This window comes from Athene noctua, chromosome 2 (assembly GCF_965140245.1).
Source record: "Athene noctua chromosome 2, bAthNoc1.hap1.1, whole genome shotgun sequence".
NCBI lineage: Eukaryota > Metazoa > Chordata > Aves > Strigiformes > Strigidae > Athene > Athene noctua.
Window position 1 is genome coordinate 108,933,625 of NC_134038.1, and position 539,917 is coordinate 109,473,541.

At 39.8% G+C, this 539,917-nt stretch overlaps 6 protein-coding genes across 12 annotated transcripts; 4 read left to right on the top strand and 2 right to left on the bottom strand.

The window, feature by feature from the left end:
• The first annotated feature begins 852 nt into the window (after positions 1–852).
• GORASP1 (golgi reassembly stacking protein 1) lies at positions 853–10,629 on the top strand. The gene is made up of 9 exons (XM_074899862.1): positions 853–1,016; positions 3,386–3,466; positions 4,511–4,714; positions 5,390–5,476; positions 5,837–5,967; positions 6,510–6,651; positions 7,167–7,311; positions 7,627–7,782; positions 8,476–10,629. Exons 1-9 carry the CDS (start codon positions 954–956, stop codon positions 8,757–8,759), a joined length of 1,293 nt encoding a protein of 430 aa, XP_074755963.1. The 5' UTR covers positions 853–953; the 3' UTR covers positions 8,760–10,629.
• A 4,994-nt stretch (positions 10,630–15,623) lies between these two features.
• On the bottom strand, positions 15,624–43,480 carry WDR48 (WD repeat domain 48). Of its 3 annotated transcripts, XM_074899863.1 has the most exons (19): positions 43,406–43,480; positions 35,254–35,394; positions 34,845–34,923; positions 34,491–34,573; positions 34,276–34,405; positions 30,920–31,008; positions 29,938–30,039; positions 29,344–29,568; positions 27,866–27,940; positions 27,413–27,515; positions 27,008–27,105; positions 25,016–25,123; positions 24,531–24,627; positions 22,938–23,033; positions 20,703–20,808; positions 19,162–19,249; positions 18,524–18,600; positions 17,291–17,483; positions 15,624–16,669 (listed from the first exon to the last, which is right to left on the bottom strand). In XM_074899863.1, the coding sequence occupies exons 1-19, from the start codon at positions 43,451–43,453 to the stop codon at positions 16,574–16,576; spliced, it is 2,034 nt and encodes a 677-aa protein (XP_074755964.1). In that variant the 5' UTR covers positions 43,454–43,480; the 3' UTR covers positions 15,624–16,573. The 3 variants fall into 3 exon arrangements, with proteins under 3 accessions (XP_074755964.1, XP_074755966.1, XP_074755967.1); XM_074899865.1 differs by lacking the exon at positions 43,406–43,480 and having other exon boundaries at positions 34,845–34,919; positions 35,254–35,388; XM_074899866.1 differs by lacking the exons at positions 34,845–34,923; positions 43,406–43,480 and having other exon boundaries at positions 35,254–35,388.
• A 9,459-nt stretch (positions 43,481–52,939) lies between these two features.
• On the top strand, positions 52,940–109,437 carry LOC141957812 (sodium channel protein type 5 subunit alpha-like). Its single transcript, XM_074899867.1, has 26 exons — positions 52,940–53,048; positions 60,228–60,534; positions 61,938–62,056; positions 63,927–64,016; positions 65,015–65,143; positions 70,018–70,109; positions 73,262–73,504; positions 74,091–74,154; positions 75,394–75,538; positions 76,867–77,061; positions 78,663–78,854; positions 84,022–84,124; positions 85,766–86,004; positions 86,127–86,279; positions 87,446–87,799; positions 88,567–89,019; positions 93,080–93,191; positions 94,275–94,429; positions 95,712–95,919; positions 97,448–97,536; positions 100,439–100,693; positions 101,613–101,666; positions 102,616–102,757; positions 104,821–104,921; positions 105,718–105,982; positions 107,355–109,437. The coding sequence occupies exons 2-26, from the start codon at positions 60,265–60,267 to the stop codon at positions 108,503–108,505; spliced, it is 5,373 nt and encodes a 1,790-aa protein (XP_074755968.1). The 5' UTR covers positions 52,940–53,048; positions 60,228–60,264; the 3' UTR covers positions 108,506–109,437.
• A 17,461-nt stretch (positions 109,438–126,898) lies between these two features.
• Positions 126,899–172,342, top strand: LOC141957813 (sodium channel protein type 5 subunit alpha-like). Of its 2 annotated transcripts, XM_074899868.1 has the most exons (28): positions 126,899–127,027; positions 136,705–136,988; positions 137,937–138,059; positions 138,808–138,920; positions 141,095–141,223; positions 142,005–142,096; positions 142,946–143,167; positions 145,637–145,694; positions 146,352–146,493; positions 146,984–147,181; positions 148,288–148,467; positions 149,001–149,402; positions 150,143–150,272; positions 152,194–152,432; positions 152,775–152,975; positions 153,742–154,095; positions 155,761–156,198; positions 157,113–157,259; positions 158,328–158,448; positions 161,078–161,232; positions 161,862–162,044; positions 162,285–162,392; positions 164,084–164,362; positions 164,988–165,041; positions 166,831–166,972; positions 167,596–167,696; positions 168,119–168,389; positions 169,773–172,342. In XM_074899868.1, the coding sequence occupies exons 2-28, from the start codon at positions 136,734–136,736 to the stop codon at positions 170,969–170,971; spliced, it is 6,036 nt and encodes a 2,011-aa protein (XP_074755969.1). In that variant the 5' UTR covers positions 126,899–127,027; positions 136,705–136,733; the 3' UTR covers positions 170,972–172,342. The 2 variants fall into 2 exon arrangements, with proteins under 2 accessions (XP_074755969.1, XP_074755970.1); XM_074899869.1 differs by lacking the exons at positions 126,899–127,027; positions 136,705–136,988; positions 137,937–138,059; ... (4 more) ...; positions 145,637–145,694; positions 146,352–146,493 and adding an exon at positions 146,827–146,894 and having other exon boundaries at positions 161,862–162,035.
• Positions 172,343–190,615: 18,273 nt separating this feature from the next.
• LOC141957814 (sodium channel protein type 5 subunit alpha-like) lies at positions 190,616–416,029 on the top strand. 2 transcript variants are annotated; one of them, XM_074899871.1, is made up of 28 exons: positions 190,616–190,800; positions 233,188–233,506; positions 235,183–235,301; positions 240,584–240,673; positions 244,109–244,237; positions 249,045–249,136; positions 257,216–257,446; positions 273,205–273,268; positions 287,215–287,356; positions 289,467–289,664; positions 293,439–293,621; positions 295,992–296,393; positions 305,122–305,254; positions 309,100–309,338; positions 314,139–314,312; positions 315,741–316,097; positions 339,578–340,048; positions 355,756–355,902; positions 362,677–362,797; positions 372,400–372,554; positions 376,450–376,623; positions 391,780–391,902; positions 398,227–398,508; positions 406,493–406,546; positions 408,085–408,226; positions 408,975–409,075; positions 409,555–409,825; positions 411,609–416,029. In XM_074899871.1, the coding sequence occupies exons 2-28, from the start codon at positions 233,240–233,242 to the stop codon at positions 412,841–412,843; spliced, it is 6,096 nt and encodes a 2,031-aa protein (XP_074755972.1). In that variant the 5' UTR covers positions 190,616–190,800; positions 233,188–233,239; the 3' UTR covers positions 412,844–416,029. The 2 variants fall into 2 exon arrangements, with proteins under 2 accessions (XP_074755972.1, XP_074755971.1); XM_074899870.1 differs by having other exon boundaries at positions 235,183–235,300; positions 240,583–240,673; positions 355,759–355,902.
• A 90,948-nt stretch (positions 416,030–506,977) lies between these two features.
• EXOG (exo/endonuclease G) lies at positions 506,978–530,450 on the bottom strand. Of its 3 annotated transcripts, XM_074899872.1 has the most exons (7): positions 530,297–530,447; positions 528,750–528,899; positions 525,088–525,227; positions 522,658–522,734; positions 519,601–519,715; positions 517,508–517,576; positions 506,978–507,887 (listed from the first exon to the last, which is right to left on the bottom strand). In XM_074899872.1, the coding sequence occupies exons 1-7, from the start codon at positions 530,442–530,444 to the stop codon at positions 507,429–507,431; spliced, it is 1,158 nt and encodes a 385-aa protein (XP_074755973.1). In that variant the 5' UTR covers positions 530,445–530,447; the 3' UTR covers positions 506,978–507,428. The 3 variants fall into 3 exon arrangements, with proteins under 3 accessions (XP_074755973.1, XP_074755974.1, XP_074755975.1); XM_074899873.1 differs by lacking the exon at positions 517,508–517,576 and having other exon boundaries at positions 506,982–507,887; positions 528,750–528,902; positions 530,315–530,447; XM_074899874.1 differs by lacking the exon at positions 517,508–517,576 and having other exon boundaries at positions 506,985–507,887; positions 530,297–530,450.
• Positions 530,451–539,917: the final 9,467 nt, after the last annotated feature.

The following is a 539,917-nucleotide window of genomic DNA, read 5'->3' on the forward strand; positions in this document are numbered from 1 at the left end:
GAAATTCCAGGGGAATGGAAATATCACCACTTCTTAATAACTATCTAAACACAAAGCTCCCTATGTCTTGAAAAACACCACCACTGGGCCATAATTTGCTTCTTCAGCTCTAATGCTGCAGACTGTCTCAGCTGGTGGAAATACTTTCCTTGAGCACAATACATAAAGTATATCTACAGGGACGGACGGAACACAAACAGTTGCTCTTTTGAAATGTGCAAAGTAGATATTGGTAAAAAATAATAACCTCTTTCTGGATTACACTAACAAAAGTATAATTTTTTAAAGGCTGTTAGAATGAGAACTTTTTTTTCAGAGATTTGTAAAAATATACGTGAAAAAGAAACCGATTTATAGGTGAGTCTCTTTCTCGCCCCCCCCAAAAAAAACCCCAAACCAGGCTGAGACCCGAAGTGCCGTTCGGCTGCACGCTGGCCGCCGGAGGAGCCGCCCCGGCTCAGCAGGCAGCATCCCGCTCATCATTTCAAAGAGAAGCACTTCGGGGCGTTTCGAGCGCCGGGAGCGGGCCGGGGGCTCACCGGACTGCCGACCCTCCCTGCCCGGGAGCGGCGCCTCGGCCTCTGCCTCCCTCCGAGGAGCCGGGGGGCAGCCGCGGCGCGGCTCAGAGCTGTGCCTCGGTGACTGCGGGGCAGCCGAGGCTCAGCGACGCCCTCAGCGCGGCCCCCCGCCGTTTCCCGGCCAGCGACCGTGGAGAGCCGCCCCGCCCCGCCGCTCTGGGCACGGCCGCGTCGCGCCCCCGCCGGGCCGGCAGGGAGCGGAGTGGAGCCGCGCTCCCATCTCCTTCCGCCGTGCGCGGGCGCTGCGCTCGGCGCTCGCTTGCTCAGGCCTGCGACGCCCTCCGCTGAGGCAGCGGCGCCAGGGCGATGCTTGCTGCCGCCGCTGCCGCCTGAACGCTCCGTCGCGTCCCGTCCCGTCCCGTCCCGTCGGTGGGCATGGGGCTGGGCTCGAGTTCCGAGGCTCCCGACGGCGGTGCCGAGGGCTTCCACGTACACGGGGTGAGGTGGCCGCCGACCGGCCCGCGGGGGGGGTCGCGGGGAGGAGGGGGGGGGCCCGTGAGGGGCGGCGGGGCGCGAGGTCCCGCTTTCCCTCTCCTGCCTGTGGCGGTTTAGGGAGGCCGAGCCCGGGGCGGGAGAGGGCGCTGGGCTCGGGGCGGCGGGCCTGTCGGCCCCGGGTTCCCTGGCCCCCACCTGCTGGCTCCTTCCAGGGAACTGCCACGACGGCAGGGAGGAGGCCCGCACCGCGCCCGGCGGGCAGTGGGCACTCGCCCCGGCGGCTTCACCGGGCTCGGAACCTCGACCTGCGATGTCTTGGCTGCTGGACAGCCGAGGGGAGCCTTTTGCGCGGCTTCCGAGGAATTGTAAACAGTTTAAGAGTGGTATAGCCCTCCCTGCCTGCTCCCCTCCAGATTCCCTTCGCTTGAAGAAGATTTGACTAATCTCTCTGCGGATCTTAGAGCATCTTGGCTGGGGGTTAACTCCTGCTCCAGCCAGTGTTTTCTTGAGAGGCTACTTCTCACAGGCACCCTGTGTACATGCAGATTTGTTGTAACTGTCTGGCAAATTGACTGCACGCACGTTGGTTTTAATTAATATCTTGGAGCTTAAAGATAGGCAGAGGTATTGCAGATAACAGTTGTTGCATAAGTTATCATTTCATTTTAGTTGGCCGTCTTCCTCTCTGAAATAAGAGTGGAAACGTAGTTGCCACATGCTGCTTTCCACTTCATCAGCAGCTTGTGTTTCTCTATCGCAAGATGTGTTTAGGGTACCAGTGTCGTTATGTAATCCGCTTTTGTCAGTCTCCTTAACGGAGTTGACTCCATCAGAAATGACTGTTGGTCATGCAGCGCTTCCTCCTGTTACGTCAGGTGCAGGATATGGCTCAGTTTTCTGTACTGGAGTACTGCTGACCTGCAGTATGTAGAAGACAAAGTAATTTTTTCTTCTCTCCAAGTAATTCATGCAACCTTTGATATGGTGTCATTTTGAAAACCAAACACTGCAGGATTTTTTTGCAACTTACAGCTCCGTGTGGGAATCTGTATGGCTCTTAGACATCTGAACAACAATGTTATGAGCTCTGTAATAACTTCCGTGTCTCCTTTTTTTTGTGTACATTTTCAGCCTTGACATTGTGTTATGTGATAGTTTCATTGTAAGCTTTCTTTCATGTTATTTAGATTTTGATTTAGAGTAAACATTTTTTAACCTTTGGTTTATTATAAGCTGGCTGTTACCTTTTGATGTAATTTAGGGTTGTGATGAAAGTTAATACTTCCTACTCCAATCGAGGTTACAGTGGTCAGTTTTGACTGTTTAATAATAAAGCATGATTTCTTTTTTTGCTTTAAAAGCTTTTGCTGGAGTAACCAGGCTATTACTGATGTATATTTTATAACGTGCGTAGGCAGTTACGTCAGCAAAAGCCCCAACACTGATACTGCTTTATCTGTTTAAAAAAAAATATAAATATAGCAGTTTGTTAACACAAGACCAAATATAAGATGTAGCAGTTTTAACTTTGCTAGCCGTGAACTTCTTAGTTTAGATGACGTGTGGGTTGTAACTTAGCACTTAAATTGTGGGGTGGCTTTCAGGAGTCAAATATATTGCAGGCTAAGGGCTATGCTGCTGAGTTAACCAGAAGTAAAGTTAGAAGCCATGCAAACTAGTTAGCACGTTTGCGATGGTTTCCTTTAATGTCATGTTGCTTTGTTAGCATACTTTGGGTATATTCTGCGTCTCAAGTTCTGTGTAGCTCTTGGTGGGTTTTATCCTGGTGTGAATGCATTTCAGTAGGCATCCTCAATATTTCTTTACTACATCTGTTTTACGGTAACTTACTTAGAGTGAAATTGAGATGTTGCAAGTGATGGCAATCTTCTTGGCCAGTACTTGTGGTTAGCCATGCGTTTGTAGCATACTCTCTTAAGTGTTCCTATTCTAATGTGCTGTAAATTGTGTTTATGTAAAAAATGGCTGTGATGTAATTGGGGACTCTCAAATGTGCTTAAGCTATTAGTAGCATGGAAGAAGTTTCTGAAGCAGCATTTTGAAAACTAAGCCTTTCTCCAGAGTCTTCAGTATTTAATAATTCCATGCTGTGCGCCTTCTGAATCACAATACTTGTGTCTTGTATGGGGTTCATAACCTGTATTTTACAGCTTAATTTGGATACCCGTTGTTCATAGTCTTATAAAAATAAGTTCACAATTGCGGGCTGCTTCCCTAGGCCCGTCATTTGGGATCTCATCTCTGGTTCCACACAAAAGTAAATATTGAATCAAGTGTAAAGATTAACACTGTCAATCACTTAATGTAACTAGGGATCAATGTATAATAAAAATAAAATGTATGTTTTGCAGGTTCAGGAAAACTCCCCAGCTCAACAAGGAGGACTGGAACCTTTCTTTGATTTCATCATTGCCATAGGACACACTAGGCTTGTAAGCCTCGAATGATTTTACTGGGCTTTGTTTGGGTTTTGTTTTGTTTTTTTCCCCCCCTTCATGAAATATGGTTATTGTAATGATAAAAGGTAGAAGCCAAAGCTGTCGCAGTAAAGAAGGCTTTTCATATTTGACATTATATACGGCATTAAAAAGGTAAAGTAAAACTTGGTGGTGTTCAAAGTCTTCTCTGTGGATCCAAATTTGAGGAAAGAAGCTTATTTATGCATTTAGTCACTTTAGCTTTTTAACAGATTAACACAATGTTTATGATATTACTCATTCATCCGTATTTTCTGCCACAAGGTGAATACTGAATTGGTGAGGCAATGGTAAGAGCTCAACATTTGTTTGAACAAACTTGTTTCAGCATTTGATAAAATATGAAAAAGAATCATAGGCTGTCTGCTTATACCTTAAGACTGGGAACAGAGTTGCTGTATATTGACTTTGCTTTGGGTTTTGGATTTTTTTGCTTGTTTGTTTAAAGGGCTCACAGCTTTGGCCGCATGCTTCACTCTAGCTACATACAACCTAAATTTGTTAAGTTTGTCTTGCTTTTATTAGTGGAGGTGTCTTTCTGGAAGTGATCATTATAATGGTGAATCATCAAAAATGATCTTTTGGTGAACAATCACTTTATTTTTTTTAACGTGACAGAAATAATGGTAGTTCTCTAAGCTGCTTCCAGATGGTCTGTCCTTTCACAGTCAGTTTGCAATGACTTTGAAGGGTTATTAAATAAAGACTGGGATCAGAAGCTTGAAGTAAAATGTTGCTGCTTATTGTTAGGCATCATTGTTGAGAACAGGAATGTAAATGATGAAACAGTAAGTACTTATGTAAAGGGACTTGAGCTGACAGTACTAACTTCTTTCTACTAGAAGAAAATCGAACTGCTGGGACTGATCATGAAACACAGAGTGTAAACTTTGATGATTTTAGTTCTTTGTAGTCAAATTTTGCCACAAGCGTTGACATCTGTGTTATAGGTGCAACCAGAAATAATGTTAATCCTGTATCTCTTTCTGTGCTCTACAGAATAAAGAAAACAATATGTTGAAAGATCTGCTGAAGGCAAATGCTGAAAAAGCAGTGAAGCTTGAGGTGTATAATATCAAAACAATGAAAATAAGAGAGGTGGAGGTGATCCCCAGTAACATGTGGGGAGGACAAGGTCTTCTTGGAGCCAGCGTGAGGTTTTGCAGTTTCCAGGGAGCCAATGAACACGTGTGGCATGTTTTGGTGAGACATAATTCTCTGGTGCTCGTTAGTGTTCATACAGCCTTGTTTTAAAGTATAATGTTTAGAAGCAACTTGTATGTAGAAGTACAATGCTGAAATGGCACAGAAGGGAACACAGTCTTGAAGGTTCGTCTGAGCTCTTTGAATAGGGACACGCAGTGGGTGACTGTGCTGCCTTCACTATGAAAAAAATTAACTCTGTTCCGACTGGACCAAATAGTGTGTGATGGGGACCAGGCTTTTTTGTCTTATGTTGAAGAATCAATGGCAAAAGCAAAAAGAGTCTGTTCCGATTGGTGTGTCTGTATTGGTTAAACTTCATTAAATTAATAACGTTACAAAAAGCATCAAAAATTCATTTTAAAATTAAGAGGCAGAGCTGAAAGAGTAGAACTGAATAGGAAAGACTGTTTGTTACAATTCTGGTTGTTTAAATAAATGCAACTTCTTGACACTTTCAGGGTATCTCATGTTGAATTGGTAGCATCTTGGTCTTTCTTACTCAGCATGTTTTACAAGATGTCGCACCTAGATGTAGACTGTTCAAGGACCTCTGTTTTGTCCCATAAACAAAATGTTCTTTCCTTCTGTTGGTTTTGTAGTGAATTTTCCCTTTTGATTTTGGGGTAGCTTATCCTGCTGCGAGTGCAGATGACACATACCATTCTTTTGCAGGATGTTGAACCTGCGTCTCCTGCAGCTCTCGCTGGTCTCCAGCCATACACTGACTACATAGTTGGATCTGATCAGATTCTTCAGGAGGTAGGGTGCCTGTTCCTTCGAGTAGCATTTGTCTTCATGCTTGCCAAGTGCGTGTTGTACAGTTTTGTATTTTATAAATCTAATTGTGTGTATGTCAAATGTATGGGGATAATGTTTGGGAATTTTTAGAAAGCTGATGATTAATAGATGCTTTATGGTTGAGGTAAACATTTTTTTTTTTTAATGTGGTAATAAAAAAACCCGTTACCCCTAATGTTCAAACCACACGTGAGTTTTAGTCTGTCTCTGGGTTTTTAATATCTCATGTTGAAGTAAATAACTATGAAAGTAAGTTAGCATTTTACGGCTCCTTGTCTTGCACACTTGCACATTTAACTACTACTCTCTTTTTTTCCTTAGTCAGAGGATTTCTTTTCACTGATTGAATCCCACGAGGGGAAGCCGCTGAAGCTGATGGTTTATAGCACTGAAGCAGATTCCATTCGAGAGGTAGTTGTGACTCCCAATGGAGCTTGGGGTGGAGAAGGAAGGTACTGATCTCCAGACAGTCACTGGCTAATGACAGGTTATACACTCACTGTAAATAAGCTCCTGTTAAAAGTATTATTACTATTGATTACAGCTTGTTGTTTTCAAGTTAAGCCTTGTTTCCTTGCACTTGTCACACAAAATGTTCATCTTTCCATAAAAAAAAGCTAGCTTAGAGCTAGGTATTAGGCATGTTCTGGATCTAATCCTGAGTTGAAACCAGTGGCAAAACCTGTGTTGACTTTCCCAGTAGCAGATCCACTAGCTACATTCTTGTAGTCATTCAGTTAAAGCAAGAAAAAATCCACATCAGATCAGATGATATATTTGTAAAGATACAATCAGCTGAAAGCTAAGCTATGTATGTTTAAATGTCAATTGCAGAGTGTTCCTTGAGTACTATGAGTGAAATCATTTTTGTAGGTAGGTATTTCTTGCTATAAAGACTTAAAGTTTTTGTTTTCAAGAGTCAAAATTTAAAATGCTTACTAGCTTTCTTAAGAACACTTTTTTTTCTAAGTCTTGTTTTACTTTTCTCATACAGTTTAGGATGTGGTATTGGATATGGCTATTTGCACAGAATTCCAACCCAGTCTATAATATCAAAGAAAAAGCCAGAAAGCAAACCACCCTCACCCTTACCAGAAGCTGGAACTCCAGTAACATCTACTAATGGTTACACAGAGGTATGTTAGAAATAAGTTTTTAACTCTGGCATGTTCTCTGGAGTTACTAAATTTTCTACTTGTTGGAGCACTCATAATACAGTGTATGCGAGTACAGCTTAGAACTTTGCTTGAATGAACTGGAGTTAGGTGAAGGGAAAGTGAGAGCAAATGATGCTGAGCAGATGACAGATCACCAGTGTTGTCCAATAAAAAATTTTGCCAGGTATTTTCTTCCTGGTTTGAAGACCTGTGTACTACAGCTGTATTGGTCAATGAGAATCACCCTGCTCACTAGGAAATAAAATACACCTACAAGAATTAAGTATAGACTGTTTTTCTAAGAACATACTGGCTTTAAAAGGCTACATTGGAACATGTCCGCATCAGTGGTCTGACTATCAGTTTCAGCATCACAGGTTCTCTCTGAATTGGTGTACTTGGAGACTGGGGCTGAATTCTTTCATAGGAAAGTTATCTTCAGGTGCAGCTTTCAATATAAAAAGATGCTTTTCCTTCCAATTGTGTTATTCCAGACTCCGTTATTGGCACCCACTTCTGAGAGTGACAACTCTGAAATAGTTATGAACTTGGATCATGCCACAGATCAAGAAATGAGTGGTCATTCACCAGAAAGCTCCCTTTCTCCTCCTCCCCCTCTCCAGAGAGTTATGGATCCAGGTACATATTCTTAGGTGCTTTTTTTTAGAGGACATTGAAGTAAACGAAGAAGGTCTTAAACAAGTTTGAGACTTAAATGCAGAACTGTGAGCACTGGTGGTTGGTTTTCCTTGAAGTTTTTGACTTCACTGGATTTCAGAGCTGCAGAATTTGGGTGCTGCAGAAGTCTTTCCACCGATGTCAGCTAACATTAAGTTAAATTTATTTGCAGGGAAGGGACTTCACTGACTTCAGTCTAGATGTAACATAGCTTTTTGAAACTAGAATTTTGTGTTATGTCTAAAACAGTACTGTAATATTTGTTTTCTCCTTCAGGATTTCTAGATATGTCTGGTATTTCATTTCCTGAACTCACTAACTTAACAAAAGCATCCAGCATGTCTTCATCTGCCTCCTTCAACATGCCAGCAGCAGATGTTTTAGAAGGCACTGAAAAGTTAATGTTGAACAATGACGCTTCTGCTTATTTTGGTAAGTGTATTCAAGATTTCCTTTAGGCCTCTGACCTGATTTCTGGAGTGGCATCAACTTGTGCCTGCTCAACAATATCATGCTTTTTGGAAATAAGCCAATTTCAAGAAAAATCAGAAAGGGGATCGGCTAAAGTGACATGGAAAAATAGCAGAAGTCAGGTGTAGAAGTGGACAAAAACTGATGGGCTTTTTTATAAGATTATAGAATGTGTGTCTTTAAATGAAAATGTTGATGATCCAAATTTAAGCTGACCTTAAAAGTAGGTATTTCTAAAGTCAGTGTAAATTCATTTTTGTACCACAGGCTTGTTTTCACAGCTGTAAAGTGAAAACAGAATTGTAGTCATCTTAATAGTGACTTGCCTATTTAAAAAAAATCTTCACATTATGGATGCCTTTCCCTTTTAAAAGATGGGGTGACTAAGAGTAGTAACACAAAATAAAACATCTCTAGCATAAGAATACAGCAGACCACACGGTATAGTCTCTTAAAAACCTGCTTGCACCATCAGATTTTCTGGATTTGGGGAGAACTGAATAAACACAGCCCATATATTTGACAGTTGTGAATCTGTTTATGTGCCTATATATGGTATCTCATTCAAGCTGATTCTTCTAGACATACGGTAACTAGAAGCACTGTTAGCCTGACAGTTTCTGGGTTTTTTACAAACTTACTTCCACTTTCCAGACAATGCTCCAGCTTTGGACCCTGAAGATGTAACCATGTATTCTGAAGGCTCAGTCAAGCAGCCCGAGTTGGACAACCTACTACCTTCAGTTCCATCGTTACCTTCTTTTGCTTTTCCTAATGAAATTTCTTCAGAAACAACACTAGGAACTGATCTGGATAACCAAGAAACAAAGCTGCTCTTAAACAGTATTGAGAGCTCGTTAACCACTACTCTGGTGAAAGCAGATGATGAAGCAGCATGTGAACAGAAAGAAGAAGGAGCTGCACAAGATCATGAGTGAAGTGATGCTGCTTTTGTTTACAGACTGTCATATGCTGTAATACTACAGCTTGGAATATTTTTTGATCTTGAAAGAATTACAGTTATTCTATTTTGTAAGTGTAGACAGTATTCTAAAAGAAATCACATGAAATACATATCCTATTGTCTTTTCTAGTCATTGTTTAATGGATTGATCTGTGTTCAAACTTTGAATGCTGTCCAAAATCACCAAATTAATGGAGAAATTAATGCAGAAACAAGTTGGAGACTGGCTAGACATCAAATTCCTGAATTTGTATTTGCTTACAAATGTTCTTGAATGTATTTATGAAGGCACTCTGCCTGAACAGTGACACTTGGTGATGATTTTATCAGGGTGATTAATGGCATTAAAAAAATATTTATGGTTTTGACTTGCTGGAAAGCTTTTTCTAATGGTACAGCTCAGTTAAACAGTTCTTGTGACTTTCAAGGCATTTTCTACCCCAAGATATCTTTATTCCTACTTACTATTCTCCAAACTGTTATTTTTCTTGTTTTAGAGTCAAGCCGCTTCTCTGTAATAGTTATTCATGTGCCTTCTCTACAGCTACATTTGCAGGAAAGGAAGTACCATGGTTTGAAGTTGCAACACAGAGACGGGACAAAATCATGTTGGTGGGTCCTGTCATTCACTTCAGTAATTTAGTGGTCTCTCAGTTTAAAAATAAAAGGGGGTGGGGGGAAAGTGTGATGGCTGTTTGAAACAAACTGATGTCAAAGATGAAGTCAGGGCCCTGTGTTTAACCTTTTTGGTGGAGTTGAATATGTCTTTAGTTTCTGTAGTAACAGAGAAAGAGCTTTTCTTCAGTTGTGCTTTTCTGTTTGCCCACTTCTATTTTTATACATATCGTTGTAAGTTTGAGACAGGAGGATGGAACATATTAGTGCAGCAGCATCCTTGCTTCTTGTAGCTTTGTTGTTTTCTTTACAGTTGTACAGTATCCCTCAGGGCAGGGATTTATCATGGAATTTTAAAGCTGCTGATTGGGAATAATTTCACTATAGCTGGTACAGTGTGGTGAAAATCCTTCATGAATTAAGAAAATGGGGTACAAGGTTGGGGGTGTGTGTGTAAGCTACAAACTATATTTAGCACAATATTATCCGATTTCCTTTTCTCTACCCTCTCCCCTGATCTATTTCTACATTGTGCTTAATGGAGATCAGCAAGCAAAATGACTGACAAGGCTGAAATCTAGTAACAGTGCAGGAGGGGGTCTGGGTCACAAATTTGCCCAGGACAGCTCAGCTTCAGCAAAAGGGTGCAGGCAAAGTTGCAACACAAGAGGGGTCTTCAAATGAGTAGACCCTTACATAAAATCTGTCCTTTAGTCTTAAATACTGCTTTCACATAAGGTGCAGTAGCTCTGAACAGGATGGTCAAAATATATTTTGCTTTTGAGGAGAATGCACTAACTGCAGAAGTAGAACTAAGAGATTTGAAATCTACTCTGCTAAATGATCACTTAATTGTTAAGAGATTATTTTTTTCCTATACTGCTGAAATAAATTTTCTGTTTTCTTCCACCAACTGACTGCTACAAAAGTGAACAGCCAAACACTAAAAAGAAATGTCATTTAAACTATGGGTAGGTAAGTTTGTTTGGTCTCGGAGCCTGCTGACTGAAGACATCTAGGTGATCTATTTGGTTTTTTGTTGTTGTTTATTTAGGACTGTTTCTAGTCTTACACCTTTGTCAACACTGGTTTTAAGCTGCTAGTAGCTCATTTAAGTGATGCTGTACTGTAAGCACACTGTAGAAATTTAAGAGCGGTTAATTTAGTGTAAGTCAAAACTCACACTAAATTTTAGATGTCACAGTAATAAATGGCTAATGCTTACAGCAGTCTGTGTCCGACCTGCTTTGTGTTAATTGGCTCCTGGAAGGAGAGGGGGGGAGTCTTCATATATTTATGAAGACTTGATTCTTTTTTCATAACATCCAAATGAACAGTGGTCTAACATACCCATTTAGAAAACTAGAGCATTAAACCTCTAGCATGTTGTATTCTCTTAACCTATAATTTTATCATTTAAATGCCAAATGAGTTAACGAGTTTAACCTCCTCATCAAATTCCTTTTCTCTTGACAATTTGGAGTCTACCATTTGAGATGCCTGAAGCTACCTCCCTGCTGAAACAAAGAAAAGTAGAAAGTAAGTTCTGTACCCACAAGTAAAACAAGAAAGCTGATTAGAATTTCTTAGTTTCAAAGCAAAAATCTTAGAAAGGTCATAGCAGCTGCTTTGAGAGGGGCTGGATTGAGAGAGGATCCAATTTTGCTGTTGCTGCAAACAAAGACAGCAGGAAAACCAATCCCCTCTCTGTGCTGAAGACCAAGCTGGGGCATGTGAGATTATCTTGCTGCGGCTGCCACCTTAGTTAGAGGAAGATTCAGGAAGGGATTGACCAGGTACTACTGCTTTAAGAAATATACCTCACAAGGCCTGTGAGGATAGGCGTTCTGAAATTAAATTAAAAAATTTTGGCCTGAAACAAGTAGGATGGCTGTGGAAGACAGAGCTATCTTTGAGCGAAAGGGCTTGAATGGTCCACTTACGTATTTGGGATTTGAAACAAACCAACCTACGGTCAATCAAGTGCTGTCCCAAATGGTTACTGTTTCCAGAGGAGGAGAGCTGTACACTACCTTGTTTGCTTCTGTAAACTTTTGCAGACAGAAGGTGGCTTATCTCAGCAGTATCACAAGGAGGGCCAAACAGACAAAGGGATGACGATGTCACCTCAGAGGCCTTGTACTAACTTTAGAGCTTGCATACCATGGATGTGTAGCGTGACACTGCACAGTAGTTTGGTTGGACCAGACACAATAGGATAAGCTTCCATATGTGAGCCGCTCTCCAACATTTATAGCCAAGCCAGTGGACAGGTGTCTGGCAGACATTAAATCCAAAGAGGGCAGCAGGAGCTCAAGTATTACAGCAAGGATTAGGCAAAGCCCTGCCTCTGCTAACCCTGGTGAGCCAGAGTGCCTGCCTGCTGCTGCTGCTGGTGGTTAAACACAGGCTGGACACTCAGTGAGGCTGCGGGCCTTCCTTCCACCCAGACACTCACAACTCTGCTCAAAGGTCCAAGCAACCTGATCAAGCCTTGCCCCAAGCAAGGCCAACTTCAGGGGGCTGGACCAAGCCCTCCCTTATGAATTAAATCACCTGATTCATGGGAACCTTGGACAGCAATAACCCTGTCCAAGGAATGATCCTAACCCCTAATAATCAATTTCCTTGAGCTAAACATGCAAATCTCATTCTTAACAGCAGTATGGATGCTGAACTAATTCCAGCTGAACTTGAATGTGTGAAGGAATGCATTTAGTGACTAAGGTGAACAACTACTGGCAAGAACTGTTGAAATACCAAATTCAGGCAGTGATGACTTTGTTTTCCCTCTTAAACTTTCACAGCAGGCTTGAGAAGCTACTGAATGGCTATGTTCCAAAGCTGCTCGTGAGTTTCCACCCTTGACTGAATTTCTCTTAGCTGTAACTGGGAAATGCTGCAGGAAACAGACTGCAACACTGAGCAGAGATCACATCACTCACATGTGTGCTGATGTGCTTGAATGACACATTTCCAGTTGCTTGGGGTTCAGAATTTAATCTCACCTAGCACTAAGGATTACAGCACTAACTGGGGAAACAGGAGACTTCAGCTATTCCAGTACCCCTGTGCTTCTGCACCACAAATTTAGCAGAAATGGAAAGCAGCAGAGGCAGCCTCCCAGGGAGAAGCCTTGAATTCAGCATTCCCCTCAGCACCCTTACCCTTCGCCATCTTTCCCCATAACTGTAAATATTGGGCAAAACTGGGCAAGTATTTTCACCTCCAAACAATTACGAAAGAACCAGGCACCACTGCCTCTGGCTGTTAAGTGAAACCAGCTACAGGTTACTCATTGCATTTACTTTGACTGTGTTAATTTGTTATTTCCTGGACATTGCCACTAATGTCTGCACATCCTCCCTCCTTGCTTTTGCCTTACGCAAACACTAACTTGCACTGGTTCTGCTCTAACCGTAATTTCAAAGCAATTGTTTGGTTTAAATTATATTTCTAAACTACAAAAAGTAATTAAGCATTCACAGTCCCATAAAAAAGATGGCTAGAACAGTGTCACAATATCCTGAAACGGGGCATGTCCCACCTAGTTTCTATCGGTCCCTTTGGTCTGCATGTTGTTTGTACAGCTGCTTACAGAAAAACCTCTACTACATAGTACAGGAAACGACTTTAGTCACTTTCTTGATATTTAAGTGTGCATGTGCTTTTAACAGGTCTGTTACCTAGCTGTGTGGTAACTCCACCTGGCTCTGTTTGGGAGCCATCAGCACATCTACAAATGTAAGATCATGGGCTTAAAGACTGATATCAAATGTCACATTCAAGAAATTTTTCGAGATGAAGTTTGAATCAAACAGGTACTCTGTGAAAGAAAAAGTAATACCTTGGTGTAATGTACTGACAAAAATCTGGAATACTGTAACTAAATTCATGCATTAACAGTCACTCTATGCCTTTACCTTTGACAAACGCATTCTCTCCCCTTCCCGGGCACCTCCACACTAACTCACCTCAGCAACCTCCCTCTCCGAGTCAGCAATTCTCAGATCAACATGTTGAACAGACACCCACCCTTCAGCTTGCAGGCCCTGAACCTCGGGACAGCTGTTCTCTGAGCAGCTCTCCACATTGCTCTGCTCAAGAGTGACTGAAGGGTGCGCTGTCAGGCCTCTGGTTGCCACTCTCCTATGGAATATGTGATTTATTAGTTCGATTGTCCAAGTCCCTTATTTTCCCACCACTTGGCAATGAGGTAGACCTGCATTAGTATCTCCTGCCTAGGGCTTATTTTGAGTATTCTTTTAGTGTTTCTGAAAGTTAATGCTAAATTCTTCTGGTAGTTCTTCTCTTCCTAAAACAATACTTATACTTCAGCTGCAACTACTGAGCCTAGCTCTCCTGTTCTCAGCATGACCCCACCTGAAGAGAAAAAAAAATTTCCTGTCATAGATAAATTAAATGCTTTTCTGGGAGACAGGTTACACTACTAACTGCTAGATTTACAACACCTTTCCATTATGAATATATCAGCAGCCTTTCCTATGATCCTGGCAAACTGGAACTCTCCCTCTGTTCACAGTGTCTCAGTATGCTGTAACTCTCACCTTAACTCCTTAATGCTGTGCAGCGGCCTCTCATGCTCTTGCCTTCAAGACTCTTACAGACAGTGCAATTCCAGAAAAGGTGACAGAAACTAAAAGGGAATAGCAAGAAAACTCCTCTCACTTGACACTCCATCCAAGATGGACACTGGTAGTCTCTGAGAACACATCTGGTCACTGAATTACTGCATCGTCTCCAAGAGCAGCCCAGCTGACAGTCCCCACAGTAAATGATTGGAGTATTCTGTGCTGGTATCTTCAGCACCAGGAAACTCAGTCTTGGTTTCCCATGTGTCTCTTAGAGGGCTAGAACCTTTCCACATCCAGAAAACTCAGTGCCAACTGGTATGCAGAGTCACTTGTAGCAGGGCTGTCTTTTCTGATATACTGCATTGGTGTTAGCAAAAAATATTTTCATAGTACCAAAGCACGTACTGTCTAGGCAAAGAGCATTACTCGAGCACATTCTCCACCTCAACAGGATCTCAGAGCCTGCATTAAGGCTTGCATGCCTGCTAAATTCTTATATGCAACCATATTACAAGATCATCTTTAAGGCATTTTGTTAAGGCACTGCCATTTCTTCAGCCATGCCATCACTTGAGGCTTCAAAGGACCCTGAAGTCGTTTGTAGTACAACCATTAAATGGCAATGAGGCAAGCTCTGAAACTGCATAATTGATCCAATACACAAAACAATTGGAAATTATTTTAACTAAAACCTTTTATTCTATACAACTGTGAAACATCATTTACCCTTCTGGCATTGCAGACTCTTCTGTCAATCTTTCCTGAAACTGTGTTTTGGGATGGTTAGAAAGAAAAAAAAAGAAAAATTACAACCTTGGCTGATTTCAAACAAAATCACTGGGAGCAAATCCAATGTATACAACGGGACAGCAAGACAGCCAAAAAAAAAACCCCAAACAGTGCCTACTGGAACAAGCGTAGCCCCTTGCTATTAATAAATACAAGCCAGGACAATTTATCAATAAAAGTTACAGTTCTGTTTAACCATTTAATTCACAAATATCACTAAAAATGCGCAGTTATAGCACACTCGTGTCAAACTGAGCATACACAGAAATGGGGATTAAAAACTGAAACTGACTCTCAAAAGACAGGGAAAAAGACATGCTAGCTTAGTTTGAACCATATTGTTTAAGCAATGAGTTTGTTTAGCTAGGTTAAGAGTGCAGAAGGTAATGATTTGACTATTTTTTCAAATAAAATATGATGAAAAATATTTTACTTTTTGTTTGACCAATACAATCCCAGTAATATAATTTATTGGGACTTTCTTTAGGCCTCAACCTAAACCTTGATAGCAAGATACAGGAAGGGCAAGAGCATATGTCTCCTGAAGAAACTCGAATAATATACTGCCCTTTGAAGGCACTTGTGCTTCTGCTTCAGACAAGAGTCATTTTTCCACAATTTCTTTATGAGGATTTGCAATTTGTTCTGGCTACAAATGGTTTTCTGGGACAGCCCCACATTTTCTCACAAAAAGCTGAAATGCCTTTACACCCTCCCCCCAATAAGTTAAACTCTATAAAAGACTACTATGAGTCTATGACAGTCACAGATTTTTAGAAATAACAGAGAAAAGAAGATCCACATAAATCTATAACAAAAGAACAACTGCATATAAAACGTCGGAAAAGAAGAATAAGTATTTTTATATCATGAATATGAAATCTGCTGAGAAGTTTCTAAAGTTTAACATTAAACATATGAAGTTATTTCCAGAATGGTCTGAAGTTCAAACAAATTGTCACATAGTTTTGGAGCACAGTTACCAAAAATTAGACTGGTGTGTCTCTAGAACACCTAGAACACAGTGCAGGAAGTAGTTACATATATTTAAAAAAAAAATAAATTCATTAAGTTGCTGCAGAGCATGTTCATTCTATTATGATGCACAGCATCACTGGACTGACCCTGCTACAATATTTATCTAGTGTTCTTATTTTGCATGTCAACAGCTCTCTAAAACAACAACTGAGTTGCAGTATTAAAACAAGTCTAACATTAACCCTTCATTTGCAATTAAATGGGCCAATTCTTTCAAGTATGCAATACCTGGTTTCTTTTTCAAATTTCTTTAAGCGGTAGAAATGTTTGAGTAACCTCAGTGAGTGAGAAATCATCGTAGGAACTTAATGAATGGAATGTACTAAAAATACCTTATGTGCAGTTCTGAATTATATTGTGAACACAGCGACTAATATGGTCAAAACTGTTTCATATCAAGCATGAGCAGATGAGGATATTATGTTCTGGAAAAACAAAAGCAAAAGGAGGAAGCAAAAGTCTGCACTGGATTATCATCAGTTCTCTGTACACCTCACACAACACGAACCACTCAGGGACTTCCCATCTCACTGTCTGAGACTAGGACAGACTTTAGTTTAAGTCATATAGATTTTTTTCCTCTATATTACAGATCTATTAGTCACTTCAATTAAATGTATACTTCCCATCCATACTGAGTCATTAGAAGTCTCATCTACCTTAGGGGTTCAGTGGGCTTCTATAGTACTACTCTTGGAACCAGTACAGTATGGTCAAGTAAATAAGTAACCATTTGGGTCCACCACTCCCTTCACGTTGATTTCTGGCGATAATGAAGCGTCAGATCACCACCACTCTTCCAAATGAAGTGCTTTACAGTTCGAAGGTCCATATTTGGATCCAAAACCTAAACAGTAAAAATTCATCTTTTATTCCACAACTCTGCTAGATTGTCAGAAATACAAAGATTAAACAGTCTGGTTTTATTGGGTAAAACAATCCTATGGGTGACCTGGCATCAAATATGAACCATGCAAAGGTTTGGATTTTTCAACTAGCAAGTAAGCCTGACACATTGCAAAAAGATTTTAGCAATGTAATGTATAACTTCATATTATAACCACTTCCTCAATATTTAATCTTCATGCACTTATTAAACTTACTGGACAATTTACAATTTTGGACAAATTTTAAACTTTGCTAGAGACGTAGAATTCAAAACATTTGAAAAATGCTAGAAATGGAACTTTATGGAATTGTATTAAGTCCATTTGTTGAGAATGAGTAAGTAATCCTATAAAGGCTACTAGTCAGACCAAATGAAAGAGGTATACTATAAAAATTCTTTCATCTGGCAATCTGCAGCTGCCTGAACTTGTCTCAGCAGTAAGTCAACACGATGTCAAAACATGTACTTAGTTTTAAAGGTAATTTATAGCATATTTCAAGCTCAGTATTCAGAAATTCACAACTGATTCATTGCTAGACATTGGTGTTTTTCACAGGCTAAAACGCCCTAGTAACTTACCTGATCCTGGCACAGAAGTTCGATCTTCTCCTCTGCTAGCACAGCAATGTCCTCCTCTTTTTCTTGTTCTCCTGCTTTTTCATTATTGGAAGAGCTAGTTGTCTGAGACTCATTATCCAAGTTTATGATTTTCTCATACACATGTTCCATCACTTTTCTCACCTGAAGCATATCACTTGCTGACAATCGGTCTCTATATAAGGAAAGTGAAGTTTGGCAGGAAAAAACTTGAGAAACTGTATTTCTTACCTTCACAATACCTTGATCTGTAGTAAACTATGCAAGTACACAGATCAGCTCTTTATAAATTTAATAGTAAATTATCAGGATAATCCAGAATACCATAATCGTAACAGCTATTTATCCAAAGAAAGACTCACACAGGAAAAGAGACTCAGAAAAGTGGTAAAATATTCAAAAGACCGGATTAAAATCAAACCTTAGATATAGAGTATTGTACACAACCCTCATTCTTTCAGTAAAAAAGGGTTTAGCCAGAGACACACAGAGGATATGGAGTAATAAAAGAGGTAAACCAGAACACGCTGTTTATCCTACTACATTAACAGAAGGGCATTCTAAAGTAATGAGCAACAGCAGTTTTTCCACAAAGTACACAAAAAGCCTATCAAGCTCCTCTGTCACAGATTGTCTCTGATGTGAAGAATTCAGTAAAACTTAGAGGAACTATACATTTGTGGATATGACCAAAAATTGTTGCATTATAAATGGTAGACATACTATCTATGACACTGATTTCCTATCTGAGGACCTGCATTGATTTCTAACCTATAGAGCTCCCAGTTACAGCTAATGCAATAAGCAGACTATCTTGCACTCCCTACTGTCAGGTTTTCTGCCTTTTCCTTTAAAAAAGCTTATATTCATCACTGTTAGCAATAGGAACAAAAAAATATGGTTCTGAACAGTGTAACAGTAAGTTCCTCTGTTTTCTGATTAAATACCACAAAAGAAAGACTAATTTCAGTAGTTAGTTCTTGGACATTTTCTAGCATAAACTTAAGCAACTGCCCACTAAACCCAAAATAAATCTAACCTACAGTTCCTTCAGATATTCTGATATAATTTAATGCTTCAGAGTGATGCTGCTTAAATGACTATAAACTTTTACATATTTATCAAGCATAATACAATCTATGGCAAAACAGTTCAGGCTTTTTTGAGCTTGAAATTCTCTTTCTGCAGTTTTAAATTCGAATATGCATTACTTACTTTTTTAGAGTTTTTGCCCCTGATGATGAATGAGGTTGGAGGTAGAAGGGAATCTTATTGAATTTGGGCATATTTTTCTAGAAGGAAACAAATTTGGAAAGTGTTAATTTAGGATGAACTGATATCAACTCCTATTTCTACCAGCTGGTATGTGAAGTATATTCAGCTCTTAATTATCAAAAACCTAAGAGAGATTCTTAATCAACATAACCACCACAGCCAACTTCCCAATTACCCACACTGCTGAGATGCTTCAATTTAGATGATGCACATATCATCTAGCTTTTGAAATAAATGATAATTTATATTCAAAGAAAATTAGATAGTGTCAGAAGACTGCAGCAATATGAAGAGTATTCTCTCTGTTCCTGAGCTCCACACTTAAAAGGGATACCAATTATGCACAGTGCTTTGAATTCTTTTTCTAAGACTCAAAAGGAAGTTAAATAAATACCTTAACTGGACACATCAAAAAACAATCTCAAAAGATCTTGAATACAGACCACTTATTTTAACTATAAACAGAGCAAAAATTTTAAATGTCATTTCAGATCCTGTACAGTTAAACCCCCCCCCCTGTAGTTCACCTTCAAAAAAACCCCCACAGTAAAAAAGCAAACTCTGTATACAATACTTACATCCACAGTGATGTCAATTACCCATTGTGGCACAGTTTCATTAAGAAGCATAGATTCAGTTTCACCACCTGAATCCCGACATAATAACCTAAGACATACAGAAATAACCTTTGTAGATAAAAACAATTGATGTAATGTGCATTAGAAAGCTTTCAGGAGAGGACCTGCCCTTTTAATGGGCTGGGAGCTTGAACTTAGTCAACTGACCCTTCACATCAAAGTTATTGGGGAAGTGATCACGTATTTTCTGTAAAGACCCAAAAAACCTGCTGCAGGAGAAGACAGATCCCTAGAGCAGAAACAAGGAGAAGTATCTCAGGGGACCACAGGCTATGGCATAGAGAAATTAAAAAAAAACCTACTTGGCTCACAGACTGCATATGTTTGAGTGTTGAAGTACAAAACAGTTAAGGAGAAGGGGAAAGGCACCTGTCACAAACCAATTCTCTTCTGCTTGGGAAAAAAGAGCTTTGCATGTAAAGCATCTGCTAACCCTCACCAAATGGAAAGAATAAAACCAATTTTGAGAAATGCACACATACAATGGTGCAGCAAAGACATATATAATTTTATAAATTCCAATTAAGAATTTTGTCAGAGTCCTGCAAGCTACCTTTTAGGTCTAATAAGCATGGTTTGCTCCCTCCAATGGTGTCTTGAGAACAAGCTGTATAAGATGTTAAGATCCACCAGTACAGAATGGATGCAAATATTAAATCCCAGCTACAACATAAAAACATTGATGCTGCAGAAAAAAAAAAGTTTTCAAAGCCAAAAATGTGTTTTACAGACCAATTCATGGACTGAAAGTTACATAGTTTTGGGGCCTATTCAGCCTGGAAAACAAAACAACAAATCAAACATCCTCCAGTCCTCAGATTTTACAATTGACTATGTCAGTAAATATTAAATGTTTCACAGTATTTGAAATCTTGGCATTTGTTTTGCAGCATGATTAAACTGTCTCTGACAAATCATATATCACGGTTAGGCTTTACAACGTAGAATGAAAAGAAATAGAAGGGTAATCAGCATATACACATTACAATACAGAACCTCTGCTCCTATCTGCCAGAGCTTAGGACCTTCTAATGGGTCACCAGCTATAATTCTGGGAGCAGAAACCAACTCTCTAGTGAGCAGGATCTCCTGAGTCATCAATGCTCCAAGACAAGCACAACAGTCCCATAAGAGAAGTTCTACAAGAATCTAAAGTAGCACAGTTTTATTCTAAAATAAAGTTCAGTTAATCAGCTAGCAGGAAGAGGGCACCCAAAAAAATCTCAAAGCTATGACATACAACTAAAAACAATATACATCTCTTACTGCTGTAAAACCCCCACACCTTGTTGATGTTCAAACTCACATACTCAGTTGGACAATGTAAAATTATCATTAATAGCTGCTTATTTTGCCTCTCAAGGGCATGTCTTGAATGTACAGTACAGAACAGATGCAAGTATTACATTTTGATAACATTTCTGCTTGCACAAAGGAAGAGGTTGTTTAGCCACTGAATTTACACTGTTGAGTTTTTATACCTGAACAAAGTGCGTCCTCCAGCCTCCCCAAAAATGACTGGTGTATGTGGCGGCACTTGAAAGTATCCATTTCCTTTCTGGACTCTGTTCTCCTGCTCACCATTCACTGTTGGAAGAAATATATGCATAAGGCCTTAAAACTGGGTATACATAGACCAAAAGGCGTCTTTTCCACCTACAGCTAACGTGTTTCATAAACTAACAAAATCATAAGCTTCATAGAAAACAAGGAAATCCCCACTTCCAACACACAGCAAGTATATAAAAGGGAACACTAGAGAGTAACTAGATCAATACAAGTTTGTGGAAGGCCTATTTCAAAAGCCTTTGAGAAAAGGGAAATAGAACTCATGAGCAAAAATCTGATTACTACTTTTCTCCAGTTCCTTAACAGAATTCTGAGAATCTGTCAAACTGAACAATACTAGTATCAGAAATCAAGTAAAGAGATTCCGCTGAGACAAGACTATTTTTCCCCTCTACACTGACGGTACAGAACTCTGAAGCTTGTTAGCTTTGCTTTTCTACCTGAATTTGCCAGATGTCAAAATACTGTAATAGTAAAGCTTGGACTCACATTTCCTTGAAGTTACTACATTCTAAATTTGGTTTATTTTTAGCTAGTTATAGCAGTACGGTCTTGAAACACTTAAGAACCTGATTTCACCTCAGATGGACAGAATAAGATTAAAGAAAAATCTGCATTATTTATGCGCCCCTTGAAAAGTGCAGCTCCTAGTCAGTCTGATATCTCGAAACGCAATACGTAAGTATTTAGATGCCTTCCTTTCACTTGAGAAAGATCATCTTGATTGGATTGCAGCATCTAATTACTGTACTTGAACATCATAGTGAATTCAAGCAACATAAGAAATTTAAATGGCATAGTCTCACGAGGTGAAGAATTTCTTTAGCTTTCTGACCAGTAACACAGGTAGTGAAAGAAAGCTCAAAAATTATACCAAGCAAAGAAACCAAAAAGAAAACATATTCTCTATTAGCAGGGATTAATATAATACTGGTTAGAGCAAGTGAAAAATCCTATAGTTTGAAAGATTTCTTCATAACAGTTCTGTTAACAACTGAAAGAAACAACACTGCACATATATATGTATATATGTATGTATATTTAAGTTATTTCTCTTTACACAAATTCAGTGTTCAACAGGAACACTTTATTTCTCAAGACACTCTTCAGTGTCAGTTTCTTGTTACTTTCAAAAGGGAAAATTATGACTGATAGTGAATATTCTAAGCATTCCACTGTCCACAACTATTCACAGAAATAATTAGTGCAGCATCAGTGTTCCAACAATACAAAAGCCCAAATTACATTTCTCATACATTGTCCGGCTCTTAAGCTGCAGACTGCCCATACACAGAAGAATCAGCAACTTCATCCAGAAAATCCTGCCAAGTGCTGTAACCCTCCATTGAGGTCATTTTTGAAAGAAGTAAGTAGCTAACTCTTGGCACAATCTTCATCACAAAATGGCAACATATTGCTGAATTCCTTAATTGCATTATCTGTAGAAAGTAATTCCTTAATTGCCAAAGACAACACTTTTCAGTCAACTCTGATCTGGGTTGAATTTCAAAACAATCCACAACCTTAGGAGTTACAGTCTCTTTTATTCTCACAAATTCAGCCACTATCTCACATTTTACATAGCTGTGCTTTTTATTTCATGCCTGATTAACTTAGCATTATTACCTTAAAACACCACTCTAAGATGGTTTTCTATAGACCTATATAATTTACTATTCTAATAGCCATTGAATATATTTTTTCCTAGTAAATCTTTCTTTTAGTTTATATTGTTTGTAATACCTAAACAAATTGGAATTATGTCAAGAGAATACTGGCTAATGTTAAATAACGGAACTATTGCTCTTTGATGTCATTATCTAGGCTGTTTCTTTCCCAAGTCAAGCCTTAGTTTTGCCAGTAATTGTTTATCATCAAGGCATCATGCTTCTGTAACTTCAGAATCATCTATTCACCTCCTTTTTTATGGACTAGAGTTCTTAATATTTTTGATAATACTTTCAGAAGAAAGATACTCCAGATTTGGTGTAAAGCAAATTTAAAAGCATTAAAAAACATTAGTCCATAATGCGTGCAGAGACAGGTATAAGACAGCAAGTGAAATTGTATTTGTTGAAGAAACAGAAATATAAACAAACAGAATGTATGAACAAATCCTAAAAAAAGGAAAATATTAAAATACTAACCATGATTTATTTCATTTTCTTCTTCATCCATTGGATTGATATGTGTTCTAGGCCAATATTCCAGAAGTGCTTGTAGCAGAAGCCCTCCAAGGTTTACTGTCAAGACATAGCAAGGTAGAACTACATAGAATAATAGACTGGTTTGGGTTGAAAGGGACTTTAAAGATCACCTAGTTCCAAACCCCCTGCCACGGGCAGGGACACCTTCCACTAGACCAGGTTGCTGAAAGCCCTGTCCAACCTGGCCTTGAACATTTCCAGGGAGGGGGCAGCCACAGCTTCTCTGGGCAACCTGTGCCAGTGTCTCACCACCCTCACATTGAGGAATTTGTTCCTTATATCTATCTAACCTAAATCTATCCTCTTTCAGTTTAAAACCATTATGCCTCATCCTATCACAGAATCCCAGAATCAACTAGGTTGGAAAGGACCTTGAAGATCATCCAGTCCAACCATTAATCTAACACTGTCAGTTCCCAACTACACCACATCCCTCAGTGCTGTGTCAACCCGACTCTTAAACACCTCCAGGGATGGGGACTCCACCACCTCCCTGGGCAGCCCATTCCAACGCCTAACAACCCATTCTGTAAAGAAATGCTTCCTAATATCTAGTCTAAACCTTCCCTGGTGCAACTTGAGGCCATTACCTCTTGTCCTATCACTTGTTACCTGGTTGAAGAGACTCATCCCCAGCTCTCTGCACCCTCCTTTCAGGGAGCTGTAGAGGGCGATGAGGTCTCCCCTCAGCCTCCTCTTCTCCAGACTAAACCCCCCCAGTTCCCTCAGCCGCTCCCCGTACGACCTGTGCTCCAGACCCTGCACCAGCTTCGTTGCCCTTCTCTGGACACGCTCGAGTCATTCAATGTCCTTTTTGTAGTGAGGGGCCCAAAACTGAACACAGGAATCGAGGGGCGGCCTCACCAGTGCCGAGTCCAGGGGTAAGATCCCTTCCCTGTCCCTGCTGGCCACGCTATTGCTGACACAAGCCAGGATGCCATTGGCCTTCTTGGCCCCCTGGGCACACTGCTGGCTCCTGTTCAGCCGGCTGTCAATCAGCACCCCCAGGTCCCTCTTTGACTATCACTATACTCCCTTCAGTTACACAAAAACTGTTGGCACCTATTCTACGTTTGATCCACAGCTGAAAACTTTCAAAAAAGTTTGAGTAGTTCTGTTCCCAAACCAAACTATTTATGGGCACAGAAACCTGCTTATCACAATCTCAGAGATATACGTTGCAATCTTTCAGAAAAAGCTGATTTTAGAATCACTACTGTTGGACCACTCACATGCTGTAACATTCTCTAGATTAGGTAATAGTTCCAAGATTATGAATATCACTTTTTCCCTTTTGCTTCTTGAAGGTTTAAAACCAAGTTAAATGGAGAACCTGAACATGACTGGAATGTTTCACAAAAAAAGCAAACGTTTTCATTGCAGAATTCTCTGAGGAGTTTAGTCCCAAGAAAACAAGCCCTAAAATCCAACCAGCTACTGACATACGTGGCACTGGAATATTTTGAAACATAAATACTGGAATTTATTCTGCTTTTTTGTCTCAATAAAACACCAATATTAGTTAAAACTTACATTTTGGATCAGAACCATCTGGACTGCTAAATCCAGCATCCTTTGCTGAAACCCAGGCTGCAAAGCAGTCACTTTCATCCAAAGTAATTGTCAACATCTGTTGAAAAAAGACCACCAGGAAGAAGAATACAATAGTTGGTTTGTATTAAACAAGTCTATAAATTTATTTTGTTTACACTTAGCTAGGAATATAAAACAAAGAATTTCTAAATGCATGATAGTATACTTTGTTTACCAAATGGTGTTAATTCGTAATTGGTATTGGTGGACTTAAAATGACCATATAATGAGGAAAATAACCTCCAAAAACTGTTACTCAGATTACTGAGATAAAATTTGGTTTGCTGCAGAATAAATATAACCCATCACAGAAATGATGATTGTTCTTCAAAAGTTTTAACACACTAAAACCTTTCTGAACAAACAGTATATGAAAATGTATGAATCATGACATTAGAACAACAGATTTAGGAGTTGTATCTCACCCCAGTTTTCAAGTCTACTGAGAACCAGTTTGGCACGTACACCATTTTAAATCTCTTCTTAATTTCTTCTTCAAAATCTACTTTCCCAAGGTCTTCAACTTTGCATGCCTGAACACCAAAAGAAACACACGAGTTTTAGAATTCTGGTATTGAGGCATATCAACACCTCAAAGCTTTTACTTGGCTTTCATATAGACCTGGAATGAGTCCAACTTACGGTTTCTCCATGAGTACTGTAGTCCAGAAACACACAAGTTACAGGTTCAAATTTTTCTCAAAAAACTGAACAATAGTTTATGTGGTAAGTATTTTTTATTTATTTATTTCTGAGGTCGTGGCATTAAGCCAAGTGGACAGGTATGGATGTATTACTTAACATTAAACAAACACATTTTCCCTATCACCAAGTAGATAGCTGTCTTCTAACATCCCCTGTCATTCTTCTCCCATCAGTATCAGTATCTCAGTACAACTCTCCATCAAATACCAACATTTGTTGCAAATCTAGCAATAAATTCAACTCACCTACTGCAATGGGAACAGCAGTGAGTGAATCTGTGTGCAGATCCTTTTATCCAAAGCAATCCTGATTATCTGTTTTATTTTATACTTTTATTTTTAAAGGTCCCCAAGTAAGTCTGTTAACATTCAAATTCTTGTAATCCACTTGTAGAGTCATCCTGAAACCTGAAATGTGCTTTAAGCAAACTAAGGACTGTAACCTTGCAAAGCTTATTTCATCAAAATCCACAAAAAATTACAGGAAGCAAAGTCTAGCTTTGTGTAGTGTACCTGTAGCGTAGCTACAGGTAAGAAAACCTCCCTCTTTTCTTCCAGGATCCTCAGTAAAAAGTCTCAGCTTTAGAGTGCAGTGATCCTACACATAAGGTGACACTTTGACCTGGCAAGTAACGCCATCTCTAAAGTGAATGTATATTTAAACATATCTAAGAGATGCTTCTGAAACCCTTACTAACAAAAGAGAAGAAGAATTGAATGAACATACAAATTAACATTAGGATTTGACTTTGGTCCCAAAATCTAACACTGTACTTAAATATATACCTGAATATATAAACTGAAAGAAAGAAAGGCTATTTGCTTTTCCACAAAAGTCATCTAGTTAACTTTTAGTACAAATATACATTCTCCAGTTTAATTCCTTTCTTCCTCACTTTGGTCAGCAACTCAGTAAGTTGGCTAAGCGTGCTTTAATTCATTACTGAATCTTTGCTAGAGCACTGCATAGTTCTAGATGAAAAGAAGATTTAGAATTTCAAACAGGATTTTGCAAGAAAAGAAAATGCTGACCATCTCACTGATCTGTGATTTCAGTCCTTTCTATCTGCACTTTTCCCTCTCCTCTGACCAATCAATGGATAAATCAAGATAAAGAAATGCCACATCAAGTCTCTCTTTTCACAAAAGCAAATATTGCTAGGTGGGAGTCACACTTCCTTCTGCTAGCTTTCCTTTGAGTCCTGCCTGCTATCTTGCCAGCTAACAAGGGATGTGGCGAGTTCAAGCTCCCAGAATAATCCACAGACTAGTCAACATACTCGCTTGGGATCTGTGGGTTTGTAGCAGGGACCAGACGCACAGGTTTCTCTTTTACAGGCTAAGCTTCCTTATACTATTCCATACAGCATCAGGCAGACATGCCAATGGACCTCTACAAGCCCTCTCTGAAACAAAACCCGATCAAAACAAACAGTATTTTCAGAAGAAAATTCAAGGGTCTGAATTTTATGTGAATGAAGATGTCAATACTTCACTGAATTCAGGTGAATGAAGATGTCAGCCTTAGGCAAAGATGCAGAAAAGCTCAGAAATGGCCCCTCCCCCAAGGCAATCTTTGCATGATGTCTTGGGACAGAAAGATGACTTACTTTCTACCATAGAAATCTCACACACTAAGAAAAATATATTAAAAAGGTACAAAATAATCAGTGATCCAACAATAAGATGCTTAATCCAAAATTATATACTTACCTTCAAGACATCCCAGTATGCCACGTTATTATTTGTGTCTTTGGTTAATATGTGTCTCTTGTCGTTAAGAATGTGGCACTGAATAATACTAGCACCCCCTAGCAAACAAACAAGAATTAAGGTCACTACAGTTATTTTTTTCCTAATATTACCTTAAATTAAACTGTATAACATGACATGTGATTGTTCTTTGGTTTCACTAGTTTATGTAAGATGTGGATAACACCAAGGTATAAATGCTATTTTAACTGTAATTAACACTAGACAGACAATAACCACATTGTCTTTGGTTTGGTTGAAGACCAAAAGTCTCAAGTACCTAAACATGTGAGCCAGTCTTAAATAATCTACCATTTCTGCTAATGTAACAGAATTTATAAGGTACTCTGGAAAACAGCTGTTTACCTTTTATAACTTGGTCAGGCTGTGTACACAGGGGTGGTATAGGATTGGTACAATCATTATCATAATCTCCAGATGCTCTAAAATTATGAATTCCCTTCAAAGTCTAAAGAAAGAAACAAAATAATGACATATTCATAATAATATATAAACTTTGCTTTTATCAGTAACAACTGCTAATTCATGCTGCTATTTAGATGTTAACTGTCCAGTTTCGAGTAAGATAATTTATTTCTAAAGTGGCATAAATAGATAGCAAAGGAATAATTCAAAGCCGAATGTCTTTTGATTAATTCCAATATTAGCATTTTATGATTTTTTTTTTTAAAGGAAGCTTACAGATCACAGCAAGTCAACAGTCCAACTGCAAGCAACAGTCCAACAGTTCCCAAACCAAGACTGCAAATCCCATGACTACTTAACTAGAGTTCACGGAGTGTAAAATACATAACTTACCCATTTATTCACAGAGGATTTAGTTGTTGCGACCCAAAGTGCTGGAGGAGGATCAGCTGATCTATCAAGTTCCATCTAAATAATGAAACCACAGACATTTTCAGGCATGTTTAACTTAATTTTCCTTTGTTCAATTAATATTTGTTCTGTGTAGATCTGCTCCCATACTTGGATGTATCTCAGAAACAGCACTACTTTCAGTTTACTAAAGAAATACGAAGTTTAAATGAAAAAATAACTAAGCTGCAATTTTTGAAACTCTAAGAGAAATTGTTTCAAATATTCAACAAATAAATTTTGGACATAGACAATAGTAGATGCAGTGTGTCTGAAGACCCAGTATTTAAAGTTGCTTCTAGCATGATGCAATGTTGTTTAATAGACAGTTTGATAAGTAGAATATTTTCTGAATTACTTCGCATTCAGATACGTCACATAGTTAAAAAGGGAATGTAAGAAGGTCTGTACTAATTGAAAAGCAGAACTTTATACATATGTCTTTGCTGTTAAGATTCCTTGGACAATAACAAATCAATGTAGCTAAGATATTAGAGACTCCTTCTGATCTTTGTACAGCTGACCATAGCTTTCATATTCAATTTTAAACTGAAATTTCCCAGACTCTGACTTTTTCATAACTACATTAGTATATTCAGGATTTTATACTAAGCCAGAGTTCACCAACAAGGAAAGCTGGATTGCTTATATACTGGTATCTGTTTCACTCTCATATACACCTACGTGTTCCAAGGTCATGCCATCTAGAGTTAGAGAGGGAAAAAAAAAAAAAATTCAACAAGCAGCCTCTTCAAAAGACTCAAACTCGTGCATGCAGTTTTCTCCAGCTAAGAAAACATCATGTTTACGTGCTCAAAAAAACCCACGATAAATTTTACTTCCAGTTCCCATAAGTCTACATATTCTAACATATGAGCAACATATTCTAACACAGTCCTGTGCATGTATATTGCTGCTAGAAAAACATTCATTTCTGTCTAAAGCCTTGGAAATGCTGGATTAGTTTCTTAAAACTGTACTAGTCTGGTAAAACCAACTTTTCATGTATGAAGCTTATTCAATTTCAGTAATATTTGAATTTGCATACTTTGAGTAGATGCCAGGCATTTATCATCTTCAGACAATTACATTTCAGATGTAATTTAGGAGAAAAAAACAATATACTGAAAATGTCGTGTAGTAAACACTTGCTACCCAATGTGCATTCTTCTATCAACTCATACCTCAAGCCACTACTCCATCAGACAACACACAATACAATTACATTTTTATACTGTGAGGGTGACCAAGCACAGGCTGCTCAGAGGGATTTCAAAGTCTCTATCCTTAGAGATATCCGAAAGGTCCCAGGCAATCGACTCTAGGTGACCCTGCTTGAGCAGAAGGGGTGGACCAGATGACCTCCAGAGGTCCCTTCCAACCTCAACTGTTCTGTGATTCTCTGAATTAAACTCAATTACCTTAAGAACTGGTGCCTTTTCTTCACAGATAAGCACACGGATATCAGGATTTCGTAAATCTGTACAATAAATCTTTCTGTCTCTTCCTCCTGAGTAAACATGAGTGAAGGCTTCATTGACCTGCAGAGCCCAAACACCTTCATCATGGACTCGATATGTGGCTATACATCTCTGCTGCCCAAGGGACCACAGGCGGATAGTCCCATCAGAGCTACCTGAAAGACACTGAGCAAAAAGCATCATACTTAAATCAAACAAGTATTTAAGTTTTTTAGAATATTTTTTCCATAAAGAGATTTCATAATTCTTATGGTTATATTTTTCCATTAAGATGGTGCTAAACAAAGACTGGCGGTTAACAACTCTAGTCACAATTTCCAGACATTTTATGCAAATCACCCCCTCCACACCTAGACAGACCAGTAATAAAAAAGAGCCTTCACCCACCAGCCTCCCTCTCTTAACCACTAAATATCAGTAAAATACTTGTTAAGCTACCTTCTGTAAGCTGTGACATAAAATAATTATTTTGAAGAAGATTAATGAAATTTCTGCATTCTGTAAAATGCCTTTGACTCAAGTTAAAGCACATACCTGGGTGCCATCTCTGTTCAATAACAAAGCTTTTACATTGTCCGTGTGCCCTTTGAGTTTCATTAGTTTTGCACAAGTTCTTGGATCCCACACCCTTAGAACCTACATAAATAGACATTGGATAACTGACATTAACATCATTCTTCCCACCAATGCATTTTCTCTACAGAAAACTACGGCTTTATTAATAAAATTGACCCTTATTCTGAACACGCAGACATCCATCACTGAAAAAATGTATTTCATTAGAACAAGATAGACATAACTAGATCTTATGCACCTCTAATAATCAGATGTGATTTTATTTGCTTGATTTTAATTTCATTTGTTCTGTCTTCTTCTGTCTTCTTAAGAAATTAAAGAATGGAAGTGACTGGAAAGAAGATAGTGTGATGTGGGTAAAAAGAAAGAGATTCTGAGAATCATCTTGGACACTTCCCAGGTGTATCCTATTTTTATACTGACTTGGAAATAAAACTCTCTCAAGGTTAGATTAGGTAAAAAAGCAACTTGCAGGTGACTTTAGGATGTTTCACCTTCCTTTGCAACAAAGAACATGGGTTATCTCTTGGGGACACTTGAACTTTATTAGCTCACTTCATTTCCTACCTCCAGCAGGGGTCTTACAAATTGCTGCCACCACTCCTTTCTTACCTGTGGCAACTGCTTCAGTTTTTATAATCATCTGAGTAATGTGTCCCCAAAATCAGAGCTCTTGCTGTGAAATGTAACAATCTCTGATAGAGAGAAGGTTACACAAGATGATTTGATTGTGTCTTCTGTATATTAAAACTGCATGGATCTATACATCTTCAGACTAAGCCATGTATTTGTATCCTACACTTACACTCCCACTTAAAAACAGTGGCTATTCTCACTATTAAAAACACAAAATCTGCTACAGACTTGAAAATGAGTAAATTGTCTCTTTATGCTAAACTATGAACTGAAGTGGAATGAGACTTACCAGATTTTTGCTTACCTTTTCAGTGGACCCTGATACAATAACTGTTCCCATTTGATTCATTGCAAGGCTGTAGATAGAGTCTTTGTTCCCACTCAGGGAAGAAGCTATTTCAAAATAAAATTTACATTTTCAATTTTAACGCTGTCATTTGAAAAGCATACTTACTCAAAAATGAAGGGTATTTTAATACCCTTTGATCAATGAAAACAGGGCCATTCTACCCCATGTATAGAGTTCCTTCAAAAAAAGACAGACTACAGACAGCATATTGCTACAAAAACCCCATCCCAGGTCTTAATCTACTGCTGCATAAAAACAAAGTAACTCCTCAGACTTACAGTCAATAAAATCCTGGTGCCCTTTTGGCACCATAATTCAGTGCCAAGACCATCAAGGTAGTCTTGCTCTTCTCTATCACTTTATTAGAGAATGATACTTCTATGTGATCTTATAATACATGTCATTTGGATTTAAGTACAGAGATTTTTTTCCAAGCCAAGCTGCAGTAAAATTTTACATTATATATCTCGTAGTTCAGCAGAGATGCATTACTGAAGTTACACTGCAGTGCTGAAATGCATTACTTCAGCATGAGTGCTACCTCGCTGTTTGTGAAAACCATATGGCAACTCCTCAGCATCACAACTACCATCAGAGTTTAGGAACTCTGTACCATCTAGCCTAATCTACTTTTGGACAGATTAAAGTACCAGTCCCTCAACCAGGAAAAACACAGACACAGCAAATGAAAATCATCTATTCAGAGAGCACCATTAGGCATTTCATCAAGTCTCAAAGCCATACGATCGGTATGCTAAAAAGGCTGAGAATAGCAACAAACTGTATTGCCAGCAAAAATGTGAAACTTTATATAATGATTTATGTATATTATGGAAATGAGTTTCTAACACAGTATTTGTGACCCAATGTCATAAATATTTTGTCACAGTGGAAGAATTATGCAGCTTTACTTCAGGGTCCTCTTAATCACTAGCTATGGCTATCCAAGTGTAAACTTTCAAATGAAATCTATTATTTGTAGCCAAAATAAAGTGATAGTCTTCCACTGTCCCCAGAGGATAGTTGAAGGCAAAAAGCAGAAGTGAAAATTCTTGAATGTTAGCACATTGTTCAACAGACACAATAATTTATGAAAGGATAATGTACAGACTTATCACAAGCTAGACATTAGGAATGGAAGAAATAATCTTAAGTGAACAGAAGCAAAATTTATGCCAGATCAAAAGCAAAGCTCAACTCCAGACTCTTCTGGAAGGGACTACCTCCCAAAAGCAAAACCTCTCCACTTAAGTTACATCTATGCTGACTGAGAGAATCTTTTAAAATAGGCTTCCTTTTAATGCTGACTTGTGCACATCACTTCCCTGTAATCAGATAGAAAATTAATGCACAAGAACATTCTTCATTTGCACTCTGAAAAAATCATTGAAAGAACTGAGGAAAACCAGGACATACACCATGTTATTCCTAACAGAAATGCTCTTAGTTGGGAGCACTAGAAAGAAAGCAAAATAAATCTTCTGCTTCCCCTTCCTCCCCCTCATGAAGCATTACCGTTCTAACTCTGGAAATGCAAATTTGTATGTCATCTTAAGAGATAATGTCTCTACTTCCATTTGATCTTGGGCTCAAAACAAGCATCAACTCCTCAGTACTTCCTGTCTCGCATTTATGATTCACTTGAATCATTTAGGTTCTGTATCACTGTTGCAGTGTTCAAGAAATCTTTTTTCCCCCACAACCAAATTTTCCTGTGAGCCAGCAAATAAATTCTTCCTTCAAAAACCTGCCTGTTCAACCAGAAGATAGCATAACTTAGAGTTATCAGCAAAGTTTGATGACAAAATAATTCTATTTTCAGTGAAAGAAAACTTCTTGGAAATAAAAGGTAAATCTGTTCAGTTAATATGCAGCCATATGTCATCCCAATACTATTCTGCAGTGCAACACAGCTCACTAGAAGCCATTTCTCTTCTGAAGGCTACAGAGACATGCCAGCGTAAGGCTATACTTGAATTAAAAAGTCCTGTAGAAAGAACAAATGCAAAACTGACAGTTCTGCCCAACAGATGCACCTTTGGTTTTAGAAGTTACTAAATCCATGAAATTAACACACCTTTCAGAATTAGCCAAAACAGTAATTCAAAAAACCACACCAAAACAACTGTATGCCTGCCTCTTATTTACAGAATCATATATTCCTGAAATTTCTTCAAAGTATGTTGTGCCAATTCCAAATTTTAGTTTTGCAGGTTTTTCTTGAGTCATTACTAATATATGAATGAAGCAAGTAGTCTTAATTAGAAATTCAAGCGTGGCAGTGTAGCAAGATGCTATGCTCTTTCCCAATGCATACATCTGAGAATCTGCTACTGCTTACACATGTATCAAACACTAAGTATAAAATGAAAGAAATCAGTCACTTTGAGCAGTATTTTTCCTACCTACCTGCAGCAAGACACACTGTGGTCAAATTAGACCCCTTTCTGAAAAAATAGCTTGTAAAATGGCCAATACAAACCAGGATGCCAATGACCTAGATTTACGTTGTTCACTCGAGCAATCAAATCTAGCTTAACTTGAAGATTGGTGTCGTACTTCCCAGAAGAGAAACTTAACCAGCTCTATCCTGACTACTTTAAGAAAGCGGTGTTGGAATGGGGAAAGATCTCATAATTTACTATAATTTACTATAATGCCTGTATTGGGACAGAGAAGCAGGACAGACTGCTTCCTAAAAGATGATGATGACTTTAAGGATTAACTCTGATAAGCAGAATCCATGGACAGTTTCTCCTTGCCTTCTAATATCTAGTGAGTTAGATCTCATATGTAAATAGTGCTTACTTTGCATGTTTTTTAATCTAGTTTTTCTAATTATTCTTGTGACAGATAAATTTGATAAATATCTCAAGTCCTGCTTTAGTAGTATACTGCATTTTTTTTTCAGCATCTATATATGCAAGAAAAACAAACCCAAATACACAGAAAAGGCACTGACAAATAACCTGAGGAAAAATTTCTGTAATGGGTTAGTTGAAGAGCAGAAAGCTTCTTAAGCTAACGCTCTATGAAGTTTCAAAGAATACCAGCAGATTACATTTCAGGAGAAAGTGTGCAGACAGACCTACCTGTCCTCTGTGGTAAATGCCATGACTGTTGGCTGCTCTAGATTTTCAGCTATTATATAACGCAACAAACAGACTGGTTACATACTAAAACCACCTTAAAGGTTCTTGGACATTTTTTATCTACACAGAGAAACAGGTAGCTATAGTTTTAAACTGATCTCACAAATTATGCCACTCAATAAAACACATTGCGTTTGCCTCCCCTCCCTAGGTACCTACTTGTTACGGTGTTATTTGAGGCAGTCAGTGCTGTTAGAGTATTTACATCCCAGAGGAATATCTGTCTGTCCAGCCCGGCAGATGCTACCAGTTCTTTATCTTTTGCATATGCTAAGGCTTTCACATAATCCTACAATAAAGTGAATATAACAAAAGTCAACAATAATATCCAGTTGAGCTGATAATATACAGTATTTACAGATAATGTTTTTCACCTTATGTGTCCTTAGTGTTGACATGCAAAATCCTTTATGTGCATTCCACACTTTAACAGTAGTATCCGAAGAAGCAGATATCACTAAAATGGAAAGAAAAGAGTAAACTGTAATGGTTTATATATTACTTTAAAGAATATTTTTACTACTCTAATTTTCAAAAAAGATAAGAAGAATCGTTTATATACACATTTAATTTTTCATTAAAACATCTGATTACACTATTTATCAAATTTACAATACACATCACAAATTAATTTTACATACTAAAGATGGAAAAAATTAAAGCAGCAGATAATATACTTTTGTACACAATTTATGAAAACTGTAGTTTTCAAACATTTAAGTACTTACAAGTTTTACCATTGCAGCAGAGCACAATATCATTTACCCAATCCGTATGATGTTCCATAGATGCTATATAAGGGTCTTGCTGCAAATTAAGAAAAAAAAAAAAGTTGGTAAGATCTCATCACAAACGGAAAAGATTGTGACTATCGGATCCTGCTGTGGTATCTTCTTCAACCTTCAAATGGATTGGAAGTTGCCTAATGTAGAGTTGCTTGAAGTCAATATTCCAGAATCTTCTTGTGAAAGAACTACACAGCTATGTGAGATACCACAGCATGAGCAACATCAAAACGATTTTCCTATTATAGTAGTTGGCAGCTGTTAAAAACAGTATCAGATGTACACCTGTAGGTAGCTTACTAGTATAACTGAAAAAAGTAGGTTTAGACATAGGAATCCCCTCATGACTTACCTTGTGCTGATTGACACTCCATATCCTTATAATAGAGTCTCGGCCTGCTGTGAAGAGTCTATTTAATGCTGGATCCAGCTGAAGTGCATTTACCCCATTTCGGTTATACTTCTCCACTTCATCTCTAATCACATAGGAGACCTAAAACACATTTATACAAATCCAATTACAGTATTAAGATACTGACTTGGCCATAAAATCCTAACATCTAATTTCATCTTTGTGAGGTTCTCTGATAGAAAATATTACAACCTTCACAAGCATTAAATAAGTCTGTGAGTTTGAGAATTACCAACACCACCTCAGTCATTTTTCCCCACTCATGAAAATGGAAAAGAATCATAGAGAAGTTATCAGCAGTGCTAGAACTGGAACCCAAAGGATTATTAATCATTACAACTCAAGCTTAGAGCCAGAGAATCCTTAGTTCAATTCCCTGTTCTGTGCAGATATTCTGACTGATCTTAGACAACACACTGAGTCTGTGCCTCACTTCCTAAGTAGGTTTCATAGTTTCTATACCTGGGATGACAGTATTTCCCAGACTCACAAGGGAGAGGATATGGTCACTAAGGATTAGAAAGCATTGAAAGGCTGCAGATACAAATTCTAGCTATCTCAGGTGTTGCTATCATTTTGAAACCATTTTCTTAAAAACTACTTACAAATATAATAACCACAAGTATTTACTGTTCTTTCAGATAAATTATTCTTGTAGGTTCTTCTGTATGCAACAGTACTGCATATATAGGCTATTTCATTGTTTTGTTCAGAAACACTGAAAGGAAATTTAAGGAGACATACTGCAAAGGCTACAGCACTCCCCATTATTACTGCTCAGTAAACACAATTATAAGGCACTGCAGTTTCTTCAGAGCTACCCCATTCACACTGTGTTGCATCTCTCCTGATCACAGGGTTTCCACGGGGTTTATGCATTACTATGAGGAAAGCCCTCACACTACGTGAAAAGGAGGGGAAGCTGCCAGCTATGCCTCTTCCCAGACTCTGTAAAACATAATCAGAACAAGGTAAAATTTTAGACTTGGTATAATCCAAACTGCCTGCACCACCAATCATTTGGATACATAAGTACCAGTGTTTTGAAAACATTTTCAAGGAGTATTCTTGGCCTAGAGATCTGAAAGCAATTTTTCACCCCAATAACTGCATTATAGCAGTATAAAGAAAATGTTTCCCAGATTGAATCTCAGTTACACAAAATAAAACCAACAAACTAAAATGTTCAGAGATCTTTATCATTGAAGAAATATTTTACTGCATCCCAGATTCTATTCCACAAGAACCAACAGGTCCATTCGGTAAGTGTGGGCAACACCTGAACCGAATTATCCCATGCCAGTGCAGCACCGTAAGAGACAACTGATGCTTCTGGAAAGCACACATACAGTCCTATTCTGTTTCAGAAATGGCTGCAACAGCTCTATAGATCGACACTAGAAAAATCACAATTCAGAGCCTCCTGAATCCTTCTGCCTTAATACGCTCCATTACCATTCCACAATTCGTTTACTATATTTATGTTACGTTCCGATGCCCTTAAAGCACTTCTTGCTCAGTCTTTGTTAGCCACTCACAGTCCTTGTAGAGTCACAGCTCTTCCTCCCAATTTCAGATTCTCTCCTAATTTCCAATGCTCTCGGCTTCTCTCACCCATTCCAGACTCATCCATAATATTCTTTCTATCCATGCTCAAGTCTCTGCCTACACACAGCTTCAGAGATGTTACTGAGAGAAGATACCATCAACCACGCATAACAGTGTTATGTTAAAACACTTCAAATACTTGAAGCTTTTTGTTTTTTCTTTTTTTTTGGTGATGTAGAGAACAAGATGTATGTGCAACTCCTCACCTGGGCTTGATCATATCATGTCTACATTGCTAGAAGACCTGCACAGACTACTTGAGTAAAAGCATGTTACAAAGCCAAGGTCTAATGCTACAAAACACAAGGTAAAGGGATAGCCATCAAATTCACACTACTTTCAAATTCCTTGAATAAAGCCAATGAAAATATTCAGTTAAAAATACTAAATGTGAGCAGATAAGACACAAATTAAAGGAATTCAAAAACCTAAAGGTCAGTAAACCAAATCTGATGTTGGTTACTAGAGAGAACAATCTATTCCTGAAATACAGTGTCAGACTCAAGATCAGCAGGGGCTCTTCAGGTCTTGCTTCTCCACACTGATAGCAGGGTATTTTTTGACAAGTCCTAATTTTTTTTATTTGTTTCTCTTCTGTCAGTCACCTCCCATATTTGTTATATTTTCAGGTATAATATAGAGCTCTTTATTCCACTCACAAATAAGACTGTCAAACTCTGTTAGTCACCCAAGCATTTTAAGGAGGTTATTTTGCTCACATAATGTTACTTTCTTAATTTGTAGGAGTTCAAGTAAAGAACAGGCATAAATAACTATTTTAAAAATGCAAAAAAGCAAATGGTGGCTTACTCTAGTAAATAAGGTACTTTTATATGATTGATATTTTCATGAGACTGTGGAAACTGGCAGTTATCTTTCTACGCTAATCTTGACAGAATTAAATTTGTTTCATAATTTCTTAAAATGCAATGGATAAAATATGTTCTTGCTAAAATAAAGAACTAAATATCGAAATACTGTTCTTAACAGAATCTAGCAGTGAATAAAGCTCACAGAGATTAGATGTAACAAAATAATTCTATAATGGAATCTGCATAACCATTAAATTTCTATCTAGGAGACCTTGAAACAGTGGCTGTCAGCTCAACTGGGCACTGGTTTTCCATCATCCGAAGACATGACTGGGGAAGACTAACAATCATTTCCCACTACCACCAGTACAGAAATGTACACATGAAGGTCAAATTTAATTTGCCCTTTATTCCTTTTAATAACTTCCACACATGAATTTAGTCAAACATCTCTTGGCAAGTACTGTTTATATTTTAAGAGAACTAAGACAAAGAGAGGAATTATATTGTTTCAGGGTTAATGAGTCTGTGGTAGATCTGAGAGCAAAAGCTAGATCTCAGTACCAGTTCAGCATTAAATATATCATTCTTCTTTCTTCCTGTGAGAAACTTGACAAAATGACTCTGCTGTAACAACTGAATTAAAACAGATTAAACCCTTATTTCTTACTGCTTTTTTTTTTTTTTTTTTTTTTTTTGTAATACATGACAGCTTTGATGGAAAAAAGGATAGCAAAACAACAAAAAAAGCTTGACACTTACAAAATTACCCAGCAGTGACTGCTATTGTTTATAGAATTCAACCAGTTACTTTTGTCTCCCCTGAGACATGCACTTCTACAAAGTTTTATTTTCCACCCACAGAAGGAATAATATACCTTTCCTGGTAAACTGTCTTAAAAAATTTAAGCTATAAGAAGGAAAAGAAATTCCTATTATATAAAGAATATGTAATGAACATTTTCTGCATGTCATGGGAAGAAATGGTGACATCCATTTTTCAATTATAAAGGTGATTCTAAACCAAATTAAGCAAGTGCTCCTTAAATTATTTTAAAAATTTCTAATACTAAAAGCACAAGGGGAGAAAACGAAGATGAAAGAAAACTATTTTGTGGTCAGCATGTTTATTGGATACCACACAAACATTCCAAATGAATACTGCTATTTGAGCAGTTAGGTAAGGACAAGACAAACCACTTTTCATGAAGAGAATATGAATTGAAAATTATGACTGTGGCATAAAAATGGACTCTCCAACTCTTACTGGAGGCCTAATGACATCCTAGTAACTGTCAGCTGCTTACACTGGAAATATTTAATAAATTTATTTTCCCATGCAGAACAAAAAATGTTAAATGATCCACTCTTGAAGACCAGTCAAAATAAACTTCTTATATATTAAAAAAACTAGAACAAGACACACAGAATATGTGGTTGAACTAAAAATAACCTCACAAGACACCTGCTGTACACCACATAGAACCTTTTAGAAAGATGGGTATAAACCAGAAGCATCCAGGCTTGTATTCAAGTATTTAAAATATATATTAACACAGAGAGACAAATTAAGAATTCCACAAACTCTGTTGAAAGGGTGCTGAAATGCCTGTCACCACAGGAAACTTAAAATGAATCAGTATCAGCAACTTGATTTAAAAGACCTGACACTTGTGTAAGTGTGGTGGACAGCAGGCAAGTTCCCTAAACTGAGAAGTTCGCTAAGATGAACAGAGGAAGATGGCTGACAATCCACCTGTGGTTCTCCATTACATTCTTATTTTTGGGAAAAAAAAGTGGTTTTTTGTTTGGTTGTTTTTTTAAATTTGAGTGTCACTGAGTATAGAAATATACAAACTATTAGCAAATATAGCAACTATACAAACGAATACAAAAATATAAATTATATATTCAAGTACATTTGTACACACACATATCTAAAGAATGTAAAAGTAACAGGCCTTTGTCTGAGAAGAAATTACCATGATAAAATTCAACTCTGACCCTCAGCATACACATCTTTATCGCTCTAGATAAGGTACTGTATTCTGCCTGGAAAGGACTGTGAAGGTCACCAGGAAGTTACGCCTTTAAGTACCGACTGGCACTCACTTCAAACAGGGCAGACAGAGAGCACATTACTGCTTTGTTCATTGCATTGATTCACAAAGTCAGTTGCAAACCACAAAGATAATGATGACTATGATATAGATCATAGTCATTTTATTGCTGTGATGGTCTGGGAGAGGCAAGATTTGTGGGATATCAAATATTTTAATAACAATCAAGGCCTTTTACATTTATACTGCTGTAGCTTTTATAAACCCCCATAACGAGTGAGGATCTTTCACTGCAGCAGTGCACAAACATTACAGGGTGATGCACTCTCATTATAAAGAATTTATGGGATTCAGTACCCTAAATGGATCAAGACTAATCATTTTAATGACTATCTAAGAGCTCAAGAGATAGAACTACTGTCAACAGATACATTTCAGCACACAAAACCAAGTGAATTTCTTACAGGACCTATGATGTTTTTCCTTCATGGATGAGTGTATCAGCTGATCTGAAATCTTCTTACCCTTGTTACATTACATGTCTTATAACAGACTTTGTCTTAACAGATGGGTAGAATCTGCTTTTAAGAATACCACCACACCATCATAGTGGAGAAAACGGTGAAGAGCTGAGCTCTGATGCTACTCATTCTTTGTTTGCAAGTAAAATTTTAAAGACACAAATGCTATTGTTAGCCATTACAAAACTGGTATTTCTCAAAATCACTGTCAAGATTCCACAAGATCTGTCATGAATCGCATCAAAAAATAAGAGAAGCAGTACTAACCATGAAGAAAAAAAAAAAAAGTATTGCCTTAGTGTCTTGGTAGGGCAGATGTATCCCTTATTATAAGTTTCAAATTAAGAACATACTGATATATGAATTTTTATCAGGTGCTCCAGGACCTAGAATAAAAGTATTGGAAGGCATTAAGAAGTTCATTTTATCCTTTTAAAATGGAATCAACTTACTGGCTATTCATTTGCTTAAGAATTATATATAAAGATCATTTATAAATATAATTGATATATTTATTATATATAAAATATAAAAATAATATAGATATAAAATCTAATAAGTTACAGCATACAAAATCTAGTGTGCTTTTAATAAATGGTACTATTAACAAAATCAGTAGCTGAAATATTCTCTAATTGTAAAATTGTTTCACTACTTTCTACTTGCTGTCATAATGCAGTATTAGTGCATAAGTATGACAATGTCAATGCAAATAGATTTTATTCTGTACAAGAACTAAAGACAAAAAGGACTTAAAGATCATTGAGCAATTTTATAAGAAAGATGCCGATCTGAATCCCTTATGGCAAAACTCCCATGTTCTGTCAATAGGTTTTGAGTGTGGGGACAAATTTTTTCTGGTTAGGCAGCAAGTTTGGGAGAGCAGTTACAATCAGCCCCTCAAGGGCAGCTACATTAAGCCACCTGCTGAAAAGTGCCTTCATCCTGGCTTAATCCACAGTAACATATGTGAAAGCTATAGCATATGGCAAACTGTTTCTCACCACAGTGTCTGACACACCTCTGCATCCCCACTCCCTTCCCAAATCAGACAACCTTACTCCTGCAGCCTTCAGACATGCTAGGCTAAAGAAACACCAACAGCCTGCCACTGGACATTTCAAATGCTTGACTTATGTTTAAATACTTTTCTTTATGCATGGAATTTATTTTGAGGCCTAAAACATCTACTCTGATTAAACCCTCATAAACATACAATTATATGCAGAAGCACCCTGAAATTACTATTTTGAATGGTTCTGCTTACCAGTAAAACAGGTGCATGCAAGATAATAACAGTTCCAATTTCCATAAACTTCAGCCATGTAAGGAATCAAGTTCCTCCATGCCCAAGAGGTATTTTTTAAAAAAGCCTCTTTCCCCACTCTCATAGGTTTGGAAGAAATTCCTCCCCCCCGCACCCTAAATGCTCAAACATTGGGAAGCACAGTAAATCATTAGCGGTTTTAACTTGCCAGCAGGGACCAATGGCTAAACAGTCAGTTAGAATTCCATTACATGAATAAAATCTTGTCTCTAACCAAGTAGATGAAATAATAAGAGCGCAAGAAAATACCTAGCTTCTACTCAAGGCCTTTATATATGTTTATAATATAACCACAGTTATTCTCTGCAAATCTAGACTTACAATGCACTGGCTGAGACACACAAAGCGAAAAAAAATAGTATCACATAACACAATGAAAGGAGAAGACATCATAAACCAGCACAAAACCACTTATAAATACAAGCTTTTGAGCTAAGTAATGTATGGAAAAGGAATGTAGTAGCAAAAGAGGAAACAACATACTCTTTGATGAATGTTGCTGTGAGGGAAATAATACTTCATAAAGAAATAGGACTACATCAAAGTAGTATCTAGTTATCCTAAAATCCCCCTCCTTATGGGAACACCCTGCAAAAACTTGTTTATGGCACAGGCAGTGAAGTCAATATAAGGATATTATATTTTGGATTCTTTGCATTTTAAAAAATGTTAGGTTTTTTGGTAGGCTGAGAAATTCTTTATATAGTAGTGAGTGCTTACCTAACCATGAAACATACTAAAGGCTACAAAGCAGCGCATGTTTTCTCTGTGTGATAAATGCAAAAGATGTGTTCAAAAACCGAATCGACCTCTGTTTGGAAGGATCCTAATGCTATTTCAGACTTAATCAGTGTTTCTTTTGACCATAGTGAACAGATGCAGTTGAAACTTGCATTGCCACTAGAGGCTGGCAGCTTTGCACACTGATAAAGCATCAAATCTTTTCCATAGTGAAAGCTGTAAAATGTTTAAAGTGATGGTAGCACCACAAACAAGAACGAAAAAAGTTTGAAACCATAAAGAGACCATTTTAATGACTGTTACTGTTAACGAGTCTTGTCTTTTTACACACATTTCAGTAACTCCGGTCTCCACCAAGGCTACAACAGTATACTCATAGCTACATATGAGCCCACACCACGAGGTCTGATCGTCTCCCAGGTGAGCTGAGAAAGTTTAAACCCCCCAGACTGCCTAGGCCACGGCCTTCCTTTAAGGAACGCTGACCGGAGCTGGAAAGAGCAGCCGGGCGAGGTGGTTCCGCCCTGCCTCCTCTGGGCTGAGGAAGCTGACCGCGTCCGACTGCAAGCAGCACCTCTTTCCCGCCGGCCGTACAGGCCGCGGTAGCGAGGGCAGCCACTCGCCCCCTCCACGGACGTTAGTGGATGGGGGGGAGCCCCATTGGGAAGGGTGGGGGATGACTCCCCTTCACCTCGGTGCTCTTGGGAAAGGGAAGGAGACGACTGCGTTGTCATAGAAACCCCCAATCCCTGCGACCCCCCCGCTGACAGCGGCCGCTGCCACAGCCCCTCAGGGACGAGCGGCAGCGTCCCAGAGGGGCGCCCTCCCTGGCCCGGCGCCCTTCAGCCGCTCCCCGCCACCTGCCCGCCACCCCCGCCCGCTGACCCCTCCCCCGCCACCGCCCCTCTCCCGGGCCGCGCTCCTCCTCGCCGCCACCAGCTGCCCTCCTCCTGCCGGGCCGTGCCGTGCCAGGGCCCCGCCGCGCCCCCCTGCAGCCCCCACCGAGCCCTGCCTCGCCCTCACCTGCACTTTCCGCCGCCCCGCCGTGTTCTGCCGATGATGCGCCGCCATCTTGCATGTTGACACTCTGATGTCATTTCCGGGGGGGCAAGCCGGCCCGGAAGTCCCGCCCCGAGCCCGCGCAGCGGGGCGGGGCGGCCGCCGTCACGCACCAGGTGTCGCTAAGGGGAACGAGCGGAGGGGGCGTGGCCGGAGCCGGCGGGGGCGGGGCGGGGCGGGAGCGGACTGGCGTTCCCGCCCTGGCGCCGGTCTCCGCCATGTCCCCCACAGAGTGGCTTCCCCCCACAGTCCTTCCCCGCAAAGGGTGGGCGCTGCGGCCCTGGCTGTGCTGCTGCTTGCGGGGTGTCTTCTTCTCTCCTTGCGTAAAACCACCTTCGTTCTACGGTCTGTGGTTAAAAGCCAGATCCTGCCTTGTGCCCTCTTTGAGGCTGCCCCGCTGAGCAACACACAACTGTCACACACTCACACTCAACTGTCTCCCCTAGACAAACAGGGAAGATCGTATTATTTCGTCTCATGAAAAAGGATTCCTGAGAATGGTTGTATGTTGGCAGGAGATTCAATACTGTTTTCAGAGATGCTCCCCCCCCCCCCCCCCCCCCCCGCCACCTACTAAATGCCTCACTGGCGCTTTAACCATTAATGCAAAAAGCGTTCAGCTGCCGCAGTGACAATGTTCCCGGTGAGGGTATGCATGAAGTTGTGCACAAGACTGTCTTCTTAGCATACCTTTTTGTTACACTGGTTGTTGCTTCGTTATGGTAGAACAGTAAAGGTGCTAATAGTGGGGAAAAAAGTTGCTGTGAGAGAAAAAATATGTGAAGTGAGAAGATACGTTCAGGTATTACTATTCTTGTTCAATGCTGCTTGCAACCATAAGTAGAAGACATAATGGCTAATTACTTCTGCTAATTTATACTTTGCTTATTTTGATACAAAACTTTTCTAGCACTGCTGAATGCACTGTCACAGTTGCAAGTGGAGGGTATGATTCTTAAAGGAGATCTGCCTTGACCAAAGTCCTTCCTTAACTGCAGTTTTTCTACTATTTTATCTTGTTTACAGCAGTGGGAAGCATTTGGTTTAAGGCATCTCCTAAGACAAATGTGAAATGTGTCTATTGTTTAATAATTTTTTTTTTTTTCCCCAAAGCTAATATTAAGGCTTGCCTTTTTTTGTTCAGAGTTTACTTGTGTACTGGCTTCAGACTAATGGTAATTATCGAAGCGTTTCAGATGCTGTCACCTATAAAGTATGTAGTTTTACCGGATTCTGGACTGGAGAACAATGAAGCAGTGTGAAGTTTTCTCTGTAAATAAATACTGAGCAAAATGCCTTACTTTATTTCAGCATGCATTAGTCCATTAAGAGGTTCACTTCTTTTCAAAACACAATCATTTGCATGCATACTTTAAAGTAATTTCTTGTTTTCTCTTAAAGATATTAAAATTCTTATTTTGGTGTTATTCTTTGATAAAATGAAATAATAATTTCATTCATAAACCCTAATCATTTCATTATTAATAATCACCAATGGATGATTCATTTAGTAATGTTAATATTGTGTCTTCAAGGGCAGTCATCATCTTTTGTACATTCGATTTAGAATTGATTTTGTTTCTGGACAGAGAACCTTCCCTTTTTACATTATTATGAAATTTAAAAATTGCTTTTCCTCCTTTTTTGTGCATGAAGGAACTTTTTGTGGACAGTCGCTGCTATTAACATATGTAATATGGTGTTTCTTCAACCTTTCGCATCAACAGTTCATTACTTTAAGGAAAAAAAAAAAAGTACAGGGATCCCTTTGTATCACAGAATCACTGCGGTTGGAAGGGATCTCTGGAGATCACCTAGTCCTACAAAGATCATATTTACCAAGGACTGCCAAAAATTGAGTATTATAATAGTGATAATTTTCTGGTTTCTGTGTGTATGTTTATCAAGCCCAAACTAAAGACAATATTAGGCAAAAAAAGTAAGTAAGTTTTTCTTTGTTATGCAGTAAACCTTTCAGACTTTCGTCATGTTTGTGTTGTTTTAGTAAAGTGCTAAGATGATCTAGTTTACAGTGTTAGCTCTTTGCTTTGGGGTTTGGAAGAGAAGGATCATGATGTATATACGAGCCTAGGGATTATTTTTCAATTTCCATGAAAATCTGATCATCTTTGGCTAAATTGTGAATTTCTGACAACATTAGCATGAAGAAACAGCTGGTGAGCCAAAAAGGAAGTGGTTGAGAATGAAGGAGGTCTCAGGAGCGAAGCCAGGATGTTGAGATAAGGAGAGAAGTAAAGATGGAAATGCCCAGAAGTAAAGGTTGGGTGAATAATCACTATAAGAGATTAGAGTATAAAGATGTTATTTCCTTAGTAATGTTAGGTTCAAGAATTCTGTAGAACTTCTCAGCTGCTTCTGATTGCTGCTTCATTCCCTGTGAGGTTTGACAGTCACAGCATTCGAAGAAAATGTTAAAAGAATTTAGAAATATGCTGTAAGAATGATTTTGAGCCTGAGAAGTATGAATTATGATGTAAAGTTCAGATGGATTTTGTCTACAGAAGAGAAGATGAAATATGATAGCAGTTTTCTAGTAATTAAGAAGATGTGGAATAGACTCATCTTCATGTCCATGATTAGTGAAACGAGAGGTAACAGGCTGAGATTGCAGTTCAGGAAATTCAGATGAAGCACAAGAAAAACCTCTTTTGGCAGTGAGAATAGTGAAGCACTAGAATACGTTGCATAGGAAGGTTTTGTAATCACCATCTGTTGAAACAAGAGTCTATAGACAAATATCTCCAGGAAATACATCAACAATAGAGTTGATGCTGTTTTAGGCTAAAGCATGAACTAGCTGACTTTAGGACATCACTTCCAACCCCATTTTTAAAAATACAATTATACAACTAGAAGTAGAAAACGTTTTTCATAAACAAAGGCCTCTTTAATCCTCCAGGAAAAGCTGTAATAAGTTCTGTAGTTGTGATAAGAACTACATAAATTCAAGGTAGGAAGAAGACATGCATTTTAAGACCAGCTAATCACTGAAAAGAATCCCCAAAGGACATGGTCGGTTCTAAACAGTTTAAGGCCAGAAGTATTGTAGCATATATATAATTTGTGGACATGACTCAGATGTAACTGAAATTATTGTATTTAGTTTGTATTTTAGGGGATGTGAAACTTGGTGATCTTAAATCCTATTTAGTTTTATTGTGTGACTAAATTTTCCTGGGATATCAGTTTCTTTGTATTTGCATAAGCAAGACATTCAAGTAATACAACCCACTGTTTTAGACTCCTCTGTGTCCAAAATCTGCTGTGAAAGCCACAAAAGTACATTCACAGAACAGTGGACAAGGAGCAGTCTGCTGTGGTTCTCTGGAAGTGGTGTGTCTGTAACTGCCCTGTGCTGCTGAATTAAGCCCTGAAAGGCTGCAGAATGTCATTTGTATTAAAATTGTGATTTTAGATGACGGTCAGGCAGATCGTCAGACTTTCTGCATTATTTTTCTTGCACTGTTTAGAGTGAGGAAATATTTGTGGAAATTTAACCAAAAATACTGAAAATGAGTTTACAATTGCTCTGTTTTTGACTGCTGGGTGAGTAGTTAGTGTTTCCACTGGCACAGAGGAGTGAGAGAGAGTTCCTTGAGTCACTAAAGCAGTTGACGTGTCTGAGCATCTGTCGCAACTGGGCCATGTATGAGCAAAGGGCTCTGCAGATATGGTGGCAAAACAGGGACTACATATACATTTTTAATGACTGCCAATTATTGTAGGTAGGAGAAATGGAAGCAGCATGATGGCAACTGGAAGCAAAGGAAGAAACTAATTTTTCAAGCTATTTTGTTAAATCAGATTACCCCAGATAACTAGGGAGGAGGGACAGACAGAGCTGAAATCCAGCAGGATTTGGAGGAAGGAGATAATTTATTATTTCAGCATTAGCTTTGTTTTAAATTTGTTTTCTCCCGTTATTCTAACTACTAAATACTGTGTTCTAGTTCACTAGCATATATGGCTTGTTTTTAATTTACAAAGCTCTTTGATATTACATATATTTACCAGTTGCATTCTTGACATGTTGAAATTCAGACTTTAATCTTACAGGGAGCTACAGAGTAAGAAATAGGTTTAAAACCAAATGGCTCAGTCTTTGCTAGTGCGCTTTGATTTTTCATTTTATGGCTGTGTTTTGAGCCATACAATAAAAGGTGAGACTTCAGGAATAAACTATGTTAACAAGATTGCATCAGCAATGCTGGAAATCGGTCAGAGATTGTAGTAGTATTATTTTGCATGCTCTTAGCATCTTACTTTTGAGAAATACAAAATGCTTCAATAATACTAATACTGTTTTTCAGAACACTAAAAAGAAACAGATGGAATAACTTGAACTTGAAGCTAATTTTCAGACTCAGTGCACATTAGGTCATTAAGCAGAAAGCTACTTTGTGTAACAATGCATTTAATGTGTACTTACCATAAAAGCTATTTCCTGTTATTCTGTAAAGCCAATTAGCTATTTACCAAATACCAAATTTCATGTCTGTGTGATTTCTTATTTCATTGCGCAGCTTGAAAAAAGGGAAATGGCAATCATATAAATTTTTATCTTGATAAATACATCATCTATTTACACTATTAGATTATTTTCTAAGAGGGATTGGAGTACACCTGTAGTTTATCTCAGAGTTGTTTATAAGCCAGAACCCGTAATTTTTTCTGTGACAGACTCATGCCTTTAGATATTTTGTATAATATGTTTCTCTGTGTGTGTTGGTTTTGGTTTTATTGTATATGTAATATTTAGTTATTCTGCGTTCCAAGTATAAAAAAGATTTATTTTGCCACTACTTTTCCTTTCGCCTGCTGTCCCTTTTTACTTTTGTTCTGGGGATATGATATTCCTGAAACCTCATCTAGGTCTGGAAATTAAGGAGAATCCTGAAGCTTCTGGCCAGCAACTGAATTAATACAGCCCATGAAAGATGCATTTGAGTTTGCATTGTAATAAATACGTGTGCATTATTTAGAGATAGCTCTTAACGTGGTATGTCAGAGGTTGTAGTGTTTCCCAAATTGTGGGCATGCCTCTCCCTGTATGCCAGTTTAGGTTACAGACAGGCGGGAGGATTGCAGATTCTCTGAGGTTGCAGCTGTAGTAAACAGAAACCTCTGCAAATAATTTTCATTTCAAGTGTATGCGATGCAAATGCTTGAATTACCATGTGTATGAAATTTTGCCGCTGAGCAATGAGCTGCCTCCATTACATAAACTTGCAAGAAATACCATTTATGAGCTGTAACCATCAGGGTTAGTAACTGTTATACTGCTCTAAATACATGTTATACAAAAATATCGTCATATGAAAATCTGCTATCAGTTCTCAAACTGTGTATGTGTGTGTATAGAGCTAGGTGGGGATTAGAAAATGAAGGTCTAATGTAATCAAACACTGATGATTTTGAATATTTGAGAAGGCCACAAGTGTTGTTTCAGTACTTAGTTGTCCATCCTATTAAATACATGTGACCTTTTCTGGTCCACATTTATTTGACTTCTTTCAACTTTCAGCTTCTGTTTGTTGCATTGAAGAGCCATCCACTATTAAAGCTCTCATTCATCTCTAAGTCCTTATGATGTGATCAAGCCAGGTCTTCGCTTCTTATTTGAATGATTGAGTACAATTGATGACTGGTTTATCCGGGACTGCAATTATCAAAGATACTTACTTGAAAGACATAGCCAAGATGGTTTTGATTAGCTTGTCTTCCTTTTAAGCACACAAGCTTGTTTCCCCAAAAGATTCCAAATATCTAGACGAGAAAGTGTACTTAGTTTTGTTGTGTTTGGCATCAGTGCCATGACAAATGCAGTCATCGGGAGGACCACATTTGTGCAATTCTATCTTTGTGTTCCATGTTGCTGTCATGTGGCTGTCCGTCCTGAGGAAGGTCAGCTGAAGAGCCATTGCACCAAAAGCAGAACAACTTTCCCAGGTACTGATGAGTGATAATTCTGTTCTGAGCAGAGGCAAGGAAACAATGTGATTTGTCCTCTGAAAATTTCTATATAGCACTTGCTCCAGGGTAGTGCGCAGACTTGAGGGTTTAAGAGAAGATCAGATTCTTAATGTAGAAAAGCTAAGATTTTCTATTGAGAAGTTCTGTCTGTCATATCACTTATGCAGGTTTACTAAATTTTACAAAGTTGCATTAATGAGAAGGAACTGTTTATTTTTATCTCCAAAGTTAATGGGAAAATTTTTTTCATTACATGTGTTAGGAAAGCAAAAATATGCTATACCTGTGCTCCATCTGAGATCTCCATTCCCTGTTCTCCAGAGATTGAGAATTTGCCTTCAGGAGGGTATTTTGATGTCTCTGTTCATACCTATTTGCTCATATGTGCACAGTTGAATTTTCTGGGTTTTGTGAAGTTTTCTGTGTGAAACAATGGTTTGTGTTTGCTGATTCTAATGGAGGATCATTTGCATCACCGTATTTGTCTCAGAATCACTTGTGGTTGATGTCAACTAATGGACAGTGAACCATAACCAGAAAGTGCAATAAGCTCCGTAATTAACAGTCGTAATTTGTCTCCATGAGAATCTTAAATTAAAACAGTCAAAAGATATATCAGAATCAATAGAGTTCTTCATCAGTGGATGACACAATCTAGTTATGTATTGTATGACTTTGTTTTGCAGGATCCATTTTTTGAAAATATGAAATGTCTTTCTCAGGCTCGAGTAATTTTCCTTCCAGCTATTATGGTGGAAGTTGCTAGATGTTTTTAGCATGTAAGTAAAGTAATGCTGATTTTTTTCCTTGAATTTGTTGATAAATGTGTTTGTTTTCTCTCTGTAAAACACTGCTTTACTCTAACTTTCTGTGCATGAGTCTACCGTGAGTAATAAATAGAGAGGCTATTGAATAGATCAGTATACAAATTTCAGAGTTAGGTTTACAGATACATCAGTTGATGATAGTGACTTATTTGTTTGACATTTAAGTTCCATCCCCTCTTGTATCCATCTGGTATCTTGTGTCCATCTTGTAATTTTAGCCAGATATAGACACAGTATCTTAAAGATGAAGGTTTATCTTAGAGGGGGATGTAGTGAGAAGGATTAGGCTTTTAATGATCTGAATTTCAGGCTTCTCACATATTTTAGGGTGTCCCTGGTCAGTGAGCTATTGAGGGAAGGTCCCAGTCAGATAGGAAAAGGAGGGAAATTGTGCTGAATTTGTTACCAACTTAAATAGCAGTCTCATTCCTATAAATGGGAAAAATAGGAAGACCAACTTTGTATTAAACCTTCTCCCTGTAAAACAGAAGCACGCATTGTGTGTCTGTTATCCCACTGAATATAGGAGATGCAGATTTCTTGGATTATACCACAGAGTGTTTCTCACTCAATAGAAACTAGCAGAGGAGGTGGCTGTATAGAATTTGAGGATAAGAGGGTCATGCAGTGTTCATGAACTGTCAGATGCCTTGATATCTTTAATGACTGTATTTATCTGATCCGTAATTTAAAGCAGCATCTAGTGTTTAGAGTTACAGCACAGTCACAAAATGCATTTAATTATGCAAAAATCTGTTTTTTTCAGATCTTGACATCTACAAACTCTTAGTCATTAGACTAATGGTGGTGTACTCATGTTACCAAGAGAAAATACTTGTCTCGTGCTCTGCAATAAAAAGGAAAAAGAAGAGTGCTATACTTTGCAGTTAATGGAAGAGACAGATCCATGTCAATAATATGGTGACTAAGTTAACAGGGTCAGTAAGTTTCTATAACAAACATTATCTATTTTTTGTTAAACTTCAGCTTTTTTGGTCTTTTTTCATTATATTGAGGAATAATGAATGAAACTGGGAAGAAAACAATGTTCTTACTGTGAAGCTTGTTTTCTGCCCCCTCCCCAATGCTTTAAGAAACTGGCTTCCTAATAGGAGAAAGTAAATTTTACATAGTAGCACAAGAATAGTTACTTGTCTAAATGTTTTGCTGTTAGCTGCAAGTTCTGAGGCTTTCTTTTAACAGCTACAGATAAAAATCTCGTTTTCCATGCCATCCTATTTTCTTAGTATAGATATTACAGCATGAAAAAAGGGCAGAGGAGTGCAACTCAACTTACTCCCTGTGCCCTGTTTTTCACAGGGACAGATTGATGAAGAAGATACAGCAGAAAAAATACATCCAGGTAAGGACCTTTTTTGTATTTAGTGATACTGGCTCTACAGCAGTATAGGTATAGCATTATAAATGTGGCTGCTTTTGACTGTAGCAGATAAAGTGCCATTATAGAAAGATGCTTTACTGATCTTTAAAATTCTGTTCTCTTAATTGAACTTGTCTCGAGAACATGCTATTGCTTTCTGGAAAAATAACTTACACTGGAACTTAAAATGGTTTATAGTTGCTTACCTCACGAAACACTTAGCGTTTTATTTCTTTAAAACCATCTTTAGTTGTTTCCTTTGCTGATGATACCTATCAAGCAAAGTGTTTGATCACAATTGTTTTTCTGTTTGCGTGCATTAGGGCTGCCTGGCTTTTAAGGACAGCGTAGTTCCTTCGGTAGAATTCTTCCAGCAAAACTCATAGTAACTCTCTTATCATCAGGAAAGACTATAGGAAAGGTTTTGAATCTACCCAATAAAAAGTAAAAAAAATTTTGGATGGTAATGGGTTCTGTTGATGTAACTGTAAGAGAAATAACTGTACTTAGTAATAGGGCTTGCCATTAATGTATACCTGTTACTATCCAATCCCTGCTGCTGCAGGCTTTATACATAACTTATATTTAAATAAATATAAGCGATTTCAGTTATGAGGATAAATGTTGTCGTTTTTATTTTGATCAAACAAGGTTTGTATGTTTTAGTGGAAGTTATAGCATAATTGATATTTGATAATCAATTATGCTATAACAATATAAATAAGTGATAATTGAATGTATTTTGGGCTTTGATCTTGTAAGAGATAATATATTTGACTTCGAGATTTTGTCTTTGTAAGATATAATCAACATAAATCTTAGCCTAGGAATAATAAAAAACAGAATTTAAGGAATGAAAAACAGTAATATGTAGGTCTAATTTCTAACCAAAAGCTTTTAATGAAGCACAAATTTTGTGCCAATATTTAATGTATGCCAGAAAGTTCAGCTTGTTAAAACCTCAGAATGAAACGTGAAACAGGACAGCTTTTGCTTTCATATGATTTTACATATAAATTTATTATTGAACAAAAACCCCTCTTTGCTTTTAATGAATGTAACTATGATTTTAGCAGAAAGAAAATAATTGTTTGATATTTAGGGGGTTATTCTTCAAAAGTATCACTCACACACTTTTTCCTTTTTTACAGTCTTCCCAGTGAGATCACAAAATCATTTACTGCTGTCAGAAGAGCAACCAAGCTCCTCCCTCCATCCCTCCCCCAGGCATCCCAATACAAAAGAAAACTTTCTGCATGGGAGCTAGCTAGGTAGATAGGATGTTCTTTCGGATGGGGTGGTGAATGTGAGAAAATGAAGACTTTCAATCTCTTTGAAGATATAAGCTAACCAAAAATAGCTTTAAGAAATCATTGTGAAGGTGTTTTATTTTGAAGGGGATGTTGTAAGTATTTTGTTTTTGATAAATATTTGTATACTGTGAGAAATTTCAATTGCTAATGTTCTTAATTTAAATCTATATGCTTGATCAAATATTCAGGGATATATGTATACATGTGTGTATATATATGTAAAAAATATGTGCACACATACTTTTAAGTCTTAGATGTGGTTTTATTTTAGGGACGGGTAGCATGTACATGAGAAAATGTGCCTTTAATGTAGAACTACTATATTGATTTAAACATGCAGCTATTCCTTTAGTTTACATGTGGCACTACAACATTTTACTAAACATTAATACATTTCTCATACTAATTACTGACTACTTTTGTCTTGTTGGTTTGTTGTATTGGCTTATGCACATGAGTCCTCAAACTGGCTTTAGTACTATCTAGTCTGAGTTGTACTTATTTTGAGATAGTGTAATTTCTTTACCTACACAAATCTAGAATGTTTTTCTCACAAAAACTCTGGTGAGTGATTTTTTTTTCAGGATGTTTAAGCAATGCATGTTGCATACATTTCTGACTTTGGAGGCAATGAGTGAATAGATTTTATTATATTATATTGATATTGTGAATAGCTTTTTATATTACATCTGATTTAAAAAAACTCCACCTGTAGACATTTATTCAAACACAAATTTTTTTTGGTGGGGGTGGCAGGGAGTGGGGGACAAAGTGCTAGGTGGAAGAAATGGCCAGGTATTTTAGAAACAGGAGTAGACCAATAAAATTTCCAGGTTTGATTTTCAAAATGACTAAAATAAATCTGTTAAATCTCTTGATTAATATTGGTAGTAAAAAGAAGAAAATGTTGATCAGAAAGCAGAAGTATTTTATCTTTATTCAAACCAAGCAGATGATAGCAATAGCTTTTTACAAGGCATTGTATAACACAGAAAAGAGAGTATTCCCAGCCTGTTTCTTAAGGTGTTACTGTGAGCTACTTTCTCATTTTTTTCTTTTTCCAGATGAACAGGTGAACATCATTTCAGTTCATCTGTTTAAAAAATATTTCAGCTACATATAAAAAACAGTGGTTTGATTCCTTTTTTAATAATATTTTTTTGTGGAATATGTTATTATTTTTAATAGTGGGCATTCATTACAGTATACACATCTAGTGCATCCATGTGATTCTGAACTATAGATGCTTATAATACTCAGTTTTCAGATTGGTGCTTCCTATTGTACATGGTGAACTGACTGAATGTAAAGTTGGAAATCTGCAATAGCTGATGCAGACCATTGGTTTTGCTGACATATAGTTCTCCTCTTGTGGGTCATACGGGAAGGTGACTCCAGAGTGTTAGAAGTCTCTGCTTAACAGCAAGGAAAGTTTTAGTGGCTGTGGAATGATTCCATGCAAGATTGATTGATTGACTATACCTACCACTAGCTATCCCCCGATTGGAATGGGGGTTAGGGTGCCTTGTTCACATGCAGGACATCAACGAAGATGTCTTTATAGACTGTATCCATCCATAACATCTTTGTGTTTCTGTATATCTGGCCTTTGTGTTAATACAAATTTGTTTATTTTTAAGGTACTGAAAAGGCTATTGATTTTGCTGATACAGCTGAAAAAGCCATCTTGTTCCATGAACCAAAACTGGTTGTGATGTATGCTTTTAAGTGTGGTTAAGTACTCCTTCATGAAGTGCTTGGAAATATCTGGTTCTGCATGTTTTGTAATTATCATTGTCTCAACTGTGTATAAGATTTATTAAAATTTGATTTTTCAAATGCCCACTTAAAATGAGTTTTGATAAATGCACATATTGGTCAAAACAATATTTTTGGAAATACTGTGGATAAGTACTGAAAAAGGAACAGGGTGCTGACTAAAGCATAGATTTTAATCAGCCAATGGTGATGAATCTCATGCTCAGTATCACTACATATTTTATTCTTTTTTTTTTTTTTTAATTAATTTTAAGGTATTTCTTGACCTATGTTAAGCAGATAGCTATTTGATTTTGTGCTTTTAAACAAAATCCCACCACAGGGTCACATTTTTATTCTTTATTCCCATGTGAAAGAATCTACTAAATGCATACAAAAACCAAAACAAACCAAATAGTTTACCCTTTATTTTTTCAGATCCAGGTACTCACAGGAAATATTCAGTGGGTGACTATTGACAAGAGAGTGAATAAAAATATTTTGTGATTCAGAATTGGTTATAATACATGCAAGAACTGCATTGAAACATGATTAAGGACATTTTTCTATTTATGTTCCTACTAGTTTTCCTATCTTCCACTTGGGAAACTCCTCAGCCCCTTACTGACTTTGATAGTGTTTTACTGAGCAGTCTATTAGTTTAAATTCCTCTCTTATGAACCTTGAATATCTTGTGGTAAATAGTTTGATTGCTTTTACCTTGCTGCATGTAAAAGGAAACCTCACGTGGTTTTAGGGAGCTGAAAGGAGTTCTGAAATTCACATAGGTGGAACCAAATTGAGGAATTGCGTTTAGGGATTGCATTTGTATTTTGTTTTTCATTCTAAAAGTCTAAATCTGTTAGTTATTGACTCTGATGATTAGTCATTACCCCAGTGAGCATTTTGTAACTTGTGTCTGTGAAACACTCTATTAATAGACACTTTTTTTTTGTCAGTACTTTGCTATTGTAGAGAAAATTGTCCTAAAAGACAGCTTTTATCTTAAGAAATTTGTATAGATAATTGTACTATAGTAGTACCCATGTGTCCATTTTATTTAATGGTTTGTTGCTCATCCATTTCTAATACTTTGCAGATCATTTGTTCAGTAAATTTCATCAGTATATCTGGAATTCCGTGCGTTTTGACATAAAAAGATTCTGTGTCATTTTCACAGTACCCAAAGTCAGCCTTAAGCCAGTTAGACTAACCTAAACCCATGGCCTAGCTATATACACTGAATTCAGTTCATCTTTCAAGATGAGAAATAAAAGTAATTTCTACTTTAATTTAAAAAAAAAGTGAATTTAAAGACATATTTTGTATTCCTGATACTATAGAGAGTGGTCCTTTAGTAACTGAAGGTCCCACCAGTGCATTTGTTTCTGTTACTGATGGATCACTCTCTACAATAGGACCAGAGATATCAAAATCTGTTGTAGGATTTGCAATTCTTAATTTAATTTAAAAGGAAATTTCTTACATGTCCTGTACAGGAGATTAACAGATCTGGACTCTAGCCTTGTATTTGCATTCAGAAGCATGCTTTAGGTGCTGTATTGTTAGGATTTCTGCACACTGACTTGTATTTACACACCCAAGTTTGTTCTTCCAGTTTCTAGAAGAGATCTCATTCAGTAGTACTTTAGCTTACTTCTGACAACACTTCTTCTGTAACTTCTGTCCCAGAATCGTTTACTAGGGACACTTTTCTATCCAATGCAAAGACTGAAATTATTTCTAAGGGTAACACTTCACCTTAGTATCTTAACTTGAAAATTCAGCTAGTTCAGCAGCATATAATGAGGTGGCTGCGTTTAGCTGAGCTTCGGGAATTTCGAGTAGTCACTTTGTCTTTTCAAAATTTTTTAGTCATCTGTATCACAAGAATTTTTTCGGTTGCTTCTTAGCATCCTTTTTCCTTACCTAAGTCACAATCTTTAAATGTTTGGCAGTTGATGAAAGGCTAGAAGGTCTGTTGTTTCATGTGGGCACAAGTACATTGCTGGCACATATCTTCTGGCACATATCTTCTGAAGGAATCCTTTCACATTGTCTGTGAATTTTTGTCCAATTGTGACTTCCAGTCACTGCTGCTGAAGGGAATGTGTAGGGTTTTTTTGCTCTTGATCACTGCTTTTGACAGATTCAGCCTTCATTTTTTGAAAATTCAGCTTCCAAGTCCTTAATACTAAAACAATGTTTGTATTTTCTAAAACCAGTTTCTTTGCTTCATTAATTACGCTCAATGTAGTTACCTAAAAGCTCAGTCTCTCTGTTGTCCTTAGAACTGCTTTAGAGATGAAATTAATCTTCTTAGAATTATTAAAAATTGGAAAGAAAAGAGCATGTCAGTTCTCACTTTGTCTTTTGAGTTTTCGATTGGAAATGGGTGTGTATGGTTTTGCAAAGTAACAGTTCTTAAATTATATACTTCCAATTGGTTTCCTTAGTAGATTTTGATCTCTGAGTTGTAGTCCTGATCAGACCTGAACTTGCTAATAAAGTCCCAGAGGAGGAAAAAACCCAGCCAAATCCCCTAAATCAAAACAAAATCATTGCACAGTCATTCTGGCTCCAGGTAGTTACATATTCTTTTTTAAAGAAATATATCTATGCATTTAAAGAAGAGAGCAGTAATTACAAGAGAGTATTGATTCTCTAACATGGTCCACGTGTGTGCTTACAGAATGAAGTAGCACAGCTGGACCTCAGGCGATCAAAAACGCAGAGTATTTTCAAGACTCATTGGTGACCAGTTAGATGGGAACAGTTGCTTTTGACATGAGTCACAAAGGACAAGTCATCCTGTAGTGGGTCAAAATTTTCTTTTGTGGATGAGAACTGCAGTCATGTAAATTACTGTCATCTACAAGTAATATGGTAAATTTGGTCCAGAAGTCATTAGTAACTGAATATTTATAGTGATTTGCCTTAAGTCACTTCAGTGCTTCTCATTACCTTGCCACCCTTCCCCTTTGTCAGTGATTTGAGCTCAAGCAGAATAATTGAAAATAAATTCTTGAAGGTACTCTTCTAATCCCCAGAAGAATTGCAGTATTTGTGAATATGTGAGAAGGTGAAATTGCTTCATCATATTCACCTTTTCCAGGCTGGTATGGGAGGCAGAATTGACCCACACCTGTCATCATGAGTAAACATCAATGACTTGGATCAAAATCTGAATACTTAATAGTAATTATATTTGTTTCCTCTGATATCTTGGAAAGAGTAGTTATTAAACAAATAGACATAACCAAGATCTCCAGAAACAGCAGTCACTGGTGCAGAGCCACAAAGCATTAAGGCTCCTGCAAAATTCTAGGAGAGACTAATCTTCCTATTGACTTGTAGTTGTGAGGAGGGTGATACCAGATTTACTTGATTATTTGGTTTGTAGTTGTCCTTTCTGGTGTCTTTAGATTGTTTAAATTCTGTATAACGGTGGGTATGGAGCTATATGAGGGTTGATCAGTGGTCAAATCACCTCCTAGTGAAGTTTATTCTGAGGAAGTGTAGGTCCCTGTTTCTTCTAAACACATAGAACAGGGATGGTAACAAGGTCAGTTAGGATAGTGGATATCCCAGTTCTATCACTGGTGTTACTGTAATTTTTTGAGAACTGTGTACTGAATGATTCTTAATCACCAAGTCTTGTGAAAATATGCAGGATTCGTTATCAGCAAAGTTAGTGAAATAGTATCAAGCAGCACTCTACACTTTGTAGTGTTCTGCATCATACATATATATGTATGTATGCTTGTGCTAAGATATTAATTTCAACAGATGTATTATAAAAACTTCATGAAATCTGGAAATATATTTGAAACTCAGATGTTTACCAGACACTGCATCTTGGTTTTGGCCTAGGTTTATAAAAGTTTGTAATATAGTTTGTTAGTTAATGTCAATGCAAATATTCTTTCATCAAACCACAAATGGTAAAGACTTAGTTGTGGCCTCATTCTCAGTTTACTACTCAAAAAAAATTAGAAAAAAACCCTCATGAGCAGACATTTCCAGCCATAAGTAAATGTCACAAGGGAAAGAGTTAAGAGTCTGAAGAACAGGAAGAGCAAAGCAAAAACATGACTAACAAATCAGCAGAATCTGACAAAAACATGATCTAACAAATCAGAGAAGAGCAAAGCTCAAGACTGGTAAGGTAAAACCTGCCATTTCTTCTGCCATTTCTTGTGTTGTTTTTTACTAGAAGCCATAAGTATCTCCCTGAATGTACTCAAAACTCAGCTGGACAAAGCCTTGAGCCAAATTCAGTGTTGGCCTTGCTTTGAGCAGGGGAAGGATTTGATGAGCCTCAGGATCCTCACCAGTTAGACAATTTTGTGATCCCATGTAAGCAGGAGGGGTGGTAGATATGGAACTAGCTTCTGTTTTCAAGAAGTACGGAGGTACAGTAACTAAGATGCAAGGCTGCTGATAATATAGGCTGCTATAGAGAAAAACAATTGTTGGAGTTCTGGTAGAGAAGTGTTTTTGTCACTTCCTAGCTGGAAAGGCAAAGGAAAAAAAATATCTCTTCTGCAACCTGAATGATACAGGGTAGATCCAGAATCAATTGTTGATCTTTTTTGGGTTTGTTTCTTCTTCTAAATTAATGTGCTTCTAGTTGGTTTTGCTTTATATCCTGGGGAGCACCAAACACAGCATAGCCAGCTGGTCAAAAGAGGTGATTATCCCGTTGTATTCAGAGTTGATCTGGCCTCACCTGGAGTACTGTGTGCAGTCTGGGGCCCTACAATTTAAGAAGGATGTTCAGATCCTTGAATGTGTCCAGAGGAGGGCAACAAAGCTGGTGAGAGGGCTGGAAGGGATGTCCTGTGAGGAGCAGCTAAGAACTTTGGCCAGCTTGGATGGGACTTTGAACAATCTGGTCTACAGGAAGGTGTCCCTGCCGATGGCAGAGGGGTTGGAACTAGATGATCTTTAAGATCCCTTCCAACCCAAACCATTCTGTGATTCTATGATTGTCTCATTTGGAGAAAAGGAGGCTGGGGGGCAACCTCATTGCTCTCTACAGCTTCCTGAGGAGGGGAAGTGGAGAGGGAGATGCTGAGCTCTCCTCCCTGGAATCTAGTGATTGGACGTGTAAGAACGGTTTAAAGCTGCACCAGGAGACATTTAGGCTGGACATTAGGAAGCATTTCTTTACCAAGAGGGTGGTCAAACACTGGAATAGGCTTCCTAGAGAGGTGGTTGATGCCCCAAGCCTTGTCAGTGTTTAAGAGGCACTTGGACAATGCACTTAATAACATGCTTTAGGTTTTGATCAGCCCTGAAATGGTCGGGCAGTTGGACAACAGATGATTGTAGGTCCCTTTCAACTGAAATAATGTATTGTATTCTATTCTATGCTATTCTATTCTGTTCTGATCTAATTTTCATACAAGGTTTCACAGAAGGAAGAAATAATTTATGTAATTGGTATTAGTTTTAAGTTGTGTGTTATTTCTTTTATATTCTAACTGTCAATAGTTTTCTCTTTTAAGTTACTTCTAGCACAGAAACAAACATATAGAAGGAAAAATGGATCCCTTGTTTCGGCCATCAGAAACTAACAGCTTCCGACGTTTCACCCCTGAGTCCTTGGAAGCAATTGAGGAAAGAATTGCTAAGAAAAAACAGGAGCAAGCCAAAGTTAATGGGAAGAATAAGGATCAAGGAGTTGAAGATAAACTTACTCCTCAGCTTGATCTGAAAACTTGCAAAAAACTTCCATCTCTGTATGGAGATCTTCCTGTGGAGCTCATTGGGGAACCCCTGGAAGATGTTGATCCATACTACAGTGATCACAAGGTTAAAACTTTCAAAAGCATTTTTTAAATTTAATTTTGTCTGCAGAACACTTAAAGGGACAGTAAAAGCTCTATTCAAGGAGATGCTGATTTTTGATTGTTCTGAATACAGATCCAGTTTTTTGGGGCAGGAGGGCTAAGGTATGCTCCACGTTATGTAATGAAAAGGTATTTTAAGTTCCAGTCAGCAATCAGAATTAATTATGAAAACATGATACATTTTGATAGGAAATATATTCTGGGATAACTGATGCTTTGTTTTCCAGAGCAGTTTCTATAATGTCTGTGGGGGTTGAGCTCACTGTGGTATAACAGTGCCTGTCAAACAGTAGATCACGCTGGAATTGCTGACTTATTGCAGATGCTTTTGCTGAATAACAAATGTACAAATTAAGGGAGACATATTTGAGATATTTCCAGTACTATGTGTGGCAAAATAATATATTTTCATTATAGTAAACTCATTTTCTGTTATTTTATGTCTCATCATATTTTTTTATTATACCATATCTATATTGCATATACTCCATGCAATTGCAAAGTTAATTTGTGTCATTGCCTATAGGAGTATCTAAAGTAGATGCTCTAGGAATCCCTTCTAAAGGAAATGTCTATTGTATGATTGCTTACTGTTGAGGGGAACTTGGACCTGAAGAGCATAAAGTTCCATCCAGTCCTGTGTTGCTGTCTTTTATTTATACCAGCAAGTCACTGGAATATAATAGTTTAATCAGAGAACATGAAGAAAGCTTTGTTCTTGCAGAGGTTTTTTTCTGAAAGTAATCAAAGCTATATTCTTGATGAAGAGAAACTAAGGCTGATTCAGTTGAAAAAATTTACATAAAAGTTAGTGAATGTTTTTTATTTAAGAGATTTCATTTTTACTTCATGTGGCAAAAGTACTGAGTTGCATGAACTTAAGGTAGCTTAGGAAGAATTTGCAGTGTTACTTGATAATTTAGAGATATTTAAAATAAAAATTGTTGCTTTTGCTGGATGAGATTCTGGCAGTCCTACACAATCTGTATTTTGCAAATAATCTTTTGTTAGCCTATAAAACTATCCAAGAGTAAGGTACTTTTAAGAATGATAAATACCATTGTTGCAGTCCCAGAATAGTATCCTCTAATTACTTTGACCAAGTGAACATGATCACTTGCTCTTCAAATTCATTCCCATTACTACTACTTCTTCACAGTCAATAATGAACTTTTATATAGCTGGTGTCTTTCAAAACATAGTATAATCAGGTCACAGCTCTAAGTAAGAATACAGGAAATCTTTACTCATAATCACAGTTAGATATTGTTCTAGATGCAGATTTGAAAATGTAAACATTTAATTTTGGGGAAAAATTTTGTTTCATTAAAATATTTCATATACTATGAATATTTTTTTTTATAGACTTTTATGGTGATAAATAAAAGGAGGACTATTTTCCGGTTTGCAGCCACACCTGCTTTGTGTATAGTTGGTCCTTTTAATCCTGTCAGAAAAGCAGCAATTAAAATTCTGACACATTCATATCCTTTTATTGGTTTCGCTTATTTCATTTTCAATATATACTGTACCATTTTCTGTCATTTTGTTCCTCTATTCATATTAATGTAAATGTAAGCTCATGTGGCTGTGATAGAGATTTTTAAAAAGTTATACTGAATCTTTCTTTTATGACAGTTGAGATATTTACATGGTGTTAGTAGAAGTAAAAATGTAAAAAATCTCATATTTAAAATCAGATTTGCAGATATTGTTACAAAACAACATTTAGAGGCTACTGTACGATATTTTAGGCCTTTTCCAGAACTTTTTCTAAATTTCTACTGTGGTGACAAGCTTAATTTTTTTTTTGTTTTTTTTTTTTTTTTTTGTTAAAGAAGGCAAACAAAAAATTGGCTCCCTAATTATTAAAACATGAAGGATGTGATTTACAGAAATGTTTTGCTGAAAGTATCTGATGTTATCCTAATAAATGTATTTCACACTCAAGTTTATAAAGTTCTGAAGAGCGCCCATTTTTTATATTTTTGCAAAATTATCAACATAGTTTGAACAATGTAAAAATGTGAAGGATCACAGGTGCAAAACCATTGTCTAAGTAGTTTCTGCTCTTTCTGCCAAACATCTGTTTTCATTTGTAATTATTAATTTGTAGAAATAGGTCCTTTTATGGGAACATATGGCTGAATTTGAATGTGTATTCATGGTATTAGAAATTACTAAATTCACTGTTCAGTTTCAAATAAACTCAAAATTTAAGGCCAGTGTTCGCTTTTTTTAAAAAAATGCTTTTATTAGTTGACAAGTGAACTTTCATGAAAGGATGTTTTTTCTTATGTATGTTTTCATTGCCTGCCACATAAAATTAGAGAGTTTTCTGAACTTGTTGCAGAGCATAGGTGTCTCTTGTAAGAATATTATGTATGAACTCCCAGTTTCAAAGAACACTGGTTATTTGTAATTAAGCTTTTCCCTGGGGTTTTCATAGGCTTAAAGCCCTTAGTTGTAATGGGGTTGTGGCCCATTTCTCTTTATTCCATGCTTCTGCTGGGAAGAAATGGAGGTTTCACAGAATTACAGAATCATCTAGGTTGGAAAAGACTTCGAAGATGACCTAGTCCAACCTTTAACCTAACACTGACCGTTCCCAACTACACCATATCCCTCAGTGCTGTGTCAACCCGACTCTTAAACACCTCCAGGGATGGGGACTCCACCACCTCCCTGGGCAGCCCATTCCAACGCCTAACAACCCCTTCTGGAAAGAAATGCTTCCTAATATCCAGTCTAAACCTTCCTTGGCACAACTTGAGGCCATTCCCTCTTGTCCTATCACTTGTTACTTGGTTAAAGAGACTCATCCCCAGCTCTCTGCAACCTCCTTTCAGGTAGCTGTAGAGGGCGATGAGGTCTCCCCTCAGCCTCCTCTTCTCCAGACTAAACACCCCCAGTTCCCTCAGCCGCTCCCCGTACCACCTGTACTCCAGACCCTGCAACAGCTTTTTTGCCCTTCTCTGGACATACTGAAGTAATTCAATGATTTCAAACAGGTTTCTAAAGTTTCAAATAACAGTAGACAGCAGAAGACTCAGATTTTGCTCTCTACTTTATGTTCCTCATCTATTCTGTCAAATTTATTATGTCTCACTAATGTCCTAACTTCCAAAACTATTGCCGCATGCAGATTATACATTGTTATTTTTAAATCATGAAGTTTACCAGATGAACAGAAGTTTGATCTGACATCTGTTTCTTCGGAAAACACACAAAAAGTCCTGAATATATTCAAACCCAAATAATTTGACTATCTATATGGGTTTTAGTGTGTAAATCGCAACTCTTCTGAACTTATTGCTTTATAATATAGCACTTTTTCCTTAACTTATTATTCACAATATTCGTTGGCTTTATTACATGTACTGTGTTACTCAATTGCGTTTCGATGGCTGTAACTAAGCTTCCAGAAGCACTCAGCTGGACTGAGTAAGTATTTCAATTGCCATTTGTTCCCTCTTTTTCTAAGGAGATAACATGCTGGACTGAAAATTCTAAATAATGTGGTGATCTAATTCTGGGGCTTGAAAATTCTCAGAGAGACCTCTGAGGAAGATTTAGGTTTATTATATCACAGTCTTCTGTGGAGCTTCAGTGCCTCTGCTTGGAGGCTTATACCATATGCCCTTTTCTCTACATTGGCTAATTTTGCCATCTGGTGTAACAACAAGTTGCCCCATTTTTCCTTACAAGGATTAAGTCTTAAGTCTAGAGAGACACTGCAGCAGGATTCTAACTTAATATCTCTCTATTCTAAGGCAATAACCTGAGTGTCTGTTATGGCCAGCTCATGCAAAAAGTAAAGGGATAACATTCGTTCCATTCTTTCTTACTGTTTCCCAGGGACACCCCAAATTCAGTTGTTCATATTAGGAAGCCATCTACCTATAATGTCTTGTTACCTTTTGTCATTGTGCACTGTATCCAGTGTAACTTGGGTTGATGTTCTAGAATTAAATCTTGAAACTGTGCCTGGAGCCTCAGAGGTTTAATAATTTTAATTCCTCTTATTTTGAGGTAAGCATGGTAATAATGATAGCTTAATAGGATTTCTCTCAGTTCTACAGTATTTGTTAGAATAAATGTATAAAATGTGCAGACTTTACAGACTAAAACTAGTCTTTGCTCTTATTGTTTTTCCACAGTATTGAGGCTTTGAAGTTTTTCAGCCTGCTTTAGAACATAAACACAGTCTTAAAAAAAAAAAAAAAAGTGAGCTATCCTTTACTCAGAAATACTATGGTATGCTCATGTGAACATTTATGATTATAGATTTACATGGAAATCTTACTAAAATTCAGGAAGGCATCTTCCCATGATGTTTCTGAAAGTGATGTAGCCTGTCCTATTTTACTTCACATTTTCCACCTTCATCTCTGTCCATCTATTTTTATTTCTATAACTTTAATATACATTTTCCTTTTCAGATATCTTTTTACTGGCATATATACTGGTGAAATATTGATAAAAATATTAGCAAGAGGATTTGTTTGGAATGAATTTACATTTCTTCGAGATCCATGGAACTGCTTGGATCTTGTAGTTATTGTTGTAATGTAAGTAAAACTCAGTTACTCTTTTGCACTCAAGGGACAAACATGCAAATAAAATGCTATTTGGTATAGCTGAAGTTCTTTAGAGTTGTTGGGATCCTACCTGCTTAAGAGTTACTGTGATTGAATCACCCTTTGCATATCTGCAAAGAGAAAAATAGTCATAGACCTTAAAGCAAGACCTAAAATCAAAGCTCATCTTAGAACTGTTTGTTCTCAGTTTAGTATGTATGCAAATATCATTAAGAAGCAATTGCACAGACAGCTGAAACCAAACATGCCTCTCTATGTTGTCTTCGTTGTACTCTGCATCAAATGAAACTCATCTGAGAAGGATCCCAAGTGGGTCACAAGGTGTGGAATGACATGGTGATAAATAGCAGATGAAATCCCAAGAATGTAAAGTGATGCTGAAATGCTGGGGTTTCAACCCCAAAACCCAAATTAAGGTTGACATGTGGGTGATTCCCACAGCCCTTCACAAAGGGGGGGTGAGTTTGCCTTTAGGCTTCCCTCCAGGGTGCAGCCTTGCAGGGAGAGCCATGGGGTAAATGAGCCCCAGGTGTCTGCATTAAGTAACCAAAGGTCAGGTGTCCCACTTAGGGATAAAAGCTGGGACCACTTGCAGGCAGGGGCAGTGTCTGTCTGTGAGGTGGATGCACTGTGCAGAGTTCCCTGTTGGGGAAGGACCTCCTGCCTCCCTGGGACTGGGCTCTGGTTAGGTCTGGCTTTTGTAAACACAGGCTGTGTAGAGATTCAGTATGTGGCTTCCTTGGTCTTATGTATTTGGTTTGTTGACTTGGTTGTCTCCCATCCCTTCTATGAAAGACTGCATTTCACCATTTATTCCACCCATTATTTGTCATGTTGTGTTGTTGTTGGGGTCAGTGGGATTGATGTCAATTATGTATAATCTGACTGACTTGTTTGTACCCCCAGTGCTCACCCATGTACTGACCCTTTTGTATCAAATACAATTTGGTTATTGGTTCATCTTTATGCTGGCTGTGTCCTTTATGCTAGGCCTGATAATTGGCAAAACAGATGCTCAAGAAAAAAACAGACTTAGCTTTACATACACAGTTATGGGCTCTGAAATAGCTTTCACTCCTTGGGACAATGATGTTGGAGTTAAAATAGACAGTCTTGTGAAAAGGCCACTCCAGTGTGCAATTATGGTCAGAGAAGAAAATAGAAAATGAGGACATTTTAGGTAAGAAATAAACAAAGAAGAAAAACACATAATTATTTCACTGTGTGGCCCATATTTTTCTTCAGGACTATATGTAGTTTTGTTCCTGCCAGCTCAAAAGAAGACAGAATTTAAAAAGATACAGAGAAGAAGTATGCCTTGTGTTCCACTTAATAAGAAACTAAATAGAATAGAACTCTCATTAAAAAAATACAGAACAGGAGCATGGTTGAAGTCTGTGGCACAGAGCCCAAAAGAGAATAAATAATTTATTTTTTTTGCTCTACAATGAGAGTTAAAGGCACTAAATGAAGTTGTCAGATGGCAGAATAAAAAAGAAGAAAGTACTTTTTTCACACTACTTGTAGGCATATTCCCATAGGAGGTTGTGGATGCAAAAAGCTTAGTTGCATTCAGAAGGCTTCTGGACAAAATCGTGGATGAAAACACATTAAAAGTTATTTTTAACACAAAGATACTATGTCTTGTTCAGGAAGTCCCTGAGCTATAAATTTGCTGGAAGAATTAAATCTGGGAAGCATCACTCCCATGATTCTAAACTCCCTTGTAAGCATCTGTTCTGGGTCATTCTTGAAGACAGATGGATCATTGCTGTGGTCAATTTTAGGTCCATATCAAAGCCAACTAGCTAGGTGAACAAGAAATGAAGAAGAAAACAAGTCAGAATTTGCATCGCAAATGCAGAAAGTTAATCTTGAAAATGAAATAGTCTTACTTGCAGCAGTGAACAGATTCACTTATGCCCAGTCTCAGAGCTTTCAAAGCAAATCTCTGTAATTTAGCATTTCTGAATAATTTTCAGTTGTCTTGTTCTAATTAGAGGTGTAGAGTAATTTAGTTTGGAAGAGACCTCTAGAGATCATGTGGATATCATGCTCCATGCTAAAAGGAGGAATAATATGAATAAGGTTGCTCAGGACCTTGTCAAGTCAAGTTCTGAATTTCTCTAACCATGGAGATTCAACAGCCTCTCTGAGCACCCCATTCTAACCACACTGTGTTTTTTTTCTCTCAAGTTTCTAATTGAAATGTCTTTTCTGGCAACTTACATCTGCTGCCTCTCATCCTTTCCTGGTGAGCTTCCAAGAACAGCCTGGCTTCATCTTCTCTAAGCCCTTACCTTGGGCAGCCGAAGGCAGCAATAAGATTCCTGCTCCATCACCCCATTAGCCTGCTCTTCTTCAGACTTAACAAGTCCAACCCAGCCTAACAATTTTACCATCTAATTGTCTTATTGCCCCCATTAGAGCCCTGGTTGGACCTGCTTCAGAATGTAAAAGTCTTTCTTGCCCTGGAGAGCCCAAAGCTGGACACAGGTACTCCAGATTCAGTCTCAGAAATCACTTCCTTCAAATGTCTGAGCTAGGCTCCTCAACATATGAGCTGGACTCATGCTAATCTAGCCCAAGATCTGATAGGTGTTCTGTGTCACAAGGGTGCTCTGCTCATTCATGTTAAAGTTGTCTGCCGTGACCCCAAGTTCTTTTCTGAAAAGCTACTCATTATCCAATCTGCCCTCAGCTCCTACTTGTGGTCATGCAAGGTGCAAGAATTTGCCTTCACTTTTACTGAACTTCATGAGGTTTCTACAGCCCGTAACTCCAGTCTGTCAAGCTCACTCTGCAGAGCAGCCTTGTCACCTGGTGTATTGACTGCTCCCCCCTCAGTTTAGTATTTGTGAACTTGCTGAAGGCAAACTCTGTTCCTTTCTTCAGGATGATAATGAAATTCTTAAACAATATGGGCCCCAGGACTGACCCCTGAGGGATGCCACTAGTAGTAATCAGCTGCCAGCTGAAGTTTGTCCCTTTGATCACAGTACTTAGATGCATGGATAATATTTCACTTCCATATATTTTGACACTAGACTCAGAGACCTGGGAGGTCTGAGAGCAGACCTCACTGGTAAAGACCAAATCAAAGTAGCGTTGAGTAGTTTCAGCTTTTGCATGTCGTTTGTCACTAGGTTCCCTACCTTCTTGAACAAGCCCACAATTTCCATAGTCATCTTTTCACTACTGGTTTACTTAGAGTAGCCCTTCTTGTTGTTCTTCATATTCCTTGCTAGCTTCAACTTCAGCTGAACTTTGTCGTTCTTTGCTTCATCCCTGCATGCTTGGCAGTGTCTCTTCCCAGAGCTCTCTGATTCAACCTTGTGCACACTTCCTTTTTGAATATGAGATTGGTCAGGAAGCCCCTGTTCAGACGAGCTGGGTTTCTGCCACATCTGCTTGACTTTCTACAGAGTAGAGTATGTCGTTCCTGTGCTTTGAAGAAAATACCCTTGAAGATCAACCAGCTCTTCTGGGGGCCACTTTTCCCTTTGGGGCAATTTCAGATCCCTGAACACCGAAATCTACTCTCCTAAAATCCAAGAGTTTTATTCTGCTGTTCATCTTACCTGCTTCTCTTGGGGTCTTAAACTCCACCATCTCATGGGCTCTGGAAGTCTGCCATTCACTGTCATATCCAGCACTGGTTTTTCCTTATTTGTACATAATAAGTCTTGTACTCAGTTGTCATCACGCACATATATATATATACATATATATATGTATATGAACAAAGTATTTTTATGGGTAATATATAAGCCACAAAGGAGGTTACACATTGTTAGTCATCAGCAACTATCAAGTAGTTGAACAGCTGTATGAACAATTTCATTTTATGGTCCTACTTCCCTACCCATGCTCCTAATTAGTGTTCAAGCAGATATAAGCGCTTTGCAGTATAGCATCTCCTTCTGTTTTTTTGGGTCCTACCATGCAACAAATAAAAGTATTTGGAAATTAACTCGACAGTTAAGTGCAGTTATTACTTAAGCTACTTGAGAATTATTTAATCTTACAGGCTAGGCAAAGACATAGTGTTTTGTTCTATTGCTGACAAAAGTCATGCTTTGAGTGGTAGGTTGCCTAGATCACCTCCAGATGTCCCTTCCAACCAATGTTTCTCATATTCTGTTACTGAAACTTTTTGTTTTAAGGAATTCTGTTACCAGTTATGACCTTGTCATAAGATGAGTCACAGTTCATGTCCATTCTGATGTGAAAGAAGTCTTATGAAATATGGGCTAACCTGTTAAAGTGCTATATAGAATGTGCAACTCTTAAAATACTAATTTTCTGACGTTTTCAAGTTGTCGAAATGATTAAATTGAAAGTAGTTTCAATACTCAAGTTCTTAGTTGACTGTTAAATAGAAGTTAGAAAGACAGACATGTAGTACAGAATTAACATATTGTAAACTTAGTTTTCCTCAACTCCCTTCTCCTGAAGTATATACTATGTAATTTTGAGATAGCTGCAACATATAGTTTCATGTGATCTAAATCAGATTAGCCTCAGTATGAGAGGGTGTGGTTATGTCATTGAAGGTTTTATATTTATTTGGCATTTTGATGGATAAACTCTTCAGAAGTTAAGCATCCAAATCCACACTAAGTAAAACCTTGCTGTGGTTCTTTTCAGAGGCACTATTCAAAAGTCTCATTTTTTAATATCAATACCTAGAAATGGACTTAGATTCCTAACTTTAGAAAACTACATTAGGACATATTTGACCTACTTATTTTCTGTAACTTATTCATTACTGTGTGCTCAATATGCATATGCTCTGAAAAGTTAAATCTTTGCATTCAATTATATGGTGCTTTAAATTATAGGTATGTTACCATGTGTAAAAGTATGAGCAAGGTTTCAGCTCTTCGAACTTTCAGAGTACTGAGGACTTTGAAAGCTATTTCAGTAATACCAGGTAAGGAAAAACATGTCTTACTAATTTTCTATTTGCTTCAGCAGTATGTTATTTCTAATTTCTCTGTTGTTCTTGTCTTCAGTTTTCTGGTCACTTTTTGACATGGTTAATGGGATCCCAAGGTGTGACTGTTTTTCAGTCTGTAGTAACTCTCAGTACCATCCTAACAGAATATTTTTTACTATCTTCTTCAAAGTGCTTTTGACACAGGAAAATTTTTATATTTTCTGCTTTTTCTATCCCATCACTAATGTTCAGTTTTACTTAGCCCAGTGCCTTTCTCTGTTTACTTTTGTCTTTCCTGAGTAGCAGACCCTATTCAGTACGTTGTCTTAACATAATATGGCTATACCAACATACTTTTGGTTTCAGATTATACTTAATTAGCTCAGTCTTCTACAGTTTATTTCCCAGAATACTGACTTCACAATATTTCAGAAAGCCATTTGTTTGTTTACTGACCACATCCACTATCTCGATTGAATATAATATTTTTCAACAGTGTTTTGCATATGCTGTCCAGATATTCACTATCTTTGTAAGTCAAGCCACAAACTAGGATACCAAATTATGGATTTCAGAGTCTTAAGTGCAAAAACTCATTTGAAAATCTATAAATGTCTATATATCCCATTATCATAATATACATTAACTTTACCATTTGTATGTAATTACAAATATATTTTTGATTTTGCTATGGAATTATAACAGGAGTTAAACATAAGAACCGCTTATTTTTTAATGTCAAAACCACCCACCAATACTTTTCCTTTCATATCATCGTGGTTTGAGCCTGGAGGGCAACTGAGCACCACACAGCGTTCACTCACCCCTTCCCCCCCAGTGCTAGGAAGGAGAAAATGAATCAAAAGACTCAGGAACTGAGATAAGGATATGGAAGGATGATTCACCCATTACCTTCATGGACAAGAGAGAGGCTTGTTAGGGGAAGAAAAAACAGACATCACTTTAATTCAAATAGTAATGATAACAACACTTAACAGACAGAATGGGACAGTGAGAAGCATTACCAAATCTTAAAAGCACCTCCCCCCACCCCTCCCTTCTTTCCAAACTCAGTTTCGTTCCCAATATCTCAACCTCCTTCCCCCAGCAGCACAGGGACAGGGAATAGAGGAGTGCAGTTAGTTTGCAACTTCTTCCTCCAAGGCGGAGTGGGAATCACTCTTCTGCATTCTTCCATCTGCTCCACATGGTTCCCCTCTTCTGGATGACAGTCCTCCACAAACTTTCTCCAGCATGAACTCTTCCCATGGGCTGCAGCCGTTCCTGGACTGTTCTGGTGTAGGTCCCTCCTGTGTGTTGCAGTCCTCCCAGTGCCAAACTACAACAGTGGGATCTTCTCCTCCCCTCAGAGTTCTGGCCTTCTTTGGGCACAGCCACCTCCTCTGGTGTGGGGTTCCTGGACAGGCTGCAGGCAGATCTCTGCTCCACCATAGACTCCCATGGGTGGCAGGGGGGTGGCCCTGCCATCTCACCACAGGATACAGGGAGGCTCTCTGCTCTGGCAAACCTCCCCCCCGCTTCCTCCTCCTCCTCCTCCTTCCTTCCACTGACCTTGGTGTTCGCATAGGTGTTCTTCTTGTAACTCCTGATGAACAAGTCACAGCTCCTTCCCAGGTTCTCCTCCTTAAATATGTTATCACAAAGGCACAGCCACCATTGCTAATTGTCTTGGCCTTGGCCAGAGGTGGGTCTGAGTTGGAGTCATGGGAGCTTCAAGAAGCTTCTCACAGGGGACACTGCTGTAGCAACTCTCCCCAATACCAAAAACCCTGGCACACAAACCCAGCACATATATTCATCATGGAGTACAGACATCAAATGCAATTGCACTTTTTTCTTACTAAATACTTCTAGAAAAATCATGGATATCACTCTCTGCCTATGTCATATTTAAAATTCAGTTATTCTGCCAGAATACTGTTCTTCAGTTTGTATATAACTGATTTTCACAGAATCACAGAATGGCTGAGAGGTTGGAAGGGACCTCTGAAGGCCATCTGGTCCAACTTCCCTGCTCAAGCAGGGCCACCTAGAGCTGGTTGCCCAGGATCATGTCCAGACAGCTTTTGAATATCTCCAAGGATAGAGACTCCACAACCTCCCTGGGCAATCTGTGTCAGTGCTCATTCACCCTCACAGTAGAAAAGGGTTTCGTGATGGGAACCTCCCATGTTTCAATTTGTGCCCATGGCCTCTGGTATTGCCTCTGGGCACCACTGAAAAAAGCCTGGCTCATTCCTCTTTGGCCCATCCCTTCAGGTATTTATACACATTGCTGAGATCCACCCTGAGCCTTCTCTCCTCCAGGCTGAACAGTGCCAGCTCTCTCAGACATTCTTCATGGGAGAGGTCAATAATCCCTTCATCTTCTTTGTGGCCCTTTGCTGGACTCTCTTCAGTATGTCCATGTCTGTCTGGTACTGGGGAGCCCAGAACTGGATCCAGTAGTCCAGATGAGGCCCCACTAGTGCTGAGTAGAGGGAAATAATCACCTCCCTTGACCTGTTGGTCATGCTTTGCCTGATGCGGCTCTGGATGCCATTCACTTTGTTTGTTGCAAGGCAATATTGCTGGTTCATGTTCAACTTGGTGTCCCCCAGAACTCCCAAGTCCTTTTTTGCCAAGCTGCATTCCAGCTGCGTGGACCCCAGCATATATTTATTGCCTTCCCGGTGTCATAAATGTTCTTTTGCTTTTGAACTGGTGACCTCTGTAAGGCATTGTCTTCTAAGACAGAATACTCTGAGGTCAGCAGAAGCTATCCTTTATTATAATGTGTATTTGGCACAATGCAAAGTACCTGCTTAATGTTAATCAAGCACAGAAATCTGTCCATTTTCATCAAAGTTCCTAAGAGTTTTCTTAGATGCCATTTTAATTTAGAATTTTCAAATTAGCAAAATTAGTGTTAGAAGGAAGTAAAAGCCAAATAAGTTATTAGGAAATTTAACTAAAAATCCTTTGCTCATACCTATGCTTTATTTTACCTCATTTAATACTCTGAAGTAACAAAACAATTTACACCGATTATTTTTAACATACTTGCAACTGTTGTATGTTGTCATATGGGAACGCTGCTGCATTCCTCTTTTCATTTTGCGTATTGTTTGATCTTATTTTTCTAGGTCTGAAAGTCATCGTAAATTCACTTATTGAATCCGTTAAGAAACTTAGCGATGTGTTGATCTTGACTGTTTTTTGCTTGAGTGTATTTGCTCTGATAGGCCTCCAGCTTTTTATGGGAAATTTAACATCCAAATGTGTCCTCAGTAATGCTACATACAATGACACATTATGTAAGGATGCCAAGATATATGTACCAAATGATGAAGGTAAATTTTATTATTTTGTTCCTTTACATAATCTGTGTATGTCTTGTTTTTTCACAGAGATGTTAAAATATAGTTGCATTTATTTCTCACAAGTAGATATGTCCTTCCATTTGCACAAGTAGCAATATGAAGTCTTTGGGACAACTGAATGTGAGATTAGTGAATCTTGGATTTAGAGAAAGATTAACAGTCTGTGGGATAGAAGGGAATGAATTTTCTATAAACATTTGCTTCTTTACTTATGTATATTGCACGGGGATCCTAATTTTAGGGGTACTGCACAGAGAATTATTTTTTCCATTACTTAATTGATATCGTTCAGGGATTTTTGTCTACTTCTCACAGAGATTCTTATTTTTACTGGAGGTCAAATCAAATCTTACATTGTGAGTTGTGCAGTTAATTTTCCTTTTTTTTTCTTTTTTTTTTTTTTTAAATGCCATAGGGACAGATCTGCTGAGAAACAGCCCTGTATGCCCTTTGTTGTGAAAGGAGTCTTTCACAGAGACTTGGTCCATCAGGGTGTTTTTAAAATGCAGTAATGTATGGTTTAGTGTTGGAGTGCTGTAGGAACAGAGAACATCTGATTTTATGATTCCTTGATTTTTTTTTTTTCTATTAGATATCTGCTACAGAATGAATAAATCTTCTGAAATATTGCTCTGTGGGTTCAGTTCAAATCCTGAGTAAGTGAACAACAGTTTTAGTACTTTCTTATTTTTTCCTCCAGATGTACTGTGGTTTTACTTTTGGCCTAAAGGAATGGTGGTGATTTTTCAGGAGGGTGGAATATGTCTGTGTGTTTTATTAAATTAAAACCCAGATATTTCTCTTCAGAAAAAGAATGAAATAAAGTACTAGAATGCAAGCAATTATATATGTGTTTTGTTGCTAACCACTGGTAATATAATGGTAATGTAGAATGATATATAATTATAGAAAATAAGAACAAACAAGGTAATGCACCTAATCTTTACTACATGATGGGGAGAATAGTGATTAAGAAAGGCACATTACCACTTGCATATGTTACCAACATCCAGATCCACAGTTGCTGGGGAGCCCCGGTTGCAGTGAGGATTTGGAGAGCCTTTCCCTGCAAGTGAGAAGTCCTATGTGATGTGTCCATCTGTAGTTGAGGCATCCAAAGTCATGGCAAGAGGGTCCAGCCTTATATACCAATAATCAGCAAGTCAGGATGACTTGCACTTTTCTTTGAGTTGAAACATCTGTTTTCACCATCTTGTTGGGTTCTACCCAAAGCCTGGCCAGGGCTTGCAGGGGAGAACCAAGGGAGTTTCCAAAAAGGCCAAACACTTGGGTTCTTAGTCTTTAACCTTGCTAAACAAGGGAAGTTGTATACATTCTCAGGACATTTTATCGTCACTACTGATTATATTTTGTCTAAGCTATATCTTTCACTAGTGAGCATACATATTTTGTTAATGATCAGATACTAATAATAAACACTAATGGTAATACAGATTTTACTAATTAACAGATACTAATAATGGATAACATTTTGTTGTGAGGTTCATCTAGAGGTCAGCTTTGTTTCAGCACATATTATTCAGGCCCTAGCACTACAGAGATATTAATAAACTCTCCTCATCTTCATTAATTATTTAGAAGTAAATATATTTCCATTTTTTGCCCTCTCTATGTATTTGTTTGCATGTATTCTACATCAGTGGAGTGTTTCTGTCTAGTCCAAAACTGGTCAGAACTAGATTTTCTGTCTAGTTTCTTTGACTACACAAATGGCTTTCTAGGATTGTCTGATATAAATCAGACCTTCTGTCAGAATTGTATTGGGGCATAATGAAACAGACTTTCAAATAAACTGAACAAATCTATACTTGATGTTGTGTACTGGATGCTTTTTACTGCAAGTAAGTATTGTTTAACATTTCTTTTGTTGTTAGCAAAGAGTGCCCAGAAAACTATAGCTGCCAGAAGATTGGGAAGAATCCTGACTTTGGTTATACAAGTTTTGATCATTTTGGCTGGGCTTTCCTTTCCTTATTCCGTCTAATGACGCAGGATTACTGGGAGCGTCTCTATAGACAAGTAAGGACTTTTATTACCTGCTAGAATGACTTCAGACATGCAGTTTAGAGCTTTATGTCCACTAGAAAAATCTGTACCTGTTTTAAAATTACCAACACCAAATTCCTCTTAAAATCAACATAAATATTAAGGTAGTAGCTTCAAGTGACTTAAGTTGTAACACCTGCAAATGATTTTGGGTGGGAGCAGTCCCCCTGTGAATGTTCATAGTTCTGTTGGAGAACACACTTGATGCAGTGATTAGTAGTTAAATGTTAATAAGTAACTACCAAAGGATTGGGGCATTTAGTAGATCTGGCTAGTGAGCTCACTGATGCAAGGGATATGAGGACTTGTTACATACTGTTTCTCTTCCTTTTCAGTCTTGACTCTTCACCAAACCTTTTGGCTCAACATTTACACTTTCACTTCAGATTATTTTTCACAATTGGTACCAAAAAAGTTGGAGCCTTTATGGTTTTGATTCAGAGAGTTGAATGTAACTTTTAAATTGCATTTTTTTGACAAAAATGATACAAAAATTGCATGTAGGGAACTCTCTTGATCCCTTACATCTATGAAGTGCCTTTTCTAGAAGGGAATTATCCTTTTCCTTCTTCTGTAACTTTCGTATGGTCCACTTTTAAATTTTTTCCAGCAAACTTTATTGACTGAGATTTTTTTAAATGGATACATCTTCTTTTTGCCATTTGGAGGTCACACAGTTTTTAGTTTTTAATGTCTCAGAGCTTAATTTTGAGCCATCCCCCCTGCTGCCATTAAAAAAAAAAAAAAAGTAAGAATAAGCAAGCAGTCTAAACAGTGCCTCTGATTCTCTAATGATACCGTCTTTCATGATTATTTACATCATCCTACCTTTCATCCTTATTACTGAGTTTTATTCATTTCTTCTGTAGTCACCTGTATATCTCTCTCCAGCTGAAGGTGTCTTCTCATAACTTAAACTCTGATGATCATCTGCCCAATTTGCTGGGAGATATTTAACTTCATTTTAAGAATGGATTTTGTTACTTTGCTGCAGTACATGTCATCATTATGAATGTTTGATGGCCTGTTATATAAGGGGAAAACATTGTATCATGACAGAGAAGTTTCCAAGAGCTGAAATTTATTTACTTGAAGGCTGGGGGAACTTCTGACTAGATATATTTTTAGACCTTCTGTGTAATTTAGACAAGAAGCAGATCCTACTGTTGTTTAATGGAAACAGTACGGTATGTTGACCTTTTGTATCGTATAGAAAAATAATTTTTTTAAAGTTAGTTGAAATTCTATTGTAAATGTTACTTTCTTAAGAATTTATTACAACATTTACCTTTTCCTCACAGACTATTCGTACATCAGGAAAGAACTATGTCTTATTTTTTCTGGGGGTCATCTTTTTATGCTCGTTTTATCTCTTCAATCTGATCTTGGCTGTAGTAACTATGGCATATGAAGAACAAAACAGAGCTACTCTTGCTGAAACAGAGGCAAAGGAAAAATTACTTCAGGATGCCCAACAAATTCTAGAGAAAGAACGGGTTTGTAAATTATAATATATAATATATAATGTATAATATATAATAAATATATAATATATAATATATAGTATATAATATATAGTATATAGTATATAATATATAGTATATAATATATAATATGTGGTTCCTTTTGTTTTTTTCTCTTTGTGAATTAGGGAAATAAAGTTTTTTATTAAACATCTGCTTTTTACACTTAATTTATCCTTCTGTCTCTTTATAAATACATGTGTATGTATATATATATATTTAAATATATATAAACATTTATGTGATACAAGCAAACAGCATGAGTCCAAGTCAAATCATATTAAGTTTTAGAATTTGCAGACATGACTCTGTATAGGAATGACTTGCTGGCAAGTATATAGCTTTTATGGTACTGCATAGGTGCCTGTGCTCTGTGGTTTGCCCAATTCTTGTAAACTATCATTAGTGCTGTGTACAAAAATTCCTTTCTCTGGATATTCCTTTTTCCTATTACTGTGTAGTCTGATGCGGGAACTATGCGTGGATAAATTTGCATCCATAAGAAAAGTCATTTCTACAGTTACCTGAGATTGGAAGTTCTGATACTGATAGATTTCAGGATTGATTAAAAATGCAAGCTTTCTGAAAGCCACTGTGCTCAGGTATTTAAGAGGCATCATGCCTCTTTTTGAGTGACTACATGCAGAAGCTCTATCAGTTGACAAGAGCAGGAATAGTCTTTAGCCAGGATAATGTCATTAGTTCCTTATTAATGTAGAAGGGAATCCATAGACTGTGTTAGTTCCTTGGCTGTTCGTTTGGAGAGCTAATAGACACACATCAGATTTCTACAGTGTTTCCTTTTGGCACAATATTCCCTAGATTCATTCATTCCTTGGCCTATATGGGATCAGGGATCACCTTGTTTTTATTTTATTTTGGAGAAGTGAAGTTTGATCTAAGGCAACAAGATAGATTAAAAATTATTGGTAAGACACTTTTTATCTTCTAGCTTTTTATAAAAGATACCTCTGATTTACTTCTAACAATCAGAAAAGTCAGACTTGTAAGAGCACATACAAATATTCTCTAGAAACTATTCAATTTTATCACGGAGGTGAAAGGCATCATTAGTTTACCAGATACCTTCTCTAGAACTGTCAACAGGCCTCTGATGTTTCTCTGTCCAAAATTACGGCTTGCCAAGCTTTACTTAGGCTTTACTTCATTCTATTTTTCTTTCAACAGGATTACTAGTTAAGTAAGGTTTAACAGTTTAGGACTTAGTGTGAGCCCTTAGCCTTCTGTTGTCTTTGCACTCAAGGTCCTTTCCAAAGTAAGAAAAGGAGAGTAAAAGGATACACCATAATATTCTGTAATTCAGATACAAAATATTTAAAGTGGCAAGGACAAACTTTAACTACAGTAGCTGATAAGTTAACCTGCTTTATCTTTCAGTATTGTGAATAGTATTTTGTACTCCTATCTTTTTATAGTTGTTTAATATTTGAAAGGTAGGAATTGTTAGTGCAAAGCATTCAGATAGCATAGTTATTAAACTGTGTATGATCCTAGTTCATGCATTGGCATTTGCCTTTTAGTAATATTCAGACCTTTTGCTGTTTCTTTTCCAGATGTTGGCTGCAGGAGAAGGTAATAAGGCCTTACATGTCAGCTCTGAAATGTCAGTTACTGACTTGAAAAAATCAAAAGAAGAGGAGATGAAGAATGAAAACCCTATCTTAAGACAAAGCTTAATTTTAGGTAATAATGGCAAAGAGGAGCACATTTTTCATTCACAGCCTGGTCACTGCCACAAGAAACTTGTAAGTATTCAAAATAGAAGATATATTCATTAGACTTGCATGTGATACTTTCTTTATTTGCGGTTTTTTTTCCTTTTTTTTTTTTTTTTTCTCCTCTCCTTGCATGCATTGGATTAACTTTTTTTTTTTAAAGCAATCTGAAATTTAGGTTTTGGGACCAGAGGGAGACAGCACTATATAGACTTGAAAGGAAAGTTCGAAGTGGCTGTCAGTAGCATACTTATGACACATTATAGCCTTCTGCATTTACAGCTGTGGTGAGATCTGTGGCATCTCTATTGTGCTACATAAACAAAAAAAATCCTGTAAGTTTTACAATTTCCCTAATGACCTAACCTTTCTTTTTTTGTACACACAGCTAATTCTGTGGCCTAAATATTTAGGGTTGTATTTAGTTCAGTATGAAGTTTTTCAAAATTAGGGGCATAATTCGCCTGTCCAACTACAAGCATCTAGTGTCATTTTAGATGTTCTTGTCAGGTTGGATATCCTGTATATCTTGGGTGTCTGTGGCACAACACTGTGTGAATATCCCAAATACATTATGGCATCTCAAATGTTAATAAATTCTTGGGTTTAGACAATTGGATTGTGCTCCAGGTTTTTGTTTGCAGGTGTCTACATGTGATTTAGGTTCTAAACTTCCAGAGTCCAATGGAGATTTAATTTTTTGGGTCACAAATTGATGCCTAGTGACATTAGAGGATTTCTAGAGTGTCTTACTTGGCCTCCACCTACTCTACAGAAGAGTACAGACATGATGTGCTATGTATGCTTAGTCTGAGACTGTGGATGTCTGATACTAAATGTCTCAATAGACTATCTCAAATGCCTTCAGACACTTAGGTTTAAGTGAATCAAACTTGTAAAAAAAATGCATCAATTACAATGGGATTTTAGATGCATTGTGCACATGGACAAATTAAATGTAGATGTCTGAATAGTAGGCTACATCCCAAATGTGCTATTTCACATCTTGATTACAGCAGTGACTTCTGGCTCCTCTCCTCATTACTCCTTTCTAAATCCATTAAGAAACTGCCGTTAAGACTTGTAATTCTTACTATGCTTAACCTTGGGGTTTTTTTCACAGTACCTTTGACACTGGAAAAATATTATATATCTCAAGGACAATCCTTATTATCATATTACTAATGGTCCAGCATCAATGTAAAGTATAGATTTGTTACACTTTCAATGCTTAGTCCATGTGTGTATCTTGACTTGGCATGCCCAGTGCTTGTGTGACTGCACCTGGGGTCTTGTGTTTTGTTTTGAGCTCTCCAGTAGAAGGATTAAGTTGAGATATCATGCAAAGCCAATGGAGGCCACCAAAATGATTAAGGGACTGTAGCACATGATATGTGAGGAAGGGTGGAGAGGTTGAGTTTGTTCACCCTGAAGAAGAAAGGGGAAAAGGAAGAAACTGATTATTGCTGCCTACTAGTATCTAATAGGAGTGTATAAAGAGGAAGGAGCCAAGATCTTCTTACAGGTGCACAATGGAAAGTCAAAGAGAACAAGTTGCAACAAGATAAATTCCAATTAGTTATTAAGGGGAAAAAAAATCACTGTGTCAGAGCATAAACATTAGAATAGGTCATACAGAGAAATTTTTGGATCTTTGCTTTTGGAGATACTCAGAAAGTAGCTGGAAAAAGCCCTACAGCTGAGGTTTACTCTGCTTTGAGCAGTGGAGTGGGAGGACTTCCAGAGCATCTTCCCAACTTTAATCTTTCTCTGACTCTATGTAAACATCCACATTTAGATGCCTATATTTAGATATTTTAATCTTGAACTAAATCTTCCAAAATAATTCTCAGGCAATTATCCATATTACTAAATTATTTTCAACAATATCTAAAAAGAAAGCTTTTAATGTCCTTATACTGGTTCAGTAATCTCCAGTACAGGCTTGTGACTTAGACCAAACAGGGTCCACTGAAAAAAGAGATGGTGCAAAAATAGATGGTGTCCAAATAACACCTTGACTGAAACCCTGGTTCCCAGCCACACCTTTGATAATGCAGTCTGGAATTTCAAATTAGTCTTCATTCACCCTCTCAGATGTGTTTCTTCCTTCCATTTCTTTAGTGAAAAATTACTGTGACTGAGCAGGGTCTCTAGATGTGGAGAGCTGGAAATGATCACCAAAACAAGCACTGTTCATTTTGATATTATCCCTCACCCCTCTGTCTCCCAACATATTTTTCTATGACCCTCCCCTTGCCGATAGTCTGTTCCATCTTGTGACAGATTCTCTCTTACTTCTGCTATAACATCAGAATTGTTCCCACCATCTCATAGAAAATGGAAACTTTCCAGTAGCAGAACTAAGGGAGTAATGGCACAACTTCCTTCCTTTTGAAGTATCCTTGTAGGGGAGTTTTTATCAGATATGTCATCCTAGCTAAAATGGATTAAGTTTTCATTCTGGCAGTCAGCATGGTCAGAATTTCTTCTAAATTCCATGATCCTAGCTACATTAAATTGTGTGTCTGAGCTGAAGGAGTCAAAATCATCCACTTGGCAGCAACTGCCATCTGTCATCTCCTTTAGTAGAGTATTTGGTTCTTATAGAGTGTCATTAACATTTTTCCTGCAGTGTTAAGAATATTATACCATTCTGTGACCTAATTTGGTTCTGCTGTACTTAAGGGAACATTCTGTCACAGTCCATGGTAGTGTGTTATTATGCCTATTGAGGGAAAAAGAAGTCTTTCCATAGCAGGTGTCATATCTTCTGTAAGTATAAAAATCACCTCTTATGACTGATTATCGCTCTTTAATTTTTTTCTTCTAAGTCTGTAACTGTGTTGCAGGAGATGACTGAACCAGGAGATAAATTTGGTTTAGTTCCTAGACCTTACTTCTCCAAGGCTTCAAAATCTGCACAAGTTGGATTCCAAATGCAATCTGTATTTTTATATTTCAGAAATAGCATTTTCAGACCCATCCCAAGGTCCCTTCCCCTCTCTATGTGTAGAGAATGGCAAAGTTATGAAGATCTATGTATAGAAACTTTTGGAAACAGATAATAGATTGCATTAGAAACTGGTTGGAGAAATACTAAATAGAAGACACTTTTCAGGAATATATTCTGCAGAGTTTAAACCACATTGCTGTGCTTGCTAACAGATGCCTCTACACTATCTGCATGAAGAATTCCAAGACCCAGCTCCAGGTTACTGTGTGTGAGAACCTGGTTGTAGTCTTATACTGTCTTACACATGCTTACAGATGATCATTTGACAGTGGAAGAAGCTATTTATCAATCATGAGCGTTCTTCAAGATGCACAGTCCACCTGTATACTCACTTCCTTTCACTCCCCTACATCCCAGTTCTCACTTTGTCCTACAAATGTTGGTATTTTATATTAAAAAAAAAAAAAAGAAAAAAGAAAAAAGAAGGCCTAGAGCATGATCCAAGCAGTGTGAGCTGCTGTGATGTAGAGTCCTACCATTAGTCAGATAAATACAATCTGCAGCAAACATGGCAGTTTGTTTCATATTTTGGCAACTACTCATAGTACTAGCACTGCTGCAGCTGAGGACTCTTCAATGTACTCCCTAATCACAAAAAAGAGGCTAAAGATGCTGTCAAAAATAAAGCATATTGGGTAGAAACTTTTTGGTAGGATCATTTCTATAAAAACATAAATGGACAATTTCTCGAGTGCATGTACCTATTTTAAATCCTGGTTTGTCAGAGGACTTCTCATTTACTTCATCTAGAGATATATAGGCAGCAATAACCAGTTCAGTGTTGATGAATGCTCTTAACCTTTCTAAAAACACTAACTGAATGCTTCTGAACAGATGTGAATTTCAGCAAGAAGGCAGAACTTCAGTCAGGTCAGCGCACAAATTTCTCTAGGTTTCTCTCCTCTGAGACACCAAGTATTATAGAAAAGAATGAAAAGAGAAGTTGAACTGGTAACTGACATGTGATTAGAGCAGTCTGAGTGTTAGATTCTGAAAAAATACAGGTAGAAAAATAAACATTTTAGCACTCTATTATAAATTCATTTAATCTGTCTATTCTACGACAGTTCTATCAGCTGAGTTCTGCCTAGCTTTTCAAGTCATTAAAATACCAGAGAGAAAGAAAATAAAGAAGAATAAAGAAAATAAAGAAGAATAAAGAAAACAAATGATTATTATTAAACCCCGGAGGCCAAGAACATCAGTTTCATTCCCTGAATAACAGCTTTATAGAATATGTTCATAAAAATCGTATTACCGTGAATGATATATCTTTACTTATATACCCTCCCCACAAAAAGAAAATGAAACAAATCAACTTGTACTGAAAAGGAATAATAAGGTACTGTGCATTATGATGTGGTCAGTGCCTGTCAGCTGGTAGTTCTAGTTATGTCCTCCCTGATAGTGGAATCTTCATTCTTTCTGTTTTTTTTCTACCTCTCCTTTTCAGCCCATGTTTTACAACTGTCTGTTTAGTCTTTAAAAGTGTATGTGTGTGGGGGCTATTAATGTGTCATGAACTGAATCTTTGATAATAATTCAGTGCGTTCCATAAGACACAGGTGTTGCCCTCTCTGTTCTTCAGTGCACATCAGGAACACTGAGTTTAACATTCTGTAACTTCTAATGAAAACAAAACCAGTCCCATTCCTAGTTTTAGGCAGTTCAGTATTAGTATAGATCTTGATAGGCTCAATAGAGTTGGGAAAATGATGATTTTGATTCACTAAATAATTATCCTTAGTATTAATAAATATTAATTATTTGTTAATATTTAATCATTAATATTTAAATAGCCAATGATTACTTCAAACTGATCATCAGTGTTCTTTTTGTATGTACTTTTTATCAGTCACTGGAAAGATGAAATTACTTTTTTTGTTTGTTCCCCTATTGATGATTTTATACTTCTTACATAATGGCATCATTATTGTTAAATATTTTCAGACAGAAACAATTTCTTGAAAAGTATTACCGGTTTTGATTAAATGTCCTTGCCTTCAAAGGCAAACACATGATATTGTTGTATTGTGTTTTTTACATTCTTTCAGCAAGGTAAGGCTTCATAACAGTGCATATTTAAAAAGGCATATTTATCTTACACTAAACATATTTTTTATATTGCCATTTATTCATATTCCCTTGTTATATTATCTTCTGTTTTCTTTCTAACCAAAGAGGCAGATACTGCTGTCCTATGAATTGTCAGTGGACTCTATTAATGATCCTTTTCGAAGACAGAGGTTAATGAGTGCAGCCACTGTTATTACAGATAATTTACGTAAGTCATTCTGTAGTGTTTTTTCTATGATGATTGTGTAACTTGACCTAATGGATCAAAATGTCACAGTCAGCATTATTTTAAAAGTCACTAGGGGAAATTATGCTGCAGTCAAATGTAAATTTCTGTAAAATAAATATTCTCTTATCTCATGTAACTGTAACTGTAAGTTGCAATTATTGAGAGTAAATCATGCTTGACCAACTTGATTGCCCTGTACAATAAAGTGACTGGGGTTTGTGGATGAGGGGAGACCAATGTTGTCATTTACCTTGACTTTAGCAAGGCTTTCACCACTGTCTCCCACAGTATTTTTTAATACAAGTTAAGGTGTTAGGGTCTGCATGGGTGGACAACCAGGTGGACAAAAAAATTGTTGGGCTTCAAGTGTCTAGGGAACAGGTTGTATTCTACCTGCAGGCAGGTGACAAATGGAATACCACAGGGGTGTATCCTAGGACATGTCTTGTTGTAAGTGACCTGGAGGAGATAACGGAGGGCTTGCTCTTGAACCTTGCAGATGACTCCAAATTGGGGGGGGACCACTTGATACACTGGAGGTAAGGGCTACTACCTAGAGGCACTTAGGCTGGAGGAATGAGCCAACAGGAACCTTATGAAAATTCAGCCACAACAAATGTAAACTTCTGCATGTCTGCAAGAACCTCTTGCTGGGAGCTGGCTGGCTGGGAAGTGGGTGGAGAGCCGAGCATGATCCAGTAGCATGCCCTTGCAGCAGCAATGGACTATATTAAAAGAAGTGTAGTCAGGAGAAAACTGATTATTGTCCTTTATTAAGCACTTGCTAGACTACGTACTATGCCTGGTTTGCTCTCCAACCTCCCTAGTACAAGAAGAGTTTAGTAGAGGGCAACCAAGTCAGGGACTGGAGCTCTTGCCCAGTGCTGAGCTGGTTCAGGCTGGAGAGAAGGTTTTGAGTATCAGCCTTCCAGTGCATAGGAAGACGTTATCAAGGAGATGGAGCCAGGCTTTTCACAGTGGTGCACAGGTGGAAGATGAGACAACAGACATAAATTGAAAGAAGAGAGCTTCAAACTGTGTGTAAGGAGAAGCTTTCACCATGACAGTCAGACAGAGAAACAGGTTATGCAGTCTCTGACCTCACGGCTGACTCTGCTTTGAGAAGGTCGTTGCACTAGACATTTCCTGAGGTCCCTTTCAACTTGACTTATCTTATAACCCTATCCTCAACTATGGACACTAAGATATGGGGGACACCCTTCTTCATTTTCTCCTGGACCTTTTTTCAACCCATGCTGCATCTGTGACTGCGCGGATGCAACTCACAGAAAATCAGCTGTCAATTTTACCAGAGATTGTTGCTATTTCTCCTTAGTACAGATCCTTTATCATCCTTCAATAGTATACTAAACATATGAAGAGATGGGTAATATCATATCACCTATTTCTGTAGCTATGAGATTTGTTAAGGGTGATCTTAAAATAACTTGTGATTAGTTTGTGTAGAATGAGTAAAACAACCTTGTTCAGTGATGCCATTCTTCTCACATGAGATTGAATTTTCTTTTCAATCTTTTCTATGACTTATGGTCTTTTTCTTCATACTATGAAATTCCATGTAAGTTTATTCTTATGTCACTTTCCCTCTCTGTCATTTAGAACTTCAAGAGTCAAAACTGAAATGCCCGTCATTATTGAAACGATTTGCTCAAAAGTATCTAATTTGGAATTGTTGTCCATTCTGGAGAGTAGTCAAAGAGAAGGTGAAATTGGTAGTTTTGGATCCATTTGTTGATCTCTTAATCATGGTTTGCATTATCGTGAATACCTTATTCATGGCTTTGGAGTATCCTGACATGCCACGCAATTACCAACAAATGATTTATATAAGTGACAAGGTAAGTTAAGTCTACGCTAAAGTGAATATGGAGTTATAACTCCATATTTACACTGTGACAGTCCCATAAGGAGACATACTTCTTCAGTCACAGTTTGCTGATTTTCTTATTCCTCTTTCCAGGTCTTCACCTTGATTTTTACAGCAGAAATGATCTTGAAAATCATCGCTTTAGATCCTTACAACTATTTTCAGCAAAAATGGAATATTTTTGATAGCATAGTTGTTATGATTGGCCTAATAAGCTTTAAAGAAAATCTGTCATATTTCAGACTGGTAATGATTTATTTATTCATTTTTAAAAGTATATGTGTTGTATAGATTTGTAAAATATTACAGTGAAATAACAAATTATTTTACTGATGAATCTGTTAAATCAGTTCTCTCTGTTGGTAAATAGTAAGCCAACATAAATGTTTAATTAGAGTGAATATTAAATGACTATTAAAGAATAGGTTCAATATGTTTATTATACTGTACGTATTGGATACTACAAATCCTCTGACACAGTGCACGACCTTGAAGATTTGACCTAGCAGAGAGTTCATTGTTTCTCTTCTAGGTCTGTACAGTGGCACTGCTCAACTGCATTGCAGATCTTCAGTTAGGAAGAGAAATTGTCTGAGTGTTTTCATGACCTTAAGGGTAGCAAAGGTTCCTTCACAGCTTTTCCTTTTGAGTTGAGATTTGTAAAATAACATAGCTTTCCTCAAGGCTTAGACTTGGCCTTGAGGTCTTCTCAAGGCTTTCCTCTATCTTAGGGAAAAAGAGGAGTAGCTTTGAGATATCTATGTATAATATTTCTTTTTTGCTTATGTCCTTAACGTGTATTTAGAATGCTAAATTTATTAATTCTAACATTTTTCATAGCTTTGCTGAGTTATCACGCCTAGAAATTCAGTTGAATTGTTTCATCTTGCGTATCATGACTGAGAGGTTTTAACAGCCCTGAATGCTAATTTGACTAAAAATGTCCTTTTTTACTCATCCGGATGCATGGAATAGATCCCATCTGGCTTTTCAGATCCTATTTTAAAGTCTGTTGGGTGAGAGGTAGAAAAAATTTTTTTCCATTTTTGTCTGGATTACATCTGATTTCAAAATGCAGTCATTTCATGTCTCGCCCAAGTACCTATAAGCCACTTGATTATTATTGCTTTTATTGTTATTCCTGTTAATACTAATAGCCTTACACATGCTCGTATCTAACAGCACAAACAATTTGAAAGCATCCTTTGGCAGTTCTCTGTTCTTAGTAACATTAACCATCTGAGCTTAAGCACAGTGCTTTTGGATCAGAACGATTAAAAACCTTTATCTGGGGAAAAAATATGATGGTGTTACTGAAGACAGCATGATAAATGCAGGGTCTGGTTTTATGTGTGCTGTGCTATCTATGCCGTGTTTGCCACTCACATTGTTCTCTTGTGTTTTACTTACAGCTCAGGATCTTCAAATTGGCAAAGTCCTGGCCAGCCTTAAATACTCTTATGAAAATAATTCTAAACTCAGTTGGTGCTCTGGGTAACCTCACTTTGGTTTTGATTATCACTGTATTTATTTTTGCTGTAGTAGGAAAGCAGGTTTTGGGCAAGCATTACAAGAGAAATTATTATAAAATAAGCACTGATGAGAATTTACGCTGGCATATGAAGGATTTTTGTCATTCATTCCTGATTATATTCCGAATATTGTGTGGAGAATGGATTGAAACCATGTGGGAATGTATGGAAGTGGCTGGAAAAGAGCTATGTCTTCCCATTTTCTTGCTAGTCTTGGTGATAGGAAACCTGGTGGTGAGTTTCAAATTATTTTTCAGTCCCTACTGAATGCATCCAATTACACTGGCTTCTTTTTTTCCAAGGCAAACTTTATCATTCGAAGGGTATTCACACTATTCTCTTTTCTACATGCTACTTAATATATGTTTTTCTGCTGTCTTCTTTTCCTTTTCCCCTGTATTTCTCTTTCTCACATAAGAGGTAGCTGCTAAGCAAAATAAAATTATTCCTTTTACCTAGATTATAGAAGTGCAGTGCTTTTGATAATTTGGTATCTGATTTCTTAATCTTTTTTGTTGCTAGGATCTAATAACCAAACTGTTGAGTGCTTTTAATGCTTACCAACTTATATTATCAAAAGTTTACAGCACCCAGATTTTCTAGTTTGTGTGACATATACTATATATAGTGTGTATATGTTGGAAGATTAAACCTTTTTCATCTGCTTGGTTTGTTGTTCTATACCAGATCCTTTTTGATAGTGGTGTTATTAAAATTTATCTTTGCCTGCTGTTTTTCAACATATCTAGCTCCTCATACATTATGGACATCAGAGCATGTGAAAATATATTTGATATACCCAAACCCTCACTTCTTTTTTCTCCTGCCATTCCTTCCAGAAGCAGTCATATCATACTATGTTAATATTGCAGTGTAATAGTAACTAATTTCATTGCAGTAGTTGACGAAAGCAAGATTGATACTTTTTTATCTAAGGCAGGTTTTCTGAAATGTTTTTTCTGTTAGCAGTAGTGTCTCCAACTTACTTTAACTATTTTAAGGTCCTCAACCTATTCATTGCCTTGCTGCTGAGCTCATTCAGTACTGACTGCTCAATGGGACAAGAGGAACCTGAACAAATGACTAAATGTCAGATTGCCATTGCACAGATTCATGAGGGCCTGAAGTCTGTGAAAGACAGAATTTTGGATCATTGTGGCAAAATAATGAAACGAAACCTCAAAACAACAGCCAAAAAGAAGACTTTGGTGAAAATTTCTGCCAAAGACATAGAGGAAAATACCTATGCCATGACAGATGTCAGAAAGGATATAGACAAAAATTGCTTTGACATTGAGTATTACAATACTGAAGACAGATCCTCAATAACAAGGAAATATGAAGAATTTTTAGCCAGTCATAGTACCTGTGTTCCCATTGCAGTAGCAGAGACTTACACTGATGAAGGTGATGATGAGCACAATGTATGCACGGAAAAAGTATATAGAAAACAGGTAAGTAATATTAATATTTAAAATATTATTGTAACTTCCGTCTGTAAATATAGTCTTGACGACTCAACAGTAAGTTTTATCCCTTCTGTTGTTTCTGCCATTTTACTTTCTTTGTTCTTCTAGTATCTTCAAAATGCAAGAGCTACCAAATAGTCTTAGTTATTCAATAAGAGACATTGAATATCCACTTTTTCATCATTCTCCTCATTGATAATCATAATTCTGCTTTTGTCTATTTTGTTTCCATTTATTGCTGTCAAGGGCTAAATGAAATTTGATCAAGACAGGCATTCTTTCTTTTTGTCTCCTTTGCCTTACAGATGGCACCTGGAAGTTTTGGAAGGCAGGCCTCTTGTGTTGCATATATGTTGCTTCTCAGTTGCATGGAATCCAAAGGGAATGCAAATAAAAGCTTCACCTTAAAAAAAATACTTTTTAATGTTTTTTTAGTCCCCTATTCACCTCTATGATACTTTGGACTCCTCTTTATATTTCTTGATTTTGTTTTGTTGGGCAGGATTAAGGTCAAGTCTTAGGCATTTAAATACAGATACCTAAATACTGATTTTGTCATGTGAGTGAGGCATTTATACTGCCATGATAGTCAGTAATGGTGTGAGTAATTTGCCTGTACAGAGGCATTTAGGGGTATTTGAGATATTTCGGTGTCTGTTGCATCCACATGGAACTGACAGATAAGACACAGAACTAAAGGAGGTCTTTAAACATCTGGAGGCCAGGGATATATAGAAACACCTCAGATGACACTAGGTATCAGCCACAATTAGATTATTCCGTTTAGATACCTGAATCTCAGGATTCCACATACTATTCACCTCATAGATATCAAGTGCCATTTGAGGCTGGATTATTTATCTCATACAGCTTTTAAATGCACCTTCAAAACAATGTCTGTCAGTTCCTGAAGATCCTGTGCTGTATTTAACTATGCATATGTATGTCTTAGGTACCCCTAGGTATCTTTAAAAAAATTAAGCATTTTAGGGCAGGATCTGAATTATACCCTTTGTGTCCTCACTAAATTCAATAGTGTCCTTTGCTGCATGTCCATATTACTTGTGTGTTGCCCCCTTTTGCACTTCATATTTTCTCCCATTTTGCTTTCCTGTTATTTTTTTCTTATTTTTGCTTTCTTTTCTTCTCTCCAATGATGTATTATACTTTTAATAAGACAGAATATTACCTAGTTATTTTCCTTTGAGGAGGGTGCTGTGTCTTAACAAAATTCTGCTTGTGACAGCATCATTACTTTTATTATATGTGGTGTGATTGCTTATAAAGGATATGAATGCTAGTTTGAGTATGATGATCTGTCTGCATGAATTAATTTTAGTTCAGAATCACTGGGTCATCCTCTGAGATTCTTCCTGTAGAAATATTTTTACCTACAGAAGGTAAGGGTAATACCTTTTAGCCCATTGACAGCACTGCAGCTGTGTCTGAAACATCCAGTAGTAGTTTCAGCTCAGCTTAGCACACAAGGACCTCAAACTAATTTCTTTTAGAAGCCTGCCTTACTCACAGGCAGTGGTAATAAAAAGCAGCAGACTTCAATATACCATCCCTGCAATCTTTTGTCAGAAGGTGAAAAAAAAAAACCAACCTCTCAGACCTGTACTAAAAGAAGTACCAATAGAAGCTGGCTTATACAACAGAAGAATGAGCTGGTTTGCAGGTTCTTCACATAAAGCAAGATAGAAAGCCTCTTACAGAAAGTAGCTTATGATTTTAGTTTAAGTCTTTATTCATTTCTGCTTATTTCTCCAGCTACCACATTGAAGTAGCAATGAGTTTTTCTAAGATGTGCTTTTTTTTCTTCATTGGTAAAAGTGATGGTGTAAGAATGTGGCAATATGGGGTTTGGTTCATTTGAGAAATGCATCTAAATGTGTGAGCAGCAAGCTCAGGTGGAACACCAGGCTTTCACGACTATACTGTACCTAGATCATCTTGATAAAGATTTTATTTTGCGAGTGTTAGTTGTGTTTTGATTGTGATATCACCATATTTTAAATCTATCAGAACAAGTAGTATTATGCCATGACAGAAATCTCAAAAGCAGGTGCTACTTTTGGATTGATTATCATATGGTCATGTCCAGGTGAACTGGTAGGATCCATTTTCTGTGGTTTTGGTCATAAGAGGGGACATTATCAGTGGACTGTCTTTGGACAGGTTCTCAAAGAAGCAGAAATTGCCGGTCACCTTAGAATCATCTGTGGCTATTTGATATATGTTGTCCATGAGCATTTGGTCACAGAAATTCTTTCCCTGCTGCAGTGGAATCTGGTATTGCTTGGAATTTGTAGTGGTGAAAGGACCAAGAGCGGATTGGGATCACTTAGCAGTTCTGCCTGTAACTAGAAAGATGAGACTGTTGGGGTCTAGCTGTAAAGGTTGCTACTGAGACAGTTTGTCGGAACTTAGTGTATTGGATGCAGGAATCCATCTGTGTGCTAAATGTAGATCTTGAGGAATGATACGTTTCCACAGTATAACCACAGGACCACAGTATTTGAGGAAGAAACCATGCTTTTACATGCCTTTTAAGGATATCATTTAGTTATCTGTAAAAAGACAAACATGCTAAATTTTGTGGATGCTTTAGATTCTGTTAAAGAATTTTGACTTTTAAGAATGGCTGTCAGGAAGAAAAATGTGTAAAATCAACTGGTTTGTATTATTTCATTCAGGGAGACAGTTTAAGACATAGAGAGCAGTGTCGACGTTCAAGCGGCTTCAGTCAGATTTCTGGGGCTTCTGAAATTATAAATGTTTTTTCAGAAACATACCAAAAGAAAGAGCAAAAAGAGGTAATTATAACTTTTTTCATCTTGTGGAATATGCTAGACATAAAAATAGTCACAGCAGTTCCCTCATTCAGCAATGACAGGACAAACTGGGGTTTTTGAAGAGTAGTAGGTATAATCCCAGTGAAGATGCTGTATCTCTTTAGAGGTAATAATAGTTTAAAGCATGGATATTTGTATCTCATAAACAACCGTGGCTAACAGTGGAACTGAATATATTATTTTGTACAAAATAATTAAACAAATTAATCAAGAAACACATTTTCTTTAAATATACCTGATACATACTATTAATTTTTATAGATAATTATGTTTGCTGTTATTCTTGGATGCAAAAATTTGTTCTCTAGAAATGGATCCCCAAACAACCATACTTTTTCTGGTCTAGAAACTTAGCATATTCTCATACAGTATCCTTCCACATCAAAAAAGGTGAAGAATCATGGCTTGACTCCAGTGATCTACAAAATTGAATGGAAGTTCAGCAACGCTCTGGATTACTACCTCCAAAAATCAAACCACTTTAGCATTTTCTGGTTTTAGATAAATTGCCAGAACTTTTGTTTGTTATACAGTATTTAATTATGTTTATATTTAAAAAATAATATTTAAAAGCCCATGAATTTAAATAATTGAATTTTTGTCTATGTTGAAGGTTCCCCAGGACCTTAAGTTAGTGTAGAACAGCATGGCTGTCAACAAAGGCAGTTCTCCCTTCTCCTGGCTTCTCTTTCTTATCCCTATCCTCATGACTTCCCTTTCCATGTCATACAGGGCACTTACACTTTATGGCTGGTAGGTTGATTTATTCCTTTATCTTTATACTTGTTTTCCTTATTTTCTTTAGGGTAACCCACACACCTATAAAACTACTCTTTATTTCCATGGGTTTAATAAGTTTCTTGATTTCTTCTAGTGGTCTACATTGGTCTTGCAGGAAGAAAAATGTTTAAAAGAGATTGTATTATGCTATAACTTTACTTTAGACAAAACTCTTGATTTCTTCATGAAAATCTAATTCTCTCTTCATTTTCAGAAATGAGTAGGGATTTTCCTTTTCTGTCCTGTTATTTGTAGTTTTATTTTGGTTCAGCAGCATTAAAATTAATTTATACGCTGCAGAATTTTTTTTAGGGGGAGTGGAAGTGATAAATTTCATTTATTTTAAATCTGGCAACCTTATTAATGAAACTCAAATAAATTCTCTTCTTTGCCCTTCTCCTGTTCAGAAATGTGATGCTGGTAGCTATTCTGAAGCCAGCACTGTGGATCCAGTTATTCTTCTGGAAACGTTTTCCCAGCCTAAAAAGTCACACCTACCTAAGGACTGTTTTGCAGAAAGTAAGAATCTTTTGTGTATTGCGGTGACACCAAATGAACCAGTATTCAAAGATATGTGTTTGGAACATTTCCAAATTGGCAGAAACTGTTTGCCTGAGATACTTATTTACAAACATAAAAACTCAAATAAATATGCCTGAAGCCAGCAGAGAACTGGGGCAGAGTTGAACACAGGCATTTAGGAGCATTTGATATGCCTGAGTGTATGCAAGACAACTGCACGAAGTTGGCAGAACTGTCACAGAAGCTGTAGAATATCCGAAGAGGCCTAAAATGGTTCCAAACACCTGTGCAAAATGTCATCTTTGGAGTGTGATTCTGTCTTATATTGAGGCATCAGCCTGTAGGTATTTGTATATGAACAAAGGCACTCCAAGTACTTTTGAAGGGGCAGCGGGAAGTCAGTTAGGATATTTATGTCAGTACCTGATTTCTTAAATGGCACTTAGCTGAGTTTGTTTGAGCTCCCAGTACAGTGGGTGAATATCCAGTCAATACAGCTAACGGAATTCAGAGGACTGTACAGCTCATCCCAATGTGGACATCTACCTTTGATTGCCTGAACTGCTCCTTAGACTATTGACTGTCATAGTTTGATCCTACTGCCTTTACATATTAATGAAGAAGTGAATTTCTGGTGCAAAACAGTGAACAGAGAATCTAGTTGTAATGTTTCTGCAGTGCGATCAAGTGAAAAAATCAGTAAAAAGAATAATTTACTAAACCACTAATAAGTTAATATCTCTTTTCAAAACAGAAAGAATAAATGCAGAAAATAAAATAAGCAAGGTTTTTAGATAGAAGTAATGGATTTTTTTGTGCAGAAGGGCTTGTGGGCACAAAAGAATCTCTGCTTTTTCTATATATGTGTTGCTCTATTAAAAGAGATTATTTTGGTCTACAAATTTTGTCATTTCTTTAGTTTTAGATAGTTTCAGCCACAGCATCACCCCATAGGTAAAACAGCACATTCTTTGTAGAGCACATAGCCTGTAGAAGCTCATTTTAAGATGTTTTAGACTTTTTAGATTCCATGTCTCCACATTTTCCATGGAACCAACATGCTGTTCTTTCTCTTTTCAGGTTGTGTTGAATGTTGTCCATGTTGTGTAGTGGATATCACTAAGTTTCCAGGCAGAACTTGGTGGAAATTTAGAAAAACCTGCTACAGAATTGTTAAACATAACTGGTTTGAAAATTTTATAATTTTTATGATAATATTGAGCAGCACAGCACTGGTAAATTTAATTTAATTCCTCAAATTTTGAGTTGATGGTTGTCAGTAAAAGAAAATAATCATATTATTATATTTAATTTATTTCTTCTACTCTCACATTCTTCTACTCTCCCCAGGGAGAGACAAGAGTATAGGGCTCTCTCTGACTTGGATAAGATATTTAAATATATGGAATCATAGTCTGCTTCGTATTTTTTTCATGGAACATAGTTTATGCTCTTGTGTGCTTAATTAGGAGGCTAAACCGTGGTCTGAAATTACTTAGGAAAGCTTAAAAAATAAAAATACTTCTAAATTGGTACAGCAGACTAACTGCTCAGTAAAAATGTAGATTTAAAATCATCTAAATATTAAAATAATCAGAATCTAAAAGTGATGATGGCTGTAAACTCGTAGGTGACAATGTTGCATTGCTGGTCTGATTATATCCATTTCTACTGAAGAATAAGGGAAATCTTATCTGATTTGAAAACATATTCACTAAGTCTACTGAAAGTAATTTGTTAAATAGAACACTATATAGTGCAGAAGGGAAATAAACAAATAGTGTGAAAGTGATCTATATGGTAGATGTCAGAATTTTCCAAATAAAATCTGTTCTGTGTGCATTAAGTTTAGGTTGTCCACTGAACTATAGATCTGAACCATCTTCTTTAAAATTTCCATAGCATCTCTAAGGGAACTCCCTGTGATTCCCATGAGGGCTCCTCTGTACTCTTTCTGGAACTAAAATGACATAAGAAAGGAAACTGAGTTACTATTTAATGTACAGTAGGATCTGGCTGAGTTGAACACAGAACTAGCTGGTATCCAGATGCAAAATAACAATAACAATGTGTTTTCATCAAAGATGTATTGTGGTGTTGATAACTTCCACATTTCTAAGATACTGTTGTCCTCTTGCAAAAAGGGACTTGTCCTTCTTCCATTTGTTTATAAAGTTGTTTGTTATGGAATTTCCTAAACAAGCTAGAATGAAAGGATACCATACCATCAGGCATGTCCATGGCTTCAAACTAAATTGAATGAGGTAATGATAATAGAAGGAATGCATAGAAAACTATGTGGTGAGTGCTCAGCGCTCAGAGCAAAGCAAGAGTTAGAAGTTTGAAAGAGCATGACTGCTAATGAATGAGTATTTTGACTAGCGGATGAAAATCAAGGTAGCCAAGGTTAAACTGTGAAGTGACTATAATAAGCCAAACTCTATATTCTTGTGCAATTTAAAAATATTTTTCCATAAAACTACCAAACTGTTTTAAAACTGAATTCTGAAATTCCAGGCATTTGAAGACATTCACCTGCAGGAGAGGAAAAAAGTAAAAATGCTTCTAGAGTATGCTGATAAAATATTTACCTACATATTTTTAATGGAGATGCTTCTGAAATGGGTAGCTTATGGTTTGCACAGTTATTTCACAAATGCCTGGTGCTGGCTTGACTTCATCATTGTATGTGTAAGTATTATATTCAGCTTGTCTTACATTTTGCATTTTGATATTTTCTATATAGAGAACTACATGTAAACTCTCATTATGAATAAACACAAGTGTAAAAGAAAGTTTCCAAAAGATGAAAATAAAATGCATACAAAAGAGTCTTTAGGACAAATTTAAATGGAAATTGTAAGTAATAATCAGAAGTTGCTTAAGAAAATTTTATTAGCTATCACTGTCATTGAGGACTATGTTGGTTATAAAAACGTTTCTGAGTGTAGAGAGATTAACAATCTCAATTGTTAATTAACAATTAACAATCAGAAATAAAATTAAATTAATTAAGACAAAAGAAAAATGTGAAGCTGCTGGTAGCTCTGGCATTTAGAAACAGAAAAAAATGCTTCCTTAAAGGAGAAGAAATTCAGATGGTAAAGGGAATTGAAAATTATTGTTAAAAAAATCATTTACCAGAGAGTTAAACATGTAGGAAAGTATGTTTTGCTTTGCAACCAAAGAAATCCTAGCAATTCTTTATACAGCTATAAAGAGAAATGCTGAAATCATCAATAGTGCGATGGAGGAAGCTCAGTGTTCAATATGTATGTATTTATTCTGAATTCAGACAAATTTAAATAATATAATCTTGTCATATACAAATGAAATATTTTTTCTTGTCAGCAATACAGTGGGAAGATACTGAAGTTAAATATTTTAAAATAAGGACAACTAAAAAGCTGACTTCCAGTAACGTCAAAGTAGCTGTTTGATAGCCTCTGAATAGTTAGTATTGAAAGTTGAGAAGTGCTAGGAAATTCCAACAAATCAGAAAAATCTGATATTATGGCTATTTACAAAGAATATATAGCATGACTTTTGCAATTACAGTTCTGTAATATTAGTAGCAGTGCTGTCCAAAACAGGAAAAGTATGAAAATATCCAATGGCTAGACAATGAGATAACAAATTCAAACAGGAAGAGGCAAATCATGAACTTAAAAAAGACACTAATTATTGAGACAATTTCCTAATGTTTTCAGTTAATTTTCTCTCTTAAGAAAATTTAAAACAAAGGCTGCATATATTTTTAAAAACAATTTTTGTTTTTACATCACCATCTGAAGTTATGGTAAGAAATTACTGTATACACTGCTGAGAATAACTATGTAGAAATTGGGAATATTTTATTTAAATAATCCTTTCCGGTCTTGTAGTGTATGAAATTACAATAGTTACCAATTTGGTTGTTATAATAGCATTCTAGGAAATAATATGAACTGTTTTTGAAAAGGAAAAAAAAAGAAAAAAAAGGAAAAAAAATAGTGTTTCAAATTAGAACAAGAGAACTCCATTATTTTTAAAACATTAGGAAAAAAATAAAGTAATATTATATTACAATAACTTTGAATGGATATCTTCTTCACTTGACTTACTGGTCAAAGATCAAACAATCAGCCCAAGATTGTCTACTGACACAAAAAATATTTTTTTTGCATACCATTTAATAATCTCAGTTTCAATTCAATGAACACAGCTGTCATTTGTTTCCTGGGGACTAAATACTGTTTCAAAAGACACATCACCTTGTTCATCTGGGAGTGCCCTGAAATCTCTCAGGACTCTTAGAGCATTGAGACCTCTACGAGCTTTGTCAAGATTTGAAGGGATAAAGGTAAGGCTACTGGGGGTGTGTGTCCCTATTTTGTAATAGCTGCATTTGAAGTTTTTGTGAAAATTACAACTGGAATCTCTAGTTTGGAACTTAATGGCATGGTTCAGATTGCCTACTTACATCTTATGGTTGTTATTTTGAAATATTACCTAACACTTTCACAGAAATTTATAAATACAGATGATATAAAGAAATTGAATTATAATGTGTTACCACAAGGAATTATTACATATAGTAATGTGAACACTGGAACATTTTTTCATTTTTCCATTTTCAGTGCAATTTTCAGAACAAACAAGAATTTTTTTACACTTCCACTTTTCTGAAACCCATTCTTTGATTTTTCTTAGACATGGAAAAATTTCATCCAGTGTATTTGGCAAATTCTTCTGAAAAAATTAACATGGTTGAAAAAATAGGAACAATTTTTCATTTCTTGCCAACAAAAAAGAATCTCTCTATATATTTATTACAGAAAACAAACTGAAATGTGAGAAAGAAACCTGTACTGTGAAAGTTTACCTTTACTGTGAAAGTTTATCCATCTTCATGGCAAAAGAAATGTAGTGACCATATTCAGTCTTTTTTATCATTGCATGAGTCAAGAAATTGGGACTTGAAAAAATGGATTCATTAATTCATTGCTTTAGTGGATACTATTCATAATTCCCCTTCTTTAGACTGCTGTGCTTATGTCAGCTCATCTTGACAGTTACCTAGACAGGCTTGCATGTCACATTTTGGATTCTCCAGGGTAGATCTGAAAGATAACAATTATTTCAAACTTAAATAGGGTGGAATTCTTGTAATAGGAGAGGGGATTCTTCTAACTCAATTTTAAAAGCTCTGAGCAAAATATCTAGAATCGTTAAAGTCATTGAGGGGAAGTAAAATATTGTATAATGCAAATCATCTGACCGGTGTTAGATCACAGAATGTGATGAGACACTAACTTAAGGCCCCAGTATGGATATGGAACAAATCCTTCTGGAAGCCATGAAGGACAAGAAGGAATCAGTTAGAAACAGCCAGCATGAATTTAGGAAGGGCAATTTCTGCCCCTCAAACCTGATTGTCTCCTATGATGAAATGGTTGAAGTGGGAGGAGCCATCTATGGTTGCTGATATTGGTTATATCAGGTTTGGATAGGTGAGCTATAAGCTAGGTAGAAAATTGGCTGAACTGCTGGGTTCAATATGCAGAGATCATTGGGATGAGGTTCAACTGGCAGCTGGTTACTAGTGGCTCGGAGGTCAGTCCTGGCAACAATACTGCTTAATGGCTTAACAACCAGAAGAATGTGGTAGAAATTGTCCTCAGCAAGTTCACAGATGATACAAAATGCGGGGTGAGCAGTTAATACACTGGGGGCAAGGCTGCTCTGCAATGAGAGCTTGACCAAGTGGAGATAGGGGCTGCAGAAACCTCAGAAAGTTCAGCAAAAGCATATGCAAAGTCTTGCACCTAAGCCAGAAAAACCAGACGTTACTATGGCACACTGAGAAATGAGCAGCTTTGCAGAAAAGGATCTGGGGTGGACCGCATGTTAAGCATTAGTCAGTGAGCAACAAAGATCTACCACATATCAGGCTGTATTAGCATGAATCTGGCCAGCACATTGAGGCAATTCAGTCTTCTGGTTTTGGCACCTGTGAGGCTGAATCTGGAGTATTTTGTCTAGCTTAGGGCTCTCCAGTGCAAGACAGATATTAACATACTGGAGAGTGTCCAGCAAAGTGCCACCAAGATGGTCAGGGGCCTGTAGAGGACAGGCTAAGAGAATGGAGTTTGTTCTGTCTGGAGAAGAGAAGGTTAAAGGGAGGATCTGATTGGGATCTAATTAGGTAAGGGATCTAATTGTTGTCTTTAACTACTTTACAGGAGATTATGCAAGAAACAGAACTAGTGTTTTCTGGTAGGCCCGTGGTGAGAAAATGAGAGAATGATTTGGCTGTGAGGGATTTTCCAATTAGCTATCTGGGAAAAAAGGTGACAGTGTGCATGTATAGCATTACAATAGATTTTCCAGAGAGGTTGTTGCATCTCCAGCCTTGGCAAAATTCACAATTTGACTGGATAAGGTGCTGAGCAACTTGGTCTGTGTTGGAATTGCTGATCTTCAGAGGTCCCTTCCAATGTGCTTCATTCTATGTTTATAGTATATGGATATTATCCAAGGCCAGGATAAAAAGCTCAGTATTTTCTCATAATGATAGCAATGAATAATTTCCAGAGAGATTTTTACTATGCCCCACTACGGAGTGGTGAAAAATGGTGAAAGGAATTAGACAATGGTCCTCAAATTCCCACTGGCAACAGGCATGGGCCTGTCTGCTAGCATCAATGTGTTGGATTTGTGAATACAAGTTCATAATAATCACTGCTTGTGTCAGGTCCCAGAACAATTCAGTCTTCTGGAAGCTAGACTTCTCTACTTTATGTGCTATCTGCATTCAGTTGACAGTGGTTGTTAGATGAGGTTCATTTTGTTATGGAGAGCAGTCTGTTGTTCTCATATAAAGCCCCTCCGAGATAAGGAGTTATTTATGGTACTGTAGTAAATGCGGATCATACAACCCATTCCCCTATACCTGAATTTTAGATCCCATAGCTACTATAGACCCATAATCTTATTTTATGTATTTCTGTTACCCAAGGATAATTTTGATTGCCATCTGGTTTACTTGCTTCCTCAAAAAGGCAAGATAGATACCATGGAATTACATGTTAAGACAAGCTTGAAGTTGGGCTAAAGGCTGGCTTTACATTTGTCATCTATCAGTTTTTATATGGATGATAATCTGCAATAGGTACAGAAGAAGAAAAAATGAGTGGGTTTCTGGGAAGGTATTCTATTGAATGTGAATAATTAATTCTTTTCATTCGTTTTATTTATTTAAGGTTGTTGTGAATGCACTCTTGGGAGCTATCCCCTCAATTTTGAACGTTTTGCTCGTCTGTATTGTCTTCTGGCTCCTGTTTAACATTGCAGGAGTAAAATTACTTGGAAAAAAATTTTCGAAATGCACACTCAGAAAAGGAAATATCAGTCTAATTGATAACAAAGATAATTGTATTTTCTATAATGGAACATGGACAAATAATGATGTAAACTTTGATAATGTTGGGATGGGATACTTGGCTCTTCTCCAAGTGGTAAGTTCTATAAAAACGTACTCAGTTTTGTTTTCTTTAAGGAAATGTGTTGAGCAGCTCAAGGACGGGACACCACTATGTTTCTGTTCATCTCACTGAAATTGGGGATTTTTTTAGCTTCCATAAACATTTTTCTTATCTGTAAACTACTCAGTTCCTCCTAAAGAACACTTTAGCATATGCAGCCTTGAGTTAAAATCAAGCACTGTGCTTTGTGGCTTTTCAGTTTTGTTATAACTTTGATTAACATATTAAACCTGTAATAGTCTGCATGTTACTGGATCTAAAGTTATTCTCATTTTCTTTAGTAAAAGTTGGTTTAGAGTGGATGAGAAAGAAAATGCATAATGCAGTTTATTTATATTTCTATTTTTTCTTTTATTTTATAAGTCATGAAATTTTGGAATGGTAATTTATTGATCTCCCTAACACCACAACAAAGGAAAGAAGTAATTTTTAAAAGTGGCTGTTATGCCTGTATCTTTTCTCAATGAAATTCTTTGCCCTGTATCCTTCAGTGTTCAGTGATTCTGCAGAGTTGCTAAAAATTGCAGGGACGAATAGTATGTTATTTTCTTAGAAATTGTTTTTATCCTTTCAGGATATATTTGCTAGTTAAGTTGAGACTTTTACTTCTTTTTCAAAAAGCAGAGAATTTATAAAAATATGAATTTAACAAGAGTTAACATTAAAAGACATTTCACAAGATTCATGGCCATTTTTTTTTTTTCCCGGAAATTTTGTTTTGTCTTTACTAAATTTCAGTGAATCATACTTTCAAGCAGATCTTTAGAGGTGATGCACATTTTTCATAGCACACTGTTCACTTTCGCACAACTCCAAATACATTTATATTAGCTCTATCTATTTTTTTTTTTAATTAAAGTGATAATAACCTTATTAATGCATTTTTTTTCAGGCAACTTTTAAAGGTTGGATGGATATTATGTATGCAGCAGTGGATTCACGTAATGTATGTCACTAAAATGAAAGTTTAGCTCTTTTCCCTTTCCTTCTTTTCTTTTCTATCCATACAATTGATTTTTCAGCTTTGTTTGCAATATCAAGTCAGAAATACAAGCAGATGAGTGCATCAAACTACACAGTGAAACAATAATCCTTGGAGTACCAAATATCTGGAACCTAGACAAGAGAAAACTAGCCAGAATAGAGTGACACCACACAAAAACATACTACATCAAGGGCAAGATGTTACAAGTTTATTCTGGGAACAGAGTTCAGAAGGTCTTGGAGGGACTGTGCCTCTGAAGCAAATTTCCTGCTTTTTAAAGTGTGTACAGTAGCTTTATAATGGCATGCATCTTTAGCAGTTATTTCTGGAGGGTTTCTTCCCTATATTTGACATCCTTACTATTTCTTACCTATTTCCATGTGCTGTTTCTCACTTTCTCACTAGTACAGTGTGTTTTAACTTTTCTATGTTTAATTTATTTTACATTTTCCTTATTTATTCAGCTGCTGTACTCTTGAATGTAGTGAAATAATAGCTATTTTAAAAGATGTTTTCTTGGAGGGCTGATCATAGTGAGCTAGCTTTTTAAAACTGCATCTTGTCTGGGATAGCATTCAAGGGGATGGCAGTTCACAATTATGTTTATTCTGAGCTGTTTTTCTAATCCAGGAATTCACAGTGTGTCATGTCTCATTGGAACTGTTTATCTGTTACTTGAGAATTTGTTAGAGCTGGATTTGGATATATATCTTTGTAATTATCTTTACAAACAGTAACAAGACAGAACAAGACAGTTGTTCTACATGTAAATCCGAATAAAGGTTTAAACGTATAGAATTAATTTATCCCTCCTGACAACAAAAAAATTGTTCTTATAAATTGGAAATGATAAAACTGTGGTTATCTGATTTTTACAAATATTATTTTTCTGGTTTGATTTTTTTAACAGATTGATGAACAGCCAAAGTTTGAAGCATTCTTAGCCATGTATATGTATTTTGTGATTTTCATTATTTTTGGATCTTTCTTCATGCTGAACCTTTTCATTGGAGTTGTTATCAGCAATTTTAACCAACAAAGGAAAAAGATAAGTACTACATGAGCTAATTGTATTCTAGTCTAGTTCTTCTGGTCTAGGGTCTCTCGTAATCCAAATCTGATTAAGTGAATGCTGTTTGGAGAAATTTAAAACAATATTTAGATACCGAGTTTTGAAAATAGGAGTCACCTTTTCCTCAAAGCTTTTAGTAATTTACCTGTAAATTCCATTTTCATGCCAAGTCCTTAATTTGTTCTAAGTAGGAGGATGAGGATGAAAGTGTGGGTAGTGTTAGAAAAGAGAAGCCAAAAAAAGGTGTATAGATTTTGTTGCAGGAGAGTGGAATTCTTCTGCTTTGAAGATTTCCTTCGGAGAATAGAATATCCCTTTTTGCTGAGAGTAAACACCTAACAAATGTGTTAAGGATAATCAAGAAACACTGCTGCTCATGAAAGAAGTAACCACTGCTTTACTGGTACAGAAACTTGAAAAGATCTTGTTAAACAGAATTTCTTCTAAAACTAGCTACATTTTTTAAAAATCCTGTTGTCAGTTAAGTAACCCTACAGATTAATTTACTGAGGATTTAAAAAATGTCTTCATTGAGATGCAAGCCATGGCCCCAAGGAAGAGGCTGCCTAGAAATTTAAAGGCTTCTTAAAGCCTATGAAGCACTGACTGCTTCCACTTTTCTCCTCATAGTTGTTAGATTCCTTGTTCTTTTTATTCAGTAAGAAATGGAAGGCAAAATCTTAGAATGAAAAATACAACAAGCAAAGAAAAGCAACAATCAGCCTTCCCTGGTGTACTTCAACTTCTTTGTGCCAAGCTTATTTGTCAATTGAGCTCTCTCCCTGATTCATTTAGAGGCTTAAAGTATCCAGAATATCAAGGGAAATTGAGTCAATTAATCCACTTGGAACTCAAATAAGCATCTTGTTCATTAAAAAAATACCAGAAAAGCAGACCCCAACAGGAGGTTTACAATTTCAAGATTCACATTTGGAAGACAGGATCTCTGCAGGAGCTGTTTATTATTTCAACAGGTTGATTTATACACCAAGTGTCAAAGAATTACTGCCCTTGGTAGAGATAGATAGCAGTAAGGCCCACAAGAAATTCTGCTCTCTCCATTTGAACACAGAAATTATATGTGGGGATTGAGGAACAACAGTCCAAATTCACTATAATAATTTCCCTTTATAACAAAATCCCAGTTATTATAATCCCAACAGACAGAAACAACACTGGGTAAGTAGCTTATGAGACTGAATACTTACTAGAAGTTGATGTGGACCTAACACTTTTCACTTTTTTCTTTTCTCAGTACATGCTGTAAGTGGGCTGGTTTTTTTTTTGTTTGTTTGTTTTTTTTTTGTTTTTTTTGTTTTTTTTTTTTTTTTTTATTTCTTTGCTGCTTCTTGGGAATTTTCACTGAGATTCCATATAGAGAAGTTAAACTTAACTTTTAGAGGTCTTTCTACAGTGATTCAAAGTGCAGCTGCCCTACTGAACATTGTTACATGTTTGTTTTACAAAATGCTAATCGTTTAATGCTTTAATGATATGTGGTTTCTTCTGAATGCTTGGTTCAAAGTGATTGCTAAGTAATACAGGTGGCACAGATGGGAATAAGATGAGCACCTGAAACTCATTATGAGCACCCCTGCTTGTAGAATTTGGTCCCAAAGTGCTTATTCATAATCCTCCCTTTACTTGCTAGCCCAGCAATATACTTCTGTTTCTACATTTCCCAAAAATATAAATGGAAAGTACTTTACCTGTTGATGAGTCTTATGTAATTTTTAAAATATGAAATAGATTTGTAAAGCTTCAGAGAGGCTCTCACAGTTGAGGAAACTGACTCAGGAACACTGCCTAGACTAGACTTTCATGATCAAACCCTGATCAGCTTTTTGCAGTACATCTTTTCAAAGAACAAGGGGAAAAGGAGACGTGTTGAAGACACATTTTGTCTCTGTGCTCTCTTAGGTCCTGTTTGCAATAGCTGTAACTTACTTTTTTTTTTTTTTTTTTTAACATAAACTTGCTGGTGTTTATTTAGTTGACTGCTTAAACTTCATCTGAATAACAACTTTCTTTCCCTTTACTTAGGTGGAAAAGATCTGTTTTTGACTGAGGAACAGAAAAAGTACTATAATGCCCTAAAAAAACTTGGATCTAAGAAACCTCAAAAACCCATCCCAAGACCATTGGTGAGACCATCTTAAGTAGAATATGATAGAAGATACAAAGATGGTGACCATATTTCAACTCAGTAGCCAGGCATCTGGAAATAAACTTCACATTAGAGCCCATCTTCCTCATTCAATATAGTATTTACATTTTATTCTCTTTTTCTTATTTCCATCCAATCCAGTCTTTCTTTGTGGGTATCAATTAAGGAAATTTACAGCCTATTTATCACCTAATCAAATCTACAACCTAGTTGTAGAGGTCCATATTAAGTATTTGATATTCATAACATGAACTTGATTACCTAAGATGCATGATATTGCTTCTGCAACTAAATTGGATCATTGCAAGTGAGAATGAATAGTGAGTACTACATGCCCCGTGGCTGTTATTTACTTTTAAATAATCCTATGCTTTATTTCTTATAGTTTCTTAAATTTAATTCCAGGCCTGGCTTCACACAGCAACTATTCAGAGTTTTTCTTGCTTATGTTATTTTAATTAGAATTGCTTATCCTAAAATATCTGCTTCAATAAGTATTTCTATTAAAAGAGAATCACAACATACTCTGAATGTTTTCCTGCTGTATATTTTTTTTCCTAAGGAAATGTGGTTTCATGATACCTGAAAATACTTAGCACACTGAGTGTTTTCTCTGAAGGTCTAAAGAAATCACCTAAAAATGCTTCCAGTAGCTTACTGTTAATTTTATATTTTCTTAAATTCTATTTCTAAGCACAAATCACTGATGAATATTCAAATGTAGACTGGGTCATAGAAGTAGCATTAAACAGTTCTTCTTGTTCTCTCTACAGAATGTGTTCCAAGGATTACTGTTTGATATAGTATCGCACAAAGCATTTGACATTACTGTTGTGACTTTCATCTGTCTAAATATGGTCGTTATGATGGCAGAAAATAACCAGAAAAGCATCAAGGATGTTCTTAATAAAATCAACTTTTTTTTTGTGGCGATATTTACTGGGGAATGTGTCATAAAAATACTAGCCTTAAGACATTACTTCTTCACCAGTGGCTGGAACATATTTGATTTAGCAGTTGTGATCCTTTCACTAGTTAGTAAGTATCAATTGTTATTAGATCAGTTAATGTGTCTTACCAATACTAAGACAAATTTCAGTATGAAGTAGCCACTTACATATATCTGATTACATTCCAGATGCATTGTACTTTTTGAAACCATATGCTAAGTGATTCCTTCTAAAAGGTTATATTTTTGTTTTCCCTTATATTTTTGCAGAGTACTAAAAGGTAAAAGGATAGTTGTGCTGGTTTTTTTGGTTTTGTGGGTTTTTTTAAGTTTGAGCTTTACTGAGTTCTTAGCAGAATGGGAATTTAATACAGTAACATATTTTCTAAGTTGTTGTACTTAAACTGTTGTCTTAATGATTTTATGCTTTTGATTTATATGTGATCAAGTTAACTTGTTTTCACAGTGAAAGTACATTCAGGTTAAAAATACATTTGCATGAAAAATGGGAAAGGTTTCTTTCATTTTCCAGGCTTTCTTTTAAGGAGTCAGATCCTGAGGGCTGATTTAGAAAGCTCAGGAAAATTTAGTTGCTCAGTACCATTCTAAACTTGGGCCACTATTTGTGACTCTGAAAAGTCTTACTAAAACTGGCTTGGTTTTGTTTTGCTTTTCAAGTAAGACTAGATGCTTATCATTTCCTCTACAAAGGGTCATATGTAGCTTGAGTTTCTTGCACAGTTTATTTGTTCCGTGCTTCCTATTCAAGCTCAGGTTATATCATATAATAAAAAATGTGAAAGAAAAACTGATCTGAATTCTCTGCTTCATCCCTAAGCACAGTACCCATTTACTATCCCATGCAACCCAGAAAAATGCTGACTTCTTAAGTCTTCTGTTGTAATCATTTACATTACTGTGGTATCATTACTCTGATAACAGGATCATAGAATGAGGTATGTTGCAGGACAAATACTGAAAGACAGTTTCCCTTTATTTTCTTCTTGCTCTTCGGGGACCTCATTCAAGTACCAAGCATTAACGACAGTCTCACATTTAGCATGTGGTTTAGGCCTGTGGAAGAAGCAGCAATCAGACAGCAGCTGGGAAACAAGCCCCATAGCTGTCAGCACAGGAGCTGTATGGATTTAAAAGGATTTTTCAAGTACTTGAACTATGCGAAATTTCATCCCCTGAGTTAGAGAAATCTGGGAGAAAGCAGTTTCCAAACTATACATAATCTTGATACTTCTTTAATATTTAAAGGTATTAGAATTTGTCTTTCTTTTGCTAAGCTCTTTGGTAAGCAGTTGCAGTATTGATGATAAAGTTTTTGTTGAAAATGATGTAATATGATCGATGTTGCTTTCAATACCTAAAGCACAGAAAATAACAAAATGGACATAAATAGGGAATTTCACTGATAGGACTTGACATTTTGATTTCTTTTTCTTTTCAAAGGTATTGGACTTTCTGAAGGCTTTCGAACTTTGTTCTCTCCAACACTTTTGAGAATTTTTCGTTTGGCACGAATTGGCCGAATCCTGAGATTAATTCGAAAAGCTAGAGGAATTCGAACTCTTCTTTTTGCATTACTGATGTCTCTTCCTGCACTGTTCAACATTGGTCTTTTGCTTTTTCTGGTTATGTTCATTTATGCCATTGTGGGCATGACAAACTTTGCCTGTCTTGGCTGGGAAGGTGGGGTTGATAACCTTTTCAACTTTCAAACCTTTGATAGTAGCATTCTCTGTCTCTTCCAAATTACAACATCAGCTGGCTGGGATGGCCTTTTGGTCCCTCTGTTAAAAGGATCTAATTCATGTGCTCCCAACTTAAATTTAACAGATGAACAGAAAAAAAATTGCACAAGTAAGGAGGTTGGCATTTTATTTTTTGTAAGTTATGTCATTATATCATTTCTTATTGTTGTAAATATGTACATAGCTGTCATTTTAGAGAACTTCAGTGTTGCCACTGAAGAAAGCACAGATCCTCTTTGTGAGGATGACTTTGATATGTTTTATGAGACCTGGGGAAAATTTGATCCTCAGGCAACACAGTTTATTGAATATTCTGCTCTTTCAGACTTTGCAGATGCTCTGTCAGAACCCTTACGCATTCCAAAGCCTAATAAAATTCATCTCATATCCATGGACCTTCCTATAGTTAGTGGAGATAAGATCCACTGCTTGGATATCTTGCTTGCTTTCACTAAAAGAGTCTTGGGAGAATCTGGAGATTTGTATGGTCTTGAATTACACATGGAAGAAAAATTTATGGCTGCCAATCTATCTAAAGTTTCTTACAAGCCAATTACTACCACTCTTAAAAGAAAACAAGAGGAGGTATCAGCTCTTATCATTCAAAGGGCCTTCAGGAAGTATTTGATGCAGCGTTCTTTTAAAAAGAAATCTTTCTTTTACCGTCATAAACACTATAACAGTGCTGTCTTTGAAGAAGAAACACATGAGAAGGAAGGTCTTATTGCATCAGTGCTTAATGAAAGTAATGGTAGGAAGCTGGATAAATCACGGACTACATCTTCCATATCTCTCCCTTTATTTTATGATGGTTTTGCTGAAACAGATAGTGATAATGTGAATGTATAAGGTTGCCTGAGGCTGCAGCATTTTTTATTAAACCAATATCAGTTATTTTCAGATGGAGAAAATATTTTCATCCCAGAGCATAATACTTTAAATTTAGAATTATGATGGCAGCCTTTAAGTATTGTGATTGTTCAATTTTGTAAATGCTTCTTAAAACAATTAATATTTGAACAACTATGTCATCATTATTAGAGGAAGATCAAACCATGGCATTTTTTTTCCTCAGCTACTGAAGTAGTTGAGTTAATTTTTACACCTGTCATTTTTTGTGTTACTTGTGTTTTACAGAAGAAATCTGTGAAGGATCAGTTGTAAATTTAATATGATTTATAAGTACACAAGCCTGTAGAACAATGTATATCTCTTTAGAGATAAAGCCTAGTTTGAAAAATTGTTTCTAATTACTACGTTTTCTGTAAAAGCTCACTCAAGACAGTTGAGTATATACAGCCACTAATTTCTTTGATGTCTGGGACCCTCTTCCTTCTAGTGCCTTTGGATGTATTTGTTTATGCTTAAGAATTTTTGAGATGTCTTTACACATGCACCTAAATGGATTTAACAGATCATCCTCAGGAGTCTGTACTTGAAAGTTATATATAATCTCTTCTTTGTATCATTCAGTGTATGAAAATTGTGATATTAGTCACCAAAATCAAAGAATATTATGCAAGAGGTATTGTTTCCAAAAAAATCTCAAGAAATTATTGTATATAAAATTTCATCACTATACTTAATCCAAATGTCATAGAAAGTATTACTTAGTAATCTGAAAAGGACTTCATGATATATCTTCTGAGACAATATTAAAGTTAGAGCAAATATTTATTTCCCATGTATGAACAATATGTATTAATATTACTTTTACTATTTTTTTGCAGTTTAGATTGGTCAGATGAAGTGCCGTGGTGGCCTCAGACCTACTAATGAAATAAGACTATTTTAGATTATTCAATAAAGAGTTCAGATGCTCAATGCATTTTTGTCTGTTTTGTAGGAAGTATATTCAGTTTCTGTTTATTACAAGACATAATCTATTGTGGTTTGAGCCCAGAGGTCAACTGAGCACCATGCAGCCACTTGCTCACCCCTTTCGCCTCAGGACTGGGAAGGAAATAATGAAGCAAAAGGCTTGGGAATCGTGATAAGGACAGAGAGGAATGATTCGCCCATTATGTTCACAGGCAAAAGACAGATCTCTTGGGGGAAGAAAAAGAGCATAGTTTAAAGAACATAAATTTAATTCAGACACTAATAGGGGGAATAAAAAGAAAATTTAATTCAGACAAACAACAACACTTAATGGACAGAGTGGGACAGTGAGAAGAAGCTTTACCATATCTTAAAAACATCTTCCCCCACCCCTCCCTTCTTTTGGAGCTCAGATTTGCTTCTGATATCTCTGCCTTCTTCCCACAACAGTTCAGGGGGCAGGGAATGGAGGGGGACTTGGAGTCAGTCTTGTCACTTCTTCCTTCTCAAGGGAGGGAGGGAGACTCCTCACATTCTTTCCCTGCTCCAACATGGGGTCCCTCTCACAGGAGAGTTCTCTGCGACCTTTCTCTGATAGAAGTCCTTTGCACAGGTCACAGTGCCTCCTGAGCTGCTCTGGTGTGGGTACCCCCATCATGCTGCAGTCCTCCCAGTGATGAACTACAACAGTGGGGTCTTCCCACAGTGTGCTGGCCTTCTTCAGGGGCAGCCACGTGCTCCAGCGTGGAGTCCCCCACAGGCTGCAGGTGGGCATCCACTCCACCATGGACCTCCATGTGTTCAGGGCCACAGCCTGCCCCCTCACCATGGGCCACAGCGGGGTCTCTGCACTGGTGTGCCTCCATCCCCTCTTCCTCCTCCTTTCTTCCACTGACCTCGGTGTTCTCACAGATCTTCTCCTTGCAACTGCTACTCCCCCTCCTCCTCCCAGCTTCCCCTTAAATATGTTATCGCAGAGGCACAGCCACCATCACTAATGGGATTGGGTTCGGCAAGAAGCAGGTCCAGCTTCTTAGAGGGGGTCACCACTGTAACCCCCTCCCTCTCTACCAAAAACCTTGCCACTCACACAAACACTGTACATCTGTTATTAGAGGGATAGAACCAGGTTAATATAATTTTCAAAAAATAGCCACCTATTAGCACAAGAAAACTGAAAATGTTTTACTTTTTATAGGCAATCAAAAAAGATTTAGCATTTTCAGGGCAAGAGTAGCAAGAACAATAAGGTAATTACTCATTTTTTACTGTCATTTCCCTTGTTAAATACTATTAAAGTATGACAGATATAGTCAAATCTAAGCTATTTGTAGGACAAATAAAGGTCCATGAAAGCTGAGATTTAAAGAGTTCAGATATAGTATGGTTTGAACTAGCTTTATTACTTCCAGAACCAGTTTCTGTTCAGAAAAGAAGGTCTGCAGACCTCCTAGGATAATTCAGAAATCTGTACTTGGTGTCAGCAGCACTCAGCAGTAGGACGCAGAGGTACATGGTGGGTCTGCTTGAGACCTACTTCTGGACAGCTTGGATTGCTTTTGTGCGTGTGGCACACAGTGATGTTTTTGAGGTGGACCTATTCATTCTGTTTCGTGTGAGATGGAATGAGACACCTTTAGTTCAACAAGCAAATATAATACCATTAGATGGCAGCATTGACTACGTTTTAGAATATGGCCAGTCAGTGAAACAGACGTCAAACTTGTACACTTCAGCACAGAGGTAAAAAATTACTTGTAAATAACTTAGAAAATAATGTCATAACTCACTGTTTTTCTGTCCTGGGCTCTCAAGGTAGCCGCAGTTCTCAGTAGGTGCTTGTTCACTGACTGTTCTGGTTTTTATACATGGCAGATTGACAGACCTTAATAGCTGTAAAAAAAAATTCTCCTGTGTGCTTGGATCTTCCAGAGTGGTAGTTTCAAACATAACTCTGTAGCATTGTAGCAGGAAATGTTTGCTAAGAAAGAGGTAAGAGTGCTTTGTTCTTGCATATTGGAAAAGAATGAAAGACTGGAAAAAACATGAGAGAATTTTAAACAGTAATAATATGTAACAAAATGCCTTTTTTTTTTTTTTTTTTTTAATTAATCTATTCTTTACAGTTTAAAATTCTGTTGTTTGAATGCAAGAGCAGGTGCTGTGCACTGGTCCATAATTAGAGATACTTCAAAGGTGAACACTTTATTTCCACTGTAGGGGCAGCAATTTTGGATGAAACCACACCTAGTGTGAACACATTCTTAGTAATTATTTTACCTCAGAAACATACAAAAGCACCTGAATTCACCACAGTGCAAATTTAAAAGTCTGACCAAATTTTTAGTGTTGCTTAAGCACTAAAGTAGCTTTAGCACACTACTGCAGGGTGCAAGGAGGGTTGTGATATCCAGCTGTTGTAGCTTCTTCATGCTAGAATTGACCAAAAGCCAATTCAACTATTGCAGCAATGTAGAGTTTTTTTAAGATGACTACATACGGTGATGAGATAGTATCAGTGAACAGGTGGTAGTTTTGACAATTCTGGTATCTGGAACAGGTAAAACTGCCTGGACATACATGAACTTCATGAGAAGTGGTCAGGCATGCTTGAAACACAGTGCAAGAATATTCCTTTCTGTTTATTAAGTTTGATACTTAAATCAGAAAACAGCAAAAATAAAGGAATATTGGATCCCTCTGGTTAAGAAACACTGTGCAAGTAAAGCTACTAGTGAATTCCTGAGGACCAGTGATATAATACATAGCAACATTGCCTCCTTAGTGGTGGCGCATAAATCCGTTATTACATTTCCATTTATCACTTTCCTGTGTAGAAATAGTTAGCAACTGACCACTGGTAATTAAGAGTTTTCTTCTACTTTTTTGATAGCCTTGTATCCTATATCCCTGAGAACAGGCCCCATAAGGGCTTTGTGGAAATTGCCCTTTTACTTTCTGGAGCTCTTCAGTTACTGGCAATCTTGTAATGTTTGCAATAACTCTAGTGTTTCTTCAGGACTCTAAGATGCCCTGTATATAGTTATTTGAAAAGAAATGTACCAGAAAGAGAATCTCACCATGGCATCTTTTCTCAGAACCTACCAAAGTTTATTTTGCTTGATAAGCATATAATCTGAAATGTCATTATCCAAAGTCATCACTCAAGTAAACATTCCGTCTCAACTTGAGAAACCATTACAACTTGTGTTGTGCAAGAAGACATGCCAAAATATGCTTTTCTAACTCATATTTAGAGTGAATGTTCCTGTAAGAACAGCACACTCAACAACTGTAGCAGCTTTAGGCAGAGGTCAGGATTGTTACTAGAAGTGATGAAGAAGAGGTCTACCAAATTATGCTGAAACTGAGTAGAACAAATTTTTCAATAGTTATAAATGTGGAAGAACTGTGTTTAAGTACTACTGTTAACTACTGTCAGCTAATAGCAAGTCTGACTTAGACTTGCTTCAGCAGACTTTACAGGCTTACTTTCTGAAGTGTCTCTGTCTCACCTGCCAAGGAAAGGTTCTGCCAGTTACTTCACAGAGATGAACAATAAAATGGGCTTGGCACATGCAGAGCTGCCCATCTCTTCTGCTCCTCAGGACATAGACTGTCTTCAGTAGGAACACCCTAGACCCTATCCCAGAGTACCTGCTGATCAGTAACATCGTTCCAGCTATTGGCCCCCATATGCTTTGGAGTTGCGTTGGAGATACTTTGGAGAATGAAACAGATAGATTATAGTTACTGAGGCCTAATTCAACAAGCATTTCTCTGTACTGGCAAGTGGGATCACCATGTTTTGAGCAGGTCTCACTCCAGTGAGCCTTCTCTGTGGTTTCCTAGCCTTTTCCTTTTTACTCTTTAACATTACCTTAATGTACTGTCTGCTAAGTCTCTGTGGTGGAAGCCTATGCAACAACCACCTGTACAAGCCAAAACTCACGTGCATGTTAACTAACTTGGCTCTATGTAGATAACAGTGTGGAAGGAAGAACTATTTGACTTACTGGCATGTCTCCCTTCTCCTTTCTTCTCATATCTGAATGAATTGGATGGTTTCTTCAGTTATTCCTAGATTTAGATAACTCTTTTCACTTTTAGTAGCTTAACAATTGCCGAATTCACAAAGTTATAGTTACCAATATTTTTAGTAGCATTATAGAAAAGTCATTTCCCAGCTTGCATTTCATCAACACCAAGAATGATACAGAAACATAACAGAAAATTAAGAATAGATTATCAGTAATCCATTAACCAATTCACTTATCACAGTATCTCATCACAGATGCAAGATAAAGGTAAGAAAATGCCATAGATTGTGATGACTAACCAAATAACAGTGTAACAATCCTTTCCTTTTGGTATTCCAAAGTGTCATCTATTTCTAGCGAGAGGAGAATAGCCTGAAATGAGAGATTTAACGAACAAGAAATGGTACAGTTTAAAGATTAGATTGGTTGTTTGGAAGCAGCTGGTACCAAAGAAACTTTGAACAGGAAATAATAGTTCAGGAAAAGAGAATGAAAATGGGTGGGGAGGAGAGATGAACTTTGGATGAGAAAGGACTATTTGGTACATTGAATACACACTTCAGGAATTGCTGGCAATTGCATATTGCCTACTAAACATAGGAAGGTTGAAAAGAGCATCTATTATGCTTTCTCTGCCCACATAACAAACAGAAGATTTTAGTGCCAGAAGTGAAAACTATATCTTAAAAAAAAGACTCCACCAGTGTCTTAGATGTCTCTGTTCCTAAGAAATACATAAGCAGTTCCCAGCAAATTGATCAATCTGCACTAGAAGGCAAAATGTCCAATATTTGTGATGCTTTGAATAGAAGGAATATTCCTACTTTCTCCTCAATCTGTCAACAAAATAGTCTATGATTTGCTTCAAATGGGCACATACTGTTCCAGTATATCTCAGATTTTACTAATTCAACCACAGCTTTCTAGTGCTCTACTACCAAGTGGTAGTCATAACTGATTAAGAATCAAATTACTCGTCTGTTGCAAATTAATGCAATTGGAGTATTGTCCAGTTCTGGGTTCCTCCAAACAAGAAACATATTGGAGCAAGTCCAGTGGAGAGCCATCAAGATGTTGGAGCATATGACATGCAAGGAAATAATGAAAGATTCGTTTGTTCAGTCTCAAGAAGAAAAAGTGCAAGTATGTATCTTACTTTTGACTTCGGCTACCCAATGGGTGGTTATAGCAAAGTGAGAGCCAAACTCAGATGTACACAGTGATACAGATGGATGGCCATCAACAAGTTCCAACAAGGGAAATTCTGATTAGACATTAGGAAAAAAATCCGTGGTGAAGGTGGAAAAAATCAGCAAGAGATGTTTGTGGCATCTCTGTCCTTGGAGAAATTCAGAACTTGGCTGGACAAGACACTGACCAGCCTGATCTAACTCCAAACTTGAATCTACCTTTGAAGCTGTATCTGCTCTGAGTGGGGTTAGTTGAACTTCAGAGGTCCCTTCCAATCTAAATTACTCTATGTTTCCATCACAATAGCCACGTGCTTTTCAAACTTAAATATTATGGCTAAACAGGATTTACCCACATTAATCAACAGCCATTTGTATTATCTCGGAGTCTGAGTCTATACCAATCAGTATTATTTTGAGTATGCAGTTCTAGCCCCTCTGTATGATAGAGTGACAAATTAGTGCAAATTAACAAGAGATTTCTTATCTGTCCACCCCTGGGAACCAAAAGATGAGTCCTCTGTAAATGTTACAACATCATGTCAGATTTCTTTCTGAGAGTCTCTTCAGTACCCCCATCCATTATAAATGTTTGGATAAAGATATTGAGCGGTTTCAGAGCTGAATATGGTGGCAGAAGTTTAGGCTCTCTGCTTTGCCAATTCCAGAGAAAAAATATGAAGGCATCATTTTAGTAAGTGGTTTTATTGATCTACAGAGACTTTTGAAAGAGCAATAGAGATGTTTTGGCAAACCCTCAGGAAAATATAGCTGTTTGGGCAAATCTGTTGCAGTTATCTGCTTCATGGTTCCATGGAGCTAAGGTAAGACAGGCCAAGCTGATTTTGATAATAGTCATTACCTTAATGCAGAGCTACGAGAGTTCTGGGCAGATTGAGAGCAATGCAGCTTTCTCTTCTCTCCAGGTTCCAGGGAAGAAGGTCTTATGCAGGAGCATTCCGAGGTTAGAGATTCATACATTAGACTTAAAACAACCGCTACCCTACACCCTACAGCTGCCCAAACATTGGGTAGAATTTGTCTTCAAAGATAAATTACAGTAGTCACTGGAAAGATCAACTCTTATGTAAATTATCTTTTATATATTCATACCCTTCTTGAAATGAAGAGAGTAGAACGGGAGATAGTATTTTAATAGTCATCCTACTGTGCTACAAGTTTTAGCATTCTCTGCAGAATTTAACAGCTAAGATTTCCTACCACTACTTCAATTATCTATTTTTTTGTGTGCCTATGGCTGCAGTAATAACACAGACATAATGAGGCAAATAGAAAGTTATCCTTTTGTTCTTCACTTGATATGCTATTTGCTGCTTCTACAAGTGAAGCTTGTAACTCCGGCAGCCAGAAATTGGTCTTTGTGTAAGAATATAGATTCTTCAATATCTGTACACAGAAATTCACCAAAATATTTCCAACTATTGCTTTTCCCCTGCTTCTGAACAACATCTGTAGAAAATTTCTCCCCCTTTTCAATGAAATAACAGTAACTTTTAATCCAAACAGCAGCAACAAGATCCCACCACAGTTCCTTTGGAGAATGGTACTCAGTTCCTCCCTGCACATATGTAGTGCCTATCACTCATTTCTCGGGCTCTCTGACATCCCATTCAATACAAAACTTGTACTTATGTCCATTATGACCACACTACTCATCTTCAGCATCCTCCTATAAATTTTTTTGTCTGCCAGCTGTGCAAAAGGCAGAATATCTGATGGCTGCAAGAACATCAAATATAATGGGCAACACTTAAGGTCTCTTACTTTCCCCTGAGTAGGGGGCTGATCCCTTAACAAACAGCCAATATTCGAAATGGCAGACACCCCAAAAAACCCAGATAGGAAAGGGAGTAGTAATATGTAAGCATGGATAAAGTCAGTATAAGTCAAACTTTCTAAAACACCTGGGAATCCACCAACAAAATGTGGTCATAATGAAAAACTAGGGTTTTGTTAATTCTGTTGCTCATGTGACTAATTAGTATTTATCTGAGAATACTATATTAAAAGTATGTTTGCACTATATGTTCTGATCCATTTACAGCCTGTAGTTTCAGCCTGAAACATGCTTAAACTGATAAATGCTCAAAATGCTTAAACTGATATTGTACTTCAGTTGAATACCATATCAAATAAAATAGATGTTGTTTTTTAAAACCAAAATTTATCTCAGTGTTATTTGTTTTGTTTTGTCATACTGTTTCATTATGTGCATGGTGACATGCATAGATATACCTGGCCACCAAAAGAGAATCTTGTTTGTTAAGTTGATATTGCCCAACTCAATTCTCTACATTTACCCCATTTTCATTCCAGGGCAAAGGTATTTCCTTCCTGTGTGACTGCCCAATAAAACCCTACAATGGAGAACGGCTCAGAGGAGATGTGCCCAAGAAGCTCAGGGAATAATGTAGGGTGTGACTGACCACAAGCTGTTGCAAAGAAAGCCAACTTACCTCGACACAAAGGGGACTGGAGGGTGTCCCGTTTTAGCTATCAGCAGCTATCAGCAGTTGAGTGCATCAGCTGGTGGTGTAAATGTTTCTCTCTAAGTTCACTGAAAAGGAATGTCTACTTGAGTTAACGAGAACAGAATGGGGGGAGAGTATACATGGCTCAGCCCAACAGAGGGGATAAAAACTGAGCAACTAATAAAATAATTTCAAAGAGAGCAATGGACTTGAGTTGCTTAAACCCACATACTTCTTCCTGGTGACTGGGGATGCCCAGCATCATGATGGTGAGCGTATTATAGATAGGTTAAAGAAGATCACTTTGGTATTGTGATTGAACTGTATATTGCACTTGCTATATTTTTCTAACTGTGAGCTTGTATTTGTATAGTGATTTCAGCATATCATATACCACACTGCTAAATCAAAAATCACACGTAACATCAAATATCTTCAAATAAGTAAATTTGATATTAAACAGGTTTGATATCACACCCTGCACACATGGAATATCTAAAAGAGTCTGATCAGAGAATATGGGTCTCTGCCAACCAGGCATAGCTGTACTTTCTGCAATTATCCAGAGTCAAGAATATAAATAAGCAAATATTTGGAGAAATGCTTTTCTATTTGTTAAAGATGGGGCAATGGTAAAAGAAAAAAATATGATTTTAGAACCTATTTGCTCATCTTAATTATAGAGACAGTGACAATAACGATCTTCATTTCAGATTATAAATTTTGTATGTTTATCTATGTATACAGAAACAGGTATTTTAATTGCAGTGCAATTAAATTAACTTCATAATGTTTCATAGCATGCCATGAATAATATATAAGAAGTGAAATCTATCTCCATATTTCCTTGTTTGACGATGCTGATTAGTGGATTTTAATGCTACATACAGCTGTAGTAAAGGAGAAAACAAAGGGCTTGATTGGTAGAGGCTTTCATTTCCAAGTGCCACACCATTGCCCCACTCATATAACAGTCATATAACGATATAACTCATATAACACTCATATAACTAACTATAACAGTGCACACCATCCAATGAGCCACTTCTCACTGGAAGATGTAATGGTTCAAATCTGACTTCATGGCCACAGCTTAAACAGTACCCATATTTCATAGATTTAAGCAAAGAGGATCACTGTTAAGTATCTGTGGAGTAATAAGCCATTTCCTCACAAGACACTTTCTGACTTTCTGAAGGTGATTTAGTAAACCTGCTTCGCTACATAACCAAATGTCATTCCATCCTTGCAAGGTTTTCATCTTATTCCATCTTTCTATGGTATTGAAGAGCATAAAGATATTTACCGGGTTTATAATGCTGCTGGTCTTCTGCTGGTGCCAGTTCTACTAAATGCATAGCTGAATTCTTAAGTCCTTTACCACAGTAGAGAGAAAAGTCTTGGCTGGCCTCAGACTCCCAAGAAGAGAAGTAAATCCCCAGAGATCTTATGAGAAGATCTGCCCTTCCCAAACACTTAGCAATTGGATGATATGTGGTATATGTACCCCAATTAATAAATCAAGACAGTCTTACAGTTCCCCGGTGTTGTAAGTGAAGTGTGGAAGCATGCTTGCATGTTCCCATAAATCCCAATACTTTTAAGAGTTTTGGATGAAATCAAACTCAGTGATTAACACCATCTCTTTAGCTTTTTCTTGAATTTTAAGCCAAAGAGTGTTTATGGGCCAAACACTTCACAAACAAAAGCTTTTAACATACCAAAATAATGGTTGCTATAAAGCTGCTTTTTTTTTTTTTTTTTTTAAATGTCATTTTGTGACCTTAAAAAGTAATCTCTACCCAATTCACCAGTTCTGGTATTACGAACTGATGTTTCTGTTTACAAATGAAAAGATCCTTTATGTCAAAAGTCAACCTTTCTCACTGAAAAAAGAAATTGAATCTTTTCAGTAACTGTATGAAACTAGTAGATAAATACAAGCACTTCCTTCCTTTTCCCTCTCACCTTTTCTTAACTTTTTTCCCTTTCAACTTTAATTTCTTTATATTTTATGTGTGGCAAGAAACTGCATGATAAAAACTTTATGGTTAAGATATGAAAATTAAATCAGCCTCTAGGTGTCTTGTGGTGTATGTGTTTTATGTCTGATACCTAGAAAATGTTTGTATTATTGTAAGTAAATAAGAATGAAAGTGCTTATAAAATAAAATAAAAATGTGACCCCAGTTACAGGACACTTAATTTATGTGGAAAAAACTCAAAAATTTATACATTTATTTGTGCAAATACACTTCTGTGTTTATGATACATTACAACAAATGCCAACTGCAGTTGACAGATTACTTGAATTTTTTCTTTGGGAGGATAATAAAGCTCATGTGTTGCAAGAAATATTTGCATGACTAACACAGGTGAGACACTGATGTTACTTCAGATTATTACTTCCTCTGGCCTTTATATTATTTTGACATAAAAATACTTGTGGCTGACAAAGCACAGATGCTTAGAACATAACACATTTCAATAGCAGGAGAAGTTCCCTTTGACCTTCCAATTGTGTGTTCCTATTTCACAAATTCAGAGCTCCACTTTTATCTTTAAAAGACAAGGGTGAGATGAGCAACGAAACAAATCCTAGATTTTTTCCAGTCTGTTTGTTGAATTTGATAGACTTTTAAAGCATGTCTTCTGAGAGACAGACACTTCTTTTAGCATAGTCCAATTATGCATTGGCTGCAGCTTGCTGTATCTATCAAAGTGTCACAGATGCTTTCATGTAAGCAATATATTGCTTTTTCAGACCCAAGAGAGGGGAAAAAATCAGGCACCCCAGCGTCTTCTCCTTAAGTAGGTGTTGAGCAAATTAGCCCCATTACAATTCAGCATGCATTAGTCCATTAAAGAGCTGGAGGAAGATTCCTTTGTGCAAATGACCAAATGGTTTCACTGTATATTTGTATTAGTCATTTCCTGTTGTTCTGTAAAGAAAGTTCTTGATACCGGATATTTAAAAGATCTTAATTTTGGCATGAGCATAACTTTAAAAAAAATAATTAATGAAATAAAGTGGGTTTTTTAATAATGAAATAAACTGTTTTTTTAATATCATCAAATTAAATTACTTTTTGGCTCAAAGAATACAAAAATTACTCAATTTGCAATTTGCAAATATAGTTATTCTATATTAATATGTCTCCTTTTATGCAAAACTCTTCCTTCCCCAAATAATTTCTTCTGCTGTTTCCAGATTTAATGGTAGACTATGCTCAAGAGCAGCTTTGGGCCCTTAGTCAGAGGACTTGAACATCTCACCTGGAATAAACATGCTTAATTCAAATCAGCAGGATTAGGGCTCTGTCTTGAGATACCAGGTTGAAAAACCTTGCGGTAGTGAACCAGTGCCTTGGCTATGACTTTTGCTTCTTCTCACATTCTTGTTACATAAGATAAACTGAAAATGTGCAAAAATTGTGAAAAAAATACTATATGCTCAGTTCTACCACAGATTACAAGAGCCAGTGAGATGATCATCAGACAGGAAACCACAAAATAAGAGGCAGAGATGCTGAAGAAAGACCTCACAGAAACAAGTAATAGATGCAGAATTATGTTATCAAAATTACAGAGGAAAAAGTGAAAATTCCTGCAGAAAACTGTTGAAGATAACAGGCAGTGACAAGCTCCTCTGTTCCAGATAAGATGGAAAGAATAAATGATGAGTTCAAGGTGCAGAGCTGACATAAGGAGCAGTTGGGAATTGTTCAGTTAGATCTTCTTTTACAATTATTTTGCACACAGAAGAGGACTTCATTTTCTGAACAGTGTTTGTCACTCATTTTTTTCAGCTATTACAATCTGATGAATAATACAGTCTCTAAATCACCATCCTCTGCCAAACAGGTGCTTTAGTCAATCATCTTATTATGTATTAAATAGCTTATCCACTTGTTCTCTGTGTGTAAGTCTTTAAAATTGGCTGCTCCTGAAGGCTATAGTTTATTCTTGCTAGCCTGGACCTTCATTCCAGGGTGTAATACCTTCAACTAACTAAAGTTGCCTCTGATTTAATGAGATAATCAGGGTTTTTTGTTTTGCTTCATAAAAAATAGAAATATAGTAGATAAAAAAAGTTTCTCAAAGAGTAAATACCCAATGTCTGATACAGACAGAAAAATCTCTAGATATACTTAATGCTGCTTGATGAAATAGTATTAGGAATATTACTTTTTAAACTCGATTTACTTCACTACCCTAATTCTCTCAGTATAATTTTGATAGACCACTGAGGAGAGAGAAAAAAGCAATCCATATTTTTCCATTTGAGTAGATGATAAGCAAATTTTCCTGATTGAAATGTGCATCGGACCATTTAAAAAGCTGAAGATTACTGTATGTAACAGAATGATTTTAATACATACTTACAAAGAAAGCAATTTCCTGTTACTCTGTAATACCAATTATCCATTCAAAAGAGTCTGAATTTTACATCACCATGATTTTTTTAAATATAATTTCATTCTCTGATAAAAGGAAATGAGATTCCTTTATACTAGGTCTTTATTTTGACAAAAATGCCAATTAACTACTTTATACCACTTAGACTTCACTATTATGTGAATCAGAAAATAGCTTCAGCTATTCTTTTAAAATAAAGCAGCAATGTAATATATTATAAAAGCTATTCTAATCTCTGTGCAGTAAAAGGCTTTCATAAATCACTAAAAGCTCTCTGTAGCATCATTTCCTCAGTTTAAGACTGGGCTATGAGTCCCACATACGTTAATACTCATCCCATAAACAGCAATTTATGAGAGTTTCCCCTCTTGACCAGAAGTTCTTAGTCTCCATTGTATTATAAAAGTGTAATTTAAAAAAAAAAAAAAAAAAAGACACTGAAAATGTTCTAGTTTTGTAAAGTCACAGGAACATTGTACAGATGAACATAGCTCCTGAGCTGACAAACAGTTATACATTTTGGAGGTCAGTTTCCACATCATAATTTCACTGACAGAAATCAACATCACACACATACACACCCCCCACACCCCCCCCCCAAAATAGAGATTTTATATAACTCATCATGGTGATTTTTTTATGGAAAAGAGAAAGCATAAGATGAGTAATACAGTCCTTCATTTATTTGTTTGAAACCGTATCAGTTAAGCAATTCTAAATTAACTGGAATTGTTATACTGAAATATTACATACACAGAAGTTGCAAAATTATTTTTTTCCAGGCTGTGTTATTTGGCATTAGAAATCACAATACTTGTAATCAAAAAGCTAAATTTATTATTTTAGTTATAGGCACATTGCTCAGAGTATGTAAGGTTTCTTTTTATTAATGACTTTATAGTTCTGCATTACATATATGAAATCTGTAAGAGAATTTTAACATAAGATGTTGTTAGCAGCAGTGAAGAAAAGTTATCACAACACTCACATTTTTCCTTTCCCAGATGAAGAATTCAGGTTTATTTTATGCATTAGACATTAACACTTCCTATTTGGTTTTCATCTCCTTTGTCCTAAACTGTGCAGTTGAAATGGTTCTGACTGATACACCTTTATGAAATGAAAAACTATGGTTGGTTACAAAATGAAAACCCACACTATATCCTTAAAAGAAGGTGATAGTGAAATGCAGAAGGAATTTACAGTTAAGATATCCAAATCATATCTAACTTCTCAGAAAGAACCAGCAATTAATCTTTACTAAATCTGGTGATGTTGTGAAATTTCAGATATATGTTAAAAAATTATTGCACTTGTGCAAATCATCTGCTTTCTTCCAATTAAAGCTATCATTGTATTCGCTGTTGTGTCCCTGTTACTATAGCAATGAAATCTATGTAAAAACCTGGATAGATACTGACTGATTGCTGCACGTGATATTTAATTTTTGGCAATCTACCTTCTATTTATTATTTCTTATATTGCTATAAAATAGAATAATTTATCATAACAGATAGGTATGTACACACATACCAATTACAGAATCATCAGGAAACATACAGAAATAAGTTGGTCGTTATTTTTAAAAGAGCTAAGAAATTAAATTATTTTATACTATCTTTAAGTAACCATTCCCTACCCCAAAGTTATTGATATGCTGTGGAGGGTAAAATGGAAGGGCAATTTGAATCTGAATTTAAGCTGACTGTTCAGCTTTACTGTAGATTACTTTACATTTAATGAATATTCTTCTTTTCTAATAGCAAACATATATCACATGAATATGTTTCGCTTGTCTTTAAGTATTAATTTTTCTTAAGTTAAAATATCCATTAACATCAAATATTTGCTCACTTCCATTAAGCCATTTCTGTAACATTTGTAAATGCAGCTATTGCTCAGATTTTTAAATAACTCTATACATTTTACCACTAAACACCTTGATTTTTTTATAGGCTATTTCCATATGTTTTCTTTACAAATGGAGAATGGTTTTTGGCTCTTTTTCTTCATTTAACAAAGTTGAGATTTTGTCATGGCAGCATTTACATTTCTACTTTTAAAAATTTCTTTTAGCTTGAGGTTTATTTCCCTCCAGCTGCTCTCATTGACTTGAATGTGCTGAGGTTAGAGGTTCTCCACTTTTCCTACTGATGGAGGAGAGGGGACTCAAACAGCCTTGCTGTGAGTACAATGGGCAAAATGAGGATTTCATTTTGGACAGGGAAGAAAAAGTCAATGTCAGAGGTGCCTCACCCTTCCCTGTCCAGCAAGGAATCTCTGTTTTCTCTCCCTGCATTTAAAAGGAGGTGGGACACATCTAAATTCCCATTTATACTCAGAGCAGATTTCATCAGTACAGTCAATTGAGCCTAGGCATCTGCTTCCCACCTTCAACTAAATGTGCATTTTGGTCAGCTATTATAATTCAACATTTTTGCATTTTTCATGTATTTACTATCCTTTGCAGTCTACATAGGGAGTTGTGACCCAAAGCCACTTTGCAGCACAGATGATGCAAGACACCTGCTTTCTCAAGCAATCACTGGGGCAAAACTGATTGACTGCTAGAACTAACTTAGTTATCTCTTTGCCATGAGTAGTCAAGGGATTTGGGTAACTCAGTACATACAAGGAATATACCCTGAGTGCAACCTCTAAAAGAAAGTGCCCTTTGAAAACACCCTGGGATATTTTTAATTACTGAGAGCTAAGATTATCTCTGATTCAGTATGGACCAGAGATGACAGGTAACTTGTCCATCTCAAGGTTAAGACAAGGACCCGGGAAAGTCTGAGATAAACATGAGGTGCCCTTCTTGTTTTCTTCACCCATAGATGACAATAATTCCTTCTTGCCTCTGGAAAGCGCAGGTTTTCATTCCCCCAAAGCAGAGGAGAATATCTATCAGAGAGGAAGCCAAGACTAGCTGTTATTTCAACTCTGTTTTCCATCTATAACTTTGGGTGAAATGCAAGTAAATTAGCATTGGAGGTGGATATGAAAACTATCTATGTAACTGATGTTAGAGACACTTTACAGTGGCATTCTTAAAAGTGTTTAGAAGCTTGTCACATTGATTGCAATGTCATTCAGACACTGAAAATCCTACTGGGTATCCATATGCTTCTTTGGGGGGCATGAATATATTTTTAAATCTACCCTTATTATTTGTCCATTCCTTCCGTATTAACGGAAGGTGCAGATATTTATACAAAGGAGGTGAACTTTACCCATCTTCACAGATACCTAAGTGAAGCTTCAAACATTTCAAATTTCATGAAATTAATGTCAGATGGTTTTAAAGCTATATAACATCTGTGACAGACAGATAGCTTGCAGGGAACAAGAAGAGATAATATGAATTGAATTTTTGTCATGAAGTCTGAAATTCATGTGACTGATCTGAACATGTTACATTCTATAAGTATTGTTAAAGTGTGATAGCAATGACAATTGTGAAGTCAGATGGATTAATAAATCTTTTTTCTGTTTTAACCCGCCATGATATTTCCAAATTTCTGTTTTGAATAGTCTTCCTGATCATTAGAGATGTGCTTTTTCACATGAAATTAAACCTTCCGTGCAGTGCCCTGTCCAAAATATCTGTGACATTGTTTAACTTCCTACAGCAACACTCATTAAATTTAGAGCCTAATGAACCGAAACTTTTGCCAAGAGATGGTTATGTTCCACCAATGAATCAAAGTCTGAGACCTGGTGTACCATCACGACTTCTTTCCCCCATTTGTCACAGTCCTACATACTTTGAAAGAAGGTAACTTTAACAATAGAAGTAGATCTGCAACCAACCTAAATTCAACAGAAAATAAATAGTATTTGTCTCAGTATACTGCAAGACTACTTTCCTTGAAAGCTCCACTTCTACCTCAATCAAAGCTGCCAAGGACAAAATACAGATAGGGTAAAAAACTGTTTTATTGATCCTGACATTTAGTGTAGGAAAGGATCCGACACCCAGATCTTCTGGGTTGAAACAGTGCTCACATTTTTAATACATTCTTACACTGCAGAGGTACCATCTCGTATTCCATCCAGAGGTCAGCTGACTTTCCTTCTTTTGATTCATCCCATTTTAACTTGGTGAAATACTGGATGTCCTTAAAGTGAAGTATAGTCTGAAATGAATGTATCAGCCTTAACTTTTCTCTTTAGTGTCTGATGATTAAAAATTGTTTTTGCGCAGCCAATGCTTGCTGCAAAGAAGACGTGTTCCTTCTGCCTTAAAAAGCTCATCAGCCTGGGTAATTCAGAAATACTACATTCAGGTTCCTTTGTGTCAGATTAATTGTCAGCGAGAGCACACTCTCTGTCCCTAAGCAAAGCCACATGAAGAAATGAGTACACTCAGTGGGAGAAATATTGGTTCTCCTACAGGAGAGGCAAGATCCTCTAAAATTGCACGGGTCCCTCCTTGGAGAGGAGGACTCCTGTTTTCCCTCCCTGTTTTTGAAGCATAAGAAAATTTAGTTTTATGGACAGAACCTTACTGTGCCATTTATCTTCAGGACCAGAGAATGACCCTTGTCCCATTTTTCTAGTAGTGCAGACATAGCTGCAAAGATAGTTTTTCTTACATCCTATCCAACAGTGGTTTCAGCCATGAACGATTTGCAGGTTTCAGGATTGAGTGAATTCTTCCAGGCTCCTCAACTACTCCTTGCATATATCATCATATATATATATAAATAAAATTAAACTGAATCATAAATATGCACTGGATTCTATTTATATATATATATATATGTGCATATACACACACATGTATACATATATACACACACAGAGACAGTCATCAGTTTTCTTGCCTTCTACCCAGCTTCTGTCACAGTCTTTCAGTATAATTACAGATTCAGCATCATACATTTTCTGACCACTAAAGCACAGAACTGAAATATTCAAATAAAATATAAAGGCCAATGCCCTTTACGAAAAACCTGTACAGACAGCTCTCACTGTGAGGCTGACAAACACATTTGATCCCAAGTTTCCCATGCACTTTGTTCTGCTTCACTCCTGAATTTCTGTGAAAGACACTCAGAAATCCAGGCATGAAACAATATCTTAAAGAAATGCTCAGCTTGGAGCCTCCCCAGCTTTGCTTACTGAGGTTACAGACTTTCCCATGGGACCTTGTATAATCACATCAGTTACTTTATGGCTAAATAGACGCCTCCCTCAACACCCCCCATGTACAAATAACACGGTTCCTGAAGGGAGAGTATTGCCCGAGTGGCAAGGGATTGCTGGAAGGGGAAATAGAGATGATAAAGGCAGTGAGGAGGTTTTTCCAGCTATTTCTTGGGAGATAACTGGGCTGAGAAATGTTCCTCTTGCATAGAAAGAAGTGACTCTTCGAACCTTCACTTAGAGGGGATGCAAAATAATGTAAGTCCTGTAGTTACTGCATTTTCTCTCAGAAAAAATGTGGTTTGTGGTAGGGTCTTCAGCAGGATTCAGTGACCTTTTATTTGCCTAAAAACATTAAAGAACATGAGCGGAAACTCTTTTTTCTAAGTACATGGCATGTAAAAGAAAATTAAAGTGGGCAGGAGTGCATATTTATTCCCTCCAGTGCAATATATTTGCACAGGAGTTTCCCCTATGTTTTTGACTTGTTATTTTGCTAAAATGAGTAAACTAGGGTCAAAAATAACATGTAGAAGACTGAATAGATATATAAGGAAGTTTTTCTTCTGTGGATAATAATGTTTGAGATATATATTTTATATACAAATTTCAGATTCTTTAGTTATAATTTTTATTTCAAAATAAAAATAATAATTTCAATAACCAGTTTCATAACTTTCTTTTACATAGGTTTATGCTTAGTAACTGTTCTGATACAGACTAACCTATTTTTTGAGACTTAAGAAGTGGATCTTAATTAAAATGGCTTTTTTAGGTAAAAAAAAAAAGACTTAATTCTGTTTTATTTCTGGATTATGCTGGACTGGTTTTGGTGAATGCTTTTATCAAGATAAACTCTGAGACAGCTAAACTAATAAGTGAATATTAATAGGGAAGTAATTTAATGAATGATACAATGAAGAGAATACAAATTTGACTGATAGGTGGTGAATTGGCAATAGAAAAGAAGATAGCCTTTTAAAACTCATAGAAACAGATGTCTCTGATGAAACAGAAGAGATCAAACGTTTCAGGTTTGCATGTGAAGCAGCTGCAATAGCTTTTATCTGCTGGGAGTGGCTTACGTACATTCAGTTCACCACAGATACAATAGGTAAACCTCTAGAGAAATTATTTCAAGTGGAATAGAGATGTACATTATACAAAGGTGATTTATTAGGTTGATAATGTGATAAACTGTGAAGGTAACCAGTAGAGAGACCTGACAGAACCAGGTTGTCTGGAGGTTCTTCCCATGGTACCGATACTGTTCCTTTACCATGTTTCATAGGTTTTCATTTTTTGTTGTACTACACTTTGCTTTTTTTGGTAATTATTTGATTTGACATGAGACTTTTTTCCGTATCAATGGAGAAAAGTTCTGTGAAATTTGGATTTCCTTTGTAGGATGGAAAGGGCAAATGGTGAAGTTAATAATGAAAAGTGAGGAACCTAATAATGACATTAATGCAAATGGGTTGTTCAGAACTGACTTCTGATTAGATACTTTTTAATTTATTTAGACAAAAGTTTCTGTGTAGAAAACTGTGGCCGACAAAAGACCATGTAATTTGAAAATTTCATACAACTTGTGGAATCAATAAACTTCTGGCAATCAAAGTTAAAATTTAGATTGTATACTCAAATTTTTATTTGAAAACTTACATGTTAAAAGTTTTCTCAATGTGTTTTATTAACAGGAGGGGTTTGTTTTTTTTCAGGTTTTATTTCATGGATCATTTGACTTTTGTTATGATCTTAGGGAAAAATGTTTCTCTTATGTTGTATCTAAAGTTTTGTCCTTCAAAGCATATATTCAGCTGCCAAGATACCTTTCTGTATCAAAATGTATGATACATGATGAAACCAATCTCCAGAGCAACAAAATGACAAAGCTGTGATACTTTTAGTACATTTGGTACTTTCTGTTAATGGTAACAGTCCAAAATCCAATCCATATATTTCACTGAGTTTCTATAGCTTTTATTTGTTGTAATCAAGTCATATTAATATGAGCTAAAAGTTTATAGAACCATTAATCACACTAACCACATTTACAACACTGCTTACATGTGGCAAGAAAAAAAAGGACAAATTGGCAGTCTGGCTTTTAGAGCCTTAAAATGCAAAAAAACCCCCCACCATTTATTAATGTCATTTGAATACAATTGCAGCAATTCTTACATAGGTGTCCTTAGCCTCTTGAAGAGTTAAGGTAGTGAGAGTTTATTTCCCATTCCTTAAGGCTGAAGAGAATTCATATTCCTTCTCTTTGCTGCAAAACTTGAATATCTATAGAATCTGTAGATGGTTCAGTACAGCACCACAGAATATATGTGCTTAAAAATCACAACTTGTCCCTCTCCCGGCTGCTAAATGTAACCTGCAGCACATACTCCTTCCTTCCAATGTTGTCCCTTTGGCAGGACCCAGCCTGCCAAGCTTGGAAAAATGAATTAATTTCCCCTCATTCTTCTCTTTTTCCTTCTCCTCTTTCCCACTTCATGGGACTCAAAAATGAGAAACTTGCAGCTGTCTAGCCATGCTTCTTAAATCTGCCCCCAAATCAGCTGATATTTCTTGGTATGACACTTCTAAATCAAGATGTATTCCATTTCACTCAGGGTTTCTAAGCACACATAATATTCAAGTTATGAGAAGGCTGAGTCATAACCTGTCTCTTCTCTTTGATTTTTAAAACTCCACATGTGAGCTTTATTGCCCTGTCATCTATGTCCAGCAACTGGCCAATTTTCTTGGTAACAGCATAGGAAGGAGATTATTATGATCTCAGGTCTCTATGCAGTTGTCACCATAGAAGACCATAGTGTGGAGGATCAATGGACTCATATATCAACACTCTTTAATCACAGATATATGCAGTTTACAGGTTATGTGACTTTCCTGTACTACATCTCCAGCCATGCTGTGCATAGTCCTGGGTGGTGGGGTTCCTAGGGCCTTCTCCACTCCCTGGGTTCCTCAGAGGTTGGAAAGATAGTCCTGAAATCTGGTGTTAGGTCATGGAGTTTCCCACCAGTCTTTCTTTGTCCTCTGGTTACCCCCACTAACCTTAGTTATTGGCATGGTAGACAATGCCTTGTTGATGATTACTTTATGCAAACTGCACTGTCATTGTTGCATTTACTGTTGGCATTCACAATCTTGTTCTGGCTACTTCTGAACACTTTTGTACTTCTTGATAACCAGCAGGTTGTTTCCATGGTTTGGCTATTTTCTTGGGCATGCCAAAGTCACCAGTTAAAGTTCATGGGCTTATGCTAATAACTTGCTGGTTATATTTAACTTATCCCAAGTTCTACAGCAATGGACTAGTCTATGGTCATTAAAAGCTTTTCATCTCTTTTCTATCAGTTTCCTGTGCTGTCACAGAGTTTCTTAACTTCCTCAGGGCTTGCAACTGGCCATTTGACAACTTGTCAATTGACTGCTCAAGCACTTACAGAAAGTCATCTCTGCACAGATTTTAATTATTTATGATAGTGAAGTAGCTGAAAATTAGTCCACCCTTACCATGCAAAATAAAATGTGACTTAACACTTCACTAATTGCTAAGGCGGCTTGTCCTGTAAGTAGTCATTAAGGAAGCAATGTAATATAAGGCAATCCTAGAATTTTTATGTGTTCACAGTCTGTTGGTGAGTAATGATGTTTGTCCAGTCTTACTGCTGACTGTAGAATTACTAATCTTGGGAAGTTTAGCAGTTGTTGATTAGTTAAGCAGCAAGAAGAGGCCTAATGGATGCAAAGAGTTGAATTTATCTCATCTCATTTGAGATATCTCAGGTCATCAACTGTAGTCAGCTGGCAGTCTGAAATGTGATTTATTTAATCCTGAAAGAAATATGAAAAAATGTCTCAGCAGGCAGTTGGAGAGCTAGTGGAGATGTAGCTGTCTAGCTTGGATGTCTGCAGTGAAGTGAGATGAATCCCATCCAGAGGGGCTTTCTGAATGAATGCTAACAGGCTTTAGGTCTTGGTAAGTAGTTTTGTGGATCTCCACTCTGCTATTCCCCAGTGCTGGGAACTATAAGCTCTAAATCCCAGATTGAAAGAGTGGGGTTTATCTCATGCTTTTCTTTTATAGGCAATGAAAAAAATCAGTTGCATTTTTCATCACTCTTGATGTGTCTTAATCTAAGTTAACTTATCATTAGCCGGTGTGTATCTTCAGTTTTGTTGATTGCAAAGAGGGTATAGGGTAGCTAGAGCAACTGTTGTCATCTCCTTTCATTCAGATGCCACACTGGGAGACTCAGAGGACTGAAGCTCTTGGCCAGGTTGTCTAGGGAAGGTAAACAGATTTTGGGACTGAAACTGGAGTATTCAAAAGATGGTGCCACAGCTCAGTTGAGGTCAGGTGGGAAACTGATGAGCAAATATACTGATCATTGTATCCCTTGGCAATCTCAATGGAGCTACACTAGATGGTGCGATTCAGACTTGTGAGATGTTTCTTGTAGGCTGCTATAAATAGGTGGACTAAATGGGCTGATGTAGGTATAATACTTGTTTTCCTTATATAGAGGCATTTGGGGGTGGGGGAGCCTTTTACTTTTAAAATTAATGCAATATTTTCTTTTTTATTATTACAGTGGTGCATGATGAGTAGACAAGAGGCAGGGGGCATAAATTGAATCAAGGGGTTCAAATGGACTGAAATAGTCAAGTATCGGAACACGTTGCTCAAAGAAGTTGTGCAATCTTTGTCCTTGGAGATTTGCTTGACCTTATGACCAACCCATTTTGAGGAGTAGGTTCAACTACAGACCTCCTGATTTCCCTTCCCACCTGAAATATTTATTCCATGATTAAAAAAATTACATGTGTTAATATACAAAAGTTATTTTCTTACATGTTTTAAAGATCATTAGGACAATGTCAGTTTAGTTTGATTAAAAATTAGAAAAGTATTTGAGGAAAGAATAGAAGTGTTCTACAGAAACTTTGAACTGCTGTTAACTAAATCTTTCCTTATTCCTTTTAGCAAGATTTGTCTTATCTGCTGGAAATTCAGATGTAGAAAGATGCAACACAGCCCAAGTCTATCATAGTAACTTTGAGTGGTGCAGTTCGCATGTCTTTCCAAGGTTCATATTGACGTTCTTGACTTCTGAAATAATTACTGTAGATACAAGTAGCTGGATCAGTCTAGAGACCCTAACTTTGCTTCTTCAGGCATTGGATATCATCACCGAATAATATACAAAAGTGTACAAAAATAAAGTTGTTCCAATAGGACAAATGACTGTTTGTAAACAGCTGCTATTTCAGTTATTTAAGAGAAAATTTCTGTGCATATTAAGCCTTTTTAAAAGGCCTTTTTAAACCAAAGGGACAGTTTAAACAGATAAGTATTACATCATACAAACTAAAGAAAAAAAAAAAAGTGTTATAAGGTAATCCTGGCCACTCTATTCACACTAATTACCTTGGTTGTGTTGATCATAGTAATTGTCAACATGTTTTGACCTCCTTTTTTCCATAATAGATCATGATGCCAGGAAATGAAATAATCGAGAACAACTTTTGTTCATTAACCGAGGTTTGAATTAGGGTGATTGTAATAGCAAGAAAAGGAGAGAAAACATCTTTGACAATAACCTTGTTTACTAGTCTGTCACAGTGAATATTCTTAAAGAGGAAAACACATTTGTAAGAAAGCAGCCTTACTTTGGAAAGTTATCTAGCTATGCATTTTGATATATGAGAAATAATTAATAGAAAATATATTTGATAGCTAAAAAAACAAATCATAAATGCTTTTTTGGTTTGTTTTCCTATTATTCTTCTCCTATCATGTTGATTTCATTCAGCATTCGGTCAGTCAAAGGATAAGAAAACGTTTCATTTTAAAGAAATATTAAATGTCACACCATTTTGTAGATATTTCAAGTTTGGAGAAAAGGCCAAAATGGTACTTTGTTGCTTCTGTCACGTCAAAGGCAAAAATGGTTTTGCATTAACACTTTTTACTTCTTTTGGTCAAATTGCTAAATCTAGTCCTGGTCACAAAAAAACTAAATACATCTCAGCTGTACTTTGCATGTTATCCTCCCTGAGACTATGAATAACACAAATTATTTTGGGGATTATTTAAAGATGCCTGAATGAATAAGGAACATTTTTTCTGGATTACTCAATTTTTAATAATCATTAAATTTTATTCAGAACTAGGCTGAGTACCTCAGAATTGCCCATGAATGAAAAGTGTAGTTTAGCCTTGCAGCTTCTGTCAAAGAAAATTTTGCTACTGACGTGTGAGACAGCAAGCACAAGACTTTATTTCCTTTACTTAATGTTTGTTCACCTGTGGAGCGATTTATAAAACCAGCAGGAAAGACTCCACTGCCTGGTCTCCAGTTCCAGCCAAGGACCTGCAGACCCTAAGTGACCTCATGCTTCCTTCTATTTTCCCATCTCTGGCTTTAGCCAACAGCATCTTGTCTTCCTAGATTTTGCTCTGCCTTCTAGTAGCCTTGAGGGAGAACAGTTTAACAATTAAAGTTTCTTTTCTGGGATTTGAAAGATGGTTTCACGGAAGAGAGAAGAGAAAATGCAAAGAAATCTGCAACAAACCCAGGATGTTAATGGTGAACTTTTGAGATCAGGTAGATTTTCATGGAAGTGCTGTAAGGAGGGATGGGTATGTTTGGATGATTTGGCACAAATCAGAATAAAATAATTATTGTATTCCTTCCATGCATTGCACGGAAATTGTGTCATTTCATGCATCATTCACAGCTCTCATTACTGATACCACAACATCTAATTTACTCCAAACATCAACAAGACAAATACCACTTTGGCTAGCTGAAAACCTGAAAACTTGGGAGTGGATGTCATGGCTTTCATTTTTGCTATAATACTATGCACAGCTTTCAGACTGTTAGCTTGATCTTGAAAAGCATAAAATAATGAGTATTCTTGCCCGAATGTCCTATTTCTGTTGCAATTTTGTGCTGGAAGCAAGGGTTACTTTTCATATTTATGATTTTGTGTGCTTATTTAATGGAAGAGACATGTGGACTGAAAAAATTAAGAGATTTCACTTCAGTTAGTTTGTCACTGGCCTCCAGCTGTTTTTTCCACAGCAATGGTTTCCTGCAGTTCGGCAACGTGTATACAACTGAAATCATGTTGTTTCTGGGAAGAAATGAAATGGTGTTGCATAGAAGGGGAAGATACAGGGAGTCAGCACACAGGCAGTAAAATTATTTTCAATAAAACAAAGACTCTTGATTCAGACTTTGTGTTTTCCTGGGATAGTGCATATAGTGCCTGGAAAGGAAAGGTGCAAGAGCAAGTCATCTGGCAATTGTCCCATGAAGACAGCTTAAACTTTCCAAAATTAAACTCTGATTTCTAGTTATGGAGTCAACTTTGAAGGACACATTGAAGTGGTAGTGGTGGCAGCTTCTGGATGAAAAGATCTGGCTGTGTGCCTCTAATGTGGTCGTCTTCCACACAGTCTCAACAGTGATCTATCCTGAGTAAAGCCCTCCTCATTTCACACTCTGCAGGTGGGACTGCACTGATTTGGTAGCTCTGTACTGAAACAACAGTGTCTTCCTAGAGGTCATAATCAAAGAAAATATTTTAGAGAAATCTTATAGAACTTTTGAGTGAGTTTAGCACAAGGGTGCAAGTCTGGATTGTCTTACTCTGTATACCATTTTCTGTTGTTTTTTTTTTTTTTTTTTTTTTTTTTTTTTTCACTGTCAATATATTTTCACTACATAGCTTTGAAGCTTTTCAGGGTTAAGGTATAAGGTTGGATTCACTGTACTGCCAAAGTATGGATTTGGGTAGGTTTTGCTTGAACAGATCCTATCCAATATGTGGCCAAAATTCTCCATTAAATTATGCCAATTATTTTTCTAGTATAATCTCACTTTTGTTGTTCCAACAAGTGGTCATAAAATACAAACTTTCTGCTTGATACTTGTCAGATCAAGCATTTCTGTCCACCGTGTCAGTCAGTAATGACTCTGGGTCACAAGTTAAATCTTTTGATGCTTGGACACTGCTTGTTCCTGTGCTGACACCACCAAGATGGGTTATCCATCTGAGTATTTACATCTGCACTAGTTAATTTAATACTTGATCCTTCTGTTGCAGACACAGCTTCCACATATTTGTGGAAACATATTTGATGTTGCAGTCTGATGGGTTTTACTGTCTCATTTTCAAATACTGCATTAAACCAGTACTTTTTTTTTTTTTTTTTTTTTTTCTGAATAACAGCTCGAGAGCATTTAGGATAACATAAGGTCCTGTAAATACACTCTTAAGTCTATAGGGGTCTGCTGTCATGGTTTAACCCCAGGAGCAGCTAAACACCAAACAGTCACTCACTAAGCCCTCTGCCCTCCCAGTGGCATGGGGAGGAGACTCAGAAAAACAAGTTAATCTTGTGGGTTCAGATATGAATGGTTTAATAACTAAACTAAAATATAATAATAACAATAGCAAAATATAATAGTAATTGTAATGAAACGGAATATATTAAAAAGAGAGAAATAAACCCCAAGAAAATACAAGTGGTGCCCAATGAAATTGCTCACCACCCGATGACCAATGCCCAAGTAGTGATCTGCCCATCCCACTCATCTCCCCCTGGTTTCTATACTGATCATGACATTCTGTGGTATGGAATATCCCTTTGGCTAGTTCGGGTCAGCTCTCCTGGCCGTGTTCCCTCCCAGTTCTTGTGCACCTGCTCCCTGGCAGAGCATGGGAAACACTAAAGTCCTTAACTTAGGATAAATGCTGCTTAGCAACAACTGAAACATCAGTGTGTTATCAGCATTGTTCTCACACTAAATCAAAAACAGAGCACTGTACCAGCTACTAGGAAGAAGATTAACTCTATCTCAGCCAAAACCAGGACATCACAGAATCACAGAATCGTCTAGGTTGGAAAAGACCTTGAAGATCATCTAGTCCAACCATTAACCTAACACTGACAGTTCCCAACTATACCACATCCCTAAGTGTTATGCCAACTCTACTCCTAAACACCTCCAGGGATGGGGACTCCACCACCTCCCTGGGCAGCCCATTCCAACGTCTAACAACCTGTTCTGGAAAGAAAAGCTTCCTAATATCCAGTCTAAACCTTCCCTGGTGCAACTTGAGGCCATTACCTCTTGTCCTATCACTTGTTACCTGGTTGAAGAGACTCATCCCCAGCTCTCTGCAACCTCCTTTCGGGGAGCTGTAGAGGGCAATGAGGTCTCCTCTCAGCCTCCTCTTCTCCAGACTAAACACCCCCAGTTCCCTCAGCCGCTCCCTGTACGACCTGTGCTCCAGACCCTGCACCAGCTTCGTTGCCCTTCTCTGGACACGCTCGAGTCATTCAATGTCCTTTTTGTAGTGAGGGGCCCAAAACTGAACACAGGAATCGAGGGGCGGCCTCCCCAGTGCCGAGTCCAGGGGTAAGATCCCTTCCCTGTCCCTGCTGGCCACGGTATTGCTGACACAAGCCAGGATGCCATTGGCCTTCTTGGCCCCCTGGGCACACTGCTGGCTCCTGTTCAGCCGGCTGTCAATCAGCACCCCCAGGTCCCTCTCTGACTGGCAGCTCTCCAGCCACTCCTCCCCAAGCCTGTAGCGCTGCTGGGGGTTGTTGTGGCCCAAGTGCAGCACCCGGCATTTGGCCTTATAGAAACTCCCACGGTTGGCCACATCTGCCCACATCCTCTCAAACACACATAATTTTAAAAAATACCGAACAGACATCTTACTGAAGAAGGTATTGGTCATAGCTTTTTTTTTTTTTTTTTTTAAGTTGATGACTCAGAAAGTTTACCCTATGAGACATGCATGGGCAACCAGTTGTTTAATTTTCCTAACTTACCTGTTTTGGAGTTACTTGACTTCCTTGCTACTTGTTTCTATTATTTGGACAGAATTAGTGGCAGGAAGAGAAGAATGAAAAATGGCTGATTTCTTACTACTTGGTACCAACAACTTCCGTAAGTTCACTTATGAATCCTTGGTTACTATTGAAAAGAGAATTGCTGCCAAGAGGGATTGTCGAAGAACTACTATAGACCAGAAACCTGAGGAGAAACCACGTCCTCAGCTTGACCTAAAAGCTTTCCAGAAGTTACCAGCTCTCTATGGAAGTCCTCCTCCAGAGCTCATTGGGGAACCACTGGAGGATCTCGACCCATACTACAAAGATCGTAAGGTTAGAGCCAACCAAGATGCTTGGATTTTAATTTGTTTTATTGTGTTGCTAAGAAGTGTTTATGTGAATGATCTATTAAACAGTTTTGCTTAGATCCCTTTGGAAAAACTAACGTCCCTTTCAAGGTTATAATATTGCAGGCAGTTGGCACAGCGGAATGACATGCTCTAATCTTCTTAAAAAAAGCTTAATTTTGAATTATATGAATTAAATAATATGAACTTGATTAACATTTGAATCAGAATGGAAGCAGAAAAGATAGGATGGATAAGAGAAGAAAAGGGGGTTTTGAGTCTGATCTGCAAGAAATTATAATAATTTTATAAATTTTCTTAAACTCCATGGTTTGAAACAATGTGTTCTTCTCTATCTCAATGCTTATACTCATGTGTACAACAAATGATCACCTAAGTATAAAAATTATGTTAAAATATTAGTTGATGAATCCTTAAAACCTACTTATTCAAACTCCATATTCTAGTATTGAAGAATATGATTTTGAATACAGAACAGAAAAATGGGAATTAATCCATTGGAAATTATGCTTATTGCTTGAGAAATATTTAATACTTTCAACTAATTTCTACAGAATTAGAGCTAGAGGATCACAGTCAGCAATAGCAAACAATGATAAAAGCTGCAAGTCTTCCTTCCACTTCTGTGTATCTTGACACAATGAGAGATTCAGTTTATTTTAAGAGAATAGTCATAAGTAAGGTTAGTTCATGCTGAGAATGTTTTTGCAGCTTGACAGTTAATGGATATTAACTCATCAGTTTATGATGAAAGGTTAACAAATATTACAAAGGGTTTTCTGATTTAAACAAGCAGACTAAATTAAAATCAAGCTCTTGCTCATCACTGATTCAACAGGATACACTACAAAAATATGTTCTCTGTTCAACTTTCTGAAAACTTTACTTCATGTTTCTTTATTTTTTTTTAAAGGTTTTCATAGTGCTAAACAAACAGAAAACAATCTTCAGGTTTACTGCTACACGTGCCTTATGGATCCTCAGTCCTTTCCATCCAATCCGAAGAACAGCAATTAAAATTTTAGTACATTCATATCCTTTTGTTGGCTTAATTTGCTCTTTTTGATTAAAAAACCCTACATAATCCCATGCTTTTGTATTTTCAAGCACTGAATGAATCTAGACTTTTCTTCACTCTAGAGTACTTCTAATTATGAAATTATTACTCTCTTGGTGCTCTTGTGCTACTTTGAAATAAATTGTTTTATGAGTACTAGGGGTATTGAAACCTGATTTTCTACAGCTTTGTGTTTTGAGAATGCTCTCTGATGTTGATTTCCTGATGTCTCATAAATATCTCATGCTGAAACCTTTCACAGTGAGAAGACTACTAAGCTTTCTATCATTTTATTCATCTTCTGTTTACCCAGATTGTAGGAATTACATCCAACTCATGTACCAAAGCTGATCAACCATTGGCCAGTTTTAAGAAAAACAAGGCTGCAATAGGCAAGCATGCATATGAAAACATAGAAAGTAAAATGATGCAAACTTAGTTTCTTCAGAAAATCAGATTAAAATAATGTATCTTTGATATAGGAAAGTGAAGATTTCCAGAGATCCCATTGCAGGGAATGTCTTTGGAATATAAAGGTAATATAGATCTCACCTCAAACATCAAATTAGGGGACGCGAATCACTAGCATATTGCTCCACTTTGACACTGGGGAATGAGACCAGAACAATAACACCGTTGCTCAAAAACAGATACTATATCTATGACTGATAAAATATATAGTTACATTTCTGAATCAATGTCATATTCTTTGCCTTCACTCCTGTGACTTACATTATTTACTTTGTTTATCATTTGCACTATTATAACTAATTGTGTATTCATGGCTCTGGCTGAGTCCTCTAAGACTTCTCCATCACCTTCATGGAACAAGCACATTGAGTAAGTATCTGTGGCTATGTACAGTTTTTAATTCTGTAGTTATATTGAATTATTGAGATATATCTTGCTGCCTTCACTCAAGATAATTTATGAGGGATTTAGAAGGAAAGTTGCTTGTGTTAGGAATTTGTCATTTTGTTTTGAGGGTCTATTTCTGTCTTTAAACTCAATATCTACAGTAATTGTGGTGGTATAGGAGAGACAAAGTGGAGATTAAGTTCTGCTGTTGAATTAGCTTCATGTCTGTCGTACTGCTCAAGTTTGTTATCCCACTTTCTGATGTTATTCAGTAATTATTTATTCTTTATCCAGACACATTTCTCACTGTTGCTGATGCTGAAGAAACACATCAAGAACTTCTGTCTTCTAAAATTCTTTCTAATAATATTGAAATGCTGAGTTTTGCTCTGATAAAATGTTTTGTCAGAAGTTCCTGGCCTGCAGGATGCTGTTAGAAAGTAAAGCTCTTATCCTCAGTGTTGCCAACACTTGCAGTGTTAAATCACAATAAATCCATGCCTTTGTAGTCACACTTAAGATGCATAATCCCATGTTTTTTGTTGTGGGTTTTTAACATTTTTTTAAAAGAATATTTCAGCTCTCAGTTTTTCAGTTCGGCATAAGAATGTTAGAATACAAACCCTGATAATTCTAGCGCAAAGCAAAACATTCCAAAATACTTAGTTTTAAAAGCAGGTCTAAAATTGATTCTTACTATCTTATGTGTTGTGGTTTGACCCCAGCAGTCAACTGAGCACCAAGCCGCCACTTGCTCACTCCTCCCCCCTCCAAGTGGGATGGGGAGAAGAATCAGAAAAAAAAGTAAAACTTGTGGATTGAGATAAGAACAGTTTAATAATTGAAATTAAAATAAGTATAATAATAGTAATAACAACAATAATAATTGTAATTAAATGAATATTAAAAAAAAAAAGAGAGAAATAAAACTCAAGAAAGATAAGTGATGCACAATGTAGTTGCTCACCACCTGCTGACTGATTCTGTCCAACCAGTCCCCCAGCAGCGATTGGCACCACCCGACAAGTCACACTAGTTTTTGTACCAAGCATGATGTCCTATGGTATAGAATATCCCTTCGGCTGTCCTGGCCATGGTCCGTCCCAGCTTCTTGTGCACCTCCTCACTGGTAGAGCATGGGAAACTGAAAACTCCTTTACTTAGGATAAGTGCTACTTAGCAACAAGTAAGACATCAGTGTGTTATCGGCATTGTTCTCACACTAAATCCACCTTACAGCACTGTATCAGCTACTAGGAAGAAAATTAACTCTAGCCCAGCCAAAACAGGACATCAAATTACATGACACTGAAACCTTTGGGAATGGCAAATCCTCATGCAAGTAGAAACAGGACTCTGCATGGTATTTATATACATTTCTTCCGAAGAAGTTGAGTTGCTTCTCTACCTATAAGAGCATTAAAGGTTAGATAAGAGTTGTATCTCCTGTTGGCATCAAGACTACTGTTCAAACGCATTTCAGTAATTTCAGAATACCTCTCTCCAAATGAAAAAGGAAGCACTAACTACATCCACATAATTTCTTAGTGCATTTGCTGACTACCAAATGAATGCCTTTTGAATTCTGTAGGGAGATCACTGCCTTGTTGAAATGATAAGTGCACTCAGTAAGTCCAGAAGAGCTTTTACTGATAATTTTCCATTAATAAGAATAATTGCCATCTTAATTGAAAATCCGGTACTTTTTTAATTTCGCTAAGTGTTTTAAACATTTTGCCCAGAAATGGATGCTGTATTCCCAAAGTAAATAATGCACAGTATATCACATGTTCAGTTGGCCACTTGAAACCTGAGGAAGATACAAATTTTGATCTTTATTTTAGCAAGTAGCTAGGAGTTTTGTGTTTCTCAAATTACATGGACTCACATAAAAGAATTTGGAAAAAATAGTTGAATGCCAGAAAATCATGTCAGAGGCATACACATTAATAGCCACATCCAGATTGCAGTCAACTACTGTCTCAAACTCCATATAAATCAGATACTGACAGAATATACCGAAATCAGCAGCAGTCTTTCCATTACTTCTGTGCAGCATTGGCTTGTTTTTTTGGCCTAGACAGTAGTCTGACAGTGTCTCTTCTGTTAATTGCTAATATTGCTGTTTTCCTTTGGCACTTTTCTCCCTTCCTTAGATTTACTTTCACTGGCATTTACACTTTTGAATCATTGATAAAAATATTGGCAAGAGGATTCTGTCTAAATGAATTCACTTTCCTTCGAGATCCCTGGAACTGGTTGGATTTCAGTGTTATTGTTATGGCGTAAGTGGGAACATATAAAATATGGATCACCTCCGTTCACACTCTGTATTTGGAATTCTTGTTGCTGTGGTGCAAAAGGCTGTCTGCAGTAAAGGAACCCAACCCTGTGGGTCCTAATTGCTTCTGAAACTATTTAGAACATTGACTTTACCCCTTGTTTTATCATTCACTATACGAGAACAATGTATTAGTCTTTCAGGAAGGGAATAGAGCTGTGCAGAGCAAGATATACTCTGTTGTGAGTGTATGTGAACGGATGCATTTCAGACAATGATATGTAATAGCTGAGCTGTCAAATGCAACCATACTGATCCAGTGGATGAAAGTGTAAGTTTGAAAATAGAGCAACATGTATAGACACCAGGACAGCGTACCAGATTTTGGCTCTTTTTCTCCAAAAATCCTAGTTTGATCTTCCGTTTGCAGTAATTAGAAAGCTTTTATACTGGTTAGATGCAGCTACAAAAGGGAGGTCAAACCAGTTCAGTCAGCATTTTGGCCTGAAATTAATGTTATCTTTGTTTACATTTTAAATGCGTAATATTTTAAGATGCTGACACAAAACCAGCTGTGCACAAGTCAAGAGCTAGCTACCTCATAAGGAAATTTTAATAACCAAGAATTGTGTTTCTATTTTACAAGCTTTTTGACAAATTCTTGATATGTAGTTTATTAATATTTAAAGTATGCTCAGCGGGATTGGTAGTTAAGAATAACCACTGTAAAATAATTGCCCTGTTTACTCTGTTCAACTGTTTGACCTCACATTCTGACTTTACAGGTATGTGGGAGCATTTAGTAACTTGGGGAGTGTGTCTGTTCTTCGGACTTTCAGGGTTCTGAGAGCTTTAAAAACCATTTCAGTAGTCCCAGGTAAGAAATCCTATTTGTTAATGTTTTCTGCTACTTGCAACTGATTCTTTGCTCCAATCAAAATGTTGGCTTTTGCCTTTTTTTTTTTTTTTTTTTTTTTTCTTTTTCTGTATCTTTCATTGATTGTGGACACAGCTGAATTTGCAGACATGTAGTGTCTCAGTTCACCTGGCCCAAACAGAATAAATCAAACATTAGAAGCAATCTTGTATTTAATTTATTTTCATTATACTTTTAAAGATTTTGTTAATACTTTATAATGCCAGTTTTACAGAATGTTCTTCTAGCTGGTCTATATGTTATGGCTCAACAGAAACACCTCTGGTGACTGAACGGACTTTACTATTAATCATCTTACATCATCCCTGGGAAAACATTTTCCATTTTTCCCTTAGTTATAAAGCTACTGCATTCTTTCTCATGATGAAATATAAATTAAGAACCAATGGGTTGCCTCTGTCTTCTGATTTTGGTCTTTTTGATCATATTCTTTATTGCTTCCAGTGTTTCCAGTTTCTTCACAGGTTACCAGTGTTGGAAATGTCAATGAATTATGCATATTACTCTTTCTGCATAAGAAAAAATAGAGTATCTCTGGTTCCTCACCCTTCCCTAAATATTTTACAGGGATTAAGAGAACATCTGAAAATTGTAGGGTCAATCAAATGAGGAAAAAAAATGTTATTCTCATATTAATTACTGTCATCCAAATTATACTTGCATTGCAAATATATTTGTCACATATTATCCAGCAATTTTGGTACTTTGGCTGTTATACATTGTTTTAGCTCTAATCAAGTATGACATATGAATCTCAGTTTTTCATCCCATTTTCCTTTGTCTTCCTAGGACTCAAGATCATTGTAGGGGCACTAATCCAGTCTGTTAAGAAACTTGCCAATGTGATGATCCTGACTGTTTTCTGCCTGAGTGTCTTTGCCCTTATAGGCCTCCAGCTTTTCAAGGGCAATCTAAGATATAAGTGTATCAGGAACACTACAGAGATCAGTAAAATACTTTATTTTCTTAACAAAACATGGGAATCCTATGAAATGTTTGCTAATTATACAGGTAATTTTTCTCCTTAATTCTTTTTTAGATGATAGGACAGACACCTATGCATACATGTATAACCACTGATGTAAATGATATTGATGTTTTGATGACTGATATTTTGATGAGTAACTACCTGATAGTGGCCTTTAGATTGCCACAGCAGCTTGCAGGCATCCAGGAATGCACCCCTTCCCTTCATTATAAGAAATAGCACTCCCAAATTTTCCATTAACATCCAGCTCTGTTTCCCAGAATGATATGACTATAAATGAAGAAGAACATTCTATAAATGAAATATACATTAGCTCATTCTCTGCTGTAATTTCCCAAAGTTCACCTTTTACTACATGCTGAAGAGTCTGTACATCTTTGTTTTGCTGCCCAGTAAATTACTCTTCAGCTTGGAACAGAGGGTTTTGTTTAAAAGTTGAAGTTACTCTCTTTTTCACATCATGTGTATCTTACTTTATGTCATACATAAGATATATACAACATACATCTTTCATGTATATGTCTTGACTGAGGCTAGTGATGAAAGCATAGAGCAGAGATCTCAAAATGCACCAAAGCGTTCTCAGAGGAACAGCAGCTGTAAGGTACAATTCAGAAAGGAAAAGCCTTGTCGAAAGGAAAAACCTTGTCTAAAGGAAAAGACTCAATATACATGAAAAAATACACTCAGAGTAAACTGTCTGTGCCAGAAACATGAAGAAAGCTTAATCACTGAAGAAAATCTCCACCAGTGAGTTCAGATGTAGCAGCAGCTGTACAGGAAGAAAAGCATTGTCCCACGGGAAATGTTAAAATACATAAAAAAGCTGCACAGGATTGCTGTTTGTAAACTCTGTATGGAAGGTTTGTTCTGACAGGATTTCTTTAGTAACTTCATAGTCCAGGGGGAGAATGTCTTTGTATAAAAGATTTTTGAGAAAAAACTTTTTGCAAGAAACTCTTGTACCTACCAAAAAACCACATGTAAGAACAAAGTAATTTACATATACAGAATGTTGTAAAAATCATAATTGAAAGCAAGCTTTAAAAAAAACAGGCAGTGACTAGAACACCACACAAGAGACCATGGCTGTGACAAAATTGGGCTAAAAATACTAATTTTCTGTGCTGAACAACTGGAAACAAAACCATCTTCTTTTATTTTATTTTTTTTTTTTTTTTAAATGCAGAACACTGCAGCTGTATAAAGGCAATGGCTTGGAGAAAGTGGGGTTCTAGATATTAAAAATATGTGTTGCTTCACAAGCTTTGTCTTGTTCACGTCCTATACCATACATCTAGTGTGCAGGGTGATTTGCAATGTCAGGAAAAGCAGTAGGAGGGTTCAGACAGGTTTAAAGAAAGATAGATGACTTTCCTGTAGGATTTAGGATTTATAGCACTATAAGCCCAGTTTTCTAGTAAATTATTTTTTGTATGTTTTTTTATGGGCTGCTTTTGTGGGAAATTCCCATCTCCAACATGGAGAACTACATGTTATTATAATTCTCTGAAGCTCAGTCACTAAATCTTCTTTAAAAACCCCTTTTGTCAGTTGGCAGGAGCAGAGCTGAACAAAATTTGGGTGGAAAGTAGCCCAGATGGTGACACATTTCTTGTGGTGTATTTACATGTAAAATGTATTTACACATTTCAAGGTGTATTTACAACTGATACTGAAGATTCCTACTGGCACTGCATCATGCTGACTTCCCTGATAGCACAGCTGAGGTTCAAGAAGCGCCAGGAAGACATGAGACATCCCTTTCACCTGGGATAATAATCCCACATCTTAATGGAACTAATTAGCTCTTAGTACTAAAGCTATTATTTTCAAGCCTGCTGCTAGCTCAGGCATCAGAATAACTCATGCTAAGAGAAATAGGGGAAGAGGTCAAAAAGGCCACAGCTCCAACATCCTAATGGACAAATCCATATTTCTCAACTAAGCAGGGTTAGGACCTGCTGTTTGGCTCAGCAGAGCCACGACATGGTGTGGTGTGTATCCACACAGCCAAATACTCTTTCTTCCTCCTCAAAATAGGGTTTTGCTTTTTATTGCTTGTTGGAAACAGAACTGGTCTATGCTACCCCAAAAGATGTTTGTATGCTGCCCTGAAGAGGGCTGATTACTACAAGTCAAAACTGTGACAGAGTTTGTGCTAATGATTACCAAACCAGGGACTGTGCTTGAACCTGTGCCCTCCAATTCTTCACTTCCTTTATGCAGATGGGGCCAAAGCAATAACATTTTAAAAAATTCAGTTTTAAGGAGTGTCTTCACTCTGAAATTTGTGCATACACATATGTATGTTTATAAATGAGGACAGGCCATCTTGCAATCTGATGCAGTTACTGTGAGCATGGGAAACACGTATATATGTATGCACATACACTTACAGGTCACTGATTACTCATCACTACTCATATTAAAGGATAGAGGATTCAGGCTAGAAATTGTTCGGTTTTAATTTTTTTCCCCCTTTTTTATAGCATACTTTGCTAAGAAAAGTGGGACCTCAGATATTTTGCTGTGTGGTCCTGGTGCTGGGTAAGTGCACTTAAGAATATTTCTTCTTTGGAAGTCTTCTCTGCCTTAGTGCTTCTATATTTTCTCAGTCATATGAGACAAAAACAGAAATTCCAAGCTTTCCTTGAATACATAAACAGGAACACAGACAACAAAACATAGTAAACAGTCAGATAATTTAATACTTGTAGGGAATGAAGCGTGAACCTGCAGTTGGCTTACTGAGCCTTTCCAGAAGTGCTGTCTTTCTCTTCCCCATGGATGTACAAGAGAACAGAAAACATGAAAGATCTCAGATAAATGACAGAACAGACATGCTCCTATCTGTGTAAGCTCATGAGGGTTAATTTGGAAGAACAAAACATGGATTTTGGAGGGCAGGTTTGGGCAAGGAGGGAGGTGTGGCTGCTTTGTAGTGAAGGGCAGGGGAGGAGGACTGGTGGTGAGGAAGTTGTCCTGCATTGGTAGTCTACTCCAACTCATTGTCTTCCTTTGTTACTGTGTTGTGGGTGCTGTTTTTCTCATCCCACCTTCCAGCCAATGCTACCTGGCATAGAAAATTGGTTTGCAATCTAATGAAATACAGAGCTGAATAGTAATCAGAATTCTCACAAAGCTGAAGTTTATCCTTGAAAACTGCACAGTTAAAAGAGCTCCACTTTTTATTATTACTTCTAGGACCTGTCCTCCAGACTACATATGCTTGCAACTTGGGCCAAATCCTGATTACGATTTCACTAGTTTTGATACATTTGGCTGGGCTTTTCTTTCCTTATTCCGTCTAATGACCCAGGACTACTGGGAACGTCTGTACCAGCAGGTACCAGCTTTATGCATAATTCAGAACTGGTCTTCCAGTGAGAGCAATAGCTGAAGCAGAAAATGTGTAGGGAGGACAAGAAACCTCAAACAAAAGCATTAGCTGCAAGTCATCAAGTCCACATCATCCCTTCTCCCTTCCCGCAAGCTGTGATTCCTAGAAAAGGGATGCTGAAGTGCTTCCCAGCAACAGTCCTTTCACCCTGCTGACTTAAGGACATAAAAAAAAAAGTCCTAAGAAGGTCCTATATTATCCTTCAAAAATATAATGCATCCTCAGTTGTCCTCATGGGTTATATGATCAGTGATTCACAGGCAACGGTATGAGTGAGAAAGAGAAGGAAGAAAGGCCAAGGAAGGTGTATTTCCTTTTAAGCTTCCTAAACCATTGTGTCTAGGAAGGTGAGTGCTTCTAAAGAATTTCAGAGACACATTGAAAGCTTATTGGTATTTTTATGGTGATTTTTATCTCTTGGATGTGTTGCTTACAGACCCTCAGAGCTTCTGGAAAGGTGTATGTACTCTTCTTCATGCTGGTCATCTTTCTGGGCTCATTTTATCTAGTCAACTTGATTCTGGCTGTAGTAACAATGGCATATGAAGACCAGAACAAGGCCACCATTGCTGAAACAGAGGCAAAGGAAAGAAAATTTCGGGAAGCCATGGAATTATTACAGAAGGAGCAGGAGGTATGTGAATTATTCCCTTACAGGCATTAGTCTCAGTGTTCTGTTGTCAGTCACGTAAGAAAAGATTTCACTCCTTATGTACAGGTGTATACAGTAGTCACTCATGGGAGAAGGAGCAAGCGACAACTTACTGAAAGTAGCAATTCCATTCCTAGAGCTACAGGAGCAGCTTCCAAAATAAAATGTAGTTTCCTTTAATTTTTTTTTCTATTTCATCATTGTGGGCTGCTGAGCAGAGAAATATACAGTAATTCTGTTGATTAGCTACATGAACACCTGAGCCAAAACATACTATAGTTGAATGAAAAGTCTCTTGGTAGCTTAAACAGCTTAGAAGCCTCTGGAACAAAATAATCCCCTGTTTTGAAAACATTGTCCTAAATGCAGTATGGGATGGAAAGTCAGCTACAGTGTGAATACAATCCCAAGGATCCCCAGTGAAAAGACAGAATTTTAATACTCTTTAAGCTTTTGTTTGGGGAAAAGGATATATTCTACAGCATCATTTTCACACTAAGTATTTTTATTGTAAGCAAATCTGCCATATGGAGGAATAGGAGTTATAATGTGATTATTTTGCCCCTGGCAGGCCCAATACATGTGACCATATAAGATTCTGCAAATAGAAAATTGTTCAGCACTCCATATGCTGGGGAAATTCTCTCCTCTTTCTTTTAGTGTTATCACATATTGGAAGACTTTTAACAAATTGTTAAGAGGAAATAATACATGTAGTGGTAAGGCATTAGCTGTTTTTTTCCATCTGCTTAGCCACAGGGGTGTGGCGCTCAGATCACAGCTAACCCTTGCAGGAGGTTAACCTCTGCGGGAAAAGAGAGCACAAACGTCAATATGGTGGATGCTATCTGTTCGATTTATTAACTGCGCAATTGCTTTATATACCCCTTTCTGTACATCGCGAGATCTTTAGTTCCCTGTTCTTTCCGTGTATCACGAGATCTTCTCATGTGCCTCTGTTTTTCCCGTACATCGCGAGATCTTCCGAGCGCCTCCCCCTACAAATACAGAGCACAGAGGTGTCTTCTTTCTGCTTATATTCAAAGTACCCAGCAAAAATATCCTCCATGTTTTTGTTTTAATTTCAGTCATTGGCTATTAAAGGAATTGATATCCTGTCAGTTAGCTCCTTTGAAGCCTCTTCTCTGTCTACCAAAGAAATCAAAGAAAGAAGCAATAGGAAAAAGAGAAATAAGTCCTTGGGGATAGAAGATAATGAAGAAGAACAATTTCCCAAGTCACAGTCCACAGACAGTCAACGAAAGTTGGTAATCTATTGTCTGAATCTGCGATCATTACAACTTTCTCAGTTTTAATACTAAAATAAATTGCTTGAAAGCACAAACAAATTGCCATTACAAACACTGATCACTCTTAAGTCTTTAAAATAAACTTTTGAGATAAGGAAGAATTATATGTAAAAATTAATTTGAAAAGGAAATATAAATGATGAATGGAAGGAAAGTTATAACAGTTAACATACATTTTCTATAACATTGAGAAATAGAAAAAAGTGAATGACTACCAGAATTTAACTTTTGTGCATCATTCTCTGATAAAAATGTCTTAAGATATAAATATAAAACTTATCACAAAAATAGATGATACAGTTGATGGGATCTTATTATCCGCCTTTTAAAATCTAAGCATAATCCTTCCTGAAAAATCTAAATCAAATATGAGTTTTGGACTTGCAACTGTTGATAGGAAATGTTATGAAACTCTAAACATTTATTTCTTCTCAAAATTTGCTCTGTGATATTATGCCATTCTCTCTTTATTCCTTTTCCTGGACTTTTAGTCTTTCCTTGGCCTGGTGTATGGTCCCAACGCGAATCAGGCGAAACACAGACTTAGTTATGGGAGTGTTTTCAGTTCCCAAATACCTGCTTTAGAAGTTGATTCCAGAACCAATTTCAGTGATGAGGAAACTCTCAGTGCTGGGGAACATGAAATCCAGTGTCAGTCACTGTCAGTCACCCAGATGGGAAGACGCTCCAGCATGCAAAGTCAAATGAGCCACAGCTCTCATCCTGCTACCCCAAACTGCGTGCAGAGCAGCAAGTGGGCTAATGTGGATGACTGCAATGGTGTGATTTCAGTGATGGGAGGAGGAAGCAACAGGGTGCACAGTCTAGATCCAGTGTCTTCTGAAGGAGTACTGCTTCCACCGGTGATGGAAGACCTGGGAAAGGGTGGTCTGGTAAGAAAAAGATATTATTTTAAATATATACTTCATCTTACGATTTCTCTATAAGCGGCAGGTTTTTCTTGTCTTAAGAGTTTCAGTGTAATGGCAAACAGTGACAAGAAATGGAGCATAATGGTGTGGAGAATTCATAAGTTGTCAGTAGAAATTTTTTTTTAGTACTCTGATGAGTTCCTGAAAACCACACTTCAGCATTCCTGTCATAAACCCTATTTTTCTGCTATTCACGAATTTTACTAACATAATTTTGAAGGTTCCTAGTGCTGGAATTAAAAGTCACAGAAGAGTCTTTTTATCCCTTTTTAACCCTGTCCAGGAGGGTCATTTTCAGCAGTACTTGTAATTTCTTCCTCCTTCATAGTACCTTTAGCATCATGAAGAAGCTTTTTCTGTAAGTTTCCCAAGTGGGTATAGATGCTTTGCTACCAGTTTATCCCTCATCTCTGTCCTTTCTTATTAGTCTCTGGAATATTTCCTAGGCCTATTTCCCCTCATACTCTTATTTTCAAGGTTTGTGCTTGCCCTTTTGCTATTACATGCTTGCAAGAACCATTTACTGCAGCATTATTATGGAAAAGTAAGACCTTCATGCTCAACAACTATTACAACTTGTAAACAGGTACATCTATTTGGCTGCATATCATTGTTCTTATTAACTTTCATTGTTACCCCTCATCACATTCCATTTCATTTTATTCCTGTGGTATCTCCCTAATCATGTTTACTTCTTTAAGCAGCCAGCTATAAATGATGAGAGCAGCTTGATGCATTTGCCTCCTCATTTGTCAGTGGAGTATTTTAATGAGGCACTTCAGAGACAAAGGGCAGCAAGTGCAGTCAGCATAATTACCAGTGTCTTGGAGGGTAAGTGGTCTCTCATTACACCTATTTCAATCCTAAGGTAATGTTAGCATGAACGACCAAAATGTCAATACATTTCTCAATGGTTAGCAGAGATTTGTAGATGTGTCGACAGAAATTCCTTCATTAATTTGGCTCTTTAAAAAAAAAAACAAAACAAACAACAAAACATTATCACAGTTTTTAGGTACTGGAATGCAACCTTTGCATGTTGTAAGATCTCATTTTGTAGGACAGAGAGTGAACGGGATTGGAGTGAGAGTGGGTGAAAGGAGTTTCCCTAGCATCTGAGGTGCCAGATTGGAATACTGTTTTCTCTTCCTGACCCTGAGAGTTTTGATATGTCACTGTCAGAGATGTAGGCATGCAGAATCTACCAAAAAGATTATGCAAGCAAAATCAGTTGTGACAATTTCTGGGTTTTGAATACTTAATCTCACTATTTTATTCCTCTAACTTACCTTTCTGTGTGATTTTTTGGGTGGTTTTATCACTGAGATTTATTTTGATAACTGATATTTTTGTTGCAGATCTTACGGTAAACTTTCAGCCCAAGTTCTTCAGGGTGATGTCTTATTTTGTTTTGTGCCTGTTGGGGAAATCTATCACCAGTTCTTGGACCACATGTATTGGATTTAGCAAGGTGTTACCATTGTGGAGGGAGGACCCTTTTCTTAAATTTTCTAAAATTTTTCTTGGGAGAGTTATGGTTGCAACACACCTAGTGGAGACTTGCTTTGCAGTGTAATTCACCAAAGATCTGGATTTTGTTGCACGCTTTCAGCTGTGAGGTGTAATGAAACAGGACTTGTAGCTCTAAGTGGCTGTGGATTAACTTGAGGACAGGCATCAAAAAGGGTCTTTACTGGGTTCTGAACACCAGTTCTGCCAGACCCACACTGTATAAATGAAGAAGCAGCCATTTGATCTAGAACAGAAGAAGAGTTAGATCTGGAGTAGGGTCAAGTCAAGGTGATCACACTGGAATAAGCAGTGTAGGGTGGAATCTTGAGACTTGAGACTGGAGGATAAGAAATTAAACAGTGCGAAGAAATAAAGTCAGGTCCAACTAAGAAAAGGATATTAGTCAGATTGAGCTCATGTGATCTCTGAAAAATTTTCAGATCCCTGAAAGTCAGATTATTAATAATTCCTGTTGTGCTTGTATTTAGGTTTAAGTAAACTCCAGTTTGTCAATGAATTTGCACAGGACTTCAACAGGGTCAAAAACATTTTGGAGGACTTGATCGTATTGTGGTGAAGAATCCAAATGGATGTAAATGGCAAAGCCAGAACAGCTTCTATCCTATGTTTTACTTACAGAAAATGGAGAGGTGTGGCAAGTTGCATCAGCTGGGGAATGGCAGGCATGACCTTTCCAGTAGAAGTGGCCTAAGGTTAAATTTGAGGCACCGTAGTTTGGATTTTCCTTGTGTACAATCAGAACTTCTATGACTGCCACTGACTCTCTAGACTCCCTTTAAGAGTCAAAGAAGACAAAAAGATGTTGAGTGTGATACAGCCACTGTCCTAGAGTTCTAAGTAAGGATAAAGTGAAAAGTGCCTTAGCTGCTATATTAACCTGCAAGAGTCTGAGAAGCTGTGATGTGGCCTCTGCATTGTAAACAGCTGTATTTAGTCAGATTACTGTAGTACAGATCTGAGTCTAAGACAAATAAAACCTGATCCAAAGGCTTTTGAAGTTCACATGAATGCATTTTCCATTTTGCTCTGAATTTTATCTTCATGTTTACTAGCTGGTGTAGGGAAAACATGGACAATAGAAAGTGCAGGGAAGTTTTGGGGCTCTGTGCCAGATATGAGGTTTCCTTTTTCTTTGGTTTTTGAATACTTGAAATTGTTATTTCACCATCTTACTCAGTGATAACTATTTCATTATAGTGGGGTTTTCTTTTGCATTTAGAACTTGAAGAATCTCAGCGGAGATGCCCGCCGTGCCTGAATGATTTTGCTTTAAAGTACCTAATTTGGGACTGTTGTCCACTTTGGTTGAGAATCAAGAAAAAAGTGGCTACTTTCATAAAGGATCCTTTTATTGATCTCACCATCACTGTTTGCATTGTGATGAACACTTTATTCATGGCACTGGAGCACAATAATATGTCAGATAATTTTAAATCAATGCTTCATGTAGGCAACTTGGTAAGCAAATTCTCAGCTACGTGACATTTTATACCAAAGATTGATTGATGGGTGTTTTCACTTGAGACATAAAGAGTAACTACAAAAATGAAAGATGAGCAAACTCTGCATTTATAAACCCTAAATTTCTGGTATAGATAATTCCCAGATTTTATTCATACACTTCAATGCACTCCTGTAAATGCAGAAAACGACCCTCCCATCTTAATAGAAAGTGCATTAGAAGTTTGTAAAAAAGTGTTCTGTTGACCTAGCCATGAATGTTATTTGGAGGAACATAATCTAAAGATAAGATAAATTCATGGCTACTTTTAGGCTGATGCTACTGTTTGTTTGTCACAGATTTTTACAGGAATCTTCACTGCAGAAATGATCTTAAAAATCATCGCTCTAGATCCCTATTATTATTTCCAGCAGCACTGGAATATTTTTGACAGTATAATTGTCACATTGAGTTTAATTGAACTGAGTTTACCCAAGCACAGAGGCAAGAAAGAAAGGCGCAAAGGAGGATCCCTGTCAGTTTTACGATCCTTCAGACTGGTAATCCTACTTGCTTACTCAGTTGTGTAAAACTTTATAATGTGATTAGAATAACACTTCTGTTGTCTGCAGTTAGCATGCAGGAATTTATTTTTTTTTTTTAAATTTATTTTTTCTCCTCTTGGCACTAGGAATAAGAAACATAACCTCCTTGTGCTGTTAGAGTCAGAGTTTAATGACATGTATATTTGTTTTGAATATACTAAGAAATATTCCGGGGAAAAAATGTTAGAGACATGTTATAAAACTGGTGTCAAAAATTTAAATTTAGCACCGGAAATTAGGAAAAAAAATGTCAGTGTACAAATACAGTAAAAATACTTAAAAGTAGAAGTTAAATGATGTTAAGGTATTCATATCATATACCATGGACTGATTTAGGTTGCTTTACCAAAAGATAGACTCCTTTTATAGTAATACAGCAGCCAGTATCCCAGCTTTGGTCCTTTGTGTTACATGTAACTTAGCCACCATGATCTGCATCAAATGCCTTGTATGGATACCTGCCTGTGTGGGCCTAACACTTAGCAGTGACTCAAGTTAGCCCAGTCCTTTACAAGGTGGTTAGTTTATGTTTGCAACATTCCCCAGTTAAAAACAAATTAAAATATAACTATAAATACTTTTTAAAAAGTATTAGTGTCACAGTGCCTCAAGTATTATATCACTGGAATAGATCAGAATATCTATAAAATGTTTTTTGCAGGATTTGAATAGTGCAAAGATGACTTATCTCTACAGATGTCTACTATGTTTTATGTTTCAGCTGAGAGTCTTCAAACTGGCAAAGTCCTGGCCAACTTTAAACACTCTAATTAAAATAATTGTTAACTCCCTGGGAGCACTGAGCAATCTGACCTTCGTCCTGGCAATTATCATTTTCATTTTTGCTATAGTAGGGGTGCAACTTTTTGGGAGAAGCTATGGGGAGAACAGCCATAAAATAAACAAAAATGGCGAGCCACGCTGGCACATGATGGACTTCTTCCACTCATTCCTCGTCATTTTCCGAATTCTGTGTGGAGAATGGATTGAGACCATGTGGGACTGCATGGTGGTTGCTGAACAACCACTGTGCCTTCTTGTCTTTCTGCTGGTCATGGTGATAGGAAATTTAGTGGTGAGTTTTCCAATCTTTTCCACTTTTCAGCCTGTCTATGGTAGATTCTACTTAATTGCCATTTTGTCAACAAAAGGTAGTTTCCCTAAACACAGGTGGAAAATTATCTGTGTGCTATAGTCTGCAACAGCCTCATTTGCCTTTCACCTTTGAGCCACTGTCCATATTTTCATATTTTGTGTGCTTTGCACACAGTATCACTTGACCTTTTCATGTGGCAATGTGATGTAGAATATCTTTGCAGCAAGTATAATACAGGCAACTATGTTTCTTCACGTTTTGGGATTTGGATGTAAATAATCAGTAAGGCTTACCTGCTTGAATTAATGGAGCTAAGTGCTTAAGTTCATCTGTAAATAAATTTTTAAGAAACTTTTTTTAAAAAGAGATTTCTCTCAAGTATTGAATTTTTAATGAGCAAATGGCAGTATCTGTACTTCTATCACTGAGATCAGGATTTTCTTTAATTAACTCTAAATAGTTTTACACCCAAGAGCTAGATCCTTTGTAACATACCCTACACAGCCTCGCACACCTGTGCTGGGGTGTAAGGGGCAGTCTGCCTTCCTGGTCCTGTTTTGTCCTTTCTTAATGAACAAATCATAAAAATCTTTTTAGTAGCTTTGCTTCTTATGTCATTCTCAGTATTATTAATATACTAATTTTAATTAAAAAAAACCAAACAAACCCAACAACACTGAAAATCATTATGTTTAGGCAGTTCTTTATGTGAAATACATGTTCTGTGGCTGAATCCCAAATTCCTGGTTTGAAAGTCCTGACTGTTCTAAACCACAGTGACTGATTTCAGTGATGAAATGCTGTTATTGATATTCATATTACATAATGTTAACCGACAAATAAATGCTTAGCCTACAGTCCTTGTCTAGGCTTTCTTATTAGCAAAGGAAATAGAGAGGTAACTGGGAGTGAGATGTATTCCAGCCTAAGATCAATAGCTAAGACAGATGGGATGAACAGGTCTCTGGAGGGCTAATGTTTTCCAGTAGCTGTGGTCCCTGGATGACTCAGGGATGCTATCTGCCCAGTTCTGATGTGATAAAAATTAAGATATGTAGATTTCATCCCAACTGAAACATTAGGAAAAGAAAAATAAATTCTCCCATTCCCTTTAAACAACAACAACAAAAAAGAAGTGGGGTTTATAAATTTTTCTGTTTAAATGTATTAAAAAGCAGGGAGGAAACCTCAGTTCAAGATTCTCTTGATTTTGATTTTTGTGACAGCGTTGCAGATTTGATGGAATTGCTAGGCCTGAATTTGATCTCACAGGATTTTTGAAGTAAGGCCTCCTCCACAGAGGCCTGATTTAATTCTAGTTTGAAGAAGGAAGAGATATTATTAAACTGACAATATTATCATAGTCTGTGTTACTACTATAACCCTCGAAAAGTTGTTTTGGCCAAATAATGCTACAGTTTTATATAACTTTTTTGGGGAAGAGGGTCATGGAAACGTTGAACTTTCTGAGAAAGAAGTTTACTTCATCAGCCACAATGTGATCAGTCACAGTCATTTCATTGTTACCTTGTTTTGGTTTGCTCAGTAAGACAGAACTTTGATAGTGTCTGTGTTCTTCGAAGTTAGATTTCTCAGTGCTACTCTCCTGACTCTTAATTTTATTGTTATTTCAATGACTTTCAGGTTCTCAACCTTTTTATTGCACTACTGCTGAATTCCTTCAGTACTGACTGTCTCCAGACAGCAGAGGATGACGGAGAGATAAACAATCTTCGGATTGCCTTTGCTCGGATTCACAAGGGATTTCACTTTGTGAAGAGCATTACGTGGGATACCTGTTGTAGAAAGCTCAGGCATATAAAGAAAGTGCACAGGAAGAAAATCAAATTGACTGCACAGAACACACTTGGGTTCAAGTGTGAAGAAATAAAAAATTGTAAAGAGAATTACAATAATGAATGGGCTGATAAGAATGGGGACAAATGTTCAGGTCCTGATGATTTTATTAACAATCCCAATGTATTTGTTTGTGTCCCTATTGCTGAGGCAGAGAATACAAGTGAGGGTTTTGAAGATGATGATAAACTGAGCACATTCACAGACATAGAATACAGCAAACAGGTAATGAATTTGTTTATTTGTGTGGAACAATAGGATCATATATATACTGAGTGATGCATGTATGATAAAAGACTGTCTGTAGCAGAACAGGGTGGCCTACTTTGACCCATTTCCAGAGAGTTATCAAATTTTGAACTATAACCAAAGGTATGAGTATTTAGAGCTAGGGTAAATTATCACTTGGACCCTTTTAAAATTCAGATTCTTTCATGGTCTTAAAAGACAAACCATAAATTTTTGGGTTTGCTGCAGAAATGCCTAGCAGACAGAGTGTTACACATGGGTAATTGCATAGCCCATAGATTGTTCATAGATAATTGTGGCAGTCCTTGGTGAACTTGGAATTTTCATGTAAAAGTATGTGGACAATGCCAACTATCTTGGCATTATTTACATAACACAGCAAAAATGTATGTTCTGAATAAAAAACATTATCATGGATTCATAACATGAATTTATAGCTCTGACCCATTCTTTGATTTGCCTTGCTGTGTGTAGTATGTAGTAACTATTAGAAGAATTTAGAAAAGATTAAGTATGGAGTGGCTCTATTAAGGTCATATTTCCTATATGATAGCATATATTATGTTATTTCTTTGTGTTCTCTGAATTTTCAGTTCTATTTTAACCATAGAAGATTGCTGTTCTGGTCTCAAAATTTCCCACATTAAGTTTCCAACTTTCCTATGCAAAACTTCTCCCTTAACTTTCCATTAGTTCACTAAAATTCCTTAATAATTCCTTAGTCTCTATCCTTAGTAAAATCAGAGGCTCATAATTATCGGATCTTACAACTTTTGTCTGGATAGTCCCACTTTAAATGACATGTATATCTTATCTTTCTTTCCCTTCCAACTTGTCCACTCCCTAAAAAGAGAAAAGAAACCCACTCTAATTTGCAGATTATTTTTCAGGATGAAAATCACCTGAGACAAAGGGGAGAAAGAGGCAAAAATTCAGGCAGCTGGAGTAAAGGATCAGGATTTTCCTCTGAAGAATTTAGTGTGCTTTACCTAGGAAAGGATAGAAAGGTTGAACCATCATCACCAGAAGAAAAAGAGGTAACTTTTTTTTTTTTTTTAAAATGATACTGGCTTGTCAAGCATGGGTACGTTTCTGTTCAAGGATTTGCTGGAGTGGAGTGCAGTGGCTCTGACCTTGCAGTAGTCAGTCTGGCTGGTTAATGATGGAGCTGGAATTTTGTGAATGAAATCAAAGCCATTCTGGGTTTCTAGGTATTGATTTTTACGAAAAAATGAGAAAGAGAGTGTTTAGAAATGGAAACATGGCAAAATAATTTGATTCAAACAAATAATTCATAACATTCTCTCTGCTACTTTCCATTTGTTGAAATCTGAGCCCAGAAAAAAAGGAAACGAGGGGGAAAAAAGAAAAAAAAGGCATTGAAACAAAAATATGCTTCCAGTGGGAAATTCCGGCAAGTCTGCCTGTATCCCAAGTATCTCAGTTTCAAGAAACATAATACTTTAAATCAGTTTCTCACTATGACATTAAAGATAATAATCAATTAAAAGTATTTTTAGCATAATTTTGAATAAAGAATATGTTCAAAAATTTAAAAACAGCAATACACAAATAGAAAAGAACAAAAATATAATTGTAAAAAACTACTTCCTTATCATACATTATATATGGTTTAATGGGACAGCAAAAATCTTCGTAACTAGAGACTATATGATATGATTCCAATTTCTACTTCATAAATACTGTCATGGATGTTCAGTTCCTGATACAACACCAGATACATTTATCTGGTTCTCCTGTTTGAATGCATCTTTGTAGGATTTCATGGTTTTAACCCAAGTAGTTTATTCTGGTTTGAGGACTGCATATACTTCTAATCAATTTAAAAGCTTCGATTTACCAGCTTATTAGGTAGTTACATCTGGTTCATGTAGATAGATATTGCAATTATACAGCTTTTGGTGCCCCTATTAGTAATTCTAAGCTCATATAGTTTTAAAATCACAAAGTTTGTTTCATTACCAACACTGAAATATTAGTACATAGCCAAGTTTTAATTTGAATTTTATTTGTTCATGGATTAATTTATTCATTTGGAGCTGAATGTGGAAAAAAACAATACCTGATCTTACTTTGCTCGGTAGTTTGCCAGCATCAGCCCCTCTGAATGCAGCACAGTGGATCTGACAAATCCTGAAGATCTTTTGAGACAGATTCCAGAGTTTTCTGAAGACTTCAAGACTCCAGAAAAATGTTTTCCGGAAGGTAAGGCTCTCGTGATTTCATTACTGGGGAGTGAGAAAAGTCAGAACCCAACCTGTTTCTCTAGTGATGCTGAGACAATAGGGGCAGATTATTTTCAGTTAATTGTATTTATCTACAAATCAGATCAATTGTCCAAATCATTTTCGCTTTCTAGTCAAGAGAGAGATCTTGACACCTGAAAAATAAGCCCTCTTTTCCTTAAAGACAATTGCTGTTAACTGGGATCTGGGCAATGGTATAGACCCAGTCACTAAAAATTAGATTATTACAGTGAAGTGAGAGGAGTTTTGTTCTATTGGACAGCATCCAAGTTGGGGCTTAACATAATAATAAATCTATGTGATCAGGTCTCACCTGGCATTGGCCACTGGAGCAAGGCACTTGGCACATCAGATTTGTTAATACAACAGTATAAATGTTTATTCCTTGAATAGCATTTCACGGACAATCTCCGTAACAAAGGAGTGAAATAAGTAGAGTGAAGCTGCTAGATTGAAGTTGAATTTCTATAGGATGATAATCTAGGAATTCCTTCTCAAATCATCGTACATCTAGGTTTACAAGTTGTTATGGGGTGTTTTCAGCCCTCTCATGAATTTTTCCTACTCCAACAACTGTAACAACACGTGTTTTTGATAAGATGCAGAGAAATAGCTCTTGAGATTTTTCCCAAATAACAGTCAGTACTGAAGTCCAGGAATAATCTCTTCACTCTTGGTATTAGTTGTGAGAGAATAAACTATATAAAGTCAGTTTATAGACTTGTTTCTTCCAAGTGTGTTGCATTAAACAAATTATAACTGTGGCAAAATTCTTCCTGGTGCTCCAACTTTCTCTTTGCTCATCCAGTCAGCCTGGCTGACCACCACCATTACCACCCATCCCCAAAGTTTTATTTCTGTTGTTTTCTGCTCGTTCAAGCTTCCCTGTACTACAAAAAGATCATGAGGGACTTCTCCAGCCTTCCTTGACTATGTGGTGCCCAGCAGCAGGTCACACATCTCTCTGAGCTTGCTTTCCTTTTCCACTCCCAAAGGCAAAACCTTTATCTCATCACTGTCTTCTCATTCAAGTGCCACTTCCTGGATATTTTATCTGAAAAGAACATGGATAAATCAAATCTGGCTGTAATTACTCCCATCCCCTCATTGCACTGTTCTGCAGAGCTGGGCTTTTTTTTTTTTTTTTTTTTTCTGTGCCCTTTTGGGTCAATAAAACTTCTAATGCACAGTTTTAGGATTGAATCAATAACAATGAAGCACGTAGAAATTATCTGAAACTAGAGAGGTGTATCTGAATGCAAAGTATTCTCTATGTAACAATAATATATATATTCTTTCAATGTTATACATCATAAATCCTGAGACATCCACTGTACCAACCTTGCAATTTGTTTTCTTCAGAAAAAAACCCACAAACATTTCATTAATAATCCAGATTCCTGAGCTACAGGGTTTTTTCAAAACTACTTTATCAATGGCATTTTTTGCCAATACAGCTGTTAGAACAAAAGAAATAATTATTTACACACACACACACTCCAGAGAAGAAATATGAAATGTTTTGTGCTCTGTAGTCCCAGGCTGGAGTGTGCCTGCTGTGGAAAAACCATTATAGAACTCAACCGAAGGTGCAGCAAATCTATACCTAACACAGATTTCTGTGCTAAAAAAAATAAATAAAAGCCCCTGTCTTGTACAAGTGCCATTCCCTGCCTCATCTCATCTCCCAGATCCACATTACTGGGGAAACTGGGATTATGAAAGAAAGATGATCAGATCTTTTTACATATATCCTATCATATATATTAATTATATATATGATAGGATATAATATGTATATAAGTTATCACATATATATGACACATATATACATTTTTTCTCATGCTTGGAAATGACTGACATTTTCTGACATAATGAAAACATGAAATAGCACAGAGCAAGGAAGATGTTAGCCAAAGTGAGTTAGTTCTTGGCAAAAATAATAAGTAATCTAACCCAGGATTTTGTAATGGGGTGGTCAGGAAATGTTAGAGGACCCTGGTGTCATTGTTTGTTATAAGAAATAATTTGATGAGCCTGAAAATAGCCTGTGTGTTAACCTGAAAGACTATGTCATATTCTAGCTATATGGTATAAAATCAGTCACTCCATACATTCAAAAGCAAATAAATAAATGAATGGACCTTGCAAGGCACAGTATAATGCTGCAATATTGAAGACAACAGTTTACCTTCTGTGTCTCCAATCCTTTTGGTTCCAGGGTATCTGTGTCTGCCTTCTAAAGAGTGTGCATGACCCTGAAGTTTTGTATGCCCAAAGAGCAGGTCAATAAGAGCGTGTCCTGTATCTACAGATATATCTTGAAACAGTGGAAAGTTGTCCAAAGGGCTCCACTTAGTTTATGTGTATATAAATAAGAGTTACAAGGCAAAGAAAATTAGATGTTTCTTCATTTTTTTTTTTTTCCTCTTGGCAAGACATGAAACGATGATGCAGTTAATGTGACCATTGACTTTTCCCTGCCCCCAGAAGTTTCTTGGGCAGCCCTTAACATGCATGTACATTACTTCCATACGTTCATTGTATGGAAGGAATTCAGTACATTCGTTGCTGTCTTTCACTTTCAGGTTGTGTTCGATACTTTCGTTGTTATGTGGGTAGTGCCATAAAGTTTGGAGGAGAAACTTGGTGGAATCTGAGAAAAACCTGCTACCAGATTGTTGAACACTCCTGGTTTGAATCCTTTATCATATTCATGATTCTTCTGAGCAGCGGAGCCCTGGTTAGTGTAGCACAGTTTCATGTATTTATTTAGAAGCATTTTTAATTTGAACTCAGACAAGTTCTTCCAATAGAAAACACAGCAAATATCTTTGAACTCATAAGGAGAAAAGAGGTTTTACATAGCAGTCATTTATTCACTATTGTAATTATTGTATGTCTGTTATATTATTAAAAATTAGAGCATGACCAAAGCTGAAAAAATATAAATCTTGGAAGCTCTTTCTCTTCTGGCTGATACTGGACTTTTCAGGAAGTTATTTCATGTTTGTGAAATATAAAGGAGTTTTTATGACATTAAAACAAATAAATGACTCTTAATACTTGAAAAAAGTAGTAATTCTCTTCAATGTATGAACTTCTTGAAAAAAAATTCCACAAATATCTACTTTCCTCCTAGGATTCCAGTGTACATGTTGTGTGTGTCCACAGGGCTGTAGTATAGAGAGAAAAAGAAAGAGAAGGGACAGGGAGAATTACACAGTTATCAGCTGACATATATTTGAGTAAAAAGGTATTTAGATCTGTGTAAAACATACTGAATGATGAAGGGGTCTTAATGATGCTAGGCTTTCATTTTACAAAGCTCATCTCTGACTTTTGCCACTTATCTATATGTTATGATTTCAGGCATTTGAAGATATCCATATAAATGAGAGAAAAAGTATTAAAATTATGTTAGCATTTCTTGACAAAATGTTCACTTTCATCTTTGTTCTGGAGATGCTCCTGAAATGGGTGGCCTATGGCTTCAAGAAGTATTTCACCAATGCCTGGTGCTGGCTGGACTTCCTCATTGTAGATGTAAGTTCTGCCTTTGATGTTTCTACACAGGTCCTGACACACGATATAATAACAGAATCAGTGATTATTTTCTGGATGCAAAGTTAAGACAGTACTCTTGCCTCCTTTAATGATGGTTTCAGGATATTGCACTCTGGGCTTTGAATATGTGGACAGATTTAGTTTTGTTCTTGTTTGGTTTTTTTTAACAGGAGTGAAGAAAAGGTATGTCAAGACATTGTTAATACTTTATTTTGTCTTCCCATTCAGGTCTCTTTAATAAACCTCTTAGGCAGTTCATTTGGCCCCATGAAATCTCTTAGGACTCTCCGAGCTCTAAGACCCTTAAGAGCATTGTCACGATTTGAGGGAATGAGGGTAAGACTGAATACAAATTAAAGCCTGTCAGTACTAATAAACATGTAATGGGTTTGTAATTCATGACACTGTCTTTATGAAGTTCACATGTCTACCTGAAGTTCAGCTTAGGACCTACAAAATGAATTTTTAAAAGGTATCTTTTCTGCACTCCTCTGTACTTGGCTGCTCCTTATGGACTGTCCTTGAGTGACTGATCCTAAGTGCTGTTGAAACTAAAACTAGACTAGGCAGAACTCTGAGTAGCAATGGAATATTCTTGTGTTCCGGTTTTACTGAGATAGCCAAAAATAAAACAAATAATAAGAACTGTGAGCACAATTCTAAATTCTGAAGTCTGATGGCAAGCTAATTCAGAAGAAAGAATCACCTCCATTCTGTAAGTTTTTACTGGATTGATTTACAAGATCTTTAGACTATTAAGAGTTACTTTGCTCAAATTATTGTTCCAAATAGACTACTTCTTTCAAAAAGCAGGAGTGTTTGCCTGTAGAATATTTGCTGCTTTTTTTCCGTCAAAAGAGCACCTGCAACAGCGTGAAGATGCTGGGCATTAATTATGTTTAATTACAAATCTACCATTATGCAAATGCAGAGAAGGATTCACTCAGCCACATGCAAAACACAACTGTACACTGCAATGCGAAACAGTATGATAACTACCGTGACATTTGGGCAAAAGTCTGGTCTGTGGAATATACTCTGGTATGTGAAAACAGATGACAGAAATACATATGGCATCACTGTCACACTTTTACATGGGAATGCAGCTGAGATATAGATTGATTTTGGCTATCTTCTGAAAGTGAGACTGAAAGCTCTCTGACTGCAATCTTGTCACTGTGAAGGCAGAGAGAAATTGCATTAAAGTAATTAACAGACTGTATCAAAATTTCTGTGTCTGGCATTGATTTTGAAACAGGTACCATCACACTTTGTCTTGCTATGCAGAATGTATGTGACGTGGTCTACACAAACCTTCACAAAGCTTCTTCATTTTTCTTCTGGTCCATCAAGTTCTCCTTTTGCTACCTGACTGCTGAGTTCATTGTCTTCATTGTGAAACTCAAAGATAAAGTCTCACTGTTTCCTTTCACTGCCCCATTTTATGAAGCAATCTGTTATGCCTTAGCATACACTTAAAATATACATGGACATTTTCTGTGATTATACAGCACCTAGCAGAGAAAAAGTACCTAGTTCATGGTTATAGACCACAAAAGACACTAACACAATCCACTGAAAAAAATAGATCTAGAAAAATACTAGTGAAGGGTTATTACTGGTCCTTTTAAAAACTACTTTCTACAGTCTTAATAATACAATCCTCTGCACTAGTGCTTATGAATGAATACTTCACAAATTTTACATTGTAAAAGTTTTAAACAAAAAAAACTAAACAAAACATCCCCAACTCCAAAACTAAGAGAAACTCATCAAAAGAATGGAATGCACTGTAGTATACTTATGTGGTAGTGGCTCACAGCAGCCCAAAAAGTATCAATTATTTGTTTGAAATCCTAAGAGATACTATGGACCTTTGAGTCTTAGTTCAGGGTACCCATGTCAGCTGTGACTAGTATTTACACAGAAAAGATTAAGTTTCTGTTTTCTGCGATGACTAAGTAACTCCTTATTGCACTGAGCCCATCTTTGATAAAGTGTGTTTTTCCTCTTTCATTTCATCCAAGGTGGTGGTCAATGCCCTCCTGGGAGCCATCCCTTCCATCATGAATGTTCTGCTCGTCTGCCTTATCTTCTGGCTCATCTTTAGCATCATGGGCGTGAACCTCTTTGCTGGGAAGTTTGGGAAATGTGTTAATCTGACAGAAGAAGATTCAGAATTAAATAGTTTGATCAATGACAAAACAGACTGTAGCACATACAATAACACAGGAAAAATATTCTGGGTCAATGTTAAAGTCAACTTTGATAATGTTGGCTCTGGCTACTTGGCTCTTCTTCAGGTGGTAAGTGCTGCTTGCTTTCACTAGCCAGCACCATGTCAGATGGGCTTGACCTCCTGTTAACTCCTAAGTCATCTCTGGGTGATGGAAAAGAATGGTATCATACAGCCTGCTCTTCCCTTGTAGATGGCTGTTCAAACACCAGTACTGTCCAAACACACAAGTGGAAATAGGGAGACAATTTAGATGCTGCTGTGATTTTCCAGGTGGTGAGGAGGGATCTCGTAGACAGGTGGTTCTTCAGCCTCCAGTAGGTTCATGAGACTGAGAGGTGGAGTCAATCTCAGGAGGAAAGTTGGGACGAATACTGAACTAATCTTCTGTAGTACAGATTTTTTTCAGCCATGAGGGTTGTAAGGTCTTCAGGAGACCGTGCTAATGAAGTTTTGTCCTGTCAGCATCCTAGGACAACATGTTATGTTCTGTCCCACCCTAGCAACCTTTCACATCCTGAGAATGCCATACACACAGCAGGAGTCAGTAGTTTCCCTAAAATCAGAGCTTGGTGCTTTATGTGGGTAACCATACCAAAGGTTCTCACGCCAGTCAGTGTCATTCAGATATTATAAATGATGTGAAGACTTTTACACTGAAAATTCAACATGTCTTCCATAATCTCTCATTCTAGGCAACATTTAAAGGTTGGATGGACATCATGTATGCAGCAGTAGATTCACGAGAGGTCAGTCATTGTATTCAAACTGTATTTTTTGTTAATGCTACTGCTTTCTGCTAAAGTGTTATGATTTTTGCACTTTTATATCTGCTGTTTGTGCTAGATCCTTCCAGTAATTATTTTTATCAGCTGATGTAAACATTTCATCTACGAATGACTCATGGTATCCTAATCTGTTGTAACGGGTAGCGGGATTCAACTCTAGATCCACTCACCTAAGTGCAGTTACCTATACTGTAAGGTCTCCATGAGTTCACTTCCAATTGCTCCATATGGTTAATGGATATCTAGTCAGTATGCTTAGAGGGATCTAGGGAGCATTTCAGCTTACCCTGGATATCTATATTGTTCATCTGAACACCTTTTTATCCTACATTGACTCCACTAATAACTGAATGTCCATCAGCTAGCAGGGGAGTTCAGAGTTTCCACTCACATGGAGGCACCTACCTTCACACATCTTCTATGAAACTCAAACTTGGAGTAAACCTGAATGTTTTACAGTGACATAGATTAAAGCCCTTTTCAAAACATAAACACAAACTTATCAAAAATCAAACTATTGTGGATAAGTAGCCATTTAAAATACATTGTCAGGCATCACTAGTACTATTTTACCTACTGTTTATGTCAACAGTAGTGTCTTGTATCTTATCAGAAGTATCATCCAGTGTTACATGGAACAAAGTAGTATGTCTCTGGAGGCAAAGAATTTAAAATGAAGAGACTATCTTAATTTGATCATGACTTCAAAGGAATCAAATAATTTAGAAAGTAACCATATATAAAAATGGGGGGTGGGGGGGTGTGTGTGTTTCAATTTAATAAACTATTTTTCTTGTTCTGGTTTTGTTTTTATCCATTATAATCATAAAAGAAGTTTTTTGCTAAGAAGAAAAAATATCTAGGCTGATATTTTTAATGGCAAGGGCTTAGAATTAGAATTCTAAATAGTTTGCTTGATTTTTCAAGTAGTTAGCAATTTACATCTCTTATTGGAAGAAGCTGAACTGATGCTTCTGAAATGTTTGTGAAAATCATGGCAAGAATGTCCAATTCAGTAACTGTTTCTATTGACTTTAGCAGGGCCTCAATCAATTGCAAATGTTAGGGTTCTAATTCAGGTTTGAATAGAAAAAAGCCCACAGCAATCAGCTTTTGTAAAAAAATCCAACCAACTAACCAAAAAAAACCCCAACAACCACACCTGATTCATCATTAGTCAAAGACTAAGTTTTCACTACAAGTTCTTCAATGCAAATATATCAGTATGAATTAAATTATCCTGTTCTGCAATGATCTAGCCAGAAACTACATAAACAAACATTGTAAAAGAAATCAAATTAACAAGTTGTCATAGTATAAACACTTTGTAGTACTATTAATTTTAGTTGTGTTTTCTGGTTAGTTTTCTATCAGGTGTTGTGCTTGGTGTATCATTTTGTAAGGTTCATCTTCAATTTCAGAAGGAAAAGCAGTCAGCATCTGAGCCATAATGTCCCTAGGAGGTCCCAGAATTTTGATGCATCTGGTAGCCCCTATATGAATGTTACTTTCTTCCACCATTTCATACCCTTTCTAAAAGAATCGTTGTGTTTAAATACAAATACAATATTTTGTATTATGCACTACTGGTAGTTTTAAACTATACTAATTTTGTCAGAATTAGCAGTAGAGCTGTAAATATTGTTTCCTCCTGGAAACAATTTATGAGAGGATCTGCAATACGAAGATTATTCTAAATTGATCCCATGTTTTCACTGGTAATTTTTCATGTTGCTTTTCATTCTTGCAGGTAAATGAGCAGCCACAAATGGAGCATAGTCTATTTATGTATCTCTACTTTGTGAACTTCATCATCTTTGGATCTTTCTTTACCCTTAATCTCTTTGTTGGTGTTATTATTGACAACTTCAACCAACAAAAGAAAAAGATAAGTATATTGGTTGTGCACCCAGGAACATACTGTATCTCGAGCAATGCTATCTTTAGAGAACAAGGTTCTTGTTATGCATAGAATCTAAAAATTCTGTTGGCTTACAAGAGCATTAGTAATTAAGTTAGGAGAAGTAGCACCCAGGACGAGTTTCTTCCTCCTTTCTTTTCACCTATAACTTGAACACCTAGCTCTTTCCCAACAGTTTGAAGGCAATGACATCTTCTCTACAGCCCCTTAAAATTCTACTTCTTTTTGGAAACTGAGCACAAGAGATTGGTTACTCAGAAGTAGTCTGGTACAGATGCTCTGATGAATATTTTGGATGTTCAACAGGACCAGGATGTGGGAAGACAGGGAAAGATTTGTTCCTGTTCAGATGTTCAGTAGGTCCTTTATTTTCATGCTTTCTGAGCTAGCTGAGTTTCACCCCAGGACTTCTGCTCTGTGAATGTATAGTTTGTGTCACTGTGTTATTTTAGACACAGTTATGCATTATGAAAAGGGCTGGTACCAGCAAGATGTGAAAAAGGAAGGAATGTTAGTTTCCAGCATTTTAGACTTTGTAACAACAATAGTGTTGCTTTCTCACCAAATAACAATGACATTTCTTTATATACCTAGGTGGGGAAGATATCTTTATGACAGAAGAACAGAAAAAATATTACAATGCAATGAAAAAGTTGGGATCCAAGAAACCTCAAAAACCCATTCCAAGACCACTGGTAAGACACTCTGAATTCCTTAGAAGGAAAATGCATTGCAAAAGTGCAATTTAATTCACTGAAAAGTGCATGTGTTTATATATTGCATATAAATTATTTATACTGTCTTTACAGTGATACTCAGATAGTGCTCTGAAGTCAACTCCATAACAAAAAGTTGCATTGAAAGATTTTACAGGTTAAATATTTATTCAGTTCTCTGCATAATTATTGTTGGGTTTTATATTCACCTTGGAACTTTTTAAACTTCAGGATGGGAAGGAATTTTTAATGTCATTTTTATATTCTGCCTTTCTTAAATTTCTCTGACTTCTCTATAGTGAGGTGACTTTGCAACATAAAAACTGGAGCTGTTGGAAACATGCATGAATGAGTACACTATACTTTCATAACTGATGTCAGATGTATTTTTTTTCCTCTAGAACAGATACCAAGGTTTCCTTTTTGACATTGTAACACACCAAGCCTTTGATGTCGTCATCATGATTCTCATCTGCCTTAACATGATCACCATGATGGTGGAAACCTATGAGCAAAGTGCAACAAAGACTAATGTACTTAACCAAATCAATATACTCTTCATTGCCATATTTACTGCAGAATGTGTACTGAAATTGGTGGCTCTGAGGCAGTACTATTTCTCAAATGCCTGGAACATATTTGATTTGGTTGTTGTGATCATGTCATTTATTGGTAAGTAAAATTGGTTTGGCAAATTCTTTACTAAATCAATTATTATTCTTTTCAGAAAAAAATAGTTTAAATGTATCAACTGCAAATGGACATTGAAATGGAAATCATAATACTGTAAAGTGTTGAGGAAAACAAACTAAAAAGCCCACCATGATTATATTAAAATAATATTAAATAATATTTTTAAAATTTCTGTTATTTTCTTTTTAAAAAAGTATTAAAAAGAAAAAAGGCAGCTGTGTTATGTAAAAACATTCATAATGGTTATTCATTTTGTCTTTCTGACTAGAAAAAAACAACCTCAAGAACCACATTATGTGATAATTTCCATTGTTACAGATTTAGTGCCAGCTAAGAAATCTCCAATCAGATAGAAATTGCTGGGTTTTGTCATCTGTGTTTGTAACAGAGAATTAGATTATAGACTAGAGAATTGAGTTTCTGGAAACTCAGGAATAGCTGATTGCTACAGAGTGTGAACAATTATTTTCAGGATAGAAATGAACACCACAAATGTATTTTATTTGAAAGGATTGCAATGAAAGAATGGATTAAAGAGTCCTTCTGCCAATTTGAGCTTTCTGCCAATTTAACTATTCCTAGGGTCAGTACTGCCAAAATTGCAGAAGGCATTTAGGGGAAGAAAAAAAAATTTGTTTCTTTAGTATTAATTAAGTTTCTGGGTAAGTAATATTCTAGTAAGAATATGGCTCTTCCTTGACAAATTAAGTTCCTGGAGTGGAAATCCAGAAAAATGTATCCAGAACATCTAAACTGAGAAAAATGAAACCTCTCTAGTGCTGCTAGATCTGTCATTTTTTTCATGCAAACTAAGGATAAAATAACATCCATATGGTAGCTATGGCCCTGAATAAACTAAAAACCATTGTAGAGTGGCATGCACAACTTCTGTGTTCACCACTGGGTTTGCATATCTTGACTACATATTATCTAAATTATGACCGTTACATTGTTATTATATCTTGTTTACTTAGTTTAGCTTTGTAATGTCAGTATTTTAAGTCAGATTTGGAAAGTTAATACCTAACCTGCACCTGCTGAAGTATTCATGTAACCAGTGTCAGAGAAAACCCTCAGTCAACGAGTGTCAACTGATACGGGTATTTGAAGTTGTGCATAGAAAGGTGCTTGCCATCCTTAGTGCAACAGGTATTATTTTGTGGTGGCTGAAGAATGTAGTTCATAACTGCTGGTTTCTAAAGCTATTTTTTCAACTCTATCTTCTATTAAAGGTTGTTCTGAAAGGGTCTTACCACACACACGTCAGATATTTTTCAACTATACAGATATTATCATTTCACCCTACTTACTAGTTAAGCAGAAATGTGATATTCTAACCAACTGTTGTCCTTTTCATTTTAGCCTTACTACTTTCTGGCATCGGTAAAGCATTTGAACATTTCTTACCACCTACACTCTTCAGGGTCATTCGCTTGGCTCGGATTGGACGAATACTGAGACTCATTCGGGCTGCCAGAGGAATTCGAACTCTGCTTTTTGCATTAATGATGTCCCTACCTGCTCTGTTCAACATTGGCCTCTTGCTTTTTCTGGTCATGTTCATTTATGCTATTTTTGGCATGGCTAACTTTGCCTATGTGAAGATGGAGGATGGCATTGATGATATGTTCAACTTCCAAACCTTTGCTAACAGCATGCTCTGTCTCTTCCAAATCACCACATCAGCTGGCTGGGATGGTCTTCTCAGTCCTATTTTAAACACTGGACCACCATATTGTGATCCAAACATAAATGGTACTATAGGTGAATGTGGTAAACCGGCCATAGGTATTATTTATTTTGTAAGTTACATCATTGTATCATTTCTCATTGTTGTAAACATGTATATAGCTGTTATTCTGGAGAACTTCAATGCTGCTACTGAGGAAAGTACAGCACCTTTAGGGGAAGATGACTTTGACATCTTTTATGAAATCTGGGAGAAGTTTGATCCTGAGGCAACTCAGTTTATAACTTTCTCTGTGCTTTCAGACTTTGCAGATGCTCTGGCTGAACCTTTACGTGTACCAAAACCAAACAAAGTTGAACTCATAGCAATGGACCTGCCCATGGTCAGTGGAGACAGGATCCACTGCTTGGATATCTTATTTGCTTTTACCAAACGAGTGTTAGGAGATTCTGGGGAGCTGGATACTCTAAAAGTACAAATGGAGGAGAAGTTCATGGCTGCCAATCCATCAAAAAAGTCCTATGAGCCAATCTCTACTACGCTCAGACACAGACAAGAGGAAGCTTCTGCCACTGTCATCCAGCGTGCCTACAGGAGTCATTTGCTCCTGCGCTCCATAAAGCAGGCTTCTTACCTGTACCATCACAGAACTTGCAGTACTGACACTCTTGGAGATGCTGCTCCAGAAAAAGAAGGACTTATTGCATCGATGATGGGTGAAAACTATGGTAGAAGTCCTGACAAGTCTGAAACTTTGTCCTCAGCATCCTTTCCTCCATCATATGACAGTGTCACAAGAGTCAGTAGTGACAATCTCATGGTTGAGAATGGGGAAATTACAGCTAATCAACAGTCTCCAGACATTAAATAGTTCAACAGTGACGATGTTAAGGATATTTTAAAATGTTCACAGAAGTTGATATTATAAATACTTATCAGCTGAGGCAACCTCCCTATTAAACAAAGTCTGTTGATCATGATCAGGTAACTATGGTAGCTGCTAAATCATAGCCTTTGGCTCTGTTACGTTCAGCTTTGTACAGTGTTTACATATGCAGAGAAAGGTTTTGGATCTGTTTGATCAAGGGCACCCCACTGCAAAGCAGGTCCCACAGTACCTGAGTGCTGCAGCATATTCACAGCAATGATAGGTAACATCTGCTGACATTACCCTCGGTGCAAGAAGCAGAGAAAAGCCCAAGCACTAACGGATCTTCTGGAGAACAGGAAAGGAATGTCAGTGTTAAGATAAATTGCTGAATGGAAAGAAGCTAAAATTTACCCTTAGTCCATTCCTAACTGATAGTCTCATTACAAACCTGTTAAGCAAATGGCTGGTTTGTTTTTTTTTTTTCTTTCTTTCTGTTTGGGGACAGATGTACCACAAACATAACCACTGCATGATCCACAGATATGCACAGTGTAGTGGGCTTCTTCCAACATAATTGATTCACAGAGTAAGTCATGGCATGTATGTTATTGTAGTTATATTACTGCAGCTTAATGAAATAATAAATACAACTCAGTGTTACAGAAGTTGTACTCACCTGAATAAAACCTTGCCTTATTTTGGTCTGTGAGGATTATTTTTTAAAATCTTGTTTCCTCTGGCAGTGAGGTGAAGGCAGCAGTGCTGTGTCCATCAGTCATTCCATAACAAATTGTGTTTATTCCATACTTTTCTCAAACTTCACAGAATGGTTAAGTTTCATGCTCAAGTCCATCCCTGCCAATGTGGTAGAAAAAAGAGACACAAATCTACATTTCCACTGGGAGGCAATTGGTAGCATCACCTGACCACTCCCTTAGACATAAGAACCTCAGGGTGCGGAGCACCATGTGGGCTCCATCTGAGCTGCCCTGGGTTGTGTTAGTGAGCATCATCCGTGGCCATGGAACGAGGCCTTTTGACATAAGTTAAATGTGTTCCACTGGTCGTAGGAGCCTTTCCTCCTTCTGCCTGTGCTTCTTTGATGGGAGGACCAGCTTTCTCTCTCCTGCAAAGATCAGAAGAAACCAAAGTACAAGTAATGTGGACAACTAGGAAATCTCGGTTGAAGTATTTGAGTCTGGGGTTAACATAAGACTAAGGATGTAACCATAAATTCTACTTCTCATGAAACTACGCGTGCATGTGGTCACTCGTGTTCCTCGCTGAATTTTCTTTATGAAGTTCTTTATTTTTCTTCGTGTCTTTACTAGCTTGGGCTTCTCAGAAAAACACATGCCCAAACAGTACTCAGTCTTATGTCCTTTATACATGTACTTTGGAGATACTTCCAGTTGATGCACTTTGCTGTCTAATGACTGTTGTGTTATCCTTTGTCATGCACTAGACATAGTCATAAATCACTCTTGACATTTTAATTTCTTATTTAAACTTCAACATGTTACACACAAGCTAGCATAAGATGCTCTTTATTTTTCTTAGTTGCAAGGTTGTAGCTGTGTGGTCATTGTTAGGTTTGACAGGTTCTGGCAGGGCTTAGGTGAGCTTTTCCTTCCACTCTGCCTTCAGACAGAAACGAAACTGAGTTTTGTGATTGAGTGCGACCACCTGTACACTTTGCTTGCAACCTGTAGCAACTTGCCTACTCTTTTCAACACCCCTTCTCTACGGTAGCAGTTATATGTCCTGTCTTGTGTAACTTTCTTCTTCTCCTGTCTTTTCTATATATTGAGATTGTGAGCTTTTTGGAAAGAAATTTTCTTTTACTATGAATGATAAATTCCGCCTATTAATGATACTGATTTTAGTTAAGACTGCCTGAACACTGATTACAAATAAATAATATTTATAGTACCTTTTAATTTCCTCTGTAGCATTCTCTTAGCCTCTCATAGCCATTCCTGGCATCATAGAACTTTTGATTAGTTTTGACTAATACTCCCTCAAATTTTAAGACAGGTGCACATTGACTGTGTTGTACCAGAGAAGTCAATAACTCTGTGCCATTAGAACCCAGGCAACTCTATTCCTTCACAATAAAAAATAAAACTAACAATTACAAAATAGTTAATAAAATTAAATGCTTTTAGTTGGATACAATAATTTTTAAAACACTTACCCACCACAGTTCAGGAGTTGGCTACATGGCACTTGTGAGATTTTGTTTTCTGGCTCCACCTCTTCAGTGTCTGCTTCCCATGATGTGCAGGGGCCATTGAGAAGCAGTAGTGAGTCACTTGCAGCATTCTCACTGATTTGGGTGTTCACTGAACAGTTCTGACATCTCATCCTCTTAGGAGATTATGTGTTTAAATGCACCCATATCCAAAGGTAGTGCAACTCATCATTGCCAGTCTGTGTGCCAGGCAGGGGTATTTTTGACTGTAAGAATTGTTTGTTGACAGTCAGCTACCTACAAGCCTCACTGAAATCCCTCTGTCTGGGAAGACTGAAGCTGAGTCAGAGCTCCAACAGTGTAGGGGATCAGGTGCAAAAGATCATCTGGTATCCTAAGTGAATTGTCTAATGGTGCAAGAAATGACAGGTACCCCCTAGGGTGAATTTTACCTTATGCAGAAGCCCTTCTGAGTAAAGGTAATATCATTTAGAGGAAGGCAAGTCTCATACCATGTTCTTTAATACTTCCAGTTCTCCTCTGATCCCTCTTAATTTTGGATTCTACTGATGTCCATACTAAAATCAGATTTTCTTGTGATGGCTGTGTGGCATACAGTCTTGTTTCCAGATAGATTGCCATCCTTTTTGATCATAGTGAACAATGTTTTATGTGCTTGTCCCCTTTTAGCCACTATTCTCAGAGCATTGCACTAACAGACTGGTCTCTTCAACAGTTACCTCTTCCATAATCTATGTATCACAAATTTTACCCCAAATTACTGCATTTTTAAACAGGTTATTAATAGACACAACAAAAACATGAGGGCTGAGAGGGCTTTTCCCTTTGACAGCCCCTGAGAAACACCGGCTCAATAACTTGATGCTTCTGTTTGTTGTTTTGATAATGGTGTAGCACGATAAATACACCAACAAAGGGCATGAGAATACCAGAACAACTATATCTCTCTGTAGTGGCCTTGATTTCACTACCTAAAGCACACACATTTTTCACAGGAAACCAAAGTAATGGAAAGGTCTTCAAAATTTGCACCCCAGTCAAAAGAGTTAAAGGGGGGAGAAAAAGGACTACATAAAACTAAACAATAAAACCGCCTTTTCTTCAGCAAAAACCAGGACCTGTAGCATAAGATAGACTGACTTTACCACTGAGACTATCATTATTAAATGGGACCACGTGGACAATTTAGTTCAATGTTTTTCAGCCCTTCTGCAAATCAATGGAGTTGCATGGCATGAAACTCTTATTACACATGAAAGAAAAAAGCATTTTTTTTCCTTCTGTTTGCCAGATACCTTTGCAATTCAACAGCTGTGAGTTAAAACTGGTTCAAGTGTAGAGAAGCAATACTAGAATGAATAACAATCTATTTTATGAAAGGAGGTTCAAGTTTAGTTTGTTCGGCTTAGAAATAACAGTTGAGAAAATGCATCATAGATCTCAGTAAATAAAGCAGGTGGGAAAATATGAGCAAGGGAGAAAAACTTCTACAAGTTGAATAGTCAGGGGAAAAAAAATACCCTGGAAATTAGAAGTGGCTTCTGTACTTCAGAGGATGGAGTACCCTTTGTGTCAGGAGCAGAGAAGACAGTCTGACCTAAACGTGAATTAACTGTATTTCTTCAAGGGACTATGTGCCATGGCACTTTCAAGGTGATGTGTGACCCAGCAGATCCCCTGGTTCCTGCTTGAAACTCTCTGAATATCATAAAATTATGACTGAGATCTGCAACAGGACAGTGAAACTTGTTGAACGCTTCCTCCTAGTGGTTTTAGATCAAAATAACATATTCAAAGTCCAAAAAAAGTTGGAGCTTCTATCCCAACTACAGAGATTGAGTTTAAACAGATAAATAACTGTCTCAATTAAGAGTATTATCAGCAAGGAGAGAGCTTAGAGACAGTGGGACAAAGAGTTCTGTTAAAAGAAATCCACACTTTAAAGTCAGAAAATGAAATGGGTAAGAATTTCCAGTGTAAAAGAGAATTAGACCATGAACAGGAAACCGAAACTAATAAATAACTCCTGACTATATGAGAAATCAGAAATAAAAAATAAATAACACGTGAGATTGGTTTAGAGTGGGACAAGGATGAAGTTTTGGGCAGCTTTAGGGCTAAAGATTATCTATCTAGATGATAAAAACGAGGTAAACATTCTCCCTCATGTTGTGAAGACAATATTCAGCATAGGACTGATTATATTTTCCTTGGTTAACAAGAAATGTTTGAATGTGAGTACATCCATGAATGAACATGAAAGGTAATTAAAGCAATGGAGTAGGGGGCCCAAATAACTCATTTTCAAAAATACTGTTGAGAACTGGCACATGAAAATGCAGATCTGTCAGTAAGGATTTTGTGAGAATCTGTCAAACCAGGAAAGGTAGCAAGAGGGGAAAAAAAAAGTCCACAAAATCCAACTCAAGAGATTTTAATAATTGTACTTGAAAAGGAGGTAACAAGCAATTCAAGCAATCAGAGATTTACTAATCTGAACTGAGCATGTTGCAGGGCTGTGGAACACATTTTGAAGGGGAAATAATGAAAGACTTGAAGGAAAGTGGAAACTTGAATAAAATAGGTTTGAAATCTATTTACTAAGATGGAAGAATGTGATAGGTCTTATCTACTGATATTCTGATAAACAAAATGTAATAGGGCAGAGCATGAAGTCCTCTATGGGGGGCTAAATGGGAACATTTGCTACCAGGTGATGGAAACAGCAGAGCACTTTGAAGACCTGGATAAATTACTGGAACAGAATGATTGTGATGCTTGTCACAGATGATGATTTAGATCACTTAAAGAGTCACTGTCAAAGGTATTAGCAAAAGTGTTTTTAATGTGAATTTGTGAAAGTTCAACTTAAAGTTCGATAGCAAGGTTCACTACATTACTTATTATATGGAGGAAACATACAAAGGAATATCTGATTAGAATCAATTGAGAATGATTTACAGAGAGACTGGAAATACAAAAGGATAAGGGAGACCCTCCCGCTGAGTCACGAGGTTCTGAGTGGACTCCTTGCTTTCTAAACTCCTAATGGAGTTTAGGTGTAGCTAGGTCTAATCTTAGTCCCAGACTTGGTGAATGGTTTATGCCAAATGGAAGAGGTACAAAGGGCAAGGAAAACCTTCCATTGAGTTACTACACAATGTTGTGAAGGCTCACAAAATTAACCTGGGTAAGTTATAAACTCAAAGGAAATCTGTCCTAATCAAAAATTATTTAAGACTCCAACAACATTAGCAAGCCACAGCTTCAGCTTGTAAGAGGGATTAATTACTGCACAACCAATTTACAAATTCTGAAGCTTTAGAAATGATGACCCAAAATGCACAAATGACTCACCTGAAAGACGCGGGCTCTCAACTTTGAGGATTTTCCTTAGGAAGCAGCCCAAGCCAAGTGGAGAGTCCCTGACTGTAACCTATTGTTCCGAGAAGGACTGGCTTCATTTGTCCTCCAGCAAAACCCCATTTATACCCCTGTTGAATCTGATCTGTGGTCAAAAATATGACTGTATTTGTCCTCATTGACTGAGGGCCTTAGCTTTCAAGAGAAACGTGGATCTAGCAAAAGACAGTTGTATAACCTTGCTGTGGCAAAAATCAGCAGATGTTGTGGTTATACAAGTCAGGACAAAGTCAGCAGTTATCTGCCAGAACTAGCAGATATTTTTATATTTCACCAGAGTCCAGAGTCAGCAGAGGTTTTTGTATTTCACCAGAGTTAGCAAATATTGTGGTTCAACGGTCTTTCCATCAGGATGGGTGCACCTGCCACAATGAACAATGTGATTGAACCATGAAATGGAGAAATGCATGTGAAGATCTATCAGCTGAGACAGTCTGTGGAGTACAGGATGTGTTAATGCAATGGGAAGGCAAGGGTGATGTTGCATCTGCACCCATGCATGCACTGGTAAATGATGGTCAAGAAAGATTTATACAAATCAAACAAGAATTAAAGGGCCTCTAAAATAGATAGGGGATTAGAAAGGCTTTAAAAAAAAGCCTGGAGTCCTAGCTTGTTTAATCCCACCAAATGAAAGTCAAGAGGAGAGGTGTGACTGTTCCTGAGAGGGAATAAATGTCAGTGAGGGTTAAACCAGAGTACTGAGCAATGTTTAGTTTGAATACAGACTGCATCAACCACCCTTCCTCTCAAGTGCATGGGAGGAGTGCAGTTTCCCTGTGGTGAGTTTTCCCTGTGGAAGCTTTCCATGATCCCATGGTTATAGGCCAGACCTCTGGCACAGAGGAAGGCTGGAAAATGTGCCTAAAAACTTTGTCACCCATACCCTATTAGTCTCAAATCACAAGTTGCTCCAGAACAGCAAGATCCAGTCATCCAAAATGTGTTTGCTTATCCCAGCCAGTCGATTGAGATGGTCCCTAACTGAGACCTCATATGTGTTGGGAGAACAACACTATAAGGTGGAAAGAGATTTTCCCACAACAGCTGCAAAGTAAATTTTGCAGGAGTGTATAGGGTGTAGCAGAGGAGGTTGGCATGCTCACGAGTCATGTGTAGGACAAGTGCTAATATAATTGCAGGCAAATAGATGCAGAAGCTTGCTAGACGGGTACCGAGCTAAGGTTTGTGCAAGTTGATACGAAAAGCAGATCCAGAGGGTCTGCTTTTGGGTAGTATGAGAACAAACTAACTGAATGACCATAGTACAGGTTGTCATGTTTTAACTATCTCATGTCACCACTGAAAGAAACTGGAAACACAGGTTTAAATGTTGTCAAATATCTTGCAGGTGAGTGTTGAGCTGCATTTGACTGAAATAATTTGTCCAGCTGGGGTTACAGCTCTTGACATGAAAACATGGAGACATGGAGAATATCTGCCCCTTGGTAATTTGTTTCACAGTTAATTGGCTTTACACTTCAAATCACAAGCCTACCTTTTCATTTAAACTAGCTTGATTTCAGCTTCAAGCCAGTGGTTCTTGATATACCTTTAATGCTACATTAAAAAATTCTTAGTACCTGCTATTTTCATTCAATAAAGGCATTTATTCACTATCACCTCTCTATTTATTATTTTAATGTGAGTGGAATGACCTCTTAAAGCCTCTCACACAGGCATTTTTCCCACAAATCAAATAATTTTTTGGCTCTTTTCAGTGTCTTCCTATATCTGATTCACCAATGACACACCAGCTGCCTGTCATTATCATTATAGCCCTGATAGCATGAAGCCAGTTTTCCTTCTTCTGGAAGCTGAAGAGCAGGAACCAACTGTCAGGAGCTTTACTGGATGTGGCATGGAAAGGGTTAAGCCACTCAGCCATCAGGAGCCAGCTGTAAGGTATAAAAGATGGGGTGGGGGAAGAGAAAAAAAAAAAAAAAAAAAGAAGGAGTTGACTGCTTACTAGGTGTGAATGTCTGGGAGAAGAGTGTTTCAGTCTTGTTAAGGTATGGTATGGGAGACCTGAGTGCTGTTTTTGGGGGGAGAAGAAGTAGTCTGAAGGCTGGCAACTGGAGGAACACTTGGATGGTTTTAATGGGACTGGATGATGTTGGAGAAGGTGTGAGCTTCTGTGGGTGAAAGTATCTCAAGGAGGTCATCTACCCTGGTAGACCCTAAGTGCCTTGATGTTTTAGTCAGGTGTCAAACTCTCTGGTGGGAAGAGGTGACCCTATGCCGTGAGCTGGGCCAGTCTGAGTCTGAGCCAGCCAGAAAATGGATGTCTGGCAATATGTTGAGGAGAGGCATCTGGGCTTGCTTATCAAAATAATGTATGTTTTCACATGTCTAAAAGGAGAAAATTCAGCCAGGATATCTCGTCATAAGATTAGTAACCTGAAAATGTTAGGCTTGCTTCATGTTTCCTCCATTTCAAATCAACATTTAATCTTGAAAGGAAGAATCTTTCCTGACATAGGTAGCACTCTTTTAGTTAAGCTTTAGATCATTCTACTTGGTGATCTTCAAACATTCTCCTAGAACTTCTACACCCCACATGCTCCAAAAATGGGGAAGATCTCAAAGGGATCTCTTCCCTTGTTCTGGTCTGGCACTTCTCAATGGCTTAACCTGTTGCTGGCTGTGCGAGTCCGTGGGGCAGTGAGGTCCAGAGTTCATCTTTCAGTAACATGCATGATACAGTTCACACCTCAGGCTCATGTTTTTGGCAGATCTTTTGCTTCAGTGAGGTTCAAGTCACATTTTCAAGTTTCTCCCCACAGTGCGAATTGCAGTTTTATTCTGAAATGAGACTCAGGAGTCTGATGTAGTATTACATTATAGGGTTCAACACAGGAGCAATACTCTGCTATAGATATTTTGGGAATGGCAGAGGAAAGAAGTGACCTTGTCAGGAAGTTGTTTTAAGGAAACGGTACTAAAACATGTAAGGCAATGACAGCACTTCCATTGATAACCAACTGTAGAGCAACCTCAACAGCATGTACTTGTTCAACACCAGCTGTTCTCCTGCTATAGTATTAACAAAGCACAGCACAGTGACATGGGGGGCTGCTACCCCCTATATGTGTTATAAGCTATTGACTGTTTTAATGTTTCACTGGGTCAGCTATCTTATATTGCGCACTGTTTGCTGGAATTGATCACACGATCAAAATGTTTAATTAAAATGGAGAATGACAAATCTTCCTTTCACACAACTATGTTTGCCAATCATGGGCAAAAGTAACTGCTATTATGGTCTTGATGTAGGCTGCTCCACTGATGCTGGGGGAATGGGAGAGACGCTGCAAATAGCCCCTCCTGGCTGCTCAGGTGCAGGTGCGAAATACAACTTTCATTTACCCTACCTCATTTATCTAAGGACAAAGATATCACTCAATTTGAATACTTTCTTTACAGAAGTATTTCTTTCCTCTGTTCCTCCCTGAAGTTTCTGGTGACATTACTGAGTGAGTTTTTCAGGAAAAAGGCAGCTGGTGAATGTTCAGGTTCGTATGGCAATTAGTTCCCTCTTCCATTGAGGCTACAGCACAGTAGCAAGAAAAACTGTAGTGGTACCCACCATTATCCAGAAGTTAATTTCAGCTGCTAATTCGTTTTTCATTTGTCTGGGAAACTTTTACCCATTTTTCAATTCCTCAAGCAATTCCTGAGTTAAGCCCCCAGCTGGTGTAATTGGATTGATGGTATTGAGCCCATTTATACAAGCTGAGGAGCTCGTCTGCTAAAATCCTTATGAACTAAACCAAAGTTATGGGGCTTTGGGATTTTGGGGTTTGTTGGGTTTTGGGGTTTTTTTTGGTCAGTCACGAGACAAGGTAACATGAAATTTATATATTAGAAACAATCCAGAACTACTTTTTCCCGTTTTGACTAAGCCAGACTTGTGTGCATTACCAAGCCTCTTGGCAAATGCTATTTTTTCCTCTATCATTTAAATTCTGCAAAATTCCTCAAAAATCCCTTTTTCATTTACTTGTGCAAGCCTTAGCGGCCCATTAGCTGACATCAAACCCAACATGTCCTCCAAACAACATCTCTTCAGACAAATAAACTTATCACAGAGAAGTTCACTGCGCACAATCCCTGTTCCTGTGGTCTCTTTTTAGAGTGCATCTTCAGTCACTGCTCTTTGCTCAGGAGGACACTGTTTCAACCTTTCTCTCAAGCTGAGAAAAATCTAAAGTATGGTGGCTCTTACAGACAGCAAAATGACAGAAAAATCTTTAGGAAGTAGTCACTGTTCAGGCAGTGGCTATTTTTTACGTGGGGTCTTCTGGTTATGCTTATAGCAAGATCTTACTAGTTCCAGGAGAACTGGTCTGCTTAGCACCTCTGTTGAAGGAACTTGTTGGTGTTTAGGTTTGTTAAATGAAGCAAAAAAATGACAACAACAAATCCTCTCCAAACAAACCACTTAAAACCCCCATATAAGTGTGTGTGTATATATACCTATCTAAATTAGAACACAATTCAATAAAAATAATGCTGAGATTTCTGGGTGACTTTCTTCAAGGTATAGAAAGCAAGTGGGAGGACTGGGACTGGGTGCCTTTACATCTCACTTCTTACAAGTCAGTTCAGGCAGGAAGAACCCATAGAAGAGATGTCACATAAACCAAATACATAAATATACAAGGTAAAACCAACACAAGTTACCAATAATACAGTACAACCTCAGTTCTAGGCTCATGACACAGTCAATGTAGGGGAGAAAGGCATCTCCAGAGCTTGATGGATCTTATCTGTCTAGGGATGAGCAATCACATCTCTCCACTGACTCTCTAGAGGGGAAACATGACTTAATCAGACTTAGATTTAGGTCTAACTTTTAGACACCTTAATGAGAGCACATGAATCCCACTACAACTCACACAACACCGGAAAAAATATGCAGATCTCATAACTGTAAAGCACCAACCTCTGGCAGGTTTGCTGGACAGTCACAATTTTGAGAGAAAGTCTTGGACTCTGCAGTAAGCTCAAGTCTGCTTAGTTTAGTGAGTACCCTCCTTCATTTCAGTCTGAGTTTCTTGTGTTACATTAAAGTCCTAAACCAGTTATGGCTTCTGTATCTAATGAGGTAATAGGGCTGAGATAGATATTTGTGCTGTATTTCTTAGAGAATTCCTTACTGGGGATATTATTTGATCCAGGTTTTCGAAGCATGTGGACTTGGAGAGTTCATCCTGCTTGTTTGTTTGGTTTTTTGAAGAAATGACTGCTTTTGTTTGCTTCTCCATTTGTACAGGCTGGGGTTTATAGCTACACTTCTCTTTGTGTCAGATACTAAACTTGGGGTGTGAAGTAAGACTGTAGAGTGGTGGGATGTTCTCGGGGAGAGACCAACACCAGTGAGTTACTGGTGTCAGTGTGTTGTACAAAAATAATAAAACACTGATCCCATTTGTAAGAAAAGTGGGTGCCTGCCTTTTACATGTATTTATACTTCAACTATTCTTTTACCTCAAATCATCCATTTAAACCAGCTTTTGTGTTGTTTTTCTCTTCTGATATGAACATGAGTACAGAAAAAGGCAAGTGAAAATCCATGAGAAAAAGCAAAATATGAAAAGTAGTAGGCAGTGGGAAGTCCTTCTCCAGCATCCATCCTTTCTGTCAGATTCCCAAATGCCTACAAAGAGAAGCCACTCTTGAACACATCCAACTCTTTTGGAGACCGAAGTAAATTGTTAGAATTATGTGTTATTGTCTGCGGGTGGCTGTGTTTGTGTTGAGGACAGCAATTCCCTTCAAAATACCTGGCAGAAACCCCAGTTCTGTCCCATTTAAAGTCACCCCTAAATCAATGCTTGAAAATAGATGAAAGAATAAATTAAAAAAAAATAAAAAAAACCTCTCTGAGAGAGCACTCAGAACTCTACAGAGAGGGAAAAAAAAAAAAAAAAAAAAAGGGCTTTGCTTGATGCTGAGGAGAGCATTCAATATCCAGCAGGGGTCTGACCCTGCACTCGGGGGGGGTCAGCTTGGAAAGCAAAATGTGGTTGTTCAATGTGTGCATTGATGTGCTTTAATGCTAAATTTCCAGTCAAGGACAGTACGGTTCTTAAAGGCTCTATTTGTCAGAGGTAGGATATTGCATTAAGGATGAAGTATGAAAAGCTGAGAGCCTTGAGCAATTATAGCTTTGTTTAAAATCTCCAAATAGGCAAACCACAAGGATTCAAAGGATTCCTTGATTTTTAACAGGGCAAATTTTCAGATGCTTTCAGGACCCAGTGACTTCACTGTAGTTTATCCCAGCAGGTAATCGGGCTTGTTGCATTAGCAGCCAGATCCTGGTTGAATGCTACCTTCCTCTTGCCCTTTCTTGTTACTGTGAGTGACAGGCTGGTTTATTACATTAGGGTTACAGGTGATTTATGCTGGAGGGTGCTCTTGCAGAGACTCTAAGTTTGTCTCAGATCTAGTATGGTTTAAAAACTGCTTGTTGGGGAAAGGAAGATGAGGAGGACATCAGTGATGGAACCTGATGGAAGTTTCAAGTTGGAAGTGGGAGGAAACAGGGTAGGAGTAAGAAATTTTCATGCTGTGCTGCAAACAGGCAGACAAAGGAGAAGAGAAAACCCAAAGAGATTTGTGAGAGCTAGTGCTTGGCTCTTCACTTGGGTAGAAGAGGCAGCTGGTGGAAATATTTACTAATTATTTCTGATTGTGTAACATTCACTCAAAGGTGAAGGGTGGAGGTCTGCACATGAAAGCATATCCTGGTCTTCGGTCTTGTTGGTGCCTACTGTATTCCCCAAGTAGGGAACAGATCAGCCCAACACAACCACCAGTTTGTCAGTGCCTGTTTGTCATTGAATTCTTTTCTATTAACAACCTTCCACCTAAGTTTTTGCTGACCACCCATCTTCCTTGTGCCTTCATCTCACCAGGAGGATGAGTACTACCGCTCATGCTAGCAGTCCCTGAGGGCAACAGGGCTTGGACAATTTGCCAATGTACATGCAGTATCAGAGTAAGCGTTTTAGACTGAAGGAGCTTGAGGACAGGCCCCATATCCACCTAGAGCTCCTTAGGCTTCTCAGCTTGAAGATACTGAAAAACCTACTAACGACAGTTTCTGAATTCGGTCATGTCTTCCTCTTTTCAGACAGAAAAACTGTTGTCAACATCTCTGTGCTGTTGCAGTAGACTTGGGTTGGAAATTGATGGAGAAGTAGGTATACTAGGGAAAAATGACCAGAAATAAATAATCTGGTGGACTGGAGATTTTTGCAAGCAAAACAACATGGCCAGTCAAAGCCCTGTAGCCTGCAAACCCAGGCCCCTGGGTTTGCAACTTAGTAAGTATAAGGATGAAAACTCAGTGAGGAGCACCAGAGAAAGGATAGTGAAGGACAAAGATGATGTAGAAACCTTACACAAAACCCTACATGAAAACGAACAGGAGGATAGCTTAGTTTAATTTCCCTCAGATTTATCAAGCTTTTATCAGAAATTCTGAGTCACTTAATCTCTTGTAACCACAATTTGCCTGAGACTTGGCCTATGCGAGCATCAAGAGTCCTAGAACAGCCCTAAGGAAGTCCACAGGATTATTTCTGGCTGAAAGACATTGTGGTCTTTATTGCTTAGATATACTTAGATATTTCTACCCCAAGAGCTTTCTAGAAACTGAAATGGCAGTGTCTGAATACACACTAATAGGCATTACAATTAATTACAAGATTCAAATTAAAAAAAAAAAAAAGGAAATGGCTCATGATTTGTGTAAAATATTAAGTAAATGTAGTGGAAGGAAGCTTGACTTTAATTAGTGATAAAATGGAGAAGGGAGGGAGTGACAGACTGCAATAAAATAAAGAAGAGGGATTGGGGTACAAAATGCAGAAAATTACTATATCACTTTGAATTTCCCTCCAGTCCTTGTGGGAGTCTTCTCATTAGGTGTGCCTCCGTGATGTACCAGAAGGCACATTTCTAACTGCAGATTTGAAAGTAATGTTTGACCAAAGTCAGCTTTCTCTGACTCTGTTAGAGATTTTTTTTTGATGTCTTTAACACAACGAAGTGCAAAGGACAAGCCAGTATTAGTTTCAGCCTGGAAACGGCAGTGAGATACCTTGGAGATCCTCTGCATAATGCACAAGGGACGGCTCCAGATGCAAAAGTAAGGCACTGATTTGCTCAAAGTGCCTGTGCAAGGAAACAAAAGCACAGAGCAAATGTGATTTGCCACAAATAAGAAGTAATTTTACATCAGGTGTGGTTGATCTTGCAGTGTCTATAATGCATCAGCATTTCTAGATGCTTTAGATTCTGTGTGGAATTTTTTTCTAGAAATGGTTAATCTTTCTTTGGTCTGCTTTGAAACCCTTCTCTATAGAAATTACAGCCAAAACTCCCACAGAACTTGGAAAATTTTAGATTTTACCCTGATAAAACATCTTCTGGGGCATCCAAAGTCCAGCTGTGCCTAAGAGCTCTCTTGGTTCCTTCCATGGGCTAAGTCTTGCTGTTCCTTAAAGCCACTGAAGAGTTGGCAGTATCCTCTGCTAGACAGGTCACAGGGGTAAAGCAACTTTGGTGTCATGAGTTGGTGCCTTTGACCCAAAAAGGAGGGAACATATTTATATTTCTCAGTCACCTTGCAAAGGCTCAATGTCTGATCGCTCCCTTTTAGGCTTTACCTAACCTGGGAAAGGGGGGTTTGGATAACTTTTTGAATGAAGTTAGCAGGAGAGAGTTCATGTGAGGTGAAGGCTTTTCTCAACATTCTGGATGCCAGAAATTCATCCAGGCTGTGGTTTGTTATGATGCAGGGAACACAGGAGGAACAGAAAACTTTGCTGGAAACCCAAGCTCTGCCTTTCTGACACTGCTAATCACTAAACCCCATGTAAACACTTTCCCTACTCAGTAAAGCAGTGTTTCTCTGCTCTCTGAACTGCCTAATCACCAAATATTTGTGTTGTCCACAGGCAGCGAGAGCATGGTAATGGGACATAATTCAGCTCAGCACAGCATAACCTTCATTCCCTTCTAAATTAAAATGCAGCTGTATTCTGGTGTGACATAAAGTGGCCTAATTTGGGGGGGGATGGGGGTGGTGGTGGTGAGCCATTTCAGGGAGATCACCTAAATTTTACTTTAATGATGTGAGCTGTTCTGTGTCTACTGAAGCACTGAATGCTTTTTTCACACTTGGACATGTTCATTGACAGAGGCACTGCCTGCCTGTAATTTTTTTTTCCCCATTAAATTAGATTAGCTCACTTTAGGATTATATCTTCGAGTCTGATTGAACAAATGTAGCAATTTAGCCAGGCGTTACAGGATTTCCCCATGGATGCTTGATGAGAGATGCTCCATGAGGATGATACACTTAATTAGAAGACAGAAGCTGGAGACTGATACAGATGTACCCTGGCACAGCAGCTGGGTTTATGTCAGGGTCTCTTTGATTATTGAAATTGAAGTGGGGGATGAGGAGAAATCAGGGCTCTTATCAGAGAGGAAAGAACAAGCCCAGATCCCAGCCAGCATTATACAATGAAGCTTTAGCACCATTTCTGGTGCGACCCAGCGACGGGTTCAGTCCTGGTGTAAATAGTGACTTTATGCTTTCCATAGCACAGAGGTGGGGATGCTCCATTCACTCACAGTGGGGCTGAAAGCCAGCAGGGAAGGGAGCTTGTGGGGGATCCTCATTGAAAGAGGGTCAATATGGGATGTCCCAAATCCTTTTTGCTCGTTTAATAAATGAGCAACATGTTGGTGATGTCCTGAATCTGATGCCCTTTCTTCATCCCAGGCACCCTGAATCTCCCGTCATTTTTAGACAGGAAAACCCTTGTCTTGTTATCTCTCGTTTCAAAGGGAATTATAGCAAAGAGCAGTATTTCTCTTTCCCGGTAGAGGGAAGTATTGGCTAAACTGAGATTTGTGTACACCAGCCTCGTGGCACCTCGTGCTAAAGCAGCTTCTCACGCCACTTATCCCAGGTAGTAAAAGGCTTTATAGAAAGCTGGGGTCTCTGGAAATCAAAAGCACTCCACTGAGCACCAGCAGGGTGGGAGGGCAGGGAAAAAACCTTTCAAATTTTGAAGAAAAATACTTTTCTTTTTCCTTTTTGCCAAATGCAGTTTTGCAAGAAAAATATTTCTAAAGAAGCGTGGGGTTTTTTTAAGAAAAAACAATTAATGTGTTTTAATCTAAAACTGTTCTCCGAACACGCACATTTTCAAGAACTGCACACTTTTTAATTTCTTTGTTTCCTTAAAAAAGGCAGCAACAAATGTGTAGGGATATGGAATGAAAGAAAGGCTTTATAAGTATCTTGGGAGAATAAATGACTCTTTGCAACCAGTGCTGCTGTCTATAATCCCTTTAAGAAAGCAGTGATTGCTTTGTGGGGAGAAAGGTATCTTTTTGGAGAGAAGTGAATAGAAAGATGACATCAACTGATCTCCCGCATAGTATTTGTTTTGCTGCTGGTACTTGCTTCCATCTGACATGCTCATTTATTGGGTTTCAGCTGACTCGTCTGAACTTTTTCAGACATTCGGTAAGCCAGCATTACCTGCATATTTCTTGTAGAGAGGAAGATTTTGGCAAGGCAACACAGGTTTAATCAATTTTCTTCTCTGATCAGTCTGTCTATAGGGTTCCAATTAGCGTGGTTTCTTTATGATTAGTGTTTGCATTATGAGTTGCTCCTGTGCCAAGCATGCTCCCCACTTGCTGAGTGAGTTTGATGCTGCACAGATCCAGAACCTACCCCTGAAACACTGCCTTTAGTGTATGCTCCTGGGTTACATTTCTGTATTCTGAAGCTATGCTCAAAGGGAGGTAATTTAGAAACAAGGAGCCAAATAATGTGTACATATTTGAACTGAAAACTGGGGAAAGGGACAGTTTTCTGGTCTGTGAGTTGAACTAGCAGGTAGGAAATCGGGCAACCATCTCAGTCCTGCTCCTGGCATGGAATAAATTTGACAGATAGCTTTCTCCTCCTGTTTTACTTCCTACCTTTTATTCATCTTTTTTATTTCCTTTGTAAATATTGCTCTGTTTTTTCTATAAGATGGGTTCAGACTGAGCTGATTTCATTATCACAGGAGTGGGGATTTGCTAGTATTAGGAATAATTTCTCAGTTTCTAAAGATAGATGAAACAGGTCTTCCTAGTGCTTCATCAGAGTAACAGTGTTTCCTCCCTCTGTAAAAAAAAACAACAATAGAGTTGAAAATTTACAGTAGCATTATCTATTACAGACAGCAAAAAGAGACAAGAAACGGTTAGTTCAGGACCAGTGGATGGGACATTAAGTGAAAGCTGATGACTTTCCCCTCCTTTCCCTGGCTGTGACACTAAATCTGTGACACTGAGACCCTCTGGATTCCCCAGTCCACTCCCACTTAATTTTTGTGATCAACCCTGAAACCGTTACTAATGAGGACTGAGGAAGGAGGGAGGACAGAGATGATGACCTTCATTCATGAATGGTGAGTGGAGCAAAAACTGGCTAGAAGAGACTAAAATATTTACTTTTAGCTGCCAAGGCCCCTTCCATATGAAATTCCTGATTTTAAGCGAAAGCTCCATCAATGTCTGTGTAATATCAACTTGCAGAGGCAAACTCTGGTCTGTTAAAGCACAGGCGAGGATATACCAACTCAAAAACTCACTCAAATGCATATACATGTAAATCAGCCCCAAAACATATGTCTTCATCTGTGGTCAGCACAGAGAGCGCTATGCCACAGCCAAGGCAGTCTGTTAATTAACTCCTCCTCTGCAGGAAGAAGCAATAGATTCCTTCTCCTCTCTCTGCCAAGTCAAGCTCCCCCATAAAGGTACTGGTAGTATTTTTTAGCTGGTTGGGTGGTTTGGGAGAAGAAGCACCATTTTCAGAAATGATGTAGGGCATGGCTCTGTGGTAGGAGTCTGTGTGGGTCTGAGCACCCCCATAGTGATGATGGACTCGCTGTCCCAGAGCTGGGGGTCTTTCTGGGTGCTGAGACAATCTGCATGGTGGGGCCATGCTACAGCCATCCCAGCTTAGAGGATTTCCACTGGGACTGTGTTGCTGCAATGAGCAGCGTAACCCCAACCTGCTGGGCCTCAGGCCAGCAGCAATCCCTACATGGCATTTCTGCTCTGGTGTAAATTCCTTTTTCTGGTTGAACTTAAAAGACTATTGAAAAGTCATTAAACTCTGCTGAAAAAAAACCCGTTCCTCTTGTAAGGCAAGAAATGTCGTGCTGAGATGTGTGGCACAGTGGTAGGGGTTCAACAGTAGGGGTTGAGCTGGGACAATTCACAGTTTGCCTTTCTGGTGTTGAAGACATGCCCGTCCTCTGTTCACTTTGAGTCCTTGTGAAAACCTTCTTGCACAGCCACCATCCAGCTTCACATTGAGTGATTAAATCCAAGAATCTGTCTTCTCTTATCTCCTACCTTGCACAAGGTTCTGTGCCTCTGCACTGCTCTAGGCTTTCACAGGCTGTTTTCCCACCAGGGAGCTCATGTCCATCCTCTGCCTTTCCTAGTCTTCATTACCCTCTATCTCCCTTAATTTGTAGTTTTTGTTTTCCGGTTTCTGACCTCTACCCCTTCTTCTTAGCTCCCTCTCTCCTCCTCTTCCTCACCCAGCTCTTCCCTATGATACACTTAAGTTGCTGCTTTTCCAGTTCTGAGTCTTTGTATATTTTGAATCCCTCACTTGATAATTTCCTTGAGCATAAACTTGTTCTTGAATGGAGACCTGCTCTCCATCCACCTTCTTGGGGCTACTGCTGCAGGTTTTGGGCTCTTCCGTAGTCTCCTCAGCTTTTCCCTACATGATGCACTCCTTTCCCAGCACTTGCTTTCTTTGCTTGCAACCCAACCCTGAACTGCTTTCACAGGAGTGTTTATTACAGCTCCAGACTCTTTCTGGAGTGGTAGCAGCCACTTTGCAGCCCTGCAAAAGCCAGTAAAGTGATGACAGTCTCCCCTGTATACCCTGTTTTACCTTGCTCAGTATTCTGAGGTCTTTCTGCAGTTCTTTTGAAGTTTTACCACCCTGAATATTTCAATATTGCCAGCAAACTCTTGCCACCTGTCTTTCCACCTATGAGCATCCATCTGTGACCTTCCCAGTCATTGCTGGGCAGCTTATTTTCAGTAAAAGCAGCTGTTCCTTCTCACTGGAGTTGCTGCCCTGTAAGCATGACCCAGGCATCTGTTCCTTAAGGCCTGAGGCACTTGGGGTGGGCAGCTGCAGGAGGCATTGTGTTTGGTTGTCAGTGGGGTGATCAGAGGGCCCAGCTTTGGCACTGTTCACACCTGCCCACTTCCCCTGTGTGCTGGGGACCCCTTGCTCTGTCCTGCTCCCTGACGCCTCTCCTCTCCCCTGTGCACCCTTTACCCTGGTTGAACCCTGTCTCCAAGTCTCCCGTGACAAACCCCAGCTTCCACTGCAGCTCCATCCCCCTTCTTCCCCACTCCCCCCTTTCTCCCCAGTCGTTTTCGCCCTACCTTGCTCCCTAGCCCTTCCTCATCCTCTCTCCTGCCTTCTTATCCATCCTCCTCTTCCTTATCTCTCCCTTCTTCCCAGCCCTCCCGATCCCTCCTTCCTCCCCTCCTTCTTTCCCACAATTTATCCTTCCTCCCCCCTGCCTATCCTTCCTCCCCATCCTTCCCCCATCTTCCTCCCCATGCCCATCCTTTCTTCCTGCCTCTTCTTCCCCCCCGCTTTTTCGCTCCCCATTCTTCCTCGCCTCTCCTCCCCCAGCGCCTCTTCCCATACCTCCCTCCTCCTCCTCCTCCTCCTCCTCCCCCCCGCCTCCCCACTCCCGCCTCCTCCCCCCTTCTCCACCGGCGGCAGGGGGCGCTGCGGGCCCGGCCCGGCTCAGCTGGGCTCGGCTCTGCTGGGCTGGGATCGGCGGGGAGGGGCGGTGCGGGCGGTGCCTCCCTCCCTCCCGCCCCCCCCCGCCCCGCCGCCCGGCCGGGGCTGCGCTCCCGCGGCAGCCGCGCAGTCGGCGCGGCGGCTCCGAGCCATGCGCCCTCCGCGCCGGGCGGGCAGCGCGCTCCGCGCCCAGCAGCCGGGCCCTTCCCGCGGGACGGTACCGCTCGGGGACTAAAACTCTGTGGATACAATGAAGTGGCTCTGGGATCTCTTGGTTTAGCAGGAAAAATTAAATAAACCAATGTAAGTTTCTCTTTTTTGTTTGCTTGTTAATAAAATAATAAAATAAAATAAAATAAAAAGGAAAAAGAAAAAAGGAGAAAAAAAAGGAAACCAAAGAGACGTCCGGTTCCGAGCGTGTCGTGGAGGAGGAATTGGTAGTGCCAGGATTTCCCTTTCCCCAAACTTTCCCCTCGAGGCAGGAGGAGCGGTGGCCCCGGCACCGCGGCCGTCCCGTCCGGGCAGGGTGGTGGAAAGGCTACCGGGGCTGGAGGAGAGAGAAGTTGGCTCAGCAAAGCTTGCGCCGGGGTGTAAAAGTGGAGGAGATGGATAGATAGATAGATAGATAGATAGATAGATAGATAGATAGATAGATATTTTGCTGTTGAAGGGTAACTCTGGTGGGGAATCGGTCTAATTTCTGTCTCACTTCCGCACCCAGAAGTGCTGGAAAGAAATAGCAACACAGAAAACACTCTGCAAATTGTTCGGTTAATGTCATGTGGCGTCAGATGTGTTGGAGTGGAAATTTAGTGGCACGTTTTGAAGGAAAGAAATGAGCTAGAATGGGTATTTCTGCATTGGCAGGGAAAATGTATCATTCTCCTCTATCGTGAGAATATTACTGGTATTACTTGTTGTAAGAACTGACATATTCTAAGTATATATCTTAATGGCACCACTCACCTCGAAGCTATTTGTAGACTACCTCTGCTTTAAACATTTGAAGTTTTTACTGGCACAAATTAAAAACTGGACTTGGCTTATGCAAATAAAAGGAAGTCTGTGCTGCACTCTGGCAAGGTGATCATGATTCTATCGAGGCAGCCCCGAGGGGAACAGTGACATACTGGGAGCACTACAAGAGAGAATGAAAGCTGAATCAAAGCAAAACTTATGCAACCAAATTGTGGCTGCAATGGGAATAAACCAGACTTTATTTTATTTTTTCCTGGAGATTTGGGTGGGGAAGCGGAGATGAGCTTCTAGAAAGTGAAGAAACACACAAACCATGCACACCTATGGCAACAGGTCTTGTTTTGTCTGGAAATGATAAGCTGAGCTTTGTGAGTGTTTGAGACGAGTATTTCCAGTTGTAACAGGGGCAGCCGCTGATCCTGCAGATGGACATCGGATCTGGAGCTGGTGGCCCCCATTTATCCCACCGCCGGGTTGGTGAGCAGCTCTTCCCAAAATACAGGGCGAATGGTGGAATAAACGCAGTGATTCAAAGAGGATTTGTCAATACTAAAAATAAACAGGCCTGCAGATGTGTCCTAGAGGGTCATATCCAGGCACAGCATTTTCAGGGCCAATGAGCCGATTTCGGCAATTTTCCGTGTGTGTGTCCTGTCCAAGGTGCTGAAGTTCATTTTGCTGCGATTTCCCAGGATTTCGGGAGTTTGCAGAAGTGGTCTTGAAGGCTTCCTCTCGTCTGAAACCAGTGGGGGGTTCCCCCCCGCGTGATACGAAGAGAAAGCAGGGATGTGTTTGCAGACACGTATATTTGATCCGTCCTTTTGGCGTGGGAAAGCCGGCCAGGTGGAGCTGCAGATGGATCCGGCAGATCCTATAAGCTTTTGGTGGCAGAGAACTGGAAAGGTCAGACCTGTGAGGCAGTGAGGAGTGAAACCCCCTCATTCTAATGGACCAAGAATGTTGTGGTTTTGAGAGTGTTGCTGCTGTTGGTTTGAGTGCCTTGCCTCTGATGAGACATCTGGTTCTGAAGAAGTTGAGGAGAGCCCAGTATCAGGATGGAATGGCAATGATGAAAATAGAATTGGAGTGATGTCCACTGATTTTGGTATTTTTTTTTTCTTTTCAAATAGCCTTTTCAAATGGCAGACAGTTGACAGCTTCAGAAATAGAGGGTCCTTAATTAAAACAAAACAAAAAGAAACAACAAAAAAAACCCATGTCTTTTGGGGGCAAGTGTCTTGACATTTAAGCAATGTAAGCCTGTCCTGCAAGTTGTGATATTTTTAGATTAATGTGCCAAAAGGTCTCAGACTTAAGTTGTGGAGTTTATGTAACTTTGGTATGAGGCAGTTCACAGTATTGCCAGAAATAATCACAGGTGAATCTGTTACTTAAGTTGTACAGGATTGGAGTTCGATGTTGTAATGTGTTTTTTCTCAGTTCTCAACACTGATTCTGCATCCATTCAGAATACAGCTTTGTACTTCTGTCTGAGACTCTAAAAGGGTTTTATAAACACAAAGGGTCAGATTCTAATGCCCTTGTTTGCATGGAAAAGTAGTTTATGCTGTGAGGAGTCCTGCAGATTTAAAGCATGCAAAAACTCTGTACAGTATGGTAGAGAACTGATATCATCCCATACCCTCAATCATTCGTCAGAGCTCACGAAGCTATTCGGTTGCATCATTGGCTATGTAGCCTAAATACCTTGACCATGAAGGGTGTATGTAGACCATGAGACTTCCTGACTCTGAATGACAGCTTATGGGTGCAGACGTTAAAACTGAAACAGAGTTGGAAGCGTTATATTCCTGTCTTGAATCAGAAACTGGCCTCGGTTCTTGCTATGATGGACTAACACCTGTGGCACCAGCTGACACCTCCCAGGACTTTTACAGGCGACAGAAAAACGTTGAGTAGTTGCTGTGTTCTTGATTTAAATGTGTTTTCAAAATTAACATTTAAAAATGTACTGATAGGAAATGACATCCTGAGGGGAATTGGAGATTTATGAAATATAACTATTTTAATTTCATTAGAATACCCTATTTATGATATTAGGCGAGATTGACTCCTCTCCTCTCCTCTCCTCTCCTCTCCTCTCCTCTCCTCTCCTCTCCTCTCCTCTCCTCTCCTCTCCTCTCCTCTCCTCTCCTCTCCTCTCCTCTCCTCTCCTCTCCTCTCCTCTCCTCTCCTCTCCTCTCCTCTCCTCTCCTCTCCTCTCCTCTCCTCTCCTCTCCTCTCCTCTCCTCTCCTCTCCTCTCCTCTCCTCTCCTCTCCTCTCCTCTCCTCTCCTCTCCTCTCCTCTCCTCTCCTCTCCTCTCCTCATCTTGAAGGAATGCTCTGTGTATGCATGTGAGTAAAGAACATTTTGGGTTGCATATTAAAGCACGTTGGTGGTCGTTTGGAAATCCTGGTCATGCTTTTCAGAAGGAACAAGTTATTATCTGTTATCACCTCAGATGCCTTAGTTTATGGAATCTCAATTTGAAAAACATAGAAGAGACCTATTGTTTTCAGAGGGTGGGTGCTCAGTTCTTCCTGAAAATTACTACCTTGTAAGTTGTCTCCATTCCTCCTCAAGAATTACTTTGGAAAATTATAGCTCTGATAGTTAAAAGGTGACAACAAGTAATTTCTCAGATCTGTTAAATAAAACTCAGGTATCACAGAAACAGCATCACTCTTAAGTATATGCTTGACTTTTCTGCTTTGTGTTTACATGCTGTCTTGAAGTAGGGCCTTAATCATAGTATGAAGCAATTTATATTTTAAATTCTGTCATTATTTCTCACTTTTACCCTCTAACCTGGAGAAAAACACATACAATCAATTTGGTATATCCCTGTTTGGTTATAGTGAATATCTCTTCCACAGTGTCAGATATGACGGCAAATAGTTCAGATAAACATGTGTGTATTTATCATTTAAATACCATTGTCCTGATGAACATCTACCAAAAGAAGATGCTGGTTATCTTTCTATTGATCCTGGTTTATTATTTACTCTGCAAACAAAACTGATGGGCCCACTTTGACCTGACTCTGTCTCTTTGGGTTTCTCTTGCAAAGTAACAGTTTCTAAATCAGGAAGGAAATCAGGTCACATTTCTGACTCTGCAGGATTTGTCTCATTGCTCTTCTTTCAAAGTAATTAGAGTTACTAATAATGAGGAAAAGAAAACTTTTCCAGAACTGGAATGTCCCTAACCCCTCTCTCCTTCTTGCTGTTTTTGTGTCACTGAAGGGATCCAGGTAGTTCAGAAAGTTTGTTGTAGAGGATCCTTTTGCTCCATTATACAGACAGTGACTTCCTTTAAATGTAGCTGCAGGTGATGTGGTCACTCTTTCTCTTCCTTAGACTAATACCGTTTCCTTATCTATTTTGCACTCATTCTGGGATGGTGTTACTGGACCAGCTGTGCGATGACCAGTTGCAGTGGGCGAGATCCCACTGTGGAGCTGCTTAGATTTTAACCTAGGAGAAGAACAAGGAGATATTTACCAAAGTTATGCCCCATCCCAGTCCCTAAGCAGGCTGGGGACAGAGTGGACACACTGGTTTTGTTACATGCATGTAGTATCAACTGTCATGATCACTGTTACCCGTCCTTTTTAGGTTTCTTATCAGTCTCAGTTCACAGAGGCATATAGCCAAGAAAGATAGCAAACGAACCACAAAAATTCCCTCCCTTCTAACATGCACACCTTTGAGTAGATGTCGCTTAGCCTTCTGCAAGGAGGTCACCTTGTGAAACTTTTCTGTGCAAAATTTTCATTTATGTCAAAAGATCCCTTATCTTTCATGATAAAAACATGCCTCCCTGCTCTTTGTAATGAACAAAGCCTTTTTTTAATCACAATTCTGCATGACAAGAATGGCTTGGGGTTTATTTTTATCATAATATTGCAAGAGGCTTTTAAATGTAGAGATATCATACATCAAATAATAATGTTGTAAAAAAACATGCAGAAAAAATTAAAATTCTGGTAAGCTCTGAGTTTTTCTTTTTTTCAATTTTTTATTTAATTTTAAAATGAGAATTATTTCTTTTCTATCTTAGAAAAAATAAGTCCACTCTTTACCAGATTATTTATTTCATCTTTCATCTTGAATTGAACTTTCCTGGTTTGCTAAACTTCTGCCAAAGAGGGTTTCTACTGCAATGCTGAGAGCTCTACTAACAGGCCGTAGATTCTTTTTAAAGCTTTCTGGATACCCAAGGTACAAAAAAGCTTTGCATCTAAGTTATCATTTGAAAGTTATCTGCAAGTTGTGCTTTATTAATTTAGTATTAGTAATGCAGACCGTGAGCACAAGTAAGGTGTCTGTGTTAGAAGCAAGGAGTCTCTCATTATTCATGGCATTTTCAGGCTGATTTTGACCAATAAGTCAGGTTTGGGGCTTTTGGAGGGGTCTTGGAAAGGTGAGTTGTGAGACCTTTTTTGCCATTTCTAAAGGCTTTAGAGAAAATTGAAAAACCCGTGTAATAAGAAGTTATGGAAAAACTTGTCCACGGGCAAATTCTTCCAGGACTCATTAGCTGAACAGATTAGATATTAACTTTTTAGGGCAATATCCATTCTCAAAGACTATTATTTATGAAGTGATTTTTCCAAGATTCTTTTTCTTATCATAAGATGGTTACTTTATCCAAAGAAACAGACAGTTTTGTTAGTGCCTCAGTGACTGAATACGCCACTGTTCCTTCCGTCTGGCTTGCTGCCGGGTCTATCAACCTTTGCATGCATCATGGCTCCAGGTTTACAGAACCAGATGTCCACATGGTCCTGGGTAACCAAAACAGGACAGCACAGAGAGATCATTTCTAGTGATTTTCACTGAGCAAACAATCACCCCTGTAGGAGCCAGCTCAGATCTTATGCCCTGCTGCCAACTTCAGTCCTCTGAGGAGCATCTCTGCTGCTGGGCTGTGAAAAGGCAGACACCGCTTCTGGAAGATGCTGAAAAACATGAACTATAAAGAAAGTGATGATTAAATAAGAAAATGTGATTAAGTTTTTGTTTTTTCCCATGATATATCTACCAAAATTGGGCATATGGCTATGGAGAGAAATGTTAGAGGAAGGCTTTTGGTGATGGGAAAAAGCTCTGTAAGCATCTGCCTCACTGGAGATGCAGCTGAAGTCTCTGGATGGGGATAGGGGTGAAAGGAGAGGGCAAAATAATAAGGGGGTTTAAGCCCAGACTGAACAGCTCTGAAACGCATCATTAACGTGTTACAGCCTGACCTGTAGACAGACATTTAATGTTGTCTGAGGCCTGACACATTAGTAGCTGTTACATAATGCACAATTACAAAATCACACTAAAGCCTCTTTAAAATACCTGCCTGATTATAACAGGGTAATTATGCCGTGTTTAATAGAGCTGGGTGCTGTGGGGAAGAGACTCCCCTGCACCAAAACCTGTTCGTCTCCCTGCCATGTTGGTTGCAGCTGACGGTCGTGTCCTCTTGGCCCTGGGAAGTCCTAAACCCTCCAAAGCTCTGCCACGGTTGTGTGTCTGCTCCCCACTTTGTGTGCCCGTGCTGACTCTCATGTTACAGGGGTTGTCCTTTCCTTGTGGATGAGAATTTCTGGCCACTGCTGCTCCCCATATTAGTACAGCCAGCACAATGGCGTGACGCAGCTGCCCTCTCTCTCTCCCTGGGGCCGAGCACATCCTCTCCGCTGCCTTCCCAGCCAGATTTCCAGCCTCCAACACTGAGCCATGAGTGGCTCCTGTGCTGCTGGACAGGCCAGAGGTGTTGCCAACAGTGTCTGCAGCAAGAGGGTCTGGAAAGCACTGCAAGTATTTTGAGAATTTTTTTTTTCCTTTATCTCTTTTCAACAGTGTTTCACGTCGAGACGTCTAATCTCCCTCGATGCGTGCATGTAATTCTCATTCGTGTGAGCGTAAGGGCTGCTGCTGGTGTGTGCTGTATGTCTCAGGGAATAATCCCTTCAGAGTTGCAGCATGTGGCAAAGTTTCCCCTGTTTGCTGAAGTCCTCGTAGCTCTTTTTTTATCGTGTGTTCTTCAAGCAGAGGGATGAATCCTCCTCTTGGCTCCGCCAGCGTATATCTAGATTGATTCATTTGACTTCAGCGGAGCTAATCCAGATTTACACAGCCCTTTCCCTGAGGACTTCCCTGTTTTTTTGCTGTAGGTGACAGTGGGTCAGTGTCAAACTACATCTGATTCCCTGTCTCCAACCATTAATTATTCCCTGGCAAAAGTTTCTGAGGAAGAGTGGTTGTATTTGAAAACAATATACAAATTCTGTTGCTAATTTTAGAAAATAAGGGGGATTTTTTTCCCCTCCTGTTGAAACTAAATATAATTTGAAAGATAATGTGTGAAGTTTTAAATATAGCATGCAATTATACATTGCATATGAATAGTTTCTCTCGTTTTTAACATGTTTAGTTTATTTTTCCATCTTTCTCAGCAGACAGCTGTTAGATAAAGAGAGGAAAGTAAATAGTTGTTATGAAACCATACGTCATAGCTAAAGAAAAAAAAAAAGGGAATAATCATATGAATATGGGAAGAAAAAGAGAATAAATCCTCACTGTGCTTTTCCTCCTTGTCCTATTCTTTCTTGATACTTCTGTAGTAGTACTTTCTCTAAATAAGTGCTTCAGTACTTTAGTCTAGAACTGTTTTCCTGTAGGTCCACTGAGCTCCTGTTCCTTCTGTGTCCAGGCAGTTTTGAATACAGGTTCTGAGTTCTTCACAGGTGGATGAAATTGAGACGTCCCTAGGAAAGTCTCTGAGTTCTTGGGTTCCTTCTCCTTTAGTCAAAGTTTTGCTCAAGTTACACCGAGTTTGCTTTTCTATGAAGTTGCATAAACTTGACGACCCCCCAGAGTTTTGTCATGACCACAGGGTGTCTGAACAAGCATCTGCAAAGTGTACAGGTGTCCTTCTAGCTACCCAGGATGGCTTATAGTACTTGCTTTCTCCTATAGCTGTCAAATGCAGCACTGTCCCTCATGAGCTGTTAGATCAGTGAAAAGTTGTTCTTTTCATTAAAAGAAACCTCCAGCTTTCCCTAGGTTTTCCCTGTGTTGTGAAACCTGAGTGGTGCTGGGCTGGCAGGTGTTGCTCTGTGTGTTGTGAGCTCAATAGTGAGGACCCAGTGAAGCTCACTCATTTTTAGCTGCTTCTCAGGGCATGCCACAGAGAACCTAGAAACACTGCACTGGGTCACACATTGCCTTTTCTAAAGAAATACAGAGAATGGCAAAAAAGACCCCCAAAATAATAATAACAATGATTAAAATAAATAAATAAATAAAAAGACCTAGTGATTCTAGACTTCTGGGAACAGAGCAAGTGCCTGAATATGAGGTTATGGTCTGAAAATATTGAAAGATTCTGGGCTGTGGTTTTCTTTTATTAATTACCTAAAGTGATGTTCAGAACCTGAAACCAAGGCTTTTAGACACATCTCTGGTGCCTAATTCTGCTCACTGTCTCATAACAGGGTGAATGAGGAGACAGTTTATTGAAGTCAGTGATGCAGCATCAACATAAAAGCAACATAAGAGATATGGAGGATTTGTTTACAAGTATAAAAGTCCCCTGGACAGTTTAACTCTAACAGTGAAAATTAGTGAATAGCTGCAAAGCACAGAGCTTAAATGTAGCTGAAATAAGTTTTCTGGAACATTTCCAAAACTATTTTAAGGACCTGATCCAGAGCCTGATGAAGCCAAAGGTAAAGCTCCTTTTGACTTCTTTGGATCTGGTATTACACTTTGAAACATCATTGCCTCCCTGGAATTTTCTAAAGCTGTCTTTTAGGTGTTTTTTGGTTAACTGTTATGCCAGATGTAATGTCTTCTGTATCTCTTTAGTGCTTGGATTGGTTAAATATAAGGAAATAGCATCATTGCTTTGTTGCACAGGAAATTCTAATTTTCTATGTACTTATTCATTCATTGTGCAAGCCATGGAAAATAATTTTTTGTTGCTTGGTTTCTCCGTTGGTTTACCATTGCTCTCATTATGCATCTGTCCTATCCTGTAGTTTTTGAACACACTGGACAATTTGATTCAGAGGTTTAGGACTAAACGTTACTTGGGTTTTGCAAGTGTTGTCAAAGAATGTTCCTGGATAGACAGTAGAGAGACTCAAGGGGGTGTAATACGTAAGAAAGTGGCTGTAGGGTGACTCAGCCACATGTCATGTATGACAGCAATGAATTCACCAGAGATCCATAGGGCAGCAGATTACTCAGGTAATGTGGGTTGTTAACATAATTTTTATTGTGTTACATTGCCAGACCAGTGACTGCTTAACCTACATCAACCAGGTTCATGAGATCAGGTAATGCCAGGTGTAGCCTATAATTGTATAGTTTTAAAGGGAACTTGGAAACAAAGCCCTAGGACTTCAGCCCCTTTTGAAATCACATCTGAAAAGGCTCCATCATATGGATTTAACGCCTGGTCCAGACCCTCAGAAGATCCCCGTTGACTTCAGAAGGCTCTGGATAGGTCTGCACGTGCTGTCTGCTGAGGAGTGAGTGTCCTGAGTCAGGGTCCAAAGGTGCCCCCAATAGTGAGAAAGCTTGTGGTCCTGTCAAAAGACTGGAGGAAGTGAAAGAAGGACAAAGATGATGTTCCAGAGGACCATGGCCCTCCTGCTCTAATCCTGACCCATGCAGTCACTGTTATAACTAGTTTCCCTGTGTGCATGGGGGATGTTTGACTTTATTGGCACCACTGCACACTTATGTGCATCAGACATAGATTAATAATGATATATATGCATATATATAAATATGTATTTTATTTGTGTATGCATATATATCTCTAAACAAATCAGGAATGAAAAAGAGATATTGAAAATGCAATCTCCAGCCCCACCAGCTGCATAATCCTCATTTTGCTGGGAACTGGCTTATCTGTGGTGTCAGGCGTGGCATGTGTGCCTAGCTATTGCAAGAAGAGGGTGCAAACCAGAATGAGAGGCAGCAAGGGATACACTGAGGATGCCCCCTACATGTGTGCACCCTTGCAACAAGTCTGTGGCTATTTCTTCCCCAGCCCCTGCCCTAACCATCACTGCGAGTGATACTAGGAAAGGAAAATGGAGGGTGTCCCTGACCCCAGTAATCCCCAGCTGCCACCGAGCCTCCCGGGAGGCACCCTCAGCCAGCGCAGATTAACACAGCCCAGAGCAGGGACTGGCCTGTGGCCAGCATGGTCCTGGGATCAAAGGAGCATGGAGGTGGCTGAGAGCCACCTTCGGGCCCCTCCTCCTGGCCCTGCTATGCAACAACTTTTGCCTTCTCTGATAAATAAACCCCACTGTCTGCAGTCAGTTGCAAATCAAAAGCATGTTGGCTGCCTTTTCTCTTGATAAACAGGGTCTTCTCACCCCAAATGATAAATAACAGTGGCACGAGGCTGGGAGTCATCATGAGGTTGTCACAGGCAGATCCACTGCAGAGGCATGTAATGAGCTGTGCCCAGCTCTCTGCAGTGTCCTTTCTGGCCAAGCTGCCTCTGGGAGGAAAGGAGCAGGAGGGAACTGCATACATAGTTATTTCTGAATTTAAAAAATCACAAGGAGTCAGAGAAAACACAGGCATATGCACATCCAGCACTAAAAATGGTATATATTAATGGCAAGCTAGTGCCCTTGATTTGGTTTGCAGTGGGTGGCCTAGCTAAGAAACTTTATCTCTGTTAGAAAGGCTCCTTGTCTGCCAGGACCAGGAGGAAGGTGTTTTAAAACATATTTTGGAAGGACTGTCAGCTCCAGCCAGCAGTCCTCGTGCCTCAAATTGCAGAGGGTTTTTCCCTGCGAGTTTTCAGGGAGGTTCCTCATCCATTCACTCCCCTTGGGCTCCTTCAGCTTTTTATCCCTGGGCTGATAGCAGCTTTGTAAAGGAGGGAGTAGTGCCAGCCAGTGCTGCAGAGCCATACAGCCACCAACCAGCCCCATTAGCACTGTGGTTCATAAGTTTATTTTCCAAGTCAGGGATTGTGCCAGCTGTGCTGTTTTTATGGTGAGATGGTCCCTGTGGATGGCCAAGGTGTAACACTGCCTTAACTTCTGTGAGTCTGCTGAGTTATCCCTCCCCAGTGTTAACCTGAAGTCCTGCTCAGGCAGGAAACAAGCTGAGCAGCAACATGAGGAGGAGTGCTCTTGCAAGGGCATTTTCTCCTCTCACTTTGCTGGACCAGGATCTCACCTTGAATGCAGAGAACCATCACTTCATGTTCATTTTAAATTGTGTCAGCTGAACATGTACAGTGAGTTGCAGGACCACATGGCCCAAAGCAGGACTCAGAAAGCAGCACCTTGCACATTTAGGTCTGCAGGCTGTAAACTATGTTGGATATGTTCTTCCCAATGCTATTTTGTAAACTAGTTTTATAGTCATAGCTAGCTTTGCATATATTTGAATGGTTCCCTGGTACGTGATTTCTTCTAGGAGGTTTCTATAATGTTAATGAATGTGAAAGTTGTGATTAGCATGGGAGATTATTGCTTATAGCAACTACACAAGGTATTAGGCTACCCATCAGTCTTGCTGTTAGAGCACTCTGCAGAATTCAATAAGTGACATTATTTACACAATTGCCTTTACGAGCTTGGGAAACTTTGCAAAACATCTTATAATCTAGGCAACAGCTTTGCTACAAAGCAAGTTAACTTCATTGATTGCAGTTCTTCACTTTGGTTATTGAACTGCATGCTAAAAATAAATTTTTAAAAAAAGCAAAATTGAGATCAATCTCTAATTGATTTTGACTTGTCTTATCCAGTTAAAAGCAAAACCAATGCTTTCTGAAATGTTACTGACGTTTGGGAGCTCTGTAGACCTGCATATGAGAGAAAGCATCGATAGCAGAGTGTAAGATCTCTTAATTTGGGCTTCATACAGAGTTTTAGGCACTTAAATGTCAGACTAAAGTTCAAGTGTTCATCAAAGTCCTACGAGAATCTTCAATGTCAATGAAAGTCCTATTAAAAACTGTCCTGTGAGGCTTTGCTGCCTCTAAATGCTGGCTCCTTGAACCAAAAATTGCACGGACTGTTGAAGCAAAAGCCTCCACGGGACAATGGGATGGCTGGAAAGTTTCTGAGCAGGGGACAACAGGGAAGCTGCCATGGGAGCTCGCATGAGAGCCAAGCTCAGCTGCTTTGCTTTGGCTATGGGTCGGCTGGGGACAGCATCCTGGAGGGCAGGGACGGGCTGTGTGGCTCCACTCTGTCCCCGCACCTCCAGCAAGGCCGGGAAGGCTCGGGTTGCAGCTCCCGTGCTAAAGGTGGTGGAAATCGCTCTTTCCCAGAAACGGGAGGTCAGGCAGGGTCCACCCGTTCAATGGTCGGTGTCACCCTGATAGCACCCCATCCCGCTCCTCCATCTCCAAAAATACCACCCAACTCCCTCCACTGAGGCTGCTGTGCCTTTCTGGATGTTTTTCACTGGGCCGACAGCCCTGTGCCTTTGAAGGGGGACAGAGGGAGGGGAGAGCCAAAACAGAGGACAGCCTATTTTTAGGCTGACTATCTCCCACTCCCTGAAAGGCTGGGTGCCAAATAGGTGGTGCCGCGGGGCGAAGCTCGCCTGTCTGTAACGCCGCCCCCATGGCAGCCGGGCTGCGGCAGACACTGGAGCAGAAAACCAGCGGAGATTTGAGCCATCTTTCTGCAGGAAGGGACCATGAGCCTGTCTAGATTTGCAGTAATGTTTATATTTCACCGTTGCATCTGTTTATTTTTAACTAGATAGCTTTCTCATTCCTCCCATTACATTTTATAACAGTGCTCCATACGCATCGTGTTGTATGGTGTTTTGAAGCCCAAGTATGGGATTTCAGTTTGTGCCTTTATGTTCATTTGGTAGTTGGATAAAAAAAAGAAAGGCTATAATGTTTAGGCTCAACCCCATAATTTAGAGTTTATAAAATAAACTGTGATCATCTACTCTGTCTCCAGAATAGCAGAGGGTTCCTGCCAACTAATATTATGTGAGCTACAGCATATACCGTCTAGAAAATAGGAATTGAGGGGGATGGAATTTCCATCCTTCAGTCTTTGGTAAATTTTCAATCTTTGGTTAACCATGGTTGAATTACATTCTTAAAAGTTTTCACTTTATACCTAATTTATATATCTTTTGTTCCAGTTGCCTCTCACTGGATTTCTTCTATTTTAGTCTGACAGACTGAAAAGTACTCTGTAATATGTAGAGGAGGAGTAGTAGTAGTACAGCTGCGTTTGTCCAAGGGTTCTGGTACAGTGATTAATTCACCCCTTTACTTTCTCTTTGGTATGACTGAGCTCTTTGCAGCTTTTCCTATGAGCCTGTTTTCCAGCCCATAATTGCCCTTAGTGACACTTTCCTAAATCTTTCTAATTTATCAGCATAACCCTTACATTTTGGACATCAGAACTGAAATGCTCTACAGGGGTAATGGTCCCATCAAATTATATTACTGCCCTCTGAGCCCTGATTAACCCAGCCCTGCATCAGTTATTCTGTTCTTTTTCTCAGAAAGCAGAGAGGCTGTCAGTCACTCGCATCTTTCTGTTTATATGTATAAAATACTGCCACAACTGTTGTTTTCTTCTGGTGCTCTACAACAGTGTTCCAATACCTAGGAAAGCAACATTGATATTCAGAGTACATCTTGGCCAAGTCTGTAATAACTCTTGGGTGCAATTATCCTGACTTGTTGATTTAAAAAGTCTAAAGAAGCTGGTGTATATTGTACTTCTTTATCACTCTTAAATTGGAAAGAATGTCATTCTCAGCATATTATTGCTCCATTGCATGGATTTTTCCCAAGTACAGAACAGAAATATGTATTGAACATTTCTGCCCTTTCTGTGCTGTTAAGCCTGACAGTACTTACAGGATACATTTTGTTCCTTACGTATTTGAAAAGTTCCTTCTTGTCCTTAAAAAGGTCAGCAATGTCTCTAGCTACAGTTTTCTCCCTGTGTCTTTCTACTCTATCACTGGCACCTGAGTTACATGTATTATTTTTTACTTCCTTTTATTACTTTTTTTTTTTTTTTTTTTTTTAGCATTTTGCACTATGGAGTGTGTGCAGAATTTCTTTGTACTGTGCAAGACATTTTGGTTGTCATAGGATAGGAGGTAGAACTTTTCTGAGCCCTTCAGTGCCCAGGAAGAGTGACTGTACAGTCTGCACTACATGGCCAGCATGGGATTTGAAGGACAATGCAGAGAGTATTTGTAGAGACCTGGGAAACTAGGAAAGGGAAAAGTCCCCAAATCTCATTAAGGGTGAAATCCTTTCTCTGGAGGAAGACTCAGTGAAACACATCTGCTTCGCATCACCAAACCTTGATACATCCCTTTTAATAAAGGGCAGACTAAGGGGGGGCTGCAAGTCCCCAGCTGTTAACACAGAGCAGTCTGGTATGTGTTCCCACATCATATCACATGATGGCAACTGCAAATATGTTCTTTTTCCTCCATGAAATGTGATTGCAGTATCATGCCACCTTCTATGTTTCTGCTAACAGCCTACACATGACTGGGATTTAGGAAAATGATACTAGGGTCAAAAACAGAGTCATCATCCTGCAGCCAGTCTTTCTGTAGCCAAGCAGTAAATCACTCATCTCTGACTTCATCCTAAGCTGGACACCGCAACAAAATGGTATCACTGGGACAGTCAGTGACCTCATCATGCTCTTGCTGGGCTGAAGGACTCAGGACTTCAAGAGAAGCCCTCTGCTCTGTGGAAGAGCTCAGATTGGGAGGTGAACTATAGCACTGGGTGAATGAGCCAGACACCAAGGGTTATGAGGAGGAAGGAGAACTTCACAAAGCATGATTGAATCCCTAGAAGCCAGTAAGATTTTCTTCCATTTACTGGAAGTATCAGAAATCAGTCTTTCAAACCCACTGATACTGGGGTCCCTTAGCAAGAGACACAAGGCCTCCTGGCTTCGACTGAACATGAACTCTGAGCTGATGCATATTTATTTATTATTATTTTCTATATCATGCTGCTCATTGTCCTAGATACAGGGGAGAAAAATGTCTTTCAAATGAGAAGATTTTTCATAAGACTACAGCATAGCTGTACTTGGAATGCAAACTTTGATCAGTTATTTGCTGGAAAAATTCATAGCAAAAGCACAATCTCAGGTGGATTCCCTTTCATCCTATTATCAGCTGTAGGATGGTGTCCCTTCGAAGAAACATGAATTCTGTGTATAGAATTTAGGCTCTTTGTAAGCACCTTGTGGCAGGGACCATCTACCTTTCTTATGTGCCATGGGAATAATAATAAATATTAATAATAATTATAAACTTGGCTTGGTGGGAAAGCTGTGCTTCACTGCATTTACTGGGAAGTAGAGTGGGTTTAGTTTTGAGAATTTCTAAATCTTACTTTTGGATTCAAGTGTCTACTTCTTCAGTTCAGAAGCAGTCAGGTTCCCATACTCTTGGTCAAAGGAGTCCCCTTAACCCCAAGGAGACATCGCTCCTTCCAGCACCCCAAAGCTTCTTGCTCCATGCACCTTGCAGGTAGTCACACATCAAGTGGGAGGAAGCTCTGCTGCAAGACCAGCAGTATCTCTCTGTGGCTGATTGCATGAGCTGTCAAGGATCCATATCATCCCTGCTGAGGATCCATATTATCCCTCACTATCCCACTGTGCCCAAGGGGCAGTCCATGCCCCAAGAGCTTTTGCTGTGCACCTAAAAATTCACAGGTGCTCATGTAAGTGGTTGCAGTAAAGAGCTACCAGAGGAGGCTATATTTTTTTTTCAGGGCACAAACAGAGAGGGTACTTAGCATAGTTTTACATGCTGCTAATGTGGTTTTGTTGCTTCTAGGACCTGACCTACTATCATTGCATGCTGCTTTATTATGTGCTATGGATGCTTTTACTCATTTGGAGCTGGTCCAGGGATCTCTAATGGGACTCTACACTGCATGACCCAGGTGTGCTCAGCATGACACCATCTTCTGCACTGGAAAAGCTGGTTTATTACACTGCTGTAGACTGGGAGAACTGGGGAATTAGGCCAGCAGTCCACCCTACCTTATGCTGCAGTCTGGATCCTGGGGAGTACTGGGGGTTGCCAGAGAGGGGTGAAGGGAGGAACACCTCTATGGTCCCCATCACTGCACAAGGCCATGCGTTTATTTTTACTTCATTGTGAACTCAGAGTGTGTGTGCAGAGCACTTCAGTCCAAGCACTGGTGTGCAGGGATCAGTGAGTTATCCCCTGCTGCTGCTAATGGGAAACGTGACAGCATCCAAATTAGAAACGGACAAAGGATGGTTTCTCAGACTCACCTTTCCCTGCACTGCTGAGCTCAGGATTCTTGAAGCCATGGCTGCTCTACTCCATCCCATCTTCTTCCTCCGGCAGGTTGAGCCTCCAGGAAGGAGGGGAAGGATGAGGCAGAGAAAGGTGGAGAAAAATGCAGAAAGTGGTGGTGAGGGAAAGAGCTCTGATTCATCCTGACCCATCACCAGTATCACCCCTGTCTTATAATTATTCCCATGGCCAAAATAATGGGTCTTGACATTATCTGTAGACATTTAAACTTTGCTCACAGCAGTATATATAGTAATATAAATTGCGTTTTGTGTGTTTTGGTATTGCCAGTTTTGGCCTTCTTTCCCATTCTACAGTCTAAAGTGCACGTGCTGTTTATTGTGCTTTTCATGGTTTCTTGACAGTTAACAGCATTTTATTTTTTTTTTTTTCCTCCCATCTTTAAAAAGCTAATCCTGGCAATAACATCTTGGTTGTGAGGCCAGTTTCCTTCTGAGATTAGATACAAATTGAGAAAACCTTCTCTTGATAAATGGTGACTTTTATGCCTGAGTAGCCCATAGGGCCCTTGTCTGTATTCTGAAAATCTAAACACCTCTTCTTTGTTACCAAAGTAGCAATTTCATATTGGAAGTGGCAAAAATTTTGTGTTATGGAGGGAAAAGCCTTGGATGACAATGTGATTTTACTGTTGGGTACTGTGAGCACGAGCATGTGTGTTTAGCTTTAAGTCAAAGGAAGTATTCATATGCGTTACTTGCCATTATTTTAAAGTTGTTTTTTAAGGGCATGTCCAAACACTGTTCCTGGCTTTTACTGTCTGTGAACTTTGTTTGTTTCTCTAGGTGGGGAGAATGGGTGAAGTCACAGGACAGACTGAGCATGGGGCTAGAATGAGGGTCAGAGCTTCTCAAAGACTGATCCAGTTGGACTGGGAACCTCTGCAGTTACTGTCAGTTCAACCAACCTTAATGAAGCTTGGGTTGGGCTGAAATATCCTCCAAAGGAAAAGCTGCAGAGCTGAAGCAAAGAGAGTTGTAATTTTGGAGGAGAGGGCCACCTCTCCAGGGAAGAGAGCTTGTGTCTGTTTCCAAACTGGAGTTGGAGATCACTCCAAGGGTGGTGTTTGCCTTGGATGCTTTTGAGTCACCTGAATAAGGTACCTGGGCATCTGACGACACTGCCAAATTGGGCTGGAAAATTAAAAGACTGGATCTCAAAGAAGAGAAGATGAGATAACTAATTAATTTAGGTAGTAGCTGAGAAAAAATACAACTCTCCCCAAAAACAACCCATCAAAAAGTGACATCCTCTGTGTTTATTTAGACAGCGTCCTTCCACCACAGGGAACGCTGTTTTTCTCGGTTTACATAGGTAGAGCCGAGGACAAAGTCCTGTAGAAACTGCATAGCAGAGTCTTGGCCCTGCACTCTACACCAGCAAACAAAGTGTTGGACCCCCTCTTCAAACCTCCACAGATAGTCCCAGCATGCACTTTCCAGTACGAGGGGCCTGATGAAGGATCTTTCCACCTGTAGCTTTCCAGAGTTTCTGTCTTCAGCACATTTTTTTTTTTTTTTTTTCTCCACAACCTTTCCACTCCTTCCCTGAGTTCTGCTTAGGAGAACATTCCCCATCACCTTGCTTTTGTTTCCTTCCAAGCAGGAGCACCTCCCACCCCAAGAGACAGCACTGGATTCAGGCTTTTCATGAACATGAACTTTGTATGAGTGTACCTTATACGTTAATCAGGTGTAGAAAGAGAACACAGCTTGTATGGCAATGCTCTTTTATGACCTCAGACATTGCCTGGAGCTGCTTCTGTCTCTGTATTGGTGCCATATGAACCTACAGTATCTGTGCTCTCACCATGTGCTTTGCTGAAGTCGGTTGGCTAAAATGTGCTGCTTAGATGATCAAACACAAAAAAGCTCTTGTCCTTGGGGATGCTGAGTTTTTCAGCCAAGGTTTATGCTATTCTCCAGTCCACAAAATGGAACTCTCCTGGGGGCCTGCCTAGCTTTTTCTCTTCATGGAGTTTGCCATGCATGTTGAGACCATGCTTCAGGAATAACAGAGCATTCAGTGTGTTGGCATGAGTGGCTCTAACACTGATCCCAGCCCCATATAGACTCTGAAAATGCAGACTCAACGAAACTGCTGAAAATGTGTTGGATAGCTTAGCAATGTCTGTAGAATATTTTAAAAGTAGTCAAAAAAGGGAAAAAGTTAAGAGCAAAAGGAAAAGAAAGTGTCCTGCTAGTTCAGCAGAAAAGACAACGGTACCTGCTAGTAGCAAAAATAACTTCATCATCTGATATAGGGACTTCTGATACAGCTTGTCACAGCAAATACTGCACACTTAAGGCTATTTGTTACATTAGCAAGAAACCAGTGAGCACAGGGAGCTGCAGTTCATGTTGACACATAAGCTAGGCACCGGTTACTGCCTGTACAGATATACTACTGTTTAGCAAGTAGGGGAAATGGTGAAGACATGAAATGGCATTGAGTCACACTTTGTTTGCCACCTCCTCTGAACTGGTGTTGATCAAGTCCAAGTGCTAAGTCAAGTCTCAAGTGGTAGTATTATCTACTATTTTGCTAGGAGTACTTAAAAGACACCTATCACCCTACAGCTGAGGTTTACTTTGCTGTAGTTAAGATATGACCAATCTTTGTTCTGGGACCAGGCAGGGCACAGGAGCAGCTGTCTTCAGATCCCAAATGGTGGCTCAGAGATTAATCTAATGAAAAACCTGCATTCAGCTGTAAATGAATAGAAGAACATTTATTTATCTTACTCTGTACTGAACCAGGATGGAGGTGAGATGTTTTTCCCAGTATGGCTGAATTCCAGAGGAAGGATTTGTCCTACAGACACAGCTTAGCTCCATCATGGAGAGCTGCATCAGAGCAGCCGTACAGCTGGGGCTCAAATCTTGCTTTGAGTTTGTTGATAAGGTCTTTCACACTGAATGACACACAGGAGAGAAATTTCAGTCAGACATGTGCATACTCCACATGTAATGTGCTCAAGTGCCCTGGTTTGTTTAGTCAACAAATAGCCTCACATTAGTGTTCACTATATTCTTGACAAAACAGTCTTAAAAGGTAGATCCAAGTTGAGTGTGTTGCAATAATGCAACCTTGCAATGACAGAGACCTGAGTGAACTTTATGAGAACTCCACTTTATAAAGGTATGTACAGTCTTCTGGATACCGAAAATGAAAGAAAGGCACTCCTCTACAATGCAGCCAGAAATAATCCACCAGGTTACAAATGACCCAGAGGACACATGCCAGAAAGGATAAGATGAGGAAGAAGAAAGCCTATATTACTCTTGTTAAAAGGCAGTTCTCTGCTGGACATCTGTCCCGATCCAATGTCGGTGGAGGTTTCGATACAATCCCAAGAGCGAGATTAAGACACAAACAAGGTCAAATGCCGTATACCCAAAATAGGTTTTTATTATTAAAAAAGTGAAGAGGGATAGTGATAGGACAGAACAGAAGGAAAAAGCAGAAATAAAGCAAGGATGTGGGATAGGACTGCAAGAATAGTCACCACCATGGATCCAGTGGCGTCCCGTTGGTCCTCAGCTTTCAGTTCTTCGGTGGTGGATGCACACAGATCAGGCCTCAATGGTAGAGTTTCTGCTGCCTTTTTAAGTTCATCGTACCAGCTGATCAGCATATCTGCTCGCCTTTAGGGTTTTTTTTTGCTCTGGTCCTACGGGTTTTGTTCGGTAGTCAGGGGCAGGAACTTTTGCCTCTTATCAGTTCATTAGCAATGCATGCATGGGGTCTGGCCTACACAATGGAGCCACAAAGGGCTACAGGATGGGGCCAGCTCAGTCCATGTCTGCCCCTTCGAGGCTTATCTAAAGAGTCTGGACAATGCAACCGCCAAGAGTGGAGAGTGCATCCTTCAATACACTCCCGCTTCTCTGGGCAGCATCCCCCTATCAATTCACAGGCCACAGCAGCTTCTCTTGGAGGTTTGCACAGACACAAGCAAGATTTTAGGCAGTCATAGGACATTTCAGTCTCTCACAACATCACTCTGATTTATCTTATCTGAGGTACAATCACCTAGATTTCATCAAGGTTCCTGTCTGTTCCAGGATCTGGATGACCAGGGAGACAAGTGACCTGCACCTTCTGGAAAAGGATTGCAAAATAGAGTGTCATTGGCTTTCATGGTGGAACTGTGTAACCAAGGTGTATATGACTTTGCAACACAGATTTTTCTCAGAATCTTGACCTGAACAGAACTATTTATAAGATAAAGGAATACAGAGATTACAATAATGGGGAAAGAGCAATTAAATGAACTATCCTGTGGGAAATAAGTTTGTACTATCTTGCCTTCTGGTGGCAGCCTTGAGGCTGCCTTCAAGACAAGACTTACAGGACATGCAGACAGTGAATTCTGAATCCCAGAGATGGATAGAGCAGATGTAGCCTTGAAAATCACAGTCTTGTTAATAACTGTGGCTAATATATCAGAAGAGTGATACAGGCTGCCTGTAGAAGTTCTCATGTGGGCAGGAGAGAGGGGCAGAGAACAACGTATATAGAGATCATGGAGACTGACCTTTCAGGTCTGCAGTGACCAACCCACAAAAAGCAATTCCAAGTCTAGCTCGGCCTCCCAGACATCCAAATTGTACCTTGTCCTTCCAATTTTCAAAGCCAGTAGCTCTGGTTTGCCTGTCAGGTGCTGATTTTGAGGTGAGAGCTGCCTCCAGAACCAGAGCGTGACTGATGGAAAGGCAGTTTGGCTGTTGAGCAGGAAGATGACCTCCCATTATGGGCATAATTGCTGCATTCCTTGACTGGGAGAGGAGCAGAGCAAGCCTGCCTGTGTAGGACTTAAATGGAAATGGCATTTTTATGGGAATGTCTGAAATGCCTCTTACAGGCACCCAGTTAAAGACTCCTCTCACTCTGGCCACAGGCCAGTCTGGAGTCATTTGAACTTCTTGCCCTTCAGCCAGAAGCCAGGGTTGAGTTTTGCTACTGACTTCCAGGATGCCAGTTCATTGCTAGCCACAGCAAAGAGAGCCCAGCTGCCTAAAATGTTGCCATAGCATGGTGTGCATCTTGTTGGACATGGTAGCAGTTTCACAGGCACATCCAAAGGCAGGTGTTGTTTTCTGCACTTTTTGTGGCACTGCGTCCACTGGCAGACCTCTGTTTTTAGCAGGGTTAGAAATCAGAATACAGCTGGTAGCCAGGCAGCCTGCCAGTGTGCTGGGCGCATCAACCATTTCTCATGATATATAGCAGCTGAGCTAGGCTTTGTGGTTTTTGTTTTTTGGTTGTTTTTTTTTTTTTTTTGTGGAAGCTTTGAAACATGTTGAGCTTGCCATGCGGAAAAAAGTTCTGTTAGCCCTGTGCTTGTCTGCAACCATTTGTAGCAAGGGCACATGAGTTTGGGAGCATATTTCTGCTCCTGGCTTAAAACTTGCTTTCAGCATATTGTACATGTGTGCACAAGACATCTTGTTAAGATACCAAGGTCCTGCTTCTAGGTGCAGATCTACAATGTGGTGCATGTAGTCAGGGAATTAAAGCTAAAAGTGTGTGTAAATCCAGAGGCTGATTTTGAAGCTCTCATGTACTATATGCTGCTCTCAGGGGAGTAGGATTTCAGCCCAACAATTAGGCTCCTGTGGGAGTCTTTCACAGCTACTTTGCTGCCCTGGTCAGAGGCTTTACATGAAGTTACTATTCTTGAACCAAAATGAGAACTGAACACAGCCAAGAAAAGCTGAATGGCTTTCATGGTCTCACTATTCTGCATGGTGCTGCTTTAAGGGATGGATTCACATCATCAGTGTTCGTTTCCTCTTTCTTCAGGAGCTAAGTTTTAGACTTTATTGTTTCAAGGCAGAAAAGGATGAGAGAGGAAGCCACAATATTAATCCCTGCACAGCCACACTGATTCTGCTTTTCTAAGGTTATTATCCTAAACCAGGAAAAATAAAGCTCCTGTTGCTTTATGAATAACAAAATTAACTCAGCATCGTTTTCTGTGGACCTAGCTTGTTTATCTTTAACTTGCCCTTCCAAGACCGTAGTCTCTTTCTGACCACTTGTGGGGCTAAGTGGCAATGTGTGCAACATCTTATGGAGGATCCGTTTGCATTCCTAAACTGACTGACATGCTGATTGCCATCTCTCAGAACAGATAAGGGGTTGGAGCTATACCATAGTGGGGGCACTAACTACCATTGATTTATTTTATTTAGCTCTTCATTTCTATAGTATGAGTGGGTGTTTAGTGTATCTGAAATGTCTACTTCTGTCTCAAGTGTGGTTGAAATTGGCCAATGGATTCAAAAGTTATTAGAGGGGATTAAAAGACAGACAGCATCATCAGATAAGCCTTTTTCCTCAGAAAACTAGGCTAAAAAGGGAAAAAAAAGCTAGTGCAAGGACTCTTGCAATGTCCTCTGTACATCCTGGGGTTTTTTTCAGCATCTGTGGTAGTTGATACTGGAAGCTTTGAGTATTTACAAACGAGTGATGCAGCACATACAGAAACGTACTCTCCTTTCCTCTGACTGTTTATTTACATTACACCTGCAATACTGAATGTGGTCAGCCCACTGACATGGCATCAATCCCTTGTTTTAGCAGCTGAAATCTGGTGTCTCTGTATGAGGAGTGACTCCAGGATACATGCACCTGAACACCCCCTTTCCCCAAACAGGATTTAGCTGCTAGGAGCAAGCCCCATGGACTAGTCACTGTTTGTTGAGGGGCTGTAAGACAAGTAGCATTATGAGGCTGTGCCCATCTCTGTCCCAAATATATAACTGACTAGCACTTTTTACTATGGGCAACATTTTGCTGTCTAAAAGTTGCCAGTCCAGTTCATAAATCGAGGTTTACAGACTCTGGGAGGTGGGGAAGTCCATGATGTGCTGTGCTTCGTCTGTAGATAAGGTAGGCTGCCACTTTGCATGTACAGCAAAGCTGATGACCCTTTGATCCCTGTGCACATCTCAGAGCAAACTCTGTTAATCATGATCCCATGATCCAGGAGGAGTGCTGGAAAGGGGTTGGGTTTAATGGAGACTTTCATCTGAGAAAAGGGTGCTGGGATGAAAGCCAGCCTCAGTTACAAGAAGAAAAATAGTTAAAGCCTGTGAGGGTATTAAGACTTGAATTTAATTTCAGGCTAAATAAAGGCATGTTCTGGGAGATGGATTTTGAAATGTGACAAAAAGCTATGAGGCTAAGATTTGGGGTTCTGGGTTATCTTGGCTTTTCTAGCCCAATTTTTTGTGTTCGTGTTTGTATAACAGAGCTGGTACAATTTTTCAAGCGGGCACACAAATCCAGAAATAAAGGGGATAGCTGGTTGTGAACCTGCCGCACACTCACACAAATCCAGTGAGCCAGCTGGGCTACAGTGCTCCTCCCCTCCCTTCCTGCTCCTCTGACATCCCCATCATCTCAGCCATCACGACATGCCTGAGCTCTTACAAGAATTGCTGAAGCCCATGTGACAATTTTCCAGAGCAGGATGGGGTATGAGCTCCAGTCAACAGACTAGAGAGACTGTCTTGTTCCCCTGCACCTGTAGTGATGGGTGTCTAGTTGCTTCTGAGCACCCTCAGGGTGAAGAGGTTTTATGGTTCAGAATCAGTGCTTTGAACTCTGTTTGGAGGAATTTGCATGAACTCGTGGTCAACAAGTTGTTTTGAGGTCAATGGTTGTTTGAGGTGATGGACATGGGATTAAGTTCACACCTGCCAATGGAAATGTTTCATCTAGTGCTTGCTTGGGCTTTCAGACCTTCTGAGCGTGTCTCACTCCAGTTTATGGTGCAGCTGCACTTCTTGCATGGGGAGGCAGAGGACAGGCTGCTGGGCAAAGTTTAGGAGAGCTGGGATCCCTTCATTTTACTGGTGGAAGAAGCAAATAACTTCACACCTCCTTGCCCTTCATTCAACCCACAGTGTATTTTTCCAGCACCTAGCTGCAAAGTAATTTAATTTGGAGCCTCTGGGTGCTACTGTCAAAGAATGAAAAATAGCCACAAGAATTTTTGGGGCTGAACTTCAGTTCAGAGGCTCAAAAAGTTTGTGTATGCTTGAAAATCCCTCCCTGTCTTTCTCCCTCAGCTGGGCACTTAACATTGCAAAGGAACCCTTGGTAACATGCATAGTCTTCAGGATTAGTAATTTGCTTTGTTGTCTGTGTTAATCTAAAGCCCCTGAGTATGCAGCAAAAATTGAGCCAAGTTCTTTCTTGAGGTCTGGGAGAGGGAATTAATCTGGTGTGTGTAATGAAGCACAATGCTTACTTAAAAGGGTCGTTATCTGTGTGTGAGCCTGCTGTCCAAGAGGGACCAAGCTGCCTTTACCCTGGCCACATCAGGTGTGCAGCTGGGGGGAAACCCCACCATCTCCTGCCACAGACAGAAAAAAAAAGGCTAGGTGTCAGAAAGCAGTTTCTCAGCTGAAGTCTGATGTTTCCTCTCCTCCTGGGGATGACAGAGCTGCTGTATTTTGGCAATTTGCTCTCCAGAGGCAGTTGAGAATAGATAGCTTCTGCCGCTGCTTTTGTTGTCTTGGTTTATGGGAGACTGTGCTGTCCAGGAGTGGGCCACTGCCTGTGCCTAAAGGTTGCAAGATGCCTATTCTGGCAGGGGCAATATTCTGTATAAGGTTCTACCAAATCCTTCTCCCACCCCAACCAGCGTTGTTTTCCCTTGTTGCTAATTTGTGGTGGTGTTTTTCCTTCCTGTGTTGCAATATAGCCTCATATAACCTAACTCTGAAAGACTCCTGATACTAGCTCCCTCCCACCCTCCTTATTCCCATTTATCTTGTGTATCATTTTGCAACTGCTATTGTTTCATCCCTCTGGGGCACCTACTAAGGCTACCCCGATGATGCATGCTGCCAGACCAGATGCATAAATATTAAGAAAGGTGGAAGGAGCCAGACTTGCAATTTCTTTGTGCAGAGCAGTGGTGGGGATGCTGTTCTTACAGCTGACCAATACAACTACAATCTGAGCTCCAGATTTAAAAACCTGTAGGTGCTGGTTAAACTAAAGTTTTAGCTGGGACTGTAATTGGATAGCATCTTGTGGTCTGGCAGAGAAGCCAACATGCTGGTTACACTGGTGATTTTCACTAGACTACTAAAGGGCTTGTTCAGGAGACTGGGGCTGGTCTCCAAATGTATACTGTAACTTGTCTAATTTCTGTTGCTCATAGAGCAAGACAAATTTGTGACTAGATGATCTTATTTATTTGCATGACTCTTGACGTGCAAAATCTGATGTAAACATTGGACCTTGTGCATGGCCCTAGAAATGATTATGTCAACTGTTAATCTGAGATGTAACGCTTGTAGTGTAGTATCACAAGTCACCTGTCTATGGGCTTACCTTAATACATCAGTGTGTGATTGCCTGGAATTGCCAGAAGTTTGGTATTATCAGAAAGCCTGATGGCAATATTCAGACACTGGAAGCACAGAAAGTCTTGATTAATGCCAAGTTGGCTGTCTCTTCTCTAATGCTGTTTCCGGTTCATTGTATGTCTTGATAATAGTGTTTGGTTTGAAGGCCACAGACATACTGATGGTCACAGATCAAAATACCATCACTTCTAAAAAAATTATGTTGCCCTATTTCTGTTAAGTAGTGCACCAAGGAACAACATCCATTAACAGCAAGGGGAAAATTTGAGCTGTTTCAAAGACTCATAGCACTGCTACTCAGAGTGAGAGCGAACATCGCTGAAGTACATTTTCAGCAATGAAATCTGGGGAATAAAGATTTGACGCTAGTAGTGCATCGTTATTGTGGACCCTACAGCACAGTAAGGCTGGTGGTGTTTTTAGAGGATGCCAAATTCAAACTTCTCCTGCCTGCAACACTTTGCCCATCTATCCCACTTTGTATCAGTTGTGGTTTTGGAAATTTGACGATTATTATTCAAAAGGAATAGAGTATTTTTCTTACAGCTCAGGGTTGCAGCTAATAGTGCCAAAAGTTCACAGTCTCCAAAACACCACCTCTCTGTTCTTAGCTGTGAATATTGAGGGCAAGTGCCCCTAGTGTAATCACACAAAGTTCTCAATAACCCTACACCCTATGCCAACTGAGTAAACTGACACTTTGTAAAATCAGGAATTACAAATGTAAAACAGTCCTCATTTTGCTAGAAGTGATCTCTCTGTATTAGCATGGAGTATCTCGGTGATCTTGCTACTCTTCCAAGGATCTTACTTTGTCGCTTTTCATGGTCTGCAGGCAAAAAGAAGCTCATCAGTTTAGCATTTCCAAAAAATAATAATTTTCACCTACAAGTGATCTTCCTCTATTTAAAACTAGTGATCACTGCCCATTGTATTCTCTGTAGTAGGAAGGAGATTGGAAGACACCTCATTTCAGAGCATACAAAAACTCACAGAAACTCCAGAATCACTCACTTCAGTCCATTTTCTACAGCAGACCCTAAAAGCAGCTGTTTGCAGGGTTCTTGTGTTTCTCTAAGATGAAAACTCTTGCTTTGTGACAACCTATGAGTGTCCATTAAAACACAGATTGTGGAGCAGAGCAGATTGTGTGGTACTGCCCATCTGCACATTGGATACCAATGCTTACTTTTTAATAAGAGCAAGGAGCTGGATGTAATGTCATGCAGTCATAATTCTTGGCAGTTGCTATAGTTCATATGTTTATTGGAAGCTGAAGCTTTGGAGCATTTATCAGATCTCTTTACGCTTCCTGCATTAGCGCTTGGGTTTTTTTTCAGCTGAGCTCTCAGGCTCTCAAAGCCCTGTTTGGTAGGGAAAGAACCATGTATCCAGTGGAGTGTTTCATGAGGGGATTGAGTATACCGAAAAAAAAGTGAACAAGTCCAGAAACACCTGTCTGGACAATGCATGTGTGTAAACTTAGAGGTTTTTCAGATGTTTTGAGAAGGACAGGGAGATAACTTTCCTGTAAAAGAGTTGGGTGTGAAATGTAAGTGCGAGCCTGAGAAACGGCAGACTCTCCCTTGGAAAGAAGGGTGGGTTGTGGCAGGCTGACCTGGGGGAAGGCAGCACTTTCTGCCGTTTGAAAGTGGACTGCAATGAACTCATTTGTTAGCCTTGGGACGTCATTTAAGGGTTGGACTCAGGCTTGGAGCCACAGCTTGCAACAGAGGGGGTTATATGGCAGCTAGAGCCAGGGGGCAGTTTCTAGGTGTTTCATCCAGAAAGCCTCCTCATACTTCATGACATCTCATGTAGCCACGTTAGGAGAAGGCTCTGGGAGTGCTGAGGACATGCGTCTACCCTCAGTCTGTCCACTCCCTGTGACATGGCACTGTGTCGCTGAGTGTTCAACATCTCTGTGCACCTAAGCCAGGCTGGCATGTGCTCTCAGACATAAAATGAGGATAATGCTTCTTGCTGTGCAGGGCAAAAGGGGAAAAGGTGCTCACAGGGGTTCACAGCTCTTAGTGTGGGCTGGGGGAGCTGCAGGGAGGATGATTTCTTGGCTTTTCTGGGAAAGCCCCGGAATGCAAGGGACAGGTCTCACAAGTCTCCCTCTTTTCTTCTTTTCCCATTGCTTCCATCTCAATTTAGGAGGTAGGAGGGCAGTAATAGAGGATGCTCCAAGCTCCCCTCCTCCTATGACCCTAACCTTCTGAATAAGGGAAGTAAAGCTGGAGTTCGCCCTCAGGAAGGTGATACAGTATAAAATTTCTTCTAGGACAAAATTCCTTCTTTTAATAAAAGCCCCATCTAAATAATCAAAGTCCCAGAGATGAGATGCAACTGGCCCGTTTGCCCAAGAGAATGTTTCAGAATACTTTTACCCAACAGTTGGTCTGAGATCAAACAGACTTGGCATTGCACTGTTTCCTGGATAACACACCATCATTATTTATTAATCTGAATCAAAGTGCTTGATGTTTTCATGCTATCAGTTAGACAGAGTCTTATCGTCTGCCTCCCATTTTTTTTAATTTGTTGTGTTTCAAGAAACTTTTGAAGGTGTTGCAGTGGGTAATCCATATCTTAAGTGGCAGCTTGCTCTTATTTTTCTAATAATGCCATTGTTACTCATTCAAAGCTCCAAAAGATCCTTGTCTTTAGTCAGAAGTTTTGTGCTTGGATGAGATTCTAATGATGACTTTTAGAAGGAAAGCATGTTTTCCTGGTTTTGAATAGGTATCAGCACATTCATTAATTTGTGATTTAAAGAGATGTCATTTGTCTTGCCAAAACTGAGTAATTTTAAAATACATTTTTATATTGGGATCAAAATTACTATGTAAATTTCCCAATATTTTAATATACTTTAAAAACTCAAACACAGGGATGTCAAGCCAGTGGGAGAATCAGCAATGGGATGTGATTAGGGTGATTTCTGGCCTGTGTTCGATCCTTCTTGGAGAGAAAGTACTTTTTTTTTCCCTGTGAAAAATTGTGATTTTCTTTGAGAAATCTGTTCCCTTTTCAGTTTGGAGGCTTTTTTGCTGTACAAAGAAATTCATATCTCAAAGTAGATGCTTTTACTAAAATGCTTCTCTTATTGGAAAAACATTTTTCTATAGAAACAGAGTTTCAATGGGAAATTTGCAGTCAGCTGTTACATATGACAGGCAATGCTGCTCCCCCTTCCTCTAGAAATGGTGCTTTCATACAGAACCTGCACTTCTGCATACCCATGCCAGTGTTGTGGTTTTATAAGCACATTTTCCTATTTTAAAATGTTTTCCTGTCTCCTGTTTTTGTGTAAAACTTCCTCACAAAGAGAGAGGATGATTAATTGGAAACTACAGAGGAAACTACAAAATCAATTGCACTCAAAGATCTTCTAATGTAGAAACTAAACTAATTAAAAAATCCAGAAAATATGTTATTTTTTCTCTCTACCTATTTAGTTATAGGAGTCTTAACTGTTACTTGGAAGATTTCTCTCAAACAGAATTATAGCCCTTATATTTTATCTTTTTGGTGCTCAGCTACATATTATCTGTGAACATAACGAAAGCTATTAATAAAAAAAGCCTAAAACTGTCTTGATGGGCTGCAGACTGATTCTGACCATTTACACCGAAAGATTTGATCCCCAGGATGACTGTGCTTCTTTATAAAAGTAATCCATAAGATTTTCTGCTCATAAATAACTGTGAAATGACTGAACTTTAAAACATAAGACTTCTCATGTGCTAAACCTCATGGAAGAATAGTCTCTTGATAAATTTATTTTTAAAGTAATGGAAGCATAGATGATTGCAATTCTATTTTTAGACATGCGCAGTAAAACATTTCTATTTAGTTTGTAATAATGTTAGTTTAAGTCAGAGCTTCCAAATGAAGATGGACACATGAGAACAAGAAGGAGCCTCAGGGTCAGCATGGTGAACAGTCCTGGGTTTGGAAGCAGTTTTGGAAAGATAAACCCATGTTATGTTTGCCAGGGCAGGGAGAAGGAAGTGATGAGTGAGATACGAGATGGCCAGAGCTGATGCCATCACTAGCCACGTCAGAAGGACTTGAAGACCAGGGCCTGTATCTCTGCTGCCTGTCTGTACCAGACAGCAGAAAGCAAAGCACACTTAAACCATCAGTTCTTGGGATCATTACAGGGTACATTGTATCATCAGGCCATACCTAAATAGTAGACAGAAGCAGACCAGGCACTGAGATCTGTTTCTGCTTTGGGTGTGTGGAGAGAAGGAAGTTAAGATAAATCAGCAGAACTCTGTCCTGAACTATCTTATTCTCGTTAGCCGCTGTAACAGTAAATGTTAAGCACGTTAAATGGGATTTCCCATTACATTCTTAATGTGAATCTTCAATTTAATTTCGATTCATCTGGGAATATTATAAATTGTAAGAATTGAGAGGATCAGTAATGCTTTTAATGGTCTGATCTTTCAAGCTAGATGTTCTTGCTTGGACCTAAGGGCTGGGTTACAGGCTCTCTTTTGTGTTTTGTGAGAGCATTTCACACAACTCTCTTTGCCAGCTCTATCCGTTTGGGTGGAGGGAAAGGAGAGGTAGGAGAAGTCATGCTGAAGTACAAACCTGCAATCTGGTCTGCTGTGAACATTTCTTCCAGGACACCTTTAACTTTTTTGCAGCTCACTAACTGGGAGCTCAAGTGAAAAGCACAGTTTCCACAAAGGATGGTGTGGTGGGTTAACCTTGTGTGGCTGCCACATATTATTGTGGGTCTCTAGCATAGAAAGAACGCTGGCTATAGGAGGGAATTAGGGTCAAGATATTGGATGATCTCCCAGTGCAATTGCTATTTAACACTGCTACTAGTAATATTAAAGTTATTTTTAGGAATAGTGTTTTTTTTTCTTTCAGGAAGTGCAAACAAGTCCCAAAATTATGGAGCTAGTGCATTTTCCATTTAGAAAACGTCCTGCATTGATACCATCATCAGATGTTTCTCGTTCACAGGACACTTGATGTATTATTTTCTGGTTTACTCATTGACTGGTCCCATAAGCTACATTAAGCCAGAAGCCACAACAGGGTTTGCAATACTAGATGACTATTGTATGCTTCCAGCGTATGGTGCCTCAGGCCGCACTGAGTATTACCAGCAACTCAAGCATGCACTATTGACAGATAAATGCATATTTGGATGTAGCTTGTTAGTAAATGCAATGTCCCCAGCAATTTTATTTGGATGATTATATTATTGCTAATTAACAGAAAATGTCATGACTTTTGGAAAGTAATTGTTTGTGCAATGTGTTATTTACTCTGAAAAATTCTTTCATGTAAAAAGATGAGAAAATTATACAGGGAAGAAGGAGAGGAATATTGTGGAGAGCCACAGAGTTCTCAGAACAGTGACTCTCATCGACATCAGTGGGACATAGCCAAAACCACTCTTGGTAACGTGACTCACTCATGTACCTCTAAAATCATCCATGTTCACCACTCTTTAGATGCTCCCCATCATTTGATCAGATTCACTTTATGTTCTGGTTAATGTCACAAGAAATAACGTTTAACTCAGCTAACTTGCCAGCAAAAAGTCATACCTAGAAGAAGGTAATCTTGGTTCTAGAGTTGAAGTGCTACTAGGTATTTAAAAAAAAACAATGAAGAATCCCTGCCTTCTCCATCTCTGTGCTTTCATTTGCCTTATTTACATAATAGTTTAGATCATTATGTAATTCAGATCAAATTGCTGTCAATCTGCACCAGTATCCATTGTATCTTTTCCGTGAAGCTATGCTGAATTGCTGAAGTAAATATATTTGAGACGAATGACAGAAATTAAATAATTCTGTCTCTCTGACACCAGGGGTCTGACCCATCACCTATTGCAATCACATGAAATTTTCCTCTTGATTGACATGAGCTGAGGATTGCACCCCCAGAGTCCATGTAAGCTCTTAACTCTGATTCCTAAACTTGGCAACCAAACCCAGGCAGTTTTCAATTGCAAACGGGCAGAATATCCCTCCTCTTTGGACAGCAGTAATAATCTCTCTGTCTTTCGGGGGGGGGGAATCTCTTCCATCAGAGTGGAAGATCCACTACCTTTATCCAAACAGTATTGTCAGATTTACAGTGCACTAAATAATGAATCAAATCTTCAATATACCCCAGCAAGCAGCAACCAGACACTGCCTTATATGGTCTTTGTTCTATTTGTCCTTCGTGAGTCTCTATTTCCATTACAAGGGAAGATAATTTTGCCAGTGGACTTCTAAATCTGTGCCTTTTCATTTTTCTCCTATGTGTTTTACTGAAAAAGCACTGAAAATGCTTGCCAGTAGCTGGGTCTTCATTAGCACTGACCACCATCCAAAACCATAGACAGATAGGGACCCTGCATCGTTGTCCAGGGGAACATACCATGATAGACACAGATGCACTGAATGGGACAAAGAGGACAATAAAGTAGCTGTGCCAAAATCACATAGGATTGGTGTGAATGTCACTTGAGGGTTATTGCTGTGGACAGGGAGAGGTTTGTGGAAAGGTTATGTCGACTTGAAATAAAGTAGGTGAGAGGATGAGATCATTTTCTTGGCTAATGAATAGGAAAGGAATAGAGGTGGAGAAGGATGGGAAGATGAGTGTACCATACGTGTATGGATGAGGTGGAGTCCAATGAAGGATGTGGTTGTGCAGCAAAGTGCTCTTGATACTGCAGACTTGGCAGGACCTGCTGTCTCACCTCATACCCGCAGGATGTGGGAGGGGGATCTGCCACCTCCCACAGCTTAACTTTGTATGATCTGGGTCTGTCTCTCCCAGCCTTTCACATCCAGTATTTTCTTGACCTTTCACCTCAGTCTTTTTGTTTCTATCACTTGAAAGAAGAAAAACCTATATTGCTTCATTCACTATTAAAAGTGAAGTTCAGTTGTTACATCATATTTGTCTCTTAGTTCAATGTTAAAATTGTGAAAGAGGCCCTGGCTTTGCTTGTAGAGTTTCATCCATCTTTTTTAATGTAACCACACCAATTCTAGTCATGGCTTTTATAAGTCGGTTGGTTTTCCCTGCTGATGAAATGTGTCTCCATAACTTAGATGGGGGGGTGGGGATCAGTGATGCCTCCCCTATAACTTCATGGTAATACATCTGAGAGCTTTCCAGCCATGGCTCCCTTTCCTCTAGAAGCATGCAGCCAAGCTTTTGGTGGCCAGCATAAAACCTACCTTCTTTCAGCAGTGTAACTATGCCATAATTGCTTCAGAACATATTTTAATAGCCATTTTACAACTTCCTATATCCGTTAGAAAGTCTTTACAAAACACTCTGTGAATAAAATGGACCAGATTTGATATGTTTTATTCATGTGAGCATTCAAAGCACCTAATGGTGTAAGCCGTGTATATTATATTTGGCACAACATGGAGTTCTCCTGTAGATTTCTTATTTCTTGTTCAAAAGCTAATGACTGCATCCTGAGCTGAAAATATTCCTCTTTCTTGGTAGCTCTTTGCAAGCTCTGTTGATTCAGAGTAGCAAAGGAGAAATCTTTCCCTGGATCTGAAGTCTGAGTAGTTTATAGTAAAATAACTCTGAGGCCATTCTGTAGTTAATTAAAATAGACATGAAAACCTGTTGAGAGCAGAGAATTATAATTTTCTTCAAAATATAGAGATGTGCACTGGTAAGCTGCTTCCCTCTTGCTTATTTATGTCATTTAGTTGCAGCATAATTTGAAATAAAAACACCTGCAAAGAAAGCATAATATTTTTAGTTCACTAAAAATATATATTTCATCATAAGAGAAGAGTTAGTGCAAGCATTTAATTCTTGGCATAACATTTGTCATCCCCAAATACTGTTTCAATATCGGGATGAAATCTTCTGAATTCATTTCCTTTTAACATGTTAGCTTTCTGAAGACTTTATCTTATCAGTAAGTCATTGGTAATATCAGAATGCCATGATTCTGATGAGCAAGATACCGGCAAAACTCATTAAACTGGATTTAAAAGATACAGCATAGGCAGAGATGGTTGTGATGAAAGGCTCATGGGTCGGTGACTCTGAGTTTTCGGTTTGGACGTTTCGTGTTGTGTTTTTTTTCCCCCATGATGTGAATGCAGTACTTAGTTCTGCTCCTGGCCAGCATGCATGGTGAACAAACAGGACTCATTTTAGGAGATCTGTGTTGTGTTATGTAATGTCATATCAACCTGCAGGTTTGCCTTGTGACACGCACTACAAGAGGGACTCTGTCTCATAGCTCCTCTTGCATCAGTCTGGGGCTGATTTCAATGCTATGCTTTCCCTCAGAGATCTCATTCAAGAGCTAAACAATGCAGCCATTTCCATCAGATTGGTGGAGTACATAATCTCTCCCCTGCAGGTCAGCCATGGGAGCCTTCCCAGTGCCCAGCAGTTGTTGGTGTCTGCAGCACCCCTTTCTGCAACTTCTACTCTGAGCTCACCCAACAAGATGTCTCTGGATGAAGAAGTATTTGAGGATTGACATCACACATTGCAAAAAATTTCTGGGTTTTCCAGCTCCCTGCAAGCTTGGTTACCTTCTAGGCCATAACTTTAAAACCTCAATTACACACTCTCTGGCATTCATGCTCTGGTACTCTCTTTAAATAAAACATTTCTATCCAAATATTCATGGTCCTAATAGATCACTTCCCCAGCTGCTGTGACTTCACTGGGATGGGTAGAGCTGTGCTGATTTATGCCAGCTGGAGATGTGCTGATTATATGTGTTAGGAACATGTACTACAAAAAAATAATTGTTTATGGTCTTGACAAAATTATGCCTGTTGGAAAAAAGAAGGAAACCAGATATCAGTTTAAGGAGAAGTAATGAGTGGCTGTGTAAAATTTCAAGAACTGTATTATTCAGTTCCCCCTCATTTTGATGTGAGCACACAGACCCTCAGAGTATGTATTAACAGCAAGTGAAATTTTTCAGTTAAACGAGAATTTTCCATGACACCTCCTAGCTGTGGAATGTGAAGTGTGGTATAAATACAAGTGAATTAAGTCTCAAAAGTTTTCCTGTTGATTGTCAATAAAATTATGAAGCATGTCTAAGTCACCTAGACTCCTTTAGCCTCTTGATCTTTATGTATCTTTATGAGGAAGGTCTTTATTTTATCTTAATTAAAAACAAGAGTTCTCCATGAAGCCATTACTTCATGGTTGGAATAAAACTTCCACGTGATCCCGTATCACCTTGTGGACTTTTAAAATATGATATAATATTTGTGTGTATATGTAAATTTATGCATAAGAATTTATGAATCTAGGCCAGAGACATTAAATTGGATGTGTCATTGTATTGTTCTTTATTTTCCTAGCCTATTATTCTCATGTTTTGCAGTGCTTTTCAGGTCAAAGGAAAATGCCAAAGAGATTATACAGAAAAAAAGGGGGGGGGGCGGGGGGGGGGGGGGGGGGAAGATGACTGTGCTCCATGTAGTCTCAAATATTTAAAAGAAACCCATCCTCATGACTTTTTGTTACCACATCAGTTAGGAATGCAAAGTCTATATTTAGTCACAAACATTTCTTAAACAAAAGGAAAATTTAGGATTTCTGATTGTTATCTTGTAAGATTTAGGTCTAGCAAAGTTGCGGGAAACATACTTGCTGCCACAGGCTATCATCTGTATCCCCAACCCATGATCAGTGGTAGTTTCTTGAGTGGCATCACGGAAATCAGTAGGGTTAAATGAATACAATCCTACTCAAGATGATCATGTCTGATGGTATCTAACCTTTAGCCTGTGAGCACCACTTTCACTTTGTTGATATTCAAGTTTGGCTCTTTCATTATCACTGCCAAGTGTCTGAAATATATGCATGCATGTCCTTGATACCACACCAGGCAAGAAACCCTATGCCATTATGCAAGCAGGAGATAGAGGTACAAGTTGTGAAGTCATTGTTCTCTGAAGTCAGTGCCCAACCAGGGCCAGTGCACAGTAAGGACCTCAGCCTCTGCTTTCCCTGTTGCTTCTGGAGGATGACTCCTCCCTTCTGGTTTGTGTCAGGACCTTGAGCTGTGATAAGGCAATAGTAGGTGCTAGGGTGGTGGTCTGGGTCCACAAAGCCCATGCAAGGTGGAGGTGAGCAGGACCCACTTTGCCTGTATTTACACCCCTGCAGGCAACCTATTGCCCAAAGTAGCCTTTTGGCTGATTGTCACAAGTCAGGGAAAGGCTTGTGGGGTGTGGATGTCATGTTCTGAGAACCTGAAAGGTCTTCTGAGCTGGGGCGGCTGAAGCTTATGAGAGTGAGGCTAAAACTGTAATGGAAAATTGCATTTATCTTTCTGAATAAATACAGGTGCAAACAATATTTTATTTGTTTGTACTGTTCTCACTTCTTGCCATGCCACAGAAAATATGCATCTTTTGGGGCTTTATTTTCATATGCACATTTTGTTTACATAACCAGTACATTTTTATCAGCAAGAACCAATGTTAACTGAATTTAACAAAGACAAAGCAAGAGGGGAATGTTCATTCTGTACATGGGGATATCACAGAAACAATGTGTTTGAAGCCTTGTACTTCAAAAATATGCCTGAGAGGAATGGAAAAATCCAGGCTCGTATTGTAAAAGCATGAGTCACAACAGCTATTATCTCTTAAGAAATGGCATTTCAACTCTTTGATTCAGTCATTGATGATTTCCCTTTTAAAGTTGTGGTGCTTTCTTACCTGTTTAAGAAACTACTGAACTAACCCTGGCTATTTGTAGAAATGTTTGCACTGCATAGTTTAAAAGAAATTAGACATAGAAAGGACCTGTGAAATTATCTTGTCCATTTCTTGAAAGCATATGAAATTAAAAAATAATTAGGCTAAATATATACCATAAAATTGGAAACTTTAAGTTATATATAATATGAAGACAAAACATGTCAAAATTTTTCATTTGTAAGAATGCTGGGAAATGTAATTTTTAAGGAAACATAAATAGAAGAGTAGAAAAAACTCTAATAAAGTTTCTGTAGGATTTTCCAGTGGTTTATGGGCAGCTATCTTTCTAGAATTTGCAGATAAAATTGAAAAGATCTGTTTTTTACTAGTTTGAATTTGATTAAATTTTCTAATAAGAGAGAGCGTTAAGCAAAAATAGAATCACAGAATCCACTAGGTTGGAAATGACCTTGAAGATCATCTAGTCCAACCATTAACCTAACACTGACAGTTCCCAACTACACCCTCAGTGCTGTGTCCACGCAACTCAAACACCTCCAGGGATGGGGACTCCACCACCTCCCTGGGCAGCCCATTCCAACGTCTAACAACCCGTTCTGTAAAGAAATGTTTCCTAATATCCAGTCTAAACCTTCCCTGGTGCAACTTGAGGCTATTCCCTCTTGTCCTGTCATTTGTTACTTGGTTAAAGAGGCTCATCCCCAGCTCTCTGCAACCTCCTTTCAGGGAGCTGTAGAGGGCGATGAGGTCTCCCCTCAGCCTCCTCTTCTCCAGACTAAACACCCCCAGTTCCCTCAGCCGCTCCCCGTACGACCTGTGCTCCAGACCCTGCACCAGCTTCGTGCCCTTCTCTGGACACGCTCGAGTCATTCAATGTCCTTTTTGTAGTGAGGGGCCCAAAACTGAACACAGGAATCGAGGTGCGGCCTCACCAGTGCCGAGTCCAGGGGTAAGATCCCTTCCCTGTCCCTGCTGGCCACTCTATTGCTGACACAAGCCAGGATGCCATTGGCCTTCTTGGCCCCCTGGGCACACTGCTGGCTCCTGTTCAGCTGGCTGCCAATCAACACCCCCAGGTCCCTCTCTGACTGGCAGCTCTCCAGCCACTCCTCCCCAAGCCTGTAGCGCTGCTGGGGGTTGTTGTGGCCCAATGCAGCCCCCGGCATTTGGCCTTATGGAAACTCCTGCAGTTGTCCTCAGCCCATGGCTCCAGCCTGTCCAGGTCTCTCTGCAGAGCCTCCCTACCCTCGAGAAGATCAACACTCCCACCCAGCTTGGTGTCATCTGCAAACTGACTGAGGGTGCACTCGATCCCCTCGTCTAGATCATCAATAACGATGTTAAACAGGAGTGGCCCCAAAACTGAGCCCTTGGGTACACCACTCGTGACCAGCCACCAGCTGGATTTAACTCTGTTCACCACAACTCTTTGGGCCTGGCCATCCAGACAGTTTTTTACCCAGCAAAGCATGTGCCCATCCAAGCCACGAGCAGCCAGTTTTGCCAGGACAATGCTGTGGGAAACGGTGTCAAAGGCCTCACTGAAGTCAAGGTAGACAACATCCACAGCCTTTCCCTCATCCAATAAGCAGGTTCCCCTGTCATAGAAGGAGGTCAGGTTTGTCAAGCAGGACCTGCCTTTCATAAACCCAGGTGACTAGGCCTGATCATCTGGTTGTCCCTCATGTGTTGTGTGATGGTACTCAGGATGAGCTGCTCCATCAGCTTCCCGGGCACCAAAGTCAAGCTGACAGGCCTGTAATTTCCTCGATCATCCTTCCGACCCTTCTTATATATGGGCGTCACAATGGCCAGTTCCCAATCTGTTGGGACCTCCCTGGTCATCCAGTACTGCTGGTAAATGATGGAAAGCGGCTTGGCGAGCACCCCAGCCAGCTCCTTCAGCACCCTCGGGTGTATCCCATCTAGTCCCATAGACTTGTGTATGTCTGTGTGATGCAGCAGGTCACTGTCTGTCTCCTGGATTTCAGGGGGAGTCGTTCTCCAGTCTCTCTCTTCTGGCTGAGGAGGCTGGATTCCCTCAATACAACTAGTCTTGTTATCAAAGACTGAGGCAAAGAAGGCATTAAGCACCTCAGCCTTCTCTTCATCACTTGTTACCACGTCTCCTGTGTCTAGCAGGGGATGGAGACTCTCCCTGGTCTTTCTTTTGCTACTGACATACTTACAGAAACATTTCTTGTTGTCCCTGATTGCTGAAGCCAGATTAATTTCTAGCTGGGCTTTACACCTCCTGATTTCTGGCCTGCATAACCTCACAGCCTCTCTGTAATCACTGTGTGTGGCTAGCCCCTTCTTCCAAAGGCTGTAAACTCTCCTTTTCTCCTTGAGTTGCAGCCAAAGCTCCCTGTTCAGCCAGGGTGGTCTTCTCTGGTGTCGGCTTCTCTTACAGCACCTGGGGACTGCCTGCTCCTGAGCCATTAAAACTTCCTTCTTGAAGAGTGTCCATCCTTCCTGGAGCCCCATACCCTTCAGGACTGTCTCCCAAGGGATTCTGACAAGCAGTTGCCTAAACAAGTCAAAGTCAGCCCTTCTGAAGTCCAGGATGGCAGTTCTGCTTCCCTCTCTCCTGGCCTCTCTAAGAATAGAGAACTCTATTATTTCATGATCGCTGTGCCCTAGCTGGCCTCCAGCTGCCACATCATCCACCAGCCCTTCTCTGCTCACAAAGAGGAGATCCAGCAGGGCACCTTCTCTGATCGATTTACTCACCAGCTGCATCAAGAATTTATCTCCCACACATTTCAGGAATCTCCAGAGCTGGTCCCGCTCTGCTGTGTTGTATTTCCAGCAGATGTTTGAGATGTTAAAAGTCTCCCACAACAACAACGGCAAGCAATCGTGAGATTTCTCCTAAGTGCCTATAGAATATTTTATCCACCTCTCTGTCCTGGGTGGGTGGCCTATAGTAGACTCCCAATATGACATCTGTCGTTGGCCTTCCCCCTGATTCTAACACAAAGACACTCCATCCTGTCTTCACTCTACTTGTGCTTGAAGCAATCATAACAGTCCCTAACATACAGAGCCACCCCACCACCTCTACTTCCTTGTCTATCCCTCCTAAAGTGCTTGTAGCCATCAACTAGTGCACTCCAGTCATGGGAGACATGCCAGCATGTTTCTGTGACAATAATTCAATTAAAAAAAAATATATAAAACTTCTCATTTTGCTCATTTTGATTAGATTTTCCTGGCTATTTTATCTCCCTCACCATCCCCTATCCTTTTTGTGGGTTTTTTTTGCTTTTTTGAAAAATTTTGACAAGTTCTGTTGCCAGAATGGCTTCTTTCAGAAGTCTTTAAGGAAGTCTGAGAAGGATGCTGAATGTTTTAGTGAAGATTCAGTTTTTGTGATCAAGCAACACCCATGAATACTGTGGCACTTGGTAGAGACATTGCACACTTTCTCTTATCATCTCAGTAATATACTTGATGTCCTTCATGATATATGTCCATGCCTCCAGTTCAGCTATATTGAAAAGGTGGTGCAGAGGTGGCCACCAGCAGTTTTCTAGCAAAAGGAATGTCTGTGTAGGTTGGAGGCAGTCACCCAGCTCATGCTTTGAAGCACTGGTAGCAGGTAGTTGGTGTGATGTGGATCTGGAACACCTGCAGATATGTGGAGGCATTAACTTTGGTTCTTTGTGTGCTTCTGCATCTGCATGAGCTCAGACCAGCCACAGAGTCAGCAGGCAGATTGAGCACTTGCCCGATGCATGTAGACGGTCTTGTGTTGGCATTACTGCTACTTAAGGACAAAAGCACATAAGATCAGATGATAGGTTTTTCCAGACTGCTAGTCTAGGAAGAGTGTAAAAATAGGGCAAACATAAGTAGTCTTTCTTGCATGCACCCATGTTCTGCAGCTAAGGGATTTTCTCAGTCAGCATCTTTGTGTTTAAAACCATTAATGAATCTTTTCCCTCGGATTAGTCTTGTGGCTTTGTGAATCCTTGCCCTTTGTAGTCAACAATTTTCCAGGATAAGTCTGCACTATATGGAAAGTGACTCCAGTGGTTGTTTCAAACCTGCTGCTCTGTGATTTCATCTGAAATTTCTCCATTCTTGTATTATGAGAAAAAGCGAACAATCATTCCCCATTCACCATCTTCACAGCACTCATGATTATCTAGACCTCAGCTAATAGCCTGCTATGATCTCCTTTCTGGTTTAGAGACCTAGTCTGTGCCCTTCCAGAAGTACTGATCAGCCACCAATTTTTGTTGTCCCCTTTAGCACTCAGAAAGGTTTCACTGAGAAGAAAAAAAAAAAAAAAAGAAAAGAAAAAGGAATGACAAAACACTCCGAGAATTCTCTGGCCACCTGTACTGATGTCATTTATAGAAAGTGGAATTCTATTTGCTTGCACTGGTGCTGAGTCACAAAGCGTTAAGCGTAAGAAAACTCAATTTGTGGTAAAGCTTGTAATTTCCTGTTTTTCAGGAGGAAGGGGAGAAAACAAATGATGGGGGGGAGGGGGGGAAGAGGGGAAAGGAATAAAGAGATTAATTCTAAATAAAGAAGAATGTCAGAATACCCAAACTTCAGTAAGTCTAATTCATTTTAGCCCTGCTTGTTCAAACAAGCAGAAATGCAGAGTATAATGTACAAGCTCCAGTAAATCATTCCTGTATGATAGGCTGTGATCAATGACAATTTAATGAATTCATTTTAAAACTAAGTCAGAATAGGAAAAACAGTAGTTATTTGAAAGAGTACTTTACTCAAATAAATTGAGTCAATAAATACGCTATTTGTCATGCAGAGTCCAGCTAAAGTCTTGTTTGCTAACAAAAATGCTGTCATCACAAAGCCTAATAGAAGCCAACTATCTGGAACTATCCACTGTAAATAGACAAATACTATCTGAAAGCAGAAAACAACAATTGCGGCCGAACAAAGAATTCTATCTTTCACACATCAACAAATACAATGGGGTAGCCCACCTCAAAATATACTATTTTTTTTGGTCACCAGTTCATACTCTGATTTAATACGAATGATCTAGTGGTGGTAAAAAACCAAGGGCTGTGTTTCTTCTGTGAAATCAGTTTTAATTGTTGCAAAGTGAGTGTTTCTCTTGCTGGAAAAATGTGCTACTGAAGTCACTATTAAATTACAAAATATGGCTTCAGTGAACTTGGATTTGTCCAGGCTACTAGAACAGGGATAAGCTTCATCCCTTTTCAAACAGTAGTTTTACATTAATTCTCACAGCTATCCATGTTGTTTAGTGCAGATACAAGAAGACTTCTTGTTCTGCTGTGTTTTTCCTGCTTGGTTTTATTCATGGAAGTTGAAGAGATGTGGCAATTCTCACTCGTTTTCCTTCAGGCAGGAACTGGAAGTGTTAACAGTGAAGCACCATCAGCCCAAGACGGTCAGATCTCACAGATTCGGGTTAGATGTTCATACTGGTATTGGATGTAAGGAGCCTATTTTTCAGATGTGATGAACTAGCAGCAGTGGCTATTCAGCATCTCGGAAGCTTGGAGTGCTCTCATGAAGGTTCCAGGGTTTTGCCAGGCACATTTGGGCTTCCAACATCCTTCAGATTGTAGGGTGTGGAAGAGAAGAAAATATTTAGAAGTCTTGCCAGATGTCTTGACAGATATCTTGAAGATGGTATTTCCTATTCCAAAGAAAATAAAAATAAAGTAGTCACAGAAGCCTAAAACAGAGATTATGAAGAATTTCTATGTGATTTAAGAACCTAAACTTGACCCTTCACTCTTTAAATTTGGAATAGAACAGCTGGGGCATTTTTAGAGTTTGCTTCATGTGGCTGGAGATCAGCTGATTTAAATCTGCCCTGCAGTCATTTTAGGCACATTGTTCATCCACTCCCAGAGCTGCATTTTCAAAAATGAGTTAGGAATCCAAATCCCAGTGGCTTTCAATGAAACTTAAGCTTGTATGAATCTAAGTTACTCCTTAGTTTGGATTTAGGATTCCAAGTGACTGAAACCTTAAGAATACTCCACAATCTGTCTACAAAGTCTTTTTATCTCTGATCATGAGTAATTCCTAACTGAAATTACAGTTTCAGTCATTTCTGTTTTCCTTGATGTTCTACTAACCACACAAAAATAGATGAAGGGTTTCCTGAGAATAGATAACCTACAATTTATTTGGGTTATTATTTTCATTCTTCTTGCTTTTCTCTTGTCACTAATGTTTGGTCCTTTTTGTTTCAGCTGTTTCCACTACTAAGAGTAAAGACCAGTAAAGACAAAGCAGGATGAAAAGATGGCTGACTTCTTGTTACCACCGGGTACTAACAGCTTCCACCGGTTCACGCCTGAATCCTTGGCTGCTATTGAGAAACGAATTGCAGAGAGGCTTGCAAGGAATGCAAAGCAGGAATACAGAGAGCAGCTGGGCGAAGAAGAGAAACCTCAGCCTCAGTTTGATTTGCAAGCTTGCAAGAAGCTGCCTGATATCTATGGGACTGTTCCTCCAGAGCTCATTGGGGAGCCACTGGAGGACCTTGATCCTTTCTACAATGACAGTAAGGTGAGCACCAGCTGGCCATCCTGCTGGTTCTTTTTTGCTAAAGCATAAACACTGTCTCTTTTTTGAGGGCTCTGTTTTTCATCTTTCTACAGCCAGTAAAAATTTTTTTTTTGAGATTAAGGATCATCACTAGCAGGGCTCCCAGAAAGCATCTAAGCAGGAGAGCAAAAACGGGATAAAAGCATAATTAAAACCTGGGTGTTTTCAGATAACTCAGGGTATGACAAGAGCAGAGCATTAGCTGAGTTAAATTAAGCCAGAGGTTTTTTATCTACCCTATCTTGCCTTCTTCATGAGTCTTGACTCTTCACAGGTCTGTTTATCACTTAAGCCCCTTAATGTTAAGGACTTCTGGGTGACTTGAGTCTTGTGCTAGCACTCTACATAAGAGCAGGAGGCACTTCCACAACCATTCCTGGAGAGCAGTGGTTCTTTTTCTGTGGAGGGATAGTTTGACTCCATTTAAGATGACCAAAATAGAGCTGAAGGGAATTGTGAGCAGCATGTGCAATGCTGGTACTTTGCAGAAAGCTAAGCTTAGTCCTAAAGCGAGCATCACCTGATGAGGAATCACGTGTAGGCTGGACTAAAGCCACAACAATGCAAACAGCTTCTGTCAAAAGGCTGTTGACAGCAGAGCTGTTGTTTACTACAGTTTGTTCCCCTTTCCAAACATTTCACAAAACAGAGGACAAAATAAGGCTTGGAAGCACAGTGTATTTTTAGGTAGCTTCCAGTTCTTTCGGGTACTGATGTTCCTGATTTTGGGCTACTCTATTTCCTGTAAACAATGAATTAATATGACCACAAAGCTACTTCTATTACAAGTGTAGAAACAAGTGCAAGAACGACAGAATAGAAGTTAAATGGATAAAGAAAAATAGATTACTCTACCTGGAGGGGCCAGAATTAATTTACCTTTTAATTTGCCAGCTAACCCCAGGCACAAGCAACAGGATATAGATTTGCAATTTAGTGTCATGAAGGTCTTAGACTCCAGGTGGGTGAGTTGTTTAGAGTTTATCTATCAGGTGTCCTGATCCTGTCTTTGAGTGAATACTAGTTCCTCTGTGCATGGTGGGGCATCTTCAGAGCTCTGTAAATTGGGCCAAAATCCAATTCACCTTTGCTTCAGATTTAAGATAACTCACAGTATTGATTTCCTCTGCCCATATTAACCTAAGCACAATGACAGTGCCTCACTGCCAAGGTCAGATCCTGCTGTGGAGCTGTGTCTCATGCAGCTTTTTACTTGGTGAGATAAAAAACATCGATAGAGAGCAACAAAGTGCTCAGGCTAGAGAAGGTGGAGTAACAACGTAGTAAGGATCCTGGCCCCTGGGAAGAAGAGCATCATAACAGTCTCCAGGCAATTTTTTATTTTTAAAGGTGATTCCACTCTTTTCCCAGCCCTGTGATGGAGGTGATCTCACAGGACTCTGTAAGAAGTGAAGGCAGAAAAAATAGCTGGGATATTGCAATAAGACAGGCAACAACTCTGCTGGGAGGATCTTGGACAAAACTCTTCACCAAGTGAAAAGGAATTTGGGGATGTCAGGAGGGAGTGGAGAAGAAGTATGGGATACTGGCAGGAATTTCCCAGTGGGATGTAGGCTGGGAAAAGCTGAACATAAAAGCAAATACTGAATGTTCTAATTTTCTGTTTTGTTTTCCAGACATTTATAGTACTGAACAAAGGGAAGACAATCTTTCGATTTAGTGCCACTCCTGCCTTGTATATACTTAGTCCTTTCCATCCAATCAGAAGAGCAGCAATTAAAATTTTGGTACATTCATATCCTTTCTGTTGATTTCCCTCCCCGGGTATTTTATACGGTTTTTAAACACAGATGGATGGAAGTCAAATTGGCTGAATTTGCTTGTGCAAGCAGAAATGCACTTGGATTTTTGGTTTGTTTCATTTTATATTGTTTTGTGAGCTATGAAAATTACTATATTATACTGCTGGCATCAGATAATGTGAGCCGCACTGGAGAGAGTCTGGTGAGTTTACTCAGGATTAAAAGGTGTGAAGGGTCTGATCATGTTTAGAAAACAGTCAGTGGAAGAAACTGGGTGTAGTACCCTAGAAAGGAAGGGAACCAGGAGTCTGGACCATACCTGGGGAAATCTACACTGATGGATAGCTTTGCTAGTGAGCACTTAAGCAACATCTCACATGAGACTCTGTGACACCATAGGCAGAAGCAATTTAATTTTGAACTGCCTCAGAACTGATTTTATTTTCTCTTCTGAAAAAGAACATTTTAAAAATTGGTTTATTGGGTTTTTTTAGTTTTTTTATGCAATGTATTATCCAGGTAGGAATAAAGCATAGGCTGACACCCTGGGCCTTCTGATGGAAGGTTGATGCCTGATTTCCCCTAGCTCTAGTTCTCAAGTCATGCAAGATACATTGCAGTGGTTGTTTTTGGCTTGGTTTTTTTAACACAGACACAGAAACGTATTTTGACATAGACACATCTCTCTGGAAAACCAAACTGACCCAAATGTTCAGTTTTGTGTGAACATTATTAAAACCACACCCTTTTTCATGAGTTGTCTGCTTTCTTTGTGGTGCACATGGGAGACCTGGCAGTGATAATTCAAAGACTCCACATGCAGCTGTGATGATCGTGTGATGTTTTAATGATGGAAATTCCTCATCTGCTATGCTTATGTCCACTACAGAGAATGAATAAATACTTAGCAAGCAGCATCTTAGAATCAGTGGTTTATTATCAAATTGCAGGAAAAAATAGGGAAAGAAATCGTATTCCCAGTGGTTGGCCATACAGTGGGAAAAAAAAAAAAAAAAAAAAAAAGGCAAATATAGATATCCTAGCCAGAGGAAAAATAGGTGAAGCTTCTAGTTACAATAATTCTATGCAAAAATTAATATGTGATATCAGCCAAGATATTATTATGATTACTAAGAATACACCATAGATTTTGCAGAGATAATTTCTTACGGATCAGGTTATATGTGCAAGCACATGCTGCTGCATAGCCAGACCCCACAGTATTTATTAGGTACAATTACATCAGCGCAACCTTGCTGAAGTTAATTGAGGTCAATGAATTTGTACAGGTATGGCTAAGAGAGGAATCTGAAAATTAGGCTTCTTATAAAAAAGCATTTGTATGTGAATATTACCACCAGCTTTAGAGGTCTGTATGTCTTCTGCTCACCTTCTTCCACATCAGCTGGTAAAGCCATAAGGTCACAGGTATGTGTAATTCACAGGTACTACATGCCCTTGGTAGCAGGCAGCCAAAAGATAAATATGCAAGAAATCCTTATCACATTACTTCCAAGGATAAAGACCACAGAGGAGCAAATTTGAAAGATATGTCAGTAATAGAAATATGATCAGATAAGGAGTATAAAATTTGGGAGTGGAAGGTCACAACGCAAATAGCATTTCATTCCAGAAAGACCCAAGTTATCACCTTGTGTTGATAATGTCAGGAAATCCAGCAGCTCAATCTTTGGCAAGCACAGGCAGGAGGTAACAGCTCTAGTCCCAGCAAAACAGTGGTGAAGTTCCTGCATTAGGCACTGATTTGTTTTCTGTCGATGAAGACCTTTCACATCAACCTGAAACACAAAGGCCAATTGGCTGAGCAGGCAGGCAATATCCCAGGCAGAAAGGAGCCTGAATTGGCAAGTACTCAAGCAGATAATATCACAGACATGAATCTGGGAATCAGATCTATTTTCTTGCGTGAGTGTAATCAAGCAATCTTTATTTTCTCCAGGGCAAAAGCCAAAAATGAGCATTAACAAATGGTGCCCTGTCACGTAAGTGTCTAAAGCAACTTCTTTAGTAGATGCCATATTTCTGTTTCCAGTAATTGAGTGTACTGTGAAGGCCAACAGTAAAACCGAATAGAGAGGAAAGAGTAAAATCATCCTATATAGAAGCTGTGGGGGTCACATTTCTTGGTTAAGTAGCTGTATGTGGAGTTCTGCCTCTGAGACTTCATTCAGGATAGATCTTGTATGTTCACTGCTCATCCAACCAAGCTTGATTAGTATATCATTCAAAAATACACCCTTCCAAGCAAAAAAACCATCCACAGGCTCCTAGTAATGTGAATTACTTCAATTAACAATGTATCCCTAAACCTCTTCTTCAGAATCTAGGAAGCGTCATGAAAGGACCATGGCCCAGACAGCTGCCCAGAACAAGGCCCTGGTCCATTTCCATTGCAGAGGACGTGGAGACTGTAGGTCTGCATCCCATTGGATGAACACTTTTTTCCTTCTGCATCATTATTAGCTATTATTAACATCTTTATTTGCTATCTCCACCTATTAATAAGATGAAACCACTGCTAATATTTCATTGATGCCTTACGCTTAAAAATCTCCTCTTAGTTCTTGCCTGCAAGCCAAGGACCATTCTGTGGTAGCCTTAGTTTCTTCAAGCAGTTTGCTGTCCTCTATAAAGTCCATAACAATTGCTATTCCTAGTTTTTCTAGGTATTATAGATAGTTGCTCTCAGTTTGTCACTGATCCAGAATGGGATTTTGACCAAAATTACCTTCCTTGATGCTAGAATTATGGAATATGGCCCATTTAAAAAAAAAAAAAAAAAATCTTCTTAAAGAATTTCCAGTCTTTGTTCATATTTTCTGCTTGCAAATTTTCTCCCATCTGATTTTACACACTTTCCTCTGTAAGGGAAAATAAGACCTTGTGAAGCACCAATTATATGTACTATTGATTGGGACTAACCTTTGCTTGCACATAGTATATGTAATTTGGCAATGATCACTTAAAGAGCCTCTAGTATTCAGTCTGGTAATTAACAAATATCCATCATAACGAAGTCTAGAATAGAAGTATGCCATATTTGACTCAATATCTTTGTGCTAGAAGATAAAATTTATAACTTTTAGAATCAGTTTGTGCAAAGCCTATTCTGTAGCTTCAATTGGAAACAGGCTTAATTTGTCACAGAAAGGATCCTGATGAGTAGCTTAGTGTATTTGGTTTGTGGTCCATAACGGAGTCCAACCCATATTTCTGGATGTGTTAACCATGTCAACTCATGGATCAGTAGGCTTTCAAAAACTGGAATTAGTAGCATTTCCAATATAGGTAATAGTGCTGTGAATATAGCTTATCTCAATTTCATCTCCTTTACTTAGTCCTTTATGAGTAGATCATCATCACAGACTTTTTTCTGTCACAAACAATTGCATTAGATTTCAGGTAGGAATGCTAGTTTTCACTCCATAGGAATTTCTGTTTTCTCTTTTAACACTGATGTCTGACTTTGGTGCATAAACAGCTGAAAATTTTCATTTTATGTTCTTTGTAGTTTTCACCTTGATCATGAAACTCAGTTTGAATTCATAGTGCATTTGATGTCCCACAGCTGACCCCTTATATTTTCAACTTGTGTTCTCGGGTACATTCTCTTTGGTGTCTGAATAAGAAGGTGGATGATAGCTGCCTATAAGTGAGCATCTGGGAAAGCTGTTAAGATTCAGTTTATACCACAAGGAAACAGGGATCAGACCAGTGATCCTAAAATGGGTGGTTAGATGGGAATTTCTTTGCTTGGAGTTGAACTGAAGTATAGAATTTGTTTGGCATGGCCTGAAGATACCACTCTGTTTTACTATTGTTGTTTTCATATCATTTCATGGCATTTCACTGTAGCTGAAAAAGTAATACAGTGTTTTCTAGGCTAGCTGCTGCTTACAACATAATTGTGTTAACCAGATGGACACAATTTATAGCAATGTATCTCAAGCTGACATGACAAAATGTGACTGGAAATCACATATTCTTCCCAGTCCTTCAGCAGGAGGTGTTGGCCCAGAAGTGGAAAATGTTTGTGAGATGAGCAGTCCCTTTGAGTTCAATTACTGCTTTCTGCAATGGCGCTGGGGAATATGCAGGTTGATTACTACCAATTTAACGTCATAGTTGCTTATGTAGCCCATCGGAAAACATTCCACTCTGTATTCAGCAGACATTTTGGCTCTGCAAAAGGACAATTTTCATGCAAACATTTCAGGACAGACATTTGAAATTATGTTATTTGATCACTGTTCTCAAACAAAACACCGATGGAATCAGTAAAGAGCTGAAAAAAACCCCAACTTTTTCTTTTCCTAAAGAAGGCAAAAGAAATTTATGTTTGGATGCTACTGTTTTCACCTGAGAAGGGTCCCAGCCTATTGACTGAGTTGTTTTCCTTTGCCTTATCTTCTGTCTACTTATACTCATTAGTTAAGCTTTCTCCAGTAGCATGGGACCTATTATTTACACAGGAGAATCCCATCAGGTTTTGTAATTTTTTTACAGAAAGTGGCATGTGTTTTTAGGAGAGCAGTTCAGTGAACTATGTTTTCAATTTCAAGAATTCGATTTAGGGTGCTCCTTTTTGAATTTATGGCCTCAGCTAAGTGCATGGACTATACACTTGGGAGGTTCATTTTAGCGTCCAATTAGGGAAACTGGTGCCTGTGCTGAGGCAGCCAGCTTTGCAGATCAAGACTGCGTATTTGCCAAGCGGGTTTTCAGACCAAGCTCTGAAACTCATATTAGCTTTTGGTGAAACTTTATACTGAATGCAAGACCTCAAGCCCATTAGAGAGGTTAGAAAGACCAGATTTATAACTTGCCCTACTGCCTGAGAAATGTTTCAGGATGCAAAATAAAATGGGAATTTGCAGACACAGATTTTTCTGTAGATACTTAAATGAGACTAATCTCTCTTTTCATGCAAAGTTGTGCACCTATGCATATTGTTATCTCACCAACCCTGCTGTAAATTCGGGGTATTGTATTTTCAGAAGGCTGCAGAGTCAGTATATTTGTTTACTGTATACAGTACGTATAAAAGACGTAGGCAAAGAAAAAAAAAGGATGGAAGGTTCCCTCATTTTTTTCTATGTTTATATAATTATTTGTTTCCTTGTGCACTTGCAAACAAATGTCTATAATCTTTTTAAGCATCTTGCAATTTATGAGTGAGCCGTCACAACTTCTGTGAAATGACAAAAAATTATGAAGTCTTACATGCATTGTTTTCCTTAATTCACTTATTTACATTGTTCAGTATGTTTATTATGTGCACTATTTTAACTAATTGTGTGTTCATGGCACAATCAGAGACTCCGTCATGGAATAAATATGTTGAGTAAGTATCCTTGCTGGTTTACAGTTGCTCCATTCTTATCTTGTCCTTTCTCTTCCATTTGTTACATTCTTCTTTTCATCTTGTTTGCCGTTGTCTAAGTTCTTTCCAGTAATACTGACCATAGTATCTGTCCTGACAAAATGTTTTTCCAGGTGTTTGTTGCCTGTGAAACTTTCCTTAGTAAGTAAACTAACAATTTTTAGTCTACCAAGCTCATCCTTATTGCTAAATGCACCTGGTATGCTACATGAGAATTAAATCACATATGAGGAGAACTCCATTTGAAACTGGCCAGCTTTCCACTGTTCCCATGAAAGAGGTTCAATCACTGGACACATTAGAATAGTCTGATGGAGTTTAAGTTGAACTATTTGAGAAAATACTTCCTGGACATTGTCAGTTCTGTCTTTAAACTGAAATTTAATGGAAACTAAAGTTTATTTTGGATTGAGCACATCATAAGAAGTGTTCCCCTGTAACTGTTAGTAGGCATGCTTTATGAGCAAGCATAAAATTATCTGGGAACACTTTTATGAGGAGTCTTGTCTTTTTAGCTTGTCAAAACTTCAGAAAAAAATAGAACATATATCACTTGAAGGGTTTTGTTGTTGTTGTTTTAAAAATTAATTTTAAAAGAGGTTAATGGACTTCAGAGAGCCTATTTCATTTCTTTAAGTTGCTTTAAAATATTCGTCTAGAAACAGATACCAGATGCACAAGCTAATCAACGTACAGTGCATTAAACAATTATTTTGGCTCATTGAACCAATCAGAACACACTTTTTATTTTTGACTGACATGTGATAAACACAGCCATCTGCTGCTCCATAGTCTGGTGTTTGGTCTATTCAGAGCTGTAAAGACAGACAGTAAAATGCCCTTATTTTAGGTTTCATAAAATCATACAGGACACATCTTCTAGGCCATAAATTACTAATTATAGATAGCACTGAACCAAATATTTCATCCGATCACAATAACATCCTAATCCCAGGATGTTTTATGTACTTCTGTATAGTGTAGTACTTGCTACCCTGGTATGTCTGTGACTTTCCTTTTCCCCTGATGCTGTCCCCTTCCTATTGAAAACTGTCATATAGTACTACCATAGCCATGATGTATTCAGCTGAAACTTGCACATCTCATCCATGTGAGTCAAAATTTGATCAGTGGGTCTACAGCTGGGGATTTAAACATTCTGGAGGAAAATATCAAAGTGCTTGTTGTGTTTTCTGTAGGCAGGAAAATGTGGATGTTGTTTTCAGTGCATCAAGCAGTGCATGCAATAAACACAGAGCAGAAATACAAATGGACTACATGCAGCATGGAGTAAATCCTTATATGTTTCTTCTTCTCTTGTGTCTCCTCATAACTCTCAGCTTTTCCTCCTCAGATTATAGAATGAAATTAAATGCAGGTACTTTTGAGGAGCAAAATAACCCAATGAACTGTAATTCAAATTGATTAATATTGGATTTGGAAAAGATAACATTTAATCCATTTTGTTCTGATGTGCTAGAGAATCACAGGAGATACAAGAGCAATCCCATGCAAATATTTATCCTAGATCTTCTTTTAAAACATTTTCCTTACCAATTTGAAGAAAGAAATCAGTTCAACTTCCCTCCACTAAAAATTAAAAAAAAACCCCTGACTTCTGTTGTTAAAGAAACTGTTCAGTTGCTGGAGGACTTTGCCCGATCCATTTAGAATTAGATGATGATTATACAATCAATTAAACCATCTGACATGCTGAATAAATACAAGTACTTTATCATTTTAATGAGCTTATGTACTGTTAAGTATTTTTTTTTAGTTCTTTGCATGTGTTTTCTGCATGTATTACTGAGTACACATGCTTAAAGAGACTGTCACATTGGTGACCTATATTTGAAATACCAGAGCAAAACTAACTAGGAGCCATGAGAAGTCAGATACAAGACAGTACTTAGGTTTATGATCAAAGAGTAGATGTGAGAAACATTTAGCGTCCACTGTTGCACAAAGACTGTTCTGCTAATCTCCATTTTGAGATGAAGCGTACTGAGGTTTTATAACATGTGTAGCTGGCTCTACTGTGTGACATGATGGTAGGAGAGCATGAGATTTGCCAGTATCTGTATGTGCGCCCAGTTGCAGATCAGCAGAATATAGCTAAGAGAAAACATTTCCTTTTTATGCATAATTAAGCTCTTCCTTATATTACCACCTTTAATTGCTTACACTTTTTACCAAACAGGAATCCCAACTGTTGTAATTTTTTGTGTGTGATGGCACCATTATATCTACTGGTGTTTAGGGACTGAACAGAAAACTCAAGCTAGTGTTTCCAGTGAAAGCCCCCAACATCATGACTTATGAGATTTGTGTTTTATGGGGTTTTAGGTGTTTGTTTGGAGTTTTTTTAATAGGCTTTAGTATCATCTACATATTAATTTGGAGAAAAGGGATAGAGAATGCCAGTGGTGGATACTAAACATTTATTATTTTTATTAAGGTATGGCCTAGAATACTTAATCCCATTGGGCTAGCTGTCTCATGTAGAAGCATTCAAAAAGAGGTGTTGTATGCCCTGAAGTGTATCTCTGGTGGTAGGTAGGGTCCTGGGTGAATACAGATCTGAATGTTCTAAGTCAGATACGCTCTGCAGAGAATTTGCTAAATTTTATTACAAGTGTCATCTTTATTACAAAAGGTAAGATATATGTTCTCTCCAAGATCATCACAGTCAAGAGGTTTTTGGTAATCAACATCTTACTATGGGAAAAAAGTCACCCTTGTGTCTCTTTTACTTCAGTCAGGTCAAAATTACTGCATATAGTATTTGAGTGGGAGTTGGTTTACCCTTTTTCAGTGAGGACATTCTGTTTTTCAATTCTGAGGGCTGGTGTGATTTACCGTGGATAGTGAAACACAAGGGAAGTTGCAGGAAGAATACCCTTTTAAGCTAATAAAACCAAGTGGTGACATTTTTTAACCTGATGTCCCTCAAAATGTCCTGGGCAGGAAGAGATGAGAGGTATGAATGGAACAACCACTCTCCTTCAAATGAGAAACAACAAGGAATGTAGCATAATCCGTTCCCTTTCACTGGTGATTGCAGACAGAGCCTCAGAAGTCCCATAGCACAGTTTAGCAGCATAGTATTCATGCTTGACTTAATGAGTGAGGATTCATCATACTACACCCTGTGGTGAAAATTATCTTCATCATGCAGCTGTCATGAGCGCTTTCCCATTTCTTGCATGTTCCTTGGTCCACACATGAAGCTGCTCATACACAGCCCGGTGCCTCAGCCAAGACTCACATGAGCAACCCCAATGAGATGGGCAGGAGTGTCTTATGTGAGTAGGACTGGACTGAGTGTGCCTCTGCCGTTCCTGCCATCTACTCCTTGCTAATGCTTTTGCTTATCTTGGTCACTTTACTCCCCAGGTACACTTTCACTGGAATTTACACTTTTGAGTCACTGATAAAAATATTAGCAAGAGGATTTTGCATGACAGAATTCACCTTCCTTCGAGATCCATGGAACTGGCTGGATTTCAGTGTTATAGTTATGGCGTAAGTAGCACTCCTTTATATATTTCAAGACAGTGATATGCAATAGAACTTTTAAAAGAATTGTCTGGTTGTTCTCTGTTTTCACTCAGATTGTACTAAAAATGAGAAAATGCTGAGGTGAATTAGGATGAAGTTTTTTTCCTGAGTGGTTTCAGAGGGAGAAGTCAGAGGAATTCTTGATTCTGTTCTCTCAATTCACCAGACTATTTGGAAAATTATTTACTCTCTCTGTGCTCTACAGAGAGAGCTGTTTGTAAAATATCTGTAATAATACTTGCCTCTCTAATGTGGTTGGGGAAGCTTCAGACCCCTGAATAGAAAGTGTTATAAGTGACTGAACACCTGTGTATTTACATCCCTATTTATACTCAGTTCAACCGTAACACCACCAAAGCTGTTTTCACACTCTTCACTTCACAAACCCTCTTCACTCTGAAAGTAATTACTATTTTACTACCCAAGATAATTAATTTAAATACCTCTGAAACTTGTTATATATCTTGGAAATAGAAATTTGGCCCCCAACATGATATTCCGCTTCGGCTGTATACTTCTACCTGGATTATTAGAGTTCGCTCAGGACATGTGGGGTTCTGGTGCTTTGAAGTAGCTGATGGATTTGTGGCATCTAGACAGCTAAAAATACACGGGAGTAAGGGAGCAGTCAGCCAACACTTGCAGTGGACACAGGGTCAGCCCAAGTTCTGGCCTGTCAGATGTCTGACACTGTCAGCATCTCCATCTAAGTCAGAAATCCATATTTTCTTCATAGTCAAAGAAGAGAGAAAAGTACATGAAGAGCACATGTCGTCTTGAAGTGGAAGCTAGTAGAGATGCCCTGAAAGGCCCCATGTACTAATTGTAGAAGGGTTTCGTCAGAGCTCCCTTATTTTCTTCTTAATGATACTTATATTCTGTTCTGGTTTTAGTTTAGTTCTCACTGCCATCTTTAAACCTCATAATTCACAGCATTAAGTGAGATGCAAGCCTCTTAGCACTGACGTTTGAGCTGAACTCCTGGGCTCATGACAGTTGAATGGAACCAAAACTGGGAAAAAATATTCAACCATATTTAAGTCAAACACCAGTGAAGACCACTGAAGTTGACAGCACAACTCTGGTAGGGATCAGGACCAATAATCAAGGAGTGACTGGATGATGCTCTTAGTCACATGGTCTAGTTTTAAGTAGCCCTATGAGGAGCAGGGAGCTGAACTTGATGATCCTTATGGGTCCCTTCAAACTTTAGATATTCTCTGATTCTTTGCTTCTATGATCCTTAGCAGCATTTAGCAGAACAGCGTGAAGATGTATAAAACCTATGTGGACTTCATTGGGAAGACTCCCATTTACTTTAGTAGAATTTGGATCAAAGCTAACCCTGAGCCAGATCCTGGTATTTGTTACTGCATTCCTATGGATTTGGCTGAACTGACATCTGGCCATCACGATAAGCTTTTAAAAAAAATGCAACGTAGATAGGAAGGAGTTTTTGGAGGTCAGCACTCATCAGGTATTTTTCTCAGCTAAACTCTTCCTCAAGCAGCTCTAAGTGCAGTTCTCCTGCAACATTTAGAAGCAGGACAGAACAACACAAAGCCTGCTCTCCTGTCCATCAGACAGGTGGTAGAAACAGGGTATGATAGCTCATCTGTTTGTGAGTTAGGATGTAAGTTTATTTGCAGGTCTATGAATTCAGTACAACATGGAGAGTTTCTGTGCATGGGTTCCCTCTAATCTACAAGGAAGGAGGTTTTTGACACTGAGGCAAAAAGGAGCAGAGAAAAGGACAAGAGGAGCCACATCTTGCAGCCTGGGCATTGTATCTGTTCCATCTCATCTTCTCAACTCAGGCAGAGGTTTGTGCATCAACTTCTGCAGAACTCCTCTGGCAGCATCTCATTTACTGTCACTGAAATTCAAGTCTGAACAGCCAGTGTGGGCCAAGGTCTGGATATCTCTTACACGCTTCCACATCATCTCTGGGTGTTTGCGGCTTAGGGAGCTGGAAAGATGTGAAGGTTTGCACAGACCTTGAGGTGGACAGTTGCCTAGAGGTGAATTCACTCCCTGCTGGTAGAAACCAGCATTTGGTGCCCAGAGATTGTGGGCTTACTCGTCTTTTTTCTTTTCTGATTCTAGACTTGAATGGCTACTCAGTGCTCCAGTCCAAGGATTCATGAAAACTTTCTTAAGGCTTATTTAATGAGAGGCCTGGGTATCTGTGCTTTCTTTCCTAGCTACATTTCAATTTTCTTTCCAAATGATATTTCATCTCTTAGTTAAAAAATCCTAAAACAGGGAAGGCCTGCAACTGCAAAAAATCAAGCTCCTCAACATCAAATTATAGCAATGGCTGTGCTTTTCAAAACTGGCATTCATTCCAATTGTTTCTTACTTTAAAGCATATTATACTGACACTTTTAGAATAGAAAAAAATATAATTGAAATTCCAGAATAGAAACAAAATAAAAAAGTGTTTCCCTGAGCCCATAGGCAGCAGTGAGAGTGTTAAAACTAACTGTAATATGATCTTCATATGTAAAATCAAACCTTCCCAAGTATGCCAGCAGCATATAGTACAGAGTGTTGGATAATGGACTGTATTCTGATATGATTTATTCTTCATGTAAATCCAATTTGCAAGTAAATTAAAGTGAGGTTGATCACACAGGTAACTCTGGTAGTGTCTTTGCTTGTAGCTAGTGTGATGTTAGAGGTGTTTCTGTATCTGGAAACAAAGACGGCATGAGGGTTCAGAATTGGAGAGCCTGATAAGGGGCCATGAGACTTAGATGGACCAAGGGTTTTGAGCTAACAGAAAATCTGATTCTTTCAGTTATGGGTGTTATAGTGGAAAGACGATCACTTGCTTTAGAGTTATACAAAATAAGTTCTTACCTCCTCTATTGGGCAGAAACAGCACAGATATGGTCAAAGAGAGTAGTTTTAAATAGCACACTAGAGAGTAAGATGTGCCCCCGGTCCCCAGGGCTTTTGTCCCACCCTGTGCTAGGAGACACAGCCATGGCTTGTGACCCTCTGTGGGGCCATGAATGGGTTCAGGGAAAATTATGAAACTTCCCCTGTTTAAATCGCTCTTTCCCAGCGAAGAAAGTATTTTCCAGGACAGGCAAGGGAGAGGCAGCTGTAACTCTGGATTAGAAACTGCCCTGTCAAAAGCTTTAAGATAATAAACAATTCCCTGACTAACAGGAAAATTCAGAATGGGAATTCTAAGTGTTTCTCACTTCCTGATATGGAGGAAATGGTCTGCTGTAATTTTGTCCAATAAATAGCTGAAATAAATCTTAATCATCTATTGTGAACAAGCAGCAGTAGTATTTGCTTCATATGTTTGTTCATATATTAATAATGTGTCTTTAAAAATCCCTGGGCAGCAAAATCATATTCCCATGTTATTGCTTCTCCCCAAATTATTTTTTTTTCCACCCTTGCATGCTGCAGAAGAGTTTGGGAGAGAAGCATTGGGTAAACCTGGGGAGGAAACAGGTAAATCTTTGACCAGAATCCCCTATGAGATTATGAAGAGGAGAAGCAATATTGCTTTTCCAGGCTATAATCTGGATTAGTAGATATGGAGAGGATACTTTGTCCTCCCCAGAGACCATTGCACAAAGCCCAGTTAAGCAAACTTTGTAAAATAACCAGGTGAGGTTTTTTCCTTAATGTGTAAAAATAAATGCCTCGAAGAAGTAGAATACATAAATGAAATTTCATAGAAATTTATTAGGGAAATTAAAGGGTCTGAGAGCTCTTTTGTTCAGGAGATACAGTGGTGACTATGCTTTTACTCTATACTGATTTGGAGGAAACAATTTTGTACAACATTGATAAAACCAAACTCATTCCATAATTGACTCTCCTAGGAGCATTTAGCTCAGATATGGCATGGGGCTCCATGATGACCAAAATAGGCATGACAGTGAAGGACTGGGATTGGTATTTTAATCATAAATAGTTTTTAGTAGGATTGCAATTATATTCATTCAAAATCCGTCTTCCTGCAACCAAAGGAAATGGATTTGATGTACAAAACAAAATTTTAAACATCTCTTGAAACCAGCATCTGCTTTACCACAGAGTACAGCATCTTAGAATAACCCAGTAGAAACATTTGCACTGATATTTTCCGTTGTTGTCCTATATGTAGTTTGCAGAAGCTATTATGTGAATATTACTTGTGTATTTGAAGCTTTTATTTTTAAAGAGCAGCAAAATAACTCTTAAAGTTTCCTATAATGTAAAGAATTTTTTTTTAAAAAAAAACTACATGATGGTAAAATCTTTGAAGTATTTATTGCTGAACAGCACAATAACAAAGTTCACCAGTAGTTTTAAAGAATTGATGCCTATTAGATAAGTTTAATAGTTCAAGAAACATTTGAAATAATGTGTAGTATGAAAAACCCAGGACAAATGGCATCAAAGAACAGCCTGAAAAGTGGATGCGCCTTTCATTTGGCTGTGTTCACTCCCGCTATGTATGAATGCATTCTTCATTCAGACAAGTCTCATACTCTATTGTATAATTCCAAATAACTGTGACTTAATTCTACAGGTATGTAGGAGAATTTGTGAATGTAGGCAGTGTTTCACCTCTTCGGACTTTCAGGGTATTGAGAGCTTTAAAAACTATTTCAGTAATCCCAGGTAAGAAGCCCTGATCCTTACGTTTTGGCTCTCAGCTACAAGTGATTCTTTCTCTGTCTCTCTTTGTCCCTTTGACTGTTGTTTTTTTGCTGGTGTTTTGTCATTGTCTGTGTGTGACTTTCCCTTGTTACAGATACATAACTGAATTTGTGGACCTGGGCAATGTTTCAGCCTTACGAACATTCAGAGTACTGCGGGCGCTGAAAACAATCTCAGTCATTTCAGGTGAAAATCAGGTTAAACACTCCGGCTGCAGTTAAAGCCTACATGCCATTTCCAGTAGTAAACACAGTAATTACAAATGACTTAACCATAGATACTGATCAGGAAATGGAGAAATGTAGGGAATGTGACCTGTCAATAGAATACATTTTTGATATGTTTTTCCAATACTGTTTTTGTGGGCAGAAGGAATTAGAGTGCCTTCAAAATTACAGACCTCACTAAGACAAGTGCTGCTGTAAGAACAGTGGTATGCAGTGGCTCGTGAATCACATATGTAAAGTACTCATCCATGAACTGTATGAAAATGGCAATGAAACTCTTTTAAAGTCTTTGAATATTGATTTTTAAAAATGGAAGGTTAATGACCTCAAAATGCATATTTGTGTTAAGAGTGCATCGATAGAGGAATCTAAGTCTGTGCTATGAGCTGAGGTTTCAAGACTGCAGGCATAGATAGTCTGATTTGTCACGGTGTTTATCCATTTGCATGTGATAGAAACATTGTTTAAATTTTGGATCCTGAAGAGATCAGAAAATGTTTCATCATGGATTTCGGTAGGTTCAGCATTTTATCAACTCACATTTTCAAGGATATGATTTCCGCCCCTCCCCCTCAAAAATCAGTGTTTTACTGATCTGATAGTGAAAGAAGATCTTCTTTCATTGCTTTTTATCTAATCTATCGCTATTTTTAAAAATAATATATATTTAATATTAAGTAATTTATGCAGAGATGAGTCCACTGAGGACTAACCATATGACAATACTTTCTTGCCAAACATTATCTATGGACAGGTCTCATTCAGCCTCAGTGTTTAACATCTACAACCTGCATGACAAGGTAGAGAAGATAGCAAAACCCATGCATGGTATATCCTACTGGTGACAATCCTGAACAGATGTTGGCAATTGCATGTCAAAAATACTCAAAACATTGAGACAACTGCTCAGATTCTCACACACAGATCTTTAAGGCTAGAAAGGCTTTTCCATCCATTATATTATGCACATCTAGACTATAATATGAATCTAAATAAAGTTTGTGGTGTAAACTTATAAGGATGTGTATTACAGCTAATCACCAGCACTCACATGGAGTATAAAATAGAAATGGGAATTCTGGAACTGAGGTGTTAAGAAATCATACATATGTATCTAGGGCTTGCTCCCTCATTCCAACATTAAAGTAATTAAAATCGGTGAAATTAGTAAAAGAGAAAGGTAGTTTTCATTGAAAGTGTACATCAAAATATAGCTTTTAAAGAATGCTTTAAGATGATCATTCATTATGTCTGGTATTCCTCAAAATGAGTTCCTATCTTATTTTTTGTCTTTAAGTTTAAAATGAATAATCAATTAGGAGAGAGGATTTTTTTAAGTTTTCTCTAATTGGATTTCCATTAAGAAAGGATTTTTTTTCTTGGAAATAGAAAGTTGAGCACAGTTTTACAGATCATGTGGGATAATAGACGCTAATCAGATATAAAACCATTTTCCTAGCTTCTTTTGCTAGCAATTTGAAGACTTAACTTGGAAGGACAGCCATCTATCTCCAGGGGACAGCTTTTGCTTTCCATCTTGTCTTAAGCTTGAACCTTCTCAGAGCAGAGCCTGTCAGTTTTGCTGATTTTATATATATATAGCAATTTTCTGCTGCCCTATATCAGAGCTGGAGCTAAAGCCTTTTTTTTTGCATCAAATGATAAATTTTGACTGTATTTTAGTGGGGAAAAAAGGAGTATTGAGGTCCACTTTATTTAAAAATGCACCAAAGCCCTTCATTGACATTAAACCCTGAGTTGCTCCATTTGTTGGTTTAAAAAAACACAAACAAACAAACAAACAAAAAAAAACCAAAAAGAATTAGTATTATTTATTAGAGCAATACATAATAACTCACATTCTCTTTTTTCTTTCTGACTATTTGATTAGTTTTTTGATAAGTGCATTTTTAGGTACTAGTAACTAAATTATTTGCTGACATAACTGCACAGAGATATGCTAATGAAATATCTGGCCTTAGATTTTATTGTCAAGATTACCTGTGCCCTGAATATGTTTAAATTACAGTTGTGGAGAGCTACAAATTGCCATGGAACATCTAGCTGCCTGTAAAACACAGCTAGGGTTTCTTTCTAATGTTAGCAGATAATTTCAGAGGAGTCAGTTCATTTTTCAGTTAGACACATATATTTTAAAAGAAATATTGGGTATGATGCTGTGGTTTATTTGGAGATCAGTCTGAATTTTTAATTATAACATAGGCTTATGCTGAGATGAAATATTTTTCCACAATAGACTTAAAAATGAAAAAGTGATAAACAACTAATACTTTCCATGAGATTTTTGGGTTCAACAGCTAAAGGGAGAAGAAGAAGGTTATTTTTGCTTCCTCTTTCACATCTTAGGTGAAGAACGCTGAGATGTAGTCTCCTTTGCAAATATCTAAGCTTTTCCTCAATAAAATTGATCACACTTTTCCATCAGGTAGTTATATTTGCACAAACATGCTTGGACTCAGCATGCTCACTGAAATTGCTTACCGAAAGTAACGGGCCAAGTCCTCCGTGGTGTAAGGCTTCTGTCCAGCAAAGCACTTAGAGGCTGGTTTTCAAAGGCATTCTGCCTCGCTTGAAATCAATGAGTTTCACTATTGACTCCAGAAGGAGTCGGTAAAGCTAACAATTAGTGCTTTTAAAAATCTCACCTACCTTTAATGCCTGACTCTAAGTGCACAAGCAGGCACAGGAACATTTAGGGGACATGGACTCACAGGACTCAAAAAGATCTCCTAAACTCTCAAAGCTCATTCCCCTCACCTAAGACTTCATTTAGTATAGTTCAGATCTGGCATATTTATTACCTGACTTGCTCTAATAGTCCTGCAAAGGTGGAGGTCTCATGATCTTCCTGAGAAGTCTGTTCCAGCACCTCATTGTTTTCACCATTGGAAGATTTTCCTTGGGAGGACGGGCTCAGATCCAGATTCAGCAACACAGATATTACCATCTACAAGCAAGTCATCTGCTTCCCCCTGGAGATCTAGGGTTCAATTTGGTTGCCATCGTGCCTGTATCTCCTGCTTCCCAGGGCCATGGATCGCCTGTAGGTCCTGTCTCTGAATCCTGACCCCCTTCTAGCCTCACTCTCTCTTGGTGCATTATCAGCTCTATATTTTGTACCCTACAGCCACTGTGTAGGATGTCAGGTCAATGCCTCGGCCTCTGTGGCAGCCCTTAACATGTCAGAGGACCTTCACGGATACCCTCAACCTTCCCTTTTTCTGCATTAAACACACTCATTTCTTTCTGTTTTCCAGTTGCCCTGGTATCAAGAGAAAGCAAGCTTTGTACAGTAGCTGGAGATATGTTTATCTAGACTCATTAACAGAAAAAGGTTTTTAATTTTTTTGTGTATCGCTTATGTTCAGGTGCTTAAAATAGGTAACATTTTCTCTATGAGAGCATAAAACTTTTAAGTGTCAGTGATTTTATTTATTAATTAGTGTCTTGCACATTGCCATGACAACTGGATTTGTTCGTTTTCAGTCTAGACAGGAACCATGGTCAGCAGCAGAACAACCCACTAAAGTCACTCATTTGTCTCCCATTATCTGTGTATCCAAGATCCAGTGTGCTCAACAGGAACACTTCCCATGACAACAGAGGGTCTCAAATCATAGCTTATCTGTATGGAAGTCACCAATGTTTTTGATAAGTACTAATTGAGTTAATATAAGGCCCTGAGGTACACCCTCCTATGCCTTCCCATCAAAAGTCTGCAAAATGAAGCAGGCCATCATCATCACCAGAATATTGTAAAGTGCCTATATCCAGAGAAGGTCCACGGCTCTTTCTGGAACAAACTTGTACATCACAGACATCTCACATAAAATGACAGGATACTGGCTAAAGGTGACCTCATAGAAAATTGGGCCAAGGCACTTTGGGGCCTGATCCAGCTCTCATTTAAGTTAGTGTGAGTCTAAAAGCTATAAATAGTTCTGTGAATATTATCTAGTACTTTACTGATAGCCAGAACAGAACTCGGAGCATAAGAATTAAGACTGTGCGGAGGAGACTGATCCTTGTTCACTGCTTCAGTCTCACTGAAGTCCTCTTACAGAGAGATGTCATCTCTCTGGTGTGTAAATCATTTAACTCAAGAAGTAACTATCCCAGAAGTGAGAAATATATTGACATTTGTGTTTTCCCTGGAGACTGGCCTGACAGTCACGTTTCCATGCAGAGATGGTCTACAGGAATACTGACAACCATTCAAGTTTGCCAACATGTTATTAAACTCTTTGCTGTCCCATGTTCCAGTGGCTAATGACAAAATATGTTCATCGAGAGTGAACTCTCCCCACATGCACATGACTCGTGCAGACTTTTACAAGACGCATGAGTTTCCTCAGGAGAAGGAGTAGGCTAGGTGAGGACAATCCTGGTGCAAGTCACACTCTTTTTTTCTTTTTCTCCCTGTTCTTTTCCAGACTGCATGAAAGTGTCTGATGTTCTGTAGGTGATTGCCAACATCTGGTATGGATGTCACACTGAATTATGCTAATGTTTCTCACATCTCATAAGAGGAATGGACAGTGTTGTAGGATCTTGCCATTTCTCATTGTTTGGTGTTGCTTGCATTTTCCATGGTTTCTGATTTGCATTTGAAAACTGATTATTTGATTAACCTCTGAATGTGGTAATTTCTATCTGCATTAACAGGAATGTTTGGGCCCAATCCTTCTTGCTTTCTGCAGATGTCAGGCTGCCTATACAGCCCTCATTCCACTGATTTTGGATCCCATGGTGTTTTTCATGTCGTGCAACCAGGATTTGGCCCAGAAGTGTGGAAAGAATTCAGTGATTCAGGAAAAACCTGTAGTGATTACTCCATAGGGAGTAATCTATAGACCCATTGTCATTAACGGGTGTAGATGTTACTCAGCATTGGATCTGGTCCTCAGTTTTTTCTGCATGCTGCCTGGTTTGATGTTTGACTTGCAAGAATTAAGTAAATGCCTTTAATGCCCCATAAATAGTATCATCTATTAAGCTATATTGCAGTGCTCTCATTGGCACTATTTCAAAGGAGGATTATTTATCTAGAAGATTTAACAGAGCTCTAAATTTGAATACATCTAGCATTGCTTTTAGAAAACATGGGATTGATTCAGAGAAATGCAGAGCACCTGCAAGAGGTTGTGGGTGTCCTTATTTCCCCTCAGGCTTTCCATTTATAAGGCACAGAAAGTTTAAATGAATGGTAATTTAAACACTTTGCTTAGCAGTGAGTTATGCCAAGCACCTTGATGGATGCTACTTCATTCTCTGGACAGATCTTGTTTTTAAAGGGTGAGAAAAAGCAGTTAGACTGTAAGTATACCACTCTCCAAATGGTTTTCCTGGAAAGTTTTAACAAAGGTCCAGAAGCTAGAGTACAAGTTATTTTTATGGTCTTTAATTACAGCAATTGTCTTACTAAAACATTCTCTTCTTAAACAGTTCAGAAACCTGCATGCTATTAAAACAAAAAAAGAGAGAGAAAGTAAAGCAGAAAGCCCTCCCATAATGAAATTATTTGATACCTGCAAGGAATGAACTTGTAAAACTAACACTATAGGATTACTATTCTATTTAAAGCCCCAGTAAGTAAACTGAGAAAAACATGTTTCATGAAATGACCTTGAAATTAACAATATTGGGGCCTGATTTTGAAAATAGATAGTTTTTATTGGTGATTACAATTTTGTAGGTCTTTTTTCCTAATATTATCACTATTCACATTAGGACTCCTATTGTCCTTGCCCATATAAGTAAGATTAATTAGTGTACTTAGGTGATACAAATATAGGCTCCAAGCTTGTATTTGTATTACAAACAAATAAATGTGCTGCAGGGATTTTACACAGGGTACTCCAGTAAAAGAATTTGTGGTTTGGCTTTTTTCCCTTTCTTAAGACTTGGTTTGCTTTTGGACTTCCCTAGTTTCATCAGCTTCAGTGAAGAAACATAGGTGCATTCAAAGGACAGCCAATTATAAGAATCATCAAAAATATTTCAGAATATTAGATCAAATAATAAAACAAAAAATTTCCCACCTCACTACTTGTTTAAGACTTGGCTGTCTTAAATGTCATATAGTCTTAACAATGGATAAGTGTGAGACCCCAGGAAGTCCTTCAGAATTGGGCTACAACTAAACCTACTTTCACTTTAGGGATAAAGTTCACCCAAGGCAAGATTATCAGAAGATCTATGGTTTTTATTTAGGCATCAAATAGGTAGACAAATCTACAGATGTACTCAAAAGTTCAAAGCTGGCCTTCTTCTAGGTGCTTGAATAGAACTGACCTCATTTGTAAAATCTCTTTCTGGTGAGGAAGTGCAGATAGCATGAAAATCCACCTTTTGCTTAATGTTTGTACTGCAATATTTTTTGCTGTATTTTTGAAAAGAGCAGGGGACTGTCTAACTGCTCCCTCACAAAGCTAGTCACAAACTAGATCTGAAGAGGCAAACAAATAATTTTGTGGAGAAAGGGGGCTATCCACACCTGATGGGTCAGTCCCTTTTTGTAAAATGGACATTTTACAGAAGTTAATATCATTCACAGGTTAATCTAATTACAATCTCCCTATGCAGGAGTGGAATATTTTAGACTGCTGGATACAGGAACTGCTGGACCTGTTGGCCATTCTAGCAGCTCATCCTCCTTTGAAAAATTATAATTTCTCCTTACTTTAACTGCAGAATTTTAAGCAAGACCAAAACTCCATTTTGCCTTCCTATGAATCCTCAAGTACATTTTCATATTTTAAATTATATAGCACTAGCTCATCCTTTGTGGCTGCTAAACTCTTGAGGTGGAATTCCAGGGAACTGAGAGTTAATGTGTATGATCATATTCAGTGAGCAAATCTATGTGTTTCTGAATATTGACCAGGAGAATTCTTCCTGTTTCCTCTTTGCATTTTCTTGTTTCCATTTAACTCAATTTCTCTTACTGCTGCCATACCAGTGACACTGATTATCAGAAGCACTGATTATAATTTATTGACATTAATTAAATATAAATAGGAAAGAAACAACAAAATTGCTACCACTGTGCAGCTGATATTAACGTCCAACTACAGCACACAAGTTTAGAAGAAGGGTCTTTTTCTGAAGAGTGGTATTTTTGTCGTATTCATGTAATATTCAATCAGCTCAAACAGTGCTGATCTCCAGGAACATTTCAAAAGCAAGCAATATCTTTTGAGAAAACAAAATAATAATTAATATCTGTATATTTATAGAATAATAAACTGGAGCTAACATTACAGGATGAAATAACACAGGACAAGCTAATTTGTGTGACCTAAGCCTTTGGTGTTTGCAATACGATGTTTTATCTTCATTGGCAGCATATTATAAAATTATTAACTTCACCCAGGTATTGTTGGAGCCTCAGGTTGTTTTACTCAATTAGTTTTCACTGAGTTTATTTGATTGACCATATTATTTGGCTTATTTCTAATCCTAAATTCTTGTTGTCTTAAGCAAATCAGCTGAAGGCAGAGGAATTATTCATATGAGGATGACAAGCTGGATTTGGCACTAAAATATGTAAAATAATCATGGAATAAATAACATTTATGTACCTCTTCATCTGTTTATGTGAGGGATAAAGTTATCAGAATCACCTGAATGATTTAAAACTAATTCACATTCTCAAAATTCAATGGGATTTAGGCTTTACAGCCTTTACTGCAGCTCCATGAAAATATAAAAGGCATTCCTTATTTTCTTTATCCGTGAATATTTTTGTATCTAACTGTTACTCCATCCAGTTATTTCTCTCCATTTAAAAATCAGTGTTTCTGTAATAATAATACCAAGACTTTTGTCCAGACAAAAGTAGGCCAAACTAAACATTCACAGTGATCACTTGCCTCTCATTTCTACCATCCAGTTACAAACACATAGTAGAAACCTTCCAATTTTCCCTTACATGGAGATTCTCATCATGAAAGTATATATCTTCAGACATGTTTCAGCCCCTCAGTCTATAAACTCTTGACTTTTATCTCCCTAGGACTGAAGACCATTGTAGGGGCACTTATCCAATCTGTTAAAAAACTTGCTGATGTGATGATCCTGACCGTTTTCTGCTTGAGTGTCTTTGCCCTCATAGGCCTCCAGCTCTTCATGGGCAACCTGCGACACAAGTGTGTCAGGGACTACACCAAATTTAACTCTACCAATGGCACGTTGTTCTTGAATGGCAGGATGTGGAACACCTCAGAGGAATTTCTTAGTGATCCAGGTAAGATATTCTTTACTCTGTTGTCTGGTTTTTGTTGGGGTTTTTTCTATTATTATACTGGCCAAAATCTATATGTGAATCAGTAAATTCAGCATTACATGACTACTGGCTCTTCATGATGTTGCTGTGGTTTTGAAAGATCTAGGTAGCTTTTTCTGATCTCTATGGTACTTCACAGTTCATGCTGAAAGTATTTCTGGTGCTTTACTATGATAGAGACTAAATTCCTTGGTGCATCATTGATGATTTTCAGAGTTTTAGGGTGTCTTATTATACTTTTCTTAAAGCTCCCATTTCTGAAATTAGGCAATCGTGAAAATTTCGGCTCTGTGTGTGAGTCTGGTTTGCACACTGTTTCTTTTAGACAATGTATAGCTCTTACATTTTCTAGCAAAACTTCAAAATTTAAATTAAGCGTCTTAAAAAATATGAAAGAGAAGAAGAGCAATTGAGTATTTGCTAATCTGAAAGAATCCAAGAGCATTTTTTAAAGGAAATCTTATGCTATTAAGGCCCTAACTCATCATTGGTGTTGCTCTGACGTTTATTATCAAAATACTTTTTTTCTAGGCCAAAGCAATTTTTGATACTCTACAGTCTGCTATACTTTGCATTACAATGACATAGGTTCACTGAATCTAATTAATTAACTTTTTTTAAAAAAAGCATTTCATGTAAATAAACTTCAGAATGTAAACAAGTGGCACAGCTGTTACTGCTCCAAAACCTGAGTTATCAGAGGACCCAGCCCAATTGCAATGGACATGGACTCACATCTAAAACAATTCAATTATGCTCTTGAGGGAAGGAATAGACTGATGTGCATTGGTAGGAGCTTGTGACCTTTGGTATTTTATTTATTTTGAGGAGAAGAATGAACCACATAGTCAACTCATTAACTGGCAGTTTGGTTGGGAGGAAGTGACATGGTGTCATGGGGTACCTCAGTTCTGACTGTTTGGACCCTACAGTCCTATATGTCCAGACATCTACACTATAAAGACCTTGTTCCTTGCTTCTCAAAGTTTCCTGGCTTGACCCAGGGTTCTCTAGAATACCTGGCACACGGTTGCCTTCAACTCCTGCTGGCTTCTCTGTGTTGTACACCTCTTCAGCCAAGCTATGTGGTCCAGGGATTGGGCCAATTGCCACCATTCCCTACTGGTGACTTCTGGCCTTTCTGCTCAATTCCTCTCCCTGCAGTCTGAGCAGCCCTGGAAGTAGTGGTGTTAGAAAGGTTACATTCAAGGTATAAAAAGCTCGATATTTGTGTCTTTAATGCATGATGTGGTTGATGCAGAATTGAGGAAGGGCGACTCACAAACGTCTGGCTGAATGAGAGTTGTCTTTGGGACCGACACTGACCATCAGATTATGTGTCCTCTCAGTGTCCCTGTACCAGAGCCTCTCGTCAGCTGAAAGGGGAAAGAGCTCTGTGACAGAGCTAAAAAACCATACTGGACCTATGCTGGCTGGTGATGAGCCTGCTGACATGTTTTCCCACCCACGCACCCTTTGCTTCCAGTTTGGACATCAGTGCTCATGGATCTAGTAAAGATATCTGTGCATCTGTGATGAATTAAGACACTTCATGGCTCCTCCACCCACAGATAACTGACAGCTATGTGAGGTGCGGCTCTCCCTATTTCATAGAGGCATTGAGAGATAAAATAGTAGTGTCTAGAACTATAAAACCCTACAAAAAAGTTGAAGGGATGAAGTAGAGCTGTGAAGGTAGTCTGGCTCTCTGGAAATGGAAGTAGGGTAAATGTACCACTAGATAGTCTCTACAAAAGTATAGTTAATGTCAGGGCCAGCTGCAGCATTGCTTTAAATGGGAGGAATTGTACAGCTGCTACAGCATACCATGAGCAAGTTTATTTGTGTAGTCTTGATATGGGGAGAAGGGGAGACACTCCCATGCATCCATTTTGTAAACCCAGCAATGGTTAATATAGTCATGAAAATATACTTGTTACCACTAAAGGAAATTTACCTATTATAAAGATAATCAACTTGGTGAGGTAATGGATTAAAGTGAATTAAAGTTTAACCATGTGATATTAGTAGTAAGTAATAGTATCAATTAATGTTTTCATGTTTTCATAATATCTGAAAATAAATACATAGTTCCTTGTGACAAACAGCCATCAGTTATGGCGGATGGACTAAAATGATTTAAATAGTTGAAGTGCTGAGTCAGTGCAGCAGGCCACTGAAGAACTAGAAGAAAAGTAGCTTTTTAGGAAAAAATGTACTGACCTCTGAATAATTAAGTGTTCCTTGAAATGCTGGAGAAGGTGGCTTAGCCATTAGGCTAGGGAGGCCAATGTTAAGTAGGATTTTCATTTAATGTTGACTGTTGCACTAAAGCAATTCAGAAATGGAAAGATTGGCTTATTTTGTAACTAGATGGGATAGTGATTTATATTTCATTTTGCATAAGTATTATGGTGAAATGAAGTGACTGTTTAGCAGAGTAGTACTGACCACAATTTAATAACAGTCTGAATTTCAAATACTGCAGGGAATTAAGCAACAGATACAGTTAGATTAAAGTGTAGGCAAGCCAAATTAGATAAAAAGAGGAATATATTAAAAAACAGAGTAGTGTCAGTGTTTATTCTGAAGAAGAACTAGAGAAGAAAATTGGCCAACATGTTGAGATAGTAGAGTTCACTCAAAGGAAGCAGAACAATTCTAAAAGCTCTTTGGAGACTTAAAAACCAATGTGACTGAGTCACTTAGTTTGGAGCAGGAATACTAATCTAAAAACCAGAAAAAATAAACCTGAAGTATTGTCAGAGATTGATAATAATACTTTTTTCTTTTTTTTTTTTTTTTAAAAAAAAAGGAATGTGAAAAACACTCAAAAGCAGAATTGGAAAAATTAATTTTTAATTCTGTTCATCAGAATATCAAAATAAAGAATCAAGACAGGGTGATATGCTGGTTCTGTTCTTCTTGGAGAGCAAAAGTTTGCTCTGGATTCTTTGAGAGAGTTTTTACAGTTTTAGAGGACAGTGGGGAGCCTCTGAAATGGCATCAGCCTCCTCTTGTGCCTTTGAACATTTTTGTATGAATGAAAAAACAAAAATTAATGAAACCCCCTAAAAGGGTAATACAGTGAAGAATTGCCTGGTGCTCCAGAGGAAATAGCTGGGAGATTTAGTCATGATGTGCAAAGAAAGATAAAAACTGGTTTTCAGTCTTTCTAAGCCTTTTTAAACTTGAGTTAAATGTGTGCCACAGGCACTTGGTACAGGAGACATTCTGGTTTTGTAGAAGGCCTGGGATAGCTTCAGCTCCACTTTTTTATTCAAAACTGACTTGGCATCTGGACTAAACTGTATCATCTTTCATTAACTCCTTTCAGCCTCCAGGCAAGAATTTTTTCTCATCTGTCTTCTCAATCCTCTTATTTTCATTTTATAGCTGGGGAAAAAAAGTTAGTTTATAAACTGTGCATCATCACTGGCTTAACCACTATTATGTGGTAATACTTGAGTTTTGGTTGATCCTTGAGGAAATAACCACTGTGCCCCCAGGGTTCAGGAACTCCTTCCCTTAGCTAAACATTCAAGACGCACATGTCCTTCCCTGCTCTACCACTGTGGTCACCACCACTATCTTGGCTGATGGTGCAGGTGCTGCCCAGCCCCTCTGCTACCCCTGTTCCTGCCTCCACCACCAGAAAAGGCAGTGTGCCAGCACTAGCAGTGGTGGTGGCAGAATAAATTTTTTTTTTCCTAAATCTGTGCCTTACAGATCCATAACCAGTCAGCCCTCACCACATCCCCTTTCAGGCCTTTGACTGTTACTTAATCTTTCTTGCATGAACTTGTCAATCCTACATTGCAAGGTTGCTAGCATTGTTGAGAATTGTTGGGTTCTCTCCTTTTGTTTACATCTGCCATGAGACAATCATATAAACTAAACCCCATAAGGAATAAGGATTTTCTACCTATGCACCCAAAACTTTGCTTGTTCTTTCCATCATTTCAGTGGCTCCTGAAGCTGGAGGAAATGCCAGGTAACTCGGGAAGCAAGGGACAGAGGCCTTAAGCAGTGGGAAAATTCGTACTGATATCTCTTCCATTTAGCTTCACTAATTACTAAGTCCTAGCATACAAAAGTGACATTGAATATTCCTGGTCAGACTGTCAAGAAGGGGACTTTCTTGGCATTGTCATTAAAAGCTTAATTCTGTGAAAGAAACTTCATCTAACTTACTGTAGGTGCCTCTGGTGCCTCAACTTAGTTACTGGGCACAGCAGTCATGTTAAGGTGAGACACCTGCTTAGCATCTCCTCAACCCACAGTGGAGATGCAGATCTAAAATTTGCCTTTTGGTGGGCACATCTATTTCATGATGAACAGAAGGATTTTTCTATTCTTTCCACCAATTTAAACGACTTTAGGTCTTCACGATTTACAGACCAACCTCAAAGAATAAGGCTTATCAGAATAAGCTATTCCAGTCTGGTTTTGCCTCCAATGAATAATGCTTACCACTGCAAATCTAGGAAGGGGAAAAAGGAAGATTAAGGTAGAAGTAGCTTATCAGGTGTTCCAGCCTCCTCTGTAGGACTTTGCTTGTATGAATGGAATGTGTGGTGAGGGAGAGGTGAACATTGGATAGAATCAGATTAAAGAATTATTGATATCAAATGCCAATGGTAAAGTTAAAATGGAGACACAGCTCGTTCATCTGGGAAAACAATGACTACTGGTAAGTAATTTTTTTCCTACCTGCAGTTATTGATTTTGTAAGGGACTGCAATCAATAAACCCAAGGATTATTTTTAGACATTAATAACAGCAAACCTGGGAATCAGAAGTTGTAGATGCAGCAGTGCTCATATATAATAACGAAACAAAGAAATAAAAAATGATAAAATAGTGATAGTTTACATTGACAGCATTATGAAAATTATGTGATCAAAATATCAATATCAAAGTTATTGAGCTGTCAGTTATCTTTAGGAGAGCTAATAGATTAGAAATACCAGCTGACTGAAAAAAATGCAAGCTTAATTCCAAGATGTGTAAAGATTTCTAGGAAAGCAACTTCAAATAGCATGCTTGAAAGCCTGTCCTAGGTTGTGGTGTTTAAATTAAAGATGTGTTTGATGAAGTGAACTTTATGAATGTGTAAGATAGAGTGGATTGAAAGCTATATGATGTCAGTTATGTCACTGGCTTAGAGAGAGAAAAGATGTACCAATGGACTGAGTGTAGTTGATTCACATGGCTGATGACTGTAGAATCTTTAATGTCATTTATGTATTCCATTACTAAAATGGATTATTGACAAGTCAGTAAGTAGTAAGTAGAAATCTGGGTTTAAATAGTGTGTTCTTTTGTAGAGCAGAGCTCAATGTAAGTGCTGAACACATAAGAAAAAACACTTAAGAAAAATCCTTTAAATACAGTAAAATTATTATAAAATCACTTACAAAATTAGAGTCTCAAACCCCAGTATTTTTTTTCTTTAAAATAAATACTCTACTTAAGGGGATTTTGTTTAAGGGGAGAACTGAAAGGGTCTTGTTTTCAAAGTGTTCTATGTATATTTTCTCTCAAAATCAGTATCTTGTAAGGTAAAATAAAAGCCTGTAATTTTCTTTAGATAAACCTGCCCAAGATATTGAAATAAAAAAGTTTTAAAAATAAAATAAAATAATATTTAAGCTTTATTGACTTTTTACTGGGAGGAATCAACTGCTATTTTTATAGCTTAAGAGAGGACTTCTCAGGGTTGGTTTGTTTTGTTGTTTTTTTTCCGGGCTAGTTTCTGGCTTTCATTTCATGGCAGTGATTTGTCTCTTCTTCTGGAGTCAAACTATGTAGTTACCAAAGGTCTGGGGATAAAAAACTTTAATTAAAAAGAAAAAATCCAAATAAAGAAAAATGTAATATCTGTTTTGTCATCTCCAGTTAGACCTGGAAGACTTATGGTTGCTTCAGGTTCTATATTTAGAAATATGTATAAAATACATTAAATTTAGGTCCTTGTTTTAGGTACCTAGTCTTTGCAGATCCCAGCTATGTCCAACAAAGTGATAGGAGTGATTTGGAGATGGAACTATCTGAGGTGGCCTCTGGAGGAGCCTGCTTCATTTGCCATCCCTTAATCATACTAGGCAGTCTGGGAAGATGGTCCAACTGAACCAACCATGTTTAGTTGCGTAAGGTTGAGCAATGTGAGCATAGATGACCTTTGCTGGCAAAGCAGCTGGATGAACATTGATGTGTTACCTATCCAAATCATGGTTTCCTTGGGTACTTGAGAAGGGATCACAGGCTTGTGGGAAGCAACTGGTCTTGCATGTGGTGTGAATGCAATCACAGCTAGCTTGACTGCTCAGAGCTGATGTATCAGGAGCAGTTCCAAACCAATGTGAAATAATTCTAGAGCCTTTTCACATCCTCCTCTTTGATGTCCTAGGTGTAATGTACTGTAGAATTAAATGGGCATGGATATTGAGGCATATGTCTGTGAATATATAGAAATATGTATGTGTGTATATAGATACAGGTGTGTGTACATAAATATCTTTAAGCTCTGTGCCTGATTGTTAGCTCTGCCTGATTAATTGCTTCATTTTTGATTTCAGAACCACTGAAATGGAACTGTATGCACAGATATTCTGAAATTGCATGAGAACTGTATGGAAAATAATGATGTCCAAATCAGATAATAAATATAGCAAGTTTGGGGAGAGCTGAAGTGTTTGAGGTGATGTCTGAGGTGGTAATAGAAGACAGCGAGTGTTTGATGAGTAATTATGGAGGTGGGAGAAAAGAGGGAAGCAATAAATCAGGTTGAGACTGGAATAGGTGTTTTATTATGTATGATTATATATGAACCAATGATTAAGACAAAGAACCTCTCTGGGCTTTCAGACCATGCTTGTCAGCATGGAATCTATTCACGTTACTCCACCGTTAACTGTAGATATTGTGGGTTTGTTCAGGTGCTGTGGATCTTTTCATAAATAGCTTCATAAATGCTCAAATGTTAATGCTCTGATGTGTTATTAACATGGGTATTGTACCTGTGCACTTTAATGTTTTAAGCTAAATAGAAAAAGAAAGGCCCAGAGGAAGAAGTGCAAGGTTCAGAAAAACATAGGAATGGGTACTGTTGTATCTAATACAGTCTCTTCCAGACCCTTCAGTAGGATTTTTTTTTTTTTTCCTTATGGTAAAAAAGTAAGTTCTTATCTTGGAATAATTTGTAAAACAGGAGGATTTTTCTCCCAGGTACATCTCTTTTGCTCTCATCACGGCATTACTGCTCACAGAAAAGACAGATCTATTAAGGAAAGTTCTGCCATGGAAGATTCAGACTAAATATTTTCAGAGTTTCCCTGAACCTTCAAATTGTTCATAAACTACCAAACTAATATTTCACTTGACTTGCATAGTGATGTGCCTTTGAAAGGACCTCATCTGCATCCTTTGGAGCCTGTCCATGGACTTCTGCTTGCTCCAGGTCCAGCAATAACATGCCTTGCAAAGGCAAGAGGTAGCTTTCATGTTTAACTCTGAACAGTCAGCTGCGGTGCGCTGTGAGCCAAGTGGCAGAGAACATCTTGCATTGCTGCTTTCCCTTATTGCACTCCTTCTAAGAAATAAGTAAAGAAATATTTTATCCTAATACTTTTCATCAACTGAATTCACCCAAGTGAGGTGGAGATAAAATATGGGAGCTGCCAGGCTCAATCTGGCCTTGGTGTACCTACAGCAACATCTGTCTGTGGCACAGAGCAGCCCCACGGGTTCCAGAAGAAACTAGTAGAGCCTGAAGTACAGATATTTTTCTAATTTCTTATTAACATTAATTATTATAACTGTGGATATCCTTATCTACATAAGCAACAAATCTTTCTTTGAATGTTTTGGTTACAGGGGCAGCCTGTGGCAGTAACTTCAGCAGTTGAGATGTCAAGCGTAGTGAAAAATATTTCTTTTATCTTTAGTTCTGCAATTTTTTTTCTTTTCTGTTTTTCCTTTTTCCCCCTCCATTTCTTAGGACAAAAACATTGTTATCACATTCTGTGACCAGGAGCACTCAAAGCTGCCTCTTCTCATTCTCCAGAATGCATGCTATTTTTGACTCTGATAGTCACCTCTTTTCTTAGATAAAAGATCTTCGTTTTTTCAGTCACTCTTATTAAACTTTTCCCAGTCATTCTTATTACCCACCTCTTGATACCCTCCAGTCCATCAGTTACCTTCTTGAAAGCAATGCTGTGGTCTGTCTTCTGGATCAGAATCATAGAATCATTTAGGTTGGAAAAAACTTTAAGATCAAGTCCAATCATAAATAAACGTAACACTGCCAAGTCCACCACTAAAACATTTCAGACATAACTGCCACATCTACACCTAATACCTCCAGGGATGGTGACTCAACCACTTCCCTGAGCAAGCTATTCCAGGGCTTGACAACCTTTTCAGTGAAGAAATTTTTCCTAACACCCAATCTAAACCTCCACTAGTGCAACTTGAGGCTTTTTCCTCTTGTCCTATCACTTGTTACTTGGGAAAAGATTCAGTCGGCTGCTGCCCAACACCCCCAGGTCCTTTTCCACTGGGCAGCTTTCCAGCTGCTCTTCCCCAAGCCTGTAGCATTTCATGGGGTTGTTGTGACCCAAGTGCAGGACCTGGCACTGAGCCTTGTTGAAGCTCATACAATTGGCCTCAGCCCATCGATCCAGGCTGTCCAAATCTCTCTGCAGAGCCTTTCTAACCTAAAGCCCAGCTCATCTGCAGACTTACTGAGGGTACACTCTATCTCCTTGTCTGGATCATTGATAATGATACTAAACAGGATTGCATGAGACAAGCCACTGGTTTATAGGTTGTTTCCCTTATAGTACTCCATCTTGTTCCTCCTGTATCTCAGTACTACATTGTTCTTTCATCATAGCTTCATATTACATGAAAGTGTTCATTAAGGATCCCTAAAAATCCCATATCTTTACCTGAACTAATGCAGGGAATTTAAAACTTGACAAGGTTATGAATGGGTGAGATTTTTCTCCTCGGCTTTCCTTCACATTCTGACAACATAATTTCTCACTTTGCATTTCTCCACTCATTATTTTTTTTTTAAGTGGAATAAGCCTCTCTAGTGTTCTTTATTCGTCCTGGTTTTGGACTTGATTTACCTGGAGAATACTGTGTATAGTGGATTTTGTCACCTTTCTGCTCACCTTTCCTTCCCTTGTACTTATAAATGTAATAAAGTGGTGCAGATACAGCCCTCTGCTAGCCTGAAGAGATACTGCACATTGACTTTTCATCTTAACCTTTGTCTTCTGTCCTTAGCCAGTTTTTGATACAATTAATTTATTTTCTTTATCAGAGTACAAACAGGAGTATTTTATTTTTCTGGCATCTGTCTGTAAACACAAATGCATTTGACCCTTGTAGCAGCTTTTGATTTTAATTCTTTTGTGTGAAATATATAAAAAATTCCACAAAACACAAAACCTCTACAAAACTTCTGGAGAGCACGCTTCAGCATTTTGCTGCCTATTCATGTGAAGTGTATGTCTAAACAAATGGTACTAAATACGCTTTTAGTTATGTGCTATGCAGCCTACAGCCCTAAAAGCATGGGTCTGCATGACTGGTCAGACACAGAGACATGAAAGAAGGTTATCTGAAGATGTTAAAAAGCCAGCATGTTTATTTATTGCTAGTCATTCTCTCTTGTCTTCTTTGGGATGCTCATGGACTTGGCACAGTCTCCAATCCAATTTGAAAGCATCTAAATTCTCTGCTTCCTTCTAGTCCACGGCTCCAAACGCCCCTGATGTGCTTTTCCTTCCCTCCTGGCATGCTTTTCCTTCCCTTGGACCATACAGGCAGCACAAAACAGGTACTGTGGATCTTTGAGGCTTTCAGAGCCTCTTCCTAGTGCACGGGAGCCATCTAGCAGAGGGCTTGATTGATATTTTTAGTGGCTTTTTTTTTCAGAGAGGGAAAAAGCTGTACTATCAAAATTGGACACATTTTCCGTGCTGTGGTGACTGCTGAGCCCTGGCTGAGAAACTGCTTCTTTGGCTTGTCTCAAGCATGGGGAGAAGCACTCACAGGAGCCTACTAGAGACACTCGAGCTTAAGGAGACCACTTTCCTCCCAGCATCTTGTTGTATGGTTTTCTACGACCTCCTCCCAGCCCCTCCATATCTCCTGCGGGACAGCTCATGCGCAGAATTCAAGGCTGTAGTTACCCTGAAATCATATATTAGCCAATGCTGCCTATAAGATTCTCAAAAAAAGTTGTCCCCTTGATCTTTGCCTGCTCTACCCACCCACCCATCTTCACAATTAACTCATCCTGTTCCTTTTTTAACTGAAGTTTTGAAAATGTCCTTCCAGTTGGTTAGAAGGTAAGGTGGCAGGAGAGAGCTGGGACAGAAGCCATTGCCCAGAGGAAGAGGGAGGGAAGAATGGGGAGCAAGAAAGGAGAGGAGAGCACCCAAGAGCCTGCAAAACCCAGCAGAAGGGCCAGCAGCAGCAAATGCCAGGGGACAGCAGAGGAGAGACAGATCCCCTGTCATGGGGTGAGCAACAGGAGAGTAACTGATTATTATAATTATTTGTAACCCCTTTTAGCAGGGAAGAACTAACTGGCAGTGCTATTTATTCCCAAGCATTCTTCCCTAATAATACCCTTAATACAGCCTGTTCTATCGCTTTTGTGAGGCATGTTTTTCATCTTCAAACTCAATTTCATTTATTAGAGACTTCACCCTATGTAACACAGTGTGCACACAGCAAGTGCAGAAAGGATTCTTTCTAATTATTATGTACTACCAGGAGGTACAATGTGCTTGTGCCAGTGGGTGAAAGGGTGAGGAGGGGGTGTTATCTATTTTGTTTCTATGTCACATATCACAACTGTAACATGATGGGGCTTTCTGAATTGCATTTTAAATTTGGAATTGAGACATTCGGTGGATGTCAAGTGCTTTCTGCCAGCCATAGCACAGGGAGAAAATCTCCAACTAGCAAGCACCCATGTGGCTGCAATAAATAGTCTGAGATAACAGACACCTCTCTGAAGTTATTGTTAGAAAGTCAGCCAGAGGACTCTTCTCTGGGCAATGACGAATGATATTTGAATGCTGCTCTTTAAGCAAGTGTGATAATATATAGTGTTTTTTTCAAATTGGAATGAATTTGTTGTGAGATGAGTCAAAATATCATTTCATTTGGGTCTTTAAAGGAGAAACAGAAGCTGGACTCAGAAACCATGTTAGCTGACACTAATTTTTTTTTATTTTTCGGATCTGGAAAATTTTCCTTTCCTCTGCACAGAAATGAAGAGGATTTCTACCCTGCAGCTCTACGTACCCCACTGACTTTCTTGTCAGTGGTATGATGTAGGTGTGGAAAGCATAAGATGGAGCATAATTTTAATTACAAAACATATTTTGAGGAAGTTTGCCCTTTTTTTTTTTTTTTTTTTTTTTTACTTGACAGGTGGAGCCATTGTGAATGTTTGCTCTGTTAGAATTGCCTGGTGTGGAAAGAAGTAATGCAGAAACCTGGAAGATATTTATAAACTGGGAACAGTGTAGAATGAAACAGCAGTAATTATGAGAAACTTAAGGAATTGTCTTTGGAAGGAAGACATTGCAAGTATAATCTAGAGGAATTTGTATTTATTCCTTGCATACAGCGACTTTAAAACTAGGGTCAATGCTGTGTGCTTTCAGCAGTGTAGAAGGCAGAGCATGGACTTTCAGGAGATACAGTGTAATAAGAGGAAAAAATGGGGTGATATATTTTCATCTTCTTAACGCTGTCGCACACTTAAGCTTTAAGGGACCACTGATGGTTAGGGCTGCTGCTATCAAGCTTCTTGGTGTCCCTGGAAAGCCAGGAGCTCTGAAGATGTTGGAGAGATTGAATTACTCTGGGCTGATGTAAATGTAACTGAGAGCTGGATTAGTGAACATTATTTTCTGGGTTGTGTTTAGTATATAGTCCCTCCACTGGTGATGGGAAGAGCAGACATTACTCCACTCTACAGTCCTGGAGTTTTATTGTCTGGGCTCCATGTCACATCTAAAGACAACCAGCAGTAGTCCCTGCCAAATAATAATGTATAACAACTGTGCAACAACTGTGATGAGTAATATTTGTTATTAACGCTTTTCTGAAAAAGTTAAGGGAATTCATTAGAGTATTTATTCTTTGGTGGTACAGGTGTGCTAATGTCAATACCAAGGAAGATGTGATGCATAGTAGATGGAGGTAGACCTCTACTACTTTCCATCTAACTGGCACAAGTGCTAGTTGCAGTGATGTTATGGTAGCATGAGTTTTGTCATACCCTGAACACAGCAAGGGTAGCGGGTTTAGTCAAACATTTCTGTTAGTGGTGCTTGAGCCACTTTGACCAAAGCAGTTGCCATCATCTTGCTGTCTGTAAGAAGGTAATTGGCTTGTGAACACTCACTTTACAGGATTATTTTACTGAATTTGGCACCTCTAAACACAAGTCCTGGAAAGACTACACCAACATATAGATTCATCGTACACATATTTAATGGCAACAGAATCAACCTAACAGAGTAATACTATGTCAGGAGCATTGAAGATACAGGGTCTTAGTATGTATTTATAAAATTCAGGCACAAATGCGCATATGTTTTGGAGAAGATAACATCTGGTTATTAGTAAACATATCTGTTGAATTTTTGATTGCTGAGTACTGACAAGAAATGGTTTGTATTATTGAAAAATGAATTAGTTTATTTAGCAACAATGGAGTAAATAATGTGTGACCCATCAGAAACTGATATGAAGCCAGCATTATTCTGACTATTTTTTAGAAATTCTTTTAATATGATCAGGTAGTTATCTTACTCTGAAAAATCCTGTAGAAAAGTTCCTAAAAGGCATTGTATACACTATAACTATGACATCAACATTTTAGTAAATCTGCTATTAAAAAAAAAAAAATAAAATCCTTTGGAGAGAATGGCATGTTGCATAAAGATTATGTACACACATACAAGTTTCAGCTTGATTTTACTTTAAAAATTGAAAAAAAAAAAATCTAATATGGAGTTTTTCAGTTTTGTTTTCTACTTCTGTTTACCTATTTTTTTTTTCCCACTGACATGCCAAAATTTTTCAGTGAAAAAACTGACGAAAAAAACCCCTCAAAATTAATTGTAATCTTCCAAAAGAATGGAAAAGTCATTGTGTTTTCAGATGGTGTTGATCAGTTTGAGCAGTCTATGTTTCAGAGAGAAAATCCTGCTGTAAATGAAAAAGGAGTTTTATGTTCTTTGTCCTTGTTACAGTTAACTGATGGAAAGCTGAGGCCATGGGTGGTTTGCTCTTAAAAACAAGAGTGATTGTTTGGTTCTTAAAGACCTCTGATTGCCTGGCATGCTTGACTGAAATCCAAACCAACTTGCTTTGAATGACAAATTGATTGTTGTGCGCATTTTTGGTAATACAGCAATTTGTCTCCTTGGGTATAATACTCTAATCCCCCCTTCATTTATCAGTAGGGAATCAACAATTCAGCTCTTCCTTAGGCTGAGGTTTGGCATGGTAGCTGCAACACTCTGTTGCACAGTTGCAGACTCCGTGCTGAAGATACCCCTCCCAGAAACATCTACACAACGTTTCCTCAGCGTGCATTTCATAGCACTCTTTGGTACCTACCATATTGCTTGTTTTAAGAAGGTAACTGTTTAAGTCAACAGTGGACAACAGAATTTTGCCTGTTGTTGAGATTTTACATTTCTTGTTTACACACAGAGTCTCCTTTTCCTCCTTACTTCTGTGGTCTGACTCTGTTTTCATCTTCTGATTTGACTGACCAAGAGGTGTTAGTTTGGTCTTCAATCAGCACTGTGCTCCAGAGCTTCAGTTCTCCCTTGAAGAAAGTGGTCAACAGACGGTGACAGGTCTATGATCTTCCTGGTCTTAACTTTTGCAGAATGAAAAGTTGCGATTCCCAGGAAGTAGTGCATGTTTGTGAAGTTCAGGGTACCCCTGTGTAGCGATACCATTTAACAAGTTTCTGCAACTCTGCAGTTTGTCTACCTCTTATCGCATGGTTCTGCCATATTTCCTCTGTATCTCAGAGTCTGATGGGTTTGTGTCACTAAATCTGTGTATCCCAAATAAGATACCACCTGTCCTGAGAAAAGCAGAAGTCTTACACCAGCAGATGTGGAAGGTGAGATGGAAGACATGGGAGCCTTCCCCCTTCTGTGGTGATTGACCACATATCCTTTAATCATACTGAATACCTTGGATATTGCCGCCAGTCAAGATGTTTCTGTAGAAAGACTACATGTAAGACAAAGTGAAAAAGCATACAGTCTGAGCAGGATATATGCTCTGATAACTTGTGAACAACATCATGTGCCCTCATAACCACAAGCTCACGGACAGTAATTCCTTCTTGGCATGCAGCAGGGCAGGGCTTTTCCATGGCTTGCAGCTTACTGAGAAAGCCACAGCACATCTGTTCGGTGGCTTGAGCCATTGAGCATTCTTTGCATATCCTGCCTAGATAAGCTGTCACTCTTGATTTTTAAAATATTTCACAAGAGAGGGTTAGCCTAGAATGGAGAACCACTTCTGAGCATCATCTGAAAAGGCCCCTCTGCTCACAGACACATGCTGCATATGGCTGCCATCATCATGTCTTATGTCAACAGGGGATCATGTCCTCTCTGCTGCAGCATAGCACATCGGATTATCTACCCTCCATCAGTCAGCTACTGGCCTCTGGTTTTGCATTTATTGTGTTTCTAGATCAATGCCTTTATCTATTCTTCCATGCTGCCATTCAGGTTTTAGAGATGCTCCTAAGAACATCTTCTTTTCTTCAGATGCTCTCTGGAAAACTGATTTTGCTTATCCTTTTGAGAAGAAGTCGGCCTCCTGTTCTGTTTCTCTGAATGTTAGACTTCGTTGGCTAGGTATAGAAGAGGGAGTATGTACACAAAGGCTCTTATTAGCCTGGGGATGCTAATTTCCATAAGCCTCATTGATAGTCAACCAGGGAATGATCCAGTGCACTTAAATTCGGCTTGCTCCTCTGAGTCTCCCTCAAGAAGTGCCTGTCTCTCTCTACCGCCATTACAGATAACTACGTTGATAAACAGTTGTCTTTATGAATATTTCCTTGTTTGTTTTATCTTTAACAGCGAGCACTCTTGTTTCTTTTGCTTTATACTGTAGGTTTTCTGTGCTGTGCAAATCTACCAGATTGAGAGTGAGCTGCTTTGCTAGTATTATTATATTTTGACTTATAGTTGGTTGCCCTTTTAATCTATGAGTCAGGATTTCTATCACAAACTTCAACTAATATGTATCTCATCAGTGTAGAGTCTAAAAGTTATGGGAAAGCTTAGGGTTTGGTTTCATTACATAGTGCTATACTCAATTCAGTAACAATGTTCTCAGAAGAGCCAGGGATGCAGCTAGATGATGCTTTCTACAAACATTGTCCACAGCCCTGCTGCCACCTTGCTAAACTGGTCAATACAAAGAACAATTGCTTGAAGAGCTTTGAAAAATTATATTTGTTTTTACAATTTGTAAAAGTTAAAATTAGCAAAACAAATCAAAAGCATGTAATTCATCTCTAATTATTATCCCACTTGAATATGCTGGTTGGTGGATTATATTTGAAAATGTTAACATTCCCAGAATGTGTTTGTTAAAAAGCCATTTCTGTATTTCTGTTGCAGTGAACTATTTCGTAAAAAATGGCACAGAAGATGTGTTACTGTGCGGCAATAGCACTGACGCTGGGTAAGTGTTTTAAAAATATCTCCACTTCTGGTTCGTTTTTGTTGTGTGCTCTTTTTTTTTTGTTTGTTTGCTTTTTTCCCCCTACATTTTCCTTCAGTTCTGTCCACTTCTCACCAGCATGAAGTAGATATTTCAACTTCCTTGTGTCAGTTATAATAGGAGAGAGGATAATTACAATATTGTGCATAGTAATACAATTTTCTGAACTGCAGGGAAGAGAAGCCTATGTGTGTCACTTATTCAGGTCTAAAATCTTTAGAGGCCTTATTACAGTTCTTTTTCAATACATTTAAATTCTCAGTTAAAAAAATAATGAAAACTAAGTAACACTTTGGCTGAGTGGAGAGTATTTCAAAGGAAATAAAACAGGAAAGGAAACAGAAAACCTGGACAGATTTAGACTGATGATGAATTCTCGGCTTTTGGCAGAGGAAGATAAACAAATCAATAAATGCTAGTCCCCAAAATAACATGCTTTGGAGGTGGGAAGGTACTCAGTTTAGAGTTGTGATATACATTTGTACATGATATATTTTTACACTACGCATATTTTATTTTCTTATACTATAGACAGTGAAGAGATCCAGAGTAATTCCTGTGGTATGCTAACTTACTCTGCATAAAGAACTTTATTCATATCCCTACCATCTGTAGATGATAACAGTTCCTGCTTCATCCAGTCCTTAGGGTCTAAGAGTGTGATTTTATTTGACAGGTTCTCATGAACCTGATGGAAATGGGAGAGCTCCGATGGGATGGAGAGAGACGTGATCTTGTGTGGGTAGAGATTATAAGTCAGGCAAAGAGTATAGGCTGTTAGGAGTTGTAGGAAAAGGAAGAAGAGGCCTTAGAGTGGTGAGATGAATGAGATTTTGATCTAAATATGTGCAATTATTAGAACCAGGGATGTGGATGACGTAGGTCAAGTGAGGGGAGAAGGTGAGATGATCTACTTTGGAGGGAGATGTTTTGAGTTGGCAGAAATAAATGTGGAAGACTGGGGAAAAAAAGGGTTTAAATTAGGAAGAAAATCTGAAAAGAGGCATGTGTGCATAGGGAGACAGCAGGAAGGTGAAGGGAAGATAAAATCTAAACTCACTTGTGGACAAGAGGGCAAGAGGAGCCATAGGGTCCTGGAAAGCAATGCTTTACTTTCTGCTGCCACTGCCTATATTTGTGTTTACATAAGACAAAGGGAAAGCTGAGGTGTCAGCCTTTCCTCTGCATATCTTGTGTGCCTGATCTGTATTGCCAGTATAATTTAGACTGTAAGCTCCTTGGGCAGAAGGCCATGCTTTCCTCTTTGTTCCACGGAAGGTACAATGTCAGCATTCATTAATTAAGTGCTTTGTTGTTTGTAATACATTGCATTTATCCAGGCTTAGGCTGGACTCCAAGACTATTGGGATGTTTCCCGGGGATCCCAGAATTTGGCAATCTACCTATGCGGGTGGACTTCAGCCTTTGCTAGCCAATTGGCAATATTTTTGCACATCACAAAATATTACATACTGTTCTCTCTGATGACCTGAACTCTGGTGGTAGCAGGCTGCTAAGGTTATAAGCAGTGTCAAAAGGGTTGATTAGATTATAGGTAGTTTGTGAGGCATAATCCAGGGACTACTGCTTTGAAAATGACCAAGTGGTAGGAATTTAAATAGCAATCCAATATCCATGGAGTATCTATATATATGTAGCCTGTATGGATTTAAGTGTTGGGTTCTAGCAAGGCATATTAATAAAGCCACCCTTATTTTCTACCCCAGAAAGTCAATAAATTGCAATGTGTCAGCAAAAAGCCATGACTGATAAAAACCTCCAATGGAGGCACTATGCCCATGAAAGAGTCACAGCCTGAAACAGCCGCGGAAGAACTTCCAGCTCTCGTGTATAAGAAGACAAAAATGCCACCCCCACACCTAGAGTGTCTCTACTTGTTTTGATAAATACATCAAAACTATCAGTGTCTGTGCCATTAAAGGAAACCCACTTTCCCTTTATGCATTAGTTTTTTCTTCTTCAGCCTCTTGCTGTTTTAGTTAAGTACTTAATGCCACTGGGTAAGGTTTGGTTTTAAATGTCTAAAAATGGAGAATAAATATTCCTATTTATACTGGGTTTTTAGCTCAGGACTAACAAGTGTTGTCTCATCTATTATACCTTGCACAGAGTTCCTGCCAGTCATCCACTCCTGTTGTTTAAAGACATGAAGATAATTGGGAAGATGATTCTAAAGCCTCAGGGGACTTGCAAAGTTATGTGTTCCCAGCTGTTAGGATAGAGAGACCATCATTTACAGGCTGACTTATCTAACAGAGTGGATTTGTTTTCTCATATCCTTCAATGGCCAAAGCCAGGAGCAAGTGTGTTCAATAGTAAAACACAAAATCTGAATGTGTGGGACCTTTTGAGACAGATTGCACCACAGGATCAGGGGAGGTGAGTTATGAGTTAGTAGATGCATCAGACTGTGGTTCCCCCATCTATTGGTGATGACATTAATGACAAGTGAGGATGCTTAAGTTAGGAACACACAGAGGCATCAGGAAGGCAGGGTAGGGAAAGACAGCTGGCAAGGCTATATCTGAGTGTTCATAGCATTTACAGAGCTTGCTTCTGCTCCTAATTTTGAACTTGAATTTGTTAGCCTCTGGGGTATGCTGAGGGCCCAAAGGAAATGTGAAGAAGGGTGGTGTCATGTGTGCACTCCTGGAGAGATTTGTTGTTAGAGTGGGGGATATCTGTGTTGTGGCTGGGATATTAAATCTCGAGGTAATTGACAATGCCATTTTAGTGCATTTTTAAAAGCATGTTAATGACACTCTGAGGTTTGGCTGGTTGCTGTTATTATAGAAGAGTAAAAAAAAAATCTAAATAAATCTACTATGGCAATTATTAGGTGATGAGACTCAGATGGTCTGATGTAAGTGTGTAGTGATGGAGACTGCAACCTGAGCTGGAGTAGCAGGCCAAAATCAGGAGGGAAATGATCATCAGTGGATGTTATATCACAGGCAATCTAATTATCTCCAAGGTGGGGGTTTTATTACATTACTAGGAGAGACTGTTTTCTGAACAAGCACCCAAACTGCCAATAAAAAAGGAGGTAATGGATCTAGCCAATATTGATTCTAGTTCAGAAGGGATTTGAATAGATGTATGTCACTCAGCAGTAGCAAACATGTCTTTATGTACTTCACCTGGCAGATGGAACAAAACCCATTTATTTATGGTTTTAGATACGCTCAAGCAGCTTCAAGAAGCTACTTGAGAAATCACGTTACAGAGACATGGTAGGAATATCAGGGAGATGGCATATTTCTTAGTTGCACAAGGACTAACCTGTCTGTGGGATTTCCCATGTGATGCCTCAGAAACTTTCTTCATAATACCTAAAATTTTATTTTTCTTCATTTAATTAAATAGAGCTTTTGTGTTGTTTTTCCGTCTCTTTATCCAACTGCACTTTTCCCCTTGCTGTACTGCAAGAATTTGCTTTGTATTTACAAGGAACAAAGAGTCCAATGGAAACAAGAAGTAATGTTTGGAGAAGAGAGAAAATCAAATGATTGTGATCAAAGATGTTCTTTGGCTCAAAGTGAATGTTAGTGATGCATGCTTGGTGTTTCACAACAAACACATTCAGAACACTATGTTAATGGAAAAATCCTCTGCTCTGAAGTGTGTGTCACAGATTGGTTAGATACTGGAAGCAGTGCTAACAGCAGGGCTCTTTTAACAAAAAAAAAAAAAGAATAGTGTATTTGCAGAATTATTCGCGTTCCTAGATGTGTTTCAGGGTTAAATTTGGTTGTTCTTTTGGATGTGGCCGCACTAGGTTTTATCCAAGTCGGTTCTCTTTGCAATTTCAGCTTCTTTTATTTATTTGGTTAAAATAAATGGAGAAAGCTCAGATAGTCTGATTCAAATGGATTACAATTTCTATAAATTGGCTTTTCAATTTAATTTCTGGTGTATAGCTTATCCAGTTCTGAACATCTTGGTTTAGCCCTGAGGAAGGCCCAATAAAGATCCAGTACAATGCTCAAATATTTGAAAGATCTTAGATAGGAGCAGAAGCTGAAACCTGCTCTAGCCGTTGTGAAATACAGTCTTAGCATCAAGTGAATTATGCTTTGCAAGGGCTATAGAACAGCAGGTGACAGCAAGCAGCACCATACACTGCCTATAATAGAGCATCATGGGTCTTTTGAAGGCATCTACCTTACTATGTGAAAGTGGCCCTTGGGTGCAAAATTACCACACTTCCACACGTGAGTATTTATGGTGAAGGTGACAAAGGGAAGGCCTGTAGTCAGACACAATCACAGAATTGTTCAGGTTGGAAAAGACCTTGAAGATCATCCAGTCCAACCATTAACCTAACACTGACAGTTCCCAACTACACCATATCCCTCAGTGCTGTGTCAACCCGACCCTTAAACACCTCCAGGGATGGGGACTCCACCACCTCCCTGGGCAGCCCATTCCAACGCCTAACAACCCGTTCTGGAAAGAAATGCTTCCTAACATCCAGTCTAAACCTCCTCTGGTGCAACTTGAGGCCATTCCCTCTTGTCCTATCACTTGTTACTTGGTTCAAGAGACTCATCTCCAGCTCTCTGCAACCTCCTTTCAGGGAGCTGTAGAGGGCGATGAGGTCTCCCCTCAGCCTCCTCTTCTCCAGACTAAACACCCCCAGTTCCCTCAGCCGCTCCCCGTACGACCTGTGCTCCAGACCCTGCACCAGCTTCGTTGCCCTTCTCTGGACACGCTCGAGTCATTCAATGTCCTTTTTGTAGTGAGGGGCCCAAAACTGAACACAGGAATCGAGGTGCGGCCTCACCAGTGCCGAGTCCAGGGGTAAGATCCCTTCCCTGTCCCTGCTGGCCACGCTATTGCTGACACAAGCCAGGATGCCATTGGCCTTCTTGGCCCCCTGGGCACACTGCTGGCTCCTGTTCAGCCAGCTGTCAATCAACACCCCCAGGTCCCTCTCTGACTGGCAGCTCTCCAGCCACTCCTCCCCAAGCCTGTAGCGCTGCTGGGGGTTGTTGTGGCCCAAGTGCAGCCCCCGGCATTTGGCCTTATGGAAACTCCTGCAGTTGGGCTCAGCCCATGGCTCCAGCCTGTCCAGGTCTCTCTGCAGAGCCTCCCTACCCTCGAGCACATCAACACTCCCACCCAACTTGGTGTCGTCTGCAAACTGACTGAGGGTGCACTCAATCCCCTCGTCTAGATCATCAATAACGATGTTAAACAGGAGTGGCCCCAAAACCGAGCCCTGGGGGACACCACTCATGACCAGCCGCCAACTAGATTTAACTCCGTTCACCACAACTCTTTGGGCCCGGCCATCCAGCCAATTTTTTACCCAGCAAAGCGTGTGCCCATCCAAGCCACGAGCAGCCAGTTTTGCCAGGAGAATGCTGTGGGAAACAGTGTCAAAGGCCTTACTAAAGTCAAGGTAAACACTATCCACTAAAGTCAAGGTAAACAACAATGCTTTAGGGTTTTCTCAGAGACCTATAGCAAGGACAAGCCCCAGCAGTTGGTGCCTAGCCCCAGGCAATGAGGCATGGCCAACACCAGGCAAGAAGTGAGGGAGACTCCAAGGACACTGCTTTCAGGGGGAGATGCAGTCCTTATCCCACCTTCAGATCCAGTGAGGAATCCTGCTAGAGCAGATCAGCAGTGCCTCTACCAGCATTGCCCTGCTGAGATCATCAAACCAAATCTCCCAGCAAATGGGCTGTGGGATCTGTTTCATGTCAGGTAGCACCAACCCACTTCATGCTGCCCATGTGATTATGGCTTGCTCCTTCTCCATGGCTATTAACTATTCATTTTGATGAGATGACCAGTACTGCAGAGTCCTGTGCTTCCCCACAGAATAAAGACTTACGGGGGCTGCAGCAGCTTGGAATTATCTGTTCATGAGAAAGGAAGATACATTTCAGCTCTAAAGCAATTTCCACTTTTATCCTGTTGTAATTTCACAGTGCTTAGTAATTTCTGCTGTGCTTAGACTGCTGTTTTTTTCTTCTCCTTCTGCCTGAAGGTTCAGAAGAGCAATGGAAGAAGCATGAAAATTTGTCCATTAGGAGAAAGAGAAACAGACAAGATGCTATCAATGTACTCAGTAAAAAAGCAGACAAAAAAGAGAAACTTACCTTTGTCATTTTCACTTTTTCACTTGCAACTAGAACAGGGAGCTGGCTTTTCAGAAAATATGCATGTTTTAAGCCATTTGTGTCCCCTTCAGACCTCATGGTCAGAGTGCTTAATTTTTTTTTCCCTTTCACATGACATGTCCTGTATATTCAGCTCATGGGCAGGAATAGTCTACTGGATCATACTGACAAAGAAAGTACATTTGCACTGTATGTTTACTGATATTACCAAAAAAATAGTGAACAGGAAGGAAAAGCAGTCAGTAAAGCTTCTTCAGGATGCAACAAGAAAGCACCTTTGGCAACGGCATCTTAGTAACTGTTGCTATAGAAACTTTAGCTACCTTTATCCTTACTATGACCTTGATTTTTCTTTACAGGGTACATTAAAATAATGTACAGCATGGGGCAAGATTCTATATGGTTTGTTAAATTCTGCTGTTGCTGAGCTTATTGCATATAAGGGATGAAGGAACGACCATGGGGTGTAGTGCTCCTCAAAGTTTTTGAGTGAGTCCTAACTCTTTCTAAATTATCATCAGAAAAAAGATTTGTTTCCTTTTGTGTTGTCACATTTTACTAAGGTAATTAATACCAACACATAAAATTGCATCAGATGCCTATTTTCATAGTCACCATGAGTACCGAAAGCACCATTTTTATGATAGGTTCTCCACACCACTATATTGTCAGCATACTTGTTACAGCATGCACAGCGAGCAATGCAGCACTTTGATCTCTCTGAGCTATAGTAACATTCCTTTGCCTTTATGCATGCTCCCCACAGTGATTTAAAGTCTCTTGCAAAGGCTTATCACAACCCTCAAGGGTAGAGAAGAAACATGCACCATACTGAGGAGCAGAGCTGCTATCAGATGCTTCCACCAAAGCTACTTTGCACAGCCCAGCACTGCAGCTTTCACCCAGCCCTTGGCAGGCAGAGAGCCTGGAACAGTATGTATGTCCACCAGAAGAACATGCCAAACAGCATGCTCTCCCACAGCTCTTAGTCCCCTGACTACAAGCAAACTTGCCCAGTAACACAACCCCAGCTGTGCTGGAAAATGGGGAACTGCACCAGAGAATAATAGACCCAACTGATTCTTTTATTCTCTGCTGGAAGTTAGGACTGCTGCAGCTCTGAGTTGCCTGAACTTAATTATGTATTGTTATTATTGTTCATATTATTATTTACTTTTTTCCTTAATAAAGAAGGCCCCAGATTCAGGCCATGTTGTGTTGGATACTGGACAAGTAGGGTGAGAAAAAAACCCTTGGCTTGGAGGGTTTGCATTTCAGAGGTGCATGGATGGATGGGTGGGGTGAAGATGATGCTCAGGTGTCTTGGTTGCACATATATCCTCCTGGGGAGATTCAGCCAGTTCCAGGTGATTTCTGGACTACCCAACATTGTCAGGTAGGTCGTGGTCTGGCAGCATGTGTTTAACTTGCTGCATGAATGGGTCCATCACAGTGAATGGGATACTGGAAAGCTTTGACATGTGCCTAGTGGGACTGGGTGTTCATAACACTTGTCACATTCAGTCTGATGGGGTACAGCTGGCTGATAGGTGGGAAAGGCTGGTGGAGGGAGAAAGGAGATACAGTTGCCAAATATGACTTCTTCAAATGTCACCAAAGCAAGGGTATTTTGGAAAGAATAACATGTGTTTAAACTACCAGAGCTAATAACATAATTACACCCCAGATTAGTAAGCAATATAAATGAATTTATTACAAACCTTCAGGCTGTATGGCATAGTTTAAATGAATTTAACTAGATTCTGATGTAAATTGGATAAAAATTTCCATCTACTCTGTGTTGGTTACAGTGACAGGAGAATGGGGTGAATGAGAAAAAAAACAGAAAGCAAGTATGTCACCTGAAAGATGCTGCAGGGGCCATGGGCATACCTTTAGGTATTATATAGGCTTAGGGACAACAATAACAGTCCCCACTCCTAGGAATCAGTTGTGTATTTGGATGATCATGTCTGGTTAAACAGCAGCAGTAGGGATTAAATCTAAATCCACTCAGTTCTTAAGGATGGGTAATATTACCTCTTAGTCAAAGCTGTAATAAGCTCATCATCCACATGAGAGAAGCAGACTTACTAGGGGTTACAGTCTTCATTAAGCAGTAATTTACCTTTATATTTATGATGATAAACTATTGCCCTGTATTTTGTTGATGGGTCAGACAGAACATCCAGTGTCTGGACACTGGACTGAGTGAGAAGAAATGAGAGTTTGCTTACCTTGCTGCAGCATGAAGTTTAAAACATCCACACTGCAACAGAGAGAGTTCTTCCTCGCACTGCTTATGTTAGTGCATGGAGGGGTCTGATGTCTCAGGCCAAAACCTGTGCTTTTCCATCTGCCTGAGCCAGTGGGGGAGACTGAAACTTTTTTCCTGGGTACAAATCGATGGCATGCACAGATCAGGGGGTGTTCTGAGTCTGTGGGCAAGGCTGCTCATGGGCACCTTCTTCCCTTTTCTCCTCCAGTTTCAGCTCCTGGTCAATGTTGCTCTTTATTCTGAGCTCTTCTTCTTTTTCTTTTCCTCCCACCCCCTACTTGCAGCATTTGGTTGGGTTTGCTTGCACTTCCTTCCTTTCAGATCACTGGCATCCCTTGCTTTAAGGAATGCCCTTCAAATTCTCTCTGACCCCTTAGATGCCTGGAATGAGAGCTTCTGGAAGCTTCTAGTCAGACCTATGCAGTGTAAATCGTGCCTCTGCAAGTCAGATGTGGACTCTTAGATGCTAATTAATGGGGAACTGTAAAACTGACCATGATTAGTCTTTAATATAACAAAACAAGAAACAGCAGGTGAAGGAGAGTGACCTGTGTCTTTCACACATACCGAGCACCCCCTGATGGCAATGCTCAGCTTTGGTTGGGGTGCTGCTACCTTTCAGCCCCTTCCTCCTACATGCCCAGTTGCCCTTACAACATCCATTTAAAAAAATATTGTCCTGTTTCAGAATGGGTAGTTTCATCTTGTCAGATAGGAGCAAATGTTAGCAAAGGCTCTTTGTTCCCCCACAACTAGTGCACAGTATGCATTCCTTGTTTGACTGCTGGCCTCCTCCTTCAAAGACAAGGGCAGCGAGAAAACATGTGAATTGCAGAGAAAACTGCTCAGGCTGTGACCTAAAGGAGATCAAAGCCTCTCTTTTGTGGCCTGAGGACTTTAGCGCAAAGAGGCAGGTTGAAGAAGACTACCATGCACATCAACAAGTTTTGGAGGCCATGGCTGTCCCAGCTCTTACTGCCAGGCTTTGAAATCCCACCGTGCTCACCAGGGTGGTTTCCATTCCTCTGGAATTAATCATGTGTCAAAGACATCAGCTATAAACATTTTAGCTTGGTTTGTATTCTTGGGATTAAGTTGTGATCTAAGCAGGAACACTAAGGGGCCCTTACCACAATATGTCTTTGGGTTTTTAATTTTGGTGTGTCTGTGGTATGCACTTTAATTCCCATTATTTCTTCCTTCATAATCAGTCTGGTGTAACAAGCCGTAGTGTGCTTTTGCAACCTAAACCAAATTAAAGTGCAGCCTTTACCCTACGGATGTCATAGCTGACATTAGCAGCTGTTTAATGCTAATTCCTGGTAACACATGGACAACCCTCCCTGTATTTTCAGGGTCTGAATGTTACAATCCAGCACATGGTTGTTCTACAAATCTTCTTTTGTTGCACAGCCCTATTGGCGACTACAGTCTGGATCAGCAGGTACTTGGCTTGCCTAGATTAAAATCTTGAGACAGAGCATTTTGTAATCGTGCCCCTCAGCTACAACTCTCTGGCATTCCCAATCTGTGTTATTTAAAACAAAGCTGTTTCTTATGTTCTTTAATTTCCTGTACCAGTGCCAGTTTACCGTGATGATTAGAGCCTGATGGATAGGCAGGTAGACTGATGCTTTTAACTTTTCTGAATCAATGACACTAATTTTATTGTGATCAATTGAACAGCATCCTGTGAGGCTCCTGTGGAGGATGTTATATTTATGTAGCTTGCTGTTGTTGCCCATCCTTGTGCATCAGAGAAGAGTGCAATCCTGTGAAATGCTTCCCCAAAGTAAAAGAAGCTAAAGAGTTTGTTAAAAAATGCAAAGGGGAAAGCTTAATATTATACATTGAAGACACTTCAGCAAAATCTTGATACTCCTTAAAAAAAATCTTTAGAGGAAATGGTGTCAGTTGCAGAATAATATTCTCATGTGAGAGTCTTACACCTAAATTTATGTAGAGTGTTTTTCTGGGAAGCAGCATTTTGTTTTCCTCTTAATGTTTTTAATGCATTCCCATACCCCATGGGTTATTGCTTCTGTTGGCTATGAAAGAGAGTGAGCAAGAATAAGGAGTTGAAAAGTAGGATGTTTTGTCTCAAGTGTCTGGTCCCCGTAAGAAGGATATGAGCTAACATTAGTAGCATTTTTTAGCTGGAGTTCATGCTTTTCATGCTGAAGACACCTAGTTTGAATGCTCTTACGCCTGAACATAATGTTAGAGAACTGTGTACACTCACTGCGGAGTCAGACACATCTTTTCACACCAGCAATCTACTGCTAAGTGGAAAACATTTGAGAGACACATAAAGACAGAATGAAACATGAAAAATTACTAACTGTATTATAAACAGAAAATATTTGTCTGAGGTACCATGGCTTACTTTCACAGTCAGAAGAGTTGCATCTCCATGCCCTCGGGCTTTCCAAGCAGCTGTGGTAATAGTTCTATGAGCAGTTGCTCTAATGCGCATCCGCATCAAAACAGAGTTTCACAGGAAGCAACCTAAGAGTGACTCTGTAGCCTCTAATCTCGGGCTGCCAATAGGTTCCTATGAAAACACATCTAAGTGCAATACTCCTAATATCTTATTTCTTTCAGACTGTCTTGTTCAAAATGGTAAAGAGAATAAGAGGAAAGTCTCTCCTCTCATATTGAAATTAATGGTAAAATTTCTATTTTGCCTAAGATTTTAGGCAACTTTATTCTAGATGAAACCTAATTTCCAACTGGCTGCCCTGCCTGGGTTCAGCATTAAAGTATCCAGCATCAAGTTTCCTACACCTGTATTCAGATGTTTTAGCCATTAGTAATAACGTTAAAATATGAGCGATGGGACTCACTTAGTGGAGCCACTTGGGATTGGTCTTTCATGGAAGACTAAGGAAAGGCTGTCCAGACAAGCACAGCATGTGAGTACAGTCATTTTCTTATGGCAAAAGGAATGAGCCTTACAAAAATTTTCATGTCCTGTCTGGACACAATGCCTTAGCACAAGCAAGCGGAAAAGGTTTCCTTCTTGGGAACCCAGAGGACACATTTCTCAGAGCTCTTGACCAGCATCAGCAGCACATCACAGGCACTGAAGGCTGTCTGCAGCAGTAGATCAGAGGCGGAAACCTCATGTCTCTATGGCAGAGAGTGACAGCGGATGCCTTTGGGAGAGAGGAGATTTAGTGAAAAGGCTGCCTTAAAAAAGGACATAGGTATGCAAGAAAGATTCAGTGTACATCTGCATATTTTAGGGGAAAAAAAGTTGAGATTTCTGCACTTTATTTTCTTCTAACTCAGTAATGTTACTGTAATTTTTATTCAAATGTGGCTCTTACCAGAAAACAATAAGTAGTCAAAGTAGGAAAGATCTAGAAGAAGGCATTTCTAGGCTGGCAGGAAAAAAATTAGAAGTGTCTCTCTCTTTCTTTGTGAGATATAGTTGCTGCTGTCTAAGTTCTCAGCTGATATAAAATAATTTGGCCCTATCTAAGGTGACAAAATCATTTATTATATTCTCACTTGTGTGTTGCATTTAATTCATTAAACATCAACTCTTATTTTTTAAATTTTTATTTATTTTTCTGAAGAGTACTGCAAACAAGGATATGAACACATTTTGCAATGCTTTAGCACTCTTTTTTTCAGTGTTCAAAGCAGGCTTACTTAAAAAATTGTGCTTGACTAATGATATTAAATTAAGCTTCTTAAAATGTTTTTAAATATCTAATGTTGGTGGCTGACACCATAGATTCGTATAATTTCAAAACCTATAGCAATGTGTTCTCATCTCAAAATGCAATACAGTGTTGCTATCCTGGGCTGTAGAGATTTGATTTATATCAGTATAAAATAGATATTAAAAAAAAAAATAAATCCTTGATTTCCACACTGAGACACACTCTGCTTTCTCAGAATTCAATATTGAGTTTGGGTGGCATTTTAAAAATTACTTTGCATTATTTATATTACTGCCTTGCATTTCAATTTGTGGCAATATTCAACTTCGGTAAAAAATAGCAGTGATCAAAACACTCAGTGAGTTTTTGCTGGGAGAAAAATAGAGTTAAAAGCTGTACACATTGGACATACTCTACATGACAAGTGATGTGTCTAAAATGGCTGGATATTACAATAATAATCCTATATGAAGGCAGTTTAGAAAACCTGATTCCTCCATCTCTGTTACCAAAACACTGCCTGGAAGTTGGTCTCTCTCAATGTCTCCGATCTCTGACAAAGTGCTTTCACAATACTTCATGTTCCAGCCATTCCTAGTTGTGTCAGCTAGAATTTGCACCGAATCATACCAGGTTCATCTCTATCTGAAACATAAGGAGAACAGAGAGAGCTGGCATTACTGCAGGTTCTGCTGAGATCTGCTTCTTCAGAAAGTCAGATGGTTCCCACCTAACAAAGTCCCAAATACTGTAGGACTCCAGGACACTGACAATGCCCTTGATCTCATATTCTCTTCCTATGATACATACAGCAGTAAGCCTTTGCATATTGCTCTATGTCTTCAGTTTCTGATGGGGCATATCTTATGTTTGGAAAGTGGATTTTGATATACAAGAGGTGTGGGGTCTTCTGACTAATCATATTGCACTGTTCTGGGAGAGAGGGTGGCTCATTGACCTGGGATCTCTTCTACTTTGTTTCATTTGATGATGCAGTCTGCTACTTACATAGTACCACTGAAAGCATTTATTTTTTTTTTTTCTCTTCTGGCATAATGAATTATTATGAATAGATGAATAAATAGAATAAATGAATAGAAAATTACTTGTAAAGCCTCAAAGTTTAATGAGAGCCAGTGAAAATCATACTATCTGCATGCTATTTAATACATGAATCTGTAAAAGACACAAGGAAAACTTTTCCCTGGAAGAAAGAGAAAGAATGTCATGACCCCAGACTACGGTGGTAAGTGGAACAAAGGGCTGGTTTTCTTAGATTAAAGATTTAGTCTTTGCAGGGGATGAATGCAAGATCAGACATAGTAAGCCATCGGGAATGTGCTCAGATGGCACATGCTGGTGTTGTCCAGCCAATGTCAGACTACATAACCAGAAAAGCAAGTTCACCATCACAGTATTACCCATAACTGTAAAGGAGACACCAAATTAATGATTCTTAATTAGGAGTAAGTGCCAAGAGAAATCGTATTTAAGCACTGAAGTCCTGCTTAGGCACCTAGTTCTGGTCTATTCTAAATATCTGAAATGCTAGGCACTCATTTGCCATTGCAGCTTGAGCTGTGGTTACCATTTTCCAGTTTATCCTTTCAAAGGAAAAATAAGATTGCAAAGAACTTTGATATTGTGAAGTTAGCATGCACCAGTTTCCCAGTGAAGGAATTTACCATTGAGGATCTGTGCTCTTAACCCAGAGTATTCAATAAGTTCCCCTGGAAATCAGTTTCTCCATGATGAAGCCATCTGTGATGCATTTCATGTATTGACTTTCATATTTTGCAGCACATGTCCTGAGGGATATATATGTCTGAAGGCCGGGGAAAATCCTGACCATGGTTACACAAGCTTTGATACTTTTGGCTGGGCTTTTCTCTCTTTGTTCCGTCTTATGACTCAAGATTGCTGGGAACGTCTTTATCAACAGGTATGAGATTGTTTTATTACTGTTAAAAAATATGAAATAAACACATCATCTTGTTACAGTTATATATTCAATACTTAAAGACAAGAAAAAATTACTGGTTATTAGGTAAACTGTTGTGTGTGTTCTGGAGAAGGACCATCATTACAATTAATTTATTTTCTTAAGAGTGATGATACCAGAAGACATTAGGCTAGGGAAAGGGGGAAAACTGGTACTGAAAGACGCTTTGAATGGGTAATTCACCGGAATCTAAATGTTCACCACTAAAGAAAGGTCATCATGTCACCACTTAATTATTTTTTTGGTGGCTGGTGTAACATGAACTAATCTGATGCACTGTTGAGGCCGCACCTCGATTCCTGTGTTCAGTTTTGGGCCCCTCACTACAAAAAGGACATTGAATGACTCGAGCGTGTCCAGAGAAGGGCAACGAAGCTGGTGCAGGGTCTGGAGCACAGGTCATACAGGGAGCGGCTGAGGGAACTGGGGGTGTTTAGTCTGGAGAAGAGGAGGCTGAGGAAAGACCTCATCGCCCTCTACAGCTCCCCGAAAGGAGGTTGCAGAGAGCTGGGGATGAATCTCTTTAACCAAGTAACAAGCAATAGGACAAGAGGGAATGGCCTCAAGTTGCGCCAGGGAAGGTTTAGACTAGATATTAGGAAGCATTTCTTTCCAGAACGGGTTGTTAGGTGTTGGAATGGGCTGCCCAGGGAGGTGGTGGAGTCCCCATCCCTGGAGGTGTTTAAGAGTCGGGTCGACACAGCGCTGAGGGATATGGTGTAGTTAGGAACTGTCAGTGCTAGGCTAACAGTTGGACTGAATGATCTTCAGGGTCCTTTCCAGCCTGGATGATTCTGTGATTCTGTGATTTGAGTCCATCTCAAAAAAGGACCAGAGAAGCACCTGTGTACTAGGCATATCTGGTTTTGCAAGGCATGATAAGGAACACAAATTCAGCAAATTACAAGACTACTTGTCATGTGTTAGTTCTCCCCGCTGCAAACTTTTCATCATGGGTGCCTGACAGACAGAGGAACAAATGGAGTGAGAGTCAACTTACAGTCATGTGTGCAAGGTGGTCTGCTAGTAAATCCTTTTAGCCTGCATTTCCTGAAATGTATGCAAACTCTAAAGAACTACATATGATAGTTTGGTACTGAATTATATACTCTCTCCATGAAGCCACTGAAGATTTACTTCCACATCTCAAAACTGCCAAAACTGGACTTGCTCATAACGAAATCAGGGGAGTTAGTGCTGACAGATAGTACTCTGATTGCACTGAGGTAGACGTCTTTCAAGATACTGGGGATTTCAGCTTCACATGCAGCCAGTTATACAATTTAATTTCAGAAAAATGTAAAAAAAATTAAATTGAAGATTCTTTAAACAACTATATCCCTGTACATGTACAAGCAGAGCTGCATGTGCAACTCTGGGACTGAAACTGTCATGGCAAATAAGGGTGAACATCACTCCCTTTTATTATTTAACCTTCTAATATCACACAGTGGTTGCTATGAGCAGCATCAAGTCATTGACTATGGGACATATCTATAATATAAACTCAAGCTCTTACTCTAAAGTCCAGTTATTTCTATAAGTCTGATGAAGAACCCGGTGATGCACTCAACAGTGCCCGAGGTTTGGTTCTTCTTATCCTGAGGCAGATGTCTAAGTAGTGTTCAGATGAGTTGCATCCTAAACGTATCTTTTTCTTCCCACTGACTATAAAGGACCTAGACTGTAGACATCTGAAAGGTTCCAATATGAATCCCTCTTGGAAAGTTTCTATGCACTGAACAAAAATAGATTGAGCTATGTGAGGAAAGATTTCACTGCCACTGCTTGCAGGATTATCTATTCTAAAAGAAAACCAGCAAAGATATTTGGTAAAGGAGGAAAATATTTTTCTTTTAGAAATGAATTTTACTACAAGGCACATAATTTTTGACTAAGGCGTAAACATTTATTGGTGAGAAGATTATTTCCTTGCATGTGGTTGTTGTTTGTCATCAAAGGGTTTCTGTTTGGGCTATTAACAAAGTCTGAATTCAATTATATTGTAAATCTAAGTCAACTGTTAGAAATTTTACTTTTGTGCTTACAGACTCTCAGATCTGCTGGGAAGATCTACATGCTTTTTTTTATGCTCGTCATCTTTCTGGGCTCATTTTATCTGGTAAACTTGATTCTGGCTGTTGTGGCCATGGCATATGAAGAGCAGAACCAGGCCACTATTGCTGAAACAGAGGAGAAGGAAAGAAAGTTTCGGGAAGCCATGGAGATGTTAAAGAAAGAGCAGGAGGTTAGTAGACTATGTGACATGATTATCCGTGGGTAACTTGAGCAGATGGTACCCTGAGATTCCCGTTCTTTTTATTTTCCATTTAAGTGATAACCAAGGTAAGTGCTTGTTTGAAAGCAGCTTAATATTTATTGTCCTGGACAGAGTTATTACCATCCTTTCTAAAAGAAAAATGATGGCTCTTCCTCTTAGGATTGGGGACATTTAGGGTTTACATATACAGAGTTGTACTGGTTGTACTACCACATACGTCAGTAGAGGAATTTATATTCACTGTCATATAAAACATTTTAATAATGGTATAACTACATTTGCACTGGAGCACAAAATAGCTATTTCAGTAGCTCAGCCATAGCCCCAGTTGAACCTTCTTCCATGACCACTTTAGCTCATGTTCATTTCCTCACTGTTTTATTCAAACTGACATGAATATCCAACTGTCCAATAACAAAGATAAAAATGTAGGATAACCTGTTCGAAGCACATATGACTTCATTCCTGAACAAGCCAACAGGTTAGAGCTTGAGGTTAAGCTTTGCAAATTATGCAAAAGATATGGATTTAATGTTATGTCATAAGTTTAAGCAAAACAGGGAAGCCAAATGTTGGATGTAGCCTTAATAACACTAGTTAATTTGCATGTGGTTTGTGTGGGGTAGAAAGCCTTTATTAAACAGCTGAAGAGAACATTTTAGGTGCTGTGAACAGGAAGACAATGAGAAAATTATTCTGAAATAACACATAGCACTGTAGTTCAGAAAAATAAATCCATGATACACAATATAAACTAATATACATAATTTTCTTTTGGGTACATATGGCTTCAGGGCCTAATCTAAAGCCCATTTAAATCCTTGGAAATAAAATAGAAAATGCAATTCATCCTTGACAAAGCGCTGGTAGAGGCTTATCATTTAACTCCTTTTAAAGATCCTCTTTGATGGTTTAAGTAATAGGTAAATGCAATTTAGTCCATGTACAGGCACTTTGAATGGAGTAACTTTCTGCCATAACCTAAAGGAGCAAACTGAGCTCAAACTCTTACCTATTTTGTACAAATTTTCATGTGTTTTGACTCCAGCTGAGCTCTTCCTAACAGTCAACTTTGGTAGCACCAGCTATAATTAAAGATATTTAAGAATTTCCTTTAGAAGGCTTTGATTTCAGTTAAGCCTGTATATACACAAAAAAAGGAACATTAAGCCCTGAAAGTCAGAACGTGTCAAAATGACGGTTGCTTGTGAAAACCTAAATTGTTCCCATTTGTCTATATGCTTTATAACAGTCTTTTCCTCAGCCAAGCATGTCTCATTTTTCTTGTGCCCTATTCAGTTCCAAAGGGTGGACAGTGCATGACTCAAGAGCAGCTCTCTGCGTTCTCAGCATTTGTTCTGTAGCCTTAGGTCAGATCAAGCAGACTTCCCAACTCAGGCATTCAAAGCCTGCTTCAACATCCTCAGGGGTTTTTCAATGCCTCTTGTCACTGCTCAGACTCTGTGCTTCAGAAATACGCATTTGTATTTGTAATGCTCCTGGAGAAATATGCTAATCTTACTGAAAGGAAATTTAGAGGGATTGAAGCCCAGTAACTCTGCAAGTCAACCCCCAACATCTCTAATTAGACATCTGGAAGAAGAGGCTCAGGAAAATGAACTGGGTGGCTGCACTGTGTAGCTTTCAGATGTGCTTCTCAGGTGTCTTGCCCCAGCCAGAGTTACTCAATTTTAATCTTGCTCTCAAAGCGTTTCTCAAGATCTTGGTTTTGGCTTTCTCACTGTGTCACTAAATTCCTGTCTCAAGTCCTACCTCCTGCATAATCCCCATATCAGGGTTCGTGTGAACTAAGCTTTTCTCTTATCCTTCAGCCACCACCCATTCTTGCCAGACATGTCTGGTCCACACACATTTCCTGTCCCTGGGAGTTACTGCAGTGCCTGAGGGGTCCAGCCACAGGAACCCAACCAGAGGGTGGACAGGCAGAGGATGGACAGGCAAATAGGAAACAATTTAGTCCAAATCCTTTTTCAATAAATGCAGAAGCATTTCAACCCAAGCAATGGGTAAGAAAATGCTACGAAACTGAAAATTAGCTTATTTTGCAGTAGGAGTATAGCATGCTAATAGCACAACCTACGATATTTTGTAGATCAATAAAATATTATGGCAATCAGAAAGGAGAACCAAAACTCTTTAGACCAGCTTTTATACTGTGTAGTATAAAGAGAGCACAAATATAATTGATAGGCCTGCTTGGGGACTATCAGTCAATTTACACAATTGGTCTAACACATTCCTAAACCCGAACTTAACACCAAAAGACTTGCTGAATCTTTATGAAGAGTAAGCACTTCAGCGTAGCAATTAAATCAATTGACTCAAAAGCAAAAAAAAAAGAAAAAAAAGAACAGCCTAGACCGGTGTCTGAGCCTTCCTCCTCTGCTCTAAGCAGCTTGCTCATGAAAGATATTTCCCACAGGAATTAAGTTTTGTTGTGCTCTCAGCTTGATAGAGCTACTGCTACTCCTTGAAATACATGATTGATTCTTTACACGACTGTTAAGTGCTTTCACTTTCCTTGGACTGATGCCTGTGGGAGGAAGGGAGTATTTTGCTGCGGAGAGCTGATTGCCTGTTTGATTCTAGTGGCTTACAGACAATAGCACTGAGGATTCATCCGTTTCTCCTGTTCTTGGGAACCTGCGGAGGCTTGCTTTTTTTTTTTTTTTTTTAATTCACTTGCTTTAGGTATTTCGGCTGGGGGCTCAGCAAATGGGCTTGTCTCAAGGCCACTGATGTGGCTACTGCTGAGACACCGCCACCTCCAAACCTGACCTCATGCTTTGTGCTCAGAGCTCCCACCCGCAACAGGGACGGGGACCCAGCGCACTGGCGTGGGCTGTGGCTTCCTCCCTGCACCTATCGATTCTTCCTCCTGACTGCTGATTTGCTTCCACGGCTGTGCCTTTATGCGCTCAGGCTTTTATGTTCAGCTTCTGCTGAGTTTCTAGCAGTTGGTCTGTTATCAGTCAGCTCCTGCAGTGATCCCACCAGATAGCCAGCACAGCACTGAAGCACATGGCAAAGCAAAGTCCACCTTATCTTCAGTTAAGCCCACAGTTTTCTCTTTGCATCTCTGATCATAGCTGCCTGCACTGCTGCTTGGGATGTTTAACAAAGCATGCCAGCTGAATTGCGTGCTGTTCCTAGCACCCCTCTGTGACAGGGAAGGAAAAATCCTGGCAGCTAACTTGGCTGATCTCCTGTCCAGCCCTCCCAGTCCAAGGTGCTGAAGTGCAGGAGGGGCTTAATCTGAAGTTCCCCAGTTTGAGGTTTTTTTTGACTGGCACCAGAAGTGTTACTCCAGAAATGCGTGCACAGAGTATGCCTTCAGGTGTGTGCACACAGGCTGTTCCTCTAGTGAAATGTCGAAGGATCTTGTGTGTGAGCTCTACATAAATCGCATTATTCTGTGCAGCCATTCCTAATGCTCCCTCATAGGATCTGGATGTCAGACCTGTATGTGTGCATTTGTACTAGGAACCTGTCTTGTTCGTTGTTTATTTTCCCTAAATGTAGCAATTAGAAAAAGGTTAAGACAAGTTCCAGCCATGTGAGATAGTTTTATGATTAATGACCACCTGAAATTTTTAATTTATCTCCTATACAACATTAGAATAAAAAAAAAAAATTGCTGAGCAGAGTAATTATTAGTTCTCACTGAGATCTTTAACTCATGTTAATATATTTTACGCCCTCTACCATCTTCTGTTTTAGGCACTAGCTGCTAAAGGAATTGATTCAATGTCACTTAGTTCATTGGAAATGTCACCCTTAGCATCCAAAAATGCCAAGGAAAGAAGAAATAAACGAAAGAAAAAGAAGTCTTTGGGGGCAGAAGAGTATGGAGAAGACCAAAGAAATCCCAAATGTGACTACGATGATGCTCAGAGGAGAATGGTAAGCCATGGTCTGAAACGTCACTTATTCCACACTACACTTTGCTGGATAGGCCAGGCTCTGAATAGGCAATTAAAGCTGAAACTTTCAGCTGTAAAGAATCAGATATTTAATATCATGACTGATCTGCAAACAGTCTGTGTTAGAACAATGGAAGAAAACATATTGCCACTTCACTTTCAAAATTAATTAAAAATGCCCATTAAACATTCTTACAAATCTATTTTATTTCAATTTTTTTTGCTTTTCTTTTTTGCTTCAAACAAGCCTGGTTTATTTTCTTACTTTAATTTCATTCATCTGATTATATCTATCCTATCCCTACTAGAGATAAAAAATTGTTAGAAGAAACCTGCAAAGCTTTAAAAGAAAAGAGGAAAAAGAGACGAAACTTGTCTTCAAGGGCTTTTTAAATGCTATAGAAAAACATTATTAACGTTTTTATATTCCTTTGCTAGTTGCCTTCAAGTCAAAACTTTGTGGCACTTGTTTCTGCTTTCTATTGCAGGGAGTGAGACTGTTGTTAAATAGGGTTTTATGTAAATGTTACTGACATGCATGAATATGAATCTGCACATGCTGTATGTATCAGATGATCATAAATAGCTTCAGATAATTTGTCTTTGCTTAACCGAGGGCAAAGTTTAAATCAGTTTATTTTGGGTTTTTTTAATAGCCATGTAATGGGCTAAGTCTTTTTATATTTTGTTGTCAGTGAATTTAGGGATATTTGGCAACCATATAAAACTCATAGAAAATATGTAAGTGATGTAAGTAAATGTGACCAATTAATGACTCCCCAGCTCACAAAATTTACACAGAGCTGGATTTCTGTGAATGACATGCATTTTTTAATCTAATAGTTTTTGTTGTTGTCTCATTGGTCGAGTGGGTCGCGTTACAAATTACACCTTTGTTAAAGCTAGCATTGCTCTTTAGCTTCATTCTGGATGGGTTTTGAGACACCATGTGCCAGAATGACTGTGGATTGAAGCTGTGTATTGCCAGTTTGTTTCTTAGATTAATATTTCTTGTTTTCACTTTTTGCCCCTGGATGTCATACACATGAGAAACATGGGAGACACATTTCAAAGCTTATAGTAAATCTCTGCAAGGCTGTGTCTGGCAAGGTTGGAGGGAGTAAGGCTGAGTCATCATTCAGATGCAATCTGAGCAGCTAGAAGCATGTTGCCATCAGAAATCAGTCTCAATGGCTGTGTCATGGAAACCCAGGGATAGATTTTTGACCAGTTAAAATTTGGTAGGAATCCAGATGGGTTGTTTTTTAGTTAGAAAGGGACTGGGTTTTATACTCTTCCTTGCACCAGTGTCACAAAATAGTACCATTAAGTAACTCAGTGGTGTAAGCTATGGTGTGAGATGAAATCAGGCTTCATTTGGTTTGTCTGTTTTGTGGATGCTGTGGAGATCTGACCTCTCTTCATATATACTTGGTTCATGAGAAAGTTCTGAAGAAGCTGAAAATTCTGTACAGGTCATAAAATCAAAAGTAAGTTCTGCCTAAAAACTCTTACTCCAATAATTTCCTCTTCAGATACAAGGGAAAGGGATAAACTTGAATTCCTTATCCATTTTCTGAACATCCTTTGTACTCTGCCAGGATTTAGGTGTGTTTAGTCCTTGGCTACATCTTGCTGATGCTCTGTCAGAGCTGCACTCTCACTAGCTGATGTCAGAGTGGATCATCAAGGCTGATATTTGAGTGTGAGGGAGACTGCTGTATATTGAGGTTACCTACCACTTAAAGCAGCCATGTACATTAGGATAATCATTTTACAAACTAATAAACCATATCCCTCTTCTTGCTCTTATTCCTTTTTTTTTTTTTCTTTATCACCTTCTTCCGTCGTATTCTGCTGCTTCTTCTTCCCTCTTCTTCTCATTTTCCCTGCAGTTCATTTTCTGCCCTCTTTCTTTATCTCTTCTTCTCCCACTACAACATACCTTCCCTAGCTGTTATGAAGATGTGTGATAATGCGGTAAACTGGAGCTGGATCCCATTCCCTGCTCCTGTCTTCCACTCCTTGTTCTGCCTTCCCAGGTCCTTTGGCACTTATCAGGTGGGGGGGAGTAGAAACAAGAATATATCACATTACGAGGTGAATGCCACCTTGACCCTTCCTATTTCAGTACATCTTTAACTGTCAAGTATTAGACAAATACCTAATGGCTAGGAATGACCGTTCAACCTCCTAACTTTGCGAAGGTTGAATACATGTAATTAAGTCTTTCTCTGAAGCACTTGATTTAAAATGGAACTTACTGCTCTCTCCAGACCTTCCTCGCTCCTGAAAACATGTTGCAAAATGTTGTTTCTCTTTCCCCTTTTTCCTTTCTGGGGGTTTCTAGACTCTCCTTGGCATTAGTTATGGTCCCAGTGCAAACTTGGTGAAGCGCAGAACCAGCCACGGAAGTGTATTCAGTTTCCAACTCCGTGGCAGAGACACTGGCTCCGAAACAGATTTTGCCGATGATGAGATCAGCACTGCTGGGGAAAATGAAAGCCACCGGGGCTCTCTCTTAATTCCAAGATCTGGGAGGCGTCCAAGCGTGCAAAGTCAAGTGAGCCATAGTTCTCACCCTACTACTCCTAACTACACCCAGATGGGCAAAAGGAACAGCTCAGTGGATTGCAATGGTGTGGTTTCCCTGATAGGAGGAGGCACCGGGGCACTCAACCCAGACCCTACTTCTCCTGCAGGGTTACTGCTCCCCCCAGTTATTATGGAAAAACCTGGGACAGGCGACCTGGTGAGTACTCTATAACTTTTGTATGTGATTCAAGCTCTTGTTTCCTTCTAAATGTTGTTGGAGTTTGCTGTAGTTTATTTACGTGATATGCAGTCAACAGTGAGAAACCCAGACCCACCATCCTAGGCAGGGTGAGAAGACAACAGGCTAACTCACACAGCAACGTGTGTCTAGTGCCCCATAAGAGAGGTTCATGACTTCTGGTGAGACTCTTCAAAGTTGGCTGGAATACCTAAATTCTGGGTTTGATATGAATTTTCTTTTCTTTCGGGGACATTTTTAAAGTTGGTTTCTTTTGACATTTGAATACCTAACATTGTCTAGTGGCTAGAAAATTGTGGTTTTAAAGTGATTCAGTGTGAATCTTACCACTTTGAGACTGCGTTTTCTCCCACTGGTTACTATCTGTTTGCATCCAACGTCTGGTCTTCTGTATAGCTACTTGTGGAAGACTGTTCTTACAGTCCCAAGGTGATTCCCAGAATAGTTTAGCATCCAGTTCAAATAACAGCCAGGAAAGATGAGCAAATCATCAACAGACTTCAAGCCTCTTGCAGATTGTTAGGATCTTTGTTGCAAAGCACCATAGCTGCAAAATATTTAACAAGACTGTAAATAAAACTATTAAGACTGATGCCATTAGGATCCAAGCATTAATTCACTTGGAAAACCTTGAGATGATGTTTTGGAAACAACTGGTACACAGGCAGGGCAATTTGGACAGGTTGCCAGTTTGATATGTTGGGAATTTATCTCTTTTAATGTAGATAATCTACATTGGAATTCATCACTCTCAACAGTCTTTAAAGCAATGGAGGTCTAGTCACTACAATCAGTGCGGGCAGAATCTTAGCGATTGAAAGGGGTCCAAATAATCTCTCTCCCTGAAAGTCCCTCCTATTGTTCACTTTAACTACAAGGGGAGCCCAAGGTGAATAACTGTGTATTTACCTGGAATACTGTGTTCAGGTTTTGTCCCCATAATATAAAAAGTGTATGGACAGGCTGGAGAGGATCCAGAGAAGGACCACAAAGATGATCAAGGGACTGGGAAGCCTGCTATATGAAGAAAGGCTGAGAGAATTGGGTTTGTTTAGCTTTGGGAAGAGAAGGCTTACGGGAAACCTTATTCTCCTAGTCCAGTATTTAAAGGGTGGCTACAAAGCAGATAGAGACTCCCTTTTTACAAGGAGTCACATGGAAAAGACAAGGGGTAATGGCTACAGGTTATTCCTGGGGAGATTCACACTGGACACAAGAAGAAAATTTTTCACTCAGATCAATCAGCCACTGGAATAATCTCCCAAAGGAAGTGGTGGATTCCTCAACATTGGACACTTTTAAGATTCAGCTGGACAGGATGCTGGGTCATCTTGTCGAAACCGTGCTTTTGCCAAGAAAGGTTGGAAGGATGATCCGTGAGGTCCCTTCCAACCTGGTATTCTATAATTATACATCTTAAGCCAGGTGAGATGAAGCCCACTCAGAGTAACAAGGTGCCAAAAATGGGTTACAGTTAGGGAAATAAATAAATGTGATTCTAACATGTATTAGGCAAGGTATTTCCTGAAGAGAAAGGCAAGTGGAATGGATTTCAGCAGTGGTGTCTGATTATCAGTAAACTGAGAAGTAGTTTTTCTTCTTTGAAGCCAAGCAGCATCTTTCCTTTCAAGTTTTGGATTGAATTTTTTTCCCTACCTATCCAGTCATTCCCTGTAGTTCTGCAAATAGACTCTTACACTGTACATGAGAGGAGGAGCCATACTGCGTGTGGGAAGCTGGCTGGTGTGAGAATTATCTGTTTTGCTGACAGTTTTGAAGCTGTTGCTGCTTTTCAGATATTCACACCTTTGTTCATTTAGGACTTTGGTGCTCCCATTTTTACCCTCTTCAGACAAAGAAGACCGGTCCTGAGAGCAGTCTCCAGACAGCTGAGTGACAGAAGCACTATTTGTAGATAGTGGAGTTTTATTGGACTTAACTTGGTGCAAAAAAACCCAACCCTGTGCATTAAAGGAACTGTGGAAGAAAGTTTGAACATCAGTATTACCAAAAAAAAAAAAAAAATATCTGAAGTAGAAAGGCCTCAGAAAATGAGCAGTGGATATCCCCCTTTTCTCTGTAAGGAAAGCAGCTCTGCAGGCTGCTGAGGCTCTTCCAGTTGTCAGAAAAAGTTTAACAAAGCATGAGAGCACTCAACCTTTCACAGCAAATATTGGTATTTTACAGGATTGGGCCCTGAGGTGACAGGGAGGCTTTGAGCTCTGCCAGCATTTCTTTTCATTTGCCAGCTTCCTGCCTTTTAAAAAAATAGATGTTGAAAATTGAATGGCCCTGGTGAGTGAGCTCACTTGGCAGTCCCCTGGTCATCTAGGAAATAACACCCAGGCACTATAGTAACAGATGCTCATTCAGTGATGCAATGTGAAGGATGTTGTGTCTTCTGCAAAAGAGGTCTGGTATCTAACCTATCCAGAAAATGTGAGCTGGAGTTAAAAGCTAATTGGCAAGAAGCCCATTGCTGTACAGATGTATTCACTACAGGAGCCATAACAGCTAAGGTGAGACATGAAGGCATCTGTGCAGTTTATGCCAGGTGACTGCAGCAAATTATCCCACTATTCAGGCTGATAACTCAGATGAGTGTTCTCCTGAAATCTGGCTACAGAAAAGCATGTAAGCTAAAAAAAGCCAGTTTCAAATGCTCTTCAGATGGCCCTGACTGCTTGGCACAGATGAATGTGAGTGTGCTTCCACAAGAAACCCAAGTGTGTTTGCACTTTCCATCTCCTCGCCCTAGTCCCTGAATACAGCTAGTGAAACAGGAGAGATTTCAAATAATCTCAGTGGATCGTGTTTAGGCCCGTCAGTCTTGTCAGCTGGGGTAGTCTGACTGTCAGCAGGCTTGCTGGCCCTGGACAGCATGGTCCATACGGAATGGTATCCATCCATGAAGTCTTCTTCATCAAAGTGTTCCTGACACTTCACCAGGGGCTTCAATACACAGTCTGAGCAAGAAGAGGGACATCTTATCCTGTGCAAGGAACCCATGTGTCTCTGCACACTTTGTTACATCCATTGATATTCCCATGCCACATAAGAGCATCTGCAAGGAGTGATGGCAGCACTGCTGGGGAGCTGCCCTTGGCAGCACAGAGGGTTTCACTCAAGCAGTGTTTGGGCCAGAAAGCCTGCTAAGGTCATATGAAGAGCAAAGTAGTGCAATATGAAAGTAATACCTGCAAATGCCCTCCACAAAGGTGGCTCTGGGTCAAGTAGTCTTCACCTGGATGTGAAGAGCAACAGGCGTTCAAGTCCAAGGGGTGCAGGGAGCTTGTCCCAAGAAACCCATGGTAAGTCCTAGTTGCTCTTGGAAATCTCTGGTGTATTCTGTAGACGACTGAATCAGGGCTGGTCCTGTTCTCCTACCAGCTGTCTTCAAGTGGTGAAGCTGGTAACTGTGCTTAAAGTCCTAATTTTTTTTGGCTTAATCTGAGACTGAGAGGTTTGAAAAATGATACACTTTTATGCCTCTGCTGATTGCTGGGCTGGGAATTTGAGCTTTCGCCTTTTTTAGAGAATGTCTATATATTACATAAGTAAATTCATGGCAGACTACAGCCTAAAGTTTCTGTGAATTCCTGTAGTATTTATTTGTAGCATTGTATTGCTCTGTTGTGTCTTGGTGTTCCTTATTAAAGAGGTTAGAATAACATCTGCTTTCACAAGGTATTGATCTGTTTGAACAGAATTGGATTAAGTTAATGAGCTGTTATCTGGAGCTCAATTTATCCATGGGATCTGATGAGGAAGAGTAAGTGCCTGTGGTTGTCAAGAAGCCCACTGCTGTACAGGTTGTCAAGAATTTCTTGAGGGTTAAGAAATATATGACAGTATCCCCTCTTGCCTCCTAATGCCAGTTGGAGCTCTTTCTGTAATTCTGCAGAGAAATCACAAGGTTTTTAGTTTAGCCTAACTTTCCAATTATTTTGGAGATTAGAAGTGACAGAGAAATGGATGCAGGCCAAGGAGGTGCTGGCTGTTACCTGGTGGTCCCCACAGCTTTGCTCTCCCTGGGGCACCTGCTCATCAGCCCAGGACCAGAACGGGGCCACCCGTGACGTGGCTTTGGGATGGGCAATGGGGCCAAGGTTGGAGCTACCCAGGGTGTCCCTCTTGCACATACCACCTTTCCTGAATTTTCTATTGGTCACATGCACGTTGTTTCTTTTAGAAAACTAGAAATGACAAGTACTGCTAGCTTGACAGCAGTGAAAACTAGTGGGGAGTGAGCCTTTAAGAAAGGCCAGGCTGCTTATCAAAGTGCCAAACGAAGGATTTAGAAGCTTATCTTCAGATAAACTTTTTTTTTTCTTTTTTAAAAATACTAATAAAATAAAAAAGACCTTGGCTTTTGTTGCCACTAAGCATAAAACTGTTTTGCTGACCACATTGGTTTGAGATTTTCTTGTTCACCCTAAAACTGCCCCAAGGTAAAGTTTCTGTTTGTCCCTTCTTACTTTGCCACAGGACTGGTGAAATGGGAGTGTTAGCAGTTTCCATGTTCAGAAAAAAGGTCAACAAAATAAGTAATCCAAAAATCACTGCCTATAATTTATATGGACAAAACCTAGCTAACCTTCTGCCACTGTCGCACAGAGTTGTCACCGCAGCTTTAGTTTCTGCTCATTGCAAACTTTACTTTAGCACATCTTAAGCATAAATCATTCAGATTTGACACCAATATTGCAAGATGCTCCAGTTTACAGTACATCTCTTTAAATAATCAAGCATCCTCAAAATTAAATGGCTTCTTTTTAATGCTGTGCACTATTATAGTCACCTTCAATCTCATTATATGTTTGCGCTAGTGCCTTACTGGGTCTATTGTTCATCATGTGGCCTGGCCACCTCTTTTTATGCTTGAAAAATTTTTACTGTAGAAGGAAAATTAAACCTGTCCCAGTTCCCAAATGTGGTCTTTAAAATGCTGCCATGTATAAGCCCGTCTTCATGTAACAGTCTTGACATAGCTCAGAACTGTAGGCACTCAGAAGAAAATAATTCTGCAATGTTATGCATACTCATTTACATATAAATTACCGAATAGTATATTTGTCCCTACAGAATTTAGGTAATCCAAAGGAGAAACATTTTCAGTCAATCAGTGAGCAACATAAAAAATCTCATCCTGCTGGAGGTACCTGTATTTAACTCCATTGTGATTTCTCATCTGGATCCTAAGGAGACTCTTTGCATAACTGTAGGGGCTGATGTTATTTTTGCTTAATTTCAATAGAAATATAGGTATGATGAACAACTGTGCCTGTGTATATTCTCTCTGTAATAATAACCTTTATGCTACCTTTTTTGTCCAGTTCCTGGAAATTCTTTCTGTCTCAAAGTGTGAAAATTGACAATTATTTGCATGACTACTGGCTATCTCTGTTCTAAAGTTAATAATAATAATAATAATAATAATAATAATAATAATAATAATAATAATAATAATAAAACCCTTGCGTATCTATTCTTTACAAAGAACAAAAGTTCATAAACTTCCATAAGTAACTTCAATAATTTTAATCAGTTCACCTTGGTGGAGACTTTCTTTCCCAGAAAAATACTTTATAGTAAATGGCAAGCTGACTATGTGATAGATTTACTGCTCTATTGGGAAAGAGACTATGTCCTCCTGCAAGAGCATAGGAGTGTTCCTTACACCCTGCATTGCCTGCCAGACATTATGTCCTGGCTCTGGGGACAAACTTCTGCTGTGTGGCCTCTGCTGAGTGGCTGACAGGGAGCCATGGACTCTGGGCTCTGCCCTCTGGCAGGGACACATGTAACTGGGCATGTGGGCGGCTATCACGCACGGTGGCATTTGCTCTGAACACGGGCCACCAGCATATTGCGCCACCTCACCTCTCCAGAGATGAAGGAACCATGCACATTTCTTCTTCAGAAATACCCCTTTGCATGCAGAGGATGGCACACTGTAAACAGTCCCCTTGACTCCAGCAGGACTCCTGAAGTCCTGGAGTCTGCTTCTCATGACACAGGTGGCAGGATTGAGGATGCTGGGCTGGAAAGAAAAATAGAGTGACTTTAAAAACTTGTTGGGTTGGGAATATCACATCAAACCTAAGGAAAAAGTAATTTCCCTGCTATTTTTTTTTTGATGAAGGATATGCCAAACCTGTTTCATCTGGATTTTTCCTTTACTCTGGTTTAGCTAAATCAAAAAATAGGAAGAATGAATCTCTGAATGTTTTCCTTCAACTTTTCACCTCTGCAGTGAATTCTCTTTGCACCTGTGAGTAAAATGTGACTTTCAGATAAAGGCCACCAACCAACAACTTCTGCAAAAGCACTTCTGCATGAATAAATAGGAATATAGTATCTTTCCTGACAGTCAGAAAAGTGGTACTTTTGGAGATCAGGTTGTCTAAAAACATGCTACTGCTAGGTCCTAAGCTTTGGGTCAGATGGGATAGGAAGATGGTACAGTTTAAAGAGTTAGATGATCCAGAGGAATTTGAAATCCAAGTTTTTTCTTATGGTTCATTCTACAGACAGAGGGAATTGGAAGAGTTAGGGGTTTACTTGGCTTTTTTCGCCCCTTTTTCTTTGCTTTTACTTTTTTAGATTATTCTACTTAGAAATTTGTCTCCCTCATGTTTTTTATCTCCTTGTCTAGTTATTTCTTTTCCGTACCATGTATTTGTTATGTACTTCAAACTGGTGTGAATGATTATGCAATTTTGTAGATGCTTTCATTAATAAAACATTGGTTGTTTCTTTGGTTTTTATTGGATGTTTTTGAAGTGAAAGGAATCAAGCGAACTAATGCATCTGAAATACCGTTCCTGGTTTCCCCAGCTCCTAAGCCCAGGATAGAGTGTTTTCTTGTTATGTTGTGCACAAGTAGGAGTCTCTTTGAATAGGTTCTGATTACACCTCTCCTTTTGAGATGACTGCCTCAGTAGCTCAATGGACAATGAGCTGATTGTTTTAACAAAAAAGAACATTTTAGGAAAAAAAAAAAATGAATCATTACAGATTTCCTTGCTTAACTAATGTTCTTGCTTTAAAAGTTATCACTCTTCTCTGGTCCTGCAGTGATCGGTATTTTTAACTGCAGTACTTTGAAGTGACCTGGGATCAGTATCCTGGCTATTATTTTCTGTGTTAACCACTAACCAAGCAGTTTTGTCCTTTGTGACCATCTGACATGGGGACGTCCTCTGCCCTGAAGAGGTCACGCTCCAGAAAGACAGCTCGTAGAGCTTCAGCACTTTTTGCCTGCCGTTTTCACAGAATTGCCTTTCTTGATGAGCAGTTTTGGCAGAGAAATGGCAAAGAGGAGGGATCCCGAGTCCCTCTGGGTGGATGTCCTAAGCCCAGATGGCAGAGCTATGGAGCTGCTGCCCATGGCACATCTTGGTTGGTATCCTGGGCACTGGTCAGGGTGGTTAGGGACATTTTGAACCCAAGTGATGAGAAGATCCAGAAGACTGAATCTGGTTCCTGTAGTTCATTTAACTATGGAGAAGCAAAAGTAGCTAGTCTGACATCTGTATAAACCAAGGATTATCATCTTCTTAGGGATTTCTTCTCCTTTCATGTAACTTTGAACTATATTGCAAGAGCCATCAGGACCCAGCTATCTACAGTGCATCTCTCTTGCTTACATAATGTCTCAAACCTTACAGCCCATGTGTTCGGAGGAGCAGGACAGAGGCTGTTAAAACATTTATTTTGGGAGACTGAGTTCTCAACCAGGAGGTCTGCGACAGAGAATGATGCTGAACTGGGCTTTCCCAGATACTTACACCCCAGCCACCACCTTTCCTTCTACCTGTGGGAGAGCTAGAGGAGTAAAGCAAGCGAAATTTGTCTCTGTATAAAGTGAGGGATCTTAATAATAAAAATCTTTACATCTTGCTCCTGTGACCTGACAGTATAAAGTATTTAATACAGTGTTTGTCTGCAGCTATCCAAGCCTTAAAAAAACCATAAATCTAATTTAAAACAAAACACTGAATAAAGACGGTTTGGGAGTTCTGTTTTTCTGATATTTTATTTCTTTTGGATTTTTTTTAAGCTTTTCCTTGAGAAAATATGAGAATGGGAGAGTTTAGGTTATTTTTTATTTTTCCTGAGAAGAAAGAAGCTGAGATTCTCCCCTAATTATGGAGCTTCAGAATCCATGACACCAAAGATCACCAGAATGACAATATGTTCCCGAGATTTGGCAGTATTTCAGACCAAGAAAAAACATGTGTTGAGGAGTCAGTTTGCTTGGTATGATATCAGAGGCCTGTAATGGAGCTGTTACCCACGCCCCTTTTCCTCTTCTGGCAGTATAATTAAACAGTTAACACATTTCAGAAATAATGGAATAATTAATGTAATTAAGCAGGGCTTCTTTCACAAGCAAAGAGCATGGTAAAGCAGCATTGCTGTTTCTCCAGCATCAGAAGCATCCCTTTATTTTCACCTGCATCTTTCCCTATTTACATGAATGTACAGAGCAAGGCAAAGTTTCCAAAACTGCTCAAAGCGCCATTTTCAAGAGCAGTACGCCATCAGCATGTGTCTAATTAGGAAATCAGTGAGCTTTGGACTTTTCAGATGGGAAAAATAGCGGTTAGGCAATTTTCAAAATACTACCCCATATCTGCCTTGTTTTCATTCTGCTGATCCAATGTGTTCATTTAAACAGACCTCTCCCTCAGATGAGGCAAGCAAGAAGCAGCTTTTAATGCCCCACCGCCCATCAGTGGACCACTCAGACGAACCCTTGCAGAGGCAAAGGGCAGTAAGTGCTGTCAGCATCATCACCAGTGCCCTGGAAGGTAAGATATATCTTTAGTTCCCTGTCTCAAAGTTGATTGTCAGGAACAAAGTGACACAAAAGACCCTATTAAACTCTTGTTGTTTTGCAAGAAGGCATTATAGATATTATAACCTCTACAACAGAGACCATGTCGGAACAGAAGACAATATAATCACTATTTAAAAGTCCTATTACCCATCGACTTTTAAAAATCCTGACAAAATCCTGGCCATATAATCAAAATTGGATCTGGTAAGATTTTGTGCCCCTGTGGCATTTGATTTACACAGGGCTAACCAAGATGTAGGGTAGTGGAGCACGAGACAATTTGGGTGACTGTACATGAGTTTATATCTCATCTCTCTGGAGCTGATGCAAAGCCTGGCATGTGCAGTCACCAGCTATGTGCAGACCTTTCAAGTTGTGGGGAAGGAAAGTCTCCTCCTTGCAGAGCAGATAGTGGGACTCAACAGTTTGGTGGGTATTTGAATCCCACTAAAATTTAAGGATGCTCAAAGGACCCAACTGTCTATGCAAATATTTCTCAGTAATTTTTTTCCATTGCTTATTAGGCTTCTCATTAGGTACAGTAGGATTTCACTTCCCTGTTGTGACGGTTTAGGCCCTGCCGGGACCTGAGACCACGTTGCCGTTGTCCCTCCCCCACCCTCGGACAGGAGCGGGCAGGGAGTGAGATACAAACCCCGGGGTTGAGATAAGGAAAAATTTAACACAACAGTGTAACAAATAATAAACTGAACAACAACAATAGCAATAACAACAATGAAACAGTAATAATAATGAACAGGACAAGAGAAATACAGAGATATACCACAAGGATACAGCAGAGAAGGGGGGTGACGATGAACAAAAGCCATCCCCGCTCTTCCTGTGCTTGGGTGCCTGGACCTGAAACGTCAGCATGGTATTGAATAACCCGGCTAGAGCTCCCTCCCCACTGCTGGGGAAACTTAACCCGATCCTACCTGAACCAGGACACCTGTCTTTCCATACACAGGAACTTTGCATTTCCTTTTCACAAATTTATTGATAACAAGACAGCAACTCATAGCAAGACTTCACATTTCTAGGCTCTTCACATGCAGCATGAAATGCCTTCTTACAGTTCCTCATGTCTCCTACATTATAAATTGAGACAATACAGAAGCAAGCAACTAAGAGTGTAGAAGAATGTCTGTCAAAAATGCAGTGTAAGGCAAGAGAAATTCTGGATTCTCCTGGAGCTTTATTCTCTACGTTACTGATGAATAGGAAGACAAGGCAAGACAGAGGGACTTATCTGGGAGCTGGCTTACAGAAAGACTGGACCTAGCTCTTTGGAGACAGCCCAGCTTGGCACCACAAAGCCCTTCTTCTTCCTTAGCTTTTTACCATCCCCTGTGTTTATATTCAGCAGTATTGTGGCCAGAATAGATATATGTGTTTAAATAAATAAAGAGTTGTATTCTTAATGGTAAATAACCACTTCAATATATTCCAGTGTTTAGTGTAGTCTACAAAGTTTGTGTTTGTTTTCTTTTGGGTTTTTAGCAATTAACTTTGTGATTGATTTGCTTCTTTGTAATGTGTTAAGAATGCCCAAAAGTCCTGAGCTGGACTTCTTCTTATTTATTTAATGGTATTTTCTATTACTTTTTAGCAGAAATAGAGAACATCAAGTCTAGGGTAACTCAGAGGACGTACATTTTTAGCTTCGTATAGAAGAAAACTGTTTCAATCTTTAGCAAAGGTTTTCTAACTCCCAGACTTTGATTAGTCATTGAAATTGAATACTTGTTAACAGCAAGAAGAATATCAAATCAGAATAAAATGTATCACAGGCTTAAACTATAATAATAGCTGTGTGATTTGTGCCAAACTGTCTGAAACAGCCAGACCAGAAATACCTTCCCCTTTAGTTACCTGTCTTGTGCTCTCGGCTCTTGGGTAGTCATCATCTGCCTGTTTTTCCCAGACACTGCAAAGCCTTGCAGACAAGGAAGGATCTAAGGTTTTTTTTCATTTAAAAATAAGAGTAAAAATACCTCCAACACAAATTTTGTGTTTTTCTGACCATTTTTTAAAAAACGATATAAAGTACCAGGAAAGAAAAACACTTGAGTTTAATTTTACTTTTCCTTTTGCAGATATTTTTCAAAAACTATTAAATCTGTTGTGATTTCCAAAGATCACCTATGGTGGGAAAGGATGTAGTTTCTTGGTTGAATTAAACTGGTTTAAGGTCACTGCCTAAAGAAGACAGTCACATCTTCCTCCTTCCCTTGCTGTGTTCCTGCAGTTTGATTTGACTGTTCAAACAATTGGATTTCAGCTGGATCAGCTAGCAGAACCAGCTCACCCAGACGGTTCAGGAGCACAAAAGTTGGCAAAAGCACAAAGAATATGTGGGTGAGGCTGAGAGGGATAAAACTATTCCTTTTAGCAGCAACCTGGACTTAAAGGGGTTAGTGTGGAGCCTTAGAGAAAAAAGTCACTCATGATGCATGAAGGTCCTCAAATTAATAGTAGTGGAATAAGCAGGGTTAGTTAGAAGTCGTTATGAGGAGTATGGATATAGGCAGATGTGTTCTGGAATTGTTCAGAAAATTAGATCCTTTAGGAAGTGACTGCACTAAACTCTTCATTACTTTCAGAGGTGGGTTTCCAAAAAAATGCAAAATTAGGATTTTGTATTGAAATTGTTTAGGGTATGGATGGTTGTCTCATCACTTTAGGCGCTTGCCTATAAATCTTCTGTTTGGAGGCTGGACATAGACATAGTTATTTCTTGAGAGCAATTTGGTTTCCCAGCAATCTTGGAGCAGTGTAGATGTTTGTGCAAAACCTGTGCATGGAGGACATCATCTGATATTTTGAAAACTTGCTAGAAGACACCTAATACCTCAGTTCTGTTGTCCAGTGAAGAAAAACGCACAGAGAATTCATATTGACTTGAGAGAGGAGGCTGTTTATAAAGTGACTGAAATAACAGCCTTGGCTGAAGTTTTCCTGTTATCAGTGCAGGTTCTAATTATATAGACTAAAATCATTTTACAGCATTCCATGCCCATAAAGGAATCAGAAAAGGAAAGCATTAAGCAAATCCACTAATCATTATCGTTCAGCCATTAACTGTCTTTTTTGTCTTTTCTTTTTCACTATTTAATGCAAATTATACTTATGAAGCTATTTAAATTCTTTTGTGCTCAAATAAAATGAACATATAAAAGTTGTATTTTAGGTAATATTTTAAAAGCACCTTTAAAAAGCACACTGGAGTGTTAGTAGCATTTTCAAACTGACTTATGCACTGCCCTGATTTTGTATGTGGGCTTTTCAGAAGAAATCAGACTCTTAATGCCTTTTTGAATAGCACATCAAGAACAGAAACCCTCTTGATAACCTTGTGATAGTCTGGCTCTCAAGTACTTAAATCAGCTCTAAATATTCGATTTAAGCTCTTTCATCTCTTAACCGCTTTAAAAGGTATTAATATACTTCTAAAATGAAACCTTGGAATGAAAAAAGATGTCAATCTAAGTTGAATGAAGATAGTGTATTGTTATCCATTTGAGCTTGCCAAACAACACTGGAGTTTACATATTTAGTGTGATTCTCCCTTTTTGCTTGTGACACTTTTAGAAGGTTATTACTTTCAGAATAGGTCACTGTCTGCTAAGTGCAGGTCAACTGGCAAAAATCCTACAATCTGTAATTTGTCAGCCTGTTAGGACAGAAATATTTTTATCTTTAAAAAGTTTGGGGTAATTCAGGGGCCTTCCTCTATGTTATGATTCATTTTAAGTGTTCTCTTGTCATATAACTCAGTGTGAATTGACTGTAACTTTATTGCTTGTTACTTAGAGCTTGAGGAATCACACCAGAAATGTCCTCCCTGCTGGAACCACTTTGCTGTTAAATTTCTCATTTGGGATTGCTGCCCGCTTTGGCTTTTAATCAAGAAATTTGTCAAGTTTGTGGTAATGGACCCATTTACTGACCTCACCATCACCCTTTGCATTGTGCTGAACACGCTCTTCATGGCCTTGGAGCATTATAAGATGACGAAGGAGTTTGACCACATGCTTTACATAGGCAATTTGGTAAGTGAATGTGAACCTGAAGTGATACCTGAGGAGTGTATTTCCTGCTTTTTAAAGTTTCGGCTGCACCTTGAGAAGACCCCATTTTGGTATGCTGTCAGCATCACTTTGCCTACGACATCTCAAGCAAAACCGCAGTCACCTCTTTCTGGGAGTGAAGAGAAATGAATTAAGGACAAGGATCTATTTTTATTAAAGTAACTTATTATAATGTTATTAGTATTAGTAACCATTAAAGCCATTTTTCTGGGCTATTCCTGATATGTATCTAGTTTGTATGTGTTTAAGAAAACAAGATAAGAGAAAGGTTAATGAAGTTTATTTGGGATTTCTGGTAAAGCAATGATAAGGCAGCAGTTCTTGGTGACTATTAGTGACTTCTAAGTTAAAAAAAAAAAACCTACAGAAAAAAACAAGGCAAGATCTTGGAGGGAAATAGAGTGATGTTTAATCATAGGTAGATATGTATGTGGGAAAGCATCTATGGTACATTTTGTGCATGTCTCTGTATGTCCTGCTGTGCCTCCCTGACTTGTCCAGCAGCATGTGCTGGGTCCCATGCAAACCCCAGGGCAGAGGGGACATGGAGCAAAGCATGGCTGATGCTTTGAGAGGAAACTCTTAACGTGCAGGCTGAGGCAGCCAAGGATAGAGCTGCAAAGTAAGCAGAGACCACACCTCTCCAATGAAAAGCAGAGTGACAGATCTACAGCCAAGCTGCAGGGATGGCAGAAAAGCCTTTCCAGAGGCAATGCAGTACAATTTGTTAACTCAGGGGGCCACTAAAATTTTGCAGTTACTACAGAATGGAAGCTTTTTCTTTAATTGTCTTTCTCTGAGTTCATGTTTAAAATTTACCATGTTTTACTGGTTTAAAACCTAATGTTTAAAATCCTTTTAATGTTAGAAGAGTTAGGCACAGGCCATCTAGTTATGGCATGGTGGAATTGCCCCTAAAATCTAGTGGTAGAAGCACCCTACCCTAGCACCGCTAGGACCATAAGTAAGTGTGGAGTAATCTGGAACATGGATGTTGCTAAGTTTGCAGTTGAGAAGCTTGCAGTGGAGATGAAAAAAGCACTTTATTTCTATAAAAATGAAGGCTGCAGTATCTCAGAGTGGGATTCACCTTGCCTAACTTCAGGTATTTACAGTGTAGGAGTCTGAGCCAGTTGCCTTTGTCTCCCTTTAAAGTCAATGGAGAATAATGGACAATTTTAAGGCACAATAGATGTGAAGTTTTAAAGACATTTGCTTTTGGATAAGGTGAACTATGTCCTGGAGGCCTGTGACTGTAGTGACCATCGACTATAATGGGAGCATGCAGAGACACCACAGATGTGATGTCTGCCTCTAGTAAGAAGCATTCTACGCTGGCAGATTTAAGTGGGTAGAGTGATAATCAGACTCTTTGTATCAGTCCTAGCATATGTAGTACATCATGTATGGATTTTTTTCTTTAGCCTGGTCCTTCTTAGCTCTGGGCCTCCTTGGGCAGGCTGTTGTTCTCCTAGGTTGTGGGACCAGTCTCCAGTTTTTCAGCTGCTGTGTTTTGGCAAATCTCCCTCTGTTGTTGCGCTAAGCAAAAATCTGTTTGGGTCTCTTGATTCAAACCCATGCTCTTGCCCTCTGTGGAAAACAGTAGATAAGGGTAGCTTGGAAAGTCATCTCACAGGATTCCATCCAGATCCACTTTGCAGCCAGCGTTCTTTGTTGTTGCTCAACAATCTCTGGCCTTCTAAGATGACTTAAAAAAACCTCCTTTTGACCCAGAATCCATGAGAACAGGTGGCAATGCTGCCATTTCCCTCTCTGGCACTTGGGATAGTAAATGTGTCTGCTCCTTGCTCTGCTTTTGGCAGATCAGCTTTTCCCTTTGCAGACCACAGGCAGTGAAACTTTAGCCCCTGACATTCCTCCTGCCAACACGGCTCCTGCAGACCTGCCAGGGATGAGTGGGGCTGTGCCAGTTGCCAACAAGGAAACAGAAACAATAAGCAGAGGAAGGAATTGCAAAGCAAGTTTTGCAAAATTTTGCAAAAAAAAATTATCTCGCTGTAAGTTTCTCAGCACTGCCTAGAGCTATTTCTCCTTTTTGTGCTAAAGTGTAAAATAAGCAAAACAGCCTGGTAATATTTTTTGTAGCAGGTGGATTGCACAGGGCTCCCCTCCCCTGAGATGCCAGGATGGGTCCATGAGAGACTAGACTGTCCCAACTCCCCCTCACCAGCTTTACTAAACCCCTGCATAAGTGGACTGATTGCAAATAGAGCAGACCAGAGGAAGGTAATTACATTTTGTGGAGGATTTTGCAAAGTAATTTGTAATGAAAATTGACATTTTTTACAATTCCCTATGAAAAGGGAGTCCCAGCTCCAGGGCAAGCTGCCAGATGACTGCATCCCCTAAGCCACAGACTGACAGACCCCTCCTCTGCCCCCACTGTCATCTCCTCATTGCACCTAACCCTCTTTGAGTGATTATACTAGCATTAAATGGGAGGAAATATTAAAAAGGACAGATCTTTGGCATTTTTTCCTCAAAATAAATGTTTCTGAGAGAAATGAAATAATGAAAATGGAATATGCATGTCTTTCTCTGAGAGCAGTTCTTCATCTGCTGCCAGTCGCTGGGATCTCTCGCTCTGATTGTTGATTTACTCCATGCAGCATCTGCTACCTTCAGACTTCTTTAGTTCATCACTTACAGGAATCAGCATTTACAAATGTGACCAGAAGACCAGTCAAGCACATGTACATCTTTACATCGTTCACCTGCCTATGCAGTGCCACCACCTAAGTGGGTAGATAGAGCAAGATTCCCCCAGGTTTTGTTTCCTTTTAGAAACTGAGATACCAGAATGCAATATTAAAGCCTAAATGGCTGAAAGGATAGATAAAAGAATTTTTTTTAAGTAAGTCCTCCAAATCAGCAGTGTCATATTTAGCACTAGTGGGATGTTAAGTTACTTGTTTTCTTTCCAGCCTTTATCATATTAAGTATCCAGCCTCTTCTACAAGCACAGTCGCTGTGTGCCAGGTGCTGGTGATTTGACAACTGCTGTTTGAAATTCATAGCTAGTACACGTACACAATTGCTGATGCCTTTAGGAAAGCTCAGACATTTCGTTATCTTACTGTGACATTTCCTTCTCAGAAGGCTATTGATTAAAATGATTCAGGCAAAGAAAGTGATCCTCCTGAGTCATTTCTCAGCAAGATGGTTGCATAATGTACACAGCGTGGTATCGTGTTTTTAAGTCAGTCCCCTGGATACAGTTTCACAGACATCCAGTTTTTTCTTGTTCTCTGTCTTAAGGGAAATTGGAGCATTCTGGTGAGAATCTTCTGGTGAGAGTCTCTGACCACTGTAAATCAGAAATTGTTGGCTAGTTAGAATTATGAAACAGATCGTTGTGTTTAGTTCTTGGTTTGAGATGGTGATGGAACATTGTTGCATCCCAAGATATTGTTGCAGTCCAAGGTATTATATTCCTGATGAGAAAGAGAAGGTATTTTACATAAGGAATTGTGTAAAATGGCCACTTGGAAAAATTAATTCCTGAAGCACTACGGAGTAAAGCCAAGCATTCCTCAAATGCAGGCTATGATAATTTATTTTTATTCCTTACTATCATAATTATATAATCTTAACTTTTCCCTTGCACATTTTAGTGGTTTCTCATCTCTGTTGCTCAGAGGTGACCAGTTGTGCCGGAATAATGCTGCAGAGTTCAGCTTATTGGAAAGAAAATGTTTCTTCTTGACTGTATGCTACTGTTATTGAGCTCTGCATTCCCCCTCTTTTTTGACCAACACAGTACACTTTAATGTTGATTGTTTCATGGAAAACCATGTGTTTTAATATATATGTACAACAGAGAATTTTTCAGAAAAATAAAGTTCTTTGCAGCATGTACTGGGACTTGGAATGAAACTAAAACAGTATGTGAAGAATTTGGTGGCCACATTTTTTCATTTTAAGTTGACTGTAGCCTTGTGTTGAGCATTTAAACTGATACTTAAGGAGGGCGTACAAAAGGACAGGATCTGATTGTCAGAGATACTTTGCAGGAATGTGTTAAAACTGAATTTGCTGTCAGCAGCCTTCCTTCCCCTCTCCCTCTGTCTCATAGGTAATATTTATATGTTATTTTAAAGAAAAGTGTTCCAATTAGAATTTCCACCATATGACATTTGAACTGGGTCATAAATAAGCAGTGTGTTCCCAAGATGCTGTGAAGACAAAATTGCCGTGACTCTTTGTAAAAAAAAAAAAAAAAAAAAAAAAGACTAGGTCTCAAATTAGAGTTTCTAATTGCCTTAGCTGCCAGCAATAACCTCAGAATGACTGGAGGCTTGCATTGCCCTGGTAATGATAATAATAACAAAATAAAAAGGGATAATACAGCAGGTACACTACAACCCAAATACCACTTTAACACTCACAATCCATTCATTTGGGTTTCTCCATTGAAATGAATACATTTAACCTTTATAAAAGGCACCTTTACACTTTCTTTTTTACCACTGGGATTATTCAGATGACAAAAGATAAAAATGTTTGTTCCAATCCAGAACTTGAATTCAGATGTCATTGTAAGTTTACAGCAATATCAAATATAATTGTGAAAAGACTAGACAAAGTTGTAATAGGGATAAAGAATCACCCATGGAAAATAAAGTGCTCACTTGTAAAATGTTTTTGTCTTTCTGCTGTGTTCACATGTATGAGTGGAAAGTCTGAAAGCAAGGAGATGTGCTTAAAAGGTTACTTTGACTTCTTATTTTCTTTCTGCAGGTCTTCACTGGGATTTTTACAGCAGAAATGATCTTCAAAGTAATTGCCCTTGACCCCTACTACTATTTTCAGCAGGGCTGGAATATTTTTGACAGCATAATTGTTATTCTAAGCCTGATGGAGCTGGGCTTGTCCAGCATGGGAAACCTGTCTGTTTTACGCTCCTTTCGACTGGTAATGGTTTTATTCTGTTCTTACCCCCATTCTTTTATTACATATAAACTCTGACATGAATGGAACATATTTTCTTTAAAAAGCATCTGTCAATAAAGACTTTAATTGCTGCAAACGGGTGAACAGTACATGACACTAATTATAGGCTGTGGGATAAATGGAATTGTTCCAGATTTACATCAGTGTAAATGAGAACATAATTTGATTCCTTCTAGCTGTGCCAGGTACTTGTAGCATACTTAAAACATTTGAGTTCCAATTTGTAATAAAAATCTGCCATTTTATACCTGTACACCTGTTAGCATAGTCAGCAGATAATTGATAGCCCAAGAAATGCAAGAGCCGGTAACTTGTTGTTTTAGAAGTTGTTATTCCTAAATTATGTTATAAACATGCCACTGTTCTTTTAAATGTTGTCAAAAGAAAATGTCTTTGAATTATTCAGGGGTGGTGGGTTTTTTTCTAGAACTGATCAGTGTAACATAGCATCTGCCTTTCACAGGAACTTCTTAGCTGTCAGCTCCTTTGTTATGCATGGGATAGTGGTATTCTATTAATGAGAGACTGTCGACATATTGGAACAGAAAAGTAGTTTCCTTGCCAGCCTGACATTTGTGTTGCACTTCATGTACCAGGATGTCCATGCTAATCATTCTGGCCATGATATGGCTTCACAACTTGGAAAGACCAGGAAAATAAGCCCTTATGGTTACATTTAGCAGAAGACTTTTTTTTTTTTTTTTTTCTCCAAAATTCTCTGCACTGCTTTAAAATGCAGATTTTTCGCCACTGGTCCTGAGAATCTCTTGTCAGTTTTTGAGTAATCCATCTTCAATAGGGCTGAAATTAAACCTTCAGTTGAAAACACAGCACAAGGGCGAGGACCAATTTATGTCCTTAAAATAGGTCTTAAGTGGGACGTGGGTTGTGCATAGACTGCGTGATCCTCGGCACAGAGGTGATTTTCACCCCAGGAGCTAAAAACTAATAGCATCTGACTGAGGCTTGCTCTGAAACACAGAGGAATTGCTTCTCTCTTTGTGGGATCAGGCCCTAAACCCATTCCCCCAGATGCCTGCCAGCCTGTTTAATTTTGGTAGGAAAAGCAGTATAAAATAAAATATTAAAACCGAGATTCCCTCTTTCCTTCCTCTCCCCACCATGATGCTGGGGGACTGAGCCTCTCAAAGCACATCTATTTAACAAGGCAGAGCATAACTCTGAAAAACTTAATTCTAATCCAAGAAGCCCAACTGATATTTTATTAATAGATGTAGTGAGCTTAACAGGAAATACGGCTAAAATCGCCTTGTACCACACACACTGTGGCATTTAACGTCTTTCATGTTTTATCCACTTTAATAGTTCATTGACTGAAATGTCTGTTACTTCTGTGAACTGACACTGTTGTTTGTGTTTTGTTCACAGCTTCGAGTCTTCAAATTGGCAAAGTCCTGGCCGACCTTAAATACACTTATTAAAATCATTGGTAATTCGGTGGGTGCCCTCGGTAACCTCACTCTTGTGCTGGCAATCATCGTGTTTATTTTTGCCGTGGTAGGAATGCAGCTTTTCGGGAAAAGCTACATGGACAATGTGAAGAAGATAAGCACGACTGGCAATTTGCCACGGTGGCACATGAATGATTTCTTCCACTCATTCCTCATCATCTTTCGAATTTTGTGTGGGGAGTGGATTGAGACCATGTGGGACTGCATGGAAGTAGCTGGGCAGCCGCTGTGCCTTCTCGTCTTCTTGTTGGTCATGGTGATAGGAAACCTGGTGGTGAGTGCACAAGGGGTTTTTTTCTCCCTTTCCTGATGGGTGTGTGCAAATGTAGCATATTTTTTTTCTCCAAAAATGGCAGATCTTAAAATCTTAAAGCCCCATGGCTTTAATTAGATGAATCAAGTTGTCACACAGAGAAACTTGTTCGTATTCCCAATACAAAATTGCGAGCATTGCCTTATTAATTAGGAATGAAAGCTCACTGTTTTTTGCAGAACAGATCATGTTTTACTAGAAGAAAGGCACATAGGCTTGTTATAGTGATTTCATTTCTTCAGCCATTCATGGGGCTGAAGGGATTCCAGATCTTTTATATACAGGAGTGGATATCGCCTCAGCTGTCACTGTACTGGGAGATATATTTATTTTTCTTCATTTTTGGTCCAGAACATGTGAACCCTACAGCTAGCACAGTGTCTATGAGTGGAGTTTCAAATGTCTTTAGCCTGCATGTTCTAGGCACATGCAGGTTGTGTTTACAGTAATGTCACTTGCTCACTTGCTTTTTTAATAGACTACCCCATAAACATGGCTTACATAAGCTCTGAACCTATTAAGACTGATTTGTATTTCCCTGTTGACATCTTATGGAGCGCTTTGTTGGCTTGCAGTCATTGTGGAAATGTTTTGCCTGTTCAGCTTACAGAGCATCTTCGGTAGTAAGTTGTTTAATAGTAGATGCTGCTATAAAAAATGTTGGGTTTCACTACTGATGGCTTTTAGTAGTTGTTTTGCTTTTAAGTACCCAATGTTTTGGTTTTCAGCTGCTGGGATAGAAGAGTTCTTGAAAGAGCTTGGAGAAAAAAGCAGAGTGCCTTGTTTTGTTTACATTGATTTATATTTTAACAGTTAATTTTGCACTGAAAATGTTGATTGCAATAGCAAATTATATTCTATAGGGTTTTTATTAAAAGTCAAAAGATTAAATTACGATTGCTCAGAAAGTGGCAGATTACTCTTTTTTTTTTTTTTCTCTAACTTCCCATTTCTATAGATTTTTCTTGGAACTAAAAGTGGTTAGAGGAGCTGGGTCAAATTGTTACTTTCTGCATATCTTTTGGGGGAAATTAGCCTGAGATACAGAAAGTTATTCTCCCCCTGCCATTAAGCAATGGATTCTGTGAATGATAATGAAACCTAAAGATAATATGTAGTAAATTCTGAAGAAAATGTTCACATTTGAAATATTCATTATTGAAAGATGTGAATTTGCAACTTCTGATACCCTTAGATATTAACACTCATCAGTGTGTATAAATTCTGTTAAATATAAAATCTGATTCAGCAGAGATCGCACTAATATTATCTACATATATTTAACCTTCAGTGCTCAGAAATTACTGTCTCAGGTGTAAAACCAGATATTGAAAAACTCTGTCAACATGGGTAAGCTGAAGTTACTGGTCAGCTGAAAGCAAAAATGCTAGCTTTATACTTTTCAGCCAACAGTTCTGTAAGCATGTGGCAATGACTGGTAAATAGGAATAATTAATGTCTATAGATCACAATAGGTGTGAAAAGAACAACAGTTTCTGAATAGTGAGGCTTATCCAGTGTCAACTGCTTAGATGGAGATTTTGTGATATTGATTAACAGGTAAAAGAAGGCCGTCTTACTCCTCTGGCATCAGCAAAATTCTTGCTGTCTTCTATGAGAGTGTATTGAATTCACAGGCTCTCTTATTTGCTGAACATCATCAGAACCAACAATTCTGGTAGCCAGAAAAGCACCACGACCCCTTAAAATAAGAAATCTGGAGTGCTAAATTTTTTACATGCAACTCTGTTGCAATCTCTGACAGCAAATTTCTCTTTCAACTTGCTGAGATCATTGCTCCTCCTCTGAGTTTCAAGAGACAACACAATTGAAGTTGTATCTTATTTGGACTCTGAACATTTTCTTATTCTCTGAAGGCATGGAGAAATCCTACAGCATTTTTCCCAGTGTACAGATCTGAACATTCATCTAAATTAAATACTTTTGTCACATCTGCCAATACTTAACAGTAGTGCCTGTGGTCACTTTTCCAACTGCAAGGCAAAGTGTTACAGAGCAGACTTGCTCTTTAGCTACTGTAAAGTAAAGGCTGCAAACTGGTATTGGAAGAGTTACAACCACTGCCATTCTGTGGTATGTTCAGTGATTAGGATTATAGGTTTTACCAAGCCTCACTAACATAAATTTAAAGGAATCATGGGAGAAAAGCCAGGAAAGTTAGTAAGTGCCCTGGGAAACTGCATAGAGCAGTCCAGCTGTTGAAAGGAATTTTAGTAAATCTTAAATCTTTGGGTTTTATTCATATACCCTTAAAATGTCTTGGATCAGTGCAGTGCCACATGAAACTGTTTACTGCTGGTCAGCTGATACTTGTGTCACCTTCAAAGAACTAAACTTCACGACATAGTTAGAAAACTATGTGCTCTGTAACTGCCTTTTGCACAATAAGACTGTGTTACTGTTGTCAGACGGCATTTTTAGAGTCACTGAAGCCACTTTGGAAGGTAAAGCCAAACTAGACAGATAATAAAATAGTTTCTCATTTGTAAGAAAGAGCTTCTGAAATTGCTAACTGAGTAATTATGCTCACTGTTAAGTTTTATAAAGAGCTTAACATATTTCCTATATATGTTTATGTTACTGAGGTTAATAAGGAAAATCACAAAGATAGGAATTATTAAGAAGTTGTAGGGGAATTTGGGTAGCAAGGCAGTCCTCAGTGCCCCCTACTCTGGTGGGTCAGCCGATGCGAGAGTCGAGCATGACACCAGCCACTTCTCAAGGGACTATTAAATGTAATGGGTGCTAGAAACGTACATGAATAAAACTGACACTTCAATAACAGATGGAACAACCTTCCAACCTCATCATGCGTGCATGACGTATGCTGGCCAAGCCACCCTTTTATTCTTCTGCCAGCCCTCAGAATGAACCCTGTTTTCTACCAGCTTCTCCTGATATGCCACCACTTGACACAGGGCAGAAATGAACTCACTGTCTTTCTTTGTGCTCTTATTTGGCTGTATATGACACAGACAACACTCAAAAAATAATAGTTAGTGTTAATCCAAGCTAACAGCCACAGCACATTAACTCACCCTCAGGGCTGAGTTTTGGGACTGCCGTTGTCTCACCTCTGCCTGATTTACATACAACCCCTAGCACTTCCAAGGCACATCCACCACCAATCCCCGATCCACCACAAAGTGATACTTCATTGCTGCATTTACATGGTGGATTTTGCCCTCCTGGAGTCACAAGCATGCTAAGAGGTAGAGTCTGTAACCAGGGAAGTGACATCTTTAGAATTTTCCTGAAAAATGAAATATAAGGTTGGAAGTGCTCTTTTAGGATCAGTCTAGGCTTTTCTTTTTGTCTACTGTCCATGCAAATGCTATTCACACAGGAAAATACTAATGACATTTTTGAGAACGTAAAGGTAGAAAGCATCACAAATTTGTAAGGGTATCAGGCTGTCCTGTAGGGAGAATTGCATAACCATCATCATTGAATTAATGCATGATGCAGGGAATTATAAAATACAAAGTGTAAGGTCATGCACTCAGCCCTGTTTAAGAATTTATGTTATGACCTCGTAGCTTACTGACAGAAAATGTTTGAGAGAATAATAGAAGTATACGTATCAGTTACTGTGGACATCTACATCTAAGATAATTGCATAGAGATGCCTTTGTAGTCAGATCTAGTTGATTGAGTCAGTGAAGTCATAAAATATCTTACCCAAAAAGCCATCTAAAATATGTCAGATTAAATAGTCACTAAAAGTACCTATTTCTGTCCCTGAAGTCTTGGGAGGCAAACTCAGCTGTAGATATCCCCATGTACCTATCACCCTGGCTGACTGAACCAGTATGATGTACCAACATACCAATGCATTGCACCCATTAAAACAGTAGATGAGATTCTAATACATATCAGGAAAGGCAATTAGGGAGGAGAAAGGAGAGTATGAATGATGTTGCACAGTGATCTGCAATGCTGGATACATAATACATCCCATTAATGACTGATGCTCAAGAAAGATTAAGTACTACTGGGAAAAGCACAGTATGGGAATATGAAGTTGATGAAGGGAATGCAGAGCTAGGCATGGGAGAACAGTTTAAATGACAGGATACTGCTCATCCCAAAACAAAGGAGTATAAATCACTGTAGATACCTTTAGGCTGGGATTGGAAAGAAGGCTTCTTACTATCAGTTCAGTGAGGTCGTTTAGGAGGACTTTTCAGCAAGACTGACTGGCCCCAAACCAGCAGCATGTGAGATGGAGCTTGATTAGTTTGTGAAGAAAACAACACATCTTAGCAAGAGGCTTGACTTGGTGACCCAAGAGGACCTTCTAGTCTTGTCTTCCCATGGTAATTTGAATGGCTGGCAGCAGAGCCAGTTCAGCATGGTTTGGATGAGATTTGAAGTGGTCTGCTTTGGTTAAAGTCAGTGGAAACTTTTTGTCTGAAAAGTCAAGATATGCCCGGAACACATCCTTTTATTCTACTTCCATGTCTCAGGAAGCCTTAATGGATATTTTTTTCTGTTTTAACATGACTGTGACACACAGAAATCTGGAAATGTCATATTCTTGGAAAAAGATAGGTTTGTCCCTTCCTACATGCACTTCCTACAAGTCAGTGTAGGACAGTTCATTGAAGAGATGTTCTGGGAAAGTGCTGCTAAACCTTCATCAGGTTAAAATCTGTGGATTCTCAAACAGGTCAAACGCCGAGAAAAGCTCAACAGGCCTCATTCACCACCATTTTGATCTTTAACAGTCGAAGCCTGTTGATGAAATGACATACTACCAGAGCTGTTCTGACAGAGATGTGTCTCTGCAGCAGGGCAAAAAAGAAAGAGATCAAGTTACAGGGAATGTGAGCAATGCATAACTTCTTAGTATTTCTACTTCAACATGTTTTGTCACAAGAGTCTCCCTTGCTAGGACTAGAAGGTTGTCCTGAGCACCACCAATGCTATAAATGTCCTAGAAGGAAGAAAAGGGCGAGAGCAATGAAGGGCCATTTATCATGGATCCTGGCCTGACAGATGTGCAACAGAGAGATTTAGGATGGGGAGGATTGTTGGAATGGGGAAGAGAAGTGGCTACAGGTGTATGTGAAGCTTAGTCTATGAGAAGAAATTCACAGCAATTTCCTGTCCTGAATCACTTTCCTAAGTGACAGATCCTAAGTAACATAAAGAATCACTGGGTCCCATGAGGCTCTTTAATACTTGCTAGCTATGGCTGCAATCCTACTGTTAGGCAAAATCACTTTCTATATGTGCCTGCAAATTTGTGTCTCTCCAGATCAATTGTTTTCTTTCCTGCCTTTTTCTTTTAAATGTTAAGAACAAAGTAAAAGCATATGATAAATGTTTAACTCTGATTAGCTTTGTTTGCTTCTTTTTGTTTTGCTTTGTTTGCTAAAGTTGCCTTTAGTTTGGTATTTGCAGTCAAGAGAACACAAAACTCACAAAAGAGGTAGCTGTGATGTATAGAGTATAAAAATGTAAGATGGAGTTGCTATATGAATTGTGTGGTCTTCAGCATGGTGAATTTGTTTCTATATCAACCCATTTCCTAGAATTAATTATTGAGTGTTAATTACATGAGCACCAGGATCTCTAATCAAGGAACATAAGAGGGAGCGTATGTGGCCACCTGTGTAGGAGAACTGGTTAGCCCACAGTGTGGGAATCCTTGAGCAGGCCGACTGTATGAGAGTTTCACAGGCAAGCAACTATCCCAGCTGGAAGTTTGTGGTTAGCGCAGGGTATGAAGAAGTTTAATAATATGGAGCAAAATGATATTTTACATTTGTCCTTAGTGCCAGAAAATGTTCCTAGGCACATTTAATTTTTTAGTGTACAAGTAGCCATAAAGTCCTGTCTCTCCTAATACTGGTATATCTCCATCACTGCAAATTTCTCAGCAGATCGCAACCAGGCTTGAAAGAGGTTTATGGTAATGTGTCAGATTTTCTCTTTGTTTAAATTAAATGGATATAGAGAACTTTCACCGTCCCTTGTGGTAAAATTCCAAGTAATAACAAAATAGCTAGGCAGCTAACAGACCTGGGTAAAAGTGGATTACTATTTCACATTTCAAGAGTTCAGACAGTCAAAGCATATTATGGTGGTCAAGAAGGTCTTCAGATGAGTCTTGTATTTCTGCCTGACATGATGGGACTGTCACTGAGGGAAGCTACATCCAGATTCTGATGCTTTTAAAAAACATGAAGCATTATACCAGGGGGTTTTAAGACCATGAAACATTTTGCAGGGTGCTTAAGGGCTGCTTTACCTCAAAGGAATGAGGCCTCATGCATTAAGATTTCTTGTGCCAATAAATGAATTAAAATGGAACACTGATGACAGATGATAGCACTTTTCCAGCTATCTCCTTATTTTCTTCTCAAATTATGTACAAATCTGGAGCTACCAAAGCCCCATTTTCATGGTTTTCACTGTGTATCCCTAGAGAATTGTACAACTCAAGAGCTGCAGTGAGACTTGCTGCCCTGAATCAAGTAATTATTTTTGCATTTAATGACAAACATGCTTTTATTCATGGGGGCCACTGAGCACATCCACTCTGTGAATAAATATTAATCTCCTTGGAGGGAAATGTAGTATTTGTATTGCATCTGATGATTAATATAAATTAACTGGAATTTTAAAATACTTCTAATTGCAAATACTATGTTAGATCTGCTTGCTGGAAATTAAAGCCAGTTTGGGAAAATGTATTACAAGCCCAAGTTACAACATTTTAGGTTTTAGATTTTTTAAATTTAAAATTAAAATTTTAGTTTAATTTTAAAACCACAGTAGAGGTCCTCAACTTTGTATATCATACTTCTACCACCAAGCAGGTAGTCTCCTTGAGGCCCACCTGTTCCAGTTCTTGCACAATGGAGGGAAGAGGGTCTAAGATGCAACTATTTAAAGCTGGGGAAGAACAGTGTTTTGCAGGGAAAAGTGCATCCACAGGAGATTCAGAGAAGTTCAGGTTGTCCCAAGTTTTGAATGAGCACTGCCTTGCCTCCACTCTCTCTGCACCCCATTTTTGTGACCTAGATGCAGTTGTTCAACTTAAATGCTCTTTCAGCATCTCCCAGCATTCTGGAAATGTGCATTTGTGTTTTGGTTACATCAGCTGAGAAGGGCACCAGAACAACAGGCAAGAATAGACATGTCAGTAACAGTCACCGTCAGGACGCACAAAATCTGTAAAGCAGCAAGTGGAGTGTGTGGGGGCACCGTGGAGGAGCAGGACGCATCAGAAATCTGCAGGAGCCATAATGAGAGCTGGGGGAATACTGGAGGTGGGGGCTGGAGAGTTAGAGGGTCTGGAAGAAGTCAGAGAGCCTAAGGGATCGTTAGCAAGAAGTGGAAGTGTCATTTGAGCCTGTCTCATCAACATGGATACTTACATAAGGCAGGCAAATTGTCTTTCTTGAGTCACATGCAGCTTTGTAGAAAAGCAGCCCAGAATACATTAATAAGCACATTTGGGGTCACAAGAAAAATAAAGTCAAAACAGCTCTCAGCATGTTACCATCCTTTTTGTTACTACTGATGTACACTTATGGCTAGCAGTAGGTACATTTAGTGTGATACTGCAGAATTCAAACCTCAGAGGAAAGTAGCTAAGCCCCAACACGTTTCCCAGCTTCTCCCTTCACATTTTTTATGTCAACAACCTGCATAGTCCACGTGTCCCAAAGCAATTTTTGCTATTTATATTCCACATTACCCATCCTTGCTTGAGAAGTGTCTGGGAAGCAGAGCACTCAGGTAGCTGATGCTTTTGAGCAAACATCTGACTATATCTACTTAAGTATTAAGCATCCTAAAGAGTAATGAAAAGTCCACCAGAAACAGATAGCATCTTGTGATGAATCAAAAAGATAAATTCTGATAGCAACCATCAATCAGCCCAGTTGCTTCTGATGACTCCTAGCAGAGATGGAAAGCTTGCATTCTTGTATGGGTTATGGGTTACTTTAAAGACAAACCTTTTGCCTAAGACTTCAGGCTTTAAAAATTGTGTGATTTATCAGTGCCCACATAAATATATATATATATATATATATATTTTTTTTTTTTAGTAGATATATCCCACCCTCATGTGTCACACCAGATGCTGTTGCTAAAAAGTCTGGGGAAATTAACCTCAAGATATTTATGATGGACCTTCAAATACTGCTGGGTTTCAAAAATGACATTGTATGGTAGATTGAATAGAGGCCATTCAAAGGTGGGAGGTATAAGGCTCCTTTGCTCAAGGGATGTGAGGAGAAACTACTTTCAAAAGGTACTCCTAAAAAGTAAACGACTTCCTTCTGTCACTCCAGATCTGTGAGTTTCTGTATCCCGCCACAGGCTCAGTTGTTTCTTCTGAAGAGTTGAATCTTGGCACTTGGTAACTAAATCTAAGCATGCATCTTGTATTAGGGACAAATGTGATCAGTTCCTGTTTTCAAGGTACTATACAGTGTCTATGTTGAATATATACTAAAATCTGCCATTTTTTTCCCTGCAACATCCACCCACAGAAAGGTAGACCCTTTTAAATACAAATAGTCAAAATCCTAATAAAAGTTGGCATACAGAACAGGAGTGAACTTTTGCTTCTGATGCAGCTCAAAGGACACTGAAAACAAAAAGTAGACTAAGGCTCTTTTTTCATCTGTGAAATAAGGAATTCCCAAAAGCAATAATCCAAACCAAATTCATTGGTGAGCTGTGACAGATTTTGGCATTAGTAGAATTATACGTATTGCTTCTTGATCTATAAATGAGTCCCTGGGATGTATCAGAGAGGAATAAAATCTGATAATAATGCTAGTGGTCTTCCACAGATATGTATATAAGGGAATATGAAACTATCTCCTGTTCTCCCATTAACCTTCATGGGTGTGAGATGACTTAGAAATATGGAGGAAGAAGAATGCTAATACATTAGTTCAATCAACCTGTCCCTTGGAAACCATTGTTATGCCTTTTGTTCTAATTGTGTTTCCAAGTCAGAGATGTATCTCTAAAAATACTGCTTAAGCATTAAGTCCATTATATGAACTGCTGACAAGATGAAATCATTTTAATAGGATCCACCACATATATATATGTACATATATATATTATTTGTGAAGATGATGCTAGTGGATTGCTTGTTGAGATTCGGTTGTACTCTAGTGATAGAAGAGGAGCTGAGTTTTCAAAATAAAAACTGCAGCCCTGTTAATATAGTAGGCATGAGTAGGGTAGAATACTGTCCATTTTTTGTACTGCATCTATCCTTGGTTAATAGTGTAAGTAGGGGTTTGGCAGTGGTTAAATTTTTGCTAATAGCTGGGATTCTAAAAATCTAGAAGACACTGAGTCAAATTTAATTGGACAAGAGTGTTCAAAGGTAGGTACAGCTAAATGTGTCTCTTTTTATTAATGTCACCGTGCAAGTTACTGGGATGTCATTGAAAAGGTAATGACGACAGAATTCTTCCTAGCATGGGTTGAGGGGAGTGTAAGGCTTTAAAGTTAAAATAGGCCAGGTGGTACAAATATAATACATTCTTCATTACTCCTAAACATCTTACACTTTTGTTTTTTTAAAAAAAAATCAGTTAAAAATGTTATTTTTTCTCATCAAAACTAAACAGTGAGCTGTTCATTCTAACAGTTGCCTCTAGAAACAGCATGTTAAAAGGGATATGTGAAACAATCAGCTCATCATGACAGCCTTAACCTTCTTAGGAGGTATATAACTTTTTAAAAGACTGGAATTCATCTTTTCTATATACATGCATATTCTTATCTACATTTCTCCACTTAGCACATCCATGGCAACATGGTCTGTGGCTTCCCAAGGAAATATACCAAAGAATACGTTTGGAAACTAAATGCAGTACACATGATTAGATACCAATTTCCTGCCTTTTGGGGCTGTATTGAACAGTAAGCAGTTCCTGCAGTCAAAGAGGTCCTGCCTTTGGTCTCCTGCTACCATCCCATGTATCCTCCTGTTCACAAAAGTCAACTTGGCTGGCTTTTACTCTTTCAAACTCCTCTAAATCCAGTAAAACCACTGTCTCACATTTGCCAAGCAGAATCTTCAACAGATACGGACCTACTCCATTGATTTTGTATTATGGCAAAAGGTGCAAAGGAAAGGAGAATCAGACCTGGGTTTTTTTACATCCCTCTTAACATTTTTGTTTCCTTACTGCTATTTCAGTCTCTTTTGTTCTATTTTCCTGTCTCTAGATTTCATGCATTTTCTTCCTGTTTTGTTTGTGTCATCCCTAGTTGGACTGTTGTTTAAATTAGTTCTCATTGAAAATGACCCAAATCTGCCCTTCCTTTATTTTTCTTCTACATAAAATATATTTTATTTCTTTTTGGTCAGCTCTGGCCTTGATTATATTATAATAATTATCTCTTTGACATTGCCACATATCTCTGCTGTAGTCTTCCTAGTATCATGCTTTCAGCAAATCTCTTTCTCTTTTAACATGGTTTTGGCTTTCTGACTTTCGTGACATCTTCTGCAAGCTCCATCTCATCATGTATCTTGACTTCACCCTTCCCAACACACAAGCAAATTCCAAGTCAATGTCCTGAAGCTGTTTGAAATTTTTGTAATTATTTCAATGCAAAAGTGGTTTTATTTTTTGACCAAGACAATTTTTGTACAGAAGCTCTGCCATTTGTGGATCACAGTCATATTTTCTCACAAAAGAGTACATGCGACCTGTTCTTAGGGTTTGGATTGAAGTATATTTGATATTTTCCATACTGAAAAGAGGCACTTACATTTGTCTTTGGGGATGGACATTTTTCAAGCACCTTTACTCTCAGCTCATCCCTCTTCCCCTTTGTTTGCTGCCTCCTTCCTGCCACCAGTCCTCTTCTCTTTCTGGCCCCCCTCACATATACTCATTTGTTGCAACTGCACAAGTAAGACCACTCTCATGCGCCTCGTGCTACAAACTCCTTTGCATGGGTGTTTCTTCCAGGAGGACTTCCTTGTCCCTTCTCCTTTCCTGTAATTCTCTTGTCTCCTATGTTTAGATGTCAAGCCATCCCATTTCTGGGAGGTTCAGCAAGTGCTACATGCCTGCTGTAGTCTCTGCTTGAAAACACAGGCAGGTAGCTGCATCTATAAACTGGCTAGGATGTGAACTCAAGCATTGTGAGTGTCCCTCCTCTGTCTTGGTTAGCACAATCCCTGGCCACCCTGTCCCACCTCATGCCTGGGCATTCAGGGGACAGCCCTGCTGGGGACAGCAGCTACAAAACTGTCCTGTCTGGGAGAAGAGAAGGGAACAGAGCTCAGCTGCTTACCCTCAGGGATGGAGAACAGGCCTTGTCTTTGTTTACTACTGTAGATGCAATTTTTGGATCATAAAACAGACTAGCCGCCTACCTCTCAGTTCCTTTATTCTCTTTGGCAGACTGGTAGTGAGCTAAACTCATAAAAATGTTCCTATGGACAACTCAGACTACCGATTTTCTCCTTTACTTCCATCTTGCACTAAAGAAGATTTTGAGCAACCCCAATTGCTGGGATTTCAGCCAAGCACATAGAATGCAATTAATAAATAAAATTCTTTTCAATTTCCACATCAGAAAATACCATTGTAATGGTATAATATATAAGGTAGTCAAAGATGAGGTCATCATGCCTGGAAAAGAGTTTACTTTGATCATGCGGTTGAGCACAGACTTGATTTGAAGGATGCTGGTAGCCAGTCCTCCACGAAGTGCTTTTCTTATGTTTTTAGCAATTCTTCTCTACAAAACACAGCTCATAGCCAGCTTTATCCTGTAGACATACCCTGCAGGAAGAAAGGACATATACCTCCTTCTGTTCCTTTCAAAAGAGCAAGAATACCTCCCTGGGGTTTTAGGAAGCACTAAGAAACCTGCAGAAGTAGTCACAACTGCAGAGAGCAAAGGGGATGGACTGCTGACTGGGGGCACCGCAGGAGCCAGGAGCAGATGAAGGCAGAGAAAATCGGTCACTTTTTAGGACAGCAGTGAGGCATGCATGTCAGCACCTCCTGCCTTGCAAACAGAGGGTGCCTCTCATTTTGGAGATGTAACTGGCACCACTGCTGGTAAACCCTTCTGCCCTGATTCTTTAATGAAAGATAGGGTTTTGTCCCATTTTTGAGTCATCAGTCTTCTCCAGTAGAGGTATTTGAAAGCTGTAAGCCCAGCCATGTGTTGTGAAGGCAGGAGGTTTTGTACTGTGCAAAATTACTAATAGAAATCTATTTTGTAGCTTTCCTGAAAGAAGGCCTCCTGGCTGCCAGACAGCTCTGTCACTCTGTTCTGCACTCCCAGGAATCTGCACTTGCAAAATGCAAAAAAACAGAACCTCCTTACACCTCCCAAATTCACTAAAAATGTACCCTTTTCACATTTCACTTAATAGGAAAGTATGGCTTTATGATAGAACCCAAAGTATAATATCAAACCTAGGATGTGTCTTTGAAAGTAACGTTTTAAAGGAAATAGTGTTCCCCTTCTATTAAAAAAAACCCAAAACACACCACCAACAACAACAACAAAAAAAAGGAAAAACTAATATTAAACATTTCTTGACTCTGATTTAATATTCTAGTCTCTGGGCCTACCTTCATATTGATTTTGCTTTGGTGTAATATATTGGCTGCAGGGAAGTCATTACTTACTGTGGCCATTATCACTGGTTTTCTTTCTCTGTTATTATGTTTCCAGGGGGTGCTTATCCTTTTGGTTGTCTGTGTCTTACCTTTCCACAGATGTTTTCTGCCGTGTTTGAATGGGAATTACCTCTTTCTATTCATCTCCAGTCTTGACTGCCCAAAGGACATAATGGCCTGTGGGTGACTGAGTGCAAAATTTAACATAATCTTTGGTCATGGCTGGGTGTCCTTCTCTCAGGGAAAGTGTGGGATCTGAATTTTGAAGGGATGACTCTGCCTTGACTGGTCAGTGACCTACATGTGAGTCAAGCCATGCAGGGTTAGGGCTGGTGTGGTCTCCAGGTAAAAACCACAGAAATTAAACTTCAAAAGTTAGGGTTTTTTTTCTTGTGTCTAATCATTGTATAATAATTGGTAGAGCAGCTCATGATGTGGTGTTTGCATACAAATAGTAAAAATATTCCAGGGATAACATGAGTGTTTCTCACCTATCATCACTCCTTTAGGGGAGCAAAGACTCTCAAGTGTGAACAGTCAGCCAAAGCCTGTGCAGTCTGTCTTGCTCTCTAATTGTCTTGACATCTTCATCACCATGTTAACTAAACGCTTTTGTTGACTTAGCACAAAGGTAGTTGTCTCTTGATTTGTAATCACAAAACTTTCTGTAGTTTCCCTAATGATTTTGGGGTATGTTGAGCCTTTAGTATCACAAATAGAGCTGTCTTGCTGGAAGAGGTTTGCAACTGGATTTGTCTGATAGCATGTTTTTTCTGTCTAGACGGTGATTTGAGAAGTCCATAGCAGCTCTGATGAAGCTCTTTCTATGCTGGTGAATTAGCATTGTTTTGATATCTGATGAAAAACCTGCCATAACATGTTTGGTTTTATGCTGTGGCTTTAGTAGTGGAAAGAATTTATCTGCCTCCACTCACCATCCCACCCTTCTCTCCCATAGAGGACTTGGAGACTAAGATTTTCAGATCAGGAAGCACTTGGTATTCAGAGACTCATCTTCTGATACTTCTAAGGGACTTATTTTCAAAAAACACTGAAAATCATCAGCTAAAAAAAAAAAAAAATCTTAATTCATTTCAGTAGTACTTGAGCAGCACTTGGAGTGGTACAGTTTGTGTGCATGCTTATACCCACATAGGTGGATAACAAATGAAGAAGAATTAGCAACATGAGGGATACTCCAGGTTGTAGTAAGAAGTGTCATGGGTTGCCTCAGACCTGTGTTTCAGAGTGACAAGGACATAGGCCCCTCAGCTCTGGCTGTTGTCAGGGTGCTGCAGAGGCTGGGAGTGAGAAGAGGCAGAGGCTAGTGGCTGGTCCTTGTGAGACAGGAGCTGGGGGAGCGCCAGCCTCCTTTCCCAGTTCAGTCTCCCTCTCTGAAGAGGTATTTTCATTGTGTCGTCCAGCATGTCAGACTGGCAGCAAGAGCAATGTTTATGTACCTGCCCCCCTCTCCTCCCCAATAAGATGAACCCATGCCAGGTCTGACATGCCCTAGTGCTAGTGCAGCTTTATAGCTCCACTGAAAGCAGGGATCCATGAATGGCAGTTTAATATGACCTTAAAAAATCTGTGACACAAAGGTGCTGTGAAGTGTAATTAATGGGCTTAATCTACACTTCCATTACTCAAGGAGATTTACTCCTATGTAAAGTGGCAAGAACTGAACCAAGGAACCTGCCCCATTAATTATACATACCCGTTTAAACTCTGAAGTGAGAAATAGGGTGACTGTTCCCCCCACCCATACACACACCATCAAACATGGGGAACACAGCTGCCATCCAAAATCACTTCTCTGCCTTGTATTGTTTAAACACAACCAGCTGCACAACAGACCACTGCAACTGCGGAGAAACATGTCAATACCCGAAGTGGAGAACAGTCAGAAAAACTCCTAGCCTTATGAGAAATACCACAAAAACACTATTGAGATGGGGGGGAATTCATCTCACACACAGTTTTTAGAGTCTATCATGAAGCTAGCTATAACTGTATTAGCCACCCTACCTATTCTTCACAGTCAACAGAGAGAAAAGGTACTTTGATTCCTTCATTTCATCTCACCTGTGCAGCCATCAGTTTTAGGATGTGACACATTGGGCCCAAGCTCCTCTGACCATATAGACTGGATGTAGCCTGTCTATAAAGAGAACTGTAGATGCCTTCGACTCCCCAAAGGGGTGTATGAGTGCCAGCCATGCCACAAGGCTGGGCTTTACAAGCCCTGTCTGTGAGAAATGTTCTGCACAGGCAGGGGAAATGCACATGGGAGCTGTGAGGCTAGGGGCAAAATCAGGCCTTGTTCTCTTCTTTCTTAGGGAAAGTGGAAATCATTCACATGAAGTCACTGAAGTTATACCTAATTTTGTATTTGCATATGAGAGAATTATTTGTACCACATTACTTCCATTTTTTCTTTCCTATGGAAAACATCTGCTCTCATTACCACCATGAAGTAGTTTAGGGATTCTACATGGGAAACAGGCTGAATTCAGTTCATTGTTTTTATTAAATTTAATTTCCTTATATTTAAACAGACAAACCAGTTATTTTACCAAACAGATTAACATAGATTTGCTAGGAAAAAATTCCTATTGCAACAAATTGGTATCATAGTGCCTCAAAAAATTCTATAATCTACAACTGCTAGCCTGCCTTGTAGGATCAAACACAGTCCACTTGGGAAGTTGTATGGCTGCAAGGCAGGAAATCCATATCCCCACTTCCATGCATTTTCCTAGCTGATCTTGGGCAAGAAATGAAGGCAATCGATCCTGCTCCAACCTGTGGCCTCTTCCACATGCCCCTGGCCACAGGGACCCCATGCCATGCTTGTTGTATCATGATCATTTCAAAAGCAAGAAACTAAGACATCACGAGAATGGGATTATGAGATTGACTACAGGATAAAGAGAAACTGGGCTGGGAGGATATAAGCCTCTTATCCAAGCACAAATAGCTGAAATAATAGAAAAGGGACTACAGAAAACAACTGATCATGTAAATTGCTTTCTGCAGGAGTAGTCTCTCTTGGTAAACTTTGCCCTGGGATGAAAATGTAGAAAGGATTGGAAAATGCACTTCGAAGGAAAGAAATAATCCTCCAACAGCAGAGAGATGGACTAGATCACTTATTACTGCTGGTCTCTGTCTTAAACTTAGATCTCACACTTACTTGATGCAATGAAAACCCCTTTATAAGCAGTTTTTCTTTGCAGCTTCATGGATTTTGCTACAGTAAACAAAACAAAATAATTGGTACATATTGTATTAGGCTTGTTAGAAGTCATCAAGGTCTCCAGAGAGAATACTGCATCTTTCCCATCTGTGCTAGCCAAAGAACAGTGCAGCTGTCCACTGCCATCAGGAAAGAAAACAGGAAGGAAGAAAATCAGTTTCTTCCACTGCTCAGAGAGTGCCTGAAGAGCTTTTGCTGGTCTGTGTCTAACAGGCACTGTCAGAGAAGTGGTTTTTAATAGATTGAGGTGTGTGAGTCCTGTTTTATCCACAAAAAAGCACATTAGATGAGTAGCTGATGATCCTGGCAGATACCTCACCATGCTGTACTGTCTGGGCTTTTCTATATTGCTGAGTGACAGCAGTGACAATGTGCTGTCACAGGGATACAATTTGCTTTAACTGCTTTCTTTTTTGCATGACAGCACTCACTGAATGGGCATGTTTTCTGCTCTGGACCCTGTTGTCTTAGAAAAGCCTGCTTAGCTGGCTTCTAGGAGATCCCTCTTCTACAGAGAAGCACCCTCAGGTGATACAGGTCCCTTGTAGCTGCCCTCAGCTGTCCTTCCCATCCTCTATCTCCTGTATATGAGAGGATGATACACATCTGCATTTGTCTGAAAGGTCCTGTGGGTTTACAAAGAAACAATTGCTCATGAGAGCAGCTCCTGAACTGCTCTGCTCCATGAACCTTCCCCTTGCAAGGGTGATCCATCTTTAATTCCAGCCTACTAGGATTTGTCCTGTGTGGTCTGGCCATTTGAGAATGTCTAGCCTTAGTTGCTGCTCAGTGTGAAAGTTCATGTAAACTTCAGGCACAGGAAAAGATCAGGGGTTTGAAAATCAAACTCACTTGTTTTGTGTGCAGTGTATCTCCCACTACAGGAGAAGCCATGTAGGTGAGCTCATACGAGATCTTCGGCAATCAAACAAGACCAGTAGCTGAGAACATCACTTTGGAGATGGCTTAACCCTGCCATTGAAACTGTGCAGATGCAAGTTCAGTCTTGCTCCTAACAAAATGAAACACAGAATTATTTTCAATCTGCTAAGAAACAACCTTAGAATTTTCAGTGGATTTTCAGCCTATATTCAGCACGGTACTGAGCAAAGTGCCAAATGCCCTCTGTCTGGGTGACACCAGTGAGAGTGCTGGGCAGCAAATGCATTGCTGAATGAATTCACAGGAGTTCAGGAGGACTGCATGGCTGAACACTGTTTGACTGAATGACAAGTGGAAGGTTAAATACATAAAGATTTATATCCCTCCATTTTTCCCAAATTAAGGTAAATACAAAAATGGAAGGGAAATGAGGGAGTAGTCACACACTTTTGCTCCAAAAGTACTTTAGCTTCAGCAACAGAGTTTGCAGACATATTTTTGAAGAGGGTTTGATGAAAAGGTGCCATCTGAAATTAAGCTGTCTGGTTTTGTCCTGTGTTGGCCATAACAAAAGGAGGCGATGCAGCTGAGGTGTTCAGATTGCAGCCCACCATGGCAACATATGCGGCTCTCAGCCTCCACCAGCAGCCCCTGCCTAGGGCTCCTGGGGAAGAAGGGGTCCTTCCAACAGCCTGATTTCTCCCCATGCCTGACGAGCCAGGAATTTGCTTTACAGCTTCATGCCTCTGTGCTCTTCACTTGCTGCGACCACAGGATTGGTGCAGCACTTTGCACAATGCCAGGCTTTCTATCTGTGTGCTGTAGTTTTGCTCAGGATGGGCCTGAAACATCCTTAGCTCTCCTCTCACCTGGTGAAGGTTGCCTGGTTCTAAAGGTTGACCACCACTGGCCTGGAGCATGGAGTACCAGACTGACACCAAGAAGGACTTTCTGGACACATGACTGGGTTTGACAAGTCATGGACAATGCTCTTAGTCATATGATTTAGTTTTTGGTAGCCCTTCAAGGAGCGGGGAGTTGGACTCGATGATCCGTATGGGTCCCCTTCCAACTTGAGATATTCTACGATTCTATGTTCATTATTTGGCCTGCGTCAGTAAGTGCCCTGACTTTAATCTAGCTGCAAGATACTAAACTCAAGATAGCTTAGGCTTCAATAGGCATCACCAGAGATGGTTCAGTTCTTCAGCATCTTCTGGGATGCCAGACTGTCTCCATTGTCTACAGACATCCTAGGAAAACTCACCCAGCTTAAGCACCTCAGGGAGGCACCTGACATTGGGCTGAATGAATCTGAACGTTTCTGCTTTACAATGGCAGAACCAGAGTCACTAGCTCTGGAGAGACATTAAAAGTGACAAAGTTTATGAAAGCACTCTGTATTGTCATTAGGGTAAACACTTAACATTATTATGCTAAAGGAATGGGGGTGTCTTCGAGTGTATCTGTCGTTTGATTCCTAACCTCAAAGACCAAAAAAGTGCTTTCACAGTCTGGCTGCTTGGTGTCACTGGAAAACAGATTTCTTTTTAAGGGGATCCATATGGACATAAAAATCTGCCATTGCTTTTGAAAACTGAATTAGTCTTTAGTTTGCTTTTACTTAAACCGAAAGTATTGCTTTAGCAACCAGGGCAACTGGATATTATTAGTAACCTTTTACAGGAAATGCGGTGTGTCATGGGTTGAGCATATATTTTTCTGGAAAATGCAGTGTACGGTGAAATGGGGGGAATAAGTAAACATAAAGTGCTTATACAGCAGTTCACTCTACTTGAATGCCCAGCAATACAACTCTGAAGTTACCTGCTCGTAAAGGAAGGAGGGAACGATATTTGAGATTTATTTTTGGCTAAAAACATGAAGTGCAAATAGTTCTTTGTGCAAAATGTCAGCTACATTTCTGGGAAGCAAACAGCATTTTCTTAATAATCCATGTTAAATAACAACACTAGAATGTTACCACCTATTATATACACCTGCAGGATGTATCTGGTTAAATGGTTAAACTTATGTAACTGTAGTTTGACGTCTGAAATAAACATGGAAAAGTAAAACAAAGCATTTCAAACAAGTTATTCTGTGAACTGCAGAATTAATGAAGTATAAGATGAAATTCAGCTTCAGATAACAAAGTCTGAGTGCCTGCATGGCAGTATTCATGTATGGACAAGACATTTGAGCTACCGCTACAGTCTGCAGAAATCTAGGACTTGACTCAGTTTTGTGTAGCACCACTGGGGATACTGTAAGGTATCCATCCTTAGATGAGGATGGATACCTTACAGATGTCCCATAATAGTGTGCGCTATTGCCAGTTGGACATGCTAGGGTACTGGCACTAGATGACTATATATTGACAGATATGTGCAGCCATAAAAAGGTCACCTGCATTTGGTCAGCCTCTGTTGTCTACATCATGAATATCTTTAAATTGAAATGGGGCTTAGATGTCCCATTATATCTTCAAGATTTGGTGTCTGAGTCTGGAGGCAGCTGCCATCCTTGAAGAGCAATTCAGTTCCCTAAGCAGTACCAGTCTGTTGCCTGCTGCAACAACCTGTCATGGCCCGGTTGGGTGATAGCTGGAGCTTTAGGAGGACACAAATGTCCTATAGATCTGGTATAGATGTCTCAGATAACCTCAAACATTAGACACCTCTGTTAAGGTAACTGAATTGAACCTATAAAGTCCAGAAGATATTTATTCTGGATTTCTTTATCCCCTCCGTTCCTCCAGCTCCTTCTCATGTCCCTAGGTTGCCACTGGGAAAGACACACATGCCGTGACTTGTTCCAAGCTCAGTCTGCACTGGTGGCATGGACAGTGTCTCTTTTCTACATACGTGTTATTTTCAGGACACTTGAAGTAATGTGGTTACCTCTGGGACCCCATCCTTCTATCAAACTTTGTTGAGAATGACTAAAGTCATTCTATCAGTGACTCCTTCACTGGTGGGCTCACAGCTGCTTGGCAATATATCCACTTTTCAACTACCTATCAGACAGCATCACTTGCAATACCTCCAAGTGGGATATGAAATGGAAGATTGATCCATACTAGACCACCACAACCATTAAGAGGAGACCCACACAAGCTGCCAGTGACACTCCAGTATGACGGACCAGCTAAGAAACAATTAGCTTTAATCTCACTTTACTTTAGAGCAGGGTAGTGCTCAGAGCAGCAATAGTTTATTCAGTAGTTCATAATGGACATGGGCATCTGCTGTGCTACCAACCGCTTTCAATTATAATCATGGTGATTGCAAAGAGTACTTTACAAAACAGTACGGACGGGACACTTCAAATGCAGTTTCACCACAGTGATTAAGACCAGGTTTTCAAAATTCCAGCTCATGTATTCTGAATATTTGAATAAGCAGGGACAGGGTGGGGCGATGATAGCATATTCTTGTGGCTCTTTGGTAAGGTCTGGTTAAATAGAAGTACTTTTTATCCTGTTTATTTTTGTCCAGCAGACTTTATTAACTTAAAATACTATCAGAAAGACAGAAGCCAGGGGACTTACAGGCATTTCTGGTAACATTAAGATATCAGAGAAAATATCTTCACAAAGTCGATTTCATTGCTAAAATGGCAGCACTGATTTCTCCCTTGCAGTGCCACAGAGCTGGCCCCTACCCACCTTGTACAGGCAGCAGATGAGTTGATACCAGGCAAATTGGTCCTAGTTTATTTTGGGTAAATATATTTTAGCTGATATTGGTTTGAGTCACCTTTGCCCCATTCCTGTCATCCCAAGCATCTGTCTACGGTGTGAGCTTCTTACTGTTGTCAATCCAGCACAAAAGCTGTAATTCATTCCTTTTCAGACCACGAGCAGGTGTAATGTTCCATACATGGCAACTGGTGATCAGCCTGCAACATGTATTACTGGGAATAGCCTTCTAGAAGCTGGTTTTATTTATGGGATATAGTTATATTTATTGGGGGGGCAAGAAGTTAAAAAGAGATTTAAATCATCAAGTATGTCACCCAAATGTGCAGTTGTGTCCAATCTTGCTGTGCACTGCCAGCAAAGGTTCTGAAGTTGCAGGAACAATAGAAAGCCAACTTACAGTCTTCAGTTCAGTTTGGATCTTCTCATACAACTGTGAAAATCTTCCAGTAGGTTTTTTCCTTACTGATAGCAGCATTTCCAGGACCAAGCCTGCTTTGGGGATGAGACCTGCTAAGATTTGACCACATTAATCCTGGTGGTAATGGCTTGGTTTTGCCTGGTGGAAAAAGGTTTGGAAACTATATGACCTCTTAAGTGTTTATTCACAGTCACAATAGATCTTCATGGCCCAAAGGATATATAAATCAAGACTATCTGTGAAAATACATACATATGTTTAGAAATGTTTCCAAATGTACTCTTTGGTTTAAGTGCCATGTATATGTATATCATTATCATAGAATCATAGAATAGTTTGGGTTGGAAGGAACTTTTACAGATCATCTAGTCCAATCCCCCTGCAGTAAGCAGGGACATCTTCAACTAGATCAGGCCACTCAGAGCTCCATCCAGCCTGACCTTAAACACTTTCAGCGATGAGGCATTGATAACCAATCTGGGCAACCTGTTCTAGTATATCACCACCCTCATCATAAAATATGTCTTCCTTACATCTAGTCTGAATCTCCCCTCTTTTAGTTGAAAAACATTACCCCTTGTCCTGGGGTAACGGACCCTAGGGGGTAATGGGATAATGGGGAACTGGAAATCCATTGCGGTCTCCCCATGCAGGTTCAAATCCTGCTAACTACGCCAATTTTAATGTCATGTCCCGCTCAGATGAGGGAGTTAAGTGACTCAGATTCACAATCCCCAATGGAATGGACAACAAATCTCAAAGTCCAAACATTTACTAACTCTCCACAATATACTAACTGAACACATGATAATTGGCTAAGTAGACTGCAAGTTGTAGCAAGCAATACAATATGCCATGCATTTCTTAATGGAAAAGGGAAAAGAGGGAGATAGAGGGAATAGGGAAATACAGATCACCGGTCTGGGTTTCTGCCAGCGAGGGTTCCAGGAGGCGGCCATATTCTTTGCTTCACTGCACTCTCCAGGCCCCTCCCTTTCTTTCCCCTCCTTGATTTATACATACTTTCCTTGGGTCCATCCCCTAGGTCAACCCACATACCTACGTATCCCATGTATGGGGACAGGTAAGGTGTTTCATGGGATGATGTAATTAGAATGATCATGTTAGACTTCTTTAGCATATTGAATGAAGGGTGTTAACTTTAATATGCATTTCGTGAATAATGAAGCAAAGATCATTCACTGGACAGATGGCCCTTGAAATTTTCCCAGGTGCCCCAGAGCAGAACCCTTATGTCTCCAAGGGCTCCCCCCTCCAGCTGCATACTGTGATATTTGGGCAGCCTTATCAGCTTTGACTTCCACACTATCCATCCACCCTGTGACTCACAGTTTTGTCTTGCGAGTGTTTGAGGTATTCCTTCAATCAGCCTCAACTTTTGCTTTCTCAGACTGTTTTTCTTAGGCCTGGTTTCTTGTCTCTTACACTATTGCAACAGGCCCTACTAGAAAGTCCATCTCCCTCTTTAAGTATTGAAAGGCCACAATAAGGTCTTCCCAGAGCCTTCACTTCTCCAGGACAACCCCAACTCTCACCCTTTCTTCATAGGAGAGATGCTCCACCTGTCTGATCATTTTTGTGGGCCTCCTCCGGACCTACTCCAGCAGGTCCATGTCTTTCTTGTGCTAAGGATTCCAAAGCTGGATGCAATACTCCAGGTGGGGTCTCACCAGAGCAGAGTAGAGGAGTTCTCTTGATGCAGCCCAGGATAGGGTTGGCTTTCTGGGCTGCGAGCTCACACTGTCAGCTCATGTCCAGCTTTTCATCCACCACTACCCTCAAGTCCTTCTCTGCAAGGCTACTCTCAATCCCTTCATCTCCCAGCCTGTATTGATACTGATCGTTGCCCCAATCCATGGGCAGGACCCAGCACTTGGCCTTGTTGAACCTCATGAGGTTCACATGGACCTACTTCCCAAGCTTGTTCAGGTCCCCATATATATTATATACTATGAAATATAAATATTCACACTGAGTAAAAAACAAAAAGATCCTGAAAACATTCTTCCTATAGTGTTTTTCTGCATGTAAGCAGTACCTTATCTGGATGTTCGTTAGTGCTGCAATTAGTGATTTTCTCAAAGGTGGAATACTGGCAATTACAGGAAATTCATTATACCACCACTTATGAGAATATTTACACTGTGTAACTTCCAATGAAAGTATTTATATTATTTATTTTATCCTGTATTCTGTTTCTGAGCTTTTCTTCTCTGTGTTTTGGGGTATTGGTCAGGGAAAGGGAATGTCAACGTGTGTTATTGTTCATGCTATACCTCTGCACGTGAAATTAAAGTGTTTAGAAATGTCTACAGACCTCCTTTTCCTACTGAAACCACCTATAATTAGAGATAGTTCCATGAACGCTGCTGGTGTTATGGTGGTATAGATGAGATGAGACTCAAACCCTCCTGCTTCCAAGACCAAACATTCACCCTCCACATTTAAGGGTCATTGATTTCCTTTTAACTTTATTCATTTCAGGTGCTCAACCTGTTCCTTGCCTTGCTGCTAAGCTCCTTCAGTGCTGACAACCTCTCAGCACCAGACGAGGATGGGGAGTTGAACAACCTGCAGCTTGCTTTTGCTCGAATAAACAGGGGTCTTCAGTACGTGAAACACACAACATGGGATTTTTGCTGCAATGTCCTCCGGCATCCCAAGACAACAGCTGAAAAGAAGGCCATGATGAAACTTGCTGCCCAGAATACAGGTGCTCTTAACAACTGTGTGAACAGTCACACAACTGCTGAGCTTGGCAAAGACATGGAGAATCACAAAGAGAACCACACTGAGGATGGAATGAATAAAAATGGGGAGAAACACCTGGGAATTACAGACAATGACGATTTTATGACCAATCCTAACCTGTCCATCTGTGTTCCTATTGCTGTGGGAGAGTCGGATATCGAGGAGGAAGATGAGGAACAGAGCACCTTTACAGAAATGGAGCAGGTAGGCAACTAAAATATTTGCTAGTTAGTTGTAGCTTATTAAGATGGCATTTGTTCCCACCCTTGATCTGGATCCATGGCCCATGATGCAAATGTCCTATGGCCTAATCCTGCCTTTGATATCTTGTTAACTTCAGAAGAAGTTACAGGTGCATATCCAAGAGCAAAATTCAGTCTCCAACAAGAGGCATTCCCTTTCTTTGTATTCTTTGTGCTTGACTAGATTAATTCTTCTAACCAGAGCAATTAAACACTTTCTCACACAGGAGACTTTTTTTTTTTTCTTTCAACTGAATAAAATTTTACAGAAAAAATCTTAGGTCCTCTGGCTGTGACAGGGGATTTCTCAGTGTGCAAAAGTAAGCAACGGCTTGGTTTGATTTGTGCAGCAAGAATCAAGGACCAGGTAGTTCTCTTAAAAGTACAATGAGGCAGAGGCTGATTATGGCAAGGCACCAGAGAAAGAGAGAAGATATGTAATCATATGTATTCAGACAGGAAAAATAGTTATTTGCCTGTTCTTTGGTGTGACGTGAGATTTTTGTTTTCCCCAGAGCACTCAGTAGTAAAGGCTGAAAAATTGTGTGTGGTTTGAAGTGTTGGTATAAAATGGAGAAGTCTTCATAGGAACTCTTTTTCTTTCTTTCTTTCTTTCTTTCTTTCTTTCTTTCTTTCTTTCTTTCTTTCTTTCTTTCTTTCTTTCTTTCTTTCTTTCTTTCTTTCTTTCCTTCCTTCCTTCCTTCCTTCCTTCCTTCCTTCCTTCCTTCCTTCCTTCCTTCCTTCCTTCCTTCCTTCCTTCCTTCCTTTCTTTCTTTCTTTCTTTCTTTCTTTCTTTCTTTCTTTCTTTCTTTCTTTCTTTCTTTCTTTCTTTTTCTTTCCTTCTTTCTTCCCTTCTTTTCTCCTTTTCTTTTCTCCTTTTCTTTTCTTTTCTTTTCTTTTCTTTTCTTTTCTTTTCTTTTCTTTTCTTTTCTTTTCTTTTCTTTTCTTTTCTTTTCTTTTCTTTTCTTTTCTTTTCTTTTCTTTTTTTCTCTGCCTCTCCCTCTTCCCTTTCTACCAGCTTTATCTCTTGGCCCACACACCATATCTAGTTAATATTTTCCAGACCCTCCAGCCCTGATTCAGCATCCTCTGATGCTGGCTGAGACCTGCAGAGTTCAGCAGGCACTAGATCAAAGTTCCTGTTTCAGATCCAACTGTCATGAGGGATCCTATCTCTCCATTGAGGGGAAGAAAGTTTTGAAGCAAAACTGTCCTTAGAGAAGGGCTGTCCTAAAAAAGCCCTGAGAAAGAACAGTGTCAGAAGGTGGGCACAAATTTACTGCTAGATGTTAATTCCTGCTGCTCCATCGTGGAAATCTTTTCAGTGTTAGTGCGTCTGCTCACCACCACATTGATCATCCCCATGGGGAGCTAAATGGCAAGGGGTTAGAAAACTTTATAATCATGCCCACCGTCCAAATAGACATCTAGGTAACAAAAAAAGAAGTCTGAATTTTTTGGTAAACACTTTTAGGAACTGTTCTGTATCTTTTTTTGAGGAATACTTTTATTGATATGACCTGTGGATCAGTGTGGGTGGCATGGATAATGTCTGTTTTTAACTTCTCTATTCCCAGCATTGTATTAGTTAAACCTGCAAGAAAAATACACTTGAAAAAAAATAATAGCATAGTAGATTAGTTTCTTAGTATCAGCCAATCTGTAAATACTGACTAGTATAAATGCACTTAATAGTGTATAAATGTGTTTAATTCTGGAGTTTTGGATTTTGTCTTTTTGTTGTTTTTGGACTTTAAAGATATCCACATCTTTCTACTACATCTGATAGAGGGACACAATCTTAAAAACTCTCAGATTTTTCCCTCATAGTGCAAAGAAAAATTTTGAAATTTTGCACGTAAGTGTCCATGAGGTCTGGAAGTGTGTGTGTGTGTGTGTGTGTGTGCGCGCACGTGTATGCTGCAGCACTATATTCCACCTTCCTCAAGATAAATAGAAATGTTCGCAATTGCAAGCTACACTGCTGCATAGAGCATGGAGGCTTTGGGATTTTTGCATTTTACTGTACCATAGAAGTATAGAAATGCGGATTTCTATTTAGCTGTACTATGTGCCCATGTAGGTGCTGGTGTGTGTATTAGTAGACAAAACAGGTAACCATACATTTTAAGCTCTACAGCAACTAAATGTTGAATTAGACCTTTAGTGAGATCTATCAGAGTCATGAAGGAGAGAACTGATGTAGAAAAATAAGCATTTTAGTGAAATGGAACATTCTGAAAAAAATTTGATTTGAAAATATTAAGAAAACTTCTTCAAATTGTTTTGATAATATTGAAACATTATCTTATGTAATATAAACATCAAGGATTCAGAGTGAAATAAAATAGGAGAAAACAAAACCCAGTAGGAGAAGCAAACCAAAATACTGTTTTCACACTATCTCTTTTCATGAAATTTTCAATAAACATTAGAATAACATTGTCACATTGCCACAAGATATTTGGATTACAGTGAAATAATAGAGTTCACTGCTAGCATGTGAATTAAATAGGAGGCATGGAGTTGAGAAATATATTAATTAGCTTTGTCACTAGTATTTTCCAGGGTTTGACAAACAGCTGCTGCAGGTCACTGCTGCTCCCCTGTGTATAGCCCTGATCAATGGTTTTCAACCTTTGTCTGCAGGCCTGCAGGGCCTGCTGCTGGAAAGGTCCAAACAAGAAGTGAGTTCATATATCCAGCAAACAATTTTACCAAATTTCTAGAGAGTAAAATGTGTGCATGCAAGGGGGTTCCAAGTCAAAGACTCAAAATACATTGGCATAATAAATAAACAAAAATAAGAAGCACTTCAACAGCAGAAATAAGAATTGTGTGATGAGCTTTGTATTTACTTTTCTATAAAACCGTAATAAATTTGCACAGCTGTAAATGTCTCTGTAAGGAGCAGAGCCGTGAGAAAGCAGATCCCAAACCATTCAAAGATCTGTAATTTTTAATGGTGCTCATTCCAAAGACATATGATATGGACCCACAAAAAAACTCACGATCAACACATGGGTTACTGCAGAAGAAATTATTGCACCTGGAGAACAGTATATAGTTCCCTGGATACTAGTTCCCTGGATATAGAGTTGTGGGCATTACAGCATGATAACCTTTGTATCAAGGGCAGCCCTGTGGGACTCTGGGGAATAAACTTCTCACTCACTCCCAAAAACTATAATCCTGCAAGCCAAACCTCCACGAGAGTCTTTACCTCTTTGCCTCCAAGATAGCCATGATAACCATGGCAGAGCTCGTAAAGGAAGAAGAATGTAAACAAGATCAAAATTTACATGATTGCACTGAAAGGGCATAATTATGGTGAAGTATCTTTTTGTGTGGAGAGCATCCTACAGAAACAAAACAAGAACTACCAAGAGTATGCTAAACATTCAAATCTATTCTAACTTTCTCTTAATTATAATCCATATTTTTACATATTTAAATATTTTCGTATGTACAAAGAGAATGTGTATGCATATTTACTTCTCAGGAGAAGGCAATATACCCTGCTCGCATTTAAAGTTGTTGGTTGACCTGGAATTTAGCAGCCCTTTGGCAACATTGCTAGAACCTGCTTTTCTCCTCATGCATGTAGATTTTGGTGCAGTAGCATGGAAGAGGAGGCAAAAGGAGATGCACAAAAAGGGAGTATATGTATGTATGCATGCCTCTCAAGTGCACGGCTAGGTAAATCTAAATAATTCTTACACATCCTTTGCACTTTCTCTGTCAGTTGAAGATCTTGGACCATATTCTATTAATCGTGTGCTCATATCAGTCTGGACTCATCCATCATGATGGAGAGGCTAAGGGAAGGCTGGTCCAGGCATAGTTGTTGATCCCAATTGGGTATTTTAGGGTGATGATCAGCTCAGCTTACAGCTCCTGTACCAATGCCAGACTCTTCCCGGAAAGTCACAAAACTACTCTAAAGTAAGCCATTGTGGCTATGAGAAATGGGCCCCACAGTGTTACACAGAGCAGTTTGAAATTTCAGATGATGAGAAACCCTTCTGTGACTGCACATTTTCCTCTGAGTAATAGAAATGTCTAAGTTTAAATTTCAGCTGCCATTTCTATTATCAAAGCTTACACTGGCAGCAGCCGTCTTCCTGAAAGCTACCAATTTGTGGTACTGTCATTGAGAGGAAGAGAGCCCACCTAATAACTTCTAAATCTCCTTTGATTACTGAGATGCAAGTGAGATGCCTTGCCAGCTTGGAGAGCCAGGAGACACATGCCTGAAGCCCACATATATGGTGAAAGGATCAGAAAGAAAAGCTGAACAATAAAAGTCAGCACAGCTGCAAGAATCTGGCAGGAGTGAGGCTGAGAAAGGACTGCCTTGAACTTAATTAGTCATTACTGTGTGATACGTGTGTTGATGCTGGCCACTGAAACATTCTACCTTATGTCTTTATCTAACTCGCCTCTCCCCGCTCACAGTGCTGGAGAAGTCTCTCCCCGCCAGTCCACAAGATTTCCTCAGGATTTTATAAGTTTAGCCTCATAATGAGAATAATTGCCTTCCATTTTTCCTCTGCCTTTGAGATGTATAATTTGACATGTATAATGGGTTGTCCTAGCAGGAAAACAGTTCCCAAAAGCTCAGCAAGCAACCACAGTAACATGCTGGCTGCATGTCCTCAAGTTTCTGTTGGGTTTTCATTTTGGTTTCCTAGATGATTAAAATATAGAAATTATTTTCTTGAACCTCTGTAGAGTGTCTTGTAATTGCTTATAAAGACCATCTTTTCACATGTGACATCAGCTTTCAGCCTCCTGAAGAATGAATATGAAGAACCATATTATGGGCACAGTAAGGTGATAGGACAATTTAGTGTACACAGTCCAGTCCAGCTGACACAGTGGATTCTATCAGAACTTACCTGCAATTTAACTACGCTGAATGTTTCAGACATCAGAGGGGTTTGTACCTTTTACATTAGATGTATAAGTCCAAAGCTTAAATCTTCAGAATTCCTACTTCAGTATTGCTTAACCTCCAAGGTGCCCACAGCTGTAGTCCAGAACAGTGTGCTCCTTTTTCACAGTGACATCACTTTGTGGTTCAGAGGAATCCTGTGATTAATGGACTAAGAAGAGGTTCCAGATGAGTAACACTGAGTGTCCTGATTCAGTCTCCAGTGTCCTGCACTTACAATGTTAAACTCAGTCTTGTTTCTATTACCCCAGACCTCAGGTCTTTCTGCATGCTACCTGGATCCTTTTCTGCATCGATGAGTTCCTACAGTCAGCAATATTTATTAGTACAACGAAGAAAATGGCTCTATCCTCTCCTTGTTGTTTGAGTCAGCCCAACAGGATTGTTACTGCTTTCTTCTCTTCTTTGAATTAAATACTGCATGTGCTGCCTTACTCAACTACTGCCCTCAACTTGATCTGTCTGTGTGGCGTGCCATTGAGAAGAAAATCCACACTGTGGTGGCTAGTGGCTCTTGGCCACATCTGATATTCATCCCCTCTGCTGTGGCAAAGCCAGGCACGGCTGCTGCTTTCTCGCAGGGATAACACCTTTGTATTTTCACATGCATCACAGTGCCGAGCCAGCAGCACTTGCCTGCTTGTCTTCAGAAAATGCCATTATTGATTTGTTCCGACAGAGTGGCTAATTGGGTCATATGGAAAGTGCTGCCTGCCTGCTGCCAGGATGGAGCACTTTGAAGCTTCTTACCCTTTCCTCGACACTGCCTTGACACTGGGAGCTGCCTTTCAGTGCACAACGACCAGGTGCCAGCTCCCGCCATAGCTAATTTGTGCAATCCTGAGGCTGCAAAGCAGGCGAGGGCTGGTCCATCCTCTTGCCCGAGGCTCACTCCTGGCTGCGGAAATCCTTACATAGCAAATAGATGTTGCTGTACCTGCTAGGGCTCACCTTTCCATGACCTGACAGGGAATGCTGCCTGCGGGAATGAGGCAGTGTCTTTCCTTGTCTCTCAGGCTTTCCCAGTTTCCCACCTGCACAGCTGCACTTCTCGGTGTGGTTTTGCTAGACCCCTTCAAGGCAGAGCAGCACCTCTGCTCTGATTTTCAGGAGTTTTGGGTCTGGGTTTGCACAGAGGACCCAGGAGTGTACTTTGCCTGGATTTTGCACACTGAATGAGTACTCAGAACTCGCCTTGCTTCCTCAATCATATTCACAGTTCTTTCTTGATTGGTAGTTCTTCCTCGTGTAAACCCTTGTCTGGGCTCCACCAAACACATCTCCCAGGAAAACCACGTTTTCAGACTTTAGATGAGTAACTGCCTCTGTACACGTCAACGATAGAGCTGGCTGCCACCACAGTCACTATTCAATGATGCAGTTTCTATATTGCCCTGAACTGGATTAAAGCCCCAAGCTTTTATTCTCATCTTCCTCCTATTTATTTCAGAATTACTGACTCATTTTATTTCATTTAACAAGGTGAATCTGTTTCTGATGGCCTTTTTTTCATGTTTCTACCAGTAAGCAATTCATAATTTTGAGGTCAGAGAGGACCATTAGGATCAACGTGGTTTAGCTTTCTCACAATACTGAGTCAAAGACTTCAACCACTGATTTCTGCACAGAGCCTGTAAGTTTATTTTAGCTGTGATACATCATCTGTAAGACAGAAAAAGAATGAAATGTCTCAAGTAACAGCGAGTTCACCATGTACATTTGGACCCACATCTGTTTCCTTTGTATACAGTGGAAATTTTACTGTCCCATTTCTGTGCATTACAGACCTGTTCCTAAACCTGAAGTGACTCTGTAAAAGTCAATAGAATTATTCCAGGTTGACATAAGTGTTGCTGAGATTATTGAAAATTGCTATAAAAATGCCAGTGCATAAAGATTTTGATATAAAATTTTTTGTGACAGTGTCTTATGCTCCTAATAGTTCTAACATCTATAAATCAGAGATCCAATGAAGTCGTGTTTATTTGACAGGGTACATTAATTTCAGCCTTTTACTGCAGGAAATATACTTCATTGTCAGGAACCATAATGCCCTTTCAGACAGTATTTATATTCCATCTGTTTTCAGTTCCAGACTGTGGATCACGGTCTCGTTTAGTGCAACTGGATAAAATACCTTTGAATTCTGTTGGTGACTCCCCAATTCTTACTGACAGGAGACTGAGCTCATGTGTATACATGCATGCAGCATGAAATAAATCTTACAGCATTCTTGTCAGCTTTATTTGGGCCAATATTTTTCTGATCATTAATTAAGACAGCAGGGGTTTTTCATTATTATTACATACACAGTTTGCCTGGACTTCTCTATGTTTTGCTTTGCCTTTCTTGAAAACTGCATAGAACTCAATTACTTGCTAATTATTTTTAGCCATAAAATACAACATTTACGTATTTGTAGTCTTCAGAAGAATAGCAGCAAGGCCATTAGAAAAAGGACTATAAATCACAGCAGCAGATTTAAGGCACCTATGTCTTCATCTTTGTTTTACATATAGAAAGACATTTGTGTTTATTTTGTTTCAGGACGATGGGGCAGAAGAAGATGAGTCCATGTCAGATCTCTACTGATGTGATTAGAGCAGTCACACTGCAAATAAAGGGTTTAGGGTGCTTATTCAGTACGCAGTGGCAGGGAAATATATTTGTCCACAACATAACGCCTAAGGTGCAGGAAACACAGGGAGCTGATGGAGGAGAGAAAGAGAGGAGAGAAAAAAATAAAAAAGCCTGGCATTGAAAGAGGCGATATCAGGCGTAGCGGACTTGACAACATGCATTTGGACAAGTGCCCAGACTGTGGACTACGTGTCAGTCACAGTCTACTGGGTGCCATTTCCCAGTATCCATATCCCTCCCTGGAGCAAAATGCTGCCCAGAAAGGAGCATTTCTCACTGTTTCTCCCTTTGGTAAAGAAAATGTCGATATATAACATTTTGGGCAAAATGAACAGCAGCCAGTTCCCCAACAGCTCCTGTGCCAAGTGAGACAGTGCATGCATGTGTCAGGGGCTTGAAATTACTCCCACTAATTATGGTCCAAAATAACAAAATTTAAAATAATGGTTATTTGTTGCTATTGCCAGTAATAATATGAGACTTCTTTAATGATCAAAATATTAATGGCTAGTTTGGGTGAAAGGTTGCAGGTTATTTCAGGCACTCTCACTCACTGCATTTTGAGGCAAACTTCCAAAATTTAAACTTCCATCAGAGGAGCGCATTACTCTGAGTTCTTCATATTATACTGTGAAGAGATCCCAATTACCAAAAGAAACATAAAAAGTGGAATGTGATTAAACTTCAAAACGCAATTTAGCAGAAGGTATTAGCTTGAACTCTGAACAATGAACACTTATGAAATACTTTCACTGCCTATTTAAGCCTATTGAATTGATAACAGGCTAAATTAACTTTGGCAGTCCATCTTTTTGCCAAGTTCTCCCACTTAGACTAATTTTAAGACTCAACCCTTGGAATAATGAATCTATGTTTTATTACGGGCAGTGTGTTGCCCAGTGTGGGAAAGGATCTTAGGCCAGCAAGGCAGAAGCCATTAGAAATAACATGCCTTGCTCCTCCATGGCTGGAGTTCAAATGCTTAAAATCTTCTGGATTAATCAGAGAAGGAGCACTGCTAAACTGATGTTTCTCTCCTTGAGGGATGACGTTTGGCAAAGCATCCAGTGATTGTGCAGAGACCAGCAGTTAGTGGCTGTGATGTTGTTTGTCTGGCAAGTTTTAGTTCACCTTTATTCAAAATGAAAAAAAAATCCCAGAGCAGTCTGGTTCCAGAGGAGTTTTTGCTGATAACATACTTTGATGAGCAGCTGCATTTTCTGGCCAGACTTAGCCATTCTGAATTTTAAGGACCAGATTCTGGTATTTTTATCCACCTAAGTACTCACAGGTACATGATTTTTTTAGAACAAGTATTACAGTTTTCTTCCGAATACCTCATGACTTTCAGGGGGGGAAAATTGTTTCTTAAGTCCACCAGGAGGACAAGTTCTGTGTTGAGCTACATAGGTGTAACTTCAAACATTAATGGCCTTAACTCTGACAGATGACAGCAGAGTTGGAGACTCCCTTGGGGCCTGTGGACATGCAGGTTGGGGGCATCATTTCACCTACACAGAAGCTAGCAACAGGTCTATGCTGTTTCTGAATTTGGAGTCTATCTTCTGCATGCATGTGTTAGTGATTTGGATTTTAATAAATGGGACCCTTATAAAGGCTGGGTCATCAAGAAAAAAAAAGTAGTCCAGAGGGTTTCACATGGCAAATATGGGCAGCACATTCTAATTCTAATGTTTTACTAGTCCCTTTGCCCCAGATTGTTTCTGGCTTTTGCTTAGATAAATGGCAAGTGAAAAGACTGGGAGAGGTAGGTAAGGCCTGAAGAAATTAACAAATATCAGTCTACTAAACTAGCCTAATGTCTGGTTGTTTCTGCTGAAGTGGACTGATGGACAAGGTGGCATAGGATGGAGAGTGGGGATGACCAGACCCAATCAGATGTTCTGGTTTGACTGAGTGGTGGGGGTGTTTTTGTAGCAGGGGAGGAAGCTACAGTGCCAGCCCCTTGTGAGAAGCTTCTCAAAGCTCCTTCGGCTCCAAGTCAGACTCACTTTTGCACCAAGCTCAGTTCAGTTAGTTGTGCTTCTGTGATAATGTATTTAAGAAGGGGAACCTGGGAGGAGTGGGTGGAGTTGTGAGAAGAATTTGCCAGGAGAACGTCTGCGCAAACACTGAGGTCAGTGGAAGAAAGGAGAAGGGGGGAGGTGTGCCAGAGCAGGAACTCCCCTGTATCTCAGGGTGAGATGAGAGTGCCACTCACCCTGCCACCCATGGAGGTCACTGGTGGAGCAGATACCGATTTGAAGCCCATGAGGGCCCCACACTGACCCAGGTGACTGAGCCCCAAAAAGGCTGGGACCCTGTGGGAAGAAGGCCCCGCTGTGGTAGTTCGGCGCTGGGAGGATTGAAACACATGGAGTGACTCACATGCCTGTAGGAGTGACTCATGTCAGAGTTGGTTTGTATAGGACTGTCTCCCGTGAGAGGGAGACTATGCTGGAAAAGGAGAGGAATGCCAGAAGTTCCCTGACCTAAGGTGGAAGAAGCGGCCGGACTGACCACACCCCCGTTCCCTGCCTCCTGTGCCACTGCAGGGAGGAGGTAGAGATGTCAGGATCAAAGCTGACCCCCTTCTTCGCAGGCTCAGCTTTGCTCCTGGTATCTCTACCTCCTTGAGATGTGCTAACATTTCTCATAGTCCTGCTCTGTCTGTTATGTGTAGTTGTTGTTAGTGTCTGTATTAAATTTTATGTTCTTTTTTTCTTCCCCTAATGAGTCTGTCTTTTGCTTGTGCCATAATGGATAAGCTCATCCCTCTCTGTCCTTATCTCCATTTCCTGGGTCTTTTATTTTTTCCTTCCCAGCACTGGGGAGAAGGGGGAATGAACAGCTGTGTGGTGCTCAGTTGCTCTCTAATCTCAAACTACGACATCAGGTTTAGACTTTTTCTTACCTGTTTTCATACCCACTGGGAGGAATTTGAAGGTCTTAAATTATGTACCTGTGTTGCAACCTGAAGGCAGGATTTCACATGCTTACATCAGCATTGCAAATGCTGTAGTCTCCTGATAAAATGCACTTGTAAAGGAATGTAGTGTAGCACAAGTCCTCTTTCTGTTTTAGCTATAATCCAAGCCCTGTGGTGTGGTCCTGCTCCAGGTTTTCCTCTGATTTCTCATTAAAAGGAGTAGTGGTAACTCTGCTTTACAGAAGCAATTCTTCAAAGCGGGTTAGAGAGATTCTTAAATGTACACACTTAAAATTGACAGCTGCACACCAGTCCTCTTTTATTCCTAGAAGAATAAGTGATATTAATCTTCCCCTTCTCGTATTAAGGAAGCAAGGGGATTTTCCTGATGTATTTGGTGATTTTTCTTCTCCTGTTAAAGTGCAGAAAGATAAATCCACTGATTTTATTGGTGCTACAAGGATTTGCATTTATTTGTGAAAGAGAAGAACCAAGATCATAAACGATCTGTTCTGGTAATAAGAAGCCACAATTTGTTTCCCTGGATTGTGGTTATTTATTTCTCTCCCATTTTAGCTCAGATTCTTCAAGGCTTTTCAGAAAGACTGAATTCAGCATATCTGAGAGTTGTAAGCCCAACAGCTCAGCAGACTGTAGTCTCCTGTTTACTTTACACACGAAACAGGTGCCACCCAGGCAGTAATGCAAGCTTGCCGTGTTTCAGCAGCATTGCAATCTGCTTGCTTCTCCACTTATGCAGAGGTAGGATATAAACAGTTCAATTTTCACGATCATTTACTTCTTGGCTTCTTTGCAGAGGAAGGGTGCCAGATACTAGACACAAACTGTTGCTGAGAAAGGATGCCAGTTGCTACCAGGCACAGTAATTTTATGAAATCCATAGCTGTCTGCAAGGAGGAACACAAACATCAACAATTACTTTACAGAGTAAACAGTCATCTCTTAACTATGTGTGTCACACTGATGAACTGGGTTTACTATACATTAAAAGCTCCTCAAACTCCTATGATAGTTTTCATATCCGAAAACTGGCTGTAAGGAATTTTGCAGGTAAAATATGTTGTCATCTATTAAAGTACTAATTGCTGCTCTATTGAGCTGCATTTCTCAAGAAGGCTCAATTTCATAATGTCAGTCATCTATGAATGACTAATGCAGAGATAATTTTGTTGCCAGTATTCTTGGCTGCTGCTGCTGCTTCCTCTGATGGGCAATATCCCATGGTAAAGCAGAGTCCCACCTGTATGGCCAAGTGTGTGCAGACTTGCATGTGGGGGACCAGGACAAGCCTCCACCACTCTGAGTCTGCACCTGGAAATGACCTACCTGATCAGCTTGTTCCTGGAAAGTGACCACAGGACCTGGACATCCCTGAAAGGGATTAGTTTCTCAAAACTGGTCCTCAAAGAGACAGAGGGATGCATGAGTCTGGTGGGGAGTAGAGAAGATACATAGGATTGAAGCTTCCCATTGTATTGTGGACTGAGTAAAGGGCAGTTTGCATCTGCACTGTCTCACCAGAGACAGGAGATACCTTGTCCACTTCATAAAATAACTTCAATTGACTTTATCCTGCCACATTCTTCATCCTTGATTGCTGACTCTGCAGTGACAGTTGCAAGGGGGGAGGGCTCCAGAGCCAATTCCCACTTCTTGCCTCCCTACCTGCTTGGGAGAGGAAGTTTCCTGCTATCAAAGGCTTTGCACATCTTCTTTCCCACAACAGCCATGCCCAGGGAATCAGGGAACAAATGTTACAAGCCAGGGTCATGATCTAGGGAGTGAGTGAAGCATCAGGAGAATCCATCTGAACTGATCACCATTTGAAAGGCAGGTCCTGGGATCCTCTTTCTAAATTTATTTGCACAGGATGGAAAAAAATGGTATTTCCATGGGGAAGGAATAAAGTGAATCTATGCTGATGACAGGTATTTGTCTTGTTTTGCCAACAGCAAGTCCTCTTTCCAAAGCATCGACATTTGCACTAATCCCCTTTTGAGCCTGAAACAATTAGCCAATCTGAGCTTTTCAGCGGCAGAACACAGTGTGGAGCCTTTGTATTTATTTGTGTCAGCAAACAAGTATGTGGGTCTGTGCACAAACGCACTTGAGATGTCACCCAAATTATGCTCTATTTTCAATCTGGTTGCTGTTTTTCTGGTGCTACAACTGGCCTGCAGCATGCAAGGGGACAACACTGGATTCATCCTCCTCTATGTGCTAATTGCTGGTATGGTGGTGGCATATCACCTCTTTTTAGGGCCCAGATCAGAGCAGAGGTGAACAAATTTTAGTTTATGCTGTGAAGGAGCTGAGGTCTGTCCTGGGCTCCCAACCCTCCATTTGCATGCACAAAGTTTTTGTATCGCTGAATGGTTTTACTTCATAAATTATGAAAACAACTGAATCAATAAATATTAACATAATGTGTATTGCCTTGGCAACATAGCACTTGATATAAAAATTAAAAACAAATTCCATAAACCACCCACGGTGGGGAGCTTTACAGGAGATAAACCTGCTGCCATTGCTGCCAGAAGAACAAATCATCTGGAATCAGAACAAAAGCAAACAGTCCGAAGTTAAACAACATAAACCAAAGGCACCTTTCCCCAGACAGGTCTGTAATGATTTTCAGGTGCTGTGTGCTGGAAATGAGACTTGCATCCCATGAGCATAGCTTATCAGGGCTGTCATCAGTTGCTTGCAAAAACTCAGTTGATTCCCTAACACTCCTTTTGGGATCAGTCTATACAATCAGATTCTTTTGAAGAGTCTATTCCTCTTAAGACATTTGCTCCCACCTTACAAATTTTCAGGACAAGTCTGAAAACACATGGTGAAGCAAATCATTGTCCGAGCACATGTGCATGTTGTCTCCATTGCCAGGATATATTTCATCAGTTTTAATTAACTCTTCAGATACTTGGTACAAATGTGATTTCTGGGAAGCAGCTGGGCCCACATTTCCTGGAGTTTAGCCTCTAGGAGTGTTCCAAATCTTGTTACCACAGAGGGGTTAACAAATAGAGAATTGGTGTAAGTTTGGCATTTGACTCTAGCTTAGTGCAATAATTTGCTTAACAACTTGAGTATTTGTCAGATCAACTGAGTTACATAGTCTGTTCTCATACACTGCATAGTCTCTAAAGAATCTGAGTGCACAACCTTTCTGCATAAATGAACTTGAGATGTCACCTCAGATTGCATTGCGCTTTTAACATGAAACAATAGTTTCTGTTGTTTTAGTGCTATAACCAATATCATGCCATTAAGATTACTTGGTACTAAGTTGTATGCACATTGCATTAAAAAAAACCCACAACACTTTTCATGGCTGAGTGCCTTAGTTGTGCATAGTATGCCTTCCACATTAGCTTCTCCCCTGAATATTACGCTATTTCCAAAGATGCGCCTTAAAGAGTGTTACTTTTTGACAGGGACAGAACTGTAACTCAGTGATTATGGAGCAATCTCTGGCCTGTGAAGATCAGTGATACACTGTGCCTAGGAATTGTATGTAATATATTCTTATTCAGAGGGTACAGGCTTGGACACAAATAATTTAATTTATTAAAGTTAGAATATATTTTAGACCACATGCCCTCTGAAGCAGGAAACAAATAATTTGATTTTAAATTAATTTGCTAGAAACACAGAACGACATTTGAAATAACGGGTACAAACCTGACAGTCCAAAAGTATTTATATGGAGAGCAATTTGCTTAACCAACAGCTTCCTTTGTGTCATCCGTTCTTTCAGATAGTTATATTTGGAATAAAGTGTTTTTCTGCTCCTGGTACCTCTTGAGGGACTTCCTGTGGTGATGTGGCTTTAGAACTGAGGCAGGTAGGCCGTGGCTCCCTGGGGAAGGGAAACTCACTTAATACATGAATAACGTTGAATGTCACTCAAGTCAAGGGAAAAAAAAAGGCGGACAAGTGAAAGATAAATAGATTTAAATAATTACTGTTGAACTCCTGTTATGCTTGTAATTTTTTTCTCAGCATGGAAGTCCTTCTGTAAGCAATTCAGCCCAAGCTTTTGAAACCAGTTAGAGTTTTATTAATATTTTAGTAGCAGCATTAGTAATGGCATGAACAATGGTAGTGCTGTGATGAGCTATGGAGTTTTCAGAGAAATCCCTGTCTTAGGTGAATCAATAAAGCCACACTGATTTACACCAGCAGAGACCCTGGGCCTCCGATGTAGAGACTAACCCTGCAAACATGCTCTCTTCTGCCATTAGTCCTGGGAGTACTTCTGAAGAGCTCAGCAGCAATAAAAATCACCACAGGAAGAAGTGGCTGAATTTAAAGGCATCACTCATGCTAGCAAGCAAGGTCTAGTCAGATGTGTTTGCAGAAAAAAAAAAAAAAAGAAAAAGTATTGCTCTGATTCCAGAGTCCATCCCTTTTTAGGGAACTACTTAAGGTTGTGTTCTCCTTTCAACCTACAGTTAAGTCCCATTGACATGAGTAGGTGCAGAGTAGTCTTAAGTGTTTTGCTGAACAGGAGCGCATATTTACATGTTTACCTGCAGTTTTTCCACATCTGCTTTTAGATACCTTTTATCTCTTCCAGTGAACTCTGCATTTTCCTTCCCTTCAATGTGTATATTATCTCCTCTGGGTGAGGTTTTTTCCACACTGTTTCAAGCAGGCTTGTAGCACAGTGTTGGGTATTCCACTCATGCCTTTCTTCAGCTGTAACGTTATCACTGCCTGATTGCACGACTTCAGAGTACACACCTATTTGACTGAACTGCAAGCACCTTTCTGTGTGCCTCAGGTCACTGGAGGAAGCTTGTGTCTCAAAACCAGACTCAAAATTGAGATTGGAAGGAAATTTCCTCCTGCCCCAGCAACAACAGCTCAGAAGAAAAGTTGACCTATTTGTATTTCCATTTTCTACAGACAGATATCTTGACATATCCAGTTGCTAAAGCTCAAAAGTTCCAGTATAAACTTGTGTTATCTTGTTTCTTGCCTTTTTCCTTAAGATGTCATCCCCGGACAAGTATAGTCCAGGCTATTTTCTCTTCTAGCTGGGGAATTTTCCTTAAGAAATAAGCATGCTATCAAAGAAAAAGAAAATAAACCCATCTAGGATTATTTCCAGCAGGAAAAACAGCTGCAGCTGAGGGGGAAGCGATGCCAAAGCCCAGGCGTCCGGAGTCAGAACTCTGAGATTTGTGAAGAGTTAAGTGAGTTGCACATGGATAAACAGTTGAAGGCTGAGCCACCACCTCCAGTAGGGCAAAAAGAGGTAACAGAAACAACTTTCCTACCTGATACTGCATGCAATTCATTGCACAACCTCAGTAGTGCATGTCACTGATTTATGTGGGGTTTATGGCTTGTTAAAATACAACTTGTTCATCAAATGGTAGGAAAGCAATGGTATGTAGTAGGTATTACAATCTTGGTAAAGAAGAGAGATTATTTCTTGTTACAAAAATAATTGGAAAGCTTGAAAAATATGCGTTATAAATTAAGATGGGATTCCAAGAGATTTGGGGAAAAAAAGCCCAAGAAATCATCTATAATATTACTGTCTTATTTTAGGAGCAAATATGTGTGTGTTTTCCTGCTGAAAAGTAGCTCTAAGAATGGCATCTGCTGACTTGGCAGATCTGTACCTCGAGTTTACTGGAGGGCATCTACTATCTGTCACGGATCACTATTTCTTTTCCTGTTAGCACATACACCCAGCAAAGGTGCAACAATTTAAGTAGCTGACATGAAGATACTGACTAAATAGTAAAGCTCGGTATCATTCAATTGATGTTGACCAAAGTGCAGCTCACTCGTTATTTCTTGATGTGTACATGTTGACATTTTTTTTTGATTTGTAGGATTATGTTGTCCTCATAAACATGAATAACAAAATTACATGTATTGTACTGTACACTGAGTGACTCCAGGCTTTAAATTCCCTGTATCTTAGCTGCTGACTTGTTCAGGGATTTTTGCCATTCAGATTTAGCATTTTATTGACATAGCATTACTTTTATTATTAGAGACAGATGGGTTCCTCTAATTGAAATCAACAACTGGAGGTTTTGAGTGATGTCCTGGGAGTTTGGAGAACTCCATAGCTCCTTGAGATTGGAACCAGTGGTGGTTTTGGGGAGCTGAATTAATAAAAGGGAAAGGATGACATAGTATCAACATGCATTACACCTCTCCCAGTTCTGTATAAAAATGCTGGAAAGTTTGTGCACAGCAGGAGCAATACCATGGAGAAATCTTGACAGGACAACAGGAAACAGGCTCATCTTCTTCAGGCCTGCTGGTTGATATTGTCATTCATATGGGTTGGAATTTACTATGCTAAGTGTAGACATCTGCATCTGAACTTGTCATCCAAAGCCCGTTTATAGTCAATGAGGATCTGGAGCCAATGTACTTAGGTGAATGTGCCTCATCTCCAACTGAAATCAACATTTAAATTAGGTCAGATGAATCATGTTCTAAAAGAGCCTGTTTCTCTCCATTGACTATAAAGGGAGCCCAAGGTAACTAGATGGGTTGTACACTTAGGTGAGCTAAATTCCACTCACAGTAAGCAGAAATCCTCTAGCCATAAAGCTTTTCTTTAAGGAGTAATCCTCCTTGCCAGAATACTTCTTGGCATATTGAACTTCATCTTCAGACAGAAAAGGTCCTGAACTTTAGAGGAAGAAGATGACTCAAATATTTGATATCCTGGCCTCAGAATAAAGTGCATATATAGTTACCGAAGAATTTAAAATAATGAGATGAAGCATTATAACTAAAATGAATTAGAAGACTGTCAGGAATTTTTCTCTCAGGGGATTAGGTATCCTTCATGTTTAAATGTCTTTCTGATATATATAAACCCTGTGATCCTAACATGGAGGCTGGAAAACTCTTTCCTTTTTTAGCACTATAACAAAATGTCATGATAAATCAGGAACATTCTAGCCTTGGTATATTCAGCAACATCATGATAAAGAAATAATCCCCATTTCCTCCCTCAACTTTCAAAGGGTCTTGGGACACAAATGTCACCTTTGTATAGTAGAGGGTAATTGATTCTATTTGTGGCTGCTTAGAAAGAGGTGGAGAAATATGGCAATAATCCAGGGATGACTTGAAATCAGACGGAAGTTCACATGAGGCTACAAATGCCAACATTAAAGAGCAAAGCCCAAAGGATGCTATTTTTGAAGGCCAGATCTTACGTGGACATTACATACTTACAGTCCTCCTATTCAGAAATAATCTTTGTGCTGGCACAGAAAGACATGCTAATCATCTTTTTGATGAATGTCCCAAGAACTTGCAAGTAGCCAAATAAAGCCAGCAACTGCAAGGAAGTAACAGATTTGATATGTCCAAAAGGCAGGGCTTTGAGTGATTCAGTCACTAACAGGAAGCACTGAATGTGTTCTGAATAAAACACTGTTGATGTCAGTAAACGATACATTATGTGATTAAAAATTCATCCTATATAAATCATCAGAAAGACACCATAGAAATAAAACCATTGATGCCACAAGTGGATAAGACTTCAGAGAACAAACTGGTTGATTTCTCTGCCAAAGCACTGCCCCATAAAATATTTTGTACATCTTGGTGGAATCTACCTTTAAATATATCGGGCAACTTCTGAATTTACCAAAAAAGAACAATTCACTTAGAAAAAATATCATGGTTGAGTATATTGACATAATAACCAGCCTTTTTTTTTTTTTTTCCCCTTTCAAAGTATCATTTCACTACTTTTTTTATTAATTTTATCCATCAGACTCTTTTTATTAATTAATATCTCTTAATTTAATAGACTGTTGTTTACTTCCTTTTGTCTTTGGCTTACCCCCAAAGTCACACGCCATTGTTCTTTCATTTCATTACTTCTTGTAAATGAGTATCTCTGTGCCCTTTATCTGACTTCTTCTACCTTTCTTTGCAACTCCCTCAGTTGTTCCTTTCTGGAGTTGTTTTGCCGAGAAGTAAGCACAATACTCCAAATACAATTTCCACGGAACTGTAAGGAGAAGAAATAGCATCTCATTATCTAGACATGATGCTTTCATATAGGTTTTCTGCATTGTTATATCCCACTGCAAAATTACATCTAATTTTTAAATATTACTCCACGTTTCCAGGATTTCCACTGAAATTTTCCTGGAATTTTTTCATTTGTGTTTTAAGTCAAGTCCCATTTTGCTATATTCTCTCCATGTTTCACCTCTATTTTCCTTTCTTCTTCCTCAGTTTCAATACTGTCTCCAATTTAATGTTATCTGCTAACAGAAGGATTATATCAGTTGGTACCTCTGCTATATCTTTAGTAAAGATAATGCTGACTCTAATCCCTACAGATCTCTGAAGACAAAGTCTGTGTTATATCTGGGTCTTCAGGATGGCTTTTCTCCAAGCAGCAATGGGTGAATCCAAGCCAATTACAATTTATTTTAAAGGTAGACTTTTCTATAACAGATATCCAGACATTTTCTTAAGGTATATATATCATATATCAATTCGATAGATTAAGGCTGTGATCTTCAGAGGTGAGGGAGAGTGGAAGGGAGATAAGAGAGAGTTCAGCCTTCAACAAACATCAACTTTCAATGAGATTTCAGCATCTCACTGCTAAAGGCTTTTTTGAAAACCCATTCATATCAATTTGCCACTATTAAAGACACAAGCGGTGGGTGTGGAAGCCCTGTCCTTAAAACAGCCACTCCACCCAAAAACACATTAAAAACTGCTCTCTGCAGCATGAATTTATGCACTAGAGGGAGGTCTTCGAAAGGGGCTTCTGATGGATTCTGTTGTCTCTGCCTGGTGCACCTCCTCCAATCACTTATTCCAAGAATGAAAGAGGAGATTCTGTATTTGTCCTTTTTGCCTTCTTTTGGCCTCTTTTCACCCCATTTGTGCACAGTACCCTTAGCATACAGGAGAACCACCTTACTGCCTTTACATCTCTATGACATTTCACTCCAAGAAAGCACTCTCCTTTTCTCCTCTGAGTCTTTATTTAATCTACTTTAATTACAGGCTACAGCAAATGTTTAGTGATCTGTGATTCCCATGATTATTCCCCTTTTCCTCTTTTCTAAGCTCAGTATTGTGTTTACTTATTTCTGCTCTCCTGGACTGCTTCCAGTTTTACATGAGCATTCCCTATTGATTGCTAATGGTGTGTTAACTCGGTGTATCGGATCTGTTTACCCCCTATAGTGTGCCTTGTCTGGATCTGTTGATTTGCATATGTTTCAGTCTTTCTAGATATTTCTTTACTTATATTTGTATTAATTCTAACAGGCTCTCCCCCTTCTTTTTATTGATCCTCTTGTTGGATTCTTTTAAGAAGAGTTTATTTTCTGAGGCAACTGAATTTTGATTAGTTACATGTCCCTCATCAACTGTTATTATGTCTCTAGTTCTTTTCCTTCCATTACTGAGTTCATGAAAACTTTCTTAATCCCTTTAACCTTTCTGGCAAAGAATAACCTTTGCTTCTTTCCTACAAGCTTTCCTAATCTTTCCCTCCTCTCTCATATGTATGGTTCCTTCTTTTTCTAGTCCCAGTTCAGACCCTTAAACCTTTGTCTAGTGTTTTCTGAATCCATGTTGACTGCCTTTCTTTTTTGAAGGCTTTTCAGAAGAAATCCTGTCTGTTTTGTTCGGCATGTTTCCCATCTCACTTTGACAATGATGGATTCTAATATCTTCTGAAAACTCCTGCTAAATAACAAGAATTTTTAATTCTTTAAGATGTTTTCCTTATAGGCTATTACAATTGCACCATAGTGTGTTCTGTGCATTTCCTAACCTGTCTCTGCTAAATCCAGCTCCTTCATTGACAATTCTATCAAGCTGACATTGTTCTCACAGGGTTTTTTTTATTTCTGTCTGGTGGTGAGAATTATATCCAAAAAGGCTTCTTTTCACATCAGAATCCCTGTTTTCTACATCCTACAGCTGTATATGTTTAGGACTATTTTGGTGATCTGTGTTTTGATGTCTTCCAAACAGAACAGATAATGACTAAATGCATTCCCTAATAAAGAGTATCAGAAAGTTCTGACTGCTAAAACTTGGTATGACATTTTTTCCACCATCATATACTGTTGGTAGTCTGTAGAAAATGGGCTCTGTACAACAGCTGCATTCTGAATATGGATTTTTTAGAAGCTTTATCCATGTCTTTGACCTGTGCTTTCTGTTCTGACTCTTTTTTTAAAAGGTCTCTTCTCGATTGTTTGCAGTCCTTTTGAGTAGAGCATTAAAAAACGTAGCCAAGACTGTGACCTTCTGGGTGCTGCAGCTAATTGCAAAAATGTAGCTTCCATCCCCACTTGCAAGCATTTCTGGAATGTTCGATCTTGCCCATTTTACCCCAGGTTCAGCATTTCTCTGAATTCAGCTATAAATTTTGCATTGACTGTGTATACTTGAAAACAGAGGGCCCATTTTTACATTAATAATAAATATATAAAGCTGTACCTATTCTCTAACTCCATCACCATCATCCTCATGAAAATAATATTTTATGTGTATGTGCCATCTCTCATAACTATCTCGCAGATTGTTTAAAAGCATGGGTAAGTATTACTGTCCTCATTTTTTTAAAAGGAGACAATAGTATTGCAATATATAGCACAGAAATATTTTAGTAGGTACTCAGAGAACAGAATAAGACAGTAAATAACCAAGTTCTCGTGACTCCTGCTTATAGTTATTTTTCATAATTCTGACCCATGGAAGAAACCAGCTTTGGTGTTGCCTACTTACTTCAGACAGTGCTCTAAGACAGTCATAAACAAACTGTATGCAGGGCTGGGCAAATATTAGTTCTTTCACTTTAGTGACCAAGCTGAATAATCAAGTAAAATACAATTTGGGATTAACAAAAAATGTAAATTTTGCTCTATTTTGACTAGTAAAATAAAATATGGGGAAATAGTCCTGTCTTCTTCTAAAGTTTTAATTCTGTTGAAAGAAAGTTTTAACCTGAAATTAATTTTCCGTTTCATATTTGTGTGATATTTAATCATGTATCATATCTGTTTTAATAACAAATTCAGCCTCTAAAAGAGTTTTTAAAAATAATCTATTCCCCAGAAATTTTTACCCATATCTACCTGAGAATTCCTGCTCTAAATAGATAAGACAACCAATGCTTCAAGGAGCGGGAATATTCTTATCCCCATTTTGCAGAGTAGGATTTGAGAAACACAGAATTTAAACAATGCTCTAAGATGCCAGTGTCAAATATTTCAGGCAAGCAATAGAGCCTCTGAAAAGCTTTCAAAAGTCTTATGTCCTTTCTCCTACATCACTTTGAGATCAGAAATGTGACCAAAAGGCAATGGACCACAAGTAGAAACAAGTTAGGCCTGGGATGTGAGGCAGGTGGAAGAGCCCTCTCACGTGCTTGTGCCTGTAGTATCATGTGACTGGACTCTGGTGACAGAAGGATTTCTGCTCATTTTGAAGTAGAAGCTGTGGTAGGAGGGAACAGAGTATGGTCCTGACTGACAAGGTGCAGATTTCACCCATCAGCTGTGGGTGAGTAGCCTTAGGAATGAGGCCCCAGAGTCAGGAACCCAACACAGGGCATCAAATTCATCCTTGGGCATTTCAGGAGCTAGGTCCCACTTCTGACCCACTTCAGGTGGTACCCCCACCTGAAGGTATGAGCCTTCAGGACATACAGGCCTTAAAATCATGACTGGCTCCATCAGTCCAAGCTTCCACCTACCATTAATATTCAGTGGCTGTTCACTACCTTTCTACAGTTTGCTTCTCTTTTGTTTTAAAAAGTAAGTTTTACATGTCAACTTTTTGTTGTTGGTTTTGTTGATGGGTCAGCTGTTAGCTCACTGCAGCATAAGCAGAGCTGTCACTCAAGGAGTGGGCACCATGTGAAGTGCATGGTGATATCTCTGTTGTGGTGACTTTAGCTGGGATATTGGTTAGTGGAATAAAAATTCAGCTACTTCCTTCGGGAGCTATTGATCAATTTGTTTTCCTCATCTTTACTCTTGTTGACAACAAGCTTGATGAAATCAGTCTTTCTGAAGGCAGTACAGTGGATTTGACAAATCCTGCAGAACTGCTGGAGCAGATCCCTGAGTTTGCTGAGGAGCTGATGGAGCCTGAAGATTGCTTTCCTGAAGGTAAGGGCCTGCATATTTCACTGAAATGCTGAGGAAAGAAACTTTCTCTTCTCTCAGTGAACATCTCTCCACCCACACACCACATTGCTCTGGCTGCTTGCAGTAGTATTTCACTGGTTGCACTTCATTCCTTAGATACTGTAATGCTCCAAACACACCCCCAAAATCACTTGTTATCATTTGTCTTCGGATTTCCAAGATAAGAGATAAGCCAAAAGCATACTCTAAAAGGCTATGCAGCTTCTAAAGTGATAGGCTTTTTTTCATTATAATTTGTGCCATAAAGGTTTTTTTTTTTAAATGTTGTTTTTTCTAACTTGGCCAATGAAGATTTTTGCCTTCCAATATGTGTGCATGATCCAATCTGATAGAAAACTGACCAGATCAGGATGTTTCTATTGCTTAAATGTATATAGACATTTAACAGAAACTGTCTGGAGAGTTGTGAGTCCCAGGGATTCTTTTCCATTTATTTTAAAGGATGTTAAGATTAGCGTGTCCAGTAACTTTCATCTGACCAGGGATGTTCTACGTAAAGGGTATTTTGCTTAATCATTTTAGATAACAATAGATAAGATTTACGTAACTTTTAGTACTGAAATACGCCATCATTTTATTATTTTTTTATTTTTTTAACACCAACCTACTCTAAAACATAGATTTAAAACCCAGCTACGTCAGAAGATCTATTTTAAAGTAAATCTATCAAGTAAATAACATCCTAAGTTACTTCTTCTCAGAGTGAGTTCTATTCCAAATATTATCTCAGCCGGATTCCTCATTTTCCTTTAAACCTGAGTTAGGAAAAACAGGGTTAGCAGAATGTTAGTACATTGCCTTGAAAATTCAAGGATTATTATAAATAAAAATGGAGCTGCTCAGATGGGATCAGACAGAGATGATTTGCTGGGTATATGAATGCCCCTGAAGTCAGCAAAAATGTGCATCTCTATATCTGTGAGGTGGATGATTGAATGAGATAGGGGAGCCCTGCAGGGCTTACAAATATCCCTAGGATCTAAGCATTTTTTTGGCATCTCTGCTTAAAAGCAGTAGACAAAAATTAACGCAGTTGAAGGTGGAAAGCATGGTGTAACTATTCTGGTCCATAGAATAACATGTAGAAATTAGATCTGGTATTTTCATTCTTTACGATATATTTCTTAATGAGGCTAGCTAGCAGAAATCTATGTTATGCTGCTCACTAAGTGAACAAAGTGAGAAATTATTATAATTGTTTAAATAGACCAGTGCTGTAAGATCAGTGCTAGTTAGATGCCACTTTACAAATTCTGAAACTGTGGTTGGCCATGATTGCCTTCCAATTTTTAAAAGAAAGAAGGTGGACATCACACAACCCATCTCTTCATTCAGTGCAAAGCCCTGATTCATTCCAAGAGTAGTAGCACTCTGTAATTTGCTGTCTTAAAATAATCAGAACTGCCTGAAATGCCATCATTCAGGACCACATCCATATCAACTCAGTTTGTCAGATCTTCTCCACCGCTGTCAATGGGATGCAGGGTAACAGATGTTGCTCTTCTAGATGGATCACTGAAAGCATTAAGCTGGTTTTGAAGCCCACATGTCATCCATCAGCAGAGAAATGTAGAAACAAAGGGACTGTGGGCTGAACCCCAAGCTGGGTTACATCCACCCTGCTGGATCCTGCTCCCTTCCCCCTGAGCATCCCTGCTCCTGCCTTTTGCCTTTTATTCCTCACCTATTCTAGTTCCTCACCAGTCCCTGTTCAAGTCAGGGTGTGTTCTTCTTCTCCCAGGGTACAGCCAGCTGAGGCTTGAGCTCTAAATGGGAATTGAAGGAGAGCTTGCTCCCAGACCTTGGACCAGTGCAGGGTGTCTGAGGGCACTGGGGATGCAGTTGCAGGTGACATCCTCCCCAACATATCTGCTTTTCTTTCCTGTGCAGCAGGTAGCCATGCAGATTTTTCAGACACTGTGTAGGCTAAATGTGATCACATTCTTCATGGATTTGGCAAAAATGCATAAAGTTGACATGAATGTTTGCTCATAAAATTTCAAGTCAAAATACTGTAGAAAGTCCGAATTAATTTGTTAACATTTGTTTTTATTTATGAAGGGAATTTTCCTATAATCTTCTTCTATTAAATACCTTCCAATATTTTTACCCAAACTTACCATTACAATTAAACCTCGTGCAATTATCATTTCAGTCTTGTTAAAAAAAAAAAAAAACAACAAACAAGCAAGCCAACAAACAACAGTCTAGTTAGCTAAGATATGACAAGGTTATAAAGTTCTAAAATGCAGTATTGAAGGGCATGCACTGGGCAAGTTTATCTAGTATTGCCTTTACTGGCTTGTAATCGATACAATATTTGGTATACTTGGGAGAATGACCACGTAATATTTGTGAAAGAAGGAGATTAGGTGAGATGAAGAGTGAGAGGGGAAGGGTTAAGTTCTTACCCTGTTAGATCACCGGCTATCTAAATTCAAACTATGACATTTCTAAACACATCCAGCATAGGTTATGTCCTGAACAAATATGTTCTGGATTCAGCCCCCTTTTTCAGATAACAAAGGCAAGGAAGATAATGCATGTTCTTGAAATAGTTGCTGAAAGTTTGCTGAGGTCACAGTTTTCCGGGAGTTGGGTGACCCAGATAAGCCATAGGTCATTTTTCTTGGGGAGACTTGTTAATTCGTTATCATCTCAAAATAACTTTGATTAGGGTCAACAGGGAATATTCCTGGGTCAGGAAATTTGAAGCCAAGGTAGGGTCACAGTTCTGGCAGCTAGCAAGTATTGCTGGGAAAAACCTGATAGAAATGGAGATCATTCTTGTTGCTGGTTGATGGGAAAGCAACATCTAGGCAATGCCAGCTATTTGGGTATTTTTTCCTCCAGATGCCTTGCAACACTCCAGTCCTGTTACCTCTATTGGTATGCATTCTCTGCATCAGAAATTGCTATCTGTTTGGACATTATCTTCTGTGTCTCAGAGAAGGTCATCCAAAGAGAGCCCCCTGGCCCCAGCACACTTCTCTCTCCCAGACCCTAATAGGAGAAAGTTTTCACCAAGTCCTTAAGTGTAATTGCCCGGACACAGCCCACTGGCAAAGGTTTCAAAGGAATATCATCAGATGGTCATGCGAGAATGAGCTACCTTGCTCAATGCGCGGTTGATCGCAACTCGTGACATCAAGGATGCCCAAAACCAGTTTTTCATGTGACTGTGTAGGAGCAATTATCGCAGCTGGGGAATGCCATGCACTAAAATGAAGTTACTCTGATTAATGGTGGGATCTGCGTCATGCCCTCCTCAACCTCAGTTAGTGGCTGTTTAGTTTTAGTGAAGAGAAGGAAAAACAGACCATTAAACTGAACAAATTAAACTGGGCTACAGGGACCGCCACCAGATGACGTTTAAAAGTTAAGTAAAACAAAATAAAATGTGTTAATTTTCATCCTAGAAAAAAATCATGGAACAAACCCGAGTTTTAAAGTATCTCTTTCCTCTAGTCGTAATACCTGAGATACAGTGTATTTTTCCATCGAGAAGGGCATGTTAGTATTTTGTTGTATACAATTTTCAGACATCATAGGACTCTTACCATCCTATTGCACATACAGAATTAAATTAATTCAGGTTGGGCAGGACGTCTAGATTTCAACTTGTCCACCCCCTCGCTCTAAGCAGGGCTGACATTGGTTGTAGACCAGGCTGCCCGCTGCCTTGGCTTCAAAGTGTCACACCGTTATTTGTAGTGACCTCTGAGAGGATAGTTTTGAGGACAGTAGCAGCAGATAAACAAGAAATGTACCCTTGTAAAGCCCTTGGAAGAGTAAAAACACCTGGCAGACTGTGGCTTTGTCAGATGCTTTCTTGGCAGCACTGGGTTGTAGTACACAAGAAAAGACTCAAATCTCCATGTGTGTCTCAGGACCAAATTCTGGAGACAGTGATGGCAAGTCTCTTCTGTGTTAGTCCTAGAGCTGCACAGTATAAATCCCAGCCATGTATGCCAGTGGGCTAGTGGGGCCAGAAGACAAGAAAGGGTTTAAATAAGGAGGATCTGCAGAGATCATGTTCCCTTCAGCACAGGGAAACAGCTGGGGTCTTACAAAGGGACTACAGCCAGGCTTGCTTTCTTGATTGAGCGTACACAGCTAGGCAAAATGGTCATTAGAAACGCAGCTTGGCAGATATGAATACCTGCCTGCTAGAGATTATGCTGAAGAAGCTGTATTTTCTTTGTGTCAAACACAGCAATGATGTAACCAGCATTCAAAGCTAAGCAAAATATTGTTTTGTTCTAAAAATTAATGTTCCAATAATTAAGAACTCCTGTGTAAAGGTAGTAACAAAATTAGTGCAGTTTGAACATAATGTACCAGACTTACTGGACCACAGTATAGAAGAAATTAATTGGTCTTCCTGGTTTATTGAAAATAATCAGCAATTCAATCCATCCAAAACATATCTATAATGTTATGTAAATTTAAGTGTATATATTGGTGTGAACAAGAAGTGGATTTGTAAAGTGTTTACTCATAAGCCTGAAATCAATAGGTTTGGCTGTGCACGCAGGAGGAAGTTTTTGTCATATAGCTCCCACAATTATAAAGAGATTTTTTTTCCCAATACACCAAGATAATGCAATCAGATCTAACATCTCCATGATTATAATGCATCAGGCTAGAAAATGTGAATGTGGAACCAAAGGAATATTTACACAAATGCATTGTAAATTAAATTCCTCCTGCCTTTTTGGGGGGAGGGGTAACTTGTTTATCATTGTGGCAGATGCTGAAGTAAGAGCTTTCTCTCTCACACCTGCAGTGGAGACTACGGTTTAGGACACATTTTTAACTGCAGTTTGTGATTGTGCTATATGACACCCCAGCGACAGAAGGGAACAATTCCCTTATTATGAAAAACAAACAAAAATTAAGTAATATCATGGTATACAGATACATTTGGAAAGGTTTCTTGGTAAATAAGTCTCTGTTTCCAGAGAAATTATATGGAATATTCAAATGTTAATTGAAAACAGACACTGCCCTTGGACAAGTTGACCACTGATGCAGCTCACTGCAACTTCACTGATTTACCAGCAAATAGCTCAACCCTTTGGGGGGACTTTTTCTGCTGTTCTCTGTTTCTGTGGAGCAGTAGCCTACTACTTTATTAAAAGGTCATGGTGGAAATGAGTCAGTTTGCTCTCAAAAAAGATGTAACCCAACATGAATTACAATAGCAAAACTAAGTCCTGACTAAATCACAAGTTGGTCAGTTTCTTCTGCACAACCCATTCCCTACTAGCATTGATTTCAGGGAGGATAGCACAAATCTATTAGACAAGGCAGTATGAGTAATGCTGTTATAAGAAATGCCTAATAGTTTATTCCTGCTTTGACATTTGCTGTGCTAAAAGGTGTTAATGAATAGTCTTCTTCATGTGGATAAGGTAGCTTTCAAGACGTGAAGCTGGGCTCTGCTGACCACCTGCCTTGTTATAGAAGCCAACTTGAGTTATGATTGCTCAAACCCTCTCCAGGTCATGCCTAAGACAGGTTGGAATGTTTCTGATATTTTGATTTCAGAGAAAGTGAAGAAAAAAACAGTTATTAGAATGCTGACCAAGATCAAGTAAACTTTTTTTGGTTGGGTTATGTGAAGCTTCTAATTCAGCATTTAAGCTTGGGTCAGGGTCACTAGAACAGTAGATTACCAGTATTATAAGAGTCCAGAAAAGCACAGGCATGAAATAACAGTCAGTGAGGGAAATCAGAAAATTTAAAATGGAAATAAAACTTTACTAATTCATTGAAAGACCTGTTTGTGGTCAGTTTTATTTTTTTATTTCCATTTTCTTTTTTTCTGTTTGATATATGAATAGTTAAAAATAGCATTACATCTGAATTGCAGCCAGCATGATTATTCATGGAAGTGCTACTTGACATTAGTAATTGTATCAGAATCCGGTCTAAACATTTCTGAATTGGGCCCAATCAAAAACATGGAATTTAATAGCACTGTGATTTGGGGCTGACTCATCTGAGAAGCTATTTTGGATTTTTCAAGGTATTGCTGTCAGTAACTAGGACTCGTTTCAGATTGAAATTTCATGAAGGCCATCAAAGAGCATTGAATAAATAAATAAATAAATATTGGTGATCCTAGCTGGCTTTCTGTCTTTAAAAATACCTCTCTGTACCTGTAGATTATCAGATGGAAGCTGACTGAATCAGCAATAGCCTGTTTTTACCATCTTGTAAGTATATTCCATCACAAATGAAATTACTTTGAAACTCACAACGCCCTGCTCATTAGTATTTAATTTGAAGGTGATCCCCTGACTTTAGCTATGCCTGGGCTCAGGTAATCATGTACATTTCCTGTGTAGTGGAAAGACAGAGGCAGATTCCTCCAGGGAATGATTCATCCAGCTGTCTTACAGTGGGGAAAACGTCTTCCTGGAAGACAGTAACCTTTTCCAATGGTGCTTACAGAGCATTTCTACTCTGTAAGAGCATGACAGAGCATGTCATGCCTGTTACTAGCTGAGCCTAGGCATTCATCTAAGAGACTAAAAATCCAAGTATCCATCTAGGGAGTAACTTGGGAGAAAAGAGGGGAGATTTTCTGGACAAACAGAATCACAGTATCATCCAGGTTGGAAAAGACTTTGAAGATCCTCTAGTTCAACCCTTAACCTAACACTGACAGTTCCCAACCACACCATATCCCTCAGCGCTGTGTCAACTGACTCTTAAACACCTCCAGGGATGGGGACTCCACCACCTCCCTGGGCAGCCCATTCCAATGCCTAACAACCCCTTCTGGAAAGAAATGCTTCCTAATATCCAGTCTAAACCTTCCCTGGTGCAACTTGAGGCCATTCCCTCTTGTCCTATTGCTTATTACTTGGTTAAAGAGACTCATCCCCAGCTCTCTGCAACCTCCTTTCAGGTAGCTGCAGAGGGCGATGAGGTCTCCCCTCAGCCTCCTCTTCTCCAGACTAAACACCCCCAGTTCCCTCAGCCGCTCCCCGTACGACCTGTGCTCCAGACCCTGCACCAGCTTCGTTGCCCTTCTCTGGACACGCTCGAGTCATTCAATGTCCTTTTTGTAGTGAGGGGCCCAAAACTGAACACAGGAATCGAGGGGCGGCCTCTCCAGTGCCGAGTCCAGGGGTAAGATCCCTTCCCTGTCCCTGCTGGCCATGCTATTGCTGACACAAGCCAGGATGCCATTGGCCTTCTCGGCCCCCTGGGCACACTGCTGGCTCCTGTTCAGCCAGCTTAAACATTTTAACTCAGAAAAAAGCTTATTTTTTTCCAAATTGAAACTTTTCATGGGGAAAGGGTAGGCTTGTGGAAAGTTTATCCCGCTAGAAGCAGTGTTTACTTCTAGTACAAATTGGGATTTCTGCTTAACATAAGAAATCCACACTTACGTAGTGAACAGGCTGCTCATTAGGCTGCTCACTTCATGAATGAGTGATCTGAGACCAAGTCTTTGCTTTTCCTGATCACGCATTACTAACTATGTGGAGTGTACTGGTTTTAGCAAAAAAAAAAAAGTGAGTAATATGATATCCTTTTATCCCTTGAGATGATCTTTGTTGTTTAGGATTGAACTGCTTAGAGGGATATAACTTATCTTTTCTGGAGTGATACCTGACCTACAAAGAGTCAGAGAGCTGGTTCTTATATTTCTACCTTCTCTTAACATTATGGCCTTCTCAAAGAATTTGATTAATTTAGTGTATTTCAACTGAGCCCAGAATTTCTCTGAATTCTGGAACACAGTGATAAAATGTGAATTGGTATGGGCCTGTGTGGTGCAGGCTTTTAGAGTACAGGTAGTTACTTGCATCACTGTCCCATTACCTTTGCATAAATAGTTTACTATCCTGTTAGTCCTCATACAAAGTTACCAAAACTTTATACAGCCTAGAGCCTACACCTAACCAAAATCTCAGAAATGTGAGGGAAAAGGGAGCTCTGGGAGTGGTTCATGTATGAACATCCTACAGATCTGCTGCTCCATAGCAGGGATGTGGGATAGTAAAAACTTACAGAAAATGCCGGGATGACCACAGCAAACTTAGCAGCTCTCTTCCTCCCGGCAGAGCCTGCCATCAGCAAAGCCCCACTTCCAACTGCTTGGGAATCCTGGCATCCCAGGAGTTGCACTTGATCTCCTTGCATATCACATAAAGCTCAAGCGCCTCAGTTATGCCACCTTGAATTAGCAGCATCTGCTGTCTGCATAACCTTGGCACTCACACTATTTCCTTCCCGAACTTCCTTGACTAAACATTATTTCTACTTGCAATAACATTTCTTTACATCATCATAGTGAGATGTCCTCCCTTACCGCTTCTGAGCAGTTGTATGCTTCAAGACATGTTTGTGACCTTGGCCACCTTTCAGCTATGGAAGCAGCTGGACTGAGTTTGTTTTTTTTTTTTTTCTCATGATGGGACTGATAAAGATTCATAGCTAAATTTCTTCCTAAACAATATGTGAATTAAATGTAGGTTAAAAAGCTTGCTTTTGAAAAATAAAGTAGTTTCTGAGAGTCATTCTCATCAGCAAATGTTGTGAAATTTGAATTGTGAAATTCAAGTTATGAAATTATCTGTCATAAAGCTGAAAGGCTAACCTGGTAAAGGACAAGTCCTGACTACCAGGGTGTTTTCTCACACAGTGTTAAGTTCTTACTCAGCACAAGGCAATGTACATGTTTTTTTTTAAAACAGGAAAGATAAATCTGTTCATTACCAATGACAATATCCTTTTGCTATAACAAATGAATGTCGCTAAAGAAACTAAAAATTGCCATGGTTTTGCCTGTGAGAAATCCTTGTGTACTCCCCATTACCACCACAGCATTCAACTATTACACAGTATTTGTTGCTGAAGTCAGGATGTGCTATGAAACATCAGTGAGGAACCTGCTGTGGATTAGATATCTAAATTTCTGCTGACAACAAAGGGGATTTAACTGCCTCTCTATATTTACAAAGTGGTTCTAATGTCTTCTTTAAGCTTGTGAGAGTCCAAGAAACCAAAATCTGCTACTGCTTTTGCTGTCTGATTCTCTTCAGCATGTTGGTCCCATCTGCGCTGTAGCACTTCCTCCCCTCATCTCCCTTTCATCAGATTGTCACTTTTGATCAGTAATTCTAGTGGTATCGTAGTACCAAAAAAATATCCTTCCTCCATTCAGAAGAATGTGGAAACTATTGGTACTCCCTGCTAGAGTCATTAGTCCTGATCAGGGGTGCTGCCTGAACTCAGCTAACACAATGTGATTGACCTAGGGCACTGGTGACTCATGACCAACGTATTCTGTATCATAAAAATCACTGGGAGGAATCACTGGGGCACATTTCAGTGATTTTGACTGTTTTTTAATAGAGGAGTGAGAGGGGGAAACAGAAAGCAGAGCAGAAAAGGTTGGTGAGAAAAACAAGGGAGGAAAGACTCCATGCAGCAGCTTATTGCTAGAAGAAATCTTGTTTAGCAGCTCCTTAATGCAGCTTTAAGAATTAAATGGGCTTTTTTAACAGTTGCTTTATTTTCATTTTGCTCCTTTTCAGTTTGTGTGAGATTCTTCCCATGCTGTTCAGTGGACATCACAAAATTCCCAGGCAAAATTTGGTGGAGACTGCGGAAAACCTGCTACAGAATCGTCGAACACAACTGGTTTGAAACTTTCATCATATTCATGATCCTGCTGAGCAGTGGAGCCCTGGTAAATGTAACAGGATTTCCTAGCTGCTTGAAAGTGGATATGGGTCTTGGAGAAAGTGTTCTCCAGTTAGCTGTCTCTAAGACCTTATGAGCCCTTACTAATCTTTTCTCAAAGCAAAGCATGTTTGGGGCTAAAACAGGTCTTCAGCTTTTCTGATTTCTCCTGCCTTTACCATACAGTGATGAACTTTCTGTTATAACATAAAATTATGACGTGCACACATTTTGAAAAGCAAAACCTTAAGGAAGTCTGTGTGAGGAACTATCCCAGAGTTACTACTTCAGCATCCCATAACTGCTCCATGGTAGTTCCCATCTGGAGGCTTGTATTTTTCTCCAGGGATGGCTTTTTTCTTTTCTTTGTTTTTAGCACATTTTGTAATCAGCAAAGCAAAATCGGAAAAGACACAGGGGACACTGATTTGGTACTACCTGTGAAAATGATGGGCACCTGCCATGTTTTGAATACACCTTAGCTCAAACCACCATACCTTCCCTGCACAAATAACTTCTGTTTGCATCCACATGAATGTGTATATACGAAGGCTGGTTGGTCATTGCCCAAAAATCTGATAAGGGATCCTCTCCTCCTGAGATACCACTGCAAAGTGGGAATATCCTCCCTGTATTATCAGCCCTGGGCTCTTTGTAGCAATGTCAGCATATATTTATGTTGTTCATTTACATGTCAGGAATGTCACTGAAGTTCATGGGCTTTCTCCCAGATCTTTATCCAGGCATAGAGCAAAGGGTATATCAAGAGTTTTCTAGGCTTTGGTCTGGTGGTCACTGATCTCCTCGTGACAGAACAAGAAATACACCTACTAAATTTGCTGTCAGTGCCATGTTTTGACAGGCTATCCATGTATTTCTGGAGGTCGGGATTAACTTCAGCCAAACGGATGAATCCGCCTTACATAGTAAGAGGAACATCATCTTGGAAAGTTGCCTGCTTCATCTTATCAGGAATAATCACAGACAGAAATGCATGATGCAGGATGACTGGTGAGGTAGCAGATTTACTAAAAAGAGCTGGAGAGAGAACAGACAACAAACAGGATAGAGTAAACTACATCACAACACCACACAAAAACCAAACACCCCACTGGGCTCTATGAATAAGCATGTTCTTCCACTCCAGTTGGCACCAAGGAGGCCTCAGCTGGAGCACTGACTTCAGCTCTGGGCACTGCACTTTGGGAAAGACATGGGCTAATTGAAGAAACTGTAGAGGAGAGTAACACAAATTATCAGTGGCCTAAAAAAAGGAGGAAAAGACAGAAATACTGGGTTTATGTAGTTTAAAGAAAGTCTCTGCAGGTAGATGAGAAGGTGAAAATACATAAATGTTGATGGAAAAAGGAAAGGAATGGACTGTTTTCCAAGTCCACCAGGGATGGGCTGTAAATTCACCCAGGGGATTTTGTCTTATTATGGAAAGCGAGAGGCTGAAAAACTTGAGTAAATAGTAGGCTGCTAAAAATTGTCATAGCTTTGCTGAAATCAATGGAGTCTGACAGTTTTTGCACCAGCTTGAGAATCAGCATGTTAATTTTTTAACACATTTTAAAGGGGGCATGTCGCTTGCTATAATACACTTTAGATTAATACACTTCCTTACATATGTAATTAAAAGTGCCTTAGCTACTGAACACTGCAATATGAATCTCATTTAATTTTCATTGCATGCATTCATTTACTTTTTGTGATTTTCAATTTAGCCAGTGCAATTCTGTATAAGGGCAAATTATGCTGCATTTTCTCACATATCAGCACTGTGCTTCAGTATTTGTACTGGAGATGTTGGAGGCAACACACAATATTTTTCTTCTGTTATTCTTGTGTGAGCTCTTCCAAAAACTGAGCTCATCTGGCTACATCCCTGGGACATGATAAGTTCTTAAGGGAGTTTAAAAGCCAGTATGCAGTGTGCGGCAGTTAAACCATCAGAATATATATATATATACATATATATATATATATATATATAGCTTACTACAAAAGATCAAAAAACCCTTCTTATGCATTTAAGCCATAAGCACCCCAACTGGGACCCTGTGTTTTAATAGTAATTGTGGATAACATGGCAGATATCCTGTTTAACTTTTTTTAACACACAAAACAAAGCACAATAAATAACACTTAGTAATGTTTTATATTGCAAAAATCTCACGTGTTTTCACTGTGAAAAAATGCAAAACACTGGAGTTTTGTCACTGGGTAATATCCATAGCTCGTGCAGAAGTACAGTGCACCTGAGGCATTCAGGTAGCATATTTTTCATCCCTTATTAAGCTGCCTCCTGACACAGAGTGTGCTTTTAGTAGAAAACACGTAATGTACTTTTTGGAAAGTTAGTATAAAATAGGGAGAACAAAGGAGGGAGAAGAGGAAATCATTTAAATAGTTTATTGTTATTTTTGCAGTAATTGCAAAGTACAGCAAGTCATCTGACAAAGTTAGTGAGCCCCTACAAGAAGTGGTAAACTCCAGTCTTTCTGTGTATTGTTTTCTTTGGCTTTCTCCACAGCTCTTTCACACCCTTGAAATATCATTTTTGAAGGCAAGATAGAAGACCAAGTTGCAGTGCAAACATCACCCCAAGGTGTGGGGACAAATGGACAAGCTTTGACACAGGCTGCCAAAGCTTTCTTGTCAGTTTAGTTATTGTTCCCTGGCAGGCAGAAGAGCGGTGTGACTGCCCGAGTGACAAGTAACACACTTCTTTTATCTCCAGGCACTGGGTGTTTGCTAACTTTTTTAAGTTCCTCAGACAATAGCTACAGATCTTAAAATATGTAAATACAGATAATTAAGCTGATTAGCCCAGACCCTCTCAAATAATGTTGTTTCTTGCTGCCAAGTGCTCTGGGTCACACGATGGGACAAGAGTATTATATCAAAGCTTGGGTATCCAGCTTATCCAGGTGACAGGGACACAGAAGCAGCTTGGGTAATGTCTGTCACTAGAGTAGCTGGGAAAGCAGACTGTAGCCACTACTCAACTTAGAAGCCCCAAAACAGGCCATATATATGCAACCATGACTCTAGGATCCTGCATTTTATTTGACATACATTATAAAGTGAGAGCTAAATTGGAGAGCTATTGGACAACTTTATTTGTTTTATTTTTGTAGGTATATTGTTTTATATTGTAAATATTTTAAAGGGGTTATTAAGTTGCATGTATTTGATACAGATACTGAAAGTCCTTTGATAATGCCCTGCATAAGATTAGTTACAGAGGCAGATGGGATAGGTAGATAGATACCTTGACCTTTAAAACATAATTGTTCTGTTAAGTGAATAATAATGAGCATTTCTTGAGGCAGATAGCTGTAGTTACCTGAAATGTGATGACTGAACAGAAGCCAGGAAACTCTGGTACTCTATAACATGGGCAGGTTGATAACTCAATTGGTCATCATCAGCAATAAGACATATATGACTAAACGTAAGGGTCAGATACTGCCTCCTAAAGACAGGCATCCTATGCCCTGGGAAATCTGAGGTGTCCTGACAGCAGTGACACAGCCAACGGTAGCTGAGACAGGATGCCTTTGGGCAGCTTGGGGTGGCATCCTGCTCACATATTCACATTCCCAAATTTAGGGTGCTTAAGCTGTTCTTACACTCAAAGGATGTCTTGTCAGTACAGCCAGTAGAGGCTGGAGTAAGATAGCTAAGCATGAGTCTGTTATAAGGGAAAGCTGAACAGATCTCTATTAGGTTATGGTCAGTTCTATTTATGCTTGTGAGTTCTTTCTGATGGTAATATTAAAATATATTAGAAATCACAGACAGTACATGATATCCCATTAAATACTTGTATTGCAGCACCAATTCTTTCCAACATAGCTTAGGAGAAGTTTTTAATCAATCTTTTGTACTTCCAGGCTTTTGAAGATATTTACCTTGATGATCGAAAAAACATAAAACCCATGCTGGAATATGCTGACAAAATATTCACTTACATCTTTGTCTTGGAAATGCTCCTGAAATGGGTGGCTTATGGCTTCAAGAAGTATTTCACTAATGCCTGGTGCTGGCTTGACTTCCTTATTGTAGATGTAAGTATCATTTTGGAAGTGTGATGCTTCTCTTGTTGGGTTTTATAATGCATAAGAACAGTCTGTTAAGTCTAGCAGCTTTGTGTTTACAAAATGACAGCTGTCACTCTGATTCTCAGTGATAACTCCAGGCAAATCTTGAAGAAGGTCTTGATACGTAACCATGCATCCCCAGGAATCAGTGTGCCAGAGCAGAGAAGACCACTTTGTGTCGATACATAGAGGTGTCACCTTGATAATTTGAGTCACGTTCCCTTCCTGTCCCTAGGAGCTCACTCTTTCTTTTAGCTTTTAACATCTCATTCTACACTCCCAGCTAGCACAAGGTCTGGTTACCTCTGAATGCTCCGCACATGACCTTTAGACACAAGTCTTTCAGCAGATTAGAGAAGCTGTCCTTGGCATAGTTTCCCAGTGAGGCTGCCAGCAGCACATAACAGTATGTTCAGTACCATCTCCCAGGTATTTCCCAGCGAAGGAGTCCAGAAGGTGTGAATAGTCCTCTTGTCAACTTGATTTCCCTATTACGAAACCTTACAGAATACTCCAAATCCTTGAAATATCACGATGCTTCGTTCTCCTACAAGGATAATCCTTAAAAGTGAGTAATATCTGAACAAAGGAGAGGTCATGCCCCAGGAGTGTTACTAGGACCAGGTATGTCTCCTCTTGAAGTTTCACGTTGCCTGGATGCAGGATCACCAAATACAGGAAAAGCCAACAATACTGCATCCTTCAGATGAAGCTTAACATTGCATCACAGTGTATCAAAAAGGAGGCAATTATCTCCCTGAGGTCATTTCATATTAGCTTGAGGTATTAATGTGGAAGACTGGCAGAGCTCTGCCATGACTGTGTAACTTATTACACTTTTGATAAATTATTTTTCCCCATTTTATATCTGAACGTTGCCTCAGGGGAGAACTGCACTTTCTTTGGCCCCAGCCCAGGAAAGCATTTCAATGGGACGATTTACTTGTTTGAAGTTATGGACATGTCTAAGTGCACTGCTGGATCAGAGCCTTTGGAAGCTTCTCCAGAGCTTTAATAAATTGATTTATGAAAAGGAAGTTCTTTACATAAACTGTAGGTCATAAATTCCTTTTTGCATACATGCTTGGAAACCTCTTAAAGGGAAGGCACTCATTTTCACAGATTAATTTTGATAGAAGGGGAAGGCCTGGTTTAATTATCTAACCACAAAATTGGAAACCACCGGTTCCTAAGTTATAGCCCAACCCTGTGCTTACTGTGGTTTAGGTTGAGTGACATAGCTTTTCTTTCCTGGTTTCTCCATCTGTAAAATGGGACTAACAAGACTCACCTAAAGTGTATATGGATTTCCAGGAATTTGTTATTGGAGTTACTGTTTTAATGAGCTTTTGAAGACTAGAAGGGCTGGATGAGGGTTTAATATTGTCACAAATATGAAGAGAGGCCTTCCTGACAGGAGCAACAGTTTGCACGATGAATTGACTGAAACAGTTTGGAGCTCTGCTGCATCATTAACAGTTTGAAATGAGTTCCATGCTTCTTAGAAATACATACTTTGTAGCATAACATCTAGTTAATACCAAAGACAGTAAAACAAAAACTGAGCTAGATTCTGTCCTCCATGATAAATACCCCCTTGGAACACGAGTTACGCAACAATGCAAAGTCAGTAGGTAACCCCAAAATTTAGTTATGTGGTTGTCTTTTAATGTGGATTTTGTGACTATAATGACAGATTTCAGAGACATTCACAGGTGGGCTGGGAAAAGGGGCTTCACCTTCCCTGCCACACATCCAGAGCACATTATGGCATAAACCATTTCTATGGGGGAAAGGGGACCATGGACCCATGGGACTCCCCCTTGTCCCCAGAAAATACACCCCTTCTTACTCACTCAGAATTTTTTATTTTCTTAACCCACACTGAAATGTTGTTTTTGCAAGCTCCCAATCCAACCTAAAAGTTTCTTCACCCTTGAGTTATTTTAGTTATCTATTGGCTCTAGGAAATCTTTTGCCCTTTAAAGTTCTCAGTGAATAAAATTTTTCACCAAGCCTCATTCTTTTCTTCAAAGTAATTTCCCAATGTAGATTATGAGAACCTGGTACTATATTTTTAGCCGGTTTAACAGATGCTCTTCTCCTACCCTATTGCTCACACACCCTGCCACTCTGAATTGGCAGAGTACCATGCTATCATTTTTCCAGCACACTTTTTACTTTAATTTACATTTTCTTTTTGGTCCTTTGAGAACCAAATCACTGCAACTGAGCTGCAGAAGGGAGTGAATGGGTGAATTAGCTGCTCCAAAAGAAGCAGATGAACCACTTGTCTGATTTTCTCAAATTTATTTGTTTAAAATTATTCACTTAAAAATTCCTGATCTGCAAATTATTCATTAGCAGTTTGGTATCAGTATTCAAAATTCAAGCTGTGATGGTTGATTTTTCATTGGACATGTGAAACCATCTATCATCTGTTTTCTCATTGTACAAATGCAACTCAGAATCCTTTTTCTGTTGTGAATAATTCATAAAAACAGCTCAAAATTTGCAAGTATTCACTATTTCTAAATGGGAAGTGAACCCAGAGGGGGTATAAGCATATTGCTGCTGATTTTTTTTTTTTTTTTAATTTTTTTTTTTCTGTACTTACCCTTCCTTGTGAAAGAGCTGTAACACTGATTTGGGCCAGTGGAACAGCAAAGGCTCCATCTGACAATTGTGGATTACTAAAGAAAATTCTGTCTTGCAAAGCCTGAACATCAAAACACACAGTAATCCACAAACTGAGAGCTATTTTTGCTTGATGTAGAATCCCTAAAGGATGATCTCTGATAATGGGCTTCTCTGCATCTCAAAGAAGTCTGCTAGTGTAGCAAAACCGTAAGAGAGTGCTTTTAAATACATTGCAATACAGTAAAGTCCTATCAATAACACCACAAGAGATTTCTTTGGGAGGAAGGGAGAAAGGAGTAATCAAACCACAAAATACAGGCTCATTTCAACTTAGAACACCTGGGAAAGATGTCTTAGATGTCTGCTGAAATTTGGATATACTGAACAAACAGCATTACTGTACATCTGTACATGTTACCTCCCTGCAAGAAACAAGTATACTGCTAAAAGTGACCCCCTTCTACACTGCAAATATAGCCCCTCTATGCTCATGAACTGGAGAGGTGGGCACTCAGTCCACAGCTCTTTTCAAATGAGGGAAAAGCAGAGACCGTAGTATACCTGAAGTGTAGACAGACATCAATATCACCATCAGGAACGGTGTTTATGCACATTCCTCTTTGCTAAAATGCACAGGCAAATATTTTCACGAAGAATATTTCCAGGCATTCATGCAGTCAAAACCTCTTCACACAAAGCAGATTTACCAAGGAGTCTAAACTTGGCCAGAGATGGAGGTACATGGCATTCAGAATGAATGTTTATAAAATCTGCTCTCAACCAGGCATGTCCTGCAACAGGCAGAGGTGGTTGGGGTTTTAAACAAGGAGTAGATAAACTCCACCACTTGTGCATGTTGGTGTCATATTTGATGTTCCTTTCAATTGTTTCCTCTGACCTATAAATATTATCTTGAACTTATCTAGTTTGAGCTTCAGCCAGTTAATTCTGAGCTATGTCCCAGTCTCTGCTGACAGCAGATGGAGTATTCCCTTTCAGTGGTCAGTTTGGGAAAGACATCAGTCTGGACCTTAGCGTCATTCAAAGACTGGAGATGTTGTGGTCAACAGCTTCTTCACTCGCTGATCATGCATTGAAGGTGGAGGGGAGAAACCAGTACCCTACAGAAGCTGTCACAAGAAAGCTCTCAGGAAAGGGATGTAAAATCTCTAACTCATTAGTAAGAATACTCAGCCAAGTTTCATTGCCAGTGAATATACAGAAAAATCCTCTTAAACTGGCACTAATGTCATCTGTCTACAAAAGTCCGTTTTCAGAAATCCATCATCTCCATTGCAGCTTTTGGGTTCAATTTTATTGACCAAAAGTTAGTCCCAATCCAGGCTTAAAAGGAACCCTGATTGTCGTTTACTGATTTCAAAGACAAGGGGAGATGAGGGTATCTCCACAAATTTTTATTAAAATTATCCCATTTCAAGATCTGCTACTTGGGGAAAGATGTTTTCTCAAACAATTGCTTTTTTAGAGATGCTGGCAGCCTCCTTTCCCTTCAGCCATCTCCAGCAACAGGTCCTAATGCTATGTCCTGCAACGGGGAAGGAACATTCATCTCTAGTTCTCAATTTTTTGTCTTGATGTCCCACCAATTTCTCTCCTAGCTGCATCGCCATGCGGAAAGATTGCTCCTTCCATCCTTTTTCCCACAGAGCCTGCTCTGTCACTGTGGAGGCAGTGGCTCACAACAGCTTTAAGCAATATATCTCTCTGCAAAGTAGTTCAAGCAAGGCTCAACAAAGGATTTGGAGGTCAGACATCTCAAATTAGTTATTCGACAACTCCGCTAGGCACAATTTTGTAGACACTTTTATGGAAGTTAAATAATACGTACATTTCACAACCCCCTATAACTTTTGTGAGTGGTTTCTGGTGTTTGCCTGGAGCTGCTGAGTTCTAATCTAGAGGTCTGTATTCCCCACTGAGCAGCTTCCCAAATTTCCTGTTTGCTGCCCAATTTCCTGTTTGCATGTTTAAGAACTGTTCGTTGATGTTCAGTCAATGGACCATAATTCTCACTGCGTGCTTAAAAAAATACAGATATTACATTTTCCGAGACAGTTTACTGAAAAGCACTTGCTCTAAGATTTTTACTTCAGATACTTTACTGCTAGGCGAGTTAAGAAGCAGCTAATAATCTTTGAGTTTGAGATGAACAGTTTAAAACTGTCTATCCCTAGTTAAAAATTGAATTTAATTAAATTACACCCTTGTGTTGTATTGTCTTTAAGTGACAATTAAAAACTTGCTGTGCGAAGTAAATATTGATGGTTTATGATTACTTTAATTGTTTTTTCCATCTGTATTCCCTGTTGATTAGCAAGGTGATTTCTGTTTGCTTTATCAGTAATTACACAATCTGCTGTAATGAGGTGTTCTCAAACAGCACTGAAATCCAATTTGTATTCTTGGGAAATTATCCTAAAAGCATGTGAATTTCATCTAGTTTCTGTTCAGAAAAACACACAGGAGCAGAATGACAAAAATATAACCACGGCAAAGTAAAAATAATACAGCTTGTCACTTGGAGAAGCATTTTAAGAATTAATTTATTGGTGCTCACTGTAAGTTATCAAAAATCCACAGGTTACAATAGAGTACTATTACTTCAGAGTTCTTTTCGTTTTCTTGCAGCTCCTCAAAGCTCATGTGGGATTTTTCAAGGTGTCTCAGTGCACATTCTTCTGGGCCTCTGCTGATGACATAAACCTCCCAGATAACTAATAGGAAAGAGAATATGTCTCCAGAAGCCAGCAAGCCTGGTTCTGAAAAAAAAAAAAAAAAAAAAAAGAGAGAGAGAGAGAGAGAGAGAAATGCTGATTTACTACATATTGGCTAATTCAGGATAAGTGAAAAAAAAAAAATCCACATGAGGATGAGATAAGTGGTTTTAATGTGTGTTAGCAGGTCAGCCGATGCTGTAAATCTCCCTTCTGCCTCCCCACATTTTATCTCAACATAACACATGCAAAAACATCCAAATGTCTTGTCTTATCTTGGTTTGCACCTCATGTTAGTTACCACGTAGATGCTAAAAGGAGAGCAATCCAGCTTTGCCAAGTGGAAGCACAAGCTCGATTTCAGACAAGGCACAGAAGGACAAAGTATGCTCTGACTGGAGGAAAAAGGACAGTAAACAAAGGTGAGGGGAAAAGTCCAGCAGTAGGTGCAGCTCACTGCCTGCCTACATCTTTCAAAATGGTTGCAAGATTAAGAATTACTTCAATTACTGAAGAATTTCAGTTACTGAGGGAGAACTTCAGCTGTTGCAAGTGGTGTAGAAAACCCATCTCAACTGAGATTGTTGAATTAGGTTTACCAACCATTTTTGTTAAAGTTATTTAAAGATGGAAAACATCTCAATGTCCTTTTTTAGAAGAATATACTTTAAAAGAATATAGTGAATAAAACCATGGAGCTCTTGCATGCAGCTTGCTTGGTCCTTTCCATTACTGTGAGCGTAGCAGTCAAATTCCTTATACAGTGATGTTCTCCCCTGCACAGAGAATCAAAGCTGGGAGGGATATGTAGGCTGTATTTAAAGTCCAGAGTCCCACACACTCTGCAGGGACAGAGGATTGTCCTACAGTTCCTATTCCTGATGACCAGCACCTTTGCATGCCACAATTGTTGCAGACAGAAAAATGTCTTCCCACCACCCTTGGGCTCCATCCAGGATGGTCAGTAGCAGCTCAAGAGACTGGTGCCAGTGGGAGGGGGAAGGAAGAAGTAGAGAGAGAGAATAAGCCTTCAGAGGGGTCACAGTGATCCTTTATCTGGGATTGGGGACAGACATCAAAGGAATTGGGATGAAATTTGAAAGCTGTGCTCCAGTGGTGTCAAGATTTTGTACTGGTCTCCTACCCTGGCTTTGCGGTGCTTTGTGCTAAGGCAAATGAAGATGAAGACTCCTACTTGTAGTATGTATTCCTACTTGTACTATTGTCTTTTCTGGCAGAAATCAGGGATCCTATAATTCCTCAGAGTCCCTTTCTATCTTAGCATATTCAATACAATACCAGGATCAATCGGGTTCAAGAATCCAACTAAACAGAGATTATTTTCAAGCTAAGATTGTCATATTTCCCACATCAGCTCGGTATTTTTCATATTGATCTGGAACATTTGATTAAATAAATGCTGTAGCAAATCAAGCAAATCCAGAACAGCACCTTGTGGAAACAGCCCAAACAGAATTTTCTCTTTCTCTTTTTTTTTTTTCTTTTTTTTTTTTCATCATGTCCTGCATAATTAGGGTTGATCCTGATCCTGCCCAGAAATAAACATGCCTTCAGTTCAGGACCTCAACTCCCACCAGCTGAGATGGAAAAGCAGAGTCAATGTGGCTGAGCCTCTAGGGCAATGTTCTCTCATTAATCACTATGCCCACCCCTGGCATTGTAACACTATCTTCAAATAATAAATAATAATATTCCCATCTACTCCTGACAACAGCATTCAGCATCAAGAAGGTACACTGGGATGAACTGTGCAGTGGTTTTGGAGATCTTTTTAAGGGGAGAATAACTTTCCTCTTCAGCTGCCCTAAGTCAAGGTTGTCTCCACACAGCATCTGGATGAGAAGCAGAACATAGTTAATGATGAAGAAATTATTTTCCTCTAAATCCCAGTAGAAATACCAGACTTTTCAAGGCAGCTGCACATGCACAGTCACCACTGCTGCAACAAGGAGAAAGACTGGTCTTGGTTAAGGTTTGGCTGATCAGGGAGCATTGTATGGTCCCCAGAATTCACAGCAATCCCTCTGCCATCCCTACCCAATGCTGATAAATGGGACCTGGAGGTCTGGCAATGGTGGCTACTTAGAGTGAAAAGGTGATTTAAAATAAGCTGAAAATCCATTTGGAAAGGGTGAGGTGGGAAAACTGCAAGTCAATAAGTCAGTTTGCCGTCTCAGTGGATGCAAGCTCACAGCAGCAGGTCTTTTGACTCGCCCTCAGAAATTAGCTGAGGTTTAATTCTTGATTTGCAGCCATCTGCCTTGGGAATTGACTGGAGTTGTTAGAAAAGCCTGAGCAGGTGTATAGGAGGTGACAGATTAAGAGAACAGCAAGATGTAAAGAGGCTCTTCTGGAAACCACCAGGAAGCAATTAGGATGCAGGAACGGTTTATTTAAAAGCATTTAAGCCAACAGGAGTGGCACATGCTGTTTGCAACAAGGCTGCCCTCTGAAAAGGAAACATTGCTTTGAAAAGCATGGACATAAGGACTAAGAAACAAGCTGAGAAGATGGAATATTAACAGAGTTTCACAGCCTTTGTTTGAATAGTAGATGAGGAATCAAAAAAATAAAAAGAAGAGGAAATGTCCTGGTGAAAAAACATGAGTGGATGATGTAAAAGCCTTTTTTAACCTGAGTTATAAGAAGGAGCGTCAGGCTTTCCAGGAGGTAATTTTGTTTATAATTAATCTAGGCACTTGTGTAGCCTATCATATTATAATACACGAGAGCACTCCACAAGCAGTAATGAACTCCGCTGCTGGTGAGAGAAGCTATTCATTAACTTGTTTGCAGATGCACTTTCATCTCCATGCTATGGACTAGCTCCTGAGCAGTGTTAAGGAGCTTGTAGTCTTTACCTGAGTGTGAGGGTTGTGATTCAAGGAAACAGCAGAGATGAGAATTTGGTTTAGGTCACCGTAGTGTCTCTCTAGTGCCCTAATTTTAAGACTTTCCTTTAACTTTACATCCTTCATTCATAACATGCAATTTTTGGATTAACAGGTGCAATCATACAATTATTACATTTTCTGCCATATAGATGTCTATTGGAGTGAAAAAGATAGAGATGTTTATTATCCTCACAGTTTTTTTAAAATATCTGCTTAGAAATGGTAGATGTTAAAGGGAATACCAACCTCATTACAAGCCCTTTTCTCCCAACAGTATTTCAGAGTGGCAAGTAAAAGTTCCATGTATTTCAAATTATTTGCAAATTCCCTTTTTCCTGTGGTTTTTCCAGTTTGCACTTGAGGTACAGGCCTAATTTTGTTCCTTTTCAAATCAAGGGGAGCAACTTGGGACCACAGGCCTGGCTCTTAAAGACATTGGGCTGCCACTCTGGCTGTGAAGATATCTTTGGGTATCCTTGGCAGCAATGGACAGGAGAAACCAGACTGGATTGAAAAGAGGCACCCAAAGTAATCCAAGCTCTTTTTCTTCTACTCTTTTTTTTTTTTTTTAAGAAAAAAAGCACAATTAGCGAGTCAGACAGGTGTTCCTGGGGCACACAAAAAGCTATTTGAAAGCACTGGGGGGCTGCATTAGCTGAAACTGCTTATTTAAATAAGTGGCCAGAGCTTTCAACACAGCTGCTGTGTTCCCTTTCAGATGTCCTTTTTTTCCCTGCTCCCTCCCCTCTAATTTGAACAAGCAGGTTAATTTGATGAAGTCCCTAGCTGCAGAAAACATATGCTGTTGCCCAAACCAGGAAGGAGGTCCCCTCTTCTCTATGAAACAGCAGCTTGCAGGGTATTGCTCACAGCTGTGTGCTGCAGCAAGCAGACATTTAGTAGAGCTTCTCATTGTTCTCATGGGTTTTAGGATTTATATGACCAGCTAAGGAGGATTTTTACTGTTGCTCAGGCAGAAATCCTTGTTCCCTGGGCTCTGCTATTAATTTGTCTCAGTGGTGATCTGGGGTTGATTCAAAAATGCTGTCTAGGCCGAGCAGCATCTGCCTTTGCATGGTTCTGCTCAGGTCTGCCTCCAGCTTAGTCCAGTGGATGCTCTCTGGTTATCTGAGATGATGTGTTTTTAGGCTGGTGGGAAGGAACACAAAAAAGAGAGTAACAGCCTCTATTCCAGCTCAAACCCACCTCCTCTCCATAGGAAACCTTGTCAGCCTCAGGTGAAACACTGCTCTCAAAGACTGCACCCCTTGGATTACTGCCACCAAGCATAATTTCATGGGCAGGGAGTCTGTGCATGCTGCTAATATGCTATTAAAATGTATTCATATAGGAAGGAAACCTACTACTGTTATAAATACAATTACTCCTTGGGACAGAGTCTGTGATCTTTTGATTAAAGATCGTTTCCCCTGTGTGTGCTGAAAGGAAGCTGCATTATTGCACTTCCTACCTTATAACTGTTTTGCTGCAGCCTTAAAAATCTCTTCTGACAGATTTACTGGGCTTTATATTGGTTTACAACACTGATTTCTTAAGTCACTGTCAGATAATGAAGACAAATATACCTCTTGTATAACTATTTCTGTGTGTTCATAGTGAACAATTTTAACAGTCCAAAAATGCTGCATATCTGTTAACTGATGAATTGCTGTGAGCACCAATGTGAGCACACTGGGAACATAATATTACATGGGTGTCACCTGGGTACAAATAGATTAATCATATTTCTTATCTCAAGAATAACAATATTCCACTAAAATAATTAAACAAAAAAGGGGCACTTACTGAAAAAATGTCCCAATTCCTGGAAAATACTTTTTTGGGGGTAAAATATAATCTAGTAGTGGATTGTGAAAATAATTAAAAAGTTCAAACATTGATCTCATTAGAAAATTGTAGCAATAACTTTGAACAGTTATCGGTGAGGCTAGTTTATCTTCAGAGATCATGGCCTGTGTTCTAGCAGTCCAGATTCATTGGTGGTTCTTGATTTTTCCCTCAGAAGACCTATGAATGTCATACAAGAGGGCACTCCAGACCTGTTCTGTTAATGCCACTAAGCTATGTAGATGACAGGAGGTTGGCTTTCAGAACACCAGCTACAGGCCTGATAATCCCCATAGCTGGTATTTCTAGTGTTCAGTGCAGTCACAAGATTTAAAAGCTCTCATTTTTCACTGGAGCATAACTCTGAAAATGGCAAAAATTAAATCTGTGGGTTCATTTTTCTTTCCCTTTACCCAGCTCCAGAGGCTGTCATACAAATCATTGTAAAATCTGTAGAGATAAACTTGTATATAGAAATACGTAGGAACATAGAAATACAGGTCTATAGGTATACAGATATATTTATAGATACATAGATAAAACTATCACTGGACGCAGAAAGTAAGGAACAGGGGCAAAATCTTCCCTAAATGCCAGGATCAGAGAGAACTAAACAACACCTGCCTGTCAACAATGGCAAAAATAAGCCAAGGTGTGTAGGTAACATCAATATGGCTTTGCCTGAAGCCTGAGCTTTGCTGGGAAACTCTACCATTGAGCTGGGCAATAAATGCTGACTCTTTCAGGGTTTCCACTCTTTTGGGGTGGAATAAATTTTGGGAAGTTGCTGATAGCACTGAGCTCTTGTTGAGCTGTGCTGAGATTATCTGAGGAAAGCAAAAGGGAAGAGCTGACACATTGATTGAAATCCTAGCACATGCAATTGATGAGACTTTTGCCGTTAATGTCTGTGAAGACAGGATTGCATACTCCAATTTATGAGGACTACTCTCCACCTTAGGGACCCTCATTGCTGGCCAGGTTGCACACTGGGGTTCACAATAGATAGAAAATTCCAGTGACAACATTGTCCTGGAGACTTTAGAGGCACAAAATGAACAGCAAGTCCAGGGTATAAGGAACAGTCTAGAGCTAACATGGAGGATAGGATATTATGACTTGATTAAGGGCAAGGAAGGTTTAGATGGAAAGCTGTGATAGCTTCTTAGTAAGATCTAGCACGTTCTGGAAAGACTCTCGAAGGAAATGCTAGAAGCAGAGCATCTGCAAATCAGAATAATAGTAAGGCTTCTTGGGTGAGAAGAATTGCACAGCAGGATGAGAGACTCTGTAGCTTAACTCTTAGCACACATGCCATGTGAAAGGTGGAGGTGAAGTGAAAGCTCAAGCCTAACAGCAAGTAGTGGATTTTGTGGGAAATGGTTCCAGGCAATAGTGACTCCTTAGGATTCACCTGCTCTCCACAAAGTTACAGTACTGCCTGGTCTTCAGAGGTTGCTTTTTCTCCGAAAAACCTACAAAACTATTTGCAAACAGATACTGAAAGGATTAGAAGTGTGTCCCATATTGTCGATCTGGAGGTTATGTTCTCCTTTGAGGTGTTTTCTGGGTGCCAGCACATTTCTGATACTGAGCAGAGCAGAAAGCAGAACCTTGGAGCAGCTTTGGGCTGCACAGCCTTGTAGCAGGAAAAAAATAAATAACAGAAACAGCTGACTTCACCTTTTGCTCTGATTAGATGGGGCAGTCAGCACTGAAAACTGCTTGATTTTTTTTTTCCTAAGAATAGCCTTCTGAATCACTTTTAATCAAGTTCAAATGGCCAAGTCTCTGCTTTAGTAATTCTATAAATAAAATTTGACGGGGATACCTTCAAAACCAATATCCAAGCACTTAAACAAGTTGTGTCAAACTCAGTTCTGAGTCCAGCCATGTAAATCATTGCCAAATATCACACAGCTTCATGTCTTAATCCTCTGAAGAGATATCTAATGCTGTGTAATTCTGTGTCAGGAGGACAACAGCACCTGTGATGTGTTTCAGGGTGACACTTACAGCACTCTAAAGAAAATGGTAATCCACTCAGATCCAAAGTCTGGTCTTGTAGGATTTGAATAGAACATCTTCTGCCTTGATAGAAAGGGGAGTTACAGGACATAAATCCGGGCTGAGGGCTGCATTGCACATGCACAAACACAAGAGTTTGAAGACCTTGAGAAGATCTGACTTTCAGTCATTGTCGATGAAATTAGCAAAGAAGTGTGTTGGGTGATCTGTATCTGATTAATTTTCTTTTAAATCCCTACATTCATTTTACAAATGAATGAGCTTCCCTTGGTTTGTGAGTGTATGGATCTTGGTTTCTATCACTGAGCATGCTATTATTGAGCTCTTTTTCTTATATCTTCAGATTTTCTGGATAGGAAGCTCTAAGGCTTTGTGGGGTTAAGTCTGTTTTCCACATTAAATTTTCCACCAAAGACAGAAATATGTGCCACAGTGTTACTCCTATTATAATATCTCAATAATGCCAGTTATATTACAGCTTTAAGGTTGCTTATTTGAATGGCTTTAGTATATAAGTATGCCACTCATTTACTTACTGCTATTAGACAGATCATAGAATCACAGCATCATAGAAATGTTTGGGTTGGAAGGGATCTTAAAGATCATCTATTTTTAACTCCCCTGCCATGGGCAGGTACACCTTCCACTAGATCTTGTTGCTCAAAGCCCTATCTAAATCCTTCAGTCCTTTCTCATTATTTAGGCACCATTAAGTCAATGGGGAGAGAGAACAAAAGGAGGCGGCTTTGGACTGTAGGTTAATGCAGCTTCAGAGTACAGGATGTAATCAAGGGTGGTGAGAAATAGGGAAGACAGAAAATGGGTGCTGTCTCAGTTTGGATGTGTTGGTGAATTTAAGATAGCTTTTAAGTCAAACCCAGATTTTCATCTCAGTTAAAACTGAGCATTGACTGAGCAGGATTTAGGTGAAAGAAGCATGTCAAACGTATAACATTACTTTAAAATAACTTTTTAGGCATGCTCACACCTGCTTTCTTAGAGATGGAAGCGAAAGCTTCACTGGTGATTTTTACCTCCCCAGTGTCTAAGGGGCCTAAGACTTCAAACCCTGAATCCAGTCTGTCTGTCTACTGTGATGTTTTTATAGCACACTCACCATTAAAATGCAGAACTGTTTATTAAGACCTTCCTTCCATGTCAGCCTCTGGGTCTATACACAGCAGGTGAGTTTGTGTCACGCCTTGTTAAAGAGTGACATGTTAAAGTGTGACAGTCTACCTCTGTGCCACTTAGTTGTCTGCAGAGGTGGGCTGTTTTATCCTGGCAGATATCCAGCCCATTGCATCCAGTCCAGGCTTGGTGTTTCTGAGACCTCCTGCCCTTAGGATCGCTGTCAACCACATGCCACAATAAAACCATCAATAGGTAAATAATTTAACAAATTAGGCAAGTTTTACAAAGATTCTTAGCTATGCAGACAGTATTTGTACATAAATGAATGCATATTCAGGAGAAAGGCTGCTCCAAAGAGGACACTAGCTTGAGACTTAGGAGACCAGGCTGTTGTTCTCCTGCTTTATCACAAACTCATGGGTGATTCTGAGCTGGTCAGTCAGCAGTGGGGTTCAGAGGAAAAATCATCCCATCCTAAAATGAAAAGGAAGATTTCCCACCAGAGCTGTCTGTCTTCATGGGGGACCCTAGAGTTTCCTTCTACATTAAGCACCTGTTTTTTATATAGTATAGAAGAATCTCTGGTTTTAGACTTAGCTGCTATCTTTAAAATGGCAATAAAGCACAGTCCTTCCAGATAAACTCTACACACTCACATTGGTGAGTGTGAGATAATCTGATGCTATGGTAACTGGGTCTGTGAAATCAGCTAAAGATGGGAGTAAGAAAGCTGTGATGAGCAAAATGCATAGGTCTCTCTCTTCTAAGAAAATAATATTTTATAATATGTGACAGTTAATTTTGGTTCTTTTTTAAATACAAGCAAATTGGCGTGATACCTGGGGTGGTGGAGAGATGTTTGTTTGTCACTCCCTCAGGCTGTGAACACTGATTTGAGCATACAAAACCCAGTTGCTCTATGTATTTGTTAATCTGACCCGTAATCTCTACTGCCATTCAATTCACCCAGATTCCAGTCCTGTGCCTGATAGCATCCACATTTCTGACCAGCTGGGCACTACAAAAGCTCTGAGAACATGAGCAGCATTGGAACCCCTCTATGCTGTCTCCAGATTTGGAAATAGATAGTTTATTTCAAATAAGTAGTCTGTGAGAGATATAAACTTCAACACTGAGCACCTGTTAAGTTTCCTTCTCCTTCAAAGACTGTGCAGAAACCAGAAAAAGTGAGAAGTGCAGAATCAGTGAGTCATGCACATCATTCTTTTAGAGTCGATGGTATAAAGTCATGCCTATCAGCAATCTAGAAGACTTGTTTCTAATCAGTAAGTTTAAGATTAGTAATTGAATGGTAATGCTAAAATCTTTTATCTCTGTTGGAAATGGTTAGATCTTACAGGTGTTTTCATCCAGAAAGCTCTAAATTATAACTCTTATGTGACTCATATTTTCAATAGTCAAATATACACACACCTTGAGGAGTGTACAGGAAACCTACAGCATGGGTGTCACAGAACGGTCATTTTGTAACAGTGATCTCCTTTCTCATCCACTTTGTGCAACCTGACAATAAGAGGATTTCTGTGTGCTTAGTTAAAAAGAAAACCACCAACTTTGAAAGTCTGTATTTCTATAAATTTTGTGGAAACAAAGGTTTTGTGAGTTGGTAAGAGTTCTGTATATGTGTGGATGTAAAAATCTCCTTTCTTCTGTGTTGGTCTAATTTAATGTCTTCCATTGAAGATTTTTTTTTCCACTGTTCCACTAACCAGTTGTTTCTTTTCAGGAAGGAAAGTCAGAAGAGAAGGAAAATGTCAGGAGTATACTAACAGATTGGATTTTTCCTTTGTGTCTCCATTCAGGTCTCTTTAATAAGCCTCATCGCCAATTCACTTGGATACTCTGAGATGGGTCCCATTAAATCTCTCAGGACCCTCCGAGCTCTGCGACCATTAAGAGCATTGTCACGATTTGAAGGGATGAGGGTAAGACTATATGAAGCATTGATCAAAGATCAACTGTGTGACATCAAGCATGTAACAAGGAACTGTTGCATGTGGTTTTATCTTCATTTTGTCTGCCAAAGGAAAGGCATTATAATGCTGTACCAGAACAACAATATCAGAAATTGATTGCAATTGTATCTTTACAGATATATCCTCTGGTGGATTTAATGATAAACTAATCTTGCTGTGTAACTTTTCATATTGCTTTTTAAAAAACAGCTTTTTGGCTAAGGAAGTATCTGGCTGACGATTACCTCTCAATTATAAGACATATTCAGGGAATAACCAAGCTACAAGTTTGCTCTCTGCTTTTGACATGTCTTAAAATGAGACTGACTGGGAAAGTCCTTAAGGACATTTTCCCTAATAATTAAAACAAAAATTAGAAATTCTAAAGATAGGGAAAGCAAATGAATGACTATATAAAATCATTCCTTTGAACAGACTGCAGTTTTTAATGTGGAATGTCAAGGTTAACATTAAAACCATATCGCTTGTGCTTGTTGCTCCATCTTGTGCATCCATCTCTTTCTCTTCTGCATTCGTTTGCCACTGTGGCTATATCTACACAGCATATCTGTTTATTGTTAAGTCTACCTGCTACACTGATCAATTATTGCCTAGATAAGCACTTTATTTAACTCCTTGCACCATGCATAACTTCCAGATGGTGACAACTGTGTTCTGTATGAGCTGAGGTTACTGCTAATCTTGCACATTGCATAGCAAGATAAAGCAAATCTGTAAGAAAATTACATGTAAACCAACTTACATCATCTGACGATCCCAAATCTATTAGGCCAATGAAAATGCTACAGCATTCATACTGAGGTATATTCAGGGTCAAGCTTTCCTGTAGACAAAAATTTTGTCTGAATCATCAGTGACTAAAATGTGTAGTTCATGCACTGAGCTCCTAGCAAGTAACTGTTCTCATTACAGTACCCTTGCAGTAGGACATACTGAAGGCTAGAGAGTCTGACTAAGATAACCCAGGAAATATGGTGACAGAGCAATTTATGAAAACCCTGTACACATACTTTGCCTCTTCTGTGGATGACCAGAATTGGGGCTCTATGTCTTTGGCCCACAGACCTTGTGATTATCTAAATCACATTATTTTTGCTGATGAAGATCAAACAAATCTACTTGCAGACCACTCTCTTCTGTGTTAGTAGCAAGACAAAATAATTCAAAAAGCTCTATTCATCTGGGCACCCAAACCTGAATTGTTTTGTTCACCACACTGTTTTCATCAAACACAGGCAATATTATAAATGTTATTCACAAAATAAAACAAAAGCAAACTGCAGATCGTCAGCTGGCACAAAGTGATGTTGCACTGCTGATGTTAATTAAAGCTCTCACTCCTATGTCATTTGATGACCTCACTCCAAGTCTTTATTAAACATTTGCAAATTGAGCAAATGTTGGTATCAGCAAAAGCTGCACTAGTTTAACTACCAGAATGATTTGTGCACATACTCTCAAATCAATTTAAATCTGGCTTATGAAGGCTTAGCTTCTACTAGTGGATTTGCAAGTTCAAGCAAAACCCCTATAACGTATTATAAGCTGACATAAGACTCATGACTTTGCATCAGTTTAACTAAATTGGATTCAAACCTGAAAAGCAGTGGGAAGACTAGCCCAAAGCATCAGAAAAGTGAAATTGAAATAAGAGAGAAATAACATGAAAAGGTTTGCATCTCTGAGAATAGCAAGAGGTTGTCTTGATGGAGATCTTATGTGGTGTAGACATATGCGCCAGCCCAGCAAGTTTCCTTCCTAACATGTTCATACTTGTAAGCCCCCCTGATCCCTGACCCAACATCCCTTTTCTTCCCTGTACCATTGCAATAGCTGAAATATATTCAGTCACTGAGGAGGTAGTGAATTAGCTTATAAAATATGATAAATTGTAATTGAGAATACGTGCTATTGGAAAATCAAATTATTTTATTTTTAGTTTGTCTAACCACACTTAACATGACTAGGGACAGTTGGACCTTTCATTATGAGGAGTTCATATGCTCCAAAATGTACAGGAAAATTGCCAGCACAGTGATGGATTAAATAACGATAATGTTGAGAAGCAAACACTGACGGTAAGAAAATAATAATAGCTTGCTCTATTATAATGTCTTCTTGAATAACTGAAAGATCTCTGCATGACTAGAACAGGACAAAGAAAGTTCCCATTTATACTGCAGTAAGACTTATTTCATTGACACTGTACATAACCTTTGGAAACAATTGGTCCTGAAGCAAAGGCACAGAGTAGCACTTCCATGGCCAAGAGGACCTGTTACTATCAGACTTCAGTCCTTTCCCTGTCTTCAAACAGTCTGGGACCTGTCTGAGTTTGACACAAGTCTCAGCAGCTCTCATCCCATGAGACACCTGCAAAATAAGGCTGAACGGTTGCCACCCTGCCTCTCTGTCCCCCAAAAAGCCCCCAGTAAGACCAGTATCCCACCTGACTGTTACTGTACACCCAGGGGGTTTCCATGCATGTGCCAACACCCTGCCTCACCCACTGCTTTCCAGGTCATACTAAGGCCCAGCATAAATTAATTTAGGGCTGCCTGTCCCAAATCATGAAGTCTCCAATGTCACCTCATGTGTTGTCCTTCAGGGAATTATTTCAGAGGTGTCACTTCCCTGCAAATTTCTTCCCAGCAAGGGAGGTTATTGCAGTATTTTAAAAGGATGAGTGGGATGATGATAGACCATTTAATGTGAAAATGATATAGGCAAAGTCATGGTGAGGCTGCTACAAGATACATCCAGGAAAGAAATAGCATAATTAATGCTAGTTAGCATGATTTCATGGGAATAGTTCTTGTAAAAATGATACGGTCCTTTGATTTGATTACAAATTATGCTGATGACGGTAACCGTGCTGATATAATATCCTTAGATTTCAGAGAGGAATCTGATACCACGGGACACTGTGATGAAAACACGAGCTTTGTACCAAGCCAAGTAAACGTATTTTAAATTAATTTTAAAAGGGTGATGGATCTCGAAAAGTAATCGTAAAGAGTGATGACACTGTAAATTCAGTGATGAGTGTCTTAGAATGAGAACTGTCCTTAATCTGGACTTTAACAGCACCTGGAAGAAAATATAAAATCTTTGATGACAACACACAAAGTGAGCGGAGTAGTATAATATTATGGATAACAGAATTATCCTGACTGATCTGGATCACAGTGAAAAACAAATCACTTGTACAACATGCATTTTAATAAAACCGCATTCATCATACACCTCAGGAGAAGGAAAGTAGATTACTCTGGCGGACATTTCTGGGAAAACAGCAGCTGAAAAGAATTTAGGGACTGGGATGACTGTTCAAAAGGACATAAGCTTTTGGGCAGGTCAGATAAATGAGGTGACTATTACAGTCCCTCAATATGCAGGGAAATAATCCAGCAAGCAGAGGGAGAAAGCAGTGGTTCAATACTGGCATTCCACCAAACTGCTGGAAATAGGGTGTTAGAAATGGGAAAGTCTATATGGGGTGCAATGAGTGTGATTAGAAATCTGAGGGAATGATGACAATTACAAAGAAGCTCTGTGTTTTTTAATTACTCAAAGCAATGTTCAGTGGTAACTCACCTTCAGTGAAGATGGGAATGATAGGAGAAGATATCTAACAGCAGATAACTAGTGCTTCAAGTACAACAAATTCAATCTAAAATTACAGCACCTGTTTCTAACAGTGAGGGCAAAGGACACCAGGAATAGATTATCTAACAATAAAATTTTTGTTTCTTATTTGACATCATAACACTGTAAATTAGATGTCTTTGGAAAAGCTGTGCCCAGCCTTCACTAGGAGTTATAGCCAGGGCCTGAAATTACTGCAGGAAGTCTGGTGGTCTCTGTTGTAGCACAGGGAGGATTAACATATCGTGCAAGTCTATTTCTGGATTTTAAATCTGAATCAGCTTCAGCTGAGGAGCTGGCTCATGAGATCAGGAGAGCTGGGGACAGGCACAGGCTACAGATTTGCACCACTGTGGATTAGGGCAGAGGGTGGCTCAGTTTCTAGGCTGTCCCTGAAGAAGTCACCCGGAAGGTGGTTTCACCTATAAAGGTACTGATGAAAATCAAGAGGTGTGAAACCTTTTTTAAACATGGTTATATATGTTGCTGTTCTTAGATGAAGCAGAAATTCAGCCTTCTTCATTGCAAAGTTTGCAGCTGAACTTTTAACATGATTTTATGAAAAGAATTTGCGTTTATAGATCCAGGTCTTTAAGTCCTCACACTTGTCTCAGTGCAAATCAGGAGTGTTTCCAGCAGACCAAATGGCATCATGCTGGCATAAGAGCAGAAGCAGCAAGAGAAGAATGAAACCCCCTGTTAATAATTCATTCAGAGAGGTGTTACAGGATTCGCTCCAGCCTTGTGTCATGTTTTGTTATCTACAAGCTATTGAACATATTTCAGCAGGAGGAAAAAGCAGGATTCAGGCATGGCCATTGCTTGCACTGATGGAACCTGAATGTCTGTGTCCTGTCACAGGGCTTGTGGGTGGGAGCTAGGTTCAGCAGCATATGTACCATAAATGCCGTTGTTTTGTCCTGACATGGATCAAAATTAAACAAAAATATTGTCCCACATAGCAGCAAGTGAAGGCCCCTTTGACAAGGGCTGAGGCTATATCTAAATAAGCCCTTGATCTGGAAATTATTTAGCATTTTGGTTAACATAGTAAATTTGGTCTTAAAACAATGAAGCTAGAAATTAGCATCCAAAACTGAAAGATAAAATTAGGAAGGAAAAAAACCAAACAGACAGACACTGAAAAGTCATCAGGAATGAGCCTATACAGACAAAAAAAAAATGGTCAAGCAGCTTTTCCTGTGTGAAAATTAGCTTCATTCATAAATGCACAAAATATAAATCTGGGTTTTGAAAAATCTACATAATTTTGTATTGTATATTGTAGATGAAGCTGCTGCTATACATGTGTGAAACCCATTTTACTCTTTCCGGGTATTTTTCTTCCTCAACAATGCAAAAATGATGGGGAAACGAATGTTACAGTATTAGCTTGTTATAAAATTGGACAGTAATACAAGAGAAAACAGGAGCTGACATTTTCCATAATCAGATTCACAACTGAATAAAATTTCATTTTATAGATCAATATCACCTTGTCTCAGTTTCAGAAACGTAGATGGAGAAGACGAAGAGCTTAGTGTCTGCCTACCAGATTCTAATCTCCAAAGCATGAGCAGGGATGGAGACAAATTCATGTAGTGGGGCTGGTGTCTGCAGCAGTGCTGTCAGGCACCTTTGCCTGGATCGTGCAATGAAAGCTGTGATTATGGAGAAACCTGGCTGACATAGAAGGGAGAAGACTATATTTTGTGATAGTGTTCTTCCCTCAGAAAATATCTTTAGTATAACGTTTGGCATGCATAAACGTCTTAATGTTCAAAACAGTAAATTACGTGCATCTTGCCCAGTTGGTGTACTGGTATTATAATGCTGCATTCAAAACCAACAGCTGTAGAGGGTCTGTAGATGGTCTGACCTTTATTTCTTTTGCATGGCTTCAGAATGGTGTCCAGTGCCAGTGCCATCATACCCACACCTTGAAAGTTCCTTTTGCTTTTCATTTTTATGTATGATTTTACACAGGGGTTTACACCCCTGTCTGGGTTGGTGTGTAGGAACTGTACAGAATGCCACAGGAAAAAAAGAATGTATTTTTGTTAAATTAGACTGCTTTCACTGTTTTAATCATGCATATTGATCAGACAGAGGAAGCTGGCTTTAGTACTGTATGTCTCAATCAGTTATTATTTAAATAAGCAAAATTTATCACAGCTAGAGTTCACATCCCAAGGACTATGGAGACCAGTATTCAGTAAAAGTTTTCAGAAATTTTGTCTATTTTGAGACACTTTGATGTACCCCAGCTGTTTCCAATTAATCCTATGATTATGAAAAACAGTTTGACTGAAGTGTATTATCCAGTAGGATCTGAGAGGTCAGGATGACTTCACAGATTGCTCCTGAATTAAAAGATTCCTCTTGAAAAAACATCATCCCATGGGTGGGATGTCAACAGATTAGCTCTTCAATTACAAAAGGAAAAAATAATCATGTATGAAGCCTTTAATGGTGGTCTGGCTCCTTAGGTAGTGTTAGTAGTTATCTACCTGTTGCCATGTGAGGGTTCAGCTTAGTTAATCAAGGGTGCACAACAGCTTGTTAGCAAAGTGTCTATGTAAGTGCTGACATTAATCCTGTTCTTTCTCTCCTGTTTCCCCCAAGGTGGTGGTCAATGCCCTCGTGGGAGCCATCCCCTCCATCATGAATGTTCTGCTTGTCTGCCTCATCTTCTGGCTTATCTTTAGCATCATGGGAGTGAACCTTTTTGCTGGGAAGTTTGGGAAGTGCATTAATAAGACAGAGGGAGATATGCCTTTAGACTCTAAAATTATTAACAATATGAGTGACTGTATACTCTATAATGTGTCAGGCACATTTTACTGGACAAAAGTTAAAGTTAACTTTGATAATGTTGGTGCTGGGTACCTGGCTCTGCTACAAGTGGTAAGTGTGACTGTCACTGTTGCTTATACCCACTGAAATTTTCAGTTTAAAGGCTCAGGTTAATCTCTATGCTTTTCTGGGTTTTTCAGTCTTACTCATCAGGGCAATGCCTTTCCTCAGGTGTAAATGAGTCATATTTGGTGTATTAATTTGGCCTAGAGATATTTATGGCAGCTTCTGATTTTAATTTGAGTTTCTGATGCATCACTAATACAGTCCTCTGGGAGGTGATTGGACTATTGAGGTCAATTAAAGACCAGTTTGTCAATACTGTAATCCAGAGCAGAGTTCAGTTCCAGAAACAAAAAGTCATTGTCCAGGAAGGACTATTCATGCAGACAGAGTGCACTGGCCTTCCTGAACAGTCTGGGACTTCATTATATCCTGCTGGGAAAAATGAAGATACAGTGCCTTCAGTTACTCACAGAGGAATCCTAAATTACTGTACTCTGGTCACCTTTCATGGAGATGTTCAAGAAGGACGCTGGTGCCTCTCATTCTGGTTCCTCACCTCATTTCCACCTGCTAAACTTAAGTCAGATTCAACCTAACTATGGAATGTGGTAGTGATCAGATTGCTGTAGCTCCATAGCCTAGTCTCTCTGGAAAGGTGTCGAGAGCATATTAGAGAAGAGACTGTGATCTATAAAGACAGAAGTAAACCACTTTTACAACCCTTTTCAGCAGCAAATGTAAACCATGGATAAACAGGTTGTATGCACTAAGATTTACTGTGTTGTGATGTAGTGCAACATAATGGAGCTGCAGAGGACTCCATCTTGCCCAGGCTCTGCCACTGGAATGCCAAGTGATTTTAGAAAAAATGCTTTGTTTCAGTTCCATGGGGCCCCCAAGTAAAATAGCGGTAACTATACTTATTTCCTTTGTTCATAATTTGCTCTGAAGCTTAGTGATGACAGGGGCTGGATAAACATTAGGAGTGTTTGTTGTGTTGCCTTTTATGTATGTAGAATTAAAGAAGTCCCTTGCTACATCCTTGGACAGGGAGATAACTTTCTTGAAGGACGTGTGATGACCACATTCCTTGCTTCTTGGATCAAAACTTGCATGCTGACAGCTGAATTCAGTTGTCACATATAGGCATCCACCCTTTGCAATGCAGTAGGGTACTGGCCTGGGCCTTCACCTGCCCTTCCAAGAGGGCATGAGACTCCCACAGGTCCTCACCACATCTACCAGCCCTTTTTCTTCCCATGATGCAAGTTTCCTTTCTCCCAGATATTTTTTCTCAGTCACAGATGCATGAAATAGCTCCATGAAGTAGTTTTCTGTTCTTGTAGAAATGCGTATCTTTATATACTCTGTTCTTGGTACACATACAGTTGAGTTTGAGATCTTCTGACTGCTGTCCATCAAGTCTTTGCTTTCATACCCTCTGGAAAGCAAAAAGTTTAGAATCACAGAATCATCAAGGTTGAAAAAGACCTTGAAGACCATCTAGTCCAACCATTAACCTAACACTGACCCTTCTCAACTACACCATATCCCTCAGTGCTGTGTCAACCAACTCTTAAACACCTCCAGGGATGGGGACTCCACCACCTCCCTGGGCAGCCCATTCCAACGCCTAACAACCCCTTCTGGAAAGAAATGTTTCCTAATATCCAGTCTAAACCTTCCCTGGTGCAACTTGAGGCTATTCCCTCTTGTCCTGTCATTTGTTACTTGGTTAAAGAGGCTCATCCCCAGCTCTCTGCAACCTCCTTTCAGGGAGCTGTAGAGGGCGATGAGGTCTCCCCTCAGCCTCCTCTTCTCCAGACTAAACACCCCCAGTTCCCTCAAGCCGCTCCCCGTACGACCTGTGCTCCAGACCCTTCACCAGCTTCGTTGCCCTTCTCTGGACACGCTCGAGTCATTCAATGTCCTTTTTGTAGTGAGGGGCCCAAAACTGAACACAGGAATCGAGGTGCGGCCTCCCCAGTGCCGAGTCCAGGGGTCAGATCCCTTCCCTGTCCCTGCTGGCCACGCTATTGCTGACACAAGCCAGGATGCCATTGGCCTTCTTGGCCCCCTGGGCATACTGCTGGCTCCTGTTCAGCCAGCTGTCAATCAGCACCCCCAGGTCCCTCTCTGACTGGCAGCTCTCCAGCCACTCCTCCCCAAGCCTGTAGCGCTGCTGGGGGTTGTTGTGGCCCAATGCAGCCCCCATTATTTGGCCTTATGGAAACTCCTCCAGTTGGCCTCAGCCCATGGCTCCAGCCTGTCCAGGTCTCTCTGCAGAGCCTCCCTACCCTCGAGCACATCAATACTCCCACCCAACTTGGTGTCATCTGCAAACTGACTGAGGGTGCACTCGATCCCCTCGTCTAGATCATCAATAAAGATGTTAAACAGGAGTGGCCCCAAAACCGAGCCCTGGGGGACACCACTCGTGACCGGTCACCAACAGGAGTTAACTCCGTTCACCACAACTCTTTGGGCCCGGCCATCCAAGTTTTTACCCAGCAAAGTGTGTGCCCATCCAAGCCACGAGCAGCCAGTTTCGCCAGGGGAATGCTGTGGGAAACGGTATCAAAGGCCTCACTGAAGTCAAGGGAGACAACATCCACAGCCTTTCCCTCATCCAATAAGCAGGTTCCCCTGTTGTAGAAGGAGATCAGCTTTGTCAGGCAGGACCTGCCTTTCATAAACCCATGCTGACTGGGCCTGATCATCTGTTTGTCCCGCATGTGTTGTGTGATGGTACTCAGGAAGAGCTGCTCCATCAGCTTCCTGGGCACCAAAGTCAATCTGACAGGCCTGTAATTTCCTGGATCATCCTTCCGACCCTTCTTATATATGGGTGTCACCATGGCCCATTTCCAATCTGTCAGGACCTCCCCAGTCAGCCAGGACTGCTGGTAAATGATGGAAAGCAGGAATGGACACAACCACTTTTGGTTCTTTCCATGACATAAAGTTGAACTTGCTGAGAGGAAAAGCTTTTATCTTTGGCATGTAATTATGGTATTCAGCTCACCCATGCAGGGTAGATTAATTTTGAATGCCTTTAATTAGTTTTTCTGTTCTATATAGTGTTTTCTTTGTCTTTTATTTAAACATCTAATCTAGCTGAGTCAGATTTAAAATACTGTGCCTTACCTGAAACTTCTTATCTTCTCCATCACTGCATAACAGATGCCTACTTTGTTTGGTGAAAAAACTCCATCATAGTAGTAGATATTCCTTCCCCATTTCTTTTATAAGACTCAAGCTTCAGCTTTCTGAAAATCTGTGTCTTTTCATAAATTAGCATTGCCTAAGCAGTATCCTGAAGCAGTCTCTTCTGCTCTTCTGAAGTAGCAGTTCCTGGGCACTTAGGACTGGTGATACTAGTTGCATCCAGCCGGTGGGACTGCCTTCTGTTGGGATCAGTGATGATGGAAGAAACAACTGATCATAAGGTGGATCTCAGCACATTTATGAAGGGATGGTCTGGTAGTGTTGTTTTCCAGCTGAAAATGTACTTGATGACCCTGCAGGTTTCTTTCAAACCTGTGATCCTGTATTGGGTAGCAGTTGCAGAAGTACAGAAGAAGTGCCATAAAAGTAGAGTCTGTGCAGTTTGGACAAAGTGATTATGGCAGGAAATGAGGGAGCCCAGAAACCTCGCTCAGCTGCTATGGCAGCTGCTGGCTCCTTCTTCCAGGAGGAAGGACAGGAGACAAATGCCATTAGGGGATTGATTTTAAGTTTCATCCTGCACCTGGAGCTCTTATGTCTGCTGCTAACGACAGTCTTAGGCAATAAAGTGTAAAGATGACACCCACAGAGAAGGGGCCCAAACATCTGGATCCCCTTTGCCAGACTCTAGCTGAGGAGCGTTGGTTACAGGTGCTCCTTGCCAAATATCCTCCATATGGGGTAGCATTTCATGAACAAATCACCATAGGAATTGCAGGAGATCAGTTAACAGCTTAGATCTCCTAAAGAGACAGACACATCCATGCGTCCTTGGGCATGTTGAGACAGCACGTAGCAATGATGAGATAAGCATTTTGGTTACAAACCTACGGAACCCAAAATATAAGCTTTTAGGTGGAACTTGTATTTTGACTGTTGACATTTTCAGCTGCTGCAACACACTCTTTAAGTAACTCTGAAGTTACCTTTGGATGACTGAATGTGTCTGAAAATCCAGATGGAAATACATAAAACAAATCTGTCTGCCTAATGTTCTGTCTTTACTTCTACAGCATCCTTGAAAGAAATGAGAAGTTGCTACTATGGAAACTTCAAGGCTTACTACTATCCAGAGCCAAACTTTCTGACAATGTAGTAGAGAACCACATGAAACTTTCCCCAAATATCCTTCGCTTTTTTTTCTACCTTGTTTAGGATCCACCGTGTTGTTCTGAAGATGCCACTTTATAATTAATGAGTCTCAGAAAATATTCATGTCAAGTGGTCAGTTGAGTTTCAAGATTCTCCAACTAACAAATGGGCCATGTCACAACAGATTACGGAAAAAAGGAGGTGGACTCTGCTCACTCTACAAGCAAGAGAAATGCCTCATTTATGGGGATGGAAAGATCTTTACTATCACAACTTTTTAATTTGCAAGAATGATGATTCAGTCTTCTGGGGATTTAATGCCCTTAAAACTCTAATCTAGTAGGAAAAAAATATTTCTGCAACCCTGTGCTTCATTAATACTTCTTCTGTATTTCCAGAATTGCTTTGCAGATCACAGCACCTATGTTCTATAAATCTGTATTTGAGCTGAACAAAGAAATATCTTAAATTTCCAGTAGGAATTTTGTATTTTCCTTGCAGAATTCTTTCCTTCACATTATCACCTCCACATATTTTTTGGTAATGTATCTTGAAATTCCAATAATCTATTGAAGAACACCAAGAAAACAAGTCGTCTCTCACTTAGCATCTGGCTTGCTTGGAAAAGTTGTCCTTAGACAGGAACAAACTTACATCCAATAAGCCCTACAACTCTTTGTCACTCTGGGACTCCAGATAAGGAATGGGAAGATAACAGAATTACTCCTAGACCAGTACAGCCTTCAGGAACTGTAGAGTTAATGCTGCTCATGCCAGGTTTGAAGTCATGACTGAGCTCGTAAATCAGCTACAAAATGGTCATGAGACAGTGGCATGTGTCTAAAGTTACTGAGTTACACGATCTCTTGCACTTCTGTAAACTGTAATGCTAGATTTTTCTTTCACTGTGGATGCAAAATGTGCAAAAAATCTGTGTTTCGGAGCAAACCCTAAATGGGTGCACCAGGGTAGATTTTTCCATATTTCCAAAGATCAGAAATAAGCAGTATTTCCCTGAGAAATTACTGGTGGAAATTCAAGGGGAGCAGAGGCAGTGCCTTTGGAGCCCGCATAGCCCAGTACAGTGCAGACCTCTGGGGTGCTCTGGTGGGTCTAGTGCTCAGTGGTGATCGCCCCATCAAATCATCTTAATGCAAAATAAACATAAAATATATGTTCAGTATAAAAATGTTGCTATAATGAAATTAAGCAGACTGAAAAATTCAACAGAAAAGCCAACAGATAGTGGAGTTAGCATAGCAAACTTAAATACGTGTAGTTTGGCTGTACTGTTGGTGGCTCTGTTCTAGCTTTCAGCCAATAGTAATGCTTAAAGAAGCATTTCAGAAATGCAAAGACTGGTGCTTCTGCTGTCAACAACAGCCATTTTTATTGGAGTCCTTTTCTAGAAAAAAAAGAAAGCAACCAAACTCGCAGATTTAAGTCTTGTTTTATTCTAAGGTACCATTTGGTTATGCAATAAATGGTTTGAGGATAGGTAGTGCGATCCCACCTATCCTCCTCTCTACTAATTTACTGGATTGCAGCTCTAACCACCAGTCAAATAACAAAATGTAATCCCATCCTGAGATGAGTTTATCAGTAGATAATCTCATCACATGACAGTTTCAGTAGAAAATGGTGGTTTTCTGGATAGCTTCCAGGCAGGATAATATCGCAAACACTCCCATGAAGATTTTGTCACTTCTTTATCCAGGGTGTAAGTGGTTACTAATTCCAGATAAATAATTTCTTTCCCCAGTGTTATATTTCTTTCATTCTCAGTATCTTTTCCCCTTTGCAAATGAAGTGTCTAGGGAAGCTTTCCAGAAGCCCTGTGGATTTTTAATTCTCTTACTTCTGGACAACTGGGAAAAACATAAAATCACAGTACTTCATTATCTTAATATTTATTTTTGTCAGATCACTTCATCATCTGTCATCACTATAAAGCCCTGTGCCTTGCAGTAGAGTCTCTTGTGTCTGTGGTACACATTGAGGGGTAAAATAGCTACTCAAAATATTTCCTCCCAAGTGGGAGAAAAGTACAAGCTAAGATCATATCATATTCTGCTACAAGGAAAGGATTTCTTGTTTCATTTCATCCACCTTTCCTGAATGGCACTTTGAGCTGGAAGATGCACGTGAATGTAATGACACCAGAAAATTTTTCATCATATTAGAACAGCAAAAAAGGAAAATATTAGAACAGTTAAGGAGGATCAGCATGACGGGTTCAAATAATTCTTTGTTTCAATAAAACTTCTAATCATTCCTTTAAACACTTTACATCTGAAGTGGTTTTTAACACACAATACCATGGAATAGATTGTCCAAAGGGTTCTGATTTTTGGGGTTTAGTCTCTTTCAAACAGTAGATAAAAATTAATACAATCTTTCAAGCGTTATTTTATATATACTTTAATAAAAAATATGATTGACCTCTTGTACATTTTCCTTTGGCTCAGTACCATTCAGAGAGAAATGAGAAGGTAGTGTTACCTCCAGGATTTAATTTAATAACAGTATACGATGGAGCATTTCTAAAAGTGCTGGATGTACCTATCTCAACACAAATGCCTGGGTTTCTCCTGGGAACCACTGCCCAAGTTCTTATTAATGTTATCTGGAATTGCATGCCTACACACCAGGAGAAAATTCAACCAAAGTGTCAGTAGTATGCAAAAAAATATGGAGTGTGGTTCCTTCGTGCACGCTAGTGTAAATCTGATTAGATGAATAAATATAAAACTGCCTTATTATCTGCTCACACTGATTTTAAATCTAGGGTAGGTCTAATGGGTCAGAAGTCAAATGAGGAACAACCCCAGAGAACTAATATAAAGGCAATGTGACTTAGGCCAGAGTCTGACCTCATACCAGGCATGTTTAGCATCAGGCTGCATCTAATGAGGGGCATATATTGATAGCAAAGAGTCATGGTTTTGCTATAGAATAGTAAACATCACTTCTATGTGTTTCTCCTAGGAGTGTTATTGCCTTTTCTCCATTGCAGGTTCCAGTAAGTGACACTGACTTCTGTGGAATCCTTTGTTTAAACAAACAAACAAAAAAATTAAAAATGCTAATTAAAAAAAAAAAAATCTGAACAGTAAAGCAAATTCCAGGCCCAGGCTCACAGCAGGTGTTGATTGCCTCTGCTCCTTTCAAGTCAGCTGTGATTTATGCAACTCCCTGGGCTTTAACACCACCCTGATTTACTCTATTTTAAAAGAGGACAGAATCCAAGTTTTGGTTAGATCCTACAGTGTAGTCACTGACCATCAGTCTGAACAAGCAATGTGGATGGGACCCATCTCACCTGCTCCAAGGCTTGTGCAGAACAGCACTCTGAGTTGTCCTTGTAGCCATATCTCCTCAAGACTTGAATTTCTTAAGGTCAAAGCTTCCAGAGACTTAAATTTGATGTTTTCTCTCCTTTCTATAATCCCTTTACAAAACTCTGTTTTAACCCAAAAAGTGCAGAAACTCAGAAAACATGAGTGAGAGAATCCAGGAGAAAACCATTTTAAATATCTCAATGAACATAAATTCATGGATATATACTGCTTTAAAGGAGAGGCATTTAGTTAATTGTGAGGAACGTACTCAACATTGCATTTTGAAAACTCATCACAGAGATGATATCATCATTTCAAGATATACTTATTCAACATGCTGAATTATGTAATTTGTGGGTTTTTTTCAGGCAACATTTAAAGGTTGGATGGATATTATGTATGCAGCAGTGGATTCACGAGAGGTAGGTCACTGCAAGGAAATGAAACATTTCCTTTTCTATTGACTTTTTCAGCATTCATGGCGTTTAACAACAACAAAATATATGCAGGTTGCCAGTCCCTGTCTTACTCTGGTTAAGACAGTTGCAGACCTTCATTTTTTTCAGCTGCTATCTAAGCATTATGACCCTGAGATAAAAACAATGTAGCCCTCAATTCTACACAACTGGTTTATCTATTCATACTGCAAAATTCCCAGCACAGAGAGGCACCTCCAGGGTGAGATTGAGTCAACCAAAAACCTAAATGGTCCTCTCTGTTTCTTCCACTCTCCCTATTGATTGCCATATTTTCCAAGGGTCTGACTTCTGACAGTAGAATTTCTTTCAAAACGCTAGATTTAAATTACATTCCCCATGACCCACATACTCAACAATCCCTGTATCTCCACCCTGAGCAAGGTTTTTCTCTGCAATCAGCAGCTCTGCCCAAGGTGGGTGGAGTAGCTCCTGGCAGCGAAAGAGGCTGGTGTGAGCTTCCAGCTCTGGCTTGAGATGTGCTGGGCACTGCCCAGTTCTTACCTGCATCCCGTTCAGCTTTCAATTTCTTCAAGGAAAAAAAAAAAAACAAAAAAAAACTACATTTCCCTTATTACATCAAATGCAGTTTATTTTTTATTGAAGGACCTGTCCCTTCTGTCCTTTCCCTCTTTTCAAAATATGAAAAGAACAAAATTGTACTTACTGTTAATTTTTGAGGTAGCTATCTGGTACTGGGAATTTGACAGGCTGAATTAAGTAACGGGGAGTCGAGTCCTAAGTGGAGGAATAAGGGATGGAAAAACCTCATGGCATCATAATGACAGAGAAGTGCCTTTGCATAACATAGCTCATGATGTTGATTTATTTTTATACTACATGTACATGTGTGTGTATTCTCCCTTCTGCTGAATGAAACGCGTGGGTTACACATGAGAAAATATGGCATTTAGGGAAATGCAAGCTTCTGACATCTGGGTTAGATACCTGGAGCTGGTGGGGCAAATCTGAGCATTTCTGCCAAATGTGGTACATATGATTTGAGGCTATTGGACTGCATGGCTCAGTTTTTTAGCAAGAGACGTTATTAATTTCCACCCTTCATAAAAGAAAAATTGTTCTTCTAAATACAGTGATTTTCAGTAGCATTTAATTAAACTGCTTTTGCTTTTTACAAGTACCATTAGTTCATATGAGATTAGGGATAACCTGAAAAATTATTCTTTTTCCCTTTTGTGTTCAGACTGAGAATATTTTATGGGATTTATTCTGAAGCTGCACTTTCTGGAACAGTGTGATTGCTGTGACAGTGTTCTGAAACATAGCTTAAATGACTGTGGCATTGCAGATGCCAGTAGTAAGCTTCAGAGACCAAGAAGCAACTGACTCTGCTAGTGAGAGTTACACTGTTTTTCCCACTTCACAATCTTTATTTCCAGTGGACAGCTTTCTTTTAACTGCATTAATATTTTGTTATGTGCAGAGATAGCGTCATTTTCACATTTTCCCTTTTCCCTTTGCAGTGTGAGGAGCAGCCTGAATGGGAATGTAATTTATACATGTACCTGTATTTTGTGATTTTCATCATCTTCGGGTCTTTCTTCACATTGAACCTCTTCATAGGTGTCATCATTGACAATTTTAACCAACAAAAGAAAAAGATAAGTAGTGCATATGCTACACATCAACTTGTGATTGCTGCAGAGACCGGGGCAAGGGATAGATTTATAAGCAGTGCCTTTGTCACATTAGCCTCAAGATTAACATCAACAGAACAGCTGCAGAAACCACCTTGCAGGAATTTTACAAAAGCTCAGTTGTAGCAGCCCCTAACATCCCCATAGGATGAGCATCCTGAAAATATAGGCTGGGGGGGTTATGTTCCCCACAGAAAGCAGTGAAGCAGTGAAACAGCTCCACGCAGATGGGATCTCTGCACAAACTCTGCCACAGGGGCACAAACCACCCTGGTGTCCCCCATGCACAAACACCACTGTCCTTCAGAGCAGTGCAACCTGTTCTCCTCAACCCATCACCTCCCTGCCTCAAGGTGCAGGGTCAGGAAGGAGCAGCCTGGGCTGAGGCCTGTGTTTCTCACTGCTTTGTAGGCTCTAAACAAAGGGCTGACATTCTTGTCTTTTCCCCTTTCATCCTGAACCTACCTCTAGTGCAGACAGACTCTGAGCCTTTCTCCTCCTGGGTGCCTGCACTGCTTTGTGTCTCCTGCCCTTTGCCTCCATGTGATAAGCAGCTCCTCGCACTGCATCTCATCAAGACCTTCATAGATATTTTGATGAAAGCTACATGAAAAGGGAAATAAGAAAATAGAAGAGCATGCAGCCCTGAACTCTAGATGGTGGCAATGGAACTCTTTTAATCAAAAGTAATAGTTTTGTTCTCACCCTATACTTAGGTGGCCAGGACATCTTTATGACAGAAGAACAGAAGAAGTATTATAATGCAATGAAAAAGCTGGGATCTAAGAAACCTCAAAAGCCAATCCCAAGGCCACTGGTAAGAAAGGCATGATTCATCTGAACTTTGTGTAATAACTGAATATTTATTTAATAGAATAAATGTAATTCAACTTCCCAGTATAGGAGGGGTGATCACTCTCAGATGAAAGCCACTCAGCATTTACATGTTTTGATTTTGGACGCTATTTGCAAGTCCAGTGACCTCTGGTACAGAATTCCTATTGTTCTGTGATACTGACTAGAAGTCAAATTTACATATGCAATTTGCATATGCCAGTGGCCATATGTATGTTTTGAATGAATTCATGGTCCCAGTCCAGGGTCTTTTTTCAGTAGTTTCAAGAAACATTAAGAATAAATGGGTTTGAAAACTCTATCATTTGTCATCATCGTTAGGTTTATGAAGTTCCGATCAGAAGCAGTATATATTTGTCTCTCTGATCAATCAGGAGACAATGATGTCATCATTTTGACATGATTCAAATTTCCTCACTAAATCTTTTCCTTTTCCTCCAGAACAAATACCAAGGTTTTATTTTTGATGTGGTCTCAAAACAAGCCTTTGATGTCTCCATCATGATTCTCATCTGCCTTAACATGGTTACCATGATGGTGGAAACGGATGACCAAAGTCAAGAAAAAGTGAACATCCTCTATAAAATCAACATGCTTTTTGTTGCCATCTTCACTGGGGAGTGCATCATCAAAATGCTGGCTCTGCGACATTACTACTTCACCAATGGCTGGAACATATTTGACTTTGTCGTCGTGATCCTGTCTATCGTAGGTAGGTGAACCTGGATTTTCACTCAAACTCCAAAATTAAAAAGGCAGACATAAAATTAATTAGACATAGTTAAAGGCTTCATGCAATACTGTACACTTTCAACTCAGAGAATTGGACCCTAAGCATATTTTTTTAATATGTAATTATAATATAACATAACACTGCCTAACAATAACTTGTGTGATCAGCAAAATGATGAGGTTTATCATACCACAGTATTAGTTTCAATGTACATTTAATGGTTCATGGTGATAAAACATGGTCCAGAACTGGCACCATACACTTAACCCCAGTTCTGCATAACAGCCAAAGGCAGAGAAGTAAAAAAGCCCCATGAAAAGGGACACATGTGGATTGCTATGGTTTTGCTATTTACTTTTTATTACAATAGTATGAAAAGTCCTTCAGGGCAGGTTTGGGCAGGTGCAGTGATTCTGGCTGTTCTCAGCCTTGTTGTCACTAGAGCTCCACACCTTCATATATCCAAGGAATGAAACAGAAAGACACAGTTTTACCGTTAATTTGTGCCTTTTGCTGTTCTGCAGTCCCAACCAGAAGTATGTTAGGTGCTACAGAAGTGCAGGTCAAATGTGAATCTGAAATCCTGCCAAGAGTTTTCATTAATTTGGAAATACAGTAGGAACTGGAAGAAGAACAACTGATCCAGTGAGCAGAAGGAACTCAGAAATCTCTCTCTTCCCAAATAGTTTCCATTTTGAAGGAAGGAATAGGTGAATGAAGTGTCATGTTAGGAAAACAGAGACATCTTCTCTTTGACTGATGCTTCTGTCACTCTAAATTCTCTCTGGAGGGAGAGAATTTTCTCCCCTCATCAGGGAACCTGCAGGATCTTTATGCAGGAGATCACTGGTGCCCAGAGAGCAGCCTGTGCTCTGGAGGCCTTGGACCACCTGGATTTCACAGATTTGGGTCACCCAGAGAAGATCACTACCACACAGCTGACATCAGAGCCTTCATGTTGGATGCTTTGGATATGACCATAGCAGCCAGTTAAAGAGAGCTGTCACGCTGGTCATACTGCTGCCCCATGATCAACCAGGTCATTTCAGTGTCAGGGGACTTGGGCCATGCCAGTAAGCCCTCTCCCCAGCTGGGCTGGGAGACATGAACTCAGCATGGCTCAGCGCAGCTGGGGACTGTTGGCATTAGACAGTCTGGACCAAGATACTCTGCAGGAAGAGTTTAGCTACAGGGATGCAAGCTCATTTCCTTGCTAGCACAATCTAAGCCCTTGGTTCCCTCCCAGCCCATCAGGGAAACTGGAAGAATTAATAAGCAGACAACCAACCAAGCACTTTTCCAGTAGAAACTTGCACTGTTCTGATGATGGCTCAGAAAACCGGGCCCGGCACACCAGCATTTCAGTTCTGACTTGCTAACATTTTACAGACAAAAATATTGTCATATCAGAAAAATTCTGACCAGCTGTACTCAGGACAAATTTCTCAGGTGGGTCATGGCCAGAAGCTGCAGATATCTGTGTCCTATCTGAGTAAATCCTAGTTTCTCATTCCCAATAGACAAGGTTTCCCTTAATAAAACTGCTGCTGTCATTGACACCTTTGCTCATAGTCTCAACAAAGTTTGCATGGATTAAATGGGCATGAAAACACTAACAATAATGTCATTCCCTTTATCATGAATCTTCCAATCTGGGGAACTTTTAATTGATTTTGTCCATAATCCTGATTGATTGCTTTCAAGGGAAGCCTGGGATTATTTCCCATGTACTAACTCGCTGTTTGTCTATCTTCTTTTCAAGGCACCGTGCTCTCTGACATCATCCAGAAATATTTCTTCTCTCCCACACTCTTCAGAGTCATTCGTTTGGCTCGGATTGGCCGGATCCTAAGACTCATCCGGGGAGCCAAAGGAATTCGAACTCTCCTGTTTGCCTTAATGATGTCCCTACCTGCTCTGTTCAACATTGGTCTCTTGCTTTTTCTGGTCATGTTTATTTATGCCATTTTTGGCATGGCTAACTTTGCCTATGTTAAGAAGGAGCATGGGATTGATGACATGTTCAACTTCCAAACCTTTGCTAACAGCATGCTCTGTCTCTTCCAAATCACAACATCAGCTGGCTGGGATGGTCTTCTTAATCCTATTTTAAACACTGGACCACCGTATTGCGACCCAAACCTTCCAAATGCAAATGGTTCAAAGGGAGACTGTGGAAGCCCTGCCGTAGGGATTTTATTCTTTGTTACTTATATCATTATATCATTTCTCATTGTTGTAAACATGTATATAGCAATTATTTTAGAGAACTTCAGTGTAGCCACTGAGGAAAGTACAGAGCCTCTAAGCGAGGATGATTTTGATATGTTCTATGAAATCTGGGAGAAGTTTGACCCTGAAGCCACTCAGTTTATTGAGTATTCTGCACTTTCAGACTTTGCAGACGCGCTGTCAGAACCTTTGCGCATAGCAAAACCAAACAAAATCAAACTCATAGCAATGGACCTGCCCATGGTCAGTGGAGATAGGATCCATTGCTTGGATATTTTGTTTGCTTTTACAAAAAGGGTGCTAGGAGAATCTGGAGAGATGGATGCCCTTAAAATACAGATGGAGGAAAAGTTCATGGCAGCAAATCCATCTAAGATCTCTTATGAACCAATTACAACAACTCTCAGACGGAAACAAGAAGAGGTCTCTGCTATCATTATCCAGCGGGCCTACAGGAGACATTTGTTTCGACGCTCCATGAAGCAGGCATCTTACTTGTACCGGCACAGAACTTTTGACAGCAGCATCCTTGAGGACGATGCACCAGAGAAGGAGGGTCTTATTGCGTTCATGATGAACGAAAACTACGGCAGGCCAATAGACAAATCAGAAACTCTGTCCTCCACGTCTTTCCCTCCATCCTACGATAGCGTCACCAGAGGTACAAGTGATAATCTCCAGTTGAAGATGACGGACTCGAGCAAAAGCGATGAGGCTATAGATTGTCTTCTCTCACCGGACAAGGATAAAGAATCAATTGTTTAAATGTTTGTTTAGAATGCTTTAAAATATTGTTTACAGAATGTAATGCTGTAACTACACAACAATTGAAGCAGCCTTCTTATTAAAAATTAGTTGCAAAAGAAACAGTGGAGTTTTTACCCTTAACTACAGGAGTCTAATAAGTCATATAACCTTTGACCCTGCTCTTTTTGACTTGGCTCAATATTTATATTTCTATATGCACAGGAAGAATCTTTGCAGGGTCATAGCTGTTATATCAATGGTGTGAATAAGAGTATGCTAGACTGTAAAACAGTAAACAGTGTATATCTATCCACAGATATAAAGCCTGGCTGTATACATTCTTTTAAGGTCTTACTCATATTAGTGTGTCTACTTATGGCAATGTATGACCTTGCATTCTAAAAAGAAAAAAAAAAAAATCACAGCTGCTGTAGCAAAATGTAACACTTACTGTATATGTTGTGAATGGTCTTTCATAAATTTATTATATTTGATATTTTTTTACTTAAAAAAAGTCTCTTTTTCCATGGAGATTAATGATCCTTACACTCTTCGTGATGAAGTCTGAGTCAAGGTAATAGGAACTTGCAGGACCCCCACTGTTTGAAGAGGAAAGCTATTGCAAAGTAAACTATCAAATTAGTAACATTTTACCTGTTTATTACACTAAGCCCTCCCTCTTGGGACTTGCAACTGCAAATCAGCAGAAATACAAAAAAACAGAAAAGAAAACTATGTCAAAATAATGTGAGAAATGGCTTGTTCTATCCTTCAGGAAACTAGACAGTAATGGATTCTGTTTGTAAAACTGTTAATAAAAGCACTAATTTTTTAGTATGTTTCAAGAATCTGCTTTGAATACTGCAATCAAACTCACCATAGAAGTAGTGCATCACGTTTGTGTGTAGTGCTCTGAAGCACCATCTATACTGGCAATGTTTTTGTTAAGGTAGTGGGATAGGTTATGTTTTCCCCAGGAACACTGAGCTAAGCAGCCTTACTGGAAACTGTGCATCAATATTACTCAAAAAATGCTACTACTACTACTGCTGCTGCTGCTGCTGCTGCTGCTGCTACTACTACTACTACTACTACTACTACTACTACTACTACTACCACTACAACTAGAAACAACAACAGCCCATTGGACCATGCAGAATAGCTGCGACAGTGTGATCAAGGAAGTGGGAGGGGAATTGCCTCTGGATCTGTATGTACATTTTGAGGATTTGAATCCTTTCTACTCAGTGTCCATCTTTCATTTTCTCAGATGGTACAGTTAGATTACTGGGGAAGGACAAGAAATACAGGAACCAATAATAAGAATCTACTAGAAAATAGATATATCCTCATTCCTGTAAGCAAAGTAATATTTACAGTTGGCGTGTCCGTCAGCTTCAGGCCAAAGAAATGACAACGAGGTGAAAGGTGGATGTGTGGCTGTAGAAAAGTATTAGAGATTTTACGTGCTAACATAGATTATTATTTGTTATTAAACTTTCAGCCTTGATAGAATCTGAGAAAGTGTTTATAGAATATAGAGACAAGTCCATCATTACAGACAAGTTGTTTCTTTTTCACCTTCAGACTGATTGTAGTTGGGTTTGGTTGGACTTCATGGAAAATCTTGAGATTTCTGTAACGAGCCATTGCACTTTAAGGAAGAGTAATTGTGCTTTTCACCTTGGAGAAACAAAAATATCAGGAATGTATTTGTGTATTGTCATTGACATTTAGTTATATCCCAGGTTGTACAGGAGTCAGAATACATAGGGTTGGCAACAAGAATTAAAGCAACATGTTACAATCAGGTTTATCTATGGCCATTGTTATCTGTCCTCTAAACAAGTCAGAATATGTAAAGGAACATGTCAAAAGGATGACGATGTATCTGTGTGAATATGGGCTAATATATTCTCTCCATTCATTGAGAGGTGTCTCAGGCATTCACTTGAGAGTGGTCTATCAGTTAATTCAGAGGATTTGCCATCAGGATTCCTGGGGTCTATTCCTGATTCTTACTGCATGATTTTTAGGCAAATAATTTAACCTATCTGTGCCTCAGTTTACCCATCTGTAAAATGGGGATAATAATACTTACCTACCTCACAGGGGTGTTGTAAGACTTTCTGGTTGCAAAGTGCTATAAGGGAATGAAACGTACTATATAAGTATTATTATAATCATCCTCTCTTGCCCTTTATACCCCGTGTCTATGGTATATAACATAGGGCTGTTGCTCTGGGCATTTTGTTGCCTTTAAATCTTGTATGTAATTAGATTCTAATTTAAGGGAACTCTCTTTGTTCCTTAAAGTGAAAACATCTCTTTATTCTTTCCTCCCTCCCCACCCTTGGCTTCTCCAAAAAACAAAAACTGCTCAAGGCTTCTCGAGTTAGAGAAACTTTATACAGTTCCTTGTGTATTTATGCTGTAATGTTGTTCTGACTGTACATACATATCACCCAGAGTATGCGATTTTTATATTTATATGCACATATATATATATACACACAAATACATAAATCTATACATATATATGTATCATCTCATGAGTTTATAGAGTGGCTGACACTCAGAGGACATGACTTACTGATTAAACTGTTTTCTTCTCAATGGGATTTATTGATCATTAGCAATGAGCTGTTGTCTATAATGAAACTCGTTAAATAGAAAATAATACATCCATTACTTGCTGAACAAGCATTTATTGGCTGACAACAAATAAAATTATTTTCCTTTCAAAGTTTTAGAATAAAAAAGAGGGAAAAATGCTAAGATGCATTTCTTATGTGATTTTCTCATATACAATATAAACTGTTCAAAACCCAAAGAAAAAGCCAGCCTGCACTCAGCAGTGCAGTGTTGCTCATGCTGTTTTAAAAATATTTTAATTATTTGAAACTTATATTAGAAAATTTTCAACTGATATTCTTATTGTCAGGCCCAGTAATGAGTAGATTGTAATGGGATGATTATATTAGAGAGAGCTCTTCCTCTGGTCACTTCACCCTTGCATTGAACATTTTATTGTCATTGCTGTGAGACCCTATAGTACTGATGCAATTACAAGTAGTTCTGTCTTCTACCCAAAACCTTTAAAAAAAAAAATCATAACACAAAAATTCTGAAAGAGGGTCTTAACTATAGATGTTTACAGTGCAACTTTCTAAAACTGAATTGTAAATTACTTTCAAAACCTTTGTATCTGGAAGGTTGGTTTTCTATTGGGTTTTCTATTGTTTTGTGGCACATTTCTTTAGAGCTGAAGAGGGAATGGTATCTTTGTACGGTATGCAGAAGTCTCCTCAAAAACTTCTAATAACCTCACTTGCAGATCTTTATTAATGGAGATGCCAATCCGAATCTAGCAATCATACAACCTCCCGGTGCAGTGATTTAGTTAACGACACTAACTCAATAGCTGGCCCACACTGTCAATAAGCATGGTGAGCGCTACCATTTTTTCTGTTGATTTCTTCAATAAAGGCTACCACATGGATCACCCAAGCTACAAAAAGAGCAAGGAAAATATCAGCCAATATCATAGGACATATTAAGTTGTTTGTACCTGAAAAAAATCAAGTTTATTATGTTTCTTTATTAAATAAATAAGGATAACAAATACTTCCCGTGCCTTTTTTATTTTGTTTTGTTATTTTATCGACATTTATGTTATAATTTCTCTGACTTTTTTCAGCACATTTGTTTGGGAAATGCATGGTGACTTTTCTGAGAAGTTTGTCAATGAAAAACCCTCCAGTTCATCTTGCATTTTAAAACTAACTACAGGGCATTAAAGGCTTGAGCCAAAGCTTGTTGAAATTGATGAATAATTTCTGGGTACTTCAGATGAATTTGAAGTAGACCCAAAAGCTTCTCTTCAAAGAGAGTAATTTATAGGATGAGCCCAGCATTAATATTTCAACCTATCCTGCCTGGCAGAATGAGGTGGAAGAGGAAGGGGTTTACTGGAAACATGGAAGCCACCTAAAGATTAAAAAAATACATACATAAGATTTTCTTAATGGTAATATGGACATCTTTCCAGTTTAATTATATTTATTTGCATTTTGGTTATTATTATATTAGTTATCTGTTAAAATTCGTATTAAACAAAGAATAGCATCGTTCTCAACACATGCATGCCTTAATCCTGGAAGGACCTTCAGAAGGGACATGGATGACCCTTAGCTGTTATCAACACTGATTGAATAAGCCTTATCTTCACCCAGGCTAGCACCAATTTGGTTACCCTGTTTCAGTGCTCTGATTTCTATTTAAACGTGGCATATTCCTAATCATGTTAAAATACAACAAAATTGAGCTGATTTAAACAGCAATGAAAAAGTCCACTCAGTCCTTTAAATTAGGTTAATTATTAAATTGGTTTATGAAATTAGTTTAATAAATGGTCTAGTAGAAGGTGTCCCTGCCCATGTGAGGGGAGGTTGGAACTAGAAGATCTTTAAGGTCCCTTCTATCCCAAACCAATGATTCTATGAAAATCAGCTTGTAATCATGTTTTACATTGATCTGGGCAGTCTGCCTTGTGGAAAAGGCATTTTTTTAAAATAAACTTTTGCTAAAATGTGTCATATAATGACTCCTGAGTAACTGTGTGCATAGAATAAATCTGTCTGGAAAATCTTCAGCAAGGTATTTTTTGTTGGAAGGAGAAGTTTGCTGAAATGAGAATCCCTGGTAGAGATATGTCAGGTTATTTATGGAAAATCCTGGTTAGAATTTGTAGTCTAAATTCCCATTTGAAGGAAATTCAGGGTCATAATCCCTACAATAAAAATTTCCACACATAGATTTTTACCAGAACCACGTAAGTCCTATACATGTGTTCCCATCATTGTGCTAGGGGCTGCTTTGTGTTACAGGACTCTCCTTAATTTCATGCAGATCTTAGAGAATTTTCTAAAGGCTTTCAGATTTTCTGTTTTTCAGGAGGAAATTTAGGAAAATTTTTGCCAAAGGGCTTTCTTGTTTTCCAGCCATAGTGAAAAACCTGGAGGTCTGGGTCCTCAGTAAATGTGAGTTTTTATAGGATATCTTTTTTAATTGGTCAAATTATACTGGTTTCACAAAGCTGCAGATCTATTGAACCAAGCCAGTGTGAAATTCATGAGATTGAATTTAGGGCCTGAAATTTTCAAATTAATCTTGAGATATTTCAGTGGTTTCAGTTCCTTCTTACTTTTGATGCAACTTATCCTACTAAATACCAGGATCTTTCTGGGAACAAGTCTGCATTAAGACAGACAGTTACAGCAGCACAGACTAACTCGGGCAGTTTTCTTAGAAAGAAACACACATTAGCAACTTGCTTTACATTTGAAGAAAATGATTATAATCATCAAAAATTACTGTAGGAAGAGGAAAAATAAAAAATAAATGTTTTGCAGTGCAAAACCTCCACTGGGCTCTAGTATTAAAGGACGCCCATGTAGGATGACAGTAACTGTCATGTTTCTGACAAGAGCAACACATTTCTCTGCTGTGTGTCAGGGTGCTGAGATGAGAGCAGAACTGGATATAAAACAAAAGAAAACAGACTGGAGCAGAGCACACACACAAAAAATAACAAACTCCTGCGAACGGCTGCTTCTTCGTGTCAATTCTCCCAGCAAGCTGTGAAAGACTGGCTGCACCGGGTGAAGAACAAACATGGAAATCCTTCTGAGTGTTTACATATTGCAAAGAAATAGCAGCCGTGTCAAAGGGAAAGCATGTGAAAGCAAATAGTCTAAGGGGAATAGCTATTGGCAGCAAGCAAAAAAATGCTTCAGAGTCAAATGTCACCGATAACCCCACGAGGGCTAGAGGTGTTGGCCTGCAGTGTGGGTATGGGTTTGTCAGCACCTCCACTCGAGCTATTTTAGCCAGCTGACAAACAAGACTTTGAGCAGCTCCTTGCCCATGTGCTTTTTGTTGCGGAAAAGTTTCTGAGACCACTGCTGCAGTTGTTGTCCCTGGAGTCTCATTGCTGTACATTGGGGAGTTTGTCCCTGGCAGGCCAGGGCATGAGTGGATCTTTTTTCCCTAGAAAATGACTGTATTGAATACTGCCCAGTCCCAGAAACCACTATCCAGTGCTCAGAAGTCACAAGTAGCCAAAAAAGTGAGATATTAACTCAAAAGGAATGTCTTGCTTTGTTTTTTTCTTGAAATTATTATTATTTTATTTTTATTTCCCCCAAATTTCAAGAGCATATCCTCGTCATATTTTTAAACTTTCTGTTTTTCTAACAACTATGTTAGGAAAAAACCTGGGGCTTTAAGACAAAAAGACCAAAAACTGAGATAGTTATGATAAAACCATGCAAAGTGGTCCTAAAAGGCGTTAAAATGCTGTTCTCTGCTAAATGTGACTTGAACTATGTACCTGTACTTTAAAACATCTATGTTTTCTGTGAAATCCCAGTTACCCTAAAGCCAAAGGGAATTTAGCAATTGACCTTAGGGAAGCCAAGTTTTCAACTCTTTTTCATATATACTGCCCCAGTTACTCACATTTGTCTTAATTTTTAATTTTCCCAAACCTGCAGACCAAGCACAAATAAAATAATATTCATTTTTAGCTCAGGTACAAGCTGTGCAGGTGATAGGATTTCTATAGAGAATACAAACCTGGAGACATGGGGCCCAGTTCAGCCCCTGCTGGTCTCAGTGACGTCTTGGAGTGCAAAGGAATTTTTGCCTTTTTTGAGAACGAGCTAAGTGTTACTAGGAGGAAACCGGGAGCATGGTTTGTCTTGGTGATATCTGAGAAGGAGAAAAGAGCACTGTATCATGCGGGGCTGGCTTTTTAGGAAATATTTGTGCAATTACAGCTCAGGCACAAGGAAAAGTTGACCCTAGAGCCCAAAGCTCTCACCTTTATAGAGGCCCTTTTCTAGACAAAAACCACATGCCCCCTGCAGATCTGTTCACACTCATTCTTCACAGGATCTGCAGACCTGCTGTGTTACTGCAGGTATTGCACTGAACCTGCTACCAGCAGATGTGGAAGCACGGCAGACTGAGCTAATTTCAGGTGGGGCAAAGCTTGCATTCACACTTCACTCTCTAACCCAGGTACTCTCATAAGAAGCCCTCCACCCTCCTACACCTCCCCATGTATGCTCTGTACCTTTATAACATGGATGATGCTCTTCATCCTGCAGCTGTTTCCCAGTTTGTACCTGAGTGGGGTAAGACCTGGGGGAAGGATAAATTCTCAGTACACTTCTGGGGCTGCTTTCCCTCCCAGACTGGTGTAAAGGGCTGCTTTTTCTCACAACAGAGCATGACAATGCTTGGAAGGCACACCTCCTATTTCTGAAAGGTGTTTTGTTGATCTTGAAGAAATTTAATCTTCTTTTTTTTTACTCAGTTGAAGACTGTAGACCACAACTTGCAGTCACAGCCACATTAAACCTTCAAGAGGAGTGAGCATCACTTCTACTTGTGCTTGCCTTACTCCACAGGCCAAGCAAGGCAGAGAAAGAGCTAGGCAGCTTTAAACAAGCTCCTTTCTCTTATTATGGGAGTGAGGACTGTAGGGATGTTCGGAGGATTAGCTGGCTTTGTTGTGTGGTCTGGAGTTGGTGTGAGGTTTGCTGGAAAGACTTCAAGGGAAGCAGAAAAGAAGGTCCTCCTTAACCTGTGAAAAATTTAGGGGACTATGGTTTGAAGGTGGGTTGCTCTGTATGTTGCAGGAAGAGATTTGTAGCTGTGACAAGTGCTTCAGCAACACTGTGTTGAGGTGCTGCAGATGTGCAGGGTCTTCTCTAAAGGCTGTGGTTGAAATGGGGTGAAGATAGATGTTTCTTTTGTGCTATAGGAGAAGGAAGCCCCTTACCCAGAAGGGGACGATTGATAGTGATATCAGCCCTCAATGAGGGCAGGTGTCTCTGAGGACTTATCTGGTTTTCCATGGAGACACAAGTTACATGCTCACAGGGATCTGCCTGTGTCTCTTCCCGTGGCCTGTTTCAGCCTGGTTTGATGGAGTCCCAAAGATAAGTGAATCCCTATGAGTTTTACAAAAAAAAGTATCTGTGGAGTTATCCACAAAAGCTTGTAAAAATAATTCAGGTCTTCAGGAGAGACAAAACATTTTCATAGACAGGGCAGATCTTATAAATGCCTCAATTTGTAGGGGGAACAATTAATTTACATTTGCTTCTTCAGGTTCATCAGGGATCATCAATTCCATGACATGAAACACAGGATATTGGAAGTTGTTAGTTCTGGTGCCTTTAGATTTGTTTGGATTTTCTTCGCTATCGAATGGGAAAATGTTGTACTTTTTGTTTTCCATGAAGACCTGGGAGGATGGCTATGCACCTTAGAAGTAAGATCAGCCCTGTACCCTTCTCCCTTGCCGCACTTCTGTGAAGTGCTTCTCATCAAAAGCTTGAGAAGTTGAGGAAATATGGGGAGAAGAAAAGGGGGGATGTAGGATTATACAAGTACTTTGATTTGCTTTGGTACAAGCAGTTGATGAATAGGGGGGTGGGTGGGTGGGTGAGGGGGTAAGCTCAGTGGTGATGACCTTGGCATAAATCTCTTGCAATAGGCAATGCTTATCTCAATAGCATCAGCAGTGATGCAGACTTGTAAGCAGCTCAGGGTTGTGTGCAGTGACACAACCAATGTCTCCGTGTGCACAGCACAGATAACTGCTTATCTGCACGGTTAATGCTCCAGTATTCTTTTATCCCTGTAGAAATATTGTAGGATTTAGCTGTGCAGGCTCTCCAGGCTCAGAGTTTCAGTGCACAGAAGGCTGCCCTGACTATCTTCTCCAGGCAGCGGGGAGAGGCAGAGGGCAGCAGTCTGGATGTGCTCCTGCACATGGGGCTCCAACAGTTGGACTCACCTCCCAGAAAGGACGTCACAAAGCACTGTGATACAGCAAGTCAAAAGAGATGATGTGGTGGGATAGAAAATATGTTCACTGGAAATAAGATTCGCTTTCATTATTTTGTTTTTAAATCTCAGGGCTGTGTTGAGGGACTTGAATTCAAGTCCTCTTTCTTCTCATTATCAGAGGAAAGCCCCTCTGAAACCCTGTAATATTCAACTCCACAGCCGCTACTCCTGTTAGCATCTGTAAGTCAAGCTGTTTCTCTTCTTTTTGTATAACAGGGCACATGGTACAGCTAGATGTTGGTATAGGATAAGAAAGAAAAAAACACAATGAAAATGCCTTGTTTAAAGGCCTCAGTTTTATGCCATTCAAGACATGGTGAAATTTCTTTTGCCATGAGCACGCGCCTGGAAAAAAAGTAGCATTTACAACAGAACCGGTGTACATGAGTGATCTCACTTTATCTGGTGAGAAGACAATAGAGGTCAGCAGAAAAAACACCTAACTTCTTACAGATGGAGGCTTGCTGGACTCCAGGGAGTTTGTCTTCACTTTGCTGCAAGCTTGTAGTGGTTAACCAGAAAGGGAAATGCTCAGCTGGGTGAAGCTGCGTTTCAGATCCTGTTCTGGGCCTGGCATTGGGCTGCTTTAGTGCAGCCAAAGGTAAATTGTCCCCAGTGGAAACAGGAGTGCATGGTACAAGTGGAAGCTGGTCAGGACTCCACATGTCATGTGTGACCATCAAGGATAAAGTCCCATTTTGTCACCCTACTGTTGACCCATGCTCTTGCACCAGGAGGTCTTGCATTTCACATACGGTATGCATACGCTGGGAGCCATAATCCACAAAGGCTGCAGAGCATATTTTTGGGTAGAGTCTCAAGGACTTAACAGTTTCAGGGGCCAGAGTGTGAACCTGCTACCCAGCAGCTGCGATCTCCTCACACCTCAGCCTCCCTAGGGAGGGTGGGAAGATCATCCTGAAGATTAGCCGGCTTTCACATTCTTGGAGTGTTTGGCATAGAAACACTCCTGGACACTGACAGGGGGAAGGTGAAGAGCTACCCAGCCTCCAGAAGGTGGTAAATGTGGCCCCTGTCCAAATCTAACAGGGGTAATAGGGCTGTTGCTTTATAAGGTTGTATGTGACATGGGGAGTGGGGGGCGACTTGCTGGCTAACACCTCTCAAGTCAGTTCAGTGTTGCAACGTCTATTGAGAAGGGTGGACAAAGCATACCCCTTCATGCTTGAAGTGGCACGTCCTCCATAGTTTCCTCTGAAAGGAATTTAGTTCACATGCTCAGAACTGGTGGGGGAGATTTTCAGGAAAACCATATTATCACCTCCATGAAGGCAACCGGGGCACGTCTTCCTCAGCAATCTGTCCTGAAGCAAAACCCGAATAAAGTTAAAGTGAGCTTCCCAGAGTAAAATATGTGATAAAACATAATCTTGTGGGAATCTTTTTATCTGATGATGTTTGCAATTAGCAATCTGAACTTCTGTAATCCTCTCCGTTCTTGGTGTAGGTAGTTGATGGTTGCAAGTATCACAGCTCTGGTCTCAGAGCCGTGTCCAAATCCCTGAAGCCTGAAGCTTAAGGTCCTTACCCAGCTCTAATTCGAGAGCTTTGACTCTCACACCAGCTGACTGTGTGGATTAAATGCATGTAAATACCTTCATAGCGACTGGCAAAACATACTCATGACGCTATCCTAAATTGGGATGCTCTCTCTCTGGGTGTCAGTTTGATGTTGTCACCTACTCAGCAAATAAATCCCTTTACTGAAGGAGGGAGACTTCATGCTCTCCAGTCAAGCCTACAAACACTTTCTTTACCCTCTAAGTTTGCTTTCTACTCTGCTTTGCCACCACTAAAGCTGGTTTTCTAAACACCACAGTGCAAAGATGCTGTTATTAATGCTTCGATATCATCTTATTTCAGCTCAGTTTTCTATGAGTCACTCTGAGGTTTGCACCTTGGTGCTCTGTGAAAGAGTCAGGATGAGAGTTTCCATTTCAAACACTCATCTCCCTCCCCAGCCTATGGAGTCAGACAGGTCTGCCTGCAAGGCACAGATTTTCTTAAGGGCATCATGTCACTGACAAAAGCTATGAGAAGGTGGTCCCTTCAATACGAATCAAATGTTCCTTGGCCTACAGTATTCGCTATACCACTGTGCACAAGGCCTCACATCCATCATGCAACACACTTCATTCCCCCACCCCTTCAAAATGTTTGAGATTCTCTACACTGGTTCCAAGAGCTAGTTTTTTGTTCATTTCCCTGTTTGTAAGGATATACATGAACTTCTGACTATTGTGGTTTTTTACTTTGCCTGTAGGATTTAGGTAAGCACAATGAAGACATGCTCTCTCTTAACCTGAAACATCAGTAATTTTGGAGCAGTGAGCCTGGCAGGTCTGTTTACCTGCATGGACCACATTTTAGACTGTGTTTCCAACTCATACAGGATTACACCCATGCTGGTAACCAAAATTAATCCCAGGTTGTTCTTGCTCAGAGGCTAAATAGGATGGCAGGACTAAACTCTGATCTTCCTGAGCAGGGTGTCACCTTCCAATCTGCTTAGTTGGAGAAGTCCTTAGCCAGTCTAAACCCTGGAAAACATGTTTGGGAGATTCAGATTAACCTAGATCAGAACAGTCCCAAGGACCTTTCACTCTTCATTTATCAGGGCTTGCTGCTAGACTAGCCTCCACAAAAGCTTCAAAAGCTTCTGAGAGGGAAAATGGCTGCTGGGAAAAGAAATGTAGGCAGAACAGGCTGATGATGAGAGACAATCATGATAAATGGGAAGCGGTGTGAGGGTACAAGGGGATTAAATATGGGTAGCATGGGATGGCCTGGGGACACCACCAAGCTGCTACTACCACCAGAAATCACACAGGGAGCAAGTGGTGCAGTGCTCAGAGAAATTTTGTAGTCCATATGATAGTGTGCCAGCACTGAGGTCTGTGCCTGGATGTGTCTTGTTTAGTGGTATAGGAATAATCACTTTGACAAGGGTTCACACACCTGGGGAACAATTCAGGAAGCTCCCTAGATGGGCTGCTTCTCCATCTGTTCAGTCCTGATGAAAAACCTGGCTGATTTGTCAAGTCACCAAAAAGTGTAGTATATTCTGGTTTGAGAGTTCTCCTTGGTAGGCTCCTAGGAATTGAAGACTCTGGGGAATTGAAGTCTGATGATTATTTTTTTTTTCACAAGTCTAACAAAGCTCATCATACTGTAAAAAAAAAAACAAACAAAAAACCCCACCAACAAAACAGAAAAGCAAAGCTTTGCATTCATGTGTGTGTGTATACATAGAAATACATGGCTGCAGGAGGAATTTCTGAATGATTTACCTGGAGAAGACTCATGTCTCCATCCTGGACTTCTGAGGATATTTGTCTAAGCCAAAACATGCTCTTCACTTTTAGAGGATGGAGAAAGTAGGCTATTTTATACTCTAAAAAGGAGTACAACATTAATGAAGCCAAAACCACAAAAGGGCTCAATTACACTTGCATTACAAAGTGACCACAAAATCTAATAATGGTGGAGTTCAAATGTCTGCTGGCTTGCAAGAAGATGACCACAAGGAATTCAAAGCACAATCTGGCTACTGCTGTCACCACTCCTGGGGAGAAAACCTGCTGGGCTAGAAACCTGCCCCAAGCAGCTGGCAACCCAAGATTTAAGTGTAGTTTGCTGTTATTGTTGCTTCCTGCTTGCTAAATCTCTTTCCTTTTTGTTTATAGGGGATCACAGATGGAGCCAGGAGGCTCCTCGTGCTAGAAACAACTCATGTCATTAGTGACAGCAACATCATCACAGGACCCAAGGCCAGAGTGAGACAAATGCATCTGACTCAGCAGTAAATCAGCTTTCCTCGTCTCCCCACGTGAAGCATGACTACTGCTGATCCATAAAGGATGCTCTGGGCATCTCTTGTAACAGCAGCTGTCCCTTTGTTCAGAGCAAAGAGGCATCTAAGAAATCTTGGTATGTCTCCTGTCACACTCAGCAGGAAAACTCAAACTGCACTGCAGGCTAAAAGTGATCTTGCAGCAAGGCCAAAAGGTTCAAGACCCAGTTGTCCTTGTCACAGCACATTAAAAATGGTAATCATTCAGCTGTGCACAAGCAAAGGCTTTTATGTAGAGCAAATGTAATCTTCTGCCACAAATCAGTGTGAGAAGCAGTGGACAAGCTCCAGGAGCTAGCTTTCTGCTGACGCTTGGAGGTCTATAAAGACTGCATGCTCAGCCAGACCCAGGTCTCTGAGAGAGGGGAACAAGTTGAGGATTCCCCTTTTCTTCATAAGATGCTTTCCAAAGAGCGCTGACAACTGACGTCCTTTAGCCACATGGCAGATGCAATCTGTCCTGCATTGCTCATAGCTGGTGTCTGGGACTCAGTGGGCCACGGGATGCTTCATGGGAGGCCACGTGGCAGTCCAGCAGTATCAGCCATGCTGATATGGTCTCCTGAAACACTGTAGCTCCTCTTCACTTTCCCTCCTTCAGGCTCACACCATGGAGGTCTCCAGCTCGCTGCTGGTTGAAAATGTTTCTCTGCCAGGACTTTCCCTGACTTTCGGTGAGAGAACTGCAGCCAGCAGACATTTTATTTCAACAGTTGAACAAAGTCCCAAATTCAAATCTTTCGGTCAACTCTATATTAAACATTTTGACTGAACCAGAACTACTTGTATATTTATTAAAGGCAGCTTTTTCTGAAGACATCATATTGAAATACCAAGCTCAAACGTTTGGAGTTCTTAGTTTTCTCTGAATATTCTGTTTCCTTATCTGCCTTTTGTTTCATTAAGATTCAGACTGAAAGAATTTCAAGCCTTGGTTAAGCTTGGGCATCCAGCTCATGTCAAATGTCCCTGGTGCTACTGTCAGTGCTACAGTCCAAAGAATTTAATTCCTCTCTAATAGTACTCCAGCCTGAAGCTGTACCATGTCCTGGAGATGAAAGTCTCCATTGCCCATTGGGGTTTTTGTAGCATCTGAGAGCATCCCTACACTGTTAATGCAGCAGTGAACAGAGTTGTGTGCAGGCTTAGTTGCAGAGACTGGCAAGCTGCCCCAGCTCTGCCCAGATCCAGCCTGCTCCTCTGCAAATGCATCGCTGGATTCCATATGCAAGACCAACCCTGGCCATGAATGAAGATAGCCTTTGGCCTAGATGGCTGATGCTGTAAAGAACCAAGGTCATCTAATATCTCTTCAAATGACCGTAAATATTCCTATATGCTATTAACAATTGAACTATGTCCAAATTCATGCAAATTTGAAAAAGGGGGTTAAAAAGTATCCTGCAACTGCAACTGAAAACTGTTACCTGAAGCCTGCTTGATCTACCATAATTCTTTTTGGCCCCTCTGTCATGTTTGCTTTCCCCAGAACAGCCTAAGAAAATGGCCACAGTCCTAGAGGATTTTAGTGGTAGTGGTCATGCCAGTAATCTCTTCCACAGCCTCCTTCCAGCTACACAGTGAAATATTGCCTCTTTGAGGCATATTGCTGGTTCTGTGGGACTGTCAGAGCCTGTGCAGTCATGATGACTTGCAATCCTATCTCTTGTTGCTTTCCAAATGAAGCACAGGAGCTGGGGCGCAGAAACGTGGCATGGGCTCCCCAGTGTCAACATTGCTATGCACACATTGCACCATGGAGCCGCCACTATTCTGCTACAATTAGGTTCACAAAAGGATCACTACTCTTCCTTCTGTGGTTCAATGCGGGAGAGTTGAGCACGCACACGACCAATGTGATCAAGCAAAGCCCGTTTATTACTACTAAGAAAATGTTCTCCCGCACACGTGAATAACATGCAGTACAAGTCCTCACGATTGGACAGTTAACTTAGCCCGTGCTTTAAACCTTCTTATGATTGGATAAAAGGTGCCACAATCAGCCTTGCCAGGCTTCCTGCCTTGTGGAACTTCCTCTTCCGTCCCAACCCCTTCCGGGGGTTGTTTGTCTCATCGAGTTTCTCCCCCCTCATTCAGGGGTCACATCCTTATAGCATTCTTGCTTGGCTGAGGCTCTTATCAGTCTTGTTCTCACGCAGGATTGCTCACATGTCCATTCTCTCACAGAAAGTCCTCTAGAATCCCAACAGTTCAATGCTTCTAATATTCTTGTGTAAGTAACTGAACTGTTTGTAGTTGGATCCAGCTGACGGCAGTGCTATTAAACAGCAATTACATGATCATTTGCTCTCACACTCCCTATGAACAAATAAACCTGGTAAGACCATCCAGATCCACACTTGCATCTCTCACTTTAAGAACACAAACCCTTAAGTGCAGTCTGCCCACGTGTTTCTGGTGGGTTAGAAAATATTTACTTTGCAACAGGCATTGCTGAAATGTGGTCACTTCTGAGAAGAGAAGCAGCTGCTGTTTACTGAGGGAAGGGAGGCTTTGTGGTTTGGACAGTGGCTGGAGCCCAAGATTTTATTCTGGTAACACCACTGCTGGGAGATGCAGCATCATGTAGACATGCCTTTGCAAGATGGGCATTACATAGTTCAGGTGCTGGTGGCCAGTGTAACCACAGACATGAGCACAGAGTCTTCTGTGAACTGATTCATCTGCTGTCTTGGGTAAATTATACAGCCTGTTCTGACCTCTGTGCTGTTTTAACTAGATTGCTGCAAGCCAGAAGTCTTAAAACAAGCTCAGGTATAGCTGGTACCTAGAAGAACCTGAAGTTCAGCCAAAGGGTTATGTTGCAGATTAACCCCTTGAGGAATGTGCCTGCTTTCTCTGACCTCTCTGAAATGGATGGATGGAATGTGTGTGCACAGAGGTTGGGGGGGGAGGGGGGAGGAATAATTAAAGTGTTTATTAGAAGTCAATACACGTGTTTTCAGCCCAGCAAGGCCCAATCCTCCCTTGGCTGAGGCTCCAACACGTCTGACCTCTCACTGTTCAGGAAGATAAATGGCGAAGCGGCTACTCAGCTGAGACTGAAAGATAGGAAGACTTTCCTAGGTAGACCTTCCCAAGGGACATCGTTAGGCATATTTAAGGCACTTGCATATCTTTCAGATCTCCTTTTGCTTTTCTTCTCAGAAATGCCCTTCCTCAGTGAGGATTTAGGAAATGGCTGAGGTGATCTGGGAGTCCTCCCACAGCTCCATAGGGACAGATGAGATTGTCCCATGGTGTATGCCATGGAAATGTACCACCCTCTTTCATCTCCCTGCTTGACTCAGATGCAAGTGGCAATAGAGAAAGGCTTGTTTTGTCAGACATTAGAAAACAACAGAAAGTTAAGCCAAAAATGGTCAAATGGGTATAAGATGGCCTGTTGATTATTTTATTTCATGAAGAAAAGGATCCAGTTGGACCCTAGCCCTAGTATGGCTTAGCTTTTTCTGTAATGGTAGCATGAAGGCATCAGTGGTGGCACATATCTCAAATCAGACAATTTCTAGTCTTACTAGAAATACTTGCTCATTTAGTCTTATGCCTGGTAGAGTTTTATTTGGTAACCAAGATAGATAGAGTTTGTTTAATGGGATCCAGATGTGAAGATACCTTTAAGCACTAACAAGGAGTGGTTTGAATCTGCTGGGTATGGCTCTTCCTTGTCCATCACTTTAACATGATGTAGCAGCCCAGGGTTTTGGAGGGATGTGCTGGAAGTCATCAGACTGCAACGGCTGTGTCTGTCAAACTGCAGGACGCTTGAGAGGCTGCATTTGCAGCCCCTCGGGGATAAGAGGGATTTTAATTGATCAGTCAGACATAGAAACTCTTTCAAGGGCGGGGATGGGAGCAGCGCTGTTGTGAACAGCAGCTGGAGATTCTGCTTCTGCTTCCCTCCTGTCTCCTACCTGCCTGGAAAAAGCCCGTGCCACCAAAAGATGACGCATGAGATTTTCTGAAGCAGAGACAGAGCAGATTTGGGATTGTTAAGATAGTCTTTCAATACCTAAGTGTTAAAGCCTATCTCAGAGCTGTACCCAGCACACTGCAATAAGGACCTGTTCCATTTTCATGGTGGCATTATGCTGCACATGCCACAATGCCAAGTCACAGCACTGAAAAAGGTAGTGAGACACTCGATACACCAAACATGTGGCGAATCACAAAGGAACATGAAGAAATATTCAATCAGATACTCAACCACAGGAACACACTAACCATCCTGGACACAGTATATCATCTTCCTCCAAATGAGACACCCGTGTCTGACAACTGTTACAGTCCATCAGTTACAGTTACAGCCTGTAGTACACCTCCACACATACACGGGTCAAGCAGGAGAGTATTTGCTGAATTTGTTGGGGGTTTTTTGTTGTTGCTTTGGAAGGCTGCTTTCTCCCAGTGAAACACTGGGTCCCATTGCAGCCTCCAGTCTGGTCCCCATCTCCATCCCAGCTGCACAGAATTGTGGGAAAGAGCTGCTGAGTGAGAAGCTGTAGAGCGGCTGTCTCACTGCATCCCCTGCCTGAGAGGGATGGCTGCATTTGTCAGAAAGCTTCCATTAGTCGTGCATGCCAGCTATAATCTCCTGGCCCAAACACGGCAGCATCTGCTCTGGAGCCAGTATTATATAACCACAATTGGCCTGCACAGGGTACGTTAAAACCGTGGGCTGGAGAGAGCCATTGACTTCATCACAGAGCTTGTCTTCAGTAAGAGCCTTTCTGTGACTCTACAAACCTATGGTTTTTTTGGTTTTGTTTTTTTTTTTTTTCCCAGTGCAATTTGAGGGCTGTGCCTCTTGCAAGTATTATAAATTCACATGTATCTATAGGCACTAGCTGCTTAAACTACTGATCTTAAATTCCTGTGCTGTACCACATGAAGTTAAGAGTTTTTAAAAAAATATTTAGAAATGGTGACAGTGGGATTACATGCAAGGGAATCTCCAATGTGTCAGATTTTTTGAGAGTCAAAAAATATGTGCCTTTTTTAGAGAGAGGGGGAAGTGACTAGCAAATAATATTAATCTGAGAAAGCCTGAAGAAGAGAGAAGGATTATAAAGCAACTCATTTAGGACTGCAGAATTAATTTTCAAGCACTCCTTTTCAAAATGTTGTGACTCCTGGACACCCAAGAGAAACTCTCCAAAAACAGCATGAAGAACACAGGGAAGGACTTTAGCCCCATTATGCACAATTGCAAATCTCTAAGTTGAACACCATTAAATGTACTCAAGTGACAGCCGGGATTAACTTGGCTGAAACCAAACAGTATAGAAACATGTAAGACTAAATTTAAGGATGCCTCAGAAACTGCTAGGATAATCTGTCACAACAGCAGCTTTAGGCACAAGAAGCCAAAATGTCCAGACGGACTTCCCTGATGCTCCATGAAACTAATGTGTTGGCTTTTATTGGTTTTATGTGATTCTATGCGTGCTTGTGTACAACACATGTGCGCAGATACACACACATCCTCTCCTTTCCTCTCTGGGGTGTTGGAAGACCCTCTTAATGTGTAACTATGGTCAACCACTCAGCCTTACAGACCCTCCTGCTCCTCCTGCACCGAGGGGTTGACAGATGACTTTTTGAACAAACATGAGCAAAATCTCAAGAGAGCACACACCATCTCTGTTCAGGATGCTGCAACCATGAGACCGCAAAGAAAGGTGGTTTTACACTGCCTACCTTCACAGGAATGGGGGCCACACAGGAGAAAAGGCCAACCTGCCTGAAAATACATGGGTCACCGCACAGAAAAAAAAAAAAAAAAAAAAAAAAAAAGGAGCAGGGACAGAAGATCACCTTTATTTTGCTTTCAATCTCCCAGGCTGGCTCTTGGAGGGCCCCAGCAGCACCCTCTGGTGACCTGAGCTGTCCCAAACAGCCAGCAGTTACTTAGAAGAAGGGGATGTGCTCTGTACGGCTTTTGCTGTTACTGGAATAAATCATTCAAAACTCTGACAGTCCCCAGGGGGAGGTTTGAGGTCATGGAAAAGTGAGGGAGAGGAGAAGAAAGAAACTCATTGCTAGGCTCCTAGGAAATGAGTGAAGGTTACCTTCTCTGTGCAGTCATCCCATAACAGGGCTGGCTCTAAATGCAGAGGCAGTTGCTTAAGCAAGTTACAGTGATGCGGGCAGGAGACACAGTAGCTGCTGCCTGCCCCAATTACTGCCTGCAAGGAGGTCGTGAGGGGTTATCAATGCTACAGCCTCTTGCAGGAGCAGTTCAGTTGCTGCCTTAAAAGCTCCTCAGGCATGAGACACGGTGTCCTCCTACCACAAGCAACACCTGCTAAAAGCACAACAAGCATCACCCAGAAATTTAGACTTTCTCTTGTCTCCTGACCAAATATCCTTTCCTACTGATCAGTGATACAGCTTGTCTGCTTGTTACCTCTTAGCTGTCACAGTGCAGTATGCCCATCTTATTGTTTTGCTGTAGTCCTTGAGAAAAAATATGGCTCTATTTTCTCCCACATGAGGTAGGTGAAAACAACAGTGTTTAGTCTTAGTCTTAGTTTATTTCATCCTTCCAGGCTGAGGAAAACATGCTTTCTCCCCTTCTTCTCACAGACTGTGCCCTCCAGCACCCTAACCATCAAGCTGGCCCTCTACTGGACATGCTTCTGTTTGTCGTATCTCCCTTGAATTGAGAAGTCTGAAACTGGACACAGTAACCCAGATATGACCTTATGAGGCTCAAGAGAAGGAAAAAATTACATCTCTGGGCATTCTGGCTGCATTTATGTTCATACAACCCAATATGTGGTAGATGTTCACTGTTGTGAGGGATCTTTGTAGATTCCTGTTCAACTCATTACCCGTCAAGATCCTTTCTGCAAACCTCCCCCCCAAGCTGGTCAGTCCCCAGCAGGATCAATTGTGTGGGGTTATTCTGCCCTAGGTGTAGGACTGGGGTACCTGTTCTTGTTGAGCAAATTGCAAGAGCATTTGCTCTTGCTGCAATTTGTGATGTTCCCCTTCTGCCCATTTCTCTGGCTTAATGTCAGCCTTGACCCCCACCATGTTGTCTGCTCCCCTTGGTTTACTTGGAAAGTAATAGTTGGCATGTGAGCAGACTTTTAAGTGGCACTTGATGCCTGGTATGTATGGCTTCTGAGATTGGAAAGTAGGAAATTCAAAAAGGTCATTGATTGACTGGTAGAATTGTATCACTTCTTTTTGAGGTGACATCAGACTTCCAGTAAGCACATTAACTAAAGGATGAGGACAAAATATGTCTTAAGACACTGTTAAGGAAAATACTCTGTCACCCATTGTCTGGTAAAAGAAAACTCAGTCCCAGTCTCCTATGTCTCAGGGCAGGTCCGACCCAGATTTTAAGGAGCGCTTCAGCTCCTTCTTGCCATGTGCGGTCTGGTAGATGGAAAAGAGCTACATTGGGGGTCCAAGTGACTTTAATCTCCTGGAAAGGAGCAGGGGACTTATTTTTAGGTGCAGGAGCTGATCTGGGACTAAGGCTTCAATGTGCTGCCTCCCTCTGGTCAACCCAGGAGGTCATTAGACATGTGGTTATCAGAAGTTAAGCAAGGACAGTTACTTTTGAGTGACACATCTGAGAGTGGGTTTAAGTTTCACCATGGGGAATAGCACAGTGCAGTAGTTTGACAAGGCCTTGAGCAAGATTATTTCCCTTGAGCAGGTGATCATGTTGGTTCTGCATTCTTCTGATCCCCAATCCTTAGTCTTGCTTCACTTGTTTACTTTGGGAAAAGGACAAGAAGAGGAGTTGGTTTTTTACATTTTCTCACCTTCATTCAAGGTAGAATGTCTAGCCTTAATTTTTTTATGTGTCTGTCTCTTACATATTCTTAATGTAATGACTCTTATGCAAAAAAGCATGTTCAATTATCTTCTCTAACCAATTCATTTTATTGTGCCTCGTTGTTTTACATAGTCTCTTAAAAAGAGAACAAAACTCTCTTTGTTTCCACCATCATGTAGGCCTGGGATAAACATAAAGTATTGAAAATACCTGAGCTGCTTTGTCCAGAAGAAGTTGGGGTATGACATTGCCTAACAAGTTCTCCTAGATCTGGAGTGACTTCTGCGGACCCCTTTGAGTCTGCATCCCATGTCACATGCTCTGCAGCATCAGGCCCAGAGGGAGAACAGCACTTTGGGGACACAGAGACACGTGTAGCTTTACATCTCAATGGTGCACCTGATAAAATCAACTCTGGAAATAGCTAAAGGACATGGTGGAGAGACATGCTGACCGTGCACAGGGATGCATGGACCCACCCTTTCTCATGACACTCATGCACTTGCATAGACTTGTAAACATAGACTTATACATATATGCCTGCATACATATGTAGACAAAACTGTTCTCCCCTGTGCTCATCTCCAAATGCAGAGCAGTACATGCACCAGGAGTGTGGTGCAGAGAGGCTTGAATGGCCCCACTGGAGTTGGTCAATATTTGGTGGGGTTCATTCATTTCTTCATGTCCATTAGAAGGCATCCTGTGGGAGCCCTGTACCCAAGATGTGTGAAGTCATTCTGAGGATCAGACCACTTTAGAAAATGCACTAGCTGTTCCCTCTAACTGCAATGAGAAAAGGGACTTCAGAGTTCAAATAAAAGTTCACCCATTTTTATGTTGTCATTACTTAATCTCATCAGTAGATCTTGACACACTTGTGAGCTAGGCTGATCAGCTCTGAGTATGCTCTTCCTAATGAAGCTGTGCAGAAGGGATTGTTTGGGGGTTATGGTCAGGGGGGTTATAATTTCAGGGTGTTCAGAGCATGGGGCTGTAACAATGTGAGTGCTTTACTCTCCAGGTTTGGCTGTCTGTGGAGGAGAGGCTTTCACTGAGCTGAAGAAAGGTCTTTTATTCCAATTAGTATAGAGATGGCTACTGTGTGTGGAACTCAAATCATCCTTTCAAGTATGAATTACCTTACATCTGCAGAAGGATGTAATCTGCCACCATGCTGCCAGGTCACCTACTTCCAGTAGGTTAGCTGTGGAGGAGGTTCACATGTGAGTCAATGCTGGATCAGCATCACAGTGATTGGAGTACTTCATCAGAAATGCTTCCTAGAAAACTGTAGTCTCCCTGGATGAGTATCCTCCTTTCTCTGACGGGGAATCTTTAAAAACGAAAAAAAGTGTTTTGAAAGGAGATTCTTTTTTTTTTTAGATGAAGGAGGAACTTTTTAAAATAAAATAGGAAAATTTCCCAACACTAGATAAATTAGAGGACAATGTCTGTGATGTGGACATTACTCTTCTCATTCACCAACGGTAAAGTTTAAACTTGTCTCTAAGTTCTAACACTGGAAACATGATTCATTGGAACTGGGAATTTTATTCAGAGGCTGAAAAATCCTATTGGAAAGCCTGTTTTCTAAAATAATATTTCTCCTGAAGTAGCTAATCTTTTCTTCCAAATTCTCCATTTGGGGTTTCCTGGTAGTTAACAAGACTTTTGTTTTCATGCAGGTGGAATATCCAAAGTAGAGATGAGAGTCAGACAGCTACACCATTTCTGTTCCAGAATAAATGCAGAATGCTGAGCACACAGTGCTTAGGTCAGCAGCCTACTTCTGCAGCTGAGGATGGAGAATATTTTCTTTTCTGTGTGACATTATTATTTTTAGTTTGTACTGACCTACCACCTTTTTCACCTGCTTAACCTAATTTCCAACTACATGTATAAACATGGTGATATATACCAAGAGCAAGGTTTACACCATTTTATTTATAAGTCCATTCTGATTGGTGAGTTGACTATTTGGCCGTCTGCTTTGCTTGACCTACAAGGCAGATCTACCACATCACTATTGGTGCAAATCTGCTCTTTCCATCCATTAAGTATTTCAGTGCTGACTTGATCTACCTGGGAGGTGGGTTGCCCAGTTCCCAGCACACGGTTTTTGGAGGATGGCAGGCCTCCTAGTCAGATGCATCAGGATGCTACAGAGGCTGGCAGATGTTCTTTGTGGGTAATGCAAGATAACCTGCAAAGGTAGGGTGATCTTAACACTTCTGACCTAGAGCCTGCCTCAATAAAAGCAATTTTCTTCTGAGCTGTGAGCATGAATCAAGAAGAAGAGAAAAAAGGAAAATCTTCCTCATTGGGTTTGGAGGAAGAGGACAAAATAAAGCCTTTCTAGAGGCAAAGTACAGGGCCTAAGGCTGGCTTCCTGTCCAGAACTGAGTGATTTCCTACTTAAAAGCTGATTAATCCAAATGCTTTTCAATTTAGAAGGCAGAAATCAATCAATAATTATCCCATTTAATCCTAACATAAATCCTTTAATTTTTTTTTAATTAAAAGCAGCCAAGCACCACCAGTTGGGATACACCAAATTGTATTAAACCCTGGAGTCCCAGGGGAGAGGCATAGGCAGCAAATTGCACATGTAATTTTCTTCTTTCACTGCTGGGTTTAATGGCCTCCTGGTAGAAAATGATGAGCCTGGGACCTGTCTGACAATGAACAGGCAACTTAGATATTTCTTCCTAGCATTCAGTGACTCACAAACCAGACATGTGTCCCCTTTCTGGAAGGAAAACTGGTAAGGGGGAGCTTTACCAACTCCTTTTCTACAACAGAGCCCTCCGACAGAGATAATGGACCTTGGTCATGATAGGATTCATGAGGTTCAAATGTCCCAGCTCCATTTGAGCAAGATTTGTCTAACTCCTAAATCTGTCTCTTGGTTTGAGAATTTCAAGGGAACTTATATTATGGTACATCCTATTACCTGCCTGCTTAGAGCAGAAGTATCTCTTCCTGGCTAACAGTGTAATTGTAGGTCTAATCAATTGTTTAATGTAAACAGTCAAAATGTCCCAAGAGCTGTATCTCAGCTGTCATCAAACTGTACAGCCACCATGCCAGTAAGCACTGCAGAACAACCACAGGGTGTATAGCAAATGTCTTTGTTCGCAGCCTTAATTTGGTGGTTGAATTATGACCACTACTTGCAACCCATTCTCAGACACATCCAAGTTCTACCTCTGTTGGTCTAAGTAATTAAGATGAAGTCACACCTTTCTTCTTTGATGCCAAGGAAATCTTAATTTTTTTTATATAAGCATGCTCCTGCTATAACTTTCATGGTAAAGATTAATTAAAAATTACACTAATTAAATCAATCTGGGATGTGTGACTGAACATCTATTCTGTGCTCCTTACCCATAGTAATAAGTCAGTTCTGGGACACAACTATGGAAAGGGTCAGAGGCTCACAAGGTTGGAGGATTATTTCTACAAACAAAAGCCTGTGTCTAATCCACCTCCTCTCCCTCCAACTTGATGTTAACACTGTCAGAGTTTAAAAAATGCAGCAGTTCTCTGAAAATTATGATGTTGCTTTTTACATAGCAAGATGGCGATGTATCCTTAAAGCACTGTGCTGGAGGGGAAGCCCTTCCCATTTGTTTCTTCTCAGAAGATGCATCTGGTAGGAACAGCATCCCAGCATAACTAACTGTAAACCAGAAACGAAGAGTAAGCATCGTAGAATCAAACACAGCCAAAAACATAGACATTCCCCTTGGCTTGTAGCTCAGCTTTCAATGTAATGTAGCTACAATTTTTCTCTTGCCCTAATCTGACGGCCTTTTAAAGACTTCTTTGGATTTTAAAAGGCTGTTTATACTGAGCTAAAAAAAGGCTTTGCAGTCTGTCCAGTAACAGTGATGTCTTTGTTGGCAACCACAGAACAAGGGACCCTTATTTAAATGCCTCCTTTTTGCTGGTGCCAATGCTCTGGTTTTGAAGTCTGTGTAATTTAGAAGTCTCTGTAAAAGCAACTCGTCCTTCATTTGTTGGAGTTTAAGGTTTTATTTTCTGCCAGCTGTTCTTTGAAAGGCTTTGAATGAAATGAAGTTTAATTATCCATAGAAAAGAAAAAAAGAAAAAAAAAAGAAACCACCTAGTTATTTTCTGCAGCACCCTAGGATTTGAAATGATTGAGGCTTTTCAGAAAATAAATTGTCAAATAGATGTCACACCTGGTGAAAGTGAGACCTTTCTGTGGTAGAGCCACACCATGAAGGCATCCCCTAAAGTTTTATCTAAGAAATACCCTGGGAATATTTTGAATTACAGCAGTCTACAGCATCTTTGAGGCATGCATCATAGAATATTGCTCCATGGGCTATTAGGGGTGTCCTTAAGATCAGATGAAAATCTGATCCATTAACTTGAATGTTATGTGCTGGCCTGGCCTTCATCTGTCTCTGCTGAAGAACATGATATTACTTAACATAGCAAGTCACTTGTGGTGGTGGCTCAGGAATGAGGATGTTTCAGCGATGCACATTAGCATGACCTGTGAAAAAGAGTGCCTGATCTGACATTTCCATGTGTATCACCTCCTTGAAGGGAAAATGTGTTTAAGAAGAAGAATTCAAAAATCATGGTAGTGTCTAAGGTGGTCACTGACATGCTGAAACAGATCCCTGGATGTTAGAGGAGAGGTTGGGAATTGCAGTACTGGTATTTTGGCTAGTTTTGAAATTGCAGATGATATCTGGGAACAGCAGAAGGTATCATAAAACCTGTAGCCAAGACCCCAACCATGATCAACGTCCACATCCACCTTTCCTAGATTTTGGATCTGGGCATGTTTGGGCACTTCCTGGACAACCCACCCCAATGGATCAGTGTTTTGCCTCGTAAAACCCTCTCTTAAATCTGCCAGAAGCTTGAAAAAAAACAAGACAAAGAAGCAAGTATAGCATTTGCAGTCACTTCTCCCAGTCTTGTCACATGCAGAGTCTCTATGGCTCTTGTATTTAATTTTATGTTGAGGGTGGTAATGAGAGACACACATACCCACCCCCCCCCATAATTCTGGCCAAGCAGCAGTCTGTGTCTCTTCCATAATTTCTTCCTCATGACACTAATGCCCCAGGATTAACAATTTTGCTGACTCACTGTGTGGCTGGGGAATGTCCCTGGGATCAGCTGCAGCTGCTGCTATCGTGCTGGAAATATTCTGTAAATTCATTAGCCTTTATCAGCACAGTAGCACTTATCCACACAGATGAGACACGACAAAACCAGCATCAGGTTTTAGGTGTGTTTTGAGGACACCAAATGTGGGGTTTGGGTACCTGGTGCTGTGCAAAAGAGAAGATGAAGTATGCATGCCCTGCTCTGAGCAGAAGATATTGAGGTTTAAGGTAGGCATCAGCTCCTGGGTTATACCCCCGCTGAACATGGGCTTGGGCTCCACTGCAGCTCTTCCTCATGCACATGTGAACATTACCCTTATCACAGGCAGCTCTGCAATACCTCGAAAGCACAGCTGTCAACATCCAACCTTTGGACTTTTGAGGGGAGGAGGGACCTACTGGCACCTTGGAGATAAGGTCTGAGAGCTCAGTGTGATTTGGGGCTCCTGGTGATCCTGTGGAAGAGAGATTTTCCCCTGTGCAGGAACAATCCTTACAGAGAAGATATGCTATGACATACTATCGGCTGAAGTTTCCTGTTGAAACTCACTAAAGAATGAGCAAGGCCAAATATTAGTCCTTTTATTCCAATGCCTGTTAATTGCAGCAGGAACAGATTTTGGCTTGCAACCAGTTCAAGCAATAAATCAACAGTACTAGAGAGACTTGGAGGTCTGTCCTCCAAAGTGAAGTGGCAGCAGGTTGTTGCAAGAGGGGGTTGGCAATACCTATATACAGTGGGGGTGGTACAGACTGTTGCTCCAGTGTCACAAATGTGCTGGGAAGTTTCCCTGGGGTCTGTCAGAGGAACACCTACTGAATAAATGTCTATTATCCATGCTGGCTGGCAGCCAAGGAGCTGGGTTATGCCGCTGCACACCACCACTGACAGCTTTTCCCCACCCCTCCAACCCAGCAGATTAGGAATGACTGGGAAGAGCTACTGCACAACACATGCCATAATTACAGTATCAGCCCTGTCAGAGAACCCATTTAACAGGGTATGCCTAAATGCAATTTAAGAATGGTCTGCAGTATGTGTTTTTCCTATTTGAAAAAAACAAAAACAAACAAAAAACCCCACAAAACCAAAAACCAAACTAACAATATTGGGAAAGCTGTTTCAAGGAAGATGCTGTGTGTTGCTGATTTATACCCTGGCACAGATAAAATCGTAGTTCAGGTAGCTCACAATGCACCTATTTTACTTATCCCCTAGAAAGAAGCCCATGCCTATGGCTTCCAAGTGAGTCCCTTCTCTATGTATGTTATTTACAAATGCTTTTTCCTGACATTTATCTGGTAAGACATACACATGTTCTTATGAGGATCGAAAACAATCTGCCTGTTTCACAAACATGATTATCCCCAGGATGTATCACAGTGTGAGGCAGCCTCGAGTTACCTTTGCCCTGGCACTTCCAGAATCTTTTAATTTTTTTAGTATCTGTTTCATTAATTAAAGAAATCTCTTCTATTCTGTACGTGACCTGCTCTGCAAGGACACCAGTGAGATACACTGTTGTGAATAAAGATGTTAATGAGTTACAGTTTCACTGCTTCTGGCTTTGTACCCCGTTATTGCATCTCCTTGACATTTAACTTGTGTTGAACTGAATGAACATCCCTGGTATCTGAATAGTAAATTCACATTTCAATTTTGCCTCTTGCCCCAGTATGGATTGTAAACTTCAGAAATGGCCTTTTAAAGATTATAATAATTTTTCATGCTGTTAAGATCATACCCACCTTCAGATGATGCTCAATGACTGACACCATGACTGCATAAAAAATGAGGACAGGAGCTGATGTATTCCAGGAAAACGCCTTATTCCTTTGTAAAGCTATTTTTCTGTTATTTGGGGAAAATGCAAGGAAGTGGAGTTCAGAGCAAAACAGTATTTCTAAATCTGTGTGGAAGTACAAGGGTTATGTTTTTCTGGCGTAGACTTGGTACCTAGCTGGTGAAATCCCTCGTTTCTCCTCCTTTGGTAAAATTTGACAAAGTTCTGCAGGTTGCTTGTCCCAAGGTTCTGTCATTTTTTTATATAAAGGGTGGAAACTCAGGGAAATGTCCTGCATTCAGACCTCTAGACAGGCAGCTGAGGGCAGAGCTTATTCTGCCTCTGACTCCAGGATTCATCTCTATTCTAGTCAAAAGTCAGCTGCAGTGAGTGTTTCAGGACACAGACTTGATCCCACATGCTCCACTAGCCTTGTTAAAGCAAGTGCCTTCCATGAGATGTGGATGTGGAGCTGGTCCTTAGTGTGATCTATCACCAGGCCTCCCAAGTATGGGCTCAGTTCAGAGAGGAGTTTTGGATGCTAATGATGCATGCACCTAATTCAAGAGCCATTAGAAATAGGGTTGTGCAAAGGTTTTGACAGTGATATAGTGCTCAGCTGACAGGACAAGTGGCTTCCAGACAAGGTCTCAGTTCTCCTAACCCTTCTTCATACTTGGTGCAGGATTTGCTTCCTGTACCAGATTTGGTGGGGGAAGAACAGACTTCTTTCTTTCCAGTCTTTTCCCTAGGACAGACTTGACATGAGGGGGTTGGAGCCCTCAGTCTCTCTGTGGAAGACTCAGCCTTGGTATTGTGCTTCAGGCTGACTCAAATACAAACAAATGAGGCAAATGTCTTTCCATGAAAAAGCTGTTGATCAGTGGCCTTCCTTCTGCAGTCAAATATGTAGACCACTGCAAGCAGGCTTGAAGGAAGGCTCATGGAGGTACTGCCTGGCAAGGACTGTTATGGGTCCTGGTTGATACCCTACAGCACAGTACCCCTAACACTGGCAGCCTAAAGCATGGGGATTAATTTTACCATAAGCACTTTCACAGGACTAAAATCAGCTTGCACCCAAGGCTAGCATCCACTCCATGGAAAGTTTGCCTTGGGATGTGGCTTATGTGGCTGACACATTTCTGACCACATAGCCCTAGCACCTGTGTCCCTGTGCAAAAGAGGGAGACTGGGGGAAAGGAGACCTGAGCACTGTTCAGTTCATCTGTCAAAATCCCTTTTCAACAAGAAATTGACCCTGCAGTGAAGCCATCTGTTGCGAGAAGTGTTTTCTTGCGATTAACAAATCTCAGTCTTGTAAGGAAATCAAATCATTTTATTTAAAATAGAAAAAAAAAACAAACCCACAAACAAAAACCAAAACAAAATTTTTGAAAGGGAAAAAAAGCTGTAAATATCTTCTGGAAAAATAATTATTCTTAACCTCTGTGTAATATATACATGCAGGAATACCCTTCTGCCCAGCAGTGAATGAGTCCATTCTGAGGGAGCATCCATCTCTGTAGGAGCACAATCCCCTTGGCTGATGGGATCACTAACATAAATGCTCCCAAATTGTGACTGGCTACCCCTTTTTTCTCACTTCCTGCCCCCAACAGCAGGGTGAGAGAAGCAAACAGTGTTTTAAAAAAACAAGAAGTTCAAGCTCCCTCTTTTAGCTTCTGACTTTTCAGCATCTGCAGTTCATATTTTCAGGCTGCAACATGATGGGTATTTTCTCCACTGTAAGACAAAAAGCTTGATTTTTAAAAATCTTTCTTAAAAAAATGTTTAAAACACCTAATCACTAGACTCCTAAACCCAGAGCTTTAAGGAAAATACAGACTACTGTAAAACAGCTAATTTGAAGAGCAAACACTAACAGAGTGTGCTCCTTCATCCATGGCTCTCACGTAGACCTAAAGTCTTCTATTATTTCTCCCCAGATTAAGAGAAACTGCCTTTTGCCTTCTGAAATCGTTTTATCCCTTTATTTGGCAGCTGAAATGATTACTTTGTTCAGTAAGCAGTGCCCATACTGAATTACCACACCCGCGGGCACCGTCTGCCCTTGGGCTGCCAGCATTTTCACAGGATGCAGGGGGAATTTTTCTCATTTTAACACTTGATACCCTGCTCCTGGTTTTACAAACATGTCAGATACCAGTGCCAACACAAATGTGATTTGCATTCAGTAACCTTTGTGCCTGTGGCTCCTGAGAATACATTTCCTGACTTTATATCACCTTATAAAATACTTACAGAGAATGGGCAATAATACTCAGTTATTACTCTATGGAGCAACCATTCAATACGTAAAGTCAGGAGTTCAAAGAGGATTAAGGATCACTGGCAACAAGCAAGCTGCATTGCTTATGGATGTGGGAGCAGCCACAGCTGCTCTCACTTTTCATGCACTGGAATTATTTCAGCGTCAGTACAGGATTGCTGTGGAGTTATACCTCTCCAAAAGTTATTGACACATATTTGTTGTATTTAGCAGAATCAAAGGTCACAGGGTTAGGAAAGGTGTCCTGTCTAGCAGCCATGAAAAAGTTGTTAGACAGTCAGTGTGAGAAAATTCACTGCATGCATGCAAGATGGAAGTCAGGCTCTCTTCATCTAGAAAACTACCATCTACCCCATATAAAAAAAAAAAAAAAAAAAAAAAAAGGACTTTCCATACCATTCAAGTTATTCGTCTCAGGGCCAGTGGCTGCTTATTCTAGTATTTGGACTATCACTTCAGAGAGGCTCTGCTGGCTGGCTCTGAAACTATAAGATTGTTTTCCTGCTAAAAATAAAACAATTGTTAGGAGAGCAGGGGTGATAGCACAGGAAAAAGGTACTATAGAATAAAATTACTTGGACAGTAATGTGTACTCAAAGGACCTGTTGTTTGGGAATATTATAACAGCCTATTTCATATTAGTAAGAGAAAAGTAGATACAGGCAGTAACCTCAGGTCCTTCTCTCCATATCCTGCCTCCAGAGTACCATTTAAATGCTTGTTTATAAGATAGGGTGTCCAGAATTTGAACAACCTCACAAGAGATGAGAATTGCCTCTTGCAGAATCCATAATTATGGGAACAGTGATTTAGATCCTAATTAGTATGACCAAGAATTACAAGGTCCCACTTACTACCAAGATGATGGGGGCATGGTACATCTCCGTGCCATTTTGTCTGATGATGGTTGCCATGGGAGGATTCTTTCCTACATGGGCTGGCAGCTCTTCCTGTCCTCCCCGCTCCACCTCAGAGATGTGCCCCCCAGCTCCCAGCTGCACTGCACTGCCCAGCCAGGAGTGGGGGAGAATGAGCCTTTAATGAATGACCCCAAAAGTGCTTTCAGTGCTTGGACAATCTGCTCTCTGCAGGGTGTGGGTGCCACAGGCTGACCTGGCAGCTCATCTTCCATTGCCCCTGTGACATCTCACTTGCAGAAGCAGGCATCCAAGAACGGGTGCTCCTTGCAGCAGCTGCATACAGCTGTCTACCCAAGAAATATTGCTGGGAGTTATTTATTGAGGGAAGGGTCAATTATGCAAGTAAAGCCATGCTGAGGGAGGCCATATCTTTCTTTGATTGTGTTTGTCATATACATGACTACTAAATGGGGAGGGGGGTGAAATAAGTTCTGCAAATGTGGCATGTAATGGTTGTTCTTGGATGCAGAACAGGGAATTGAACTATGCTGATGAATTCTGGGACATTTTTTTATTTAATCCTTAAATGAAAGTTTGCACCAGTGTTTGTAAGCTAGAAGTTTTTGCCTCCTCATCACAGCTCCTGCTGGAAAACACTTATCTGTCTTCATGAAATTAAGTTATGTAGAATCTAAACTTTAAGGAAATTAGAAAGTACAGACATGGATCGTATTTCCCTTTACTGCTGTTTTTAAGGCTGAATAGCTGAGTGCTCGCCTTCAAGGATGCTCCTTGTTATCCTGCCCATGGATTATGTCACTGTAATGCAGTCTTTTCTCCTTCTGTGGTTTATTCATGACTGAAAGTCTTGTAAAGGTAAACTCAGAGTATTTTATATGGGGCAGTTTTCCCCCTAACTCTGCCAGCTTGCTTGGCAAGAAGGTCTAATTGTTGGAGCAAACCCTCTGGAAGGCAGATAAATCCTTTGTGGACCTGCTTGGTGTGTCCCCTGTGGAGCATAATTTGGTTTAGCCATAGAGATGGATTTTAGAACACTGGAGTTTACCAGCTGTTTTGAGATATGGGGGTAATGTGCCCTGGGTAATGCAAAGCCACAGGAAAGGTTACTCCAAGGGTTCGGAGACATTGGGCACAATCCGGTTCAAATCTTGGCTTTGAGTTTCTCCCCTAAAACTGATGTTTCAGTCTGAGAAAGAAGCCCTTGGCTACAGTCGGAGTCAATAGAAACAGGCAATTTCAGGGAGCAATTCCCCATAGACAGCCATATTAGGAGAAGATGAATCACTCTGTAGAGGCACCTATTTCTCTCCATTAACTTAAAGACAGCCTGGAGCAATAGTTCAGCTGAGGTCCCTTCGCTGAATAGTCTCATCCTGGCTCTATGTACTCTGTTGTGCTCTTAGAGCAGCCACAGATATAGTCACAGACTCAACATCTCTACTGTGTCCTTAACATGTGATAATTCACCATGGCCCCCTATTGACAGCTTGTCCATATGTTCATGCCCACATACATGAGGGTCTACACCTGTGTACTCCATGCCTGGATTCATGCCTACCATTTGTTATCTGCCCAGATAAACTGCTCCATAGTGGCTTCAAAATTCAAGATTTATTCTTCTAGGTCTGGGTTCCCAACAGGTAAAGTAGGAATGATTGCATCCCTGCTTTCTTCAGGGTTTTTGTAAGGATAAATACAGTCAGGCCTTGAGAAAGCAAGTTCCTATAGGAGCTGTGGGGAGAGATAGCATAAAAACACCTAACTGCCATTTTTGAGAGTGGCTCTGATAGAAGCCACTGGCATTTTGTTATTTGGGAAAAGGTCAGCTCATACCCCAGGAAGAAATATTTTAAACAACTTCATTGAATGGTGAATTAACTTTGTCATTCTACTTTTTCAGATTATGTAACGTTTAAACTAAATTTTAACAGAAGGTAAAGTTTCAAATCCCTGTATTCTTCATTTGTTCTCTGTGAACATAATCTGATCTCAGATAAGCCTCAGACAGATGTTTATCTTAAGTGCATTCTCCTGCCAGATAACACTGGAAACTTAGGATGAAGATGTCAGGTGACCTTATAAAAAAAGCTTCATTGTGGGTGCTCAGTTCTCTTCTCCTGGTGCAAGATCCTAGGTGGGATAAAGATCAAAAATAAGCAGCAGAAAATGCTGTGAAGAGACCACTGCAAGAGCATACCCATCTCTGATCATGAAAGGAAACTGGGAACCCTTGAGACATCCAAGATCTGACAGCAACATCCCATAGCCCTTCCACCACCAGGCAGGGGAGAATGTCTACCATGAGACCTGCAGGAGGTGGGCTTGGCCATAGCAAGAGCGAGTTCTTGTGACTGCGGACACTTCCTGGCACATACTGATTTCTGCAAACTGTTAATAAGAAGGGAAGAAGACAGGGTAGATAATGGAGAGAGAAGTATGAAAAAGTAAGAGATGGAAGGGTTAAAAATAAAACAGAATTAGACTGATTTATATATGATAACAACATAGGTTTATGTGCTAGGATTATGTAGGTATGCTGTGAAGAGAACAAGCAAGTCCAGGGAAAAGTGAGTTATGTTACATCCTTTTCTATCCATATCTGTCCTTATGTTAGGTACCGAGGAGCAGGTTTTTGCAGAATCTGATTCTTAACTTGTAAAGACTGTTATGGAAGGGGAATGCTTTGGTTAGGATAAAAGGATCTGGAAATTTTAGAATGCCTTAACGTAAGTAACAAAGGAAAAAATAAGAAAATTTTGGTTAAATCAAGACCTGCCAATAAAAGTCGTCGGGGTTTTATGCTTAGTTTCCTGGTTACAAAGATGCATCTCCAGCAGCACCTTTAATACCCAAAACAGTATAACACTGCTGAAGGGACTGTGCTGTGATGCTTACATTGAACTCAGAATAACATAAACATCACCTTAAAATGCAATGTTTTAGCTCTGATGACACTTTATTTGACTTCAGCTTTCATTCGGCAGCTGGCCCACTCCCCCATCAGACAGGTGCCCCAAGAAGAGCTTGGCAAACACTGATTATCCACAGCAGTGAAGCAGGATCAGGAAATGTGTTTGCAACACCAAAGTTACAAACATGAACCCAAAACTCTATTTGCTTTTAGGGGAACAATGTATGGAAGAAGGTGTGAGGATCAATAGGAAGATGCAGCCTTTTACCCTTACAATCTAGTCCCTTCTGCTTGCAAAAGTAGTAGGCCTTGACTGTATTTTTGCCCCTTTGAACCTCTAAGGTTGGTTGCTGACAATCTGTCTAAAGCCCATCCTGTTCCTTGCTCAACATGATCTTTGCCACAACTCTATCCCGAAGCAGCAGGGAAGAGGAGGTGAGGGCATAGTTAAACAAACCTGGCTGTGACAGCACCCTGTCCAAACTGCAGAAGAGTGTAGAAAAAAGGAGTCTGGGATCAGGCATCATCTCTCTCACTGTATGTGGGAGTTCACCTGAAGTTCACATCTGACTTCAATATGAAGTTGGAGCTGATGTGTGGGCTCATATCCATCACATCCTTTGGCTGTAAAGAATTTAGCGGGGGAGCTTGTTTTGATGGAGGAAGATCACAGAGATCCGCTAGCAGTAACTGAGCAGCAGGGAAGTCTCCAGGCAGAGACAGGAAGGAGGAGGAGGTGTTTTAGGTAACAACATACACGTAGGTGTGAAACACATTGATTTTTCCCACCTCAAATTGTAATGCACATATTTTACTTATAACTCCTTGACCTTAATCAAACAAAAGCCATGAAGAGTCATTTTTGTTGAATTTTTTTTTTTAAAGTAAGAGGTCTCAAAGTTACAATAATGCGATGATTTTTTTGCAAACTACCCAACCAACCACTTGTGAATGCAAAGCAAGGACTGAGGCTAAGCTTATAATAGAAGTGCAGGCAGATTTGAGCTTGCTTTGACAAAGGTGAGCCAAACAATATCAGAAGCCCCATGGCCACACTCACACTGCCAGCCTGGATTACCCTTGCCTGGGCAATGTGGGGTGAATGGGGACTGCACATCAGTCATGAAGCAAGATGTTTCTGCAAATGCTGTGCAGTGCTCCCTTCAAGCTGTGTGCAGGGAACACAGGACTCAAAACTGTCTCACATTCCCTCCTCGCATATGAATGGATGACCTGGGTAGCTTTTCTCTGCCACCATCCCCTCAAGACAGCATGGTGAGCCTGTTAGCTGTAAAGACACTCAGGGCTATTAGGTTTTGCATCAATCTCAGCAAAGCTGGCTTTAATCAGCACTCTCTTGTCAGCCCTGCAGAGCATTCCCTGTTATATCAGGATGGCAAAAAAAGAAAAAAAGAAAGAAGCAAGCAAAACCTACAGTCATCAACATGGTCTTCATAGCTGTTTGTGTGCTCTGGCTGTCTGGCCTGAAACGTGTTATACAGACTGCGTCCTAAGTGCCCTGATAAGATTGGGGCTCTAGAATGTGTTGTCCTGAGAACACTTGCTGCTGTTTATCTGCAACCTGAAAAACTTTCCAAAGTTTCCCGGCCATCAGCCCTGACACCCTGATTCAGACCAGATGACAGGCAGACACGATACCAAACAGCTTTCGTGCCTTGGGGCGATACCGAAGTGTCTGAGAAACTAAAAGCTCCGAGCAAGCTGTTGAGTTGGGTCTGCTGACATGGTGGCAGCTGTTGATACCCACCACCGCTGCGCTTGTGGCATCCTGTGAAAAGCATAGGATTTGTCCCATCCTGAAACCTGGGGTGCTTCTTGTCTTCCTGCAGTTGGTGATCAGGAGGTGACAACCCCATCCTCCCTTCTCCTTTCTTCCAGGCTGTCAGATGCAACTTCTGCATGAATATATGCATCATCAGCTTATGAGAATATGTATTGCTTCAGCACAGATGTGTTTAATGTGATGGATGTGGCTAAGATGTCAGAGGCCTTCAGTGTGGGCATCTGTGTTCTTCAACATTATAGGCACTTTGAAGTACCAGTGGGTAGGGGTTATTTTAAAACTGAGGGGTTTGACATCGAGTTGTGCCTACTTCCCATCAACGTACAGGATGGGGCAAATGCTGAGCAACTTCCCAACATGGTGCTTGCTGCTGTGCTCCCAAGACCACCCACCCACAGCCTGTCCATCTCTGATTTGCTAACATCATCCTGATTTACTAGATATTTAAGTCATCTATATAGAAAAATAATTTCTGAATTTTTTTTCCATTTTTCAGCCAAAAAAAAAAAAATCTACTAAGAGTAGAACTTAATCTTCTTACTGTATACTTCCCTATAAATCCTTACATACTCAGTGGGATGTTGTGCGGTTTAATGGCTTAATTAGTTAATGTTTATAAAGCACTTCTGATATCCTTGCATAAAAGATGCTGTAGAAGCAAACTCACAATATTTTCACCACCCAGTTAAGATCAAGTGGTCCATAGGAGATTTATTTACATAGCTTAAGCATTTTATAACCCTTCCAGAGCTTGAGAAAACTCAGAGAAGAAATCATACTGGCTGCTGTTCCAGCTACCAACTGCTGACAGTCCTGGAGGTTTCCGGTAACCTGTGTCCTACAGGAAGGGAAAACATTTTCTACAAGAATGTGGTGGTTTTCCATCCTGCACAGTCTGCACGGTGGTGAAACATGCTTGGCACTGGGCTGCCCAGAGAGCTCCACAGCTTGAATTTCAGACACTAGTAACACTAGAGAAACCGTGTGGAGACTCTAGAGTTGGGCATGTTTTCTGGAAGTCCTCCTCATCAAACAAGCTAAAAATAGCAATAAATACCCCAAGCCCTTTGAGAGAGGGGTAGCAACCCAGGCCCATCAGATCTACTTCCCACCTGTGCAGATGCAACTCTGGGGTAAAGGTCTGCATGGAGTTATTTGCTTTCTTTTCATTCATGCCTCTGATGTCCATTAGTAGTAGTGGTTTTAATCAGCAATCTATGTGCTTTTTGGATGCAGAGCAAACAGAAACATCAGTTTCCCCCATGTGTGTAGCTCTGTTCATGTGTTTTGCGGTTTTGAAGTCTCTAATCCTATTCCCAGTTTAGCTGGGAATCTCGCTTGTGCCACCACCACCTAGCCAGTTTCAGAGAAAGGTGGGCAAAAAGCCTCAATTTTGGAGAAATAGGTGCCACTCGTGAAATAAATCCTGGAGCTGAAATGGGTATTCTAAGAAAATATCAGCTCAAATAGTGGTCACAGGCAGAAAAACAAACCCTTAGGCGTTACTGGGAGACATATCAATGTACTGCTCCATAAATGTGGGGTGGGTGTCCATTGTGACTGGTTTTCATCTCCCTCTTGCCCCAGAGATGCTACTAAATTGGTGCAGAGAAGGGTGACAGGCAGGATCAAAGGTATGAAACAGTTCCCATGTGAGGAAGGGTTTAATAGATGGACTCTTCTGCCTGCAGAGCAGATAAACTGAAGGAGAATGTGATAGAGGGATATAAAATCATGACTGGCCTGGAAAAAATGAATAGGGAAGGAGACTGACTCCTCTGATCCAAGGACTAGGAAAGTGTCAAATAAACCAGCAAGCAGCAGGTGGGAAAGAAATAAAATAAGATATTTTGCATCCTCTGTGCATTACAGCTTTGGAGCTTGGACTGCGAGATGCTGTAAATATTACATTTTGTTACATGGGCTCAAAATGTGATAGTGCAAACTGATGGATAAATCCTCCAAGGATTGCTAAGCACGGGGATTTTGCTGGGGTGCCACAGGGCACTGCTCCTATCTGCTCACCCTGCTCTTGCTCATGGACAAAGTTGGGACACCGGGCAAGACAGAGCTCCGGTTTGGCGCAGCATAGGTATTTTTATGTTCCTGTTATGCATCGTGTATTTGCCAAAAATAAGCAGTTACCTGTTAGTATCTCAAGACAGCAGCTCTGTTTTTACACATCAAGAGTGAGCCCAAAACACAACATTGTGCGTGCTCTCTGCCTGCTTGAGGCAAGACTCCTCTGTGATGGTGCTCGCCCAGCCACGTAAGGGGTCTCCTTCACACAGACAATCAGTGTAACTCCAGCTATGGTTTTAGTGCTTTTTTTCCTATTTTCCCTGTAAGGCTTTCTGCAAAGGAGTTTAGCCACAAAATATTATTTAAACAATTTTCAAACAGCACTGTTTTAGCTGTGCAGCCTTAGGAGATGCTGTTTCCTCCCCTCCATGTTATAGGCATGGGTGCGGAAATGGAACTCTTCCAGTTGCAGGGAGACCCCCAAGTTCAGAGCCAGCCTATGTTAAGGTTTCTCCCATTCAAACTCTGTAGATGACTAGACAATTTAACCACAAGAACGGTCTTAAAATACATTTGCAATACAAAACCTCAGGAGCACCCATTGAGACCTGGCCAAAGGCAGGACATAAACACTGTTTTTCTGCATTTTATTTCATTACCTAAATACAAGACCATGCTCCTGCTTCTGATTTTATGATTAAATCAATGTTCATCCTTCATCCTTGGTATGAGGACATTAAAAAATCCTTACTGATCTACTACTGCCTGACTCTATTCCTTCTAAAATTGCTTCCAAATCTTGGGATCACCTTTCCCCTTCATGGTGACCAGCTACCATTTCCTTCTCTCTTCCTTCAGCTACAGTTCCATTTTTCTGGACTTCTAAAATGTAGTCACAAGATTACTCTGATCTTGTTCTCAGCTGAGTTGATATAAATTTGAAACATCACCTCTGCCTTTGATCCAGGTTGCCAGCATGAAAAATCTGGCTCTGAAGTATGGACAGAGGATATAGCCAAAAAAACCTAAAAGCTGATATACTTCTAAATCCAAAGTTATCCACAGGACTGTCTTAGTCTTCTTACTCACTAAAGACCTGGTCACATTCTGCTCCACTGGTCTTCAGTGTTAGTGACACTTGGAAGAATCTAATGCTCTGCTTCTAGTGTAGGCAAAATGCAACAAACAAAACAAATTAAGTCAATCTCATAGACATATATATTTATAATTATTGTTATTATTATATATAATCTGTCCTCTCTCCTTCACTGGCTGTATTTTCAAGCATTACAGGGCCAGCATTACTTCTAATCTGGTATTGCTTCAGCCCTATATATCCTCATATACACTGGGATAGCATGGGACTTAAATAACAAAATAAATCCTTGGGTCTTAAAGCCACTTTTTAGTTTATCGTTTTATTTGAAGATCATTTAGGGTTCCCCCTCAGCTTTGAAATTACAGCCTATATATTTACAGATATTTGTCCCTCGGAACACCTTGTCACTGAATTATTTCATGCAGGAATTTTCTTATAACTTATCTCCTCCTCTGACTTGTTCACACTTAAAGGTCACAGTCCTCTGCCTCTGATATCACCAGCTCTTCCTGCAGAAAGGGTTGGAGTCTCAAACTGCGGCAGGAATTTGAGGAAGAGGAAACAAAGTACTGCAGAACAAAAGCATCTTTTTTTTTTTTTCAGATAGTTTATGGGCCTTTGGAGAGCACAGAAAATGGGGTAGATGCAAGGGGACAAGAGGATCAGGTTGCAGCTTCAAGTGGGCAGCCAGACAGCACGGATGCAGACATGTACCCTACCTCTCACTTGCACCCTACATGGTCTCTGCCACCCATTTCCCCATTTCTGAGCAATATATTATTCAGAAAAATGTGTCACCTGAGTGGAAACCCCTATATTGCTTACCTGATAGCAAGATGCACTGCAATAGGCCTTTTGAATGCAGCCTGCAAATTGTTCGACTGAGTATCCGTAATTGTGACGGGAGCCATGGATGAAGTCAAAATGCCTGCATCTTGTAACTTAACTAAATACACCCAAAAAAGCCCCTAAAAGGGTTTCAAATCTCTGAGCTGTATTTTATTAGGATGCAAACTAGAACAGGAAGATCTCTTACATGGGGCCTTGCTGGGTGAGATAAAGAGAAGTGAAAGAGTTTGGGAGTGGACTTGGTTCGCACTTTTTTTCCTGAGTCTTTCAGCAGCTCAGACCCTACATACAGCCAGGTGTGTTCAGCTACACCCACATGTCCTATTTCAAAGGCAAAATACACTAGAAAAGCTCCCAGTATCCAGATTTAGACTGGAATCCAAAACACATGAAGGACAAGTTAATTTTGCCTCTGATAAAAGGGGAGGTCTGGCCAGCAGATTTTTCTGTCATTTCAGCAGTAATTGGGAAAGAAAGGCAAGTACTCTTCTCAGAGGAGACCTATACAGGTTACACAGTCCAGGTTTCCATTTGGTTGGAAATATGTTAAAGCTAATTGAATTTCCTTTGGAAAAAGAGAGGCTTAAGTGAGAAAATGCAGTGTTTTACCATACTTTTAAAGTAATAAATACTGTTCTGCAAAAAGCCAAAGCATCAGGTTCTGCCAAACGAAATCATATTCCACCATGACATATTATTGCAGGCAGCAGACAGGCAGGTGATAATAGTGTGATGGAGAAAGGGATGGGAGGGCATTTATAGATAAACAGGGATTTGTAAATATTAAATGTGAGTCTTAATGGACTTGTATTGTCTGCTAATACATTTACAAGGGAAGAGGATTAGCGAGCAGTTTGGCACAAAGACCTTCATCTACAGATATTCTGCAATTAGGAGGACCTGTTCTTTGAGAAAAACATTTATGTGGGCAATCTAAAAACTATTGTTGAAAATCTGCCTCTCTCACACACATGCTGACTTGCAAAATATTTGCTTTTTTGCTTTCCACAATGAGCAGACTGAGATCTGCCCCATTGCTCTGAAATAGACTCTGCCTCTGTAAGGACTGTTGAAGTGCTGTTGTGAAATGATATGGGTGTGCTAGTCTTTGCTGTTGATTTCCAGCAGATCTGTGTGAATAATTGATTTTGCTCTGTTATTGCCAAAGAAGAAAACTTAGAGGGGGAAACAGAATACAAAATAAAAACTTATTTTCAGTTTTTTTCTAACTCAAAGCTGCATTGTGCTTTGTTTTCTTTTCGTTTTCCCATCAGTGTAAGTTCACTGCGAATTCATTGGAAAAGTGAACATCTGTGTTAATGATTAGGCATTTCTTGCGGGGGAGTCACTTTGATGCACTACATCGTTTGCATCCAGACAGTGTCACCACTGCTTAGATGTAGGCTTTGGTTGGGCTAGAGTTAATTTTCCGAATTATAGCTTGTATGGATAAAGTTAATTTTCCTAATAATAGCTTGTATGGCTCTGACTTTGGATTTGTGACCAAAACAGTGTTGATATTATTGCTGAGCTGGACTTTTCTACTTCTCCCACTGCTCCACTAGAAAATAGCTTGGAGGTGCACAAGAAGCTGGGAGGAGACACATCTGGGACAGCTGACCCCAACCGACCAAAGGGATATCTCACAGCTGCAATAAAAGCTAGGTAAGAAGGAAGAAGGGGGAGATGTTCAGGGTTATGGTGTGTGCCTTCCCAAGTCACCATTCTGCGTGATGGAGCCCTGACTTCCTGAAGATGGCTGAGCGCCTGCCTGCTGATGGGAAGTAGTGGATTAATTCCTTATGTTGCTTTTGCTTTACTTATTAAACTGTCTTTATTTCAACCCACGCATTTTCTCACTTTTACCTATCCGAGTCTCTCCCCTATCCCACTGCAGGGAGTGAGGGAGTAGCTGCGTGGGGCTGAGCTGCCTAGTGGAGTTAAATCATGACACTGGGAAATGGTATTTCCCCAGCAGCACTCCTGGTTCTCCACATCTCTGAAACAGCTTGTCCATTACAAAGCCACACAGGTTGCTGTAGCAACTTCATTAAGTTCAAGCTGAATTGAGCTGATTATGTCCCAGGATAGCAGCCACCTAAGTTCTCATTCCTCACTGCCCGACACAACTGTGACCTCCAAGCAAATCATTACTCTTCTCAATGGGAGCAGAAGTAACCATCCATGAGCCTCACAAGCTGTGAATTTGTTACCTTCATTGTATATATATTATAGAAAAACTACCTTGCACTGTCTGAACCATCATTTTAATCAGCATTACTAAAATATCCATGAGCATGAAATGCTCATGGGCTGCAGTGGGTTTAGTTTTTCTATACTATTTTCATACATTCCTCTCCCTCGTCTCTACCTAGAAGACTCTGTCCATCCCAGCTAGGACTCTGCAACACAAATACCTCCTGTGCAGAAACAATGTTGGGTTTTTAACCTTTTTTTCCCCAAAGTCAATTTTTATTCTGCTTACAAGCTAAAATTAACAATTGGAAATCAACTGTTTAACAAGTTGAAGTCAAATATTTTATAGTAAAAATCGCTGGATTGGTAAGCAGCAGCTTCAGGTCTGTCAAACTTAAAAATCAGCAGATATTTAGGTAGATCATGATGCCCTAGATGAACACACATGGAGTGTGTGCAGTGATCTGATCACTACTTTATCTGTCCACCTTTACAAAGGCAGAACTCATAAAACAATTAACTCATTTTAGTAGATACGTGCTTTTAACAAACCTCTCAAACTGCAGTTTCAAAAATACCAAATATCAGTTTCTTCCATTATATTAGAACATCATCACCATTATGCCAATGCTGCATTTTGCTGCTGCTGTTATTAAGCCCTCTGATGTTTGCATAAGATAAATTTGCTGCACTTTAGATTATTTAACACCTAAACAAAATTGAGTTTGTTCATTCCACTGTGTTGCTAGGCAGCCATTACAGAGCATCATGCATTTCTGATGAGTCTGTTAGCAGGTGAAATTATTGAAGAAAGTGCAAATAAAAAGAACAAAACTAAGTAGATAAATTTTGAAGTCAGGCACCTGCTTAGCACACATGCTTTTGTACCCATGTAAATAGCAGCTATGTGTACTTCAAGCACATAATTTTTCACATGAGATACCCAAGTGTCCATTGCATGGACAAGTGAGGGTTGTCCGTGTCTGTGAATTCCATGCATGTTTATTCAGCTGCAAGCACATATAATCCTTTAGCTTTTAAAAATCAATGTCGGGCGGTGCTTGGAGGAATGCACTATGTTGTGGCACAGTGGGTCTCCCACCCTGACATGTAGGGCACCTCCTGGGATGTTGCTTAGGACCAGTCCCAAGAAAGGATTAAGCATCTAGATATGACTTAGGCAGGTTTAGGCACTGAAAATGCTAGAAGAGAGAAGGACAAAGAACCATCCACGTCTTCTGTACAAAATGAGCCACTGTGGTCCTTGGATTAATTGAGGTTTAATCTATTGGCTGCTTAATGCAATAACAAACAGCTTGAAAACCAGGAGCTGCAGCAGAGGAAACCCCACTCTTACAAGAGTGTGCAAACCACAGTTTCTGAGCAGTAAATTATGCAATTAGCAAGCAATAAGATACACTACTTATGATGCTGTTCTGAAACTTTTCAGCATTTTTTTCCTTCTCAGAAATCTCAGATGGAGACAAGTTGCTACCCAGTTCACTCCCACTCTCCCCTAAGGAGAAGAACCGCAAGAGATCCGCTCCTTTTCTAGTCTATGACACTCTCCAGAAGAAGAATTTCAGTTTGGGAATTTTAGAAGTTTCAGAACAGCTTAGGTTTTTCACCTTTCAAAGTGCACCGTACTGGTAATTATCAATTAAATGGGGAAAAAAAAAAAAAAAAAAAAAAAGTAAAATCCTTAGTACTGACATAAGTTTTTCAAAGGCTCAAGGGCAGAGTACTGTCAGGGGAGACTTGGATTTTATTATTTTTTATACCATTTTTGCAAAACATGGCTGACGATTCAAGTCATGATCCTGCCCAAAAATTACTAGATGTTAAGATATCCCTCCACAGCATATGCTGACATACTTCATGTCGATGCATGAGAAACAAGGTAGAGGTTATTGATGAAGGAATGGGCATCATGAAGAAAGGTGCATTGCTCTCCTGGGAAAAGTAGAATTTCCCTGCTAGGAGGTGACACTGAGCCCTCTGGGTCTGGCTTGTGAACAGCATCCTTTGCTGGAGCACCATGGGCTTTACAAAGTCAGATTTATTCAGAATTTTTCTTCAGCTGCACAATGATTATAATAAAGTTCAAAAAGAGATGTATGTCAGAAAATGTAGCAACCAGTCACTTTGTATTTTTTTGTTTTGAAATGGAAAATAGCTGTGTTGAGCTGAGTCTGACAGGACTGGAATTTTGTCATAAATTTACAAGTTCTGGACTTGGAAGGAATACTTCATATTTATTCAAAAAAAATTAAGAAAAAACTTTCAAGAAACAGAGTTTTGTAGATATAAACAACATTCTGAAAATGCCTTAACAACATGTCATTTTATTCTGCTAGTACCTACACTAAGTGCTTTTCAGCAATTTATCTGAAGATGAAAGAACACACTGAAAAAAAAAAGAAAAAAGAAAAAAAGTTGAGTAATTGTTTTGGAAGTGGGGGTGGAAAAAAAATATCTAAAGATGTGCCAGGTTTCACATGAAAACAGGGGTTTGTTTGACTAAGTGCAAATGTCTGTATCTGGTCAGGGCACCAACCAGCACAGCCAGCAAGGAGAAAAGCACTTTATGGTGTCCATGGCCTGGCTCTATCACAATGCCTAAACTGGGGCAGAAAAATGGTGCTAGAAGTGCCTGTCTCTCTAAAGGGAGTTTAGGGTGAATAGCTCTTCTGCAGATGTTTGCACGGTAGACACCTAAATGAAATGAGATGAATCCCCTCCAAAATGCAACTGCACTTTAGGTGCTGCCCCAAAGCGAATGTATGCATTACATTTGCCACTCTGCAGCACTGCAGCAGTCACCCCCCCACACCCATGTGGGGTGCAGGGGCAGCTGGCTTTCATGCGTGGGGAACCAGCAGGGCAGAGAGACTGCGGCGCTCTGAGATCTGGCTTTAGAGAGAGTGATGGGATGATGTGCTCTGACAGCGTACAGTGGCTTTCCATCTGCTGTATGACCTCATGCAGAGTTCTCTTATGCATCAGATATTTGGGAAATCTGAGTCTATTCATCTACAACATATAAGGGTATTTCAGCAGAGCATGCCTCCATCATGCCTGTTGGGTATTATCTGTATAACCCCTTCTGGCTAGATTATCTCCTTTACTGAAATCTGCACCATATAAGGGGCTGGGAAAGGGCTGTGCTTCTCAATCTGCTCATGCCTTGGAGTGGTGAAAGGACCGTGTGCCCGCGAGGAGTTGGCTCCTGCCCCAAAACATCCCCATGCCGAGATGACTGGAGCCTTTGGCATGAAAGCTCATTGCTCTGTGATTTGCCATCTTTCAGCCCTTTCCCATGAAAGTTCTTCAGAGAGTGGGTAGTTTGGTCAGACAATGGCTTTTAGTGCCAGGTAGGTGATGCCAAAAGGCTGGATGCAGAATATTAAATCAGCTCTGGAGTACGTTATAACTGGGACAAGGCAACACTCAAACCTTGTGTTAACATCCAGGAAGCATTATGGTCAGTTTTGTTGTCATGCAAATGCTACAATTTTACATATGGCAAATGCACTGTCTGGTCTCCTTTATACACACTACAATTCAGTAGCTATAGGTAAGATTGCTGTACTGCAACAAAGGAGAGATTTTGTGAAGTAAAAGAGTTTTCCACTCATTTCTGGGATACCTAATAATAAGGTAATGGCACAAACAACCCATGGTCAAAGCAACTTTCTCATCCTCTCCATTAGTATGTGGTCTGTTTTGTATATGAGTGATTCTTTATAGAATTTTGCTCCCATAAAATCTCTTCTATCCTCTTTTTGTACATATGCCAAATGGCGAGGAAAGCCAAAGGCTTGAATTGCAGGCCTATTCCCACAAGACCATGTGATAAGAAGATGGTTTAAGGTGTGCAATAAGGCAAAGTAGGTGCTGTAGAGAGGACACCTTCTCAAAATCAGCATTTTTCTTGGCTTCCTTGTGCTCACCCTCTGAGCCAGGCTCTCTCCAGCCTTGCCGCACCAACCCATGCAAAGTGAGTACAAAAGACTGTACCTACATTCAGCTCTTGGTCCCCATTATCATGCCGTGTGGAGCCATGTCTGCTCGAAGGCCAGGTTTCACCTCTTCAGTCCAAATTCCAGCACCTAATTCCAAAGTGGTTTTGGTGGGAGAAAGCAAGTAAAGAGCTTCACGCTCACAAAGCAGAGAATAGAGTAAGAACATCAAAACAGTGAAGGATGAGGGAAAATGAAAAATGTTTTCTATCTTAGACATTTGTTGTCACATCAGATCAAGGAAGGCAGAAAAGGTCAGCATATTTATTGTTTCACTAGTGCATTTCCTCTGGTGAACTTTTGGTAGTGTCACCTTCTTCACTGCGATTAGATAAACAGATCGGGATTTGGGGAAATGATGCATCCTACACTCAGAAAGGAATGATCCAAATGCAAGTTTCACTCCTGTTCAAAGCTTCAGGTGGTACCAAATCTCTCCATTCTTTTTGGCACAGAATTAAGAAGGAAATTTAAGAAATTCTATATGCAGAAGGACCCCAATGCAAGTGTTGCTCAAAAAAGAACATATGTGGTCTGGTCTCTACAGTAGGGCATGAGGCTCCCCCAGATGATCAAGGAAAAATAAATCATATAGACACCACTCTTGTGCTTCTTCCATTTTATGGTAAGTTACTTTTCCACACAATCTCAGTTCTTTACACTTTAATGACTAATAAATTAAACCTTGTACTCAGCCCTTGCCATGAAATCCCGTGCTAAAGTCTGCACTTGTATTACATTTCTGATAACTGAGTGGAACATGAGCAAAGCTTGACATCGCTGTGGGTCTTAGTCACCAGGAACTGATGCCACAGCAGCCTACTTTAAATGAGGTCACACTTCTGTATCTTCAGGTTTGTTTAACATCCTCAAAAGTCAGGACTTGGTCCACATTCCCTATGTTCATTGCTCTTGCACAGAACTATCTAAATGAATGAACTGGTAATTCCCCTCTGACTTTTGACCAAAACTCTACAGGAAATTTTCCTTTAGTTGACACTTCTTTTTTTAGAAAATGCAGAAAACATGGGGTTTGAAAACTGGAAAAAATAGTGCCTTTGGAAAGGTGTCTGTGCTTTCCCGTGCTGAGGGAGACTGGGACACAGAGAAATGTACTTTTTTGTTTACCTGTCAATGAAAGCCAACTAAGCAGTTTAATTTGCAAATTCCATCTAAATCAATGATATTTTAACATCTTTCATTGCCTTTTCCTTAAAAAATTCTGACCATAATTTTTCTTTCATTGTCCTCTTGTTTACATCCCTGTACTCCATAGAGGAATGAGTCTCTGGGTAGGACATGCTGAGAATCGTGATGCAAGCTGAAGGGGAGAAGCAGCAAGAGGAACAAGCTTACTTTTTTTGCTCTATATTTGGCACTGCAACAAAGAACATCCCAGACTTTGATCACTACCACCACACTGGTTCAAAGTGAAAAAGTGACCTTAGAAATAGGGTAACTTGTAAGGCTTTAGTTCAGGGATTTTTACCTTTTATTTTTCCATTGCACTGCCGTTTCACACTCTTCCTTTCACATGAACTTTTCATGCATGCTCTCAAACTAATATTTGCTGGTGTTAAACACTTACAAAGCAAGAACTGCTGATGCTGATCTAGATGACAGATTGCAAGGATACAGCTGATGGGAGAAGGAAGGAGGGAGTATCTGAGCTAGACCTGTCTCAAGTGTCACCACAGGCCATATGTTTGGACAGCTAGGAAAGGGTGAGTGAAGCCAAAAAACAGTGAGAGTTATAGCTTAAATAGACAGATAAATAAACCAATATTGCTGACCTGTTTTCCCTTGTCAGATCTCATTGCTTATTGAAAATAGTCAGTAATGTTAAGTATTTATTATATGTATGTCAATTTATGAGCTTTCCTCCACTCAGGCCACTGCATCAGAGATGTTTTTAAAACTTTTGCTTACAGGGGAAATGTGTTCCACAAGGTAATTTGTGAGCTGGTCAACAGATGCTCTAGGTCTGACCTCCCATAACTTGGTTGCAGTATTATTTCAGGGGGTATACTGTAATAATGCAACTCCTCTTCTCCCAGTGTAAAAAATAGTTCAATACTGTGCTGGCAGAAGAAGAGGTCAGACTGTCCTCATCTGGCTCCTTGTTTTGGTAAAAAAGTCTGGTTCAGCCCAGTATCAAGCATGGGTGATAGCTCAAGCTATTTCAGCCTGTTCTTTAGGGACCCACCACATCTTGACACTCTCTCTAATGAATTCTTCCTCTAATTCAGCAAGAGGAAACAATTAGTCCCCCAGAAACAGATGTCTGTCTAGGGCACAAACAGTGTCATCTTGTTTTCAACACAGCCCTCTATAATCTGGGGAAAAAAAAAAAAAAATCATTGCACCTGGCAAGCTAAGGCATGTACACTAGCCCCGTTCCTGTGATTAGTACTCTTATTTTACCATATTTGCCCTTTCAGTGATTATGTGATGCTGAACCACACAATGCTTTAATCAGTCTCTAGTTCAGTTGTGGGTCAACACAGATTGCCCTGAGCTTCAGCCATGCATCCTCCATTAGAGGTAAAATTGGGAAAGACGGGTACCAACTGTAATTTTCATTTTTGTAACTGAATGAGCAGGTACAGGCCTCTGAAAAGGTTGGAAACCATTGATTTTTACCTGATCTATTGTTATTTATGCACATGCCTAGCCTGTCTCCTGGAAATGGGTGCACAGGCTTCAGCTGATCTATTCATGTGAGTAAAGTTAAGTACTTCAGAGCTTGCAGGCTTTGGACCTAAATCCATAAGAGCAAAGCATTTTGCTGCATGCCCTGAATTTATCTAGACCAGGAACACTTATTTCATCCTGAAGCTTCCCAGACCCTTTGCCTGTCCTTTCATAAGAGGATGACCTTAAGCCCTTGACATATTCTGTTGAAATGTGATTTAAAGTTCTAGTAGAAAGGCAAAACTACAGGGGTTTTTTTTGGCAAAGAAAAACACAACAAACACACATAAACTGCTGTCTTTCTCTGGCTCTTCACTTCTTCTAGTAGATGGATTCATCGGGCAGACAAGTAAGACACAATTGACTTTGTGAGCTTAATGCATATCAGTTCATGCACCCTAGACTAGCTCCCAAAACTACATATTGCACCATCTGTTGTACAGAGGTGGACGATAAATGATTTTAAAAAAAAAAAAATCTGCCTTGGTACACAGAAGAAAATCATTAGCACTGGAAAGGGTGCTGTTACCTGAAAAAAAGGAAACATGTGCCTCAGGGAACGAAAGCTCATTAGAGTGCCAGTCTCTTTTTCCTTTACTGTTAACCATCATGGGTAAACATAAGCCAAAATGTCTATTTAAAGAATTGCAATGTTCAGTCACACATAATTTGCAAGCACTTTCTAGATGTCTGTTCTTGCCAAGAGCTGTTCTTTCTTTCCTTTACAGCAATTGGGCTTTCCTTCCATATTTCTCCACATCTCAGCCTGTGGACCTCTGTAACAATGTCTCTACCTTTCATATTTCAGTTTCTCAGTCCACCTTCTCAGAGACCATCACCACAAGCCATCAGATTCCTTCCAGAGCCAGTCTCCACTGTGGTGCACCTGGACCCTGTGCTTCCAGTGTGGTGCAAGGAACAGCCCAAGCTTCACTGAGAAGGTTTCAGGGTAGTTGATATTACCAAAGGTCCAAAGCCAGTCATACATTTGTTAGAACGCACCATATTCCACAATATTTCCACTAATTCCAGGTTGACTTAAACAATTGTATGATGGGTTGTGCATCCAGATATTTAATGAGGTTTGGACAATGGTCCTTCCATACAGGAGAGGGCTGCTGCCATACCAAAATCTCCAGCTACTTTCCAAATGAAAAAACTCCAGCAGGTATTATGTTTTTTGCATTTTGTTTTCTCTCATGTGAATCAAAGAGGTTCACTCAACAGTCAGAATTGAGTATAACTGTTAAGGAGGTATTCTATATTCACAGCGCTGGGCAGCACTGGGGATCACTCCACCACAAGTGCCATGTTTACTAACAAATCTCTCTAATATACACAAAAAGCATACATATGCATTAGATTTCTGAGAAAAGGCAAGTTTATGCTAATGGATTATTAGAATTCATTTACATAGTCTGAGCATGCATAGTAAAAATAGAGTGAGGGTCTTCTCCCCTCCTTAGGGGTCCCCACAGCCTTTCTCACACTGTCTGCTAGTGAACTTTAGGTCTCTAGAGTCCATATAGGGTCATAGAGTTACTTCATCTGTCCTTCAGCTCCTGTTTGTTCCAAGGAGGTTAGTTTAGATCGGCTTTCAGTGACTTATCTTGACACTGGCATCTTCTTAGGCACTTGTTTTCTTTAGGTTCCTGCTATTAGGGATGTACTCAGGGAGTTTTTTAGACTGTCCAAGGTCTATCTTATCTTTACTAGGCAGGGAGTTAAAGGTTTTAAAACATCTTACAAGTGGGTAACTGGGTAATGACTACAGAGGGTAGTTAGGAAAAAGTATAAATGAAATTATATACATTACAGTAAAAGTACAGTAAAAAATAAAAGCTAGTAAAACATAAGTGATGTCTAACATTAAAACTAAATGTCTTATTTTACAGGTCCCTGTACGTTAGCGATTTCGAGTATACTTGTAGCAGCTTCCCTTCACGTGAGGCTAGAGAATGGCAGCATTCCCTTTTCATTTAAATGATTTATTTACAAATTTCTCCAGCACTCACTGTGTAATGAATGCACTGATCAGAAATACTTGAGATGTTGCTAGTCCTAGATATAATTGAATCTTTGTTCTATAACTTGAAACTGCTATCAATACTTATTGAAGCACAGAACATACACTTGTCCAGTGAGTGCTTAAAAGTGACTTAGGTTATTATGTTGTGGTTGATTTACAACAAAGCCATCTGAATTATGAACTGCATGAAGAAGAAGTAATTAAATTTAAGACATTAAGGCTGACAGTACTTCAGATTGTGATAAATACAAAGTCAAAGAAGTCTTCCCCAGGGACACTGACATCAAGAAATGCTCAATTGCTCCACTGGCATATGTTTTATAGTGGGACAAGTCTTTTATTGGTAAAATGGGATTTATCTTTTTAAGGATGGTTCTTCCACAAGTTAAACCACTATGAGCTGCTACATGTTAAAATGGGAAGGTTGCTGAATGGTTAGAGAATTAAAATAAACAATAAAATTTTGTATCAGATTGATTTTCTTTCCTTACATTTTAGCTCTCAGATTTATGGAGGCAGTTTTAACAAAGTACCTAGCAGCAACTTAACTCAAAACCTTAGATGCCAAGTGCTCTTTCATAGCAAGTTTACTGCCATTGTTACTGCTTAGCAAAGGCTAAACTTTCAAACTACATTATTAATTGAACCTAATATACAGTCGGTGGAAAGGGATAAATTCCTCTAGAGTCTGATTCATCCCACTTATCTGAAATATTTAATTTAAGAGGGGACGAATTGTCCTTTGTGAGGCACCTGTCTCATCACAGACTGCTAATGGACCTTTTAGCACCTAACTTTGTGAGAAATAATATTAAAGGAAAACCCACCTGAAAAAACTAACTGAGACAAGAGATAACCTCTTGTTCAGTTTTTGTGACTGGTCATTGCTCCTATCTTCCACGCTACACACATATATCTTTCTCCTAGTGATAAGACCTGGGTGTATATTGTCTGGTCCATCAATACAGATAGCAGAAAAAATACAGAGGCATATGCTCTACAAGATTAATATCCTTCTAACTTCAGACATATGCCACGCAGGCTCCTGCATCTCAGCTGGCATCGCTCTCATAGTCAGTGCAGAGAAATTCATCTGACAGGCTTTAGAGGACCAGGTGAATTGTGCCTCCAAACCCATGGACTCTTCCAACTCCCAAACTCCATGGTCAATAAGAAAAGCAGATGAATAGTTCAGAAATCGGTGTTTTCAGTGGCATAAGATGTTTAATGAGGTGTAACCCAATTTTATAGTCATTGCAACTGGTGACTAGAATAGATCCAAATCACAGACCAGAGCAGGAAATCTTTGGGCTGCTGCCCCTTAAGCAAGAGAGCTATTGAAATATCCAGAATGAGGAAGCATAACTGTTTGTATTAGATTAATGCACTTGAAGTCACATATTTATTTTAAAGGTCCACATTACAGTACATACCATCTGAAAACATCCTCATGAGGTTGCTTCAGAGTAAGTACACTTTACAGGTGATGGCTGAGATTCTTTCACTCATTTATTCTGAATTTCTTACTCTAGAAACAAGTCAGCTTTTAGGGGAAGGGAGGTTTCTGCTCTGATTCTAGCTCCCAGAAGCTCTACATCTGAGAAAGATGAATTTTCAAGGTTTCTTTCAGCTTTTTTTTTTTTTTTTTTTATGAATAACTGATTTCTAATTTCTGTGAAAAGGCACATTTGTCATAGACCTGTCAGGCACAGTTGTCAAGATTACAAGATCTAATTCTACTGCTTTTGGTGTTAGCAAAAATAATTCATTACTCCAGAAGAGTCGTTATTTGAGGACAGCTTTAAAAGATGCTTTTGTATTTCTCCCTGAATTAAAAACTTCAGACATGGAAGTATAGCAAAATTTGAGTCCTTATAAAAACTTACTTCTGCAAATACATAAACCAGATGTTCTTGTGATTTCTAAAATGACATATATTCACTTCAGCGGAGTTAAAGGGATTTCCTGAATGGTTAAGGATTTAAGCCATTAACCCTGGTCATTCCATCCTCCCAACTTCCCAAAGTATCAGCTGTCCTCAGTGCCTGTTTCCTCAAACCCCTCTGTGTTGCATTCTCTTCACTTCTGATCTGGTGATCAGTTTTTCCAGCTAGATATTTTGATAAGTCTTACTGTAATACTTGTGCAGATGACAAAATATATCATAAATAATTTATTCTCCAAGAACCCTCTCATAACAGTATTATGTGAGCCTGGGGATGGGTTTCTCTTGCAGTGTTTCTGCCTTGTTTGGCAATTAAAAAAAAAAAAAAAAAAAAAAAAAACCAAAAAAACACCTGCTGAACTTGCTGCACATGGGATGACAGATGCCTTTTTCTTTTGAAACACCAATACTACACTTCTGACTCAGGGTTCCCTTCAACTGTGATCCAACACAGGGACATGTGCCCATGTCTGCAGCCTGCATCAGCAGCAGAAGTGGGATTTCCCTCACTCTTTATTAATCAGATTGGGATGCTGGCATTAAAATCTGGTGATGGGACAACATTAACCGTTTCATGCATGATCCCACTGGTGAATACAAAAAGGTTCAGACTGAGAAAGAAGTACAGGACATAGAATTTTGGGGACCACTGCAGGAAAGCAAAGAGCAGAAGCAAGACAAAAGAGCAGAATTAGATGAGGGGAAAAGTGAGAAGAAAGAGAGAGGCAAATAAAAAGGGGAAGAAATTGCAGTATCAGAAAATGAAGCAGCATTAAAACATTGAACACATATCTCATCACACAACTTCTGCTGAAGGAAATATTATCCCACTGCTACAAACCACCTACTGCTACTGGTGATCGTTTTCTCTGCACTGTGGGATGAAGAGACCTGTCTTTATACTTGGCTTTCAGGCTGTTAAATATAAAATCTGATCTTCCTACAATGGCAAATATGATGCTCCTTAACCAGACAATGTTAGAAATAATTTAGTTTTCCAGCCTAAAATGCACCTATACTCTATAGATATTCCTTCAAATTCAACATCCTCCCAACCTCCACCCCAGCTTTCTAGGTTCCTGTCTAAATCAACTACATAAACGGAGGTTTCTCTCTACCGTTGCACCCATGTGCAGCTTGAAGACAAGATTTGCAATAAGGCTGACAGGAGAGTAGACCTCTATTAAGAGAGGTGGCAGCAAAGAACAACACAGTGATTAAATGCAAAATTGAAATCATAATGAAAATTGGGGCACTGAAAAGAAATTTTAATTAAGTAAGCAACTGCAAATCAAACAAATGTATTCATTATTTAATCAACTAGTGAGTGCAAAAATCTCAACTAATCAGGAAAGTCTCAGGGAACAGATAAAGAAACAAATCAAGGAACAAATTTAACAGCTGTAAGAAAATAACACACATCCGCACTATAAAAGAGCATTTGTCTAAGAAACAGAAGGTGAGCTTCTTTTTTTTTTTCTTCACAAGCATCAAGTTTCTTATCTTTGTAAGGCTGTATGGGGTTTTTGTAAAAAAAAAAAAAAATAGAAATCTAATGCTGGGATTTGGGATTCTGTGTCTTCTTGCATATTTGCTTTTAATCTGTTCAGTCCCAGAAAGAGTAACTGCAAAGTGATGTTTTTCTTTGCCTCCTTCCACCTATTTTTTGTCTGCTGCACAGACCACCTTGAGGTATCACAATAACCAATTTGTTTATAAGGAGATAAAACTTTGGGTTCCCCCAGCTCAGCTCCATGTATGACATGGCATAACAGCAGTGCAGAGCATTTGGGAAAGGTGGCTGAATCTACCCAGGCTGTTTCAAACACATGAGCAGGGCCAGCAGAGGAATATGATTTATTATTAACTGGAGCTTTGCCACAAGTCTGTCAGCTTGCTCCTGCTTAAGGAAAAGAAGGAATACTGAGCATCTCATCTGTATGAAGACCTGCATAAGACTATGCTCTTAGACATGTTTTCACCGCAAATTTTTTCTGCCAAGCACATGTGAGTAAAGGAGCAGGTATGCACTGTTCACTTCAATGAACTCCTTGCAAAATCAGCAGACAGGTCAGCATGAGCACAGAGAGCCCTTTCAAGCTTAGGAGCGACTTCAGGCTAACCAAATGAGTCAGCAGCCAAGTAATTACTTTTCCAGGCTTCCTTATTTATGAATTTGGATCTGTGTACAAACGTGTGAAACCAGAGAGAATTGGCCATCATTCCTTGCGAGCGTAGACTTGTTTGCACTCAAAACAGCTGGATAGGACCAAGAGATAAGTTAAAGAATAATACAAACAAGCCATTTACTGCAGTCTTGTAAGTATAGCCTGTCTAGAGCTTAATAAGAATCACATATTTAATTAGTGGCTTCATTCAGCATTGTGTGAACAATGATTCACTATGCCAAGCAAGAGGAGATGGGTAGCAAATAGACTTTGTACGATGTATCTGAGAAAAAAAAGATTTTCTACAAAGAGTAAAAAATCAGCTGCGCAACAAGATGTGTGAGAAAACATGGTGCTTTTTTTTAAAACAGAAGTGTAGAAAAATTTTTGGTAGAATAAGTGGAAATTGAGCACATCTTTGCACCAAAGGGAAAGGAGTCTGATTTTATATCCAGAGTAGGTAACTGGGACACCAGATATCTGGTTTCTTATTCTTTCTCTGTCACTGGAACATAGTGCACTTTTCCTGTTCTATTTCTGTTTGTCTATGTTATTTGGTTGCTCCAACTGACACAACAGCCAAGCATTTCATGCTCGTAGCATTTTTCACCTCCTCACACCTGTTTTGCAGGTGGAGGTGCACAGCCTTACCTCCACACAAGGGTCCCAGTTGACTAAATACTGCTTGGGGCTCCAAGGTAAAAAAATTGTTCTGCAGAGGCAAGGCTCAGGAGGCACTTGAAGTTCAGAGCTGCTAATGTCTTTTTAGATTAACATTTCCAGGTAGTTAGAAGTCTGCCAATAGCACTACCTGGCATGCCCCAGTCTTCAGTGGACCAAGTATCCCAGCATCTAGCTCATTCCTCAGGCTTATTATACTGCACAATTAGGAGCTACCTGGTAGAGTTTGGGCTGCAGAACACACTTGGAAGACTAGGCTTTGACCCCTCCAAAATTAAACAGTTCCCTGTTCTTCTCCTGCAGGTCCAGCAGCTGAGGAAGCTGGTTCATTTATGGAAGATTAAAATATGGTTCTGTCTCCAACAACAGGTGTTAAGCTAATTTTCTGGGCACTGTAGCCACAAAATCATAGGGGATTCTGAAGTGGTGATGTGTGCTTCATTCCCTGATGTTGATGCTATGCTGGTCTGTTGAAATAATCAAAAGATAACTGGGATGGGCTGGGAAAAAGGGAGAAGTATGATTCTGTAGCTTCCTGATTAGGGTGCTCCCATAAGAGGAAGGGTAGCTGGTTTCTAGTCCACTTAATATTTTACTGGTTAATATTAAAGAAAAGGTTTTGTTCTGTGCTACTCCCTGCATGCCTCCAGAGATACACAGATCTTCCACCTCAACATTTTTGTCCAGCTTCACTGCCAGTTTGCTGTTCCAGCGTGGAAGAGCAGAAGTGTTGCAAGCCCAGGAGTGATGACTTGCACAGTGCCAACCATTCCTGTCTCTGGGGGGTGCATGGAAGCATATGCCCATTACAAACCCATAGGCACCCCAGGGAAGCCCAGTTCAAGTTTCGCATGTATTTTGCTGCATGAGGGTTGAGATGTCTTAAGCTGTGGAAACCATAAGACAAAGGTAAGTTTAAATGGGTGTCCTGCTGATGACTACCACTCCACAAAGCAGTCTCAATGTAGGATTTTTTATGCTTCAGTGATGCAATTTGAACATTGTTCCAATTTTATGATTTGAATATAGCATCCCTCTGTCTTGCAAGTAGCAATTGCCCCTAAAACCCACGGCTTGCACACGTGCTCTGGTGCTGGCTTCACTACCACCAGCCAACATCCCAGACCATGTCTTTCTCCCTTCTAACCACATTAGCAGGAGGTAATGACGTTGTTCAGATTGAAAGGAAACAGTAAATTCGATTGTAACTTACTAGCAGGATTGGCGTGCTGTCAACAAGCACACGCACATGTATACATGCACATGCCCACAGAGTGACCTATCCTTACATACACAGCAGGGTTTGTGTCTGGAAACACACTTTTTATTAATTATCAGAGATCAGAAACAAGCCTCTTAGTCTACTATGGGAGATAATGTCATTCTGGGCTAAGAATAAATACATCAGATGGCAACCGGATGAATAAGACTGATTTTAAGGAGGATGAGGTCATTTTTATATTATATCATGCAGACATTTTGCATCCCAGTTCATATACTATGAGAGCATATAACAATTTCAGCTTTGCTACAAGAGCATATTTGAGCAAGTATTCTCAGGAAAGAGGCTAGAAATCTTTCTGTGCACAGAAAACTGCTTTATGAACTTCTCCATCCTATAGGAAAGGAAACATTGGTATTTCCTTAAAATCCATTGCCCCAAAATCCCTGCTTGTATCTGGAGCTGAAGGTCAGAATTGTGTTTACTGAAGGGAAATCCCACTTAGCAGACATCTAATTATGTTTCTGTCTTCTAGATCCCACATAGCAGTCCCTGATAAAAGAATAGACAGGAAAGAGGAATCAGTTGCAGTCCAGTTTATGATTTTATATTATTAAGCCGTTGGGGACTGTCAGACAATCTGAGAGCTTAGTGAACTGAACTCTCTAAGACCTGTTAAGTACTCAGGAGGCACTATGCAAACCCACAAAATAGGAACATTAATCGTCAGGCAGACTTGTCAGGATACTCAATACATGAGTGACAGATGAGAACAGAGTGGCAAAGAGAATAGGGAAGGGCAGAAAATAAGAATTAGGAGGTTTCCACAAACCTCTCTTCAAAGACTCACATTCTTCAAACTTTCTTTCCTTTTTTTTTTTTTTTTTTTTTTGAGTGAGACTTTGCTTTTCATTTCATAGGGGCAAATCCATTCTTTAGCACTGATTCACTGGAATTACTCCAGATTTACTGCAGTGTAGCTGTACAGCATTGGGTCTTTATAATAATATGCCTCATGAGTGGCTACTTACAGTGTAACTGAATTATAGGACATCTAGTTCTGGGCAGTTGCTGCAAAATGGAGCACTGACGTGACACCTAATAAAGTACTTGTAAGTGCCTTCTGGGAGTTATAATGCTATATTATTTATGAAGAGCCATTGTGTTTTAAAGACAGAAGACCAGATGTTAAAATCTGTTTATTTACACAGTGTCACTGAGGATTAAAACTATTGTCTTTACTGAACATATCCTAATGTATACAATGCACATGTTGGCATGGAGTATCCCTGGAGGCACAGAGGTCAGACACACCAGGGTACACCACCACCATCTATGGAGACAGGATGGTTCAAAGTGGATGTGTCCTGGTTTGAGCACCGAGTCAGATGTTAAAAACTTCTGCAAAAATAAGTAGGAAATTATATTCTTCCCAGATATGACTTTCTACAAAGCTAGAAACGTAGTCTTTTTTGTGGTAACTTATGCAGCACTTCTACTAGGTGGAGAGTGTTCAGGAGAGTGGAACAGCTCCTAATCAACAGTCTCCCATCATGACTTTTGCGAACAAGCAGATTCCTGCCAGGAGTTTTTTTCCAAGAAAATCTTCTTTGTATTCAAGCTCTGAATGTGTATTAAGAGACTTCCGATTTGAGAAAAGAAATGCAGCATAAACTTGAACCTCTACAGCACTAACATGACGTAAACCCACTTGCTATGTTTGCTGCTTCGTGCCTGAGGGCAGCACATTGCCCGAATCCTGAAGCTCCTAGGCAGAGGTGTCTCCTGCCACGTAGGAAGTTTAGTCTGGTCCTACCCTGAGGCAACTGCAGCTCCAAACCAGCTCACATTGTCAGTGTTCACTGGGGGCTGTGTGCTGCTTTGCAGTGCTGCAAAGACCTCTCTCTGTCTGGTGTCCCTTGAAGGAGAGCCATGCAGATCTTACATCGGAGTCATGGCAGTGGAGCAGAAGCCTCTCTTGGGGAAAAAAAAAAATAAAAATAAGCTTTAAAAAAGTAGATTTGGGAGCTTTGAGGACATTATCCTCCTCCTCCCAAAGAGGAACCAGCTCTTCTCTGAAACCCAAGTGTTGCCTAACCAACTCTTACCAGGCTGATGCCCAAAGTGCTGCTGAGGCATTGCTGGGCAGACAGCTCTTGCAAGTTCCCACTCACTCAGCAGCAAAGGGTCCCATTACTCCCTTGGGCTTCTCTCCAGCTCTGAATATCAGAATGGGTGAAGTCATTCCAGTGAAGATCTTTTCCCTTTTTTTTCACCAACACGTAGAAGCAAGAAACAACTTACACCCTAAAACAGTGAGTTTCTCGAAATACTTATGTTAGATGATTTGAGCATTCATGATGCCCTCCCAACAGGCATGTCCAGTTGTTGCAAATATGGTGAGCTGCTGTAAGCAAGCACGGCAGTCCCAGCACCACCAACACTATGCAAGGAAGTTGTATTACAAATCTTAGGAGGACTTTAGTCACTCAGAATTACGCTGTCTGAAACTTTGCTAAAGTTTTGAAGAACACCTAAAAGGGAAAGCATCACTGACCACAAACGTTGACTTGCTTTAAGTAAGCACTTCCATAGGAAGGCAAGTATCTTGCTCTGAGCATGTCTGAGATGAGTGGTCGTCTTGTTTGCTTGCCTCCTGCCTGGACAGTCCACTATTGGCATCATGGGATAGGACAGAGGTGTAAGGCAATATGATCAGCCCTGTTCACCACCATCAGCTTCTGTCCTCTTCCCTCTTACTTCTCTTCAGGGGGGACCTATAATACCAGTGGAGAGGGATCAATCAGTCTCTGTCTGCTCTCAAGTCCCCCAAAGCCTCCAAGATCTCTAATCTCCCTTCTTCCCATGCCAGTCTCAAGCCTCCCACTGGTGTGGCACTTGCCCAAATGCTGATTTTGAACCATGGAAGTACCACTGATCCCTTCACCAACCTTCAGCAAAGCTCCCCAAGGCTCTCCCACCTATGACCAGTCTCTGAATTCTCTCTGAGGTCTCCAGGGATTTTAAAAGCTTTGTTAAAATAATTCTGTAGTTAGAAGATCTTTTTTTAATTTTCTATAGGAAGCTAGTTTAAACTGTGAAATGTCCAAGACTGCTTTTGCTTCCACAACCCTGGAAGAAGGAAAACTAGAAATCCTAGGATGGTTAAATTGTGAGGGAGAGGCTGTCTAGTGTTGCTTGAAAAAGTTAATTTCTGTACAGGGGATCACTGAACTCAGGTCTGTCTTCCAAGTTATCCTTATAGATCATCCAAAGAGGTGTGAAGGGGACAAGGTTTTGGACAGGATTTCACAGTGGAAACCTCCAAAAACTGAGAATACAATTATGATAGCAAAGGCTGGGGCAGGTGTGAGAGCAATAAGGTTCCTCTCCAACAAAAAGGCCAGAGCTCCAGGCAGCCATCACCCTGCAGAAGGCAGCAGTGGGCTTGTGCAGAGAGGTCTTCTGGACAGCTGGAATGGACATGGAGTGGCACAGGAGCTCTGAGGAGCTTTGGATAGGGCTAAAATCAACCTGTGTTGTCAAAATATCCTGACAGAAATACACTATAAAAATAATTGCTTTTCTATAATATTTTAAATCTTTAACAAAACACATCCTGTTTGGGGTGAATCTAAGAGTGCATTACCTTCCCTCCAGGGAGACCTCTGGGAGTTTAATAGGTTTGGGATCTGGTCCCAACTATGTGCCATATAGGTGGGATGGTCATTCCTTGTTCAGGATAGATGGAGGTGGTAAATAAGCTTTTTTAAATGAAAATAGCTGAATTTGTAGGACTGATCAGAATAATATGTGAGGCTGATCAGAATTAAACTGTGTAAGAAGACCCTGGCCTTGGAACTGAGTGCCGGAGCAGAAACCTGTGCATTGGTGCTGGCAGAGTGCTCTGTGTGTGTGCTTGGTTAGACGTGGGTGGCAGAAAAGGAGCAAGCAGGTTGCTAAGCAGAGTGAGAAGGCATTTACAGGCTGTCCCTCAGAAAAAATAATAGAGAAAGGTCAAGGTTCTGGCTGAAGGAGAGAGCCTGGAAGAGGAGATACATACCTGCAGCACTGAGGGACAAACACGTGCATCAGAGGCTTCATCAGAGAAATACCTGATTATAGCCAGTTCCCAAACTGACTGGAAACAGCCAGGGGATCCCTCAGCATTCAATAGCTGCTTGGCTTAAAATGAAGAACAGCAATTACCCCACTTTAATGAGACCAGTGCCGCATCTCTGAGGGGTATGAAATGCTATCTCAGAGATAAATGCCTTTCTCAGGCATACGGTTTAACAACTAGTTAGACATGGCTGTGTTACACATCTCTTTAAATACCACTTGCTGCAGCAGCCTCCTTCTAGAGCCGGTCAGAGCTGGAACTTTCTAATAGCTGTTTGGGTGTACCACGCAGAGTATTTCTCTTCTGCTATAAACTCATGAGGACCTTGTAAACTATATGGGATAAATTAATCCTGCACTCAGCTCCAGTGGCACAATGAAGCTACAGTAAGAATTAATTTAATCGTGGGTTGGTTAGCACTGAGAGGCATCTTTACCATGATGTGAAATGCGGCTGTTGGAGAGAGAAAGTTGCCTCTTTCAGTGGAAGTTGCAGGTGACATCAAAGAGATGCTAAAGAAAACTTTATGTACTCCCTGTTCAAATGAATACAAACCACAGTGGTCTCTAAAGGCACACACCAACTGTTTCTTATGAACAGGGCTTCAGATCTGTGATATTTTTCCCTTGAGGGTACCAGCAGGAAAGTGTGAAATTTATTAGTGTTCTAAAACAGCCCCATTTGTAAAGACAAACTGAGTTTGGCTTGGAAAAGCTTTTCATTCCATTTTTCAATGTGTTTATATCTAGAGAGAGTTTTGCTACAGGCAGTATCTGGATGGGCAGATTTTTTCCATGCTGGGCTGTGACCCTGGGAAAGCTCATCCCTGGAGGGGCCAAGCAGGAGCAGGGGGGCACTGGAAGCAGAGGGGGTATTGATTTCAGACCTACAGACTTCTGCCAAAGGGTCGCCTCCACGGTTGTGAATGCCCTGAGTTGTGCTATTAGCCAGTGTCATTTCCCAGAAGCAAGACTCTCCCATAGTCTCCCCTTGCTAATCCACGAGGCACATTGCTGTGCTGTAGGTTTGTTTCGGGGTGGCATAGGAGGACGAAGAGAGGAGATCAAATTAGTCTCTTAGGCATGTATGCAGGGAGAAGGTGCACACAGGCACATTGCTCCTCTCCTGCCTATCACGGAGAGGTGTAAAATCAGCTGCCCCCATACAGCTAATATTAAGAGAGCCATACTAAGTGCAACAAGCAGGATAGCATAGTGGGCACTTTTTTCTGCTCTCTAGACCCATGAGTGTCCCAGGGATAAGACAAAGAGCTGAACCTGTGAGCAGCTCCCTCCTGTGAAGCTTACAGCATTTGTGACTCAGCTTCTGACCTTGCTTGGTGCAGTGCAATTGCCCCAGCTGGGAAAAAAATCAACAGTGCTCCCTGATGCTCTCCCCCCCAGGGAGGAGCAGTGCGGCTCACATGGGGACTTGTGGCAGTTTTTCAGAAGAGTTGAGCACAACAACTACACCCACAAGGTTCCCCAAACACATCTAAGCTGGGCATAAATCCACCTCTCATCTCACCAAAACCCAGGCCACCACTGTCACACCAAAGAGGACAGAAGGGAGAACACCAGGGATGAACTTGACCCACTTGAGTTCTTAATTACTATGTGTGTGCAAACACTGCCCTCTGCCTCCTGAAGAAAGGCTTTGTTCTTGGGTTGGGGATTTATTGAAGTTTTTTATTTTCCTCTCCCATGAAGCAGGATGGTAAAACAACATTCTCCAGCCTGGCCGCAAACCAGCACACAAGATGCTGAGAGCAAACCACTGGCGCACCTGGCTCAGCACTGGTAGTGCCAGCCCAAATATTCAGAGCCATGGGGTGAGTGGGCTGTAAAAGTCTTCAAGTAAAACTTGAGGATTTTCTTATATGTTTTATGAAAGGGAGGAGTTTAGGCTTGTTTCGCCCTGTAGGCTCACATTTTCAAGCATTTTTCTCCCAGGGTAATGGTTAGGAACATTTTTGTTGTTTTTAACTATGTTGAAGCTCTCAAGGGAAGAGGAAGATAAAATGGTACTTTATACCCAACCTGAGACACAAGGCCAGACTGCTTCAGCAGGTCTGATTCACAGAGCATCCCTAGAGAAATGGAAGTGCAGATAAGCAGAGCAAAGCCAAAGGTGAGTGAGGAGACATAGGAGCAGAGTGATGAAATGATCTTTCCCAAAGTGACAGCCAGCCCAGGGCATGGCCAGAAGTAAAATCTGTGCCTCTGCCCAGCCAGGACAGCAGGATGAAGTCCTAAAGCCTGCTTACCTGGCAGGTGATGTCTCCCAAGCCCAGCCCCGGGAGGGTGCACCTGAGCTGTGCCCAATTGCTGATGTTCCTGAGCAACTCTCTTGCAGGTGTCCATCACCCAAATGCCAGCACTTCCCTTTGCCCCATGACTCCCAAAACGCAGCATGGATACCAGCTCCCAGGGACTTTCAACAGGAGGGAGGTGCCTAGCTCCTGTTCACACCTTGGAAAATCCCCTTGGCCTTTTATCTGCATCAGGCCATATATGGTCCCTGATGGCTGCAGTGTCATGCTCAAAGAGGTACAGAGGGCAGGGAGACAGCAAGCCAAGTTGTGGGAAGAGAAGAAAAGGTGTGAAGGTTGTAACCTGCAAATGAGCCCATAGGAGCGAGCTGGGTCTCTCAGGCATGGCCTGCCCTTTTCCAGGCTTTGGTTTCCCCATTGAGGTGGCAGCTCTGCTCCTGTTTCATGCTGCTTTGGCACAGAGGATATCACAGGGAACAATGTTCTAAGAAAATGCATCCTTTTTTTTTTTTCTTTCTGGTCAATAAATCTGCAGTTTGACTTTAGGGTGAAGATTTGGATCAATTCTCATTTTCTACAAGATGATTCTCTCTTATACACCAAGGAATAGAATTGAAAATGTAATCTATCTTGTTGAGAGGTAGAGTCAGGGTCATGAAAATTAACCCCCAAGTGCCATTTAGTGTGTCTTTTCACATGCCAGCAAATAGCAGGGAACATCTTTGGATTTCTAAACAGTAATTTAGAAAAAAATACAATCAAGTTCTGTCCAGACATTTGAAGGGATCCTACCACCAAGTCACTTTTTCTCCACAATGTAAAATAACCAAGCACAACCATTTTCAACAATGTTTCACTAGCAAGTGCTATGCCAGTGAAATCTGGAATCTGGGTGACTGTCTCACAGCTTTATATTTTAATATTTGTCTATATAAATTGAAGCAGAACCGAGCTCCTTCATATTAAACAATTTCACTTCTGAATCCATAGATAAAAAGAAAAAATTAAGAATAAAATTTAATGAGTACTCACATGTAAGGTCAGGAAAATGTGACACTTTAAAATGACCTGAACTGATGAAGAGAACAATCAAGTATAGCTGGTCCAATTCAGTAAGCTTTCTAGAAGTACTACAGAGATATTGTCTTTATACTTACCCTTTAGACTTTATAGTTCAAGCAGGAGTACTGGACTCCAACATTTAATCCAGCATGCCACTTGTACAGTTGCTCCTGGTGATAACCTGAGATGATGCTCATAAAGGAGACCCAGGCTGGATAAACACGCATGGTGATCCACCAAGGTCTGTGAGAATCGCTGTGGTTTGTAGGTCTTTTTTCTAAAACTCATGAGATCCAAAGGACGTGCTGGGAGGAGAGCACAGTGGGTGACACGGAAGGAGAACCAAAAAACCCAGTGCAAGGAAGGAGGATATTGAAAGGGGTCAGAGGCCTGGGATTCCTTTAATGGAAGGAAATTTCACAGTGGCAGTGCAAACAAACTAGCCAAGCTGGCGAAGAACAGAGCCTTTGGATTTCATTCAACTGATTCATAAACCAGAAAATTTTGAAAGCAACTCAGTTGATTTTTATCCTCAGCACTGAACAAGATAGAAGTGGTCAGCTCTAAATTACTATTCTTTTATTCATCACCTGAGTTCCTATAGGGCTCAAAAGAGTCCAGGATATCTTTGTTCTGGGGACTCTAAAAATGCCAAATAAAAAGCTCTCCTAAGAGATTCCAACCTAAAGAAAAGACAACATTTAATAACAGGTGCAATAGTTTACTGGGAAATGATGAAGTGGTATGTGTCAGCATGATGGTCATGATACTTTTCCATCAGTGACTCAATTACTACCAAGGGCTTTCTTGCAGCAGAGACAAGTTCAAAGGAGGGCAATGAGGGCACTTTGCAGATAGTTTCTAGGTGTCTGCAGGAAAACACAAAGGTTTGAAAATCATATGAGTGAGAAGCAGTGGCTGATGTGGGGCAGGTTAGAGCTGGGAATTAGAGCCAGCAACAGGCAACAGAAGTCTTGAAAATAGAATCAGACTGCTGTGCCCAATGCAAAAAGCCAGGCAAACCAGTGGAAGGATAAAAGCAGAGAGGTGTGCCAGACAGAGCAAAGGGATGGGGAAATTCTGCAAATAGGTGTGTGCCTAGTAGGACTGTGCTTGCCAAGGCAAGGGAAAAGGTTGCTGCAAATTTGGATAATGTAAACTTGGAGCAAACTTTTGGCTTTTAACTCTGTGGGAGCACAGGAAAGATTGTATCTCCCGGATGGTAGGAAGAACAAATCAGAAAGAACAAGAAATAACCTGTATGGGGAAAGGTTGGAGGGGTAGAAGATGACTGTCATTAAGGGTGTTGATAGGAGCCTAGTTCATGTTGTCCACAGATACTTGCCAGGGATGGAATCAGGATCTCAGTTTGGATACCCGAAATGCCAGTGAGATATCTAAGCCCCAAGAAATAGGGAAATGTTTTTGAACACCTCCCTGTATTTTTCTGCTGTCTTCATGCTCAACAAGTGCATCTCTATCAGAGTAAAAACTGTCAGAGCCATAAACACGCCCAGGGCAGAGGCGCATGTGGATGGGAAATGTATGCCCAAAGCTACTCACTGACAGTCACAGCCATGACACCCATGGGTGATGAGGAAAGATGTCATTCAGCACAAACACATCATCCTCCCCATATCCCTGGTGGCCATTTCACAAAGCAGTATTGGTGTCAGCTTTTCCGCTCTCACAACAGCCACTAAAGCACTGCTCTAGTACTTCAAAAGGGTCTGTTAAAGTAGAGCTATCGCAGTCACCAAACAAACCACTGCTATCTATCTTCAGGGATAAGATACGACATCAAAGTGATTGATTCCCAGCTCTCCACGTCAGAGCCGAACATGGGGGCTGGTGGCAGCCCACACATTCCTCCATCCCGCAGGAGTGTGGTTGCATGCAGGAAGGACTGTCAGATTCCTAGTGGCTTTTTTTTTCCTTCAGTCAACTTTATCTCCTTCCTGTTGGCAACCAAGCTTAATCTGTGCTTTTGAAATTATTTCCTTACCTTTAAATAACAATAAGAAACACCCACAGAAAAATGTCTTAGTGCCCTGACAAGCAGATTTACAATGCAAAATGCTGACCACCTGCAGCAAAAAACGGTAATTATAGGCACATAATCCATTCTATCAGTCCACCAATAACCACAGCATGAAATGACCCTATTAACACCCCCAAGACCTAGTAATTCACCTTCCTCCAATGCCCTGTCAAATAAACAGCTCATGGAAAAGCTTGATATTTTGTTGGACGCAAAAGCCTGCCTGCTAGCCAGTGGAAAAATGAGGGAAAGTTGTAAATGAGAACTCTCCCCTGATTTATTTTTAATTTGCTAGCAGATAGTCATTGATGGTCTACTTGAGAAGTAGCTGTCAAGCTGTTTTCCCCTCCCTCTCCACTCACCTTGTTGCCTAATACACATGGTATCTTCCCTCCTCAGCAGGACTGGGAGGAATACGTATGTCACACTGTGAACCCGAAGGAAATAAGAACATCTCTTATCTGAGCTGAGCTACCCTGAGAAGGTGCTGGCTGATGGGAGATAGGAAGAGGGACCTCTGAAAGCTCCTTATGGCCTGTTGTGTGGTATCCAGATATGGGCTCAACAGGATGATTCAAGGGCTAGTTTGTGACTTTCAGAGTTTTTAACAGCAGAAAGAATGGAAAATGCATTGTCCCTGCTTCCTTCCAGAGTGTGTCCTGGGCTGCCACAAGGGCCCAGGTTAATGGTTCTCCTGGCTGATGGTTATTCTCACCAGGGAGGACCCAGCTTGCTGTGTTGATATGGCATTTTGAGGGACTCTTGCTGTTTGTGCTGCTTGAGTTAAGGTCCTCAGCCAAAGTTCCTTTCTTACCCTTTCATTCTGAAGCCCTCATTTCTGGGGCTCACCCACAGACACATAGGAACAACACAACCAGAAAACAACTTCAGAAAATGCAAGTTTGGTGCAAAGCAGAGGATAGAGATGAATGGAGTTGGCCTGGAAAGCCAGAGCTGCATAAACCCCACTTGTTCTTTGTTGAAGAAAGGCATTGTGCTGGGACATTATCAAACTCCCTAACGCATAGCCTGGAAGAATAAGCGTGTGCTGCCTACCATCCTAAAATCAGCTCCTCCTGCACAACAGCAACTGAATAAAAGTGAGGAATAAAGTCCCAAGGTTGATGGACTGGCAGAGGGGAAAAAAAAAAAAAAGAAAGAAATGTTACAATCAATTAAGCAACAGAATTATTTTCCAAGAAGGCAGTCAATAAGGCAGAAACACTGGCAATACAAATAGCCTGGAGGAACATGCTGGCGGCTTTAGTGCAGCCGGCCCTTTTCCATTAGCAGAGAGGGATTGCTTAGCCGGACATGCAGGGTCACTTTCCGCTTCGGTTCCTCCCAGTCAACAGCTAAGCTAACAGGTGCAACCTGGTGTTTAAATTTGAATACGGATAATGGAGACCTGCCAGAGCAGTGATGAGAAAAGCAGCTTGTCGGATGCCTATTAAGATGAAAGTGGGGATACCAGCACATGGACTCCGGGGCTGAGCGACAAGGAGACAAGGTTCAGCCCATCCCCAGTGCTATGGCTGCTGGATATCCTGTGTAACATGAGTGGGGAATCTGAACACAATTACAAGAGGTCAAGTGTCTGCATCAGAAAGCTATGAAAATCACGGGAAGTGATTATTAATAGCCATAGCAGAGAGGCTGAGGACTTAGCAGGAGGTCCTTTCATAAGAGAGATGTACCTGTTTTGTAGGAGAAGGCAAGCTCTCACCCCTTGGTGCTGTCAATCAGACCCTTTCTCTCAAACAGCAGAAGTCTCATTTGCAGGAAAAATACAATGGAAGTGGATAAGAGTGGTAGGTTGGACAGGTTTCCTGCTCTGTCCCAAACTTTCTGTGTAATTGTGGGCAAAACCACCCGACGCCATCCCACTTCTCATCCCTGAAAAAATAATAATAATTGTCTCTCCTCCTCTGGTGGCCAGACGTTGGACTGAGGCGGCACATGGGAATCCTGAGCTGAGGTGGCTATCGAGGACCCCAGGAGCATTGAGTCATGCTTAATGTTCTGGCTCATGAATTCCCAGTTGTGTGGGCAAAAAACTAACATTCTTACCCCCAAAAAATGCAGGGATGGGGCCTGCTATGGGGTAATGTTGGTCTGCCCTGAAGAACTGGACTTCCACTGTCCCCAGCAGGCATGAGATCCAGTAACAACTACTTTGAGCTGGGCGTTCCACATTACAGGATCTACCACACCATGTCAGTATTTTGGTCACTAGTATCAGCAGGTTTCAAAGCTTTTACCCAGACAAAGTAGTCAGAAGAATGGTGATTTTCTCTCTACTGGTGAGTGGTTGAACTGTGCAACAGCCTTGTTTCTGCAAATCTTGTCCTTGGTTTGCTGCCCTAACTTGGGCTCCTGTATTTAACCTAGAATCCAGATACATAAAATACCCACTGTTACAATAACTAGCTCTCTTGGAAGCCACCAGAATGTAATAGAGATCTGTACACAGTTCTTTTCAGTAAAACACAACTAATTTTCAAAATGGTTTAGCTTTGGGGGAAAAGAAGAAAAGGGGCCAGACTGCATCCAAGAGTAACACTGAGGATGATGCCAGATTTGGGGCAAGTTGGTTCTCTGGTTAGAAATTTTGTCTCTCTTTGGGTGGAGGGGTGAGAAGATGTAGTACTCTTTTTTTGAGGTGTTTGGATGGCATATGCAATCCCTGATGCTTTGTTTGAAAATACTCTTATTCCTTTGTGGAAGAAGGGCTCACAATATTTGCATTTCCAGTGCACTTTATTTCTCTTGTAATCTGCAGACTGATGCACAATAAAATGCATAAACATAAAATGTTCAGAAGATTCCCCATTTGCTAAACAACAAATATGATCAGTGCTCCTTTGTTCACTCTGAGAGTCTGTAAAAAAGGCCTAAAAATTTGAAAATAGATTACTAGCAAACTTAAAGGTCATCTTGATACATAAGACATTTAATGAATTCCTGAACTGATCTTTGTTTTAGTTCTTCTGGAATTGGATTATAATGATCATATTTGCAGAGTCTTTTTTTTTTTTAAATAAAGTGTTTGGTTTCATTAAATAAACTAGGGACTTTGCTTCAGAAAGAGTGACTTCTTTTATGAAACTAGCTTAACTGCATGGGCAGTTGTGCTGCAATAATCATCCAGCTCCATGATAGTTTCAGTAATTCACATAGTCTGACATACAAGAAAGGAAAGTAAATCTAGCTTCAGATTGAAGGCTATGGGTTGGCATATTTCAGGATATATTTGTAAGCATATTATTCTTGGGGAACTTCATCAGGTATGACTAGGAATGCATTTTTTAAAGAGACTCTGTACAGGTACCAAAATAAATGGTCAGCGCTTATGATAGTCCAGCCTGGAGATCCTCCGATAACACAGGTCCATACACTTGAAAAAAGTCTGATGCAGGACTTCCTTACTGAGAAGACATGATGTTTTTATAATTTGTAAAATCTACACAAGAATTATTGCTAATTCCAACTTCAGGGAGCTACACTGAAAATGCAGTTATTTAAAATTGTTATTCAGCAGTTACTTAATTATAGTTTACAAAACCTGTGCATGGGAACACCTGCTGGAAGACCCATAATTCTTGACAAAGGGCAGAACTGAAGACATGGAGCTTTCTTCCCCTCTCCCTCTGAGCCAGCCTAGGGAGCTTTCTGCCCATCAGCTTTCTTGGTCCCACACTAAGGCACCAAACCTCTCCAGTTTTTGTGTGCAGCTCCCTAGTGGCCAGCTCAAGGCTGCAGGGCCCATGAGATGTCAGAGAAATAAAGTCAGGCTGAATATTGTAGCATTTAAACCAAGTAAGCCAGATTTCTGGAAGATTTATGTCCTAGCGCAAACTTCAGCAGTTAGTCCTGTAACACGTGTGAAGCTTCTGAAGCCTTATCTTTACTTTTCCTGTTGAATAATCAGGCTCCTGCTTAGACAGGCTAAATGGGATTTTAATTGAATGTTTCCTTTAAAAAAATCAATGGCAGGAAAATGGTGGGTTCAGTACTGCATGAGCATGTGCTCAATCCCCCCAAATGATGACACATACACACCCCAAGCACAGCCACATGGACAATACTGCTCTAGTATTCTTCTGAAATCTGCATTCAGCTCTTGTTTCCTTGGGCTAAAGGTAGGCACACACTTGGGGAGGGGGCACATAATTATAAATGTTGCAGCTGGTGCCCGTCACCTCACCCAAAAAGCCTGGGATGGCTGCAGGAACCTCTGAGCACATTCACATGATCTTCCTTCACTGTGTAGAAAGGCAAACCAGATGATCACTGTGGTTTCTTCTTGTTCTCATCCTTGCTAAAATAAAAGTCACCCTGTTCCTCACCCTGCAATTGGTTCCCGAAGGCAAGTGTCTGCTCTCACATGGCATCTTAAAAAGCCCATGCATCGCAGTTTGGATGCAGGCTTTTGCCTGTCCTGATCTGATTGGAGGAGACAGCCATCTGTGGAGCTGCGTGGGATACAGGTTTTTTTAAGGGCTGGCCTGATCTTTGGTCTAAACAGAGAAAAAAACATCTTTTGAAATGAGTCTGAAGGGACAGGACTCAATGTGAGCCCTTGGCTGATTCGGTGCAAGCTTCACTCATGCACATACATGACTGTGCCTCAGTCTTGGCTTTGGGCACCCTTTGTCTCTCAGTGACAGCCCTCCCCTAACAGGAGAGCATTAGTTACGGTGACCTGCACAGAAGTTTCATGATGATGTGCTCCCAGGGCGACTCAGATGATGACTGACCAGAATTACTTGTGCTCCATCTTATCTCTATGGATTGGACAGGCATTTTGAGCTCAGCTTCTGCAGGTGCTTGACGGCAGACATCTGCAGCCACAGGTCTCCGTTGCTGCATCTTTCTGCACCTTCTCATGCCCACAACCTGTGTCCCTCCACCTGTCCCTCCTCAGTAATTCCCGGTGCGCTCAGGCCATGGGGCTGATCCTGATCCCATTGTTGCTTACCAAAAGAAGCTGAGCTCAGAAAAACATGCTGCATGCTGTAATTCCTGCTGATTTTCCTTCCTGTGCCCCAAAAGGGGCATGTCTTGTTTGCCCAGCCAGCACTGAATTTGCTTTGGTGTGCATGCTCTTAGCCCTTCAATGAGTTTCCTTGGCCCCTCGATGCGTAGCCATCTCTGCAAATTTGTCCCCTTTCCTATATGATCCCTCTGCATTTCTCACATCATTCCCTTCACTGTGTCTAGTTTTACCAGATTTTGAAGCTATGAATCAAACAGGGACATTTTTTAGTTGTATGATCCGTCTAGAGTTAAATCCCTCTGCAGACTTTCCTTTTTTGTTTTTAATCCAAAATACTGGTTTATCTTATACTGCTTTCAGCCTCCTTTGCTCCCAGCTACATCTGAGATACTTCTCAGTAGTAACAGAGAGAAAAGTATGCTGAACAGCATGAGCAGAAGAGACAAAGGCTGCTGTGCAGCAGCATCTGCTTCTGGGACCACTCCATGTCTCTCTTGCCCCTTCTCACCTGAGCAGAGCTGCGCATGGATGACTGAGAGCTAAAAACGATGTGTATCCAGTACAGTCTGCACAGCAGGAATCTAACCCTGTATTTGAGGAGCTGGGATTCTAAAGAATTTGTACTAAAATCAAGATGCAGTTATCCCTTTCAGATTTACTGCCAATTCAGTGAGGATAAGTATCAGTCATCTTCCAGGTAATTAGCAGCCTTCTCTAAGCATTGCTTTCCAAGCTTCACTTTCCAAGCCTGAGGCCCTAGGTATTTTCAAAATATTGCAGCAAGGCAGATGCAACTTTGGGGACACAGATCACAGTTTTAACCTATGAAGAAGAAGATCTTTAAAAATCAGTGTTTTGGCTGAAAACTCTGCTTTTCCCTTTAAAAGAGCAGTAACTTTTAAAATCAGATACTCTGTAGCCCTCATCACTCTAGGATGGGCTATTATTGCCCCATCCATGTTTACAGCACATCCATGTCAGCATCATCAAGGTATATTCTTTCCCTTTCACCCATGACCCAATGGAAGGAAATTCAAAGGCTGATGTTTGACTTTGGCGTGAGCATTTTGGGGGACCATGTGCTATCTGCTTTGCCACTGAGTAAGGCAAAGCTGCCACTCTACATCCCCTCTGGTGTATTTGGCTGACTAGGTACCCATGATAACCTCACCCAGATGCCCAGGCTTCTTCAAATGGTGCCTTGGCTGCAGCATCCATCCCCTTGGCTCTCCAGGGGAAAAGGCTATTAGAGAGAACAGGCTTCCCTTCAACTTCAGCCGGCTCGCTCAGACTTGGAAAGACTCCATTCACAGCTGGTTGTAGCAAGGGTCGGGGTTTTCTGTCAGGCTTTTTTCTTCCCTCTCTCTGGCATGGAAGAAAGCAGCAGAACCACAGGTGATGCAATTCGATTAGAAGCTCCCAAGGTTTAAATTAAACAGAATTATTTATCAAATCTCTGGGCAATTAGTCCCGTCTCTAACAGCAGCTGTGCCATAACCTCCCCCTCGCTCTTCCCACATATATTTTCCTCTCTTACAAAGGCTCAGCAAGATCCAATAAAATAAAATAAATTAAAAAACCCCACTTCAGTTAAAAAGAAGAAAGTGGCAACGACAATAACAAACAAACAAGTGACCACAGCGCTGGATGCCGGATGTTTTGCATGTTGCTATGTGACTCAGGCTGTGCTGCATCCCTGGAGGGAAGAGTGGTGGGCCCCCCCAACTCATGGGCCAGGTGGGTGTTGTGAGGATGGCAGTGCTGCCCACTGCCGTTGACCTTTCCCTCAGCCTCAGCCTCAGCCTCCACGAGCCAGTTAAGCCTTCATCTGTGTAAATAAATCAGAGTCCCAGTGGGGAGGAATGCCTGCTGCCAGATAAAAATCACGATGATGCATCCTGCACCTAGCACTCGTGCATTCCCCTGATGCTCTTCCCGGGGGTGATTCATTTTTAGTTCTTTGCCACCTAGTTGATGAAAATTTATATTTCAGAAGAGCTGGACTTTCTCATACTTTCAACTCAGCCACAGCAGCTGGGCTTTATCTGGTGTGAGACTTTGTAATGAAAGCCAAATTCTGCTCTCTCTTGTTGCTGGTACTGGGAGCACCAAGTCAAACATCAAGTTATTTTGCAATGTACAATAACTCCATAGTAGTTGGCAATGTGGCAAATGAGCTATGTGTTGCTGAAAGGAAACCAGTAAGCTGGTTGAGCCTGGAAAATTTTATTTCTCTGGTTTTGATATTTTACCCCATAGGTTGTTTGTCTGATTGTTTTTCTTTTCTCTGGGGCAAAATCAGTCTGATAGATATGAAATCTCTGTTTACGCTGAGAAACTTTGTTCCTTCCTGTTTTCCTGTTTAAGCAAATTAAACATTTTAAACTTTAGTTGTCTCCAGCATGCCTGCCCTGCAGGAATGTTGCTGGTGCTATTTGCAGAGAGATGATGCTGAATAAAAGAGCAGAACTCGTCCCTCGGTATTTTACACTTCCCCTACTCTTGGCTGATCATCAAAGATTTCAGTTCTATCTTAGTACTTCCTTCCAGCTTTGTCCAAATTATTTGTCTTGAATATTTCTTCCTTGAAAGTATGATGAGTTCAGTCTCTCCCATGGGAATCCCAGAACTTCTACTCCAGCCAGAAAATACTGTGAGCACAGCCTGCTCCAGAGCAAATAAATCAGCTTCCACAAGGAAAACAGGCAGGACAGACTCCAGAAATATTCACCTCCTGGGCCAAAGTGTAGAACCGCTTGTGTTTAACTTTCATCAGTTTATCAGTTCCCAAATGAAAAAATAAAAGATATAGTCCAGATCAATCAGAAAAGGTAGACAATGAGGAAGTAAGAAATCTATAGAGCTTTGAGGAAGCCCTCTATTGTTATTTATATGTATAAAGACAAACCTTACATACATAAAAAAGATAACTTTTTCTCATCTTTAAGGAAGCTGAGGTTGTGTTTTATTTAATAATTACAAATGTTACCCATTAAAGTTCTTCTGAACTCTTGTTTACTAATTGGAGGCCTATCATGATTCCCAGAAATGGTATTCAAAGTGAACCAGTGTTGAAACAAATAAAGCAATACATATGATTAAGAAAAGTATAGCAATTGCCTAATTAAGTATCCAAGTAATCTAATAAATCTTATTTGAAAATATTTCCTGACTGCTTCCTGAGCTGTGAGACAATTAAAAAAATTAAAAAGAATGAAAAATACACCCGAAACATAGCAGGCCAGAACCTTCCTCTTAACAAAGGGCAAACAAAGATCCCAAGGATTAGTAGTCACTTCTAAAGATAGAAGGAATTCAGACTTTCCGAGTGGACTCTACTTTTGACAAAGCAAGTCATCCTATTTCTGCATTAAATCATAATCTGAAAATAAAAGGCATTTCAAATGTCACTTGATGTAGCACACTGACACGGCTACATTTTGTTAAGAAACTTATCTTTGGCTAGATTTCTCTTAAAAATTTGTACAAGACTTAGCATCCATTTGATGTTCTGCTGCAAGCACCATAGAGACAACCTTAATTCTGGCATTTCCACACTTATGTGAGCTTGGCTGCATAACCTTAAGACCTTCAACTGTATGTGGCAAATACAGATCTTATTTCTCCTTTTCATTACATTCGCTCTAGTCCTTCATGTCCATGCAAAGCAGGTGCAAAACGTCATGACTGTGCTCACACAAATGATGCGAAGGTCAGTCAATGCCAGTAATGATGCCTCAAAGTTAATTACCCACTACTTTGAGGGAGGAAGAGGATAAAATTATGAATATAATCCTGAATTTAGCAAACATAAAAGAGCATTTAATTACTCTAGTTATACCCAGACACTTCCATATTTTCGAGAGGATCTGCTCCTCTAGGGCAGGAGGTAATTGCTTATTTCCTTGAACAAGTGATCGTTCTGGAGTAGCTAATGATTTATTAGGAGAGCTGGAAGTGTTCAGCCGCTCTGTAAGTCAGCTGGCAGCGTTGTGTCCAGCACCCTTGATGCTGATAACAAAACAGCCCAGAATCAAGGTCACTAACCAGGAGTGCTGCCAGGCGGTGTCACAGTGATCATACAGGCTCTTTGCAGAGTATTCCCCTCCTGCAGGATACCTTCGATGAGTCAGACTCTGGGAAGAAAAGATAATTCTGGTGTAGCAATGCCTCTCCCACCCCATGTTTACCTGCTGCAAAACCTCCTCCAGGCCAGCGGAAGCACAGCTGCATTAGCACAAATCCTGTGGTCTGGCTGAACTCTCTCTAGATATTCAGGTTGTCAAATTAACATTTGCATCAATTTAATTCTCACATGACTCATCATTAAGTGATTCAGTCTCTCTCTGAACAGCCTTCAAATAGAAGTGACCTTTCTTTCAAAGCTTGACCTCAGGTGGGGATTTAGAGGAGGAATGGGAGAGTGATTCAAATGCAGATGCCAGGGTCAGGCCGCTTTGGCTTTTCAGGGTGTAGCTTACAAAGGAAGAGAGCTGTCACTGCACAGGAGACACTCATGGATACATGCTTTCCTGCCGCCTTGTATCAGTTTGCAAAAAAGGACAGCACCCATAGAGATAGGGCAGGAAAGTAATTTCAAGACAGCAAAAAACATGCACACAGCACTCTAACACTGAGATTCAAATGTATCTGAGGTAACCCTTACAATTTGTATGAGAATTACGCCAAGTCCTGTATAGTCTCTTTACACTGGGGGGAGTCTTTTTTGTCTGGAGCAAGCTGGGACCCACTAGTGTTAAATATCAGTAGATGGGACTATGGAGAAGTATTCGTGGGGGAAACACTTTTCTGAAAGCATAAAGGCCCATCCTCTTTCAGCCTGTCTGTTAGCTTCTGCAGCTGCATGTTTTGCCTCCAGACACCTCTCTAGTGCACATAAAAAGTGATTTAGCACTGAATCATCCGAGCAGTCAGGCAGGTGAGTTTGAAGATGGATTCAGGTGGCTCGCAAAAGGACTGTGGGCTCATCACTCCTAGGGAAGCATGAGGGACTGCAGCACATGGTTTGATGAGGAATGCAGAAGCCAAATGTGGTGCTAATATTTCTGCTTTGAGATAGGGGGAAGGCAAAACTCTGAGGGGAGACAAACTCCAGCGCAGGAATCCACCTACACCCGTGTAAGATGTGCCAAGCCACCCCTTTGGAGGCATCTACTGCTTTCCCAAAACTAGGGAGAAAACATCTAAAGTAGGTGGCTGGTCTAAACTCTCTCCATTGTCAATATCTGGCCCAAAATGCCTAAGTTTGGTTGGACAAGGTTGGGCTCAGCCTGGCTGTTACCTCCTGAGTGCAGCATGCCAGACTTAACCTCACCAGAATCAGCTAATGGGCCACCAAACAGCAGCTTCTTAAAGATCACCCAGCAAAAGACCTGTGTACAGGTCTACATTCAAAGGTGGCCCATGGTGATCACCCTCTCCACCTCCCTTCCCTGACTTTGTCATATATTCTATATCTACAACGATGCAGTATTAATGGTTGCTCCTAAGCACCTACTTCTTTATACTCTCCCAGTAGGTTCAGAGGAAAACTCAGGTTGGAAAGGGACCTCAGGAGGTCATCTGCTCCAGTCCTCCTGTGCTCTCCCTCTGTTTCTTGGAGGGGAATTAAAGGCTTGCAAGGTATAAGGAGGGCCTGCTGGTTTTAGGAAGTTCCCAGAAAATTGACTGCCTTCAGCCTACTTCACCAAGCAAAGTCAGGTCTCCTTTGCTACAAAGTGTCAGCCCCCATTCCCAACATGGCACGTTCCTCCCCTTCTTTTTGTGTACTCTCACTCTTCATCGTCCTCCCCAACAAAAATCCTGCTTGTATCACCTGAAACCCTTGTTTATCTCAGGTCTTTGACTTATGCCACTTTTGGGAGCCACCAGCAGCTGCCCACGCTCCATGCCCTGCTGCACTCAAGAGGGGCACAAGCATGATGTGGGAGCATTCTGGCTTCTCCTGAAGGCTTGTTTTTTAGTAACTCTCAATTTTCAGAGGTTATTGGCTTGCTCTTATCATGAAAGCTGCCCCTGGCAATACTCGTCCTTCCTTTTTAAGAAAAACATCCCAGGCCTGAGGTTATATAAGTGTCACATGGGTTTAAGGCATTTTTTCCCCACTCACTCATAAGTGTCAGTTGGAGTTTCTTATCCACAGGCTGGGAGCTCAGGAGCAGTTTGTGTCTCTGGCTCCCGTATCTCATCACAGGGCACTTTTCACTTCAGAAATCTCTCTTCTCTTCTCAGGCTACTCCTCAAGTCAGAAGAAAGACCATCAACTGATGTCTGAAGCGGGGGCCAGCCCAGCAAGTAGCTTGTTTTGTCTCACTCCATAAAGCTGGAAGTCAGACGGTATTTATAAGATAGAAAGGCACAGGGTACTGACCCTTTCATCTCACATTACAGTGTGAGGGATTTGAACCATTAATTTTCCATTGCCCCATCAAGAGGACCGCCAAAGAAAGTCCCAGTTGCTAAAAACCTCATAGTCCCCTTGCTTGTGAAATGACAGAACTATATTCAAAAAGCATATAGATAAGCATGAAAAATGCTGGGAAACAAATAGGAAAAGCAGGAGAAAGAAAAGGAGTACCAGGCTGCGTCCATGCTAGAGCATTAAGCCAGTCATCGGTAGCACATGCAGACCCAAGCTGGAAATACCCAGCAAATCTTTGTCCTTCTCTCTACTGTGGGCACATTCCTCCAAATGCATCGCCAGAATTTCCCAGAGGCCATGGCCAAAGCCACAGATAGCAACAGATAAAAATGTTCCCTGTCTCCTCCAGATATGCCCCTCTGCAAAAAAAATTGAGGGTATCTGCTTTGGTTTGGACCAGAGCCACGCTAGACTCTCACTGAGCTGGAAGAAACCTCTCCATCCCAACCGCTACCCCTGGACAGCTTTGTGGGAAGAGACCGCAGTGAAGTGTCCATGGCTGGAGCCCTGACTTCAAGCTTTGTGAATCTCTGCTACGGTATTAACTTCCTAATGTAGACATCTCCATTAACAGGCCTTGATTTGTAACATGAATATTGAAACTACGCTGCTTCACTGTTTGTCCAGACACATCAGATCCTGAAACCTGAAGATATTTTAACCAGGCACTATGTAAGGAACTTCATAATTTACCTTGCTGCTAAGATCTCTTTTTTAATACTCCATCAATGTTAAAGATCCTTAAATTGGTCATAAATGAAACTCAGGCCTAGAAACAAGAAAAGGCCTAGAAAGTTGTGTTGGTTCTCCACAAGAAGCACAGGAAAACTACAAGCAAGACTTAGGCTCAAACTTCTTGCAAATTGTACAAAATAAACAATATGGGAAGATGTCCTCACATTTTTTCCTGATCAGAAATAATTCAATTTATAATGGTTGCAAGCAAGACACTTTTAGAGGGAAGCACAGTATTTGGATGAATGTCTCTTGTACCTCTGACATTTGTCTTGCTGATCTATAAACTGTTCCCATGACTCAGTCTCAAATTCCATCTATGGTTTAATGTAGCCCTCTTTTTCCTCATGTTACATGTGCCTGATTCATCTCCCTTCCACCCATAAAACTCAGTGAAATACATGCAATATCACACAAACACAGTTGCTGCCATACAAGAATATACTTTCCAGAACTGAGGTTTGTGCTCTTGTTTCCTCTCTCTCTGACATACTTACAGTGTATAGTTGGCAGAAAAGTTTAATATCTAAAATAAGAGTCCCACTGTGGACACCGATGTTAATGATTCAGCCAATGCACTTAATCATTACAGCAGGGTGTAATGCATTACGTGGCTTTAGTTGAAAGTAATTTGGGGAGGGTTCTGTTTCTTGAATTTTTTACAACAGTTTTACAGCCCACTACCAGGCTCTTTCAATGTGAAATGTCACTGCAGCACTGATAATACTGCAAAAGAGGGACTTGATGGGCTTTTCCACATCTCAGTCATCATATTCTGATGAGGACAGCTGCAGAGCGATTGTGTTGCTGTGCATGAAACCATCTAAAATACAGTACTTTACAGGTTTAGGGATTTTTTGATAGGCTAGAGCAATATATCTTGTTCAATATAAACCCCAAAAGAGGGGATAAATGTAGACCAAAAGAAACTTAGACCCTTGGGGCACCTATAGATCAGACAGGAGCTGAGTTATGGCTTTGAGAACTTTGGTTATACTGAAATTTGTGTCTTTAAGGTTTTGCTTTTAGGTTTTTGCTTAAAGTTTCAAGAGATTGAAATTCCAAATTAGTTTTATTTCTCTAGAAGATGCTCATGGATCATTAATATGTGCAGTTTATTAAGCAGGCAATAACAGCATTACAAAAGGAAAGGAAAAAATACTAATGCAATAATTTAATCAAGTGGCTAAGCCACTTAATGGGGCCAGCACTTCTGAGTTTCATTGACTCCACGTCTGACCTTGAGACAGGATTGTCATCTGCTCATTTGTCTTGAAAATTATAACCTGTATTACAGGTGTGCTGCAAACTTGCAGTCCTGCCTAGGAAGTCCACAAAGAGCACCTAATGAGCAATACCTCCCTGCACATCATAAACAGAGATTGTAGCATTGCTTACAGGGACATCCTGTCACCAGAGACAGTGGAACATAAAATGGTACTCATCCAGCACTAACATGGGGGATTAGATGCACACACATCTCTCCATTGATTATAAATTTGAGTTTAGTGTGGCTCACTCAGCAGAGGTCAGAGTTTCTTCCCTCCCTGGAGGAGCTTGCAGAGAATACAGGCTAGATAGCCCATCAGGACATCCTCACACTGTATATGCAGTCCTGCTCTCTCCCAGATGGTCTGTGCATGAAACAGGTTTGGGCGAGGCAGCTCTGCAGCAGAGGTAGGTTAAGCAGGTAACAAGAGAGCTAAGCTCAAGCTTTGATTTTCTCTCTCACAGGGCTTCATTAGCACACAGCAATGCCTGTTAAACCCAATGAACATCCGGTTCAGACTCCACTATTCCTTCATTTCCATTTCTTTTAGTAAACTTTTATCGTTACCATTGATCATTCTATTAATATGGGGCAGTAGCTGACCAGCACTTGATCAATTACCTGACCAGGTATCACGCTCCATCACCTACCTAATTGCATCCCTGAAAGAAATGGTACTCAACCCTGTAATGCTCTACTTAAAAGTAATACAGTTGTTCTGGAAAGCTGTTAATGGTGCTGTGCTGCATTTTGAAACAACACAGCTGTTAAAATCTCATTTGGGAGGAAGATACTGATGTTAGATATTGAAAGAAGAAGAGATGTAACTCCTCTGTGTTTGCTGTTCTAATTGTTTAATGCAAAAAGACAGGCCAACGCTTGTCAATTATGTCTTTGTTTTAAAGACATAGCCAGTAATGCACGGGAAGACACAGGAAGATGGGGCTGACTGCCGCTGGCATGGACTGGCATGACCCCCAATGGGGTCACCACAGTTCGGCCAGTTTTAACATCAGCAGCAAATCTGGCTCTACAATTATACCTCTTCCAAGAAGATAAATGCATGCTTCATAGCAGGCCCTCAGTCTCCAGAGCAGTCTTTGGTGCTGATTCCCCCATAAAAGTGTATCTTGGAAGAGTTTGACGCAGGAGGCTGAAAGCACAATTCGGATGACCTGCTTATGTGATTGACGTGTGCACAGTGACAGCAAAAGTACATGTCTTGCTATGCTAGGATCATCCAGACTGCCTAAATCAGGGACCTCCCTGTGTCTTCAGTGGGAGGAGATGTACCTCTGGAAGGTGAAGCCAGGAGCTGATAGGAGGCACCAGGCAGAGAAGTGTACCTGAAGTCCTGCCTCTCCTGGAGCTTGGATCTCCCATCGGACATCTTCAGCCACTTTGCACTCTCTTGTGTTATCAAAGTAGAGCTCCTGATCTCCAAAATACCACCGAGTGAGTCGCTATCCAGCCTGTGCAGGATGTGTGCATTTTGGGACTGGTTGCCCTGCGAATTTGACAAATGGGAGACTGAGTTTCTAAGCAGTAAGAGCAGGCTCCAACCTACAGCTCCTCTATTCCAGCCCTTCCACAGTCTGTCGGTATGTCAAGAGTCAGACTTTCTCCATGTCCAGCTTTGGAGTTGGAGCACCACATTTGGGCCAGAGACATGGAAAATTAGACCATCATAGTGCTAGCCACAGAGATCTGCGCTCTGGTCTCTCCTCTCAGTACCATTCCTGAGTTTTTCATTCAATGACTGTCTCCTGTAAAGGGAATAAGCCATGCTTGAAGCAGGGATCAGTGCCCAGGAAGGCCATGAAAGAAGACTCAGTAGCACCCCGGGGTCACCTGGGCCAGAGGATCACCCATCACTTCATAGTTAGGCTGGCTTTCTCTGAAGCGTAACTGATGGCAAAATACAGCAATTTCTTCCTGCTCTTCCTCACAGACATTCCCCACTGTCCCAGATTAGAAATTCATAGTGCACACAACAGGACCATGATTGCTATTTTCCACATTCTGCTTATCATTTTCTTTAGTCACACCTCTATGATGTTTAATAAGTCCCTTACTGAATTTGATGGCAGTCATATGCCAGAAGCACAGACTTAACATTAGTCATATTTCCTCTAATCTGGAGTAATGCAATAATGGCTAGGTAATTAAAGCTTGACCCTTACTAACATGTCGGGCTTCATGCTTTTTCTTTTGTATATTCAAAATCTAGTCATTTTTCCCTGTAGATCAGCCCTGTCTGAAGTGGACAAAACCTTGTGAACTGCATTGTGAAGGCAGTGCCAGAACGCCAAGGAACAAGGGAAGAACAAATGAAATGAGAGCAGAAGAGGAAACAGTACATGAAAAACAGTAAGGTAGAGCAAAAAGTGGGAGGGGGACTACCTGCAAGCTACAAGCATGCCAGGCCATGGCCCAGTGCCTTGTTTGAGACCTGTGTAAAATCACCCCAAAAGTGACAACACACATCCCCATGGTGTAAGCATACATGTAGTAGGACACACAGAACACATGTCAGGTAACGTGGAATAACAGTGCTTTAGAAAAGATGCTAATCTGTACACAAAAGTCTTCTTTTGAGTTTTGAGATTTCATCCTGTGCTCTGGAGCGGCTATAAGGCAAGAGAGTTACAATTGCTGGTAGACCCATGATATCTGCACCCTTTGTTGTGAGTCCTCCTCAGGAATTTCCTTTCTCATTATGTTCTTCCTCATCCTCTTTTTCTTTTACTTTCTTCTGAAAACCAAGGGCAGAATTTTCATATTTCAATGCTTAAAATTAGGTCGTAAGCACATTTTAAAATAAATATCAGATCAATAGCAGAACCACTTCAATCTCCATTATCACCAAGACTGACGACAAACTAATGCAGTCTACATAAGGTGGCTTCTAATTATTTTAGGTCTGAGGTAGGAGAGTGAGGACCTGATCTCCTGGAGTGCCTCCTGAAAGTCAGGTTGGGGTATTTATCTCAGTGTGCCAGATGGCTTTTAAGTCTCCTCTTGGGAGGCTTCAAAATTTGGCTTTTACTGAGCTCAAGATCATGGAGTGGAGGATGCAGCAACTGTCCTCAGGCCATGTGCAGCAGCAGCATGGACACTCCTACAGCAAGTGCACTTCTTCCTTGCTAACCCAACAGCATCTAACCCAAAACCAGAATAGTTTTTCTCTGTACAAGGTTTCTGACCTTCATGATGCAGCTGATGTTATGGAACAACCACAGATGAGCAGGAGTAATTGTCACATTATTGACAAAACCCAGGATGTTTAGGCAACCCTGAGACATATGACACAACAGAAGCAGCTGATGATGTTTTATCACTGAGACATCACTTTGGCATTAGATATTTGATGATAAGAGCTCTGGGGACTCAAACATCAAGACAACATCCCAAGTTGGGGCTCCATGTGTTGATCTTGCTCTGTCCCTCCACTCCTGTTTTGTAGTGCCTACTAAAGCCAGCACTAACAGGACTCAAAACCAGGATGGTGCTAGCAGCTGAAAACCAGCTTGGGTGACATGTAGCACCGTTGGCCAGAGATGGAGACAAAAAACATGAAGAAGGTAAAGTGGCACAACTGAACATGAGTGAAGATCTACTTTACCCTGTAAAAAGTGCTTAAATGTAGAAATGCCCAAAGAACAACAGCAGGCTGGAGTACTGTAACTGTAAAACCAAAGCACTTTCTTAGATCTCCCTTTCACAGAATACTGAACTTTTACCCCAAAAAATGTTCTGAAGGTCAACAACCCCTTCATATACCCAAAGTCAGGTATCCTGATGCCTCAGGGCTTTTTACATCCAAATACAGATGAAGAGATTTAATATTAGGGATCTAACTTTGAAAGTCTTGGCCTCCAAGCCAAGTGCTTATTAGTGCTTATACTGTATACCCAAAATTATATAGGTGGTGCACCATGACTGACTCAATGTTTTCATTTTCTACCTTCTCAACTCTAAAGAGGCAAATTTCCTTTTCATGAAGAGCTCCCTTTGAAGTAACTGAGACTATTTGTGTGAATAAGGGTTTGTGGGATCATACCTGAAAACTCTTAAGTCAGTCATTTAGGTAGAAACCTTGTCTTCTCATACATACACAAGATGTAGGAAGCAAAATCCTGCTAAATTTTATGTCGTAGTCAAGACCTTCTGTGTCGGCTCATTTGGAGGTATACTCTGCTCCATTAAGAAGAGTGGGTCTACGTGATAGCTAACAGAACTAAAACCTTCATCCTCTGTTTGCAGATACATTGTCAAATCAGAATCACAGGGGCTTCATATTTAGGATTAAACCCTCAGGCAGAACTGTTCTTTCATAACCTTCAAGGCATGTTCAGATATGTCCGTACTAGTAAATTAAATAGTGTGAGGCCTGGTTATTACAAACAATACAGAGTTGCTTGCATTAATGTGTTTCTTCCCCCCACCAAACTGGCTGCTTTTACCCAGATTTCTCAGGGAGAAAAGTCCCCAGCCCATGTCATCACCCTACCTATGCCTAGGTGTCTTACAGAAGAGTGCTAAATGGCACAGGCCAAGTCTGTGACAGAAACTGCCAAATGTTTCACAGCCCAGATGCTGCCAGCCCCATACCCAGGCTCTATCCTTGGACAATGTACTTCCCTAGCATGCTTTCTACTGCCTTGGAGTCTCCAGAAGCAGAATCTCTAGCCCACGGCCCAGCTCAGGCAGCCCCACTGCCTGGGCTCAAGCTCCTCCAGCGAAGGGATGCTGAGCACCCTCAGAGCAGGGCACAGAGCTAGTGTATTATCATGGAGCATTTCACCTGCAGCATGTGTCCTCTGGCATGTTTTGCCCTGTTTCCATCAAAATGTGTTGGACTTTTGCTGCCAGTTGACTCGAGGTGGTCTCAGGAGGGGCTGAGCAACTGTGGATGTTGGGTCCCAGTGGGCTGGCATTGGCAAGCCCTGCAAGAGTGAAAGCAGCTCCTTTTGGGAAGTGAGCACACTGAAAACTCCTCTCTCCTGTGCCCCAGCTTACAAACAAGATCACACTTTTATAAGCCCACTCCTTCTTTCAAGTTCCCAGGGATCTCTGGAAGGTTGTGAAAGCTGCAATAATAGTCCTTAGTAATAGTAAAATGTTTCTTTTCAAGTATTTGTGTTATGTGTTGGATGTTGCTTACTAAAACATTCACCTGGTGGGAATGAAAACACCCCCTCAGACACACACACATACATCCTGTGGATAAAAGCTCCTTTTAATTGCAGCAGGAAATGTGACATTTCAAACTGGATGGAGGAAGGCACTAATCATCCCCAGTGAGGAACGATCCTGCGGGGACTGGGAGAGGGAGTGGGCAACTGAGCCACTCCTTTCCAGCTCAGTGCCAATATCCTGTGAAACATATTTTCTTAATTTAATAATCAGCCCTTCCCCCCACACACACTACCCATTTCTCATGGAGCAAATACGAAGTGGAGAGAGCTTGTGCCGCAGCAAAGGTGGAAAGTTGGTATTGCTTGTGACAAAGATTCTCCTCTTGTTTGCACCATGTGCAAATTTTCTTCTACTTCCAGGGTTGTTAAAGAGTCAGGTGGTTCATTGCATTGATAGACTTCTAGTTAGCACTGAATTATTTGTTTTTTTCAAAAGGGAGGAAAACAGTTTTACGGTTTTTGGCCAAACATACATCTTAAAGACAGCATACATAAAGCTGTTTATTGCCTGTTGTTGTCCACTCCCCCAGGCTGCCACAGTCCCTCCAGGAAAACAAACGAAAAAAGATAATAAATTCAGACCTTCAATTCAGTGTATGACCACCTATAAGCAATGCCATACCACTTGTTGAAAGACACTTCAAATGACACATAGATGAATTGACATGCGAGCACAGAGTCAACCAATTATCCAGCACTAATTAAAAAAATCCCATCTCCCTTTTCCCCACCACCAAGCACTCCTTCTCAGGCATACATCTGCTGCAGCATTTACATGGATTGTTTTTTACACTATTATTATTCCTTATCCTACCTCCTTACACAGACACAGCCTTCTGCCATGGAGTGGGAGCTGCTGAGAGCAAGGCTCAGTCCAGATGTGCCCACTGCTGGGTGCCCAATGCCTGGAGACCCAGCCCAGCACACAGTGCACAGGATGGGCATCGCTGAGGTGGGCACAAGGTCCATGAAAAGCCACCAGCAAGGGATGATTGCTGCGTGCTTAAATCTCACTCCTCAAGTCTTGAACATGCTGAAATTGGGGCAGTATTGCCGTCACCAGAATCACAGCCAGACACCTTCCTGCAAGTATATGCTCAAGAGGTTTAGAAGCTCTGGCAGGGTGGTGCACCTCCTAACCCTCCTTTGGGCAACCCAAGAAAATGGGAGATTCATCTTAGACTCATCTTGGAAGACGCATTCTTCCTTGCCAAGCCTTTGTTGCAGGATGGAATGGAGCTGGCAGCTCTTCCTGTGCAGAAGAGTATCAACATTTTGGATGAGTGAGCTAGTGCAGGACCAGGCATTAGGAACAGATGGGTCTCCAGGTGTCATTGGGATGCTCATGTGGATAACAGAAGACCCCATTACATGGGGAAATTTGTGCATTTCCTTCAATGACCATTTAGCGTGAAGTGTGTGGTTTTAACACCCAGGACTGGAAAACGCTGGATGGTCAGCACTGGTGGGCACATAGCTCTGGGGTTTTCCTTGACCCACAGGCAGCACTGGCCATCGGGGTGGAAGGGTGGGTGGCAGGAGGGCACTCGCTCTGCTCCTCCCATCTATCTCCCTAAGTGACAGACACAGACAAGGCACAGACAAGACCAGGAACCGGGGTACGGCAGTGGGTAACGGGATATTTGCCTGCAGGAGATGCTCCTTGCCTACCCATGGCACTGGGAAACTCTGCCAGGGGTCTGACTCGGTGGGAAAAGGCATCTGGGTGTTAAGTGGGCAGCATCACCATGGGAATGGGTGCCAGGTTTTGCGCTTGTGGGAGATGAACGTCTGTGCATTGGGGATGGCCTGTGGCAGGGGGCCACTGCTGCCAGGTGTTCCTCTGACCCCTCTCCATCTTCGCCTCGCTGGCATCTTGCTTTTCTTGAGCTTCTTGTTTCAGTGTCCAGCTGTACTTGTTGTCTTGGGGGGAAAAGAAGAAAAAAAAAAAAAAAAAAAAGAAAGTAATTTACTGTGAAGCACTGGCTGAAAATCATTTTCTGAACCACTGCACAATTTTAATCAGACGACCATACTGTATCCAATCAAGGGAGGATTTGTGAGGGGGGTAGGGGGGCGTTTTGCTATGGCCTTCCCCAGAGGACAGTAAATCCAAGCTCTGCTCAGGAAGACGAGATGTCTTGGGCTTCACAGCCTGCCCAAACCTAATTTGCACTAGAATTACATGGCCATTACTAATGTATACAGTGACTCAAATTGATTACTTTGCTATTAGTAAGAGCAACGTGCTCACTTTGGTGATGGCAGCTTCCGATAGAGGAGGAGTACAAAGGAGTGAGAACAAAGCGAAGTTGCTGCTTTGAAAGAGTATGTGGGGATAAGGAGGACCACAGGGGTAAGGAAGGTCATGCTGAGGGGAGAGTTCAGCACACAAAAGAGCATGGGAATGGCTGGTCTCAATATTTTATGTGCTTAGTACATCTTGCATTAAAAAAAAAAAAAAAAATCACCTGGCTTAATCTTTGAGTCCCTGAAATCTTATTACACATAATGGGAGTGTCTCTGGTTTTAGTTCAGGACTCCTAAAACCAAAGGAAATCCCAAACCTCTCTGGGGCTCCTGTTCATGCTTGCAGTCCTGGAGGTGCTGCCCCGTGGGAGCTCCCAAACACACTCCTCCACAGTCTCACCCACTTCTTCACAGCACTTACAGCTTCAGTGGGGCAGAGACTCGTGTCTTACACCACTGATAAGCTGTGCAGGGAGGATCGCATCCTCCACGGCTGACCCAACAACTGCCAAAGCTTCTGAGCAATTTAAGGACAGTAGGAATGCTTTAGCGGGAGAGTTCACATCCCACTTCTTTCTACATGGGAAAAATGTCCCCTCTGGGAGTGAAAACCTGGAGTTCAAATCCCTAGTGCAAATTAGGTGCAGGGATGTTTGAATATTGGGACACCGGCCCCTCCAATAGGTGTCTCTGCTTTATATATATGTGGCTTTTGCAAGAAGGACGTGTCCTGCCTTGGACGTCTAACTCCTGGCAGGTACTCAGGGCAGGCAAGTCCAGAGATAGTGAAAGTGCCACTCTGCTACCAATGGGACTTATCTCAATGGCAGGAACATCGATTTATTTCCTGAAATCTCCTACAGCACAAGTCTCATGTAATGCAAACATAACCCTGGAGCCAAAACTCCTCTTACACACAGCCACACACCAATCCTAACTCCACACGGACGTACATTTTGCATTCCCACCCATGGGAATCTCCTCGTACATTAAAACACCCAAAGACTGGAGCTGGGACAAGGGTGGACGGGGAAATTTCGCTGCAATCTGTCACTGTTCCTGCACAGCTTCTCCTTGAGCTGCTTTTCCCTGTTATACCTGTTTGACATTACAGGATGCCTGTGACAAAGATAAAAAGGAAAGGTTAAGATGTTGTCACCCAGGCTAAGTCACACTAAGCTATCACTCTGTTCTTTAACCCTGGAAGGTATTTGCAGGGCTCCAAAGCCCCCCCGGGCACGGGGTGTCACTGGGGAAAGGCAGCCCCATCACCAGCACATCTCTTGCTGTGAAGTCTTGAGCTCTAAGTGAGCACTACTGGATGCTCTGATTAGACTTCACTCGACTGAAAAGGACAGTCTGATATACTAATAATATAACAATATAGTTAGTGTAGCAATAAGAATAGCAACACAGTTGTCTTCAAGATGAAGTTAAATTGTTACAAGAATCTCAACATCATTTTCTGGAGCTCCAGCTCCTGCACATCACAGTTTGAGGTTATTAGTCCCAACAAAATAAGCAGGATGGTGGTTATGTTCTCTCCCCTTCCCTCTTAAGAGACACGATTCGGCATTCTCCCCTCTAGCACAGCCATCGGCTAGGTCAGCTTTCTCACCTTGCTTTCGCACCCTTTAGTTTTACCTTGCATCTTGCAACACTCTGGTAATCAGATCCAAGCTCAAGCCCACTTTTACAGTCAGGCTAATTCAGCTATGATTTCCTTTCACCACCAACAGTCCCATTGTGGCTCTCCAGGTGCTCATGCACAGTGACCCCACTTTTGGAGGCACCGTAGCACAAAAGAGTGCATCGGCTGGGTCACAGAAGAGCCATGGGAGTAGGAACACGTATTTTTCTTAATACATGGGAGTAAAAGGAGGTTGACAGGGAGATGGGCTGGTCTTCCTCCAGACAGACACATCCATGCAAAGATGAGACACGACTTAAGGCTGTTGAGCACCGGCAGCTCAGCGGGTGCTTCCATTCCCTCCCTGGCCCCAGCCTGCATAATGCTGAGCACAGCTGCTGCTGAGTGCATCTATGGAAAACTTGCACACATCTTTATTTGTTGTCTTGGGAAATATTTGTTGTTGACACAAAGTTTACTTGTGTGATCTGCTTAACACCTCCACACTGTTTAAGCAGATCTGGAAGCGCTTTGTTCCAGACCAGTTTTCTGCATCTCTCTCCACCCGCTGAACGCACCAGTGGGGAAGCCAGGATGCCAGCCATTGTACCTCTCAAGCCAACATCAAAAGCCTTGCGTTCAGCTCTTGGAAGCAAGCATTTTGGGAATATTACGTTGCCACAACTGCTAATTTTTCACACGGCAGGTGGGAAACCTGCCCTGTTTGGAGGGCATAATTGCTCTGAATTGTTTGAAGGCCAGTTGCCTTGTAATAATTTATACCATGGGAAAGTGGGGGTTGTTTGTAGACAGTGCTGGGTATCCATCCCAGAGCATCCACACAGACATTTCAGATATTTTAAGCAAATACTCAAAGCTCTTGTTCGGTCTTTTCCTCCAAGCTATGGCAAAAACAGACAAGCCATTAATTGCACAGGCAGATGGCTATTAGGAAGCATGTGAGAACTGGCTACACCACTACTGTGTAGGTGGAGCTGATTAGATGGACCTGAATAAAAAAAAAAAAAAAAAGAAAAAAAGAAAAAGGAACATTTCCTACTTTTTTTTTTTTTTTTTTTTTTGCTGCATGGTGAGAAAAGCTTTTCCCGTGTGACTGCAGGAGAAGACAATTCAAAAATAACAGCAAAATTGCTCCTCACTTTCCCACTGAGACAGGTTACTAACAGGAGCACTTTGGGTTTTATATATAATTCCTCCACAGCTTCACTGATGGGCAACAAACACATGGGACCAGGATGGGCACAGGAGGGTTTGGCGTCTTCTTCACACAGGCTGGCATGGGTTAAATACATAAAGAGACCCAGGCACTACAGTACCAGAGGTGCCCACTTCTCTGCAAACTGCCACCAAAAAAGCCCCTCCCTGTTACTCTGCCATCCCATCTTTAAGCAGCTCTGGTTTATCCACCTGCCTGGCCTTACCTGCACTTTATCTCTGGAGCTTCTTCACTGCAGACACCTCCCACCAAAACCAGCCGAAGCAAGGCTGCCATATTTCAACAGCCTGTTCCACACACCAGCACAGATAACGAGGGTGCCTGGCAGGCAAGAAACCTTCATATTCTCTGGGGCTTATGTGGCTGTCTCTCCAGCGAGCAGCCCTTGCTGGCCAGTTTGGTAGGGTCTGTACAAACTGGAAGTTTCCACCAGAACAATCAGTGCCTTTAATTCCCTGAACAAATCAAAGGCGGCTGTGAAAACATATCTGCTTGGACATCTTGCTAAACCAGGTGCTGTACTGGCAGAATCATAGAATCATTTAGGTTGGAAAAGACCTTCAAGATCATCAAGTCCAACCATAAACCCAACACTGCCAAGTCCACCAAATCATGTCCCTAAGTGCCATATCTACATGTCTTTTAAATACATTCAGGGATGGTAAGTCAACTACTTTACCTTTTGGTGAAGAAATTTTTCCTAATATCCAATCTAAACCTCCTTTGGTGCAGCTTGAGGCCATTTCCTCTCATCCTATCACTCGTTACTTGGGGGAAGAGTTGTAGAGAGCCATAACGTCTCCCCTGAGGCTCCTTTTCTTCAGCCTAAACACCACCAGTTCCCTGACTCACCCCTCATAAGACCTGTGCTCCAGATCCTTCACCAGCTTCGTTGCCCTTCTTCGCACACGCTCCAAGCACCTCAATGTCTTTCTTGTAGTGAGGGGCCCAAAACTGAACACAGGAATCGAGGTGCGGCCTCACCAGTGCCGAGTCCAGGGGTAAGATCACTTCCCTAGTCCTGCTGGCCACACTGTTTCTGATACAAGCCAGGTTGCTATTGGCCTTCTTGGCCACCTGGGCACACTGATGGCTCATATTCAGCTGGCTGTCAACCAACACCCCCAGGTCCTTTTCTGCTGGGCAGCTTTCCAACCACTCTTCCCTATTTAATGGTTTCTCTATATAATGGTTTTCCACAACAGAGGTTTAGCTTGTCTAGCTAGTTCCAAAAAGCACTCATAACTGAAAACCCCCAGAGAAATCCCATGCCCATCTCCAGGAATCACTGCTGGACACATGGGCAGCTTCTGCAAATCCTGTTTTTTATTACCTACTTGCCTCTATTTTTTTACAGGACACTCGAGGGAGACAATTCCAGTGATGAGAAGGACAGTCAAAGGTGGGTGTTTGCAGCAGCTCTGAAGCCCTTTGATGAAAGAAATCCTCATATTTCTAGGTATGTAGCTTCTCCCCTTCCACTTGTTGCTGAGTGTATCTAATACATGTTACTTTTTCAGGACAGGGACTGTCCACAGGTTAGTGCAGCACTTAGCACAACTAGCTAATGAGACCCATCTTTACTACTACAGGACAAACTGAAAATGACAAAATGGTGCTCTGAAATGAACCAACCACACAAAAACAAAAAGCAGAACTTTAAATTCCATCCCTCCCAATGGTATTTACAGATGCAGAGCAACAGCATTGTAGGACATCAGTGAAGGGTTAAATCCTCACCTAGAATGAGATTCATGAAAAAGCTGGAGTCAAAATTGTCTTTGGAGGAGATACACAACTTGGGTGGTCAATCTAAAGGCACTTTCAAACACTGTGTCAAAACCCTTATCTAGGAAAAATCGTTAGCTTCATACTGCACTGCTGTCAATATAACGCTCAAAACAACAATTCATTTTAAATGGGTATCTTAGTATCACAAGCAGACAGACAGTTATTACAGGCCAGAGACATTTGATTCATATCCCCCATCATTTCTGGCCACCGAGGCTGACACTATGGAAACAGTCTGCCCTCAAAAGGCCAAATACCAAAAGTGCACCGAGCAGAGCTGGGTGGGTTGCAGCCCAAAGCCCCTGAGCGAGCAGCAGCTCTCCCCTCCATTCCTTTGCCACCTGCCTCCCATTTACCATCACTTTCACCCTGACACAAGACTAGCAGTAACCATCAAGCATAGAGAGTCAAGGGAAATATCAGAAAATCACTGTATCAGGCTGCGGGCAGCCTAGTCGTTAACTTCCCTCGTGATTCAGTTATTTAGCTTTAAAAACAAATATAGTAAAATAGCAGAGGATCAAAGGACAGACTTCTCCATTTCCAGGACTCCTGCTGCTTAGCTGCAATCAGAGTTCATATCGTCATTACAGATGCACGCAGGGAAGTGATTAAGTGTGCAATAGGAATGACAGATGGACACAGACACGAGCAGTTCTCACGAGGGATCTGGAAGCAATTACTTACAAGAGGTGGCTCATACAAGCGTGTAAAGCCTCACTCCCTTGTTATGACTTGTCTTATACTTCCTGTTGTAAAGAAAGCACGTTTTTTTGCTATATGCTAGACTCCAGTTACTTCAGATGAGGAAACTAGCAGAAGACAAGCACCTGAACGTACTCTTCAGCACAGGCCAGCACTGGCAGTGGTTTCACTGTTCACCACCTGCTGTCATCCTCCAAGGGGAGCTGAGGAACGCCAACCATGCTCAAACAGAGATGAAAATTATATATGGAGTCTAGTCTCCACAGTAAGCCATGAGGCATGAAAATTATAGTAACTGGGGCTTGCTTGCAAGAATTCAAGGGGCGCATAAGGCCCAAGGATGTACTGAGTCAGGGAGCAGCCCACCTTCACGGCAGGCCTCTGCAGGAGAGTCACGCTCGGCCGCTCGGCTCTTCTCCTGTTGTAATGGCAAGCTGTCATCAGAAAGGGAAGATACCTGGAGTTCCTCACATACAGCCAGTGCTGTCCCAAAACAGTTTTTTTGCTACAGATGGACACGTATCTGTAGCACTGAGATCTGTTCCAGCTGTCTGTGGAAGCTGTGTGTGAGCACTGCAGGAGAGATCTGTAACCACTCAGCTGAAATGATCAAGAGCAAAAGGAAGGTGGAAGGCTGTATTAAAAAACATAAATAATTCAAATAATGGGGAAAAGAGAAAGACAATGCAAAGAGCAGTGACCAGGTATCTTTTCCAAAAGGACACCATCACAGTGCCAAAAGGCCGCTTGGACTGCAGTGACGCACACAAGAGCATCAAGAGGAACATGAAGTATCTGGGACTCTGTTATTCCAGGCAACACACACTGACATCTCCCACATTCTGCAAAAGGAGAGGTGGCTTGTTGTTTTGCAATTTACTGTTTTTGTTTCATTTGCTAGGATTAACAACCAAAATTCTGAGCTAAAATTGAAATGAGCGTTTCGTCAGGATTTCACCCAATCACCCTCTAATTTATGTGGGCAGCAGGCTTTTATGATGTCCTTAGCTAGTCACGTTTCTCTGGTTTTAAATGTCTGGATTTTGTAAATATGTTCTTGGCAAACACAAAGGTGTCATGGGAACCATAACTGCTTTATAAAGTGATCTACTTTTGGATACTGCAACTGAACTGAGATGATGGAAACTATACAGTTTTTAGAACATCCAGCCGATGATTCACAACATCCAAATAATGCTCCTGATTCATCCTTTATGAAAACAGCCCAATTCAGCCTGGCACTACATGACCCTTCTCAGAAACTATTAGCTCTCATGCTAAAACTACTGAAGGTGTTTTTATGGCATAACTCCAAATTTATATAGATTCTTACCATTAAAAAAAAAAAAATCTAAATCTTTTCAGCTTTTACTTTCTTTCCAGATGAAAAATCTCAGAGGATACATGTCACAGTAACTTATGTCTGAAATTCAGGACGTATACACAAATAAAGTACAAAACTAATGAAGAAAAATAATTTCATTAAATTTCCCAAGCAGATGCAAATCTGAGCAACTTCAGTTGGTGCTGAAACAGAACTGGAAATGCATTTTTAGTCAATTTCTGCTTTCACATAGAAGTTTTGTTGAGAAGTTTATAGACCAAAGACTGACACTGGGCAGAAAGCCAGTGACTGACTACTACAAACAAAAAGCAAGCAGTGCTCACCTCTCAAATCAAACAATATGTAACACGTTTATCCAAACTTAGAGGTGAAAGTGAAATATTAAGCTTACATATATTTATGAAGACCCAATCAACACTGGTAGGAACTTGTGCAAACTCTGCTTCTTCTTTTTTTTTTTTTTTAAATTGCAGAATTATATATGAATGGAAGAAGGCCGTTGCAAATGACAACAGTTGACATGCTGAAGTATCCAAAGCACACAAGGTCAGGAGAGGTAGGAGACAATCTGGTTTGGTTAACACAACTATGTAAAGACTGTAAGGGATTCAGATTGTTTTACAGGTCTCTAATAAAAGAGTGTTAAATGAAATATTTCTAAATGAATTTATTTTTTTTTAAATCCCAGAAAGTACCATTTCTTCTACAGCATCATCCTGAAAGATATTTGGAGGTGGAATTACATTTAAACATGTTCCAGTTATACTCCCAAGGTGTCTATTGTCTATTTTTATAATATTCCTAGAAGGGATTCCATACAAACCCCAAGTCTGACATCTCACTTAGAAAATAGCACAAAGCCTTTTCTGGAGTTCCAGTAATCTATTCATGCCAGAAAGGGGTCATTTTCATTTCCCACATCTAAGTACTGCAGCAAACCATGTGTGTGCATCATGTTACACGTGAATGAATGTTATTCCAAACCCATCAGCTTCCAAATGTTTCTTTATTGTTTTCACAATTCAGAAAAAGGATAATTCATAGAGCCCTTGCTTTGTATTTGCTTTCAGCTCCACTTTCAACATACAAAACCCCAAACATCTTCTTGAACAAGTACTCAGCCAGCTTTTGCCTCTCTAGCTGCTACTTGTTTTTCCTGCAGTAGTTCTTCCTTCTTCTTGTGAAGCTTTAGAAGATATTCATCAGGCTCGATTCCTGCCTCCCTTAACTCTGACATGGCTTTCTCCAGTTGGTGCAACGTACGGGCACTCTGCACTTTTCGAGCAGTGATGTACAATGTAAACTCCTTGAAGCCCATCAGTTTACAGGTATCAACTTCACAGATATTTTTAACATCTTTGATTTTGTCCACCTGGGGGAAGAAAACTAAACCTGACATTTTTTCCAGATCTTCAATATTTACTTGGAACTCAGACAGCTGGTGACTGAAGCCTATGGGATCATTTGGCACCACAAAAGCCCCCAGTACCAAGGGCTCTGTAGACGTTCGGCTCCGTCTGGCAAGGACCACCTTGTACAGGTGGGATGGCACAGCTACATCATCCTTTCCGATTACCTGTGAAAAGGAAAGCTATGTTACAGATCTTATCAGTTGAGGGGGAAAAAAAAAAAAAAGAGTAGCTAATCCTACTATCTCTAAAAAGGAGTCACAGCATGTAACTACACATCAAATTCACGTGCAGCGTTATCAGACTACAAGCTTGAGGCGGAAAGCACCTGTATTGGGTGCGGCTGGAATGGAGTTAATTCTCCCCACAACAGCCCTCAGTGCTGAGCTTTGTGTCAGTAGCTAGAAAGGTGTTGATAACACCCCAGTGTTTGGCTACTGCTCAGCAGTGCTCACACAGCATCAAGGCAACATTCCCCCCTCACCTGGGAGTGGGTAAGATCCCAGGAGGGGACATAGTCAGGACAGCTGACCCCAACTGACCAAAGGGAGATTCCATACCATATGACATCCACTCAGCAATAAAAGCTAAGAGGAAGGAGGTGGGGAGGCATTTGTTATTACAGTGTTGTCTTCCAGAGCAACCACTACATGTACTGAAGCTCTGCTTCTCAGGAAGTGGGTGGACATCACCTGCTGATAGGAAGTAAAGAATCAATCTTTTGATTTCCTTTGCTTCTGCACACAACCTTTGCTTTTGCTTTAAACTGGCTTTATTTTGACCCACGAGTAATTTCCATCTTATTTTCTCCCCTCCCTGTCCTGCTGACGAGAGAAGTGATAGAGCAGCTTGGTGGGCAACTGCCATCCAGCCAAGGTCAACCCACCACAACACCATTTCATTGCATCTCCTTATATAGCTGGTCAGGAATGAGTGAGTTATTTGATGCCTGAATCTCTCACTTGAACAGGAAAAGCTGGGCAAAGAACACTTCACTGCAGGGTTATTCAGACTTTCCCAGAAGGTTCTCTGCCTTTCTCCTATAACACCACTGACTTTATATTATACTGTTAAGAACAATGATGCAGACAAAAGGTCAGAAGATTAGTCAGTAATTGCCTAAATATTTGTAAAGATCCATGACAAGAAGCTCTGGTAGAAGAACAAACTAAAGTTAAATGTCCCAAGCAGATACAACTTAAGTTACAGCTGAAACTGAACTGGAACAAACTTGAAAACCACACTTGGAAACAGGCAGTCAACCAAGACCCCAGCTCCCTAATCCTTCTGCAGACATGTAAGTGTAGCTGACCTGATGGGATGGTAGCGCTCCTTTCTCTTACTGCATCACACTTTTAATGCTTGGAAAGCTGTTTTCAATAACATTGGCTCTATACTATGTTCCTGACCTGACCGTTCCAAATCACGTAGTTTTTAAGATGTATTTCAAATCATCTGTAACTTACCTTCTGTCAGTTATTTTTTGTATCTCTATTACCCATACATGAGTTGCATTTAAAAGCTACGGTACCCAAGTAAGCGTTTTTCTGAGGGGTCCTGGATATAAAGAAGGACATTCAATGACTCAGTATCTTGGAAGAGAAGTCTATCCAAAGAAAATGCAGCTATTTCTTCCATAAATTCACTACAATTCAAGTTAAAAGCTTACATGTTGGGTTTCCTGCTGTGTCACTCGGAGCAGGATCCAGGAATTTAACTGAAGCACGAGGAGGGGAGGATCAGGACTGAATTTATGTGAAAATTGTTAAAAGCTCACACGTATATGTATACAGTAGACTGTGTCAGAAGTCCAAAGGAATATACCTATTGATGACAAATGTAATTTCTTCAGTATTCAAAAAGTGATGCTCATGCATACATTGTATCAGGCTTTTATTTTTTTCTCCAATATTGCTGAACTGAATCTGCTGTGCTAACAAAGTATAACAGGCTCACACATGGGAAATCTGAATTTTGCACAACTTCTGTATAACTGCCTTTCTAAAATCTGTGAATTTATTCTAACGGCAACGGAAGAAAAAGATGCAAGTGCCTTACAAAAACTACTTTATACATAAAATCCAGTAATTTGGTACTTTTCTCAGTATTTGCAATACCTGCAAAAGCCAAGACTGCTTGTTTTGATATTTTTGACAGGTTTTGTTACATACAGTTAAAATACAATTTCAGAGAAATGAGGTATTTTTTCTTTCACTGCCACAACCAATAACATTAATTGAAAGTATTTTACAAACTATGCCAGTATATCAGTTCAGACATGCTTTGTCCATTCATACATTCAGTATAACTCAATCACAAAAGAAACACTTCCTATATATGAAGTATTCAGCACTTCTGCAAAAGAAAATATGTTTATAAAACTAAACTTTGCCTGTGGCTACTGAGCCAAGGTTAACATCAATCTATTCCAACAGTTAACTTGTTTCAGATATTAATTCTTTCAGCGCGTGAAGCGTGCTTTCTACCTGTATCATCAGTTCTTTAAATGACTGGTTTTTAAGTTTTACTGGTTAGATCAAAATCAGAGAAAGTACCTTTAGGAGAAAGGGGAACCTCTGATAAAGGTTTTTTCATGTTTTGTACAATAATTTAGTAGTGATGTTACTACTGTCTCTGACAAACATGTGCTCTTAGATTTCTTTACTGTTACAGATTATTTTCTTCCCCTTCCCTAAACTAGGCTATTTAATGGTTTTGTTGTAGTTCAGACTCTTTTTTTTGTTGTAGAGTTTTTGTTTTTTACAAAAATGATCTTGTTTATGCCACCACTCTTCTAAATAAAGCTCTGCCTAGACATTTAACAGTCCTTGAAACTGGTAAGCAATAAATAAATGCCTTATGCCAAATCTACTTTCCCTTTCAACGACGACAGATGTCTTGATAGGGAAATCAGAGCTCCTGAGTGTCAAAGCACTTTGCATTTAGCATTCAGTGTGGGTGAACCCAGAATTACAGCTCCTCAGGATCAACGGCATAAATAATCAAATCTGACTGATGCACAGGTAATTTTAAAATATACTAAAAACTCCGCATCAACACCCTGTTGTATCTGGTGGGTTAAAACTGGGTTACAAAATGAACGGTATTGGGAGTTCAACCTGTTTGAGATGGGTGGCACTCAACATGCAATGTACTGGGGGTAGGAGGCATGGGGAGCCAAGAAGCACGAAAAGCCCTGAGGGGGAGAGGAGTGGGTTCATAGTTCCATATTCAGCCAGATGCAGGCAGTGACTGACGCTGCTGAAGGCAGAAGGCTGAAGTTCCTTCTCTCCCCCTGAAGCAGGGCACCTGCAGAGCTAGCACTGCCTCCCACCTCCTGCACGACCCCGGGGTGGGCAGGGCGGAAGAGAAGGAAGAGCCTGTGCAGAGCTGCACTGCACCCTGAAGCTGCTGTAGTGTCCCGAGAAGAGGCAGTAGTGAGACTAAACCCGGTTCCCCAGATTCTCACTGGGCCAACCATCTGCTGACCTGCAGCATTCCTGTGCAGTGTGGCCTGTCTTTTCCAGTCCTCTTCACATACTTTTTTCCACATGTATATGTGCTAGGTCCTCCTTAGCTCGACTCCTTCTCCACACCTCCCACACACATACACGTAAGAGTCCTCTGTCTGTTGTATAAAAGACTAGAGGAAGGGTGAACACACATATGGAGCTGCTACAAGTATCTCCAATTAGGGGGTATATGGCATATGTAAAACAAACACATGAATGCATGTTGAGTGAGCTAGCAGAGTGAACAGGGGACTGAGTCAGGACTGAGTGGTTGACTAGAAAGGCTCGGGAATGAATACAGCTGCACATAGAATAGTTAGGTATGAAATGGTGAATGCCTAAGTGGGTGCTAAGGGAAAACACACCCTGTTCTTATGTAATAATATGCAAATATATATATTCTATGCAAAATAATGCACATTTATGCATAGTATACGCATCTGTGAAGGAGAGAAGGAAAGAAGGAAAGAGAGGACTAGTTCAAAACAAAGGAAGGGTTGGCCTTTTGAGAAACATAGTTCTAAATACAACTCAACTCCATACAAGCAATGGCCATACATGTAATTTATGTGGAACTGAACTGGTACATAAGCTCTCTTTTGAGGGTTTAAATAAAGTCTAAGTAGTGCACAGGCTTTATACTAACTAGTCCTCTGAACAGCAGTAAACTACTTCTGTAATTACTGCAATGAGTTCCAATACTGTTAGTGACTGAAACAAACTTCAGCCTGCCAAATGGCCAGAGTCCACAACTGCCCTTCCCTTACACAAAACAGGGCATAAAGTTCTATCCCCAGCTCATTCTGCTGGAGAAGAATACCATCAAAGGAGAGCGCCTGATTTCTCTGACAGAGTAAATATGCATGAGAAAGAATATATATGTTTTTTTCCTGCAGTTTAACACTTACGTGAACCATGCACAGGATGCATCACCAATAATTTATGCAGCCAGTGTGACCCAATTATTTTTGTTAAAAAAGGAAATGCAGTTCTGCAGCACACCATAACATTTCCATCATTATGCTCTGTAATATACCACAATTTGCTTTTTATGGGAGTAGATTCAGAAGCTGCAGATGAATGTCTCCATGGAGTTGCCCCACACACAGAGCTCAACAGCCAGGGAAAAAAGTGCGATTCTGTGTAAGTGAAGTTTGCAACAGAAGCAATAGGTAGGCAAACCAAACTCAACAATTCATTTCCGATTGCCACCTAGAGGATTTTCCTACCTAACTACAGCAGTCTGAATCACTATTCTGATCTGCGCCATCCCATTTATCTCAATGCCTGCCTAACAGAGGCAGATAGCATATGCTCCTATTGTAACAGAACAGCAAATGGGTTAAGATTATCCATGCACACATGCTGACTTTGATTTGTGCTAGTCTACCCACAGGCAGCAGATGATCTTTCAGCAATCAATGCCTGAAACAGCTATCTGTCCCAGCTGGAGAAGAGCAACAGTTTTTAATAGTATCTGTGATTAAAAAAACCCCTCATGCACTAATACAAGCAAGAAAATACAGTAATGGCCTGCTGAAAATCACTGCTGTCCCACATGCCTTCACACCGTGTTGATAACAGGCCACAAGGTAAATTTTTGTGTAATCCACTGAAAATTTCCATTTTGCTATTCCTATAAAATTTTGCTTAATCTTTCAAATTTTCAACAGCTTCATAACAGAAAGAAAAAAGCACTCAAGCTAAAAGCCTTCTTTTTATAGCATGAAATATATTCCTTTTCAATCACTATTTGTGAAACCCAATGTGAAATTTCAGATACTATTTCTCTTTGCTGCCTGTATCAGTCCAACACAAAAATGTTAATTGCCCTAACTTTTTGCAGCTGCTTATTCCTTTCATTTTTGCTTTGCTCTTGTTTTCTTTGGTGATCTGGCCCTAGGACCGAACTGGTGTTGTCTAATAATGCAACATTATGATAATGTCATTTTCAGCATAGTGTTTATTGGGTTTTATTACTATTGACATTGTTATTGACATTCCACAAATGCATATAAATTTGTTATACTCCTCAATGCCCAATTAAACGTGGACAGCTGTCATGAGTTCAGGCCATTAAAATGTGTGCAATTCCTGACATTTAGAGATGTTTACATATTGCTAAAACAACAAATGTGTTGGTAAGCAGTTATACAAACTTAAAGAGCTCACAGGGACAGATAAAGATAAGGGCGGAAGTAACATGATTTCTTAAAACAGAGAGAACTCTAAGCTTTGACAAATTTGCTCTCATCGCTAAGTCACTGGATAGGGATTTGTCTTAAACTTGGCTTTCCTCACAGTTTTGACCAAATCATTAAACTGTTCTTGGTTGTAGTTTTTAAAACTGGAGGAAGGACAAATTTGATAATATGCATGGAGTACTTAACTATCACAATAAATAATGAAGAAATTTGCTAATGGCATCTAAGGTAAGTTTAAGCATATGGCATTAACTAATGTCACCTTCATGGTGGCAGTCAGATAAATAGGGGCAAAGCAGTCCCTAAAACTGACAGTTTGGAGTTTATGAGGAAGAAAACTCCATTCTTACATAAGCAGAAGAAAAGGAATATCTAAGGTGTAATGTTGGGACACCTGGGATTATATTAGAAGAAAACAGTGTTAGTCTTACTAGAAACTTTAAAACATGCACAAAAGTTACCAGGTTTTCATTTTATACTGGACTTGTTACAGCTTCCCAGAGTGGTAAGAAAATTATCTTCTGAAAGGGTAGGAATAATTTTTGAAAGGAAGGACTTACAAATCTAAAAGTAGTGTTTTGCCACCTAGTGACTAGAAGATGAAAATCAACTGTGAAGAGAATTAGCAAAGGACTGGCTTTTCAGGAGCAAGAGCCAGCTCTGGATTGGCAATTATCTGATATTCTCTTAGAACCTGGTAAACAGAAATCATATCCAATCATGCCTTACTTGCCAGCACACACTGAAGAGTTCTTGCATCAGAGGGTACCATCATCAAATACAGTAAAATAATAACTCCAGAAATTCCCTCTACATTCCAGCAACCGTTTCTTCACTTTCTCTCTGTATAACAACCAGAGTTTAGAACTAAGCCATACTGCAAACCAGAACTGACTGAAAACAAGCATAGACACAATTCTCTATGTAACAGTACTTCCATCTACATCTGTCAGTAAAAAATTAAGACTTCTGTCACATTTCTTGATGGACAGAATTCAGGGACATAACTCCTGTCAGCCAAAATAAGACTGTTGCTTTCTCTGTATAGACATTTATTTTGTTTCAGTCATAACTTGGAGGCATGAACTGACCAGGCCCATCAGATATTTTACTGTAGATATCATTCCTGCTGGTAGGACCCCAGATTTGACAAGCCAGAGCTTTACTATAATTTGATACAAAATTCTGTATAGAAAGAGACTTTCTGGCAGTATAAAAAAATTCCTCTTGCTGTCAGTATTACTTTATTTACTTGGTCATTGTGACAGAATTAACTGCCTTCACTCCAGTTTCTTCTGGATTTGTGTTATGCAGCACTGATTCTGTTGATAGTGGTTTTTTCCCCAGTATTTGAGAGAACTGTCAGATGGCATTGAGAAGAACTGAGGGGTATGAAGGCAGACCTAGCAATACAGAAAATAGAAAACAACACAGATAAAAATCACAGTAACAATCTGCAACAACACTGCACAGCCAAGCGCTCCAAAATGCAAATGTATGTAACTTCAGGAAAATTTAATTTGTTATGTCTGGTCTGATTGCTATTGCCAAAATGATTTGGCAATAGATGCTAAAAATCCTAAAAAAAGATGTTAAAAAAAAAAAGCGCTGAGCCTAAATACACAGTTATGGCATTAAAAGACAAGACACCTCAACCCATTTAATTTTTTTTATTTTAATAAAGAGGGTGTGTCTATGCATTATGATACTGTATTTACATGATGACAGACTACTGTTTCCACAGAAACCATTTAGGTTGCTTAACACTGATTTCACTACAGTCCCTATCACCACTCTTCCTATAACAAAAGGACCTTCGGGATGGGTACAGTGCTAAATAAAAGCAACCTCACAAATCTACCCTGCACCTTTGGTGTCTCTTCTCCTCCAGTCTTAACCCAGTGTCTCTTACTTTCATTTGTACATCATGTCTAAATTTAGGGCTGACAGAGCTCTAGTCGTTTACACCAGCTGATCTAAGATCCCTTTGTACATAAGTTTTATGGGACACGTATAATGGACCTAGGTCCATTAGTTGCCTGTGTAGCCTTGAGCCCATTTGGAGCAGCCAACAAACAGTAATAATCCCCAGATTTACTTCCTCCTTTAACATGGATTCCTTCTCCTATAGTATCTTGGCTAGGAGAAAACTTCTACTATTTCTGAAAACTGATTGGGGAAAACCATGAAGTACTACCTTAAATATAAGAGGTGCAATTTGTTTCCCGGGGACTTATTTGCCACAGAACCAGATCACAAGTAAGTATATCTTCTGGTACAGTTATTGTGTATCTCTGGCCCAGACTAGTCATTCAATTTTGACAATTAAACAGCAGACATGATGCCAGTATGAACCTAGTACATCACTAAAAAGTACATGAAAATGTCTTCATCAGCAAACAAAATGTTATCTAAACTGTACTTTCATTTGCCAAACATAGCCAATCTTTAAATTAATACTTACTACGATGGCATTGGGAATAAGAAGGGTGAAGCATTGAGCATGATGCAGTAGAATGACTGCAAAATTTGTATTTCAAACTCTAGATCTGCTGACAGAGCAAAATCACTAAAGTGACAGTCACTGGAGAACAGTAAAAAACCAAGACAATGTCATTTTGATTTGGTCTGGACAAAGATGAAAAACCTGCATCTGCTTCTCCAATGACACAGAAATTTTTCCTGTTGGCATTCTATTTTACATATATTCTCAAAATATGTTTTTCAGATACCAAGCACGGTCATCAATCTACTCTTTGCATAAAAGCCTCCACTGAAGACAGATGAAATGACAGAACATATCTGAGGATACAGCAAGTTCAGCCAATAGATAGAACAATGCTGGCATCTAAGGAGTTCAAGGTTAATTCCCTTTCTGGAATTAAACAGCAAATGGTACCAGAGTCCAAGCAGGAACTGGGAACAATGCCATGACCGATGCTCTGTTTTTCCTCTATAGTGATCTAAAAATAACCTTTTTGGATGTGTGATGAGAAAAACACCAGCCTGTAAAGCCATGGATACGTATTTCACCACTCCTTTAGCCAAAACCAAGGGAACTAAGATTGAAAAGAGGATCTGAAACAAATCAATGCAGACATGTTCACTGTAGTACTTCTGTGTTTTCTTTTTTTCCACAGTTCTAGTCTCAGAGAAGAAAAACACTAGAAAGAAGCTCAGCCTTAACAGTCACATTGCCAGGTTATAGGTTGGTAAGTTTCAGCACTACTGTGTATACTACAGCACTTCTCCTTAAACAGTACACAGAAAGAAAAAGGACATCTTCTCCTATCAGCTTCATAAGCCCAAACAATAGTGACTAAGAGCCTTTCATTTCTAAGTCACTTGCTTGAACCTAGCAGAGTTCACTCACAAACCCCAAACCCAACAGACCACTCTACTCCATTCTGAAGTCTCCCTCCCCAACGGACAACTTCAAAGGCAAGCACAAGAACTTGTGCCATAAAGATATTTCAAAATAACAAAACAATTCTCAGCCTGTACTTATTTACACTTCGGAGTGAAACCAAAGGAAGACCCAAATCAAATAATTTAATACTTAAAACAAAAAAAGCGCCTCAAATCAACATTTTACTTTTCTACCTGTAGACATCATTATCTGTACTTAAACAGAGCTTAAATGCAAATCAATTTACATTGTGAACCTCACCGTAGGAAACTGAATAGAGGCTTTATGAATGTGGCCAAATGGTAAAACGAAAACACAAATACTATCATGCCACCTTTTTCAATCTTACGCTGTACTTCATATATAAAGACCAAAACTGTAAAACATTCATAAAAGACCAGAGCTGTCATGAAACCCAAAGATGATGAAGACATCTTGGCAACAGACAAGAACAGAATGATATGATAATCAAAGCAGCGTGGACATTTTGTGCCACTATTATTCCATCACCGTATCCTGGTATTTTGAATAAAAGCAGCAAGATGCAGTGACTGTTCTTGTTTTGACCTGTGGAATACTAAAATTTACATTTCAAAACCACAATGGAGAGCCACAATCATTTTTCAGAAAAGGTAATCTTTCTCTTCTAAGTAAACACTTACCCCAGAGAAAGAGTAGACAAAGATGACCAAGATTAAAGTGAAGCAGTTGATAGATGATAAAACTGCTTCCTGGAAAATAATTTCCAGTTATAAAATGTTCAAGTCAGCTCAGGATTTTAAATTTTGCTATGTAAGACAAATATATATTTTTAGGGATAAAAAATAAGTGCAATATCCTGACAACTACAAGGAGCAAATTCCAGCAAGCTATGTGCAAGCCCGGAGAACTCTTATGGTACCATTCTGCATGACAGTAAGCCAAAAGCTCAGCTTGAGATTGTTGAAACGGAACATCTCTCTCCTGCTCCCAGCTGTGTGCTTTTGGACAGATCTCATGCTGTCACCAGTGAGCACTGGACTGCTCTGTGTGCTGCTCTATCTTTGTACGGCAGTGGAAAACAAGCCCAGTAAACAAATAAAGAGTCCAGTACAGATGGTTTGCTATTGCATTGGGTAATTAAGCACCTTCTCATGGAAGAATCTGACAGTCATAAGCGCTGGCATACAAGAGAAAGGACTGGAAAGTATAATGGGCAATAGTGAAGTCAGCACTCTCCCTTTGGGTGGCAAGGAACCATTGCCAGTCTACAGCTGACTTTGCCACTAGCTTATCATGTGGCATTGGTCATATCCCTTAACCACATCTTATTTATCCACTTGAAAATGAGCACAGTTGTCACCTTCCTCACAAAGATGTGGTGAGAACTGAAATCTGGAACGGCCACTGAACATGAAAAAGATAAATTATTATTACTGCATTTTCATATGCATAACATATGACTCTTTGGAAAAAAATAACAACAAATTCCAAATCAAGGTAGTGATTTTGTCACAGTCAAGGTTACAGACGTGTGCCTGCGGGGACATAAGGGACAGTTGTTCAAGAAATAAAAAGCTAACACAAAAAATTACATTCTATTATGACTGAGCTCCAAGTTCAATCAAATAGAAATCAGTTGTGTATTTATAATGGAGAAAGAGTGCCTAAACCTCATCACTGAACAAGCCGGTGTTGAAAGCTGAACATCTCTCTTTTTTTGTGTCTCATATGCCTCTGAAACAGGGGCTTGTTACAGCAAGCTCATTCATCGCTCCTCAGAGAACTAGTTGGACATCTGAATCACTCACGAGCTGAAGCTGCAGTTGATCCAAGTACTTATTTACAGGAAGAGTGTTTTTTCAAGAGGTGCAAAATACAGCATTTATTATTTGCTTTATGCTAGCTTTCATCTAGCAACTGAAAACAGCAATAATATCTCATTACAGTAGGGGCAGAAGGTAATACTTCCTCCCTTGAATACCTTACTACTCTCAGACCCTACAGATGTCTAAACACATGCTTACAAAGACTAAGTCAGGATGAGCAATAGTAAATCCACCTCTCAACTTTACAGCCTTTCCTATCTGTCTATCAGTGATGGTTTCTAGGCTGTGCACGATAAATCCTAAATCTTCACAGTATTTTAAGCAGGTAATAAAAATGGGGGACCAAAAGAAGAAGGGGGCGTATCAGTGCCATGGACCAGTGAATACAATGCATTCACCTAAAACCTACTGAACTTTAATGAAGTCTTTCAGTTGACTTTGGTATGCTCAGAATCTCGGCTGCAAGGCCTCATCTAAGTGATGCATATGGGACATCAGCAAAAAACTGCTTTTGAAATTAATGGAGCAGAGGAATTCCAATACCCTATATAGTTTTGAGAAACCCACATTAGCTTTGTATTGCAGTTTCTAAAATGTATCAATAAATGATTGAATAGATGCCTATATATCAACAAAACCCACTAACTCTCTGCTTAGATACTGTCATGTATTATAGAAGTCAGAAAACAGTTTACTGCAGATTGCAAACAGACATTTAATAGATCTCTCTTTGGAAATAAACCAAATTATTTTAAAATTTTACTTTTTCAAGTGTAGGCAGGATAGAACACCTCTACTGAACTCATCCCAACTAGTCTTGGACATCTCATATATTTTGCATGTACTAGGATGTTCAACTGTTTTATCAAGCTATAAAATCAATTTTAAATAAATAAATAAATAAATAATTACTGCTGCAGTGTTAACCCAGCAACATATACACATACCTGGTAAGTAACACTCTTCTTTCCATCATCATTTGTTTGAGGCAAGGTCAGAGGTCCAGAAACTACCCAAACATCCTCAAATCTCTCAGTCAATTCCCGACAATACATTTCCATTCTGGAACATATTTGTCAGACAGGGTAAAGTCAGCTAGGAAAACAACATAATATTTGAAACATAGTATGAAGGGCATGATGAAATACTGACAGTTTGGGAGCATTTTTCCAACCTCATGTCATTGACTCACAAGCCAAGGAAGGTAAAACGCAGGCCCAAGTCATACTTTCCACTTGTCCTTATTTACAGATAGGCATGTGTAATCACACACATGTGAAAAATGGCCTTACCACCTGTCCTAAAAAACTGAGTTCTCTACTTACTCCCACACCTGACACTAGAAAGATACTGTTGATAAGTCACTTGGGATTAGTGAAATACTTCTTTTAAACAGCATGTTGGTGGTATTCTTACTTTGAAGGGTTTTACCACGTTACTGGATTTGTATGTTCCTCCCTAAGGAATCAATGTCCTGCAACAAACATACAACTCTTTCCACAGCTCTAACTACTTAAGAAAGTTTCTACATGCCATTGCCACCAAGTCTACTTATTGGTTTTTTTATATAAAACTGTTTAAAAACAAAGTAGTAACTCCAGAAATAGTATTATTTTTGCTCTTTAAATTAACTGATTTAGTTTACAGCATAAAATATTTCTCCAAATCAGGTTTCTGGATCATGCCTATTTTACATAAAAGGAAAGACTATAGCCTCTCTTTGATCTGACATCCCAGATGTTATAGAAATCACATACAGTGAGCACCCATCGGTCCTTTACTAAAGACAGAGTTGCACTTCACTCAAACAGACAAACACAGCAGAACAGGAGACAGATGAGTCCAGCTAATCTGGCTGCCTCTGAAAGGCAGAGGTTTCTCCCCCGGCTCTGTCTCATCCTCACTCCTCATACCTTTCACTTGGGCCACCTTTAGCACTCTTAATCTGTCAACAACCCTGAACAAAATTAGGATTTTGTGCTGGGTGAGTTAAATCAGCTCACACAAATCAGAATTAGCAGGAATGAGCCCCATGAATCAGAATTAGTAGGAATGAGCCCTTTCTTCTCTGGTAATAGTGAGCTGCCATGTGATACACCAAAGCATTGACCACAAGCTAATTTTTTTCCTGCTGTTATCAGCTTTGCTTCCAAGCAGCTCAGTTCCTCACGCTGTCTCATGGCGTGGCAATACAAACACCACCTGGCACAAGGAAAGAACAGGAATAAATGCAGCGGTGGAGAAAACTGCTTTTGATGGCTGCAGAGACAGAGATCAGAATACAATGACCAAGAAATCACACTCAATGCAAGACAGAAAATAACAGTTAAACATCAACAAAGAAAGAAGCATGCATGTTGGTGGGAAGAGAATGAGGAATAAATACTAAGGTGCAGTTAGACCACACCACTGAACCAATCTTATAGCTTACTATCTAACAGCTTGCTGACAGATGAAGTCCTGCTCTCCCTTTTCCTACTGCTCCCCTTGTCTGCCCCAGATGAACAGTCCTACTCCATCTTCCACGATGGCTCTGGCCTCATCTCACCAGTTGATCCAATTTTCTAATCTGGCAGAAACATAACCAAGCAAAACATAATGCAAATCAGTTTAACTGGGTTAGCAAATGGAACTGACTCGCCACAGTCAGGCTAGTACCAGAGCTGGAACTGGGAAAGCAGAAAAAAAAACATTGCTGGAGTGTGAACACCACTTTAAGAAACAACAGATCATTAACCTAAGTTGTGTTGTCTACCTGCACCTCAGAAGAAACAAGCAATTAAAAAAAGGGAAAGAGTACTAAAGCCAGGAAGGCATACAACACATGCGAAACGTGATACCCTTAAAACTATTTATTATTAAACAAGTGACTGACAAAACAAGTGGCACAAATACCTTGTTCATGTATTTAAACTGTGAGGATAGGGTGCTGCGGTTGGGAGAAAGTGATAATAGTGGCTTAAATTGTGAGGCTGATAGTGCCAGAGGAAATTTTCAGACAGTCCTCATGATTTTCTGAATAGGCAGAGATCCTACTCAAGGGAAATAAAGAGGGGTTCCAACACTGAATTGGCACAAATGTCTAGCTTTAGTATAAAGAAATTTTATGCTCAAATACCTGAGGTATTAAAACAATACAAAAAAAAAAGGTCTTAAAATGTTACAGCATTTTATTTGTCTATAAAACAGTATAACCTTACTGAATGCCTCATATGATTTTATATGCATTCTTGTAAAACTGGAAAGCAGTGTGTAGTTGAATGATGATGTATTTTTGATAGACTTTTAGTACAATACTGTACATAATTTTGCTAACCTTCCCTTGAGTGGACCCTGTGAAATTCATCATTTTCCCCACCTGAGTCTTAACGTTCTGTAAGTCCTATGCAAGAAGCACTGGATGAATGCTACTTTTATTAATGTTTTTTTCTGCTCAAAGGAAGGACAGAATAAAAATCTTACACGAAGAAAGTTTAAATTTAATCAGCCACTCACTTCACCTCAAAGCTGATCCAGCTGGCACTCACAAGTGATGGAGAACCTGCCTGACTGCTGCTTGGAAGCCAGCACTTGAAGAAACACCTAAGACCTGAAGTAGTCATGACTCAGTGGGGAGCACTCAGTTCTCCAAATTGAACCAATGTCCACATAAAGAGATGTGAATGCTCTCACACTGGAAGCACTTTTTTGAGGAAGAGATGTTAAGACAAGATCTAAATCCCTTCCTTGCTTCTACTGAATCTTCCTTAAGGACAGAGATGTTAAGCCTGCTACCTTTATCCACATCAGCCAGAAGAAGTCCTCTACAGTTGGATGGAATACAGAAGCAGTCATTTTACTGTTCTTGTGCTGCAAGGACTGAGCTCCCTTTCATTTCAGAGAAAGTTCCTATGGTGTCTATAGATAGCCTACAAAATGTTCTACAATACTTAGATGTGAAGAAGCATTTTTTATTTATGCCACTGCCTGATATTCACTTAATTTACTTACAAGCAATTTCTCACCTGTTCCAAAATCCAGCATTATTTTCGTAATTCTGAGGTACGATGTTAGACAGATAAAACGTTTCAGCCATAGCTCTCTGCATAGAGAAAGAAAGTAATATAATTTCATTGAAACATTTACAAGCTGGAAACATTTTAGAAGTTTTTGGATCAGAATCCATTTCTATTTTAGTCTTAGCATTATCGACTTAAAAGGTCAGACAAAACCTAAATCAGAACATCTGCAAAATTATTTTGGATTAAGAAGTGCATAACTGAGGTGCAAACCTTACAAAATGTATCTACTTTTTTGGGGGGGGGGGGGGGGGGGGGCGAGGGGCGGGGTATTGATAGAAACGTAGCACAAGAATACAAAATTCTAGAGGCACAGGAATTACTATGTCACCTAGTATCAGTTTTGCAATTCTTTGGGAGCAACTAGCTACTCTTTTTTTTGAATAGGAAGGATGCTTTAACTCATGCTTTTCATTTATTTGACTGCCTAATGGCTTTTTCTTTCCCTTACAAGGGAAGGTTTTTCTAAAAATATTCATCAATATTTTACAAATACATAACATGCAGGCAATGAGATAATTTATGAAACCATAATGGTAAAACATCTACATATTTGCTTTGTTTTATCATTAAAAATTTTCATAAACCTCTCTGAACTGAAGCCCACATATCTCCAGATGCAAAGAACCTGGTGCTAAAAAACTACATATATAGGATCATAGAACAGAAGCACATACTGGTTTGGGTTGGAAGGGACCGTAAAGATCATCTAGTCCCAACCCCCCTGCCATGGTCAGGGACACCTTCCACTAGCCCAGGCTGCTCAAAGCCCCGTCCAACCTGGCCTTGAACACTGCCAGGGAGGGGGCAGCCACAGCTTCTCTGGGCAACCTGTGCCAGGGCCTCACCACCCTCACAGTGAAGAATTTATTCCATCTAGTCTAAATCTACCCTCTTTCAGTTTAAAACTGTTATCCCTCATCCTATCCCTACACTCCCTGATAGAGTCCCTCCCCATCTCTCCTGTAGCCCCCTTATGTACTGGAAGGCTGCTCTAAGGTCTCCCCAGAGCCTTCTCTTCTCCAGGCTGAACACCCCCAACTCTCTCAGCCTGTCCTCACAGGGGAGGTGCTCCAGCCCCCTGATCATCTTCGTGGCCTCCTCTGAACCCTCTTGAGTAGGTCCATGTCCTTCTGATGTTGGTGGCTCCAGAGCTGAATGGAGTACTCCAAGTGGGGTCTCACGAGAGCGGAGCAGAGGGGGAGAATCACCTCCCTCGACCTCCTGGTCATATACGCAGGAAAATACAGGAGAAAAAAAGTTCTAAGATCTTAACCCACCATCTTCATAGGTCCCGTACTTGTCAATACTTTTCACTTACTACTTCTTCAAAGTGAAGGGGCTGACGGAACTCCTTAGAATAATGAGCAAACACTATCAGCACTAATTAAACTGTGAAATTAAATGTTTATGATCCTGTATTGGAAAGTTTGTATCATTTCACTGCATTTCAAGCCAGGTCCAAAATCTCTCCTGAACTGGTAGCTCACCAGCAAGAACTGCCCAGATATCACAAATAAATAACCACAGTAGAAATGACTGGTTCTTTCATCTACCACATGCCACTACACTGTCACTCTGCCCCACTGCACACTCTTCTGCCTAGCAGAAATACAAATTCAAACTGCTTCTTAATTGACAAATTGCTGCATTATGCACATTTCACAGGAGGATCCAATAAATCCAAGGCTGCTTTGTTAGTCAGCCAAGGCATTAGGGCATGCTTTTCTTATAGCTCAAATAAATGGCAGGTGAAGACATTTTATAGACTGAAAGAACTACAGCAAAAGAAGGTTCTAATTTACCTCATACACATTGCCAGAAAGGAAAAAGCCTTTTAAATCATCCAGGCAATCCCCTTGCCAATACAGAACAGTACTTAACAGCATCTTTGCTTTGCCCAATCTAGCCTTAAATATCTCAGCACCTGTTGGCCAGAGTCAAGTCATCATTCCCCGTCTCCCTTTAACTGAGCTTCAGAAGACACTTTCAAGGTTTGTTTGGTGAAGGTTATCACCTTTATTTTACAGGTAGACAATCTGACACAGAAGAGATTAGAAGACTTGCTTAAAACTGTACTGTACAAGATATACTCACATCACCTCTGTCAAACAAGCTAATCTAGGTGTGATTTAATGAAGAGAGGTGTATCACCAGAGGATGCACCTGATTTAGACGCCTGAAGCAGACTGTGAGAGCATCCTACAGGGCTGTCAGGAATAGACCTTGTAACTCCAAGTCCAGTGCGCATCAATAATGAGATCATGTTCCATCTCAAAACAAACTGCAAAAGGAACATTACACATTACTTTTAAGGGTCTTTTGACCCTTTACAACTGATAAACACAAATTAAAAAGAAAGAGAAGAAATCCTACTGTTGAAAATTTGTTATCTCCCGCTGGTGCCATGTGTCCTCGTGACCATCCACTCCCAAGGTAGTCTTCATTGACAGCACTAAACATTAGAGGGATGTTAGGATCTGGTTTGAATTTACAGTGCCTTCGGTCTGCATTGCCTGAGGAATAACACACAAAATTGTTAGGTTATCATTAAACTGTCGTAACAAGAAGAGAAAAAGAACTGGTTCTGTCATAACTTGACAAATGACCCATGCTTAAGGATTCAATATGTTAATCTAAATTGAGTATTTTTCTCCTCAACCATACAAGAGAATGCAGTTTAAATATCTGCACTCCAGTCCTAAATTAATTTCCGATACACATTAGAAATTATAACATGGTGTTTTATAGAGAAAAAACAAAACCAAAATATATTAGTCTTATCATAAATGCAGATTAACATTAAAGGCAAAATTGCTAAAGAAATAAACCGGTATAGATTCACTTTTTATGACAATGAAGACATACAGATCTTCACCAGCCGCAGTTCCATTTTTTTGTTTGATCCACTACAAGTATTTTTTCTTTTTCCAACTCTAGCCTGGAAGTAGAACTGGTGTATCTTGAGAAAGTTACACTTGGTAAAATAATAAGCCCATTCACGAGAAAAATCTTAAGTGTTTTATTCTTCATGGGCACAGAAATAAGTGTAGAGATTTCCTGCTCCTTTCCAAGATTCCCCTTCTGTCTTCCCAGACATTTGGTAATTATGCACAAAAATGACTGTGCCTAAGTATTTTGGTAGACAAAACATTTTGGGGGGAGGATTGTGAGGGGACCTAACTTAACTGTTGGAGAGATGGCAGCCCACTCTCAAAGAGAGCCCAGCTGCTGTCTTTGCTGGGGAGCCTGTGCCTTCATCCCAGGTTTACCGGCCATACACCTATATTTGCATTCTTGAACTGTGTAGAATCTCAGTCAACTCCTTGGAAAAGATATTACTCACTGGGCTGCAACTTTAAGACCACTTCATCCCAAACACTGACTGCTTCATTGGAAAAGCAATGGCCAGAAGAGACTTTCATGAATTATTCTGGCACTGCCAACCTCCAGTAAGAGATCATCTTTCGTACGTAATGACCCAGGAACCAAGAATATCCATAGGAGCTCCAGAGAAGCAGCAGAGGCACGTGCAAGGGCTGTCTCAGCTGTGCCTGTGCAATGGCTCCATGCAGGCAGCAGCACAGTGTGGAGCTAGAAAACTGGCTTAGAGCACCATCACTGCTGCCCACAATTTATTTTTCACAAATGACAACATAATTCAAAGTATCTAAACCATACTGATTTTTTTATTTATAAAATTCAGTGTGTCACCTAAGGCATAATTGTACAGATGCAATATACAGGACCTTTATACAGTCTCTTTTAATTTAAGTATGAAACAGGACCTGTACACACCAGAGAACTTTCCTCAAGCTTGGTACTTTATAAAGTACTTCCTGTTGCAATACAACATGAGGGACAATTTCCAATAGTGATCACTGCTATCTGTTAAAATTATTCTTTCTTCTATAGCTGGCTGTGTATACACACACAAACTGCACGCACTCTGGCCTTTTTGGCACGTCAGTATTATCACTGAGCGCATATGAACCCTACACTTCCTTGTGCTCCGTAGTGAGAACATGGTACATGCTCTCCACTTGGCAGCTCTCTGAAGAACCCAAGAATATGCAACAACCACAAGGAAGAAGGGGAGGGGTGGAAAATGAGCGTGCATATGGATAACGCATCTCTTGGAAACCAGTGGCTCTAAGCTATTTACTCTTCGTTGCTGACCATCTGTGCATATGTCCATAGAGGTGATGTCAAAACAGAGAGGTGGTCAGAGCATCTTTATGCAGTGCAGGGAGAAGGAAGGAGCTTCACTTCTCTTGTCTTTTTTTTGGTAAAGTATGTGACATGATACTTTAACACAGGACTGATGCTTAGGAAGCAACACTGACAAGTTTATCAGCGTGCAAAATGACCCAATTATGATTTTTAAAAAATCATATTTAATCTCATTATTTAAGACAGTGTAATTTATCGATTAAACTTGAAAAATTGAAAAATATATAGTCATTTATTCTCTGTTCACTGCTTTGATAAAAACAGTTAATTTCTTCTGTAACCAGTTTTGTATACCTCATTTACATGTCAAGCTAATTTCTTTTCACTATGTTTTTTAAACATTCGAGTTCTTACTTATCACTAAAATACATTTTTTTTACATCATATCCTTTCAAAACTTCAGGATATGGAAGGCTTTTGTGACCTTCCCTGAACAACACAGTTCCGCTTCACATCTCTGGTAGAGTAGCTATCAGATAGAAATCAGAGCCGAATGCCTCAAGATGCTTTAATTTTAACTTGCATGTCAGTTGTATCTGGTCATTTAGAAAACATTTTAACAATTCTGCTGTTAAGGCCCACTTGAAAGTAAGCCTGGAATTACTGCTTTCTTCTCAGAAAGAAGTGCAATCAATGATGCTACTTAGAGGTTGGTTATAAATATTTTCAGGATCACGCTTTTAATTTTGAAAGGTAATTTGAAGACAGTGATTAAGATATATTTAGAGGGGTACTGCGATCATAAAACATTTTACAATTATACAGTTACCTCCATTACTAATAATTTCCCTTATAAAAACTGAACTAATGCTATAAACTTAATTTACTGTGACTGTATACCACTCATATTTCATTCACTACTGACACCAAGAAAATCACTGAGTCTCTGTCTTGCATTAAGAAGAGAGGAGAGAGTGTTAGATAATGCACATCAGAAAATACAACAGAACTGCATCAAAGTAAATAATGGCTGCAGTGAGCAGGTAATGCCCTACCTAGCTTTACTCAATTACAACTATTGATGCCCTTTGCTCCATTTTTATCTCACAAATGGACATTCATCTTTTCTTTCCATTCTGAGCAAATCTCTTTAAGATTGGTAGATGAAACAGTCTGGCCACTAAACATGTTGACTCCACAAGCATTCACACATATGGGGCAGTACTTAAACTGACATAAATTGGACCACAGAACTAACTATACTAGCTAAGAAAGCAAGAGCAGTTTTTATGTGCTTAAGTAATCACTGAACTTTGCAGGTCTGAATCAGGTGAGGAAATTTTCAGTGTTTCATCTTTTCTCCATTCATGTTTAAAAGAGGTAAGCTAAGCTTCCTTCCTGTAACATGACTTAAGAGTATTTACACCAACATGGCTGTATTGATCTGGTGCTTACAGACTATTTCATAAATTCATAACAGAAATTTCTCATGGAAGGTAGCTCTAGTTCTTCTTCATTCGTCCCTTTCATACTCAGCCCATGGGCCAAGTGTACCTTGCAGGCTTCAGGACACTGTACATTCAATACCAGACTAACCCCACCAAGGGAAAGAATACTGAAGAGGCCTGCCAACCTGAAGTGACAGTTCTCTTTTAAATCACTTGCAACATCAGCCTTAATCCTGTCATGAAGCTGAAATCCACCTAGACGTCTTCTGCCTCCAGTGGGATTGTGAATGGGTGGAAAAATCCATATCTAGAGATCACTATAGGATTTTTCTCCCTGCCTGCTCCTGGGTCCACTTTCTGTGAAGAGCAAAGCCCATTCTGGGCTTCATAAATGTAAGTAAATAAATCTATACATACCCAGCGTCTTCTGTTTTGAGATATGTTCAATCACCCATCTAGGCACCCGTTTTGCCTGGTCATAAGACAGTGCATGATTTGTATAACATCTGGTCTCTGTTCCAGCTTCAGGGAAGCCATATTTTTCCAGCAGAGACTCTTCCACTGGTTCTAAGGAGAAAAATAAACAGAAAGCCATCAAAAGATGAAATGTGATCACTGATGACATTAAGAAAAGCATCTCAGTTGATGTAAACATATTGTATAAGGAACTACTTGAGGCTACTGCCACAATTCCTAAAAAAATATTGAGCACATTACAGTAAAACTCCTTTTAACCAAAAAAGTTGTGCTTTTCATTCTGTCCTCGCATAAGGATTTCAGCTCTAGGACTAACTCATCTACTCTAATGCCAACACGTATCTACTAAGCAATCGCTCTGGGCTGGGCTTCAGAGGAAAACAATCAGATATTTGGGGACAAATCAGGCAACAAGGAGTTGCTGACACAGGAGACCAACACACAGATTTCATCCTTCAGAGCTGGAAATTGCATTCCTCCTCACAAACTGAGATGTATGAGTTGAGCACAAGTGCAAGTCCTGCCCTTGCCAGGAATGTGTACACTCTGCTGAATGAATGAAAGTTCCTCTTTGAGATTATTTTTCTTTTTTTGCAAGGAACATTTTTCTCTCATGAAGGAATATTTACATGTGTCTTACTGACTTCCTCATCCTCCAGCCATCTGTTTGACAGCAACTCAAGTTTTTAGAGCCATTCTTCCTGTGCTTTCTAACTCTCCAGTACTTTTAAAACCTTCAGGCTGCAGAGAAAACCATTCATTCCCACCAGGCCCTTGTGCAACCCGGCAGCTCCCTCCCCACACCTTGCACCACCACCAGCCCTCACGTTTTTTCCCCATGCCTCACACCCCTGAGAGCCCCCAGATTTTCCCCCATGCCTCACACTCCTGCCAGCCCCCACGGCGAGTGGGCCAGGGCCTTTCCAAGCAAACAGTCACCACCCGTGCTGGCCTTGTCTCCTCGAAGAAGCACAGGGCAATCAGTAACTGAGTTTAGTTATGGCCTGACTTGAACTGTGTGTTTAAAAGTGAACGTAACTATCTAGAGATGCATCTATATATTATGGAGACGTTACCAGCTCACACAGGACGACTGCTCTCAGCTCCCCACTGCCATACGGAACATTTGCAGCCATCGTGGCCCATGCATGAAACCGCTTTCCTCACGTCACCAACACTTCGGTGTGAGCAGGTATAGCAAGGGAAGCGGCGTTTCTAATGCAAGTTACAGCCTAGTATTCCCAAATAACCTCCTCCCCCGCCAAGACTGGCGCGGGTATTCGGTGAACTCCCGGCCCCCTTGGGCACCCGAGGATGGAGGCAGCGGGGAGGAGGGTGCTCCGTGGGTTGGGAGCGGGTTTAGGGGCGGGGAGGGGGGGTGGGGAGGGTGTCTGTGGGGATCGGGGCCGTGCTGAGGCGCCGCCGCTCCCGCCCAGCCGAGCCACGGAGCCGCCGCGCCCGGCCTCCCCCGTACCCGCGGCGCTTACCCTCCGGCAGGGCTCCCCCGGGGACAAGCTCCGGCTGGCTCTGGCTGCGGATGAGCCGCCACACAGCCCAGCAGGACGCGGCGGCGCCCACCGCGGCCCCGCAGACGAAGCCGCGCAGAAAGCGGCGGTGGCGGGGCAAGGCCGCCATGGCGGCGGGTCGGGGCGGGACGGGCGGGAGCGCCCCCTGCCGGCCCGCGCGCGGCGGCGCAGGCTCCTGGCCGCCATGGCGGCATCGTCCAGCGCCGCAGGGAAAGGAGACGACCCCGGGGCAAGGACCCGCGGGGAACGAGCGAAGGGGAATTTTCCCGAGAGCTGTGAAAAACGGAAAGCGAAAGCGCGGCGCTCGCCCTCACGGGGATTACAGGAACCGCCCGGAGAGGGGTGGCTAAACTAGTCCCCAGCTAGTGAGGCTGGGGGTGATATCCCCAGGATCCAGCCGCAGAAGGGGTTGGATTTCGTCAGCATTTGGTGATTTGACATCCGATTTTTTGTCAGGAGAAGCACCAGTTTGGTCATTACTGGTTTTGCCTCACAGGTGCCTGTTACTGTCCACATTGGCCTCATGTAGGTCCACTGTAAGCATTTCCAACTCTGCACCAAGTGAGAGGCATTTTTTCAGAAAAAAAAAAAAAAAAAAAAAAAAGGACCAGTTTAGCAATGGAATACACCAAAACATGAGGGCGGCATCACCATGCCACCACTTCACTGCACACAGCTTGCCTGGAGAGCTCTGGCCATGTTTCCATTTGTGGCTGAGGGCATCTTCTTGCCCCATGTGGGGATTACAGAGCTCACCGTGTTGCTATGAGTATAGGGAGCGCAGGTTTTTCACAGGATCAGAGAATCACCTAGGTTGGAAAAGACCATGGAGATCATCCAGTCCAACTATTAACCTAACATTGACAGTTCCCAACTACACCATATCCCTCAGCGCTGTGTCAACCCATATCCCCTAAACACTTCCAGGGATGGAGACTCCACCACCTCCCTGGGCAGCCCATTCCAACACCTAACAACCCCTTCTGGAAAGAAATGCTTCCTGATATCCAGTCTAAACCTTCCTTGGCTCAACTTGAGGCCATTCCCTCTTGTCCTATCGCTTGTTACTTTGTTAAAGAGGCTCATCCCCAGCTCTCTGCAGCCTCCTTTCAGGTAGCTGTAGAGGGCGATGAGGTCTCCCCTCAGCCTCCTCTTCTCCAGACTAAACACCCCCAGTTCCCTCAAGCCGCTCCCCGTACGACCTGTGCTCCAGACCCTGCACCAGCTTCGTTGCCCTTCTCTGGACACGCTCGAGTCATTCAATGTCCTTTTTGTAGTGAGGGGCCCAAAACTGAACACAGGAATCGAGGTGCGGCCTCACCAGTGCCGAGTCCAGGGTAAGATCCCTTCCCTGTCCCTGCTGGCCACGCTATTGCTGACACAAGCCAGGATGCCATTGGCCTTCTTGGCCCCCTGGGCACACTGCTGGCTCCTGTTCAGCCGGCTGTCAATCAACACCCCCAGGTCCCTCTCTGACTGGCAGCTCTCCAGCCACTCCTCCCCAAGCCTGTAGCGCTGCTGGGGGTTGTTGTGGCCCAAGGGCAGCCCCCGGCATTTGGCCTTATGGAAACTCCTCCAGTTGGCCTCAGCCCATCGCTCCAGCCTGTCCAGGTCTCTCTGCAGAGCCTCCCTACCCTCGAGCAGATCAACACTCCCACCCAACTTGGTGTCATCTGCAAATTCACTGAGGGTGCACTCAATCCCCTCGTCTAGATCATCAATAAAGATGTTAAACAGGAGCGGCCCCAAAACCGAGCCCTGGGGGACACCAGTTTTGCTCTTTTACAAGTCTTTTTCCAGGTCCAGTCCTCTTGCCTCACTGAATCCTGTTCAGTTCTTCACTGAAGCTGAGGAGGGGAGAAAAAAAAGTCCAAAACCCATGGTGTATGGAGGCAGCACCTCAATCCCAGGTCCATTGCTCACCCTGACAGCAGGTACCTCATATCAAGGCCATTTCCCTGTCTGGGAACCCTGCAGCACTTCTGCATGCTTCCTTACCTGAGGAAGTACCCAGTCCTTGTCAAGGACCTGGCTGTGCAGTTGCCATGGGCACACCGTGAACAGGGGCATGTTGGTTCATACTCTTCACGGCTCTAAATAACAGCAGCTGTTATTCAGTGTAACTTTCACTTCCAGTAACTATTAAGGTGTTAGTGGACAAGATTCTGTAAATCAGATTGGAACCATTTAGGTGATCACTGTCCCTTGATCTCTGCTCTGTTCTTCTGCTAGAGCTGGTGGAAGGGAAGAGCAGACACTTCACTGCAAGGTCCTAGGATTTAGCTTAACCCCCCCATCACTGGCAGTTGCAGCTATGTTGCTGGACTTCGTAGTGATACAGCTTAATATGCATGTAATGCTCTGTGCAAGCAGTTCTTCACTGGGAATAAGCAATGTTACCACAGTGCTGCAAGAGGCAACACCCTTAAAAGGATGCAGTGATTCAAGCTAATTCCCTCTTCCCTTTGGAAGAGTTCTCAAATGATGGGTAGTACCAGGCCTCAGCTATGCCTCTGCAGACATTTTGTTAGGGATTTTGGATAGCAGAGATGCGATTGAAACACTAAAACATTCTCCAGCTAGATGTCAAAGACAACAAAATAACAATGATTTTCAAGGTCACACCAACAAGAAAAGCAATTATTTGTAATTTACTGTTTATTTTCATATACAAAAAGATAAACTTGAAATAGTTCTTTCTAGTTTTTTCCTCCTATCTGTTGGGGTGTAGCTGCTTCACACAGGGCAAATACTACATTCATGGTTTATTCGGACACCCAGTGCAAAGCTGAAGCAGCAAAACTCCAACTTGGCAGATCTAATTTCAAACTTGAGACTCATTTCTAAAATACCACAGTAAAAAGGAACAAAGATCCACTGCAAATTCATGAACTATGATACAATGTTCTTTCCAAAATGTCTTCATTTCATAACTGCAATACAATGGATGTCTGCATTAGGCCATTTTATGTATACATTTTATATATATATACTTTTGCAGAATATATATATATAAAATATATATATATAAAAAATCAGCACACTTCAATCCAAAAGGGGTTACAGCAACGAGCTTAACTCTCTGTATACTTTTTTCTTTAACAGGATACTTTAGTATAACTTTTGTTAACTCAGTAGTACAAGCTATCTCTGTTCTACATTTTTATAGCTACAAGAGTGAAATATAACCTACAACATTTACATTTCACATATCTTGGTATACAAACAGTACTTATTGAATTTGAGCCAAGGACCAAAAGACTCTTTAAAAATTATTTCACCATCTGATAGAGCTTCCTGTAATTTACACTCAGTTTATTCTGCAATCTTCTAAATCATTTAGTTAATCTCATAGTTTTGAGTTTAAATCCATTCAAACTGGAAATCCTGGAGAAACAGGTTACTGCAAACTCTTATGTATACTCTATATATACAAGTTAAGTAACACAGCGTAATAAGACTTAGCTATTTATCCTAAAACTGATATACACATACTTCACTACGCTAGACAAGTCTTAGGATTTTTATTTTATTTCTTTAAATAAAGCACAAATTTAGAAGTAGCTGGTAAAACTTACAATAAGATGGGTTAAAATGACAAATGGTTAGGGTGAGATTTCTTTCTGCTGGTGCCAAAACATTTTCTTGTGAGTTTTGTACTATGCTGTGTTGTTTAACTGTATGTGTCTAATGTTACATGCAGAAAGCTCTTTCCACAAGAATTGACATCAAACTGTACTTAAGTCAACTTTACAGTATAAAATTTGTCAAACTTAAGGACGAATGTGAAAATATTAACAGGTGAAAGATCAGACTTTCAACTCTATCATGAGGATCATGCAGAATTCATAAGCAGATAGTTTGAGCAGATTGACAATGGCATTGTGCGGACTTATGGCATAGAATTGAGGTCAAGAATGTTACTTAGTTTGCAGTAACCACCTCCTTCAATTCTCATCCACCAACAGAACAACTTTTGCATCATAGTTATTCCATTGGAAGGCCAGCAGCATTGCAAAATACCTCCTGGGAGATTTTAGTACTTTTCTAAATGATTTACTGAAGATAATCATAAACCATCAATAGCCATAGAAACAATAGACAGTCAAGGAAAAAAATGGGGAAAGAGAAACATTCCTTTTATTCCTTTAGTAATAGTAAATTAATTACTAGCAATTAATTACTAGTACTTAATTGAATGAATTACTAGTAATAGTAAATTCATTACTATTTGGATTGAAAAGCTACTGTTCTTTCCAAGTAAAATACAGCCTGTAGTGTTACATCAGCTATATGGATATATTTTTAAAAACAGACATTTGGGAGGGGAACACATACAGTAAAATGCTGATGAAAAGAATAGTCTTTTTATTTTTCCCCAGAAAATATATCCTGAACAGAATTCTCTTCAGCAAAATACCATTAAGGAGAAGTCACTGTGGCTAAAGGTCTGCTTTTATGAGAAGGTTCTTGTGAGAAGGTAGTTTAAAAAAAGGAAAGGGCCAGGCAGGTTCCAACACGATTTCTGAAATCCACAAAGGTGCTCTAGTGCTAAGTCCACCTTCAGGAGCTATGAAATGCTCTAACATACTCCTCCTCTGTCATGGCTGGATTTTTGGTTTGGGTTGTTTTTTGATGTTTTTTTTGGTGCTTTATTTTTAACAGGGGTGGCAATGCAGAGACGCCAGTGACTACGGAATTAGGATTTTGATTGACTAGGATGGTTACTGGTTAAACTTCAGTTCCTCCAAACAGTGAAAAATTTGAATAAAGTATGCCCAATGCCTTCCTTTTCACATAAACAGAAGCTGTGACGTCTTCCCAGAACATGTTTTAGTTTTGCAATACTAACCTTACTGGAATGTTGTACACTGAGGTGTTTTTTTTTTGTTTTTTTCACAACTGGAAAGATTAAGAGGCCTCTGCTTCAAAATGGGCCAAAAAATGCAGAAATAGTGTTTTAATCACATGATCTGCCCCATTAAAATACTGAAATAAAAGGCTAACAAAGGAAGCACTTTTCAGAAAACACTTTCTTGATATATATCCAGCACAATGCCATTATAGAGCTTCAGAGAAGCCCTTTTGGATTCAATGTTGGAAAACAAAAAAGTTTTGCTTTTTTCCTTCAGTCCTTGGGGATCACTTTCCATTTACATATATATATCATATATATACATGCATATATATGATACATACATATAAACACCCATATATAGCAAGGTTCCTGTTTGTGTATGTTACAATATTGTAGTATCAAGGAGAATCCAGATAGCAACACTGTTTAACATGAGGTTTGAGGTAATTGGTTCTTGAAATACCTGGATCACAGACTGCATCCAGAAGTAACAGCTGGGCAATGAAAAGTGTTTTTTCAGACAGAAAAAACTAGTAAAAGAAAAAAAAGCTTACAGCAGTTGCTTTTACATGGAAAAATAAAGGCACAACAGAATAGCATTACATTTCAGAACAGCTGTATAGACGTAACGTAAGTCTGATCTCTTTCTGTGGAAGTGTCCTGACAAAAAGAATTACTGCTTACTTGATAGGTTACTACTTCAGCCAGGGAACCGAGCGTCACTCTAGAACTAGTTTTAAAAAAGAAGTCCCATGTAAGTAAGGGACCAGGTGTGTTTAGAAAGTGCTCCAGGAACACACGCACACTCGTGGTCCCACAGAACTGTATGGCAAGTCTCCCCCTAGCTTCCACAGGGCCAGGGCTTCACCAAGAACACAGACATAGGACTCAGCAATTGCAGAAGCCTGAAGTCATTTAAGCACTAATTTCAAAAGGCACACTGTCAAACCATCTTCAAGGTAGCACAATGTATTGTTTGGTTTAAAGCTTTTTCCAGTAACTCTTACCCCACTGACACTGTGCTGTTGAGGTTAAGGGAACCAAAAAGACTGGAGTGAATTTTAGGTCCAATGGGAAAACTTAGCTTAAGTGAAAAAAGTACATTTTAAGGGATTTTTTTTAATACTTTCAGAATACCTTGGATTGGTTACACAAATCTGGAATGCTCTTTTCCTAAGTGGACTTTGGACATGACAGTGCTCCTTTTCTTTAGTGCCTCCAACCCAGATGGTAAAATCTGACATTGGGAACATAGAACACATATCTGCGTGTCCTGGTGAAGCCTGATTAGTTGTGTCACTTCAGAGAGCAGGAACTTCTAGGAATTGGTTTTATCAGGACTCTACTGGCAACAGCTCCTTACAGATCATATTGTCAATGCAACAGACGCAGCTGCTATAAACGGATACGGCAGCAAGCGAGATCAGCTCGGCTATTTGGTCTCAGTAAATTCTTAACACCCTGACTTCACAACTCACTGCAGCATCATGGCATATGCCAAAAGACACACTGCTCACACATGGACACTCGCATGAATACATGAAAAAACTTCCTGGTTAAACTGGAGATGGTCATAGAAAAGCAAAAAAGCACCTTTAGCAGAAGGGATGTGACATGCAAGATAACCCAAACATATACTCAGTGCCGTCCTCAAAGCATGTCCAATTACATCCAAGCTTGCTCCTCAAACTGGTTTCAGGCTAAACTTGTTCTATCCTCTAGACTCTGATGTAGTGCACACTTAATTTAAACATTTTATATATATATTTATTTATTAGCTGTGCGTACACAGACCTTTCTCCCTTTTCCCTGCAGAAACATATTAGACATTACAAAAATAATTTGTGGTATAAAAGAATTCTCACACAATGTAGAATTTTTGTTTGTATATGTAACTAAAATATATATATATATTTTTCCAAAAGTAAAAAAGTCAAAATGTCCTTATTTTCCTCTATTATATAGTCTATTTTATTTACAATGTCACCAAACAATATTCTGTATGTAAAAGTGATAATAGTTTGCGGGACACTTCCTGCTTAGCAACTTCTCAAGCGGAGTGTGGTTTGAAGAGGACTTCAACAGCAGCACTGTCACAACGCTATCAACCAGCACGTTCATCTGCAGTAGGAGTTTCTTCCATACTAAGTGAAACCAGATCGTTCCCCTGCAAAACAGGGCAAGTTCTGACAGTCTACCTAGAAAGTAGCACACAAGGAATAAAACGTGTCTTCTCTGGTTTCTGTGCTGTGATATTAAGGGGGATCAGGATTCCTAATAGCAAGGCCTGACCCAGCCAACCTGGAAATACCCACCAGCAATGTTGCACTGGGTGGACCCAAGGCTTCTGCTGCTTCTACTGAAACCAACAACTTCCAGTGGGAACAGCAGTGAGTTAGGACACCCAAGTAAAATGCAGGGGAGTTACTGGGGGGCACTCACAGACCTTCTCTTTGAAACAGACAGACACAAAGATCTCAGTATTTCCATAGGTGTAACCTTATCTAGCATAGTATATTCTGTATGAGAATTTCAGCTGAAGAATGAGGCAGAATAAAAAAAGGGTTTTTTTTGTCTTAGAGAAAACTTTATGATCAAGACTACCTAAAATCCTTCATCATAACAAATAAGCCTGGTGCTACTTAACTGATGGTTAGACTGGTTTACAGCCACATGCACATGTATTTCAACATGAGCCACAAACAAGTTCCAGCCCTGCTGTGCTAATGCAATTTCATTAGCAAGTTACAGCTTTATCATCTCAAGAAATAGTTTTGGTTCCTGTGGTATTTCCAGTTTCAAAATGTGAACTCAAACTTTCTCCACCTAAGAAACCAGCCCAGCCACTGCAATAAATTCATAAAGGGAGTTACACCAAAGAGATGGGGAATCCTGACTCCTAAAGTCAAGGAGAATTTTTACTCAGGATATTCAAGGTTAATATTCACCTAAGAACTGCCACACAGGAGAGGAAGGTCAACAAAAAAATTCTGCAGGCAAGTTTTTGAAGAGCTACTTCCTCCAAGTCTGAGTGGGAAATGAAATTTTGTGCTTGGGAAGTAATGTAAGAGGTGTTGTAGCCATCGTATTCAAGGGAGTGTTAAGAGGAAAAAAGACACAATTGCTTATTACAGCTACACCTATGGATGCGCCCGACTGCTGACTAGGAAAAAGACTCTGCAGTACTGAACAGAACCAAAATCATGTTGTCAATGAGAGTTCAAATGCTAGATTAGTGTTGAGGAAACTACTTGCTTGACAGCTCAAGTGTTGAAAGACCAGTAAGTTAATCAGAGCTTGTCTTTGTTAATTAATAAATACCAGTTTAAAAGAACAGCTTTAACTAAACTGGTACAAATTTGTACATAAGCAAATGTTCAGGATTTCCTTCTCTACTGCGATAGCAAGACACGCATACCTACATGTATTTAAAATTTGTAACTGAACACACACACAGTTTGGAAACTCTTTAAAATCAGTTTCTGAATCCTGTTGACAAGATGATCTATAAGGAACCATTACACCAGGGAAGATGTAATACTTTACAATCAACATTTGGTCAAAGTTTGTATGGTTGTGCAGTTCCCTGCAGTAAGATAAGCTACACGTGAGAATTTTTGTTTATGCTTTCTCAAATGAGAAGATTTCAGAGACTGACTAATAGGCTATTAAAATCATATGGCACTTTCAATAAATACTTTAAAGCTTCTTAAAGAAATCGGGATAAAAAAGCAACTGCTGTAATAAGCCTGTTTTAGCCATAATACATAATGCTGAAGGAAAAAAATCCAGAACAGCAAACAGATATTAACAGTTAAAAGACAGTACAGCTTTTTTCTTTCTGCAGCAATATGAACTGGCTCCCATTCCCAGTGAAATGGGAGCAAGCCCACCTCAAAACAAGTATTCACTCAATCTTAACTGCTCTATGCTCCACCCCAACCCTTACATCACTTCACTTCTAAAACATAGTCACATTTTTATATAAATTTCAGTGCAGAAATGTATTAAACATGAAAAATGCTGATCCTGCAAACCTTTACAACCACACTTAACATTAAGTGAGTGCCTAATGTCATGACACCAGAAGAGCTACCTACATGCTTAATGCTAAGCATAGGTATGTTGCAGCATCAGGCCCAAAGATGCCAACCACGACCAGGGACATCGGCTGGGTCAAAATGGTATCGTTCTGTCTGGTTTTGTCAAGGTGTTCTCAACAGAAGCACATCAAGAAACAGAAACTTCCAAACCTACACACGGAAATACAGTTACATGTGTGTACATACTAATATGCAATATACATTCAGTAACTTGAAAGAATAGGTTAAGACTTTATTCAGATAGACAAATTAAGGCAAGTATTTTAATGTCTCTTCAAGATAAAGGACCATGTCCTTGTTTGACCTCTAGGTTTTAAAGCTATATTTTTCAAGAAATATATTTCAATTTTCTTTGTTATTTTCTCCAATTAGTGATTTTGTTTGCTTATTAAATTACATCCGTTCAAGGGATGCACGCTGACAATTTGGCAGTGGCAAAAGTCCAATTCATTTATGTAATACAGACTTTTTACATTTTTGTTACAGGGTGATTAGTTTAGGACTGCATTTTGGCTTAACACAAAGGGAAATTTAGAAGTTCTGGCCATCCAATGGACGTAACTTTGTCAGTCTAGCAAGACACAGAATTCATGTTATATTCAAAGTCAAAAAATAAAAATA

Excerpts from the sequence above, each read along its gene's own strand:
- GORASP1 (XM_074899862.1), top strand. The coding sequence starts at position 954 with ATGGGGCTGGGCTCGAGTTCCGAGGCTCCCGACGGCGGTGCCGAGGGC. Across the intron at positions 4,715-5,389 it reads AACACGTGTGGCATGTTTTG|GATGTTGAACCTGCGTCTCC; the intron begins GTGAGACATAAT and ends ATTCTTTTGCAG. Across the intron at positions 7,312-7,626 it reads CCAGAGAGTTATGGATCCAG|GATTTCTAGATATGTCTGGT; the intron begins GTACATATTCTT and ends TTTCTCCTTCAG.
- WDR48 (XM_074899863.1), bottom strand. The coding sequence starts at position 43,453 with ATGGCGGCGCATCATCGGCAGAACACGGCGGGGCGGCGGAAAGTGCAG. Across the intron at positions 31,009-34,275 it reads CTCAAATAACACCGTAACAA|CTTCTTCCCTGAGTGGGAAC; the intron begins GTAGGTACCTAG and ends ATTTTGAAATAG. Across the intron at positions 30,040-30,919 it reads TATCAGGGTCCACTGAAAAG|GTTCTAAGGGTGTGGGATCC; the intron begins GTAAGCAAAAAT and ends CTATTTATGTAG.
- LOC141957812 (XM_074899867.1), top strand. The coding sequence starts at position 60,265 with ATGGATCCCTTGTTTCGGCCATCAGAAACTAACAGCTTCCGACGTTTC. Across the intron at positions 86,005-86,126 it reads TGATTTATATAAGTGACAAG|GTCTTCACCTTGATTTTTAC; the intron begins GTAAGTTAAGTC and ends TCCTCTTTCCAG. Across the intron at positions 104,922-105,717 it reads AACCCATCCCAAGACCATTG|AATGTGTTCCAAGGATTACT; the intron begins GTGAGACCATCT and ends TTCTCTCTACAG.
- LOC141957813 (XM_074899868.1), top strand. The coding sequence starts at position 136,734 with ATGGCTGATTTCTTACTACTTGGTACCAACAACTTCCGTAAGTTCACT. Across the intron at positions 158,449-161,077 it reads AGAAAAATGTTTTCCGGAAG|GTTGTGTTCGATACTTTCGT; the intron begins GTAAGGCTCTCG and ends TTTCACTTTCAG. Across the intron at positions 168,390-169,772 it reads TGTGATCATGTCATTTATTG|CCTTACTACTTTCTGGCATC; the intron begins GTAAGTAAAATT and ends TTTTCATTTTAG.
- LOC141957814 (XM_074899871.1), top strand. The coding sequence starts at position 233,240 with ATGGCTGACTTCTTGTTACCACCGGGTACTAACAGCTTCCACCGGTTC. Across the intron at positions 305,255-309,099 it reads CATCACCAGTGCCCTGGAAG|AGCTTGAGGAATCACACCAG; the intron begins GTAAGATATATC and ends CTTGTTACTTAG. Across the intron at positions 362,798-372,399 it reads TGAAGATTGCTTTCCTGAAG|TTTGTGTGAGATTCTTCCCA; the intron begins GTAAGGGCCTGC and ends GCTCCTTTTCAG.
- EXOG (XM_074899872.1), bottom strand. The coding sequence starts at position 530,444 with ATGGCGGCCTTGCCCCGCCACCGCCGCTTTCTGCGCGGCTTCGTCTGC. Across the intron at positions 525,228-528,749 it reads CTCAAAACAGAAGACGCTGG|GCAATGCAGACCGAAGGCAC; the intron begins GTATGTATAGAT and ends GTTATTCCTCAG. Across the intron at positions 522,735-525,087 it reads GAGATAACAAATTTTCAACA|AGAGCTATGGCTGAAACGTT; the intron begins GTAGGATTTCTT and ends TTCTCTATGCAG.